This window comes from Pinus tabuliformis, chromosome 2_2 (assembly GCF_031772625.1).
Source record: "Pinus tabuliformis cultivar Carrire ecotype Pingquan chromosome 2_2, CPIR1, whole genome shotgun sequence".
Lineage (NCBI taxonomy): Eukaryota > Viridiplantae > Streptophyta > Pinopsida > Pinales > Pinaceae > Pinus > Pinus tabuliformis.
In genome coordinates, this window is record NC_142300.1 from 335,675,413 (window position 1) to 336,170,056 (window position 494,644).

Genomic DNA, 494,644 nt, shown 5'->3' on the forward strand with positions numbered 1-494,644 from the left:
GGGGGTTGCAAATCTGAATATGAGAAGTCTTGAACAAGGTTTTCATTGCTCTCAATATGATTCAAATCAAGACTTGTTGACATTTGATTTCTGATTGCATGGTAGTTATCTCTGATGAACTGAAACGAATCAAAACAAAAAGGCAAAGATCCTTCACTTACTTCAAACTTTGCTGCACTTTCCTCGTCAATGTCATAGCTGATATGCATCATTTGATCATTGTACTCGAGCTGCTGTAAGTGAACCTCTTCCTCCCATAAACTAGCTGTTGATTTGTCTGTAAGATTAGCTTTTGTTTAGAGAACATAATCATCATCATACTGATCAAACTGAGGCAAATCATCAGTATAAAACATATCATCAAGCATGCAGGTCATATCAACAGTTCTTTCTTCGCCAAGATGATCTATAAGACAATCATTATCAGATCTATGACAACTAGGATAATAAACAAAATGTTTTGGATCAGCAACTTGTTCTTCTTCAATCAGCGAGCCATGGGCTTGAACATCATAAGCATTTCTTGAGGTGATCTTGTCCATCATCTTTTCTACTGCACTTACCAAAATGTCCAGCTTTACCTCTAGAGATGTCGATTTTTCCGGATCTATGTTTTTCATCTCTTCTTCCTTCAACCTTGCCCTTCGGATCAGTAGATGAGCCTCTACATTTACTGCACTGTTTTGCATCTCGTGAAGTGTTGCAATATCCCTTTCTCTCAGCTGAAACTCCATCTCCGGATCAAAGGCACCCGGATAGTGCAAGAGAGCCAATATAGGAGTAGGCCTTATATCAACTGGCATCGAATAATAAACTTGGTTAAATCTAGCCGAAAACTGTTGTACTGTCTCCCCTGGTAATCTCTTCAGCTGGTTATACTCTTCTATAATCAAGAAAATGTTCTGTCCGATCATCCACCTGTCGAGAAAAACTTTGACGAACTACTGGAAATCTGAGATGCTCTCATCAGGCAGGGCTTTGAACCAACTCTTCACTTTAGCTTGCAAAGAAAGAGCAAAAAGCCTTATACTGACATCTTCGTTATCAACTTCAAAAGGGTCCAGAAAAGACTCAAAATTCTGCACATGTTGCTCAGCGTTGACATTCTTACATTCACCATCAAACCTCGGCAAGTATAGATCATAGTTTTTGGGGAAAGCATGGAGAAAAAAAGGTAAAACAAGAGGTTTATACCGATCTGGAATTTTACAAGGCGTAGGGGTATGTACAGCAGGTATAGAATCGGTCTTGGTCTTTTGAGGTTCATCAATCTGAAGATGGTCATCACAAAATTTAGAAGAAAGGTCTTGATCAAGCTCAAAGGTATGCAAATCTTTGGTATTCACAATCTTCAAAGAGAAAGAATCAACTGCAGGCCGAGGATCTCTTCTCAAATACAGTATACTTTGCAAAGCCTTCTTGACATTCTTGGGAAAAGAGAAGAAATAATTTATGACAAAGAACAAAATGTCTTGGATGAAATTCCAACTTGAACACCTGATCTGTCCATGTTGTCCTTTCATGTTTTTGCTGGTCGGGATCATCCTCCAGTGGAGTCTTTGGATCTGATCTCAAAACTGATTTAGAGTCGTCAGGTGAATGATTTCAGCCTTTCAAGTGTCTGATCGTTGTCCACCATCAACCATCAGATCTGAACTTGATACATGTATTGGGGTAATTAACAAGTTAAATGTCACGGTTACAAGCTAGACCGGAGATTGACTGAAGCAGCATTTATCTACTTTCGCTAACGCAAAGCAAAAGCGTTTTGAAGGCTACCTGGCATAACTTCAGGCTCCGTCTGTAGCTTATAAAACAAATGACATCAACAAGTAAACCATTTGTTCTTCCCCAGTATGGTCGCCAATATGTTAGCGCTTGAATTTGGCCTCAGGCTGAAAAAGACAAAATCCAAGGCAACATCAAACCACTTAGCCTCGTAGCTAGCCCTACGGGGCAGGAGAGGGCTCTCTCCGGGTCTATCTCGGCAAAAGGTCTTCAAAGGGTGGAGATGACCAATAAAGAACACTGATTTTAGGCTAGTAAACTGATTGAGAAGATTTGATTTCAGATTTTTAAGGTTTTGGTGGAAAACAGGGGGAGAGCAATTTTGGGTGTGGGGATGGGACACAGCTTTTGCAGAGGTCTTTTTGGGGCAAGGTAGGAAATTGTCTTGATGCCTTTGATTTAAGTGAATGGATAGGAATGACCAGTGAGGAGCTAAAGAGATCAAGAAACCATCGAGAGTTCTCTTTAGACAGAGGAAAACATAGATATTAAGCAAACTTAAAGGCAGAGCATATAAATTATGAATTCTACCTTAACACTTCATTTACTTAATGTGCAGAAAAGAGAAGTTGGAAAATGATTCACATAACACACTTACAAGTACAAGAAAGAAGCACACCATAAACACAAATAACCACAGGAATCCCAAATAGTGCTACAAAACCCTGGTCTTTCCTTTGCCAAAACTGCAGAGATACAAAGTGTAATACAATAGAAGCTTGTCCCTCAAGAGTCCAACCTCTCCAACCTCTGAAAATGATTGAGAAAATACATAATATAGGCAAGCTAACACATTCCCTTGCCTCTAGGGGTTGAGCTCATCATCCTAGGAGCTGTTTCAACCAATTCTAAACAAAGCACTACAATTTAGGCAGTCAAAACAACTTGCCTCTATAAGCTAGGAAACCAATTCATTCATTAAATGTTTGCTATTTTATGAATGAATCTTCTAGAATAGGTAAATAAGTGTCATGTCAACATAAATTTACATTAATTACATCAAGGAGGGTGAAAAATCCCACCAAAAGTCAAAACTAGTCAAGGCTGGGCAAATTCCTGAGCTGAAGGTGCAAAACTGGCAAATTTCCCTGATGCGTAGCGCGCCATTTCTCAACACATAGCGCACCTTTCAGCCCACGTTTGGGGAACTTCCCGGCATCCAAATGAGGAAAACATAGGCCTGTTGGAAAGGTCTGAATGTCTACTTTCCAACCCAAGTGGAATTTCTCAATTTGGTGTCCATTTGCCCCTCCAAAATTGCAATCGCCTAAGACTGCTTCCTGTGTGTCCAAAAAGTGGCAGAAAGTCATTTTTTGCATGTTTTTTGACCTTCTGAGGGCTCAAAACCTGATGAAATGTCTTGGAAATTGCTGAGCAAGTGTAATTTGTCATGAAAAATCCAAAAATGCTGAGTTTTTGAGAAATGGACTTGCCCATCTTCAGGGTAGCGCGCGGCGCGCTACGCGTTGAGGGCAAAAACCTGTTTTCAATACAAAAATTTCACAATTGACAAAATTTTCTCCAAATTTCTTGAAATTTGGGCTGGGAGTCCCCAATCAAGTACCATGCTCAGTCAAAGAGGCTTTGGCCAAAATTTGGAGTGGATCGGGCCTTTTCCGTCGTTTTAGTGCCTTGGCCAACCTCCTTGGATCTAGCAATTGTATTTTTGACATTTCTCTAAAACCATGACACCTGTGCAAAAAGTGAAGGAGGTTTTTTTTCTTTGGCATGTTGGGGACAAAAACCTCTCTCAGTTTTCCAAAATTCATCTTTGATTTCTCTGAAACATCTTTTGAGTGAAACTTATCCCGATGTGTGAAACAAGGAATTTTGTCAAAATGAAGCAAAATGAAGGGGATAAGGGGCTTCTAAATTCTTGGGGAAATTTTTAGAAGTAGGGAGGGATGTTAGGAAGCAGGGGAAAGTGGAATCTCAGAGATTGAGTGAGGGGAAGGGGTCCAAAAGGGAAAAACATAGGCCCAACCTAGAAAATTGCCAGGTTGTAGCTAGAAACTAGGGTTTGTGGGAAAATGAGGAATTTGGGGAATCTCAGTGATGGGAAGTGTTTAATAAGGTACATTAATGATAGGGGAAGGTGTATGAACATCTGGATACAAGTTTTGCTAATGATTTGACCATCCAAGAGAAATTGCCTTCAAAACCCTAGGAGAGGGAAATGACCTTACCTAGGCGCAACTGAAGCATGAACAAGGTGTAAAATGACTCATTAGACACTGACATGATAATGAAAACCCTATGAATGATGATAGAATCAGTTGAATAGTGACATAGATCGGCATTTGGGCAATTTTGAAAAGAGTGAAATCAAACCCTAGACCTAATGCCTAATGACCAAATTTTGCTTGAAGACTCACTTAAATGACAAAATTTGACCTTGACACTCTGAGACCACTTTGTAAGAGCATATTTGATCACTGGAGGAAGACTGGAAAGACTGACACTAACATTATGTGTGAGGGAGGATAATTCTGATATGATGGAGGATATTGATAATATTGAGAAAATATCCCATAAGGATTTTGTACTCCTTGTGCCCAAGGTTGAGGTTGAGATTAAGGTTGATGCCAAGGTTATTGCCAAGAATTCCAATTTGGTGGGGGCTGAAGATACATTTGATTGTTAAATCCCTGATTTTGTGGCCCCTGCCAAGGATTTCTAGAGACAAAGCAAAGAGGTTCTGCTGAATTTGGAATTGTTTCTTCTTAAAAAACAGCCTTAAGACCTGGAATCAAAGGACAACCCTTTGTTTCATGATTCTCTGAGAAAATCATACAAGTTTCTATAATTTTTGCATCTAAAGGGCATTTTCTTAAAGCATGTTTTTTTTTGCATTTTGGACAAAAAGTAGCTAAAGCATTAGCCTCGGTTTCCTTCTTGTTTTGCAACTTAAGGGTGTCTATTTGCTCACTAAGACTCTCTAGGATATCTGTTTTGAATTCATCAAGCATATTACCAATTTCTGCCCTACTCACTGATCCAGTTGTAGACTTATTTATTCTAACAAGAGAAGGATCTCTTGGACCTTTCCCAGTTTTGGATTTCCCTCTTGAGAGATGGACACATAATTCTCCTATATCATTTAATGGGAGTTGATAGATATCTCCCTTCCCCATCATGTTAAGGATATCTATCCACTCATCTCTAATGGCTTTTAATAAAAGAGCTTTTAAGGTATCATCATATAAATTGTCCATCTTTGCTCTTTTCAAATTATAGTTGAATCTCTCAATCAAATCCTCTAAATTTTCATCCTCTCTTTGCATCATTCTGAACACTTCATCTTTGTGATTGGTAGGCATGCAATAATCTAAAAACATTTTTTTCATGTCATTCCATGTTCTAATGGACTAAGTGACTAACCCCATGAACCACTTTAAAGTAGCTCCTTTCAGTGTTGAAGGGAACAACTTAAGTTTTTGAGAGTCTTCTAGATAATCATAGGTTCTGCACAAGACTTCAAACTCAAATAAAAATGTTTCAGGATCCTCACTTTTTAACCCATGGAAGTTTGGGTGGACAGAAGGTGAGATATTTTTCATTGTGGCATTTGTTTCTTCATCCACTATAGTAAATCCAAAAGAATTATCTACTTCCCTATTTCCTCTACCTCCTCCATTATTTCCTCTACCTCTTCCATTATTTCCTCTACCCCCTCCTCCAAACAATGTGAATTCTCCATCCTCTCCTTCTTCTGCCATTATAGTTTCTTCAGGGTCAATATAGGGTTCAACCTACAAGGTTACTTTCTCTTCCTTTGGTTATTCTATTAATGGGATATGGGAGAGAGGTTCTACTTCTTCTTCCTCACTAGGTATTCCTAATTATTCAACTAAAATGTGCTCCCTTGTGGAGGTGAAAGAGGCTACTCCTGTTGTTGGAGATTCAAGATTTTCCTCCTCTAGGACTGACTTGGTATATGAAGTAGGAGATTCTTTTGATTGGATTTTTGCCCCTGGTATTTTAGGAGTTCTATGGCTGGGAATATGAGTTTTGGATGGAGGTGTATCTTTTCTTGTTCTTGGTGGAGTAGGTGGTGATGTAGGAATTGAACTCTTGCCTCTAGCTATAAATCTACCCCTAGAGTCTCTTTCTCTATGCATATCAATTTTTTTTTAATGTAAGAGATAAAGTTACCTAGTTACACTTCCTTGGCAGCGGCGCCAAAACATTTAGTCAATTTAGTTTCCTAAATTGCTTTGCATAAATTATCAACCAAGGCTCGTAAGCTGATGAAATGTAGTGCACTGTATGTGCTAGTTAACCCTTCTTACTTCGTTGTTTTGTATTTTTATATTGTTTTGTTTTGGGGGTTTCCTTGATTCCTAATGATGTACAGTCTAAATTATGAGACATTGAGTCTAAATTTCCTAAAGGTGAACTAATCAAAATCTAAGTTAAAGGAAGGAAAAACAGAGCATCTGTCCTATCTTGTCATTTAATCCTAAGTCAAAAATTAAAGGGTGAAGTTGTAAGGAAAATTAAAATAATTATAGAGAATGAAACTGACTACAACACTTTCAGCTGTCCAAGCCTTCAATTTTGAAAGATAACTTTCTTGAGATGGCATACAAGCAACTTACTGTACTTTAGAGTCCAAAGAACTAAATCAAATATGCAGAGAGTAACTAATTGATTTCAATCCTCGTGTGAAGTGAATGTATAACCATTTAGTTTAGGATGGATATCAGCTTGAAATGGTAACCAAAAACATTTATCCACACAGTGCATTGGCAATCTGAACTAGGAAATAAATAACAGAGGAAACAAATAGTAAGTAAACTAATCAACAATGCATCCTTGTTACTTTTCCACCTCACCCTGTTAAAACAAAACAAGTTTCATTTATGAAATAGATAGGAGAAACACCATTGAATTCTAACATTATGCTACTGAATAGAATTACAAGAAAACAAACTACAAGGAATCAACCCAAACTATAAATATTGCTAAAAGTAAATAATGAAACCAAACTGAATAGTAAACAAAAATAAATTTAAAAAAAAATTAAAAAAAAAAAAACCTCCTTTAGTGCAGGGGCCCTCTGCAACTGATTGAGTTGAGCTGCTAACTAGATGAAGATACTCTTTTCAAATGATCACTTTTTCAAGCATGACTTCATATTATTAATAGGAAAATAAGTTCCAAAATTACAGAGTTGTAAGTCTGAGCTTAATACATACAAAAATTCAAACTCTTTCTCAGTTCTATATAACTGATATTTAAAGAAACATTCCTACCTGTCTTTTGAGAGAATTTAGCTACAGTTGGTTTCCATGTATTACAACAGATCTGTGTAAATGGTTGATCAACTATAGGTGACTTTAAGTCAGCAAGATGGTTGCATAAAACTATTATCACCAGTGGTTGTTCGAGTTAATGTTTCAACAAAACTGTCAGGTTTATTAATTAGCCATGAAGGGTGGACACAGAGTCCTATTGCTCTTAGGTTTCTTCGTTTGACTCCACCTTTGACTATGGTCTTGAGCTGGCTTTTTTGTAGATCTAGGCTAGGTGACTAGGATAAGATCCATGTCAAGACAATTCCAGAGATGCCCATGTGGCCAGTTTCCTCGTTTGACACCTATAACCTGTTCAACCATGGAAGTAGCTACAGAACACACGGTTAGCTGCAAAATGGGCTACATTCCGTAGCTAATTTGCAAAAACTTATTTCAAATAGCAAAAACATAAAAGTATAACATGTCAATCATTTAATGTCTTCCTTGAGACAAAATCTATCATTTATCAGTGATGGGGATCTATCTTTTATGGAAAAACAAGAGGAACAAGTGAGAAAAGTTGTCAAATTGAGAGTAATTTTGAGGTCCAATAGTAATTTCTTCCAATGCATTAAAATATATGGTCGGATTGATTTCTTGAGACTCGATGTGATCTTTCAATTCTTGAACATTTTTCTTCTTGATATGTCCTTCTATATTGATAGTTTGAGGAGTGGTAATTCCATCCAATGCATTACAAGATATGGTCGGATTCATTTCTTCTTTCTCGATGTGATCTTTCACTTCTTGAACCTTTTTCTTCTTGATATGTCATTCTATATTAAGAGTTTTAGGAGTGGTAATTCTTTCCATTGCTTTACAAGATATGGTTGGATTCACTTCTTTCTCTGGGGTTGGTTCCTGGTGTATATACTCTTCTTTTGGTGTTTCTTGATCCTTTTCTTCCTCCTCTCCATAATCAATGTAAAATAATTTCTTCTCGTCACACTTACGACCTTTAATGTATTTGTTATCACAATTGTAACAAAGCCCTTTTTCTCTTTTTTCTTCCAATTATTGTGGTGTAACCCTTGTAGGTTGTGGAAGGCTAAGAGAAACAACACTTCCATCTTTATAGTTGTGAAGGGTAGACTTCCTTGTTTCCATAATTTCGCTTTCAATTTTTCTTGCCCACCTTAATGCCTTCTCCAATGAATCAGGTTCCCAAAGATGAACTTCATGTTGAATGTTATCCTTTAAAGTGCCTATGAAGACATCAATCCTTTGCTTCTCTAGAATATCATTTACCATTATATTCAATTTTTGAAAGTCCTCAATGTGCTCTGCCATTGAACACTTTTGTTTTAGATTTATCAATTGGCTAAAGAAGGTGTTTCGCTTTGTATCCTCATAATGTGCTATCATTTCCTCTGTGAAAATTGACCATGTAACAAGTGGTTTATGAAAACAAAGCCCTTTATACCATAAAAATTGATCTGGTTCTAAATATGAAGATGCAATATGTACCTTTTGTAATAGTTGCACCTCATGTAGATCAAAATATTGCTCCATCTGTGGTCTCCAATTTACGGATCCTTGCCATCAAACTTTCTCATATTGCCTTTTCTTGATTTTAGGAGTTCGATCTTGAAACGACTATAACTCTGTAATTTCGGCTCTTCCAGCTTTAAAATTGTGATCTACAGTAGTCCTCTGTGTCCTCTTTCCAATGCCACCAGTCTGATAAGAATTGGATTCTCCAAGAAAGAGTTATGCACAATCTCCCAAGATGACCTGTTTATATACCTTTTTAGAAGAGCGAACTTGTATGAAGTGCCACGTGTCACTTTTTTGACCTTTGGATCTAAAAAATATACACACGAAACTACAATCCATCTTCTTTTTGTAATTATTGACGAAATTTCAATCTGATGCTCAGAGAGACAGTTATGACGATTTTCCCAAGGTGACCCATTTAGAATGTAATTTTGGGGTCTGCAAAAACCCTAACTTCCTCAGATTATATATCTGAAACTATAGCGAGACAAGATCTAACATTCGGAGCTGAGATTAAGACTGATTTCTTCTCAAATGGGTTTTCGGTTTAGCTTCTGAAACTTCGTAGCGAAACATTTATAGAGAAAAGCCCACGATGACCTATTTTAGTTGAAATTTTGGAGCTTGCAAAAACCCTAACTTCCTCAGATCATATTTCTGAAAATATAGCGAGATAAGCTCTAAAATTTGGACCCGAGGTTTAGCGCGAGTTCATATCAAATGGTTTTTTTTCGCTTCTGAGATGTTGCATAGAACAAGTTATAGTGAAAATTCCACGATGACCTATTTGGAGCACCAAAACCCTAGAATCCAAAGCTCTAATACCAAATGTTATGAAACTAGCTCACAAAAAGATAGAAAAGATAGATAAACATCTTAGAATTCAGCCTCTTTGAGGGGGAACCTTCTTTACATTACACAAATGAACAATTCTTGGATTATTCAAATGACAAGACGTCCTTTCTATATATAAGAGTCTAAGGGGTCATAATATAATCAAAGCTGACATAACAATAATAATGTAAGGGCAAAATAATAACAATAGTGGGCTTTTATGGGGCACAATAATAACAATATGGGGACTACATGGGCACAACAATATAATAAGGGGGTTGTACTAGTAACAATAAGGGGTTACACTAGTAGTATAGGGACCTAACATAGTCACTCCAAGATGAAGACAATAGTTCTCTTGACTCTCTTCTCTTCTTCTCTTCTTCTTTGATTTCCTTAGCATTGGAACACTTTTCACCATTGATATCTTCTCATTGCCTTCATAATGAGATTCCATTTCTCTGAGACCTCCTTGTTTTCATAGCATCGATCTATTTCCCTTGAGATAGTACTAATATCCTTCCTTAGCACCGAGACATTAAACCGAGGTTTCACTATAACATGTTGTTGTCCCTGGTCATTCTGGCTTCTGCATGACAGGCAACTTTTCTACTCTACTGGCTCTCTCCGCCTCTTTGTCTGTATTCTCCGGAAAGTCCTCGTCCTGTATTCTCACTACCCATCTGCTGTAGAATGATCACTTAATTCAAAATCCTTAGCAAACCCTACCCTAGGAATCTAAGTCTTGATCAATTCGTTCTCTCCATGTGTGTTTCCAAATGAACCCCAAGCCTCCATTTTATACTTTTCCTGTTGAGTCTTCAACAGCCAAGATTAAGTCTCTAATCAACGTCTAAGATTAAAACATGACTTGATCTGCCTTCTAGATCATTCTCACCCATATTTTGATTAATACCCATTAATATTTTAATTTCCCTAAGTTTAGACTTAGGAGCACCATTATAAATATTAATTAATTTAATAAAATACAATCCGGGTGGAATTTCAACAAACAGTTTTTGGGTTCTTTAGAACTCATGTGCCTTAGCCTCTCCACCAATTTTAAAGGCTAGAGCACTTCTAATGCTACCAAAAACTAATAATGTAGGCTATGAGCCAAGGCAAAAACCTCTCACTCTTTGAGAGGAAAACCCACATAAATTCTTCTTATAGATATTCCAATTGACAAATACCAAGATCAAGACCCTTGACCTATTAGCCACTCCAAGATGAAGACAATAGTTCTCTTGACTCTCTTCTCTTCTTCTCTTCTTCTTTGATCTCCTTAGCATTGGGACACTTGTCACCATCGATGTCTTCTCACTGTCTTCATATCGAGATTCCATTCTGTGAGACCTCCTTGTTTTCATGGCATCGATCTATTTCCCTTGAGATAGTACTAATATCATTCCTTAGCACTGAGACCTTAAAATGAGGTTTCACTATAACATGTTGCAGCTCCTCGATAATCACGACATTCAACTATACTTCGCACCACTGTAGTATTTTTGTCATTGTGCTTTGGCTATCCAGATTTAGAGGGATCTAAATTTCTTTGACTGTAATGGCATCCAAACTTTATTGTCATATCTATCAACTCGAAACAGAGATCTGAACTTACTTGTTGACTGTAATAGAAGTCTGAACTTATTAATGTTACAATCCACCCATAACAAATATATGAACTGCCTGGTGACCGAACTCATCATTTCCCTCTCCATCCGAAAATATTCAAATTGTTGATTGTAGTTCATCACTGAAACTTTTAGAGGAATATAAAATTTTGTACTTTCATAATGCCGAGACCCTACCCACCTATTTATAGTGGTTTGTCCCATATATTAAGCTGACATGACATCTTGAATAGATGTGTCTCCATATAAGTTGATCTGACATGTCTTTCTTATGCATCTTGAGGCTGACATCAAGAGGAGGATTACTGATTTTCATTGTGTTGTAGTGGCTACAAAAACCCTCTAAATTTTTTCCTTAGCTTCATTTTGGAGCCTCCCTACAAACCTTTCACAACAGCATGTCTTGCTTCCTCAAGTACAAAAGCTTCAGTGATTTTCTTGCAAAAAGGCAGCCTCTAACAGAGCTTGATGCATTCCCCTCATAGGTTGTTTCTCCGAACTTGGTCCAGCTATAGGCTGAGCAGCTCCCTCAAGAAATTGTGCAATTCTGGAGGGAAACTAGCCTTCCCTCCAGAAATTGGGCAATTCAGTCTGGCAGCTTGCTAGGCTCCAGAATTGCACAATTCTGCCAGTCAAACGTCATCCAGAAAATTACGCAATTCCTCCAAGCAGGGTTGCTCAGCCCAAGAATTGCGCAATCCTAGGTGGTAGTCAGCTTCTCTGCCTAGAAATTGCACAAATATCTTGGGCAGTTAGCCCAACTCCCTTCCAGAAATGTGCATTTTCTCTCAGCAATTGAGCAGGCTCTTGCATGTGTATTTGGTTTGACGAGTTCCATCTGGGACCAAGGAAACTTGACTTGCATGCATGACTTTCTTTTCCCGGAATAGAAAAAGCAAAATGCAAAAAGCGTCGCTAGATTTTAGGGAGCTATTTTTAGCAGTTCGAAGTTACATGAAAAGATCGTTTTAGAATCTTTCCTCCAAGTGTCACTCTTTCCTAGCTTTGTGGCATGCACGTCATGAGCTTCAAACTTATTTATTCGACACTTCAGAGCTCATTTCTTCACATCGATATTGGAGTTCTGACATCCCACAGCACATCTAGGACTCTTCGACACATCCAGCTTAGCTATTCATAGGTAAGTGGTCTCAACTTGTCTTTTACATCATTTATGTCGCCTTTTTTGTTTTCGCTTGTATGGGTGTTGTTTTCTTGATTTCTTTGGAAGTTTGTTGTCATTTACATGCATACTAACTTGTACTAGAAACGTTTCAGTTTTCATTGCTATCTCATTCTTGTCACATGCATGAAACTATTTTTCATGAACGGTTGTCGATTCGACGACTCGTTTCACCCACATGCATGTTTTTCTATTTTCTGAATCTCTCATTCACTGTTTACATGCACAATCATTTGCGTCTACTTACACTCAGTATCACAATGCCTTCCCTTTCACATTTTCTTTCAGTTGCCCATCGGTGGGTCTGGGTAGCCTTGGCCCAGACTCTGTTGAGCCTTCTACTCATGAAATGCACATTTCTACCTAGCAGTTGTTTCTCAGGCCTTCTTCACGCAATTCTGAGGGACAGTGACTGCTGGCCCAGAAAATTGCGCAATGCAGTCACTGAGCCTGCAACCATTGCCAACTGAAATTGCACATTGTGCAATTCCAACAGTCAACAGTTAGCCTGGATTGCGCATTGCACAATTCTAGCATCCACTCATGCCTCCCAGATAGCTCAGACTAACTTTTGCGCAGTTTTGGCAGCCAGTCACTCAACCTCCCAGACCAAATTGCACAATCCTTTCCATTCTTTCCCCAGGTATGTGATATCCCATTACCGAATTTGCTTTGGTTTTCGCTGACAGATTTCTTGCCATACATGTCGCTTTGTCTCCAAATCTAGCAAGTGTCCATCTGCCTCTTAACAGTTTAGTATCAATGGCATCCAAGAGAGCAGGATCAAAGGACACTGATGGAAGTGCAACTGGAGCAGCGGTTGAGTGAGTGTCCACAAGTCTACCGATCTATGAAGATACCAAGTTGATTCTAGACAAGGACATCAAGCTGAAATGGCAAGAGGTCAATGATGCATTTACAGGAACATTTGGGGAAGACCTTGAAGACCGCTAGGTATATGTTAACATTCACAAGTCCGGCTTGTACCATATTACATGTAGATACCCTGTGTTTCCATGTGTTGACATGATACATTAGATCGTCTCGCACACTAACCCTGAGACGATGACCTTAAGCAGTGTCATCGAGACAAAGATTTCAACCCTCGGGGCATGGGATTATGATGAGATGTATCAGTTATTGGAGCTCGTAACTATAATGGAGACTTCCTTTAGCCTACCCAGCAATAATGCCAACTCCAGAGAGATTTTGAAGAACTAGGTAAAGGAGCTGACTAGATTCATGATGATACCCAACTAGATCTACAAGACAAAGATACTGCAAAATGCATATTAATACTTGGTCATCTTTGCATGTTTATTGTATGGCCAAGAAAGCACAGAAACCTTCCCACAGAGTTGGGTGATCGTGCTGAAACAACTAGCTAGAGAGGGCAAACCATATAATTGGTCTTGCATGTTGGCTCATTAGTTGAAGGAATAGGTAATGAGGGCTCAACAACCACCCAAAGGTATGCAAGTAGAAATCTACATGTCCGGCTATAGGAGTTCCTATGCTTGAAGTGGGCATGGTCACTGATGAAGACTACTATGAATACTTACTGTAAATTGTTGTCTGAATGCAGCTTCATAGGAGTTATCACATGGTTGTCCAATCATTTTGTCACCCCAGTTTACAAGATTATATTCGAACAGGATCCACCCTTCATGTCAATGGCTACAATGGAGGCATTGATAGACATAGTTGATTGGTATGCTTCACCATCTAGCACCTTCATACCGATGTACAATGCGAAGAATCCTATGCATGTTCTATCGAAGTTTGCCTTGGACGTGCTCGTCATGTAGGAAGTAGCATATCACATCTTGGTAGGATTGACAACTAGGCTACACAGGAAGAAGAAGGCACCTTGGCCTGCTCTTTCAGCGGGCATTGGGTTATATGAGATCTAAAGTTTCAAGCACATGGATGTCAAAGCAATGCAAATGAAGAAGTATCCATTCAACCTCCGAAGTTGCAATCCATATGACCCACATTATCTTGTGAAATATCACTGCACGAGAGTATAGTTCAACTGGATCCATGGGGCATTTCATTGGGTGGAGGAGGACCCATGGAGACATCGCTACAGTTTCTCCAGACCCAATGAACAGGTCATCTTCGTTGTGGAGTGGTTTACGAAGTAATGTGAAGCAACATCCTGGAGAGCACCAAAAGCAACAACAGCAGTAGAGGTGAACATACCAATGCGCGACAAGGGCAAGAGAAATATTGTCGATCACATGGAGGAAGAGCAAAGCTGCAAGTTCTGAGTAGATCCACTTGTAGAGAAAGTAGTTATGGCTATAGAGGCGAAGATGAAACAACACGATAAGCAAATCGTGCAAAGGCAGAGGGAGAAACAGAGAATGGAGGAAATAGAGAATGAGTTGCATGAGTTGAAGGAGCAACTCAGAAAGGAACAGGAGTTGCACAAACACAAGAGTGAAGTGCAATAGAAACAGGTATAGCATGGGGTGCAACATGTGCAAACAGATGAAACAGTGCCCGTATAGTAGTGAATACATTAGAATAGTTGGCATCAAGTGAGCAAGCTGAACCATTGCAGGACTAGGACTTCGCTCAAGAGATAGAGCGAGTGCTTGAACAGATCAATACGACATGGAGTAGCAGGAGTTAGAGCAAGACATCGAACTCATGACTCACAACCAAGATGTCTACCCACTAGCTTCACCACATCCAAAAGATGAGCAAGTCCCAAGAAACCAAGGAGACACTGAGATCCTTGGAGATCAACCAGAAGGAGACATGCACAACATCTCATTCAACAAGTCTCAACATAGAGTTGTGCAACCTCTCAAAGTATCAACTCCAAAATATCATACATCTTCTATGTAGTATGAGGAACAAGTGATCGTGTCTGACATGTGCAAACATCTAGCAGCCTTGGTCGATGCCACTAGAGCATATGCCGAAGCCAGTAGCTCAAGTGTTCTCTTTCTGATAGCTAAGAATGGGAAAATGGCTAAGGAGCTACAGACGGCCAAGAAAGGAGGAGAGTTGGTGATAGCGTCTGCCCAAGCAGAACTAAAGAAGGTAATACTAGATGAAGCATTGTCCCTTAACACAGTTCTGCAGGCATTGTATTCCAAGTTTGGTACCACGCATAAGGTAGTCGTCCATCTCAACGGATGGCAGCAACGATGTTCTAGAAGAGCATGTATCTTGTCGAACGTGCATGCTATTGTTGATTACATGCAAATGTGGATGATGAGATACAAGGGAGCCTCGCTTCACTTGCCTAAGATGATGAAGCCTAGAGCAGTCGAGCTGAAGACATGCATCCAGAGTCAGATCCAGAACTATGAAGAACTCTCGCAGCTCATCACTAGTCTACAAGCTTGTCATGCACATGTATTCAAGATTATGGATGTTGTGGTGGGCGCACATGCAATCCCATCTATTGGGACTCTCATCCAAGTGAAGACAAAGGCATAGGTCTTACTAGAGCTTGACTCATACTTTGACGAGTTGATGTGCATTGCCACCACCCCAGACTTTCCCATCAATGCAGACATCATGCACAAGTATGTTGTTGGTCCAAATGCATTGAAGACAATGATGAGCATGATTTCAGGCGAGTTGGACAGAGGAGCCCGAGCAATGTACTCGGATGTTATGGAGGCAAGAGTCAGGTTCCAGAAAGTTTTCATCTTGGACCACAAGGACACCATCACAGACTACCAATCTTGGCATCAGTTCGCTACTGTCAATCACAATGAATATGTCGAAGAGTTGGTCTTCCAATAGTTGTCTGAGTCATAGCGATGTCTAGCATGGCTTGCTCAAGCCATTTTTTGTCTCACATGGGTACATGTGCATTGTAATGTAACATCTTGTCAGGTGTAAGTTTAGGTGCCGCTAATTGGATGTAACAATCATAGAGTAGATGAAGAGTCATGAGAATAGATGAACTGTCACAAAGTGGAGTGTCAAGGTTCACCCCACCCTTTTCTATAAATAGTCCCTCATAACTCATTATAAAGGCTTTTGGTCAACCAAGCTTCTGATAGGACTATCTTAGAGAGAGTTTGGACAGTATTGTAGCGAGTCTTAGCTTCTCCACTGCGCAGAGCTAGTACATCTCTTTGGAGGAGCAAGCAGTTGTGGCTGTAACATTCCACTGTCGAAACTAGTGGTTGGACATGGATATATTGTATGACTGGAACTTATACTTCTTAATATAACAAGAGCCAACACATTTCTTGCATATGTTGTATTGTATTTCAGCTATCTGTTTACTCTAAATGATATATGTATTTATTTTCTTACTTATGCATGTATAGCTATTTCTGTGTATGTATGTATGAATCTTTCTGAAATGCGTTATTGATTTAACAATCACTTTGGATTGCTAGCTAATGTCCCTTCCATGTTGTGATGCATCATTTCTCATGTGTTCCCTTCTTAACTCCATGCTATCACAGGTTTCTAAGGGGTGCAGTCATCTGAACCCCCCGTGTGTTAGAACCTCGCATGCACCTTCCTTGGCTCACTGCATATGTCACACCTTTGCTACCAACAATGTTATCCTACTTGCCTCTTTGCAAAATTGTGGTCAAGGCATTACCGTACAACCTACTGCTGGGACTCCTACACCAAATGGTCTGATGTCTAATTGGGACTTCTTACCAGGGAGATCTCCTGACATGTTGGCGGGTTCAGCACCGTCAACATTTCTGGTCCTAGAAGGAGGGCCAGATGACAAGATATGTCCTCTCATCCTATTTTGAACCTTTGCATATCTATCATGGATTCTTGCACTCTTTTCCCTCTGCGATGTTTTTCAAATTCTAAATCTGTTACCATCACGAAGGAGTTTTTTGATCACTTGTCCACATACATGTATGATGGTGAAGGCGAAGTGGCCTAGCCTCAATTCTTACATGACTTTCTTTCCATGCTCCATGAGGAAGATGGATGTTCTGACGAACATGCCAGTTTGTTGCTTGCATACACACTTCGTGAATCTCCACATCGATGGTTGTGCAGCCAACCAGCTAACAGTGTGCACTCACTTGAGCACTTTTGTGATCTCATTGAAGACACTTTTTATCATTTTGATCCAGACCATCTTGACCAAAAACTGCTACAACATTGGAAGGCTCCACATGAGTCGCCTATGGATTTTTGGTAGCACTTCCATGTTTCAAGCTTCGAAGAGCCAAATAAAAATTTTCTATCTTTGGGACCAATTCGAGTATTACGTTAAGAAATATGCTCGTCTTGAGAAGAAATTTGAAATAAAGCCTCGCTCAGTATTATTCAGTGATGGAGTTGCGCAATCACTGATGGATGCAATCATTGTCACAAGTGACCATCTGTCGTCCCCTCATCAAACAGCTCCTCCACTGTAGAGTGATGCGGGTGACCATGCTCACACATATGTTCATCCGTCACATCCTCCTAACATCACTTCGCTTAATTTTCTTGCAGATTTGATTGTAAGTCCATTGAGTTTTCATATGCATTTTGTTCCACAACCTCCGTCTTTGTACTCGGCTAATCCTCTGGAAGATACTATCTTGTGTTCTTCCATTTCGGACTCTACACTTGTTGTGAATGAGGAACAAGCCACATGCACTATCATTCATGAAGAGTATGACTGGGAGCCTGAGTATCAACACTTGGCGAAGGATGACTCCCTTTCGTCTAAGCCTCCTCCGTTCTTCCCTGACATCTTTGGTGAACCTTCCATCCATGATTTCGCATATGTATCTTCATCCATGGATGCACCCATTGTTGATCACTCGTAGGACACACCGGATGTCAATCCATCATCCGACAATGGAGAGGATAAGTTATTCATTGAAAATCCACTTGATTTTTCATTTTCCTTTTCGGAAAACACAGAGGATGAATCTGTTCACTTCTCATCTACCCCTCTGTTTGATTCATTAGATCGTGAGGATGCCAATGAAAACATTGATTTTTCTGATCATGGCTATTATGATCCATTGACTCGTATATTCGATCACGATCATGATTCTATCGCATTCGATTTTTCAGAGCCACCTGTTTATGATGATCTATCTGACGATTAAGTCGAAACACCCAAGACTGTTGAGGCACTTCAGCCTGAGCTGATGGTTATGTCGGGACCTCACTCTCTTAGGGCTAGTTTCACTTCCAATCAGGAAATTCTTCAATCACCCAAGGCTCCTCATCGCTCATCTGTATGCATTGAAGATCCATCTCACACATAGACCATGCTTCCTCCACTCGAACTACATGATCCCATCGCTCTTGCATTGGAGGAATCTTACATTACAAGCAAGTGTGCACGATGCAAGTTTTCTTTGTTTCTTTCATTTTCTTGCATGTCACAGTCAAGAATGTGTGTATGCTTCATAGCTGCATGCGGTGTTGCACAGCACCATGACAAGTCCATGGACCACATGTCATGCACTTGCACTCACTTATGTCTCATGGACACTTTGAAACATGAAGTGTGTTTGTCTTCATCGTTATATCTTTCTTGTTTGCTGGTTCGCACAACTGGGTTGCTCCCTATTATAGACATTTTTGGGCACTGCAACCCCAAGCATAAAATGTCCATAAACCGAGGGCTCCTAAGTCCCTAAAAGTGTTGTTCCAACCCCTAAAGGAACAAGGTCAACTGATTACAGCTTCTCCCAGAAGTTCTCCATGAAAAACTACTCAGAACTGGTCAAAACAGGATCATTTCACCTGCTCCATAGGCAAAGTGCGTTGTATCTCACCTAAGTACACTCAGTGGGTGCGTTGCATTTCAAAAAGCCCTTATATGGGGTGCGGTGGGCGAGAAGAGACAAATGGCAGTGTCAATCCACGAGGTGGAGAAGCATGGAATCTTCCAGAAACTTCTCCTCTGACACTTGCCATTCTGAATTTGACCAAGGATGAGTAAGAGATCATCAATCTCCAAGTGGAAGCAAGAACTATTAGAGGGAAGACACTAATCAAATCACAAGCTGACTCATCTCCCTTACAAATATCTATATATGGATCCCTCATCTTAGAGATCCAGAGGCTGGAATTTTGCATCTTGTAAGGAATTGTTGTTGGTTTCTTGAGGCAACATCATAGTGTTGGGTGATCTAAGCTTTGCATGTGGTGAAGAAGGGCTTACTTGCTGAGAGGATGATGTTGGGTCAGAACAACTGGTTGTAACTCTCTTGGATCTTTCTTGATTATCAATAAAGCTATTCAACTTTTCCTCCATACTCTTGTGTAATCTATGTTTCATGCATTTGTATGGTCAATTTACATCTGATCCTAGATTGTTTATGATAATAGATCCATGTTCTCGTATAGTGTTATGATGCTTTGATTCTACAGGTACTTTGTAAAGCTGGGTATACAAAGAAGCAAGTAGCAAAGGACTATCGGAAGAGAGAGGAATCGAGCAAGGAACCAAGTGCAAGACAGAGGTTGGTCTCCTTTATTATTTTCACATATATCTTTCATAAAGGAAAACGAAAGTAGTTTTACTTTGTTTGTTTCTAAGGTAGCTACCACACCTTAGTGGGATTAGCAGTTCTGCATAGACACTTTTCCCTATAACAAAATGGCGACTCCACTGGGGAGCGACTAGGTTGTTTGTTTATCTACATTTTGTTTACTTTATAAACTTACAGACGGAGCCTGAAGTTGAGCCAGGTATCTTTCGAACTGCATTTGCTATGCAAATGCAAAGTAGATAAATGTCGCTTCAGTCAATCTCCGGGTTTTGTTTATGAATTAAACAACTGATTTACAAACTCTCTAATTGCCCTTGTGGTGGCTCTAGTAACCTCCTTAGATCTACCCCTGTTTTTGATTTACTGATTACCACTTGCTTGGCCAAAATCCCTGAACTAAACTACAAACTGTGACCCGGAACCCAAGCAAACTCTCGTCCCTGGCCCAACACACTCTCTATTCTGTGAATCTAAAATTTAGCGCACTTCCCGAGTGTAGTAGGTGCGCTGCATTTCAAATTCACTATGTTACAGGTGCACTGATCAGACTAGGCATTGCTCCTAAATTTTGGTTTCTGTTCACTCTTTTCATATCTATTCAAGAATTTTGCTGCCTATAGTCAGTGCACCTCTGTTTGAAACCCCTTTCCTTGCTGATATTCTGCCTCCATTGTGCAAAGAACTGTAAATGTTTTTGTGTATTTGTTGAGTCATTTTCAGTTCTCCTTTGCAAAAAGTAACGTAATTGTACTGTCGTTTCTTGATTTGGTTGCAAGTGTCGTTTTCAGTCATAGAAGAGAGTTTGATTGCTCTTGATAGTCGATTACCCTGTTACTATGTATTTGATCTGAATTAGTAGTTTTTCTAGTGTCGAAAGCAAGTCTTCATTTCCAAATCGCAAAGTGTTGTCATTGTCTTCATTTTGATTTTGAAAAGAAACTTGTTAGTAACTGTCGCTTGAAAAGTAATTCAGATTTGCACATTAGATTTATTTTTATCATTCACATATTAAAAAGGCTGAAAACAAATACATGCATGTGCATTTGCATTTAGACTGTTTGATTGGTTTGATTTAGGACAGTGCATACAGTGTGTGCTCTTTGCTCTTTGTTGAAAGAATTCTTTCTTTCTTTCCTTAGTAGCTAGGATTTTCATTGCACAAAGAAGATAAAAGACTGTTTATCATCTTAGATTGCATTTTAGGAATTGTACATCTACATCACGCAGAGAACCTGAAAGGAAAATTTCTTAAGCAAGATCAACTATAAAATAAATTTAATGAATCTAACAACGCTTTGGAACCTAATGCACAAATCTAGAAGTCTAGGCTAGAGACGTATTCTGGCGTCGCAAAGCCTGGTAACTGTTGTTCTCGCTGTTGGTTGGGTGATTCCTCCACTTTGAGACGATAAGTGCCAGTACGGACTTGTGCTCCCACGTACTCTCGAGTATATTTTGAGAGACCACAATAGGCTTAATCCTTTATCCATAGGAAGCTGTGTCTGCCGCCCTATCGATCGCAATGCACTGAACACAACATTCAGGAAGATTGACTGCCATACCATAAAAATTATTCTGCAGTTTTGCGATTGATTTGGTAATCCCTCTGCCTAGATTTCCAGAGCAGTCCCTTTCATTCCTTTTTAGACTCCTTAACGGAAAAGGTCCATCTGAGCACTTGTCACTTCAGCCTCGTTAAAAATTGAAGGTGACTAGAGTCATCTTTTGTTTTTTCTCGACTCTTTAAAATTGAAAAAACAAGTTGTGTCAAAAGCGTCTAAAATTCATCTAATTCGGAAACATACTTCCCCTTGATTTTTAGTTGATTGAGTAATCCGCAATCGTGGAAGAAAGTCAATTGAAACCCCGTCGTTCGCGGAGACTTACGAGTCAACCATCTTTGTCTCCGGAATCAAAACTATTACAGACAAAGTGAACTCGTTTAACTCGTTCCAAATCTCCTGGTAAAGTTAGAACAAGTGTTCCAACAACATCAGAGACTCCGGTTACTCCAAACATTTCTGGTATCCCTGCCTTTACAGAAGAAGTTCAGCAGCCACCGAAGGATAGTAGTACTGATCCTAGTCTGAGGGTAAACACTTGTATTACTGAACCAGTTCCATCTACAACCGGTTCGGAGTGTTGTTCCCCAAACATTGGTCGCTGCAGATTCCATACCTTCTTCGGCACCAGAAATATTTTACGGACCTGACGGTCTACCTCTTCCACCTGGTCTGATTGCTATAGAAGAGATTGTGGAGGATCCTCCATCTAGTACTCCATCGCAATTTGGAGTCGGGATCACTCTGTATCCTTCTTCATCAGAAATTAGTCTACCACCAGCGGAAGCTCCTATAGAATCGCTAGGTAATCTTTTGGATAGACTAGAAATGTATGAACAACCGTCAACATCTAGGACTGTGTCATCCAACACAGCGATGGCAGAACTTCCTGCTATCACTCCAACAATGTTCGCCAGTATACCATCTGTCCCAACTAGCTCTCAATCGCTAGAAGGAGCCCACTCAGGGGCTATTTCGACAATATGGTCCGTTCCTATTTGTTCATCCAGAATAGTATCTGGAAACTCTCATGTTGAGTCTCAACAAATTGATCCTTTGGGATGTCAATTTGGGCAGTCCGGTCCTCAAGGGTAAACCATTCCTTTAAGTACCGGATTACCACCGAATGGGGGGCAGTATACCCTTTCATTGTCCCCTCCGGGAGGACAGCCATACGGGAGTTCACAACAAAATTCAGGTTATGATGGAATTATGTCAAGCGGTTGGGTACCGATACTACCTCAACAACCAAGAGTTGTATATTCGATGCAACAATGTTTACCTATGTTAAATATACCAACTACGCCGGCTATTGTGATGGTGTCGCAGGTACAAGCGTTGCCTGTTGTATGCCAACCTCAGGTTTCTCAGGTTGTAATGCAACAGCCTCTTGACCCTGCGACTCAACCACAATCGCCGACTGGTGGAATGACACAGGCCCAAACGAGTACAATTTCCCCTCATCTTGGTCAAACAGTTAGTATCGGGCAACAGCACATGGCTTCACAACCATGGCTGGTGCAATACCAACAACCGCAATTCCAACAAGTATACCAAGGATCTGAGCAACAAATCTTTGAAAATGCTGGGCAGCCGTATATTCAAAACGGTCAAAATCAACCATTCTACAATGGTTATGCCCACCAACCTTACCAAAGTTACCAGCATCAAATGCATTATGCTGGTATGCAAAGACCAACTGCTGAGGCGATTCCATCTTATCCTGGGTATGCTTCACCTAACCTGAATCAACAGTTACCCTTCATGGCAACTTTAGAGTTACCTGATTTAAATCGGTTAACAAACGATCCAATCGCTTACGCCCCTTGGTGGCCAGCGATTCTGCATAAACTTCCATCAGATATTCCTAAATTTAATGGAAATCCGGGTGAAGATCCGTCAAATCATGTGATGACCTTTCATCTGTGGTGTTCATCAAACACCCTAAACGATGATTCGATTAGACTTCACCTTTTTCAGAGGACGTTAACTGGTCCGGCAGCAAAATGGTATATCGAATTGCCCAGAGCTTCGTTTGACAACTTCAGTACCCTAGCCACAACCTTTTTAACCCATTTTCAATTACCGATAAGGTACAAAACGGGAACGGAACTTCTTACCAATTTCAAACAAACAACGGCCACTCACATATCTGATCATATACATGAGTGGTGACGTCGTCGTAGAATGGTAAAAATGTATGTTCCTGATCAGCTTTTAGCTGAATGGTTTATTAAGTCATTATTGCCTTCCATTACAGAAGATGTGGCAAAAGGGGGAGTCGTCACCGAAGAGCAAGCTATCGCTCGTGCGCAATATTTAGACTTGATTTACACTCAGTCTGGCACGCTCTACGATAAAATACCTGACGCTCCTAGACCGGAATTCTCGGTCCCCCCTCCTCCTAAATCAAACAATGACTCTCATGCCAGCGATGGCGTGATTGGTGCAATAGACACGAAATCGACAAAGGATACATCTAAAAAGGCCCGTAAGATTTCCAGTCAAAATGCAAAAGAAGAACTTCTTGCCTCAGAATTAAATGCCGTCTCGACAGATAAAGGCAAAGAAACCAAGCAACCAGGAGGCAAGAAGAAAACCAAAGGGAAGAAGAAGAAACAGGAGGAATCATCACCTGAAAAATCTTCTACAAACCCTTCTGGAAATAGGAAACCAAATCGTCCATGCTTTATATGCGATGAGGATCATTGGACAGCAGATTGTCCACACAGAGCTGAGCTTAAAAAATTCCTCAAGAATTCAAAAACCTCGACAGTATTAATTTTCGAATCTAGGAAAAAATCTGGTTGACAGTGGAAATGCTTCCCCGTCTCAAGTGTTGATGTTGTCGGTTTCCAAACAGAAAAACGATGCTTTGATATCGACAAGGAACAAACATTACGGGAATCCACAGCTGTTGAACAACAAGGATAAATATCAACCTAGTAGTTCGACAACAACTTCGACAGAAGTTGCGCCACCCATCATTCCCGAACTGACAATAAAACCGCCAAAGGGAGTAGTACACAAGTTGACATTTAATCCTTGTGCTAGAGCAGCACAGCATTATAATATAGTGGAAGATCTGGCCCAATCACCATCCGCTATGTCGACACTTGAGGTACTGCAAAATTGCCCATCCCAAAAGCAGGCTTTATTATCAGCCATCGGTGGGATAGACCCAAAGGATTCCAATCTTGTGTCCTTTAATAATAAAGGATACGATCCTCAGTTACCAACTCAACTAGCTTTCCTCATTCAAGTGAAAGCCCTTAACAAAACTGTTCATCGAACAATTATTGATGAGGGGGCATCTACATGTATTATGTCGATGAGTTGCTGGAAAACTTCAGGATCTCCGACCTTGTCGCGATTTTCGACGACATTAAAAGCATTTGACGGACGAACATATACCCCATATGGTATTCTAAGTAACTTGCAGGTTGAACTAGGAGGGAAAACAGTAGAAATAGATGTTAAAGTAATCGACGGAAACCTCGATTACAACATCCTACTAGGAAGACCATGGATATATGCTATGGCTGCTATTGTGTCGACCTATTTTAGGAAGGTTGCATTTCCCTTTCAAGGAGGGATTACAATCGTCGATCAATAGACCTTCCTCCCCAATGGTTCTCAAGTTACGGGAAGCATTCCAATGATCCATGGAAGCCCCCATTCGCTTCAAAATATCGGAGTAGGCCTACTAAAAGACCCTATATTAATGGGAACTTTTGCCCTTCCACCTCCAATAAATCTGGTGGAAGTAGCATTGGTAGGAACCTACAATATGATATCTTCGATTGAAAAGATCTTAGAAAACGATATGAACATGGACCATACACAGGTATTGCCTCCAAGCCCAATGGAAATATTGTAGCAATCAATGTTCCTAGCATGGGAGGCAAACCCAAATCAACGCTCATCAAGTGTTTGGATAGATAGGTCTAAGGTATATGGCACCCCTTCAGATCCTTGGTTGCGAGTGCATTACACCGACGAAGGAATTGTTCAATCAATGGTAATTGAAGGGGCACCATGGGAAGATTACCACCACCGTTCCCTTCTTCCAGATTGTGAAGAAGATACTCCTGATGACCTTCATCATCCCTCAGTTTTTGATTTCCTATCAAATACTGTAAACACGGTGGATTCTGAGCGAAACTTGTTCAACATTGAAGAGACTATCGCCATAAATATCTCAACCAAAATAGATGTTGTAGAGAATATTTATGTTGGAAAATGTTGTTCTCCTTCAGAACTGGAAATATATAACGCTCTTTTTCGCGAATTTAGAGATGTCTTTGCTTGGTCATATAATGAAATGCCAGGCATTGTCTCGAGTATCGTTGAACACGAAATTAAGATGTATCCAGATGTCAAACCAGTACGACAACGGCTACGGCAGGTGCACCCCAAGAAAGCCACTACCATCAAGGCAGAAGTGGAAAAACTTCTCCATGCTGGTTTCATTTACCCGATTCCTCTAACCGATTGGGTATCAAACATTGTTCCTGTTATGAAAAAACAAGGAACGATTAGAGTGTGCGTCGATTATAGGGATGTAAATCAATCTTGTCCAAAAGACAACTACCCTACACCCTTCATTGACCAGATAATTGATGAGTGCGCTGGATGTGAAATCTTTTCATTTATGGATGGATTCTCCGGGTATAATCAAATAAATATCCGCCCACAGGACCAGTCAAAGACTGCATTTATTTATCCATGGGGCACATTCGCATATCGGAAATTACCCTTTGGTTTAAAGAACGCAGGGGCAACATTTCAGAGGGCAATGAATTATGCCTTCCATGACATCAAAAACATCGTTCAACCATATCTCGATGACCTTCCAGCTCATTCACGAAAGCGGACTGATCATCCGCAGCATTTAAGAGCGATATTTCTACATTGCCGACACTACAAGATACGACTCAATCCACACAAATGTGTGTTCTGTGTCAGTTCTGGTCGTCTACTTGGCTTTGTAGTCTCGAAGGATGGGATTCGTCTCGACCCATGTAAGGTTTAGGCAATCATAAATTTTCCTCCACCTTCGAATTTGCTTCAGATTCAGAAACTACAAGGGAAAGCAAACTTTCTGAGGAGGTTCATTCCAAATTACGCTGAACTTGCTAAAGGTTATACTCGTCTATTGAAAAAGGAAGTAACCTTCGTCTGGGATTAGGTTGTGCAAGCTTCCTTTGATGCTTTAAAAGAATCACTAATGAAAGCATCATTAATGTACGCTCCCGATTATCAAAAAGACTTTAACCTGTATCTAGCTGCAGCGGATACAACCATCACAATGGTTTTAGCTCAAGAAGACAACAGAATTGAACATCCTATATATTATTTGAGTAAGAACTTAAATGATACAGAAAGCAAATATTCTTATGTTGAAAAGCTAGCGCTCGCAGCTGTTCAAGTGATACAGAGATTTCGACACTATGTCCTCTTTCGAAAAACTACAATTCTGTCAGATTGCAACCCCATGACTTATATATTGTCGCGACAGTTGCTCGGGGGCAAATATTCAAAATGGATAGCGATTCTACAAGAGTTTGATCTGGAATTTGTAAAATCCAAGTCAAAGAAAGCCCTGGTTTTCGCAGAATTATTATGCGATCTCCCATCGTCGTCCAACGATGAAACATCCGAAGAAACAATCGTGGATGAAAATTTGTTTCTGATATCTTCAAGCAATCCGTGGTATGGGGATATAATCATTTATCTCCAAACCCAAAAATATAGGCCCAATACCTCCCGCTCCGAACAAAAACGTATTCGATACCAATCAAAAGACTACATGATCGTCGGTGATACACTTTACCGTCGTGGTGTCAATACAGTTCTACGGAGGTGCCTCACCCATGAGGAAGCCGAAAAAGTCCTGAATGATTGCCATTCAGGCGCGTGTGGGGGGCATCAATCCGGTTACGCTATAGCGCAAAACATTTTACGAGCAGGGTACTTCTGGCCAACAATGTTCAAAGATTGCATAACCACAGTCAGAAGTTGCCATACCTGTCAAATTTTCGATAGCAAAACCAGAAGACCACCCGCACCTCTGCAGCCAATAGTTGCTGTTGGGCCATTCGCCAAATGGGGCATCGATTTCATGACATGTAACCCCACCTCGATCGGGGAGCATGGGTATATCATAGTCGCAGTTGACTATTTTACCAAATGGGCCAAGGCGATGCCTACATTAGATAACACAGGTGAAACAACTGCCCTTTTCTTTTTCAATCATGTAGTCGCCAGATTCGGTGTCCCACAGGCTATAGTCACAAATCATGGATTGCATTTTCGCAATCACATGATGGTTGAATTAGCTGCCAAATTAGGGTTGTCTCACGACAGCTCTACTCCATATTACCCGCAATCCAACGGACAAGTTGAAGCAATCAACAAGGTCCTGAAGCGCATGCTGCAAAGGATGATTGGAGTTCACAAAAGGAGTTGGCACATGATCCTGTACTCAGCCTTGTGGGCATATCGAACATCGGTAAGAAATGCAATCGGGTTCACACCTTTCCAACTGGTGTATGGCCTAGAAGCAAGTTTACCTGTTCAATGTGAAATCTCGTCCCTCAAACTTGCAATCGACCTTCTCCCCGGGACTTTAGAAGAGGAGGCTCGTTTCTTGGAACTAATCCAATTGGATGAAACCCGTCGTGATGCCGCTTTAGCCAACGAAGCCCATAAGAAATGAGTCAAGGCACAGTTCGACAAGAATGTCAAACCCCGTGTCTTCTCAGAACGTGACTTGGTCTTGCTTTATGAACAAGAATCCGATAAATTGGGAGCAGGTAAATTCAAGTCTTTATGGATGGGCCCCTATATTGTTAAGCGAGTGTTAGCAAAAGGAGCCTATGAGTTAATGGATTATGATGGGATTCCACTGGCACAACCTCGTAATGGGTTGTACCTTAAGCATTACTATGCATGATTCAATGTCGTAACCTACATGCTTTTGTTACATTTTTGTTTTCGCTAAAGTATTTGTTTTGGTCAAGTAAATCCACTTTTTACATTTGTCGTAGATGTCGAACCTATTGGAATCTTTTGTTGGATATGCCGACGGAGCAAGTCGCAGTTCGCAAAACCTATCTTCTGCGGCCTAGGCCATTTTTGACCCAAGCGGCGAGTTAGTAAGTTTCAGAGGGGTATGCATTGGTCGGTCAATGAATAACATCGTTGAATATAGCGCGTTGATAGAACTTCTCTCTGATGCCATCACACATGGCATACGCCGACTAGTCATCAGGCTAGACTCACAGCTCGTCATACTACAACTCACTGGTATCTACTCCGTCCGAAATCCAGCTATCTATCGCATGTTCCTAAGGGTCAAGATTTTGGAAAGGCAATTTGATTTTATTCAATATCAGCATATTTCTAGAACCTTAAATAGATTAACTGACTCATTGGCAAATTATGTGTTAGATAGACATTTGCAACATTTATAAAAAGAAGCATCTCATCAATATTTGCATCAGGATCATGTAACTTAACCGAAATAAAATGCCGAAAATCAAAAATATATATATAACTGTTTATAGTTTACACATAATGTTCTATAACCAAGACAAAATTGGTCAAATGACCCAAAACTCAAAATGCTAGGGGGCACCCTAGTCTAATGATGCTGGTGATAACAAGTCACCACCTGTGCAATCATGCGTAAAAGCCTAGTCCATCGACTTGGCACGCCAGTAGTATGTCGCTGCAACCTCAAAGGTAGCTCGTCAGTCCTCACATCTGGAATACCAAGAGTGAGGCCCTCGACCTGATCCTGTAATCCTAAAAGAGTCTCGGCCACATCAAGGTCGTGAAGGATAGCCCTTCCCACAGCCTCTCCTGCAGAAACAGCAGCTGACACTCTCAGGCATACTACTGGCCGGACGAGACCGACATCTGCATGGGCACATGAGTTTTGATTAGTCTTGACAGAGTAAAGCACAAGGAAATTATAAAAGAAAAATGATAAACAGGAATATGGTCAAAGAATTTACCAATGGCACCCCACTGTTCGCCAGCCGGCAGTACCAAATCTGGGTCACCCCGGAAGTCCATACCAGCATATGGATACTCGGAATAAACCATCTCCTGACGATCAAACCACCCGAAGAAGGTATCAGAAAAGGAAATCTGAGACTGACCAGCATGCCTAGACATATGGTCGACCCATCTCTGCATACGTGGTTCAGTCGGTGGAGGTAAACCGAGTGCAATATACTGCGGCTGCATCAGTGGTATCTTTTCCAAGGCAAAGGCGGTCAAGATAGAACCATATCCAAAGTTCTTCAGTCTCCCACTCTTCACCTTGGTCAACTGTTCTTTCATCACAAGGAGTACTGCGTCACACCAGTTGAACACCTTCGGTTCGAGACATTCCAAGGCGTACTGCATATAAGATCGGTTGGCCACATGAAGAGCCGCACCACCAGCCATCCTACCAAAAGTGAACAGAATGGTCCTCAAAGACCTGTCAGTGACATCGCGGATGATGATCTTGTCGTCTTTACTCGGCTGAGATCCCTCTCTGCAATACCTGCGAACATAATCTCTCACAGATTCACCTCCACGGGCCGAACCTGATAAAGAGATGGGGGCACCCCGCCTCGATAAGCCAGTCAAAAAATAGATGTCCACTACAGTCAAGGGGATGGATTTGCCCCTAATCTGGAACACCTGGCTGGTAGGATCCCAAGCATCGAGCAAATACTGCAGCAAGTTGATTTGTTGTCTCATGCTAGAGATGTGGAAAAACTTCAACAGGCCACAGTTCCGCAGTGCGTTTACTGTAACCGGATCATGTAAAGCAAGCATGTCCTCTTCTTCATGCTCACGTTCTCGCCATGTAATAGTCATCTTGCTCCAAAAAATCTCTGAAAACAAACAAGAGAAGAGTTAGATCCTGATTTGGTGAGAAACAGACAAAATTTCCATCAAAAAACTGTGCATAAATTTCCTTCCTTGCGCTCATCGCACCTACAGTAGTGTTCTGGGTGTGTTGCATGTCAATTGGCCAGTAGACAGGCTAACATCCAACGCACCTTTCGATACATAAAGGGTGCGATGGAGCCAGGGCAAGTTTTTCAAACCCCAGAGGCTCAGAAAAACCAGAAATCAGGCTCAGAATGCAAAATGGAAAGGATGAAATGAAAGAGCTCAGGTTTAGCTCCTACCTAGTCCAGATGGCGCCGAAAATCATCCACAGAATCTCCCAGAATCAGCTGATGAAAATCAAGGGGGGAAAGCACCTCCAAAGCTCCAACAAGCCAAAGTTCAAATGAAATGGTAAAATGAGAGGTAAAAGCACTTTTAAATTACTTTTACGTAATTCAAGTAAAATATTAGTGTCCTAACTCATTTTCCAAACGTATATTGTTCATTTCTAACTAGTTTGATGAAGCAATTGAGTATGCAGTACAATCTTTGAAGGAACAAAGCTATTTATGGTAAAGTAAAAAAAAATGACTGTTAATCTAGCAGTTTTAATGCGGACTTCATGCTCATTAAAAAATAAACATAAGCAATGAGAAAATGTTTCCCCCAGCGTTTAAGCTCAATAAAAAATGAACCAATTCCCAGTAAATAATCATCGTGAATGTAGTACTTCAGCCTTTAAAGCCTGGGTCGTGTTCCCATCATCACCTCCACTCTGTATTGGCCGATCATTCACCTCCATTTGATTGTTTACCCCTTTTGAGGAACAACTACGAAGAGTGATCCAGTTAGCCATCCTTGTAACACTGCCGTGATTGGGAAATTCCAAACCTTACCTGGAATAAGTTGCTACCCAATTTTATCACTCATTCCTCAAAGATGAGTCTCCTTTAAGCTCTTTTCAACTGACTCATAAAATATGAAAAGATTGTTGAGCCATTGGCCTCTCCAACTCGTTAAAGGGACCGGAAGTGCTATCCCTCCTTTAGATTTTAATCTTTTTGGACCTGAGGGATTATTACACAAAAAGATCGAGCGCTTGTTTTTTTCAGCTCGTTAAAAGTATCGAAAATTCATCCCTTCTGTATTGTTTTATACTTTTTTGGACTTAAGGGATTAGATGACGAAAAAGGATTTTGGAGTTTCCTTTACGTCCCTTTTTCAGACTCTCTAAAATTGAAAAGGACCGAGTTATCTTTGTCGTTAAACTCGTTAAAACCTAATAGTGACAAACTTGTCCATAGCAGACAAGAACGAGTTTCACTATCGCTAGGCTCGTTAAAACATAGCGATGGGTTTGCCCGAAGGGAAAATTATAGAACAAGCATATGTTATCCTCCTCAAGCTTGACAAAAATAAAGAGGTACTGGTCAGCAATGATTGGGGAAAATTTGGGAAGAAAACTTGAAGAAACTTTGTTGGTAGCAAGTCGCTCTTGAACATGACACTTTCACTCCGCATCCAAGTCGGGTTGGGTTGTTTCATTCACCGGTCGCATCACCATGGTCCCATCACACCATCCACATTTGGGGTTAATGCTACCAATCCATCATGTCAGTGTCGCCGATATGTTCAAGAGAAGTCACTCAGAGAATTCACCTGTGTCTCACCCGCTGCAATACATTTACGCTCCATTCTTTCATGACCGCCACCCTGAATCTTATATCACCAGACCGTTTTCACCTCCGTTAAAATCATTTGCTCCGTTCCGTGTCATTGATGTGGGATTCATTAAGGCCCTCCTATGACGGATCACTTCTTGTCGACATCATCTCATTATCCAAGAAGCCGATCTAGGGACACCCCTTTTAGTACTTTGAAGCTTGCATGCCTCAATGGCAAGTTTCTCACTTCCGGCGACAGGTTTACATCAATGACCTTCGACCGAAAGATTTTGCGTGGTGTTCGACGCCAAGTCCTTTATTCACACCACGTGAATTGTACTGTAGTACCTTGAGGGTCATTATCATTATCGGTGATTCCTCTCGTGCCTGTTAACAGCTTACATCATTGGCTGGTAATCAGGCGATGTCTTTCCATGTTCGACTCCAAAACATCTCTCACATGGATCGACTTGTACTTTGAGTGAAGATCGAACGAGATTGAAGACCCCGGATCTAGTTTCATCCATCCGGGCTGCGATATATATTCAGGAAAATAAAGACATCAAATGCACATCATTAATACACAGATAATCATCCAATCTATGGGATGATGGCTCTACCAGAATCATCAGTCTACACTCAGACAATTGTCTATCATATGTACATGAAAATGAATTTATAAAGCTGAGCATGGGAATGCCCGCCTTAGCTGGATCATGAAAATATTATGAAGATAATTTATTGTATTGTATCTTATTACAGGTCTCCTTCCAGCTTGAAAGAACTTCGGATCCTCATGATAAAGCATTTCACCCGACATCAAAAAAGATTAACGACCTCATGCTTTAGGGGGCAACTGTTATAGACATTTTTGGGCACTGCAACCCCAAGCATAAAATGTCCATAAACCGAGGGCTCCTAAGTCCCTAAAAGTGTCGTTCCAACCCCTAAAGGAACAAGGTCAACTGATTACAGCTTCTCCCAGAAGTTCTCCATGAAAAACTACTCAGAACTGGTCAAAACAGGATCATTTCACCTGCTCCATAGGCAAAGTGCGTTGCATATCACCTAAGTACACTCAGTGGGTGCGTTGCATTTCAAAAATCCCTTCTATGGGGTGCGATGGGCGAGAAGAGACAAATGGCAGTGTCAATCTGCAAGGTGGAGAAGCATGGAATCTTCCAGAAACTTCTCCTGTGACACTTGCCATTCTGAATTTGACCAAAGATGAGTAAGAGATCATCAATCTCCAAGTGGAAGCAAGAACTATCAGAGGGAAGACACTAATCAAATCACAAGCTGACTCATCTCCCTTACAGATATCTATATATGGATCCCTCATCTTAGAGATCCAGAGGCTGGAATTTTGCATCTTGTAAGGAATTGCTGTTGGTTTCTTGAGGCAACATCATAGTGTTGGGTGATCTAAGCTTTGCATGAGGTGAAGAAGGGCTTACTTGCTGAGAGGATGATGCTGGGTCAGAACAATTGGTTGTAACTCTCTTGGCTCTTTCTTGATTATCAATAAATCTATTCAACTTTTCCTCCATACTCTTGTGTAATCTATGTTTCATGCATTTGTATGGTCAATTTACATCTGATCCTAGATTGTTTATGATAATAGATCCATGTTCTCGTATAGTGTTATGCTGCTTTGATTCTACAGATACTCTGTAAAGCTGGGTATACAAAGAAGCAAGTAGCAAAGGACTATCAGAAGAGAGAGGAATCGAGCAAGGAACCAAGCGCAAGACAGAGGTTGGTCTCCTTTATTCTTCTCTCATCTATCTTTCATGAAGGAAAATGAAAGTAGTTTTACTTTGTTTGTTTCTAAGGTAGCTACCACACCTTAGTGGGATTAGCAGTTCTGCATAGACACTTTTCCCTGTAACACTCCCAGACCAAGCCTTCACCAACATGGGTCAACCAATGCACCGGTGGCTGCATTAGAAATATCACTTCACGTGATCAGGCCCATGCACTATTAGCTTAGGAGTAGGAGTAGTGTTTGCTTACAATTGGTTTTCTTGCATTATTATTTTCTTACTTGTTTTGTTTGTTTGTTTGTCTTCTTGCTACTCACTTTGCTTTCGCTTTTGCTTCTTCTGCTTTGCTTTGTTGTTATTTGCTTGTTGTTCGAAGGTTAGTTTCGCATGAAACCATGTATGACTCTTGAGACAAACTGAGTAAAGTGAAAGAGGTCTTGTACTACTATCAATACTTGGTTATTTGTCATCTTGCCTCTGTATGATGAACTTGTTAACTTTAGTCCATGATACGTCAAAGGAAAATATGTACTATTCGAAGTGAACCTTAGTGAAAACACAATGCCTGCATGCTAACTAGTGTCACCTACTCTAGTCAATTTTTTTTGGGTTAACCCTTGTCAGCTCAATCAAGTAGAGTAAGGTGAGGGGGGAAACCTTAACAAGCACATCAGACGTATATAATAAACTACTTCTCTAAAGGAACAACCTCTTCTACTCTCAATAAGTCAGGATCCCTCTTCTGCCTCTGAAATAAATAAGTGTTATGCACAGTTATGAAAAAAAGGAAAAAATGAAAATTTCAAAAATGAAAAATGAATATGGCAAAAGAAGAGAAAGGATTCCTGCGTAGAGAGGTGATTCAAGTAACTCAACTGGGGTACTTACTAGGCTCGCTTCCAGCAGAGAAATGCTTGTGTTCCCGTGTGACTCTGTTGAGGTACTGTCCAGGCCTGCTGGCAATAGAGAAACACTAGAGATGAAACTATGACTCTGACGATTATACTGCTTGTGCACCAATATACCCCTCAACCCCAATCGAAACAATTGTGTTGCCTTGTCTTGGAATGTGTGTCAATCAACCAAGAGCTTGGCAAATGATACATCTTACAATCAGGCTAGTGTGAAACCAAGACGATCTAAGAACTGAACAATAATTCTATAGGTGTTAGACTTGTTTTTCATGAACAAGGTCCATTCAGAGAGCTAGAGTTCTACCAGTGTGTCGCCAAGTGTCGTAGCGGCTACAACCACCCTCCAAAATTTTGCCTTGGATTCATTTTGGAGCCTCCCTACCAATCTTTCATAGTAACATGTCTTGCTTCATCAAGTACACAAGCTTCAATGATTTTCTTGCAGAAAGGTAGCCTGTCTAACAAAGCTTGATGCATTCCCCTCATAGGTTGTTTCTTTGAACATGGTCCAGCTCTAGGCTGAGTAGATCCCTCAAGAAATTGTGCAATTCTAGAGGGCAACCAGCCTTCCCTCTGGAAATTGCACAATTCAGTCTGGTAGCCTGCTGGGCTCTAGAATTGCATAATTCTTCCAATCAAGCTTCATCCAAAAAATTACGCAATTCCTCCCAGCAGGATTGCTCAGCCCAGGAATTGCGCAATCTTGGGCAGCAGCCAGCTGCTCTACCCAGAAATTTTGCAAATCTCCTAGGCAATCAACCCAACTCCCTTTCATAAATGCACATTTTCTATCAGCAGTTGAGCAGGATCTTGCATGTGTAGTTGGTTTGACTAGTTCCACCTGGGACCAACAAAACTTGAATTGCATGCATGACTTTCCTTTTAATGGAATAGAAAAAGAAACTTGCAAAAAGCATCCCTAGATTTTAGGGAGCTACTTTTAGCAGCTGGAGGTTACATGAAAATATCATTTTAGAAACTTTCCTCCAAGTGTTGCTCTTTCCTAGATTTGTGGCATGTGCGTCATGAGCTTTAAATTTGTTTATTCGATGCTTCAAAGCTCATTTCTTCACATCGATCTTGGAGCTCTGACATCACACAACACATCCAGGACTCTTCGACACATCTAGCTCATCTATTCACAGGTAAGTGGCCTCAACTTGTCTTTTACAGCATTTTTGTCACTTTTTGTGTTTTCGCTTGTATGAGTGTTGTTTCCTTGAATTCTTTGAACGCTTGTTGTCATTTACATGCATACGAGCTTGTACTAGCACCATTTCAGTTTTCTTTGCTATCTCACTGTTGTCGGATGCACGAAATTGTTTTACACGAATGGTCACCAATTTGGCGACTCGTTTCACCTGCATGCATGTTGTTCCATTTTCTGAATCTTCCATTCACTGTTTGCATGCACAATCATTTTCTTCTGCTTACACTCAGTATCACCATGCATTCACTTTCACATTTTCTTTTAGTTTCCCGTCAGTGGGTCTAGGCAACCTTGGCCCAAACTCTGCCTCACCAAGACAGCAGTGTGCAATCCTAAGAGGAAAGGCTCTGTCTTCCCCTCAAGAAATGCAAATTTATGCCCAGTAGTTGTTCCTGAGGCCTTCTTTGCGCAATTCTGAGGCACAGTGACTGTTGGCCCAGAAAATTTCACAATGCAGTCACTGAACTTGGAGCCATTGGCAACTGAAATTGTGCATTACGCAATTACAACAGTTAGCAATTAGCCTGGATTGTGCATTGCGCAATTCCAGCAGCTAGTCATGTCTCCCAGATAGCCCAGACTACCTTCTGCGCAGTTATGGAAGCCAATCAACCGACCTCCCAGAAGAAATTGCGCAATCCCTACCAGTCTTTCCCTAGGTATGTGCTATGTTGTTCCCGAATTTGCTTTGGTTTTTGTTGACATATTTCTTACCATACATGTCACTTTGTCTCCAGATCTAGCAAGTGTTCATCCGCCTCTTAACAGTTCAGGATCAATGGCCTCCAAGAGAGTAGGATCAAATGACACTAATGGAAGTGTAACTAGAGTAGCGGTTGAGCGAGTGTCCGCAATTTTACCTATCTATGAAGATACAAAGCTAATTCTAGACAAGGACATCAAGCTGAAATGGCAAGAGGTCAATGATGCATTTATAGGCACATTTGGGAAGACCTCGAAGACTGCCAGGTATACGTGAACATTCACAAGTCCAGCTTGTACCGGATTGCATTTAGATACCTCATGTTCCCATGTGCGAACATGATACACTAGATCGTCTCGCACACTAACCCCAAAACAATGACCTTGAGCAGTGTCAGTGAGACAAAGCTTGAAACCTTCAGGGCATAGGATTATGATGAGATGTATCAGATGTCAGAGCCTGTAACTATCATGGATGCTCCCTTTAGCCTACCCAACAACAATACCAACTCTAGAGACATTCTAAAGAGCTTTGTAAAGGAGTCGACTTGATTCAGGATGACACCCAACTAGATCTACAAGATGAAGATATTGCGGAAGGCGTATCAATACTTGGCCATCTTTGCATGTCGAATATATGGCCAAGAAAGCATGGAAACCTTCCCACAGAGTTGGGTGATTGTGCTGGACCAACTGGCCAGAGAGGGAAAACCATACAACTGGTCCGGCATGTTGGCTCATCAGCTGAAGGAATGGTTAACAAGGGCTTGAAAACTTCCCAAAGGCATGCAAGCAGAAATATACATATCTGCCTACATCTTGGATGTAGTCTATGCCCGATAAGAGTTCCTAGGCTTGAAGTGGGCATCGTCACCGGCGGAGACTGCTATGAATACTTATTGTAAATTGTTGTCTGGATGCAGCTTCAAAGGAGTTATCACATGGCTTTCCTATCATTTGTCACCCTGGTTTACAAGATGATATTCAAACGGGATCCACCCTGCATGTTGATGGCAGCAATGGAGGCAATGATAGACATAGTTGATTGGTATGCCTCACCGTCCGACACCTTCATACGGATGTACAGTGCGGAGAAGCTTCTGCATGTCCTACCGAAGTTTGCCTTGGACATGCTCGTCATGCAGGAAGTAGCATATCACATCTCGGAAGGATTGACATCTAGGCTGCACCAGAAGTAGAAGGAACCTTGGCCCGCTCTTCCGCTGTGCATTGGGTTATATGAGATCTGAAATTTCAAGCATGTGGATGTCAAAGAAAAGAAGATCAAGAAGTATCCATTCAACCTTTGAAGTTACAATCCGTATGACCCACATTGTCTTGTGAAAGATCACCGCACGAGAGTTTAGTTCAACTGGATCCACGAGGAATTTCATTGGGAAAAGGAGGACCCATGGAGATATTGCTACAATTTCTCCAGACCCAATGAATGAATCGGCTTGACTATGGAGTGGTTAGCAAAGCAACGTGAAGTAACAATAGTAGTAGTGCGTGACAAGGGAAAGAGAAAGATTGTCGATCGCCTGGAGGAAGAGAAAAGTTGCAAGTTCCGAGTAGATCCACTTATAGAGAAAGAAGTTATGGATATAGAGGTGATGAGACAACAACGCAATAAGTGAATTGTGCAAAGGCAAAGGGAGAAATGGAGAATGGAGGAAACAGAGAAGGAGTTGCATGAGTTGAAGGAGAAACTCTGAAAGGAACAAGAGTCGCGCAAATAAGAGAGGGAAGAGCAATAGAAACAGGTACAACAAGGGGTGCAACATGTGAAGAAGGATGAAATAGTGCTCGTACAGGTAGTGGACTCATCATAACAGTTGGCATCAGGCAAGAAAGGTGAACCATCGTAGGAACAGGACTCTGCTCAGGAGATAGAGCGAGCACTTGAACAGATGGATACGAACATGCAAAAACAGGCGTTAGAGCAGGACATCGACCTCATGCCTCACCACCAAGAGGTCGACCCACCAGCTCTACCACATCCAGAAGATGAGAAAGTCCCAAGCGACCAAGGAGACATTGAGATCCTTGGAGATCAGCCGGAAGGAGAGATGCGCAACTTCCCATTCGACAAGTCTCAACATAGAGTTGTGCAATCTCGTAGAGTATCAACTCCGAAAGATCATACATCTCCTATGCAGTATGAAGAACGAGTGATCATGTCTGATGGTCTCAAGCATCCAACAAACTTGGCCAATGCCACTAGAGCATATGTCGAAGCCACTAGCTCAAGTGTTCACTTTCTGATAGCTGAGAATGGGTGAATGGCTAAGGAGCTATAGATGGCCAAGCAAGGAGGAGAGTTTGTGACAACATCCACCCGAGCAGAACTGAAGAAGGCAATACTAGATGAAGTATTGTCCTTTGACATAGTTATGCGGGCGTTGTATTCCAAGTTTGGTATCGTGCATAAGGCAGTGGTCCATCTCAACAGATGGCAGCAGTGATGTGCTAGAAGAGCACATATCTCGTTGAACGTGCATGCTATTGTTGATTACATGCAAACGTGGATGATGAGATACAAGGGAGCCCCACTTCACTTGCCTAAGTTGTTGAAGTGTAGAGCAGTCGAGTTAAAGGCACGCATCCAGAGTCGGATCTGGAAATATGATGAGCTCCCGCTGCTCATCACTAGTCTATAGGCTTCCCAGGCACATGTATTCAAGAGTATGGATGTTATGGTGCACGCACATGCAATCCCATCTATTGGGACTCTCACCCAGGCAAAGACAAAGGAACAGGTCTGACTAGAGCTTGACTTGCAATGTGCGATGAGTTGATGCACATTGATACTAGCCCAAACTTGCCGATCAGTGCAGACATCATGCACAAGTATGTTAATGATCTGGCCACATTGAAGATAATGATGCGCATGTTTTCAGATGAGTTGGAAAGAGTAGCCCAAGCAGTGTACCCGGATGTTATGGAGGCAAGAGTTAGGTTCCAGAAAGATGTCACCTTGGAGCACAAGGACACCATCATGGACTACCGATCTTGGCATCAATTCGCTACTATCAATCACAATGAAGATGTCAAAGAGTTGGTCTTCCAACAGTTGTCCAAGTCATAGTGATGCCTAGCATGGCTTGTTCAAGCCATTTTTTGTCTCAAATGGGTACATGTGCATTGTAATGTAACATCTTATCAAGTGTAAGTTTAGGTGTCGATAGTTGGATGTAACAGTCATAGAGTATATGAAGAGTCATGAGGGTAGATGAACTGTCACAAAGGGGAATGTCAAGGGTCACACCACCCTTTGCTATAAATAGTCCCTCATAACTCATTGTAAGGGCTTTTGGTTAGCCAAGATTTCGATAGAACTATCTTAGAGAGAGCTTGGACATTATTATAACGAGCCTTGGCTTCTCCACTGCGCAGAGCTAGTACATCTCTTTAGAGGAGCAGGCGGTTTTAGCTCTAACGTTTCACTGTCGAAACTAGTGGTTGGACATGGATGTATTGTATGACTGGAACTTACACTTCTTAATATAACAAGAGCCAACACATTTCATGCATATGTTGTATTGTATTTCAGCTATCTATTTACTCTAAATGATATATGTATTTTCTTGCTTACACATGCATGTATAGCTATTTATGTGTATGTATGTATGTATCTTTCTGAAATGTGTTGTTGGTTTAACCATCACTTTGGATTGCTAGTTAAATTTCCTTCCATGTTGTGATACATCCTTGCTGATGTGTTCCCTTATTAACTTCGTGCTCTCACAGGTTTCCAAGGGGCGCACTCATCTGAACCCCCCGTGTGTTAGAACCTCTCATGCACCTTCCTTGGCTCACTACATATGTCACACCCTTGCTACCAACAGAGTTATACTACTTGCCTCTGTGCAAAATTGTGGTCAAGGCATTACCATAGGACCCATTGCTAGGACTCCTACACCAAATGGTCTAAGGTCTAATTGGGACTTCTTACTGGGGAGATCCCCTGACATGTTGGTGGGTCTAGCACCGTCAACACGTTGGAGGGATTTATAGACATTCTATAGACTCATCTATATTTTTATATTCCCAAGAAGGGTTCTTCATACATGACATTGACTCTTTGACTTTAATGACAAATCCTAAGGCTCTCAATGGGAGCCATCTAAATAAAAAAATTTGCTCATTAATCCCATGAAGCAAGGTTTTCAGAAATAATTTTATTCTCTTATTGTCATCATTTACAAAGATCATAATTACATGTCATTATCAAGACCGAACCTAGCTACACTTTTCAACAAATATTACAATTATTTTCACTATAATAGTGGTGGACCTACATGTTTCATATGGACTTGTCTAACGAAGAGAATGGAGTTCTCCTCTAGGAGGATACATGATGAATGATGGAGGTTGCATGATGCTTCTTAATAAAGATGGTAACCTAATAAGGATACCAAGAGAAATGAGGAATCCTATATTTTTCAAGAAAAAAGAGGTTGAGGGAACAATCAATTATATTGACAATGGCCATGGCAATTATGCCATATTGAAGGATGTAAATATTATAGATAATAGTAGTGTAAATTTATCTCAGAGTAAATGGAATATGTTTTTCAATGATTCTTCTTCAAACATGAGATCAAGAGTTGGTACAATATTTAAATTCTTAAATAGAGAGTGGTTTCCATATGATTTTCGTTTACAATTTACATGTACAAAATGAAGTTGAATATGAGGCATTAATTCAAGGTTTTCTTCTTACTCAGCAAAAAGGGATCAAAAACATTATTGGAGATTTAGAACTAATTGCCAATTAGATTAGAAAGAAGTATAATATTAAGAAAAATAAATTGAAAACCTATGTAGAGAGAATTTGGGGCTTACTGCAAAGTTTCAATTCCTTCAAAATATTTTTTATTCCAAGGGTGAAAAATCAAAACGTTGATTCTTTAGCAGTAACTGCATTTCTATTTAATTATGAATCAATTGATAATTCATATCAAGTTGAGATTCTATTTTGACCATTTGTCCCAGATAATCAAGAGGATCCCTATGTTCTTTTTCTAGGTTGAGAATTTTGTTAATTTGACCTCTTTGGAGTTCAAGCCTTGCTAATTCAAGAAAATGGGAAAGAACATTTAGTTTAGTTAAGGCATTCCCTAAGTCCACATATAAAGATGCATGATTATTATTTTGGATTGGAGTGGGTTTTGGACTGCTAACCAAAGGTAAATATGTTCTCCAATTCTTGGGTGGTACACCACCATTGTTTGTCTTAGGGTTCTAGTTATTTTTCCTTCTAGGGTATTACAACCCTTTAAATGTATTCCCCGTTTATATCACATTTACATGTTCATCTAGGTATTTCGCACATGATTTGACCATTTCATCATGTTGTTGTTCATTAACAAGGAAAGTTTCATTTGATAAAACATTAATGGAAAATGATAATCAATCAAATTCAGATGTTCTCAATCTTCCTCCTCATTTAGCTGATTATGAGGAAATTCTTCTACACTATGGGAATCATTACAATAAGGATGCCAAGGAATCCCTTATTAATCATGTTGGTAGGGGAAAGGGTGTTAGGCACATTCTATTGGAGGCTTGTCAATATTGTAATGGGGCATAGGAGATAATTTAGATATGAACCTTTCTCTTTATCTAGGAGATTCAATTTGTTCATCATCGTAATTTGACCCTTCATAATTTCATTAGTTACCTTATCAATTTTTTTAGCAAAGGCATGTAAGGCTAAGTCAACATCAATTGAAGATTTAGGCTTGGTTTCAACACTAACTCCAACACGGGAGAACAACTATACTTTTGAAATTATTAGATTATGTTTGATACCCATAGAAAATTACTTGGGTTGGTTTATACTTGTGGGTTCCTTGCCTCTAAGGGCATAACCAAAGTGCTTTTTAAATGCAATAATGATTGAGATTGTCTCTGCAATAATTTTCAAGTTAGGTGATATTTGTTTGACTAGAACTTAAAGCCTCTAGCTAAAGTCTCGAACATGTTCATTTTATTCATTTTTAGCTTCCTAAAACTAAGCCATCAATTTCCTTTTATCCTTGATGGTTTCCCATCTCTTATTGAAGGCTTCATGGAATTGCTCCCAGTTCTTACTCCCTCCATTAGGCATATCTAAGTACCATAAGTTAGCATTGTCTTCAAAACATAAGGCAAAAAGTTTCATTACCACATCCTCCTTTCAAATATTTCTTCTAACCACATGCCAATAAAACAAATATGTGTTTCTTAGTTGTGACCACATCCTTTCCTGAAAACTTTGGTAGCCATTTTTCAAATTGATGGGAATTTTATTGGAAATCCCTGAGTGACACTCATGTCCAATGGTTTGAAGGCTTCTGTGAGCCATGGATTTGTCATTGTGAAATCTTTCCTTTTTGTATGACTTGACAACATTCTTACTAGGTCTTTAATTAGAAGCTCATGAGCTAGAATAAGACTTTGGAGTTGTCAGATGAGAAATTTTAATGTTGAATTTTGGATGATCTCATTAAATGAAATTTAACCATAGACTTCAAATTACAAGGAGAAAGACTCAACTCCTCCTTGGCAATGACACCAAAAATGTTACCACAAAATCTAATAGCCTCGTGCAAAGCTACACTATGCACTCTAATTCTACGGAAACAATGAGATCAACCACCATTGTCACCTTAGTGGTTGTTTCATTGATTTTTTTTTGGTTGGATATTATCCCCACAAGGGAAGATTCCCCGACATGATTTAGAGATTAATAAACCTAAGGATTCCCACACTAATTACCCTCCCATGAACTTGTTAATTAAACACCCCATTAATATATTCAATAAGATATGGTTCCCAGTGAAAATAAGGTAGCAAGTTCAAAGAACCTAGGGTTAAGTCTAAACAGCTAAGATAAGTATAGAACATGCTCAAATAGAATTAAAATGCATACTACCATTAACTAAACAATTGTTATTATAAATTAGATTTGAGATAAAGACACTTTACCACATGCAAATTTTATGACAAAAGTAAATATAACCTATAAATGATGACGGGCCATAAAATATCAAAAGGCTAATAAATAGGTTGACAAGAAAGGCTAAAGAAAAATTTTCAATAGTTGAAATGCACAAAACAACTATAAAAATTTAAACATTTGCATAAGAATTGTGACTGAAAAATGTATAAAAAATGATATTTTTCCTTTTCAATTTAATAAATCTAAAGCCTAACCCTAGGTATATGGAATTTAAGGTATTTTGTGTTATTTAATGGATATTTTGTAAGAACCTAACCCTAGTTTACCATGAAAAATAAGAAAAGATAAAATTTAAAGAAGATTGACACACAATGACTAGTGCCTTCAATCAATTGGGTATATGGAGTCAACAAGATGAGCTCAAAGGTGTAAGACATTGAATGAAAAGATAAAAGGGAAAACCTCTCAATCTATCCCTAACAACTTTCACAAAGAGGAGATTTAAGGTCAATGAATGTTATTATAAGTTTCCTTGATGGATAATTGGTGACAAATCTTACATATGAAGATTGGGATGTTATGCATGATGTTTTTATACAGGCAATTTTCTTATGATGAGATATCCTACTTTGTTTTGGACTCCTTTTGTTGCACATTGCATTGATTTTATTCTAAAGGATATGGGGAAAATTCCACGTATTTAGGTTATTGTTGAATCAACTAAAATCATTACAAAACTTATATAGAATCGTGCATATGTGCTTAGCTTGATGACGAGATTCATTAAATATTAGGGAGTTGGTTGTTATGTTATTACATGGTTTACCACTAGCTTTATATCTCTTTGATTGCATATGAGAGGTGAAGAGAACATTCCTTTCAAATGAGTGGCATGCTTTATCCTTTAGTTGTAAATCAGAGGAGGCAATATATAGGTTAATGTCACACCTGAGATATTTTGGGGAAGAGTAGAGGATGATTGTGCCATTAGTGAACCATTGGTAAAGGTTCCTCCATTGGTTGATGCAAACAAGCTCGCAATAGGATATTTGTATGAGGCTATGGATAGTGCCAAAGAATCCATCCATGCTTATTATGAGGACAAGGGGGATCGTAGATTTGAGAGATAACAATTCATTTAAATTTTGATTCATGAGAGACTATTGCCCCATTCATGCTATAGGAATATACCTCAACCCTGCATTGTCTTACATCTGTGGATTTAGATTTGATGTTGAGGTCACAGATGGATTCCTCACTTATGCTCAGAGGATGGTGGAGAATCCACAAGAACATGCAAATATTTCCAAGGAAATGGAAATTTATAATATGGTTGGTGGAACATTTGGCTTTGACATGGCCATTCAATACAACATGACCAAAATGCTAAATAAGCTTCAACCTATTCCAACATTCAACATTCAAGTTTCAATATTGTTAATTTTAGTTAAAAATGGTATGTTCTATGTTTGCAACAATTACTTCAATGTCCTTTAGATAGCCCAATGAAAATTTCAAATTTAATTTCCAATAGCAATCACATTAACCATTAATCACATTAGCAGTAAGTGTAGATAGAACATAAACAATAAATGTAGAAGACAAGCCAAGACAAGAGAACACCAGTATTTCGTGAATGCCAGGGAAAACCCCCAAGATGAAGAAAATGCTTTGATCAATTCTTCTTATTATTATATCAAATGTTCAATAGAGAGAGAGAAAGAGTACAATAAAGTCAAAATTGACTTGCCAATAGAAGATCACAACAACCATATCAAGTCTGCAAATTTGTCCCTGGTTAACAACAGTCAAATCAACAATAGTGTGTGCCCTAACCAATCAATGATCAAGGGTCAAACCAACATCTTAACAACTCGATCAAATCGCATCCAACTGGGCCTTCTTAGCTAGTTAAATTCAACCCAAAACAAACAATTTTGGAGTGGTCAAACTTAGTCAAACAAAAGTCAACCCTACTCTCAAACAAGCTTGTTGTCACCGCAAGTTAAACAACCTAGAAAATATTGGTATTTGTGCCAATGAATGTGGCCTGCCCAAACAAAAACTTTCCCACAAAAATCACAGTCAAAATCAATCAAACAAACCTTGGTCAACGTTGGTCAAACCCTGCATTAGATCTAAAATATGGTGTCCTAAAATTCGTCCTCTTTTAGCCACAAGTGTGAGAAGAAGAGTTGTCCAATGAGTTGTACAAATCAATCAAATGATGAGAGATAATAATGAGTTGAGTTAACGAGGTGCCAAATAAGGTTTGAGGTATCTCTTATTTATACAAGTCATTTTGTGTCAAAAGACATGTTCATTGGGCTTCATGAGCCTACATGATGATGTGACGAACCTTGACAATTTGCACATGCGTGGGATTCACTTCAAAAACACATTCCTCCTTGTTTGATTTGAGTGATATTTGGGTCAATTTTGTCTTCTCAAAAAGAGGAATTCAATGTAATAATTGACTCCATCAAATGAGTTGTCCAAAGTGGAATTTGACCCTAGTTTCCAACTTTAACACTGCCTCTCAAATAGGGAGATTTCCACCTGCCAATATCTAACCATCGATCATCATTCCATCCTATCATCATGTACCATATTTGCATCTCATCTCAACTCTATTGAACACTAATATATATAATTAAGAATAATCGATCAAGTGAGTCACAAGACATTGCCACTCTCCACTGAGAAAAGTCATTCCACATAACTAGGGGTATAACCTCAATCAGACTTGATCCTGAACGATCAAGTTGTTGAAAATCATGCATCCTAGACATAGGGAGTATTACAATACATGATGCATCCATCTGCAGTGCTATGGTCCCTATCCTCTTTGCACAACTCATTAGACAGATGAGAGGTACGTCCCAAGAGTCCCTAACTACATGGGTAGGATATATGTTTGGGAATTTGCAAGAGAAGGTGAACCACTCATCGTGCTCATATGCCATAGGAGAAGGTGAACCACTCATTCTATGCATATATCATCAATTATAGGGGAAGGTGAACAACTCACCCTATACACAACATACATACATGGGAATGTGGACCACTCACCCACGATCATACATAGCTCCAAGAAGTACCCTAAGCCCTTAGGATCTCCCAGAGCTCAATGTCCAACTCAAGTAGGACCCTCATGGGAAGGTCCTTCCACAACTCCAAGTCTCTCTCAGAAGGTTAAGAATTTGACCTTCCCCAAGGGCTTCGTGAGGATGTCAACAACATGCTCATCAGCCCTAATGTATTGGAGCCTTATTGCTCCTCATTGTACCATATCTCGGATAAAGTGGTACCTTATATCAATGTCCTTGGAGCAGTTGTGGAACATGGGATTCTATGAAAGGTGAATCCCACTCTAATTGTCACAATAGATAACGGTAGCATCTAGCACGTGCTCAAATAGCTCACTGAAGATGTTCCTCAACCAAACAACTTCAAAAAAGGCCATACTAGTTTCAATGTATTTAGCCTCGGCGATGCTTAGAGCAACCAATTTCTGCTTCCTTCTCATCCAAAAAATTGAAGAAGATCCAAAAGAGAAGAAACATATTGATGTGCTCTTTCTATCCACCACTGTTTTGGGAAGTTTTTGTGTCTACAGATAAACGTTTAAACCCCTAGACTAGTAGCGAAGTCTAGAACAACATTGCAAAGCATTCTCTACTTTTTCTATGACCAATAGATTAAATAAGACATAAAGAAGCTTACCTGAAGCTTTCACTTACTCCTTATCTCCCTTGACCAATTATGTCGCTCCTTTCCTTACTTAATCTGCTTGAAGAGTGCCTTCACACAGACAGAAGAAAAAAACCGATCAAAGCATATGATAATGATCTATTGATTAAACATAGTATGGAATCAAGTACATAGTACACATATGAAATCATCAATGAATAACACAAGAATATGGAAAAATATTTGAACACTTTATTAGTAAAAGGAAGAGTTACAACCCAATTTGCTTGATTCAACATCACTCCTCCAGTTCAATCCCATCCTCTCCTCATAACAAGCAAGACATTTTGACATCATTATAATACTTGAAATCAACTCAAGTCTCATACTAATAGCATCTCCCTATAATTCAATGATTTTCAGCCCCTGATCACTTAGATGAGTGGTCTTTTTATAGGTGAATGAAGGAAGTTATGCCATAAATGGTGATAATGAATGCCCTCCCAAACTTAGAATTTAGTTCCATGGAGTAAGGGATAAAGGGATTGATGTTCCTTAACTCCCTACCTAATCCAAATTCAAGCTCAAAGGAGTAGATAAACTTGGGAAACTTCTAGATGCATCCAATGGATAAGAATATTCCCAAACCCTAATGAAATTTCGCCCAATGCAGGCCAAAGAGGGCTCAAGTGCACTGCATAGCACCCTATCAGTGTATGGACTGCACTGCAGCACACCCTAATGAAGGCCTGCCTACGCTGATCTTCTTAGAGGCAGTTTTTGGATGATTTCAGTCATGGAACTTCTTTGGAAGCTAGGCATTCTGATGGTTGACTTATTTAGGGCATGTAACAACTGAATTAGGGTTTGAAGGGCCCTAATTGTACTGATCTATAGGTTGGGGTTGATGTGCCCAAATGGATCTGTAACAGTTGCCCCCTAAAGCATGAAGTCGTAAATATGTATGTCGAGTGAAATGCTTTACCATGTGGAGAGGAGGTTTTGAAGCGGGAGGTGACTTGCATCAATTACAATACATATATCATGATAATTTGATTTTTTATCATGAACTTGCTGAGGGAAGGCATACCCATGCTCAACTTATAAACTTTCATTACATGAACAAATATAGTCATCTACAGATATAGACCCATGAATGGATGACCATGAATGTAAGGCCATTGTACATTTGATTTAGTACTCCTAAAAATATCGTAGCCTGGATGGATGAAACTAGATCCAGGTTCTTCAATCTCATTCAATATTTCGCTCAAGCACAAGTCTAACCATGTGAATAGATGATCTGAAGTCGAACATGGGAAGACATCGTCTGATTACTAGCCAATGATGTAAGTCATTAACAGATGCAAGAGAAATCATCGATACTGATAATGACCCTCAAGGTACTACAGTACATTTCACATGGTGTGAATAAATGATTTGATGTTGAACACCATACAAATTATTTCGGTCGAAGGCCAGTGATGTCAACCTATCGCCGGAAGTGATAAACCTGCCATTGATGTATGCAAGCCTCAAGGTATTGAAGGGGTGTTTCTAAGTCAACTTCTTGGATGATGTGTTGATGTCGACAAGAAGTGACTCATCGCAGGGGGGCCTTGATGTATCCCACATCAATGAAACAAAACGACGTAAATGATTTTGGAGATGAAAAATCGATTGATGACAGAAGGTTCAGGAATGGCGGTCATGAAAATGAAGGTTTACGATATTGCAAAGGATGAAGTTTGAACTGAATGACTTCTCTTGAACATGTCGGTGACACTAAGATGAATTGGTAGCATTGACACAAAACAAAGTAATGGATGGTATGATAAACCAACAGTGTGATAACCATCAAGCTGAATGACCCAACCCACATAGTCATGGTGATGAGGTGAAAGTGTCATGTTCAAGAGCAACTTGCTACCATAAAGTGTTTTCCCCTTTTTCCAATTTTCCCTAGTCATTGCTGACCAATACCTCTTTATTTTTATCAAGCTTGAGGAGGATAACATATTCTTGTTGTATAATTTCACCCTTTGGGTGAATCCATCGCTATTTGATGCTTTAACGAGTCTAGCAAAGGTGAAACTCAGTCTTGTCTAAATGGACAAGTTTGTCACTATTTGATGTTTTTAATGAGTCTAACGACAAAGATAACTCGGTCTTTTTCATGTTTAGAGAGTTTGAAAAGGGACGAAAAGAAAACTCCACAAGTTCTTTTTCGTAAAATAATCTCTCAAGTCTGAAAAAGCGTAAAATAATACAAGAGAGATATCGTTTCCAATCCTTTAACAAGTTGGCAAGGACAAGCGCTTGGAAACCTTTTCATGTTTAGAGAGTCTAAAAAGGGCCTAAAGAGGACTCCAAGGGGGCACCTTTTTCGTTTTTAATAAAGCTCGAAAAAGAAATAAAAGTTTGCTTTGTGGTCAAAGATGTTCAATTTACATTTAAGCACGTCAAATTATACATTTCAATTGTTAAACCTACTCAAAGCATCATCAAAATAGATTAAAAATACCTATTTCATGGATAAAATGAATAAAATCTAATGTTTACTCGATTAATGTGCAAGAAATAAACATAAAAACAAGTTTTACCATTCATTTTTACCATTTCACATTTACCCTTTGATTTTGGTGCTTTGGAGCAGTTTTTACCTCGAAGTTCACCAACTGATTGCGGAGGATTCAGTGGACCATTCCTCGTGCCGTCTAGACCAGGTAGGAGCTATCTCTGTTCTCTTTCATTTCATTCCATTCATTTTCAGTTTCAAGCAAAAAAATTGAGTTTTTGAGGCCCCTAGGGTTTCAATTTTGAACTCTAGGATTAGCGCACCCTTTCAACATCGAAAGGTGTGCTGCATTGCACACACATAGAAGGTTGCATGCATTGCAGCGCACTGTCTCTAAGGCAAGGGTGCGCTGGGCGCAAAACCCAAATTCACATAGCTATTTTCTCCCAAATTTTGCTCTGTTTTTTGCAAGAAATGGATCCTAATTTGTCTAATGGTTGTATTGCAGACATTCATCGAATCAAAATGGTGATTATATGGAGAGAATGAGAGCACAAAGAACAAGATATGATTGCCCTAAATAATCAAGGTACAGTTGAGGCCCTAAGGAATTGTGGGTTACTCAAGTATTTCCAACTATCTAGCATGCGGCAGTAGATTGAGCTTTTACAGTTCCTTGTTCATTCATGGGATCCTATTGATCAAGCCTTTCACATTAGGGACAAATTGATCCCATTTACCATCGATGACATCTACTTTCTGACTAGACTGTTGAGGAAGGGTGCTCTCATCTCACTATCTGGATTTGCCAAAGGAGGTGAATCAGTGAGAGACTACATATGAGAATTATGTCGGGAGGGTGCACAGCCTAGTAGAGACGGAAATATTAACATTAGGGATGTTAGTGATTTACCATTGAGGTCAATCCTCTTTACCATTGCCAAATTGGCTGGTAGCACAACACTACACTTCGTAAATAGATCATACATGCAATATGCTTTAGAGTATTTAGAGCCAAAGTGTTCAACTGGTGTGAGGTAGTACTTTCATTTGTGAAAGAACAATTAATCAAGGTGAAAAGTGAAAAGACAAAGAACTTTGGCTATGGGTCGATCCTGATTTCTTTTGCCTTGGAGACAATTCCACTTATGCAGCCACAACTTGTTTCACTGGGTGTATCTGGACCTAGGGATCCACGGATGCAGAGATGGGTAGATCTTATGGCTAAGCATGTTGGTCAGTGATTGATCTCATTTACCCCTGCGTTCTTTGAATGGTTTGATCGATAGGATATGGCCATCACAAAGTATCCATATTCAGGAATGGATTTCCTTAGAGATCCAGACTTGATGTTAATAGTTGGAGCATAGTGGGGTGCTATAGGTAAATTGTTTGACCAAAGTGTTTTTTTATTTTAAAGTTTCTATGTTTTTTGTGTTTTTTGATTATATCAAAGACTAAACAAAATAATTTTTTATGTATGCAGATGTTGGACCTATTTGACCTGTGGGACACCATGAAAGGAAAGTGGGACAGCACAGAGACCTGTTGGGAGAGCAGTTCTCCGAGACTTAGATTTAGCCGAGACATTGGCTGAGCTACAGGAGCACATAGAGGGTTTGACTCTAGGCATTCCGGATGTCTGGATTGAGGAGTTGCCTATGTGACTGCAGTGCCACACCATTGGTGTGCCAAGTCATTGGATGAGACTTTTACGCATGATAGCATAGGTTGTGACCTGCTATCATGAGCACCACTATTTTACTTAGATGTTTTCTGCATACATTTCGATTTTTTGGGTCAGATGACCAATTTTTGTCTTGGACACAAACCATTTGTAAAAGCTTTTAAAACAACTATCAATTTTATTTTCAGAGTTTTATTATGGTTATGTGATGCAATCCTATTCAACTGATGATGTGAATTGAAAATATTTACTTTACATATGTCGCAAATGTCTATTTAACACATAATTCGCTAGAGAAATAGTTAATGTGTTTAGATTTCTTGAAATATGTTGATATTGAATAAACTCAAAATTCCTTTCCAAAATACGAAACTCTAAGGAACGTGCGATGAATTACTGGGTTTCGGACAGTATAAACGCTAGTAAGTTGTAGTACAATGAGTTGTGAGTCTAGCCTAATGATGATTCGGCGTATGCTAAGTGAAATTGCATTAGAGAGAAGTTCAATCAATGCGCTATACTCAACGATATTGTTCGTCGATCGACCAATACAAATCCCTCTAAAACTCACTAACTCACCGCTTGGAGTGAAAATGGGCCATGCTACAGAGGATATATTCTGTGTACTACGACTAGCCCCATCGGCATAACCAATAAATGGTTCCGAAAAGTTTGACATCTGCAACAAATGCAAAGTGGATTACTCAACCAAATAAGAACTCTAAAAGAAACACACACACACACATGCAATCAAAACATATATACAGTGAGTTTTACTACACTTAACTAAGCATAGTAATGTTTAAGGTACAACCCATTTTGGGGCTACGACAATGGAATCCCATCATAGTCCACTAACTCGTAGGCACCTTTCATCAAAACACGCTTAACAATATAAGGGCCCATCCAAAGCAATTTAAATTTTCCTGCACCAAGTTTATCAGACTCCTAATCGTAAAGCAAGACCAAGTCACCTTCTAAGAAGACACGAGGCTTGACATTTTTATCATATTGCGCCTTAATATGTTTCTTGTGCACTTCATTAGCTAATGCGGCATCACAACAGGTTTCATCCAAATGGATTAACTCCAAGAAACGCGCTTCTTCTTCAGAAGTGTCGGGTAGCAGGTCAATCGCGAGTTTGAGAGACGAGATTTCACAATAAATTTCTAAGACTGCTTCCAAACCATACACCAACTTAAAGGGTGTGAATTCGGTCACATTTTTCACCGAGGTTCGATATGCCCATAGAGCTGAGTACAGGATTAAATGTAAATTTCTTTTATGAACTCCAATCATTCTTTGCAACATGCGCTTAAGGACTTTGTTGATAGCCTCAACTTGTCCATTAATTTGCGGGTAGTATGGAGTAGAACGATCATGTGACAATCCTAACTTGGCAGTCAACTTAATCATCATGTGATTACGAAAATGCGATCCATGATCTGTAACTATAGCTTGTGGTACACCAAACCTAGCAACCACATGGTTGAAGAAAAATAAAGCAATCGTTTCACCACCGTTGTTCAATGTTGGCATCGCCTCGGCCCATTTGGTAAAATAGTCAATGGTGACTATAATATACCCATGTCCCCTCACTGAGGTGGGGTTACATGTCATAAAGTCAATGCCCCATTTGGCGAATGGGCCAACAGCAACGACTGGATGCAGTGGTGCAGGTGGTAATCTAGTTTTTCAATCAAATATCTGGCAAGCATGGCAACTTCTGACAGTAATAATGCAATCTTTGAATATGGTTGGCTAGAAGTAACCAGCATGGAGAATTCTCTGCACGGTAGCATAACCAGATAAATGTCCACCACAAGCACTTGAATGACATTCATTCAAAGCTTTTTCGACTTCCTCATGAGTGAGGCACCTACGTAAAATCGTATCGACACCACAACAATAAAGCGTATCACCAATGATCAGATAATCGTTGGCTTGTTATCGAGTACGTCGTTGTTCAAAGTGAGAGGTATTAGGCTGAAAAGCTTGGGTCTAGAGATACACCAGTATATCTCTATACCATGGATCACTTGACGAGATAAGAAACAAAGACTCATCCAGGATTGATGCTTCTGATGTTAAATAATTGGAGGATGAGGGAAGATCGCAAAGTAACTCAGTGAAGACAAGAGATTTCTTTGATTTAGATTTGATGAACTCCAAATCAAACTCCTGCAAAATAACTATCCATTTGGAATATTTTCCCCCCAGCAATTAACGTGACAAAATGTATGTCATAGGGTTGCAATATGATATAATGGTAGTTTTACAGAGGAGGATATAATAATGAAAACTCTGCACAACTTGAATGGCTTCCAAAGCTAACTTTTCGACATAAAAATACTTACTTTCTATATGGTTGAGATTATGACTCAAGTAATAAATGGGATGTTCAATTCCACTTTATTCTTGGACTAAAACCATGCCAATGGTTATATCTGCAGCGACGAAATATAGGTAATAGTCGTTTTGATAGTTTGGGGCATATGTTAATGATGCTCTAATTAGGGAATCTTTAAGAGTATCAAAGGAAGCTTGCGCAACCTGATCCCAATGGAAGGGTACCCCTTTCTTCAATAGATGTGTAAAACCTTTATCCAACTTAGCATAGTTTGGAATGAACCTCCTCAGAAAGTTTGCCTTCTCTTGAAGTCTCTGTAACTGTAACAAGTTTGAAGGTGGAGGCAAGTCAAGGATTGCCTAAAACTTAATTGGATTGATTTGAATTCCATCCTTTGATACTACGAATCCAAGCAATCAACCAGAGCTGACACAAAACACACACTTGTGTGGATTGAGTCTTATCTTGTAGTGTCGGCACCGTAAAAATATTGCTCTCAAATGTTGTGGGTGATTAGTCTGCTTTCGTGAATGAGCAGGTAAATCATCAAGATAAGGTTGAACAATGTGCTTGATGTCATGGAAGGCATAATTCATTTCTCTCTTAAATGTAGTCCCTGCATTCTTCAAACCAAAAGGTAACTTTCGATAAGCGAATGTGCCCCACAGACAAATAAAAGTTGTTTTAGATTGGTCTTGTGGGTGGATATTGATTTGATTGTAGCCAGAAAATCCATCCATGAATGAGAATATTTCACATCCGGCACATTTGTCAATAATCTGGTCGATAAAGGGTGTAGGACAATTGTCTTTTGGACATGCTTGATTTACATCCCTATAAACGACACACACTCGAATTGTCCCTTGTTTTTTCATAACTGGAACAATATTAGATACCCAGTCAATAAGAGGTACAGGGAAAATGAAGCCAACACACAAAAGTTGTTCAACCTCTGCTTTGACGGCAAAGACTTTCTTAGGATGGACAGGTCGAAGCCGCTATCGTACTAGTTTGACATCAAGGTACATTTTAATCACATGTTCAACAATGCTTGAGTCAATTCCTGGCATCTCCTCATAAGACCATGCAAAAATACCTTTAAATTCACGAAACAAAGCATAGTAATTATCAATTTCCAATGCAGAACAAGATTTTCCAACATGAATGTTTTCTACAATGTTAGGCTTGGTCGAAATGTTTATAGAAATTGTTTCTTCTATGTTTGAAAAATTACACTCAGAATCTATAGTATCTACTGTAATAGAATTCGATAGGATATCAATGATTGATGGGTGGTTTAGTTCATTGGAATAATCTTCATTGTCATCTAGAAGATGGGAATAATGATGATAAGCTTCCCATGGTTCTATTGGAAATAATACTGAGAGGGGGGGTGAATCAGTATTAGCAAGTCAATAATATTTCATTTCAAATTTATATATGCTACTTCAGTTAATTAAACTTGCATGTATATGCAACTGTATTTAAGGCAACTAGCGTATACCCTTCAAACTTATAACTTAGTTAATTCATCATATGTTGATCTTTAATCTGTGCATCATAACTATATAAACAGTAACCAAGTGCAGTAAAAATAGAACAAAAAATCACACACATGAATACAAGATATAAGGTGGAAACCCAATGTGGGTGAAAACCACCTACTGCAATCGTCTCTATCTTCTCTTAATAAGAAACTTCTTTTTACAGTTTTTGTATTGATGCAGTCTTATACCAGTACACAGGCTTCTACCTGCAGAAGGCTACAAATTTCTCTCATTCTCCAGCTTCTCCTGAAAGGGAGCTACAACTCCCTAGCTCTTGTACTAGCTAATGTGTTTACTAGTACGTAGGTGCTGGCCTAAAGAAGGCTACAACCTTCTCTTTTCTTCCAGGGACCATGTTTCATAAACTTTCTGACTAGATCCATCAAATATATCTGCATCAATCAATCTCCTTTGCACCAACCAAAACTGAATCAATCAATCACTTCTCATAATGTTGTAATAGTAACAATAACCAGAACCCAAGCTAGAACCCAGAACACTACAACAGCAAACAAAAGTATCTAAAGCATATTTTATTAGGTATACGCTACTTCAATGTGTCGAACCTGCATACGTACGCCATTTTCTCAAGTCGAACCTGTATATACGCTATTTTGATATGCAGAACCAGCGAGTATATGCACCTCTGCTAAAGTGAACCTACATACAGATTTTTGAATGATGATTTAAACTTTACAACAATTCCACACATCAGTTATACCCATATCATCATATTTACATATTACAACATGCGCCAGTTATTTAGATAAAAGATCAAAACCACACAAATATACTTCTCTTCAAGCCTTAATATCTTGACCCATCAATAGAACTTATCCTTCATCAAGCGCTCAGGTTTATCCTTGATTCAGATCCAACTGTGCACCATAACCCAATAACTTGTATTCTAGATCTTACTCTTCATTAGATATTTAATTCATGAGTGCCCTTGCCTAATGATCTTCTCCTCCTTTTATAGTCTTAGGCCTTACTCAATACCATGGACAAAAACCACTTAGAACCATTACCTTGGACCAAATACCTGGGGTCAACACTTCGGACAGGATACCTTGGACCAATACCATGGATCAAAATACCATGGACCAAATACCATAGACCAAAACTAAGTTTTCCAACATGTACGCGCCTTTCCTTCCGTGAAAGTGCATGTGTACGTTATACGCGCCTTTTGGTCTTAAAACCCACGTGTATTTTTTCAAGATTTGCTTGAGATACTTGGTTTGTGATAGAAAAATACCATCTTTATTTTGTTGAACTTGTAGGCCGAGAAAATATGTGAGCTCACCAAGCAGGGACATTTCAAATTCTTGCTGCATTACCAAAGCAAAGTTTTGACTCATGGCTTCTTCATTGCTACCAAAAATGATATCATCAACATATACTACAAGTATTAACAATTTATCATTATCAATCTTTGTATATAGATTGCTATCAGCTGATCCTTTTGAAAAACCTTGTTGATGGAGGTATTTGTCAAGACGGTAATACCAGGCCCTTGGAGATTGTTTTAGACCATAGAGAACCTTTCTGAGTCAACATACAAGTTTTGGATCATTTCCAAGGATGAATCCATTTGGTTGCTCAATATATACTTCTTCTTCTAAGTCTCCATTAAAAAATGCAAATTTTACATCCATTTGGTATACTTTGAATTTCTGAAAGCTAGAAAGAGCAAGGAACATTCTTATGGCTTCAAGTCTAGCAACAGGTGCAAAAGTTTCTTCAAAATCTATACCTTCTTGTTGAGCATATCCTTTACAAAAAAGTCTAGCCTTGTTTCTAATAACTTCACCATTTTCATTCAGCTTATTTTTAAATATCCATTTGGTTCCTATGATATTCTTATCATGAGGTCTAGGAACTAATTCCCAAGTATTATTCTTTTCAATTTGCTCAAGTTCTTCATTCATGGCCTTGACCCAACATTCATCTTTGCATGCTTCATTTACATTTTGAGGTTCGATGGAGGAAAGCAATGCTAGATAGCTTGAATCTTCTGTAATAGTTCTTCTTGTATTCAGACCTTCCTCTTTATGTCCCAAAATTTAAGTCTCTAGATGATTTTTCTGAACATACCTGGATGGAGTCTTTTCTTCTGTCGTTATCTATTCTTCTAGTGCTTCATTGGTTTATTCTTCTTCAGAATTAGTCTGACTTGATGTGGAAGGATAATCCTCATCTTCTTCACACTCTTCGGTTTTTATCTGCTTTGGATTTTTCCCTACTTCATCAACCACAACATCAATACTTTCAATAATTTTCCCAAGTCTTTTATTATAACACTTATATCATTTACTTCAGGAAGAGTAACAAAGGAGAATGCCTTCATCTGCTCTAGGTTCAAACTTACCAAGTTTTTCATCAGTCCTTTTGATGTAACATTTGCTTCCAAAAACTTTGAAATATTTTATATAGGAGTCTTACCATACCAAAGTTCATGTGAAGTTTGAGTGTTGTTTACCCAATGTTTTCTTTGTTGAGGATAGTGACGATAGAAAATGCAGCTTCACCCCCGAAGGTTGCAGGAGTTCCAAACTCATCTAGTATGGCACGACCCATTTTTTGAATAGTTCTATTCATCCTTTCTACCACTCCATTTTGCTGAGGAGTCCTTGCAGTGGAGAATTCTCTTTTTATTCCATGTTCTTCACAAAAGTTGAAGAATTCATTCGAGGTAAATTCCCCTCCTCAATCAGATCTGAGGCATTTGATTTTGCGATCTGATTCATTTTCAACCAAAGCTTTGAAGGCTTTTAACTTTTCAATTGCTTCATCTTTATGCTTTAGAATTCCTATCCAACACATTCTGGAAAAATCGTCAATGAACAATATAAAGTATTCTTCTCCACGAGGTTACTTTTTCCTTGATGGACCACATAAATCAGTATGAACAAGTTCAAGAGGCTTACTAGTTGATCCTTATGTTGGCATTATGACACAGGTTTGGCGCTATGACACAGGTGTTGTCCTTGATGGCAACTCACTCAAATGATAGATCACAGTTCAGGCTCTCAAAATGAAAGAAAAAGAGATATAGGCAGGTTCCTCTTAATCAAGCCACGTATACATGCGGAATCGCCGATCAAAAGGCGTGTATACATATGCACGCACTTTCATGCAAGGAAAAGCATGTACATGTGGGAAAGCTTACTTTTTGGTCCATGGTATTTAATCCTTGGTATTTGGACCTATGGTTTTGGACCATGGTATCTCGTCTGAAGTGTTGAACCTAGGTATTGAGTCCATGGTATTGATTCTCTATGGTTTTGGACCATGGTATTGAGTAAAGCCTAGACTATAAAAGGGGAAGGAGATCATTAGGCAAATGCATTCACTCAAGCATTGAATATCTTATGAGGATCAAGATCTAGAATACTGGTCATTGGGTTATGGTGCATAACTAGATCTGAACCAAGGAGGAACCTGAGCGCTAGAAGAAGGATAAGTTCTATTGATGGGTCAAGATCTTAAAGCTTGAATAGTAGTATCTTTATGTGATTTTGATCAGTGATATTTGGCGCATGACTTGATCTATAAATCTGATAATCTAGATATAACTGATGTCTGTATAAGTGAAAAGGGTAAATTATCTTTTATAGATCTGTACGCAGGTTCGGCACAGCAAAGGCGCGTATAAACAGGTTATACATATTGAAGTAGCGTACATCTCATAAAATATGTTTTAGCTACTTCTGTTTATTATTGCAGTGTTCTGGGTTCAGGATTGGTTTCTGGTTACTGTTTTCTAGTTACAACATTCAGAGAAGTAATTGTTTGATTTAGTTTTGATTGAAGCAAAGGAGATTGGTTGATGCAGATGTATTTGATGTTTGATTATTGTTATTGATGGATTCAGTCTAAAAAGTTATGAAACGTGGTCCCTGGAAGAAAAGAGAAGGTCATAGCCTTTTGTAGGTCAGCACCTACATACTAGTACATCAGCTAGTACAAGAGCTAAGGGGGTTGTAGCTCCCTTCCAGAGGAAGATGGAGAACAAGAGAAGGTTGTAGCCTTCTACAGGTAGAAGCCTGCGTACTGGTATAAGACTACACCAGTACAAAAATATTGTAAAAAGAAGTTTCTTATTAAAAGAAGATAGAGACGAATTGCAGCAGGTGGTTTTCACCCACATTGGGTTTCCACCTTATATCTTGTGCTCATGTGTGAGATGATCTGTTATGTTTTACTGCACCTGTTTACTATTCTTAAGGTTAATGAAGTTCTGATACACTGATTAAAGATCAACATGTAATGAAACATAAGTTTACTGATATACGTTGGTTGCTTCAGACACAGTTGTGTATATACACAGTTTCCCATAACTGAAGTAGCGTATACAAATCTGATTGTGAAATGAAAATTAATTCATTTGATAATATTGATTCACCCCCCCCCCCCCCTCTCAGTATTATTTCCAACAATTGGTATGAGAGCGGGTCCTTCAGAAGAAGCTTGATCGCTTGAAGGAAGATCTATCATCATGAGCAACTACGAAAAAGAGGCATTGATCAGGCCACCAATCTTTGATGGGAGCAACTTCGTCTATTGGAAGGTAAGAATCACATCCTATCTTGAATCTCTTGGTACAGAAGTTTGGGATATCGTGGAAGTAGGATACACATTTCCATCAGCAACTCCTATAGATACGGCTGGTAAGAAGTAGTATGAAACAAATGCAAAGGCTGTCAATACTCTATTAGGGAGTTTATCTCAATCAGAATTCGTCAAGGTTATGCAGCTCAAAACTGCAAAAGAAATATGGGACAAGATCGTTTTGAGCTATGAAGGAGACGATCAGGTAAAACGTGCAAAACTACAAACTCTCAGAATTCATTATGAAAATCTCAAAAAGCACATTGATGAAAGTGTGGCTAATTATTTCTTATGTATAGATGAGATTGTTAATCATATGAAAAACTTGGGTGAAGAGATAAAAGAAGTTACTTTGGTTGAAAAGGTTCTAAGATCTTTGTCTTCTAAGTTTTAATCAAAAGTTTTTGCCATAGAAGAAAAGCAGAATCTATAGAGCATTACCATGTCACAACTGCACGAAATCCTAACTTCTTTCGAAATGAGAAAAGGGGGACCATCATACAGGAGAGAAGCCACATTCAAAGCTTCAAGAAAAGGAGATTACAATGAGTCAGGACATATGTCAGAAGGAGAGGAAGAATCAAACTTTGTCAAGAACCTTCAATGGGGTTCTGGAAGATTCAGAGGTAAGCTACCTTTCAAATGCTTTGCTTGTGGAAGAGTCGGTCACTATGCAGCCAAGTGTCCTCATAAAAATAAGATTGACAAAGGTAAGGAACCAGTTAGATGGAATAGAAAACATAATGTAAGTAAGAAGAGCTATTATACTTATGAAGACAGTGATGGATTTTCAATTAGTGATGAAGATGAACAATGTAATGATTATATACTTTTGATGGCTTTTGAAGATGATGATTTCTTGGATGCCATAGATGAAGATGATCTCTATGAAGAAATTTCTAAACTTAAAATCTATTTAGAAGAAAAGACTATGATCATAGATACTCTGACATTCCAACTTGCTAAAAGGGAAAAACACAATGAAAAGTTAGAATGTGAAATTGTGGGTCTTAGAAAAGATATTGAGAAAACAAAAACTCTTAATCTTAGATTTGCTAAAGGATCTAAAATTTTAGATGAGATTATCAAAGTGCAATGTTCTCCTCTAATCAAGACAGGTCTTTGATATTCTGAAGAAGCATCTCAAGCACAGAAGCCATCCACCTCCAAAAGTTATCTTGATGCAGCAAGGAGAAATGAACAAGTTGACAATCGACAACAAAGGCATAAAGCAGATCACCAGGAAAATCAGGGTCAATCTACTTCAAGGATGAACAAAGATCACCAAGTAAATCGGGGGCAATATACTTCAAGCATGAACAAAAGCTACAACCAACCGTAGGTAAATCATTCTCAATTTTCCTCAAGAATGAATGTCTATAGAAACTACAATCACCCGGACGGTAGGTTTGATAATCGCAGGAATTTCTTCAATGGCCAATTTTTCTCTTGTCATAACTTTGGACACAAAGTAGCTCAATGTGTTGCCTACAAGACCATCATGACTAGAGAAGCACAAAATCAAAGGAGTGTGACCAGGATCATGAAAAGGACCTACAATAACTTTTCTACTCTTGAAAAAGAAATAGAATGTTCTATTTGTAACAACTTTGGTCATGAAGATTCTGAATGCAGGAGTAGGTTGCAGCAAACAACTCAGAAGGAGAAAGCTTCATTGAGTCCCAAAACATGGATAAAGAAAGAACCACAACCAGAAAGATGTGGTATAGCCTTATATGCAGACAGACAAGAAAATCAGTGGTACATCGACAGTGGATGCTCGAAACATATGACAGGTGATAAAGAAAAACTTCAGTCATATAGTGCCTTAGAAAAGGAAAGGAAGGTTTCATTTGGAAATGACATCCCTGCACTCATAAAAGGTAAAGGTTCTATTCTTTTGAAAGAAAAGGTCAAAGATGGAAATGTTATGTATGTTGATGGCTTAAAGCATAATCTATTGAGTGTTAGTCAAATGTGTGATCAAGGAAATGAGCTAATATTTCGATCAAATGGATGTATTGTTTGTGAGCTTGATATAGGAGAAACAGTGATCAAAGGCATAAGAACTGCAAATAATTTATACATACTCAAAGGAGGACAACAACAATGCTATCTAAGCAAGAATAATGAACACTAGCTATGGCATAGAAAATTGGGGCATCTAAGCTTCTCTCAGATAAGGAAAGCATGCAAATATCAGGCGGTTCGTGATCTCCCTGACATCAGAATTCGAAACAATACAATATGAAAATCATGTCAGTTTGGTAAGCAAACCATAACTAATTTCCCTAAGAAGGAAGGATCAGCGAGTAAGCCACTTGAACTTGTCCATACTGATTTATGTTGTCCATCCAGGAAAAATTCACCTCAAGGAGAAGAATACTTCATATTGTTAATTGACGACTTTTCTAGGATGTGTTGGATAGGACTTCTAAAGCATAAAGACGAAGCTTTCGAAAAGTTGAAAGCACTCAAAGCCTTGGTTGAAAATGAATCAGATCGCAGAATCAAATGCCTCAGGTCTGATCGAAGAGGGGAATTTACCTCGGATGAATTTTTTGATTTTTGTGAAGAACATGGAATAAGAAGGGAATTCTCTACTGCAAGGACTCCTCAGCAAAATGGAGTAGTGGAAAGCATGAACAAAACAGTTCAACAAATGGCTCGTGCTATGCTTGATGAGTCTGGAACTCCCGCAACCTTCTGGGGTGAAGCTGCATTTGTTGTCGTTACTATTCTCAATAAAACAAACGTCCAGGTGAACAACACTCAAACTCCTCATGAACTTTGGTATGGTAAAACTCCTACGGTAAAATACTTCAAAATTTTTGGAAGCAAATGTTGCATCAAAAGGACTGATGAAAACCTTGGCAAGTTTGAACCTAGAATAGATGAAGGCATTCTCCTTGGTTACTCTTCCTGAAGTAAAGAATATAAGTGTTACAATAAAATACTTGGAAAAATTGTTGAAAGTATTGATGTGGTGGTTGATGAAGCAGGAAACAATCCAAGGCAGGGAAAATCTGAAGATTTCGAAGATGATGAGGACTCTCCTTCAACATCAAATCAGACTAATGATGAAGAAGAAACCTATGAGGCACCAGAAGAATAGATAAGGGTGGAAGAAAAGACTCCATCCAGGTATGTCCAGAAGAATCATCCAGAGACTCAAATTTTGGGGCAGAAAGAGGTAGGTGTACAAACAAGAAGAACTATTTCAGAAGCTTCAAGCTATCTAGCATTGCTCTCCTCCACTGAACCACGAAATGTAAGTGAAGCATGCAAAGATGAATGCTGGGTCAAGGCCATGAATGAAGAACTTGAGCAGATTGAAAAGAATAACACTTGGGAGTTGTTTCCTAGACCAAATGATAAGAATGTCATAGGGACAAAATGGATATTCAAAAACAAGCTGAATGAGAATGGAGATGTTATTAGAAACAAGGCCAGACTTGTTTGTAAAGGGTATGCTCAACAAGAAGGTATAGACTTTGAAGAAACTTTTGCACCAGTTGCTAGACATAATGCCATAAGAATGTTCCTTGCTCTTTCTAGCTTTCAGGAGTTCAAAGTATATCAAATGGATGTGAAATCTGCTTTTCTAAATGGAGACTTAGAAGAAGAAGTGTACATTGAGCAACCAAATGGATTCATCCTTGGGAATAATCCAAAACTTGTATGCAGACTCAAAAAGGCTCTCTATGGCCTTAAACAAGCTCCAAGGGCTTGGTATTTTCGATTGGACAAATATCTTCATCAACAAGGTTTTTCAAAAGGATCAACAAATAGCAATCTATATATAAAAATTGACAATGATAAATTTCTAATACTTGTTGTGTATGTTAATGACATCATCTTTGGTAGCAATGAAGAAACCATGAGTCAAAACTTTGCTTTAGTGATGCAGAAAGAATTCGAAATGTCCTTACTTGGTGAGCTCACATATTTTCTTGGTTTACAAATCCAACAAAACAAAGATGGTATCTTTCTATCACAAACCAAGTACCTCAAGCAAATCTTGAAGAAATATGGGATGGAGGATTCGAAACCAGTGTGTACCCCTATGGTAACAGGATGCATCCTCAGCAAAAATGATGAATCAGTAGCAGTGCATCAACCAACCTATAGATCCATGATTGGAAGTCTGATCTATTTGATAGGTACCTGACCAGACATCATGCATGCAGTGGGAATAGTTGGAAGATTCCAGTCAAATCCAAAGTAAGCACACCTTCAGGCAGTTAAGAGGATTTTCAAATATATTCAAGGAACACAAAACTATGGTTTATGGTATCCTAGAGACATAGATCTCACACTTCATGCATATACAGACGCAAATTGGGTAGGAAGCGTGGATGACAGAAAAAGCACTAGTGGTGGTGCATTCTTTATGGGCTCCAGATTAGTATCTTGGTTCAGCAAGAAACAAATTTCAATTGCATTATCTACAGCTGAAGCAGAATATGTGTTTGTTGCATCATGCTGCACACAACTCCTTTGGATGATGCAAACATTGCAAGATATCCAAATCACTTGTACTCCACCTATCTCCATTTTTTGTGATAATACAAGTGCAATCAGTATTTCAAAGAATCCAATCATGCATTCGAAGACCAATCACATACCTATCAAATATCATTTTCTCCAGGAACAAGTGCTTGAACAAAAAGTCAAATTGGAGTATGTCCCCTCCAAGGAACAAGTTGCTGATATATTCACCAAACCACTACCCAGGGAAACATTTGAATACCTCAGACAGAAGCTGAGAGTAGTTGATGCATCATCTTGTTGTTGAAATTATCTGTTTCAGAGAACAGTGGTTGTACGCGAGTTTCATGAAGCGTATCTACATACATACACCAGTTTCTGTGGGTACAATCACGTATATGTTGGTTTGAAGAAAAACAATGGGGCCAAACTCAGGATGAAAAGAGTCTAATATGGGTCTGACAGAGACCATCTGGCACAGGTTCAGGGGGAGCATATACTTCTAATAATGCATTGTTGGCATTATTTTAGAAGATCTTGGTTCAATTTCACAGCTGTTTTTTGTTCAGGTGGAACAGGTGCAGAGGGAGATCATGGTTGCCGGTCTGAATGATGATTGATAGATATTGTTGATGTTAGTTGTTGATGACTATCACAGTTTTGTCTTAGATATTTAGTCTCTATGTCATGTATTTCTTTTATTATCAAGGTCATGTAATGGCCTATGTTGGTTTCCCCACTATGCCTGCGATGGATAATGTAATGTTCTTGTTTTATCATGTGTAAAATTTTGGTGTATCCCCACTTGGTTGGGTGGATGAGTGAATCCCCACTTGGTTGGGAGACGGATGTATGTATGAGTCTTTGGTGATAGGAAGGTCATTTATGATGTATAGAATCATGTTCTTTCTTGTAGAACATCTTTTTGCAGACATTGCCTACAGTCAGGGGGAGCATGGACAGCACAGCAGAGTAGAGGTTTCAGCATGTACTCATGGGGAGCACAACCCTTTGCACTTGATGAAAAAGGGGGAGAATGACTTTGAGTGACTTGGGGTTGCCATCAAGTCCAAAGGGGGAGATTGTTGGCATTATGACACAGGTTTGGTGCTATGACATAGGTGTTGTCCTTGATGGCAACTCACTCAAATGACAGATCATAGTTAAAGCTCTCATAATGAAGGAAAAAGAGATATATGCAGATTCCTCTTAATCAAGCCACATATACACACGGGATCGCCGATCAAAAGGCGTGTATACGTATGCACGCACTTTCATGCAAGGAAAAGCGCATACATGTGGGAAAACTTATTTTTTGGTCCATGGTATTTAGTCCTTGGTATTGGGACCTATGGTTTTAGACCATGGTATCTCGTCTAAAGTGTTGAACCCAGGTATTGAGTCCATGGTATTGATTCTCTATGGTTTTGGACCATGGTATTGAGTAAGGCCTAGACTATAAAAGGGGAAGGAGATCATTAGGCAAATGCATTCACTCAAACATTGAATATCTTATAGGAGCAAGATCTAGAATACTGGTCATTGGGTTATGGTGCATAACTAGATCTGAACCAAGGAGGAACCTGAGCGCTAGAAGAAGGATAAGTTCTATCGATGGGTCAAGATCTTAAGGATTGAATAGTAGTATCTTTGTGTGATTTTGATATGTGATATTTGGCGCATGAATTGATCTATAAATCTAATAATCTGGGTATAACTGATGTCTGAATAAGTGAAAAGGGTAAATTATATTTTATAGATCTCTATGCAGGTTTGACACAGCAAAGGTGCGTATCCACAGGTTATACATATTGAAGTAGCATACGTCTCATGAAATATGTTTTAGCTACTTCTGTTTATTACTACAGTGTTCTGGGTTCAAGATTGGTTTCTGGTTATTGTTTTCTGGTTACAACATTCAGAGAAGTAATTGTTTGATTCAGTTTTGATTGAAGCAAAGGAGATTGGTTGATGCAGATGTATTTGATGTTTGATTATTGTTATTGATGGATCCAGTATGAAAACTTATGAAACGTGGTCCCTGGAAGAAAAGAGAAGGTTGTAGCCTTCTGTAGGTCAACACCTACATACTAGTACATCAGCTAGTACAAGAACTAAGGGGGTTGTAGCTCCCTTCCATGAGAAGCTGGAGAACGAGAGAAGGTTGTAGCCTTCTGCAGGTAGAAGCCTGTGTACTGGTATAAGACTGCACCAATACAGAAATATTGTAAAAAGAAGTTTCTTATTAAAATAAGATAGAGATGAATTACAACAAGTGGTTTTCACCCACATTGGGTTTCCACCTTATATCTTGTGTTCATGTGTGTGATGATCTGTTTTGTTTTACTGCACCTGTTTACTGTTCTTAAGGTTAATGAAGTTATGATGCACTGATTAAAGATCAACATTTAATGAAACATAAGTTTATTGATTATGTTGGTTTCTTTAGACACAGTTGTGTATATACGCAGTTTCCCATAACTGAAGTAGAGTATACAAATTTGATTATGAAATGAAAATTAATTGATTTGATAATACTGATTCACCCCCCCCCCCCCCTCCCCCTCAGTACTATTTCCAACACCTTCCTTCTCAGGGAAATGTGCTCTAGTTTGCTTACCAAATTGACATGATTTGCATATTGTATTTTCTAGAATGTTGATATCAGGAAATCACGAACAGCCTGGAATTTGCATGCTTTCCTTATTTGTGGGAAGCTTAGATGCCCCAATCTTCTATGCCATAGCCAATGTTCATCATTTTTGCTTAGATAGAATTTTTGTTGTCCTCCCTTGAGTATGTATAAGTTGTTTGGAGTTCCTTTGCCTTTGATCACGGTTTCTCCTTTATCAAGCTCACGAACAACACATCCATTTAATCGACATACTACTTCATTTCCTTGATCACACATTTGACTGACACTCAATAGGTTATGCTTTAGACCATCAACATACATAACATTCCTAGCTTTAACCTTTTCTTTTAAGAGAACAGAACCTTTACCTTTTATGACAACAGGAGTGTCATTTCCAAATGAGACCTTCTTTTCCTTTTCTAAGGCATTGTATGACTGAAGTTTTTCTTTATCACCTGTCATGTGTTTCGAGCATCCACTGTCAATGTACCACTGATTTTCTTGTCCTTCTGCATACAAGGCTATACCACATCTTTTTGTTTGTGGTTCTTTCTTTCTCCATATTTTGGGACTCAATGAAGTTTTCTCCTTCTGAGATGTTTCCCGAAATTTACTCCTACATTCAGAATCTTCATGACCGAAGTTGTTACAGATAGAGCATTCTATTTCATTTTCAAGAAGCAAAAAGTTATTGTAGGTCCTTTTCATGATCCCTGTCACATTCCTTTAATTTCGTGCTTCTCTAGTCATGATGGTCTTGTAGGTAACACATTGAGCAGCTTTGCGTCCAAAGTTATGACATGAAAAACATTGGCCATTAAAGAAGTTCCTGCGATTATCGAATCTACTAACCTGGTGATTGTAGTTTCCATTGACATTCATTCTTGAAGTAAATTGAGTATGATTTACCTGAGGTTGGTTGTAACTTATGTTCATCCTTGAAGTATATTGAACCCGATTTACTTGGTGAATTGCTTTATGCCTTTGCTGATGATTGTCAAACTATTCACTGCTCTTTACTGCATCAAGATAGCTTTTAGTGGAGGTTGACGGCTTCTGTGCTTGAGATGCTTCTTCAGTATATCCAAGACCTGTCTTTATCAGAGGAGAACACTGCACTTTGATAATTTCATCTAAAGTTTTTGATCCTTTAGCAAATCTGAGATTGAGAGCTTTTGTTTTCTCAATATCTTTCCTTAGACCCACAATTTCACATTCTAGTTTTTCATTGTGTTTTTCTCTTTCAGCAAGTTGGAATGTCAGAGTATCTATAATCATATTCTTTTCTTCTAAATAGATTTTGAGTTTAGAGATTTCTTCATAAAGATTATCTTCATCTAAAGCATCCAAGAAATCATCATTTTCAAAATCCATCAGAAATCTATAGTCATTATTATCTTCATCACTATTTGATAAACCATCGCTATCTTCATGCATATAGTAGCTCTTCTTACTTACACTTTGTTTTATATTCCATTTTGATGATTCCTTACCTTTATCAAGATTACCTTTATGAGGACATTTGGCAGCATAGTGACCGACTCTTCCACAAGCAAAACATTTGAAAGGTAGTTTACCTCTGAATCTTCCAGAACCCCATTGAAGGTCCTTGACAAAGTTTGCTTCTTCCTCTTCTTTTGAAATATGTCCTAATACATTGAGTTCTTCTCTTTCTGAAGCTTTGAATGTAGCTTCTCTCATGTTTGATGGACCTCCTTTTCTCATTTTGAAAGCAGTTAAGATTCCGTGCAGCTGTGTCATAGTGATACTCTGAAGATCCTGCTTTTCTTCTATGGCAGAAACTTTTGATTCAAACTTAGTAGACAAGGATCTTAAAACCTTTTCAACTAAAGTAACTTCTTTTATCTCTTCACCCAAGTTCTTCATGCAATTAACAATCTCATCTATATGTAAGAAGTAATTAGCTATACTTTGATCATTGTGCATTTTGAGAGTTTCATATTGAATTCTGAGAGATTACAATTTTGCATGTTTTACCTGATTGTCTCCTTCATAGCTTAGAATGATCTTGTCCCATATTTATTTGGTGGTTTTGAGCTGCATAACCTTGACAAATTCTGATTGTGACAGACTCCCTAATAATGTATTGACAGCCTTGGCATTGGTTTCATATTGCTTTTTATCTGCCGTATCTGTAGGAATTGCTGATGGAAATGTATATCCTCCTTCCATGATTTCCCAGACATCTGTTCCAAGAGATTGAAGATAGGTTGTGGTTCTTACCTTCCAATAAATGAAGTTGCTCCCATCAAAGGTTGGTGGTCTAATGGATCCCTCTCTTTCGTAGTTACTCATGATGATAGATCTTCCTTCAAGCGATCAAGATTCTTCTGAAGGACCTGCTCTAATATCAATTGTTGGAAATAATACTGAGAGGGGAGGGGGGGCTGAATCAATATTAGAAATTCAATAATATTTCATTTCATATTTATATATGCTACTTCAGTTAATTAAACTTGCGTGTATACGCAACTGTAATTAAACTAGCATATACCCTTCAAACTTATAACTTAGTTAATTCATCATGTGTTGATCTTTAATCTGTGCATCAAAACTATATAAACAGTAACCAGGTGCAGTAAAAAATGAACAAACAAGCACACACATAAACACAAGATATAAGGTGGAAATCCAATGTGGGTGAAAACCACCTACTGCAATCGTCTCTATCTTCTTTTAATAAGAAACTTCTTTTTACAATTTTTGTACTGGTGCAGTCTTATACCAGTACACAGGCTTCTACCTGCAGAAGGCTACAACCTTCTCCCGTTCTCCAGCTTCTCCTAGAAGGGAGCTACAACCCCCTAACTCTTGTACTAGCTGATGTGTTTACTAGTACGTAGGTGCTGGCCTACAGAAGGCTACAACCTTCTCTTTTCTTCCAGGGACCACGTTTCATAAATTTTCAGACTGGATCCATCAAATATATCTGCATCAATCAATCTCCTTTTCACCAACCAAAACTGAATCAATCAATCACTTCTCAGAATGTTGTAACAGTAACAGTAACCAGAACCCAAGCTAGAACCCAGAACACCGCAATAGCAAACAAAAGTAGCTAAAGCATATTTTATTAGGTATACACTACGTCAATGTGTCGAACCTGTGTACATACGTCGTTTTCTCAAGGCGAACCTACGTATATGCTATTTTGATATGCAGAACTAGCGTGTATACGCGCCTCTATTAAAGTGAACCTATGTACACATCTGTAAATGATGATTTAAACTTTACAACAATTCCAGACATTAGTTATACCCAGATCATCATATTTACATATTACAACATGCGCCAGTTATTCAGATAAAAGATAAAAACCACACAAAGATACTTCTCTTCAAGCCTTAAAATCTTGACCCATCAATAGAACTTATCCTTCATCAAACACTCAAGTTCATCCTTGATTCAAATCCAGTTGTGTACCATAACCCAATAACTTGTATTCTAGATCTTACTCTTCATTAAATATTCAATTCATGAGTGCCATTGCCTAATGATCTTCTCCTCTTTTTATAGTCTTAGGCCTTACTCAATACCATGGACCAAAACCAGTTAGAACCAATACCTTGGACCAAATACCTAGGGTCAACACTTCGGATAGGATACCTTGGACCAATACCATGGATCAAAATACCATGGACCAAATACCAAGGACCAAAACTAAGTTTTCCAACATGTACGTGCCTTTCCTTTCGTGAAAGTGCGTGTGTACGCTATACACAATTTTTGGTCTTAGAACTCGCGTGTACACGCAACTTGGTCAATGGAGAACCTGCATATACCTCTTTTTCTTTATTCTGTGAATCTGAACTATGATCTGTCATCTGAGTGAGTTGCCGTTAAGGACAACACCTGTGTCATAGTGCCAAATCTGTGTCATAATGTCAACAGGTTTCTCTCCTATCATCATTGATTGGATGATTCCTTCATCCATAAAATGTATACGTGAAAAAGGATCCAAAGAGGTACCATACTCTAATGACCTATCTACCCATACAAAAGTTGAGTGTGGATTTGGGTTTGTCGCACAAGCCCGAAAGATTGATTGCTATGATGATTCAATGGGGCTTAATGACAACACTTTCATATTACTATCAACTTCAACTTGGTTGGAAATCCTCCTTAAATTATATGAGGTGGAGGAAATCATGTTGCAAGTCTCTACTCTTGCCACTTCTGTTAAATCACATGGTGACAGGAGGGTAAAAGTGCCCATTAGAGAAAGATCTTTAAAGAGACCTACTCCAACACTTTGAAGTGATAGCATGGGTCCGTGTACTAACAGAATGCTTCCCATAGCCTGTGAACTATTGGTAAAGAAGGCTAGCTGATCAATGACTGTGATTCCACCCTTAAAAGGGAATGCAATAGTACGAAAGTACGTGGAAACCACAGCAGCCATAGCATATACCTAAGGCCTTCCCAGTAAAATGTTGTAATCAAGAGGTCTGTCAACTACCTCAACTTCAACAGTAATTTTTTTGCCCCTAATTCGATTTGCAGGTTACTCAAAATCCCACATGGAGTATATGTTCTTCCATTAAAATCTTTCAACATGGTTGGTGATCATGACAATGGCAATGAACCAAGTGTTTTCCAGCAGCTCATGGACATAATGCAAGTAGATGCCCCCTCATCAATAATAATTCGGTGGACATTCTTATTGAGATATTTTACTTGGATTAGGAAAGCTAATTGCACCGGTAACAGTGGTGAATATCCCACATGGTTAAAAACCACAAGATTTGAATCTGTAGGATCTATTACACCTATTGCTGATAGTAAAGCCTGATTTTGGGAGGGACAGTTTTGCAACACCTTGAGTGTCGACATAGCGGAAGGTGATTGAGAAAGATCTTCCACTATGTTATAGTTTTGAGCTGCTCGAGCCTGAGGGTTGAATGTCGATTTGTGCACAACTCCCTTTGGTGGTTTTATTATCAATTCAGGTACAATGGGTGGAACAACTTCAGATGAAGTCAAGATCGAAGGATTAGGTTGATCAGTGGCTTGATTATTCGATGATGACGGATTTCCATAATCTTTGTTTCTTTTTTACACCAAAACTTCAGTTTATGGCTTTGTGATGGATAACATGAGTACTTAGGATGTGGAAGCATGGTCTTTTGCAACAAAATGTGTCCCCGGGGTTGGAAATGGATCAATCAACACTACCGATGTGTTTGAAGTCTTTAAAAGTTTAGAGACCTCATAGTGATGTGGACAATCTCTTGTATAATGCTCGCCATTACATATCAAACATGGATAACGAGGTTTCCTTGTCGAAGTAGAGGAATCAGATGATTTCTCTGGAGGGGAATTTTCTTGTTTCTTTTTGTTTTTCCCCTTTTTCTTTCCTACTGGTTGCTTTGGATTTTTTCCTTTGTCAGATGACACGGCATTAATCTCGGAGGCAAGAGTATTTTTTGATCCATTGGTAGTTTGATTGGAAAAATCAAGAGTTTAACCAAATGGACTTCCGGCTGTTTGTGTGCTTGAAGAACTGATCACACCATCGTCAGCATGAGAGTCATTACTCAATTGTGGAGGACGTGGAACAGTGAAAGCTGGTCAAGGTACATTGGGAACTTTATCATAAAGCGTGCTGGATTGTGTGTAAATCAAATCCAAGTATTGGGCACAAGAAATGACTTGCTCTTTTATGACAACTCCACCTTTTGCCACATCCTCAGTGATTGATGGCAACAAGGATTTTATGAACCACTCAGCTAAAATCTGATTGGGAACATATGTCTTAACCATTCGACAATGATGCCCCCACTCATGAATATGATCTAATATATGGGTAGCGGTACTCTGTTTAAAGTTGGTTAGGAGTTCCGTTCCAATCTCGTATCTGATAAGTAACTGGAAGTGGGTCAAAACTGTAGTGGCTAAAGTGGTGAAATTATCGAAAGAAGCTCTTGGTAATTCAATGTACCATTTAGTAGCTGGACCACTAAGTGTTCTTTAGAAAAGATGAAGTCTGACTAAATCGTCATTTAAGGAATTTAATGAACACCACAAATGAAAGTTCATAACATGATTTGATGGGTCTTCTCTAGGATTTCAGTTAAACTTTGGAATGTCGGATGGTAACTTATGTGGAATTACTAGCCACCAAGGTGCATATAAGATTGGACCATTAGTGAGCCGATTTAAATCTAGTAATTCTAAAGTTGCTACAAAGGGAAACTATCGATTCAAATCAGGTTGAGCATACCTGAGATATGATGGAATTTCTTGTGTAATAGGTCTTTGCATACTGACATAGGGCATCTGCATTTGGTAACCTTGGTATGGTTGTTGAACAAAACTAGTATAAGGTGGTTTTTGATAACCATGTTGAATGTGTGGTTGTCCATAACCTGTAAAGCCTTGTTAACTAGGAATTTGTTAAGCTCGAGATTGACCAAAACCAGGTTGAGCCTATGAAACAAGTCCAAACTGGGGTTGGAATTGCTGGAATTGGGGTTGTTGAAATTGAGGCTACCACAATTGTTGAATCAATTGTTGTTGTTGTTGGTACAACTATTGTGGATTTAATGGTTGTTGTTGTCTAGTAATGAAAGGTTGGCAAGGTTGTGAATAAACTATACCATTGTAAGCCTGGTTCAGTCCAGATAAGGGTACATAACTTGAAGTTGTTGTTGAACTCCAGAAACAAGTGGTTGTTGTACAAAAACTTGAGGAACTTGAACTTCTTGACTTGAAACTTGTGATTGCAAGGTAGAAGGATCAGTTTGAACAGGTTGAGATACAACAGTTTGAACTTGTGACTGTGGTATAATAGTAACAACAGGTGTAGTAGGAATAGCTGACACAGTTTGCATTGGTTGTGTTGGATACACAAGCCTTGGTTGAACTGGCATTGTTGGTTGCCATTGACAAACTCTAATTCTAGATTGACCTAAATACTGTGGGATATTACCATATGGTAGTCCCCCAGAATAAGGAGGATACAGTAAATAAGCATATTGCTCTCCATATGATGGCAATCTAGTATTTAATGGAATCATAGGTCTTTGTTGACCAGATTTCCCAGCTTGATACTAATATGCAGGATCAAACTGTTGAGTTCCCATTAGAGAAGAACCAGGTAAAATTCTGGTTGAGGACATGAGTGATGACCATGGTGTAGAAGCAACCCCTGAGTGGGTTCCAGACAATGATTGGTAACCAACCGAGGCAGATGATTCACCATACAGTTGCGACTCAGGTGTGGTAGAAAACATCGAAGAGGTTACAACAAAAAATTATGCTGCAGCTACATCAGATGATACAGTCTGAGATGTTGACAATTGTTCAGCCATAGTTAACTGACCCAAAAGTTGTCCTAAGGATTCGACGGGTACTTGAAAAGAAGCAGGATCAAATGAAGCAAATAAATCAGGAGTATTAGGGTAAAGATAAAGTCCATTTCCAAAGTGAAATGGGGTTCCAGGTGTGGAATCTTCTTCCAATTCCTCTTCTATAGAAATTAAACCTGGTGGAAGAACTTCACCATCGAGTCCATAAAATATTTCTGGTGTTGATGAAGTTGAAGTTTCAATAGTTACTGATGTTTGAGGGGTAACCGGTTGATCATCTTCCAGTAAAGTAACAACTTATAAATGTTCAAATTCGAATTCCAGATGTTCGGGTAAATGAACAACAGTTTCAGTAAGAGGTTCCTGAACAACTCCAGGTTCAAATGTAACTTCTGTTTGAACTGCGATAGATTCTGGATTAACTTCTGGTTGAACTGATTCAAGTTCAGAAGTACTTTCTTGTTGAGAAATTTCAAGTTGAGAATCAACTGTGGTTGAACAACGTCCATTACTGTTTCACTAGGACCAGTGCTAATGTCCTCAGGTAATTGTGAAACTTCCTCTTCAGGAATGGATGTACCATAAATAGTTGGAGTAACTGGAGTCTCTGTACTTACCAAAATAGATGATTCAGGTAACTCAGATGAAGAACTAGGAGTTCTTGATGTACTAGACTCAGTTAAGCGAGACCACTTTGCCCGAATTGGTGTCGCTTCGAGAGGCAAAGGCAGTTTGCTCGCTATTCTCCGCAAACAATAGGGTATGGGTTGATGTTCCTCCACGATTGCTGATTAATTTTATTATCAAAAAAGAAATAAACAAAAAGGGTTATACTAGGCAAAAGGTTTACCAAGCAACTGTGAACTGCAGAATACCTCTTGGCGAACCAAGAAGTATGGGCAGGCAATCTCCCCAAATGCTGTGTTCGGTGTATCATAGTTTACAAGGTGGCTGACTCGATTACTTAAGGATGGATAGTAACCTAGAGTTGTCCTCCCATATATACCTGAAGGTACGTGGAGGCCCAGACCGTTTAAGAGCTGTCTAATGCAAAACCACACATTGAGAGCATTCCCATATACTTTACGTACTCTAACACTGCCTTATATACCCAAAGGTACATGGACGAGCTACAATATACTCACGTACATGGAATGGGGTATCACACTCGGGATGTATTGTAGACAAGTTAGCGCCAGCTACTTTGTTTTACGACGCCAAAACACATTTCTAGCCTAGAACCACTAAATGTTCTCGTTAATGATAATGCTCCATTAAGTAAATTGATGTTTATTTTAAGTTGATCTTGCTTAGGCATTTTCCTTTCAAGTTCACCACATGATGTATTCTGAAATTCCTAGGAATGCAACTATCATGATAAGCATTATTTCCATTCAATTTAACGATGAAAATCCTAGCTACTTAAGGATAGAGAAATCAGATTTATTTTTATCAAAGAGCAAAGAGCACAATTTAAATGAAAATTCCCTACACTATTCCTATCAGCACACACAAACTTTTTCAATGCAACATGCATGTATTTCTTTTCAATTTCCCTTAATGTGAATGACAAAAAGGAAAACTAATGCACAATCAATCAATAAACTTTTTTCATAAAAATGACGATTTTGCGACAATTTCTTCTCAAGGAAAGGAAGACTTTACGACACTTTCGTTTTCACAGAAATAAAGAATTACGACACTTTCAATGAAAAGATTAATCATATGCATACATCAATCAATCGATCTTTCATGAATGAAGACTTGACAACAATTCAATTTTCGAAGGAAAAGAGGATTTAACAACACTTTCTTTCGCTAAAGATTAATCGACCAAAAAAAAAACTAACTTTCGACTATAGATTGAAAATGAAAAATCAAATACATAAGAAACATTTATCAATCCTAGTCTAAGTAGGGCCAGGTAAGGAGATGAAAAACTATTTTCATAGACAAGACATCATTGACATTCAGCAAATCATTCAAACAAGAGAAAATTAGCAAAAAACTTCAGTTCCTAGATGGGAAACTGACCCTCAAGGGATCAGCGCAGGCAGTAGTGAGAGATAGCACGCTGAAGCGCATTGGCTCTATGCGGGAAGTGCATTGCAGTGCGCTGTGTCCTTCATTGAGCTGTGCTGGTAATAGTAAGCCATTTTGAAGGCAATTTGGCACAGTTTTGACTCAATTTTCTATGAAAGTAGATTGAAATTCAATCAACGACCACATGTACAGTATGTAGAAATGTCTGAAGAGGTTGATAAGCTACTAAGATGGATGATCGCTCCCCAGTGGAGTCTCTAATTTGTTTTGGGAAGTTTTAGTGTCTACGGATAAACGCTTAAACCCCTAGACTAGTAGCTAAGTCTAGTGTTGGGTGTGGAGCCTGATTATCTTATGTATTCAAAGGTTTGAGCTGGATGTATACCCAAGGAAGACTGTACACCCCTCCACACAGAGGGGTGCGGGGGGGTAAACCCCCCCTGGCTAGGGGGTCCGGGGGCCAGCGGTTCCCCGGCGGGGGTTCGGGGACAGTGCCCCCGAAGTTAAAAATAGATGTAAAATTGCCTTGTAAAAGTCTAGTAATTTCTAGTCAATCTTGGCCATTCATTAGGTGGATGATCTGACAGTAGAAGTTATGTTTAATTTAGGGTTTTTTGCCCCAGAAGGCAACCCCTCACTATATATGAGGGAATTGTATTGTGTTTATGTATATCTGGATTCTGAGTGAGGAAGAGAGAGCAGATTGAGAGCGAAGAGGGTGTTACAGCGGATCTGTTGTAGGTTGTATCTCTTCAATTTGCTAGATAATATAAAAGGAAGGACTGGTTGTTTCTCCGTGGACGTAGCCCAAACTGGGTGAACCACGTATATTTGTGTCTCTCTTGTTTTATGCGTTTTCTATGTTTATATTTCTGCAATATTTTATGTGTTCCATTGCTCTATAATATATAATTTTCTAACATCTAAAACAACAATGCAAAGCATTCTCTACTTTTTCTATGATCAACAGATTAAATAAGAGGTAAAGAAGCTTACCTGAAGCTTTCGCTTACTCCTTATCTCCCATGACCAATTCTGTCGCTCCTTTCCGTACTTAATCTGCTTGAATAGTGCCTACACACAGGCAGAAGACAAAAACCGATCAAAGCATATGATAATGATCTATTAATTAAACATAGTATGGAATCAAGTACATAGTACACATATGAAAGAATCAATGAATAACACAAGCATATGGAAAAAGCCTTGAACACTTTATTAGTAAAAGGAAGAGTTACAACCCAATTTGCTTGATTCAGCATCACTCCTCCAGTTCAATCCCATCCTCTCCTCATAACAAGCAAGACATTTTGACATCATTACAATACTTGAAATCAACTCAAGTCTTATACTAACAACATCTCCCTATAATTCAATGATTTACAGCCCCTAATCACTTAGATGAGTGTTCTTTTTATAGGTGAATGAAGGAATTTATGCCATAAATGGTGATAATAAATTCCCTCCCAAACATAGAATTTAGTTCCATGGAGGAAGGGATAAAGGGATTGATGTTCCTTAACTCCCTACCTCATCCGAATTCGAGCTCAAAGGAGTAGATAAACTTGGGAAACTTCTAGATTCATCCAATGGATAAGAATATTCCCAAACCCTAATGAAATTTCGCTCAAATTCACCTAGTGCAGGCCAAAGAGGGCTCAATTTCTCTGCATAGCACCCTATCAATGTATGGACTGCACTGCAACGCACCCTAATGAAGGCCTTCCTACGCTGATCTTATTAGAGGCAGTTTTTGGATGATTTCGGTCATGGAACTTCTTTGGAAGCTAGGCATTCTGATGGTTGACTTCTTTAGGGCATGTAACAACTGAATTAGGGTTTGATGGGCCCTAATAGTATTGATCTGTAGGTTGGGGTTGATGTGCCCAAATGGATCTATAACACCACACTACCATCCCAGTCAACATCAGAATATCCATGTAGCCTCAAATTTATGGCAGTGTATCTTAGTCCATAGTTGATAGTGCCATGAAGATATATTAAGAGATTCCTTGTAGCAACCCAATGTATGTGATGAGGTTCAACCATAAATTGAATCAAATTATTTACAACGAAGCATATGTTTGATCAGGAGTTCACCAAGAACATTAGGGCTCTCACAATTTGTCTATATTTTGAAGGGTTTGCCAATTTGGGCCCAACAACACTTCCACATAGCTTCTTGAAGTTGAGTTCCATCGAAGTAAACACATATTTTCAATCCACCATCCCACATCTCTCTCACAGCTTCAAAATGTATCTTCCTTGAGAAAGGAAAATCTCACCTGCCTTTCTCCAGACCTCTAGGCCTAGGAAGTAATGCATCAGTCCTAGGTCCTTCATCTCAAACTCATAAGTCAACTCCCTCTTGCATTGATAAATGAGAGGATCCGCACCGATCAGAAAGAGATCATCAACATAAAGGACTAAAATAAGAGGCATGTCTTTTTCAACCTTGAAGTATAGGTTTGGATCAACATAGCTCCTTGTAAATCCCAACTTTATAAGATAATTGTCAATCCTTTTGTAACAAGCCCTAGGGGCTTGCTTCAACCCATAGAGGGTTTTCTTTTGCCGACAAAAATGTTTCCTCCTATCTTGTACTTCAACCCCCTCAGGTTGTTCCAAGTAGACTCCCTCCTTAAGTGAGCCATGCAAGAAAGTAGTCTTGACATCCATTTGATGTAAGCTACATCCTTGATTGGCAGCGAGAGAAATAATAGATCATATAGTGGTATATCGACCAACCAGTGCAAATATTTTGTCATAGTCCACTCTTTCCTTTTATGAGAAGCCACGAGCAACGTACCTGGCCTTATATTTTTCAACACTCCCATCATCTCCATGTTTAATTTTATAAATCCATTTGGAGGTGGCCACGAACTTGTCCTTAGGTATAGGAACCATGTCCCAGACATCGTTCTTCATGATTGATTCATAATCCTCATTCATCACATATTTCCATACTTGGTGCTTTATAGTGTATTCAAACATGCAAGGTTCAACTTGAAAAATAGTACTCATGGTAGCTAAGTACCCTTGATACCTGTTTGGCTTCTTAATTTTGCAAAATGTCCCTCTTAGAGTAGTATGTGTTTCAACATCTTCAAGAGAATATTTGAGCCACAATGGTCTATTCCTTGAGGTAGAGGAGTCATCAAGAGGTGGATCAATAGGATGCGTCGAACCATCAACACCAGACATAGGCTCATATATCAAAGGTTCATCTTGTTCAGCAGTGTCATCATCATCCTTCCTTAAGACAAGGAGATCTTTGGCTTTCCCAAAGGTAGTGTCTTCATCAAAGGTAACATCATGGCTTACTTCCACATTTCTTTGATCAGGTACTGTTACACAGTATTTTGTCATATCTCTTGCTCACTTCCCGTACCATATCCCAAAGTGCCAAAACATTGACTACTATGCAGCATATCCATCATGATATACAAACCAAAATCTTCATGAAGAATCAAAGGAAAACTGCCCTGAATCCATTCTGGAGAAGGTTGCCTAAGAACCTAATTTTTGGCATCAACGCATTTTTCTCCACTGCCTACCTGTGTTGATGGCAGGTTGCTCAGTTATACACTCGTGTTTCCAGTGCAAGTTTTCATAGGAAAACCCGTGCTAAACCTCTTCTAGCAAGTTTTCCCAAACTGGAGGAGAAGCTTCACTCACTAGAACCTTCAAGAACAGTGAGCTGGATATTGGTTGTTGTTGATATGGTCGAGCTCTCTCATTTGGGCCTCTTGATCTTATCATCATGGGCTTTCCCCTTGAGATGTGGACCTTCCTCCCTCTTTTGTGGATCCCTAACTCCCTCTCCCTTCATATAAATTCACTCCCTTTCATCCCCAAATGGTTGGTCATTGATTGTTTCATCCCTATGTTGATATTATGTTTACATGCTACCCATTCTAGCTTGGAGAAGGAGCGCTTGAAGAGTATTTTCTTGTACCTAGACATCCACCAAAAGGAGGTCTCCAACATCAAGGCATAGGTTGTATGCTTCCCTTTTTAGCTTATTAATATATACATATGATGTTCACTTTCCATAATTGTGTAAATGTTTATGCTATTAGCTTAATGTTCCTTGATCTATTAAGTAGATTATGTTTGATATATTCCATATATGCTCTTGTATCTTGCATAGTACTTTGATCTTCCTTGCAGGTACTCGAACGTAAAGAACAACTAAGGAACAAAGCCTGGAGCAAAAGAATTAAAGCCATCTCCAAAGATTGAGTGATTAGCATCAGAGCGAGGTAGGTTTCTCCTTCTCTCTACATTTGTCAAGCATAAGCTAGGAAAGTGTATGTTAGATTGTTTACTTTTTCGCTATACCAACTCATTGGGCTAGAGGGATCACCTATGTCCGCAAAGGGGATTTTCCTTCACAACAAAATGGTGACTCCACTGGGGAAGCTATAGCCTTTTCATCATCTTTTCTCAATTGATCTCTCAATCAGTTGGATCAACCATCATGTTCTCAGTTATTTTGAGTTGATATAGGTCTACACAATCACTGGTTGTTATCTTAGAGTGCTCACTCTGGAAGTGTTTGTGAAATTATTTTTATTTTTTTCCCTTTTCCTCACCCAACGCGCTTTTTGATCTGACAGTCGCGCTACCTTCCTGTTTTTTATTAAAACAGTCATTTTGATCCCCAGTTCAGCGGTAGTTTGGCCTTAACAACTGCGCTGATCCCTAAGATTGGCAAAAATCTAGGGTTTCTCTGTCAAACCCCAGTGTATCTGAGCCCCTGAGGTCTTGTTTTTTCCTACATGACTCGATTTTGTTGGTGTTTTGATTGATTACCTCATTTATTAGCAAATTATTACTTCTCTAAACTTTCAAGTGTTTGAGTGCAATTGGATTGATTTTAGGGTTTATAGGTCGATTGGCTGTCACTTGCCACTTGTTGGTATCTTTGGGTCTCTGGTTTGCTGAATGATTAGGTATGTTCATCTCATGAAATCACTTGAAACATTAACTTACATTGGTTTCAGTTTGTCTTAGGCAAAGTTGTTTTTCATGTGTATTAGGTCATATTGCATTTGAAATCCATCTTTGTCATTTATCAAGCATAGATTACATTATTTGGTTTGCAAACTGAAATGAGTATATTAGCTTATCTATTTGAAAGGGAAAGTGAAAGACATTTTCATTGAGTGCTTTTGAATTTGGTGTTACTTTGATTGATGACTTGTTTGCAATAGGAGTACTTTGAATCAAAATCTTCGTTTTTGCTTTAGTTGAAGCTTATTTGCATGTGAGCATCTGAAAATCAAAGAGAACATCATTTAGGTAAAGTGAATCTTAATTAAGTGAAGATCATTTTTCTTTTCAGTAGATTGCATATTCATTAGTGAAGTGAAGTTTAGTTTTTCTCTTGCATTTTTCATTTCGAAAAGTTAGTGGAGGCATATTGTTTGATGCATTAATTTCTTGAACTCTCTTCCCTCGTTAGTATAGAATTCATTGAAATGAAATGTTTCCTTTTTCTCATATAGTTTCATTCTAGGATTCAGGTGACATCATTTGAGCCCAAAATTGAAACCTAATTCAAGAAAAACTTTAAAATTTACTGAATTAACCTAAGGAGCATTTGGAACTTAACGTAAACATTTAGAGGTATAGGTTACAGACATGTTCTGCCATCTATAAACCTAGCAGTTGTTGTTAACTTCTTTCATTGTATCCCAAGGGTGAAATCCCGTTCCAGTATGGAAGTATATCGAAGGTTCTCCAGTACTCTTGGGTATATTAGAGTCACTCTAGTATGGCAAGTATATCAGAACACTCTCACCGAACGATTATGCATTAGACAACGCTAACACAGACTTGTGCTCCCTGTATCGTTGAGTATATATTGGGAGACCCCACTAGGTTGCTATCCTTTAGCCACATGTAATTGATTCAACCGCCTTATAAATGTGATACACCGAACACAGCATTCAGGGACATCGGTCGTCGTACGTTAATTCCTTGGTTTGGATAAGGTGTATATAATGGTTCACGGATACTTAATAAACACTCTTGTCCAGTACACCGTTTTTTTAATTTTTTTTTCTTTTTAGGTTCTAAAATTTAACTTCACACGATAACATGACTTACCTATGCAGTTATCCTTGGCCTCATATTGAATGATTAATAGTAAATTTTAATTGTAGGCTCAAATCAATCACCCCTTAATGTTTTTGAGAAAAGGTCATCGTGGTTGAACCACCAGGTTCACCTTACATTCCCCCTTTATCAATTGATACTGAAGTGTTAACACAGGGAGTTCATCATGAGTTTTCACAGTCACTTGAAGCCCAAGGTCTTGAACTTGGAATTATCCCAAGTATTCGACCCCTTTCTTCTCGTTCTCCACCTCGAGACTCAACATCATCTCAGGAATCTAATCCAGAACCCCTGAGAGTCCACATAGGTTTGTTTAATTTCCTCTAAATCCTCTTTCTGATCCATTGGATTTATCTCCTCAACAACCTTATAGTCCATACGATAATCCTGGTGTTCCTTTCAAGTTATTTCCATGATCATCTTGGATTCCAACTCACCAACTGTTTCCACCCATGGCTTTAGAAGGTGAGTTTCTAGCCTTTTCTCAAGGTCCCCCAGAATTCTCATCTAGTCATACTCCTGGTGTTGACAATGATTTTGAATACGACTTTCCACCTGAAGTTTATCCATATGTGGGAAGTGTTGCACCTCCACCACCCCTGAAAGCAATGAGCCTTTGTTTTAAGCTGGTTATACATCTTTGGCTACTCCAAGATGCTTCTTCAAGCACTCCAAGTGCGTCTTCACTTTATCACAAACCCATTTGGTCATCAGGCGTTATGCCTACTTCTGGTATGTTTCTTTAAACTTTGGCCTCTCAAATTCTTGTACCGACTACAGTTTCGTTAATTCCTATATAACCGACAGTTACAGTTGGGGCAATTAATGTCCCTATAAATTCTCCAGGTCCTCCATTAAGTGGACAATATGTGCCACCACCTATCCCACCTCAAGGGGGGAAATAGCCACCTATTCCTTATGTACCTCCTGCATCGGGTGGATCTTATGTGAGTGCACTTCAAACTCATGTTACAAGACCTAGTCAAAATGTTGGCAGTGTACCTTATCCTAGTGGATCATCAATTTCATCTGGAGCAGGTCAGATCCCATATCAACAACCTCTTTCATCTTAGATACGCTACCAGAAACCGTACCCTCCATATGGTTATCAATAGCCTCAAAATCCACCCTTTACTCAACAGACAGTCCCCCAAATGCAACCTAGTTCAAATCCCTCATTTGGGGCATCTGGTCAAATGCAAGCTAGAACTTATCAGTACCAACCTGGAACTCAACAAATTCCACAAGGAACTTTCCAACAATAACAACCTTATGTACAACAAGAAGCTTTTGTACAACAAGGACCTTATGTGAAACAAGGGCCTTAACAACAACCTTTGCAGCATTAAGGATAGCCTTTACAGCAACAAACCCAACCCTTATATCAACAAGGTCAACCCCTACAGAAGAAAGGCCAATAGTTTTATCGCCAGGGTCAACAGTTGCAACAACAACCATGTAATCCATATGTTGTGCAAGTTTTTTATCCACCCTATAGTTCTCAATGGCCTATGGCGGGTCAATATTAACCTTACCCTGGTCAAAACCCACCTCAGTGGGGGAAATGTCAAGCTCCTTATGGTCAAAATAAACCACTTTTTGGGAAACCCCATACCATCAAGGATGGAATCCACAAGCTAGGTCTTATCAAAGGCCTCCCATGCCTTTCAACCTGCGATTGCCATTTCTAGTAACGTTAGAACTATCGGATGTGTCAAGACTCACTAATGATCCAATACTTCATTCATCGTATTGGCCTCCGTTTCCTACTAAGATTCCTAGCAATTGTCTGAAATTCGAAGGAAGAGCTAGAGAAGACCCCCAGGCCCACATTATGACTTACCATTTATGGTGTTCATTTAATTCATGGGTTGACTATGTTCATCTACCTCTTTTTCAGCACCAATTATCAAGACTTTAATTCTTTGGAAATGGCCTTCCTTACTCACTTCTCGTTATTGGTTCACTATGAAACTAGTACCCATCTGCTTACGTCTTTAAAACAGAATATTTCTACCCACATCTCTGATCATATCCATGAACAGAGACATCGGTGTCACCTTAATAAGTTTGATATACCAGATGAGTTGTTAACTGAATGGTTTACCAAATCATTCGTCAATAAAATTGTTGCAGACATAGCTATGGGAGGTTGTGTAACTGAAGATCAAGCCATTGCCCGTGCCCAAGATTTGGATTTGGTGTATTCTGAATCTAGCATTTTATATGATCTCTTGCCTGATGCTTTGAGACCATCTATGGATCAAGCATCTTCTAAACCTTAGGATGTACCACCTGTCGATGGTATTATTGGATCAGTGACTCAAAATTCCAATAAAGCTTCTTCAAAGAAAAAATCCATTTTGAATTCTACATCCAATCCTCCTTCGAATCCCTCTCCAAATACTAGTAAAACCTCTAAGGTTAATGTTGTTCAGTCTACCGTGGCATATAAAGCCCCTACAGGTAAAAAGAAGGGTAAAGGAAAAGAAAATTTGATACCCCAAAACAAGATCCTCCAAAGTCTTATGTTGATGATGCGTCTAAACGTAAGCCCAAATATCCTTACCTTATTTGTGAGGAAGATCACTATACCAAGGATTGTCCCCATCGTGCGGAAGTTAGTCACTTGTTAAAAGGCACTCAAGGGATGTCGGTTCTACTAAAAGAATATTTCCCATCACAACAGACCCAATTGGTAGAACAACCGCAATCTTCCATGTCTTTGGGTTCTCAGGTTTACATGACTGAAACAGTGCCTATTTTTTTTGCCACTCAGTCAAAAGACTATCAAACTCCTCCTAAACAAACTGTGGAGAAAGAAGTTATTGATACACCTTCTACTTCTACTCTACCCAGTTTCGGTCCTCTTCATTTTGAAAGACCTAGTAATGACTCCATTATTCGACCGCCTCCCAAGGGTGTCCTTTGGAAATCATCTTACAATTTGAATGTGTGAGCTTTCTAGCATTACAATATTGTTAAAGATTTATCTCAAGCGCCTTTAGCGATGTCTGTCTTGGAAGCTCTCCAAACTTGTCCAACACAGTGGAAAGCATTACTATCTGATATAGAAGGAATTGACCCTACAGATTTGAATTTGATTACTTTTGACCTAGAAAATCATGTTCTTCAACTTCCCCATTAACTTGCATTTTTAATCCAAGTCATTATAAAATGGAATATTATTCAGTGGATTGTGATTGATGGGGGTGATTCCACCTACATCATGTTTGTTTCATGCTAGAAATATATTAGCTCTTCGCCTCTCAACCAATCTCTGAACACATTAGAAGCCTTTGATGGCAGAGGATCTCGTCCTTATGGTATTCTCACGAGTATTCCCACCACATTCGTAAGGAAAACTGTTGAATTAGAAGTAGAAGTCATTGATGCAATTTTGAATTATAACCTTCTACTTGGACGAAGTTGGACCCATGCTATGTTTTACGTGGTTTCTTCTTTGTTCCGCATTCTCCATTTTCCTCATGAAGGGAAAATAGTCACCATTGATCAGTTAGCCTTTTTCTCTTCTGGTTCCTCAAATGGAAATGTTCCATGTGTGGGAAATACTGACATTCCTTATGAGAGCATTAGGGTAGGTATTTTTAAAGACTCTACTCTTATGGGAACTTTTTCCCTACCACCTCCTCATGTTGTTTCTATCAACATGATCTCTACTTCTTACGATCCTTGGATCGTTCCTTCTCTCGATCAAGTTGATTCTTTTGGCAATGTTATGCCACTCATCCCAACAAAACAAGCTTATCAAGTTGTTGTTTTGGCTTCGACGGCCATTTCTGACAGTCATACTATTATTAGTATGAATCTAGATGTGTATTCACAGTCCCCTTGGCTTGGTTCTTGGGATTCTCCGGATCCCTTGAACGATACATTTCCCACTGACGAGAGTATCACCGAGGTCATGTCCCTTGAGGAAACTCCCTGGAATGATGCTCATCATCGTTCCTTGTTTCTCCCAAGTCTTGGAGAAATTTCGTCGTGTGTAGGTACCTTTGTTTCTCGTACACTCACACATCCACTTCAAAAGCCCATCTTGGTGCATGAAGTCTTTTCTGAGGGAAACATGGTGAACATTATTGCTGCCATGCCTATCGACATTTCTGTTAAACTAAGAATTGTCGAGAACATCCATGTCAGGGTTTATTTTTCTCCTAATGAGATCAATATTTACACTACCCAATTTAAGGAATTTTGTGATGCCTTTGCCTAGTCATATGAAGAAATGTTTGGTATTGATCTAAGTATAGTTGTGCATGAAATCCCTACTTATCCATATGTGAAGCCTGTTCATCAGTGACTTCGTTTGATGGACCCTAGAAAGGCAAGCGCTATAAAAGGGAGGGGTTGAAAAACTTCTAAAGGTTGGTTTCATTTATCCCATCCCATTGACAGATTGGGTTGCAAACATTGTCCCTGTGACTAAAATATAAGGGACTATCTGTGTTTGTGCCTATTATAATGATATCAGTCGAGCATGTCCTAAAGACAATTATCCAACTCCTTTTATTGATCAAATCTCTGATGAGTGTGATGGGAGTGATATTTTTTCTTTTATGGATGGTTTTTTTGGTTACAACCAAATTAACATTCTATCCACCGATCAACATAAAACTGATTTTATTTGTCCATAGGGAGCCTTTGCCTATAAGAAACTCCCTTTTGGTTTGAAAAATGTTGGTGTTTCCTTCCAACACGCGATGTCTTATGCTTTTCATGACATCAAAGACATCGTTCAACCATATCTTGATGACATACCAGCTCCTTCCGCTATGCGTCATGATCATCCTGACCACCTACGAGCGACTTTTCTTCATTGCAAACACTACAATATTTGTTTAAATTCACATAAGTGTGTCTTCTATGTTGAATTTGGTCATCTCCTAGGGTTTGTGGTATCAAAGGAAGGAATCCGGATTAACCCCCTCAAAGTTGAGGCCATTGTAAATTTACCTCCTCTGTCATCTTTAAATCAATTATAGAGCTTGCAAGGGAAAGTTAATTTCCTTCGTCATTTTGCATCCAATTATGTTGAGCTTGTTAAGGGATTTACTTGTTTTTTGAAAAAATGGATCCCATTTATTTGGGATGAAATCGCTCAAAAATCTTTCGATGCATTAAATAACACCCTCATTAGTGCTCCTTTGTTGCATCCTCGTGACTATCACCGTGATTACTACTTGTACTTGGCTGCAGTCGATAGTACTATTGCCATGGTACTGGTGCAAGACGATGAAGATGGGAACAAACATGTGATCTACTATGTAAATTCAGAATCTTATCGATACCGAAACTTGATATGCCCATGTTGAGAAACTTGCTTTAGCAGTTGTTCAATGCTTTCGATACTATATTCTTTTATGAAAAACCACTATGATTTCTGATTGCAACCCCATGACCTACATTCTGACTCGTCAATTTTTGGGGGGGGATATTCTAAATGGATTTTCATCCTTCAAGAATTTGATTTTGATTTTTCTACAGCCAAATCAAATAAATCGTTGGTTTTCGCTGAATTGATTTGTGACCTTCCCACCACAACCACATCTATGGCTTTTGATGAGCTCATTCCCGACGAGACTCTCTTTCTCATCAACACTCTTGACCCATGGTACGGGGATATTATTGTCTATCTCCAGACCTAAATTTTTCAATCATAGTTATGCAATTCTGAACATCATCGCATTCGACATCATTCCCAATCATATCGAATCATTGGCGATACTTTGTACCGTGTTCGTGTTGATTCTATCCTTCGTAGATGTTTGACACTCGAAGAAGCTGAGAGAGTCCTCAATGACTGCCACTCTAGAGCTTGTGGTGGTCACATGTCAGGGTATGCTACTGCTTAAAAAATCCTTTGTGTCAGTTACTTCTGGCCTTCCATCTTTAAAGATTACATTCTAGCAATCCAAAAATGTCACGGCTGCCAAATTTACAACTGTAAACAATGTGCCCCGCTTGTACCCCTACACCTAGTTGTTACTGTCGGCCCCTTTGCTAAATGGGTTATTGATTTCATGACATGTAACCCTTGCTCAGCTAGGGTGCATGGTTATAGCATCACCGTCGTTGATTATTTCACTAAATGGGCTGAGGTGATGCCTGCATGTGAAGTTGACAGTAAAACTGCTACTCAATTTCTTTTCAACCATGTCATAGCTCAATTTTGTGTCACTCAAGCCATTGTTATTGATCATGGATCTCATTTCAGAAATTACATGATGGCAAAGCTTACTACTCGGTTTGGTTTGCGTCACAACAACTCAACTCCTTATTATCCACAGGCCAATGGTCAAGTTGAGGTAGTCAACAAAGTCCACTATGCTTCAACGCACCATTGGGATCCATAAATCAAATTGGCATCTTATGTTATTTTCGACTCTTTGGACTTACCGAACTGCGGCTAAAACTACCACTAGATTTGCACCGTTTCAGCTGGTGTATGGTCTAGAGGCGACTCTTCTAGTTGAGTGTGAAATTCCTTCATTGAAACTAGTGGTTGAATTACTCCCTTATACCTCACCTGAAGAGGAACATTTACCTTACCTCGAGAAGCTCGATGAAACTCATTGCTTCACAGTCTTAGTAATTGAAGCCCAAAAGAAACGAGTTGAAGCTCAATATGATAGAATTGTTCCTCCTCACGTTCTTGCTGAGAGTGACTTGGTCTTGCTTTATTACGAAGCCAACGATAAATTGGGGGTTGGGAAATTCGAACCAATGTGACATGGGTCTTACATTGTCAAACGAGTTTTACAAAAATGTGCCTACAAGTTAGTGGAAAATTAAGGAAATTCTTTGGTTGAGCCCCAAAACAAGCTTTACCTAAAGAAGTATTATGCGTGATTATCTGTGTAAATACTTATGTAAATTAGTGTGTTTTCATTAGTGTGCAGTGTGATTTTGGTGTGTTAGTTTGCTTTTGCAAACGTTTTCCTCTTCTTACCCCGTGCTCTACTTGGTTTACAGATGTCATCCAACCATTACGTCGGTTTTGTTGAAGGTGCTTGTCATAGTACATGGAATCTATCTTCCATTGCATAGGAAATCTATGACCCCAATGGTGAGTTAGTGAATTTGCAAGGTATATGTTTAAGTTGTACGACTAATAACATTGCCGAATATAGTGCGGTCATCAAACTTTTGTTAGAAGCTATTTCTCTTGGCATTAGAGAGTTAATCATAAAACTTGATTTAGAACTAATTGTGCTAAAACTTAATGGACAATATTCAGTTAGAAACCCTCAAATTTTGAGAATGTATTTGCGAGTTCGTTTATTGGAACGAGAATTTGATTTTATTACTTATCATCACATTCCAAGACACATGAACACATTAACAAATGCATTGGCTAACTATGTGTTAGATAGACTTTTACGAAACTTGTAAATTGTAAAGCATCACATATTAGATATGGTAAATAGGAAAACATAAATATATATAGCGAGTGCTTGCAAAAGAGTTTTCTACATCAAAATAACAAATTGTGTCCCGAGACATGACTTTATAAGTCTACATAGTGTAGAAAGTAAACTAGAGGTTGGTTATTCGCCCACATCGTGCTCATGATAACATGAGACAACTTTGATGACTCAGCCCAGTAGCTGATGCAGTATGGCGGAAACCCCTACAGTGTGCCTCTGGTAGCATAATTAAATCTCATCGATTGACGCATACTCAAGAATCCAGCAGGTTAAAACTTTCAGGTTGTGCTCTACTTCCATGATAGGATCTGCTCCCTCCACATATGGAGAAGACCCCTCAATATTGTGTGCCACTCACCTAGATATTGGAGAAACCCCTGGAGGTCTCTCTAGTCTGACATCTGCACAAAATTATAAGTCAAATCTCAGTACACATATACAAAAAAAATGACAAAAACTTCAAAAACTTCAAAAATAGTTTTTTACCAAAATCTGTCTATTGTGCCCCTAGAGGGAGTGGAAGATCTAGATCTCGTCTGAAATTCATGCTTACATACACCCAATCATTGACCATGATTAGTTGTTCATGCAGCCATCCAAAAAATGTTGGAGGAAATGAAATTTGTTGACCGCCTCCATGACGAGGGATCAACTCTCCCCATATGAGTACTCATGGATCTCATGGCATTGGTGGATCCACTTCCAACCACTGATAGTGAAACAATGACACACATTCCAAGATGAACGCCACCAAAATAGATCTGAAACCAAATTGTTTCAGATTCACCAACTTGCACTTTGTTAGTTGGCACTTCATGCACACCAACAAACCTTCACACTGATTGAAAACTATGGGATCTAGGCACTCAATCGCATACTGGAAATGAGACTTTGTTGCCTTATGCAACGATTGCACCCCAACTATTCGAGCCATGGTGTGCAGGATTTTTCACACAGGAAGGTTGGTAATGGTCTTTATGTCAATTTTCCCATTGTTGGTCTTCTTGGCCCTTGAAAATGCCTCATAATGAGCATATCCTTGCTCTCTCCTCCAGTATGTGATCTAGATAACTAAGCTCATTGTCCCTTTCTGGAAAATCCAATGACAAAGTAAATGTCAGCGACCTCTATTTTAAGCTCTTGATCCCCAAACATGAACATTTGGTGATCTACATCCCACCAACTGATTAAGTGTTGCAGTAACTCAGGTTGTACTTTGATCCCAAGAATCATGAAGAACTTAAGAAATCTACATCCTCGTAGGGCATCAATACAGTCTTGATCCTACATAGCCTGATGGTCTTCAGCTTCATGACCCATCTCTTTCCATTCAATCACCATTTTGGACTGGTTATCCTACAAAAAATCAACAAACCAACATTTCATGAGCATCCATGGAGAGAAAATCCAAGATTAACTATTTTACATGGAAGATTTCACTTTAAAATGTTTACCTCGTCACCAACATGATTGTCTAGGAATTTTCTCGTGCTTCCAACGCAAGGGTCTAACTGACCACAAGATGAACAACACAAGTCCGATGGGTGAAACTTGCAGTGATCAACCACAATGTATTTTTTTTACAATTCTTCCTTGCAGCCTACCCTATGCAATAAAATTCATAAAATTACTACCAAAATGAAGGAAAGGGGCAAATATCTTACCTGCAACAAGCAGCTTGACAAATGGTGTCCTAGATTGATCGTGCTCCTTGCCCAAAAATCGAGGTAAAATGAGGTAAAAATGCTCTCACCATTGCAAATTGGTAAAATGGTAAAAGTAACTTATTTTTTTCCCTATTTATAGTTTTTAAATAATATTTTTACCAAATTAGGGCTTATTTCACTCATTTTTTAATATTTTCCTCAAAAACGGTAATGTGTGTTTCCCTGTGTAGTGACAGGTCATATGTTCTTGGTGATGGTGATTTATCTTGACTAATTTGACGAGTTTTATTTCATCACTTTTTTGGACTCGTCAAAAATAAACAAAAAAGTGACCCCCTAGAGTCATCTTTAAGCTCTTTTTTGACTCTCAAAAAATGAAAAGATCATCGAGTACCTATCATTTCGAACTCGTTAAAGTAAATGAAATGACATCTATTCAATATAAGTTTAACCCTTTTCTGGACTAAGATAGACTATTGTACAAAAATGGAATACCTTAGTCGAACATGGCTAAGAGTTTCTCTTGGATATTGTTTTCTACCTTTTCGGGTTTAAGAGACAATTTACAAAAAAGGACCTTTGGAGTTTACTTTTTTTTTTCTTTTTCAAACTCTCTAAACATGAAAAAAATGTTGAGTTTTACCTCCGTCGAACTCGTAAAACTCAAACGATGCAGGACTTGTCACCATGACGAGACCGAATTCCTCCTTCCTAGGGCTCGTAAAACTTACTAGGATGGATTCATATGAAGGGTGAACTTATATGGCAAGCATATGTTATCCCATTCAAACTTGTGATAAAAAATATATGGGGTACTCACCATAAATGGTGGGGTAAAAAGTGAAAGCGATCATCTCTTGTATTTCGTAAAGGGAGCATGTCGCTCTTGAACATGACACTCATCTGTTGCTCGTGTTGGGTTTGGGATATCCTTACTTAGTCACTTGCCTTCTTGGATTTGGGGAATCCATTTTGCCTCTCATCTAATCATACCATTCCATCATCATGATCTCTAATCCTATGTTGAGTCAAATGCTACCAAACTTCAAAGTCGTGTCATTGATATGTTGAAGAGAAGTCCTATTTGCAGTTCTTTACCGCCTATACATTGTCTGAATTTCTGCCACAGTCCTAGATCACACTTGTCTACTCTACTACATCCTTTTGTTTCGTGTGATTCATTATGGACCTCCTTTGACAGATCACTTCCTGTCGACTCCAACTCATTATCCAGGAAGATGATCTAGAAACTCTCTTCCAGTACCTTAGAGCTTGCATGCCTCAATGGCAAGTTCTTCGCATTCGACAACACATTTACATCATTGACCTTTGATTCGATGATTCCACTAGTGTTCGACTTCTGTGTCACTATTCACAGTTTTGGATTGTGTTGGTTGTATCTTGAGAGCCATTGTCATCATTGGTGGTTTCTCTCGTGCATGTTAATGGATTACATCATTGACCGGTAAATAGGTGGTTTTCTATCATGTTTGACTTCGACACATCTATCATGTTAGAATTCGTACATTGATCAAGCCACGGAGCAAAAGAACCTAGATTTTGTCTAATGAAGTCCAGGTTGTGTGGAGTTATGAGTCATTCATGATTGTACACATGTTTCCTCTGGACGGATCGTTGTGACCATACTGTGGGTCCATATTCATGATCCTTTCTATTCGGATGGTTGCGACCATACCAAGGATCTTTGCACATGATCCCTTTTATACAGATGGTTGCATCCATACCACGGATTCATGTATTATTAGATGCATATTCATGTATCATTAGGCATGATCATTAGAGATGTCAGATATGTATATGTATATGTATATGTATATGCTTGATTTTCAGGTCTTCGGATGGTGTTGTTCTCATCCTTTCATTGACTGATAAATCATCTCAGCCATCACTCCCTATTCTTCCTTCATGCTTTAGGGGGCATATGTTACACATTATTTTGTCATATCTCATGTTCACTTCCCATACCATATCCTGAAGTACCAAAACAATGACTATTGTGCAGCATATCCATCACGATATATAGACCAAAACCTCCATGAAGAATCAAAGGAAAACTGTCTTGAATCCATTCTGGAGAAGGTGCCTAAAAACCTATTTTTTAACATCAACGCATTTTTCTCCACTACCTACCCATAATTATGGAAGTTTCTCAGGTATACACTTGTGTTGCCAGTGCGGGTTTTCATAGGAGAACCCATGTTGAACATCTTTTGGCAGGTTTTCCCAAACTGGAGGAGAAGCTTCGCTTACTAGAACCTTCAGGAACAATGAGCTAGATATTGGTTGTTGTTGATATGGTCGAGTCTCTCATTTGAGTCTCTTGATCTTATCATCATGGGCTTTCCCCTTTATATGTGTACCTTCCTCCCTCTTTTGTGGATCCCTAACTCCCTCTACCTTCCTATAAATTCACTCCCTCCCATCCCCAAATGGTTGGTCATTGATTAGCGCATCCCTATGCTGGGATTATGCTTACATGCTACCCATTCTAGCTTGGAGAAGGAGTGCTTGAAGAGTCTTTGCTTGGACCTGGACATCCACCAAAAGGAGGTCTCCAACATCAAGGCATACGTTGTATGCTTCCCATTGTTAGCTTATTAATATATACATATGATGTTCACTTTCCATAATTGTGTAAGTGTTTATGCTATTAGCTTAACGTTTCTTGATCTATTAAGTAGTTTATGTTTTATGTATGCCATATATGCTCTTGTATCTTGCATAGTACTTTGATCTTCCTTGCAGGTACTCGGATGTGAAGAACAACTAAGGAACGAGGCCTAGAGCGAAAGATTCAAAGTCATCTCCAAGGATCGAGCGATTAGCATCAGAGCGAGGTAGGTTTCTCCTTCTCTCTGTATTTGTCAAGCATAAGCTAGGAAAGTGTATGTTAGATTATTTAGTTTGTTGTTAGACCCACTCATTGGGCTAGAGGGATCGCCTGTGTCCGCAGAGGGGATTTTCCTTCACAATAGTACATAGATTCCATATATCTTTGAATTTTCACCATAGCCAAAGAATATACCTTTCTTCCCAAAAGTTTCCATTTTATTCCTTTTCACTTTAGGCACATGAAAATATACCGGACAACCAAACTTCCTGCATTGTATCCCAGGGGTGAAATCCCATTCTTCAGTACGGAAGATAGATGTGCAGGATTTTTCACATGGGAAGGTTGGTAATGGTCTTTATGTTAATTTTCCCGTTGTTGGTATTCTTGGCCCCTGGATAATGCCTCATAATGAGCATATCCGTGCTCTCTCCTCCAGTATGTGATCTAGATAACTAACCCCATTGTCCCTTTTTGGACAATCTAGTGATGAAGTAAATGTCGGTGACCTATATTTTAAGCTCTTGATCCTCGAACATGAACATTTGGTGATCTACATCCTACCAACTGACTAAGTGTTGCAGTAACTCAAGTTGTGCTCTGATCTCGAGAATCATGAAGAACTTAAGCAATCTACATCCTCGTAGGGCATCAATATAGTGTTGATCCTGCATAGCCTGATGGTCTTCAGCTTCATGGCCCCTCTCTTTCCATTCAATCACCATTTTGGACTGGTTATCCTACAAAAAATCAACAAACCAACATTTCATGAGCATCCATGGAGAGAAAACCCAAGATTAACTATTTTACATGGAATATTTCACTTTAAAATTTTTACCTCGGCACCAACACGATTGTCTAGGAATTTTCTCATGCTGACAAAACAAGGGTCTAATTGACCGCAAGATGAGCAACACGAGTCCGATGGGTGAAACTCACACTAATCAACCACAATGTAATTTTTTTACAAGTCTTCCTTGTAGCCTACCCTATGCATGAAAATTCATAAAATGACTACCAAAATGAAGGAAAGGGACAAATCTCTTACCTGCCAACAAGCGGCTTGACAAATGGTGTCATGGATTGATCGTGCTCCTTGCCTGAAAATCGAGATAAAATGAAGTAAAAATGCCCTCACCATTGCAAATTGGTAAAATGGTAAAAGTAACTTATTTTTTTCCCTATTTATAGTTTTTAAATAATATTTTTACCAAATTAGGGCATATTTCACTGATTTTTTAATATTTTTCCTCAAAAATGGTAATGTGTGTTTTCTTGTGTAGTGACAGATCATATGTTCTTGGTGATAGTGATTTATCTTGACTGATTCGATGAGTTTTATTTTATCACTTTTTTGGACTCGTCAAAAATAAACAAAAAAGCAACCCCCTAGAGTCATCTTTAAGCTCTTTTTTAACTCTCGAAAAATGAAAAGATCATCGAGTACTTGTCGTTTCGAACTCATTAAAGTAAATGAAATGACGTCTATTCAGTATAATTTTAACCCTTTTCTAGACTAAGATAGACTATTGTACAAAAATAGAGTACCTTAGTCGAACATGGCTAAGAGTTTCTCTTGGATATTATTTTCTACCTTTTCAAGTTCAAGAGACGATTTACAAAAAATGACCTTTGTAGTTTTCTTTTTCGTTTCCTTTTCAAAGTCTCTAAAAATGGAAAAAATGTTGAGTTTTACCTCTGTCGGACTCGTAAAACTCAAACGATGCAGGACTTGCCACCATGATTAGACCGAATTCCTCCTTCCTATGGCTCATAAAACTTAATGGGATGAATTCATCTGAAGGGTGAACTTATATGGCAAGCATATGTTATCCCCTCCAAGCTTGTGATAAAAAATATATTGGGTACTCGCCAAGAATGGTGGGGTAAAAAGTGAAAGCGATCATCTTTTATATTTCATAAAGGGAGCATGTCGCTCTTGAGCATGACACTTATCTATTGCTCGTGTCGGGTTTGGGATATCCTTACTTAGTCACTTGCCTTCCTGGATTTGAGGAGTCCATTTTGCCTCTCATCTAATCATACCATTCTATCATCATGATCTCTAGTCCTATGTTGAGTCAAATGCTACCAAACTTCAGATTCGTGTCATTGATATGTTGAAGAGAAGTCCTATCTGCACTTCTTTACCGCCTATACATTGTCTGACTTTCTACCATAGTCCTGGATCACACTTGTTTGCTCTATTACATCCTTTTGTTTCGTGTCGATAATGTGTGATTCATTATGGCCCTCCTTTGATGGATCACTTCTTGTCAACTCCAGCTCTTTATCCGGGAAGTTGATCTAGAAACTCTCTTCCAGTACCTTAGAGCTTGCATGCCTCAATGGCAAGTTCTTTGCATTCAACAATAGGTTTACATCATTGACCTTTGATCCAATGATTCCACTGGTGTTTGACTTCAGTTTCACTATTCACAGTTGTGGATTGTGTTGATTGTATCTTGAGAGCCATTGTCATCATTGGTGGTTTCTATCGTGCCTGTTAATGGTTTACATCATTGATCAGTAATTAGGTGGTTTTCTATCATGTTCGACTTTGACACATCTATTCACATGTTAGAATTTGCACATTGATCGGGCCAAGACGAAGCACAAGAACCTAGATTTTATCTGATGAAGTCCAAGTTGTGTGGAGTTATGAGTCATTCATGATTGTACACATGTTTCCTCTAGACGGATAAATGTGACCATACTGTGGGTCCATATTCATGATCCTTTCTATTCGGATGGTTGCGACCATACCAAGGATCTTTGCACACAATCCCTTTTATATGAATGGTTGCATCCATACCAAAATTCATGTATTATTAGATGCTTATTCTTGTATCGTTAGGCATGATCATTAGAGATGTCATATAGGTATATGTATATGTATATGCTTGATTTTCAGGTTTTCGAATGGTGTTGTTCTCATCCTTTCACTGACTGATAAATCATCTCAGCCATCACTCCCTGTTCTTCCTTCATGCTTTAGGGGGATCTGTTACATAATATTTTGTCATATCTCATGTTCACTTCCCATACCATATCCTAAAGTGCCAAAACATTGACTACTGCATAGCATATCTATCATGATATATAGACCAAAACCTCCATGAACAATGAAAGGAAAACTGCCCTGAATCCATTCTGGAGAAGGTGCCTAGAAACCTATTTTTTAGCATCAACGCGTTTTTCTCCATTTCCAGCCCATGATGATGGCTGGTTGTTCAGTGATACACTTGTGTTTCTAGTGCGAGTTTTCATAGGAAAACCCACGCTGAACCTCTTCTGGCAGGTTTATCAAAACCAAAGGAGATGCTTCACTCACTAGAACCTTCAGGAACAACGAGATAGGTATTGGTTGTTGTTGATATGGTCGAGTCTCTCATTTGGGCCTCTTGGTCTTATCATCATGGGCTTTCCTCTTGATATGTGTACCTTCCTCCCTCTCTTTTGGATCCCTAACTCCCTCCACCTTCCTATAAATTCACTCCCTTCCATCCCCAAATGGTTGGTAATTGATTAGCGCATCTCTGTGCTTCGATTATGCTTACATGCTACCCATTCTAGCTTGGTGAAGGAGTGCTTGAAGAGTTTTTGCTTGGACCTGAACATCCACCAAAAGGAGGTACCCAACATCAAGGCATAGGTTGTATGATTCCCTTTTTTAGCTTATTAATATATACATATGATGTTCACTTTCCATAATTGTGTAAATTTTTATGCTATTAGCTTAATGTTTCTTGATCTATTAAGTAGTTTATGTTTTATGTATGTCATATATGCTCTTGTATCTTGCATAGTACTTTGATCTTCTGTTAGGTCCCTATAATACTAGTGATCACCCCATTACTATTGTAGTTGTATCCTTTATTAATATTGTTGTGCCCCTATTGTCTTCATATTGTTATTATTGTACCCCATAGAATCCCTCTATTGTTATTTTTGTGGTTTTATATTATTATTGTTAGGTCGGCTGGGTTATATTATGACTCCTTAGACTCCTATATATAGAAAGGAGATTTTATAATTTGAATCATCCAATAATTGTTCATTTGTGTAATGTAAAGGAGGTTGCCCCCTCAAAGAGGCTAAATTCTAAGGCGTTCAACTATCTTTTTGTGAACTGGTTTCATAACATTTGGAATCAGAGCTTTGGATTCTATGGTTTCGCTGCTCCAAATAGGTCATCGTGGAATTTTCGCTATAACTTTTTTTATGCGATGTTTTAGAAGCTAAAAAAAAACCCATTTGAGACAAAATTTCACTAAACCTAGGGTCCGAATTTCAGAGCTTTTCACACTATATGTGCGGAGATATGATCTGAGGAAGTTGGTCTTTTTGCAGACTCCTGAATTACATTCCAAACATGTGACCTGGGCAAAATCATCATAACTTTCTCTCTGAGCATCAGATTGAAATTTTGTAAGAAGGTACAGAAAGAGGACGGACTGTAGTTTCTTGTGTATATTTTCATAGCCAAAGGTTGAAATAGTGACTCGTGGCACATCGTACAAGTTTGCTCTACTGAACTAGTCTATAATCAGGTCACTGTGGGAGATTTGGCATAACTCTTCCCTCAAGAATCCAATTTGTATCAGATTGGTGGCATTGGAAAGAGGACACAGAGGGCTACCGCAAGTCAGAACTAGATGATCCGAAATTATAGAGATACATCAGATTCAATATCAAGCTCCTACAAAGTGAAAAAAGGTGTGTAGTTTTTTTAAATTTTTGCATAAGCTTGGTTTGAAAAATTAGTTTGAAGGAATTCAAAGGGCATAGTAAAGCATTATTATCGATAATTGATGCCCCGAGGTAAGAAAATGCAAACACCTAGTAAGCAACCTGAAAGCTCTAGCATGACTCACGAAGAAGAGGAAGAGATGCAACATGATATATCAAAATTACGAGACCAAGTGCAACAAGTGTCACTTGCACAAAAAGTAATAGAATCTAAGATGGATGGTTTAAAGAAAGATGTAGAAGCTAAGATGAATTGTTTAAAGAAAGGTGTAGAAGCTAAGATGAATGATGTGAAAACTAAGATGGATGATGTGAAGACAAGCATGGAAGATTTGAAGACAGATTTGACAAATTTTTTACAAGAAATGCTTACTAATGGTGAAAGGGTAGTAAAGGAAACTCATGATGAGAACAAAAGAAATGTTAATCATGATTTCATAGACTCTAATGTTGGATCGAAGACCCACCATATTCCAAAAATCGATATGAGGAATTTTGATAGCAAGGATCCCGCAACATGGATATTACAGATGGAACAATTTTTCGATCTCAATAATGTGCAAAACACACAAAAGGTACGTATTGCACCTTTATATTTGGAACCAAATCAGTTTGTATCTCAATAATGTGCAAAACACACAAAAGGTATGTATTGCAACTTTATATTTCGAACCAAATCAGTTTGTATGGTATCAATGGCTTTGCTCTCATAAACAAATTATCACTTGGGCAATTTTTACGGAAGAATTGACAGCACATTATGAGGATACAAAAAGCAACACTTTTTTTAGCCAATTGATAAGTCTCAAACAGAAGGGTTCAATAATGGAGCACATTGAGGAGTTCCAAAAATTGAACATAAGGGTAAAAAATATTCCAGAGGAGCATAGGATTGATGTGTTCATAGGGACTTTAAAGGATAATATCAAACATGATGTTCGCCTTTGGGAACCTGATTCATTAGAGAAGGCATTCAAGTTAGCAAGAAAAATGGAAAGCAAAATTATGGCAACCAGGAAGCATACCACTCACAACTATAAAGATGGAAGTGTTGTTGCCCCTAGTCTTCCACAACCTATAAGGTTGACACCACAACAATTGGAAGAAAAAAGAGCAAAAGGGCTTTGTTACGGTTGTGATAGCAAATACACTAAAGGTCATAAGTGTGCTGAGAAGAAATTATTCTACATAGATTGTGAAGAGGAAGAAGAAAAGGAGCAAGAAAGTTCAAAAGAAGAGGATATACCCCAGGAACAAAGCCTAGATAAAGAAGAAATGAATCCGACCATATATTGTTATGCATTGGCTGGAATTACCACTCCTCAAACCATCAAGATAGAAGGACAAATCAAGAAGAAAAAGGTAATAGTGTTGATCGATTCAAGAAGTACCCACAATTTTATTCATTGTAAGGTAGCAAAAGAATTGAATTGCTTCCTATATCCAGCACCATAGTGTCAAGTGATGGTTGCAAATGGAGGAACGATAAATTGCTATGGAAAGTGCCATAATATCAAGCTATCCATGGGAGAATATGTATTGACTAGCCCAATGCTTTCCATTCCAATGGGAGGTGCTGATGTTGTACTAGGAGTCCAATGGCTACAATCCTTGGGTACAGTAACTTTTAATTTTCAAGAGCTTTTCATGAAATTTTCTGCAGAAGGAAAGGAAGTTGAATTAAAGGGTATTGCAGGGAAACTAGGAAAGATAATCAGCTCTAACGGTATGACAAAGCTTCTAAAAAAGGAACAAAGAGGTGTAATTGCACAATTATGTTTTCTAGATGTTTCCACATCGGAATCATCTATTTCTCCAGATCTCCAAAAAGTCTTGGACAATCATTCTAAGGTATTTGAGACTCCCAAAGGTCTCCCACCTATTCGTGATCATGATCATGCTATTCATCTGATTCCACGAAGTTCTCCTCCAAACATCAGGCCGTACAGATATCCCTATGCCCAAAAGAGTGAAATTGAACATATGGTTGTAGAAATGCTAGAGGCTAGTATAATTCAACCTAGTCAAAGTTCTTTCTCTACCCCAGTAGTATTGGTGCACAAGAAGGATGGATCATGGCGCATGTGTCTGGATTATAGGGAGCTCAACAAGCTCACTATTAAAGATAAGTTTCCCATTCCTGTCATTGATGAATTACTGGATGAATTGCATGGATCAATTTACTTCACCAAGTTGGATCTTCATTCAGGATATCATCAAATCAGAATGAAGCCTGAAGACATTTCAAAAATAGCATTTAGAACTCATGAGGGTCATTATGAATTTTTGGTCATGCCTTTTGGCCTTACTAATGCACCTTCTACATTTCAAGGTTTGATGAATGCCATTTTTAAACCCTTCCTTAGAAAATTTTTGTGATTAATTTTTGATGATATACTAATCTACAGCAAGTCTTGGAAGGATCATGTTGAACATGTTGACAAGGTGCTACAACTATTGGAGGAGAAACAATTATATGCAAAAAGATCCAAATGTTTCTTTGGAGTACAAGAGGTGGAATATCTGGGTCATATTATATCTCATGAAGGAGTTAAGGTAGACCCTAGCAAAATTAAATCCATTAAGGAATGGAAAATCCCCACATCCATAAAGAATCTGTGAGGATTTCTCGGGTTAACAGGGTATTATCGCAAGTTTGTTAAGAATTATGGGAGAGTAGCAGCACTTCTAACAACATTATTGAAGAAAGATGCATTTTCATGGACTCCAGAAGCAACAAAGGCCTTCAAACATCTTAAAGAGGCAATGTGCCAAGCACCAGTCTTAGCTACACCAGACTTCACAAAAACCTTTATTGTGGAATGTGATGCTTCAGGAAATGGAATTGGTGTTGTTTTAATGCAAGATGAAATACCCATAGCTTTTGAAAGTCGTCCAATCAAGGGAAAGTTTTTACACAAAGCTATTTATGAGAAGGAAATGTTGGCAATACTACATGCACTTAAGAAATGGCGACCCTACCTAATGGGAAGACACCTCAAGGTCAAAATGGATCATGATAGCCTTAAATAATTTTTAGAACAAAGATTATCCTCTGAAGAGCAACAAAATTGGGTCACAAAGATGTTGGGTTATGACTTTGAAATCATCTACAAAAAAGGGAAGCAAAATGTGGTGGCAGATGCCCTCTCAAGAAAGGATGAGGATGTGGAAGCATTGTTTTGTGCCATTTCTATTATCCAACCAGATTGGATTAACGAAGCAAGGGAGGAATGGAAGAATGATGAAGAAGTGTGGGCACTTATTCGAAAGTTACAACAAGATTCCAGTACATCTGATACATTTAGCTGGAAAATTGATTCGTTATGGTACAAATATCACTTATACCTCTATAAGAATTCCCAACTCAAACAAAAGATTCTTATGGAATTGCACACTTCTCCCTTAGGAGGGCACTCAGGATTTTTAAAAACTTACCACAGGGTTAAGAAGGAATTTCTTTGGGATGGCCTTAAATCTGATATTCAAAAGTTTGTGGCAGAATGTTTGGTTTTCCAACAAAATAAAGTTGAAACAATTAAGACCCCGGGTCTATTACAAAATTTATCCATTCCAAGCCAATGTTGGGAGGAGGTTTCAATGGATTTTATCACAGGTTTACCCAAGTCTGAGGGAAAGAGTGTCATCATGGTGGTAGTTGACAGACTTACCAAGTATGCACACTTTTCTGCATTATCACATCCATTTAAAGCCAGTACAATTTCTACTGCATTTATGGAAACACTTCAAAAGCTACATGGAAATCCAAAGATTATTGTAAGTGACAGAGATCCCATTTTCATAGGAAATTTTTGGACAGAATTGTTTTCTTGTCTTGGTACTCAGTTAGCTCATAGCTCATCTTATCATCCTCAATCTGATGGGCAAACTGAGATAGTAAACAAATGTTTGTAAGGATATCTTTGTTGCTTTGTATCTAATAAATAGACACAATGGGTCACCCCATTACTATTGTAGTTGTATCCTTTATTAATATTGTTGTGACCCTATTGTCCTCATATTGTTATTATTGAGCCCCATAAAATCCCTCTATTGTTATTTTTGTGGCTTTATATTATTATTGTTAGGTCAACTGGGTTATATTGTAACTCCTTAGACTCCTATATATAGAAAGGAGGTTTTATCATTTGAATCATCTAAGAATTGTTCATTTGTGTAATGTAAAGGAGGTTGCCCCCTCGAAGAGGCTGAATTCTAAGGCATTCAACTATATTTTCTATCTTTTTGTGAGCTGGTTTCATAACATCTTCCTTGCAGGTACGCGGACGTGAATAAAAACTAAGGAATGAGGCCTGGAGAGAAAGATTCAAAGTCATCTCCAAGGATCGAGCGATTAGCATCAAAGCAAGGTAGGTTTCTCCTTCTCTCTGCATTTTTCAAGCATAAGCTAGGAAAGTGTATGTTATATTGTTTAGTTTGTTGCTAGACCCACTCATTGGGCTAGAGGGATCACCTATGTTCACAGAGGGGATTTTCCTTCACAATAGTACATAGATTCCATATACCTTTGAATTTTCACCATAGTTGAAGAATATACCTTTCTTCCCAAAAATTTCCATTTTATTCCTTTTCTATTTAGGCACATGAAAATAGACCGGACAACCAAATATTGGAAAATGAGAAACATTAAGCTTCTAATGAGTGAAATTTCCTTGGGTATCTTGAAATCCAAGGCTCGATGAGGTATCCTATTTTGAACATATACGACAGTGTTGGAAGCTTATCCCCAAAAAAAAATGGTAGACCTTAATCATAGATCATGGCATGAGTGGCTTCCATAATCATTTGGTTCTTCCTTTCAGCAATGCCATTCTGCTTAGAAGTGTATGGAACAATTGTCTCCCTCTTAATGCCAGCCTCTCTATAAAATTCATTGAATTCATTTGATTCATATTCGATTCCATTATCGGTCCTCAACGTATTAATCTTCTTCCTTGTTTGATTTTCCACCAATGCCTTGAAAGAATGAAACCATTTGAACACTTCATCCTTCTTTTCAAATAAATAAATCCATTTTTTGCATGAGTAATCATCCACAAAGATTGCATAATATACGTATCCTCCCAGTGAGGTTACAGGAAGGGCACCAAAGAGGTTAGAATGGACCAATTGAAGAATATCGGTTGTATTGCTTTAACTAGAAGGGAATGGTCCCTTTGTATGTTTCCGAGATGCACAACCCTAGAAAACTCCTTCATGGTTTATGTTAAAGTCAAGCATCCTTGTGAGAATGTTCATTACCCCAGGTGTTAAAGTAGATTAGTTTTTCAGTCGAAAGACATTTCGAGTTAATTTTTGTTGTTTTAAAGGAGGTCAAATGCATAAATGTGTTTGTTGTCATGATTTGACCTGTCACTACCTAAAGAAGTCATCATAGGTCAGGTCATTACTCTGGTCATCAAAGTCGGTCATTGGGAAGGGATGTCTATGATATGGGAAGATATTGTAATAAATCACTGAGTCCGGATATTAGATAATGATAGGATGGTTATATGGTCAATTTGTCTGCAGTCGAAGGAAAGATCCCAAAGGGGTCCTAATCGTAAATTTTCTGATCTATTTCCTTGTTATACATTATATGAACCCCTTTTCCTATCCCCTTTTTCCCTCATTACATTACTTTCCCTCATTCCCCAATGTTTACATTATTCATATTTATTATTTTAGGCCTAGACCCTCACCCCCATTTTAACCCAATTACAAATCCCTAAGCATCATCACATACCATGATTGACTCATGTCCTTTTTTCACCCCCAACAAACTTTGATTACAAGTCCACCATGTCTAAAATTTTCGCCAGTATACAATACTCAATTAGTGATCATCTTAACATGTGAATTTCAAGTGGAATGCGGGTTAACTGTCAAACTCGTTACATCAACAAAATTATTTGAAATCATTGTAAAGGCTGCCAATTTCCTCTGTGACTAACCACAGGTGATGGGCTCATTCTTCATGCAAGGAATGGGATAAGTGGTGGTATTCTGAAGTAGAGATCATAGAGAAGTTTACAGGTCGTAGAGGAATTCAAGCATTGTGCTGCGTTTTTCTACATAGAAAGGGATTGTGTCTCGGGCTAGTAATCAACGCACAATTTGAATACACGGATTGGAGAGGTAGGAAGTTAGTCACCTTTCCTGAATTCTCACTGTTATATATCCTAGTTACTACTGTTGAAACCGTGTATGTTCCTTCTAAAAAAAATCTATGCACACTCTATTTTGCTTGACAAATACATTTTCACTTCTGAATTTGTTGTCACATTGCTATACATATGAAGTTATGGAGATGAATGTTTACTAAAGGGTCCATGTCAGTTGTTTTATAATCCTAAAATTTTCTTGCTTGTATTCGACACCATAAAACTTCATTGCCATCATCTCATTGTCACAATTGTTGAAGTAGAATTGTGTTGTCACCCTTGATCATATTCATTTTTTTGGGTCCGTGCACGTAGCCCTAGCTTAAAGTCAAATTCAATCTACCAAGTATTGAGATAAGATGGCCCCTACTACTAGTTAAAAGGGTAGAGACCTTGTGCATACTGAACCCAGCACATTGAGCCTGCTGAACTTATCCCCTACCATTATAGTGGCCTTTGAAAACGCAGGGTGCATTCCTTTTTGTCAAAAGGTCCAGAAAATAGGTCACAACACAAGACTTGCCAACTTGTTTGCTCTTAATTTCCAAGATAGCAGAGTAAAACTAGGGGACCTGGAGATTGTATTGACTGAGAAATTTATTGTTGATGCAACCAACCTCCCTACAACAGAGGAAAAGTGATTTAAAGGGGATGAATTAAACATTTTAGCTCACAAAAAGTTTGTGAAGTTGTAGTTTATGGACAAGTTTGCCTCCACTTTCCCCGATATTTATCTTTAAGAACAGTATGTCGACCTTCTGAAGGTTATTCAAAGAGACTTCACTTGTGAAGGCAGGTTCAGTAGAATATATCAATACCATCTCAGGTTATTATGGCATTTCACAGAGAACAAGCCAATGAACCTCCCTTTTTTTTTCAAGAGTTTAGAAAGAATGGCCACCAAAGTGAAAATTCAAAAAGACAATCATGCTTCAAGTCCGTTTCATTTTTCTTTAATCAAAATCTTAGTTAAGCATGAAGTTGAGAGGAAGAAAATGTTTTGGTCTGATTTTCTTGCAAGTATTGATCTGTTGCCACAAACTAGGTCACCATCAATGAAGACAGATAAGGAAGAGTCCAAGAAAAAACCCAAAAAAGGAGAACATCCATTTAGCCATGAAGATGAAACCCATAAATAAGGAAGGTGAGAATTCAAGCAAGAAACTTGTAGGCAAATTGAGCAAGAAAGCTAAATTGTAAAGCATGAAGCATGACAAGGCAGTCAAAGAAACAGAAGAGCGGGGGACATCAGCTCAATGTGCCAAAGAAAAAATCAAAATTGAAGACACAATGCAAGATGAGTTTGTGATGAGACCCAGAACGAGGTCTAGAGTCAAAAAGACCTAGGAATAGGTAACCCCTCAAGCAGTAGTGGAAATTTCTAAAGGTAAGCAAGTAGATGTACAGGTTGATGACAAAGTGGATGAAGTCAAGGGCCCATAAATAGTACAACCAGACCATGAGGAGGACATAGCACCACCTGAAATAGGTGTTATGCATTATGAAGAAGAGGACCCTAAAATGACTAAGATGAAAGAAGTGCTCTCTAAATATCAACTGAGAATAACGTTCTTGAAGAGAAAGAACAAAGATCTCAAGGGAGTAGTCAAGCCAGCAGAGGAAAAGTCAAAGTCACTTATAGCATCAGTTGTTAAGGGAAAGGGGAAGCATGTTTCTTTTGCAGAGTAGGCCAAGAATGTTGCAGTAGAGCCTAGAGGGTCATCAGTCAAGATTTCCAAGTCCAAATTTGGGTATGTGCAGCATAAATTAGCGCCCAAGACATTAATTTAAATTCACTGATTTCTTATTTGTATGTCTCATTATTTTGCAAACCCCCAATTATTAAGTTTGAAAACCCTTTAATATTCAATACATAAAATACAAATTTGGATGGCCTTTAATTGTTGGATGCAAATGGATTGAAATTTGTGAGAAGTTTTGGTGAAAGCTTCATGATAAAAGGTTGTTTCTGTAGAATCTTTTATCTTAAACTTAGAGGAAAATGCATTTGATTAGAAATGAAAATTTGAAAAAAGAGCATTGTTTTTAAGGATATTTTTTACCTGTAAATTTACAAAGAATTATAATCATCAACTATAAATAAATAACATACTGCTTCAATTCTTTTAATGAAGAAAACATACATAATATGACACAGGAAAAAAAATCATACCCAACAATTTCTGGAATCACTCAAAGTTTTCTTTATCATTAAAATGAATATCAAAGTACAAGGTGGTACTCTCTAAGGTATTGCAAAAATTTGGAACCTCTTTTCATCTTCTTGAGATACATTTATGCAAACTTTTCAAAAGACAGTTATCAAAATTGTCAACCTCCTAACTACCTGACTATTTGACATTACATTGAAATATAAAAATATATGATTTGAAAATAAACAACTTCTAAAGTGAACATTTGATCTCAAACGATATGAGATTGTGGAGTAGTAGAGGGTTCTTCTTCTGTGGCAGCATCTTGTGGTGAAATCCATTCCTTAGTCTTCCTCTAGATCTTTGTACTTGTGCTTGGAGAATTTATAAACTTGACATGTGTTATCTTGAAGTCTATGATTATGTTGTATGTAGGCTTCTCGAAAAACATAGTCATCATCATTCAGACAAGCTGAAAATATTTATGAAGATAGTTAGCAATTGTAGCTCCCTTTAAAACTGCAGTCTTTTCATGTGTAGAGTTAATTTTACCTTTTTCTTCTATCGATAATGTTTCATATAACTCCCAGGATAACAAATTATTTTGTTGTTCCCAACAAGATGGCAAACCAGCCCTTGTTCTTTTATCAAAATTAATATCAAAATTCATCACTGCTTCTTTGATCTCCATCAATTTCTTCTCTGTTGATTTCCTGTTGGCATTCTTTAATATCATCTTGTTTATTTGCTTTGTTATGTCTTCTATCCCAAAAAAATTATCTCTTGTGTATACTTTGAGTTTAAGAAGTCAATTAACTTCTTAGCAAACTGGGCTCTATTCTGTAACTTCTGCTTATTATTGATGATGACTTCTTCTAAGTCTATAACAATGATCTTTTCCTCTTCAATGATGGTTAGAAACTGTCAGACAAAATTTACAGTATTGATTATATCATTCCACAAGATTTCCCTTGCTTGTACCAAAGACATATTCCCTTTCACCTTTTCTTTCAATTATTTGATTTCTTGTTGAGCAGCCTGGAAGTCTCTTCTATATTTTTTGCATTTTCCTTGGTCATAAAAAATTCTTTCTCAGTTGCTTTAATTATTTTCACAGCATTTTCTAAATCTGTCTGCTTTTTCTTCAACTCATTCTCAGAAATGTGCAACTCAATCCTAACTTGAGTCATCTTCTCAGTGGGATCTTCAAAATCTGTTGCAACCACAATTTTACATACATGTGAATCAATATTTTGTTGTAAAGAAAGATTCACCTCCTTCAACTTTAGTATCTCCTCATCCCTTTTTAAAAGTTCTTGGACTAGTAATTATTTTTCTTTCTCGACTCCTGCTAGCTCTGAAGCCATGTGATGTTCTGTTGAAGGCAACTTCAACTTTTTCTTCAGCGTTTGAATCTCTATATTAGCACTTTGCAGCAATTTCTTAACTACAGACCTGTCCTCTGGATTAACACTAATTTTTACAATTATCTTCTTCATCTCTTCATTTTGAGTATTAAGAGCTCTGGAGTTTGCTTTCTCCAAATTTAGATGGTTTACCACTTTCTCCAGCATATTTTCAGCTTTGGAAGCAGCTGAAGCAGATTTATACGAATCATGAAAAAGTAATTGCCTAGTTTGCATATGTAGATTAATTTTATCAAGAAGTGGAATTCACTTTGCATCCAATGTCAAATTAACAGTATTGAACCCTGTTGGAGATGTTACTAACAATGTTGATGGATGAGAAAGAGAAAATTTTAGCTGACTTTTTTCTAAATCCATAGCTGATAGCAACCTTGTCTGATGTTCAGAAGATACTTGGGCTTCTGATTAGGATTCCATGTTTCCCCTGATTTTTTTATTTCTCTCCTCCACCAGCAAAAACATATGTTTTATCATAGAAACTGAATCCTGAGAATATTCCCCTAAACTGGAGAAGGAGTACAAAAATTTTCCCCTAACTGCAATTGTATGCTGGGAGTTGCTGATGCACTAGCCTCTTTAGACATATTTTCCCTTTTTGTTGCTCTGTCCTCCTCTTCTTCTAAATCAACCACCTCTGACCTGCCTCTCTTCAGGTTATTTTCAATAGCTAGGGGTGTCTCAATCTCTATATTCCCCAAGGGGTTTGATTCTCCTCCATTTGCCAGTTTTTCAATTTCTATCTTTGATTCATGTACATAAGGAGCATATCCATTTTCTAACCTCCTATTTGAAATTATATGATATGGATCATAAGCCCATTTCTCTTCAAGTAACAAATTCATTGCTTCTAACATTTTATGAACTTCATCTATTGCTTGCCTAGTATTCACAATGAAAGGTCCAATAGTCCTAGGCAACCTAAAAAGGAGCCCCTTCTTTGCAGGTTCAAAATGTACCTAATCCACATTCAGACTATGTCTAATAAATTCAAGAGAAAACATCCTCATAGGAACAAAAATTGGCAATCTGTAGGGTTCAACCTCAACTCCATATAACCTTATCTCAACATGATCCTAGAAAGAAAACCAGTCTCCAACTTTGACATCCTCACTCACTTGGAGGAAATATTGTGCTCTAGGGAGAAAAGTTGGTGCAGGTGAACTATTAATGATTGAATATACAATAGAAAGGAAAGAGGAGGCAAAATAGGACAGACCTTCATTTCTGGGATCAATTCTTACTATATCATTCCAGAAGAACATTGATTGCTTATACTTGAGGGTGTCCATAATATTTAACCCTAGATGCATGAATTTCTCAACATTGGCATAAAGGAATAAATATGTTACAAGTGAGGGAAACCTGAAACAACCTATAAGAGTGAAATTCATGAACTGGACATTGAGTTCTTTTTCCCAATAATTTGGTATATCTAATATAACCCCAGGCTTCATCATTACAGCAAACATTCCTAAGACTACTGTATCAACTACTGTAATGTCCTCTTTCCATAAATTTTTGGCCAATACCTGAAGAACTGATCTTACATCTTCAGCAAAAATATCCAAGGGAAAGTGAGTAGAATCTACATGGAATTTTTTTTCATTAGTCATTAGATACAAGTGAATTACAACGAACTCTGGTTCAAATAATTCTTCAAAGTAAGTAGTCAATGATTCCTCATAGAAAGAGAAATAAGACTCTATTGAAGGATAACACAATGCTTGTTGAATCATAAGAGAAGACACCTAGAAAACATTCTCTCCCAACCTATTTATCACAAAACACCTTTGAGGATACATTATTGAAACTAGCCAATCAATAAACTCCGAGAACATGTATGTTTGAGAGAAAAAGGTAGCCAACACACCAGATTTTATCATAGCAGCATAAATTGGGGAATTGGACTGGTTTAATTGAATATGACAGTAAAATTCATGATGGTTGATAGGGAAATAAACATAAAAATTTTATCTTTTGGTATCCATGAGCGGAATGTGTGAGGATGAACTGGTTAAAACAGATTTCTTGGCCATTTTTAAGAGATAAGTAGTTGATTATGGTTAAATAACTGGTACTGGTGATGAGGTTGACTTAGATGTGAGCTGGACTTCAATTTTCTTGGCAAAAAACAACAAAACAGTGTACTGAACAAAACCAAGAAAATTGTTTTTATAACGGAATGAAAAAAAATCATAGGAGGGAAAAATAGCATTAAATTCCATCATGGGAAAACATCGAATTGAATGGAGGATTTGACAGTTTGGATGAAAACTAGACGAGAGATGTGACATGGTCAATGAAAGCTAAATGAGCTGGCTCACTTGTTTTTGTCACTTCAGGGGGGATACTTTGTATGGGACCAATTTCTAGGTGGTGCCCCTACATTGAATCTACGTCGTTCATTCAAAAGTCAACAAGCCCAAAAAAAGTCTTTGCGGGGGAACTTCCTTTGTTAACCTCTGATTCGATTGTGTTGTTGGGTTTTCTTCATTGAGCGGGTCCCATACTTTACACCTTTTGTGCATCATGAACCTGCTTGTACTTTAACACCTTCGATTGTTGCCGCAGGGTCCCATCGTCGGACTTAATCTATTTCATTAAACTTTACAAATACAAGATATTAGTAACGCAAAGACTTTGATTAACTATCATATCATAGTTTAATCAAATAACAAAGTCTTTCACACTTTATTTTCCTTTTCAATATTTGAATTTTTATTTTTTTTCACTTATGTTTAATATGTACATCAAATTTAAAACAGGTTACAACATTTGGCTCCACCTGGGGATAGAGTTCTTTTTTAAAGAAAAAGAACACTAAGAATCGCAGATTAGTGCCTTCACCTTGGGCATGAGTCAAACTGTAATATTACACATTACCATGAATAACTCATTGACATTCTTACAATGGACACTCTGGTATATACAATGATTGGAAAACATCAGTCGGTGTTATAAATAGTGTTTAAGGTACTGCCCATTCACTGGCAGTTGTAGCAGTTCACCATCTAAATTCTCCAAAATGAAAGTTTTGTTTGCCTTTGACTCTGCAATTCTAAAAGGACCAAACCACAAAGGATCAAACTTACCATGCTTTCCTTTGTCTTCCCTTCTTGTATCCCATCTGAGAACTAGATCACCAAGCTAAAAAAGAACATCCTTTGCTTTCCTGTCAAAAATCATCTTCATTTTCTGCTGATAACCAATCAAATTCTCCATGACTTTTTCCCTACTTTCATTAAGTTCAATCAACTGATTCATCCTTCTCACCAGAGGGCTTAACTCTTCTTGAATATCTTGGACCAATAATGCAACAGGATTTATCAACTGACTAGGAAATAATGCAGTAGTTCCATAAACAAGTTCAAATGGTGACTTACCAGTAGACCTTCTTAGGGTTACTCGGCTTGCCCATAGAGAAAATTTCAATTTGGTATCCCAATTCTTTTGATTTTCTATAATAGTCTTCTTAAGTATTCTCACTAGTGTTTTATTTGATGATTCTGCTAACCCATTTCCCTGAGGGTGATAAGTAGTAGAATGAGACAATATCACATTATATTTTTGACAAAAATCTTGTAATCTAGCAGACCTAAAAACTTGAGCATTATCTACCACCAATCTTTTAGGACATCCAAATCTACTAAAAATATTTTCCTCCAAGAATTTAATCACCACCAAATCATTTTCTTTCCTTGTTGGAACTACTTCTACTCATTTAGTAAAATAATATGTATCTGTCAAAATCCATTTATATTTCCCACTTGATGTTGGATTGATTTCCCCTACAAAATCTAACCCCCATTGTTTGAAACGTTCTTCTACAAAAATAGGGATTAAAGGCAAAGGTGCTAACTTCTTTTTCTCAGCAAACATTTGACACTTTTCACATCCCCTTACCAACCTGTAAACATCTGAAAATAGAGAAGGTTAGAAAAATTCAGCCTTCAAAATCTTATGGGTTGTCACTTTCCACCCATAATGACCACCACAGAAACAACCATGATATTCATTCACTATTTCAATAATTTCCCCTTCTGTCAGACAAAGTAGAAGAACACCACTAGGATCCCTCCAGTACAATTTTCCATTAAATAAGACATATTTCTGAGTTTTAACTTTCAAAGCTCTGTATTTTGATCTATTCAAATTGGGAGGACAACAAAGAAAACATAAATAATGGACAATGTCCTTATACCAATCAGAACATAAGTATTTATACTGAACTTTATCCTTAGAGATTTCTTTCTTACCTTCATCTACCTCTTCATCTTCTTCTGCATTAGTATTGTCTTTCTCAACTTTAGTAAGCAAATTAATTCCCATAGCTTGGAAATTTGTTTCTTTTAAGATCTTTGCCAAACCTTGTCCTTTTACTAACTTAGTTGGCTTTACATCCAAATCATATTCTTGTATCTTTTATATCCATGTCTCTCTCCTTCCTTCCATGTCACCTTGAATAAAAACATTGTTTATGGCAGCATTTGGAACATATGTAATTACTTGAGATTGAAGAATATAAACCCTGAAAGCCTTAAGTGCTTTGACTAAAGCATAAGCCTACTTTTCCAAAATATTATACTTTAGTTATGCATCTCTCAACACTCTGCTAAAGAAATCCACTGGTTGTTCCCTTCCTTTTTCATTTCTCCGTAAAATTATTACTGCAATAGTAGACGCAGAAGAAAAGAAAAATAATTGAAAAGGATTTTTATAATCTAGGCTTATTAATACAGGAGCTTCTTGAAGTGCCTCTTTAACCCTAGAAAATGATTCTTTAGAAATTGAAATCCATTTCAATTCAACACCCTCCTTTAGCATATCAGTAATACCTTTTACAATCTTTGCATAATTGGGAACAAACCTTCTAAGAAAATTTATTCTCCCTAAGAAACTTTGAATTTCCTTCTTATTTCTAGGGAGTGGTATTTTCTTGATTGCTTCTACTCTACTTGAGTCTATCTTAACTCCTTCTTTTGACACAATATGACCCAACAAATTTCCTTGTTTTAAAGCAAAATGGGATTTCTTAGGATTCAATGATAGATCATTCCTTCTACATTTTTCAAAAAATTGTTGTAGATGTTCCAAATGTTCTTCGTCTGACTTTGAGAAAACAATAATATCATCTAAATAAATGAAGACAAATGTATCTTTTTCTCCCACAAAAGCTATGTCCATAGCCCTCTGAAATGTGGCCCCTGCATTCATCAATCCAAAAGGCATTTTAGAATACATAAAATTTCCCCAAGGAGTGGTGAATGTTGTTTTCTTTTGGTCTTCCTTATCCACTCAAATCTGATTATAACCAAAAAAACCATCAATCATTGATAACTTGTAAGAACCAATCACCTTCTGTAAGATATGATCCATCTTGGGAAGAGGATAATTATCTTTCAAAGATGCTCTCTTCAAATTTCGAAAATCAACACATAATCTAATTTCCCCATTATTTTTCCTTACAAGAACAAAATTTGCTACCCAGTCTGAATATCTTAAAGGAACAATTATTTTTGCATCTAATAACTTCTTAACTTCTTTCTCAATTGATGGCAGTAGCAAAGGATTAATTTGTCTTAACTTTTGTCTAAAAGCTTTCACCCCTGGTTTTAAAGGAATCTTATGTTGAATAATTTTGGTATCATAAGTCTTTAAGTATTCATACGACCATGCAAAAACATCCACAAATTTCTTAAAAAGACTTACATACCATTGTTTAAAATGTTTTGGAACATCTTTTTCCAACATTACCATTTTAGGTTGTTGATTTGATCCCAGATTACATTCTTCAATATCTTCCTCCAAATCTGCTTTCTTCGGATTCCTTGCAACATCATTTGCATTAAACAACTTTTTCAGGGCTACCAAACCTTTAGGTATTACATTATCTTTAAGCTGAAGAATCTTATGATTTCCAACTGAATCTTCTTCAACTTCCTGCTCTTGATCAATCTCTAGACCTGCAAACTCTCCAATCAACTCAATAAAGTCTTTAATATGTTCCTCATCCTCAAACACTTCCTAATGTTTGAAATTATCTAGGATTGATGGTTTGTGCCTGATTTCAATTTCATACCTCAATCTAGGATTTAAAGGTGGTTTAAAAGTGCTAGTTGCAACTGCTAAAGAATCGGCCATTCTATTTTCTTCTCTAGGCACAAACTATATATTGAAAACAACAAAGAAATAATCTACCAAATACCATATTTCATTTCTATATGTTCTCAACTTTGGATGTTTTGATTGACATTTATTCTTTATCTTCTTTACTACCAATTCAAAGTCTCCAAAAACATAAATAATTTGCAACCCTATACCTTTAGCAGTTTGTAATCCCAGAACTAATGCTTCATACTCAGTGATATTATTTGTGGAGTCAAATTCCAACTTGTAAGAAAAAGGAAAGAAATGACCTTTTGGAGAAATAAAAAATATACCTGCTCCACTTCCATCTCTTGAATAAGCACCATCAAAGTAAAGCTTCCATACTCCACTGACTACTAGCTCCTCATTTTTAATTGTTGAAGGGAGCTGCACTTTATTGTCTTCAACAATTTCTTCTGCTTCTTGAAACATAAAACAGGAAAAATCATCATTTTCCTAACTGTACACAAGAGAATTACTAGAACCCTCCTTTGTAATGGTTTTGATAAACCTGGTTTCTCTGTGTAACCTCCTCTCTTCACCTTCGAAAACAGGGATTATTGCATATGTAAAATCTAATTTTAGTACACCACCCAATTTTTCTCCCCAAGACCTTGAAAGGAGCATTCCAAAATGTTTAGGAATGTTTTCCACCACCACATCCATGACCAGACTTCTAGCAGAATCTACGCCAGAGAAACAACTAAATATTTGATCACTCCTACACATTTAACCTTTTTGGAATCAAATGAATAAACATCCTTATAAGGTTTAGTAATCTGGAGGTTCAATTGTTTCATCACTGACAAAGGCATCAAATTATGTGAAGCTCCAAAATCCAACATACAATTATGCAGCATAAAAGAATGAACCAACAAAGATATAAAAAAATGTGGAGTGGACGAGTCCACTTCCTCTACATGAGGTGCAAATATCACTACTAGTCTCTCATCTTGTAAATTTATTGTATCAACCGCACGATCATCTTGAGAGAGGTTAATAAAATCAGAAATTTTTTTTTATATGTAAGAGTTTTAGCCAATTCTATTAAAGGAACTTGAATCTTAATCTTCTCTAATTCCTTTGTTAGGCTAAAAAGCTGATTTTGCTTTCCAATATTTTCTTGTTTTTCATCATTCACATTTTGCTTTGAACCATCATTAGGATCATCTACCATTTCATGAACAAGTCTATTTATAATCCCCATACCTGATCTTTGCTTAGAAATTTCTCCTTGCTGAGAAAAAAAAAAAAAAACAAACAAACAAAACAAAAAACAAAACAAAAACAAAAACAAAATAAAACTTTTTATGCCTGAGTCAACCTGTTTCTTCCCCTTATCCTGTTGATTTTGATTTTGTTGTGGAGTCGCCATATGTTGAGCCACTGGATCTTGTTTTCCATCATTAACCTCCTGCATCCTTGACCTTTTTCTTGATCTAAGGTCATATTTCTTATGCAATTCAGCCTGCATAAAATCAGTAAACTTTCTGCAATAATCATCAATTTCATTATCATCTAGAGAAACCTGAAATTAAGAATTTAAATCTTCTCTTCTAATCACATCTTCGTCTTCCCCATAAAATGTTGATATTTGGTTTTCATGCTCCTTAGAAGTTCCTTTTACTACATCCTCTGATTCATCTTCAATATATAAGGGAGGTTGTAGTTGATCTTGATCCTTCCTATCCCTCTACAGAATTTGCAATGGTGGCTTTCTAAACTAAGGGTTAAAATTTCTATTTTGTACCTGTTGAAATTGTCTAGGTGTATTATTATTTTCCAATTCCAATTTGATAAGTTTACTAGAAAAAAAAATTAATAACCTTAGTCATTTATTCTCATTTTTTCTCATTATAATCAAGGACAACTTTCATTTCTTCTTCTTTTCCTTTCCCCTTATCTTGTTGATTTTGTTCAGTATCCTTTGGTTTAATCTTTCCTGTTGCAGACGAATTGGCTTCAATTTCAAGAGTATCAATCTACATTTGGTCCAACAAAGGGGACCTCCTTTCCGTCAAAGTAAACCCAAAATCAGAATCAAATGCTCCTACAAATACTACTTTTTCTCCTGCAAGAGGAGGCTTAATTTCTCTAGGCAGACTATTGTATAAATTATTAAATCTTTTTATGAATTCTCCTACTTGTTCTTCAGGTTTCCTTTTAATAACATTAAATTCTGTTAGGAAATAGCCATGATCTTTCTTTTCTCACCACCTTTGTGTAAACACATTTTCCAACTCTTCCCATGTATTAATTGAATTTGCAGGAAGAGTTTTCATCCACTTTCGTGTCTTTCCATCCAATGATTAAACAATCAGTCTCATCACCACATCTAGAAATTGCACATTCATATTTTCAGCAAATGCACAAAAAGTAGCAATGTGATTCTCTGCAGTTACCTCATCTTCTCATGTAAAATGAGGTAGCAATTTAAGGTAATTTTGTGGCATTGAATTCATAGGTTGAGGGAGATTTAAGGGAGCATATCTATTCAACAGAAAAGCATGAATAGCCATATTTAAATTCAGATTAGTAGCAGAAGGGTTACCTGCTTGAAAAACAAATGCCTATGGAGGCAAGGATGATATGGGCACTACTTGGTTCACAATAGAAATAGTTGAACTTCTGGATGAAGGGACAACTCCTTCAATTTCTTGAAACTAAGGGAAAGAAAATGAAACTGATTCAAAGGATTTTTCTCCCAAAGTTGGATCAGAAAAAGATGTTTGAGAAGGAGAAGGGCCCCTTCAGAAAACCCAAAATTCCTTATTATTTCTTTTGAGTAAAAGACAAAGAATGGTTGTGTGGAACTAGTACCAGGAGAAGACAAAGTAGGATCTGGAGTTATTGGTCATTTCGGTTTCCAAACTCTCTTGGAAACCAACTTCTCTGGATCAAAAAGAGAAGGAGTTCTCTATTGAGAGGTGTTCGACCTCGTGTGTGGTCGCTTAGGAGCCAAGTTTAAAATTTTGATGAGAGTCTCAGCCTAACCACTTTCCTCGCTCATCAACCGAAGAAATGATCTTGTAGAACCCAGGGAAAAATAACTTCATATTTTTGTTCCGTGGTAATGGCGCCAAAAATGTTGTACCTTAGTGTTATAGACATTTTTGGGCACTGCAACCCCAAGCATAAAATGTCCATAAACCAAGGGCTCCTAAGTCCCTAAAAGTGTTGTTCCAACCCCTAAAGGAACAAGGTCAACTGATTACAACTTCTCCCAGAAGTTCTCCATGAAAAACCACTCAGAACTGGTAAAAACAGGATCATTTCACCTGCTCCATAGGCAAAGTGCGTTGCATCTCACCTAAGTACACTCTGTGGGTGCGTTGCATTTCAAAAAGCCCTTCTATGGGGTGCGATGGGCGAGAAGTGACAAATGGCAATGTCAATCCACGAGGTGGAGAGGCATGGAATCTTCCAGAAACTTCTCCTGTGACACTTGCCATTCTGAATTCGACCAAGGATGAGTAAGAGATCATCAATCTCCAAGTGGAAGCAAGAACTATTAGAGGGAAGACACTAATCAAATCACAAGTTGACTCATCTCCCTTACAGATATCTATATATGGATCCCTCATCCCAGAGATCCAGAGGCTGGAATTTTGCATCTTGTAAGGAATTGATGTAGGTTTCTTGAGGCAACATCATAGTGTTGGGTGATCTAAGCTTTGTATGAGGTGAAGAAGGGCTTACTTGCTGAGAGGATGATGCTGGGTCAGAACAACTGGTTGTAACTCTCTTGGCTCTTTCTTGATTATCAATAAAAGCTATTCAAGTTTTCCTCCATACTCTTGTGTCGTTTATGTTTTATGCATTTGTATGGTCAATTTACATCTGATCCTAGATTGTTTATGATAATAGATCCATGTTCTTGTATAGTGTTATGCTACTTTGATTCTACAGGTACTATGTGAAGCTGGGTGTACAAGGAAGCAAGTAGCAAAGGACTATCAGAAGAGAGAGGAATCGAACTAGGAGTCAAGCGCAAGACAGAGGTTGGTCTCCTTTGTTCTTCTCTCATCTATCTTTCATAAAGTAGAAACGAAAGTAGCTTTACTTTGTTTGTTTCTAAGGTAGCTACCACACCTTAGTGGGATTAGTAGTTCTGCATAGACACTTTTCCCTGTAACAAAATGGCGACTCCACTGGGGAGCGACTAGGTTGTTTGTTTATCTACCTTGTTGTTTACTTTATAAACTTATAGACGGAGCCTGAAGTTGAGCCAGGTAGCTTTCGAACTGCATTTTCTATGCAAATGCAAAGTAGATAAATGCCGCTTCAGTCAATCTCCGGGTTTTGTTTATGAATTAAACAAATGATTTACAAACTCTCTAATTGCCCTTGTGGTGGCTCTAGTAACCTCCTTAGATCTGCCCCTGTTGTTGATTTACTGATTGCCACTTGCTCGGCCAAAATCCCTGAACTAAACTGAAAATTGTGACCCGGAACCTAAGCAAAGTCTCGTCTCTGGCCCAGCGCACTCTCTGTTCTATGAATTTGAACTTCAGCGCACTTCCCGAGTGTAGTAGGTGCGCTGCATTTCAAATTCACTGTGTTACAGGTGCGCTGATCAGACTAGACATTGTTCCTCAATTTTGGTTTCTGTGTTCATTCTTTTCAGTTCTGTTCCTGAATTTTGCTGCCTGTAGTCAGTATACCTCTGTTTGAAACCCCTTTCCTTGCTGATATTCCACCTCCATTGTGCAAAGAACTGTAAATGTTTTTGTGTATTTGTTGAGTCATTTTCAGTTCTCCTTTGCAAAAAAGTAACGTAATTGTACTGTCATTTCTTGATTTGAAAGTGTCGCAAGTGTCGTTTTCAGTCATAGAAGAGAGTCTGATTGCTCTTGATAGTCGATTACCCTGTTACTATTGTATTTGATCTGAATTTGCAGTTTTTCTAGTGTCGAAAGCAAGTATTCATTTCCAAATCGCAAAGTGTTGTCATTGTCTTCATTTTTTATTTTGAAAAGAAGCTTGTTAGTAATTGTCGCTTGGAAAGTAATTCATATTTGCGCATTAGCTTTCTTTTTATCATTCACATATTAATAAGGCTGAAAACAAATACATGCATGTGCATTTGCATTTAGACTGTTTGATTGGTTTGATTTAGGACAGTGCATATAGTGTGTGCTCTATGCTCTTTGTTGAAAGAATTCTGTCTGTCTTTCGTTAGTAGCTAGGATTTTCATTGCACAAAGAAGATAAAAAGACTGTTTATCATCTTAGATTGCATTTTAGGAATTGTACATATACATCACGCGGTAAACCTGAAAGGCAAATTTCTTAAGCAAGATCAACTTAAAATAAATTTAATGAATCTAACAATGCTTTGGAACCTAATGCACAACATCTAGAAGTCTAGGCTAGAGACGTATTCTGGCGTCGTAAAGCCTGGTAACTGTTGTTCTCACTGTTGGTTGGGTGATTCCTCCACTTTGAGACGATAAGTGCCAGTACGGACTTGTGCTCCCACATACCGTCGAGTATATTTTGGGAGACCACAATAGGCTTAATCCTTTATCCATAGGAAGCCGTGTCTACCGCCCTATCGATCGCAATGCACTGAACACAACATTCGGGAAGATTGACTGCCGTACCGTAAAAAGTATTCTGCAGTTTTGCGATTGGTTTGGTAATCCCTCTACCTAGATTTCCAGAGCAGTCCCTTTCATTCCTTTTCAGACTCCTTAACGGAAAAGGTCCATCTGAGCACTTGTCACTTCAGGCTCATTAAAAATCGAAGGCGACTAGAGTCATCTTTTGTTTTTTCTCGACTCTTTAAAATTGAAAAAAACAAGTTGTGTCAAAGCATCTAAAATTTATTTTAAACGGAATAATCATCACCTTTCCTACATTGGTCTTAGGTTGAGAAAATGGAGTCTACCAACCAAGGAGTTCCCCTTGGAGGAAATCCTAGTCCCTTCTCCTCTTGGGGAGATGTTGGTGCACTCCACATGGCCACATTGTCACTTCCAGGATTGACAATCGACTTGCCCGTATGGCTCTTCTCAACCTCTGTCATTCAGAACACCGCAATTCTTGAACAATTGAGTCAGCAATTAGATGATTCCAGAGTTACCCCTCAACCCTCTACTTCCTCCAATTCTTCCTCTCCTCCTTCCTCTTCGCTTGATGAGGTTGGTAAAGCCAAAAATCAAGTACCAGAGAAGAAGAAAGAGAAGAAAAAGAAGGAGCCAAAGGTGAAAAGGGGCAACCAAGCGTCGTCTAGCAAAAATCCACACACTGCACCGACCAGGCCTAAATCGCCATGTGTCATTTGCAAAGGAGACCACTATCATAGAGATTGTCCTTGCATCCCTCAGATTTTAAGGGACTGGTCTCCTCGTTTGCACAATCCGGTGTCGTCAACCTCTGATGATCATGTTGAAAACACACCGTCGACTAGTGAAAGTGAAGCCCCTGGACAGAAAGGAAAATATAGATTTCCTTGTAAACTGTGCGAAGGAGATCATGCCGTCCACCGTTGTCCCTTCTTAGACGAGGCTAAAAGAGTTTTGGACGATCGTCCGGTTTTACCGTTACGACTTCCTCCTGGATATAGAAAACTCTTGCCGAGTCCATCACTAGTTGAAAATCCAGCTGACCAGCCCAGGTGGTCGGCCAAAGCGTCTATCATTGAAGACAAACCATCTGAACCCATACCAGACGAAAGTCAAAAGGTCGAGACGGCAGTTGACCCGGTCTTGCCTTCAGAGGTTCCATCTTCAGATGATACAGTCACCGAAGAGAACAAGGATGACACCGTCCAAATTCTTTTCGTAAGCACAGACTCCGATGAACATGGGGGCAATTTACCCATTCCTTTACCACAGGAAGGAAGTTCGTCAGAGTCATACCTGGCCGTCTATTCGGTCCCACCTCCAAGCAACCTAGTTGTTTCCTTCGACTGGAATCAACTAGGCAGACCCCGTTTACCGGCTAGTGTACCATTCCGAATCATTGCTCAAATATATAGAATGGTTATGGCCGGTACCATCATAGATGAAGGGGCTTCTGTGAGTATCCTTTCCTCGACTGCTTGGAAAGCACTTGGTTCACCATCGCTTTTTCTTGAGGTGAGAAATCTAACAGGCTTTGACAAAGGAATCAGTCGACCGTTAGGGATCCTTCCCAATGTGCCCATAACATTGAGAGGGAAAACCATTCAAATGAACGTAATGGTAGTCCAAGGACCCCTAGATTATAATCTACTCCTTGGACGAGACTATATTTATTTCATGGGAGCCATTGTCTCATCACTCTTTAGAGTAATGTGTTTTCCGCACGAAAGAAGAGTGGTCAAGCTCATAGACCAGCTTTCATTTCCCGGATCACACATAGCAAATAGTCATATACCATCCCTGAATGGTCTTTTCACACAAGGAATGTCTCATCAATCCCCAGTCCGTCCACCTGATGAGCGCGAGTGATTCGGGGGACATGACTGAAACCCAGGGGGCATGCACCCTGGTCTGCTTCGGCAGGAAAACTTTGGGTATAGGGTAGGTTTCCGTGAGAGATATATGATTGGTCTGTACTCTCGTCCGTGATTGGAAGAGGGGGTTAGACTGGAACAAGATTCCCTCATAAAAGTTATGTGGGTGGAGACGTCTGCGCCACTCGCCTTTGTCTATTTCGGTAGACATCGCCGAAGAAGTGTTTTGTTTGTGCTGTGAGTAGAACAATCTTTGGTAACCTGAAAGAGGTAGACCTTTCCTGATAAAACAAATGTTTTGTCGGTTTGAATAAAAGGTGACCATGAAGCTTTATTTTATACCTGGGGGCATGCAAACCTTTTGGCGTGCAAGCAAAGAGCAATCATTTATCTGTTTTTTGGATTGGTCGTTTCCTAACTTGCATAAAGAAAGGATGTGGGGCAAAACTCTAAAAAATTGTCGTTTTCATATATGAGACATTCCTATTATACGACTGGATTAATCGAGCAGTTTTAGCACATAGTTCAAGCTCGTTAAAAAATAAACATAAGTCATGAGCAAATGTTTCCCCCAGTGTTTAAGCTCAGTCAAAAAAAAAATGAACCGATTTCCAGTAAATAACCATCGTGAATGTAGTACTTCAGCCTTTAAAGCCTTGGTCATGTTCTCACCATCATCTCCACTTTGTATTGGTCGATCATTCACCTCCATTTGATTGTTTACCCCTTTTGAGGAACAACTGCGAAGAGTGATCCTATTAGCCATCCTTGTAACACTGTTGTGATTGGAAAATTCCAAACCTTACCTGGAATCATCTGCTACCCAATTTTATCACTCGTTCCTCAAAGACGAGTCTTCTTTAAGCTCTTTTCAACTGACTCGTAAAATATGAAAAGATTGCCGAGCCATTGGCCTCTCCAGCTCGTTAAAGGGACCAGAAGTGCTATCCCTCCTTTAGATTTTAATCTTTTTGAACCTGAGGGATTATTACACAAAAAGATCAAGCGCTTGTTTTGTTCGGCTCGTTAAAAGTATCGAAAATTCATCCCTTCTGTATTGTTTTATACTTTTTCGGACTTAAGGGATTAGATGACGAAAAAGGATTTTTGGAGTTTCCTTTACGTCCTTTTTTAGACTCTCTAAAATTGAAAAGGACCGAGTTATCTTTGTCATTAAACTCGTTAAAAACCTAATAGCGAAAAACTTGTCTATAGACGAGAACGAGTTTCACTATCGCTAGACTCGTTAAAACATAGCGATGGGTTTGCCCAAAGGGCAAATTATAGAACAAGCATATTTTATCCTCCTCAAGCTTGACAAAAATAAAGAGGTACTGGTCAGCAATGACTGGGGAAAAATTGGGAAGAAAACTTGAAGAAACTTTGTTGGTAGCAAGTTGCTCTTGAACATGACACTTTCACTCCGCATCCAAGTCGGGTTGGGTTGTTTCATTCACCGGTCACATCACCATGGTCACATCACACCATCCACATTTGGGGTTAATGCTACCAATCCATCATGTCAGTGTCGCCGATATGTTCAAGAGAAGTCACTCAGAGAATTCACCTGTGTCTCACCCACTGCAATACATCTACGCTCCATTCTTTCATGACCGCCACCCTGAACCTTATATCACCAGATCGTTTTCACCTCCATTAAAATCATTTGCTCCGTTCCGTGTCATTGATGTGGGATTCATTAAGGCCCTCCTATGACGGATCGCTTCTTGTCGACATCAGCTCATTATCCAAGAAGTCGATCTAGGGACACCCCTTTCAGTACTTTGAAGCTTGCATGCCTCAATGGCAAGTTTCTCACTTCCGACGACAGGTTTACATCAATGGCCTTCGACTGAAATATTTTGCATGGTGTTCGACGCCAAGTCCTTTATTCACACCACGTGAATTGTACTGTAGTACCTTGAGGGTCATTATCATTATCGGTGATTCCTCTCGCGCCTGTTAACAGCTTACATCATTGGCTGGTAATCAGGCGATGTCTTTCCATGTTCGACTCCAGAACATCTCTCACATGGATCGACTTGTACTTCGAGTGAAGATCGAACGAGATTGAAGACCCCGGATCTAGTGTCATCCATCCGGGCTGCTATATATATTCAGGGAAATAAAGACATCAAATGTACATCATTGTTGCACAGATAATCATCCAATCTATGGGATGATGACTCCTACAGAATCATCAGTCTACACTCAGACGATTGTCTGTCCTATGTACATGAAAATGAATTTATAAAGCTGAGCATGGGAATGCCCGCCTCAGCTAGATCATGAAAATATTATGAAGATAATGTATTGTATTGTATCTTATTACAGGTCTCCTCCCAGCTTGAAAGAACTTCGGATCCTCATGATAAAGCATTTCACCCGACCTCAAAAAAGATTAACGACCTCATGCTTTAGGGGGCAACTGTTACAGACATTTTTGGGCACTGCAACCCCAAGCATAAAATGTCCATAAACCAAGGGCTCCTAAGTCCCTAAAAGTGTTGTTTCAACCCCTAAAGGAACAAGGTCAACTGATTACAGCTTCTCCCAGAAGTTCTCCATGAAAAACCACTTAGAACTGGTCAAAACATGATCATTTCACCTGCTCCATAGGCAAAGTGCGTTGCATCTCACCTAAGTACACTCTGTGGGTGCGTTGCATTTCAAAAAGCCCTTCTATGGGGTGCGATGGGCGAGAAGTGACAAATGGCAGTGTCAATCCGCGAGGTGGAGAGGCATGGAATCTTCCAAAAACTTCTCCTGTGACACTTGCCATTCTGAATTCGACCAAGGATGAGTAAGAGATCATCAATCTCCAAGTGGAAGCAAGAACTATCAGAGGGAAGACACTAATCAAATCACAAGCTGACTCATCTCCCTTACATATATCTATATATGGATCCCTCATCCCAGAGATCTAGAGGCTGGAATTTTGCATCTTGTAAGGAATTGTTGTTGGTTTCTTGAGGCAACATCATAGTGTTGGGTGATCTAAGCTTTGTATGAGGTGAAGAAGGGCTTACTTGCTGAGAGGATGATGCTGGGTTAGAACAACTGGTTGTAACTCTCTTGTCTCTTTCTTGATTATCAATAAAATCTATTCAATTTTTCCTCCATACTCTTGTGTCGTTCATGTTTTATGCATTTGTATGGTCAATTTACATCTAATCCTAGATTGTTTATGATAATAGATCCATGTTCTTGTATAGTGTTATGCTACTTTGATTCTACAGGTACTCTGTGAAGCTGGGTGTACAAGTCAAAAATGTTTTACTTTTATGTATTTAAGATTAAAGGGTTTTAAGACTTAATAATTCGGGGTTTGCAAAATAATGAGGCAGACAAATAACAAATTTGTGAATTTAAATAGATGTCTTGGGCACTAATTTATACTCAACAAGGAATTGTTTCCCAAGGGCTCCTAAGTCCCTGAAAGTGTTGTTCCAACCCCTAAAGGAACAAGGCCAACTGATTACAGCTTCTCCCAGAAGTTCTCCATGAAAAACCACTCAGAACTGGTCAAAACAGGATCATTTCACCTGCTCCATAGGCAAAGTGCGTTGCATCTCACCTAAGTACACTCTGTGGGTGCGTTGCATTTCAAAAAGCCCTTCTATGGGGTGCGATGGGCGAGAAGTGACAAATGGCAGTGTCAATCCGCGAGGTGGAGAGGCATGGAATCTTCCAGAAACTTCTCTTGTGACACTTGCCATTCTGAATTCGACCAAGGATGAGTAAGAGATCATAAATCTCCAAGTGGAAGCAATAACTATCAAAGGGAAGACACTAATCAAATCACAAGCTGACTCATCTCCCTTACAGATATCTATATATGGATCTCTCATCCCAGAGATCCAGAGGCTGGAATTTTGCATCTTGTAAGGAATTGTTGTTGGTTTCTTGAGGCAACATCATAGTGTTGGGTGATCTAAGCTTTGTATGAGGTGAAGAAGGGCTTACTTGCTGAGAGGATGATGCTGGGTCAGTAACTCTCTTGTCTCTTTCTTGATTATCAATAAAAGCTATTCAATTTTTTCTCCATACTCTTGTGTCGTTTATGTTTTATGCATTTGTATGGTCAATTTACATTTGATCCTAGATTGTTTATGATAATAGATCCATGTTCTTGTATAGTGTTATGCTACTTTGATTCTACAGGTACTCTGTGAAGCTGGGTAACGGGGCCAAAAATGTTGTACTTTGGGAAACAATTCCTGGTTGAGTAGAAATTAGTGCCCAAGACATCTATTTAAATTCACAAATTTGTTATTTGTCTGCCTCATTATTTTGCAAACCCCGGATTATTAAGTCTTAAAACCCTTTAGTCTTCAATACATAAAATACAAATTTGAATGGCCTTTAATTTTTGGATACAAATGGATTGAAATTTGTGAGAAGTGTTGGTGAAAGCTTCAAGATAAAAGGTTGTTTCTGTAAAATTGTTTATCTTAAACTTAGAGGAAAATGTGTATGATTAGAAATGAAACTTTGAAGGAAGATCATTGTTTTTAGGGACCTTTTTTACCTCTAAATTTACAGAGAATTATAATAATCAACTGTAAATAAAGAACAGACTGTTTCAAATCTTTCGATGAAGAAAACATACATAATGATAAAGGAGCATCTAGAGCAAAAATTTCATTGTATTCTAGTAAACATGGGGGGTCTTGTGTTTTTAAGAAAGTTGGATTCCTATGTATCAAATTAATGTAATTATTAAGGTTTTTGAGTGATTTTAATAAGAGATATTTAGAATAGGAATTAATTAGATATTGTGAGGCATATTGTAAATGATCTTGAATTTTGGAGAATATGAGAGAATTAGGATAGTTGAGAGATTGAGAGATTTTGGAATTAATTATAAATCTTAGATTAGGAATTGGTTTCATGATTTTAGAGGATCCTTAGGGATTAGTTGAGTCAAAAGTGGACTTAGAAGATATTCAGGGTTTAGTTGAAAAGATTAAGGATCTGAACCAGAATTTATTAACAGAACCTTTTGTATATAATTGTAAGCCTAAAAGGCATGGGGGATAGAGAAATGATCCTTAGATAGGAATAGAGAGGATTGGATTGTAGCCTACGGGTAGTAAGAAGAGAGAGGCCATTGATTAGAAAATAAGGCCAGAGAAAGAAACCCCCTTATAAATATTCGTTTATACATATATAGAGATTTGATTTCTAAGTATATAGACATGTACAGAATTTGTATAGATGAAATGGATGTTGGAGATTTATTATTGATTGAAATTGGCGTTGTGCATAAATTCCAACATTGTCGTAAACCACAATTCCATTTCTTGTTTGTCAAGGAACAGAGTTAAGCCACTGTTCGTTGGGTGTAGAATGCAGATCGAATTAGATGTGGACCGAAGTCCTATTCAAGATCTAATTAAGAGATGGATCGAAGTCCTATTCAAGGCTATGGTTTAAAGCTACCTGAAGAGCAATCGTGGAATTGGATCAGTCTCAGAGAATGCGTGGACGAGAGGCTGGCTATTTCAAGTCAAAGTTCTGAACCATTCATGTAGAGCGTGAACTAAGTTTTGAATGTACATTCCTGGTAGAATCATTGTTTGGAAGTTTTCTCTAAAGGCAAACGAAGTTTCTGCATCGAAATTGGTGATGCTCTGCGTGAGTAATTAATGGTCACCAGAATAGGGAGAAGAAGAACCAGTCTTGCATGGATCGACATAACTGATCCAAGTTTCGAATCAAACCTGAATGCTGACTTTGTGTAGAGGGAGAATCACCATAAGGCGGTGTATGCAACTTCAAAGTTTCGTGAGGAACCGTGGGCAGTTTTCCAAATACGGTAAGTGGTATATCGCGTGGAAATAAAATGGTAAGCGGAATTTCTTGAGAGCGCGTGATAAAACGTGGAGGTGCCACATAGCACACCCAAAAAAACTTTTCTCATGTGCTTTCATAGTATTATCTATTGTGCTAGTTATCGCGCAATATGGCGCGATCAACGTTGGATTGAGACAACAAAATCAATGGTGAAGACTTGAGTGTTAAAGTGAGCCTCGATTAATGTGCAAAGCCATGGAGAAAGGCAGAAAGGTAAGTTAATGAAGGTTTAAGTGTGGTTTATGAACAATTTCTACTATATAAGAATTATAATAGAAATAAAGCGGAATAGAAAGGATTAAATGTATTATGGATAATGGTTGGGGTTTTAACCAAAGTCCAAAGACTATGGTATGGTTGATAAGCCGCGGGTGAATAAAAATAAACCAAAGTCGAAGCCTATGTGATATTAACACTGCAATAATAAACTAAAACAAAGTTTTATGGTAAATTTTATTCAATTAAAAGAATTAAACTTTGGTTTAAGAAAGTTTCACTAAGCAGGAATTTTAAAATTCCTGGGACATGTATATGACATGCATTTTATATGCATATTGTGGGTATGTGCAGCTTAGGCGGCATCACATAATATGACACAAGTAAACAAATCATACCCAACAATTTATGGATTTACCACCAGCTGAATCTGGGCAATGATGCATCCATGTTATTTATTCCTTCAGATCGATTGATTTCTCACCTTGTCCTGAGGATGAACCACATTAGTTGGTTCGAAACGTCGACCAAATCCTAACGATGTCATTAATCCGAAATACTTATATCTATATAATTTATGGAATCACTGAAATCTTTCTTTATCATTAAAATGAAGATCAAAGTACGAGGTGGTACTCCTAAGGTATTGCAAAAATTTGGAATCTCTTTTCATCTTCTTGAGATACATTTATACAAACTTTTCAAAAGACAGCTATCAGAACTTTCAACCTCCTAACTACCTGACTATTTGACATTACATTGAAATAAAAAATATATGATTTGAAATTAAACAACTTCTAAAGTGAAAATTTGATCTCAAACGATTTAAGATTGTGGAGTAGTAGAGGGCTCTGCTTCTGTGGCAGCATCTTGTGGTGACATCCATTCCCTAGTCTTCCTCTAGATCTTTGTACTTGTGATTGGATAATTTATAAACTTGACATGTGTTATCCTAAGGTTTGTGATTATGTTGTATGTAGGCTTCTCGATAAACAAAGTCTTTATCATCCAGACAAGCTGAAAATCTTTATGAAGATAGTTTACAGTTGTAGCTCCCTTTAAAAATGTAGTCTTTTCATGTGTAGAGTTAATTTTACTTTTTGCTTCTACCAGTAATGTTTCATATAACTCCCAGGATAAAAAATTATTTTGCTAGTCCCAACAGGATGGCAAACCATCCCTTGTTTCTTTATCAAAATTAATATCGAAATTCATCATTGCTTCTTTGATCTCTATCAATTTCTTCTATGTTGCTTTCTTGTTGGCATTCTTTAATATCATCTTGTTTATCTCCATTACCTACTTTGTTCTGTCTTCTATCCCAAAATATTTAATCTCTTGTGTAGACTTTGAGTTTAAGAAGTCAATTAAGTTCTTAGCAAACTGGGCTATATTCTATAACTTTTGCTTATTACTGATGATGACTTCTTCTAAGTCTATAACAATGATCTTTTCCACTTCAATGACAGTTAGGAACTGCCAGACACATTTTACAGTGTTGATTATATCATTCCACAATATTTCCCTTGCTTGTACCAGAGACATATTCCCTTTCACTTTTTCTTTCAATTCTTTGATTTCTTGCTGAGTAGCCTAGAAGTCTCTACTATATTTTTCTATAGTTTCCTTGGTCATAAACAATTTATGCCTAGTTGCTTTAATTATCTTCACAACATTTTCTAAATCTGTCCTCTTTTTCTTCAACCTGTTCTCACAAAAGTGCAACTCATTCCTAACCTGAGTCAGCTTCTCAGCAAGATCTTTAGAATCTATTGTAACCACAATTGTACATACATGTGAATCAATCTTTGATGTAAAGAAAGATTCACCTCCAACTTTACTATCTCTTCATCCTTTTTAAAATTTCTTGGACTAGTAATTATTTTTCTTTCTTGACTCCTACTACCTCTGAAGCCATGGGATGTTCTATTGAAGGCAACTTCAACTTTTTCTTCAGTGTTTGAATCTCTATATCAACACTTTCCAACAATTTTTGAACTATAGACATGTCCTCTGAATTAACACCAATTTTTACAATTATATTCTTAAGCTCTTCATTTGAGTATTAAGAGCTCTGGAGTTCGTTTTCTCCAACTTTAGTTGGTTTACCACTTTCTCCAGCATATTTTCAACTTTGGAAGCAGCTGAAGCAGATTTATACAAATCATGAAAAATTAATTGCCCAGATTGCATATGTAGATTAATTTTATCAGGCAATGGAATTCTCTTTGTATCCACTATCAAATTGATAGTCTTGAACCCTGTTGTGGATGTTACTGACAATGTTGATGGATGAGAAACAACAAATTTTAGCTTACTTTTTTCTAAATCCATAGTTGATAGCAACCTTGTCTGATGTTCAGAAGATACTTGGGCTTCTAATTGGCGTTCCATGTTTTCCCTGATTTTCTTATTTCTCTCCTCCACCTGCAAAAACATTTGTTTGATCATAGAAACTGAATCCTGAGAAGATTCCCCTAAAACTGGAGAAGAAAGAGTACAAAAAGTTTCCTCTAACTACAATTGTATGCTAGGAGTTGTTGATGCACTAGCCTCTTCAGACATATTTTTCCTTTTTGTTGCTCTGTCTCTATCCTCCTCTTCTTCTAAATCAACCACCTCTGACCTACCTCTCTTCAGGTTATTTTTAGTAGCTAGGGTGTCTCAATCTCTATATTCCCCAAGGGGGTTGATTGTCCTCCATTTCCCATTTGTTCAATTTCTAGCTTTGACTCATGTACATAAGGAGCATATCCATTTTCTAACCTCCTATTTGAAATTATATGATATGGATCATAAGCCCATTTCTCTTCAAGCAACAAATTCATTGCTTCTAACAATTTATGAACTTCATATATTGCTTGCCTAGTATTAACATTGAATGGTCCAATAGTCCTAGGCAACCTGAAAAGGAGCCCCTTCTTTGCAGGTACAAAATGTACCTGATCCACATTCAGACTCTATCTAATAAATTCAAGAGAAAACATCCTCATAGGAACAAAAGTTTGCAATTTGTAGGGTTCAACCTCAGCGCCATATAACCTTATTTCAACATGATCCTAAAAAGAAAACCAGTCTCCAACTTTGACATCCTTACTCACTTGAAGGAAAGATTGTTCTTTAGGGAGAAAAGTTGGTGCAGGTGAACTATTAATGATTGAATATACAACATAAAGGAAAGAGGAGGAAAAATAGGACAGGCCTAGATTTCTAGGATCAATTCTTATTATATCAATCCATAAGAACACTATTTTCTTATGCTTGAGGTTGTCCATAATATTTAACCCTAGATGCATGAATTTCTCAACATTGGCATAAAGGAATAATTATGTTACAAGTGAAGGAAACCTAAAACAACCTGTAAGAGTGAAATTCATGAACTGGACATTGATTTCTTTTTCCCAATAAGTTGGTATATCTAATATAATCTCATGCTTCATCATTACAGCAAGCATTCCTAAGACTTCTCTATCAACTACTGTAATGTCCTCTTTCCCTACCATTATGGCCAATACTTGAAGAACTGGTCTTACATCTTTAGAAAAAATATCCAAGGGAAAGGCCTGAGGAGAATTGCCCTTGACTATTGATGTGTGGTGCTTACTACAATGATGCTTGAATGCATGCTTTTTCTTGCCTTCTAGGAGCACGATATTGAATCTGTTATATCTATGTAATTTCTGATCTCCAGGGCCTGAAATTTCATCTTATGGTAGCCTTCTGAGTTCTCTTTCCAAATCCACAGTTATGATCAAGATTAGATTCTTCAAGAAATATTTATGCTCAATCTCCCACGATGACCTGATTATAGATTGGTTCAGTAGAGAAAACTTGTACGAAGTGCCACGTGTCACTGTTGCGACCTTCGGCCCTAAAAACGCTACTCAACAAATTACATTCTGTCCTCTTTCTATGAGTATTTGCGAAATTTGAATCCAATGCCTAAAGAGAAAGTTATGATGATTTTTCCAACGCCACTTGTTTGACATGGAATTCAGGAGCCTACAAAAACCCTAAATTCCTCAGATCATATCTCCAAAACTTTAACGAACCAGGATCTGAAATTCAGTCATGAGGTTCATCAAGATTTCAACTCAAATTGGTTTTAATTTCATCTTCTGAAGCTTTGCAGAGAAAATGTTATAGCGAAAATTCCATGATGACCTGTTTGAAGCCACAAAATCCCTACTAGAGGAGGATATGAGGGTCACTATTTATATGAATGTCTTGAGTTGAGTGGGTACTCAACAAGTGAACATTGGAGGGATTTTAGGAGCAATTTTTTTTTATTAATTATTGACTATTCAATGGCCACAACCAATTATGAGTTCCATGCCACAACCCCATACGGTTTTAGCCCACTAACTCGGGTTACTAACTTTAAACATGAATATCTCTTAAACCGTGAAGAATTACTTGGCGTGCCATATATCAAACGAAACATCTCAACCAGTAGAATCCATCTAGGAGATTTTTGACTCAGAATAGATTAATTTGTCAAGTAAAAATTCCCATGCAAGATCGGGGTGGCCCCTGGTGCTACATGGGTTGACATCAATTACAACCACTGATCAACAGGGGCTACTCTGTATGGGAAAAAATTTTAGGTGGTGCCCCACAGTGAATCTACATCATTCATTCAAAATTCAACAGGCCCAGAAAAATTCTTTGCGAGGGCACTTCTTGTGTTAACCTCTGATTCGATTGTGTTATCGGGTTTTATTCATTGAGTGAGTCCCATCCTTTACACCTTTTGCGCATCACAAACCTGATTGTACTTTAACACCTCAGACTATCGTCGCAAGGTCTCATGGTTGAACTCAATTTATTTCATTAAACTTTATAAATACAATATATTAGTAATGCAAAGACATTGATTAACTCTCATATCTTAGTTTAATCAAATAAAAAAGTCTTTCACACTTTCTTTTCCTTTTCAATATTTGATTTTATTTTTTTTACACTTATGTTTAATATGTACATCAAATTTAAAACATGTTACAATGCAGCAGATGAAGCAAATAACTCAAGCTCCTAGAAAACCCCCTTTCAGCCAGTGGAAAGAATATCAAAGGTGTTTGGAGGAGCTTGAGGAAAGCAAGGACTAGGTGAACTAGTTCAGAAAGAAAAATCAAGATTATAAAAATTCAATACATCACATTCTTGATAACTGTGATCATGAAGTTAAAGAAGCATATAAAGCCCTCGACAGGAGCAAACACTTTATCAAATGGTCCCAGCCAGTATGGAGGCAATGCAAAGTTTTGTATGTTATAAACTTGGTTTCGAATGCTCAGATGAGAAGTATGAGGCAAAGCTTGGAGGAGGCACGAAGATTGATAAAGATATATGAAGGAGCAGTTGTGATACCTCCTCTCATGAAGATTCCTAAATTGGATCCTAAGTTCATGACTAAGGCCATACCCACCTTATCACCACCTTTTGAGCAACATGACTTCACTACTCTAGATTTCAGCACCAAAACTCCCAGAACAAAGGCTTCCAGCAGTAAAGTGTCAAGCAAGAGAAAAGGGAAGTGACCAAACCTCACTTCTTATTTTCAAGTTTTTTCTTAAGTTTCTGGTATTTGAATATGTTGAATTTGATATGTTGAGTGGCATATAGTATCATGATAGCATTCAAGAGGATAGGAAGGCACTCAGAGAACAGCTGCTGAAATTTCGTTGTGCAAGCGCTGCGTACTCACTACGCAGGTCGTGCCCAGACCATCATGTGCATGTTGGATGATAGTCACCTGTCAGGTTTTAAAGAGGCTAGTGTGGGGTATGTGTGGTGTCCAACTCACCTCCTTAACATCTTGCCATGTGTCATTTCTAGAAGGATAAAGTTTCGAGTGCTACGCAGGCCTTTTCAACAATCAGAAAAGCAGTTTTTGTGTTTGCTGCTATTTCAGTCATGATGATCAGTTTGGAGACTTATTAAGTTAATTTGTATTAAAAAGTTTGTTTTTCTAAGGACAAAATATGCTTTATCACTTATGTCTTGAGGAAAGGCATTAGAAAAACAATAATTTACGATTTTTGTTTCAGTTTTAGACTGATACTCTGTTGGATTGAATATACAGTGAACCTAAACATATTTTGATCCTATGTATCAATTATATATTTTGATGAATGAATACATAATAAGTTGTTGATGGTTCAACGATGTGTTAGTGTTAATTTTTCAAAATTTATGCTTGTGTGATCAATTCATGGTGCAGTGCTTATGTATTGAGGGTTATCAATTTCACTGTACAAGGATTCTTACGGTATGATGTATGGGATTTGTTCTATTTTCTGTTCATTTATTCTATTTTCTCTCTGTGTTTTATGAGTATTTGATTTCAGTTGATCTAGAATTCAGTCTAGCTACTCTCTTTCAATTGTCTTCACGTTTCAGTTACAAATGAAATGTTATATGCTCATGCATGTTATCTTCTCTGTTTAGTCTCTCTTTCTCCTATATAAATAGTATTGTCTTATTGCAGAGGAAGAATTTGTCTTGCTTTAGTTTACTATACTACAACTTGTCGTTGTATCCCAAGTCGTGCTTACAAGCCCTTGTAATATTTGTCATTTTACTTACATAAGTAAATGAGTAAAAGGCTAAATTGATCATGTGTTATTACCTATCCGGACATTCACACTTCAACCAAATACTTTCAAAATTATTTTTTCTGAACTGGTCTCTACTATAAATTTTTGCTTTGAAATCTTTATATATTTGAGTGAGGGAGCCCCCTCTGACTAGAAAGACCAATTTTCTAGCCCAAAGTGGTTTGTGGTTACCTTTGTAGTCCTTTTCTCAGCCTGAAGGGATTTTATGGAGTGCCAACATATTGGCGTCATTGTCGGGGATCCGAAAGTTTAATTATCCCAAGAAGTTTTATGTCCAGAATTACAGCATAGGCTGAAGTTTAAATATTGTTTTGACTGTTAGAAATTTTCACTGCATGCACCTTTGTCTGAGAAGATCTGGCTTCTAGGAGGTTCAGTAGGCAGAACCTTGACCCAAATCCCACTATAGTGGTTTTTGATCCTGAAAACCTTCTTAGGAAGGACAGTCATGGTGGAAAGTCAAGCTAGTTATTGTTGTCTCAGGAAATTTGTTTCATCACCAAAAATTTCTTCTGAAATCCCATTGTTCAAAACAAGATCTTGCTCTAGTATCTCAAAAATTCTAGCAGATTCAGAATATTTAAGTTCTTGTATATCATTCTCAAAGTTTGAGTCTAGTTAAAATATCATTTAGCAATCAGTGAACTCAAAGGCCTAGTTGACAAAGTGCAAAAAGCTGCTGAAAACACAGTCTTATCTCATAAAACTATCTTAGTTCAATATGTTTTGACTATTGGCTTTGTTTTGACTTCATTTCAAAATCCTTCATCATTCGTTTCAACTTTCATTCATCTAGTCCTTCCATCATCTACTGTTGTTGTTACACCGCCTGTCAGTCACCCAACTACTCAAGTAATGGTTATGGAATCAAGATATGCTCCACTAGTTTTTCCTGCCCAGCGTCATGATTTACCTCTCAATTACGGGCAGAGGCTTCCACAGTATCATGGCACATTAGAAACTATTTCTAAGCAGCATGTTGACAAGGTCAGTGATTTCGTAGATTTGGAGGAAGTAAACCATGATGATGTTAAGGAGAGACAAATCAACCAATCTGCCCTCAAAAAATATGCAAATTTCAAAGTCGAAACGGATGGTAAAGGAAAAAACATAAAGTTTGGACCATGCATTTTGAGGGAGCAACAAGCAGAGAAGGAGCTGAAGTGAGAGTGTGGATTATCAATCCAGAAATTGGTAAGTCAAAGTTGTGTTCATATAAACTGGAGTTTGATTGTACTAACAATGTGGTGGAATAAGAAGCTCTGATTTTGGGCTTGAGAAATTTAAAAAGAAAAATAGGAGCTAAAAGAAATGGTGTTTTGGTGATTCTAAGTTGGTGGTTAGGCAAATCAAAGGTGAATATCAAACCAAACATTCCTGCGTGCGAGCTTATCGGAATGTTGTGCTTGATTATTTGGGGAATTTTATTGAATATAGTTTTTCAGTGGTTCCGAGGAAAGACAATGTTCTTGCAGATGCATTGACTACTCCGGCCTTTGATTTTGACATGCCTAGTAATGTTAAATGAAAATACAGGGTAGAGGTGAGACATAGACCTGTTGTCCTAAATAACATGGATCATTGGAAAGTTTTTGAAAATAACAAGAAAGTGGAATTTTTTTCGCTGATGAAAGAGAGTTTTCTAGAAGGAGATGGGAAAGGGACAATGAATGGGAAGATGCAAATAAGGAGAGTTTCTTAAATCAAATGGAGGAATTGGATAAGCAAGGCTCTAAGTTGAAAATATTGCAGCTAAAGGACAATATCCTTCCAAGAGATCTGGTACCTTTGGAGGAATTGTTTGACAAGAATGATGTGGCCAAAAGACCAAAATTGGCACTGGTTGGAGAGGGAATTGAAAAATGAAATATAGGTACAACAGAACACCCGAAATTGATAATGTTGTCCAAAAATTTGAGCCCTAACATGAAAAGAAGACATTTGGAATTGTTCACTAAATTATCTGATGTTTTTGCTTGGGGGTACGAAGACTTGAAGGTGTATGACAAAGAGATTATTCATCACACAATACCAATCAAAAAATATCAAAAGACATTCAAGCAGAAGTTGTGAAGGACCAATCCGGTGTTGTTGCCCTTGATTGAAAAAGAAGGAAATTGTTTGATGTTGGTATTATAGTACCTCTTCGTTTTTCTTATTGGTTGTCTAATTTGGTACCAGTCAGAAAGAAAATGGGTGAAATTAGATTGTGTGTAGATTTCAGGAACTTAAATAGGGTGTCCCTCAAGGACAACTATCTGCTACCAAAAATGGACCATGTTCTCCAGAAAGTAGTTGGTGCAAGAAGAATGTCATTACTTGATGGATTCTCTGGTTATAACCAGATTTTGGTTCACCTAAAGAACCAAGATAAGACCGCCTTCACAACGCCCTGTGGTACTTTCAAATATGCTAAGATGTCATTCGATTTGATGAATGCAGGGGCAACATTTCAGCGGTCAATGGATATAGATTTTTCAAAAGAAAAGGATAAATTTCTTGTCATATACCTTGATGACATCACTATTTACTCACAGCCTGATGAGGAGCATTTGCTACACTTAAGAGCAATTTTGGAGAATAGTAGGAAACATGGCATCTCATTAAATCCCAAAAAATCCTTGTTTGGTCTAGAGGAAGGAAAATTGTTGGGTCATATAAATTCGAAAGATGGCATAAAAATAGACCCTAATAGAATTGCAGCAATTCAGAAAATGGATGCTCCAACGAGTAAAAAGGAGATTCAGTCCTTTTTGGGAAGAATTAATTTTTTGAGAAGGTTCATTCCTAATCAGCCTGAGATTTATAGAAAAATTACAGACATGCTGAAGCGGGAAATCGAGGTGAAATGGAGTGAAGACAATAGGAAATCATTCAATGAAGTTAAAGCAGCCTTGTCCCGTGCTCCTACCTTGGCCAGTCCAAATTACACAAAGGAGTTCATAATGTTTTCTTTTACATTTGAGCACAGTATTGTTGCAGTCCTTTTACAAAAAAACCACCATGGAGTCGAAAAGCCTATTGCATTTTTCAGCAAGTGCTCACAGATGTTGCCCTCAAATATGACATAATGGAAAAACAAGCATTTTCACTTGTTAAGGCCTTGAAAGACTTTCGGTGTACATTTTGCATTCTCATGTCGTGGCTTATGTGCCTAGTGCTGCAGTAAAAAACATATTGACTCAAAGTGACCCAGATGGAAGGAGGGGCAAGTGGATCGCAGCAATTCTTGAATATGACATAGAAATCAAACCAACAAAGTTGATTAAAGGTCAGGGTTTGGCTCGGATGATGGCAGAATCAAATTTGCAGTCCCTTCAAATTAATTTTCTTGTTGTCCTAACAGAAGAAGAGCTCTCAAATGTTGTTCAACAAGTGTCGGAGAAATTTATTGCTTCATCGTGGTATGCAAATATTCTATATGTTTTACAACATTTACAAGCACCTCCAGACTAGCCCAAAACTAAATCCCGATTTCTAAAATAGAAGGCAGTGAAATTATGAATTATTGATCAGTGCTTATACTGGAAGGATCATGGCGGGATGTTGCTTAATTTCTTACTAGAGGATGAGGCCCAAGCAACAAGAGAGGAATTCCAGAAGGGGGATTGTGGTGGTCATTTATATTGGAAAACTACAATGAATAAGATTTTAAGAGTTGGACTTTAGTGGCCTAGTTTATTTGTTGATGTTTATAATAAGGTGGTCAGATGTGAGGAATGTCAGATGTTTGATGGTAGAAAGAAGTTGCTTCCCCTGCCTCTAAAGCCTATAGTAATCGAGTCATTGTTTCAACAATGGGGACTTGATTTCATTGGAGAAATTCATCCTTCCTCATCCGGGCAACATCAATGGATTTTAAAATGAACATATTATTTTATGAAATGGATTGAAGCAGTCCCTACTAGGCAGGCCACAAATACAACTATCATCCAATTTCTAGAAAACAACATTCTGTCTCGTTTTGGCTGTCCATAAAAGATTATCATGGACAATGCCACTGCATTTAAGTCAAAATAGATGATTGAATTATGCTACAAATATAACATCATTTTGGATCATTCCACAGACTATTACCCTCAGGGAAATGGCTTGGCAGAGTCATCCAACAAGAGTTTGGTCAACATTATTAAAAATTTGTTGTAGGAAAATAAAAGGAACTGGCACAAAAAACTAATCCATGCACTATGGGCAGATCGTGTGAGTACTAAAAGATCCATAGGCATATCTCCATTTGAGTTGGTGTATGGAACAGAGGTGCTTTTTCCTTCATCTCTTAGAGTGCTAGTCATGAGATTGTTGCAAGAGGCAGAAGTGGAACCAAACGATATGCAGCAAAGAATTGGCCAAATGATTCAACTCCAACAGTTGAGAGAAGAGGTGTTCAAGGACACACAGCTGTTACAAGATCAGATAAAGAATATTTATGACAAAAGAACAAAGGCAACAGATTTTCAGGTTGGAGATTTGGTGTTGAAATGGGATGCTCGAAATGAAGATAAGGGCAAGCATGGAAAATTTGAGAACTTGTGGAAGGGGCCTTTCAAAGTTGCTCCATTTAGAGAGTAGAATGCATATTTACTTGAAGATTTGTCAAATGAACCAATTGGAGCAAGGCCTATGAATGGCAGGTTGCTTAAACATTTCCACACTTAAGTTGGAGTTCAAAGGATCATTTCATTGCCTATACCATTTAATTTTGAATAATGCAAGTGTGGGTAGTTATAGTTAATATTTGAATCCCGAAGTGAAGGCCATAAGATCTTAACTGGTTGTTTCCATAAATAATTGAGTCTGTCAGTCAATTGTTTTTATCATTTACAGTCAGTCTAGTCAGTAAATTTTTCTGATTCAAAGTCTGTATATCAGTTTTTGCATATTATGATTGTATTTCCCAATGGGAAGGCTACTAGTCTGCGATGTTGTTCTTGGCACCTCACAGGGAGGTTGCCATCCCCAATGGAGCCCATGTTAGAGTAGGTTAGTTTGTCAGTCGAAAGGTATTTCGAGTTAATTTTTGTTGTTTTAAAGGAGGTCAAATCCATAAACTTGTTCACTGTCATGATTTGACCTGTCACTACCTAAAGGAGTCATCATAAGTTGGGTCATCACTCTGGTCATCAAAGTCAGTCATTGGGAAGGGGTGTCTATTGTATGGGAAGATATTGTAATAAACCATTGAGTCTAGATATTAGGTAATGATAGGATGGTTATATGGTCAATGTGTCTGTAGTCGAAGGAAAGATCTCGAAGGGGTCCTAATCATAAATGTTCTAATCTATTCCTTGTTAAACATTATATGTACCCCTCTACATATCCCCTATTCCCCTCATTTCATTATTTTCTCTCATTCCCCAAATGTTTACATTAATCATATTTATTATTTTAGGCCTAGACCCTCACCACCATTTTAACCTAACTACAAATCCCTAGGCCTAAATACCCCTTCCCTAAGAATCATCACATACCATGATTGATTCATGACCTCTTTTCACCCCCAACGAACTTTGATTACAAGTCCATCATGTCTAAAATTTTCGCCATCATACAATACTCAATCAGTGATCACCTTAACATGTGAATTTCAAGTGGAATGCGAGTTAACTGTCAAACTCGTTACATCAGCAAAATTATTTGAAATCATTGTAAAGGCTGCCAATTTCATTGTGACTGATCGCAGGTGATGGGTACATTCTTCATGTAGAGAATGGGATAAGTGGTCGTATTCTGAAGTAGAGATTGCAAAGAAGTTTACAAGTCGCAGAGGAATTCAAGAATTGTGTTACGTTTTTCTACACAGAGAGGGATTGTGTCTCAGGCTAGCTATCAGCACACAGTTTGACTGCAAGGATTGGAGAGGTAGGAAGTCAGTCACCTTTCCTGAATTCTCATTTCTATATATCCTAGTTAATGTTGTCAAACCATCTCTGTTCCTGCTAAAAAAAATTGTTGCACACACTCTGTTTTGCTTGACAAATACATTTTCGCTTCTAAATTTGTTGTCACATTGCTATAGATATGAAGTTATTCCAATCAATTTTTCTTGAAGGGTTCATGTTAGTTGTTTTATAATCCTCAAATTCTCTTGCTTGTATTTGACCCCATAAAACTTCGTTGTCATCATCTCACTGTCACAACTGTTGAAGCAGAATTGTGTTGTCACCCTTGATCATATTCATTTCTTTGGGTCTGTACACGTAACCCTAGCTTAAAGCCAAATTCAATCTGCCAAGTATTGAGATAGGATGGCCCCTACTACCAGTAAAAAGGGTGGAGACCTTGTGCATACTTAACCCAACACCTTGAGCCTACTTAACTAATCCTCTGCCATTAGAGTGGCCTTTGAAAATGCAGAGTGCATTCCTTTTTGTCAAAAGGTCCAGAAAATAGGTCACAACATAAGACTTGCCAGCTTGCTTGCTCTTAATTTCCGAGATGGCAGAGTAAAACTAGGGGACTTGGAGATTGTATTGACTAAGAAATTTATTGTTGATGCAACCAACCTCCCTATTGGGGAGAAGTGATTTAAAGGGGATGAATTAGACATTTTAGCTTACAAAAAGTTTGTGAAGTTGTATTTTATGGACAAGTTTGCCTCCACTTTCCCCAGTATTTATCTTCAAGAACAGTATGTCGACCTTCTAAAGGTTATTCAAAGATACTTCACCTGTGAGGCCTGGTTCAGTAGAATATATCAATACCATCTCAGGTTATTATGGCACTTCACAGAAAACAAGCCAATGAACCTCCCTTATTTTTTGCTCAAAAGTTTAGAAAGAATGGCTCCCAAAGTACAAATTCAAAATGATAATCATGCCTCAAGTGTGTTTCATTTTTCTTTAATCAAAATTTTAGTTAAGCATGTAGTTGAGAGGAAGAAAATGTTTAGGTTTTCTTACAAGTATTTATCTATTGCCACAAACTAAGTCACCATCAATGAAGACAGATAAGGAAGAGTCCAAGCAGGAAAACCCAAAAAAGGAGAACATCCATTCAGCCATGAAGATGAAACCCATAAATAAGGAAGGTGAGAAGCCAAGCAAGAAACTTGTAGGCAAATTGAGCAAGAAAGCTAAATTGCAAAGCATGAAGGATGACAAGGCAGTCAAAGAAACAGAAGAGCGGGTGACATTAGCTCAACATGCCAAAGTTAAAATCAAAATTGAAGACACAATGCAAGATGAGTTTGTGATGGGACCCAAAACAAGGTCTAGGGTCAAAAAGACCCAGGAAGAGGCAGCCCCTCAAGCAATAGTGGAAATTTTTGAAGATAAGTAAGTAGTTGTACAGGTTGATGACAAAGTGAATGAAATCAAGGGCCCATAAATAGTACATCCAGACCATGAGGAGGACATAGCACCACCTAAAACAGGTGTTATGTAGTATGAAGAAGAGGACCCTAAAATGACTAAGATGAAAGAAGTGCTCTCTAAATATCAAATGAGAATAACGTTCTTGAAGAGAAAGAATAGAGATCTCAAGGTAGCAGTCAAGCCAGTAGAGAACAAGTCAAAGTCACCTATAGCATCAGTTGTCAAGGGAAAGGGGAAGCATGTTGCTTTTGCAGAGTAGGCCAAGAATGTTGCAGTAGAGCCTAGAGGGTCGTCAGTCAAGATTTCCAAGTCAAAATTTGGGTATGTGCAACAGATGAAACAGATAACTCAAGCTCCTGGACAACCCCCTTTCATCCAGTGGAAAGAATATCAAACGTGTTTGGAGGAGATGGAGGAAAGAAACGACCAGATGAACCAGTTCAGAAAGCATAATCAAGATTATAAAAATTCAATACATCAAATTCTTGAGAATTGTGATCGTGAAGTTAGAGAAGCATCTAAAGCCCTCGACAAGAGCAAACACTTTGTCAAATGGTCCCAGCCAGTAAGGAGACAATGCAAAAGTTTGTATGTTAGAAACTTGGTCTTGAACGCTTAGTTAAGAAGTATGAGGCAAAGCTTGGAGGAGGTACGAAGATTGATAAAAAGATATGAAGGGGTATTTGTGATACCTCCTCTCAAGAAGATGCCTAAATTGGATCATAAGCTCATGACTAAGGCCACACCCACCTTATCACCACCTGTTGAGCAACATGACTTCACTACTCCAGATTCCAAGACTAAAACTCCTAGCACCAAGGCTTCCAACAGTAAAGTGTCAAGCAAGAGAAAAAGGAAGTGACCAAGCCTCATTTCTTATTTTCAAGTTTTGTCTTAATTTTATGGTATTTTAATATGTTGAATTTGATATGTTGAGAGGCATATAGTATCATGATAGCATTCAGGAGGACTTGAAGGCACTTAGAGAACAGTTGTAGAAATTTCGTTGCGCAGGTGCTACACACTCGCTACGCAGGTTGTGCCCAGACCATCACACACATGCTAAATGATAGCCACCTGTCAGGTTTTAAAGAGGCTGGCATGAGGTACGTATGGTGTCCAACTCACCTCCTTAACAACTCACCACATGTAATTTCTAGAGGGATAAAGTTTCGAGTGCTGGGCAGCTGCTACGCAGGCATTTTGAACAGTCAGAAAAGCACATTTGTGTTTTTTTCTATTTTAGTCATGATGATCAGTTCGAAGACTTATTAATTTAATTTGTATTAAAAAGTTTGTTTTTTAAGGACAAAAGATGCTTTAAGATTTATGTCTTGAGGAAAGGCATTAGAAAAACAAAAATTTATTATTTTTGTTTCAGTTTTACACTGGTTCTCTGTTGGATCGAAGATATAGTGAACCTAAACATATTTTGATCCTATGTATCGATTATATATTTTGATGAATGAATACATAACAGGTTGTTGATGGTTCAACGATGTGTTAGTGTTAATTTTTCGAAATTTATGATTGTGTGATCAATTCATGGTGCAGTGCTTATGTAATGAGGGTTATCAATTTCACTATACAAGGATTCTTACAGCATGATGTATGGGATTTGTTTTGTTTTCTATTTAGCTATTCTATTTTCTCTCTGTGTTTTATGAGCATTTGATTTCAGTTGATCTAGAATTTTGTCTAGCTGCTTTATTTCAACTATCTTCACATTTCAGTTACAAATGAAATGCTATATGCTCATACATGTTATCTTCTCTATTTAGTCTCTCTTTCTCCTATATAAATAGTATTTTCTTATTGCAGAGGAAGAATTTGTCTTGTTTTAGTTTATCTCCTCTATACTACAACTTGTCATTGTATCCCAAGTCATGCTTACAAGCCCTTGTAATAGTTGTTGGTTTACTTGCATAAGTAAATGAGTAAAAGGATAAATTGATCATGTGCTATTACCTATCCGACCATTCACACTTCAACCAAATACTTTCAAAATTCCTTTGTCAGAACTAGTCTCTGCTATAAATTTGTGCTTTAAAATCTTTATATTTTTTAGTGAGGGAGCCCCCTCCGGCTAGAAAGACAAGTTTTCTAGCCCAAAACGGTTTGTGGTTACCTTTGTAGTCCTTTTCTCAGCGTGAAGGGAGTTTATGGAGTACTAACACCAAGTAAGGCTTTGTAATGTAAGTGGGAAAGCCTCTGGTGCCATATTTCACATTGAAGTGAAGTATCACTTGCAATAGCTCCCAAAGGGCTTCTACCAACTTGATAGAGACCATCAACCCTAAATCCAAGAGTAAATGCATATTTAGGGTTTCTATGCCAAATACGTACCTTTCCATTAATGAATGCTACCTTGAATCCTTTGTCTTCCATCGCAAAAATAGATACCAAGTTTGTTTCCAAATCAAGCACATACAAAACTTCTTGTAGATGTATGGTTTGACCTTGATTCAAGTGAAAAGTGTCAATACCTATCCCTTTAATGGGGTAGTTGGAATTATCTCCAAGTATAATCTTTAGATTAGTCTTCTTTTCAACCAAGTTTGAGAGGGCATCCTTGTATCCAATGAAGTGCCTTGAGGCTCCACTATCAATCAACCAATGATCCAAATAATTCGGAGGAGACGCAGTAGATAGAGCGGAAATAAAATAAAACTCATCTTGTTTTTCTACAACATTTCTTTCATCATACCTAGCATTTCTTTTCCTTTTGGTAGGTCGACCATTTCCATTTCAAGCAGCGGGAGCAGTCCTCTTTTCTTTGTTGTTGAACTTGTTGCTCCTTTGATTGCCATTTCCTTTGAAATTGTTGTTATTGTTGTCATCATCCCTTGGAGGATTCTTCTTGTGAGGACACTCTCAAGCATAGTGGTCGAACCTGTTGCAATTATAGCACCTTCCTTTTCTTCCTCCTTTGATTCCCTTCTTAAATCCTTGCCATTGTCTCCTTGGTCCAACATTATTCTTCCTTTTTGCATGAGTGGAGAAGGCAGAAGGTTCATTTCCATTTGAGGACTTATCTCTCTCCATCATACTTGTCTCCTCTTGAGCGCATCTAGCCGATAACTCATCAAAACGAGGTATCTTATTGTTGTTGAGAATAGTGGTGGTCAATACATTCCATGGTCTTGAAAGACCTCCAAGTGCAATGAGAGTGAGCTCCCTATCAGCAATAACTTCTCTGATATATAGTAGGTCATTATTGATTTGTGTTATTCTCGTGAAGTAGATTGAATAGACTTCCCTTTATCCATCTCGATATCCTTCAATTTGTTTTTGAGAAAGAGGATTTGATTTGCATTGTTCACTTTGAACATCCCAACCAACTTATCATATATCTCCTTAGAAGTTCCCAAATCAAAAATATAGCCAACCAAATGCTTTTACATGGAGTCAAAAAAAAATTCCTTGCTTTAACCTCACCTTTTCTATACTTCGTCTTAGCAGCAGCTAGTGCATTTGAAGGAGGCTCCACCACTTTTCTTTGTCCATAGTCCAATACTTCATGCTCCTCCAAAGTCAAGTCCAAAGTCATCTTCCTTGCATGATAGTCATATTTGTCATTGAGCTTGTCCTTAGTCTTGAAGTAAGATGTAGAGACCATGGAGACTTGTCCAATAGTCTTTGTCCAATAGATATCTCAGTGATTTTTTTTCGCTCTCTTGCTTGGGCTTTGCCTTCACCTAGGCTCTGATACCTCGTTAATTTTAGTTAACGATGGTATGTTCTATGCTTGCAACAATTACTTCATTCTTCTTTAGATAGCCCAATGGAAATTTCCAATTTAATTTCCAATAGCAATCACATTAACCATTAATCACATTGGCAGTGACTGTAGATAGAACATAAACAATAAATGCAGAAGACAAACCAAGACAAGAGAACACCAGTATTTGGCGAATGCCAGGGAAAAACCCCAAGATGGGGAAACCCCTTTGATCAATTCTTCTTATTATTATATTGAATGTTCAACAAAGAGAGAGAGTACAATAAATTCAAAATTGACTTGCCAATAGATGATCAAAACAACCTTGTCAAGTCTGCAATTTTATCCCTGACCAACAATGTTCAAATCAGCAGCAGTGTGTGCCCTAACCAGTCAATGATCAAGGGTCAAAACATCCCCTTAGTAGCTTGGTCAAATTGGATCCAACTTGGCCTCCTTAGCTAGTCAACGTCAGCCCAAAACAGTTAACTTTGGAGCGGTCAAACCTAGTCAAAAAAAGTCAACCTGCAATCAACACGGGTCAAACAACCCACAAAATCTCAGAATTTGTGCCAATGAATGTGGCCTAGCCAAACAAAAAGTTTACTACAAAAATCGTAGTCAAAATTAGTTAAACAACCCTTGGTCAACACTAGTCAAACCCTGCATCAAATCTGAAATCTAGCCTCCTGAAATTCGTCCTCTTTCAACCACACATGTGAGAAGAAAAGTTGTCCAATGAGTTGTACGAACCAATCAGAGGAGAGAGAATAATGAGTTGAGTTGATGAGGTGCCAAAAGAGGTTTGAGGTCTCTCTTATTTATACAAGTCGTTGAGGGTCAAAAGACATGTCCATTGGGCTTCATGGGCCTACATGATGATGTGGTCGACCTTGACAATTTGCACATGTGTGGGCTTCACTACAAAAACACATTTCCCTTTGTTCGATTTGGGTGATCTTTAGGTTGATTTTGGTCCTCTCATCAAGAGGAATTTAGTGCAATAATTATCTCCATCAAATGAGTTGTCCAAAGGGGAATTTGGCCCTAACTGCCAACTTTAACACTTTTTTTGTTTGTTTCAAATTTCAACTTTCAATGTATTTTCTTGTGCTTCTCTTATTTGTTGTAGATTCCTGGTGGACAAAATATGGCAGAAGAGAACCCATTTACAAAAACTTGTCATCCATGTGGTTAGCCAAGCATATAGCTCTTTTAGATGTGAGCACAATTGGAGTATATTTGAGAAAACACATCCCAAGAAGCATAACATGTTAAAAAAAAAACAAAAAACAAATTAAATTTTGAATTCATTATAAACTATAATTTATTATTTAATGCCTCACCACCCTCTAAATTATGTATTATAAATATAACTTTGTGAGTATTGATGTATTGATTTATAATTTATCATTGTCATATAGGTTGGACTCCCAATGCCTTGATGACATGGTTTATGTCTACTACAATCTTCAATTGTGGATGAGGAAACTTCTTGATGTGGAGGTCATTTCGTTGGATGGGATTGACACCACTATTGTATGGGGTGTTGGGACCAAGAAGCCTAGCATGGAATCATCCCCTGACTGGTTACAGGAAGAGGTAGCAGATGAGGGAGAGGAAGACGATGAGGTGGAAGAGGTGGAGGAACTAGAGCATACACCTTCATAGGAGGGGACTATTACAATTCCTTTTAGCAACGCTGCTAAGGTCTTGGCAATTGCTTTGCTAGATGGGCACACAACGCAGGGACCCATTGTCACCTCAGTCCAAGGCTCCAATATTTAAACCCAACACCTCCTAAACAATAAAGGGAGGAGTCCCTAAATATCCTGCAACAACTTTGGTTTATGTCCAATGGTTTATATGGAATCAATGTGGTCAAGGTATTCTTGTTCTATCTATTGTAATGTGTGAAACCAATGTGAAAAACAATGTAGGTTCTAATAACAAGTATTAGTAGCCATGATGGAGTATGACCTATGGATTTTGCTCTACTAAATTTATCCTAACCACATATATAATTATTTATCAATTCTGATGTTTGGTTAGGGAGTTACAAGTACTTATTTTGTTTAATCAAACAATCCACTGTGTGAAAAACACCTCTAGGGAGTTACCCTAAAGTGTGGAATGGCTAGTTGATGATTACATAGGCTTTTGGGCTTGCCCCAAACTAAATTTGGCTGGAAATTGATTTCCAAAATTCTAGGTTGTGTTTATTTACCCAAAAAGTCTCTAGAAAATTATTTCAAGATTTAAACAACTGGAAAATAAAAATAAATCAATTCTAACATAAAATAAAAAATAAAAATAAAAAATGAGATGATCAATTAATATAAAGTTGAAAATCACGAGTTCCATTGTAGTAGACTCACATGTCGACATGTGGTCGAAAACATCGTTCCAACAAGCAACAAGCCTACAATCTGCAACCACAAAGCTAGATACAAGTGTAAAATGAAATAAAAATAAATTTGTATCTATGTGCGGGTTAGACCTAACAATTTGGTTAATTTTTCCCAACAAATATCTTATTATAAATTGATATAAAATTAAAAAAATTAAAAAAAAAAAATAGCAATCAAAATCCTACTCTAGCTACAGAAAAATAAAAGGAAATTTTGAAAATTTTGGAATTTTTGGTTGTTGGAAGTTGTACATGTGCCTTGGAGTCTTGCCTCTTTCCAAAGTGCGAAACAGATGTCCCTTTAAGTCGTTATGCCCGATCTTGTCAAAGAAGTGGATTTGGTCCCTCTGGAAATCACCACCACTATTTTTCAATTCACCCTGCAAACATTCAACCCTTATTAGGAGCAGCCTCCTCTAGTGGTATCTCCAACATTTCTCCCATGTGTGTGGCAAGATATAAAACCTTTGGATTAGTAAAGTCCCATCTTGTAGTTTAAAATACTTGGATTGATTCACTTATAAAACGAAAAAAACAAGTGCAGAACCCTAGTTGCTTGCTTCCACATAACGTATTTGCTCCTCAATCGCAAAGAACATTAGTCTTAGGATAAATTTAATTATTAGCAAGATGGAATTAAATAAATTAAAAAAAAATAAAAATAAAAAATAAAAAATAATAATAATAATCTCAATAGCAATAGCAATAGTAAGGAAAGAACATTGACAAAAACCACTCCATAATTATACACAATGTACAAGTGTATGTAAATAGATGAGCTCTTTATTAATGATAACACTTTTCTCAAGGGAAGAACAATGATTTACAAATGAGAGACTAGCCTTTATAGAAAATATTATAACGACTAAGTAACAACTAGCTTGACTCTTCTTCAAAAAAATATTTCCTAGTCATCCATAAGTTGGAAACATAATAAATTAATTCATAAAATATTACAATAAAAAAATTGATTCACCCACTAAAGGGCCGACTTGGAAAAATTTCAACAATTTAATTCAAAATTACTTTTGCTCATTGTCCATTGCTCAACTAATTGGTCCATTGGGTTTGCAACAAGAAGTTAGATTCTCTAACAGCGAGTTAACCAATAACTTTTTTTTAGTTTTTTGAAAAGAATTTTCAGCGTAAATCACATTCGAATGCATTTGTTGACACGTTTCAAACCAACGAGTGTGGTTCATCGTCAGGATAAATTGAAGAATCAAATCCAAGTTGCATGTTAAATAGACAGAGCAAAACACCGAACAGCAATATTTGACCAGGCAACGGCTATATTGCACTAGTCAGCTAGACTAGCTAACAGCTATATTTGATTGGGAAACGGCTAATCGGACTGGACCAAGGGACAAGGACAGGAGAACATAACTATATTTAAATAAAAATTAATCAATAGGAATTAATTAGTTATTAAAATGACTATATTTAAGTAATGTAAATAAATATTTAGTTAGATATTTGAAAGTTAGTTTAATACCAAATATAAACTAGGTAATGTATGAACCAAAAGTATTAATATTAAATATATAAATAAGTTAAATAATTAAAGTTACATAATTAAATAATTAGTTAACTAACACTAAGTTAGTTTACTGTTATTAAATTAAAAAGGGTTAATATTAAATTTACATATAATTAAATAGTTAATGGAAAGTTAGTTTAATACCTATATAAATAAGGTAACAAATTCAATTAATATGAATCAAAAGGATTTACATTAAATTTACATAAGAGTTATATAATTAAATATTTAATATTATATTAAAATTATATAATTAAATATTTAGTTAATTAATTGTAAGTTAGTTTTTAATTTATATTTAATCAAAGGGGTTAATATTAAATTAAAAATCTAATTGTAGGTTAGTATTGTTATAGTTATTACCATAACCACTAATTGTTGTTAAATCTATCAATCGATCTTATTAATAAAGCTATTAAAATAAATATAATCTTAAGCCTTGTCTAAAATATAATAAGAATAATTCCTTAAAGGATAACTTATTAAGGTAGTTGAATAAGGGACCAAGGATAAAAATTAACTAAATCAATGGGGAGAAAGATGTTTGTTTTAAAGCAAGTTAGTTCATCATAAAAAATCCTTCATCAATAATTAGGAAAAGAAAGTTTTTATAAAAGGATTTTTACAAACAATGAAGTTTTCAATATTAATCGAGAGGAAGGAAAAGAGAACAGGCAAACAAAGATAAAAAGGGACGATAATAAAGGAAATACCGACAATCCAGAAAACGAGGGGGAAGAAGAACAAAAGAAGCAGGGGCAGGGGGAAATAGCTAGGAAGAGAAGGCAGGGATGCAACAATTGCTAATTTTCCAGCTGTCATCTGTATTGAGATTGTTTGGCCTTTTTTCAATCTCAATGGCTACCCTAAATTTCCGGTGATGAAATTGAGCAACCTTGGCAATAACATGAGCCTCCTCAATACATACATGATGCTTCGTCTTTTCAGCATGCTCTGTTAAGGCGAAAGACCGAGTCCTCCCATGTTTTAAGTCGGTTGAGTGCTCATTAATCCTCTGATTAATAAAACGACCAGTCTTGCCAATGTAGGGGGTCCCACAGGAACAGGGAATAACATAGACACCTTTCATGTCCTTGGGGTCGACTGGGTCTTTTACCGACCAGAGGGAGCTATGGATTGTGTTAAGGGGTCTAAAGGTAGAGGGAACATTATGCTTGCTAAGAATCCTTGCAATCTTATTAGTAGTCCCTTAGGGAGATGAACCCCTGAGACTCGATCTTTAGGTTTTTTCTTGACCAATGAATTATTGATGGCTTTAAGGAAAACTTTCTGACCGAGGTGCCTGCTTAACTTTTTTTTTACTTAACTTTTCCCTTTAGTAATTCGACTTAGCCACATGGAAGTTGGATCTCTAATGCCCATGACTTTCTAACAATTTTGGCACCTGGGTATGTTAAAACCGACCTAGATTTGAACTAGGTATCTCTCGGAATCTTGATAGCTTACCCAACATTGTCATGTCATCACTTTCCTTCCACATCATCATGCCCTATTAAAACTCTAACACCTTTGAGAATTTGAATAAACTGTGACATGGGTTTTGTTCCTCTTGTTCTATAGATTAATTTTGACATATTATACGTCAAATTTTATCATGTTTTGCCCATATTAAGCCTCATGGAAACATGTACTACCACTTCATCATACCCAAGTGGATGATCTCTAACACCCTTCAAGATTTGTAAAATTTGAAACATGGGTTTTGTTCCACTCATTGGATAGATTACTTTTGATGTTACGCATGCCAAAAACAACCCAATGCTTTCCCTGAAAATCCCCCTAGTGCAGTTGACCAAATTTGATAGAGCTATAACTAGCTGCTAGATGCTCAAATTAGGAAATTCCACGTGGCATGGAATCCTCTCGTTATGCTCTATAATACGAGACTAGGTTGAATTTTTTACCACTTAGACCATTTTGCATTGGAAATTGTGAACTACCTTAAGAAATGTGAATATTGTCATTAGAGACTTCTATGTTGTGAGAATTGTCATGGGTAATACTGCACCAATGCCAAGGTCACCTATAGGCTCTATAAAAACTATGTCGAATGACATAGGTGCACCATGACATATGTTGCACTGGTCCATATGCTAGTGATCACCCCTACAAATGAAGGCCCACATAAAACAATGAGTCCTCATGAGAAGCCTACCAAGGTTCTCCAATCTAATTAGGGAGGAGATTTCCTAGGTGAAACTTTCAAGGGACAAGACATGGTTTGACGAAAAAAATATGGATACAGACTCAAATCGACAAGACACGGGTATAAGAGACCTAATAAAGGGTCTCACATGGTTTCTACATGCCTTTGATTTGTGACCTTTGGCTTGCAATAGCGGTGAATGATGCATTGAAAAATCTATGTACCCCTACTAACATAGGGGTATCAGGGACTATTAACATTGTAAGCACACTAGAGCCATCCCTTCACCGACTCTGATAGTGCAGGTTAGACTTGGCAAAAGCTTTAGTGGAGGAAGCAAGGTCTAGGATCTATTCCTTATAGAGAACATCAGAGTCCATGGCAAGCCCTAGTTTATTTATTTGATTTCATTGTAGATGACTCGTGATGATGAGATGCATTTATCATATTTTTTATGATATTTCAAAGCTTTAGAATTGGGACTCAAAACATGATTCAATGTTGATGTGTGATCATGTGATTTATCACTAGAGATCGTATACATATTATATATGAGCTCTTTTTCATATTTATGTGACAATGCATTTATTTGATGTTGTTGTTGTTGCTTAGATATTTAAAAGATTGGAAAAAAAAAGTCAATTTATTTGTATTTTTTTAACTTAATTGATATTTTTCAATATTTTCATTTTCAAACCCTCAACAATGTTTTCACCAACATGATGTTTGCAATATTGAATTAGATACTAATGAAACACTCTACAAAGCTTCTAAATTTGATTTATTCATTTCTTTCATTCTTACATAGAAAGAAAACACTAACATAAGAAACAACCAAAATAGGTCTAATATGCCTCCCTTCCCCTTTTTGTATATGTTGACCAATATGTAGAAAAAAATAGTTGCCCCTAACATATTTCTCATGACCACTTAACGTTAACTCCCAATACCTATAACAGCCAGCGTTATTTGTGTGCGCATCTATATATAAAACCTCTTGATTATATTTGAGATCTAAAGAGAATTAGATACTTTAGACGTAAATTTTTCAAAAAGTTACCAATGTCCTACAATAGCGTTTTTGCAAGAATCAGTTTCAGATTCAATATGTCTTCATTTCATTTCTCCATCCATGTCCTTTTCCAAGAATAATTTCATCTGAAGTTTGATTTATCTTCATTTTATGGAATGGTTGAGAGATATTTTTGAAATAGTATTTATCTGGAGAAAGAACTTCTTTGCATTATCCCCAGATATACGAAGTTTGAATGAAAGATTTCACTGCTTTGATATTTTCGTAGTTAGATCAATTTGAGAGAGACGTTAAGCCTAGGATCCATAGATAGATAAGGCTGCCTAAACAACGAACCAAAAAGCTCTTGAAACACCAATAAACAATTTTATTGTAGCTTCTTGAATAAACAATATTATTGTAGCTTCTTGAAAGATGAAATAGATATTGAAATCGATTCGGAATCTCCCAGAAGGAACAGTCGATAGCTCTATGGATATCGAGGCTATTAAAGGACACCTAATAACTCAGCTGTTGCGGAAAATTACCCGGGGACAAAAATACAATTTAGGCAATCTGTCCGAAGGAGTTGCAAATGGATTTGCTAGTTCATAAGCCCTGGTAGAAAACCGGAGGACTTTCTTTATCAATGGACTACAAGTAATAATTGTAAAGAAGCTCCATGACATCAAATCCGAGGATTCAGAATCTTACCATGAGAATGAAGTTTCAAAAGAAAACTATAGAGAATTCTGAATTCCCCTTCTATGATAAAAAGCATAAACCCAGAAAATTTAGGAAGCGGTGTGAATGACAAGAAGGCCAGGCTTTTTATGCCGGAGAATTCTAAAAGGATAACCCATGAGGAAAGCGAAATTTGGAGATAGCAGCTTCCAAGATTTCAAAGGCTTCAATTCCTGTGTAGAAAGCACAGGAGCTCTCCCTTGATGACATTCCAGAAAAGAACGAGAACAGCTTTATAAAAAGGAACAGTCATAAAACACGGAGTAATAAAGCCCTTGAAGCACAAGAACCTTTTGTTAATTTCCTAGGGTGTGTTATAATTTATAAGACTTAACAGAACCTTTTGTTAATTTCCTACGGTGTGTTATCATTTATAAGACTTAACTGGATTATTGTTTTCACGGCTTTAATTGTCGTTGCAAAAGTCCCGAGGTACTAGAGACTATACAATCATGATAATAATAAATAAATCCGAACCCCAAACACTGAATATCGAAAGCTTAAACAATGATAATTGCAACTGAGTAGTTTAACCTTCTGACTAAAAGATCCCAACCAAATTATTCACAAACAATTTAGGGCCCTTAAAATACAACAGTTTTACAACAGTTTTAACTCCAACCCTAATGTAATATCTTAACTCTATACATAACATAAAAGGCCCTTAAAATACAACGGTTTTAACTCCAACCCTAATGTAATATCTTAACTCTATACATAACATAAAATTTTAACATACATAAGTCAAATTGACGAACCCTCTAAGCCCTTTGTGTAGACAAGTAGAACGAACTAAAAAATTACAAATGTATACTTCGTGGTTTCAAACGGGCCAGAAGATCCCGACACATGCTGTGTGGAAATGTAATTTTAAACGTTCTTCGATCTTAATACTGAATTCTCATTGTCCCATGATTCTTAATACTGAATTCTCATTGTCTGATGATTCTTAAATGATGTCCCGTGAACCCAAAAAAAAAACAAAAAAACAAAAACAAATTGGAGATAGCACTTTGTAATGTCTCCTATTAATAATTTTCACTTTCATAATTTTGGCTAATAATAAATATTTTTAGATAAATAAAATTAGGAGAAATAAATTGTAGAAATATCAAATCAATTTTGGAGAAAAGGCAATGGTTGAGACTTAAGAAAAGAAAAAAATTTAAAATGAACATAAGTTGTGGAGATTACCAAAAAAGCTAAATCGAAACATGGAAATAATCAAACCATGGAAACATGGAAATAATCAAACCATGGTATCAAAGCATAGTGTAAGAGAAATCAAACCATGGTATGATGAAGGGAAATCAACAATAAAAAGAAGGCTAGAGTTTCATTTTGATTATTTTATTTTGGCATTTCATTTCTAATTTTGGAGAGTTTGTTTGAACTACTTAGCGAAGTCAACCAATGTTGTTTAGCACAAGGAATTTTCAAGTGGAAATTCCACCTCTACCTTCGGTGAACTTCAAGTGTCACCCTATGAGAGAATTTGGAAGTTTATTGCAAAATATTTAATTAAAAAATCATTATTTCTGGACACAGAAGACAAACTCGAGAGGTTATTTGGAGCATCATCTTTCTATTGCAAGTTTCGGGTATTTGCAAATGATTTTCTACTAGTTAGAGTAGTTTGGGACCATTTTTCAGAGATGTTCCTGTATCTTTTAGCTGGGTCGAATTTTCTCTTATAGAGCATGTGTAAGGGTTGGAGAATAGAGTTTTTTTGTTGGTGTTTAGTGTTGATATTTGTCGGGAGTTTTCAATTGGGAGTGATAGCTATTTGCCGAAGGATATTTGTGCACAATTTCTCAACCATTCGCAGGAGAGTTTTATCATTTCTCAGCGGTTTCTCTTTGGTTGGGTGCAAAACTTTGTAGCTAACAAATTTGCTCTATTTTCGGCACTCTGGGTCAGCTGGAATTAGCCCAAACGATTTCTGGGTTTTGTTGGTTGGGATGTCAGGAGCCTATATTTAGTTTTATAGAATTTTCCGGGCAATATTCAGGCCAAAATTATACATTCTTATCGTAGGTCATATTGTTGGTTAATGGTAGTTTGCAACATATTATGGGTTTGATTTTGGCTTGGAGTTAGGCCAAACCTCTTCTGGGTTTTACTAGTTTATAGGAGAGGAGTCTGTTGCTACAATCTCGAGTCGATCCGGGCATTATTGGGGTCAAAATTTTAGTTTCTTCTCTAGAAGCAGTAGTAGGAAAAATATTGTTTTTTGGGTAATTTACACATTTTGGGGTTTTCCAAGTTAGATAGAATTAGCCCAAATCTTTTCTGGGTTTGGTAGATTTGGGTGAGAGAAGCCTCCAATTAATTTTGCAAAATTTTTGGAGCAAATTTGATGGTACAAATCACAGTTCACCTCCAGTAGTAGCAACAGAATTTTATGGCCAGTGTGGGACTAATTGAGTCATTTCAATTGGTGTTTGCTTAGATCTTCACTTGGGTATTGCATGCTTGCATTAGCAAGCCTAGGTTCTATCAATCTTTGTCATTTATGTACTCAAAATTCTATATTAATAAAATGGCTCGGTTGTTTGGCTCAATTTCTTGTGTATTTTACTATTTTGATGTGCATGTTTGGAATTTGTTTATTGTTGTTGCTTCCTTGTACATGTCTCTGCTATTTGCTATAAATATTAATTTGGAACATTACAGTGGTATCAGAGCATGATCTTGGCCAGTTGTGGCGACGCTAGCAAGATCATGGAGGTGTAGGCATGCATGCACAATGATTGGTGAAATTTGTGGATATTACAATGACGCAAAAGGGGAGGAGTACACAGGAAATCATGGAGGAGATCCTTACAAACAATGAAGAGATGATAGAGATATTAGCTCAATTGTGTATTAGTAAAGGAATAAAATTGAGCTATCCTCATCCTTATAACAAAGGCACTAGAGGTGCGCATGTCACGGAATGAAGCCACTTACACCATGTGGGAAAAGTCAACAGAATCGAGGCACTAGAGCTCCTCAAGAGGAGTGGACAAGATGAGAGCAGTTAGATGATGGGATCAAGAGGAGATCTTACTTCCTATCGTGAGGCCTAGGGCGCTGGTACACTGACTGCGAGCCTGAGGAGGAGGTTAAGCAGGAGACTGAGGGCACGCGGAATCATGAGGAGGATGTGGATACACCCATTGTGACACAAGAGCCACCCAATGTGACACAAGTCCCGGTTGACACATTAGTGGAGACAGTTGAGCATACTTCCATTGATGAGATGCTAGGGGGCATAGAGTTACCCACCATTGATGAGGTGCCAAGAGATCTATCCCCAATTGATGAGGTTCTAGGAGACACAAAGGTACCCAAACTTATGACTGAGTTTATAGATGTTAGTCACCCACAACAATTTCATATGCTCTAGGTCGGCCTTTTAGCATTGAAAAAGAATGCCATGACAGTCTGGGAGACTATTTTGCAACAGAATAAGGAGTTGGATGGCATGAGAGCAGTTTGTGCCTAGACAACTACCAAGATGACTCGCGTTGGGGAATGGTTGGATTCCCTAATGGTACAGTTAGAGGAGTACACATTGGAGCGTCAGAGCAACCCTCTTCAGGCATACATAGGTAGGGATGATAACATTGTTAGGTTACCTCTGCACATTAGGGAGAGAGAGGCAGAGCTACCTAGACAGATCTCATGTGTTCACCAGGATTGTGAGATGAGACAACATGAGTTACGCAGGGCACAACGTTCCCAGGTTGGAGTTGTTGCGCGTACGGGTACACATGCATTTGACCTTGTCCTTGGGGTTAGATGGTGTGAGATTTCGAGTTGGTACCCAATGGACTAGGCTATATTTATGGAGACGGTGGTAGTCGGGAATAAAGTTGTTGTGAAACTGGCTCACAAAAAGATAAAAAAGATAGATCAACGCCTTAGAATTCAACCTCTTCGACGGGGCAACCTCCGTTACATTACACAAATGAACAATTCTTGGATGATACAAATGACTAAACCTCCCTTCTATATATAGGAGTCTAAGGGGTCACAATATAATCAAGCCGACATAACAGTAATAACATAAGGGCTCAACAATAACAATAGTGGGTTTCTATGGGGCACACTAATAACAATATAGGGACAACAGGGGCACAATAATAACAATAAGGGCTACAATGACAATAGTAATGGGGGAATCATTAGTATTATAGGGACCTAACACACCCCTTTCCTTCCAAAAAGCGTTGTCCTCAATGCTTGAGTAGTTCTAGATGCTTCTGTATAAAATTCTCATCCTCCCATGTGGAATCTTCAACAGATAAGTTCTTCCACTTAATGAGATACTCTAAAATTGATCGATTTCGTAACTGTCGAGTTCTTGTTTCTGTGACTGTTTCCGGTTCCAATATGATTTTTCCTTCCTCGTCAATTTATGGCAATATTGTTTGAACTGAGAGCTTGTCACCTATAACCTTCTTTAAACATGAAACATGGAAAACTGGGTGCACTCGAGAAGCTGCAAGAAGCTCCAATTTGTATGCCATAATACTAATCTTTTGCAACACCTTGTACGGACCATAATACTTTGGTCATAATTTATTATCCTTCTTAGCTTCCTTGAGGGACATTTGTTTATATGGTTGCAGCCGTAGGAATATCCAATCACCTACATCAAAGCTTCTTTCGCTGCGATGTTGATATGCTTGATGTTTCATTCTATTCTGTGCCAACGTGAGGTTATCCTTTAAGAGTTGGATAACTTGTTGTTGATGCTTGATGTGATGTTCCACTGCTTGAACCTTAGAATTTTCTCTTAAATATGATGTGATGGACGGTAGATGATATCCATAAAGTGCCATAAATGGGGTCATTTTTGTTGTAGTATGGAAGGAAGTGTTATACCACCATTCAGCTAGAGGCAACCATTTGACCCATTATGTTTGTTTATCAGATACAAAGCAACGAAGATATCCTTCTAAACATTTGTTTACTATCTTAGTTTACCCATCAGATTGAGGATGATAAGACGAGCTATGAGCTCACTGAGTACCGAGACAAGAAAATAATTTTGTCCAAAAATTTCCAGTGAAAATGGGATTTCTGTTTCTTACAATAATCTTTGGGTTTCCATGTAGTTTTTGAATTGTTTCCATAAATGTAGTAGAAACTGTACTAGCTTTAAATGGATGGGATAATGCATAAAAGTGTGTATATTTAGTAAGTCTGTCAACTACCACCATGATGACACTCTTTCCTTCAGACTTGAGTAAACCTGTGATAAAATCCATTGAAACCTCCTCCCAATGTTGACTTGGAATGGATAAAGGTTGTAATAGACCTGGGGTCTTAATTGTTTCAACTTTATTTTGTTGGCAAACCAAACATTCTACCACAAACGTTTGAATATCTGATTTAAGGCCATCCCAAAAAAATTCCTTCTTAACCCTGTGGTAAGTTTTTAAAAATCCTGAGTGCCCTCCTAAGGGAGAAGTGTGCAATTCCATAAGAATATTTTGTTTGAGTTGGAAATTCTTACATAGGTATAAGCGATCTTTGTACCGTAACTAATCATTTTTCCAGCTAAATGTATCAGATGTACTGGGATCTTGTTGTATCTTTTGAATGAGTGCCCACACTTCTTCGTCATTCTTCCATTAATCCCTTGCTTCGTTTATACAATCTGGTTGGATAATAGAAATGGCGCACAACAATGCTTCCACGTCCTCATCCTTTCTTGAGAGTGCATCTGCCACAACATTTTGCTTCCCTTTTTTGTAGATGATTTCAAAGTCATAACCCAACATCTTTGTGACCCATTTTTGTTGCTCTTCAGAGGATAATCTTTGTTCTAAAAAGTATTTAAGACTATCATGATCCATTTTTACCTTGAAGTGTCTTCCCATTAGGTAGGGTCGCCATTTCTCAAGTGCATGTAGTATTGCCAACATTTCCTTCTCATAAATAGCTTTGTGTAAATACTTTCCTTTGATTGGACGACTTTTGAAAGCAATGGGTCTTTCATCTTGCATTAAAACAGCACCAATACCATTTTCTGAAGCATCACATTCCACAATAAAGGTTTTTGTGAAGTCCGACGTAGCTAAGACCGGTTCTTGGCACATTGCCTCTTTAAAATGTTTGAAGGCCTTTGTTGCTTCTGGAGTCCATGAAAATGCATCTTTCTTCAATAATGTTGTTAGAGGCGCTGTTATTCTCCCGTAATTCTTAACAAACTTGCGATAACACCCTGTCAACCCGAGAAATCCTCGCAGATGCTTTATGGATGTGGGGATTTTCCATTCCTTAATGACTTTAATTTTTCTAGGGTCTACCTTAACACCTTCATGAGATACAATATGACCCAGATATTCCACCTCTTGTACTCCAAATAAACATTTCAAGCCTTTTGCATATAATTGTTTCTCCTCCAATAGTTTGAGCACCCTGTCAACATGTTGAACATGATCCTTCCAAGACATGTTGTAGATTAGTATATCATCAAAAAATACTAACACAAATTTTCTAAGGGTGGGTTTGAAAATGGAATTCATCAAACCTTGAAATGTAGAAGGTGCATTGGTAAGGCCAAAAGGCATGATCAAAAATTCATAATGACCCTCATGAGTTCTAAATGTTGTTTTCAGAATGTCTTCAGTCTTCATTCTAATTTGACGATATCCTAAACGAAGATCCAACTTGGTGAAGTAAATTGATTCATGCAATTCATCCAATAATTCATCAATGACAGGAATGGGAAATTTATCTTTAATAGTGAGCTTGTTGAGCTCCCTATAATCCAGACACATGCACCATGATCCATCCTTCTTGTGCACCAATACTACTAGAGCAGAGAAAGAACTTTCACTAGGTTGAAGTATACCAACCTCTAGCATTTCTACAACCATACGTTCAATTTCACTCTTTTGGGCATAGGGATATCTATACGGCCTAATATTTGGAGGAACACTCCCTGGAATCAAATGAATAGAATGATCATGATCATGAATAGGTGGGAGGCCTTTGGGAGTCTCAAATACCTTGGAATGATTGTCCAAAACTTTTTGGAAATCTGGAAAAATAGATGATTTCGATGTGGGAACCTCTAGTGAACATAATTGTGCAATTACGCCTCGTTGTTCCTTTTTCAGAAGCTTTGTCATACCGTTAGAGCTGATTATCTTTCCCAGTTTCCCTGCAATACCCCTTAATTCAACTTCCTTTCCTTCTGCACAAAATTTCATGAAAAGTTGTTAAAAATTAAAAGCTATTGTACCCAAGGATTGTAGCCATTGGACTCGTAGTACAACATTAGCACCACCCATTGGAATGGAAAGCATTGAGCTATTCAATACATATTCTCCCATGGATAGCTTGATATTATGGCACTTTCCAGAGCAATTTATGGTTCCTCCACTTGCAACCATCACTTGACACTCTGGTGCTAGATATAGGAAGCAATTTAATTCCTTGACTATCTTACAATGAATAAAATTATGGGTACTTCCCGAATCAATCAACACTATTACCTTTTTCTTCTTGACATGTCCTTCTATCTTGATAGTTTGAAGAGTGGTAATTCCAACCAATGCATTACAAGATAAGGTCGGATTCATTTCTTTTTTATCTAGGGTTTGTTCCTGGAGTATATCCTCTTCTTTTGACATTTCTTGTTCATTTTCTTCCTCTTCACAATCTACGTAGAATAATTTCTTCTCAGCACACTTATGACCTTTAGTGTATTTGCTATCACAATTGTAACAAAGCCCTTTTGCTCTTTTTTCTTCCAATTGTTGTGGTGTCAACCTTGTAGGTCGTGGAAGGCTATGGGCAACAACACTTCCATCTTTATAGTTGTGAGTGGTGGGCTTCCTGATTGCCATAATTTTGCTTTCTATTTTTCTTGTTAACCTGAATGTCTTCTCCAATGAATCAAGTTCTCAAAGGCGAATCTCATGTTAGATATTATCCTTTAAAGTCCCTATGAACACATCAATCATATGCTCCTCTGGAATATCTTTTACCCTTATGTTCAATTTTTGGAGGCCCTCAATGTGCTCCATCATTGAACTCATTTGTTTGAGATTTATCAATTGGCTAAAAAAAGGTGTTTCTATTTGTATCCTCATAATGTGCTACCATTTCTTCCATAAAAATTGCCCAAGTGACAATTTGTTTACGAGAGCAAAGTCGTCGATACCATACAAAATGATTTGGTTCCAAATATAAAGTTGCAATACATACCTTTTGTGTGTTTTGCACATTATGGAGATCGAAAAATTTCTCTATCTGTAGTATCCATGTTCCGGGATCCTTGCCATCAAACTTCCTCATATCGATTTTTGGAACATGACGAGTCTTCAATCCAACATTAAAGTCTTTGAATTCATGATTAACATTTTTTTTGTTCTCATCATGAGTTTCCTTTACTACCCTTTCACCATTAATAACCATTTCTTGTAGAAACTTATTCAAATTTATCTTCAATTCTTCCATCTTAGCGTCCATGCCATCCATCTTAGCTTCAGTTACCTTTTGCGAGAGTGAAATTTGTTGTACCTGGTCTTGTAATTTTGATACATCATGTTGCATTTTATCCTCTTCTTCACGAATCATGCTAGAGCTTTCAGGTTTCTTACAAGGTGTTTCCATTTTCTTTCTTTAGGGCATCAATTAATGCTAATAATTTCACTATTCCTTTTGAATTCCTTCAAACTAATTTTTCAAACCAATCTTATGCAAAATTAAAAAAAAAAAAACCTACACACCTTTTTTTCACTTTGTAAGAACTCGATATTGAACCTGTTGTATCTTTGTAACTAAGGATTTCAAATATCTGAAATCGCGTCACGTAGTAGCCCTTTGAGTCCTCTTTCTAACGGTGACCTGATTATAGACTAGTTCAGTAGAGCGAGTAAGAAGTGCCACATGTCGTTGTTTCGACCTTAGTACCTGAAACTGATATACAAAAAACTACAGGCCGTCCTCTTTCTGAAACTTCTTACGAAATTTCAATCTGATGCGCAGAACAAAAGTTATGACTATTTTCCCCAAGTCACCTGTTTGGAATGCAATTCGTGAATCTGCAAAAACCCTAACTTCCTCATATCATATCTCTGAAAATATAGCGAGACAAGCTCTGAAATTCGAACCCGAGGTTCAGAACAATTTCGGCTCAAATGGGTATTTTGTTTAGCTTCTGAAACGTCGCAGAAAAAAAGTTATAGTGAAAATGTCACGGTGACCTGTTTGGAGCAGCGAAACCCTAGAATCCAAAGCTCTAATACCAAATGTTATGAAACTAGCTCACAAAAAAATAGAAAAGATAGATCAACGCCTTAGAATTCAGCCTCTTCGAGGGGCAACCTCCTTTACATTACACAAATGAATAATTCTTGGATGATACAAATGACTAAACCTCCCTTCTATATATAGGAGTCTAAGGGGTCACAATATAATCAAGCCGACATAACAGTAATAACATAAGGGCACAACAATAACAATAGTGGGTTTCTATGGGGCACACTAATAACAATATGGGGACAATAGGGGCACAATAATAACAATAAGGGCTACAATGACAATAGTAATGGGGGAATCACTACTATTATAGGGACCTAACAAAAAATCAGCGGGATATTCCAAACATTGGGGACACTGGAGGCCCAAGTTGGCACTGAGATCTAGGAGGGGCTTCCTACCATATACTTGAGATGCAGGATGATGGTTGTTGGGATCCAGGTGGGATTCCCAACCCCTTCATGGATGTGGTTGTTGAGGGCATTGGCAGTGTGACAGATCCATGACTGAGCATCCACACACTTTCGAATCTCCATCAGCATTAGTGACAGCGTGGGTTGACAGGGGAGCAAGTAGACTTCGCGAGTTGTTTAAGCATGTTGGTTGTGCATGGAATCACAGGAAGATCAACATACTCTAGGAAGATTTTGTTGAAGGAGGTGGCATTGCCAGGCCACCAAATAGTGCCTTGTATAAGGTCAAGGGTTCTCCCGAGTTATGTGGGGCACAGTGGTCATGGAGGAGCAACATAGTGGGGGCATCACCACTGATACATAGGGGGATTCACCTCTCGTGTCTCTCAAGGTGGCTTCGGAGGCGAGGCCCATACATCATAAGGTATGGCGATGCGATAGTGGAGGTGGCGATACCGATAGGGTGCAGGCGAACGCCTACTGTCTCATCATTAAATCATGGCATCCAGTGGCGTGTAGGAGTATGTAGCATCAAGCAGTGGTTTGCATGTGAGCACGTAGATGCATGGCAGTGTGTTGTGGTGCATGGATTTGCACCATGGAGTGGGAGCCGCAACTTACACCACATCAAGTTTTCTAGTGGAGTGACCGATGCATTGACACATATGGGATGCCATATGGTAGAAGGTGGTACGGTAGTGAGTGTTGGTATCCAGTGGTGCACGAAGTTGTGTCTCGGAGTTCAATGTTATGCAGAGGAGTGTAGGGATGTGTATTGATGTACAACAAAGCATGATGATGGACAACAGGTTGTTGGAGTGTTACCATCGGAGAGATCTTCTGACAAGGACATCAGGCACACCCAGAGTTGCAGAGCGAGTTGATCATAGAGCTGACCATGAGCTTCCATTTATCACTCTCTAGTATTGCACATTGACACAGGGGACTTGGTTATTATCTCTTGATGCTCTCATCATGAGCAACAGGACCCAGGAGATTCATCTAAGACAGTTGGACAGGACACGGTGCATCAAGAGAGAGGCTTTCTAGCTGTGGCATATGGTCAAGGTGCGAGTTGGCATGTGCAAGCTTATGGATTGATCCGTAAATTATTGTGGATATTCCACTAGACAGTTCGTCACAACAGATCTGATAATATTGTATTAAAACTCTGAGATTCTACACTATTACAATTTTATTAAACTTTAAAATCTATAGATTTACTATAATTAGTGTATGCATGCGAATGGAAATTATGCAGAAAAGTAGAGAAAAAAAAAATAAGCTCACACGCACACATAAGACACAAGATATGCTCTCTAGGAAACCCTTTCGGGAGAAAACCCAACTAGAAGGTGAGGTCGTTTTGTTCTTTTTCTCTATCTGGAATATGGTTGCAGGTACAAAGAAGTAATGTTTGTGGCCCATGGGTTGCTACAGCGCACAGATCCTCTTTATATGCTCTACCTCCTATCTCTCCTAGCTATCTTTGCTCAACTATGGAACAAAATGCTCTAGAAAGAATGGAATGCTTCTTCCTCCTAGTGGTCCGGTTATAACACAATCTAATAGCCTACTAGTGGTTAATTTTGACTACATCAACTCTTAACTAGAGTTACAAAATAGACTCTTGTAGAGTTTTTTACATCACAAACACGTGACTAGCCCCTTTTCCATGAATAATGGGAGCTGACACAACATCCTCCTGAACTATAGGTGTGAAAACAGGAAGGTCAACTTCTGAGTGACATAAATTTTGCATACAGACTATGATTGAGGCACTTCTTGCGTCATTGGAAAGATCTGTGTGTAGAATAGCATGCATTGGTGTGGCATTAATGCGACAAATTTTTACAACCAAAAAACATCGTTTGATGCCTCAAAACACTCGCGGAAGGTTTCAGACCCTGTTTTTCCAAATTGGGTCCCGTTGGTAAAAATGGTTACGTGCGCTGATTCCTCCACTTTTTCCACTCCAAATGCATTGAGAGGGATGACAAACAATATAACGATCCAATCTGAATCATGGATGGTCCAATCTGTTGTAGGGGTAGCATGTGCTCCACCCTTTAGCCCACATTTTGGAAGATGCATGACACCTGTTGGGCGAGACATTCTAGGATGTCTCATAAGCATATACAGTGGTTGGTGGACCCATCTTGTAGGCAGATGTTTACACTCCAGGTAGTTTTGGGCAGCACCTACACGAGGCAGAATAACAGATCTCACATTGTGGTATGGCAGGCGCATGGCAGTCTTGCATGCACCGCACTGATTCAGGATGTATGGAGTACATATATTGATTGCATGCAGGGACCCAAGACGTGGTATGAGTTGGTGCCAATAGTTGTCAGGACTTTTCCACAACTGATATGGCTATGGGATCCAAGGATTTGGTTGGATGATTGGTCACTTATTTTGTGACAAGCGGGATCAAAGCAAAAAGTGACTCAACTCACTCTTGGTTTGACAAATGGGGGAGCACCGAGGCCTTCGTCACATGGCAAGCATGTCTTCCTTGTTACTTCTCTAGACCGATATTGACAGTAGATGGCTAGACATTGATATCATGGAGATGTCAGGGCAAGATGAGCTTGGCCTTCATAGATTTTTTGCCATCAGGTTCCAGGAGAGGAGGATACAGTCTACGCATGATGGGCAGTATGTCATAGTCAGAGTGGTGCAGCGTCAACATGGTGGCACCCTTCTGAGACTGGCATGGGATCCGGGCATCACCAGATTTCATGGTTTAGCGACCCTTAGGGATGATTTGGTTCCTATAGCAGGAGATCATTTAGATCTTCCATTGGGTTTTAGTGGTTTGTTATTGGCGTGGGGGACTTCACCAGCATGGCAGGTTGGTCAGCAAGAGGATACTAGGGGAAGTTCATGCGGGAGAGACTTCATCCCCATAAGGATTGTGTTGTGTCTTCAGGAGTTTACTCTTGGAGTGCATGAGGTGGACTACTTAGTAGGGCAGCTTCATGGGGAGTTGGACAAAGTCCTACATTATCATGATGCTCTAGTTATTGATAGTACGCATAGGGCTTTTGGTACATGTATCTAGTTGGACAACGAGTGGAGCAAGGTGTGCTTCACATTGATTAGAATCGCTTGGGATCCTGGTATCAAGGGATTCTTTCATGTCAGGACAGTGCTGAGATTGGGGATGACTCAGTGGTACATTTGGGACCCTAATATTATTGGTAGTTATAGTGGTGATCAGTAGTCAGAGAGAGCACTAGTTCAAGCATTTCTTGAGGCAAGGTTATTTGGGAGCGGGAGCGGGATCAACACTTTCAAAAGCTCCCGGTTTGGGAGCGGTTCGGGGAGCGATTATATATATATATATATATATATATGATGCATATATGTCAACAAAAGCATGTAGAATGATGAATTAGATATAAAAAGCATAAAAAAACATAGATTGAACCATATAACAACAATCATCCAGAAGTTATAATCTTCATCAACCACGTCCACAAGTTAGTAACATAGTAACATACAACATATTGAGCCTCATGATTCATCAATCTTAAAGTTTCAAGCTTTTAAAATTCAATATATAACATTTATCATCATTGATCACCAAAGTTGTACTTGTAAGCTAAGTGTAACCATTACAACAAACAATATCTAACATGAAATGAAATGTTATAAAATGAAATGAAATGAAACAACTTTCAACTTTCACAAAGCATCATATTCATAATTCATTACCAATGAATTATAATTGCCAACTTCAAACTTCAAACTTAAATCATCATATATTGTTTACAAAAAATATCATAATAAATATGAAAGAGTCAACAGTTATAAAAACTACTCGAAACTAGAAAAGACAAGTAAATCTATTATTTATTGCTAACGCTTGGGCCTCTTGCCGCCATGAGAAATGTCTAATTTTTTAGTCTTGTTGGAAAATCAGGATCTTTGTCATTAATATCACCCTCTAAGCATTAATATCCAGAGGTATCTTTGTCATTACCTCTAGATCTGTATAGGGATCTTTGTCATTACTATCGCCCTCTAAGCATTAACATAAGATAGAAAAAACATAGCATGTCAAATCAAGATTTTGTTGGAGTGATGGGTACATTTTTAGTAAGGTCATGATAGAGGAGTTCGACAACCAATGTCACTAACATCAAGGTACATAGAGGGATTGGTGCTCTTGATTAAATACGAGTTCTATACTCTAATACATGACCAAATCCAATGGAAATGTTGCAATCCCCCCAATCTTGAAATCTTGAAAAACTGATAAGTCTGCTGAATTTTGAATGAGATCTAAAATTCTACTTTCTCCATATGAAATCAAATGAGGTCGGAAACACTCTCAAAAATCCTGAGTCATTTCATGGTAATGTTAAAAATTTAAGTAAAAGGATAAAAATGAAGATTAAGGAGAATGTCACTTTTACTTTAAGAATTTAACATTACCATGAATCGCATATCAATACTAGGGCCATAGGCTTGATCATTAGGCTGCTCCACTCAAAAATTATTTGATTCTTTGAAAAAAAATTGCATTTGGAATGTTACTACAAAAAAAATTGCAAAAAAGACTAGGGAGCTCCCCTAATCACTCCCTAAACACCAGGGAGTTTTTTTTTTAAGGGAACGCGCTCCCGAGTAGCTCCCGAGTGGAGCGTGAATTGGGAGCGGGTTCATTGTGGGGGGGGGGGCTCCCCCGCAACCCTGGCTTGAAGACAAGCAATTTTTGGCAAGGAAGACTGTAATGTCTCCAATTAATAGTTTTGATAAGGGAATTCTCAATTTTGCAATTTTGGTGAATAATAAATATTTTTAAATAAATAAAATTAGGAGAAAAGGCAATGGTTGGGACTTAAGAAAAGAAGAAAAATTAAAGTGAACATAAGTTGTGGAGGTTACCAAAAAACGAAATCAAACCATGCTATCAAAGAATAATGTGAGAGAAATCGAACCATGGTATGACAAAGGGAAAGAAACAATAAAAGAAAGGCTAGAGTCTCATTTTGATTATTCTATTTTGGCATTTTATTTCTAATTTTGGAGAGTTTGCTTGAACTGCTTAGCCAAGTCAACCACTTTTGTTTAGCACAAGGAATTTCCAAGCAGAAATTTCACCTCTATCTTTAGTGAACTTCGAGTGTCACCCTAGGAGAGAATTTGAGAATTTATTGCAGAATATTCACTTAAAAATTCATTATTTCTGGGCGCAAAAGACAAACTCCAGAGGTTATTTAGAGCATCATCTTTCTATTTCAGGTTTCGGGCATTTGCAGGTGATTTTCTATTGGTTAGAGTAGTTTGGCACCATTTTTCATAGATGTTCTTGTATCTTTTCACTGGGTTGAATTTTCTCTTATAGAGCATGTGTAAGGGTTGGAGAACAAAGTTTTTTGTTGGTATTTAGTGTTGATATTTGTCGGGAGTTTTCAGTTGGGAGTGATAGCTATTTGCCGAAGGATATTTGTGCACAATTTCTCAACCATTTGCAGGAGAGTTTTATCATTTCTCAGTAGTTCCTCTTTGGTTGGGTGCAAAACTTTGTAGCTGGCAGATTTGCTCTATTTTGGACACTCTAGGTCAGCTCGAATTAGCCCAAACGATTTCTCGGTTTTGTTGGTTGGGATGTGAGGAGCCTATAGTTAATTTTATAAAACTTTCCAGGCAGTATTCAGGCCAGAATCATACCTTCTTATAGTAGGTCGTATTGCTGGTTAATGGGCAGTTTGCATCATATTGTGTGTTCGATTATGGCTTGGAGTTAGGCCAAACCTTATCTGGGTTTTACTAGTTTATAGGAAAGGAATTTGTGGCTACAATCTCAGGTCGATTTGGGCATTATTGGGGTCAGAATTTCAGTTTCTTCTCTAGCAGCAGTAGTAGCAGCAATATTATTTTCTGGGTAATTTGCACATTTTGGGGCTTTCCAGGTTAGCTAGAATTAGCCCAAATGTTTTGGGGTTTGGTAGATTTGGGTGAGAGAAGCCTCCAATTAATTTTGCAGAATTTTTGGAGCAAATTTGATTGTATAAATCACAGTTCACCTCCAGTAGCAGCAGCAGAATTTTCTAGGCAGTGCGTTGGGACTAATTGAGTCATTTCAATTGGAGTTTGCTTAGATCTTCACCCGGGTATTGCATGCTTGCATTAACAAGCCTAGGTTCTATCATTCCTTGCCATTTATGTACTCAGATTTCTGTATTAATAAAATGGCTCAGTTGTTTGCCTTAATTTCTTGTGTATTTTGATGTGCATGTTTAGAATTTCTTTATTGTTGTTGCTTCCTTGTACATGTCTCTATTATTTTCTGTAAATTTCAATTTGGAACACTATACACCCAATGTCACATGGTTCGGGTTTGAGTTCGAGTTTGGCAATGATTAGGTTCGAGTTTGAATTTTTTGATGAGGTTCGCCATTACGTTCATCTATATAAAATGAATTATAGGATAAAATAGTAAGAAATCAAAATCAGAAAACATCAAAAATGTTATTACAGACATTGAAACTGCAAAGATAAATTACAAGCTTGAGTTGTGACATGAGGTTATGAGTTTTGATCTATGGACTTTGTCAGTGGCTATGAGGTTCGATGAGGTTCGCTGAACCTCGAAACTTTTTTAAGGTTCGCCAAAATTCGAACCTCAAGGTTAAAGTTCGACGAACCTTGTGACATAGTATACACCTTCCAAGATTTCAAAGGTTTCAATCGCTGCAGCAAACACAGTAGCTACCCCTTGATTATGTTTCAGAAAATAATGAGAACAGCTTTATAAACTGGGCCAACCATAAAACAGAGAGTACTAAAGCCCTTAAAGCACGAGAACAGTTTGTTAAATTTCCTTGGGTATGTTATCATTTATAAGACTTCTGCCAACTGGATTAATGTTTTCATGGCTTTAATTTTCATTGCAAAAGTCCCAAAGGACAACTCGAGACTATACAATCATGATAATAAACAAATCCAAGCCGCAAAAACTGAATATTGAAAGCTAAACAATGATCATTGCGACTGAATAGTTGAACCTTCTGACTAAAAGATTCTAACAAATTATTCACAAACAATTTAGCACCACTGAAATACAACACTTTTAACTATATCCCTAATGTAATATCTTAACTATACATAATAGAAAGTATTAACACTGATACATAAATCAAATTGACGAATCCTCTAAGCCTATTGTCTAGACAAGTAGAATGAACTACAAATATATATTTCATGGTTTCTAACGGGCCAGAAGAACCCAACATATGCTGTGTGGAAATGTAATTTTAATCATTCTTCGATCTCAATACTGATTTCCCTTTTCCTGTGTCCAGATGCCAAACAAGCAAATTTAGTCTATAAAATAAATCAATAATTTTACTTACATTTTCACAAGAGCCATTTCTGCAGTGTTTTTATGGAAGCCTGTGTGAGAATTAACTCTCCTGAAGATACGCAGAGTACCAAAATTCTCACAGAGACTTCCATAAAAAAACTGCAGAAATCAATAATTTGCTTGAAAGAATTACATTAGCTTAGTTTAAACTTTAAATGTTAAATTAGCTAGCTCATTTGCAAGTTTCCAAAAGAATATCATGTCAACAATAAATAAAAATTCTTGGTAGATGTGATGTCTTAAATTTCAAACTTGTTCTGACACCGTTATCCAATAAAAAGGTCTAATTCTGTGACATTAAACATCAGGAATAGATTGCAGTCTAACCTTTTTGAATGGATTCTTTTCCTTTTCTTTGCTTAGAGGAATCACGTGAACCTTGACCTTTAATGTAGTTACAACTTACCAAAAGGGAACGAGCAGCGTTATTGATATGTTTAAACCTGTCTGGACCAAGTAGAATACCTCCAAACCATCTTGAGACTACCACCACCTGCCAAAATTCAAAATTGATTTCTTCTTTGACAATCAAATGCTAATACACTACACTCTTTACTAACGCCCATTCATTTATCTTAACGCTACACTCTTTACTAATCCCCATTCAATTATCCTAAAGTACAAAAATCAAATTGTACAGGGATGTGAAACACACAATTTCCATAAAGGATATCCAGGAGATGGAATTTGAAGACCGGATTGAGCCAATTGGCCATCAAATACAGTGAAAAAATTCCCATGTATATTGTTTTTTTTCCTATATAATACTACCTAAGCACCCACGGGGGATTTGAACCAGTGACCAATCACAAGGAGTGCCTTAAGAGTACACCCATTCACCATCAATCCAAAGCCCCATGGGCTCCCATGTATATTGTTATAGTTTGCTAAAATATTTAATACATTTTCGAATCGTCAAAACCATTAAATCTGAAGGGTGGATTTGTTTCAAATTCCAACACTGAAATCAAATGAAGCATTTAACCCAATAAGGAAGCTTCCCTATATTAACAGCTTAAGAAATGACCTCAACTTGAGTAGGTAAAAAAAAGGTACGCTGTATAATTCATATTTTTCTTAGTGAACTAAAAAATTTAATGGTTAACATTGAAAAACCAATAAAACAATGCATTGGATGTGAAAAAAGAATGACAAAGGAATGGATGCTCGGGAAAAGCATCTCAGACACGGATGGAACAGGAAAAATAATTACTCATGTCATGGATGCTCACCTAAAATGTCATAAAACCATAAAAAGGAAGAAAACCTAAACAGTCTACGTTCATCATAAAATTTCATGAAAATCCCAGCACTATCTATACAAAATATTCTTTAACTGAAAAGGAAACTCTTAGCTATGATTACTACATATTCTCAATAGTAAACACCAGTGTTACAAACATCATGTCTGCAAAAATATCACCAAGAGTCCAGAAAAGAAAATATCCAAAATATTCATTTTTTCAATTTTTTAAACATGCGATATCAAAGTTTCAAACAAATGCATTGCCACGTAAATACAAAACTGATATATATGATGTATAACATGTCTAGTTCTACATCACATCCGAACTCCTGAGTCCTAACTCCAAAGCCTTGAAAGATCATAAAAAATTATAATAAATGTATCTCATTGTCATGAATCATCTACAATGAAATCATACAAACAGACTAGTGATTCCCTTTGCCCCTTTTACGAGTAATCTGTAAATTGTCATGGATATTCCATTGAACAATTTGTCGCAACAGATTTCATAAAATATTGAATCTAGATTCTATACTATGTAGGTTAATTTTCCTTTAGATTTCAGATTCCTTAATAGATGATTTCCTTCCTGCTTAAATAAACGAAACAGCAGCAATGCAAGAAATGGAGATAGAAAGAAAATACACATAAAGTTTGCCCTAGGAAACCCTTACGAGAGAGAACCCAGCTAGAAGGCGAGGCTGCTCTGCTCTCTTTTCTCTGGCATGGAAACATGCAAATACAGAGGAAGAGGTACTCTATGAAGATACCTGAAACCTGTGGCCTATAAGGCTGCTATAGAACTTAAACACCTTCTGTTCTGTTTTCTAAATTCCAACTCCCAGTTGCATAACTCAACTATGGAACAAAATACAATAGCACATAAAATGGAACCCCTACTCTTAGCAACCTAGAATTTAACATAGACCAAAAGCCAATTAGTGTTGACTCCCTCAACTCTCCACTACAGTTACAAGTTTGGACCTGCTAGAGCCTTCTTCAAAGTCCATGGCTAGCCTCATATGCATGATGTTAGACTGCTCATAAATTTGAGATAAGCGTGGATGCATTATCATTAAAATGATAGACAAATAAATAGTAAATACATATTTTTTACTGCTAGAATCATCTTCCAAGGTCTCTTGGACTCCCAATGAAAAATCACATTTCTTAACATAACCCTAATGGATTAGGTGTTTAAAATTCCCCCTTAATCTGAAAGGGTTTTTGTGAGTCCAAGCAGAGAGATGAGGACAACTGCCAATGGCTAAATGTACTCTCTGAATGTGGTAGTTTTGGGATTACCACAAACCCAATGGCGAGCAAAAGTCGAAGTCTTCCACTAAATGGTGGTTTAAGGTTGACTACCAACTCTGTGTTGATTTTTGGGTAGCTGTGGTTGGTATTCCCAGCTACTCCGAATCGACCCTAAAGGAAATTAAAAGGAAGAATTTTAAAATTTGAATTTTGAATTTAATTTACCTCCAAAAGGTTAGGTCGGCCCCAAAGTACAGGTCAGCCCAGCACAAGGAGACGTACCCCTTGGGCACCTCTAGACCACTAAAAATACAAACTCAGCCTCCCTCATTGGGACATCAATTCGGATCACATAAATCATCTATTTTCTATTCACACATACGAAGAAGAGAGAGTTGAAAATTCCCTACAATCCTCAAATCAAAAGATAAGTACTTCATATTTTCTTTCTTCCTAATTGTTATTACCTTTTACAGCCTCTTGTCTTTGTATCCTTTTGCTTGGTTATAAATTATAATCATTTCTTCCATGACCTCCTAATGAGGTTTGAAAGTACATCGTGAAGGCTTCCAAGGCTCTGGTAGCACATGGAAGCATCAGGAAGAATGAAGCAAAGCTTGTGGCAAGAGGATTCTCCCAGGATTGAGAATAAATTCAGCTAGAGTGATTTGTGCTCAAGAAGGAGAAATTGTACTAATGCCTAGAACCGTGCCAGATAACCAAAAGAGCTCCTAGTTTGAAGGAAGCAGGTAGGCCAACAAGTTTGAAGGATGCCATGTTGAAGGAAATTGTGCTGAGACCTAAAGGGAAGTCAGTGATGACTTCAAAGCAATGTTACCAGACTCGGAATTGGCAATAAATTGGCGAGGCAAAAGAGCGAAGAGTTTTAATCGGATCGGAAAAAAATCAGCAAAAAATCGCTGAATTCATTAAATAAAAATATACACATATCTTGAATTAAACAAAAAAAAAACATTTTTTATTAATATTCGGTAAAAGCATGTCCAAACAATGCATAATATCAATAGATGTCCAAAATATCATGAATGAATAAGTATCTCATATATGTTACAAGTCCAAAGTTCAAACTTCAAACATGATCCAAAGTACTAAGTCTTGACTCCTGAGTCCTAACCAGTGACTACATAGAACCAGAAGCATATGCTTCTAAAAGTTTACAAAAAACTGCATACTAATCAGAAAAAAATCAGTAACTAAGACTCTAAGACTCTTAAGAGTGAGAACTAGAAGCAATTCCTCCCACTCCTTCGCTTGCTTGACTCTCAAAGTTCTCCAAGTCATGAAGGCTTAAAAGAGGAGCCTCCTCTAATTGGACCCAGTCTGCCGCATTTGTAGTTTGCAAATCTATCTCTTCAAGGTCGATTGGTGAATGAGCCAAACCTATCATTATCACGAGACATTGAAATGTGAATTAAAGTTTCACTTTGAAGTTTGAAGTTTGAACTTTAAAGTACGAACTAGATTATGAAACCTTCAAATTCAAGCTCTCGAGTGTCTAGTATTTGTTTGTTGTGAAGTCGTAGATTGTAATGGACAAATACAAGGTCATTCAAGCGTTTTTGTGTCAATCAGTTGCGCTTCTTAGAATGTATTTTCTCAAACATGCTCCAGTTGCATTCACAACCTAAAGCACTGCATGCTTGGTTTAAGATTTGAATGGCAAATCTCTTCAAATCTGGCATATCACTACCAAAGTTTTGCCACCAAAGACCTAGCAAGTGGCAAGGGTTTGTGAGTAGAAGTACTAAACAGTGAAAACTTAAAAAGACAAGAAAATTTAATAAAACATTTAACATAAAAAATAAAGTTTAAACAAATTTAATGAATTGATGAATCCTTCAAGTTGGGTACCTGGTAACATCTTAGACCTTTCTCTTATAGCACTAGTATAGGCAAACAATTTAGATGACGCCCTATAATCTTGTAGTTGGGAAAAGACACGACTTTGATATTCTGGATCAGGAAAGCACCTTTCCATGCGTATCATAAGTCCTCTGCCAACCCCCCATCCTCATTAAATTTGCTCTTATCATAAAAATATTGTGGGTTTAAGAAGTACCCAGCAACATGTAAGGGGGAAGGCAATTTCCTATCCCAACGTGCATCTATAATGTCCCAAAGAGGCATATACTTGTCTCATCATTCCCATATCTTCTTTTGATGGCCTCCTTTGCGAGATCCATCGCCTCATAAATGTAACCCATAGCGGGTTTGTCACCATCAACCATCTTGAAAGTTCAAGCATTCAAATTTAAAGAAATATGAAACATTGTACATAAAAAGAAGCTTGAAATGAAATTTAAAAAATGAAAAAGTTAAAAGACTTGAAGTACCTGAGAACTCTAACAAGGGACTCCGTCACAGCGATAATCTCTTCAACATCTTTCCAGAAACCATCATTAAACACAAGTGCAACAAATTCGATGCCTTCAAGGGTCTTGGAATGTTTAGATGCCATCCACTCAGGTCCCAAGAACATCCTCTTCAGATTTGTCTTTTGCTCAACCACAGATTGCAACGATATGAAATTTGTTGCAAATCTAGTCACTGTAGGTCGAACAATTTCTTTACCTTCAGTGTATTTTCTCATCGTGTTTAGGACAATAGTGTGGTTGTATAAGTATTTGGTTATGGATTTTGCCTTCTCCACAACCTCATGTATCCAATGAAGCTTACCAATGTCCTCAAGCATTAAATCTATGCAATGGGCAACACAAGAGGTCCAAAAAATAATGGGGTGCCTAATCCTAAAAAGTCTACCAGCAGCCATATAATTAGCTGCATTATCGGTGACAATTTGTACAACATGTTCTTCTCCCACTTCTTGAACGACTTCCTCCATCATTTCACAGATAAGTTGGGCAGTCTTAACCTTGTCTGAAGCATCCACTGATTTGAGAAACATTGTGCCTGCAGGACAAGATACAAGGAAATTTATTAAAGTTCTATTCCTCTGACCTATCCATCCATCACTCATGATGGTGCACCCTGTTTCTACCCATGATGAACGAAACTCAGCTAACACAAGCATGACATCTTCAACACTCTCTAACAACAAATCTGTCCTAAGGCTCTCTGATGTAGGGGCTTTGAACCCTGGACCTACAATAGCAACTGCATCAATCATAGCTTGCCAATAAGGACTTCTGGCACTGTGGAAAGGTATCTTAGAATAGTACCAAAAGTTAGCAATGGCCTTCCTTGCCTGACTATGGATATTTTTTTTCCAACCAGTGGCATCCAAGGTAGGTTGGGAACTGGGTTTTGTGCGGGGAGCAAAAAAGGTGTTTATGTTTCCACCTCCAGTGTTGAAGGAAGGACTCATTTGGCCTTGAGTTTGACTTGGACTTGGAGGCATGTGTGGGAAACTTGGGAACAACATTGAGGATTCAATAGAGAGAGGTGACAAGGGGGTAGTGGAAGAAAAACCATCAACTCCAAGAGTTCCTATTTCACTATTTTGCTTTGCTTTCTTGGCATTATGCTGACGCAACATATCAATGGCCAAGGTTGCTTGGTGTTTGACATTATCGTCAACCTTGTTGCAAAGACCTATATCATGGCCAGGTATTTGTGCAAGGTGGAACTTGAATCTATAAATGCCTCCACTACATTTTGCTTTGCAAAATTTACAAAGGAGCTTGGGGTCTCTGGGAATCTTGTCACAATAAGCCCAAGCAAAGTCCTTCTCCCTCAACATTGTTGTTGTTTTGGACTTGTGTTTAATTTGTGGCTTCTGTTAAGATTTGGAGTCGTGGCTTCTATTTAATTTGTGGCTCCTGTGAAAGACAATAAAAAATTAAATTTAAAAATGATCCAAAAATTTAAAATATGCTAGAAATCTAAAAAATTAAATGAAGACAGATGTCAGTAAACATATAGAGACTATGCAAAAGGCGAGTGAGGATCACTGTTATGGAGCAGTATTCTAATGTACTAGGAGATAGATAGGTGTGAGGATCACTGTTATGGAGCAATATTGTTGTTTGTTTGAAACCTTTTCTAATTCTAGGAAGCACAATAAATACAGTTTAATTATATACTTACATTTCATCTATGGTTATACCAACACTCTAGGTATTCCAGATTTTTGGATGGACTAGGTTTATCATCGTTTTGTTCTTCTGGATTTCTATTGGCAGCTGGAGAGATGCTGATTAGAAATGAATTACATACTTGACAGAATACCATCCTAATATTTTTTTATGGCTTTTATCTATGTTACCAGATCCTTACCCCTTTCTCTGTAGATACAGTCAGATATGCACTAGATCTGGTTCTTTCTTGGATAAGGCTGGGATCCTTCATGAATCTATACTTGAATGGGATAGTTCATGGACTCATATGGGATCTATTTGCAGTACTACTAGGATAGACTTCCATGTCATATCACTCCCAGTCTTGTTGGAAAAGAAAGAACTCCAAAATAGTAAAATACTAAGTAAACCAATGTTCATTGTTTACTAAGTACTCTATGTATCTCCTAATAGTAACCATCATAAAGGCAAGTTAAAAGCTCAATTGGAAACAATGTGTAGCTTACTAATAACAAGTGTTTGCCTGTATCCAAAAAAGGTGGCCAAAGACAGAAATCTGAAACCCCTAAAACACTTTCTTTTATAGAATATTAAAACGGTTGAAGAATTACCCAATCCATTTACTCTAATGATTATTCTCCAATGTGTACTATTAATCATTATTGCATATAGCTATTTTATATATCAACACCCATTCGTGAGAACAAGGGCGAGCAATAAGCACCATGCCAAATACTGCTCTACCTGCGGTGTATGTCACATCAAGGTTTTTTCCTGATGTATATCACTGTATTATGTATATAGGCTAATACAATGATCCTCACAATCTGCCCGTTTCATATTTGTTTTCTCTGCCCGTCGGCTTCTCTGCGAGTCTGCAACGTCGTGGACAGTGGAATGGCTTTGCGACGTCGTGGACAGTGGAATGGCTCTGTGGCGTCGTGGATGGTGGAATGCGGCTTCAGAAGCGTCTGTCTCGGCAGCGAAGTGAACAACCCAAAAACTGGCGACAATCCAAAACCCGATAAAGCGACAATCCAAAACTCGATAAACCCTAAACCCAAAATTGGCGGGACTTGGGAAAAAAATGCGGAATAGGCCCGATCGCAAACTCATGAATCAAACTCGCGTTGACCACGAGTCAAACTCAGTCAACGCAATTTGACTCGTAGAGTTTTGACTCTGCTCGTTTCACGGGCGATCAGATTTTAACTCGCGAGTACTCGCCGATTCCTGTTACACTGCTTCAAAGAAGATCCACAAGATCAAGCACACGGTAGATGGCAATATAGAGAAGTACAAAGTGAGATCCGAGGAGACAAGGTCAAGGATCCAAGAAAGGATTCAAATTTAGGAAGAAAAGGAAGGTGCTACAATTGCAATAGGGTCAGCCACTATGCTAGAGGGTGTCCTCACAAGAAGAATTCTCCAAGGGATGACGACAAACAACCACAACAATTTCAAAGGCAATGGCAATCAAAGGAACAATAGGTTCAACAAAGGAAAGAGGAATGTTCCCGCTACTCGAAATGGAAATGGTCGACCTCCCAAAAGGACAAGAAATGTCAGGTATGATGAAAGCAGTGTTGCAAGAAACACCCCCTCCCCCCCCCCCCCCCCGGATCAAAAGCCTGAAACGCGATCTGTATGGATCTGTGGGTGCTCCACCAACCGAAACGCGTTTCAGAAATTCCGAAATGCAGTTTGGGCTGGAAAAAACGATTCCTGCTCCTTTAAGGGAATGGCCCAATCCGCGTTTGGGTCAGTGGATTGGCAGTACAAAACACCAAGGCTCCGAGTCGGATCCATACGGATCGCGACTGCTCCGCTGGGTAGCAAGACGTTTCCGCCGCGCAACCCACTAATTCGGCATTTTTTTTTTTCATTTTCATTGATTGGGATTGGGTCCAAGTTGGGTTAGGGTGAGGAGTGAAGGGATTAAAAGGCCCATTCATCTCTCATTTGCTCACTTCTATTTTATGAGAGCTTGAAAAGAGAGGAGAAAGAGAGGAGAGACTCCAGGAGAGCTTGGAGGAGTGAAGAAGGAGGAGCTAGGAGAAGGAGGAGGAGCTTGGAGGAGTAAAGGGCGTCCATCTACAAGAGCTAAAGAGGTAAGTGCAAACCCCAAACTCTCTCAGTTGTCATTGTTTTTTGTATTTTTCTCCTCCCTCTCCTACTCTTTCCCATTCTTTCCTCTTGCTCATTTAATTGCAGGTTGTCCACCACCTATATTCATATTCCAAGATGGTATTCTTTTTTCTTCTATGTATCATTCCACTTTTGGTTTTAATGATGGCAAGGGGGAGTAGGAATAGAAGGGAAGAAGAACAAGAGGATAGTGGTCCCCATATGAGTGACCCAATGTATGATGAGGAGGAAGGGTTTAAAGAGGAAGGGGATGAACCTGAAGGGAACACTGAAACACTAGAGGGGAAAGCTGCATTGACACCCTTGTAGAACTATGTGACCAAACTTGAAAGGGGAAAATCTGGTGGAACCTACAAATTTTTGTGCCCTCATGGTTGTCATAGAGGAAAACCATTTAGTGGTTCATATACCCGTGTGAGGAGGCATCTTTCTGGGGCGATGGACAGTGTTGATAAAAAGGGTGTTGGGATACAAATTTGCCTAAACATTTCAGCTGAACAAAGAAGAAAATACATCCAAATAGAGGAGGTTGCACAACAAAAAAGAAAGAAACAAAAAACTCAATCTGAATCAAGTGCAACCTCTAGATTTGGTAGCTCATCTCCTCATGGTACTTCTGCAAGCTTTGGAGGGAAAAGAACAATAGGGGATTTCTTGAATGTTATTGGGAGGGATGATGTGGATGGAAAGATAGTCTGATTTCTTTGTGCTTGCGATAAACCATTCAATCGGCTTCGCTCTCCCTATTGGAATGAAATGGTAAAGGCCATCAATAAAGCCCCAAAAGCATACAAGTCCCCCAACTATGAGAAAGCTAGAACAATGTTATTAGAAAGAGAAAAAGCAAAGGTTCAAAGAGCTTTGGCAAGTTTTACAAATGAGTGGGTGGATTGTGGGGTATCCATTGTATCAGATGGGTGGACAACTATGAAACCGGATTCGTTTAAAAGGGTCGACGTCTCTCGAATCCATCGAATCCGACACAATTCGTGCCAATTCGTGTCCAAATCAGGACACGTCATGTCCGATTGGGACACAATCGAATCCGGATCGTGTCCCAATCGGGACATGACGTGTCCCGATTTCTAGACACGAATCCGGAAAAGGTCACCTGCGCGGCATTAAAAAGGCGAATTTGTTGTTGTTTTGTTTCACTTTCACTTCTCTATTTTGTTGTGGGTTTGTTGTGAGTGTTTTGGAGCAAGGTGCAAAGGTATGGAAGCGTTTTCAAGGAGATTCAAGCAACAGATAAGTGCATTTCCTCTCTATTTTTTTTGAATTTTTATTATAGCAATTTTCATATGCATTTCTTTTACAAAGTTTTGCATTTTTGGTTTTTTTTACAGTATTCATGGCTCAATCAAGGGCAGTAGGGAAGGGGAAGAATGTCCCCATTGGAGATGCCCCTCCTCTCCCAATTTCATCAGAGTTTGCTACAAGTATTCCCTCTATTGCAAGTGATGTTGAGGGAAGACTTCCTCCCCAATGTAATATTAAGAAATATCCCTTGAGAAAATATGTCACAAGAGAGCAAAGGCCAAGCAGCAAGGTGAAGGGAGGAGGCAATGTGAATTGGAGATGCACCTTTTGCCACAATACCTTCACGAGCACATATTTCCATGTGAAAGGCCATTTGTTGGCTTTACCAGGTTGTGGAGTTGGAGCTTGTACAAAAGTGTCTTTACAAAAGAGGAAAGAAATGGAAAGAGAGTCCAATGTTGGTATGGCAAATGTGGCTGCAAAACATAAAAAAACCAAGAATGGTGACCCCCTTCCATTTTTGAGGAAAGGCAACAACAAATTCCCATTTGAGAGTTCTCGTGGGGGACAAGCAGCAAAAAGAAAGGCAATTTCACTTGGTCAAATGGACAAGATTTTTCAAAAAGAGAAACGGGAAGAGCTTGATCTCACCATTGCCTTTTTTCTATCAAAACTTCATATCCTTTAATGATGCATGCTCACCTCTATTTATTGAGATGTGCTGAGCTCTAACTCAAGGGACTCCATCAGGGTATGTGCCTCTTGGTTCAAAGAAGCTTAGAACCACATTGTTGACGAAGGCAAAAATAGAGGTGCAAAAAATGCTTGAGCCTATTAATGCATCATGGCCAACATCTCGGGTCAACATTGTTTCTGATGGATGAACAGATCCAGCACGGCACCCACTCATCAACTTCATGGTGTCTTCCTTGAATGGTCCAATTTTCTTGAAAGCAGTGGATGCACTTGGAGAATACAAGAATGCACAATATATGGGTGAGTTGTTTATTAAAGTTATTGAAGATGTAGGTGTTGATTCTTGTGTTCAAATCATTACAGATAATGCACCTATTTGCAAGGTTGCTGGCATGATTGTGAAAACTAAATATCCACAAGTGTTTTGGAAACCTTGCATTGTCCATTCATTGAACTTAGCATTGAAATCCATTGCTTCTGATGTGCTTTGGATTGGTAACATTATTGAGGATGCATGACATATTCGTAACTTTGTACAAAATCATACAAATGCCCTTACTATCTACAAGGACTACAGCAATCTATCATTGTTGAAGATTGCGGATACATGGTTTGCCTCTTCATTCATCATGTTGAAGAGGTTAAGGGAGGTCAAAAATGCTCTTGGGGCCATGGTTATTTAAGTGTTTTGGTCTTTTTGGAGAAAGACAGATAAAGTAGCCTCTAAAAGAGTGAAGGACACAGTGCTAGATGATGCTTGGTGGGAGAGGGTAGATCTACTTATTCAGATCATGGACCCTATCATTTCTTTGCTTCGATTTGCAGATACAGACCAACCCATCCTAGGAGAGGTTTATGAGGGTTGGGATTCCATGATTGAGTCTGTGAGAAGCATTATTTTACAGAGTGAGTGCCCCGAGTATGAGACATCACCAGAGGCCTTCTTCATCGCTATACAAGATATTATTGTCAGTAGATGGGACAAGAATTGCACAACTTTACATTGTTTGGCTCACTCATTGAACCCAAAATACTACAGCCATGAGTGGCTGAATGGTGGACCTTCCCGCAAATTCCCTCCTCACATGGATGGTGAAATCTCACAGGGGAGGAAAGATGCATTCACACAGGTTTTTCAGGATAGAGCATTGCTCGATGAGGTGGAGGATACCTTTGCAGAGTTTTCCACTGGCACTGGTTGAATTGCAAGATATGATCTGATTAGAGACAAGGGGGCTAAGAAGCCCTATTCTTGGTGTGCAAATCATGGGGCAACAAGCCCTCCTCTATAGCAGTTAGCCATGAGGCTCCTCTCTCAGGTGACTTCATCCTCTTGTTGCAAGAAGAATTGGAGCACATATGGGAATTTGTAGTCTTAAGAAGAGCAGGCTTGAGCAATCTAGGGCAGAAACAATTGTGTATGTGCACACCAACCTTCATCTTATTTACAGGCAGAGGGAAGAGTAGTTGAAGGGAAAGACAAAGATCTGGGATGTCTTTCCTGATGATATGGGTCTAGACAGTAGTGTTGAGTTGGCATTGCCCAACACGGATCTCAATGATCTAGTGCTAGAGCCTCTCAGATTTGATGATGGTGATACTGTAGAGGGGTCATCGTCCACACCAGCGGATGCAGAGATGACCTTGGATACAGGGGAGGAGCATGCAGTAGAGGAGAGTAGTGGTGACCATGATGATCAGGACAATAATGTTGATTTTGATGATGACTATGAGGATTGATGACTCATGAGTCATGAGCTACCTACTGCCTTGAGGCTTGTATACTTGTAGTTGTTTTGTATTTTTTATTTCTATTTGCCATTGGCATTGCAATACCTATGTAACACATTTTGATTTTGATGCCTTAATGAGAAAACTACAGTTGTCAGTGTCTTTATCTTACTATTTTGTCTTTCTCCTATTGGATCATTGATGAATTGAATATGTATTATGAATTTATCATTTATCATTTATGTGACATGTCACAAATTACAATTGTATTTGAATTTTGTATGTATTATGCATAATGTTCCTTTGTAAACAGTAAATCTTACATCTAGATGAAGATCTATGTTTGAAATCAATGAATTTGTATCATGAATGAGAATTTGTGTAAGAAATATCTAATTTTTAATATATATATATATATATATATATATATATATATATATATCCAGACATGCCCTGTTCCGGGGGGTCAACATGTTTGTATCCGACACTCGAATCCTCGTATCCGTCGAATCCCGAATCCACGTGTCAGGTGACTTAGGTGGACAAATATTAGAAACCAACATTTGATAAATGTTCTTGGTGTTTCTGCTAGCGGTGCAGTATTTATTACATGTCATGACTCCTCCATCAGTGCATCTTCCCAAAACATTGCATATCTCCTATTGTAATCAATCAGAGATGTTGGTCCGAATAATGTGGTTCAAGTGATCACAGATAATGCAGCAAATTGTAAGGCAGTAGGAAAAGTTATTGAGCGTACTCATCCACACATCTTTTTGTCTCGATGTCTGGTGCACACATTGAACCTTTTGATGCATGATATTGTGAAGGATAAAGAATGTAGGTGCATTAATGAGCTTTACAGGAGAGGAAAGCAACTCATTAAATTTATCACAGGTCATACAAGGGTAAACTACTTCTATGGCACTTACTCCAAGTTGCAGTTGCTTAAACTTGCAAAAACAGGATCTGCAAGTTATTACCTCACCTTTAGGCAGCTAGTGAAGGTGAGACAAGCTTTAACTAATATGGTGACCTCTGAATCATGGGAGGAAATTAACACTGATAGAGATGGTGCTAATGTAGCCAAGGACAATATTCTTGACTTGTACTTTTGGTCACAAGTTAAATATGTTTTGCAAATCACCAAACCAATTTATTACATGATCAAGTTTGCAGATTCAGATCGACCAATAATTGGGGAGGTGTATGAGCAAATGGATAGCATGTTGGGGTAGACTAAAGACATTGTTGAGCCTAGAGATATCAACTTGTACAAATATAGCCGTGCAGAAGTGGAAAACTGATTGGAAATGCTAAATGTTCCACTGCATGCATTAGCATATGTTTTGACACCTAAATACTATCATCCATCATGGCTTTCAACACCAACACCTGGGGGGAGTAGGAGAAAACCTATTATTTTTAGGTATGTTCTATGCTAGAGCAATTTATTTCAATTTTCATAGTTAGCTCAATATCGTTTCCAGACTAGCAATCACATCAGCATTAAAGTAAACTGCAAATAAAACATAAATATAAATCGCAGAAGACAAACCAACAGAAGAGGACACAAGATGTGGCGCTAGCCAAGGACAAACCCCAATGTGAGGAAACCCTTCATCAATTCTTCTTATATGATCTTCAATAGTTCAGCAGAGAGAGAGAGAGATAGTACATTTACAACAGAAGTCAACACTTTGACTTATCTAGATAAGAGCATAGATCATCTCTAAGAAGATGATACATGAGATCAGTTGAAGACATGTTGCTTCAACTGATTCTCCAAGGTGACTCCTTCACCTATCATTGTGCTGCATCTCGTCATCATGCTGCACCTCACCGTGTTGCACCATGTTGCACCCATCATCACTATGTTGCATCTCATCATGCTTCATCAATCATGACTGTACCCATCATTGTACTGCATCATGTGCCATCGCTGCACCGTGTTGCCATATTGTCCTATGTGCTTGCTTGTTGTACCTTGCATGCTTGTTGTCCCATCATCTTGCAGTTGTCCCTTTGATCATTGCAGCATTATATCATTGTTGTCCCATCATCTTACAGTTGTCCCTTGAATATTGCAGCACTATATCATTGTTGTCCCAACATCTTACAGTTGTCCCTTGAATATTGCAGCACTATATCATTGTTGTCCCAAAAACAAGCTACTGCTCCAGCAATTAACTCGGCCTCCATTGAGGAACTCAGGCCTCCTCCATGCTGTCTTAGAGCCTCCCTCTCTTGCTGCGGTTAGGGCAATCCATAGACTGCGTTAAGGTTCTAGGGCATCCATTTAGGGTAGAGACCCTTTTCTAGGCTGCGTTGAGGGCTTACATTGCTGCCCTTCTTGACTGTGTATACTTCTCCATAGGACAGCGTTAGGGCTTTCTCCATTAGGGCAGCGTTGTCTCTTAGGATCTCTCCTCCCACCAAAACCCAAAGACAAGTGGAGAGGAAGAGATCACAAGAAGTGTGTGTACAAATGACTTGCAAGCCACCTCTTTTTATACTAAAACGTTGAGCACAAGTGGGGTTTATTTGGTTGCTGGCCGACCTTGACGAATTGTCTTATAACACAAATAAATTCATAACTCCATGAATACTTATCGGAATCGGATGATCTTTAGATCAATCCTACACCTCTCGATGAGGGATCCAAGAAAAATATCAACTGCCATTAATAAGATGACCCACATGGAGTTTGGCCCTAGTTGCCAATTTTAACACTCCCTCTCAACTAGGGAGAACTCCATCCACTGATCCATCTATCCGACTGTACTATCTCTGCCATCAATGCCTTGCATTGCTCAGCTCTGCTTTGCTCTACTGAGCTCTGATCTGCTCTGTTGAACCATGAAGAAGAAGAATTGATCGAGAATGTCTCATATCATTCTCTACTAACCCGAAGTCAGTTTCATATGAGGAGAGTGTGTCATACCACTCTTACTGACCCAAAGTCAGTTTCATTGATCCTAGATCAATATCACAAGAGAGTGTCTCAAACCACTCATATTGATCCCAGATCAATGGAGGTCATCCTAGCATAGGGAGTACGGTAGATACAATGATGCATCCATCGATAGTACTACCCCATTTCCCTACTCATTGATCAGATGAGAGGTACTTCCCATGAGTCCCAGACTGCATGGGTAGGATGCCTCAACAGGAGAACTAATCATCTTGTACACAGGAGAACTAATCATCCTATCCCACAATCACCACGGGAGAACTAATCATCCTAGCCCATAGGAGAACTAATCATCATATCCCACAGTCGCCACGGGGTGTCACAGGGAAAGGTTGAACCTTTCACCCTGTACATAGCGCACCACCAGGGGAGGGTGAGTTGACCTGTGGTCGCATGTCGCTCCAAGAAGTACCCCGCGCCCCCCTGGAGCTCCCAAAGCTCAATGTATGCATCATACTCTACCCTCATAAGAGGGTCTCTGAATGACACCAAGTCGTTCTCGGAAAGTCAAGAATTTGACCTTTCCCAGGGGCTTCGTCAAAATGTCTACAACCTGTACATCAGTCTCAAAGCAATGGAGCCTCCTCGCTCATCGACTTACCATATCCCAGATACGGTAGTATCGGATGTCTATCTACTGGAGCAATCATCGAACACAGAATTCCTCAACAATCGAATCCCCCCCTATTTGTCACAGAGAATCACAGTGATATTCATCATGTGTACAAACAGTTCACTGAAGAGCTTCCACAACCAAGCAGCTTCACACTAGATCATACTCGTAGCTATGTATTCGGTCTCGGTGGTGCTTATTGTAACCGACTTCCACTTCCTGCTCATCCATGATATCGAAGCGGAATCCAAAGAGAACCAGCACTGAGAAGTGCTCTAGTGGTGATCCTCCACACTGCCTGCCAAGTCAGCATTCGAATAATCATGCAACTTCATATTTCCGGCAGTGTATCTCAATCCATGAGATATCTCAGAAGATTCTTGGCACCAATCCAGTGAGGCTCAACCAAATATTAGCTCACCATGATAACTGCAAAACATATATCCGGACGGAAGTTCACCAAGAAAATCAATGCAAATGAGTTTATGAAACTCAAAGGCATTTCCCAAATTTGGTTCGACATCATCACCATATAACTTCTGAAAGTTAAGATCCTCAAGGTAGTCACAGGCTTGCAGTCTACCATTCCACATCCGGAATCCAACTCCCTCTTACTTCTGCGAGTGAGAGGGTCTGCACCTATCAGAAATAGATCATTCTTAGAAGATGATCGTATGAGAGGTCTATCATCCACAACCTTCAAACAATGGTTTGGATCAGCTTCACTCTTAGTGAATCTCAGCTTCATCTGACAGCTATCAATCCTCTCATATCAAACACAGGTTGATTTGCTTCAAGCCATAGAGGGCTTTCTTCCACCTTTATACATGAGATTCCAAATCATGAATCTCAAACTCCTCGGGTTGTTCCAAACCTGTGGACCTGCTACATGAGGGGAATGGCCCCTTGTAGGATTTTCCTTCGGTACATCTCAGACATGTACCTTCATGCTCTTCTTGAATTCAGGCATCCCTGTCACCATCTGCCTCACATCGGGGAGGGCCCCACAAGTAGACCTCCGGTGTTATAGATGAGATCTGTCAATTGACATGGTCCCTAATGGACCATCCTGCAACTTGATACAAATTGCCAACCTTGAACCCATGAGTAAAAGCATCTTTGAAAATTCTATTTTCAAACACGTACCTTTCCATCGATGAATGCCACCCTGAAACCTTTGACTTGCATTGCCGAAATGGACACTAGGTTCTTCTTGTGATCAGGTACATAAAAGAGATTTTGTAAATGAATCGAGTTACCCTCATTCAATTGAGGGGTAACATTTCCTACACCCTTTCCGGGATAAGTGGCATCGACTCCAAGTATAATTCCACGGTTGTTTCCATCTCTACCAAATTTGAGAGAGCACCCTTCTATCCGATGAGGTGCCTTGAAGCACTACAATCAATAAGCCAGATTCCCAAAGAGTCTAAACGAGAGGGCCAATACAAGATAATGCTTCTTTATCTTATCAAAAACAACATTTGATTCTTCATACCTAGGGTTCCTTGCTTTATCTGAAGAGTCGGTCGTTTCCTTGATGACTTGCATTACCTATCATTCCTCTGATCATTGAAGATGTCCCTGGAATGATTGTTATCATCATCAAGTGATGTGTCCCTACCTCGGACACTCCTTCGCACAATGGCCAAACTTATTACAACCAAGGCATATGCCTTTCCTTAGATCCGGACTTCCCTTTGAAGTGATCTTTAGGTAGGCCATCAGAAACTTCCGCTGCGCCATTTTGATAATATTCTCTGCTTCGACTTCACCCTTGGTGAATTAGAAGAGGGATGACGAATCTACTGATCCTTTTGTCCTTTTCCAACTATCTTTGGTGATTGCTCTTTCACTCTTGCTTGGGATTTGTCTTCACCTCAGCTTTGATACCATGTTATTTTTAGGTATGTTCTATGCTAGAGCAATTTATTTCAATTTTCACAGTTAGCTCCATAACGTTTCCAGATTAGCAATCACATCAGCATTAAAGTAAACTGCAGATAAAACATAAATATAAATCGCAGAAGACAAGCCAAGACAAGAGGACACAAGATGTGGCGCTAGCCAGGGACAAAACCCAATGTGGGGAACCCTTTGTCAATTTTACTTATATGATCTTCAATAGTTCAGCAAAGAGAGAGAGAGATAGATAGCACATTTACAATAAAAGTCAACACTTTGACTTATCTATATAAGAGCATAGATCATCTCTAAGAAGATGATACATGAGATCAATTGAAGAGATGCTGCTTCAACTGAAGCTCCAAGGTGACTCCTTCACCTATCATTGTGTTGCATCTCGTCATCATGCTGCACCTCACCGTGCTGCACCATGTTGCATCCATCACCACTATCTTGCATCTCATCACGCTTCATCAATCATGACTGTACCCATCATTGTATTGCATCATGTGCCATTGCTGCACCATGTTGCCATACTGTCCTATGTGCTTGCTTGTTGTACCTTGCATGCTTGCTATCCCTTGCATGCTTGCTGTACTATTGCTTGCTTCGTGTACTTGCTACACCAAGTACCATACTGTTGTCCCATTATTGTTTTGTCTCATCATATGGTTGTCCCAACATCTTACAGTTGTCCCTTTGATCATTGCAGCATTATATCAATGTTATCCCAGCATCTTGCAGTTATCCCTTGAATATTGCAGCACTATATCATTGTTGTCCCATCATCTTGCAGCGGTCCCTTGAATATTGCATCACTATATCATTGTTGTCCCATCTTCTTGCAGTTGTCCCTTTGATCATTGCAGCATTACATCATTGTTGTCCCATCATCTTGCAGTTGTCCCTTGAATATTGCAGCACTATATCATTGGTGTCCCATCATCTTGCAGTTGTCTCTTGAATATTGCAGCACTATATCATTGTTGTCCCATCATCTTGCAGATGTCACTTTGATCATTGCAGCATTATATCATTGTTGTCCCTTGAATATTGCAGCACTATATCATTGTTGTCCCAACATCTTATAGTTGTCCCTTGAATATTGCAGCACTATATCATTGTTGTCCCAAAAACAAGCTATTGCTCTAGCAATTAACTCGGTCTCCATTGAGGAACTCGGGCCTCCTCCATGTTGTCTTAGAGCCTGTTAGAGTCGGTCCTTACAGCCCTCCGTCAGAGATCTTTTTGCTTTTGCATATCATTTTTAGGTGTCTCGCTTGTTCCACTTTGTTGCATTCCGCTAGGGGCATGCCATTGACTGACGAGGGGGTCTGGTTGTTTTGTGTTTCCTCATGTTTGTCCCTGCAAGGTTAGTGAAAAAACAAATTTTCTAAAAAATCACTGAAGTCCATAATCATGCATTCATTGTCATAAAAGTGTCCTAGAGTCTAGGGTTGTTAGTCCTTTGCATATACATGAAACAAGCCTGCAGGCCATGAGGTTGATTTCAAAAGACTCTTATTTAATATATTTTTTCATAGAGCATTTTAAAACATTTTTAGTTTAACTAAAAATTGTTATTGTAAATAACTGTACTTATGTCATTTCAAAGGTTTCAGAGCAAGTCTCTGATCTTCTCCAAAGCCAAATGCCAGATCCCTGCAAAAATCAACAAAAATGATCAGTCCAAACCTCAGAAAAGCATGAGAAAATCAAAAAGCAGTGTTGTATTTAAAGATCAAAAGTGAAAAGTGCCAAACCTTACAAAGTGGGTTTTTGAAATCAATTTAAATCAAATGAGATATTTTGTTTACTTATAAAAAGGGAAAACAAGTCCATTTGCACACAAATTCCCAAAGCAACATCGTGTCTAAGCGTTTGAAGGCCAAAACCGCGAGTTGCATACCTGTGGACAGTGTTGGAGGGTGCGCTACGCGTTGGAGGTGTGCGCTACGCACCGGGCAGTGCGCTACGCATTGGGTTAGCGTGGCCAGTGTAAAAATACACGGGCGCTACGCATCAGGCTGTGCGCTACGCACTCAGTTCAGTGCGCTATTTGTTTATATTCATGCACAAAATCGTGTTTATATTCATGCGCCCAGATCGTGTTCTATGACCGATTCAATCAATTTGATATTGTTTATAGTGTGTTTGAAGAGAGGTGTGATGTGTTGAGTGTAAAAAACAAATGAAACCCTAGGCCTCACCAAAATCTTCCTTAAGGGTGTTTATGGATGATTGGTGAAGATTTTTCTGCTCTCCCTTGGCGAAACATAGCCTCATACCCATTTGTAAGCTTTGAGCCAACAACACTTCATATTTTGGTCCATTTGTCAAACTGTCCTTATGACTATTTTATGCCCAATACACTAAAACAGAATGTTCATTATGGCATAAGTCTTATGATGTTTCGGTTAGCTTTTGAGCATGTATTGAAATTGTGATTTCACCACAGCTACAACATATATCCTACATATTGCAGACCTCCTATATATTGCAGTCATTGTGTTTTCAAAGCCATGTTAGACACAGATTCAGTTTATGAGCAGGAGAATGACAGTGATTCCACAACAGAGGGTAATGTGCCTCGGAGGTCTCGCAGAGGTGGCAAAGGTGGAAAGCATCTCAGAGAAGAGCCCACTTCTTTAGCTCAATTGCAGGCTTGCCCGCTTGCAATGGATTGTTTTCGCCACCAGTCATGTTATCACTATTGTGAGCTAATTTCACAAATTCACCATCATCGTGAATTAGCTCGCTTGTTTGTTCTACATTTACATGATGGCCATGTAAACCTTGCTGGAGTTAATTTCATTCTGTCACCAGAGACTATTGCAGAGGCCACCAGGATACCAAATATTGGAGAGCAATGGAATAAACGTCAGCAACTAGAGAAATCCTATTATGAGCCATACATCAAACCTGGGTATATGAGGCACTTGAGTAGAGTTTTTCCTTTCCAGTACCTGAATGATCAGTTTGCACCTTTGATGAAGCTCATCATTCGGTACTTCAGTTGTGAGGGCAGATTCTCCCGTCTTTATGCGTACCATGTCCGTTTGTTGATGCATTTTACAAGGGTACGTCTGATGAACATTCCATACTTCATGTTTCGCAACATAGAGAGGATGGTTGTATTAGTACAAAGGAAGACCCCTGCACAGCAGCACAGGAGTATTTATCATTATGCGCTGATCAAGATCATAGTGGTTCATCAGTTGGCACAGCAGGGCATTACTTGGGAGGATTTCATTTCTCGCAACTTTTTCACAATGCCACAGCCACCTCCCGAGATAGTTCATGATGAGGGAGGGCCTTCACATCAGTTTGACATTCCTGAGACCGAGCATGTCAGCGCTCCAGCATGTGTGACATATCAACGAGGCCACAGGGCCTTATTTGCAGCTACACGGCGAGTATTATCTCCACAGAGTGTGGAAGGGTCTCACCTTCTTCTTCAGTACAGGTACAAGTTCAGGACAGAGGCAAGGAACCAATTTACGAGGAGGGCCATTCAGATGATCATGATATTGATGTTGCATTGAGTGATGTGGATAGGAGCTCTCCTAGCTCGAAACAAAAGACCGAGATTGATAGATTGAATGAGAAGTTACTGAAGGCAGAATGTCGGATCAAATACTTGGAGCAGCGCAATAAATAGTTAGAGGACGAGCACACACTTATAGAGCTGCAACGAATCCGTGAAGACTGAAGGTTGGCCCGTAAAAGACAGGGTGATTTGACACCTGTTGCGCGGCAATTTTTGCTTGAGAAAGTCAATCGACATTTGGAGGAGTTGTTGGCGAAGGCCAATAGAGACAAAGACTTGCTTCGTCACATGAAGAATCATTATTGGGCTCGCATGCATGTTTGCAAGGCAAAAATGAAGATTTTGCAAAGGAGGTTGAGCAAAGCACTAAAATAGCGAAAGAGGCTAGATCCACTTTGAGTTTTGGCCGAGGCTTCGCTAGCTGAGCATGACACATGATGGAGGGTCTTCGCTACAAATTTGGGCAAATTCGGAGAAAATTTTGTCATTTTGAAATTTTTGGTCTCAAAAACAGTTTTTTCCGCTCAATGGGTAGCGAGCCCGCGCGCTCGCTTTTGATTAGGGCACTTGCTGGAGAAAAACCTTATATTTTTGGGTTTGTCATGATGAAATATACATGCTCAGTTATTGCCAAGGCATTTCATCAAATTTTGGATGATTAAAAGGCCTAAAAACACCATGAAAACCACCTTGCTACCACCTTTTGCAACAGCAGGAAGTACTTCTGGGAGAATGCAGTTTTGGAGGGGCAAATGAGCTCCAAATTGGAAAATTCCACTTGGGTTGGAAAGTAGACATCCAGGGCTTTCCAACGAGCTATCATGAGCTCAATTTGGATGTCAGGAAGTGCCCCAAAAACAGGCTGAAAGGTGCGCTACGCATTGGGATCAGGGCGCTACGCATTGGGGTTTTTGGTCCAGTTTTCATCCTCCAGCTCAGGAATTCGGCCAGTTTTCACCAGTTTTACTTCTTGATGTGATTTTTGACCCACCATGATGTAAATTGATGTATGTAAGGTAACATGGCACCTATCTACCTTCTTCTAGATGATTCATTCACAAATTAGCAAACAATTAATGTAATGAATCAGTTTCCTTCTTTTTAGAAGCAGGTTGTTTTGGTCACCTAGATTCCTGCTCCATGTTTAGAATTTGTTGAAACTGCTCTTAGAAGGAGGAGCTCGACCCCTAGAGGGTAGGGAATGAGGTTAGCTTGATCTATATATGTAAATTTTCATTCAGTAGCACAGGTTGGACTCTTGGGAAGATTTTGGACACTATTGTACATATTTTTCATATTTTGGCTAAGGGAAGATCAGAGATTTTGCAGCACCTGTTGGGATCCTTGTGGCTTTGTGTGTTGATGGTGTGTTTCTTTCTGTAATTGTAAGTTGTTAATGTGTATCATTTTCCTTCTTTCATCTTCTGCAATTGAACAAATGAAGTGTTAAGGTAGAATCCATAGATTGTTATGCTCTGCCTTTAAGTTTGTTTGATTTTCCATGTTTTCATCAATTTGAAGAGGATCCATATTCTCTTTTGCCCTCTTCAACTCCTTGTCATTCTGATCCGTCCATACACCTGATCAAAGGCATCAAGACTATTGCCTACCTCGCCCCAACTTGATCTCTGCAAAAATCTGACCTCAATCTCCGCACCCAAAATTGGTTTTCCCATTTCTCCAACAAAAACTCAAAAATCTAAAACAAACCTTCCTATCTCTTTACTAGCCTAAAATCAATATTAAATTTGAGTCATCTCAGCCCCTTTGAAGACCTTTTGCCGAGATAGACCCGGAGAGAGCCCTCTCCTGTCCTCGTAGGGCTAGCTACGAGGCTGAGCTTGGTTTGATGTGGCCTCGAGTTTTGCCTTCCTCAGCCTGAGGCGGATTTGAGCGCTAACATAGTGGCGACCATACTGGGGAAGATGGTTCGTTGTTGATGTGACATTCGACTTGTAGATTGTCTTGCTCCAGTACATGAAATCAAGTTGCAGATCTGATGCTGATGGTGGACAGTAGTCAGACACATATGCAGGCTGAAACATTCACCTGGCGACTCCAACTCGATCCAGACATTCCAGTGCTCGCTGATCCATTTATGCAATGGTAGGGTATGTGGCAAACCCTGCACTTTGTGAAGCTGTAAAAGAAGTAAGAAATCAGTTAGCAGATTTTGAAATTAATGAAGATTTTTTCAGTGCCTTGCTTCAATGTTTGAAATCTCCAAAGTTCCCTCTTGAAGCTAAAACTGGTTTCTGCCAGTTAATTGTTGAAAAACTTGAGAAGGAGATTCAGTATTTGAATGAGCAGATTCAGTCATATGATTTCCGAGATCCCAACAAGTTCTTGGAAACTCTTCCTCCTTCGAAACAAGAAATAATAGAGTTGCCTACAGATGTTTGCATTGACAGTGTGCAGCTGGAAATATGTATTGCAGAGTTGGGGCAGCAAACGGAGTCTGGCTTTCGCGATCCTATTGCGATGTACATGGAAATGTTTTTCAGTTTGATTGATAGATCAGGCTGTCTTTTACGTGACCAGGCTCATTACGTGCATGAAGGGCTGCCAGCAATTACATCTGTGTCCTGGTGGAAGCATTCTCAACCGGCATCATTCTCAGGTTTACTTGAATGGTTGATCTGGCATTTCAGTATTACCTGATCTATTGTTTTTTCAGCAAAGTAGGGTAGATTTTGTACATAAATAAGCAGCTAAAAGGCAGCATTTCGCTCTAGTTTCATTACAGTTTAGTTTGAAGTTTGCCGAGTTAGTTTTTTAAGCATTTCAGTCAAGTTGAAATAATGACTCCATCGCCCAATGGACGGAGGCACTGTCTGCTCTCCCAAAGCTCTGCGGTTCTTGGCACCTCCAAGAATCGGCAGCTGCCATCCCCATTGGAGCCAATGTTAGACTCCGTCTTGCCAGTCTGTTGTCTTGGAAAAGAGGAGTGCAACAAAATGTGCTTTAGAAGTTGTCTTGAAGATGATACAGAAAGAGACTCTGGTCAAGTAGGGAAGGTTAAAAAATATTTGAATAGTGAATTCAAGTTAAAGAATACTATCACTGCTGCCGTGCATGACCCAACTATACCTCAATGGGTACACATGGTTTGTGGGCTGTGGATGCCTGGAACGAGGTGCTTAAATGTTAGTACCATGGGTATATTTGATGTCTCTGGAGCTGTTCTTCCTAGAAGGAAACTGGTTTGCTCTATATGCAACCGGCCTGGTGGTTTGTGTATCCAGTGTAGAGTTGTGAAATGCTCTGTCTCTTTTCATCCCTGGTGTGCACATCAAAAGGGCTTGTTGCAAAGTGAGATTGAGGGTGATGATGGTGACAGAGTAGGATTTTATGGTCGATGTATGCATCACGGGAAATATGAAAACAAATATTCTGAGATAGTTCAATCTGGCAATACCTTGCCTGCGAACCTTCGGTTGGAAACTGAGAAAGGAACTTGTGCTCGCACAGAGGGTTACAAGGGTCGTAAAAGCTGGGAAGAATACAGAGCTGAACTTCGAAGGAAATCCGAGACAAACAGCACGAAGGTTGTATCACAGGAACAAATAAATGTATGGCTTCACATTAATGAGCGCAAATCATGCACAAGGGGTCTTATCAAGCCTCTAAATGTAGACAACAAGACTGATTACAGAAGGGAGTACCTTCGCTTCAAACAAGAGCAAGGCTGGAAACGTTTGATGGTATACAAATCAGGCATCCATGCACTTGGGTTATATACTGCCGAGTTCGTTTCAAAGGGTGAAATGGTGGTAGAGTATGTTGGTGAGATAGTGGGACTCCGTGTGGCAGACAAACAGGAAGCAGAGCATTATTGATGCTACTCGAAAAGGTGGCATTGCTCGCTTTGTAAATCATTCATGCTCACCTATTTGTGTAGCGAAGGTGATCTCTGTGAAAACTCAGAAAAAGGTAGTTTTCTTTGCGGTAAGAGATATAAATGCTGGCGAGGAGATTACGTATGATTATCATTTCAACCATGAGGACGATGGGAAGAAAATCCCTTGTTTCTGTAACTCAAGAACTTGTAGACGATACTTGAATTAGCTGACAGCTTTCTGATGGAGTACACCTGCATTTTATCTTTGCAATTGAAAGTATAGCCAAGTCCTTTGTCTATATTTGCTATGAAATTCAGATGCCTGCCTGATGCATTCCTGTCTGCGGATGTATGGATGATGCATCTCATTTTTGTATTTGGCTTGACTGCTATATGTACAGAGGAAAGTGGGCTACGAATCTATATATTGCTTCTGTTTGTTATGGCCGCACAGTATCGTGAAACACCAATATGTTGAAGTTCTCTGATGTAAGCCTTTATGCTTCTACCTTGTGCATACAACTGATCTCTTCTGACATATATCCTGTATGTTGCAAGTTTGTAAAATTCAAAAATCTCCTGAAAGGTGATTTTTGATCAAGATGTGCAGGTTAAGGAAATTTTGATTTGCAAGCTTGCTGCTTGTATTCGTAAGCTCATGTCATCTCATCTTTATTGATGCTCAATATAAAAATGAAGTTATAACTGCATTAGAAGATGTGTTTTGCAGAGCCGTGGACAGGCTTTGAAGGTGCGAACTACCCACTTGAGGGGCGCTACCCACTTGAGCGCCACGGCTTGTGTTAATTTGAACGGGCGCTACCCACATAGCAACAGAGCCCATAAATTTTTGTTTTGCGCCCAGTTTCATATCAGATCGACTCCAGCAAATTGCAAACAGGTTTTTATCATTGCTCAGTGGATTTTTATCATGGTTGTGATGTTATTGATATTGGGAAACAAGCATTGCTTGAGGAAGTTGTAGATATGTTTTCTGTTGTGGCACTAAAAAAAGACATGGAAGTTGTGTTCGATTTGTGTGACGAATCTGTTCAGAAGGTCTCATGGATTAAAGGTGATGAAGGTCTTGCGATTGCTGCCCTTGGCGCAGCTGCCAGGACTTGTAGCGCTCCTCTTTTAATGGCAGCATAGGAGATACTCATTCGATCTCTGCAGAATAAGAGGCTGCCAAGTCCGGAATCATATCTTGCAAAGATACATGCTTTTGCAGCATTAGGTGAACTCAGAGTTGCATTCCACACTTTACAGGAACTTGAATCTGCATACGGTAATCCTGAATCAGATGAAGACACACAGATGTTTTCTCCTTTCTCATCTTTGGATCCACTTGTACAGGCTTGTTCTAAAGAATTTGAGTCAGGCAAATCCGCCATACAAGTTAGTAGCAGCATTGGACTGCGTAATATTGGGTTGTTCAAACATTTGGGACCTTGATCGAGCCTTTCAGACATTTGAAGCATCAAATGTTTTTGCTCACATGACAAGCTCGGGTGTCAAACCAAATGAGAAGTCATATTCTTTATTGGTTGATGCCCATCTCATTAATCGGGACACAAAATTTGCTTTGGGCGTGGTTAAGGACATGATGCTTGCTGGTTATTCACCATCAAAAGAGACTCTTAAGAAACTCAGAAAGCGGTGTGTTCGTGAATTTGATGTCGATGGGAAAACTACAGTCTTTTCAGGGCATGTCGAGGTCCAAGGAGTGCCATGTCATAATTGGCAGCGCTATTCAAACGGAGCCAAAATACCATATTTCTTGGATAGTATAACGGTGAACGGCAGCAAAGTAAAAAGTCAAAGTTTAAATTGGAACGTAGATATTCATCACAGCAGAGAACAAGATTCGATTGCCTATGTTTATCTTCAGTAATGGGATTGACACCTATAAATGCCACCTCTTCATCAGTTATCAACAGATTCGAGTAGAAGAAGGAGCGCTATTCTATTTTCATGAGAGCTGATTGGTTTTTTTTATAGTTTTATTTGTTAATAATGATAAAACAAATCCCTTGTCTTGGGGTCGATTTGTTTTCCCCTGGCAGAGTTTATTTAATGCATTGTAAATCATTTTGTAAAAGAGTGGAGAGAATTCTGAGAGCTGGTGGAGGAAAAATACAGAGTTTCATTGCACAGTTTTGACAGGGATTTTAATAAAAAATGCAGCTCTGACCCCTGAGATTCTTGTGGTATGAAATTTAACATTTGTCTCATCCTTTGTTTCATATGTAGCCTGTTGTGTTTTCATTTCATTTCATAATCGTTTCTAAATGAATACTTTTAAGTGAGAAAGGCAGAATTCAAATTATTTGCTCTGTCTTGAGGAAGTGTTCATATTAAATGTTTTCTTCTGTTTGACAAGGATTCATCTTCTATGCCCTTGTCAACCTCTCAAACAGTTCACCCACTCCACATTATTTCAAACTTGATGTTTAATTTCTTGCCTATCTTGCCTCAAGAGATAATCTGTGTTTTTGATTATATTTCTCTGTTCAAGCTGTTCTTTGCTCCATGCAGCCCAGAAAACCCAAACATTTATTTAAAACCTCATTTCATATCTCTTTACTAGCCTAAGATCAGCATTCACTATAGGTCATCTCAGCCCCTTTGAAAACCTTTTGCCGAGATAGACCCGGAGAGAGCCCTCTCCTGTCCTCGTAGGGCTAGCTACGAGGCTGAGCTTGGTTTGATGTTGCCTTGAGTTTTGCCTTCCTCAGCTTAAGGCAGACTTGAGCGCTAACAGAGCCTCCCTCTCTTGTTGCGGTTAGGGCAATCCATAGACTGCGTTAAGGTTCTAGGGCATCCATTTAGGGTAGAGACAATCTTCTAGGCTACGTTGAGGGCTTACATTGCTGCCATTATTGACTGCGTATACTTCTCCATAGGGCAGCATTAAGGCTTTCTCCATTAGGGCAGCGTTGTCTCTTAGGATCTCTCCTCCCACCAAAACCCAAAGACAAGTGGAGAGGAAGGGATCACAAGAAGTGCGTGCCAAATGACTTGCAAGCCACCTCTTTTTATACTAAAACGTTGAGCACAAGTGGGGTTTATTTGGTTGTTGGCCGACCTTGACGAATTGTCTTATAACACAAATAAATTCATAACTCCATGAATACTTATCGAAGTCGGATGATCTTTAGATCAATCCTACACCTCTCGATGAGAGGGATCCAAGAAAAAAATCAGTTGCCATTAATAAGATGACCCACATGGAGTTTGGCCCTAGTTTCCAATTTTAACAAAACGACACCTAAATCCAGAGGTTCACGAAAAATATATGATTGCATTAAGTAAATTAGTCCCTGATGAGGAGGAGGCTACCATGGTATGGAGACAATTGAGCAACTATATGCTTGGCACTGGTCCATTTGTGAGCACGCATGCAATTAGAGATCGAGAGACTTTTTCTTCTCTTGAGTGGTGGAACATGCATGGAGGTGCTGCTCGATTTCTACAGACTTTAGCATTGTGGGTGCTATCACAAGTGGTAGACACTTCTTCTACAAAGAGGTGTTGGAGCTCTTCTTCTTTTATCCACAGTGTTGAAAGGAACAGGTTGAGTTTAGACCGGGCAAAGAGCTTGGTTTATGTTCATTACAACTTGCGATTGTTGTCCCATTACTGTGATGATGCAAAGACTAAGAAAGACCTTAAGGTTTGGCACAGGAATCTAGAGGAGCCCAATTTGGAGGATGGAGTGTTGCAATTAGAGCAATTAGAGGATGCTCTTTTCCAGGTATGTCCATTGTGGTATGAATTTCAAAATTCAGTCAATAAGTGTTATGTCCATTGAATTCAAATGTGTCAATTTTTCATATAAATCATTTCTCTAATTCCTGTTTTTAATTTCTTTTGTTAACTAGTGGTTTTTTTTGTATGAATTTTTTGAGCGATTCCATGATGATGATGATCGAGTTCTGGTCCCTTAGTTCCCAGGTTCCATGGTTCAACACCAACAGCAGGGGGTTCGTCTTCATCAATTTTAGTGCCAAAACTTCCACAGGCACCATCCTCTTCATTGCCACCACGTGGAGGCCCACCGCCACGTTCTCTTCGTAGTGGGAGAGATATTAGTAGAGGTATTCACAATTTACTACTTTTGTCATAGATTAATCATTAGACTTGTATGCTTGTTGTGAATTTGAACCTTTTTGTCTTGGTGGTGGCCAAGTGGCCTATTTTGTAAACATTATTATTTGAATTTTGGACATGACTAATGTTGACAGTTGGTCACTTGCTAGATAATATGCTTTATGTTTTATGTTTTATAATGTGCTTAAAAAATTTATGTTTTATCATATATTTAAAAATTTGATGTATATTTGTAATTGCTAGAATATAGATGGTTGATGCTCGAATAATTAATCATTGATGTACAATGGAATCATGGATGCCATATCTATCTTGATTTATGTAAAAATAGGCATGTTTTCATGTCTTTTACAACTAATTTGGTATTTGGGATGTTTGCTTTGAATATAAATGCAAAAAATATATAAATATATATATATATATATATATAGAGAGAGAGAGAGAGAGAGAGAGTAGACGCTTTTGAGATGCTTCGCTTCCTAGATTTTTAGAAAATGACGCTTTTGTGTCTCCGCTTCCAAAAAAGGTCCCCGTTTCGTCCCTGCTTCCTGCTTCCTCCAGATACTTTGGAGCATTGGTTGATTGATAGTGGAGCCTCAAGGCACTTCACTAGATACAAGGAGGCTCTCTCAAATTTGGTTGAAAAGAAGACTAATTTGAAGATCATATTTGGAGAATATGCCACCTACCCCTTGAAAGGGACAGGCACTATCACTTTTCACTTGAATCAAGGTCAAACAATTCATCTACAAGAAGTATTGTATGTCCCTAATGTAAAGAAGAACTTAGTGTTTACTTCTGCGATGGAAGATAAAGGCTTCAAGGTAGAAATCATTGATGGAAAGGTACGTATTTGGCAAAAAAACCCTAAAGATTCATTTACTCTTGGATTTATGGTTGATGGTCTCTATCAAATTGGAGGAAGTCCTTTGGGAGCTTTGGCGAGCGATACTTCTCTTCAATCTGAGCTATGGCACCAGAGGTTTGCCCACTTGCATTACAAAGATTTACCTGGGGTAAGGAAGATGGTCACAAGTATGCCCGAGTTTAATATGAACAATGAAGGAGTTTGTTAGGGTTGTGTAGCTAGGAAACATACAAAGGGACCATTCCCTTCTAGTGAAAGCAAGACAACCGATATTCTTCAATTGGTCCACTCTGACCTATCTGGTATGTTGCCCATGACATCGTTGGGAGGATACTCATATTATGCAATCTTTGTGAATGACTACTCTCGCAAAACATGGATGAAGAGGAAGGATGAAGTGTTCAAATGATTCCATTCTTTCAAAGCATTCGTGGAAAATCAAACAGGGAAGAAGATCAAGATATTGAGGACCGACAATGCAACTGAATATGAATCAAATGAATTCAATGACTTTTGTTGAGAGGTTGGCATTAAGAGGGAGACAATTGTTCCATACACTCCTGACCAAAATGGCGTTGCTGAAAGGAAGAATTGAGCAATCATGGATGCCACTCGTGTCATGCTCCATGATTAAGGTCTAGCAAAGTTCTTATGGGGAGAAGCTGCCAACACTGTTGTATATGTTCAAAATAGGAGCCCACATCAAGCCTTGGATTTCAAGACACCTAAGGAAGTCTTCACTAGTAAGAAACCTGATGTTTCTCCTTTTAGAATATTTGGTTGTCCTGTGTATTTTCATGTGCCTAAAGAGAAAAGGAATAAGTTGGAAGCTTTTGGAAAGAATGGTATATTCGTTGGCTACAGTGAAAATTCAAAGGCATATACTATGTGCTTGGTCAAAAAGATGTGGAAGTAAGTTGTGATGTCACCTTTGATAAAGACATTGCCCTTGGGAAAGCAAGAGATCTCCATATTCCAAGGAAGGACAATGATGACGCTACAGAAAAACAAGGTTAACCTCCGACAAATGAGCCTATGCCCGATGTTGATGGTCCAATGGATCCTATTGATCCACCTCCGAGTGATACCTCTACCTCAAGGAAACGACCTCTTTGGCTCAAAGATACTCTCGAAGACGTTGAAAGACACATTGCTCCAAGAGGGACATTTCGCAAAAGTAAGAAGCCGAACAGGTATCAAGGGTATTTGGCTACTATGAGTACTATTGTTCAAGTTGAACCATGCATGTTCGAAGAAGCCATAAAACACCAAGTATGGAAGGATGCGATGAATGAGGAATATGAGTCAATCATGAAGAATGATGTCTGGGATGTGGTGCCTAGACCTAAGGAAACATTTGTGGTCACTTCTAAATGGCTTTACAAAATTAAACATGGAGCTTATGGGAGTGTTGAAAAATATAAGGCCAGGTTCGTTGCTCGATGCTTCTCTCAAAAGGAAGGAATAGACTATGATGAGATATTTGCATCGGTTTCTCGATATACAACTATCCGATCTATTATTGCTCTCGCTACCAATCAAGGATCGAGCCAACACTAAATGGACATCAAAACTTCTTTATTGCATGGCTCGCTTAAGGAGGAAGTCTACTTGGAACAGCCGCAGGGGTTCGAAGTACAAGATAGGAGGACTCATGTCAACCGACTGAAGAAAGCCCTCTATGGGTTGAAGCAAGCCCCTAAGGCTTGGTATGAAAGGATTGACAGTTATCTGAAGAAGTTGGGATTTACGAGGAGCTATGCTGATCCAAACCTATACTTCAAGGTTGAAAAGGACATGCCTCTTATTTTGGTCCTTTATGTTGATGATCTCTTTCTAACTGGTGCGGACCCGCTCATTTATCAATGAAAGAGGGATTTGACTTCCGAGTTCGAGATGAAGGACCTAGAACTGTTGCACTACTTCCTAGACCTAGAGGTCTGGCAAAAACCAGGCAAGATTTTCCTTTCTCAAGGAAAATACATTGTGAAGATACTAGAGAGATGTGGGATGGTGGATTGCAAGTTTGTGTCTACTCCAATGGAACTCAACTTCAAGAAGCTATGTGGAAGTGTTGCTAGGCCCGAATTGGCAAACCCTTCTAAGTATCAACAACTTGTGGGGACCCTGAAGTTCTTGGTAAACTCTCGTCTGGGCATATGCTTCGTTGTCAATACTTTGAGTTAGTTTATGGTCAAGCCTCATCACATACATTGAATTGTTGCTAAGAATCTCTTGAGATATCTCTGTGGCACAATCAACCACGGGTTGAGATACACTGCCGGGAATTTGAGGGTACATGGATATACTTATGCTAACTGGGTTGGCAGTGTGGTGGATCAAAAGAGCACGTCTGGATGCTGCTTATCATTGGGGTCTGCTTCAATTTCTTGGATGAGCAGGAAGCATAAATCAATTGCTCTAAGCACTGTCGAGGCTGAATCCTGTTGTGAAGCTATATGGTTGAGGAAGCTCTTCAGTGAGCTATTTGAGCATGTGTTGGATACCACCGTAATCTATTGAGACAAACAAAGTGGTATTCACCTTTCAAGAATCTCGTGTTCCAAGGCCGCTCCAAACACATTGATATCAGGTACCACTTTATCCGGGATATGGTACAATGGGGAACAATAAGTCTGCAACACATTAGGATTGATGAGCAGGTTGCAGACATCCTCATGAAGCCCTTGGGGAAGGTCAAATTCTTAGCCTTCTGAGAGAGACTTGGAGTCGTGGAAGGACCCTCCCATGAGGGTCCTGCTTGAGTTGGACATTGCACTCTGGGAGTTCCTGGGGCTTGGGGTACTTCTTGGAGCTATGAGCAACCATAGGGTGAGTAGTTCACCTTCCCCTATAGGTGCGTTGTGCACAGGGTGAGTGATTCACCTTCCCCTGTGATACCCCATGATGGTTGACATAAGTATAGGGTGAATGGTTCACCTTCCCCTACGATTAATGACACATGTGTGTAGGGTGAGTGGTTCACCTTCACCTACGTTTGATGATATATGCATAGGATGAGTGGTTCACCTTCTCCTATGGCATATGAGCAAGATGAGTAGTTCACCTTCTCCTATGGCATATGAGTAGAATGAGTGGTTCACCTTGTCCTACAGATGCCCCAACATACATCCTACCCATGTAGCCTGGGACTCATGGGAAGTACCTCTCATCTGGCCAATGAGTTGGGAAAAGAGGATAGGGACCACAACACTATAGATGGGCTCATAGTGTACTGTCCTACTCCTTATGTCTAGGATGCATGGTGTTCAACAACTTGATCTGGGATCAAGTCCGATTGGGTTCTACCCCTGGTTGTGTGGACTGACCTCTGTCAGTGGAGAGTGGCAAGATCTTGTGACTCACTCTTGATCAATTCTTCTTCATTATCTATATTAGTGTTCAACAGAGTTGAGATGAGATGCAGAAACAGTACATGATGATAGGATGGCATGATGATGGATGGATTGGTAGGTGGAGTTCTCCCTAGTTGAGAGGGAGTGCTAAAATTGGCAACTAGGGCCAAATTCCACTTTGGACAACTCATTTGATGGAGATAATTATTACATTGAATTCCTCTTTTCGAGAGGACCAAAATCGACCTAAGGATCATTAAATTTGGATAAGCAAAAATGGTTTTTGAATTTATGCCCACACATGTGCAAATTATCAAGGTCAGCCACATCATCATGTAGGCTCATGAAACCCAAGAGACATGTCACTTCACCCTCAATGACTTGTATAAATATAAGAGACCTCAAACCCCATTTGTCATCATCTCATCTCGCACATTCTTCTCTCTCCTCATTTGATTGGTTCATACAACTTATTGGGCATATCTTTTCCTCACATGTTTGGCAACAGAAGAACGAATCACAGGGCCGAAATTTTAGAGTTTGTCGCAAGTTTGACCAGCATTGACCAGGGGTGTTTTGACCACATTTGACTGCGATTTTTGGGTCAAAATTTCATTTTTGGCAAGCCACATTTATTGGCACAGTAACTGAGGCATTATGTTGACTTTGACAGCAGACCAGTCACAAGGTTGACCGCAAGCCTACCCATAGAGTTGACCGCAAAGTTTGACCAAGTTTGACTGTTGTTTTCAAGATTGTTTTGGGTTGACTTTGACCACCTTATAAGGCCGAGTTTGACTGGGTATGACTGAGCTGCTTTGAGGACATTTTGTTGCTGCTTTGACCAGTGTTGACTTTCTGGTTAGGGTTGTTGACTGTTGCAAAAAGTTTCAAATTTGACAGGGTTGCTTTAATCATCATTTGGCAAGTCAATTTTGACTTTATTGTACTCTCTCTTTGTTGAACATTTGATATAATAATAATAAGAATTGATCGAAGGGTTTTCCCCATCTTGGGGTTTTTCCCTAGCATTCGCCAAATCTGGTGTCTTCCTATCTTGGTTTGTCTTTTGCATTTTATTGTTCATGTTCTATCTACAGTTACTGTTAATGTGATTTATGGTTAATGTGATTGCTATTGGAAATCTAAATTTGAATTTGTCATTGGCCTGCTTGAAGGACACTGAAGTAATTGTGCTAAGCATAGAACATAGCATTGTTAACCAAAAATTAACACAAGTACATCACTCAGCTCACTCTTGTGTGGATCATAGTTCATATATAACAGTGACCATTGTGGAAGTAACCCACTTAAGGTGGTCATACATATTGAAAAGTGACATCAATAAACCAACCTAGAGTTTGCACTACATTTGTTGAGAAAACTAGGGCATCAGAAGTTAGGAGATTTCTCTTCTTGATAATTGCTTGTGATGTACTTTTACTTCTTGAATTATGATCTTCTCTTCGTTATGTTATTATTGTGTTCTTTTCATCAAGACAATTACCAAATAAACAATAGAAGACAAGAGACACAGTGTGTAGGCTAGTCAGCCAGAGCCAAAACCTCTCTCTTTGAGAGGAAAACCCAATCAGAAATTCTTCTTATAGATCTTCAATTGACGAATACCAAGACTATGACAAAGACCCTTGACTCTAGTGTCCTCCCAAGACCAAGTCACTGCCCTCTTCTTCAACAATGATTTTCCTCTTCTTGTTCTTGGCTTCCTTTCTCTTCTTGATCTAGGCTCCTTCCTTCTTGATTTCGACTTCCTTTTATTCTCAATCACTTCTTGTAGGCTGTGACCTAAGTTGCAGGAAACGTGGCCCTAGGGCGTTTCTCCAGGGGAAACGAAACGAAACGCGTTTCCCCGTACCGTACGGCCTGGAAACGCGTTTCCGGCCGTACGGCCACGTTTCCCGAAACCTAGGGGGCGTTTCTCCAGGGGAAACGAAACGAAACGCGTTTCCCCGTACCGTACGGCCTGGAAACGCGTTTCCGGCCGTACGGCCACGTTTCCCGAAACGGAAACGTGGCCGTACGGCTGGAAACGCGTTTCCAGGCCGTACGGGCCACGTTTCATCTCTTACATTTGTTTGCCCTAGTGTTGATATGCAGTTCATGGTAATGTTAAATTCTTAAAGTAAAAGTGATATTCTCCTTTATTTTTCATTTTCATCCTTTTACTTAAATTTTTAACATTACCATGAAATGACTCAGGATGTTTGAGAGTGGTTTCGCCGTCATTGGATTTCATATGGAGAAAGTAGAATTTTAGATCTTACTCAAAATCCAACAGACTTATCTGTTTTTCAGGATTTCAGGATTGGGGGATTTCAATGTTTCCATTGAATTTTATCATGTACTAGGGTATGGAACTTGTATTTAATTGAGAGAACAAAGCCCTCTATGCAGGGGAGACTCCGAATAATCAAGAGAATGTAGGGTACTAGGGTATGAAACTTGTATTTAATCAAGAGCACTAAGGTCATTCGACTATGTAGGAGGAGACTCCCAATCAACCACGAGACAAAAAATTAGAAATTTCTCGTGGCTGATTTTGGATATTTCTATTTTCATTATGTGATTATTCATGAGTAAATGTGATGTAAATTTAGATACTTATAGTCTATGCATTGACAATTGACAATTTTATCATAATGTAATAAATTAGAATGTATCATATATGCTTTATGATTGCACATATTTCTTAAATTCCTAATATACGCGTTTCAAAATTTGGGGAGGTCGCGTTTCGTTTCGCTTCCCGTTTCGGAAACTCGTTTCCGTTTCCCCGTTTCGTGCAACTTAGGCTGTGACCCTACCACAGAAACCCTATATTATCTTCACTTCCTTTGTAGTCTCTACAAGAGAGAGACTTCTTGCACCTTGACTCAGCTTCTCCTAGCGAGGCTCTATACCCAAACAAAACACCTTAAAGTGACAGTTGCTCCTTCGACTTCTTCTAGATACCTTTGGTTCTGCTATCTTCGCACGTGGGAGGACAAACTAACCAAAACAATGCTTGACTATCTTCGTTATCCTTCCTCTTTGTTGCGCTGATGTGGAGGCTTCTTCTGGTGTATTCTTCGCACTTCTTTCTTGACTTGCTTCACCGAATTCGTTGTCTCCAAATGAGGCCGAGTGAGGGTATATATACAAGTTTTTTCATGACCTCTAGGCTTACATGATCTCTTGAAGGGAAGCCGAGTTCATCTTCTAGATACATATCTTGTTATAGGCCGACATCATGAGGGATAGTGACAAGGTCTTAGAGAATGACTTTTCATAGACAAGTGTGACTCTTTACAAAGTGTAGCATGACTTCATTACATGACAATGACTCTTTTATTATTTCATGACTAGATGACAAAATCCCTAAAGGCTCTCAATGGGAGCCTTGACTCAAAAATAAAATCTCTTGCTTATAAAACCCATGATGCAAGCATCACAATAATTTTATTTTTCTTCTTTTCACCTCTTTACATAAAAATACAATTACATGTCATTAGGAAGACCAAACTTAGTTACATTTTTCAACAAAATTTGCCTAAATTCAGAAGACCTGAGTATCAACAGGACCAAAATAAAAGCTCAAAACTCACCACATTGATGGCATCAACAATTTGTAATAGATGAAGAAGGCGACTCCCAGCTGCATTCTCCCCATCATCATCATAGTCTTGGAGTATCTAGTCATGGACACCTTTTGTTAAACATATAACAGAGAGCAAAGGTTGAAGTTCTGTATGTATGTACCCCAAAATGTTGGAGATAACCCCTCATACTAAATAAGCAAAAGAATAACAAGGTTTTGAAGTCTGTTTCCTTCACAATACAATGCTCATGTGAAAAGAAAAATATGTAGTTAGTTTCCTTCACAATACAATGCTCATGTGAAAAACAAATTCTGAAACTTCATTTTATTTTCAATAAAATGGAAACATGAGATATTTTATAACCATAATCTTTATACCATATCAATTACAAAGAACTAAAAAAATATTTAATTTATCTACATGATTATTGAAGCATAAATTTTAGAAAAAACACATTTCCACATGCACATAAATTTAATTCAATGCCTTTAAATCGTCAAAGTGCCTGTTCCCAAGTATGGCTTGATAACAAATGAAGAATGAATTTGTAGTATAGAATCTAAATATAAAGACACTTAAAATTGAAAATCAAGTAAAGTTACAGGAGACCGTTTAGAAAATAACTTTCATTCCATGATGTTCAAAAAGCAATTTACTTGATAATAAACATAAACCTCTATGACAATTTAATTACTATAGCATGAACAGGATCCTAAATGTGTTATGATCCAAAAGGATATAAATAAATACTCCCAAAGATGACTGCACCCTCAACAAGAAGGTTATTGATGAGACTTAGTCTACTGAACATGTATAATATGTGTACTCTCATGTTTTAAACTTCAGTACACTTCACACTTATCTATTTTGGGTCACTTAGTCTAAATCGATCACTCACCCTATTTATCATATTTTGTTGGACTTGGTCAACTTTGATCAGTCTCCATGTAACATACCTAAGTCTATTACACTAATTCATCACATTGTGGCTCAGTGGTCAGAATATGTTACAGCCATGAAAACTCTATTACACTAATTTATCACATTGTGGCTTAGTGATCAGAATAGGGCACAGCCATGAAACAATCCAAGTTCAAACCTCAGCAAGTGTATAATCCTTGTGTGTTTGGGGGGGAGATGTTTGACCTCTTGGAGTTGGTATCCCTCTATAATCAAAGGGGTTTAACACAGGATAGCATTCAAGCCTAACCTGTGACCTGATTTCTCCCTATGAACTTGACTTCACCAAAACCTGATCTAACACCAACCTTCTTTCACAACAAGGTGTTTGGATAAGCTCATTAAATGGATCTTAAGCCCAATCCTTACCTATTACATGAGATGCAAGGGGATATTTCCACATATTTTATCAGTAAGGGTGGGGTGGTGGGTGTGACCTTGTTTTGGCCGATGCGAAGTAAATGTTAATTTACCTTAACACCGGCAACCTGGCCAATTACTGCCTAGAAAATTCCTTACAGTAACATTTAATTACTACGCAGATCTACTGAATAAAAGACAGAACAGGTATTTTAACACGTAAAACAAATATAACAACGAATGCAAAAATAAACACCAATCTCACACATGCACACGGATTTTCTGCCCTTCAAAATTCTGCTATTTCATCAAAAATAATCTACAGCACACAAATGCTCCCTTCCTAGGGTAAGGCCCCTTTAAGGAAAAATACATATAACAATAAACTTGCAATTTGATCCAGCTGATCAAACCCTTGATCTGTCCTTCTCTCTGCTGGCTGATCTAGATCCTTCCCTTGATGCCCCTTGCACTCTTCCTCAAAGACTGCACACTTGAATGGAAGCCCTTCTCCAACCAATCACTGAGATGTGAAAAATTCACTACTGAAATTCTATTGCAACTGGAATTAATTCTTCTAACTGTTAATCAATTTAGCAGTTTATTGCTACAGGCAACAATGAATTAATCACACTGCAATCTTCACAAATAAAAAATATTGCGGAAGATGAACTGGAAACTGAGGAAATACTGGCATTCACACAAAAAATATAACACCATTATTTTTGGATAGAAGTCCTTAGAATAAAACTCAACTCGGGAAAATCGGTGCAGCAGTTGAGGGTCTTTATTATTATGCTACAGCAGCTGAGGGTCTTTATTATTATGCAGCAGCAGAATTTCTAAATACAATAAAATGTTGCCAAACTGGCGATTCTACCCAAGAGAAATATTGGCAAGAATATACCAAGGGATTTTACCCTCTCTCCGAGCAATCACGACACTTGACTGCCTCTGAAAAACAAGTCGTCCACCCAGCTCTGTGAAGGCCCTGCATCACCCTAGCGCAAACCCTCTCACGCTCAATCTGGAACTTCTGCAAATCAAGCCGTCTTGCCTACTATTGTCAGGGAAAATGTCACTCCGACACTCTAGAAAATCTCCCCAGCCTCTGGAACTGAAAACAAGTTTCTCCTCAGCTAAATCAAATTGTTCATTTGAGGCTCTACGCTGCCCCTACGCAGCCTTCTAGAGAAATAATACGGCCACTTCTCTTGACTCTTTCAGAATTGGAAACTCCTCCGGAAACCTGCTACTCTGCCCCTTTGCCACCTGCACTGGATCACTGGCTCGATCACTCTGTTGAATCACCTGCTACTGGAAAATCAAACTGCCTTGATGACTGAGTATCTACAACAGGTGTATTATCCATCTACCCATCGGCCTCTTCTTATTATCTCTAGTTGGGACTCCAACGGCCACGATTAAAACTTAATCGATGGTTGAGATCATCTCCAAGTCGATCCATCTGAGTTTCTAGATGATTCACAACTTGAGAGAGTTTCTAAATGATTCACACCTTTCTCAATTAATGCTTATTAATTAACCACTTTTCCTAAGTTAGACTTAAAAAAATTTTAATTATGGTCAATTAATTTAATTGAGCCATCTCTATGTGGAATTTCCAAAAATGATTTCTGGGTTTTGGAGAACTCTTGTGTTTTAGCCTCTCCACAAAGTCTTGAGACTAGAACACCATCTAATGCTACAAAAGCTAACACTCCCTCTTAACGAGGAAGGTATTCTAGTGTCGTACTACTACAACACCCTGTCCTTGCTACACCCTCCTACCATGTTGCTGATGTCTAACAATTGTAGGTGCCTACCATTGTCCATCAACCATTGCACTAACTCTAATTCATCTGCCACTGACTGTAGCTAAACCAAACTATTGCATCTATGTTGTTGTTGACTCTACATCTACACTGCAACTCCCTCTCAATTGTTGTTGCTACTACTGCAAATGAGAAGCATCTGAAATATTTTGTCATTGCTACTGAAATGGGTTCTCCACCATACCCATTTGTTCTCTAAAATAGATGAACTTAGCTCTCCCTAAAGCTTTCGTGAGTATGTCCACAACCTGCTCATCTGTGGAAACATATTGTAGTTGGATTGCTCCACGCTACACATAATCTCTGATGAAATGACATCGAATATCTATGTGTTTTGACCTATCATGAAAGACTAGATTCTCAGAGAGCTTAATGCAACTCTAATTATCACAATAGACATCGATCGCCTCCATCCCCTACTTGAACATGCTTACTAGCAACTTCTAAAGCCATATGGCTTCACACGTAGTTGTGCTAGCTTCGATATACTCTACCTCTGCAGAGCTCAACGCTAATAACTTTTTCTTCCTACTGCACCTAGAAACCAGCCATAATCCAACGTTGAAGCAGTATCTAGAGGTACTTTTCTTGTCCACTGAACTACCTGCCCAACCTGCATCTATGAACCCACATAGTCTGACATCATCCCTTCAAGTATATTTCAACCCATAAATTATTGTGTCGCACACATACCTCAAAATGTGCCTTGTTTATGTCAAACATACCCTCTTCGGTTCCACCATAAACTGATTGAGGGTATTGACAAGGTTACTTGGGAGCGAGAGTAGAAGCGTGCAGTGAGAACAGATGCAAGAGCGGGGAGCGACATTTTCAAAAGCTCTCGGGTCGAGAGCAAAGTTTTATATAATATATATTTGTATATATTTTAATGCATATATGTCAACAAAAGCATGTAGAATGATGAATTAGATATAAAAAACATAAAAACATGGATTAAACCATATAACATCAATCATTTAGAAGTTATAATCTTCATCAACCACGTCCACAAGTTACAAGTTCTCATTTATTTAGCATGTAAGGGTGCACATAACCAAAATAGAATCGAGTGCAATCCATCTCTGAACCTAAAATACATCAACAAATAGGCTCTAGATGGCCTCTAGCATCCAAAAAAATCATGCTACATATCATCAAAATTATTTCCTATCTTGGGATCTTTCTCATTAATATCACCCTCTAAGCAATTAACATAAGATAGAAAAAATGTGGCATGTCAAGTCAAGATTTTGTTTGAGTGATGGGTACATTTTTAGTAGGGTCATGATAGAGGAGTTCGACAACCAAAGTCACTAACATCAAGGTACATAGAGGGCTTGGTGCTCTTGATTAAATAAGAGTCCCATACCCTAGTACATGACAAAATCCAATGGAAACATTTCAATCCCCCCAATCCTGAAATCCTGAAAAACTGATAAGTCTACTAGATTTTGAGTGAGATCTAAACTTCTATTTTCTCCATATGAAATCCAATGAGGTCGAAACCACTCTCAAACATCCTGAGTCATTTCATGATACTATTAAAAATTTAAGTAAAAGGATGAAAATGAAAGACAAAGGAGAATGTCACTTTTACATTAAGAATTTCACATTACTATGAATTGCATATCAATACTAGGGCCATAGGCTTGAATATTAGGTTTCCCTACTCAAAAACTCTTGTTTCTTTGAAACAAAATTGTGTTTGGAACATCATTGTGGCAAAAAAATTGCGCAAAAACCAGGGAGCAAATTTCGAGAGCGCGCTCTGGGAGCGATTCGAAGGGGGGGTTGCTCCACAACCATGGTATGGACCGCAAAGCTAATATCTGACTTAGTCTTGACCAGATCCATGAAAGAGTCAATGAGTTGTCTATACAAGGTGGGGTCAACATCCTTGTCATCTGATGCATCTATTTTCTTCCAGTTGGTGATCATGGGCGTCAACATGGGTCTACAATCTTGCATTCTGAATCTCTTCAGAATAAATGTAGCATATCTCCCTTGACCAAGGAAGATCTCACCATTCTTCTGCCACACTTCCAAACCTAGGAAGTAGTGCATCAAGCTCAAATCCTTCATATCAAACTCTACTGCCAGGTTCCTCTTACGTCTCTCATGAGTCTCGAAGCCCTCTGGTTGTTCTATGTAGTAATGTACGCCTCCTCTATCACTCCGTTCATGGATGTTGTCTTGACATCCATTTGGTGACTCTGCCACCCCATCTGAGCTACTAGGGATATAATTGACCAAATAAAAGTGTATATGGCCACTGGGGCGAAGGTCTCCTCATAATCTTTCGATTCCTTTTGCACATACCCCTTTGCCACGAATCTAGCTTTGTACTTCTCCACGCTACCATCTGCAGTGTACTTAATCTTGTAGATCCAACGAGAACCTACAACTGACCTATCTTCAGACCTCAGCACCACCTCCCACACATCATTCGTCATGATAGAGTTGTACTCCTCTACCATGGCATCTACCCACACCTGATGTTGTGCGGCCTCTTGAAAGCTGGAAGGTCCTACAACCTGAGCCACCAATGCTTGGTACCTGTCAGGTTGTCTGCAGTCTCTTATTCGTCCTAAGAGCTCCAATGAACTCCTCTACATCTCTCAATGTCTGACGAATTTCTCTGCTAGTTCAACCCCTAGTGGTGGGAGGTTCGACCAGCGCCTCCTCATCCTGCCTCTGTTGCTCCGTCTGCTGTGATCTCATTGGATCCCCTACACCTAAGGAAATGCTAGTACTAGATCACTGTGACTATCCCACTGGTTTCCATTATTGTTGAGCCAATAGGGCTTCTGCTCGCTGATTCTGATCACCTGCAGGCATCTCACGAGATCTCTTGAAGGCTCGGTCCTCCATGAACTTTACGTTCTATTTCACTACAATCTTCCTATTGCTAGGAATGTAGATCTTATATGCCTTTGAGGTTCCGCTATATTCAACAAGGAACCCCTTCTCTACAGTTTGATCCAATTTGGTGTGCTTCTCATTTGGCACATGGCAACAAGCAATGCTGTTGAAGATCCTGAAGTGACTAACTTCTAAGTTCTGGCTTCTTCCCTATGAAGACTTCTTCTGGCGTTTTCTTCCTCAGTGCTCTATGAAGAGTCCTGTTCTAAATATACACAGTTGTGTTACATGCCTCTGCCCATAAAAACCTAGGCAAGTCATACAACATTACTTTTGCAGCCCCGACTATAGTTATGTTTTTCCGCTCTGCTACCCTATTCTGCTGAGGATTGTATGGAGCTATCCACTCTCTTTTGATGCCTTCCTTCGCACAAAAATATGTGAAGACTTTATCAATATACTCTCCACCATTATCTGAGCGAAGCACCTTAATCTTCTTCCCTATCGCATTCTCCGCCTTAAACTCCCTAAAACGATCGAAGACCTCATCCTTGGTCTTCAAGAAGTAGATCAAAGTTTTCCTGGAATGGTCATCAATAAAGGTGACGATTCAGCTCCACTGAGAACTCTAGTGGACATCAGACCACAAATGTTTGAGTGTATAAGTCCTAACATGCTATCTACTCTGCTGTCACTTCTTGGGAATGTTGCCTTAGCATATTTACCAAACATGCAGCCTCTGCACACATCATCATGTTCTGTGCCATTTTCTGGAACCCATGTTACTGTCTCCCAATCTTGAATGCTCCATGGTGTAAATATCCCATTCTCCTAGGCCATAGCTCATTTAATTCCTTCCCACTGCTACTATCACTGCCTATTAGTGCCATTGGAGAGTCAAATTGTGATGTACAACCTGTTGCTTCGAACTCCAATCTGTCTCACCTTCTTCCAGCTCGAGTGTTTGAAAAACACATTCTTCCCTACAAAGTGGATATCATATCCCTTATCCTATAGTTGAGATATTGAAATCAGGTTCATACCCAATCCTGGCACATGCAGAACATCTATAGTGTTGGTTCTTGCTCCTAACTCCCTCTGAAAATCAATGGTACCTCTCCCCACTGCAGTACATTTCGTTATGTTTCCCATCGTAATCTAGAAGTACATCTACTCCTCATTGTAGCTAGAGAAATATTCTCTAACCCCTATCATGTGAGCTGACACTCCACTGTCTACCACACACCCTGTGAAGCTGAGCCTAATAAGCAAGCAAATTCGTCCTACAACCTGGAAGACAATTTTGAAGCCTCTTGAATATCAATTTTGTCCATGGCTTTACTAAAGAATTTAATGAAGACAAATCTATGTGCTATTCCTCTTCCACCTAACGATGATTCTGCTCTAGCAACTGCTGCAAAACCCTTATGCGCCCAAACAAGGAATCTGCCCAGCAAAAATACTGGATTGTTGCTCCCTCTACCTGTTGGAATCACTCAATCTAGCCTGCACTGAAAAATCGAATTGCTCAAGAAATTTGCACTGCCTAGGTAGGCATTGTGCAACCCCCAGAAAAAACATCTTGTTGCTCCCTCTGAACAAGGAATTTTTTTGCTTATGCTTCTAAGCTTCCCCGTCTAATCAAAATCACTCTATACCATGCGAAAATTTTAGTACTGAAATTCTATTGCAGCAACTGGAATTAATTCTTCTAACTGTTAATTGATTTAGCAGTTTATTGCTACGACAACAACGAATTAATCACATTGCAATCTTCACAAATAAAAAAAATATTATGGAAGATGAATCGGAAATTGAGAAAATACTGGCACACACACAAAAAATATAACATTGTTATTTTTGGACAGAAGTCCCCGGAAGAAAACCCAACTTGGGAAAACTGGTGCAGCGGCTGAGGGTTTTTATTATTATACAGCAACAGAATTTCTGAATACAATAAAATGTCGCCAAACTGGCGATTCTACAGGAGAAATATTGGCAAGCATATACTGATGGATTTTCCCTCTCCCGGCACGTGACTACCTCTGAAAACAAAGTCGTCCACCCAGCTCTGCGCAGGCCCTACGTCACCCTAGCGCAGACCCTCTCATGCTCAATGAGGGACTTCTGCAAATCAAGTCGTTCTGCCTGTTGTTGTCAAGGAAATTGTCTCTCCGACACTCTAGAAAATATCCCCGACCTCTGGAACTGAAGACGAATTTCTCCTCAACTGAATCGAATTGCTCACTTGAGGCTCTTCTCCTAACTCTTCCAGAACTAGAAACTCTAGAAATTTGCCACTCTGCCCCTTGTCCACCTACTACTCGATCTCTCTGTTGAATCACTTGCTACTAGAAAATCGAACTACCTTGATTAGTGAGTATCTGCAACTGGTGTATTCTCCATCTACCCATTGACCTCTTCTTATAATCTCCAGTTGGGACTCCAACGGCCACGATTAAAACTTAATCGATGGTTAAGATCATCTCCAAGTCGATCTGTGTGAATTTCTAGAAGATTCACACCTTTCTCAATTAATTCCTATTAATTAACCACTTTTCCTAAGTTAGACTTAGGAAAGATTTAATTATGGTCAATTAATTTAATTGAGCCATCTCTAGGTGGAATTTCCAGAAACGATTTCTAGGTTTTGGAGAACTCCAGTGTTTTAGCCTCTCCACAAACTTACAAAGCCCCGAGACTAGAACACCATCTTATGCTACAAAAACTAACATGAGATATCACTCTCACGGTGTCTTGTGCTCAAGATGTGTCTTCTCCCTTAACCTATCCTTCCTTTTATAATTTTGAGCTATTGACTGAATCCACAATCCTAATCTCCAATGTAATTGATGGTTGAGATTAGATCTCGACATCACTTGGTTGGGATTCATCTTATTGACTAATGCAAATTTACTTTGCATTTCATTAGATTAGCTCACTTTATCTTAAAGAAGTCAAGTTATGAGTGCATCCAAGGTCAAGGTAGATAAGAGTAAAGGAAATGTATGGTACACAAGATGTTGGCTCCAAGCCAGGGCAAAACCTCTCCTCTTAAGAGGAAAACCCTTCAATCTCTTCTTATAGATATTTAGATGATGAATACCAAGACCCTTGACAAAATTGACTCAAGATTACCTCCATGATGCTTATCACTATCCTCTGCACTATTTGGCCTTCAATCCACAATCTATAGACTTTATGTCACTGTACTCCTTCATTTTTCGATCTCCTTATACCTTTGCTCTCTTGTCACAGTCCTCGGATCCTCTTCCTCGGCTATTACAGTTCTTTGCTCAAGGATAAGTTGCTTTAATCATGCCACTGTCTTGAGACAGTCCTTCATGTTCTTCACTATTCTGATGATAATAGGATAAGGTACCACCGAGAGGAGATATGCGTATATACAGTCTTCCGAGAGCTCACTTTATATATATATAGTCTTCTGAGAGCTAGTTTCGGACTTCACCGAGAGTTGTCACAATGTATATATAAGAGGCAAAGTTCACTGAGATATGTATCACCCTTGATCACTGTGTATTGCATTACTTCTTCACTGCTAACTGTTCTAAGATGATCTAAAGACTTGTTGGTGTAATGCAACGTCACTCCTTATATATATATATATATATATAGAGAGAGAGAGAGAGAGAGAGAGAGATCAGCGTTGGTATATTAGGCTGACACGAGTGCCTTAAGATAGGCCGACGTATCATTCAAGGAGATCATTGTCTTTTATTTAATTGACTCACACGATGATAGTGACATTCGTTCTTGGAGTGTAGATCTTGACATCATGACTTCTATAATACTTATGTTGAGACATAAAATCCTAAAGACATCAAGAAGAAGTCTTTGACCTATGGTAAACACATCTTGCTCATGAAACCCATGATGCAAGGAATAATAATAATTTGTTTCTTCTTTTACATAATATTATAATTACAAGTCATAATGAAAACCGAACCTAGTTACATTTTCTTCAACAATTAATAACCATGAGACATTATTCCATGCATTAGACATTAGAGAAAATCAGAAATTCATCATGAAATAGCACTTACAAGATAGTGAATAGTATATCCATCCACAAAAATGCCGATTAGAAGCTCCAAATATGAGACAAAATTATCCACACATCAAAATTCATCCAAGAATCACCAAAAGCTCTCCTCGAATTGCAGGTTCGAATTTTTCAATGAGGCCAAAAATCCAAGAGTTGATAGTTTGAAATGAGACTAGGTCTCATCTATTTATACAAGTGTTATGAGTTCAAATTTCAAATGACAAAGCCCCTTTACATGCCTAATGTGCTATGTAACCCACCCATGGTTACAAGCCAACCATGATAGCTTTTTAAATTAAATTAAAGCTCCCTCCTAAGCCCACGCAAGGCTAACGTCATGCATGCATGGAGGCCTAGGGGGGCAGCGTTGAGGCCTCTTGAGCTAGAAATGTGGGAGAGGGCCTCAAAAATCTTGAGCAATTCACGAATTATCCAGGTCATCACTTGGAACCTAGTCAACATCTGTGACCTATGGTGAAACCCTGGGTTATTACCATTGTTGCATGCTAATTGAATGGTAGCTCTCATGCTTGATGATAGAGGAACTCACTTGCCCACCTGGGGAGTACTTTGGGCCTTGATGCTCTCTGGACCATTCTCCCTAGCCACATTTTTTTGATCAGTGGTTCTCATTGATGTCAACCCAAGTAGCACTAGGGGCTACCCCGATCTTGCATGGCCATCTTGACTTGACAACTCCTCATATTCTGAGTCAAGGATCTTCTAGATGGATTCTACTCGTCGAAATGTTTCCGTTGATATATGGCACGCCACGTAGTTCTTTCCGGTTAGAGAGTTATTCGTGTTTGAAGTTAGTAACCCCAGTTAGTGGGCTAAAACCCCATGGGGTTGTGGCATGGCACTCATCATTGGTTGTGATCATTGAATAGTCAATAGTTAATAATGTTTTATGCTCCTAAAATCCCTCCAACATTCACTTGTTGAGGACTCTCTAAACTCAAGACATTTCTATAAATAGTGACCCTCATGAGCTTCAAATGCAGGATCTGTGGCAGGGAGGTGCTACGCTGGTGCATGAAGTCACCTACAGTTTGGAGCCTATGAACACTTCAAGGTGGTAGGTTGGTCTAGGATGTTGGGGCATCCATTCAGACTTCAGTTGACTACTAAAGAAACCAAGGCGTTACGGCGTCCTTCTAGTGGGAGCTGGAGAAGAATGCTTTTCTAGAATTCTAGGAAGTTGTAACTCTCATTTCAATTAGGGCTGAAGATTAAAAGAATTTATTAGAAACGTGTTCGGTGGTTTTTGACCCAGAGGGGGTTTTCCACCTAAAATTCTTGTGCCTATTGTGTTTTATTGTTTATTGTTGTTACCTCTAAGCGAGAATGTCTGCCCCTTAATGCAACAACACCACCATTCCCTCTAACCGACAAAAATATTCTCACCCACTCTGGCTTGAATTATTCAAACTTCTCAATCTCGTCCCTGCAGTATACAAACTTCTCAAGCTTGTCCTTGAAGCGTACAAACTTCTCAGGCTTGTCCCTATGTGTACAAACTTCACCTTGGGACAAAGGCTTTTTGTGAGCATCACTACTTCCTTCTGTACCATTTTTGTACCATGTCTCGGTACTTGATCTCAATGTGCTTCGACCTGTCATCATGGTTGTCTCCTGCACCTGATTAAACAATCTTGCAAGCAATTACTAAAGCCAAATTGTTTTTCAACTCATCCAACTAGATGCAATATACTCAGCTTCTGTAGTCCCAAGTGCGACAGATGTTTGCTTCATGCCAAAGAAAAATCCAAACTAAATCATCATCCTGATGTGTTCTTCATGTCTTTAGCGCTCTTTGCCCAATCTGAATTTGTATATTCTTGCAGTTGCTTCCTTCACTGGAACCATCACCACAATTGTTTGATGCTAAAGCAAGGCTTCACTACTCCCTCTATCATAAAAGCAAATCTTCCTGCCATTATTTCTCCCTCTGTCATGTGATTCCTTCGAGTCATATAATAACAAGATCAACCAAGACTCATTAAATATCCATCAATCCAAGAATACCAAGCCCAATGTGTCTACTTATGATCGTACAAAGCCTTCTTCAATTATGAGACTTCTTCTCATGTACCACAAATCCCTGAGGTAGCTCTATGTACACTTATTCCTCCATTGAGAAAAGCGATCTCTACATCCACCTAGTGCAATTTTCAAAGCAATAGAAATGATAATAGTTCTAATAGAAGTATACCTAACAATTGAAGCAAACGTCTTACCATGATCCTCTCCCTCTTTCTGGGAGAACCTTCTAGTCTCAACTTCTTGGTTTGTGCTTGTCTATGTTGCCATCTACCGCATCCTAGATCTTGTAGATCATTTGGAAGCCACTACTAACTTCTCTTCGCACAATCAAGGTATACTTCAAACTTGTTGATTTGCCTGCTCCCTTTGAGCTTGGATCTCATTTAGCAGAATATCTCTCAACACAAATCACTAATTTTGCGAGAGTCCCCTTGTCACAAGCTTTGTTTCGTTCTTCCACTGCGTCCATATGTTGCTAGAACCTTGGCAGCCTTTACTATATACCTGCAATCCTAACTACAAGGCCATGGAAGAACAATTACAACATAGCAAAAGAGATAAAGACAAGAGGATAACTAATAGTAAAACAATAACAATAATCAAAGCAGAGAGATATAAGTTACTTATCTTTTGAGAATTATACGAAAATGTCAGCCCCCGCTTGATCTTAGCCTTCTTGCATTTAACAACCTTGTCTTCATCATCAGTTTTCTTCCTTGCAAGAGCTAGGGTTTCTTCTTTTAGCAGAAACATTAATCTAGGTCTAGCTCTAAGGTTTTATCCTCAAATCCTAGGGCTTCCTTATCCTTCAATATTAATCTAGGGTCTTCAAACCCTACGGCTACCAGATCTCTCAAGAAGGGCACATAGCACAAGTGTTCTAATTTCTCTTCTCAACTCCCTCCGCTTCTGGAGAAATTTTTCATATACTAATATGTTCTGACAACATCTAGATTCAAGCAATGGCATCCAGCAACATATCTCGATCAATGACTTCAATAGCACAATTATAGCAACATGTGCAAGGCATTTTATGACAAGGGCCTCTACAATATCATATCCACAAACGAACACATGTCAGCATTCATATGGTTGTTCTAGGCATCAACTACAAGTTCTTAAATCATAGTGACATCTGACAGAGATTTGATGCCACACTTTAATAGCTTCAAGAATGCAACTTAGTCAAGTGAATTATATGGCTTCTGGCCATTGATTCTGTCCTGTAATTGGATACTCTGCATTCCTTTTATTTAGTTATATCCTTGAGATCTTCTAGGATTTTACAGAACCCTATGTTTATCAATTCTTCCAAGAGAACCTTTTCATTACAGCTCCCTCTGAATCTTTCAAGCAGTGAATGACAGCGTTCTTCTTTCAGGCCTTATAAAGAAACAACATCTTCCAGAGACAATCATCTAGTGCTTGAACAAATAGCTGAAGCCATAGTTGCTTTTTGGAAATACCTTCTTCACACCTGAACTGGTCCTTCCATGGTTCTGAGATAATCATGATGGTAATAAATTGTTCTTTACACAGACAACTCTGGAAATGACTTGACCTTCACAAGGGATTTTCAATCTTCCAAAGATGTGCTACCATAATATCACCATGACTTCAAATAAGAATCCTTGATTTTCGGGCAGAGGTATCAGAGCCAGTGCCTTCAGTCCCTAATCAGTTATCTGAGAAACTATTTAGGGACTAAGAATCATGCAATTTCAAATCAGTCCCTAATAAGCATCCTTGATTTTCTGGCAGAGGTATCAGAGCCAGTGCCTTCAGTCCCTAATCAGTTATCTGAATGACTGATTAGGGACTGAGAATCATGCAATTTCAAATCAGTCCCTAATCAGTTATCTAAGAAACTTCGAAATCCTTCTGAGATGGCTATCACATGTATTCCTTTCAGACCTCCTGAGATTATTCTTGAGGTCTTTCGGGCTTCCTCAGGTAACCTCACCTTTCTTCTTACAGAGTTTCAGACTTCTTTTGGCCTTCTTTTGGATTCTACTAGGCTTGCAGCCTAGTTCTGAGGCTCCTCAGCCCTCTTGAGGATTCTCAGATTCCTGCAACCAGTTCTGAGATTTTTCAGCCTGTAAAGGAATGAGACCATTCGGTTCTTAACACAGACTTTGGCCTTTCAACCAAAATTTTGGACTTGTGATCTCAGATTTGTTCACAGAGGTAAGTTTTCCATCCTCCTTTTAGGGCACAAACAAGGGGACATATCTTCGCCTCTTTTGGGATATATTCCTTTGTTCTTACAATCAGATTTGGACTATCGCTTATAGGGCTAGTTACATGACAAGCCTTAGAGAATAACTTCAAATAGAAATGCCTTCTTCAAGGCTGCTCTCTCACCCATGCTTTGATATTGTTACCCACCATTTTGTGGCTGATATCCCTAGGAGAAAAAATTTCTCCAAGATGGTCCTCAGCCGGCAACCACCAGCCCCTTACAGCCACCAACTAGCTCATTATGCCTTTTCTCCACCCCCTGAGCCAACCATGTGGTCCCTCGCCCATCTGCGATGATCATATATTTGAAGGTGGGCCTCCTGAACCTAAAGGAATGCCTTGTCATTTGGCAATTGAGTATTGTAGTTTTCTTATCATGGAAACTTTTGGGCATGGATTAATTGGGGATTCAGCGGAGAGAATGGGTTAGGTCTGTGCCCTTGTCCCCTAGCCCCCTTTTGGATATTAACCTTGCATCCTAGTCCCGTGGGATCTCTTTTACTGACCATTTGGCTTTAGGAATGGTATTTCATGAGAAACCCTGATTTTGGTTGCGTGTTCCTGCTCCCTTATCTGCTTAAATTATTGTTAATACATTTTAATATAAATTTTATCATAATGAGGCATCCAACAATATCCGTAAAGGAGATAAATGGGTGTTGCATTCTAATAAGATTAATAAATTAAAAAATATAATATACAATGAATCAAACGAATTAAATGATAAATTAGATAGTAATACAAATAAATTAGATAATGAATCTAATAACCTATGTGATAAATCAAAGGATAAGTCGCCCCAAGGGTTAGCTCAATTGGTCGAGTCCACGTTGTTAAGTACTTCGCCGATCGGGAGATCACAGAGTCAATTCTCCTCAACGCCCTTGGGGTTAAGGCCTTAGGCCCTGCTAGTTTGGCCGACAGGCTTTAAAAGATTCCCTTCGAGGTTGATCTACCCAGATTTCCTATGGGAAAAAAAAATCGAAGGATAAGTTAGACAATAAATCAAATAGATTAGATAATAAAATAGATAATAAATCTGACAATAATTCTATTAACAATAAAAAAAAGTAATAAATATTTCCTCTTAAGAATTAAAGAAGGAAGAAGCTGAGGTCCTTGACAAAGGACTCAATTTTGCCTTAGCACCCAACCAGATCCCAAACAAAGAAATCATTTACAAACTTGAAGACGGAATCAAAACACTTAACGAAGAGGATAAGGAGCTAGTCAGGCAAGAATGTGCCATCATCATAAGAAAAGCTAGACCTCCTAAAAGAAATTTAAACCAACAGCAGCTTAAAGACCTAAGAAATAATAATGACATTGTCATTCTAAAAGTCGACAAAGGAGGCGCTACAGTGGTGATGAATCGAGAAGAATACATAAACAAAATGAAAGACCACCTATATAATAGTGGCAACTACAAGAAACTTGAAAAAAACCCCATCTCTAAAATTGCAAGACTTGTCAAAAAAGCCATTAAAGAGACTAATTTAGATGATAAACTAAAAAAGCGCCTTTCACCTGATAGTGAAATTACCCCTCGAATTTACGGGGCCCCAAAAATTCATAAAGCTGGTGTCCCCCTTAGACCTATCATTAATACTATCAAGGCACCCACATACGAATTAGCAAAGTATGTCACTAGCACCTTAGCCCCTCTAGTTGGTAAAACCAGCTCTTTCATTAAAGACTCCAGCCAGTATGTTGAATTCATAAAACAAGCTAAGCTGGATCTAGGTGATAAAATTGTTAGTTTTGATGTTGTCCAACTCTTCACCAAGATTCCTTTAGATGAAGTAGTCCAAGTGGTAAAAGAAGTAGCAGACCCCCAAACTGCAAAGCTGGCTGAAATCTGTCTCCGTTCTACTTTCTTCACCTTCCAAGGCGAAATCTTTGAGCAAACATCGGGAGTTGCTATGGGATCACCTCTATCACCTATAGTAGCCAATCTCTTCATGGAAAAATTTGAAAAGAAAGCTCTTGACACCTACCCATTAAAACCTAAGTTTTGGATCAAGTTCATGGATGACACCAGTGTCAATTGGCCTCATGGGGATGATGAGCTTAATAACTTCTTGAACCATCTCAATAGCATATCCGATGATATCAAGTTTACAATGGAGGTCGAAGAGAATAATTGCATCCCATTCCTTGATATCCTCCTCATAAGAAACAAAGATGGATCTTTGGGGCATAAGGTGTTCAGAAAGAAGGCACACACCAATAATTACCTTCATGCAGATTCGCACCACCACCCGGCTCAAAAGATGGGTGTTCTTCAAACCGTTTTTACTAGAGCCTGCAGAATATCAGATGAGATTCACACCGAAGAGGAGATTGCAAGCCAGATCTGGAAGCAGAAAGATAAATCTGAAAATCCCCTAACTGCTAATGCATACCTTCCATATATACGAGGAGTCACTAATAAGCTAGCCAAGGTTCTCATGAAGAAAGATATCATAACTTCTTTCAAGCCCATGACGACTATTAAACAAGGGATGAAATCAGTCAAGGATAACCCAAATCACCTCCAGCAAAAAGGTGTTTATATGATCAGTAGTTCTTGCGGAGAATACTATATTGGGGAAATAGGTAGGTCTTTCAAGATTAGGCTTAAAGAGCATGGTGCAGATATCCGAAATGAGAGAACTCGATCTTCAACTTTTAGCAGAACATGCGGGGAAGACCAGCCACCATATCTGCCTTGAAGACACTAAGGTCATTGCCAATGAAAAACATCATTCTAAATGTAAAGTACGGGAGGCCCTTGAAATCATCAAGCACCCTCACAACTGCAATAGGGATGGAGGCTTAGAAGTTAGCAGACATTGGATTTCCCTTCTCCCCCACGCTTCTCAAATTTCCCTATCACCCTCTCACGCTTTACCCTAGTGAATTTTATTAACCCTCCTCCTTTATTCACCCTTTTGCCTTGATTCCATTCATTAGCCCCTCACTTCTTTGGCTTTAACCCTATGTTGCCCCTTTCTAGCCCTTGTAATAATAATAATAATTAAAATCATATTCATCATTAATATTACTTATATCTATTAATAACATGATCTTTTAATCGATTTTTTCAAGATTGGGGAGCTCTGCAACCTGGAACATAGGGAACCTAGGGTTTAGCACTGTTTTGAACAGGTTCTCCAACAGTTCTGGCAGCGCACAGAGACCGATTAGTTGATCTCCTTCTCAGAGGCCATGTACTGGCCCGACAAATGACAGACGGGGGGTCCACTGGGACCCCATCTTACAGAGAAATAGTCATGCAGAAACACACAACTCATGAAGGTTTTAATATCTCTGGGTATGAAGCCCGAAAAGACAGCTCGGGGACAAGCCGCGGAAGAGCAACCCAGGGGCAGAAAGATCCAAATCACGGATCAGAGATGCCAGGAAAAGTCAGTAACAGGCAGGAGAAGCACGGAAACAAACCAAACGCAGGCCAAAACAGCTCAGGCCCAATAATAGCCCCGTCAGATGAAGAAAAGGAACAAAGGGAGGGAAAACGCCCCATAGAAGACGAGGATAAAACGGAAGCTCCCAACCTCAGCCCTGAAAATACCCAGCAAGGAGTCTGCAAACCCAAAAAAAAGGAAGCCCTCCGTGTGGTTTTCTCAGATCCAGATATTCAGGCCTACAGAGACCACATGATGGAGCATGCAATCATCTGTAAGTTTATGGGTCTGTGGCCATCAGAAAGAGCTCTTTGCCAATGGATCAAACAGCACTGGCGACCAAAAGGTGATGTCAAACTTCATCTCGGAGCTAAGGGTTTTTTTACTGTTGTCTTTTCTAACCTAGAAGACAAGGATAGGATCTTCGATGGAGGGCCTTACTTCCTTTCATCAGCAGGCCTCTACATGAGGCCTTGGAAAGCAAACTTCGTACCTGAAAAGGAAACTTTCACCCAAGTCCCTGTGTGGATCCGCCTCTTCTCTTTACCTATCGATTACTGGGGCTTAGCAACTCTAAAGTGCATAGGAGACCGACTTGGCACCTTCATTAAAGCCTCGGAGGCAACTATGCAAAGGAAGTACACTTCCTGTGCCAGGATCTGCGTTGAAATGGATGTCTCAGGTGCCCTACATGAAGGACTGTGGCTAGAGTTCAGAGATGAAGATTACTTTCAACCTATCGACTACGAACAGATCCCCTTCCGATGTAGGAAATGCCATGAACACGGTCACCTCGTACGGGAATGCCCATTAATCAAACCTGTTGAAGAAGCCAAGCCTGAGCAGCCGGCCCAGAACCGGGAGGTTTTCAAAAAACCAAAATCATGACAAAGGGCCTACAGGAAAAGAGTAAACAAAGCAGTGACAGATCCCAGCATAACTCTTAACCCCTTCAGCATTCTGGACTCAGAAGCAGACTCGGAAGGAAACAACAAAGAGATAAGGCTACCAGAAGATCCTCAAAAAACTAAGACAGACCACAGATCAACGGATGCAGAGGAAACCACCGAAAACGCAGCAATACAAATGCATGAAACAGCAGATGAACGAGATGAAGACACAGATATGCTAACAAGCGATGGGGAAGACCTGGAACTCAATGAAGTTCTAGAAAAAGAAGGGGTAAACCTGTCAGAAATGGAAAAACACTGGAGAACACAAGGGCTGGAAAATATCCCGGAGGAAGAAATAAAGAAGATCAGCGACCTCTTCATAGCAAGACAACAAGCGGCGCTAGACAAGCAAAAGAAAAGATTAGGAATCATGAAAAGCACAGGTAACCAATCCAAAAGTCTTTTTCTTCATTCATTAGGACGGAAGCAAAACAGAAAAAGAGGCCGAAGGACGAATGGAGAGGTTCTTCATGATTTGGGTATCTTTATGATCAATTCAGGCAAAATGAAGGATTTACATGCCTTCTTGTCCTACCAATAACCTCATCATCATCAATGAAAATCATCTCCTGGAATACAAGAGGGCTCAACAGCCAAGTCAAACAACGACTTCTCAAGAGGAAGTTACAACAGGAAAAACCAGATATTATGCTCATTCAGGAAACAAAATGTGCCACTGATCAGCTGGAGAACATCACCAAAAAGCTAGGAAAATCTATCAAATACATAGACTCAGCCAGTCACGGATGGGAAGGAGGCATTGCAACCCTCTGGGATTCCAGAGTCATTGAAATCACCTCTATGGAAGCTACCAGATCATACATTGCCACAGAATTTCAACTCACAGGTAACTCTGAAACCTACCTCTGTATAAATGTCTATGGGCCTCAGCGTTTAGAAGATAAAACTACGTTCCTCAACTCCTTAATGAAGTTAAAGCTAAGACACCAACATTCAAAGATCATAATGGGAGGGGATTTCAACATGATTACCACCCTCCTGGAAAAAAAAGGAGGCCTCCGGCGACTAAATAGAGATTCAGAACTCTTTGTTGACTTCATGGAATCAGCCCAACCGGTCGACATCCCCCCAAAAAATGGGCTCTTCACATGGAACAACCGAAGAGGAGGTGAACACCGGATAGCCTCTCGTCTTGACCGCTTTTTGATCTCAGAAAACATCTTGCTGGAAGGAACAACAGTTGACTCTGATATCCTCCCCTGTGGGGGATCAGACCACTGGCCCATCGCCCTGGAAGCTGCTTTTCTTGAGACCCCCAAAAACAGGCCATTCAGATTTGAGAAATTCTGGCTAACGCACCCAAACTTCTCTGATCTGGTGAAGAAATGGTGGGAAGAACCCAGAAATATAAGGGGAACCAAAATGTTTAAACTCCAATCCAAACTAAAACACATCAAACTCAAAATCAAGGAATGGAATGCTTCCGAGTTTGGTAATATTTTCCAGGAAAAGCACAAGATAGAAGACAGCCTAAGTCAAATACATAAGGACTGGGCTTCAGGGATTAATAGGGAGGACTCAAATGAACAGGAAAAGATACTAATGCAGAAATGGCAGCTCCGCTGCCAACAGGAAGAAATCCTTTGGAAACAAAAGTCTCGTATCCAGTGGTTGAAGGAGGGAGAGCAAAATACAAAGTTCTTCCATAGATCAACGATGGATTACAGGGGGGCTAACAAAATTCTGAAGCTGACCAATGCTTCTGGAGAAGTCATTCAAAATCATAATGAGATTTAAACTTTGCTTACTAGTCATTTTAAGCAAATGGCCCAAGAATCTCAAGAAGATCGATCGGAAGCGAGAGAGGAAATAATTCAGGCCATTCCCCAAATCATTACTCCAGCTCAAAATGCCTCTCTGTTAAGAAAAATCTCAATGGAGGAGGTGGAGGAGGCTGTTAAAAGCATGCCAAATGATAAAGCTCCGGGCCCTGATGGTTTTACTATAAACTTCTACAAAGCCTGTTGGCAAACAGTCAAAACAGAGGTCTGGGAAGTAGTTGAAGATTCACGACGATCAGGCTCAATTCTTAAAGGCCTAAATTCTACTTTCCTAGCCCTTATTCCCAAAGAAGAAGAAGCCCTAACTCCAGAAAAGTTCAAGCCCATAGCTCTGTGCAACGTGATTTATAAAATCATCTCTAAAGTCATCGCTAACAGGCTAAAACCTATCCTCCCTGACATCATCTCAGAGGAGCAGTCAGGATTCGTAGAAGGCAGACAAATTCTGGACAATATCCTCTTGGCGCAGGAGATGATACATACTTTGCAGTCCAGGAAAATCCCCGGTATGATGATCTAGCTCGACCTTTCAAAAGCCTTCGACAAAGTGAATTGGAACTACCTGGAGGCCACTTTAATGGCTTTTGGTTTTGATAACAGGTGGACCAAATGGATTCTCGCTCTTATCAAATCAACAAATTTCTCTATTTTAGTTAATGGTTCCCCCTCGGCCACCTTCTCTCCTTCCAGAGGCATAAGGCAAGGAGACCCACTGTCCCCCTTCCTTTTTGTGATCCTCATGGAAGGGCTTAGCAGATATATTCACAGAGCCAAAGCAGAAGGGAAAATCAATGGTTTGCGCCCTCTCCCCTCCACCCCTGCAACTACTCACCAGCAATTCGCAGATGATACTATGCTGCATGGATCTCCAACTGTCAAAGAAGCCAAGGCTTACAAGTCTATCTTATCTCTTTTCAGCAAGGCATAAGGTATGGACATAAACCATTCCAAATCGACAATTTTTTTCTTTAACACCCATGTTTCTATTCAAAGTAATCTTACCAGCATCCTAGGCTTTAGAAATGGCTCTTTGTCCTCGAAATATCTGGGAGCCCCGCTCACCACCAAGCCCTGGCAAAAGGTTCATTGGGAAAGGCTCATAGCAAACATGGAAAAAAGATGCAACCATTGGACCCTCAGGGCACTCAACTTTGCAGGGCGCCTTGTTTTAACTAAAGCCATCCTGCAGGCCATACCTCAGTACATGCTTTCTATCCTCCCGGCGCCAAAAGCCATCCTGCAGAAAATTCGATCCATCCAAAGATCCTTTTTATGGAGTGGCAGCGCAGAGAAGAGGAAATGGGCTCTAGTGGCCTGGGAAAAGATCTGCAAATCGAAACTTGCTGGAGGGTTAAACCTAATAGACCCAGATATTAGCAACAAAACTGGGGGAGCCAAACTATGGTGGCGCTGGCTGAAAGAGACAAACCTCCCCTGGGCCAGACACTGGAAGGCGAAATATACTCCTCACTGCAGAAACCAAGACCTCATAAGACTCCAAGAATTACCGGAAGGCTCTCCAATCTGGAACCTAGCAAAAAGAAACCGTAACCTAATTTAGGACCACAGCTTCTAGGAGATCCGAAATGGGGAATCAGCCCTCTTCTGGGAAGATGCCTGGCAACAGCATCCAAAGCTTGAAAGCCCAGACCTTGCAGATTACAAAGCAAACTGTCATAACAGAGGCAAATTCACCGTTCATCATTACTGGACCCCCAATGGCACTGACCAAGACTGGAGAGAATGGACCCTTCCAGATACCGAGAACCCTAATGAGGAAAATAATAGCATACAAGACCTGATTAAAGTCCTTCACAAACGGAAAATTAGGATAACCACGGAGGCGGACAAGCTGAGGTGGGGTATGAAGGGCAATGGCAACTTCACTCTTAAAGAAGCCAGAGAGCAGTTGGAACTCACAGAGCAGGGGGAGACTGCCCCTTGGTTCACCAAGGTTTGGGATCCCTTATTCTGGCCAAAAATTCAAACTTTTCTATGGCTCCTTATGAGGCGCAAGACGCTCACCTGGGAGAACCTGCGAAAAAAAGGCTTTGAAGGCCCCTCTTTTTGTCCTATGTGTAATCAAGCAGAAGAAACTATGAATCATTTGTTCAATACATGCGATTGGGCCAACCACATCTGGCAAGGGATTGAAAACATCATGCAGCAAAACAGAAGAGACATGGACTCCATCCAAAACACAATCACCAATTGGCCAAGTAACTACTCGGAGAACCCTCAAATCAATAGCATATGGAAAGTTCTTCCTGGTTTTATCACTTGGACAATATGGAAAGAAAGGAACCGAAGAATTTTCCAAAGCGAACACAGGAATATAGAGCACCTGAGAATTACCTTAATGGAGAATATCCGCCAATTGATTCTGGTAAAAAGCAAAGTAGACCCTTCCATCCAAATTTCTGCGAATGACCAGAGAATCCTGAAGGCCTTCAACATCAGCTACGACCAAAGCCAAAAGCCCCAAGCTAAACAGCAGAACATTAACAGCACTCCCACGGATTGGACTCGGCCTCCTGAGGGCTTCCTGAAACTGAATTTTGATGGCGCTTCGCGAGGTAACCCGGGACCAGCTGGCATAGGAGGCCTCATTCGAAACCAGAGAGGTGAAATAATCCATATCTACAGTCAAGCGCTGGGCGAGGCCACTAACAATGAAATGGAATTCGCTGCAATGGAAAAAGGCTTAACAATTCTTCAAAGAAACCAGGCAGAAAATGCAGTAATCGAGGGTGACTCTGAGGTTGCCATTCTGGTGGCAAGGAAAATCTATGGGGGAACACCGGCCAGCAAGGCTACCAAGCACTGGCGCCTAGCTATGGTCACAGAGAGCATAGGGAAACTGCTCGGGAAAATGAAAGGTCTCGTCTTCCAGTCGGTAAGAAGGCAGGCTAATTCGGTTGCCGACCACTTGGCAAACCATGGGATCGAGAACCCAAACGGAACGGTGGACAGCTGTTGGCATCAGGTTGAGAGTAATCAATTAAAAGAACGGTGCTCTCACCTCGCACGATTAGATTTGGTGGCAGCTGACAAGGCAGAATGCCAGACCGCCTAATTCTCCACCATAAAAGTATGGATTGGTCGACGGGACGAGAGCCATCAATACACAGCAAGCTCAGAAGGACAACAGGCCTGAGGGGAATAATGTGCACCGCAGGACACAGTCAATTGTACACTAACATGATCTGGAGTGACATAAGCCGCCGCAGATCCTCAGGACAGAGGGACACTTGGCACTTTCAGATCCGTGCAGGAGGAGGTGATCGAAAACATTCTCAATCATCTCAATTCCCCTCCACAACTCCGAATCGCAGCATTTATGTTGATCGGACATGCAATTTGCATGTCACGATCCGCTCCACCGCCCAAAATCTTCCCGCTATCATCTATATATCCACCCTTGTTTTCCTTTGGAGCATCAACATTTCGGTGCTCAACATCCAGAGACCATCGAATTGTATTTTCACTCAGGCAAGTAAGGCAAGCAACAATCAAGAGAGTGCTCCCATGGCGGGAGAAGGATGCCGCAACCAGTCTGCAAACAACGACCTGCGGCTTGCAAGGGAAATGTACGAGCGGAGAACGTCTGAAAGGAACAAACGGAAAATTATAGACCTGGAGGCCTCTGCTCAGGAGGAAGAGAGTAAACTCTCTGACCATCAGTTAAGCCAGGAAGTTAACTGGCTACAAGATCCGGGGACGACCAGCACTCGGGCGACTCAATTCGTCCGCACCCAAGCTGAAGCGTGGCGCATGAAGACCATCCTGGCTAAGGCCATGGATGTTCAAGCGGAGCAGGCCGAGCAATTGAGAACTCTTCAGCAGTTCGCAGCCACAATGACAAAGGAGCATATGGCGGTGGTTCAAAGCAGTGAATTCAAACTCACTGCTCTGCACGAGGAGGTAGACACCATAAGCAGGAAGCTCACTGTCCTGATCAAGTTGCTCAGGAAAAACATCGAGCCAGACAGTAAGCCTCCAGAACCGCATCGGGGTGGTCCGTCAACGGGTAACCAGGACAGTGCACTCAACTGCAAAGAGTTGCACACAGTGCCGGACTCCTCAAACAAATTCTGATCAGTCTTCCCTGTCCCTCAGCTGGACTTTGTTATGTCTGTTCTGTTTTTATTCTCTCAGTTATGTGCTCGCCATTTTTGGCCTAAGTCGCCCTGCGAGGTGTACCTTTCGGCAGCACTCTGTTTCTCTGTTTCTATCGTTTTCAATCGGTTATTAGCTGGTAAGGCCTGCTTCATAGCGGCCAGTCATCTGCCTCGGCAGAATTTTTGTACTATATGTTACTTTTGTTAATATCAAAGCTTATTTACAAAAAAAAAAAAAAAAAAACATGATCTTTTAATCAATATTAGTTATTAATAAGATTTATATTAAAATGTATTAACAATAATTTAAGACATACGTTTATTAAATCTTACCATAATTTAAAATAATTAATAAAGTGAAAAATCAATCATATACTTCTATTTTAAATTAAAACCCAACAAAGATTTATAATTAAAACTAAAATTATTAATAAAGTGTAAAATTAATCATATACTTTTATTCTAACTCAAAAGTCCAAAAAAGATTTATAATTAAAATTAAAATTCTAATTCTAATTAAATAAAGATATTCCTTTCCAATGAGCTGGTAAGCTCCTCCCATCCTAGCATTGTTGCATCTCATATTTATAGCTTTCATCTTTTTTCTCTTCTTTGTAGGTTCAGTCCTAAAGATGAGTCTTGTTCTAGACTCGCAACGTAGACATAAAAATGTAGACTGTGGATTTTCCGATCTCTCAACCTCAAAAGTTGAATTATTAGAACATTATTTTATTTTGGGGCTTATGTAGGCCAAGGAGGCTAATTCGAACTCCTAATTTGCGTATAAATACAAGTGAGATGAGTTCATTTTCTCATCATCACTTTGGATTGGATCTTTTCTCTCTTGTGAGAATTTCGCACTTTTCTAGAGGATGAACTGGAGCTTTATGGATGAATTTTGATGTGTGGACATTGGTCTATCTTGTCTTGGAGCTTTCTCTTTTGTCAATTATGGATGGTTGGATATATTTTGTCACATGTAAGTACATGATTTTAATGTTTTTTTGTGAATAAGATAGATTATATTACTAAATAGAAGTTGTATTTACAAAAGTTGGATTGTTTGAGAAAACCTCTCCAGCACAAGAGCCAATGGCACTGGCCATGTTGGCTACCATTGGAACTAGTTTACAATGAAGCTTTGCAAAAGGGAATTCTGTGTTTTCTGAGAAAATTACAATTATCAGAATAGAGAAAACCACAAGTAGCACTATAGCAGTACTAAGGCTGACTCCAAAAACCAGATGGTGATGGTGAACAGATAACATATGTTCCAAAAACCTTTATTTCCTTTGTCAAGCTTGCCGCTACAAGCTTGATGCAGGAGCATTCAATCCAAGAGAAAATCATTGTATTTTAGTAGACATAAGGGGGTCATGTGTTTTAAGCACTGTTGATAATATCGGTGATATTCGAAAATATCGCGATATTTTCGGCAAAACGATATATCGCCGAGAAAATATCGCGATATTTTCTATTTTGATAATATCGCGATATTTTCAAAATATCGGCAAATATCGGAAAATATCGGCAAAATATCGCGATATTTTGAAAATATCGGCAAAATATCGGCTATATTTAAAAATTTGAAAAAAATATTTTTTATGCTTGCCGATATTTTCGCCGATATTGCCGATAAGATATTTTCTGGACCCTCGCCGATATTTTGCCGATACCGATATTTTCAACACTGGTTTTAAGGAAGTTGGATTCCTAAGTGTTAAGTTAATGTAATATTTAGGCCTTTTGAGTGAGTAGAATAAGAATTAATTAGATAATGTGAGATATTCTGTAAATGCTCTCGAATGAAGGAGAACATGAGTGGTTAATAATGACAAGAGAGAAGTCAATTATAACTCTTAAGGTAGTTTCATGATTCGAGGAACTAGAGAGGATTCTTAGGGATTAACTGGAGTTAGAAGTGGACTTAGAGGACATTTAGGAGTTAGTTCAGTAGAATAAGGATCTGAACCAGAATCAATTCAACAGAACCTTTCTGGTATAAATATAAGCCTACAGGCAGACTGTAAAGAAGGAGGCCACTGATATTGAAGATCAAGCCTGAGAGACAGAGAGTCTTGATATGTAATCAGTTGTTTATACTTGTATATATACAGAGGTTTATTCCATAACTGTGTAAGTGTGTGGAACGAGTATTTAATGATTGAATTACGTGTAAGTTGTGTATTCTGTAACAGAGGTTGCAGGTAGAGTTCTGTAGAACTACACAGAGGAGGAGAATGATTCAGAGGAATCATAGTGGGTCTTTGAATCCAGTTGAAGGATTAGAGTGAAGCTCTAGAGAGACTACGATGTGAGAATTCGCAGAGGTCAAGCTCAGGAGTGAGTTAAGCAGTGGAAGCGGAGGAATGAAACCCTGAAGAAACCCAAAACCACAGGAAAACATTGAAGAAATAGCGAAGACAAGAAAAGGGACAAATGTAGAAGTGAGGTGTCAGTACATAAGAACCGTTGGATCTTGGAGATCAACAGACGAGGTTGTCAGATGATAAGCGGCCAAGATTAAATCGCGTAGATTTGAATCAAGGAATGAACGGTGGAGATTAACCAGAAACGCTGGTGGAAGAGGAATCTAGAGGAGCCGTCGCAGCCGTCGATGGTTGAAGATCTACGGTCATCGAGCGCGAACAAGTCCGGACGGGTTTATAAGTGGAAGTGGTATTTCAGGCGAGGTAAAAACCATAAGTGGTAAAAAGGAGTGGTCACCCAATTCCACTAACCGAGCAACACGTAGCGATGGAGGAGAGAGTGAAAACCGCTTTTTCTGGTGGGTATTCTCTGTGATTATTGTCTACCCGAAATCAATGTCAACCGTCGGATCAAAAGGAGTTGATCGACGGTGGAGGATGGTCGAGCAAGTTTGATTGATCAGGGTAAGCGACAACCGTCGGATTGAGCGCCAGATCAACAGTCCTGATTTGATCAGAGATCGGAGAAAGGAAGGAGCAGTGCTGTGGAAATGGCTTGGGAGTGCGGACCCGACGATAATTATAGTTGCGGGTGAATGTTTTTTGAAGTCCGGTTTAAGTGCTCGGTCGGGTTTTTCCCGTGTATTCCGATAGAGTTGAAGTCCCGGGTTAAAGGTAAGTTTATATGTATTTCTATTAAAAAGGGGTATAATAGAAATAATGCGTGGATAAGGTTTATGGGTTAAGTTTACACATAACCAAAGTTAAGAGTGGGAAGGTTATATACATATGTGGCTAAGGGTTAATGAAGGTTTATGAGGGTGAATGAGTCCCGATAGAAAGGAAAGGATGGATTAAGGGTTAGACTTGGTTAGTCTATAAATTATTTTGCAGAGATTAAGAAAGGGGCCTTAACCATATTCTAAATGAAGATTTGACTCCTTAGAGAGTTAAAATTCCTGGGACAAATGTGCTTATGCATTTTACATGCATACTGTGGGTGTAAGCTGGGGTAACCTTGCATCATTTGGTATCAAAGCAGAATTGTAATTGAAACAATTGGTGTTAAAACATAACAAAGAAATTCTATGTGAAAGAATTGAGAACAAAGTTATGTTTTAAGATGTTTATGCAGGCAAGGAAGGATCAGATTCTAATCTGACAGAAAGTAGGCACACAGAGGTGATGTGTAGCAGAACTTGCAAATGCAAGAAACAGAGGACAATCCATTCAAGGTACAGGTGGAATGGTGGAACAAGATCATGCAAAGATCTTGAAGGTGAGGTGATATGTTATGTTTTGATTTGATTGGAGAATGTGTGTTTGTACATTGATGCACAGATAACAACAAAAGAAGGTGAGAAGATTGCAACATCTAGAGCAAGGAGTGCTTGAATTGGTTCCAGAGGAAAGAATTACAGAAATGCTAACAGACTGAGTTCAGAGGAGAGAAGCTTAGTGAGACATATGTAGCAAGAAGGAGACTTGTTACTGTAGAGATATTGTTGCAGATCACAAAAGGCAATTCCACAAAGGATGTGGGTAGAATTGCCAAGGTAATGAAGGGAGCTGGTAAGACTTTCTAAGTGAAAGAAGAGGTGGTTAGAACCAAGTATTTCATTGTGATTGAAATACAAGAGGACAGTTGTGTTTTTGAGAAGTGCAGATGAGTTGAAGCCTAGAAGGAGCAGAGAGAAGTGCTCAAAGGAGGTTCCAGAGATAGAGAACCAAGTGCTTGCCAAAAGACCAAGTATAGAGGAAAGCTTGGTGAGGTAAGTTGCAACAAGGAGGACTTTAATCAATGAATGAATTGAATGAATATTACATGAGCAAAATGAAGCTCAATAAGAATACAGAGATATTTACAAAAATAGAAACATCAAGTTTCTATTAGGAAATAGAAACAACTAGTTTCTTCTAAGAAACTGCTAAAAAGATAAAAATAGAAACAGCTAATAAGAATGAGCATTAAACACTAAATAGCATTATTCTAATACCCTCCCTTAATGCTCAATCTATTAACAACACCGATGGACCCTCTGAATTTTACAAACTTATCAGGACCAAGAGGCTTAGTGAAGATGTCGGCGGGCTGCTCCGTTGTGGGAACATAGCGCAACTGAATAGATCTGTCTTCAACAAGCTGGCGAATGTAGTGACAATGGGTTTCTACATGCTTTGTTCGTTCATGAAAGACTGCATTCTTGGCAAGTTTGAGCACTCCATAATTATCACAGAACAAGGGAGTAGGGCCTGTCTGGAAAACATGCATATCCGCAAGCATACGTCGAAGCCAAACTGCCTCACAAGATGCCTTAACTGCTCCCCGATACTCTGCTTCTGTTGAGGAGAGAGCCACTACCTGCTGCTTCTTACTAGTCCAAGTGACAACACCGGATCCTAGACTAAACACATACCCAACTATAGATTTACAGTGATCAACCGAACCAGCCCAGTCAGAATCTGTGTAACCACTGAGTATAGGATCGGAACTTCGAGTGTATAGAAGTCCATAATCAAGAGTGCCACGCACATAACGCAGCACACGCTCCGCTGCTATCCAATGATTAGCCTTAGGTGCTGACATAAAGCAGGAAATGTAGCTCATTGCAACACTGATGTCAGGTCTAGTGGCAGTAAGGTAGATGAGACTGCCCACTAATTGCCTGAATAAAGTTTCATCCACAAGGAGTGAGGATGACTGAGCTGAAAGTTTGAGCCCTGGTTCTATAGGAGTCGTGGCAGGTTTGCAATCCTGCATTCTAAATCTGTCCACAAGATTTCTGGCATACTTGGACTGAGAGAGAAAGATGTTGTTTTCAGTCTGCCAGACTTCAACCCCCAAACATTAATGAAGAAGTCCTAAATCTGTCATATCAAAACTGCTGCACAAATCCTGTTTGATCCCATGGATCAAATGTGTTGAGCTGCCATTAATGATAAGGTCATCCACATAGACAACCACAAACAGAATATCATCACCAATATGCTTGATATACAGGTTTGCATCAGATGGACTCTGCTGAAAACCATGATCTGTGAGGTACTGATCAATTTTCATGTACCAAGCTCGAGGAGCTTGTTTCAGACCATAGAGTGCTTTGACTAATCTACAGACTTTTTGTTCTTGACCGGCAACCTTGAATCCTCGAGGCCGCATCATGTAGACTTCTTCCTGTAAGTCACCATTCAGAAAAGCACTCTTTACATCCATCTGATGGACTTTCCAATTGAACTGAGCTGCTAAGGCAAGGACAAGCCGTATGGTACTCATCTTGGCTGTAGGAGCAAAGGTCTCCTCATAGTCAATGCCTTCCTTCTGTGAGAACCCTCGAGCAACAAGGCGAGCTTTATACTTGTCTAGGGTTCCGTCTGCTTTGTATTTCACTTTATACACCCATTTGTAGCTAATCGGCTTTTTCCCTACAGGAAGATCAGAAAGGGTCCAAGTGTGACTCTTCTGAAGACTGTGGAATTCAGCTTCCATAGCCTGTTCCCACTCAGGTGTACCCTTAGCCTCTGAATAGGTTTGAGGCTCAAAAATACTGTGCAGGTTAGCCATAAGAGAAAAATTTACTATAGACTATTGTTTGCTCTTATGTCTAGAAGTTATACCTTCAAGGAGCTCATTATCCCAGAGATCACCAATGGTTTTAGCCCACCATTTAGGCCGGAGAGTAGAGGAACCAATATCAGGAGGAGATGGAGAAGGCTCAGGAACAATAGGAGCAGTAAGAGGAGGGTTATTTTCCAAAGGAAGCTCAGGTAGAGTATCATCAAATACTGATGCTGCATCATCCCTCCCATCAGGTGGACCTACCGGAAGAAGAACACTGTGAGGTTGATCCTCAAAACACTGCTCAGAAGGAGGAGACTGAAAGAATCCTCTGTCTTCATCAAATACTACATCCCGATTGAAGCTAAGACGACCAGTGGCTATATCTATCAGCCTATAGGCCTTGTGATGATCACTGTACCCTGTCATCATGAGTTTCTGGCTTTTGAAATCCAACTTAGAGCGCTTAGCGGCTGGAATCCAAACATATGCAACCAAGCCAAATACTTTGAGGTGACTGATCTTAGGCTTACGGCCAGACCAAACCTCTTCGAGAGTCTTCCCTTTAACAGCCGAGTAGGTGATCGGTTAAGAAGATAGACAACAGTAAATACTGCTTCAGCCCAGAATTTGTTCGGAACACTCCTATGTTGTAACATGGAACAAGCCATTTCAACAACCGTACGGTTGCGGCATTCGACAACACTGTTCTGCTGAGGAGTGTAGGGTATAGTTAACTGGCATTTGATGCCATGAGTATCACAGAAGTTGGAGAAAGCAGAAGAACAAAATTCCCCCCCGTTATCTGTCCTAAGAGTCATGATATTACAGCCAGACTCTTTTTCAACTAAGGATTTAAACTTCTGAAAGATACTAAATACATCAGATTTATATTTTAGAAAATACACCCACATCTTTCTATTGAAATCATCTACAATAAGCAAAAAATATTTGCAACCAGTGATAGAAGATGTATTCATAGGACCACAAATATCAGCATGAATTAACTGGAGTACCTTAGATGCACGCCAAGATTCTCCATCCTTGAATGAAGACCGATGTTGCTTGCCAGCTTGACAGGCGCCGCATACTCCCAACTGCTGAGTTTGAATATCAGGTAACCCTGACACAAGTCCCTCCCGAGAGAGCTGAGAGAGATACTGCATGTTTAGATGCCCATATCGTTGATGCCACAGAGTGCTGATGGGAGAAACACGAGCTGCTAGAGCCACTTCTGGAGAATCACCAGTGTCAAGAAGCCTGTATAGACCCTGATCCTCTAGGCCAACAGCAACCGTAAGACTAGTCTCCCTATCGATAATGGAGCACTTGTGCACACTGAACACTACATCAAGCTGAGGAGAGTTCCTCATCATCTAGCTGACAGACAACAGATTAATTTCCATACCAGGAACATAGTACACATTCAGGAAGATGAGTGTGCGCCCACTAGACTGGATCTGAACTATACCTCTGCCAACCACTGTGTACTCTTCACCTCCGTTGAATACCACGGAATCACTGAAGGGTGAGAAGTCAATAAACCAGTCACGCCTGTGAGAGAAATGGCGTGATGCACCAGAGTCAATGTACCAGGCTGAAGACGGAACATGATCTGAAGACCTTTTAGCCATAAAGGCATAAAAGGCAGATTCTGTCTGCTCGGAATGTTCTGCAACATTCGCTGTCTGAATGGGCCCTCCCTGTTTCTTCTGTTCAGAAGCAATCCTCTGTCGCAATCTTTCTTCATGTCGCCAAACTTGCGACAGTAATTACACTGCACATTTTTCTTCCTAGCAGGGCCAAAAGGCTGAGAAGAACCTTTCTGCTGAAAAGACTGAGAAGACTGATATTTGGTAGCAAAAGCATTTTCTGAGGGGGCTAATGAAGCACCACTACCAAACTGTTGTTTCCAACGATCCTGCTGCATTAGTTTGGTGCATAACTCTAGAAACTTCAGATCAACATTAGTGGAGGTAATGTTGAGTGTTTCTATGAAGTGCTCATAAGGCTTTGGTAGACTTTTCGGAGTGATGACTACCATATCTTCTTCCTCCATTGTCCGACCAATGGCTTCGCGCTGATTTCGAATGTCTTTAATCTTGTTAAGGTGTTCCTGTAAAGACATATGTTCTTCCATCATGATGGAGAACAACTGATTCTTGAGAAAAAAAGCTCTTGCTTTTGTCAGATGTCTCATGCAATTCCTTCAAATGTTGCCAGATGTCGGCAGCTGTCTTGCCAGAAGGAATTTGTGGTAACTGATCATCAGTTACGGAGAGTTTGAGAAGCATAACAGCTTCTCGATTTCAATCATCAAACTTATCCTGATCAACATCAGCGGTACCAAGACGGGGTTCTTGGCCCAAAACGAGCTAGTCAAGACGCCTATATTCAAAAATGGTCAACATTCTCTGTTTCCAAATGTTATAATTGGTACCATTAAAGCGCTAACTGCCTTCTAACATTAGATTGGTTAATGAGGCCATCTGCACATTTTCCAAGACAAAAAAAATCCTGCACGGATTTCAATGCAGGTGCCGGCTGATCCGGACAAAAACTGACAGATGATGGTGTAAATATGAAGAAATGCCAAAAAAAACTGATTCTTCCATGCAGATTTTACAATCGTGATGGTGTAAATATGAAGGAATGCCGAAAAAATGATTTTTCCATGCAGACCAAAAAACTGATTCTTCCATGCAGATTTTACACTCGTTGACTGTAAAAAAACAAGGAACTGTTATGTACTTACGTGATACTGCCCCGGCTCAGATTTTATTTCGCCACGCGGAGAGAGAAACCTTTGAGTAGCGCACAGGACTTTCACCAAGCTTTTTTTTTTTCAACGTCTGTTTGCCAAAAATAAATGCGTATTTTGATGGTGGGTCTTGATGTTGTTGGTAAGACTACCATTCTGTACAAGATGAAGCTTGGAAAAATTGTTGTGACAGGCACACTGGAAGCACTTGAAAACGCTTGGAAAGATCTGTTGCAAAAAAAAATGCTGCTGCCACACGAAATACCTCTGCTGATTATCCGAAAAGATCCACTGCCTCTCCAATTCTGCCACGGTGCACACTACATACTAGGGCGTTGCTCAGAAACTTCTCCAAACAAGGCCAGTTACCTTGGATGCAAGAATGCAAGCACGGGTAGAGCTGGCGAGAGCGAACGATGGCCACTATGTATGAAGTCGACGTCTGCGTGCTTGAACGCAATGTCCATGCTAAAAAAAATCCCGAGTGCACTCCAAAAAAAATTGTGTGGAGATCGGGTGTGTCCGTCAACATTAAATTTCTGCCATTGTGTGATACTGGTAGTGTGATAGCGGCGGATCGAATCCGAACTATAACAAATAACCTGTGTGTAGAATGAAACCCAGATTCTGAGAAAAATTGAATCGTGGAGCAGAAAAACTGTGATCAAATGGAGTTCGATGTAGGCATGTAGCAAGAAATCTCGTAGAAAAAACCAACGTACGCACGCTGAATCGTTTAACGCAACCACAATCGATCGATTGCAGGCACCAGTTTCCAAGGATGGCCCAGATCCAAAACCATGCATAGTGACCCTAATAGAAACTGAAGAAGAAAAAAAAATCTCCACAGAAGAGCAATTTCGAAATGAAGCACTAAATTTTTCAAACTATGAAAAATTATTTCAAAAAAAATCCCTGAACTTTGATACCATAATCAATGAATGAATTGAATGAATATTACATGAGCAAAATGAAGCTCAATAAGAATACAGAGATATTTACAGAAATAGAAACATCAAGTTTCTAGTAGGAAATAGAAACAACCAGTTTCTTCTAAGAAACTGCTAAAAAGATAAAAATAGAAACAGCTAATAAGAATGAGCATGAAACACTAAATAGCATTATTCTAATAGACTTCTTGTTGCAGAGGCTTTAATGCAACTCATAGTGAGTGAGTGAGAAGCTTATGAAGAGAGAGGAGAAGAAGATGGCTACTGATAGTCATAGCAAAGGTTCTGAGGACGACCACAGCAGAAGAAAGATGAAGAAAGAGGATGCCAAGGCAAATGGCAAGAGGATGAGTCAAGAGGAAATTGACAAGGAAATTGCAGAGATGAATGAACAACTCGATGTATTGATGATGATACTAGAGGAAAGTCAGAGACTAGGTTGGGTCTTGAGGAAGAAGCCAGTGAAGTGGCATAAGTTGCAGAGAAAGCTATAGCAGGGGCAAGTAAGGTGGTTGATGGAAAACCTCAGAGACGCTGAGTTGGAAATGGAAATGGAAGTTTCTATTTGTGAAGCAGAACAGGGTGAAGTTCTGAGTGAAGATGAAGACTTGAAGACTGAAACTTCAAGTGAGGCCAAAAGGTCACATGGTTTTAAATCTGACAATTTGTGTGTGTTTGCAGATGCAACATGTAAAGGAGGACAATTTACTGATATTGTCATAAAGGAGGAAGAAGACAAGCAGAATTTAAATTATGTTCTGGAAGAAGATGAGATAGAGAGATCCCATATACAGTTGGGGAAAGATATCAAGAAACCAAGTGAAGGGCTTGAGGAGATTGAAGAGGAGACCATCGAAGAATTTCTGAGTCATAAAGAGAACTTGGAACAGCAAGAAGATATGATCGCTGAAACATCAAGTGGGACCACAGGGTCTTATGTTTTTAAAATTGATAGTTTGTCTATGGATGCAGAACAAATGCAGGAGAATATTAATGCAGATGGTAAGACAAGGATAGTTGTTGGAAAAGGTAAACAGCAAGAGATTAAAGGCAAACTTGAAGAAGAGACTATGTTAGCTGAAAACATAGTAAAGGATCGTCAGTTCACCATGATGATAGGCACAGTGGAAATAGCCATGGAAGCTATTAAGAAGGAAGAAACCTATGTAAAGGATTTAACCTTGGGAGAAAGGACATCTGATGATTGGTCACTAACAAAGGAGGGTTTTGCAAAGGATGAGCAATCTTTTGAAGCTGTCAAAAGCATGGAAAAGTATCTTTCAGAAGATGAGTACTCTGGAGTAAAGGATAGGGGAGAATATCTCTTGAATGAAGAAGGCAAGGCAGTGACTTATTGCAGCAGAAAGAACTTAGCAATGAAATTGTCACCACACAGGGAAGATTTCTTGTGGGAAAAAGAGATGAAGTTCAGTTTGAAGAACTGATATGTGAAACAACAGTTGAAACTGTTGAGCCTTGTAATTTTCAAACTGACAATTCGTTTATAAATGCAGGGATTATAAGTGATGATGAAGTACTTGCGGAGTGTCACAAAGAAATTGCATTGTTGGAGTATTTGCTAAGAAATTCAGAGTATGACAGTGTAATTGCAGAGGAAGAAGTTCACTACAGTGAACAAGGACAGAAAGATTAGAGCAGATGGTGTGGAGGAGAGACTAGTTGATAGTCTCATGAATTCTTTTGAGAATTCAAAACAGCATACTGATGTGCTGATAGAGGAGAAAGGAATAGAGCAGCAAACTAAATTGTTGCCAAAGGAAGATAAGGCACAAAAGCCTTATGTTTTTTATTTTAACAAGTGTTTTGTGAGTGCAGGTTTAGTTGCAGATGCTGGAGGAAATTTGGCACAAATTAGCAGCCAAATAAAGATGAAAGAAGAAGATTATGTGGAAGAATTTAATCGATCGAACAGAGATGCTCAATTGCTGGATAGAATGTCGGAAAGTCATGATTCAGTGCAGACAGAAATAATCATAAATGAGGGTAAGGATGGAAGGGAGGCAATAAGCGTAGGAGTCAAAGCAAAAGTTGGAGCAAGAGCAAGAGCAATGTCTACAATGGTAGCAAGAGCAAAAGTAGAAGAAAAAGTAAACCAACAACTACAAAATGGGAGTAACCTATAGCAGTTTGAAGAGTTAGTGGACAGCAGCAACAACTTGAAGCAAAGAGAAAGAGGAAGAAGTAAGAGGCAGAATATGGACCAGTCCAAGGATGAACTGAAGACAGAGATTGAAGAATTATGGCAGTTGATGACGAAACAGTCCATGTGGAGGAAATTGATAGCAGCAGGAAGGATGATCAATCAGATCTTGAACCTAATTGACAAGGAGAGGAAGATGAAACAAAGTACAGCAGACATACAACAAGAACAAAGGTGCAAGGCATTTGGGCAATTACAAACAAAAGTTTGGGACCCTGGAGGTTTTTTATCAACTTATGAAGACACATGATCAGGAGATCACGAATATTTTCTACTTTGGGAGTCTGATGCAGGAGCATTCAACCCAAGAGAAAATCATTGTATTTTAGTAGACATAAGGGGGTCATGTGTTTTAAGGAAGTTAGATTCCTAAATGTTAAGTTAATGTAATATTTAGGCCTTTTAAGTGAATAGGATAGGAACTAATTAAATAATGTGATATATTTTGTAAATGCTCTCGAATGAAGGAGAACATGAGTGATTAATAATGACGAGAGAGTTAGAAGTCAATTATAACTCTTAAGGTAGTTTCATGATTCGAGGAACTAGAGAGGATTCTTAGGGATTAACTAGAGTTAGAAGTGCACATAGAGGACATTTAGGAGTCAATTCAGTAGATTAAGGATGTGAACCAGAATTAGTTCAATGGAACCTTTCTGGTATAAATATAAGCCTACGGACAGACTGTAAAGAAGGAGGCCACTGATATTGAAGATCAGGCCTGAGAGACAAAGAGACTCGATATGTAATCAATTGTTTCTACTTATATATATAGAGGTTTATTCCATAACTGTGTAAGTGTGTGGAATGAGTATTTAATGATTGAATTACGTGTAAGTGGTGTATTTTGTAACAGAGATTGTAGGCAGAGTTCTGTAGAACTACATAGAGGAGGAGAATGATTTAGAGGAATCATAGTGGATCTTTGAATCCAGTTGAAGCATCAGAGTGAAGCTCTGGAGAGACTGTGATGTGAGAATTCGTAGAGGTCAAGCTCAGGAGTGAGTTGAGCAGCGGAAGCAGAAGAATGAAACCCTGAAGAAACCCAAAACCACAGGAAAACATTGAAGAAATAGCGAAGTCAAGAAAAGGGACGAACGAAGAAGTGAGGTGTCAGTACATAGGAAATGTTGGATCTCGGAGATCAACGGACGAGGTTGTCAGATGATAAGCAGCCAAGATTAAATCGCATAGATTTGAATCAAGGAATGAACAGTGGAGATTAACCAGAAACACTAGTGGAAGAGGAATCTGGAGGAGTCGTCGCAGTCATCAATGGTTGAAGATCTACGGTCATCGGGCGCGAACAAGTCCGGACGGGTTTATAAGCAGAAGTGGTATTTCGGGCGAGGTAGAAACCATAAGTGGTAAAAATGAGTGGTCACCCGATTCCACTAACCGAGCAACACGTAGCGGCGGAGGAGAGAGAGAAAACCACTTTTTCGGGTGGGTATTCTCCATGCTTGTTGTCTACCCGAAATCAATGTCAACCGTCGGATCAAAAGGAGTTGATCGACGGTGGAGGATTGTCGGGCAAGTTTGATTGATCAGGCTAAGCGACAACCGTCGGATTGAGTGCCAGATCAACGATCCTGATTTGATCGGAGATCGGAGAAAGGAAGGAGCAGCGTTGTGGAAATGGCTTAGGAGTGCGGACCCGACAATAATTATAGTTGCAGGTGAATGTTTTTTGAAGTCCGGTTTAAGTGCTCGATCAGGTTTTTCCCATGTATTCCGATAGAGTTGAAGTCCTGGGTTAAAGGTATGTTTATATGTATTTCTATTAAAAAGGGGTATAATAGAAATAATGTGTGGATAAGGTTTATGGGTTAAGTTTACACATAACCAAAGTTAAGAGTGGGAAGGTTATATACATATGCAGCTAAGGGTTAATGAAGGTTTATGAGGGTGAATGAGTCTCGATAGAAAGGAAAGGATGGATTAAGGGTTAGACTTGGTTAGTCTATAAATTATTTTGCAGAGATTAAGAAATGGGCCTTAACCATATTCTAAATGAAGATTTGACTCCTTAGAGAGTTAAAATTCCTGGGACAAATGTGCTTATGCATTTTACATGCATACTGTGGGTGTAAGCTGGGGTAACCCTGCATCAGAGCTCTACGATGACCACGAGCCTGAGAGAGTGAAGGTTCAAAAAAGGAGTTTGCTGCGAACATTAGGGATTTGCATCTTCGGGGTCATCATTCAGGCTAATAGGAAGCTCTTAGGTGTTTCCTTCCTGCGGAGCCATGGCCATTGGACGATTGGAGGAGGCACCAGCAGCTTCCTTTTTTATGCTAGGGGAGTCGTCGCCCGGCAAGTGCATCCTCGTGGTAGCCCATTTCTTCAACACAGTATAATGTGGAGAGTCTCTAGTGACGAAGCGGCAATGGTGGACTGATTCCACATACACAATGAATTTATCTGTGAGGTTGTCTATTTTATCCTCCATCGCCTTTGAAAGTTCAGTTTGCTCCTGCATTGCTAGGCCGAGGAGCGTTTTCATCTGCCACAAGAGGTCAATAGCTCGCGTGTATAGGTTTTCCCTAGCCCTGGAGAGAGAAGGGTCAGGGATCCATGCGAATTCCTCTACTACTTCTGAGGACACCCCTCGTCTGAGAGCTCTTGCCTGGGCTTCCAGGTTCGCAATTCTCTCCTGCGTCTCAGGGTTCATGGCTATGGAGTAATTCAAGGCAGTTCTCCTAATAGAGAACCCGACTCTTGTGATGGGCGGAGAGCCCGAGTTATTCCAACGAGAGGAGTCACAACAGTGACCACGAACCCGACTAGGAGTCAGGCTTGAACAACGCTTGGGCGCCATGAGAGGGGGAAGGGAGGTCGATAGGCTTACAGCAGAAGGGAAACATGAATAACAGAGGGCAAGAGCAGGCAAGGTGACGGGGAGGAGTAGGTGAGAGTGGGTATTCATAGGGGTGGGAGGGCCTCGGGTGGCAGGGTGATCAAGGACGAGGAATGAAGGCGGATCGTGTGAGGTACCAGAGGTGGGTGAGGGAGATGGTACCAAGCGAGGTTGATAGGAATGATGGACGATGGCCCAAAGGGGTACAGAGCAGCAGATGGCTCCTTCGGCACGGCTGTCATGGGGATTGAGACACGGAGCAGGTTTCCCTTAGTACTATTTCCGTCTGAATGGTTGATTTCATCATTGATGAGACTAGAGATCTCCACACTGTTAATGCCCGTTATTCCAGTTGTCCTTTGCATTTATAGTTTCACATTGCTGACATAGTTTGTCGTGCTCCAAGTCATTCCAGTCCCTCGAACGAAGACAGTAGTTGCCCGTTGTGCCTTTGTTTGCCAACCTGTCCGCTAAACCATTCCCGTCGTGTCTGACAGCTTGGAAGTGAAGCCCATTCATACTCTCGATATTATTTTTTATTCTTTGGAGGATTTTGTTTAACCGCCAATTGTCTGACACCTTGGCAACATCCAAGCCCTGCTGATGTTTTCGGTTGGCTTGAGTTGCCAAGGTCGAATCCCCTTCTATAATAAGGGGTCCCAAATTATGGAGTTTAGCAATGGCCAACCCATGTTCCAGAGCATGTAGTTCGACAGCATTGTTGGTAGATATTCCAAGGTTACCCTCATAGATCCAAAGGATTTCCCCCTGTGAGTTCCTGAAGACCCCCCCAAAGCCAGCTCTGCCCGAGTTGCCTTTCGCTACCCCGTCATAGTTGAGTTTGATAGTGCCTGTCTCCGGGGGAGACCAGTGGACAGCAATTCCCCAATTTCTCGAAATGGTTGAGGCATTGGAGAAGTGGGTGAGATGAAGATCTAGGAGGGTGAGAATGCTTATATCCGAACTGCTTGGAGGGTCGTTGGGGCAATGGAGAGTGGAAGAAGCCACTGTTTCCCATATTGTTTGCTTGATAATGGAAAGAACAACTTCTTCCTCTTGGTATATTCCTCTGAAAATTCTAGCATTCCTTTCCTTCCATAGCGCCCAGCAGATGATTCCTGGTATAAGGTTCCAAGCCCTATTCACTAGAGGATTGGGGGAAAGGGAGGATCTCCAATTTTCAATGGTATTGAGAATTGAGGAGGTGTCCCGATCCAAAGCCTTGAAAACAAGATACACCCAATTCCATAGCTTGTTCGCATAGGGGCACTCGTTCATCAAGTGATTTGTTGTTTCTTCCTTTAGCTCACATAGATTGCATCTAGAGGGGCCAATGAATCCTTTTTTCCTTAGATTGTCCCAAGTAAGAATTTTTTTGTGCATAATGAGCCATAAGAAAAGGGTGATTTTTGGCCAGTGTTTCCTTTCCCACAGAGATTTCCATTTTTGCTCCAATTGATGTTGGTCATGGAGTGCGATGTAGCTGTAAGCCTCCTTTATGTTAGTGTCCGGACATATTCTTCCCCCATCTGATCTTGTCCTCAGAGGTTTCGAATTGAATTTGTCTTTTTTGGAGTTCGCTCGAGAGCTCCTGCCACACCAGAGGGTTATTTGGGGGTTCCCAATATTTTTCATCTAACCATTCCCTCCACTTATCACTGCCATTGCTAGGTTTCCAGTATTGATTGACCCTGATTTTGCCCTTGTTTTGCATGCCAATCCTAATCTATCTGAATTGATCCTTTGCAAGGTCCGGCCTTTGTTGCTAGGCATCTTCCCAAAAGAGGGCTTTGTCCCCATTTCCCACCTCCCAAAAACTGTGATTTTGGATGATTGCTCTATTGTCCCATGCCTAGTTCCATATGACAGAGCCCTTTATGGTCCCATTGAGCCTGATGAGATGTTCCTGCGAGTGGGTAGGAACATATTTCTCTTTCCAGAGGATGCCCCAGGGGGAGTTTGGGTTTACAATCCAATGCCACAACGTTTTGGCTCCCAGGGCTTTTCCTAAGAGCTCAGGGTCCCTGAGGCCGAGACTGCCTGCTTTTTTTGGTTTACACACTTTATCCCATGCCACCAATGCCCACTTCTGCTTCTTTTCCGAGCCTCTCCACAAGAAATTCCTTTGGAGATTTCTGAGAGTATTGGAGATGGATTTGGGGGTTGCCAAGGCTGAGTACAAATAATGTGGAATTGCTTGTAACACAGATTTGACTAAAACCAAGCGACCAGCCAGATTTAGAGATCTGAATGTCCAGTTGGCAAGCCTTTTTTCCATTTTGGTGATAAGAGCTTCCCATGTAGAATGAGCCAGGGGCTTGTCAGTGAGAGGGACACCAAGGTATCTTGAGGGGAGGTTGCTTCTTTGAAATTCCATGATTCTGGCTATATTTCTTTGGATAGCCGGAGGGGTGTTAAAGAAGAACAATTTGGACTTTTCTTGGTTTATTGAGGTGCCAGAGGTAGCAGAGAAACCAGAGAGAATGGCTTTGAAGGATAAGGCTTCTTTAATTGTGGGGAGGCCCATTAGCAAGGTATCATCCACAAATTGTTGATGAGTGGAGGGAGGAGCAGAGGTATAAAGCTTGAGGCCAGAAAGGGCATTGGAGGAAGAGGCCGCGGTGATGGATCTGCTGAGCCCCTCTACCATTATGACAAAAAGAAAGGGAGAAATAGGATCCCCCTGACAGATGCCTCTAGAAGGGTTGAAGGGTTGAGATGGGGATCCGTTTAGGAGAATCAAGAAAAAAGCCCCTGAGACCATCGCCATAATCCATTTTATGCAATCTTTGTGAAACCCAAAAGCTGCCAGGACCTCTTTCATGTAAACCCAGCTGATTTTATCGAAAGCTTTAGACATGTCCAATTGCATCATCATTCCAGGCTTCCTTTGAACTTTGAGAGAGTGGATTAGTTCATGGGAAAGGATGATGCTATCCATTATTTGCCTCCCTTCCACATAACCAGTTTGGTGTTGGGAGATCAAGAGAGGCAAGATAGTTTTTAATTTGTTAGCCAAAACTTTTGAGATGATCTTGTAAATGACGTTGCAGAGGGCTATAGGACGAAATTTGTCCAGGGAGTCAACGCAATCACCCTTGGGGATTAAGGTGAGAAAGGTGGCATTAAGAGCTTTTAGGATTGATTTTTGGATTCTGGATTCCTCCACCAGGGCATGGACCTCATTTTTAACATAGGCAAACATGCTTTATAGAAGTCTATGGTGAACCCATCCGGACCATTTACCACTGGGCATAGTCATGACAACTTCGTCCAACTCTTGCAGTGAGACTTTCCTCAGAAGCATTTTATTGTGATCCTCGGTGAGGATCTCTGAGATGTTGTTAGTTATATTTTGAATGTCCCTTGCCCGATCAATCCTAGGCTCTGAGAGGAGAGTGCTGAAGTATTGATTTAGTTCATTTGCCATGTCCTCATGAGATTGGATAAGGTTTCCTTCTCTGTTCTTTAGGGCCAATACTCTATTGTGTCTTTTGTGTTGTATCATCGATCGATGGAAGAAAGTAGAGTTCCTTTCCCCACACTTTAGCCAGTTAATTCGGGATTTTTGATGCCAGAGTTTCTCTTCTTGAGAGACCCTTTCCTCCCAACTTTTTTGAAGATTGAGCTCTTCCTATTTCCTTTGTTCTGTGATGCCCTCATTGATGATTTGTTGTTGGAGGATTTCCATTTTAAGTTCCAAGTTCCTTTTGTCAGTGAAGATGTTGCCAAAAGTTTCCTTGTTCCATTGTTTGATCTCATTTTTGATGTATTTCAATTTCTACTGAAATTTATACATCTTATTTCCGGCTATTAGCATCGGTTTGCTCCAACATGCTCTAGCCAAAAGGATTTGAATCTGAATGGCCTATTCTTCGGGCCTGGAGAGATGTGTATCTTCAGGGATAATGGCTAATGGTCAAATCCTGATTGTGGGGGAATTCTTGCTTCTATTTCCCAGGAGGTGAGGTAGATCTATTCTGAGAGGAGGAATTGATCAAGCCTAGAAGCTATTTGTCTTTCTCCCCCTCGTCTGTTATTCCATGTGAAAGTGCCATTATTCATTGGGATATCAATTAGACTGAGGCCTTCTATGGTGGACTGAAAGGCTTCGGAGTCCTTATCAAGTTTTCTTATGCCTCCCTTCTTTTCCCCGAGATTTATTACCATGTTGAAGTCCCCTGCGACAATTTTAAAAGGCTGGTGGATGGATTCCATTAGTTTAGATATGCTCTGCAGCATCTTGATTCGTTCCACCGCTCTGTGGGGAGCATAGATATTGGTAACACAAATGCTTTCGTTGGTACCAATGATTTTCAAGACAGTGGTTATGGAGTGTTTTGTGGCAACAGAGGAGGTGAGATCATACAAAGAGCTTTTCCACATGGTCATTATTCCCCCTGCTGATCCTATGGCTGAATTCGCTGTGTAACTGTATTGCTTGAAACAATTTTTTTGCAGGAGAGTGAGGTGAGCTATATCAAGTTTGGTTTCTTGAATTAGAAGGATATCTGGTTTATCAACTAGGAGTCTGTTTTTCAAGATTCTTTTCTTTCCTGGACCATTAAGTCCTCTAATATTCCAAGAGATGCAATTCATTGGTAAAGAGTGGGAGTTAGGGCTAGGGCCTTTACCTTTCCTTCATTGATGAGTCTGGCGCCAAGTTCCTGAAGAAGCTAGCTGGTGGTTTTCCTTCCTCTTTTTTGACTTGGGCCTTTTGGGCTGTATTTTCCAGCTGTTATGTTTACCAGAATGCCTTTAGCTGTGTTGATTTCAGATGGTGATTGACCTGAGCTTTGCTTTAGTTCCTCTTGAAGGAGATAGGCTCCTTCTATTTTTTGTATTTGGTCTTTTGGGATTGCCACCAGTCTGTTTTTCTTCCATTCCTCTATTATTGATAAGAGGTCGACTCCTTCCAGTGCTTCTTCTATTGCATTTTCCTCTGGGGTTGCATCCACCAATACTTGTTCCATTTCTATGTCTTCCTGTGAGTTCTCGTCTTCCTTGTTGTTGTGATCCAAATGGTGATCCTCTTGCCTCTGGTTTGTTGTGCTTTGCTTGTCCTCTTTGGCCTCCTCATCAAATGAGTTACTCGAGAGTGGTTGTCCTTGTAAATTATTCAGAGCCTCAAATTGGTTTAGGCTAGCTGCCTGGTGTTGTTCTTTCTTTGTATTAGTTTTCCTACTGTTTTTATTCCTTGTGTTTACTCTGGTGAAGCCCTATTCATCCTTTTTCTTGCTAACCTACTCACTGTTTTGAGGCATTTTATTTTGCGGACAATCCCTAAAGAGGTGTCCATGCTCATGGCATTTCCTACACTGGAATGGGATGTGTTCATAGTCAATGCTTTGGAGCTAGACTTCATCCCTGAATATCAGTTTTATGGCTTCCAAAAGGGCTCCAGAGACATCAATGTAAACGCATATTCTGGCATAAGAGACATAATGTCCGCTTCGTGTGCCCTTCGACATTTTTATGTATTCTCCTAATTGGTCTCCAATGCCTTTAAGGACAGAAGGGGCCCAATAATCAGTTGGTAGGGAATAGAGGCGAACCCAAACTGGGACTCTTGTGAAGTCCTCTTTCTCAGGAGTGAAGTTTTCTTTCCAGAATCTCATATACAGACCTGCAGAGTTGAAGAAGTAGGGTCCTCCCTCAAATATCCTGTCTCTGTCTTCTAAGAGATCGAAAATGACTATAAAGAACCCCTTTGAACCTAGTTGGAGTTTGATTTCTCCCTTTGGTTTCCATTTGGCTTGTATCCACCAGTTCAGAGCTTTCTCTGTGGGCCAGATGCCCATGAATTTGCAGATTACTACATGTTCTTGCATATAGTCTTTGTAAACAGCTACCCCTAGGTCTTGGATTTCCAACTCCAAGATTTTTTTGGCTTTTGGGTTGTAGTTGCTTCTTGATTTTATTCTTTCCTTTTGCAACTAACCCTTTGTGGTGCCTGAAGTATTTGCAAAGGTAGTGGCTTTATTGGTTTGAACCTCAACGCATTTTCCTTTCTCTTGCCATTTGGCCCTAGCTTCAGGGCTTGTTCTGGAGGAGTGAAAGGTTGTGCATGAAGCCAACCTGGTGAAGAATGACTCTTGCTCCGTCGGTCGACCGTGACCATATCGCGAAAAGAGGGTGCCTCAGGGCCATCATTTGGATCCTCCATGGGAGAAGGAGAGGTGAGGCAGAGCCCTGGCGGCCCAACACCCCAACAATCTGAGGGCAAGCATAGGGAGAGCATCGAGAGGTAAGCCTAGGGATTCAATACATGATTTTAATGTTATTCTTGTATTACTTTGTCATATACATTGGACTAGGATTTTCACTATTTTTAGGGCTAATTGCTGCATGCATTTACTACTTTAAATTGCGGAATTTCGTCTCTATTATAGTATCTCCCAATGTATGGGCCATGTAACGTGAACGAAATCTCCTAGGGGTAATTCTATCAATGAATTGACCTTGACAAGCCATCTCCTTTGCACATCGAAATATAAAAGCTGCAAGATTGCTTCTCTTTGACCTAGAAAGCTAGCGAAGTTGTCTTGAGGCCTCCTTGACTGGGAATCAAAGATCCTCACTCATATTCATCATAGACTCCATTCTCCCAAGACTAAGGCACTGATCTACCAAGAGGTGATCACCTAAAATCATATATTTTCACCTTTTCCCAAGTCTAGCCAAGTTGGGTCACCTAGGGCATCATTTTCCCAGTAAACTACCCATCCAAAAAGTTCGATCTCTTAGGGTCTCTTGCGATGGTGTTTCCCTGATACCTCCTCCAAATTTGAGGCCATTTTGACGATGGAGTTGTGAGAAAAGCCAAGCCCTAGCTTCAGGATCAAACTTTGCCCTAGCATCCCCACGGGCTAGTACCTTATTGGATCAATTCAAACCTTTAAGTGGATATTCTTTCTTTGATCGATTTCCATACCATGTCCAGGTTAGGGACATCATCGGTTTCCATAATCTTCTCCTCTACCATAGACTAGGTCCACTTGGTGCCATGTGGTCTCGTTCCTTTGAAAAGACAATTCTTCAAGAACCATCCAGGACAACAATTTCAATAAGGATTTTAGGGATTGGGAAATTCCTTCACAAGTCATAATATCCCATAAACCTAATCCTCAAATCCTCCTTTCCTTTCCCTAGAAGACATTGTACCTTGCTTAGAAAGCAAGCAAGCTCTATCTTTCTAACTCTTCTGAGAAAGGGATTATTTGGGTCACTCCGCATCCTTTCATTGAATTATCCTTCATCGGTGACTCCATAATATACCGGGTCTCCTCCCATCGATGAAAGTTCGTAAATAGAAGGGGGCCTTAGCTAAGGTGACAGTGCCTTTTAGGGATCCCCCTTAGGTCCCCTGCTAGTTTGAGTGGTAACAGATACCATGTTGATTTTTCATAGGGTCTTTTAACTGATAATTACTGCTTATGATTTCTTAAGTGTACATGCATTCAAATTCATCATAAAGCAATTACACAGAAGATCTTCAACAGTAGAACAACATTGACAGTAGGATCATAAAGAAACAACCAAACAAGAAACACAAGTATTTACCCTGGGAAAACCCACTTGAGGTTAAAGCCCAGCAACCTTTTCCTTAGAGAAATTATTCAAGTCAACAGAGATACATCTAAGTCAAACATAAAGTCAAATTGACAGCCTTGGTCAAACTGCCCACTAGACAAGCCAATCTGTGGCCCAATAAGTTCAGCCTAGTTTGCTCTAGTAGGGCCGAATTTCGGCCACCTTCTTTACCCAAGAAAACTCGATTTTGCAGCCCAAATAAGCCTAGAAACTCTACCACAGATTCATTCTTTCTCTGCCACTGATTCACCCCTTCTCTTTGCCTTAGATTCATCCTATGCTCAGTCTCAGATCCGACCTATCTTTCTACCTCAAGTGATCATAATTACTTGCTTGACGAGGAAGAAACCTTTATATAGTCTTCTAGTGAACCAAATGGGTGTGACCATAGGGGAAAGCCAACCTGACTTCTTGGAGGGCCGACTTTATGTTTTCGAGCCAAAAATTCAATCTTAGAAATTCAAAATTTTCTCTTTTGAAACTGACTTGAAAAACATGTCACATATTAATCATTTCAAGGGCTAACAATAAAATGACATGAAGAACATGTCTTATAGTTTTCATTATGTATTTCAAGGGCTAAAATATTAATTATGAAGACCAACCATAGCTACAAAATTCAACAGTAGTCATCTCTCTAGGTTAGCAACAACCCAAAAGATTTTGTGTGTTGGATGCTTCTGGCCTTCGATGTTTAAAGATCTATTAAGGTTGTCAAGAAGTGCCACCCATGTCAAGTCTATACACAAAAAATGCGTGCGCATCCCACTTCGCTTTTATAATTTCCACCATCGGTCCATTCATGAAGTGGGAGATGTACTTTACTACTCTCTCGACCTCAACTAGGGGCAAAAGTACATTATTGTGGATCGAGGCCATGCCAACTTATTTGAATGACAGTGAAACCGCAGCATTGTTGATATTTAGCAAAGTCATTGTGCGATTCGATATCCCAAGGTAGATGGTCACTGATCATGGCAATCACTTCTAGAATAAGATGTTGGTTGAGTTGCCTTTGAAATTAGGGTTTAAGCAGGAGCATTCATCTCCTTACTATGCTAAGGAAAATGACCAAATTGAGGTAGTCAATTAGACCTTAAAGACCACTTTGCAATGAATGACCAATGAAAGTAAGACCAAATAGCACATCATGTTATATCTAGGTTTAGTCCTTTCCAACTAGTTCACAATGTGGAATCAATTTTTCCCATAGAATGTGAAATACCATCTTTAAAGATAGTAGTTAGGCTTCTTCCTGACACATCAAGTTTGGAGGAGCATCTCATCCATTTAGAACATCTTAATGAGCAACATCGAGATGTTGCTACGACAAATGAGGCTCACAAGAAACGTGTCAAATCTTAGTATGATAAGTCTGTGCATCCAAGAGTCTTCTCGAAAGGTGATCTTGTATTTGTTTATGACCAATACAACCATGCCTTGGGGATAGGAAAATTGAAGTCTATCTGGAACGGGCCTTACATTATGTTGACCACTAAAGTTGCACTTAAAGAATTTTGAAGACTACATTGCATAAAATACATTTCTGAGCATTTCAGAACATCCAGAAGTCTAGAAGTCAGCAAGGCCTTTTAGCCCCTTCTCTCTTCTCTCTCTTCATTTTATACTCAAATTTCACAGCCCTGCAGGGATATTGTAAACATGATACTAGCATGATAAGTAAAGCCATGTAATAGGCTCGGTAGCTTGGGACTTTACTATCAAGTAAGTCCACTCTAGGGAGTTTTTTCACTTAACTAATTATTAGTGTTTTTCAACATTGAATAACTAGTTGAATTTTCTCTCCCATATATAGCCCTAGCGCTGGAGTGTAGCTTGTGTTGAAATATGTAACTAGGTTTGGTCTTCATAGTGACATATGTTATCATGATTTTATGTATTCGATGTAAAGAGAAAAATAAATGTATTATTGTCATTCTTGAGGCATGTGTTTCATGCTCAAGGAAAATTGATTTATAGGTCAAGCACCCATTGAGTGCTTCTAGGGATTGCCATCGAGTCTACAAGTCAATTGAGTCATCGTCATGTATGGAAGACCCTTTTGGGCATGTTCCATCTTGTAAAGAAAATTTATGTAAAGTCAAAAGTGTCAAATAGACCCTCCAAGACCTTGTCATCATCAAAAGAACAACTCAACCTCTATGAGTGGACAAGTTGGCCTACATGTAGCAAGGAAAAGGTACGAAGAAGAAAAGGATTAGAAGAAGAAAGAAAAAGAGAAATTTTGGAGTGTCTTTGGGCTACTATCCTTCACACGTGCAAGATAATTAGGGCATCTATTGCAGCAGCTTAAGACCGAATTGCATAAGTCAAGTTAGGGCTCCAAGTGGCATACTTTGCAAGCCGAGTTTCTAAGAAGAAAGGATCATCTCAAGCGAAGAAGGAAAGAGGAAGAAATCACCATCTTCTCCACATGTGCAAGCATTAGGGTTTCTATAGAAGAAACTGTTGGGGGTCGAAATTACAGAAGAAATTGTTGGGGTTGAAGTTGCAGAAGTTGCTAGGGTCAAAGTTGCTAGAAGAAAAGAAAACTCATCAAGGAGGAAGGATTGACTTGGTCTTGGAAGGGGCTTTGACAAGGATCCTAGACCTTGGAATTCGTCAGTTGAAGTTCTATGAGAAGAGAAGATTTCTTGTGGGTTTTCCTCTCAAGAGGAGAGGTTTTGGCCCTCACTAATAGCCTATATCTTGTATCCTATTGTCCCATTCATCTTCATTGTTTGGTAGTTGTTTGATGATAGAAAACACTAATAATAATCAAGTAAAAGAAGAAGCTAATCAAGTTAAGTAAAAATACATCACAAGCAGTTATCAAAGTAAGAGAAATCACCTAATCTAGTTGCCCCTAGATTTTTCAACAGCTTGATGGTAGAGTCTTGGGTGAGTCCTAATGTCTAGAATCAATGTATATTACCATGCCATATCATTTGTAAAGTTTCACAAAATTTGATTAGGTCTAAGGGTCGTTTTTTTAATTATTAAAAAATTCTCATAGAACAGGACTTTCAATAAAATTTTGATGTAAATTGCAATAAGCGATGTCTACATAAGTTGTAGGGGGTATGAGTAATCAAAATTAGACCTCTATAACTCATCTTTCTATTAAGACACACTTTGAGGGTCATAAAATATGTTTCTGCCCCGCAAAACCCACTTTTTCCTAAGTCTACTAGGTAAATTGGAAATAAATTGCCAAAAATTAAATATGTGGAGAAAATAAATAATATCTCCACGTGCTAATTGAGGTGGAAATGACTTGGAAATCAAGCTCAAGTCAAAGGGGTGATTTGTCACATGATTTGGCACAAGAGTTGATGCACCCAACAAATCGATTTTTGTGGGCCAGATTGGGGTACGATTTGGTTATGTGGCAGCTCAAATCATAGAGAAAAATCAACGCAGGCAGAAAGATTGAGTTTGGGATTTAATTGAGATATTTGGGGAGATATGTCTCCACCAAAATCTACACTTCTACACACCTACACTATAGCCCAGCTCCATGCAGTCTCTACAGCACTTGCATAGCTAAACGCAGCATCTACAATAGAGTATACACAGTAGTTTGGAGAGATGTCATTCCTTCGATTTGTTGGTTGAGAAATTTGTGGGAGATGATTCCTATCTCACCCACTATACTCCACACATGGCAACCAACAAAGGAAGCTTGAATTTGCACATGAGGAATGAGGAGAAAACGCTGCCACCTCTCAGATTTAGACGTCACACATGGTTGGGCTCTCATACACTTGGAATTCGACTTGCTACTTTGGGATTTCCTCCTTCTCAACTTGTCATTGGTTTCTCCATTTGGATCTTCTCCCATTTTTCTATTTAAATGAGCCTTGGGCTCCTCATTGGAGACGTTGGTTAGACAAGCTACTGGGCTAGCAAATCTCTAGCAAAATTTGTACTCACAACTTTCATATGATCAATAAAGAAAAGTCTTTAGGTGTTTACATTTGATGTGATGTTGTTCTTCTTCCTTTGAGGTAATATTGTTCCATTTATGTTTTTCATGTTCTACACTTCTTAAATTTGAATTTGTTAGCTCATTTTCCATATTTGTGGATTAATTTGTGTAAGCTATCTTGCATTGATTATTGGCCTAGAGAGATGCTCTAGAATTAAGAGCACTATAATGTTCTAGGTTGAACATCTAGCCTCTTCTCTCATTGCTCAATCTAGTACCTTGTGATGCTAACATTTCCTTTAAGTGTGTAGAAGTCATTTTATGTGTTGGAAAGAAGCTTGAGCATGGGGTAAGACTTAGGTTGAATGAGCTCACTCTCAAGGCGAAGGCAGTAAGAAATCATATCAAGCCAACTTGCTCTCAAAGGCTCATCAAGTGAAATTGAAAGGGGGTTTCTCACCCTAGCTCTCTATCGTACTTATTTCAAAATTAAAATCTACTTGTCATATTTCATGCACTGTCATTGATTTCATCTAGCTTCAATAGTTGGTGGAAGGGCACTAGTCCTTCTTTCTTGCACAAAGGAGGAATGTAAATTGCTTCATTGTATCTTGCACATGTACATTAGTGTATATTCTATCACTCTTCTGGCTTGTATTTATTCGCTTGATCTAATTCCCTTTTGGTTTCTTGCTTGCGCAGTCTTCTAAGGGCTTGGAGGATTTGGTTTGAGGCACTATTGGAAAAGATTTGTAGGAGGAAGATCAAGGAGCAAAGGATCAACCATTTGAGACTTTCTCTAACTACCTAACTCGTGATCAAACCATAACTTTCTTCCCTCCTCTTTATGCAAGGATTCCTCATAGACGATTGAAGGATTTGTATTACCAAGATTAATCACTTGGAGGAATGTGAGTTTCCTCTTTGAGGAGCTCTTGATTTCCGGTCTTATAACAACATTGTAGATTCTTTTTCATTTTTATATCTCCTTTGATCTTGAGGACTTGTATCTTCACTTTTGTCACTTCGGAGAAAAAAGTGAGTAGCCTTTGAGAGGCTTTTCATTGTATCATTGTCATTTCTAGTTCTTTGATCTTAAGGAGGAGTATGCTTGATCTTTGAAAATTGTTGTAAACCCTCCTCAAGTTTCAAGCCGCTTATTTCTCGATAAGAGGGTTGTTCATTTTAATAATAAAAGAAAAATTTTCCTTGTTAGAGAATACAGTAGGCCATCTATTAATTCAATTTCTCCTTAATCCTTAATATTTGCTTGTGAACTTTATTTATCTTCTTGAGTTTCTTTATTAGATCTTTTCTTCAAACAAATATCAAGAGAAAAACAGTAAAGATAATGGACACAAAAATTAGGCTCCAAGCTAGGGCAAAACCCCTCCGAGGGGAAAACCCAAAAAATATTTTCTCTTCTTATAGAATTTGCTTCAAATGAGAAAACCAAGACCAAAGCCTTCCTCTAGCACCAAGTAAACCCTCCAAGAAGCCATTTGAATTAGGTCAAAGTCTAGCCAAGTCAACAAGAATCAAACCCTTCCAAAACTACACCAAACTCGGAATTTCGACCCCCAGCTCCAATATTTTGGACCTGCAGTAGGTCTGCAACTTCGTCCCTTGCAGCAACTCAGTCTCTTCGCACGTGTAAGAAAATCTAGGGCAAACCTTGACCAAAACTTCGATTTTTCTTCCTTCTAGCTTCAGCTCCTCCTCTCCTTGTCTTTCTTATCTTCCTTCTTCGATTTCGCACCCCGGAACGAACTTCTTGATTGCAGATCGAACTTGTTGCCAAATGAAGTCGAACAGCTTCTATTTATACTCATCTATGGAGGAATAACAGTCTTTGGCCCAACTTGTGCTAGGAGGCTTATTTTGACTATCTCCACTCAAAATAAATTCTTTTACATGGTACAACTTGCCCAAATGGGTCTTATATACATGATATTGACTCTCTTAACTCATGAGTCATGACAACAAATCTTATGACATGAAAAACCCTAGAAGCATGAAGAACATGCTTTACCTAGAAGACCAATCAAAATAAGCATGAAACCCATGCTTTAAAATAATATTTTTTCTTTCTTCTTTTGCTTATTACATAAGATACACATATTGACATGAGTACAATAACAATTATGGAGACCAAAACTAGTTAAATTTTCCAACATTTCTTTGAGGGAGCTTGGGGATTTCCCCTTGGCATCTCGATCTCCTCATTTGGTAGGAAGAATCTTCGGCGATTGGGTCTCTTATTCTTCATTTCTAAGTTTCTAACCCCTTTCGCAAGTAGTTCCCATCTTCATTTCTTCACATTTACATGCTATAACTCACTCTCTAACCCACATTCTTGTTGATATAAGTAGCATATCCATGTTTCATTGCAATTTGTATCTTATTTGCTGATTTGTTTCATTTGCAGCTGGTATAACTCACTCAATTGCTCATATCATAGCTATCTCATTGCTCATTACATGCAAAGTCACTTTACATGCTAATTCATTATTCAATTCACTCATGCTAAGTTGATCTCATTTCATTTTCATGCAAGTATAATATATCATTTGATGTGGATTGGTATCTTTATTGAGTTATCTTGAATCATCTCTCATTTGAAGCACTACATTTACTTGCAATTTATTTTCCTCACTTACATTTCATTTGAAATTTGCATTATGCGCTTCTAAAATTTACCTCCAAAACATAAGTCTTTGTTGAATAGACATTTCAGGAAATCTTCTTTCAAGATCCGAAGTCTATTAGAGAAAAGGTTAAAACATGTGACCACACAGTTCAGGTTTTGTCATAGTCCCAAGTTGGAATGATGGCATGCACATTGACTTGAGGAACTAGGTGGATACTCATTAATGAAGCTAAGCTTCTCCACTTGAGGCCCATTGCAACAACCTCTATACATACAAGGGTGAAAGTGAGAAGGAGTAACACCTTAGATAGGCCTTTAATAAAATCAACCAAGAACACTTACCTCACACAACTCACTCCAACAACTTTGGATTATCTTGCATGCAATTGTGATATCATTGGTTATCTTATCTCTTTTTGAGCTCTTTCTCAAATACATGCAAGTTGAATTGTGAGCACTTATATTTACTTTATTGCAAGTACTTTGCTTCATTCACATTCTTGTACCTTATTTGGTTCATGCTCATTTGCTTATCTTGAAGTTCATTTGATGCAATATTGTTTATATCATATGTGAGCATATTTTATTTCCAAGTACAAGTATTATTTCACTTGCAAGTTTCATTCAAGTGCTCTTCTTTCAAAGTTGTATCTAATATTTTGCAATTGTAGTCTTATATTGATCTACTAACACTTGTCTTGCAACTTTCACATATCATTGTACTTGTTAACTCTTGAAAGCATTTCTTTTATTGCAAGTATTGTCATTTATTTGAGCATATTTATCTCTTGCAAGTTTATATCTATTAGCACTGGTCTACTCATTGTTGAAGGAAATGTAACTAGGCTAGATCTTCATAAATGTAATTTTGATATTTGTATTTATTCAAGAAAAGAGAAATTATTTTTATTATTTGTCAATGAGTTTCTTGCTCATTGAAAATAGGTCAGGCACATTTTAAAGTGCTTCTAGAAAGTCAAAGTCAAAATGTAATTATGATGAGACCCTTTGAGGGCATTTTACATCGTGTATGTCAATGTAAAAGGTCATGGGAACACCTCCAAGACAAGTAAAATCCTCTCCTAGCATCAACGAAGTCTCCAAACAGCAAAATAATGAATAAAACATGAATTATAGTGAAACTATCAAGTCGGCCTAATGGAAAGTCAAGTCGGCTTGAAGAGGAGGGACAGACCTCTATTTATAGAGGTTGTCCACTCCTCAAAAGGAGAACGCGTTGAGCTCTGAAATTAGCGAAGAAGCATAGCCGAGAAAAGGTGGAAAGGAAATAAGTTTGAGGAGCCTCTAGTGCAGTGAAAGAGAAGAAGTCAAAAGGATTGTTTTTAAGGCGAAAAACAGTCACACGTGTGAGAGACAAAGCCATCTCTGTGGTCACAACAGCAGTGATATAACGGTCTCTCATCTATCATTGTTTGGGCTTCAAACTAGGCTTATTAGGCCTCCTATTCAAGCAAATAGAGAAGTACCTCAAGTGAAGTTATAAGGATCCTTATATCTACAGCGAGTACCCTCACACATGCGAAGATTAGGGCTGCAGTGCTATCACACTCAGCCTACTACCATATATCAAAAGGAACTCCGATGATCTAGAGAATGAGTGAATATCCTCAAGTGAAGGATATCACTAAGTAAAGGGTATATCTCTTAGACGATCTACTTGCTATAGAAGGAAGAACAAAGTGCTGGAAGACAGAGGTCCATGTGTCGGAAGTTATAGTGCAAACAGAGGAAGGATTTGACTTATGCTTATAGGATATCCTAGTTAAGGGTCTAGGGTATGGCAGTTGTTCAAATAAGAAGCTTCAATAAGAGAAAACTTACAAAGGGTTTTCCTCTCAAGAGTGGAGAGATTTTATCCCTAGCAAAAAGCCAAACCTTGTGTTCTTGTTATTTTGTTTTGGTAGTAGTTTGATGAAACACACACACTAATAAGAAGAAGAAGATAAATTGTCAAAGTGCATCACAAATTATTATCAAGTAACGAAGAATCACTTTACACTACTTTGCCCTAGATTCTTCAACATGGTATCAAAGGTAAGGTGACACATCAAGGAAAGGGAAACTCAAGAACACTCATCAAGGAGAAGCATCTACAAAGTTGAAGCATCAAGCCTAGAAGTTTCAATCACTTCAAGGACAAGAAGGGTATACAATCCATCAATCATCAAGGAGGTCTACAAAGCTAGAAGAAGAGCCTTACATAAAGGCACCTACAAAGAAGAGCAGATTGAAGCAAGACCTACATCAAGCTACAAGTCTTCAAGAAAACATCATCACCAAGCAAGTCCACTTGGAGAAGGCAACTTGAAGAACATCAAGATACAAGGAAGACAAGCCATCAAGCCTTCAAGGAGGAAACAAATTCATTACATCTTAAAATCTATCAAGTAAGTACATGTCCTCTTCTGAATATGCATCAACGTCTCTTTGCAAGGAAAGCAATAAATTGGTAGGTACCAATAACTTTCTTGCATGGAAGAAGAGGATTGATCTACTACTCAAGGAGAATGAACTCCTAAAGCATGTCAAAGGGAATATCACTATCCCTGCTGAGGAACAGACTCAAGCCTTAGCCAAGTATAATAAGGATAAGACAAGAGCTCAAAGGATTTTGATAGAATCAATCAAAGACTCTCTCATTCTTTGTGCCTCCAAGTTTGAGAAATCAAAAGAAATTTATGATAAGCTAATAGAGCTATTCTCGGTCTCCACAACCGGAGAAGTAATATCTTTGTGGAATGAATTATACAAGATGAAGATAACAAAGGAAGGAATAGCTCCCTACTTCATGAAAATCTCTTAAATGAGAGATCAACTTCAAGAACGTGGAGAAGTCATGTCTGTCAGAGAAATGACAACTGTAGTACTCAATGCTCTACTTGAGGAGTGGGGAAACTTCACATCTGACATATATGCCAAGAAAGAAGCAACCACTCTTAGTGAAATGTGGTCTCTATGCAGAACAGAGGAAACCAGACTTAAGGCAAAAGAAGATGTGGGATCAAAGGAGCAAGCATTTGCTACCATGGCCAGAAGAAAGGGTAAATTTGGCAAGTTTGGTCCACGAAGAACAAACAACAAAGACATGTCCAAGATGCAATGTTTTGGATGCCAAGAATATGGACACTACAAAAGGAATCATCCTAAGCTTAAAAAGGACAACAACAACAAAATAAAGAGGGACGAAGCTCACATAACTCAAGAGATGAAAGAAGAAGGAAAGAAGCAAAAGAAGGAAGATCCTCCGAATCTCTACTATGACTAGGTCAAACTCTTTACTTCTAGACTTCTTTCAAAGTTTTGAGTAGAATAAGAGCATGTAGGAATAAATTAAAATTTCATGACTAGGAACATCCACTAGAATCTAGCAGCATGATGTACATAGAGTTCTAGATACTCATGTAAATGTAGCATTTATGATAAGAACAAAAATGCATAAGTAGAAATATCTTCTAGAATATAGGAGCATGGCATATATAGCTCAAGATATTCATGTAGAAGAGGCATACCTAGTATAGGACCTCATACATGATGAAAGAAAATTGATCATTATAACAATCTTAGAAGTCCTACATCATCAAAATAAAGGAAACATTTGCAAGGCAAGGATCTTTAAGATCCTATGATGGTTCCCAACTTCCTTTCCTTCACCTCATTTCCATAGGGACTACCCTCGTAGCCTATTGTTGAGAGACAGCTAGAATGGAGTGGGTGAGGATCAGAGTGACAGCCCCTACCTTGAGGGGTTGTCGCAGTGCCTATACAATCTGGGTGACAACAAGGACAAGAAGGTAGAATGATCATCAGGTATCATTCTGCTTAGTTGTCCCTAATGATGGGTGGGGTGTCCAACTGAAACGTCGGGCAGATCAAAAATCCTCTACACAGTTTCATTTGAAAATTCTCCTCAAAAATAAGAAATTTTATAATCACTTTATTAAAAAAGGGGAAGACAACGAGACCCATGTTATTCAAATGAACCACGGTAATAACCCATGGTATTCGTGTTGAATAATGTAACTAGTGTCAGCCTTCATAATTGTATTTGAGTCATGATATAACTTAATACCAAAAGAAAGAAAAAGGAATTTTATTATTAAAGAAATTGATTTATTAAAGCATGGGTTTCTGTTGGAATTTCTAAGTTTAACTGTTAGAAATCCTTCATGTACTTTCTGATTTATTTTTGCCTACTTGTTTTGTTTAATTAACAAGTTATTTACCATGTAAATACTGAAAATAAATACAAGTACGTGCTCAACACATTACAGATTATCAACTGAAGGAAAAACAAGCACACAAGTGACACTGTTTCTTTTGGACCAATGTCCCCGGAAAAACCCAATGCGGGAAAACTGGTGCAGCTATCTGAGAGTTTTATAATTAAGGAGTTTCAGAATACAATCTGGGTGCCAAACCGGCTCACCCAACAGAGAATGATCTCGGCAGTAGTACTTCTCAGTCGGAGATAGAGATTCCGGCTAAAACCCTGGATGAACAATCCCATGGCTCTCAGCTCCAATCTACCCCACAAATTCTCCAGCGTCTGCCTCTAGGGACTGTGTCAGCCTCTCTGGCCCAACATTAGCCCAGCATCACCCCAACTCACCCAGCGTCAGCCTCTAGAGCCTCTGCGTCACCCACACTGGCTCTCTCTGGCACTGCGCAACTCCTGGCTACCTCTGCGTGGGCCCTGACTGGCTCTGCGTGGCCTCTCACTAGCTCTGCGTCCCTCTATCCTGGCTTCTGCACTGATGCTCCCAGTACCCTCTCTACCTCTCTACTTCTGTATTCACTGCCCCTTAGCTACAACTCTGATCACTCCTTCGATTTCCTCAGCAAGCCCTACCCCAGAAAATCGAATTCTTGATCAACTCGATGTGTTCTCCAAGTGACCCTCAAGCCTCCTTATATACTTTTCTCGTTGACAATTCAATGGCCAAGATTAAGTCCCTAATCAACGGCTAAGAATAATTATGGCTTGATCCATGACTTTTGGACCATTCTAACACAGTTTTATATTAATATACATTAATATTTTATTTTCCCTAAGTTTAGACTTAGGGACTCCATTAAAAATATTAATTATTTTAATATCTCCCAAACTGTTTAGAATCTGCCCAAACCATTTTTGGGTATTGGAGATCTCATGTGCTTTAGCCTCTCCACCAATTTTTGTGGCTAGAGCACATCCGATGCTACCCCAAATCAACACTCCCTCTTAGCGAGGACTGTGCTCTAGTAATACTCCTCACTGAGCATCACCCTAATCATCCAGCATCGGTCCCTATGCTGATGCTAGGCCTGCTGCCCAACATCCTTTGCACTATTGCATCATGTATTGCTACCCATGGCCTTGCCACTGCCACCGCTGCATCTGTACAACAGCTCCCTCTACATCCGTGTTGCTACCCATGGCCCTGCCACTACCACTGTTGCCTCTACACTGCAACCCCTCTCATCACGCTGCATCGTGCTGCCCATAGCACTGCCACTGCTAACTACTGCACTGCAACTCAGTTACTGAGAATTAAGTAACTGATATCCCAACTCTAACAACTCTGTCAGGCTAGAAACACTCCCAATGCTAAAGCCCCCTCTGTCACTGGCAAGTGCTCCCTCTCTAACCTCTGCACTGCTGTTGGGACTCAGAAATGTCATATTTTCATCCACCTTTTTCTTCACTATTCCTTACATTTCATCATCCCATTAACCTTTTATCATATCATTTTCATACATACATTTGGGTTTCACCTTCTTATTTTCCATTTTATTCATTTTCGTATTACAAGTGAATTTATGATTAATTATTAGAAAATACACATATTTATATATATATCTCAAGAATATGTGAGTTTTGTGATGTGTAGGAAATATGTGAAGAATTAATTCCAAGATACTTATCCATATCTCCTCCACCATATTAAGGAGAGAATTATGCAAACCTTTTCCTGAGGAGAAAATCATGGAGGATCTGGTTGACATATCTTATCCAATTCCTAAGGAGAAAATCATGGAGGATTTGGTTGGCATATCTTATCCAATTCCTAAGGAGAAGATTATGGAGGATTTGGTTGGCATATCTTATCCAAGATATGTGAGAGATTTATGGAGGATTCAAAGGGGTCATATTTTGTAATAATGGGAAAGTAGTTAAAATGCTTGAGAGATTTGTGGGATCATACCTTGTAATAATGGGAAATTAGTTGAGAGTGCTTGAGAGAATATTGGATATGTAATTATGAGAAGGTTATCTTCCTCATGTATATAAAGAGTGCTCTCTCTTCATTTTAATGATGAATGATGGAAAGGAATTCTTAGTTTTTCATTTTTATTGTTATGCTTTCATGATTTGTAATTTGGTTTTTGTAATATAAGATATTTTTATTGTTGTGAGCTCACATATGTTATTTGTCATTCAATTCTTCACATGTTGTATTGCTTTTCCTTTATGCAATTTCCTGCTTTCCTAGTTAGTGTTTCAATGCTTTTCTAGATTAATTTGATTTCAGTAATTTAGATTAGATTAGATTAGTTCCACTTCAGTCCTGCATATATAGTGCATGTGTCTCGTAAGTCTACAGACCTTGGATTGACAAATTAAATAGTTGGGCAAATACTACAAAAAAAATTAAGCGAACATATTTTCACTCAACATTTTGGCGCCGTTGCCGGGGAGGCACGATGGATTGAAGTTTAGTTTGATTTTTCATGCAAGTGTGTTTAGACATGTTCCTAACTCCAAGGTGTTAAGGCGGTAGGATGTGGGGAACAGCCTACGCATCGCATTCGAGATACCATAATGGGCTCGACCTCTTATGGATCAGGGCATGTAGGGTGTGTTTACATTTATGCAAGTGTGAATTTCAATTTCTGCAAGTGTGTTTGATTTTCGCAACTGTGAAGAATGTTTGATGAATTCATGGTTCATGGTTATAATTGAAGCATTCGATTACTCAATTAATGAGCAGTCCTTGTAAGAGGGTTTAATTGAATATTGAATTCAAGATTATTTCTGTGGTCCTTTTGTTTTTAATTCAATTTTTAGTGTGCTGATTTTTTTTGTTTTTTTCAACATGATTTAACAATGAGTTTCAGCTTGGAACTACTCACTCAGATCCTAGCAGAAGTCGGGATCTCTTCTTCCTTGGAAGAGGAGATCTTGACAAGAATTAAAGGTTCAACTACTCCCCAAGAAATAAACAAAGATTCAACATCTGAAGAATCCTGCGTATCTGATGGCGAACAATCATTCGAACAGGAAATCGAGGAAGAAGAACAGCAGATCGGAGAAGAAGAAGAGGAGTTACAACATGATCTAGGTGAGAGAAACTGTGCCTATCAAAGCTTTATCGAACAATGGTTCCAGGTAAGTACTAGATTAGATTCATCTTTTTATTTTTTAGTTGATTTGCAGTTACAGCAACTAGACTCATCCACTCTCGAATATTTTCATTTTTCATTTGAAAAATTGCTACTGGATATATTGTTGTTACTGCTACGTGAATGGCTTCATTGGAAGTTTAATTACACGTAACTAATTTGTAAATTCTAATTAGTATAGAGTAGCTAGGCTTTCATTTTCAGCGTTTGCTTTCATTTTCAGTTTTGCTTTTACCTAGAATAAGTATGCTCTCCTCTTGCGTCTTTGTACGATCTCGAGGATCAGAAAATAGGGATGATTTAGACTAATTTCAAGAATAAATTCATGTTTTGCAATATGCTTCATCACCAACATCTTTCGATATGCAAATTATTATGTCCATTTGTTAAAAAAATTAAGAGAAAGTTTAGTTTCTTTCTCAACTTTAGTTTTTCATTGATTAAAATAATAATAATAATAAATTAAATTAATTTTAACAACTAACCATTTTTGTTTTTAAAGATAGGATTACCATTTTTGTTTTTCAAAGATAGGATTAATTCCATTTTTTTAGACTTTTAATAATTTAAAAAAAAAAAAAAAAACAACAACAACAACAACAACTCTGCATCATTCATTGTATATACAAAACATCAAACAAATCGAGGGTTTGGCCAAACGAAAGTCATAGTTTGATGGCAATTTGAAAATGGCACGCGTGGCTTATACATGACTTCTCACCCACTTTCAAATACGTTGTTAGGCTTCAACAGCATAAAAAGAAAAAAACATAAACTCAAAGCCATATAACGAAACAGAAAAGATGAGGAATTAAATGTTATTATACCCAATCGATCGATTCTCTGCGCCTGTGACATACCAAGATGCCAGGGATCCAATCGCGGGGTTTTCCAGTTAAGTGCATGAATCTTGTGGCAATGTAAACCTTCTCGGCAATAATTGGCGAGATCTGATCTGTCGTGGAAACTTGTTCGATCTCATGGTGAGATCGCACCTTCATTGGACGGCTTCGAGTACAGTACTCTTTAAATTGACGCCGGCAAGCTTTTCTGGAGCTGTGAATTTGGAAGCATTTTAGAGCAGGGGAAGTCGGATTTATTGTTACGATCTTTAGGAAAATAAGTGAAAATGAGCAGCAATCAGCAGATTGAGGTGCATTATATAAACACAGGTTTTCCTTACACAGTTACTGATAATTTTATGGACTTATTCGAAGGTCTCGATTACGTTCACCCCAATCTTGCTGTCGCCGAGGCCCTTCAGGATCAGGAAAGTGTTTATTGGTCACGCCATTTTCATTCATCAATTACTTTGCTTACATGGCCATGATGCTACTCCTCCAAAAGCTGTGATGTCCAGAGCCATTGAACTCACCCTCCCAAACCAGCCCTTTGTCTATAGGTAACGTTACTCTCTTCAATAACCAGATCGCCAGTTCGACTCCTTTAATTCGAAACAGCAAGTATCCATCATTATATTATCTTTCATTGGAGACAATCATTGTTGCCACTCAATTATTTGAAATCCCTGCTGGTACTTTCGATATTAAATCTGATGGCACCGGTGGACTTATCATAGACACTGGAATGCTAGCGACTTTTCTACCCCAGCCTGCTTATGATTTTGTGAAGACTAAGTTGAAGGCACAGGTTAATCTTCCACTGGCCAATGGCTCTAAACTTGGCCTGGACCTCTGCTTTAAACAGCAGGGTTCTCCAAGTGTAAAATTTCCCCTTATCACATTCCATTTCCAGGGAGCAGATTTCAAACTTTTTCCAATGAACTACATGGTGTACGCGTCTTCCCAGCGTGACATTATCTGCCTTGGGATGCTACCCGCTGTGGGTACTAATCCTGTTTACATATTCGGTAATCTGCAGCAGCAGAATTACCAAATACTCTACGACAATGTCAGCAACGTCCTCTCCTTTGCACCAACAGTTTGTGACGAAGCTTAGTAGCCAAGCAACCAGGGGTTGACGAAGTATGCTTGCTTTTCAATATATGTGCAAAATCTGGTCCTCCTACTACATATAGATATTTTCGAATCATAAAGTATGTTTGTTACATTTTATGAATATATAAATCATATATAGATGATTCAAAAAAAAAACAAAAACAAAAACAAATTGCCCTCATTCATACACTAACTACTTGTTCCCTAGGAAATACAAAAGCCTTTTCAAATGTTTTCAATCCCTTTTCCTGCAAACCAATAAAAACATTTTGAAAAAGTATTGCACAATCAATGAGTACATTGCATGGGGACATGCCATATTTCTAGTTGGGGGGAAATAAAAGTATGTTGGATTTTTTTGTGAATTTGTGGGCAAAAGTTAGGATGCATATACTAACAAGTGAAATGAGATTGGTGTTATGTGTAGGACAACGAGAAGCTTATGCAAAAAGCTCAACATTACGATGCGACACCTTTTTCATCCACAATTAGAGTTATTTCGGAAAATAATTAAAAAAATGGACATTTATAAATTCTTGAAAATGAGCTAATTTGTTTTTGAGTCACTTCATACAGGAATGATCGATGGAGATGGCACACAAAGGTGACAATTTTTATGCAGGAATGGTGCTAAGAGTTGAAGACAATCTAATGCAAAAGTGATTTTTCGAAATCACAATGAAACATGCATCATTGGACGCTTGAAGGAACTAATTCTTCACTGCACATATCATGACATTTTCCACTACACAAAAATCCTTTTGCGTCATGATTACTTCCCTTTTTCCTTCCAAACGCCTAGACCATCCTTGTGTTGCAACCCATCTTCCATTTCCTTATCTTTCACGACTTCATGCACGCCTATTTTTTTGAATCGCATACATCCCTTTATCCTTTTCAGGTTATTTTTGCCTTCTAGTTTGCCTTCTGAATAAAACTCATTCCCTTTCCATGATTACATTGCCTTGATTTCCTAGCCATGCTGATCCACACTACTTGTCTGTGAGTTCTTTCCATTTATAGTCCTACCAAATCTTTTTGTACAAACTCGCATTGACTGATGTGGGATTCCTTAAGGCCCATCTTTCAACAAGTCTTGCCCCATCGACATCAGCACCTTATCTGGGAAATAGACTAGAGTTCCTTTTGAATACCTAGAGGCTTGCATGCCTTAATGGCAAGTTCTCTCGCTGACGATCATGGGAATACATCAATGTCCCTTGATCGTCAGATCTGGCAAGTGGCTCGACCTCGACACATCCATTCGCACTTCGCAAGATGTACTCCGGTACCTTGGCACTCATTGACATCAATGGTGAGTTGCCTCGCATTGGTTAACGGCATACATCAATGGCCGGTAATCCAATGATTTCTATTCATGCTCGACATCGACACATTCATTCGCATGTTTAGAATTGTACCATCGGGTTTGTAGCGGGTGAAGACTATACACTTTTTCACGACTCCCTCAGCAGTTACAGCAGCATGCATTCTGATCTATGAGAGTACCACAGTTCCACTTTCAGCATTTATCTTTTCCATGATTCAGCATCAGCAGTTCAGATTCCTTTATTTCCCAGGATCCAGTAACCACAACATCAGTCACATTTTCCTGATCCAGCAGCAGCAGCAGCTACATTCCTATTGCATCATTCATCATTCTTGGGTAAGTAGAGGTATGTTGTTTTCTAATCTTTAATCATGCAATTCCTTATATGCTAACTTGAATATTTTGGAAAATTCCCTTACCATGCTACATTTCCTTTCATGAGCCATGTCAAGTTGCATGCGGACATGCAACCAATTCAGTTGAGGGGGGGAGAACTATATTCACTACATATTCATTACCATGATTTCATTTTCACTCCATTTTTCTCATTTACCATTCACCAACATTTATTTCCCAATGATACTTTGTTGCACTTTGCTTCATACGCAATATTGGCATGCTTCATTAATATTACAAAAGGGCTTTCTTATGCACATTATGATTTCCAGTGAGTGTTTACATTATTATTGAAGAAAAGAGAACAGAAAATGAAATGAATGTTGTTAACACAAGAACCAACATTCTTTGTATTCATGGTTGTCACACAAGAACCAACCATAAGAAAATGTAAATTGTTACTCATGTCTTTCACATATCCTGGAAACATTCATTATTAAAAGACATCATCATGTAAAGCCAAAGTTCAAAATGCCAAATGTTCTTAAAGAGACCCATGCATGGTTGCATGAGGACATGCAACAAGTTCAGTTGGGGAGGATGTTGGGACTCAGAAATGTCATATTTTCATCCACCTTTTTCTTCACTATTCCTTACATTTCATCATCCCATTAACCTTTTATCATATCATTTTCATACATACATTTGGGTTTCACCTTCTTATTTTCCATTTTATTCATTTTTGTATTACAAGTGAATTTATGATTAATTATTAGAAAATACACATATTTTTATATATATCTCAAGAATATGTGAGTTTTGTGATGTGTAGGAAATATGTGAAGAATTAATTCCAAGAGACTTATCCATATCTCCTCCACCATATTAAGGAGATAATTATGCAAGCCTTTTCCTAAGGAGAAAATCATGGAGGAATTGGTTGACATATCTTATCCAATTCCTAAGGAGAAAATCATGGAGGATTTGGTTGGCATATCTTATCCAATTCCTAAGGAGAAGATTATGGAGGATTTGGTTGGCATATCTTATCCAAGATATGTGAGAGATTTATGGAGGATTCAAAGGGATCATATTTTGCAATAATGGGAAAATAGTTAAAAATGCTTGAGAGATTTGTGGGATCATATCTTGTAATAATGGGAAATTAGTTGAGAGTGCTTGAGAGAATATTGGATATGTAATTATGAGAAGGTTATCTTCCTCATGTATATAAGAGAGTGCTCTCTCTTCATTTTAATGATGAATGATGGAAAGGAATTCTTAGTTTTTCATTTTTATTGTTATGCTTTCATGATTTGTAATTTGGTTTTTGTAATATAAGATATTTTTATTGTTGTGAGCTCACATATGTTGTTTGTCATTCAATTCTTCACATGTTGTATTGCTTTTCCTTTATGCAATTTCCTACTTTCCGAGTTAGTGTTTCAATGCTTTTCTAGATTAATTTGATTTCAGTAATTTAGATTAGATTAGATTAGTTCCACTTCAGTCCTGCATATATAGTGCATGTGTCTCGTAAGTCTACGGACCTCGGATTGACAAATTAAATAGTTGGGCAAATACTACAATAGAATTAAACGAACATATTTTCACCCAACAACTGCTGCAACAACTCTGTGCATCTCACACTACTGCCTCACGTTGTCCTGGGACTCCTGCACTATAGCTCTCCTATCGCTCCATCCGCATTTGTCTCTACCAACATCCACCAATCCTGCTACTCCTCTTCGGGGCTCCCGTAGCAAGGTATAATCCAAGATGTCGAGTACCTCGAGGATCCTGACCCCCACATCGCCTATAGTCCATTTGGCTACAGCTCGATGTCTCCCCACTTCCACTCAAGTGGCATGTGAGCACTCATGGCACAGTGATCATCTGTCTCCAATTCCTTCTCTGCCCTTGCTGGCGCAGCCTTGGTATCGATAGCCTCTCCCTTGCTCTTCTTCCTCGGACACTGGCTCGCATAGTGACCCAGTTCCCCACAGTTGAAGCATTTGAACCTGGAGAGGTCCTTCTTCTTTCGTTTCTCTTGCTTTCCCTCAAATGTTAGGGCAGCATCCTCCTCTTCCTCCTTCTTGATTCTGATCCCCTTGCCGCTGCTTCCCGCCTTGCTTAGCCTTTTGATCTCTTCTTGGCGAAGAGCCGCCCACATTTCCTCCCAATCTGGAAGGGTCACCCTGCCCAATATGCTTTGGAAAAATACCTCCCAGTCTTCTGAGACTACGTTCAAGGCTGTTCTCACCATCAATTCTTGATCTGGCATGGCTCCTATGGAAGTCAACTGATCCCAGATCTCCTTCAATCGACCGAGGAAAGGGTCAATTTGTTCTCCCTTGTGCATCTGGTACAATGTTGCACGAAGCAGGGACGAAACAGGGAAGTTTTTTGGAAGCGAGGACACGGAAGCATCATTTTCCAAAAATCTAGGAAGCGAAGCGTCTGTGGAAGCATCTGCTATATATATATATATATATATTTTTTTGCATTTATACTCAAAACAAACATCCCAAATACCAAATTAGTTGTAGAAGACATGAAAACATGCATATTTTTGCATAAATCAAGATAGATATAGCATCCATTGTACATTAATGATTAATTATTTGAGCATCAACCATTTAGATGTATCAACCATCTAGAATCTAGATTCTTCTCTTCTTGTCTAGCCTTTGCCTCTACCTCGATTGTCTAGGGATATTAGTCAACATTGCCCAATTTTGATCAAACTACCTAATCCAAGACTTAAAATATGGTAGAAAAAGCTTAACATGCTTGATCGATGATTTTGACTTGATTGAAAGGTAATTTTTTTCCAAGGGCATGACAAAGGAGTTCAACAATTAACACCACCAACACTAGGGTACATATAGGGCTTGGTGCTCTTGATTAAATGCTAATCGCATACCTTCATATTTGATATAATCTAATGAAATGCCACAATCCCATTGATCCTGAATTCTTGAAACTGTTAGGTCTGCTAAATTTTGAATAGGATATGAAATTCTATTTTCTCGAATCCGAAGTCCAATGAGGCTAGAACCACTCTCAAACATCCTGAGTCATTTCATGGTAATGTTAAAAATTTAAGTAAAAGGATGAAAATGAAAAATAAAGGAGAATGTCACTTTTACTTTAAGAATTTAACATTACCATGAGTGAGCATCTGCTATATTTATATTATTTTTATATTTTTTTGCTATATATATATTTTATTTTTTTTGCATTTTTTTATAATTTTTTCCGAAGCTTGACGCTTCATACTGTCGAAGCGTCGTCCGAAATGCGCTTCAGAAAAACTGAAACACAGTTCGAAAAAAACCGAAACGCGTTTCAGGCAGACGCTTCCTGAAATTTCCAGGAAGAGCCAAAACGCATTTCGATTTTTCCGAAGTGCGTTTCGAGAGGCGGTTCCCCCACGCATCCGTACGGACTGCGTTTCGGAGGTTAGATCCAGGGGGGGATGTTTCCTGCAACATTGATCTAGTATGACCGCAGCTGATTTTCTAGTAGCATCTTCCTCTGCACAGAAGTATGCTGATACAACTTCTTTAGGGCCTCCCACATCTCATTTGCCATATTTTTCTCAACAATGTGTGGTATTACATGGTCCTTGACCCCATCAAGGATGATGCTCTTGGCCCTCGCCACTACATCCTCGTACTTACCATTATCAGTTGGGTCAACTGGGACCACTATTGTCCTCAAGGCGAATTGCTTGAGACGGTTCCTGTCTAGAACGGATAAGATTTTGGCCTTCCAGACTACGAAGTTTGAGGCTCCGTCCAGTCTGTCCTGGTCTCTTATACCCCGTTCAATGCCAACTCACTGCTCCTCTACTTCCCTCCTGGAAGTTCTCGGTGTGACTCCCTCTAAGCCTCGATTTCCCTCCTGGAAATCCCTCTAACAATGTCAAGATGCCCCCACTTCGATCCTTAGTGCAGCTGCACCACTGATCCGGATTTCTTGGCTAGAAATCCTTGATAGCAACTCCCTCCTCCTTGGTCTTGCCCTGTTAGGTACTGTTCTGACTACAGTACCCCACTAGCTTCACTCTGCAATTTACCCACAGCCTCCTAAGCCCTAGCAAACTAAAGGTTAGAGCTTCTAGGCTCTGCGCAATCCCGGCACCAGCAAAATTCACACCTCCTGGCCAAGGGCATCAATCCTTCCTAACTGAGAAAGATAACTGGGCATTGCGTAGGTCAAGTCTGCTCCCCTCTGCCACTGCGTTGACCCTCTTCCCGACTCAAACTTGATGACGTAGGCACTACGTCACCCCCTTCCTTGCTGCTTCTCTACTAGGAACAGCTTTTGTCACTTGGGACAACTATTTTCTGCTGCTACTGCTCTGCTCGGCTAATGTCCTCAGTTCTCTTGTGATCTGCAACCATGCTCTGATACCATGTTGGAATTTCTAAGTCTAACTGTTAGAAATCCTTCATGTATTTTCTGATTTATTTCTGCCTACTTGTTATGTTTAATTAACAAGTTATTTACCATGTAAATACTGAAAATAAATACAAGTACATGCTCAACACATTACAAATCATCACTTGAAGAAAAAACAAGCACACAAGTGACACCGTTGTTTTTGGACCAATGTCCCAGAAAAACCCAATGCGGGAAAACCGGTGCAGCTATCTGAGGGTTTTATTATTAAGCAGTTTCAAAATACAATCTGGGTGCCAAACCGGCTCACCCAACAGAGAATGATCTCGGTAGTAGTACCTCTCAGTCGAAGACAGATATTCCGGCTAAAACCCTGGATGAACAATCCCACAACTCTCAGCTCCAATCTGCCCCACGAATTCTCCAGCGTCTGCCTCTAGGGACTACGCCAGCCTCTCTCACTCAACATCAGCCCAGCATCACCCCAACTCGCCCTGTGTCAACCTCTGGAGGCAATGCATCAACCTCTAGAGCCTCTGCGTCACCCACTCTGGTTCTCTCTGGCACTGCACAGCTTCTGGTTGCCTCTGTGTGGGCCTTGTCTGGCTCTGCGTGGCCTCTAGCTGGCTCTGCGTCCCTCTCTCCTGGCTTCTGCGCTAATGCTCCGGTACCCTCTCTGCTCTCTGCTTCTATATTCACTGCCCCTCAGTTGCAACTCTGATCACTCCTTCGATTTCCTCAGCAAGCCCTGCCCCAGAAAATCGAATTCTTGATCAACTCAGTGTGTTCTCCAAGTGACCCTCAAGCCTCCTTATATACTTTTCTCGTTGACAATTCAACAGCCGAGATTAAGTCCCTAATCAATGGCTAAGATTAATTCTGACTTGATCCATGACTTTTGGACCATTCTAGCACAGTTTTATATTAATACACATTAATATTTTATTTTCCTAAGTTTAGACTTAGGGACTCAATTATTTTAATATCTCCTAAATTGTTTAGAATCTGCCCAAACCATTTCTGAGTATTGGAAATCTCATGTGTTTTAGCCTCTCCACCAATTTTCGTGGCTAGAGCACATCCGATGCTACCCCAAGTCAACAATTTCATGCTTGGGTCATTTGTTTATAGATCAAAACCTCCATTGTAGGCTTCTAGGGTTTATGTCAAGTGTCCTTGTCCATGTCATAATGTAAAAGACCCTTCTTGGGCTTTATTTGTCAAAGAAGAAATTTATTTTATTGTAAAATAGGTCAATTAGGCCTCCTCCACCAAGCCGGTCTCAAATTGGACAAATGGGCCTAAACTTACGGGAAAGAACACTATATAAAGGCAGCAACTCGACCTCATTTGTCACACTCACTCACTAAGTTTGATTCGCAGTTGTTAGGGCAGTAAAAACGTGTGAAATTCAAGCGATAAGAAGAAGAAGGTTAGCAAAGGAGAAGGAGTTCTCTATCAAGCACAAGAAGTCGAAATTATCTCTCTCTCTCTCTCTCTCTCTCACGTGTGAGGCTGTCAAGTTGTTGGAGGAGCCAAAAACTAGAATACTGAAACTAGGCCAAAATTTTGTAGCTGGGATCGAAGTTTTGTAAATGGAAGCCTAAAATCTGGGTTGTTGTTGGGTTGAAGATGTTGGATAAGATGAGACTACTAAATCAACTTGGAAGGCTAACTTGCTGGAGGAGGAAGGTCTATTAGTCTAGGGTCCTGGTCTGTCTCAATTTGAATCTACTGAAGGAAGAGTTTTGAATGGGTTTTACCCTATAAGGGGGTTTTAGCCCTGGCTGAGTGCCTACTTCTGGTGTCCCTGATCTTTATGTTTTTGCTTTGATAAATGCTTGATGAGAAGAAGATAAAAAAAGAACATAGAGAAGTTAATAGGAATATAATAATATCATAAGTAATTATCAAAATAAGAAAATCTATCTGCCTTTCCAGTTTTCTAACATGGTATCAGAGCTAAGGTGAAGAAGGAAGAAAAAGGTAGGTTGAAGATTTATTGAAGAAAAGGAGATCAAGGAAAGGGCATTAAGGAAAAGGGATCATATAAAAGAGATAAGCCTAGTATCTACAGGAACTATGTCAAACTCAATGAAGGGAGAAAATAAACTAGAAGGTGCCTCCAACTATAGTGCCTGGAAAAAGAGGATCGATCTCATCCTCGAAAAGAACAAAGTTTTGGATCTTGTTCAAGAAAAAAACAAGAAGCCTACAAATGAATCAAGTCAAATAGAGAGAAAAATTCAAAGAAACTGAAATCTTGGCTATGAACCTAATAGTGGATGGAGTTAAGGACAACCTAATTCCATACATATCCAACATAAATTCTACTCAAGAAATGTATGAGGCTCTCTCCAAATTATTCACCATCAAGAACATTGGTCAAATAGCAAGCCTCAAGAATGAATTAAGGACTATTAAGATGACAGAAGACGATATTGTATCCTCCTACTTTATAAGGACATCTAGACTTAGAGATGAACTCCAAGCAATAGATGAAATTTTCCGAGAAAAGGAGCTTGTAATTATTGCTCTTCTAGGACTACCAAAATCTTGGAGTGTTTTTGCATCAAGACTCAATAGTTGGAAGGATACTCCAACATCTGAACAAATATGGAATGCATGCAATCAAGAAGAAGCTCGAATACCATTAGTAATTAACAAGGAGGAGGATGAAGAAGAAAATACCTCTAATGCCTATTCTGTTCATCACAAGAAAAAGGGAACCTTCAAGAAGTTCAAAGGACCAAGGAAAGTTGACCTATCGAAGATTGAAGGTTATAATTGTCACAAGATGGGTCACTACAAAAATCAATGTTCAGCGAATCCAAAGAATAAGAAGACAGATAGGGATCAAGCAAATGTTATCAATGAAGCTCCACCCAAGAAGAACAAGACTGAAGAATTGGAAGTCAAGGACTTATACTACTAAGTCCTCTCTCTCACATATCTCTCTTAGTCTTCTATTTTAAGTTTTGAATTGTTTTCCTTTATGTTTTGATTTCTAGAGTTTGCAGGTCTAACATGTCTTGTTAAAACATTTTTAAATTATTTTGTTGAGTTATAGGTATCCCTCGAGATTAGATTAAGAGGGAGCTTTCACCATTTTACCAAAAGATAAGTATCTTGTTCTTTGTCTCCTCCTTATGTTTGGTTTCCCTTTCATATCAAGATTTGTTTATATTATATGCTAATAACCTTTTATTTATATTTTCCTTGGTTAGGAAAGCTTACTAAATGCTCAAGATTATTGAGGAGACTTCAAAGGATAGACTTGAAGCATGGAAGAAGTTCTGCTGAAACCCATCAAGATTTGATGTCCTACAAGGTTTGTTAAAGAACAATTCAAGGTATGTCTTAATCTACAAGTTTTGTTGCAAGGTTCTCTTCATAGAAAAGGTATGTTCATTCTCTTTTGAAATTTGCTTTACATTACTGACATCGTTATGTCTAGGGTTTTGAATCACAAAGATTCTTGTTAGGGTGATTAATCATTAGATTGAATCTACCCTCATGATAATATTTGATCATTCTTGTGTAACGCTAACCTATAGGGTTCACTATAAAACCCTAGCCTCTTGTTGCTAAGGGTATGTCAATATTGATTATGAAACCCTAGTTTACTTAGAGTTGTTGATTCTATTATTTGATATTTAGGTTTTGATATTGTTATAATAAAAACCCTAGCCCTTTAGGATTTGTTGATAATGTCTAAGTTATGTATTGTAACCCTAGATCTTTAGGGTTTGGTAAATTAAGGTTTATGAGCAGAACCCCTGTAATGACTATAGTAAGATCCTAGGAATAAAACTATAGGTGTCTGTTCTTATGTTTGATCGAAACCCTAGCCCGGTGAAAATTGTTGTATATATAACTTTGATGTATTAATGTTTGTGTATTGGGTCACTTAGTAGATATTGTTTTGAGATGCTAGTAAAAAATCCTAGATATATTCGAGTATGCTAACTTAATTGTTGATACTCATGTTTTGATTTGTAAAATCTAGGGTTTGTAACAAAACCCTCGTAGAGATTGATATTCTAGGAGATAATGATATTGTTTTTGATTGTTGATATGAATTTGCTTTGATGATAAAATTTGGGGTTCACAGCAAACCTTAGAAGAGTCTGTCATACAATTTTGAAAGTAATATTGAAGCCCTATATGTATAGTACTTTGATTGGATTGTAATTTGATTGAATTGTTAATATTTAAGGCTTTGTGTCTCGATAATAAAGTCTAGGGGTTTGTGACAAAACCCTAGCTAGAAATTGAAGTTTAGTATGTAAAAGATGTGTCTCTTATCGATTATGAACCTAACTAGACTTAGGTATTTGGTGTCTAAAGTTTGAATGTTTGAATGCTTCTATTATAGTAATATGATTTAGTTAACTTCATGCTTTCATATATTTGTACTTTGTTGTACTTGCTATCAAGGTTTTGTAGGTACATGATCTTCAAGATGTTGAAAGAAGATGAGCATGATGAAAGGAAGCTATAAGAATAATTATGATCAAGATGACCTTGATGCCATAAGAAAAATGAAGCCTTGAAAGAATGAAATTTTCCTAATGTTATGAAGTTGTTGATCTCCCAAAGTTGAGAGGGAGCCTAGATAGAAGAAAGAGTACAGCTCCCCAGTTAAGAGGGAGGGCATATTATGACAATGAATATCTTGAAGTAAGAATAAAACTGAAGAATGAAAAGACTTGAAAATATCTGAGAATGTATTTGGTGTTGCTGAAGAAATAAAAGAAAGAGAAAGCTTTCGACAAATTATATATGGTTAACTTGATGATGATATAAGCAGCATCTGAATGAATGAGGACCCCAAAGGTTTGTGTTTACTTGTATGTATATTTGAAAGTTTATTGTTGATTGGGGTTTGTGTTTGAATAGGTAAATATCTCCATAAAGAAGGATGAACACTTGGGAAGCATGCTTGGACAAATGGATATATCTAGTTTATTAGGGAGAGATGAAGCATCTAATGGCGGATGCTTGGGAGGACATCTAGCTGGCCTATGTGTTGATGTCTAGATCCCGAAGAGGGAGGGTGGCATTGGTCATGGAGCTCCGACCTTGGATACGCACCTAGATCCCTGGGTTGATGGTTAGCAAGTAAGCCTGATGGTACCTAGACTGGCTGAAATCTTGAGTCCATCTTAGTCCCACCCGGATAGATTACCCTGGTCAGGTATCTAGTCCGCAACACTAAGTGTGCTAGAACTCTTTGTAGTTCATTTTGGAGATCTTCCATGTACCTCTATATATTTGTAATTATGAATACCTCCCTAGTTAAGAGGGAGTGTTGAAGAATGTAACTAGTGTCAGTCTTCATAATTGTATTTGAGTCATGTGTAATTTATTAATCAAAAGAAAGAAGAAGGAATTTTATTATTAAAGAAATTGACTTATTAAAGCATGGGTCTCATGCTTGGGTCATTTGTTTATAGGTCAAAGCCTCCATTGCAGACTTCTAGGGTTTATATCAAGTGTCCTTGTTCATGTCATAATGTAAAAGACCCTTCTTGGGCTCTATCAAAGACGAAATTTATTTTACGTAAAATAGGTCGATTAGGCCTCCTCCACCAAGTCGGCCTCAAACTGGACAAGTCAATGTAAACTGAGGGGCAGAAACACTATATAAAGGTAGCAACTCGACCTCATTTTTCACACTCACTCAATAAAATTTGATCTACAGTTGTTGGGGCAATAAAAAAGTGTGGAATTCAAGGGATAAGAAGAAGAAGGTTAGTGAAAGAGAAGGAGGTCTCTATCAAGCACAAGAAGTCGAAATTCTCTCTCTCCCTCTCTCTCTCTCTCTCTCTCTCACGTGTGACGCTGTCAAGCTGCTGGAGGAGCTGAAAACTACAGTACTAAAACTAGACCGAAATTTTGTTGCTGGGTGTAATGTCCCAAATGAAAAAAAAATGGAACAAACACTCCACATACAATTACCACTCACTTACAGAAGATTGCCATGTAAAATTTAACATCATAGAACATGCAAATAACGATAATGAGTAGAAGGAAATCTCAGCTTTATTATATTAACCAAAAATAGGAGTACATAACAATATGAAATAGATGGAAACAGCTGAGAAACTCGAACAACTACTGCAAACTAGATCCGGCCTCAAAATGTGTTGATTATAGCACTGGACCTGGCCTCTCAAAATGAAACTACAACCAATAAGAGCTCCTGTGAATGCTGAATGATTTCACCAAGGAGAGATGGGTGCTCGCCCAATCTCTCTAAACCACCCAAGGGTTTTCGTCCCGAGGCTACTGTTGAAGTAGAGAACCGGATTCTCAAACCTCTCCACAAAATAAATCACAAATCTAAGATGTCTCCAAATGTCCTCCTCTTCTTTTATAGATCTGAAGGATAGATCTCCAAGCCTCTAGAAGCATCTTATTTTATGATTTTATTATTATTCTAGAAGCTCCTCATTGACTTTATCTTAAATGGCCTTTTAATTTAATTTTATTTATTTTTGGCCCATTTTCTCCAATTAATTATTTTTGCTTCATTAAATGACTAATTAAAGTCATTTTTAACTAAGGAAAATGGTAAATCGCCCACCATACTCTCTTCGGTCACTGGAAGTCACTTCTCAGCATCCCATCCTATAGATCTTCTCGTTCTGGTTCCAACGAACTATTACACTAACGTGTTCCATCAATTAATCTCCCTAGAAAGCCACCTCGAACATAATTAATTAAGTTATGCCCAATAATAACCCCGTTTTACGGGAATTATCAAAAAGTCACGGAACCAAAAACAAGATGTACGGAACTGCTCATGATGACGAATATGCCAAGTGAATGCCATCGGACCCCATAAAAACTCCTCAAAACTCCATCGGGACCCCTGATAACATATACCTGCTCCACTGACCTGGCCATCTCCTACCCTTGAAATCCACCCTGGTTGTACTATGGAGAAAAATAAAAATGGGGACATTACACTAGGGTCAAAGTTTTGTAGTTGGGAAGTCGAAATTCTAGGTTGTTGCTTGGTTGAAGCTACTGGATAAGAAGATATTACTAAATCATCTTGGAGGACTGGCTTGGTGGAGGAGGAAGCTTTGTTGGTCTAGGGTCTTGGTCTATCTCAATTTGAATTTACTGAAAGGAGAGTTCTGATTGGGTTTTCCCCTGTAAGGGGGTTTTAGCCCTGGCTAAGTGCCTACTTCTGGTGTCCCTGATCTTCATGTTTTTGCTTTGATAATAGCTTGATGAGAAGAAGATAAAGAAAGAACATAAAGAAGTTAATAAGAACATAATAATATCATAAGTAATTATCAACATAAGAAAATCTTTCTGCATTTCCGATTTTCTAACAATTCAAATGACCCATGGTATTCTGATAGCTCATGACAATAAAAGAAAGATTGGAGCTCACTCTTGGGCATGAATTGGATATTTGTGAAATTGAATTGGTGGGCTCTTGGAGCTTTTATGCAGACGTGTGAAACCCTCGAAGGATTACCTTCAATAGTGAAACCATCCACTCCAGCTGATCAAGATTGATTTCGGTGGTGAAATTATCCACACTAGCTAGTTGATAAGAAGGAATCATCCAAATTCCTCACAGGTGCTCAATTGAAGAAGATTACTTGCAAGAAATCATGGGAGTTGAAGGAGAATCATTTCATCATTGCAGCAGCTCTTATATTTCACTAGGGACGAATTGATTCACTGGGGCCAAATTGACTCATTGGGGCCGAATTTAACCAATGGAATGATTTTATTGTGGAGACTAAGTTCAGCTTGAGGAGGTCGAATTGTTGCAAGTGCCCATTATAATTTAATGAGGTTGAATTCTTATTTGAAGAAGTCAAAAACCTTTGTGAAGCCAAATTTCTTTATGCAGGAAGAGGTCGAATTGTTGCAAGTAGAGTTGATTTGCAGGGGTCGAGTTCAGTTCGTGGAGGCTGAGTTTCTTTATGTAAAGGCCACATTTCTCTCGTGGGGGGTTGAGTTTCTCTTGCAAAGGCTGAATCAGTTTGTGAAGGTCGAGATTTTCTTTTCACAAGCTAGATTTCTCTTGTGGGGGTCGAGTTTCTCTTGCAAAGGTTGTTTTAGTTCGTGAAGGTTGAGTTTCTCTTTTCACAAGTCGTATTCCTCTTGTGCGGGGGCGAGTTTCTCTTGCAGAAGTCGATTCAACTCATGGGGGGCCAAGTTTCTCTCTTGCAAAAGTCATATTTATCTTATGGGGGGCAATTTTCTCTTATAGAGACCAGGTCCATTCGTGGGAGGACTGGGTTCACCTTGCGAGAGGTTTTATTTCTTTTCTGGGGTGGATTTATCTCGCAAAGGATGAATCTCACCTTGTAGACGCTGCAGCTCTCTTGTGGGGATCATATTTCTCTTCCGGAAGCCAAGAACAGCTCGTGGGGACCAAGATTCTTTTTGTCAGGGCTGTATTTCTCTATAGAGGTCACTTTCTCTTGGAGAGGTTTCATTTCACTTTGTGGAGGCTATATTGCTCACCCAAACCATGCCAAATTTCAGGGGTTTATTCACAGGTTTCATATTTTTGTATCCATGAAAGATTGGCATGTAATTCTATATCTAAATGAATAAATTTGGTTGAGTAGTTATTGTTTTAATTGAGTTTAATCGTTGAATGAGGGTTTCTTACTTAGTTGCATGTAAATTGTCTGGCAGAATATCCCTATGTGAAATTTCTCTTGTTGGCAAGCAAAAGGGTTTAAAAAATATTATTTTACATGGAGAGTGTTTGTCAAAATGGGTGAACAAAAAATGTGTATATGGCAATTTTGTTCGGTATAGTTTAGCAAGGGACATTACAGTGGTATCAAAGCTATGCATCCTGCCAACCTAAGGGGTTAACAATAAAGTTTAGATTGTTTGGGTGAGTGACCAGCACTCTTCTCAAATCAGTTCAGCAGTATGTTGGTTGATTTGTTAGGAAAGATGTTAGAGGAGAAACTCTTTAATGTAGGAGATAAACTTGGACAGTTATCTCCATCAAAAAATGTCCTTCCTAGCTTGTTGGAAGTGTTGAAATATGTAACTAGGTTCGATCTTTATAAATATATTTGAGATGTACTTATTAAAATAATGAACAAAATATTTTTATTATTATTATTATGACTTATTAAGGCATGGGTTTCATGCTTGGGTCATCATGTTTTAGGTCAAAGTCCCCATTGAGGACTTCTAGGATTTATTCTGAGTAATTAGAGTCATTGTACATTAAAAGAGACCTTTCTTGGGCTTTCAAATCATGTAAAAAGAATTATTTTGAGTCAAAAATGAATTTAGTCTCCTCCACACCAAGTCGGCCTCAAGACAAGTAATTCAACCTCCTTAGAAGGCTATAAATATAAGGCAATTCGAATTCACTTGGAGCATCTCATTCTCTCTCACATAGTTCTATCTCTAAAGCTGGAAGCTGGAAAAGTGTGAAGTTGGTAAAGGGCTAGAAAAGGAGTTGGAAAGAAGTGTGAGTTTCTGGAAGGAGATAGAAGACCTCAAGATCGAAATTTTGGGACAACTCTCACTCAGTTTTGAGGTGTATCAAGGGAGATTGAAGTCTTCCAAGTTTGGTCGAAGTTGTTGCTACTACTGCTACTGGGTCAAAGTTGCTACTGGGTCGAAGCTATTGTTGATGCTGCTAGGTCAAAGTTGCTTTGAAAGGGTTATCATTTGCAAGAAGCATTAAGGACTGACTTGGTGTGGAGGAAGTCTCTGTCTGGGTCTAGAGTCTTGGATTATCTCAAGAAACTATTGAAGGAAGAATTGTTGACTGGGTTTTCCCCTAGATAGGGGTTTTGCCCTGGCTGTCCGCCTACATCTGTTGTCCTTGTGTTATTGTTTTGGTAATTGCTTGATGAACTAAAAGATAAAAGAATCACAAGTAATTATCTATATAAGAAAATATTTCCGCCTTTCTGATTTTCTAACATGGTATCAGAGCTAAGGTGAAGGAGGAAAAACGCAGTCTTGAGTATCTACTAGAAGAAGTCTAAAAAGATTGATCTAGGGATAATATAAGGAGCTCTTATAAGAGAAGAAGCTCACTATCTTCAAAGACAATGTCTAACACAATAAAGACTGAGAACAAGTTGGAAGGAGCATCAAACTTCAGGTCTTGGAAGAAGAGGATTGATCTCATTCTTGAAAAGAACAAGGTTTTGGATGTGGTCAAAGGAAGGGTGAAGAAACCTACCGAAGAATCCAATGATGCAGACAAGGTGAGGTATAGAGAATTGGAGATATTGGCTGACACTAATGGTAAAAAGCATAAAGGACAATCTTGTCCCATACATATCCAAAATAGACCATGCTCAAGAAATGTATGAAGCATTGTCAAAATTATTCACTATCAAAAATATTGGTCAAGTAGCAAGCTTGAAGAATGAGTTAAGGGCTACTAAGATGATAAAGGATGATATTGTAGCTTCTTTTTTTGTAAGGATATCGAGAATTAGAGATGAGCTACAAGCCATAGATGAAATTATGTCGGAGAAGGAGCTAGTAATCACTGCACTATTGGGATTACCTCCTACTTGGAGTTCTACCTTTGAACAATTGTGGAATGCTTGCACCCAAGAAGAAATGAGAATTTCTTTAGTATCCAACAACGAAGAAGAGAAGGTTTTAAATGCATACTCTACTTCTCACAAGAAAGGACACTCCAAGAAGTCAAGAGGACCAAGAAGGAAGGTTGATATGTCCAAGATAGAATGTTACTAATGCCACAAGATGGGTCACTATAAAAGTGAATGTCTGACAATCCGAAGAACAAGAAAAGAAGCAGAGACCAAGCCAATGTTGTTGAAGAAGGATCTTCAAAGAAGACTAAGCCCAAGAACTGGATTTAAGGGACTTACACTACTATGTCCTTTGGTCTAAGCTTTAGTAATTTTATTTTTGATTTCTAGTTTTTAAGTTTAACATATTTTGGAAAAACATTTTTTTATTTTTGTTCTTAAGGTTATAGGTATCCCTCAAGCTTGGAGGGAGCGCTCATCCACCTCCAAAGATAAGCATCCTATTACCCTTTTCACTTTTTAGTTTTCCTCACCTATCCAGTTTTGGTTGCATTAAATATTAATCACATTTCTACTCTTATTTTCTTTGTTTAGGAAAACTTGTTGAAGACTCAAGGAAGAAGGCCTCACAAAAAAAAGCATTGGAATTACAACGTTTGCTAAGAAACAAGAGGTATGTTTTGAATTACAAGTTTTGCTCTCTCCATATTCATTCTTGATGAAATATTACTAACATTTTTTTGTCTAGCTCTCTTGAATCTCAAAGATTCTTTATTGGGTGATTCATCATTAGATAAATCTACCCTCCTCATATCTTTGATTACTCTTGTGGAACCCCAGAAAGTTTCATTGTCAAAACCCTAACTTAAGGGTATGTCGATGATAATGTGTGGAACCCTAGCCTACTTATTTTTGAAGAAACAGAAAATGTCTGATCTTTTGATGATGTCATGTTTGGGATTTTGGTATGGGTATGGAAACCATGACTTCTTAGGGTTGAGTGGTAATGTCTGAAATCCCAAACCTTTGAAGAATTGGTGATTTAGGGTTTGTTATGCTTTGTATTGATACCCTAGATCTTTAGCATTTGTTATGCTTTGGGTTGATACCCTAGATCTTTAGCGTTTTCTATGCTTTGTATTGATACCCTAGATCTTTAGGGTTTGGTAGGGTGTATAAGCAAGGTCCTTATAATGTCCGAGAAATGAAATCCTTGGTATGTGTATGTTTGTACGATCCGACTCTAGTCTGATCAAGTTTGTTATACGTCTAACTCTTATTGATATTTGTGTAGTTGGGTTTGACTAACACATGTTATGATATGCTTATGCATGATGATAGAATCCTAGATATACGAGTTGACCTAATTATTGATGGTCATGAGTCCTAGGGTTTGGAACTAAGCCCTAGTCGAAGTTTGTTTCTCTAGGATGATAGTATTTGTCAATTCTAGCATTTTATAATTAAACCTTAGTAGAAGTCCAAATATCTGATATATGATGACAATGTGACAATTTGAGATTTGTGTAAGATTGTTGAAATCTGAGTTTTAGTTATGATTGATGAAAATCTAGGGTTTGTAACAAACCCTAGTGGAAACTTGTCATGTTGTTACTTTGAATTGAGTTATGATTGGTTTTGGTTGTTAAAAGCTCATGTATGAAATCTAGGATTTCGCACTAAATCCTAGTAGGAAGTCTAACATATGGATTCTAAAAGTTGTTAGATACATTGTAGATCTATATTTGTTTGAATTGTTTCTAGGGTTTGCAATATGATGTAGTAGGGTATGTCATACCTCTAAAAGAAACATTGAAACCCTAGATGTAATGAAAGTTGTTATGAAATGCTCAAAGTCTTGATGAAGTAGTCTAGGGTTTATGACAAAAAACCCTAGCAAGAAGTTGAAGTGTATGTGTCTCTTGTTTGTAACTAAGTTTGAGTATTTGATGTCTAAAGTTGAATGCTTCCATGATTTTGATATGGTTAACTTCATGCTTCTATAGATTTGGTTGTACTTGCTATCTAACTTACGCAGGTACATAATCTTCAAGATGGTGAAGATGTTCGTAAAGTAAAGTTGATGTGAAAAGCATGATAACTCTGATAAGAAGAATGGAAGCCATGAAAGATTCTTCGATGTCATAGAAAAGAAGTTGAGCCCCCTATGTTAAAGAGGGAGCTTGAATGAAAGAGATCTCCCTAGTTGAGAGGGAGGTCATATCATAGTCATGATGGATACCTTGAAAGAAGAAATTGGAGAATGTATCTTGAAGGGTTGTTGAAATAAGAAGAGAAGGATCTATTTGTAGAATATGTTGTTGCATGAGAAGTAGGAAAGAAAGTTGTATGGTTGAGGAATCTTTTGTCAAGATTCTTTTGGAAATCTCTAAGACCTACTGTGAAAAGTTGAGAAGCAACATCAAGTTGTCTAGAAGACCCCGGAGGTGTGTATCTATGTACATTTGAAAGTTTGTTACTAATTGGGGTTGTGTTTGTAGAGGTAAATCTCTCAAAAGTTTGATAGCATGTTTTCACATGCTTAAGTGTTGTTGATCAGTTTGATTGGAGAGATTTGTTGCCGATCTGTTTGATTCGGGAGGATATGTTACCGATTGGAATAATCAGGAAGTTCAAGCTTTGTGGATAAGACATTTCCTGGGAGGACATCTGTGTTGATGTCTAGTTCCCGAAGTAGGAAGGGTGGTGTTGGTTATGGAGCTTTGACCTCGGATACGCACCTAGATCCCTAGGTTGATGGTTAGTAAGTAAGCTTGATGGTACCTAGAGAGGCTGAAAGCTTTAGTCCATCTTAGTCCCACCTAGATAGATTTCCCTGGTCAGGAATCTAGTCCATGGCATTGGGATGCCTAAACTACTGGAGGACCTTGGATAGATTGTCCTGATCAGGAATGTAGTCCATGGCATTGCGGTGCCTAAACTATTGGAGGTTCATGTGTTCTAAGATCTTCCTTGTAATTGTACTGATGAATACCTCCCTATTTAAAGAGGGAGTGTTGAAATATGTAACTAGGTTCGGTCTTCATAAATATATTTGAGATGTACTTATGAAAAGAATGAAGAAAATATTTTTATTATTATTATTATGACTTATTAAAGCATGGGTTTCATGCTTGGGTCATCATGTTTTAGGTCAAAGTCCCCATTGAGGACTTCTAGGATTTATTTTGAGTCATTAGAGTCATTGTACATTAAAAGAGACCCTTCTTAGGCTTTCGAATCATGTAAAAAGAATTATTTTTGAGTCAAAAATGAATTTAGTCTCCTCAACACCAAGTCGGCCTCAAGACAAGTAATTCAACCTCCCTAGAAGGCTATAAATACAAGGCAGTTTGAATTCATTTGGAGCATCTCATTCTCTCTCACATAGTTCGATCTCTGAAGCTGGAAGCTGGAAAAGTGCGAAGTTGGTAAAGGGCTAGAAAAGGAGCTGGAAAGAAGTGTGAGTTTCTGAAAGGAGATAGAAGACCTCAAGATCAAAATTTTGGGACAACTCTCACTTAGTTCTAAGGTGTATCAAGGGAGATCAAAGTCTTCCTAGTCTGGTCGAAGCTGCTGCTACTACTGCTACTAGGTCGACACTGTTGCTGACGTTGCTAGGTCAAAGTTTCTTTGAAAGGGTTATCATCTGCAAGAAGGATTGAGGACTAACTTGGTGTGGAGGAAGTCTTTGTCTGGGTCTAGAGTCTTGGATTATCTCGAGAAAATATAGAAGGAAGAATTGTTGACTGGATTTTCCCCTAGATAGGGGTTTTGCCCTGGCTATCCGCCTACATCTGTGGTCCTTGTGTTATTGATTTGGTAATTGCTTGATGAACTAAAAGATAAAAGAAGAAATTAAAGATAAAAGAATCACAAGTAATTATCTATATAAGAAAATATTTCTGCCTTTCTGATTTTTTAATAGGAAGAAGTGGCAAAACATTTTCATATGGTGGATCAGCAACCTTCTCAATCGGTTCAAGCAGCAATGGTTCGAGCAATCACTTTCTTGGGTGAGCACAGATTGTTGAGGCATAAAGATAAGGAGGTTCTTATACTCAAGGTCTTTTTTGCGGTTGTTGCTGACTAATGATGATGGAAGACACATTCCATGGGGACTCTATGGACTCTAAAGATAATATTGTTGCTATTGATACCTCCTATTTCAAAAGTCCATTTCAGTTGGATTAGAGAGAGAGTATGAGTTGGTATCCTACTCAGTTTATGATTTTTAGAAAGATACTTTAGCCAAGGGCATAGTGCAATAGGAGCACTCAAATGTTTGGGCTGACAAAATCTCAATTGGTCAATGGGATCCAGGCGGCGTATACCCATGGGAGGAAGACTTCAACACCATGAAGATACTTCCCTTGGTTGACTTATTCAAATATGCCACCACCTTTATGATATATGATAATACCAAGGTTTGGGATCCAGGGATTTCTATGATGGATGGATTGCTTCGCCTTGTGATAGAGTTTGAAGGAGTTACCAAGATTGATAGTACCCTCTTGATGCAGTATAGAAGAGCCTTATTTAGGTCTATTTGGGATCATGGAATTGGCCCTGGCATACAGGTTTTGGATTGTATCTTAATTATGCAGTTGGGCTTCTTCAGGTTCATCTGGGATCCCAAAATACATGTTCCAATTGCTTGGGGACAATTAGTCTCTGGGGAGATGGAATTCATTTCCAACGATGGTAGGAAAGTAATCCTGAGAGGCATGACCAAGAGTGCCCATAGGATTGCTACAACCAAACAGATGAATTGCATGATCAAGGATGAGTACATATATGGAACAATAGAAAATGTGGTGACATCACACGGTAGCCTGAATAATTGCATTTAGTCATTATTAGGCATAATAGGCAACACGTGACCTAGCTTAAAAGCATTGTCTCAAATTGATTCTGGCATAGCAGGCAATGCGTGACCTAGTTTAAGAGCATTGTCTCAAATTGATTCTATCTTTGTTGAAAGTCCAGTAGCAGTAGTCTTACCAGGGAATATATGCTCAAGAAATTTATGTAAAGTAGAGCAGAGTAGCTACTTGCAACTTGGAGATATTATTTATAAGCTTAAGCAGTAGGTGTTGGATACTTGTCCATGTGGGAAAGGATGGATAACGGAGATTGAGCCAACAGGGATAGAGCTCCAAGAATAAGATAATTCATGGAGAGAGTATTGGGTGACAAATAGAACACAAAGTTATCTTGCTTTCATCAGTACACTAGCTCCTTGTAACATTCATTCCTACATTATTAGTTGGTGTTTCAAGTGGGTGAGATCTTTTTCCATGATTTCGTATCATAAACATAACCTCAATTTAGTCATGCACCAATAGATAGGTCAGCAAGATTGCACCACAAGTCAAAAAAAGGTGATTTTATGGATTAGGTTAATGCTTTATGGATCAAAGACCATTATAGAAGCCCGCTATGAACTTGGATACATGGTGCATGTGACAGCATGTCGCAGCACTTAAGTCCTCTGACTAGTAATCTTGTTTATACTTTGTGTCCACAAGACTTCACACCAATCAATAGTTCAATATGGAGAAGCACGAGATGGATTATCGGCATCGTAGAGCTTCAAGTTCTATCTGAGACTCTATAGCATCCTTATTTAATTCTGAAGGATGATGTATTTGGAATCCTCCCTAAAAAATACATGGAATACGCCATAGAGGGGGATCATGACGAGTTATGCTCTTCAACTTTACCGGGAATTTTTATGAAATATAATTTATATTTTTGTGGATTGCTTCAAGATATTGCAGAATGTGGTGGTGATGTTAAGTTCAGTAGGGTTGTGATGAAGCATTCGACAAACATGTTTGGGATCCTAGTATTGATATGAAGGTAATAGATTGCTTGAGGACAAGCAATTATAGGAAGGGAGGATTGTGATGTCCCTTTTTCATAACATCCACTTATGGAGGCCAACTAAGTAGCCTAGCCAATTCCCATATGCTACCAAATAATTAGATTGTTTAAGGTCACTTGGGTAAAAGGAGCAACATGTGACAGTGACCGGAAATAATTAAAAGTAAAAGTGACTACAGAGAAAAATAAGAAATTTTATACAGTCAATTTATTAAAAAAGGGGAAAACAAAGTGACCCATAGTATTCAGATGACCCATGGTATTCGAATAGCCAATGACAATAAAAGAAAGACCAGAGCTCACTCTTGGGCATGAATTGGATATTTTTTAAATTGAATTGGTGGTTGCTAGGAGCTTTTATGTAGAGGAGCGAAACCCTCGAAAGAAAAGTTTCAATGTTGAAACCATCCACTCTAGCTGATCAAGATTGGTTTCGGTGGTGAAAATATCCACCCTAGCTGGTCGATAAGGAGGAATCATCCAAATTCCTAACAAGTGTTCAATTGGAGAAGATTATTTGTAGGAGATCGTGGGAGTAGAAGGAGAATCGTTTCATCATTGCAATAGCTCTTATCTTTCACTAAAATTGAATTATTTCATTGGGGCTGAATTGATTCATTGGGACTAACTTGACTCACTAGCCCCGAATTTAACCAATGGAGCGATCTTATTGTGGAGACTAAGTTCAGCTTGAGGAGGCCGAATTGTTGTAGGTGCCCATTATAATTTAAGGATGCCAAATTCTTATTTGTGGAAGTCGAAAACCTTGCTGAAGCCGAATTTTTTTATGCAAGAAGAGGCTAAATTGTTGCAGGTCGAGTTCACTTGTAGGGGCCGAGTCTAGTTCGTAGAGGCCAAGTTTCTTTATGCACAGGCTGCATTTCTCTTGTGGGACGCTGAGTTTCTCTTGCAAAGGTCGATTCAGTCCATGAAGGTCAAGTTTCTCTTTGCATAGGCTACATTCCTCTTGTCTGGGGCCAAGTTTCTCTTGTGGAGGTTGATTCAGTTCGCAAGATGTTAAGTTTTAGGTATGTTCTATGCTAGAGCAATTTATTTAATTTCTTTTTCCATTTTAGCAATCACATCAGCATAAAGTAAACTGCAGATAGAACATGAATATAAATCACAGAAGACAAGCCAAGACAAGAGGACACAAGATGTGGCGCTAGCCAGGGACAAACCCCACAATGTGTGGGGAAACCCATGATCAATTCTTCTTTTATGTTCTTCAAAGTTCAGCAGAGAAAGAGAGAGAGAGATATAGTACATTTACAATAGACGTCAACACTTTGACTTATCTAGATCTAGCATAGATCATTTCGTATAACGATGAGATCAGTTGAAGACATTCTGCTTCAACTGATTCTCCAAGGTGACGGCTTCACCTATCATAGTACTACATCCAGGTCCACTTGCTACATCACTGCATATGACGCCATGCTGCAATAGTTGTGATTATCATCATGTTGCCCATGTCCATGATCTTATCATGTTGCTGCCCTTCATGTTCATGATCTTATAATGCTGCCTATGCATCATCATCATGCTGTCTTATATGTCCATGATCTCATGCTGCTGCCCTTCATGTTCATGATCTTATAATGCTGCCTATGCATCATCATCATGCTGTCCTATATATCATTGTCACATCACAACCATATAAATCATTGTCATACAAGAATCACTTTCATAAATCAAGAAACATTGTCCAAATATCACTAAAGTCGCTGCCCAAACATTATTGTCATAGGAACAAATATCTCTTCCATATATCATCTCCATTCATCACTTGTCAAGAGAACAATATCACTGCTATGCATAACTGTCATAAGAGTAAGTGACACTACAATAAGTGCAGAAGATCACTGTCAGAAAACTGTCATATTGTCATATTTCACTACAGAAGATGGGGTCTGATAATAAGCCCACTTGACTACCCTTAAGCTCTTCCATATATCCATTTTTAAGACTCCAAATCATCTGCGTTCTAACAACCCTTGTTGTCCCTCTCAAGGGACTATACTTGGAGCTTTACCAAGCATCTTCTTACAACCCATTATACCAGAATTGAAAACTGTCTAATCTGGACCATAATATCTGGCAAATTCATCATTATAAAAGACAAGCACATACATGTGATAGACGTCATATTTCTGTCCACAAATACATTTCGACCAATGCACAGGACCCTGAAATTTCGGCCCTGGTTAGGGCTTTCTGTGGCTGCTACGACAACCCTACTATACAGCCTTCAAACTTCTTTAATTACTGCGTTGATGGTCAAGGGTACTGTGGCCTTCTTCCTGCTCCTTGTTGGGCCTCTCGGCCCTCTCAAAACAGCTTTTGTCCCGTTGTAAAACTCAAAATCACTCAGCGGCCTGTGCATAGAGAATAACCCTTGCCTTTATGCCCAGAACTCCTCTTTACAAGCTCGACTAGCCTCCTTCCTTACTCGGCCAATCAGATCATAAACAAAGGACACAAAAATACTCCTCTTCGCACTTTGGCCAGAGCTCTTAAGCCTGCAGATACCTCTTCATCACTACAACTTGACTCTTCATGACTGTAGCCTCATGTCCTTATGACTACGGCTTCCTTTACTGCCTAAACATATCGTCTACAGCTGCGTTGTATATCTTTCCGTTACATCTTGTATATCATTGATAGCGTATATGCTCCTCTATGTACAGCGACACAAAGGCATCCATTGACTTCGATTAGGGCTGCTTAGAACAGCGTATTAGTTCATGACTGCGTTCTCCATCAGGGTATCATCATACAACGCCAGCGTAATCCATAGTGTATCTCCTTCTCCAAAAACCCAAGACATGGAGAGGAGATCACTTGAAGAGAGTTGCCAAATGACTTCAAATCTTCTTATATTTATACCAAAATGTATAGGTTGAATAGACATGACGTTTGGCTTCTTGAGCCTACATAAGTTGTTGGTCGGCTAGATAATAAATCCATAATTAAAATAAATTCATATCTCCATAAATACTTATCGGAATCGGATGATCTTTAAATCAATCCTACACCTCTCAATGAGAGCGATCCAATAAAAATATCAGCTGCCATAAATAAGTTGACCCACATGGACTTTGGCCCTAGTTGCCAATTTAACACTCCCTTTCAACTAGGGAGAACTCCATCCGGTGATCCATAAGTTCGACTGTTCTATCTCTGCCATCAGTGCCCTGCACTGCTCTGCCCAACTCTACTCAGCTCTGCTTAGCGCTACTCAGCTCTGCTAGCTCTACTCTGCTCTGCTCAGCTTTGCTCAGCTCTGCTGGCTTTGCTAGCTCTGCTCTGCTCTACTCAGCTCAGCTCTGCTGAAGTATGAAGAAGAAAAATTGATCGAGAATGTCTCATAACATTCCCCACTGACCTGAAGTCAGTCTCAGAGTGCATACCACTGGTCCCAGACCAGTCTCAACCGACCCATAGTCAGCGTCATAGTGGGTACTACTCCTACCACTGGTCCCAGACTAGTATCACAGGCTCAGAGAGTGTACCACTAGTCCCAGACCAGTCTCAACTGACCCGAAATCTGTGTCATAGTGGGTACTACTCCTACCACTGGTCCCAGACCAGTATCGCAAGCTCAGAGAGTCTACCACTGATCCCAGACCAGTCTCAACTGACGCGAAGTCAGCGTCATCGTATGTACCACTCTCACTGGTCCCAGACCAGTCCTACACTGACATGAAGTCAATCTCAGAGTATGTACCACTAGTCCCAGACCAGTCTCAACCGACCCGAAGTCAACGTCATAGTATGGTACAACTCCTACCACTGGTCCCAGACCAGTATCATTGATCCCAGATCAATGGAGGTCATCCTAGCGTAGGGAGTACGGTAGATACAACAATGCGTCCATCGGTACTACTATGGTCCCTAACTTCATTTCCCTGCTCATTGATCAGAAGAGAGGTACTTCCCATGAGTCCCAGACTACATGGGTAGGATGCCTCAACAGAAGAACTAATCAATCCTGTCCTCACAGGAGAACACATCAATCCTACTACAATCGACATGGAGAACACATCAATCCTACTACAGTCGCCATGGAGAACACATCAATCCAGGCCTCACAGGAGAACTAATCATCCTGCTACACAGGAGAGAAAATCAACCTGTTCCACAAGAGAGCGAATCATCTTGTCCACAAGAGAGTGAATCATCTTGTTCAAGTGCGCACCACCAGGGGAGGGTGAGTCACCCTGTGGTCGTATGTTGCTCCAGTAAGAACCGCAAGCCCCCTAGAGCTCCCAGAGCTCAATGTATGCAACATGCAGGACCCTTTTACAAAGGTCTCTCGACGACTCCAAGTCGTTCGGGAAAATTACAAATTTGATCTTTCCCCGGGGCTCTGACCTGTACATCATCTCAGTGCAATGGAGCCTCCTTGCTCATCGACTTACCATATCCCAGATAAGGCAGTATTTGATGTCTATCTGCTGGAGCAATCATTGAATACGGGATTCCTCAATAATCGAATCCCACCTCTGGTTGTCACAGAGAATCACAGTGGTATTTCATCATGTGTACAACTCACTGATGAGCTTCCCCAACCAGGCAGCTTCATACGAGATCATACTCGTAGATATGTATCTGGTCTCGGTGGTGCTTATAACAATCGACTTCTACTTTCTACTTAGAAGCAGAATCCAAAGAGGAACATCACTAAGAAGTGCTCCAGTGATCCTTCACACTGCCTGCCCAATCAACATTCGAATAATCATGCAGTTTCATATTTCCGGCAGTGTATCTCAATCCATGAGAGATTGTGCCCTGAAGACATCTCAGAAGATTCTTGGCACAATCCAGTGAGGCTCATCCAAATATGAGCTCCCCGTGCTAACTACAAAACATATGTCTAAACAGAAGTTCACCAAGAACTTTCCCAAGTCTGGTCCAACATCACTACCAAAAACTTCCTCGAGGTAGTCACAGGCTTGCAGTTTATCATTCCACATACGGAATCCAACTCCCTCTGTCTCCTACAAATGAGAGGGTCTGCACCTATCAGACATAGGTGTCAGTATGAGAGGTCTATCATCCACAACCTTCGAGTAATGGTTTGGATCGATTTCACTCCTAGTGAATCTCAGCTTCATCAGACAGTTGTTGATTCTCTCATACTATGCCTGGGGTGATTTGCTTCAAACCATAGAGGGTTTTCTTCCACCTGTCTACATGAGATTTTCGTTCAAAACTCCACGGGTTGTTTCAAACCTGTGGACTTGCTACTTGAGGGGAATGGTCCCCTTGTAAGATTTTCCTTCATTACATCTCAAACATGTAGTTTCATGCTCTTTTTGAATTCAGGCTTCCCTGTCACCATCTGACTCACAGACCTCCGATGCTATGTGTCAATGGACATGGTCCTACTCGTGGACTTCCTGTAACTTAATACAACCTTGAACTCAAAAGCATCTTTAGAAAATTCTATTTTCAAACACATACCTTTCCATTGACGAATGCCACCATAAAACCTTTGACTTCCATTCCCTTTTCGGGATAGGTAGCATCAGCTCCAAGTGTAATCCCACGATTGTTTCCATCTCTACCAAATTAGAGAGTGCACCCTTCTATCCGATGAAGTGCCTTGAAGCACTGGGGTTCCTTGCTTCCTTGAAGAGTCGGCCGTGTCTTTGATGACCTGCTTCTCTGTCATTCAGACACTCCTTCGCATAAGGGCCGAACTCAGAACCAAGACATCTACCTTTCCATCCACCCTTAGATCTGAACTTCCCAATGAAGTGATCTTTAGGTATGCCATCAGAAACTTCCGTTGCGTCATTCTGATAACATTCTCTGCTTCAACTTCACTCTAGGTGAATTATGAGGAACCCATTGATCCTTCTATCTTGTCCCAACTATCTTCGGTGATTGCTCTTTCACTCTTGCTTGGGCATTGTCTTCACCTCAGCTCTGATACCATGTTAAGTTTTAGGTATGTTCTATGCTAGAGCAATTTATTTAATTTTTTTTCCATTTTAGCAATCACATCAGCATAAAGTAAACTGTAGATAGAACATGAATATAAATCACAGAAGACAAGCCAAGACAAGAGGACACAAGATGTGGCGCTAGCCAGGGACAAACCCCACAATGTGTGGGGAAACCCTTGATCAATTCTTCTTTTATGTTCTTCAAAGTTCAGCAGAGAAAGAGAGAGAGAGAGAGAGATAGTACATTTACAATAGACGTCAACACTTTGACTTATCTAGATCTAGCATAGATCATTTCGTATAACGATGAGATCAATTGAAGACATTCTGCTTCAACTGATTCTCCAAGGTGACGGCTTCACCTATCATAGTACTACATCTAGGTCCACTTGCTGCATCACTGCATATGACGCCATGCTGCAATAGTTGTGATTATCATCATGCTACCCATGTCCATGATCTTATCATGCTGCTGCCCTTCAAGTTCATGATCTTATAATGCTGCCTATGCATCATCATCATGCTGTCCTATATGTCCATGATCTTATGCTGCTGCCCTTCATGTTCATGATCTTATAATGCTGCCTATGCATCATCATCATGCTGTCCTATATATCATTGTCACATCACAACCATATAAGTCACTGTCATACAAGAATCACTTCTATACATCAAGAAACATTGTCCAAATATCACTAAAGTCGCTGCCCAAACATTATTGTCATAGGAACAAATATCTCTTCCATATATCATCTCCATTCATCACTTGTCAAGAGAACAATATCACTGCTATGCATAACTGTCATAAGAGTAAGTGACACTACAATAAGCGCAGAAGATCACTGTCAGAAAACTCTGTCATATTGTCATATTTCACTGTCATACGTACAGAAGATGGGGTCTGATAATAAGCCCACTTGACTACCCTTAAGCTCTTCCATATATCCATTTTTAAGACTCCAAATCATCTACCTTCTAACAGCCCTTGTTGTCCCTCTCAAGGGACTATACTTGGAGCTTTACCAAGCATCTTCTTACAGCCCATTATACCAGAATTGCAAACTGTCTAATCTGGACCATAATATCTGGCAAATTCATCATTATAAAAGACAAGCACATACCTGTGATAGACGTCATATTTCTGTCCACAAATACATTTCGACCAATGCACAGGATCCTAAAATTTCGGCCCTGGTTAGGGCTTTCTGTGGCTGCTACGACAGCCCTACTATACAGCCTTCAGACCTCTTTAATTCCTACGTTGATGGTCAAGGGTACTGCGGCCTTCTTCCTGCTCCTTGCTGGGCCTCTCGGCCCTCTCAAAACAGACTTTTGTCCCATTGTAAAACTCAAAATCACTCAGCGGCCTGTGCATAGAGAATAACCCTTGCCCTTATGCCCAGAACTCCTCTTTACAAGCTCGGCTAGCCTCCTTCCTTACTTGGCCAATCAGATCATAAACAAAAGACACAGAAATACTCCTCTTCGCACTTTGGCCAGAGCTCTTAAGCCTGCGGATACCTCTTCATCACTACGACTTGACTCTTCATGACTGCAGCCTCATGTCCTTATGATTGCGGCTTCCTTTACTGCCTAAACATATCCTCTACAGTTGCGTTGTATATCTTTCCATTACAACGTGTATATCATTGATAGCGTATATGCTCCTCTATGTACAACGACACAAAGGCATCCATTGACTTCGATTAGGGCTGCTTAGAACAGCGTATTAGTTCATGACTGCGTTCTCCATCAGGGCATCATCATACTAGGCCAGCGTAATCCATAGTGTATCTCCTTCTCCAAAAACCCAAGACGTGGAGAGGAGATCACTTGAAGAGAGTTACCAAATGACTTCAAATCTTCTTATATTTATACCAAAACGTATAGGTTGAATAGACATGACGTTTGGGCTTCTTGAGCCTACATAAGTTGTTGGTCGGCTAGATAATAAATCCATAATTAAAATAAATTCATATCTCCATAAATACTTATCGGAATCGGATGATCTTTAGATCAATCCTACACCTCTCGATGAGAGGGATCCAATAAAAATATCAGCTGCCATAAATAAGCTGACCCACATGGAGTTTGGCCCTAGTTGCCAATTTAACACAAGACGACGAGTTTCTCTCTTGCAGAGGTTATATTTATCTTGTGGGCATTGACATTTTCTTGCATAAACTGAGTCCATTCATGGGAGGACTGATTTCACCTTGTGAGGTCTTATTTCTTTTTCGGGCACTGAGTTATCTCACAGAGGATGAGTTACAATTCGTGTAGGCCGAATCTCACCTTGCAGACGTTGCATTTCTCTTGTGGGGATCGGTTTTCTCTTGCAAAGGCCATGTTCAGCTCGTGGAGGCTGAGTTTCTCGTTGTTAGGGTCGTATTTCTCTATAAATGTTGTTTTCTCTTGGAGAGATTGCATTTCTCTTTATGGAGACCCTATTGTACAACCAAGCCATGCCAAGTTTCAGGAGTTTATTCACAGGTTTCATATTTTTGTATCCAGGAAGGATCGCCATGTAATTTTATATCTAAATAAATATATTTGGTTGAGTTGTTGCTAGTTTAATTGAGTTTAATTGTTAAATGAGGCTTTCTTACTTAATTGCATAAAAATTGTCTAACGGAATATCTCTATAACGAAAGTTCTCTTGTTGGCAAGCAAAAGGGTTTAAAAAAAAATATTCTACATGCAAAGTGTTTCTCACAATGTGTGTACGATATATATATACATATATATGGCAAGTTTGTTTGGTATAGTCTAGCAAGGGACATTACACATTGTTGCAAATTAAATAATAAAGACTCATTTTCATTCCAATCTTATAGTCATATGTGATGAATTTGCTTTCTACACTTTAAAATTTGATTGAACTGACCTAATCGATGCATGTATGCTTTGATTCTTTGTTGTTTGGATGTTTTCCACCTGTGTTGGTTCCAGGCCTGAAATTCAAGGGCAACGAGAGACAAGGGGCAAAAGGATCTACTACAACCATCAAACCTACAAGTAGGTCCCCTGTCTAGTAGATTAATATTTGCCTTGTTTGCATGCACTTTTGGGCTAGTGCCTTGAGTTTCTTGTGTCCGCTCTGCTAAGGTTTTCAACTCTGACCTTAAGGGATAATTTCCCTCAATAATTTCATCTTTGGTTTTTATCCCAGCTTCTTTGACTTCCAACTATAACTTGCCTACCTCAACATCAATGTCAACTTTCTTTCTTGCTTTGTTTTGTTCTTTATTTTTTATACTCTCCTCTAGTTTTTTTCTCATTTTTTTCTTCAAGAACAAGGATCTTCTTTCTAGCACCTCCTTCAGAGTTTTTCCCCTTTCTAGGGTCTTCTCTTATTTCCAATCCTCGTGAATATAGGGCCATGTGTATTCCACATCCTTGGCATGATTCTCAACAAGTAACTTAGGTTCATGTCTCCTAAACCTACCCTCTCTAAAGTTATGTCCCTATATAACATGAGCTTCTCCACGAACTCAGCATTACTCAAGCCCTACATTCCAATGGAAAGAGCATATGTAGGACAACACTTCACATTTTCTTTACCTAATGATGCATTAAAACCATGGAGAATGGTTTGGTAAGCAATCTCCCTAATCACTAACCTATCAAGAGTAATTTTGGGCAATAAATGACGGTAGTTAATTGCCCCATATATTTTGATATAGGTTGAATGCTCATCCACCTACTAGTGTCCTATTTTATTTAGCATATCCATGGCTTCATCAGTTAATCTAGGTGTTTCTTTGCAAAAAAATAATTTCATATAAGCAAGGAAATGAGATCACAAAGTTGAGTGTAGTGTCTCATACACTCGTGCTTCCATAAAACTTGACAATAAACTTGTACCTGTGACTCTGAGTGAGTCCAACACCAACCCATGCCTCTGAACTCACTATTTGCACGTATGATATCCATCAAATAAAATGACATGTAAAACATAGGGGAGAGTAAATTTTAGGGAGCTTAACCTATGATAGGGCTGACCAAATATCAACACAGTTAAACACTAGCCCTCTTTTTACCACACCATGTGAAAATGGTACCCACAAGTATTGAAGGAAATGTAACTAGGCTAGGTCTTCATAAATGTAATTTGTATTTATTCAAGAAAAGAGAAATTATTTTTGTAATATTTGTCAATGAGTTTCTTGCTCATTGAAAATAGCAGTGTTGCACTAATCGCAATTTATCGTGATTATATCGTAAAATCGCAGTTTTTTGAAAACCGACGATATTATCACGCGATAAATACATGTATTTTTTTCGGCAATTTTTAGGGAAAAAATCGCGGGACAAATTTATTTATTTTATATTTATTTTTTTTTATGAGGGGGAGGTGACCCAAGCTAGCCCTGTCACCAATAGAGGACGTGGTCTACCTCCTGTAGCTCCTAGTTCTTCAACTTCTAGAGCATAGCAGAGTCCACTGCCAACTCCACCGACATCTACATCTAGAGGGGCAGAGGAAATCAGTAGTATTAGACTTTAGTTATTTGGTTCATTTCATTGTATATGACATTATGACTCATGATATGAGATACATTATTATATTTTTTGTTGATATTTTGAGGTTGACTTGGGACTCAGGAGTCAGGACTTACTATTCAGGACATGATTCACTGTTATGTGTGATGTAACACTAGAAATGATATTACACATCTTATATATTAGTTCTTTTATCATATTTATGTGTCAATGTATTTATTTTATGTTGTAGATGCTTTAGATATTAAAAAAATTGAAAAAAGATGAATATTTTTGTATATTACGATTTTTTCCCGATTTTTACTGATTTTTTCCCGATTTTTATGATTTTTTCCGATTTTTTCCCCTCACCGATAATATCCCGATAACGATTAATGCAACATTGGAAAATAGGTCAAGCACATTTTAAAGTGCTTCTAGAAAGTCAAAGTCAAAATATAATTATGATAAGACCCTTTGAGGGCATGTTACATCATGTACAAGGTCATGGAAACATCTCCAAGCAAAGTCAAATCCTCTCCTAGCATCAACGAAGTCTCCAAGCAGCAAAACGATGGATAAAAGATGAATTTTGGTGTAAACTATCATGTCAGCCTAGAGGACAGTCAAGTCAGCCTAAAGAGGAGGGACAAACCTCTATTTATAGAGGTTGTCCACTCCTCATACAACACACAACTCTCTCTGAAATCCACAAGCAAGAAGAGGGCTAAAAGGACGAAGAAAAGACAAAGAAGAGGGCTACAAGGGCAGCGAGATAAGGAGACAGAACAACGAAGGTAAGGAGGCCATTTCTGAAGCAGCTACAGCCACACGTGCAAGGTTAAGGAAGGACTATCTGCGGTCATAGCAGCAGTCATCATATACCACTGTTTTGGGTGCAAAATAGGCCTACAAGGCCTCTCTCTCTAGCAAAGAAGCAAAGAAAAGACAGCGAGGTAAAGAGGATTGTTTCTAGGGTTTTTGTCCACACGTGTGAAGATTCCAAAAGTCAACTTATGCAGATTTAACAGCAGTTGAAGACAGTACACTTAAAGGCCTCATTCAGATATACACCTAGGCCTACAAGGTATCCAAGGAAAGCGAAGAAGGCTCTCCCTATAACGAAGACAAGAAGCCCTAATGTTCTAGGGTTCTCCTAAGAAGAAAAGAAGCCTAAGCAGCAGAAGAAGGACGAAGTGTTGAGGAGCAGAGTGCTGGAAGACAGAGGTCCATGTGCCGGAATTTATAGTGCAAAAAGAGGAAGGATTTGACTTGTGCTTGGAGGATCCTATAGTCAAGGGTCTAGGGTTTGACAGTTGTTCAAATAAGAAGCTTCAATAAGAGAAAACTTAAAAAATGTTTTCCTCTCAAGAGTGGAGAGGTTTTGTCCCTAGAAAAGAGCCAAACTTTGTGTTCATGTTATTTTGTTTTGATAACAATTTGATGAAGTACACACAAATGCACTAATAAGAAGAAGAAGAAGCATAAGCTAACAAGAAAAGTAAAAAGACTCCACAAATTGTTATCAAGTAATGAAGAATCATCACAACATTACTTTGCCCTAGATTCTTCAACAACAAGAACTTGAAATGTTGAGAATCTTATTCTCAACACAATCTAGTTACAAAAGCCATAGCATGAATAAATATTTCCCTCAAGTTGGTAGATGGATAAATACATGTGCCTCTTGACTTCAACTATTTCCCTTCAATCCACAACTTATACTATTTCCCTTCAATCCACCATTTCTTCAAAACATTATTACAACCACTTGGGAACCCTACAACACAATTAGAGGTCATCTATAATTCTTACTCAACAAACATTTTGTATCGCTGAAGTTCACTAGGCTGAAATGAAGCTAGCATTGTCTCCTATTGTTGACAATTGTTCTTTCTTCTAGTTTGACATGGTCAATGATCCAACAAATTATTTCTACACAAGGTAAATAGCAAGCCTTATCGCGGGGTTATGCAGGCACAATTACCTGATGTTAGGGTAAAGTTATACATCCTTTCTTCATCATCTATTGGATCAATCAATACAGCTAAAGGAGGGTATTTCTCATCCTTGAAAATTTCAAATAACTCAAACCAATCTATAAACTTGACCAGTGTCAGATGGCTTTAAGTGTTTGAATAAATAGGTCTTCGAGCTTCTATGATTGCCACTTGTATAGCGCCCTAGTCTTCTTCCCTTATAACTTTCTCTTTCCTATGAGATTTTTGATTTTTCCTTTCCGGGGGCATGTAAATACTTGGGAAACATTTCCAAAATATAATAAACCAAAATTACAGTCTTACAATAAAAAACAAATAAACTTGCAATTACTGTGTAAATTCTTTCTTGTTTTATTCATATACCTGAAGTTAAATGAAAAGCAAGAAAGAAGATATTCATTTGTTTAAAGAAGTCAAATTCAAAGCCCACCCCAATTTCAAATGCATGTTGGAAGTCAAAACTAACACACTATAAGTCATAAATTTCATATTATCTAATAAAAAATCAAGCTTTGATTCAAAACAAAACACAAATATCGAGAACAATGGAACTTAACAAGAGGAATATAGTAACATTAGGGTGATTTCTCTTTATCTTGACAATTACTTGTGATATTTAGATTTCTTTCTTTTCTTGATTATTATGTTCTTATCATCAAGACAATTGCCAAAACAATGAAGATCACAACAATAAAGAGATGGACACAAGATATAGGCTCCAAGCCAAGGCAAAACCCCTCCAAGGGGAAAACCTAGAAAGAACTTCTCTTCTTATAGAAACAATTCAAATGAGACTTCCAGAACCAAACTCAAAACAAAGACTCCACCAAGAACCAAGCCAGCCACCAATCATCCTTCTTCAAGACAAGATAAGGGCAGTGAAACTATATTCTTCCAAAAGCAAGGCTCTTCTAGCTTTTCAGTTCCCCAAGAAGAATCTGCAACCTTCGTACCTGAGGTCTGCTTAGAAACCCTAGGTTTCTCGCACATGTGAACTAAAGCAAGTAGATTTTTAGGCCTCTAAACTTTTCTAGAGCTTCTTCCTTTCTTCGCTAGCTTTCTCCGTGCTCTTCAAAGACTTTCACACTACTTTCCAATTGCAAATCGAAATCAAAGATGTGTGTTTGATAAGGTTGAAGTTCTTCCTTTATATAGCCTTTCCGGGAGGCTCCATTAGCCCTCTCTAGGTCGACTTCTCCTTGGCTAGCCGACTTGGCCTTGGGAACCTTCTAGACACGTCTATATACAAAATCATTTTTCTTTCCTTGATACAAATGCTTGAATGGGTCTTTTACAATATAACAACGACACTTTGACTCTTGTAAACCCTAGGAACATTAAATGAATGCTTGACCTAGTGACGAATAACTTGAGCATGAAACCCATGCTTTACAAATCATTTTTCCTTTGTTCTTTACATCATTTTCTTTCTTCTTTTGATAGATACATAAGAATTACGTCATGACATGAGTCAAATGGCAATTATGAATATCAAAACTAGTTACATTCTCCAACTATCCAACTAGGGAGGTATTCATAATTGTCCAACCGGTACAAGGACAATACTCACTTTGAAAAGTTCTCATAAGAAGAGTCGGATTGGTAAGCCACCTTTAAGCATCGGCATCATATCATAACCAACATTGTCAACATAGCAAGGCCTTGACTAACAAGCTCTATCTCTCCATAAGATCATAGCACAATGTTGGGAGGATTTATGTGGGACACCACACTACCTCTCAAGGCACGTACTCCATCAAAATGTTCACAAGGTATGTCCTTCTAGGACTATTCTTGTCTTGGATTCCCAATCCTCAAAGAATATCGGTCCTCTTCGACCACTCTTGTCTTCAATACCTTGTCCAATCCTCAAAGAGTGTCAGTCCACGAGGCCACTTCCCTATCTTGGATTCCAAATCCTCAAAGAGTACCAGCCACAGATGCTTACCCAATCCTCCAAACCCCATTCTCTCTCCATGGCCTTCACTAGATGTATGGTTGTTAGTCCTGGCCTAGTGCATGACACATGAAGTAGAGAACTATGTCCATCATCACTTCCTCTCAACCAAGGAGGATAAACTCATTCCCCTACACACAAAGGGAATATATCCAAGCTCCCTCTCAACTAGGGAGATGTGTCCAACATCAACTACTTGTTCTTCCATGGAGATTATGATAGTAGCTACTACGGATCCTCCTTTATCATCATATCATGTGTGAACTTCAACCTTTCTGAACATCATGGAGCCATCCTCTTTCACAGCTTATCATTAAGACAGGGTACATACCATCACTTTCCATATCATCAATCACCAGTTGTATCTTCTCATATTAGTCAGTGTAGAGCTTAGTCATAGCTCCCATGGAACATCGGGAAAGTGATCTTCATTGTACGAACTTGAACTTCAAGTTATCTCTTCACACTGCTACCTTTTAATCCCAAGATAATGATGCAAACATCTTGACTACATGATTTTCCAAAATCATACATTCAATCCATACAGTTGAACTTGCCTCAATTGTCATCATGTATTCCTGCAATATCTTTCCACATAGCAAAATAATATGTTGACCAGATAACCAACAACAATTATTAATATTAGACCTCATCATGATGACCTTCTCATCAAAGCATCAACATCCTTATGATCCATCTCCACACGAATCTTCCCTCATGCATCAAAGTGCCCAAGGATCAAGCTTGATTACCAAGTTGTAATGTCTTCCTTGGAGTTGTCATTGTTAACTCCCTTCTTTTCTTCCGAAGACTATACTTGATGTTGATCAATATTGTTATATTTATACCATGCAATCTGTGAGAGAGTCTTGATCTCTATTCATTCCAAAGAATGTCAAGCTTCTTTTGAGCATCGTGCAGCCACATGGAAGACTTACCAAGCACATTCAAAAATCATTTCTTACTTCATGATTCTTGGAGATATGAACCATGCTCTAGGGAAGAATAACTTCAAATATACCTTCACTTTCATGTAATCATCTAGTCATCCTAAGATTGCTTCTTAAACCTGTCAAAGATAAGTTTCTCTTTTAAACATCAATGAGCTTGTTAGCATCAATTCCTTCAGGGTCCTTATAGTTCCCTCCTTCCATCATGCTCATCATTGCTTTGATTTGTTCTTTCATTCTTCTTATCTTGCTTCCTTTATGTACCTGCAATTTTCGCCAACAAGTACAACCAAGCACAATATACAAATACAAGAGCATGATGTCAAATCTAGGGTTTCCATGGTGTCTTAGAGGGTGAATTCCTAGGGTTCTTAGATACAAACCCTTAATTCCTGGACGTTATCCCTGATAAGGTTTTTACTTTCAATGGAAACATCAGTCCTAGGATTTTGGTGTCACATCCTAGGGTTTATCCAACTTAATCCTCGCTAAAGTTTACCATACACCCTAGATTCTTCTTGCAAACCCTAGATATCGATAGCTAGGGCTTCTATGAGGGAACAAACCAATTAGGGTTAGGGTTTTTCACTTAACTAGGGCTTTCTAATCCAAGTCCCATCTAGGGTTTACAATCCTTAGATACCAAAAACAATGCGAAGTCTACAAAACCTAGATTCAAAACATCCGGCAAAACCCTAATGCATTACATGTCATTACTTTCTCTAGTAATTATACAGACCCTTTATTTATCTTAAGTTATACATGCATAAAACAATTATACATATTGTATAGACAAAGGCCATGTACCTTTGTCTTCCATGATTACTTGGAAGTTACCTCAAAGCCTTCTTCAAGACAGGAAACTTTTAAGGATATGTTTCTCAATATCTTGATCTCACAATCCAGAGCATTGTAGAAGTATTTGTCACTTCCACTGTTGTCATGATCTAAGATGCTCTTCTTAAGGTGACGAACTATTGCTCCTTTTGAATTCTGGTGAGGGTATGCAGCAGACATAGTTGCAGGAAGCGTCCCCCCCCCCCCGGTTCTAAGGCCTGAAGCGCGTCCCGTGCAGATGCGTCTAGGAAGCATCCCCGGAAGCACGCTTCCAAAATTCGGAAGTGCGCTTCCGCCTGTTTTGGACACTTCCACCTGTTTTGGACGCTTCCACTTGTTTTGGACGCTTCCTGGATGCTTCCACCTGTTTGGGATGTTTGTTACGAGTATAAATGCAAAAAAATAAAAATAAAATATATATATAGCAGATGCTTCGCTTCCTAGATTTTTGGAAAATGACGCTTCCGCAACATTGGCAGCGGATGCTACTACAAATCCTCAAACTAGACTTCTATTACAACTCCTTGCTTCAAACGAACTTTGAATGGGATACCACAATCCTTCCTTACTTCGCTATCTTTTAGCAAGAGGTCTGGTACCTCTATCAATTCTTTGGAACTTCTAAAGTTTATACAGTACCTTTGGCTTTCTTGGTTAGGACTTTTAGCAGTCACTGAAATGCTTTTATAATAGGTCTAAAATGTGTCTAATTACTACGGTCTAGATCCCTCTACAAGGTGATTTCCTTCACTGGTTAGAATGGATGCTACTAGTCCACAAAACATGTAATTACAGGTCTCGTTCTTTCTTGTACATATGCACAGGACCCTCGGCCTAGAATGAGTCTCTCTTTGTGCACCTCGGACCTCCTAAAAGATGATGCCTGCCTGAAGTGTGCTTATCGGCTCTTGATCTAGTTGTCTCGGCCTTCAAGACTAATGCAAACAATTCCTTTTTCTTTATCGTGATCACTTCAGAAATGTGTAAACCTTGTAGCAGTTAGTGATCTTCAAACTACCAATAATCTTGACCTTAGCCCTGATACCATATTGAAAATCCATTAGGGCAGCATTAGGGTGATTTCTCTTAATCTTGACAATTACTTGCGATATTTAGATTTCTTCTTTTTCCTGATTATTATGTTCTTATCATCAAGACAATTGCCAAAACAATGAAGATCACAACAATAAAGAGATGGACACAAGATATAGACTCCAAGCCAGGTCAAAACCCCTCCAAGGGGAAAACCCAGAAAGAACTTCTCTTCTTATAGAAACAATTCAAATGAAACTTCCAGGACCAAACCCAAAACAGAGACTCCACCAAGAACCAAGCCAGCCACCAATCATCCTTCTTCAAAACAAGACAAGAGCAGTGGAACAATATTCTTCCAAAAGCAAGGCTCTTCTAGCATTTCAGTTCCCCAAGAAGAATCTGCAACTATTACTACAACATTCGTACCTAAGGTATGCCCAAAAACCCTAGGTTTCCCGCACGTGTGAACTAAAGCAAGCAAATTTTTAGACCTCTGAACTTTTCTAGAGCTTCTTCCTTTCTTCACTAGCCTTCTCCTTGCTCTTCTAAGACTTTCACACTCCTTTCCAATTGCAGATCAAAATCAAAGATGTGTGTTTGATAAGGTTGAAGTTCTTCATTTATGTAGCCTTTCCAAGAGGCTTCATTAGCCCTCTCTAGGCCGACTTCTCCTTTGCTGGCCCACTTGGTCTTGGGAGCCTTCTAGACACTTCTATATACAAAAAAAATTATTTCCTTGATACAAATACCCGAATGGGTCTTTTACAATATGACAAGGACACTTTGACTCATGTAAACCCAAGGAGCATTAAATGGATGCTAGAGACAAATAACTTGAGCATGAAACTCATGCTTTACAAATAATTTTTCTTTTGTTCTTTACATCATTTTCTTTCTTCTTTTGATAGATGCATAAGAATTACATCATGACATGAGTCAAACGACAATTACGAAGACCAAAACTAGTTACATTCTCCAACAAAGGGAGAAATAAATCAAGAGAGAAGATTATAATAGACTAAAAGATCATGCATAACGTACAAGACAATCCATCAACCAAAAGACCTTATGATTAGCTGTCAATAACTAAAAGGCAGGTCCCAATATTAGAAAATTTAGGGGCATTGTTAATGCCTCAACACTTCTACATTGTTCTTACAGTGTTGTTTATATTCATGCATGTGCCTATTAACAAGGAGAAAAGGGAAATATAGCTACATACTGTGCCCTTTTCTGGAATGATAATCCGGTAAGCCATTATGTTATGTGTAGCTGCAGCAATTTTGCGATTTCGCATGAGAGCCTCCATAAATGTTTTTATTTGATCAACATCAGTTACAGGTGACAAATGAGCTTGGAAAGTACCTGAAATCTAACACGCATGGTTAGATAGTTCCAATACATGTAAAAATTAATCCGTTTCAAGAATATCCAACTTAATGTACAACAACATATACTATAGACTACTAAGGCATAATGCTTACTTCTCTTTTCAGTAAAAGGAGCACCGTGAACAATCCCAAGAATCCTATCCAATTCATCCAAGGATTTATCATTGGACTCCATAAGAATACTCTCACAACTCCAAGTTTGTGGACTATTACCACCTGAAATATGCATGCATTCTGACCTGCAAAGTTTTCATTCCAGTGAGTCAGGATTGCTAACATGTACATTAATAACAAAAACACTCTAACTGCACTCGTGATATATAATTATGCTGTTCACATGTGTGTACATGAGTATCTTTGTGGATGTTGAGTGGCCACTAGAAACTTTAATTACCTTCTTCCATATTTTATATTGGAAAAACATCTAAAAAGAAAGAGTCAAGAGCTTCAAAACCTTGACATACACTTCTGGTATCAAATCCTCTTTGTGTTTTGCAATAACATCCAACTCTGTTTCTGTCATATATAAAGAGTAATTTTAGCCATGAGAATGGATTCATCCAATATCCACTTCAAAATTAATCACTAAATGTATACCTCAAAATAAACAAAAGATGAGTATGATCCATGGAAATTCAATAACCAAAATCAAGGACACATCAAGCAACAAGATCTGTGAAAAATGGAGACAATTTGTAAAACACAAGAAAAATATAAACATGATAGAATTTCTAAACACGATAATCACTTGTGACTGTTTATATATCTTTTTCATTTAGCAATTACTTCATTCATTAGGTCATCAAGTAATTATAAAGAGTAATTTTAGACATGAGAATGAATTCATCCAATATCCACTTCAAAATTAATCACTAAATGTATACCTCAAAATAAACAAAAGATTAGTATGATCCATGGAAAGTCAACAACCAACCTCAAGGAGACATCAAGCAACAATATCTGTGAGAAAATGGAGACAAGTTGTAAAACACAAGAAAACTATAAACCAGTCATCCTACTAAAAGTGACTTATAGATGCATTAATTAGGAGAGCCATCACAACACTACTTATGAATTATTTCCTTACATATGTTGAGATATTTTGGCTAATCTTCACCTGTGGCCACATGCCAGACTGCTTTGGGAGTAGTTGAGACTCTTAACAAGCCAACCTGTGGGTAGTAGTAGGTAGTTACTGTTAAAATTCAAATGCATGATAGAATTTCTTAACATGACAATTACTTGTGACTGTTTATATATGTTTTTCATTAAGCACATACTTCATTCATTAGGTCATCAAGCAATTATACAAGAACAATGTACAAAAGATAAGGGACACCAGAAATTAGGCCAGAGGCCAGGGCAAAACCCACAAGGGGAAACCCAGAAATCCTTTCCTTATAGAATCTTTGTCAACAAGAGAAATCCAAGTCATATCTAACCTGACCAGTAGACCAATCATGCCAAGTCAGCCCTCCAGCATATCAAGACAAGATGCTCACAAAATTGTCCATAAAAGAGTCTGCAAAGAAGTCTGCTTCAGATCTCCAAGAGGGACAAACTTTGCCTTCTGTCTTAGCCTCAGATTATGTCATTGAACTTCGAATTCTATCTCAGAATATGAGCCTCAACTTGCACATTTTCCACAGAAGTATGGCTTCAGATTTCGCACTTTTCTCCACAAGGATGAGTTACAGAATGTCTCGGACTTTTACTTCTATTTGACCTTCCGAATTTCCTTGAGCGAGCAGCCTTGTCTTTTGTTTTCGGCCTCGAAGAGCAAGTAGCCTTGTCTTCTTTTCAGATCTGGTGTATGTTTGATGATGATGTCCAATCAAGAGATGTGAGTGAGCTATATATAGTCTTCTCCACAAGCGAAAGGGTGCCACATGTAGTTGAGCTGACTTGAGGGGTAGGAGGGCTGACTTGGCATCTTGGTGAGACAAATGACACTTGACAAATTTAATATTTATTTCTTTTGCAAGGGTCATGAAGAACATGCCCTTCTAAATTTTCTTTTGACCAATATAAAGCTTGAAGAACATGCTTGACAATAAAGAAATAAAAATAATAATTTTATTTGTTCAAAAGATATCAATAATTAGTTATTATGAAGGTTAAGCATAGTTACAATTTCAACACTCCCTCTTAACTAGGGAGGTATTCATAATGACTTATAGGGATATTCTCAAGTTGAAGACTTCTATAAGAAAGGATCCAGATTGATAAGCATTGTTATAAACCCAGATTGATAAGCACCGTTATAAACATCATCATGACCAGCATTGTCAAACTACCAAGGCCTTGAGAAGTAAGCTCTATCTCTCCACTAGATAAGAGCAAAATGTTGGGAGGCATTCAATAGGACACCACACAACCGCCTCTCTGAGGCACATACTCCAACCTGTTGAGAAACCAAGATGCTAGTAGATTATGATTGATTTCTCTTAACTTAATAATTACTTGTGAATGTTTGTTGGCTTCTTATTAAATTTATATTTTCTTCATCAAGTAATCCAAAATGTACAAAACATGAAGATCACAGAGAGACAAAGGACACGAGAAATTAGGCTCCAAGCTAGGGAAAAATCCCACAAGGGGGAAAACCCAAAATTCCTCTTCTTATAGAATCAAATCAAAGTGACATATCCAAGACGCAAGACCAAGACCAATACTGCCACAATGAACCCCAGTCAACCCTCCTCCAAGTCTCCTCCAACAAAGTCAAAGTCAATGTTCGTCAAATCTTTGGAACTATGGTCAAGCTACAAAGAATCTCAGTCTTGTAATGAAGGTAGAATTTCGGCCCCTATAAGAGCCTATGAAAAACCACAGGAACTTCGCATGTGTGGACAGAATTAGGGCAGAAACAGCTAGTCTTCTCTCTCCTTTGACTTTCGCTGATTTTCTTCTTGTTCTTGCACAGAAATCAATGTGTATGATGAGTGAGTGATTGGTCTCCAAAGTGGTCGAGTTGTCTTCTATATATACACATCTAGGAGGGTCGAATAGCTACCCCTGGGGCCAACTTGTCCAAGGAGGGCCGATTTGGTCTTGTGGATTACATTTTGACTCAAGACAAAAATAATTTTCCTTTTCTTACGAGAAGTCCAAATGGGACTTTAACTCAATTACATTTCTTTGACTCATAATAAATTTTCTTTTGACTCAATTGACCCTATAAGCATGAAGAACATGCTTTGACTAGAGATAAAATAATAATAATGAATATAATAAATGAATACGATTTGAATTACATTATGAAGACCAACTCTAGTTACATTTCCAACACACCTAGGTTCACCAAAGTATGTCCTCCACGGGACCATTTCCTAATCCATTGTCATAACACTTGACAAGGAAATGTCGGTCCTCAGGATCATTCTTATACTAGATCAATGTACTTGACTTATGGTTGTTAATCCTGGTCACAGTACATGTCTCAAGAATGTTGATCCATGATGCTTATCCAATCTACCATTCTCCCTATCCGTGTTTCTGTACTTGACTTACAATTATTAGTCCTAGCCACAATACATGACACATGGAGAACTAGGTGTCCATCCTCACTTCCTCAACCTGGGAGGACTAATCAACAAGCCCAAGCTTGTCTCGGAAGTACTCATACTTCCCTTGCATCAATTGCCTGTTCATTCGCGGAGATTTGTTGTAGCTTCTCAACTCCCATCTGCACAATATCATAATGTACTTCGACCTTCAATGAAAAAACAAGTTCTCTGACAATCTTCGCACTGCTTTGATCATTTCAAAGTATCATGGTCGAATCTACCACGCCATCAAACATTTTACAAAGCCAAACTGCTTCACAGCTAATTGTACAAATTTCCATATCTTTTACCTCCACAATGCAATAGAATCCCGCTTCATGCTCTTCCAAGAAACCATATCAAATCCCAACCATCAGTAGTATCTTTACTCATCATCAACACTGCCAACCCAATTGATGTATCCTCAAGTCCTAAGTTGTAGTGTGAGATCCTTCATGTCAAATTATGCTTCTAGTTCCCTCTAAAGTCAATATTTCTTCATGAGTCCTTCTTTCCCAAGTACGAGGTTTTCTTTAATCATGATGCTCCTTCAAAATCTGGGATAACTCTTCTAACTAAGGCAATCATCTTAACATGATCCTTTCCCTCTTACTAGGAGAACTTTCTTGCTTTCAATCTGTCATTTGGTGCATGCTAGATTTTTTATTTCTCTAATGCATACTTCAAACTACTCTCTTCTTTCTACATTCACGTTCTTCCATGATTCAGGAAAGTCCTCATGCGTTGCTATGTTATGTCTTTCTTCCTATTTCCAAAGCCTAGGCAGCCCCTACATTGACCTACAATCCTCACTAGGAGGCCATAAAAGAACAAATACAATTAAGCAAAGTAAAAAGACAATAGCAACAATACTAATCAAGGAAAGGAGATGTATAGTACTTATCTTTTGAGAAAAGAATTAGCTCCCTCTTAATCTTGTATTTCTTGTAATCATCCTAGTCCTCACATTAGCATGATGTCATTTTGTCATTCTCAAGAGCTAGGGCTTCTTTTTTCAGCAGAAACGATTAGTCCTAGGGTTTTGTCTCTAGGGTTTTCTTAGTTCAAATTTTTCTAGGGTTTACAAACCCTAGATGCTTCAATATCCAAAGTCTTCAAGGCCTGTCATTTTTCAAATTGCAAGTTCTACACGTATACTAATGTGTTAGCTACAAATTCTAGAAATGCCATTTATATGCCTTCTATATTTGAAATGGAGCTCATCAATGTTTTGATTGTCTTACTTGAATTGTAGCACAAAAGTTTAGCCTACGTATGCAAGGAGAGGATAAAGCACTTAACATATTGATTATGTCTTTGTCCTCAAAGACAAGAGACACATGCATTATAGCACAAATCCATGCGAAATAAACTTATAAGATTATTGATCTCTAAGATCATTCTTTTGATGAACTTAGTAGTCATTAATTGGAATGGATTTAGAATCTAAATCTATGTCTAGTTCTTGAGATATGATAACAAGAGATTATATGTACCTCTTCAACCCTATCTATCCAACCTTACTAGTTCTCCATTTTTGCCTTCGAGTATGGCACCATAATGTAACTTCCTTGGGCTGCTTCAAAGAGATATGCTCACAGTAAACTCAGACTTCTCATCATGGTAGCTCAAGTCAACTCTTCAATTTTGTCAAAAAGAATTCTTTTCAATTATGTCCATAAGAAGTCTGTAACTAGGTCTTTGTATAGTCTCCAAGAGGTCTGCACATCAACCTTCGTGTAAGTGTCATAATCAAACGCCCAACGACTCACTTTATTGATCATTCGACCCTCTTGAGAGGTTTATTATTGTGTTATTGAGCTATCTTGGTGGGTTTGTCACCAAGGGATGTTAATATTGCACATTATTTTATTATTTTGGGCTCAATTAGGCCAAATTACGCAAATCGAACTCCTTAGTCATTGTATAAATAGAAGTGAGATGATTCATTTTGATCATCATCACTTGGATTGGGATTTAGTAGCTCTTGAGAATTTTGCATTCCCTTTTAGAGGACGAGTTTGGATATTATGGATGAATTTTGATGTTTGGATCTATTTAGTATTTATCTTGTCTTGGAGCTTCATTATTGGGATAACATGATCATTGGATATATTCTTTTGTACATCTAAGTAATATTTGCATGCTTGTTCTTGTTATTTACTTTGTCACATGAATGTTACTAGGATTTTCGATATACAAATCTGAAATTTGTTGCTTTCTTATGCGAAATTGTGGAAATTTTGATCTTTTATAGTGTTGCATCATTGCATGGGCCACGTATCAATGGATGAAAGTTACTAGAGATTATTTTGCTGGAATAAATCTTGACAATTCATCAATTATTGAATATTGAACTATAAAGATCTCAAGTAGTTGCTCTCATGCCCTAATGCCATGCGAAGTTGCTTGAAGACCTCCTTGATTGGGTAAACCTCTTCCAAACCATAAATTCTCCTGACTCCATCTCTCCCAAAGGATAAGGCATTGGTCCTTCCATAGGTGGTCACTTTAAACGCATATTTCTCTCACCTCTCCTTCTCTTTCTAGGCCTAGCCTCCATAGGTCATCTAGGGCATCACTTATCTCACATTCTAGCCATCAAAAGACTTTGATCTCTTGTCCATTACTGCGCTAGGGTTTCCTCTAGAGGCCCTCCAAATTTCACGAAATTTCGACAGTGGGATCTCAAGATATTGCAAGCCCTAGCCCAAGGATTGTTTCTTGCCCTAGGTTTCCCTTGGCTAGTAACCTCATTTGGATCATTGTATTCTATTCTAAGAAGATTTTTCCATTGATCCTCTTCCCTTCCAAAATTAGGTCAAGCCCCTCCTTGATTGATCAATTCCACTTCCTTGACTTAATTCTAGGTCCACTTGGTCCCGTGTGGTCCCACAACTTCACAACTCCAACTCCACAAAGAGCACATATGACCAAGTCTCCATAAGGATTTCTACGCCTAGGAATCATCTTTACTAGATACATTCCCTAACCGTAGCCTTGAGAATCCCCTTAGCCCTCCTAAAGTGCTTATCATCTTGCTTTCAAAGCAAGAAAGCCATACAATTGAGCCTCTCTTAGAAGTAGGCCTTTGGAATCACGCTTCACCCTCTCATTGACACATCTATTATCGTGATTCCTCTAATATCGGGTCTCCTCCCATTGGTGAAAGTCCGTAAAGAGCAGGGAGCCTTAGCTGAGATGACAGTGGGCTATCGCTCTATTGTTGCCCTTGAACTAGTAGTTGCTCTATAGGATCCGCTCCTAGGACCCCTGCTAGTTTGAGCGGTAACAAGTTGGACATGGAGTTTTGGTGGTAGTTTTGGATCTAGGTCTTGGTCTTAGATATCTCATTTTGAACTAGTTCTATAAGAGAAGGATTTATGGGTTTTCCCCCTTGTGGGGTTTTGCCCTAGCTTGGAGCCTAATTTCAGGTGTCCGTTGTCTTATGCGCGTTATGTTCTCTATGTTTTGCTATTGTGTAATTGCTTGATGACATAAGTAAACAAGTAAAACTAAGAAAAGGAATAAATATCAGTCACATGTAATTACCATGATAAGAAATTTTATCATCTAACAAAATTTCAAGATGGTATCAGAGCTAAGGAAGATCAAAGAAGAAAGACAGTCTTCTCTCTCATTGAAGACTACTCCATCTTGAGACACCTGTCGCAATAATCTAAAAAATTTGATCTGAAGTCTGTAGCAACCATCCAAAATCTGTTTTGAGGAAAAAATTCAAGTTTGTGGTCTATACTCTAATGGAAGACAATGGTCTGAGATCTATGGCATATGTCCAAGAGATCTGAAAAGATCAAGGCTACTTCAGATAGGTCTGTATTCCTACCATTTGAAGCCTGTTTTAAGATCAATGTAAAAGATGAGGAAGAGATTTATACCCTCGCTCAAGCTAGAAAAAGATCAAAGTACAGTATGAATCCTGTGATGAAATTTTGTGGCATTTGATAAGAAAAACTCAGAATTTGTGACATACAAAAGTAAATTTTTGTGATACCTCCTTTGTGATGCAAGTTTTGTGATACAAATCTCTCAGTGTTGATGTGAGTTCCAGTGACACCTATATCTCTAGATTACAAAGGATTTAAACAAAGGCTGAAAACAGTGAATACTATTCTATGGTAGTAATTCAAATTCTATCCTATGCAAGAAATCCAAATCTATGGTCATTATGACCTAGAATTCTAAGATACACTTGAAGTACGAATATAGTAGTAGATAAGAAGGCCGAAATCTGAATTTGATATTCCTTAAAGATTATACGAAGTCTCTAAAGATACTGTGATATGCAATGTTAGCACTACACTCTGATATGTGAGGTCTCTATGGATTTATGGTCAACTTGGCACTTAAACAATAGAATTAAAGATCAGAAAATGGCATCCGAACTACCTCTGAAATCCTAAGCATCTATATTAACTCCCGGCAACAACATCACTTGTTCAGAGATTCAAACTATACAAGACATTTGAAAAACACATGATGAATTTCTCTTCATTCTGTGACAGCCTATGCAAAGTTTTGTGGCTATGCAACAGTATGTGTTCCTATCTTATGCGGCTCTGAGACACATTGTTCCACACAAAGACCTGAGAAACGAAGGGCAGAAGTTTGCCATGAGGATATAAGACCCATTCATCTTTGTGACATGTACATTTATAATCTGAAGTTAATCTCGTGGAGGACAGACCTGTGACATTTTTGGAGGCTATATCTATATCAAGCCTCATCATTGTGACATCCAACTTTGTAAGACCCAATCTCCTTGTAGCAGTGATCAATCTATGAAAAGTTTGATTTTGTGCTAGCAGACCAAACCTGAAGTGATAAAGAGGTCTGTGGTGATCGGAGATCCCCAAACCTGCAGTGACAAACTCAAACCTGCGGTAACTGGTATGACAAAAATCCAAATTTAGTACACAATTATTACAGAGAAGGCTGACCTGTACACTTGGTAGAGTTGTCCTGGTAAGGATAGTTTCTTGAAGCATTGCAAGGATCATAAATTTGAAGTATTTCTGCTAGAGGAAGTTGACAGATCAGATCTCCAAGGTAAGAATGATAGATTGTAACAGCCACACCATCTAGACTCCCTACTCATACATAAAGGAAGGATGAACTACACCATGAAGCCGACCTATCTAATATTGAAGTCTGAAAGTACTTGTTAAAATTGGCAACTAGGGCCAAATTCCACTTTGGACAGCAGCCAGCTCATTTGATGGAGATAATTATTGCAATCAATTCCTCTTTTTGAGAGAACCAAAATCGACCTAAAGATCACTAAATTTGGACAAGGAGAAATATGTTTTTGAGATCAAGCCCACCCATGTCCAAATTGTCAAGGTCGGCCACATCATCATGTAGGCTCATGAAGCCCAATGGACATGTGTTTGTGAAAATTTCATCTATTGCAGCAACTAGAAATTATTCTTCTAACTGTAAATTTAATTATGCAGTTTATTTGCTATGGCAAACAATGAGTAAAATCACAACTGCAATTTTCACCATAAAAATACTACAGAAAATAAAATACTAGAAACTGAGAAATTCTAGCACACAAAAGAATTTCGACACAGTTATTTTTGGACAATTGTCCCCGGAAAAACCCAACTTGGGAAAACCAGTGCAGCGGATGAGGGTTTTGTTATTATTCTTCAGCAGCCATATTGAGTACAATAATTTAGATGCTCTACTGGAAATCTAATTTGAGGAAAATACTGGCAAAATTATTGTGAGAATTTTCTCTCACCCCACAACGAATTTATGCCCTCTAAATTGTCTTCCTAGTCACACACTGAATCTACTGCGTCACCCTCTGCACAGTGCTTGTGCAGAACCTCTGTGGATTTCGGCCTTCCTCTCACTACCTCTTTCTGGCACTGGAAAACTTCCTCCTGGAATGTTGCTACCCTCCTCTACCACCTGCTACTCACCTTCTGACTCTATCTTCTCTGTTGAATCACTGCCACTAAGAAAATCGAACTACCTGGGCAATTGAGTATCTGCACTGGTGTGTTCTCCATCTACCCATCGACTTCTTCTTATAATCCTTTGTTGGAGCACCAACGGCCAAGATTAAAACATAATTGATGACCTAGATTAATTCTCTATCGATCCGTGTGAGTTTCAAGATGATTCTCACCTCATCTCAATTAATACTAATTAATTAACCATATTCCTTAAATTTAGACTTAGGAAATATTTAAAAAACGGCTAATAATCTAATTGAGACACTTCTAGGTGGAATTTCCAAAAATGATTTATGGGTTTTGGAGATCTCATGTATTCTAGCCTCTCCACCAAATTTCGTGGCTAGAACACATCTGATGCTATAAAAACTAACAGTCTTTTGACCCTCAACAACTTGTATAGATAAGGATGACCTCATACCTCATTTGGCACCTCATCACACAACACATTCTTCTCTCTCTTCATCTTATTGCTTTGTACAACACATTGGGAAGTTGTTTTCTCACACGTGTGGCAAGAAGGATGACGAAAATTACAGGGCCGAAAATCTGAATGTGTCTGCAACTTTGACTAGCATTGACCAAGGTGCTTTTGACCTGTTTTCACTGCGATTTTTGGAGGAATCTTTCTGTTTGGATAGGCCGCATTATTTGGCACAAAAACTGAGAATTTCTAGGCTAGTTGACCAGCATTAACCGCAGCAAGAAGTGCAAACATTGACTGATTTTGACTGACTATTTTGGGCTAACTTGAAAAGCAAAGAAGGTCGAGTTTGACTACATTTGACCGAGCTCAAGAAGAGGTGCTTTGACCGTTGACTCTTGACTAGTTAGGGTTGATTTGATTGTTGTTGACTGAGGGCTGACTTACAAATTTGACAAGGCTATTTTTGGATAGTGATTTGGCAAGTCAATTTTGACTTTGACTTTGTATTATTGTACTCTCTCATTCCACTGAACATTTGATATTTATAATAAGAAGAATTGATCAAGAGTTTTCCCCATCTTGGGGTTTTTCCCTGGCATTAGCCAAATTCTAGTGTTCTCTTGTCTTTTGCATTTATTGGTCATGTTCTATCTACAGAAATTGTCAATGTGATTAATGGTTCATGTGATTGCTATTGAAAATTAAGTGGAAATTGTCATTGGGATGCTAAAAGGACATTGAAGTAATTGTTGCAAGCATAGAACATTCCATTGATATCTAAAATTAACATGGTATCAGAGCCCATGTGAAGACAAAGCCCAAGAAAGAGAAAGAAAAGCAATCATTAAGAGATATGTTGGACAAAAATTATAAGGCAAGTCTCAATGGCCTCTACATCCTACTTCAAGACTAAGGACAAGCTCAATGACAAATCCGACTAGTATACATGGAATATGACATTGAACCTAACTTTAGAGGAGCATGAAGTATTGGACTATGTGCAAGGAAAAGTGGTGGAGCCTCCTTCAAATGCACCGGCAGCTTCTAAGATGAAGTATAGAAAAGGTGAGGTCAAAGCAAAGAAAATTTTGATTGACTCCATTCAAAAGCATTTGGTTGCCTATATTTCTGACTAGGGAACTTCTAAAGAAATATATGATAAGTTGGTTGGGATGTTCAAAGTAAACAATGCAAATCAAATCCTCTTTCTCAAAAACAAGTTGAAGGATATCAATATGGATAAAGGGGAGTCTATCCAATCCTACGTCATGAGAATAACACAAATCAAGAATGACCTACTATCTATTGGAGAAGTTATTGCTGACAAGGAACTCACTTTCATTGCACTTGGAGGTCTTTCAAGACCATGGGATGTATTTACCATCACCATTCTCAACAACGACAAGATACATGGTTTCGATGAATTATTGGCCAAATGCACTCAAGAGGAGACAAGGATGATGGAGAGAGATAAGTCCTCCAATGGAAATGAACCTATTTCCTTCTCCGCTCATGCGAAAAGGAAGAATGACATTGGTCCAAGGAGACATCGTCAAGGATCTACAAAGGGATTCAAAGGAGGAAGAAAAGGAAGATGCCACAATTGTAACGGGTTAGGCCACTATGCTAGAGAGTGTCCTAACAAGAACAATCCTCCAAGGGATGATGACAACAACAACAACAATTTCAAAGGCAATGGCAATTAAAGAAACAACAGGTTCAACAATAAAGGAAAGAGGAATGCTCCTGCTCCTCGAAATGGAAATAGTCAACCTCCCAAAAGGACAAGAAATGCCTGATATGATGAAAGTAATGTTGTATAAAAACAAGATGAGTTCTATCTTATTTATGCTCTATCTACTGCCTCTCCTCCGGATACTTTGGATCTGTGAAAATTCTATCACTGCAACAACCGATTTATTTTACCTAATTATTTCCCAATAAGTTATTTATGAAAATCTTTCAGTAAACATTAAAATAAATTTTGTTGCAGATATCACATCATAATATAGAAACAAACACATGCACAAGAATTAACACATTGACACAAATATTTTGGACAATCAGTCCCCGGAAAAACCTAATGTGGGAAAACCGGTGCAGCAAGGGAGGATTTTATTATTCAGCAATTCTTCAGTACAATTGGGTGCCAAACTGGCTTACCCAACAGAGAGAGATTCTTCAGCACTTCTCCCAGTCTCAGCATCAGCCTGGCTGACCTCTGCGTATCTCCCAAACCCTCTATGTTAGCCCCTGCCTCTCTGCATCAGCACTGGACCTCTCTACGTCATCCACACAAGCCCTCCAATGACTGCGCAGTCTGCAGGCTCTGCGTCTGCCTCTCCAACCTCTACGTTGTTCCCCTGGTGTTGTTCTCGACTCTTTGTTTTGTACTTGCTGTTCTCCAGACTACTAGTTCGAATTTCTCAGCTAACCCCGATCTAGAAATCGAACTGACTGATCTCCCTCAGTGTGTTCTCCAACTAACCCTCAAGCCTCTTCTTATACTTTTCATGTTGGTCCTTCAATGGCCGAGATTAAATCTTTAATCAATGGCTAAGATTAGATTTGGCTTGATCCATGACTTTTGGAAGCTTTTAACCCAGTTTTATATTGATACCCATTAATATTTTATTTTTCCTAAGTTTAGACTTAGGAACTCCATTAAAAATATTAATTATTTTAGTATCTCCCAAACCAGTTAGAATCTGCCCAAACTATTTCTAGGTCTTGGAGATCTTATGTGCTTTAGCCTCTCCACCAATTTTCATGGTTAGAGCACATTCGATGCTACCCCAAATCAATAGAATCATTGGTTGATTGATAATGGAGCCTCAAGGCACTTCACTAGATACAAGGAGGCCCTCTCAAATTTAGTTGAGAAAAAAACTAAAATTTAAATATCATAATTGAAGATAATACCACCTACCCCATGAAAGGGATAGGTACAGTCACTCTTCACTTGAATCAACGTCAAACCATTCATCGACAAGATGTGTTGTATGTGCCCGACTTGAAGAAGAACTCGGTGTTTATTTCTGTGATGGAAGATAAACGCTTCAAGGTAGCATTCATTGACGGAAAGGTATATATTTGGCATAGAAACCCTAAAGATGCATTTACTCTAGGATTTAACGTTGATGATCTCTATCAAGTTGGTGGAAGTCCTTTGGGAGCTTTGGCAAGTGATACTTCTCTTCAATGTGAATTATGGAAACAGAGATTTGCCCACTTACATTACAAAGCCTTACCTGGGGTAAGGATAATGGTCACAGGAATGCCCAACTTTAATATGAACCATGAAAGAGTTTGTCAAGGTTGTGCATATTGAAAACATACAAAGGGACCATTCCCTTCTAGTGAAAGACAGACAAACGATATTCTTCAACTAGTCCATTCTGAACTATCTGGTGCCCTGCCCATAACCTCATTAGGAGGATACATGCATTTGCAATCTTTGTGGATGACTACTCACGCAAAACATGGATCTATTTCTTGAAGAGGAAGGATGAAGTGTTCAAATGGTTTCATTCGTTTAAGGCATTGGTGGAAAATCAAACAGAGAAAATGATCAAGACATTAAGGACCGACAATGGAACCGAATATGAATCAAATGAATTCAATGACTTTTGTAGAGATGCTGACATTAAGAGGGAGACAAATGTTCCATACACTCCTGAGCAGAATGGTGTTGTTGAAAGGAAGAATTGAACGATTATGGAAGCCACCCATGCCATGATCTATGATCAAAGTCTACTGAAGTTCTTATGGGGAAAAGCTAGCAACATTGTCGTGTATGTTCAAAATAGGAGCCCACATCAAGCTTTGGATTTCAAGACACCCGACGAAGTCTTCACTGGTAAGAAACTTGATGTTTCTCATTTTAGAATCTTTAGTTGTCTAGTATATTTTCATATGCCTGAAGAGAAAAGGAATAAGTTGGAAGCTTCTGCAAAAGAAAGGTATATTCGTCGGCTACAATGAAAATTCAAAAGCATATAGAATCTATGTACCTAGTCAAAGAGATGTGGAAGTAAGTCGTGATGCTACCTTTGATGAAGACACTAACCTTGGGAAAGCCACAAATCTCCCTATCCCAAGGAAGGACGATGATGATGCTGCCAAAAAATAAGATGAACTTTTGATGGATGAGCATATACCCGATGTTGATGGTCTGATGGATCTTATTGATCCACCTCCGAGTGATCCCTCTACCTCAAGGAAAAGACCACTATGGCTCAAAGATACTCTCGAAGATGCTGAAAGACATACTGCTCCAAGAGGGACATTTCGCGAAAGTAAGAAGTCGAACAGGTATCAAGGGTACTTGGCTACCATGAGTACTATTGTTCAAGTTGAACCATGCACATTCGAAGAAGTCGTAAAGCACCAAGTATGGAAAGATGTGATGAATGAGGAATATGAATCAATCATGAAAAATGATGTCTGGGACATGGTGCCTAGACTTAAGGACAAGTCTGTGGTCACCTCTAAATGGATTTACAAAATTAAACATGGAGTTGATGGAAGTGCTGAAAAATACAAGGCCAGGTTCGTTGCTCGTGGCTTCTCTCAAAAGGAAGGAGTGGACTATGATGAAATATTTGCACTGATTGCTCGATACACAACTATCCGATATATAATTGCTCTTGTTGCCAACCAAGGTTGGAGCCTACATCATATGGACGTTAAGACTGCTTTCTTGCATGGCTCACTTAAGGAGGAAGACTACTTGGAACAACTATAGGGGTTTGAAGTACAAGATAAAAGGACACATGTATGTCGGCTGAAGAAATCCCTTTATGGGTTTTGTTTAGAAATCTAGGAGGCAACAAGTGTAGGTGATTTCTCTTACTTTGATTTCTCTTAGATGTCTTCTTGGTGAAGATGTCTTTCTTCAAAAGTGATCCTTGGCTCAAAGGGAGATCACATTGATTCCTTGATGATGATGACAATTCTTTTTCCTGCTTTTCTTCCTTCAAGACAATGCTAGTTAAACTTGTTTCACAACCTCAAATTTTGGCCCTTCTTCAGAATTTTGGCGTGATGTAGCTGTTTTGCAATTTCGGCCTTTCCTACAATAACCCTAGTTCACAAATGCGCCTAGAAGATGGATAAATTTGCATCCTTTCTACTTCGCTTGAATTGTCTTCTTTTTCTTGTTATTTCAGCTTGTAAAGGAGATCTTTCTTAGCACAAAACTTGATCCTTAATGGTGGTTGCAATTCCATACTTGTTCCAGAAGGATGTCTTAATACTTCGCATGTGTATTGAATATAGCCCAGAAAAACAAATCCAAAAGTGCTTCGCTCTTCCTTCTTTGTGATAATGATTGTAGAATGTGAGTTTCCTAAGAACGCTTCAAGTGTGGAACCCTTCTTTGGATGAGCTAGGGTTTTGAGGTCTTTTTTGATGCTCTTAATTATTCCCTTCCAATATGATGAGAGCGTTAGTCCTTCTTGATGATTGATGCTCTTGATGTTTCCAAGATGATCTCTTACTTTGGCCCTAGAGTATCCTTCTTCATGTTGCCCTTCCTTGATGTAGTCACGTTAGCTCTGAAACCATGTTGAGAAATCTAGGAGGCAACAAATGTAGGTGATTTCTCTTACTTTAACAGCTTGTGATGTATTTTTACTTTACTTGATTAACTTTTTCTTGCCTTTATTATTAATAGTGTTCTCTATCATCAAATAGCTACCAAATCATAAAGAACAATGATACAATAGGGCACAAGATATAGGTGATCAGCCAGAGCCACAACCTCTCCAACTGAGGGGAATATACCACCAAAATCCTTCTCTTCTTATAGAACTTCAATTAACAAATTCCAAGACCTATGACCCTTGACCAAGATCCTCCAACGCCAAGACATCCTTCCTTCTTGATGAGCTTTCCTTACATAGCTTCCAACAACAAACTTCGACCTTCCAGCAACTTCAACCCCAACAACAATTTTTGCAACTTCGACCTAGCAACTTCAGCAACTTCGACCTAGCAACTTCACAGCGTCGACCTTGATGCAGCTTTACCAGTTTCAACCTAGCAGCTTCACAGCTTTGATCTAGAGGCAGCTTCACAACTTCGATCTTGCAGCTTCACAGTGTCGACCTTGCATCTTCACAGTTTCGATCTTGCAACTCCACAGCTTCGACCTTGCAGCTTCACAGCTTTGATGCAACTTCAGAATTTCGTCTAGCCCAGAAACTGTGGAAACCCCAATGAAAGAAAGAGAGAGAGATGCCCAAAAACTTCAATCTTGATCTTCTTCTTCAACTTTTTCCATCTTCTATCTTGAGGAGATCGAACTCGCTTGAGTGAGTGTGTAAATGAGGTCGAATTCCTTCTTTTTTATAGGCTTGTGAGGGGTACGAATTGCTATCTTAAGGCTGACTTGTCCCTTCATGTAGGCCGACTTGATCTTTGTGCCATGACGAGGTCTTGGAGGGTCTTTTGACTCTATTTTGACTCAATAAATTTTTCTTTACAATATGTAACATGCCCAAATGGGTCTTCAATACATGACAATGACTCAATTGACTTTAAGACAAATGTAGAAGCACTCAATGGATGCTTGACCTAAAAATAAATTTCCCTTAAGCATGAAACCCATGCCTCAAGAACACAAATAATAAATTTATTTTTCTCTTTTCATTAAATATATAAAATCATGATTACATATGCCATTATGAAGACCAAACCTAGTTACATATTTCAACACTCCCTCTTAACTAGGGAGGTATTCATAATCCATACAAGGTATTTGGACATTCTCAATCTGAAGAATTTTCATAAGAAAGTCGGATTAGTAACCCATCTGTATAGCATCATATCATCCAACATTGTCACATAGCAAGGCCTTGACTAATAGCTTTATCTGTCTACAAGATCATAGCACAGCACTGGCGAGACCAATGATTTATAGACACCCTCATCATTGTCTCTCTCAAAACATACCCCACCCGGGTTCTCTTAGAGTATGTTCCACCAGGACTATCCTTATCTTGGATTCTCAGTCCTCAAAGAATACCAGTCCTCTATGACTACTCTTATCTTGGATGCCCTACCACATCCTCAAAGAGTATCGGATACCAGATGCTTACCCAATCCTCCATTCTTTCTTCCCAAGTGAAGACAAGAACGATGTGTCTACCTCTCCCTCTTAACTAGGGAGGGTATACCCATTCCAATGAAGGAAAGCACCCATTCCTACAAAAGGAATGTAGCCAAGCTCCCTCTTAAACAGGGATTTGACCAAGCCTCCCCTTAACCAAGGACTTGCTTCCAGTAGCTCTCTAGGTGGAGATCATGGGACAACCAGCTGCTTGTAGGACTTCCTCTTTCGATGTCATGAATTTATTCTTTGTTATGGAGCCTACATCTTTTGGGACTTCTTCGTAGGGAATTGGCCAACCATCACTTTCATTCATGAATCATGTCATTCATGTCAACCTTTCTTTCATTAAAAAGTGATTCACTAATCCATATTGTTAAAATTTGGGTACCAGAGGACAAGTGGTTCCCTAAGGCTTTGATCTTTGGCCTAGGGAAAAGTGTCCAAATTTATTTGTACTTTTCTCTTAAAGTGACTTTATAAGTGGTAAAGTCGATTTAATTTAAAAGTGACTTTATAAGTGGTAAAGTTACATTCTAATTTAAAAGTGACTTTATTAAAGTCAATGAAGAATTAGAAAGTGAAAAAGTGACTATGGAAATAAAAGGCTAAGTGGCTAGGTTGCACGAAACGGGGAAACAGGTACGAGTTTCCGAAACAGGAACCGATACGAAACGCGACCTCCCCAAATTTTGGAAACAGGGAAACGCGAAAATATATATATATATATATATATTAGGACATTTAAGACATTTGTGCAATCATAAAGCATATATGATACATTCTAATTTATTACATTATGATAAAATTGTCAATTGTCAATGCATAAACTCTAAGTCTCTAAATTTACATCACATTTACTCATGAATGATCACATAATGAAAATAGAAATATCCAAAATCAGCCACGAGAAATTTCTAATTTCTTGTCTCGTGCTTGATTGGGAGTCTCCTCCTACATAGTCGAACGACCTTAGTGCTCTTGATTAAATACAAGTTTCATACCCTAGTACCCTACATGCTCTTCATTATTGGGAGTCTCCCCTGCATAAAGGGCTTGGTTCTCTTGATTAAATACAAGTTCCATGCCCTAGTACATGATAAAATCCAATGGAAACATTGCAATCCCCCCAATCCTGAAATCCTGAAAAACAGATAAGTTTGTTGGATTTTGAGTGAGATCTAAAATTCTACTTTCTCCATATGAAATCCAATGAGGGCAAAACCACTCTCAAACATACTGAGTCATTTCATGGTAATGTTAAAAATTTAAGTAAAAGGATGAAAATGAAAAATAAAGGAGAATAACACTTTTACTTTAAGAATTTAACATGGTAAAATTTAACATTACCATGAACTGCATATCAACACTAGGGCAAAAGTTCACTTTTATAACTTTAGACAGGCATCTAAAAGCAACTAGAAGTCACTAGGATAACCTAAAAATAAATTAGAAAACAAATTAAAAATTAAAATTAAAAAAAAACACAAGTAAAACGCTGAAACGTGAGTCATACGGCCCTGAAACGCGTTTCAGGTCGTATTGGCCACGTTTCAGTTTCGTGAAACGTGGCAATACAGCCTGAAACGCGTTTCAGGACCGTACCATACGCATTTCAGCATTTTGTACCCGTTTCCGTACGGAAACGCTCCCTTGCCCTACGTTACCTGCAACATAGCTAAGTGGGTTTTTATTTAAGTGGGTGAGTTAAAAACTAGAAAGTGAGAATTAAATGCACGTTTATTCTCATCCCTAGATCTAAATGAATCTCAGCCATTAGATCTTAGGTAACCCAAAAGGTCATTTAGAGAGCAAAAGGAGAAGAGAAGAGAGAAAGATCAAATCATTCTTTCATGAGCAATTGAGAGAAAGAGAAGAGAGAACAAGGAGAATTTCTGAGCAGTCAGGAAGTGAAGGAAAGTAGTAAGAAGAAATTTCAACAAATCTGGGCAGTAGCGTTTATTGGCACACATCCCAAGGCAAAACCATTAAATAGGAGAAAGGCATAGAAATCAAGGAAGAGGGACAGCAGCAATGGCACGATTTTTGAGGCATATTTGGGCATGATTTTCGAGGCAGTCATACTGTTGAAATCCATACAGTCCATACAACAAGTTTTGGGCACATTTTTCGAGGCAGGTCATACAGAATTTAATGCTATTTTATTGTTGGAAAATTTATGTTTTGCTTGTTTGTTGATTCGCACGATTTTCGAGGTGGAGTTCAAGCACGGAAATCGAGATAAGTTGTAATTTGTGGTTACTGGAATTTTTACTGTGTATTTCAGTTTCTTTGTAAAAGCATTTTCAGAAATTAAAAAGAGCTCTCAAACTGGTTTTCCCCAAGAGTTGTAGGAGTTTTTCTAGGGTCACATTGACCAAAAATCACTATGTTATTTTCTGTGTGTGGCCGTCATAATTTTGCTGTGTTTTATTTCTACAATTTCAGCAGTTGTGAAATCTGTAAATTTGTGTTTTCAGAAAATATTGTCATTTCCAGATTTTAGAATTTTTTATCATGCTTGGATTTAAAACTAAATGCATGGAGTGATAAGGAAAATTGATAACCGGAGTGGGGGTTGAAATTTCTTCAGGGTATCAGAGCTTGGTTGGCGGAAAAGTGCAGTTTGGGACAGCGAAGTGAAAATTACAGCAAGCTGATTTTTACACAGAAAACAGAAACCTTTACCACAAATTTGAAAATTTCAGTTTGGTAAGACAGTTTAACATATCTTTGTGTTTGAGAGTGGAAGACAAGTTGGATGGGCAGAACAACTACATTGCATGGAAGGAGAGAATCCAAAGCATCTTTGAGGAAGCAGAAGTTTGGGGCATTATGGTAAATACCACATAGAACCCAGTAGTAATACCTGCTAACCCTGTACAGGTGGCAGAGTTTAACAAAAAGAATGATAAGGCAAAAAGATTGATTATGGAAGGAATCAAAGATCATGTCATTCCTCATGTGAGAGGAAAGACTTATGCACATGAAATGTGGACAGCCTTGACCAGTCTTTACCAGAGCTCAAATGAAAACAGAAAAATGGTCCTAAAGGAGAAACTAAAGGCCATTAAAATGGCTAAGACTGACAGTGCTACAACATACCTCACAAAGATCACTTCAGTGAGAGATGAGTTGGCAGTCGTAGGTGAGATCATTGCACCCACTAAGTTGGTGAAGATTGCTTTGAATGGTCTTCCCAAGACTTGGGAGAATTTTGTGGATAGCATTGTTGCACGGGAAAACCTTCTCGATTAGGAGAGGTTGTGGGATGATTGCATTCAGAATGAGATCAGAAAGAACCATCTTGGGTCAGCCAAACAGGTGGAAGAGGATGACAATGTGGCATTGTTAGCAAGAGGCAAGAAGGGCAGAGCAAAGAAGCAAGCTTCCAACAATGGAGCCAAAGGCAAAGGTAAAGGCAAGCAGCAGAACAAGGAGAAGGACTATTGCAAAGTCAAATGTTAGAATTGTCAAAAGTTGGGACACTATGTTGTTGTGTGTCCGGAGAAGAAGAACAAGAAAGAGAGAGACAAACCCATGGGAACTTCTGCAAAGATAGAGAGCTTCTCAGAGAGTTTTGATTGGGAGTTTGGGTTCATAGCTTGTGAAGCCACTAGTGCAGAATCACTTGCCATATAGGTTCAGAGGGAGTGTGCATTCCCCGCTACTAGCAAAGCATCTTCTAGCATTTGGTATGTTGATAGTGGTGCTTCCCGCCACATGACAGGAGTCAGAGAGTACTTCTCAAAGCTTTCAGAGGATGATACTGATATGGAGGTAGTACTTGGTGATGACAGCATGATTAGAGCAGTCGGTGTGGGGACATTGACATTTGATAGGGGACCCAAACCTCCATTGAAAGTGTCAGATGTTCTATATGTGCCTAGAATGAAGAAGAACCTGATATGTGTCTCAGCACTTGAGGACAGAGGGTATGATGTGTTGTTCAGCAGAGGGCAGGTGCTTATATATCCTAGGAGAACTCCAGCTTCTTCAACTAGATTGATTGATGTGCGCCATGCCAAGGTGTACAAGTTCTCATTCCAACCCCTGATGGCATTGAGTAGCAGCGCCCGAGACAGGACCGACAGCAGATCTAGCAGTTCAGAGTTGTGTGAGATTTGGCACTGTAGGATGGGGCACATGTATCATGGGGCCTTGAGTACATTGTGGGAGATCACCACTGGTGTGCTAGATTTCAGTTCTGATCACCTTCATGTATGTAGAAGATGTTCTATGGGGAAGTTTGCTAGCTCCCCTTTTCCCGATAGTGATAGCAAAGCGACCGGAATCCTTGACTTGATTCATACCGATGTGAGTGGTCGAATGTCTCATGTATCCTTGAGTGGCTATGAGTACTATATTTTATTCATTGATGACCACTCCAGGAAGACCTGGATTTATTTTTTGAAGACCAAGAGTGAGGTCTTCAAGTGGTTTCAAGAGTTCAAAGCTCTTGTGGAGACCCAGACAGGTAGGAATATCAAGGTCCTCAGGTCGGACAGTGGAGGGGAGTATACCCTTGGTGAGTTTGTTGATTTTTGTGTTGAGGCAGGCATTAGGAGGGAGTTCACAGTTCCTTACAAACCCCGGCAGAATGGGGTTGCGGAGATGAAAAACAGATCCATTGTAGGGGTTGCCAAAGCCATGCTTCATGATCAGGGGTTACCTTTATTTTTGTGGGCAGAGGCCTGCAACATTGCTGTGTACTTGCAGAACAGAAGTCCACATCGTACCTTGGGGAATGTGACTCCGGAGGAGGCTTTTTCTAGGAAGAAGCCCGATGTTGGGCACTTTCGTATCTTTGGGTGCCTTACATATTCCTATGTCCCTAAGGAGGACAAGACCAAGCTAGAGCCCACTGTAGACAAGGGCATATTTGTGGGTTATAGGGAGACCTCAAAAGCTTATCGGAGTTATATTCCTCCGCAGAGGAAAGTGGTTGTCAAGCGGGATGTGAAGTTCGAGGAGGAGAGAGCTTTCAAGAGGTCACGGGAGTTAGAGTATCCAGAGTCACCAAACCCTCAGGAGTAGCTGAGTCAGTCACAGGGATCCAGTGGTCAGGGATCAAGAGGTACATCGATTACATTTTCAGATCCATCAGTGAGCAATGGCTCTCAGAGTTAGTTGGGTGGATCTTCGGGCAGCATGCAGGGCAGTCCATAGAGCAGTTCACAGGGTAGTCCACTAATGGACAGTTCGCACGGTACTTCAGCATCTACAAGCACAGATTCAGGCATGAGGTCAGTTGGCAGGCCTTCAGGAGTTCAGGCTTCTGATGATGATGAGGATTCTTTCACTCCGGTGGGAGAAGTATGCTCAGGGAAGAGGAAGCCCAAGTGGCTTCAAGATACCTTGCGCGAGGCCACATCAATTGCTGGGCCAAAGAGACAGGTTAGAGAGAGTAAACCACCTGAGCAGTTTTGTAGTTACATGGCATTGGTAACAAGCATTGTTGACTCTGAGCCTTCTAGTTATGAGGAGGCTGCCAGCCAGCAGGTCTGGAGAGAGGCCATGATGGAGAAGCATTCTTCTATTATGAAGAACGATGTTTGGGAGGTAGTGTCGAGGCCTGAAGGTAAATCATTTGTTACTTCCAGATGGCTCCACAAGATAAAGCATGCTGCAAATGGAAGCATCAAGAAGTTCAAGGCTCGATTTGTGGCGAGAGGGTTCTCACAGGTAGAGGGAGTTGACTATGAGGAGACCTTCGCTACCATAGCTCGGTATACATCTATTCGCTCCATTATATCGATTGCAGCAGAGATGGGTTGGAAGATCCACCAGATGGATGTGAACACTGCATTTCTCAATGGCTTCATTCAGGAGGAGGTTTATATTGAGCAGCCGCAGGGCTTTGAGGTGCATGGGAAGGAGTCCCATGTATGCAGATTGAAAAAGGCACTCTATGGCCTGAAGCAAGCTCCTAGAGCTTGGTACTCTAGAATTGATACATACTTGCAGCAGTTGGGTTTCACAAAGAGTGAAGCTGATCCGAACCTATACTTCATTGTGGTGGGTGAGGAGCCTCTCATTCTGGTGTTGTATGTTGATGACTTGACCATCACTGGTGCAGAGAGACTCATTGAAGGCTGCAAGAGAGATCTTGCTTCAAAGTTTGAGATGAAAGATATCGGCTTGATGCATTATTTTCTAGGATTAGAGTTGTGGCAGGAGGATGGGCATTTCTTCCTAGGACAAGGGAAGTACATTGTGGATATTCTTAGCAGATTTCACATGGAGGACTGCAAACCCATGTCTACACCTATGATCAGTCACTGGAAGAAGCTTCACGCTTCTGATTCTGAGTTGGTGGATCCTACTCTATACAGACAACTGATTGGTAAATTGATGTATTTGGTCAACACTCAACCAGATATATGTTTTGCAGTTAACACTATGAGTCAGTTCATGTGTGAGCCCAGGAGAGTGCACTGGGTGGTTGCAAAACACATTCTTCGTTACTTGCAGGGGACTGTGGATTTTGGTCTGGATTATAGACAGGTGATGGAGTGAGACTGACAGGGTACACGGATTCAGATTGGGCAAGTTGTGCTTCAGATAGGAAGAGTACTTTCGGGCATTGTTTTGGGTTGGGTTCGGCAGTTGTGTCGTGGATCAGCCAGAAACAACAGTCAGTTGCATTGAACTCAGCTAAGGCAGAGTATATGGCTGCGAGTTTGGCTAGTTGTGAGGCCATATGGCTTCGCAAGATGTTGTTTGGTCTATTTGGTCAAGCATTGAGACCTTCAGTAATTTACTGTGATAATCAGAGTTGCATAAAACTCACGAAGAATCCAGTTTTTCATGACAGGTCGAAGCATACTGAGATCAAGTATCACTTCATTAGAGACTATGTCCAAAAGGGAGCTGTCAAACTTGAGTACATTTCCACAAAATAGCAAGTAGCGAACATTTTCACCAAAGCCTTACCACGGGGCAAGCATGTCTACTTCAGAGACAAGATGGGAGTGGTGAGGAACACTTTCCTCAATAAGAGGAAGTGTTAAAATTTCGGTACCAGAGGACAAGAGGTTCTCTAAGGCTTTGATCTTTGGCCTAGGGAAAAGTGCCCAAATTTATTTATACTTTTCTCCTAAAGTGACATTATAAGTGGTAAAGTCAATTTAATTTAAAAGTGACTTTATAAGTGGTAAAGTTACATTCTAATTTAAAAGTGACTTTATAAGCGGTAAAGTTACATTCTAATTTAAAGGTGACTTTATTAAAGTCAATGAAGAATTAGAAAGTGAAAAAGTGACTATGGAAATAAAAGGCTAAGTGGATCTTTATTTAAGTGGGTAAGTTAAAAAATAAAAAATGAGAATTAAATGCACATTTATTCTCATCGCTAGATCTAAATGAATCTTAGCCATTAGATCTTAGGGTAACCCAAAAGGTCATTTAGAGAGTAAAAGGAGAAGAGATGAGAGAAAGATCAATTCATTCTTTCATGAGCATTTGAGAGAAAGAGAAGAGAGAACAAGGAGAAAATTTCTGAGCAGTGAGGAAGTGAAGGAAAGCAGCAAGAAGAAATTTCAGCAAATCTGGGCAACAGCATTTATTGGCACACATCCCAAGGCAAAACCGTACAACAGGAGAAAGGCACAGAAATCGAGGAAGAGGAACAACAGCCAGGACAAATTTTGAGGCATATTTGGGCACGATTTTCAAGGCAATCATACTGTTGAAATCCATACAATCCGTACAGCAAGTTCTGGGCACTTTTTTCGAGGCGGGCCATACAGCATTTAATGTTGTTTTATTGCTGGAAAATATCTGTTTTAGCTGTTTGCTGATTGGCACAATTTTTGAGGTGGAGTTCAAGCACGGAAATTGAGATAAGTTGTAATTTGTGGTTGCTAGAATTTTTATTGTGTATTTCAGTTTCTCTGTAAAAGTATTTTCAGAAACAAAGAAGAGCTCTCAAACTGGTTTTCCCCAAGAGTTGTAGGGGGTTTTTCCAGAGTCACATTGACCAAAAATCACTGTGTTATTTTCTGTGTGTGGCTATCATAATTTTGTTGTGTTTTATTTCTGCAATTTCAACAGTTTTGAAATATCTAAATTTGTGTTTTCAGAAAATATTGTCATTTCCAGATTTTAGAATTTTTTATCATGCTTGGATTTACAACTAAATGCATGGAGTGATAAGGAAAACTGATAACCGGAGTGGGGGTTGAAATTTCTTCACATATATGGCTTTCCTTCATACAGCTACCTTCTCCACATCATGTCTTCTTCAGGATCTTATCATCCCACCACATGAATATCAGTTGTAGATGACATATACAACGTTTCCTTTGGTTTCCCTGCATTAGCCCATCCAGATATTGTTCAAAAGTAAAAAAAGAACATCAAATTACCTTTGTGATGGTCTTACATCATGACATTTGCTTGTTGTATCAACATCTTATATTCATATTGACACACCTCCAAAAAGATATTAAATGTCAAGGGTTATCTTCCTTTCTAGACTTCTTCAGAGTCTTAATACCTTTTCCATTGAGATGTCACAGTCAATTCTTCTAGTTATTAGATGTTGATTTCCTTTTCTATGTGACAGTAGTTGCATCTTTCACGATCTCTCCTTACTTTCTTCACATATTGCTTCTCAGGAACTTCCATTCATAGTTCCTTCATTTTTATCAACCACCTCATATTCTGTATGAGGACTTACTATGTTGATTTCATCTAGTCAATATATGAACCATGCCTTTAATGTATCCTTCCAAAGGAGGAGATCCCTTTCTCTTGAACATGCTCATGAGGTGGAGCATTTATCCATGTTATCTGCAACTATATGACATGAATCAATTTTATCAAATACAAGCATACATACCTCATCTCTTCCTTTTGGTCATCTAGACTTCCTTCAGCAGCTTCCTTGATTGAAAGAACTTCAATCACCTTGACCTGCTTCACTTCTTTTGACATCATACCATCATTCCATGAATCCCATACAAGGTGGAATTCTCGGCGAGACACTTGCTTCTTCTAGTAGGTGAACCTTCCGATGAAGATTCCAACGGAGGATCTTGATCATCCTCATCCTACAAATGCTCCTTTTTGAATGATGTATGATGAGCTCTATACTAGATGACTTTCTTTTTCCCATTCATGCTACTTATGCTTCTAATGAGGTTACCAAGAGCTACATCCTTCTATAGGTAACAACCATAGACTTCTATTTCAGCTATCTTTCATGCTTCTTTATGAAGATGTCATGAGCTCTTGCTTTCAATCCTACGCCTCTATGATGCCATCTCATAACATGATGCATCCTATCATGCTTCTGATGATTCCTACCATGATAGTTATACTTTACAACAGAGAACTTGAAACAGAAAATTGAAAAGAACTAGGTGAGGAAGACTATCTCAATCATAGTAGAGATATTTTACTTCCTGTTAAAATTGGAAACTAGGGCCAAACTCCATGTCGGTCATCTTATTAATGGAAGCTGATATTTTTCTTTGATCCCTCTCATTGAGAGGTGTAGGATTGATCTAAAGATCATCCGATTCCGATAAGTATTCATGGAGATATGAATTTATTTGTGTTATGGGACAATTCGTCAAGATCGACCAACAACCAAATAAACCCCACTTGTGCTCAACATTTTAGTATAAATAGAAGTGGTCTTCAAGTCATTTTCAACACACTTGGGATCTCTTCCCCTCTACTTGTCTTTGGGTTTTAGTAGGAGGAAAGATTCTAAGGGATAACGCTACCCTAATCTGGAGGGCAGAAGTTGGAATTGCCAGAACTCACGGAACTGCTGGGAACTGTCGTAATAGCCGAACTGTTGGAACTGCCGGGAACAGCCAGAACTGTCGGCACTGCCAGAACTGCCAGCATTGCCGGAACTACCGGAAACAGCGAGAACTGTCGAAAGTGCCGGGAACTGCTGGAACTACCGGAACTGTCGGGAACTGTCGGGAACAACCATAACATCCGGAACTGCCGAAACTGTCGGAACTGCCGGAACTACCGAGAACTGCGGGAACAGCCGGAACTGCCGGGAACAGCCGAAACTACCGGAAACTATCGGAGCATCTGTCTCCGAAGGAGAGCAGCATGCAAGGGACAGTTAACTAACATTGGGACAGTTGTATGGTACTTAGCAGCAAAGACACCAAGTATGCAATGTTACAGCTAGCATGCAAGGGACAGCTAGCATGCAACAACAAGCATGCTAAGGACAACAAGCAAGCAAGGTGCAGCCATAGCATAGGTCAGTACGGCAACATGGTGTAGCAATGGCACATAATGCAGTACAATGATGGGTACAGTGATGATTAATGAAGCGTGTGCAGCATGGTGCAGTGTGGTGAGGTGCAGTGTGATGACGAAATGCAACACAATGATAGGTGAAGGAGTCACCTTGAAGAATCAGTTGAAGCAGGATGTCTTCAACTAATCTCATGTAGAGATGATCTATTCTCTTATCTAGAAAGTCAAACTGTGGACTTTTGATGTAAATGTACTATCTCTCTCTCTCTCTGCTGAACTATTGAAGAACATAGAAGAAGAATTGATCAAGGGTTCCCCACATTGGGGTTTGTCCCTAGCTAGCGCCACATCTTGTGTCCTCTTGTCTTGGCTTGTCTTCTACGATTTATGTTTATGTTATATCAGCAATTTACTTTAATGCTAATGTGATTGCTAATCTAGAAAAGATATTGAGCTAACTGTGAAAATTGAAATAAATTGCTCTAAGCATAGAACATACCTAAAATTAACATGGTATCAGAGCTGAGGTGAAGACAAAGCCCAAGCAAGAGCAAGAGTGAAAGAGAAATCACCGAAGACAGTTGGGAAAGGACAAAAGGATCAGTGGATTCCTCATCCCTCTTCAAATTCATCGAGGGTGAAGTCGAAGCAGAAAATATTATCAGAATGGCACAACAGAAGTTTTTGATGGCCTACCTAAAGATCACTTCATTGGGAAGTCTGGATCTAAGGGTGGAAGGAAAGGCAGATGCCTTGGTTGCAATAAGTTCGGCCATTATGCGAAGGAGTGTCTAAATGATAGAGACACATCTCTTGATGAAGATAACAATCATTGCAGGGACATCTTCAATGATCAAAGGAATGACAGGTAATGCAGGTAAGGAACCCCAGGTATGAAGAATCAAATGTTGTTTTTGATAAGATAAAGAAGCGTTATCTTGTATTCACCCTCTCCTTCAAATTCTTTGGGAATCTGGCTTATTGATTGTAGTGCTTCAAGGCACTTCATCGGATAGAAGGGTGCACTCTCTAATTTGGTAGAGATGGAAACATTTATGGACTTATACTTGGAGTCGATGCCACCTAACCTGGAAAGGGTGTTACCCCTCAATTGAATGAAGGTAACTCTATTCATTTACAAGAATTTCTTTTATGTACCTAATCGCAAGAAGAACCTAGTGTCCATCTCGGACATGGAAGTCAAAGGTTTCAGGGTGGCATTCATCGATGGAAAGGTCCGTGTTAAGAAACAGAATTTTCAAAGATGCTTTTTCTCATGGGTTCAGGGTTGGCAATTTGTATCAAGTTGCAGGATGGTCCATTGGGGATCATGTCAATTGACATATCACATTTATAACATTGTAGGACTACCTATGGGGCCCTACCCGATGTGAGTCAGATGGTGATAGGGATGCCTGAATTCAAGAAGAGCATGAAGGTACATGTCTGAGATGTACCGAAGGAAAATCTTATAAGGGGACCATTCCCCTCATGCAGCAGGTCCACAGGTTTGGAACAACCTAAGGAGTTTGAGATTCATGATCGGAAATCTCATGTATACAGGTGGAAGAAAGCCCTCTATGGCTTGAAGCAAAACACCCCGAGCGTAGTATGAGAGGATTGATAGCTGTCTGATGAAGCTGAGATTCACTAGGAGTGAAACCGATCCAAACCATTACTCGAAGGTTGTGGATGATAGACCTCTCATACCAGCACCTTATGAGGATGACCTATTTCTGACAGGTGCAGACCCTCTCATTTGCAGAATTAAGAGGGAGTTGGATTCCAGTTGTGGAATGATAAACTGCAAGCCTGTGACTACCTCGAGGATCTTAACTTTCAAAAGTTATATGGTAGTGATGTCGGACCAGATTTGGGAAATGCCTCTGAGTTTCATAAACTCATTCGCGCTGATGTTCTTGGTGAACTTTTGTCCGGACATATGTTTTGCAGTTAGCATGGTAAGCTCATATTTGGTTGAGCCTCACTGGATTGGTGCCAAGAATCTTCTAAGATATCTTTGGGGCACAATCTCTCATAGATTGAGATACACTGCCAAAAATATGAAATTGCATGATTATTCGAATGCTGACTAGGCAGACAGTGTGGACGATCACTAGAGCACTTCTCAGTGCTAGTTCTCTTTGGGTTCTGCTTCAATATCATGGATGAGCAGGAAGTAGAAGTCGGTTGCTATAAGCACCGCCGAGACCGAATACATAGCTACAAGTATGATCTCGTGTGAAGCTGCATGGTTGCAGAAGCTCTTAAGTGAGTTGTTTGTACACATGATGAATACCACTGTGATTCTTTGTGACAACCAGAGGGGGGATTCGATTATTGAGGAATCCTGTATTCGATGATTGCTCCAGCAGATAGACATCAGATACTGCCTTATCTGGGATATGGTAAGTCGATGAGCGAGGAGGCTCCATCGCATTGAGACTGATGTACAGGTCGCAGGCATTTTGTCAAAGCCCCGAGGAAAGGTCAAATCTGTGACTTTCCTGAATGACTTGGAGTCGTTGAGAGACCTTCTTATAAGGGTCCTGCACAGTGTTGCACGAAGCGCCCCCCCCCCACGGTTCCAAGCCCCGAAGCGCGTCCCGTACGGAAGCGCCTAGGAAGCTTGGCCGGAAGCGGCGCTTCCGAATTCGGAAGCGGCGCTTCGGCTTTTTTAGCCGCTTCCTGGAAATTTGGAAGCGTTTTACGGAAGCGCCGAAGCGCGCTTCGTACGGCGCTTCGGGCGTCGGAAGCGTGGCGCTTCGGAGGAGGAAGCGTGGAGCTTCGGAGGAGGAAGCGTACGCTTCCGTACGCTTCCAGAAAAGCTTCCGGAAAAGCGTTTAGAAAATCATTTTTTTTCAATTTTTTTTTAATTTTAGGTGAGTTTGCTTGTTGGGGGTGGGTCTACCTTGGGTTAGGGTGACGAATGAAGGCAAAAAAAAATATAAATATAGCAGATGCTCCCTCATGGTAATGTTAAATTCTTAAAGTAAAAGTGACATTCTCCTTTATTTTTCATTTTCATCCTTTTACTTAAATTTTTAACATTACCATGAAATGACTCAGGATGTTTGAGAGTGGTTCCAGCCTCATTGGACTTCATATGGAGAAAATAGAATTTCATATCCTATTCAAAATTCAGCAGACTTAACAGTTTTCAGGAATTCAGGATAAATGGGATTGTGGCATTTCATTAGATTATATCAAGTATGAAGGTATGCGATTAGCATTTAATCAAGAGCACCAAGCCCTATATGTACCCTAGTGTTGGTGGTGTTAATTGTTGAACTCCTTTGTCACACGGCACGCCCTTAGCAAAAAATTACCTTTCAATCAAGTCAAAATCATCGATCAAACATGTTAAGCTTTTTCTACCATATTTTAAGTCTTGAATTAGGTAGTTTGATCAAAATTGGGCAATGTTGACTAATACCCCTAGACAATCAAGGTAGAGGCAAAGGCTAGACAAGAGGAGAAGAATCTAGATTCTAGATAATTAATGTACAATGGATGTTATATCTATCTTGATTTATGCAAAAATATGCATGTTTTCATGTCTTCTACAATTAATTTGGTATTTGGGATGTTTGTTTTGAGTATAAATGCAAAAAAATATAAAAATATATATATATATAGCAGACGCTTCGCTTCCTAGATTTTTGGAAAATGACGCTTCGGCGTCCCCGCTTCCAAAAAACGCTTCCGCTTCGTGCAACATTGGTCCTGCATGTTGCATGCATTGAGCTCTGGGAGCTCTGGGGGGCTTGGGGTACTTACTGGAGCAACATGTGACCATAGGGCAACTCACCATCCCCTGGTGGTGTACTATGTATAGGGTAAAGGTTCAACCTTCCCCTGTGACACCTCGTGGCGACTGTGGAACATGATGATTAGTTCTCTTGTGGACCAGGATGATTCGTTCTCCATAGCGACTGTGGAACAAGATGATTAGTTCTCCTATAGGTCAGGATGATTAATTCTCTGTGGCATCCACTGGACAGGATGATTCGTTCTCCTGTGGACAGGATAATTAGTTCTCCTGTCAAGGCATCCTACCCATGCAATTTGGGACTCATGGGAAGTACCTCTCATCTGATTAATGAGCAGGGAAATGTGGATAGGGACCATAGTAGTACTATAGATGGACGGATCATTGTATCTACCATACTCCCTATGCTAGGATGACCTCCATTGATTTGGGATCAATGATATTGATCTGGGATCAGTGAGAGTGGTTCACACTCTGAAACTGACTTCAAGCCAGTAAGAGTGATGTGACACGCTCTCTTCAAATGAAACTGACTTTGGGTCAGTAGAGAATGGTATGAGACATGCTCGATCAATTCTTCTTCTTCATGGTTCAGCAGAGCAGAGCAGTGCAGGGCACTGATGGCAGAGATAGTAAGGTCGGACATATGGATCAGCGAATGGAGTTCTCCCTAGTTGAGAGGGAGTGTTAAAATTGGCAACTAGGGCCAAACTCCATGTGGGTCATCTTATTAATGGAAGCTAATATTTTTCTTGGATCCCTCTCATTGAGAGGTGTAGGATTGATCTAAAGATCATCCGATTCCAATAAGTATTCATGGAGATATGAATTTATTTGTGTTACAGGACAATTCATCAACATCAGCCAGCAACCAAATAAACCCCACTTGTGCTCAACGTTTTAGTATAAATAGAGGTGCCCTTCAAGTCATTTTCAACACACTTGGGATCTCTTCCCCTCTGCTTGACTTTGGGTTTTAGTAGGAGGAGAGATCCTAAGGGATAACGCTGCCCTAATCTAGAGGGCAGAAGCCGGAACTGCCGGGAACTGTCGGAACTGACGGAATTGATGGAAATAGCGGGAATAGCAGAACTGTCGGAACTGTCGGGAATAGCCGGGAACTGCCAGGAACTGCCGGAACTGCCAGAAACAGCTGGAACTGCCAGAACTGCCAGGAACTGCTGGAACTACCGGAACTGCCGGGAACTGCCGGGAACTGTTGAGAATAGCCAGAACATCCAGAATTGTCAAAACTGTCGGGAATTGCTGGAATTGCTAGAACTGCCGAAACTACCAGAACTGCTGGAACTGCCGAAACAGTCGAAACTACCGGAACTGCCAGGAATAGCCGGAACTACCGGGAACTGTCAAAGCATCTGTCTCCGAAGGAGAGCAGCATGCAAGGGACAGCTAACTAACATTGGGACAGTTGTATGGTACTTAGCAGCAAAGACACCAAGCATGCAATGTTACAGCTAGCATGCAAGGGACAGCTAGCATGCTAAGGACAACAAGCATGCTAGGGACAACAAGCAAGCAAGGTGCAGCAAGAGCATAGGTCAGTACGGCAACATGGTGTAGCAATGGCACATAATGCAGTACAGTGATGGGTACAGTCATGATTAATGAAGCGTGATGAGATGCAGCATAGTGATGATGGGTGCAGCGCGGTGAGGTGCAGCATGATGATGAAATGCAGCACAATGATAGGTGAAGGAGTCACCTTGGAAAATCAGTTGAAGCAGCATGTCTTCCACTGATCTCATGTAGAGATGATCTATTCTCTTATCTAGAAAGTCAAACTGTTGACTTCTGATGTAAATGTACTATCTCTCTCTCTCTCTCTCTCTGCTGAACTATTGAAGAACATAGAAGAAGAATTGATCAAGGGTTTCCCCACATTGGGGTTTGTCCCTCGCTAGTGCCACATCTTGTGTCCTCTTGTCTTGGCTTGTCTTCTATGATTTATGTTTATGTTCTATCTACAGTTTACTTTAATGTTGATGTGATTGCTAATCTGGAAAAGATATTGAGCTAACTATGAAAATTGAAATAAATTGCTCTAAGCATAGAACATACCTAAAATTAACACTTCCTCATTCTTGGATTTCTTCTTTTCAGCTTCTTCCACTTCTTCAGTGATATGGGCTTCTTCCCTTCCTCTTTTGTTGTTGTCCTTCTTGAGCTTTGGACAATCTCTCTTGTAGTGCCCATATTCATGACAACCATAGCATTGAACCTTCAACATGTTCTTCTTCTTTTTCTGAGGACCAAGCTTCCCAAACTTCCCTTTTCTTCTAGCCATGGTAGCAAATGCTTGAGCTTGCTCGCTTGATCCTACATCGATTTTTGCCTTCAGCCTAGTTTCTTTGATTTTGCACAATGAACATAGTTCATTAAATGGAGTAGCTTCCTTCTTCCCATAGATTCTTGATGTGAGGTTGCCTCATTCCTCTGGTAGTGCATTGAGCACTATGGTAGTCATTTCCTTGTCAGACATTATTTCTTCGAACACTTGGAGTTGGTCTCTTATTTCTAACACCCTCATAAAGTATGAGGTTATTCCTTCTTTTCATATCTTCACCTTGTAGAGCTTGAGCTTCTTCTTTCGTCGGTTTGACAATTAAACACTTCAAATGACCAACGACTTCATTTTCTATGAGGATCAAATCTATCCTCTTCTTCCATGAAGAAAGTTTGATGACCCAACCAATTTGTTGCTCTCCTTGCCATATGAATTCATTTTGACATATTCAAATATAGATATAAAAATACTTACTTGTCAAGTGAAGATATCCCTAGATGATGAAATCTTCAACTTGATGCCTTCTTGATTTTAATGATGATGTAGCTAATAGGACATGTCTTCTTGGTGAAGATGTCTTTCTTCAAAAGTGATCCTTTGCTCAAAGGGAGATCACATTGATTCCTTGATGATGATGACAATGCTTTTTCTTGCTAGTTAAACTTTTTCATAACCTCAAATTTCGGCCCTTCTTCAGAATTTCGACTTGATGTAGCAGTTCTGCAATTTCGGCCTTTTCTGCAATAACCCTAGTTCACACCTGTGGCTAGAAGATGGACAAATTTGCCTCCTTTCTACTTTGCTTGACTTGTCTTCTTTTTCTTGTTATTTCAGTTTGCGAAGGAGACCTTTCTTGGCACAGAACTTTATCCTTAATGGTGGTTGCAATTCGATAATTGTTGCAGAAGGATGTCTTAATACTTCGCAAATGTGGAGAATATAGCCTAGAAAAACAGACCCAAAACTGTTTCGCTCTTCCTTCTTCGTAATAATGATTGTAGAATGTGAGTTTCCTAAGAACACTTCAAGTGTGGAACCCTTCTTTGGATGAGCTAGGGTTTTGAGGTCTTCCTTGATGCTCTTAATTATTCCCTTTCAATATGATGATAGGGTTAGTCCTTCTTGATGATTGATGCTCTTGATGTTTCCAAGATGATCTCTTACTTCGGCCTTAGAGTATCCTTCTTCGTGTTTCCCTTCTTTGATGTAGTCACTTTAGCTTTGAAACCATGTTGAGAAATCTAGGAGTGAAATCTAGGAGGCAACAAGTGTAGGTGATTTCTCTTACTTTAATGTATTTTTACTTTACTTGATTAACTTCTTCTTTCCTTTATTATTATTAGTGTTCTCTATCATCAAACAACTACCAAATCATAAAGAACAATGAGACAATAGGACACAAGATATAGGTGATCAGCCAGGGCCAAAACCTCTCCAACTGAGAGGAAAACCCATCAGAATCCTTCTCTTCTTATAGAACTTCAATTGACAAATTCCAAGACCTATGACCCTTGACCAAGACCCTCCAAGACCAAGTCATCCTTCCTTCTTGATGAGCTTTCCTTACACAGCTTCCAGCAACAAACTTTGACCTTCCAACAACTTCTCTAGCAACTTCGACCCCAACAACAATTTCTGCAACTTCGACCTAGCAGCTTCAGCAACTTCGACCTAGCAGCTTCACAGCTTCGACCTTGATGCAGCTTCAGCAGTTTCAACCTAGCAACTTCACAGCTTCGATCTAGAGGCAACTTCACAGCTTCGATCTTGCAACTTCACAGTTTCGACCTTGCAGCTTCACCGTTTCAATCTTGCATCTTCAAAGCTTCAACCTTGTAGCTTCAATGCAGCTTTAGAAGTCCGTCTAGCCCATAAACTGTAGAAACATTAACGAAAGAGAGAGAGAGAGAGAGGCCAAGAAACTTTGATCTTGATCTCCTTCTTCTTCTTCTTCTTTTTCCATCTTCTATCTTGAGGAGATCGAACTTGCTTGAGTGAGTGTGTAAATGAGGTCGAATTCCTTCTTATTTATAGGCTTGTGAGGGGTACGAATCGCTATCTTGAGGTCGACTTGACCCTTCATCTAGGTCGACTTGGTCATTGTGCCATGACGAGGTCTTGGAGGGTCTTTTGACTCTATTTTGAATCAATAATTTTTTCTTTGCAATATGTAACATGCCCAAATGAGACTTCAATACATGACAATGACTCAATTGACTTTATAACAAACCTAGAAGCACTAACAAAAGAGAGAGAGAGGCCCAATAACTTTGATCTTGATCTCCTTCTTCTTCTTCGTCTTTTTCCATCTTCTATCTTAAGGAGATTGAACTTGCTTGAGTGAGTGTGTAAATGAGGTCGAACTCCTTATTTATAGGCTTGTGAGGGGTACGAATTGCTATCTTGACGCTGACTTGTCCCTTCATGTAGGCTGACTTGGTCTTTGTGCCATGACGAGGTCTTGGAGGGTCTTTTGACTCTATTTTGAATCAATAATTTTTTCTTTACAATATGTAACATGCCCAAATGGGTCTTTAATACATGACAATGACTCAATTGACTTTATAACAAACCTAGAAGCACTCAATGGGTGCTTGACCTAAAAATAAATTTCCCTTGAGCATGAAACCCATGCCTAAAGAACACAAATAATAAATTTATTTTTCTCTTTGTATTAGATACATAAAATCACGATTACATATGCCATTATGAAGACCAAACATAGTTACATATTTCAACAGGTTGAAGCAAGCGCCTAGGGCTTGGTATGAAAGGATTGACAGTTATCTTATGAAGCTAGGATTTACAAGGAGCTATGTTGATCCAAACCTATACTTCAAGGTTGAAAAGGACATGCCTCTTATTTTGGTCCTTTATGTTGATGATCTCTTTCTGACCGTTGCAGGCCCTCTCATTTATCAATGCATGAGGGAGTTGACTTCCGAATTCGAGATGAAGGACCTAGGACTGATGAATTACTTCATAGGCCTAGAGGTCTGGCAAAAGATAGGCGAGATTTTCCTTTCTCAAAGAAAATACATTATGAGGTTGCTCGAAGGATGTGGGATGGTGGAGTGCAAGTCTATATCTACTCAAATGGAACTCAACTTCAAGAAGTTATGTAAAAGTGTTGTTGGGCTCGAATTGGCAAACCCTTTTAAATACAAACAACTCGTGGGGGGCCTGATGTTCTTGGTAAACTCCCGATCAAACATATGCTTTCTTGTAAACACCATGAGTCAATTTATGGTTGAGCCTCTTCACATACATTGGATTGTTGTTAAGAATCTCTTGAGATATCTCTATGGAACAATCAACTATGGCCTGAGATACACTATCAGGAATTTGAGGCTGCATGGATATTTTGATGCTGATTGGGCTGGCAGTGTGGTGGATAGAAAGATCACGTCGGGATGTTGCTTCTCATTGGGATCTGCTTCGATTTCTTGGATGAGCAAGAAGCAGAAATCAATTGTTCTAAGCACCACTAAGGCCGAATTTATTACAACTAGTATGGCGTGTTTTGAAGCTATATGGTTGAGGAAGCTCTTCGGTGAGCTATTTGATCACGTGTTGGATACCACTATGATCTATTGCGACAATCAGAGTGGGATTTTCCTTTCAGAGAATCCTTTGTTCCATGACCGCTTCAAGCATATTGATATCAGGTACCACTTTATCTGAGATATGGTACAACGAGGAGCAATAAGGCTCCAACAAATCAAGACTTATGAGCAAGTTGTTGACATCCTCATGAAGCCTCTTGGTAAGGTCAAGTTCATTGCCTTTAGAGAGAGGTTGGGAGTCATGGAAGGACCCTCCCATGAGGGTCCCACTTGAGTTGAACATTGAGCTATGGGAGCTCCTAGGGGCCTGGGGTAATTCTTGGAGCTATGTGCGACCATAGGGTGAGTGGTTCACCTTCCCCTATAGGTACGTTGTGTACAGGGTGAGTGGTTCACCTTCTCCTATAGGTACGTTGTGTACAGGGTGAGTGGTTCACCTTCCCCTGTGATACCCCATGATGATATATGATAGCGTAGGTTGAGTGGTTCACCTTCTCCTATTCCATATGAGCAGGATGAGTCATTCACCTTCTCATGTGGATGCCCCAGCATACATCCTACCCATGTAGTCTGGGAGTCTTAGGAAGTACCTCTCATCTAGCGAATGAGTTGGGAAAAGACGATAGGGACCATAGCACTACAAATGGACGCATCGTGTATTATCGTACTCCCTATGTCTGGAATGCATCATGTTCAACAACTTGATCTGGGATCAACTCTGATTGGGGTTCTACCCCTAGTTATGTGGACTGACTTTTGTCAGAGGAGAGTGGTAAGGTCTTCTGACTTACTCTCAATCAATTCTTCTTCATTATCTATATCAGTGTTCAGTAGAGTTGAGACGAGATGTAGAGATGATTCATGATGACAAGATGGCATGATGATCGATGATCGATATTGGCAGGTGGAATTCTCCCTAGTTGAGAGGGAGTGTTAAAATTGGCAACTAGGGCCAAATTCCACTTTAGACAGCTCATTTGATGGAGATAATTATTGCATTGAATTCCTCTTTTTGAGAGGACTAAAATCGACCAAAAGATCACTAAATTTGGACAAGGAGAAATATTTTTTGAGGTCAAGCCCACACATGTGCAAATTGTCAAGGTCGGCCACTATCATGTAGGCTCATGAAGCCCAATGGACATGTCTTTTGACCCTCAACAACCTGTATAAATAAGGATGACCTCAAACCTCACTTGGCACCTCATCACACAAAACATTCTTCTCTCTCTTCATCTGATTGATTCGTACCAATGTTGCATGAAGTGGGGACAAAACGGGGTCATTTTTTGGAAGCGGGGATGAAACAGGGACATTTTTTGGAAGTGGGGATGCAAAAGTGTCATTTTCTAAAAATCTAGGAATCGAAGCGTCTTGGAAACGTCTACTATATATATATATATATATATATATATATATATCAAAACAAACATCCCAAGTGCCAAATTAGTTGTAGAAGACATGAAAACATGCATATTTTTACATAAATCAAGATAGATATGGCATCCATGATTCCATTGTACATCAATGATTAATTATTCAAGCATCAACCATCTATATTCTATCAATTACAAATATACATCAAATTTTTAAGCATATTATAAAACATAACACATTTAAGCATATTATAAAACATAAAACATAAAGCATATTATCTAGCAAGTGAGCAACTGTCAACATTAGTCATGTCCAAATTTCAAATAATAATGTTAACAAAATAGGCCACTTGGCCACCACCAAAACAAAAAGGTTCAAATTCACAACAAGCCTACAAGTCTAATGATTAATCTATGACAAAAGTCGTAAATTGTGAATATATCTACTAATCTCTCCTTCCACCATGAAGAGAACGTGGCGGTGGGCCTCCACGTGGTGGCAATGAAGAAGATGGTGCCTGTGGAAGTTGTGGCACTAAAACTGATGAAGACGAACACCCTATTGTTGGTGTTGAACCATGAAACCGGGAACCAAGGGACCAGATGGGGGTGGCATCTCAACTCCATCATCATCATCTTGGAATCGCTCAAAAAATTCATACCAAAAAAAAACCACTAGTTAAAAAAAAAAAAAAAAAAAAAAAAATTAAATTAAAAACTGGAATTAGAGAAATGCTTTATAAGAAAAATTGACACATTTGAATTCAATGGACATAACACTTATTGACTGAATTTTGAAATTCATACCACAATGGACATACCTGGAAAAAAGCATCCTCTAATTGCTCTAATTGCAACACTCCATCCTCCAAATTGGGCTCCACGAGATTCCTGTCCCAAACCTTAAGCTCTTTATTAGTCTTCGCATCATCACAATAATGGGACAACAATCGCAAGTTCTAATGAACATAAACCAAGCTCTTTGCCCGGTCTAAACTCATGATGTTCTGAAAGAATAAGAGCTCCAACACCTCTTTGCAGAATAAGTGTTTACCACCTATGATAGCACCCACAATGCCAAAGTCTGTGGAAGTGGAGTAGCACCTCCATGCATGTTCCACCACTCAAGAGAAGAAAAACTCTCTCGATCTCTAATTGCATGCATGCTCCCAAATGGACCAGTGCCAAGCGTATAGTTTCTCAACTGTCTCCGTACAATGGCAGCCTCCTCCTCATCAGGGACTAATTTATTGTTTCAGTGTTCCCTTCAGGTTCATCCCCTTCTTCCTCTTCATACATTGGGTCACCCATATGGGGACCACTATCCTCCTATTCTTCTTCCCTTCTATTCCTACTCCCCCTTGCCATCATTAAAACCAAAGTGGAATGATACATAGAAGCCAAAAGAACACTATCTTGGAATATGAATATAGGTGGTGGACAACCTGCAATTAAATGAGCAAGAAGAAAGAATGGGAAAGAGTAGGAGAGGGAGGGGGAAAATACAAAAAACAATGACAAAAAAATGAGCGAGTTTGGCGTTTGCACTTACCTCTTTAACTCTTGTAGATAGAAGCCCTTTTTTACTCCTCTAAGCTCCTCCTCCTCCTCCTAGCTCCTCCTTCTTCACTCCTCCAAGTTCTCCTCGAGTCTCTTCTCTCTCTCCTCTCTTCTCCAAGCTCTCATAAAATAGAAGTGAGCAAATGAGAGATGAATGGGCCTTTTAATCCCTTCACTCCTCACCCTAACCCAACTTGGACCGACCCCCAACCAATAGAAATGAAAAAATAAAATAAAAAAACACAAAATTAGTGGGTCACGCGACAGAAACGTCTTCTTGTTCGGCGAAGCGGTCGCAATCTGTATGGATCTGCCCTGGAACCTTGGCGTTTCGTACAGCCGATCCGTCAGCCGAAACACGTTTCGGAAATTCCGAAATGTGGATCGGGTCGTACCGTTCCGACAGGGCAAGAACCATTTTTTTCGACCTGATTCGCGTTTCAGAATTTTTGAAACACGTTTCGGTCGGCGGATCACCCACGAATCCGTACAGATCACGTTTCGGGCTTTTGATTTGTGGGGGCGTGTCCTACAACACTAGTTCGTACAACACATTGGGCAGTGGTTTTCTCACACGTGTGGCAGGAAGGAGGACGAAAATTACAGGGCCGAAAATCTGAACTTGTCTGCAACTTTGACCAGTGTTGACCAGAATTTTTTTGACCTATTTTCACTGCAATTTCTAGAGGAATATTTTTGTTTGGGCAGGCCACATTTTTTGGCACAAAAACCAAGAATTTATGGGCTAGTTGACTAGCTTTGACCGTAGCAAGAAGTGCAGACTTTGACCAATTTTGACTGACTGTTTTGGGATTGTTTTGACCAACAAAGAAGGTCGATTTTGACTACATTTCACCGAGCTCAAGAAGGGGTGCTTTGACAGTTGACTGCTGACTAGTTAAGGATTATTTGACTATTGTTGACTAAGGGCTAAATTATAGATTTGACAGGGTTGTTTTTGGATAGTGATTTGGCAAGTCAATTTTAACTTTGAATTTGTATTATTGTACTCTCTCTCTCTGTTAAACATTTGATATTTATAATAAGAAGAATTGATCAAGGGTTTTTCCCTAGCATTAGCCAAATTCTGGTGTTCTCGTCTTAGCTTGTCTTTTGCATTTATTGTTTATGTTCTATCTACAGTTATTGTCAATGTGATTAATGGTTCATGTGATTGCTATTGAAAATTAAGTGGAAATTGTCATTGGGATGCTAAAAGGACATTGAAGTAATTGTTGCAAGTATAGAACATACCATTGTTATCTGAAATTAACAATACTCCTTTATAAACAATGTAAACTAGGACTAATGACATTGTTAGCAGCTCAACGAAATTTTTGTCGTTCGTGCAATGGGTGAAGGATTGAAACACCTTTTGGTGGAGAAAGTTGGTACATAACAAATGAAGATAGTCAAAGGATCGGATATTTTGCAGGAAGAGGTATGGTAAGGTCAAAAGAGGTATGTATCATCCTTGTTTATTTCAAAGTTGTCTTGCAAACTATTGTGCATATAATGCTCACTTTTCTAGATCATAGTGAACTTACATGAGGAAAAAGTTAATGACTTGTTCTCTTTTGAAAGTTAGTGTCGTATTGTGAAAATATCTATGTAGATATGCTAGAAATCATTGATATATCATTTGAAGTCTTTCCCTGCATATAAGGACTAGGTTTTTATGGTCAATAAATGAAATCTCTTATATAGAAGGCTTGTTGATCTGATAATGAGATCTAAGACAATTATTAGGTATTACAGACTCATGTGCATGGATTTGCCAATGTTACTTTATGCAATGGATCGATAAGATTGCGAAATACATAGACAATGAAGCAGTTAAAGAAGCATAATAGACAACACACATAAACACAACAAGTTTAATAAGGAGTTCACCCAATACTCTTGGGCTACATCTCCTAGTCCAGCCTTCAGTGGTGACCTCTCTATTATGTCTTCAGAACAGAGTTTTACAAAAGTATGAGCTCAACTTGAGTCTCAATACACAACAGATACAACAGCAAGAGTTTTACTTGAACCTCTCAAGCCTCTCTGAGTACACAGACTCACTCTCTCACTCTGTCTCTGTCTTTGCTCTGTCTCTTAGCACTGCCTTGTACTACTGCTTGCCTTTGTTTCTGTCTTCTGTGGCTTTAAATCCAATCTGCTCTGCTTGTTCATTTCCTCTTCTCGGCGTTTTGTCTCCCGGCCTCTGTCCACTCAAATCCCTCTTTTAGCGTTAAATAATCATTGCATAACGCCTTCAGGGGAGGTGGCCACCTATTCTGCAACGGATGAGTGCATCGGGCCTTTGAAATCCTTAAAACAGCCACTTTTTGTTAACACAAAGAAATGCATTCAAAAATGTGAAAATCCGCCAAAAACATTGTTTATCGAACTTCAAAAGTCCTCAAATCCGCTCTATTCTCCTATCAAGTTTGCCTTTTGTATACTAACATCACATCTCCACCGTTGATCTGGGAGATCCAGATCCCACGGCTGAGATCCATTTCGGGCAGCCCTTTCGTACGAGAGTTAACCGCCCAATGAAGGTGGTTTCCTCTCTCCTTAGCCTGGACACGTGGCAGCTGGTGTGTGGGATCGGCGGAGCCTGGCCCAAACCACTTACTACCTTTGGGTCCTCCCGAAATCCTGCCTGTTTTGTTATTTCCCTTTTATATTAAAAATGCATTAAAACATTAAAATCCCGTAAAAATGGCTTTGGGCGGATTTGAAATATTATGCATTCTCATTCACAAACCCTTTCAGGTCCACTTTTCATCGCATCAGCACTTCCCTTTGTATTTCGTTTAATAAATGAAATACACGAAAATACATTAAAAACGCCATTTGGCGGATCTCAAATCTTATGCAATAGTGTTTATATTCCCATCGGGTCCGGCTAATCGCATCACATATATATGTGTGTATAACCGCTCCTCTGTGTAACTCCGATTGCGATATCGCGATGCGATTGATCGCAATCGCATATCGCGATAACCCCGGGCTGTTTGGTGAGCGCTCTATTGTTGTTTATCGATGTGATGTTGCGATGCAACGTGGGCCATCAATCTGCACGCTTGATCGACAGTCCTCGTTGACCCCGTTGATCGCTATCGCAATACATATATGATATGCGTCGATATCCTCCGATAGCCTTTGTTGATTGTGATTTGCCAATCAAATCTGGACCGTTGATCAGCCAGATCTGACGGCTACTATGCATTCACTGTTGACTCCGCCGATAGCTTTGTTTTCACCATTTTCCTGTGTTTTTCGCCTCCCGATAGTGTTTTTCCGGCGTTTTAAAAGGTTTCCTCATGCGATTGTTTTGGTCTTTTAAACGAATTTAAGAAGATTTCGACGACGTAGAGAGTATTCTAGGATCCATTTGGATCGCTTGTCAATAATGTCTCTAGGGTTTTGCAACTAACTTTTGGGTATGCTTGTAGAATTTGCAATTCCTAAATGGTAAATGGAGAATCTAGGATTTGTAAACCCTAACAAAGATTTGAGTTAGAAAACCCTAGGAATAGAAACCCTAACTAATTGTTTTCGCTGTAAAAAAAAAAGGAAAACCTAGTTCTTGAGAATCACAGGAATGACATCATGTTGATATGGGAACAAGGTCCAAGATTAAGAGGGAGCTAACCTTCTTCAAAAAGATAAGTACTTTACAACTCCTTGATTACTACTATTGCTATTATCTTTGTACTTTGTCATTTTGTTCTTTCATAATCTTTTAATAAAGGTTGCAAATCAAGACAAGATCTATCTAAGCTTGACTAACAGATGGAAGAATTGGAAGAACATAGCAAAGCACAAAGACTTTTGAAAAGAGAGAGTTGTTTAAAGTATGCAACATGAAAGAAAAACTTAACAAAAGGGAAGAAGTTTACCTACCACAGCTAGAAAGAGGGAGATGTTGATGGACACAATATTAATTGAAGTTTGACAGAAAAACCAGAGAAGGAGAAGATGATTGATCTAGGGCAATATCTTGTAACAAGAAGTTGAAGATTTTGATATCGTAGAATTTTGATATCGTTGTACCAGCAGTTGATTGGTTAGTTCCAGGAACGCATCGATTAATAGTACTGATGTTGATAGAGATACTACTAATGTTGATATAATTTCTTGGAAAGCGTGAAAGCAAAACCCTGTCATGAAGAACGAATATGAGAAGGCTTGTGCAATCAGAAATTTAGCTTTGTAAGATGTTTGATGAACTACTTATTGACATGTTGGATTCAAAGCAAGATGAAGATTGTCAGAAAACCAAGAAGGTCAAAATGTTTTATGATTCAAGAATGTGATGCATTCGATACATTGATGAGTATTTTATGAGACAAGCTTAGGCTTGTGGTTGTTTCTCCCTGTTTGAGAGGGAGTGAGTATTTCCTCCCTGGTTGAGAGGGAGTGAGAGTGGACACCATATTCTCCATGTGTCATGTACTATGGCCAGGGCTAACAGTGGTAAGCCTAGTGAAGACACTGGTAGGGAGAATGGTGGATTGGATAAGCATCTAGGACCGATACTTTATTAGGGAATTATATATTACAGAGCAATGGAACACATAAAATATTGCAGAGATATAAACACAGAAAATGCATAAAAACAAGAGAGATGCAAATATACGTGGTTCACCCAGTTTGGGCTATGTCCACGGAGAAACAACGAGTCCTTCATTTTATATTATCCAGCGAACTGAAGAGATACAACCTACAGCAGATTCGTTGTAACTCCCTCTTCGCTCTCAATCTTCTCTCTCTTCCTCACTCAGAATACAAATCTACATAGACGCAATACAATTCCCTCATATATAGCGAGGGGCTGCCTTCTAGGGCAAAAAACCCTAAATTAAACATAACTTCTACCATCAGATCTCCGCCTAATGAACGGCCCAGATTGACTACGAAATTACAACATTTTACAAGGCAATTTTACATCTATTCTTAGCTTCGGGGGCACTGCCCCCGATCCCCCCGCCGGGGGGGGCTCCCAAAGGTCGCAGCCGCCCCCCTGGATCCCCCCTGCAGTGAATATTTTACAAGCGGCAACGAACTAGGGTCCAATGTAGCGATACCTTTGAATACAGACGATAATCAAACTCCACACCTAACAATCTCCCACTTGGAAACTGATTATAGCAACTCCACCGCTGCTTCATTTTCTGGACAATGACTCCACTTTGGACCTGGCTATTTCTCATCTTCTTCATCATACTTGAAGACCAATTGAAACTGAGTAAATTCTCAATTTTTCCCTGGTTACAACTTTTGTTAACATATCTACAGGATTCTGGCTAGTGTGTATCTTTTCCAGCTTCAACTGTCCATCTTCCAACGTTGACCGTATGAAATGGTACTTGAGTTGTATATGTTTAGTCTTGGAATGAAATGCAGAGTTTTTTGCAAGATGTATGGCACTCTGGCTATCACTGTATAACTTGCCCAAATCCTGCTTCTTACCCAATTCATCCAGAAACCTTTGTAACCAAATCATTTCTTTACTAGCCTTTGTAGCAACAACATACTCTGCTTTTGTTGTTGAGAGCGCAACAACACTTTGCAGTTTTGAGACCCAGCTGACAGTTGTTCCACCTACAGTAAACACATACCCTGTTGTGCTTCTCCTGTTATCTCTATCACCTGCCATATCTGCATCAACATATCCCTGTAGAGCAATGTTTGAACCACCAAAGCATAATTCTTGATTTTTGGTACCTCTCAAATCCCTAAGAATCCACTTCACCAACATCCAATGTTCTTTTCCTGGATTGTTCATGTACCTTCTTACAACTCCCACTGCATGTGCAATATCAGCACTTGTGCAGACCATTGCATACATTAAGCTTCCAACTGCTGATGCATATGAAACTTTAGACATATGAGCCATTTCTTCCTGAGTCTTGGGACATTCCTCCTTACTTAATTTGAAATGGCTAGCCAAAGGTATACTAACTAGTTTTGCATTCTGCATATTAAACCTTTTCAACACCTTTTCCATGTACTCACTTTGAAACAATGTTAATTTACGATTCTTCCTGTCTCTAGTTATTCTCATACCAAGGATTTGTTTTGCAGCACCCAAATCCTTCAGTGCAAATGAGTTTGCCAATTTTCTTTTGAGCACATTTATTTCCTGCATGTTATAACCTGCAATAAGCATGTCATCTACATACAATAACAATATAATATAGCTACCATTATTTTCCTTTTGAGATAAACACAATGATCAGAGTGACATCTAGTATAACCTTGTTCAGACATAAACCTATCAAATTTTAGATACCACTGCCTTAGAGCCTGTTTTAAGCCATACAAACTCTTCTTCAACTTGCACACTAGTTTCTCCTTCCCTTTTACCTCATATCCTTGTGGCTGCTGCATATATATCTCTTTCTCCAAATCCCCATGGAGAAAGGTTGTCTTTACATCTAACTACTCAAGATGAAAATCTTCAGCTGCTACTAGACTTAAAATAGTTCTAATTGAAGTCATTTTAACAACAGGAGAAAATATCTCATCAAAGTCTATACCCTTTTTCTATGCAAACCCTTTCACCACAAGTCTAGCTTTATATCGTTTTCTACCTCCATCTTCTTCCTTCAACTTGTAAACCCATTTATTCTGCAATGTTGTTTTACCTGCAGGCAACCTGACTAAGTCCTAAGTCTAGTTATGTGCTAAGGAGTCCATCTCTTCTTTCATGGCTTGCTCCCACTTCTTCCTGGTTTCTACCTGCACTGCTTCTTCATAACATTATGGTTCACCAGAATCAGTCAACAATACATAATATAATGAAGGAGAGTATCGTTCAAGGGGTCTACTTATCCTAGTAGATCTTCTAACACCACTTTCAGGTGTTTGAGGTGCTTGTTGTTGTTGTGGTTGTTGTTCTCGCTATTGATTATTATGATTTTCAGGCACCATCACTTTTCCTATGATCTTGTCAAGCACTGTGTATTCTCTATTTTCTTTTTCCTATTTCTTTTCCTGCAGCTGATCCTTACACAAAACCTTTTCATTGAATATGACATCTCTGCTCTTAATGATTTTGTGTTTTTCATAATCATAAAAGCGATAACCAAAATCATTAACACTATATCCAATAAAGGTACATTTCTTTGATTTTGCCTCAAGATTTGTTCTATTTTCTTTATTAATGTGGACAAAGGCTTCACAACCAAAAGTCTTTAAAAAAGAGTAATTTACCTTTTTACCTGTCCATGCCTCCTCTGGAATACCACCATCCAAGGAACTTGAAGGCCCTTTGTTTATTAGATAAACAGCAGTATCTACAGCATCTGCCCAAAATTGTAAAGGCAATCCTACATGCAATCTCATGCACCTTGCACATTCCATGATTGTCTTGTTCATCCTTTCCGACACACCATTTTCTTGTGGTGTTCCTGGAACTGTCTTCTCTTTGTGAATTCCATTCTCTGAACAGTACCTATCAAACTCTTTGCTGCAATATTCACCTCCATTGTTTGATTTGAGACACTTCAACCTTTTTCTTGTCTCATTTTCAACCAAAGCTTTTCCATTTCTTGAAAATATCAAATACATCATATTTATTTCGAATACAATAAATTCAGGTTTTTCTAGTTGCATCATCAATAAAAGTAACATAATAACGAGAGCCACCAAGAGATGATACCTGAGCAGGTCCCCATACATCTGTATGCACAAGCTCTAATTTTTCGCTCTTCTTTTCTTTCCCAACTCTAAGGAATCTGACTCTCTTCTGTTTTCCATAAACACAATTCTCACAGAATTTTAAATGAACATGCTTCAAGCCTGGTAAAATATTTCTTAAGCGAAGAATCTGCATCCCCTTCTCACTCATAGGCCCGAGCCTATGATGCCACAATGTTGTATTTTCTCTTGTAGAGGTTAAAGCATTAATAGAATTAGAAATACCATTGCATAAATACAATGTACCAACCTTTCCTCCTTTCACTATTACCAGGGATCCTTTAGTGACCTTCCAGGTTTTATCTGTGAAAGTAGTTACAAAACCTTCACCTCTCAATTGCTTTGTTGAAATCAGATTTTTCTTCAGATCTGGAACATGCCTTACCTCCTTCAATAGCCACTGATTTCCATTTTGTTATTTTAGGAAAACTGTACCCATTCCAATGATTTTACAGGGTTTATCATTACCCAATCGAACCTGTCCAAAATCTCCTTGAACATAATCATAAAAATGTTCCCTATCAGGTGTGGCATGGAATGAGGCCCCTGAATCTACCACCCAGGCATCAATAATATTTTCTAATGAAAGAATCAAAGCATCTTGCAACACATCACCTGTTACATTCGCTTCATGATTAATTTTTTGTTGCGCATCTCCTTCTTTTCTCTTTCGAGACTTGCAGTTTTTCTTCAGGTGTCCTTTCTTCCCGCATTTCCAACACACTATCCCAGATCTGGACTTGGATCTGCCTTTTCTTGACTTAGTGCGATATCCAGGGCTCTTTCCTCTTTCCATTTTTCTTCCCCTAGTCTCTACAGTCAAAGCATTACCTGATGTCTCACTGGAGCTTTTCCGTCGCATTTCCTCACTAAGGATTGCACCGACAACATCATCAAACTTTAAAGTACTAAATCCAGAGATAGAGTTATTAATGGCCATAACTAAACCATTCCAACTTTCTAGCAATGAGCACAGAAATAACAGAGCCCTAACTTCATCATCAAAAGTTACCCCTACAAAACTTAATTGACTGGTAACTGTATTAAACTCATTTAAATGATCAGCGACAGATCCACCTTCTGAAATCTTCATATTAAATAAATGCTTCATAAAAAATACCTTAAGCTTGGTGTTATGAAACCAGCTCACAAAAGGATAGAAAAGATAGATCAACGTCTTAGAATTCAGCCTCTTCGAGTGGGCAACCTCCTTTACATTACACAAATGAACAATTCTTGGATGATTCAAATACAAAAACCTCCTTTCTATATATAGGAGTCTAAGGGGTCACAATATAACCAAGCCGACCTAACAATAATAATATAAAGGCACAAAAATAACAATAGAGGGATTCTATGGGGCACAATAATAACAATATGGGGACAACAGGGCACAAAAATAATAATAAGGGATACAACGACAATAGTAATGAGGGAATCACTAGTATTATAGGGACCTAACATGCCCCTCTCCTTCAAAAAAGTGTTGTCGTCAATGCTTGAGTAGTTCTGGATGCTTCTGAATAAAATTCTCATCTTCCCATGTGGAATCTCTAGTAGATAAGTTCTTCCACTTGATGAGATACTCCGAAATTGATCGATTTCGTAGCTCTTGAGTTCTTGTCTCTGTCACTGCTTCCGGTTCCAATATAATTTTTCCTTCCTCATCAAGTTTTGGCAATATTGTTTGAACTGGGAGCTTGTCGCCTATAACCTTCTTTAAACATGAACATGGAAAACTGGGTGCACTCGAGAAGCTGCAGGAAGCTCCAATTTGTATGCCATAGTACCAATCTTTTGCAACACCTTGTACAGACCATAATACTTTGGTGATAATTTATTATCTTTCTTAGCTTTGCTTGAGGGACATTTGTTTATATGGTTGTAGACGTAGGAATACCCAGTGACCTACATCAAAACTTCTTTCGCTGCGATGTTGATCTGTCTGTTGTTTCATTCTATTCTGCGCCAAAACGAGGTTATCCTTTAAGGGTTGGAGAACTTGTTGTTGATGCTCGATGTGATGTTCCACTGCTTGAACCTTAGAATTTTCTCTTAAATATGATGTGATGGATGGTGGCTGATATCCATAAAGTGCCATACATGGGGTCATTTTCACTGCAGTATGGAAAGAAGTGTTATACCACCATTCAGCCAGAGGCAACCATTTGACCCATTGTGTTTATTTATCAGATACAAAGCAACGAAGATATCCTTCCAAACATTTGTTTATTATCTCAGTTTGCCCATCAGATTGAGGATGATAAGATCAGTTATGAGCTAACTAAGTACCAAGACAAGAAAATAATTTTGTCCAAAAATTTCCAGTGAAAATGGGATCTCTGTCACTTACAATAATCTTTGGGTTTCCATGTAGCTTTTGAATTGTTTCCATAAATGCAGTAGAAACTGTACTGACTTTAAATGGATGTGATAATGCACAAAAGTGTGCATACTTGGTAAGTCTATCAACTACCACCATGATGACACTCTTTCCTTCAGACTTGGGTAAACCTGTGATAAAATCCATTGAAACCTCCTCCCAACATTGGCTAGGAATGGATAAAGGTTGTAATAGACCTGCGGTCTTAATTGTTTCAACTTTATTTTGTTGGCAAACCAAACATTCCGCCACAAACTTTTGAATATCCGATTTAAGGCCATCCCAAAAAAATTCCTTCTTAACCCTGTGGTAAGTTTTTAAAAATGCTGAGTGCCCTCCTAAGGGAGAAGTGTGCAATTCCATAAAAATCTTTTGTTTGAGTTGGGAATTCTTACAGAGGTATAAGCGATCTTTGTACCATAACGAATCATTTTTCCAACTAAATGTATCAAATATACTGGAATCTTGTTGTAACTTTCGAATAAGTGCCCACACTTCTTCGTCATTCTTCCACTCCTCCCTTGTTTCGTTTGTCCAATCTGGTTGGATAATAGAAATGGCGCACAACAATGCTTCCACATCCTCATCCTTTCTTGAGAGTGTATTTGCCACAACATTTTTCTTCCCTTTTTTGTAGATGATTTCAAAGTCATAACCCAACATCTTTATGACCCAATTTTGTTGCTTTTCAGAGGATAATCTTTGTTCTAATAAGTATTTAAGGCTATCATGATCCGTTTTTACCTTGAAGTGTCTTCCCATTAGGTAGGGTCGCCATTTCTTAAGTGCATGTAGTATTGCCAACATTTCCTTCTCATAAATAGCTTTGTGTAAATACTTTCCCTTGATTGGACGACTTTCAAAAGCAATGGGTCTTTCATCTTGCATTAAAACAGCACCAATTCCATTTCCTAAAGCATCACATTCAACAATAAAGGTTTTTGTGAAGTCCGGTGTAGCTAAGACCGGTGCTTGGCACATTGCCTCTTTAAGATGTTCAAAGGCTTTTGTTGCTTCTGGAGTCCATGAAAATGCATCTTTCTTCAATAATGTTGTTAGAGGTGCTGCTATTCTCCCATAATTCTTAACAAACTTGCGATAATACCCTGTCAACCCAAGAAATCCTCGCAGATGCTTTATGGATGTGGGGATTTTCCATTCCTTAATGGCTTTAATTTTGCTAGAGTCTACCTTAACACCTTCATGAGATACAATATGACCCAGATATTCCACCTCTTGTACTCCAAAGAAACATTTGGAGCTTTTTGCATATAATTGTTTCTCCTCCAATAGTTGTAGCACCCTATCAACATGTTCAACATGATCCTTCCAAGACTTGATGTAGATTAATATATCATCAAAAAATACTAACACAAATTTTCTAAGGGTTTGAAAATGGAATTCATCAAACCTTGAAATGTAGAAGATGCATTGATAAGGCCAAAAGGCATGACCAAAAATTCATAATGACCCTCATGAGTTCTAAATGTTGTTTTCAGAATGTCTTTAGTCTTCATTCTGATTTGATGATATCCTGAACGAAGATCCAACTTGGTGAGGTAAATTGATCCATGCAATTCATCCAATAATTCATCAATGACAGGAATGGGAAATTTATCTTTAATAGTGAGCTTGTTGAGCTCCCTATAATTCGGACACATGCGCCATGATCCATCCTTCTTGTGCACCAATACTACTAGAGCAAAGAAAGAACTTTCACTAGGTTGAATTATACCATCCTCTAGCATTTCTGCAACCATACGTTCAATTTCACTCTTTTGGGCATAGGGATATCTGTACGGCCTGATGTTTGGAGGAACACTTCCTGGAATCAAATGAATAGCATGATCATGATCACGAATAGGTGGGAGACCTTTGGGAGTCTCAAATACCTTGGAATGATTGTCCAAGACTTTTTGGAGATCTGGAGAAACAGATAATTTCGATGTGGAAACATCTAGCGAACATAATTGTGCAATTACACCTTGTTGTTCCTTTTTTAGAAGCTTTGTCATACCGTTAGAGCTGATTATCTTTCCCAGTTTCCCTACAATACCCCTTAATTCAACTTCCTTTCCTTCCGCAGAAAATTTCATGAAAAGTTCTTGAAAATTAAATGTTATTGTACCCAAGGATTGTAGCCATTGGACTCCTAGTACAACATCAGCACCTCCCATTGGAATGGAAAGCATTGGGCTATTCAATACATATTCTCCCATTGATAGCATGATATTATGGCACTTTCCAGAGCAATTTATGGTTCCTCCACTTGCAACCATCACTTGACACTCTGGTGCTGGATATAGGAAGCAATTCAATTCTTTTGCTATCTTACAATGAATAAAATTGTGGGTACTTCCTGAATCAATCAACACTATTACCTTTTTCTTCTTGATATGTCCTTCTATCTTGATAGTTTGAGGAGTGGTAATTCTAGCCAATGCATTACAAGATATGGTCGGATTCATTTCTTCTTTATCTAGGGTTTGTTCCTCGAGTATATCCTCTTCTTTTTGACATTTCTTGTTCATTTTCTTCCTCCTCTTCACAACCTATGTAAAATAATTTCTTCTCAGCACACTTATAACCTTTAGTATATTTGCTATCACAACTGTAACAAAGCCCTTTTGCTCTTTTTTCTTCCAATTGTTGTGGTGTCAACCTTATAGGTTGTGGAGGGCTAGAGGCAACAACATCTTCCATCTTTATAGTTGTGAGTGGTAGGCTTCTTGGTTGCCATAATTTTTTTTTCCATTTTTCTTGCTAACCTGAATGCCTTCTCTAATGAATCAGGTTCCCCAAGGCGAACCTCATGTTGGATATTATCCTTTAAAGTCCATATGAACACATCAATCCTATGCTCCTCTGGAATATCTTTTACCCTTATGTTCAATTTTTGGAAGTCCTCAATGTGCTCCATCATTGGACCTTTTGTTTGAGACTTATCAATTGGCTAAAAAAGGTGTTGCTTTTTGTATCCTCATAATGTGCTGTCATTTCTTCCATAAAAATTGCCCAAGTGACAATTTGTTTACGAGAGCAAAGCCATCGATACCATACAAACTGATTTGGTTCCAAATATAAAGTTGCAATACGTACCTTTTGTGTGTTTTGCACATTATGGAGATCGAAAAATTGCTCCATCTGTAGTATCCATGTTGTGGAATCCTTGCCATCAAACTTCCTCATATCGATTTTTTGAATATGGTTGGTCTTCAATCCAACATTAGAGTCTATGAAATCATGATTAACATTTCTTTTGTTCTCATCATGAGTTTCCTTTACTACCCTTTCACCATTAGTGACCATTTCTTGTAGCAACTTATTCAAATTTATCTTCAATTCTTCCATCTTATCGTCCATGCCATTCATCTTAGCTTCCATCTTAGCATCCATGTCATTCATCTTAGCTTCCATGCCATCCATCTTAGCTTTCACGCCATTCATCTTAACTTGCATGTCATTCATATTAGCTTCCACGCCATTCATCTTGGCTTCATTTTCTTTTAGTGAGAGTGAAATTTGTTGTACTTGGTCTTGTAATTTTGATATATCATGTTGCATTTCTTCATCTTCTTCACGAGTCATGCTAGAGCTTTCAGGTTGCTTACTAGGTGTTTCCATTTTCTTTCTTCGGGGCATTAATTAATGCTAATAATTGTTCACTATTCCCTTTGAATTCCTTCAAACTAATTTTTCAAACCAAGCTTATGCAAAAATTTAAAAAAATCTACACACCTTTTTTCATTTTGTAGGAGCTCAATATTGCATTTGATGTATTTCTGTAATTTCGGATCTTCCAGTTCTAAAATTGCGACCTGCGGTAGCCCTCTGTGTCCTCTTTCCAATGCCACCAGTCTTATTGAATTTAGATTCTCCACGAAGGAGTTATTCACAATCTCTCAAGATGACCTGATTATATACCTTTTCAGAAGAGCAAACTTGTATGAAGTGCCACGTGTCACTGTTTTGACCTTAGGATCTGAAAAATATACACAGGAAACTATAGTCCGTCCTCTTTCTGTAACTTCTTACGAAATTTCAATCTGATGCTCAAAACAAAAGTTATGACGATTTTCCCCAGGTCACCTATTTGGAATGTAATTCAAAAGGCTGCAAAAAGGCCAACTTCCTCAGATCATATCTCCGCAAATATAGCGCGAAAAGCTCTGAAATTCGGACCTGAGGTTCAGAACGATTTCAACCCAAATGGGTTTTTCTTTTAGCATCTAAAATGTCGCAGAAAAAAATTTATAGCGCAAATGCCACGATGACCTGTTTGGAGCAACGAAACCCTAGAATCCAAAGCTCTGATACCAAATGTTATGAAACCAGCTCACAAAAATATAGAAAAGATAGATCAACGCCTTAAAATTCAGCGTCTTCAAGGGGGCAACCTCCTTCACATTACACAAATGAACAATTCTTGGATGATTCAAATGACAAAACCTCCTTTCTATATATAGGAGTCTAAGGGGTCACAATATAACCAAGCCGACCTAACAATAATAATATATAGGCACAAAAATAACAATAGAGGGATTTTATGGGGCACAATAATAACAATATGGGGACAATAGGGGCACAACAATAATAATAAGGGATACAACGACAATAGTAATGGGGGAATCAATAGTATTATAGGGACCTAACACTTGAAGGGAGCCTTCATCAACGTCCAAAGATAAGTATCCTATTAACATTCTCATTTTGCATTTTCCTTCCTTATCTGTTTTTGTTTGTATAAAATACTAATCACTTTTCTCCTCTTATTTCCTTGTCTAGGAAAACTTGTTAAAGACTCGAGGAAGAAGATCTCACAAAACAAAGCACTAGAAGTACAAGTTCTGTTAAGAAACAAGAGGTATGTTTTGAATTACAAATTTTTCTCTCTCCATATTCATTCTTGATAAGCTATTACTAACATCTTTGTGTCTAGCTTTCCTGAATCTTAAAAGACTTTTGATTGAGTGATTCATCATTAGATAAAACCCTCCTCATATGTTTGATTGCTCTTGTGGAACCCTGGAAAGGTTCATTGTGAAAACCCTAACTTAAGGGTATGTCCAGGGTTGCGGGGGAGCCCTCCCCCCCCCATGCTCCTACTCCCAATTAGCGCTCCGAGCAGGAGCACACTCTCGAGGAGGGAGCGTTTAGTCTCTTTTGCAACAAAAAAATCGCAGTAATATTCCAAATGTAATTTTTTTCAAAGAAACAAATAAGTTTTGAGTGGGGCAGCCTAATGATCAAGCCTATGGCCCTAGTATTGATATGTGATTCATGGTGATGTTAAATTCTTAAAGTTAAAGAATGAAAAATGAAGGAGAATGTCATTTTTACTTAAATTTTTAACATTACCATGAAATGACTCGAGATGTTTGAGAGTGGTTTCGACCTCATTGGATTTCATATGGAGAGAGTAGAATTTTAGATTCCATTCAAAATCCAGCATACTTATCAGTTTTTCAAGATTTCAGGATTGAGGGGATTGCAATGTTTCCATTGGATTTTGTCATGTATTAGGGTGTGGAACTCGTATTTAATCAAGAGCACCAATCCCACTATGTACCTTGATGTTAGTGACATTGGTTGTCAAACTCCTCTACATGACCCTCCTAAAAATGTATGCATCACTCAAACAAAATCTTGACTTGACATGTTATGCTTTGTCTATCTTACGTTAATGCTTAGAGGGTGATATTAATGACAAAGATCCTTAGACAGATCCAGAGGTAATGACAAAAATACCTCTGGATATTAATGCTTAGAGGGTGATATTAATGACAACGATCCTGATTTTCCAACAAGACTAAAAAATTAGACATTTCTCATGGTGGCAAAAGGCCCAAGCATTAGCAATAGATAGTAGATTTACTTGTCTTTTCTAGTTTTCTAGTAGTTTTTATAACTATTGACTCTTTCATATTTATTATGACATTTTTTGTAAACAATATATAAAAATTTAAGTTTGTTAAAATTGACAACTAGGGCCAAACTCCATGTGGGTCATCTTATTTATGGCAGCTGATATTTTTCTTGGATCCCTCTTATCGAGAGGTGTAGGATTGATCTAAAGATCATCCAATTCCGATAAGTATTCATGGAGTTATGAATTTATTTGTGTTATAAAAAAATTCATCAAGGTCGGCCAGCAACTAAATAACACCCACATGTGCTCAATGTTTTAGTATAAAAAGAGGTGGCTTGCTAGTCATTTGCACACACTCTTCTTGTGATCTCTTCCTCTCCACTTGTCTTTGGGTTTTGGTGGGAGGATAGATCCTAAGAGATATGCTGCCCTAAGAAGAGTTGCCCTAGATGCTGCCATGGGGAAGAAGGATCTACGCAACTCCTAGAAGATGATGCCCTAGCTCTATGTGCCCTAGATCTAGGACATTGTCATGGTGAAGCTGCCTAAGACAAAGTCATGTTGGAACAGCAAAGTGACATGCATATTTGGAGGGTTGTTCGAGGACTGTTGAGAGGAGTTTAGGGCTGCCCAAGTGCCCTAACCAAAACAGTTAGGAACAACAAAGTGACGAGCAATGTTACCAGACTCGGAATCGGCAATAAATCGGCGAGGCAAAAGAGCGAAGAGTTTTAATCGGATCGGGAAAAAATCGGGAAAAAATCGGCAAATTCATTAAATAAAAATATACACATATATTGAATTAAAAAAACCATTTTTCATTAATATTGGGTAAAGGTATGTCCAAACAATGCATAATATCAATAGATGTCCAAAATATCATGAATAAATAAGTATCTCATATATGTTATGAGTCCACACATGATCCAAAGCACTGAGTCTTGAGTCCTTAGAAGCATATGCTTCTAAAAGTTTACAAAAAAGTTAAAAACTGCATACTAATCAGAAAAAAATCAGCAACTAAGAGTCTAAGACTCTTAAGAGTGAGAACTAGAAGCGATTCCTCGCACTCCTTCGCTTGCTTGACTCTCAAAGTTCTCCAAGTCATGAAGGCTGAAAAGAGGAGGCTCATCTAATTGAACCCATTCTGCCGCATTTGTAGCTTGCAAATCTAACTCTTCAAGGTCGATTGGTGAATGATCAATACCTGTCATTATCATGAGACATTGAAATGTGAATTAAAATTTCACTTTGAAGTTTGAACTTTAAACTTTTAAAGTACGAACTAGATTATGAAACCTTCAAATTCAAGCTCTCGAATCTCACCTTGTATTTGTTTGTTGCGAAGTCGTAGATTGTAATGGACAAATACAAGGTCATTCAAGCGCTTTTGTGTGAATCGGTTGCGCTTCTTAGAATGTATTTTCTCAAACATGCTCCAGTTGCATTCACAACCTGAAGCACTGCATGCTTGGTTTAAGATTCGAATGGTAAATCTCTTCAAATCTGGCGTATCACTACCAAAGTTTTGCCACCAAAGACCTAGCAAATGGTAAGGGTTTGTGAGTAGAAGACTAGAAGTACCAAATTAGTAAATAGTAAAAACTTAAAAAGAAAAGAAAATTTAATAAAACATTTAACATACAAAATAAAGTTTAAACAAATTTAATGAATTGATGAAGCCTTCAAGCTGGGTACCTGGCAACATCTTTGACCTTTGTCTTATAGCACTGGTATAGGCAAACAATTTAGATGGTGCCCTATAATCTTGTAGTTGGGAAAAGACACGACTTTGTTGTTCTGGATCAGGGAAGCACCTTTCCAAGCATGTCATAAGTCCTCTGCCAACCTCCCCATCCTCATTAAATTTGCTCTTATCATAAAAATATTGTGGGTTTAAGAAGTACCCAGCAGCATGTAAGGGGGAATGCAATTGCCTATCCCAACGTGCATCTATAATGTCCCAAAGAGGCATATACTTTGTCTCATCATCCCCATATCTTCTTTTGATGGCCTCCTTTGCGAGATCCATCGCCTCATAAATGTAACCCATAGCGGGTTTGTCACCATCAACCATCCTGAAAGTTCAAGCATTCAAATTTAAAGAAATATGACACATTGTAAATAAAAAGAAGCTTGAAATGAAATTTAAAAAATGAAAAAGTTAAAGGACTAAAAGTACCTGAGAACTCTAACAAGGGACTCCGTCACAGCAATAATCTCTTCAGCATCTTTCCAGAAGCCATCGTTAAACACAAGTGCAGCAATTTCGATGCCTTTAGTGGTCTTGGAATGTTTAGATCCCATCCACTCAGGTCCCAAGAACATCCTCTTCAGATTTATCTTTTGCTCAACCACAGATTGCAAAGATATGAAATTTGTTGCAAATCTAGTCACTGCAGGTCGAACAATTTCTTTACCTTCAGTGTATATTCTCATAGTGTTTAGGACAATAGTGTGGTTGTATAGGTATTTGGTTATGGATTTTGCCTTCTCCACAACCTCATGTATCCAATGAAGCTTACCAATGTCCTCAAGCATTAAATCTATGCAATGGGCAGCACAAGAGGTCCAAAAAATAGTGGGGTGCCTCATCTCAAAAAGTCTACCAGCAGCCATATAATTCGCTGCATTATCGGTGACAATTTGTACAACATGTTCTTCTCCCACTTCTTGAACGACTTCCTCCATCATTTCACAGATAAGTTGGGCAGTCTTAACCTTATCTGAAGCATCCATTGACTTGAGAAACATTGTGCCTGCGGGACAAGATACAAGGAAATTTATTAAAGTTCTATTCCTCTGATCTGTCCATCCATCACTCATGATGGTGCACCCTGTTTCTACCCATGATGAACGAAACTCAGCTAGCACAAGCATGACATCTTCAACACTCTCTAACAACATATCTGTCCTAAGGCTCTCTGATGTAGGGGCTTTGAACCCTGGACCTGCAGCAGCAATTGCATCAATCATAGCTTGCCAATAAGGACTTCTGGCACAGTGGAAAGGTATGTCAGAATAGTACCAAAAGTTAGCAATGGCCTTCCTTGCCTGACTATGGATATTTTTTTTCCAACCAGTGCCATCCAAGGTATGTTGGGAACCGGGTTTTGTGCGGGGAGCAAAAAAGGTGTTTCTGTTTCCACCTCCAGTGTTGAAGGAAGGAGTTGAAGGACTCGCATGGCTTTGAGTTTGACTTGGCCTTGGAGGCATGTGTGGAAAACTTGGGAATGGCATTGAGGATTCAACAGATTGAGGTGACATGGGGCTAGTGGCAGAAAAAGCATCAAGTTCAACTCCAACAGTTCCTATTTCAGCATTTTGCTTTGCTTTCTTGGCATTATGCTGCTCTAACATCTCAAGGGCCAAGGCTGCTTGGTGTTTGACATTGTCGTCAACCTTGCCGCAAATACCTATATCATGGCCAGGTATTTGTGCAAGGTGGAACTTGAATCTATAAATGCCTCCACTACATTTTGTTTTGCAAAATTTACAAAGAAGCCTGGGGTCTCCGGGAATCCTGTCACAATAAGCCCAAGCAAAGTCCTTCTCTCTCGGCATTGTTGTTGCTTTGAACTTGTGTTTAATTTGTGGCTTCTGTTAAGATTTGGAGTCTGGCTTCTATTTAATTTGTGGCTCCTGTGAAAGACAACAAAAAATCAAATTTAAAAATTATCCAAAAATTTAAAATATGCTAGAAATTTAAAAAATTAAATGAAGAGTAAGACAGATGTCAGTGACATAATATCTCTTTTTCTGGTAAAGCACAGGTCATGTTAATCTGAAAAGACAATATTTTGAAAACAGTGTTGAAAGTTCAGAAATCAGAATTGTAAATCTGATAAAATTCTTATCAAATCTGTACAACAATCAAAAATTGCAGTGAGACCTCTGGAAACAATATAAGATTTTCTTCGCTAGTCAAGCTAGCATTCACTCTTGAATCTTTTTGTCACACAGTGCTTTATGAACAACATATTTTACTCAGAAGAACAACATGTGGGAGCATGCTGCTCTGGAGACTCGGATGGACTATGTCATCGTGAGGAAATAGACACTCCAAACTTGAGTCTTGCAGCAGCAGTAAACACTCCAATCCTTACTGCCGATGCCAAACAAAAACCAAGCTAAACAAAAAATGGCAGGCTCTGAAGAGCTTAGAGAGCATGAGCATGGATTTTAGTTCTTATCATGGAGAGATGGATCTTGACTCTAATGAAGAGGAGGTAAGCCGACACCATATTGATAAGGTGCAACTGCATGCCATACATTGCCATAAGTAATATGAACCATAGAGGTTACTGTTACCAATTATCAGCTGGAAAGAAGACTGAAAATCATGCATTCGACATGATTTCCAAGTTATGATTAATCCCAAAACATTACTCAAATTGTGGCATTACCTAGAAGTCTATATTTTAAATGTTGAGGAAAAAGATCAACTGATTTTTTAACTGTCAGCACATGAGAAAAGATTTAATAGGAAGAAAAATGACTAAAAAGAAGAAATCCTTTGGTTGAAAGTCGAGATAGTGACCTTTCATCCAATCAACAGAAAGATGGAAGCCATTAAGAACATCCTTGGGTTAATGCCTATCAAGAAAACAGTTTACATACCAATAACGACAGAAATGAACCATACGATATGTGGAAAAACGCGGTTCATGATATAGGAAACCCGAAACAAGTGTAAATAAACCCGAGTAAGACGCGGTTCATGATATAGGAAACCCGAAACAAGTGCTAAGTTGCTAACTGCTACCTCTTTTTTACGTCAAGGCTGGCCGCTGAAGGCTCACCGTCTCACACAGGCTCTGCGGCTTCGAATGCTGCGGTGTCGAGTGTCGAGTCTGTCAACTGAAGACGGAGTCGGGACTGTGAATCATGGTATCACCAGAATATCCTTGCCGCAGATGCCAGAAACACCAGTTACGCCCGTTAAACCATTCACGACGCACGTTATAAACGCGTCAGTCACAAACCGGAGCCGAAAACCCTATGCAAAATTGGCGGGACTCGCCAAAAAAACGGCAGAGTCGCGTAAATCGCAGGAATCGCGATTCAAACTCGCGTTGACCACGAGTTAAACTCGGTCAACGCGAGTTGATTCGAAAAGTTTTGAACCGGATCTTTTTGCCAACGAGCCGATTCATACTCGCGATTAATCGCCAGAATCGGCGAGTCCTGTTTCACTGGTGACAAGCATATTTGGAGGGTTGTTCGAGGACTGTTGCGAGGAATTTAGGGCTATCGAAGTGCCCTAACCAGAACAGTTAGGAACAACAAAGTGACAACATATTTGGAGGGTTGTTTGAGGACTGTTGAGAGGAGTTTAGGGCTGCCCTAACCATAACAGTTAAGAACAGCAAAGTGACAAGCAGATTTGGAGCAATGTTAGAGGTGCGTTAGGTCAAGGATATTGACCAGATTTGGATCAGATTCGGAGCAGCCTATGGGAGCCACATGTTGGGTTAACATGGAGTGTTGAATACCCCAAAGGAGTGCAGCATGATGTGATGGATGCAGTAGTATGGTATATTGCAGCAGCATGGTGCAATATGGTGCATGGAACAACATGTTTAGATGCAGTAGTTGGACAGCAGCAAGCAATGCAAGGGACAACAAGCTAATACATGGGACAGATGCAAGCATGATGAAGCATGGACAGCAGCAAGAAGCTTCAGATAGCTGCAAGCATGGTGAAGCATGGACAACAGCAAGAAGCATGGACAGCAGCAAGCACAGTGCTGCAAGTACATTGGGACAACAGTATAGTACTTGGTGCAGCAAGGACACAAAGCAGCAATGGTGCAACAAGCACATGGGTGACAGCATGGTGCAGCCGTGGCACTAGGTACAGCAGTGCTAAACACTGGGACAACAACAGCATGAGGTCCAACATTGTGATGATGGGTGCAGCATGGTGCAGCACGGTGAGGTGCAGCATGATGACGAGATGTAGCACAATGATAGGTGAAGGAGTCACCTTAGAGAATCAGTTGAAGCAGCATGTCTTCAACTGATCTCACGTATCATCTTCCTAGAGATGATCTATGCTCTTATCTAGATAAGTCAAAGTGTTGACTTCTGTTGTAAATGTACTATCTCTCTCTCTCTCTCTGCTGAACTATTGAAGAACATATAAGAAGAACTGATCAAGGGTTTTCCCACACTAGGGTTTGTCCCTTGCTAGCGCCACATCTTGTGTCCTCTTGTCTTGGCTTGTCTTCTGCGATTTATATTTATGTTCAATCTGCAGTTTACTTTAATGCTGATGTGATTGCTAATCTGGAAAAGATATTGCGCTAATTGTGAAAATTGAAATAAATTGTTCTAGCATAGAACATACCTAAAATTAACATGGTATCGGAGCTGAGGTGAAGACAAAGCCCAAGCAAGAGTGAAAGAGCAACCACCGAAGACAGTTGGGAAAGAACAAAAGGATCAATGGATTCCTCATCCCTCTTCTAATTCACCAAAGGTGAAGTTGAAGCAGAGAATATTATCAGAATGGTGCAGCGGAAGTTTTTGATGGCCTACCTAAAGATCACTTCATTGGGAAGTTCGGATCTAAGGAAAGGTAGATGCCATTATGCAAAGGAGTGTCTGAATGGCAGGGACACATCACTTGATGATGATAACAATCACTCCAGGGGCATTTTCAATGATCAGAAGAATGACAGTGCAGGTCATCAAGGAAATGACTGACTCTTCAAGAAAGCAAGGAACTCCAGGTATGAAGAATCAAATGTTGTTTTTGATAAAATAAAAAAGTGTTATCTTGTATTGGTCCTCTCCTTCAGATTCTTTGGGAATCTAGCTTATTGATTGTAGTGCTTCAAGGCACTCCATCAAATAGAAGGGTGCTCTCTCTAATTTGGTTGAGATGAAAACATTCGTGGGATTATACTTGGAGTCGATGCCACCTATCCCAGAAAGGGTGTTACCCCTCAATTGAATGAGGGTAACTTGATTCATTTACAGAATCTCTTTTATGTACCTGATCGCAAGAAGAACCTGGTGTCCATTTCGGCAATGGAAGTCAAAGGTTGCAGGGTGGCATTCATCGATGGAAAGGTACGTGTTTGAAGTTAGAATTTTCAAAGATGCTTTTACTCATGGGTTCAGGGTTGGGAATTTGTATCAAGTTGCAGGAAGTCCATTGGCGACCATGTCAGTTGACACATAGCATCGGAGGTCTATGAGTCAGATGATCACTGGGATGCCTGAATTCAAAAGGAGCATGAAGGTACATGATTGAGATGTACCGAAGGAAAATCTTACAAGGGGACCATTCCCCTCATGTAGCAGGTCCACAGGTTTGGAACAACCCGAGAAGGTTTGAGATTCATGATCGGGAATCTCATGTGTGCAGGTGGAAGAAAGCCCTCTATGGCTTGAAGCAAATCACCCCGGGTTTGATATGAGAGGATTGATAGCTGTCAAATGAAGCTGAAGAATGAAGCCGATCCAAACCATTGTTTGAAGGTTGTGGATGATGGACCTCTCATACCAGCACCTTCTGAGAACGACCTATTTCTAACAGATGCAGACCCTCTCACTTGCAAAAGTAAGAGGGAGTTGGATTCCGGATGTGGAATGGTAAACTGCAAGCCCGTGACTACTTCAAGGATCTTAACATTCAGAAGTTATATGGTGGTGATGCCGGACCAGATTTGGGAAATGCCTCTGAGTTTCATAAACTCATTTGCATTGATGTTCTTGGTGAACTTCCATCCGGATATATGTTTTGTAGTTAGCATGTTGAGCTCATATTTGGTTGAGCCTCACTGGATTGGTGCCAAGAATCTTCTAAGATATCTTCGAAGCACAATCTCTCATGGATTGAGATACACTACCAGAAAAATGAAGTTGCATGATTATGCTGACTGGGCAAGCAGTGTGGAGGATCACTAGAGCACTTCTTAGTGTTGGTTCTTTTTGGGTTCTGCTTCGATATCATGGATGAGCAGGAAGCAGAAGTCGGTTGATATAAGCACCGCCGAGACCGAATACATAGCCACGAGTATGATCTCGTATGAAGCTGCCTGGTTGTGGAAGCTCTTCAATGAGCTGTTTGTACACATGATGAATACCACCATATCCTCTGTGACAACCAGAGGGGGATTCGATTGTTGAGGAATTCTGTATTCGATGATTGCTCCAGCAAATAGACATCAGATATTACCTTATCTGGGATATGGTAAGTCAATGAGCGAGGAGGCTCCATCACATTGAGACTAATGTACAGGTCGCGGACATTTTGGCAAAGCCCCGGGGAAAGGTCAAATCTGTGACTTTCTTGGACAACTTGGAGTCGTTGAGAGACCTTCGTATAAGGGTTCTGCATGCTGCATGCATTGAGCTCTGGGAGCTCTGGGGGGCTTGGGGTACTTACTAGAGCAGCACACGACCATATGGCGACTCACCCTCCCATAATGGTGCGTTGTGTACAGGGTGAATAGCTTAGCCTTCCCCTGTGATACCCCAAGGCGACTTTGGGACGAGATGATTCGTTCTTCTGTGAGCTAGGATGATTCATTCTCTTGTGAGCCAGGACGATTAGTTCTCCTGTGGGACAAGATGATTAGTCTCCTGTCGAGGTATCCTACCCATGCAGTCTGGGACTCATGGGAAGTACCTCTCATCTGATCAATGAGCAGGGAAATGGGGTTAGGGACCACAGTAGTACTATCGATGGATGCATCGTTGTATCTACCGTACTCCCTATGCTAGGATGACCTCCAACTGATCTGGGATCAGTATGAGTGGTTTGAGACACTCTTGTGATATTGATCTGGGATTAATAAAACTGACTTCAGGTCAGTAAAAGTTATATGACACACTCTCTTCATATGAAACTGACTTCGCATCAGTAGAGAATGCTATGAGACGTTCTTGATCAATTCTTCTTCTTCATGGTTCAGCAGAACAGAGCAGAGCAAAGCAGAGCAGAGCAGAGAGCAGTGCAGGGCACTGATGGCAGAGATAGTAAAGTCGGACATATGGATTAGCGGATGGAGTTCTCCCTATTTGAGAGGGAGTGTTAAAATTGGCAACTAGGGCCAAAATCCATGTGGGTCATCTTATTTATGGTAGCTGATATTTTTTTTGGATCCCTCTCATCGGGAGGTGTAGGATTGATCTAAAGATCATCCAATTCCGATAAGTATTCATGAAGTTATGAATTTATTTGTGTTATAAGACAATTCGTCAAGGTCGGCCAGCAACTAAATAACACCTGCATGTGCTCAACATTTTATTATAAAAATAGGTGGCTTGCTAATCATTTGTACACACCCTTCGTGTGATCTCTTCCTCTCCACTTATCTTTGGGTTTTGGTGGGACGATAGATCCTAAGAGATACGCTGCCCTAAGAAGAGATGCCCTAGATGCTTCCATGGGGAAGAAGGATCTACGCAACTCCTAGAAGATGATGCCCTAGCTCTAGGTGCACTAGATCTAGGACATTGTCATGGTGAAGCTGCCTAAGACAAAGTCATGTTGGAACAGCAAAGTGACAAGCATATTTGGAGGGTTGTTCGAGGACTGTTGAGAGGAGTTTAGGGCTACCCAAGTGCCCTAACTAGAACAGTTAGGAACAGCAAAGTGACAAGCATATTTGGAGGGTTGTTCGAGGATTGTTGAGAGGAGTTTAGGGCTACCCAAGTGCCCTAACCAGAACAGTTAGGAACAGCAAAGTGACAAGCATATTTGGAGGGTTGTTCGAGGACTGTTGAGAGGAGTTTAGGGCTGCCCAAGTGCCCTAACCAGAATAGTTAGGAACATCAAAGTGACAAGCAGATTTGGAGTAGTGTTAGAGGTGTGTTGGGTCAAGGATATTGACTAGATTTGGATCAAATTCAGAGCAGCCTGTGGGAGCCACGTGTTGGGTTAAATACCCCAAAGGAGTGCAACATGATGTGATGGATGCAGCAGTATGGTATATTGTAGCAGCATGGTGCGGTAAGGTGCATGGAACAACATGTTTAGATGTAACAGTTGGACAACAGCAAGCAATGCAAGGGACAACAAGCTAATACATGGGACAATTGCAAGAATGGTGAAGCATGGACAGCAGCAAGAAGCTTGGGACAGCTACAAGCATGGTGAAGCATGGACAGCAGTAAGAAGCATGGATAGCAACAGCATGGTAAAGCATGGACAGCAGCAAGCACAGTGCTGCAAGTACATTGGGAAAGCAGTATAGTACTTGGTGCAGCAAGGACACAAAGCAGCAATGGTGCAGCAAGCACATGGGTGACAGCATGGTGCAGCCGTGACACTAGGTACATCAATGCTAAACACTGGGACAACATTGGCATGAGGTCCAACATTGTGATGATGGGTGCAGCATGGTGCAGCATGATGACGAGATGTAGCACAATGATAGGTGAAGGAGTCACCTTAGAGAATCAGTTGAAGCATCATGTCTTCAACTAATCTCACTTATCATCTTCCTAGAGATGATCTATGCTCTTACCTAGATAAGTCAAAGTGTTGACTTCTGTTGTAAATGTACTATCTCTCTCTATGTTGAACTATTGAAGAACATATAAGAAGAATTGATCAAAGGTTTTCCCACATTGGGGTTTGTCCCTGGCTAGTGCCACATCTTGTGTCCTCTTGTCTTGGCTTGTCTTTTGCGATTTATATTTATGTTCTATCTGCAATTTACTTTAATGCTGATGTGATTGCTAATCTGGAAAAGATATTGAGCTAACTATGAAAATTGAAATAAATTGCTCTAGCATAGAACATACCTAAAATTAACAAAGTTTGCAGTTTGAAGTTGGCAATTATAACTCATTAGTAATGAATTATGAAAATGATGCTTCATGAAAGTTGAAAGTTGTTTCATTTCATTTCATTTTATAACATTTCATTTCATGTTAGATATTATTTGTTGTAATGGTTACACTTAACTTACAAGTACAACTTTGGTGATCAATGATGATAAATGTATATATTGAATTTTGAAAGCTTGAAACTTTAAGATTGATGAATCATGAGACTCAATATGGTGTATGTTACTATGTTACTAACTTGTGGACGTGGTTGATGAAGATTATAACTTCTAGATGATTATTGTTATATGGTTCAATCTATGTTTTTTATGTTTTTTATATCTAATTCATCATTCTACATGCTTTTGTTGACATATATGCATGAAAATATAAAAATATATATATATTATATAAAAAATGCTCCCGGAATCACTCCCAAACTGGGAGCTTCTGGAAATGTCGCTCCCACTCCCACTCCCTGTTTTCGCTCCCACTCCCAGGTAACCTTGGGTATGTCAATGATTATGTGTAAAACCCTAATCTCCTTAGGGTTATTGTTGAAAGAAAATGTCTAATGTTTAGAAGAAGTCTAAAGTAACTGACTGATGCTTTGATGATGTCTTGTTTGGGATGGTTCTGGAAACCCTAACTTGTTAGGGTTGAATGGTAATGTCTGAGATCCTAGACCTTTGAAGTATTGGTAATTTAGGGTTTTCTATATTTTGTATTGAAACCCTAGATCATTAAGGTTTGGTAGAATGTATAAGCAAGACCCTTATAATGTCTTAGAAATGATTGGTGTGTGTGTGTTTGTCCGATCAAATCCTCATCTAATCAAGTTTGTCCAACTCTTATTGATATTTGTAGTTGGGTTTGACTAACACATGTTCTGATATGCTTTTGCATGATGATGGAATCCTAGATGTATGAGTTAACCTAATTGTTGATGGTCATGAGTCCTAGTGTTTAGAACTAAGCCCTAGTCGAAGTTTGTTTCTCTAGGATGATAGTATTTGTGAATTTCAAGGTTTTGGAGTTAAACCTTGGTAGAAGTGAAAATCTCTGATGATTGATGACAATGTGATAATTTGAGATTTGTGTAAGATTGTTGAAATCAAAGTTTTAGTTGTGATTGATGTTGTATTGTTTAAGAAAATCTAGGGTTTGCAACAAACCCTAGTGGAAGCTAGTCATGTTGTTGATTGAGTTGTGGTTGGTTCTTGATTGTTAAATCACATGTATGAAATCTAGGGTCTGTATGAAACCCTAGTGGGAAGTCTAACATATGAATTCTAAAAGTTGTTAGATACTTTGTAGATCTATATTTGTTTGAATTATTTCTAGGGTTTGCTATATGTTGTAGCAGGGTATGTCATACCTTTGGAAGAAACATTGAAACCCTAGATGTAATGAAAGTTGTTATGAAATGCTCGAAGCCTTGATGAAGTAGTCTAGGGTTTATGACAAAATCCCTAGCAAGAAGTTGAAGAGTATGTGTCTCTTGTTTGTAATTAAGTTTGGGCATCTGATATATAAAGTTGAATGCTTCCGTGATTTTGATATGGTTAACTTCATGCTTCTATAGATTTGGTTGTACTTGTTATCTAAGTTGTGCAGGTACATGATCTTCAAGATAGTGAAGATGTTCGTAAAGAAAAGTTGATGTGATAAGCATGATGTGAATAACTCTGATAAAGCCATGAAAGATTCTTCGATGCCGTAAAGAAGAAGTATAACTCCCTAAGTTAAGAGGGAGCATGGATGAAATCTCCCATAGGTTAAGAAGGAGCTTGATTGATAGAAATCTCCCTAGATTAAGAGGGAGCTTTAATGAATGAAATATCCCTAGATTGAGAGGGAGCTCGGATAAAAGGAATCTCCCTAGTTGAGGGGGATGTCATATCATAGTCATGATGGACACCTTGATAGAAGAAATTGGAGAACGTATTTTTTGAAGGGTTGTTGTGTTAAAATTGGCAACCAGGGCAAAACTTCATGTGGGTCATCTTATTCATGGCTAATAATATTTTTATTAGATTCCTCTCGTCGAGAGGTGTAGGATTGATATAAAGATCATACAATTCCGATAAGTATTCATGAAGATATGAATTTATTTTGATTATGGAATTATTATCAAGCCGACCTACAACTCATGTAGGCTCAGAAGCCCAACAGTTGCATCTATTCACCCACCAACGTTGTGTATAAATATAAGAGGACTTTTCCTCATTTGGACTCACTCATCTCATCACATCTCTCTCTCTATACTGCGCAGATATGAGTCTCTTCTCTACTGCGCTGAAATGGGTCTCTCTCTCTCACACATGTGAAGCCGGAAGCTGCTGAAACTGAAGCTGCAACTACAGAAATAAAGATTGACTTGCGTGGCCTAGAAGATCTCCTCTTTGGAACTACGCTGTAGGTTCATCTGAACCTCCTTTGAAAGCCGCAACTTTTGGTGGTGGAATGAAGTCAATCCGATGAACGGTTTGCAAGATATCGACTGCCCTAGTTTGAAGCCGGAAACTGCTGAATTTGAAGCTGCAACTACAGAAGTAAAGATTGACTTGTGTGGCCTAGAAGATCTCCTCTTTGGAACTGTGCTGTAGGTTCATCTGAACCTCCTTTGAAAGCCGCAACTTTTGGTTGTGGAATGAAGTCAATCCGACGAACGGTTTGCAAGATATCGACTGCCCTAGTTTGAAGCCGGAAATTGCTGAAACTGAAGCTGCAACTGCAGAAGTAAAGATTGACTTGCGTGGCCTAGAAGATCTCCTCTTTGGAACTGCGTTGTAGGTTCATCTGAACCTCCTTTGAAAGCCGCAACTTTTGGTGGTGGAATGAAGTCAATCCGACGAACGGTTTGCAAGATATCGACTGCCCTAGTTTGAAGCCGGAAACTGCTGAAACTGAAGCTGCAACTGCAGAAGTAAAGATTGACTTGCGTGGCCTAGAAGATCTCCTCATCTGAACTGCGTTGTAGGTTCATCTGAACCTCCTCTGGAAGCCGAAACTTTTGGTGGTGGAATGAAGTCAATCCGACTGTCGATTTGTGAGATATGGTCTGCCCTAGTTTGATAATGAAGCCGTTAATGCTGATGCTACTGATCTAGGGTTTGCTACTGCTGATATGAATCAGATTTATTGTACTATTTCTCTCTGCTGAATTATTGAAGATAAAAGAAGATTTGATCAAAGGGTTTCCCCACACATTGTGGGGTTTGTCCCTGGCTAGCCGCCACATCTTGTGTCTCTTGTCTTGGCTTGTTTTATGTCGATCGTTTAATGTTCTATCTGCACTTTACTTTATGTACATGTGATTGCTAATCGGTGGAATATAATAAGAAAAAGAAGTAAATTGTTATAAGCATAGAACATACCATAACTTAACATGGTATCAGAGCTGAGGTGAAGATAAAGCCCGAGCAAGAGCAAGAGCAATCATTGAAGAGAAGATTGGCAAGACTATCCTAAAAGAACTATGGGGTCCTCAACACTCTTTCCTGCCGAAGACAAGCTCCGTGAGAAAGCTGACTATCACGGATGGAAGATGTCTATCGATCTAACCCTTGAAGATCAAGGAGTGCTGGACCATGTAAGAGGCAATATTGTTGAGCCTTCATCAAATGCATCTGCTGCTGCCTGGAACAAATGGAAAAATGGAAAAGTCAAAGCAAAGAAGATCATCCGAGACTCTATCGACAAGCGCTTGGTGGCCTACATCTCTGATCTAGACACCTCCAAGGAAATCTACGACAGACTGGTGAGTTTATTTAAAGTTAATGATGCAAATCAAGTTTTGTTTCTTAGAAATAAGCTGAGGGAAATCAAGAAGGGTAAAGATGAAAGTATGCAAGCATGCTTCTTAAGAATCACCGAGATCAAGAACGATCTCCTATCTATTGGGGAAACTATTACTGACAGAGAAATGGCACTCACAACTCTTGAAGGATTACCATCTGAATGGTATGTGTTCAGGACTACTCTTCTGAACTATAATGTAATTCCTGGTTTCGATGAATTAATGGCTAGATGCATTCAAGAAGAAACAAGGGAAGAAGTGCAAGAAATTCCCATGCCTAAAGGTCCTCCTGCTGCCTTTTCTTTTCATGCAAAGAAAAGAAATAATTTCGGGACTAAATCAAAAGGAAAGGCTGGACCTAAGGCTAGAAGAAAATGACGATGTTACATTTGCGATAAAGCAAGTCACTATGCAAGGGAGTGCCCTGATAGAAAGGACTCTCTAGGACGATGATCAAAATCCCTCTGATGGCAATCAAAGGAATGACAAATTCAACAGCAAAGGTAAGAGGAGAGCTGGGAATCAAGGAAGAGGACAAGCATTCAAGAAGGCCAGAAATTCCAGGATGTATTAAATGCACCTGACCTCAAAAAGAACCTAGTGTCCATCTCGGGAACGAAAGACAAAGGCTACAAGGTAACCTTCAGCGATGGCAAGGTATGTATATGGAAAAATAATGTTAAAGATGCCTTTACTCTTGGGTTTAGTGTTGATTCATTATATCAGGTCGATGGAAGTCTGCTAGGTGTCATGTCTTATGACACATCTCTTCAGTCCGAACTTTGGCATTAGAGGTTTTCCCCCCTTCATTATAAAGCTATACTCGGTGTAAGACAAATGGTGATAGGGATGCCCGAATTCTGAATAGAGAATGAAGGTGTATGTCCAGGATGTGCTGAAGGAAAGCTCAAAAGGGGACCATTCCCCTCAAGCCAAAGCAAGACCTCTGATATATTACAATTGGTTCACTCAGGCATACCTGAGGTTGGCATTAAGAGGGAGACTACTACACCACATACTCCTGAGCAGAATGGTGTGGTGGGAAGGAAGAACCGCACGATGATGGAAGCTGTCTGGGCCATGCTACATGATCAAAGACTTCTGATGTTTCTATGGGCTGAAACTACAATCACCGTCGTATATGTACAAAATTGATGCCCTCATCAAGCATTGCGTTCCAAGACTCCTAAAGAAAAGTTCACCGCAAGGTGAACAATCTTTCGACTTTGAGGAGCTCTCAAGAAGCCAACACCAGGGAACTGAAAGAAAAGGATGATGAATCAATGCCTGATGTAGAAGAACCCATGGATCTGATTGATTCTCATCCACATGAGCCTTCCTCTTCTAGGAAGAGGCCTTCATGGCTTAGGGGGATACTTGATGATGCTAAAGGACATGCTGCACCCTGAGGAACCTTTCGTCAAAGTAAGAAACTTAATAGGTATCAAGGATACCTGACCATCATGAGCACGATCATACAAAATGAGCCTTCGTCATTCTCAGATGCCGTCAAGCATCAAGTATGGAAGGATGCTATGACCGTAGAATATGAGTCTATTATGGAGAATGATGTCTGGGAAGTAGTTCCCAGACCCTGGACAAGACAATTGTTACTTCAAAATGGCTTTACAAGATAAAGCATGCAGCAAATGGAAGTATGGAAAAGTATAAGGTTCATTTTGTTGTTCGAGGTTTATCCCAGAAGGAAGGTATAGACTATGATATTTGCACCTGTTGCCAGATATACGACCATCCACTCGATCATAGCCCTTGCCGCTTCACAAGGATGGAACCTACATCAGATGGATGTCAAGACTGCGTTCTTGCATGGCTCGATCAACGAAGAGGTCTACGTGGAGCAACCCGAAGGATTTGAGATTTATGATCGAAAATCTCATGTATGCAGGTTGAAGAAGGCTCTCTATGGGCTGAAGCAAGCACCCCGAGCATGGTATGAGAGGATCGATAGCTACTTGATGAAGTTGGGATTCACTAGGAGTGAAGCCGATCCTAACCTTTACTTTAAGGTTGAAGATGAAAAGCCTATCATACTGGTGTTGCATGTGGATGACCTCTTTCTACAGGTGCAAACCCTCTCATTCACAAATGTAAGAGGGAGATGGCTTCTGAATTTGAAATGAAGGACCAAGGACTTGAAGTGTGGCAAAAGCCAAGGGAAATTTTCCTATCTCAAGGAAAATATGTGGTAAAGATATTGGAAAGATTTGGTATGATGGACTGCAAGCCTGTGACTACCTCGAGGATCTTAACTTTTAAAAGTTATATGGTAGTCATGTCGGACCAGATTTGGGAAATGCCTCTGAGTTTCATAAACTCATTCGCATTGATGTTCTTGGTGAACCTCCATCCGAACATATGTTTTGCAGTTAGCATTGTGAGCTCATATTTGTTTGAGCCTCACTGGATTGATGCCAAGAATCTTCTGAGATATCTTCGTGGCACAATGGGTTAAGATACACTGTCGAAGATGTGAGACTACTTGGATATACTGATGCTGATTGGGCAGGCAGTGTGGTGGATCGTAAGAGCACTTCCGAGTGTTGTTTCACCTTGGGATCTGCTTCGATATCCTGGATGAGCAGGAAGCAGAAGTCGGTGACTTTGAGCACCACTGAAGCAGGATATACTGTTGCTAGCATGACCTCGTGTGAGGCAGTCTGGTTGCGAAAGCTCTTCAGTGAGCTATTTGGATTTACATTGGGTACCATTGTGATTCTCTATAACAACCAGAGGTGGGATTCGATTATTGAGGAATCCCGTATTCATCGATTGCTCCAGCAAATAGACATCATCTGGGATATGGTAAGTTGATGAGCAAGGAGGCTTCATCGCATTAAGATGATGTACAGGTTGATACACCTTGTCAAAGCCCTGAGGAAAGATCTAATCTGTGATTTTCCCAAACGACTTGGAGTCGGCAAGAAACCCTTGTACAAGGGTCCTGCATGTTGCATACATTGAGCTCTGGGAGCTCTGAGGGCTTGCGGTTCCTACTGGAGCAACATGTGACCACAGGGTGACTCACCCTCCCCTGGTGGTGCACACTGGAACAAGATGATTCGCTCTCTTGTGGGACAAGATGATTCGCTCTCTTGTGGAACAGGATGATTCGCTCTCCTGTGTAGCAGGATGATTAGTTCTCCTGTGAGGCCTGGATTGATGTGTTCTCCATGGCAGCCTGGATTGATGTGTTCTCCACGGCGATTGTAGCAGGATTGATGTGTTCTCCTGTGAGGCCTGGATTGATGTGTTCTCCATGGCAATTGTAGCAGGATTGATGTGTTCTCCTGTGAGGCCTAGATTGATGTGTTCTCCATGGCAATTGTAGCAGGATTGATGTGTTCTCTTGTGACGACAGGATTGATTAGTTCTCCTGTCGAGGCATCCTACCCATGCAGTCTAGGACTCATGGGAAGTACCTCTCATCTGATCAATGAGCAGGGAAATGAAGTTAGGGACCATAGTAGTACCGATGGACGCATCGTTGTAACTACCGTACTCCCTACACTAAGATGACCTCCATTGATCTAGGATCAATGATACTGGTCTGGGACCAGTGGTAGGAGTTGTACCATACTATGACGCTGACTTCGGGTCGGTTGAGACTGGTCTGGGATCAGTGGTACATACTCTGAGACTGACTTTGAGTCAGTGGAGGATGATATTGGTCTGGGACCATTGGAGTTGTACTCACTATGACGCTGACTTTGGGTTGGTTGAGACTGGTCTGGGACCAGTGGTACATACTCTGAGACTGACTTTGAGTCAGTATGATACATCCTCGATCATTTCTTCTTCTTCATAATTCGGACAAAAGCAGAGTAGAACAGAACAATGCAAGAGCAGAGCAGAACAGAACAAAATAGTACAGATCAGTGCAGGGCAGAACAAGACAAAGTAGAATAGGCAAAATAGAGCAGAGCAGGGCAAGGGTCAGGTTGTACAAGGCAGTGCATTTGATGGATGAATAGTAACGACCGATAGACAGATTGCAGATGAAGTTCTCCATGGTTGAGAGGGAGTGTTAAAATTGGCAACCAGGGCAAAACTTCATGTGGGTCATCTTATTCATGGCTAATAATATTTTTATTAGATTCCTCTCGTCGAGAGGTGTAGGATTGATATAAAGATCATCCAATTCCGATAAGTATTCATGGAGATATGAATTTATTTTGATTATGGAATTATTATCAAGCCGACCTACAACTCATGTAGGCTCAGAAGCCCAACAGTCGCATCTATTCACCCACCAACATTGTGTATAAATATAAGAGGACTTTTCCTCATTTGGACTCACTCATCTCATCACATCTCTCTCTCTATACTGCGCAGATATGAGTCTCTTCTCTACTGCGCTGAAATGGGTCTCTCTCTCTCACACATGTGAAGTCGTAAGCTGCTGAAACTGAAGCTGCAACTGCAGAAGTAAAGATTGACTTGCGTGGCCTAGAAGATTTCCTCTTTGGAACTGCGTTGTAGGTTCATCTGAACCTCCTTTGAAAGCCGCAACTTTTGGTGGTGGAATGAAGTCAATCCGATGAACGGTTTGCAAGATATCGACTGCCCTAGTTTGAAGCCGAAAACTGCTGAATTTGAAGCTGCAAGTGCAGAAGTAAAGATTGACTTGCGTGGCCTAGAAGATCTCCTCTTTGGAACTGCGTTGTAGGTTCATTTGAACCTCCTTTGAAAGCCGCAACTTTTGGTGGTGGAATGAAGTCAATCCGACAAACGGTTTGCAAGATATCGACTGCCCTAGTTTGAAGCCGGAAACTGCTGAAACTGAAGCTGCAACTGCAGAAGTAAAGATTGACTTGCGTGGCCTAAAAGATCTCCTCTTTGGAACTGCGCTGTAGGTTCATCTGAACCTCCTTTGAAAGCTGCAACTTTTGGTGGTGGAATGAAGTCAATCCGACGAACGGTTTGCAAGATATCGACTGCCCTAGTTTGAAGCCGGAAACTGCTGAAACTGAAGCTGCAACTGCAGAAGTAAAGATTGACTTGCGTGGCCTAGAAGATCTCCTCATCTAAACTGCGCTGTAGGTTCATCTGAACCTCCTCTGGAAGCCGAAACTTTTGGTGGTGGAATGAAGTCAATCCGATTGTCGGTTTGTGAGATATGGTCTGCCCTAGTTTGATAATGAAGTCGCTAATGTTGATGCTACTGATCTAGGGTTTGCTACTGCTGATATGAATCAGATTTATTGTACTATTTCTCTCTGCTGAATTATTGAAGATAAAAGAAGATTTGATCAAAGGATTTTCCCACACATTGTGGGGTTTGTCCCTGGCTAGCCGCCACATCTTGTGTCTCTTGTCTTGGCTTGTTTTATGTCGATCGTTTAATGTTCTATCTGCACTTTACTTTATGTACATGTGATTGCTAATCGGCGGAATATAATAAGAAAAAGAAGTAAACTGTTATAAGCATAGAACATACCATAGCTTAACATGTTGGGATAAGAAAAGTCGGATCGATTTATGGAATATGTTGATGCATGAGAAGTAGGAAAGGACATTGCATGGCTAAAGGAATCTTCTATCAAGATTCATTGGAAAAGCTCGAAGTCCTACTATAAAAAGTTGAGAAGCAACATCAAGTCGTTTGGAAGACCCCGAAGGTTTGTATCTATGTACATTTGAAAGTTTGTTACTGATTGGGGTTGTGTTTGTACAGGTATATCTCTCGGAAGTTTGATAGCATGTTTTCACATGCTTAAGTGTTGTCGATCATTTTGGGAGAGGTTTGTTATCGATCTGTTCAATCAAGAAGGAATTATTACCGATCGGGAAGTTGAGGCTTTGTGAGTAAGACATTGCCTGGGAGGACATCTCACTAGCACTTTGTGTTGATGTCTAGTTCCCGAAGTAGGGAAGGTGGCGTTGGTCATGGAGCTCTGACCTCGAAGACACACCTAGATCTCTCGGTTGATGGTTAGTAAGCAAGCCTGATGGTACCTAGAGAGGCTGAAATCTTTAATCCATCTTAGTCTCACTTGGATAGATTACCCTGGTTAAGAATCTAGTCCATGGCATTGTGGTGCCTAAAGTTCTTCATGGTTCATGTGTTCTGAGATCTCCCTTGTACTTGTACTGATGAATACCTCCCAGTTAAGAGGGAGTGTTCAAATTTGTAACTAGGTTCGGTCTTCATATATGTATTTGAGATGTACTTATCAAAAGAATGAAGAAAATATTATTATTATGACTTATTAAAGCATGGGTTTCATGCTTGGGTCATCATGTTTTAAGTCAAAGTCCCCATTGAGGGCTTCTAGGATTTATTTTGAATCATTGGAGTCATTGTACATTTAAAGAGAACCTTCTTGGACTTTCCGATCATGTAAAGAATTACTTTTGAGTCAAAAATGAATTTAGTCTCCTCCACACCAAGTCGGCCTCAAGATAAGTAATTCGACCTCACATAAAGGCTATAAATACAAGGAGTTCGAATTCATTTGGAGCATCTCATTTTCTCTCTCATAGTTCGATCTCTGAAGCTGGAAGTTGGAAAAGTGCAAAGTTGGTTAAGGGTTGGAAAAGGAGCTTAAAGGAAGTGTGAGTTTCTAGAGGAAGATAGATGGGCTAAAGATCGAAATTTTGGGACAAGTCTTACTTAATTCCGAGGTGTATCAAAGGGAGATCGAAGTTCTCCAAGTCTAGTCAAAGTTGTTGCTGCAACATCTGTTGGGTCGAAGTTGGTGTTGATGCTGCTAGGCTGAAGTTGCTTTGGAAGGGTGTCATCTACAAGAAGGATTGGCGGCTGACTTGGTGTGGAGGGAATCTCTGTCTGAGTCTAGAGTCTTGAATTATCTTGAGAAACTATTGAAGGAAGAATTGTTGACTAGGTTTTTACCTAGATAGAGGTTTTGCCATGGTTGTCCGCCTACATCTGTTGTCCTTGAGTTATTGTTTTGGTAATTGCTTGATGAACTAAAACATAAAGAAGAACATAAAGATAAAAGAATCACAAGTAATTATCTATATAAGAAAATCTTTTTGCCTTTCTGATTTTCTAACAATGCACTCTTTAATGCATATGCTACACTCTCATTTAAAAGCATAAGTTACAAAGGCATGCATACCTCCTTAATGGCATGAGTTACACTCCTCTTGGCATGCGAGTTACTCCTCCTTTATGGCATGGATTCGTTGCTCCTCCTATATATATGTGCCTTATTCTTTCTACCCTCACTACTTGTGCATTATGAAAGAAGAATTTGAACTTGAGAGAAAGTTGGAGAGAGTTGAAGAAGATTCTGAGAGAGAGAGCAGAACTTGGTGAGCCAAGGTTGATTCAGTGCTTCAGTGTTTCAGTGTTGATTCAATTGAAGGGAAGGTTGATTCAGTGTGTGCATCTGCAGTTGCTACCAGTGATCTTCATGCTACAGCTTGTTCAGATTTGGGTGAACTTACTCATTCTCTTGATCTCTCATTGTACTATGTATCTTTGTTGAACAATTGATTTCTAGTAGAAGAAGAATCTGGTTGGGTTTTCTCCCTGTGGGTTTTGCCTTGGTCATTGGACCTAATTCTCTGTGCCTCATTTTGTTCTTGGTTGTCTTCTATTGTGCATTATTTATGTTCTATCTACAATTGTTTACTTAATATTGAAGCATAATGTGTTTTGTAAGAAGTGATTGTTACAACATAGAACATCAGAATTTCCTATCACTTCCTAACCAATAGTCCAAATTGAAAAGTAAAACCAGGCTTGGTTAGGATATTTTTTGTACATCAAATTTGACTGGTTATATGATATATTTTCTATCCATTGGGATCATTTTATTTGTTGTTTAATTTTTTGTTGCCAAGTCATACATAGAAACAGCAAGACTGTGCCATACATTAACTCCACTTCTTCTCGATCCCATTCAAGGCACTATTCTTACTTGGAGTTAGTTGGGGTTGTTATTGGGAATCCATTCCTGACTTTTCAGGAGGTAGTTAGGTCTAAAGAGCAGGGGCTTGGGACGAGTTGACAGTGGATCCCTACACTGTGTCCATCTAGTAGGTTCCAAAGACCTTAGCAACCCTGCTAATTGGATCAATAACACCCCCAGATATGGTATTCCCCAAAGTCAATCTGCAAGCATTCTAAAATAAACTCAAGATGATCTCAAACTATGAAATCAAAATATATTGCTCATGAAACTGTTAGTCATTAACAGTGAATTTGAATGGGTAATTGAAAGTTAGTGAGATAGTTGGAGCTAATTACTTTGCAGAAAAATAGTGGCTGAAGAAGATTTTTCATACATGGGGCAACTTTTAGGACAAGGGTGTAGGAAAGTGATTGTTGAAGAGCTTTTAATCCCTCCCAATGACTTTATGCCATTATCTAATCCATTTTTAGAGCATTATCTTAGAATATTCCACATGAGTGTTTGTTTAAACTAAAATTGGATGCTTCTCGACCTATTAGGAAGGGAACCATTTATGGACTATCAATCAAGGAACTCTATGATAAGCTTAGACAAATTGGTTCAATAGCATATCAATTTTATTTGGAATGGAATGTTCGGGATCACAAAATGAGGTCAATCAGGATCTGTTGAGGCATCTAGAAGCCCACTCGTCTTTTAAGACTCAAATGCTAGGGTTGTTGATCATTGATAACAACTCAATAGCCAAGAAACAACTACATCATACAGGGCTTACAATTGGGTGTTGTGTGGTTTGCCATGAACCTGAAACAATTAAGTATGTGATATGGCACTAAAAAGTTGCTAGAATGTTTTGGACTGGATCGTTGTTAAGAGTACAATATTATCTCTCTCCTCTCTTCCATTGATATGGTTTTGTTTGGGGACAAGTGGATGATTCAATAGTCTAGCAAGAGTACGTAGGATATGATAAAACTAGCAAGATTTTCTTTCTTGCAGAAATGTCATTGGGACAACTTTTCAAGAGGAGAATATTTTGTTTAACCTCTGTGCAGTTTCTATATTTAGATCAGATTTGGCTCACCAAAGATCAACTAGGATGTTTATAGAAAATATAGGCACTCATCAAGTTGGAGCTGAAGACGATATGCTATCTCTCATTGCTTATTTAGGAAGGCGGATCTACTCTGCTTTCTTTGTGCCTCCTAGATGTGTCAATCTTCATGTGCATGTATATTGATTTCCCAATATAATATATGTTGCATTTTCAACAAAAAGAAAAGAAAATGAAATAAAAGCACACAAAATGGTAAAGACAATTTGCGCTCCAAACATTTTAGAATTAAAATTCTTTTTATTACTCCTTTCAAGAATATAAGGTACTTTGTGACCAATTTTAACAATAGCAAAGCACCGCCTATTACAATATTTGTCAATCATTAATGAAAGGGTAAGTTGAATACAATGCATTAGCTTGCGAAATCTTAACAAGACCTATGAATTTAAATCGCTTACCTTTCCCAATTCTACTTATGTTTCCATCTAATTTTCTTTTTTCTTCCATCCAATATCTTGCTTCATCCCACAACCACACGAGATCCTGTAGTAATGGACAAAAATCAAGAAAATGTACAGCGAAGACTTGAAATTTTCTTCCAAATCATGTAACTATTGATTATTTTAAATAGTTTAAAACTAAACAGATGAAGAATGTGTTGCTTCTGAGCACAATATAATTCAACCACTTTAAATGCATTTTTTTAAATTGAGATAGCACATGTGCCTGGCAAAGCCTTCAAACAACCCCACACATTTCTTAGTCAGTTCTAACTCAAGGTTTAATTTCTACTTTGCCTAATTTGGCTCCCTCAACATATTAGAGACCAAGTAATTGCCTGTAAAAAGGCAGTAGTAAATGTTGATGATTGTAACTCTGACAGGTATTTTTGCAAAAGCAAACTGTCCAAGTTGCAGGAATCATCATTAAATGACTCTTACACCTAGGGGTTCACATTATTAGTTAATTGATAAAGTAAATGACATTTCACAAAGTGAGTTTAACTTAATAAAGTGCTTAAGTTTGGGTACTAGTGATTTAAGTTGAATTTTGGACCACTGATCTCAACTCAAGATTAGATTTAATCTTGAACATTGAGATTAGGGATTTGGCCCAACTCAAAATTATAAAAGGAAGCCAAGTGAAAGAGAGGACATAATCAATTATTTTCTCAAGAAGAATTTCGAAAAAGAAAGAGAAAATCAAAAAGACCTTTTGATTTCCAAGCAGGGAGAAGAATTGCAGCAGTAGTGAAAGAGAGGGCAGCCATTAATTTGCTGGCCGTACAGACCATACACAGTCCAGCATGAAGGTGATCCAGGGCATATTTCCAAGAGCTGGAAATTCAGGTTTGCTAGGTTACATTTGTTTTTTTTCTCAGCCATTTTCCCAGTATGGGAGCTCTTGTAAGTTTGAAAATTATTTGAATGATGAACTAATATTTAAGAGCAAAAAAATTGTGCATGCACAAGATTTGCTTTTTTTCTTGTTTTTTCTTGTTTTTCTCAGTGTTGCGAACATAGAAATTTAATTGTGATATTTTCAAAAAATCGCGATTTCTTTGCGCTCCAGATTTAATCGCCGGTTTTTTCCGCGTTTTTTTTATTTTCAAAAAATCGCAACTTTTTCGAAAAAATCGTGAGTCAATGCAAAAAAATCGTGGGGTCTAAAACAGCGCATTTTTAAAGCGAATTTTGGGTTTTTATTTGTCATTTTTTGCAGACAGCGGGCTTGTTTGAGCGCTGAGGAGGAGAGGAAGGCAACTACAAGGGCAGAGGAGGAGAAAAACGAAAGATTTTAGCATCTCAAGCAAGACAAATTCAAGCTTGGACCAAATTTCTTTGGCAAAGCGTGGTTTTCAGGTATGAGCACCAAATTTGGCCATTTTTTTTCTTTTTTTTGCTTGAGTTTCTATAACCCATTGATTATCAATGATTTTTGAGTGAATTAGATTGTGTTTTTTTTTTCATTTTTGTTGCATAGAGTGGAGAGGGTTCATTTTGGTCAAAGATGCAAAAATTTGATTGTTAGATTTATTAATTTAATTTCTTTTTGTGCTATATTTTTTTGCATCATTTTGTTTGGGTTTGAATGTGCATTTTTTTCTATTATCGTTGCATTGACTTGAGGTTTTTTTTTTTTTTGGTCAAAAATTCTGTGTTGTATGTAATTTTTTTTATTTTTTTTTAACTTGCAATTCTTCTTGTGCCCTAGGTTCAACTTCAAACTTCATCTTACATTAAAACTCAAAAGATCAACCAAGTTACAAACATGCCAAGGAAATTGGACCCTCTGTGGGAATTTGGTGAACCTGATGGAGGGTTTAACAGAGCAAACTTGTCTTGCAAGTTGTGTGGATATCATATGAAAGGGGGTGTATAGATTGAAGTATCACCTTGCACAAATCCTTGGACACGAGGTAGGGCCTTGCACCAATAAAACTCTGGAAACCATCCGAAGAGCCCTCAGATCATTAGAAGAAATAGAGCAAACCAAACAGTCCAAGTCAGATCTAAGGAATCAACTAGCAAGGAATAGAGTGTTAAGAGGTGAATATGAGAGTGGCACTGGTTCTACTTCAGCATCAATATCTACAACCAACCCTGTAGCTACCTAATCATACTTTTTTCCTAGAACCACAACTAGTTCACAACCATCTATCTCTTCAATGCTTAAAAAAAAGGAGAAAGAAGAATCTGACAAGTTGTTGACCAAGTTTCTTCTTTAGAGTGATATTCCTTTCAGCGTTGCAAGGAATAATCCATTTTTCCAACTTGTTGTTGATGCTATTGCAATTGTTAGCCCAGGGTACAAAGTCCCTTCTTATGATGACTTTAGAGGCCGCATTCTTCAAGATGAAAAGGTTGACTACACCAAAAGATTGGAGGAGTTTAGGGCATCATGGGCACACACAGGATGCACTGTGATGTCAGATGGTTGGACCGATCAAAAGGGGAGAAGCCTTATAAACTTCTTGGTTAATTGTCCCAAGGGGACAATGTTTATGAAATCTGTTGATGCATCTGCACATATCAAAGATGCAAAATTATTATGTGATTTGTTGGATGTGTTTATTTTGGAGGTGGGTCCAGAACATGTTGTCCAAGTCATAACGGACAATGCTGCAAATTATGTTGTTGCTGGCAAGATGCTTATGGAGAGACATCCTACTTTATTTTGGACACCTTGTGCTGCACATTGCATTGATTTGATGTTGGAGGACATAGGAAAAATTTCTTTTGTCAAAGATATTGTTGACTCATCAAAAAGCATTACAAAATTTATATATAATCATGCATTTGTGCTTCATTTGATGAGAAAATTCACCAACAACAAGGAGTTGGTGCACCCCGCCATTACATGGTTTGCTACCAATTTCATATCTCTTCAATCCCTCTTGAATTCTATGTGGGATGTGAAGAGAATGTTTCTTTCAAATGAATGGCGTACTTTAGCATTTAACCACAAACTAGAGGGAGAGGCCATATGCAGATTAGTTTCATACCAGGAAAACTTCTGGGCGGGAGTGCAGGAGGTGTGTAGCGTTATTGAACCTTTGGTAAAGGTTCTTCCATTAGTTGATGGTGACAAGCCCGCAATGGGCTACTTGTATGAGAACATGGACAGGGCCAAAGAATCATTCGGACCTACTATGATGATAAGGGAGATGAGGGGTTTTAGAAACAACTCCTCCTATGGGAAGTGATTGATGAACGATGGAACAACACACTCCATCGTCCCATTCATGCTGTAGATATCTACCTGAACTCCACATTTGCTTACCCCTGTAGGTTCTTATTTGATGCTGAGGTTATGGATGGATTCTTCACCTGTTTTCAGAGGATGGTGCCATCTCCATCAAAACGTGCAGAAATCTCCAAAGAAATGGAGATATACAGAATGGCAGGTGGCACATTTAGCTTTGAAATGGTTGTGGTTGATAGGAAGACTTAAATGCCAGGTATTTTTTAGTTTGTTTCAAATTCCATTGTCTCTTCAAGTTCATAACTTCATACTTTGCTTCAATTTTCAAATTTCATTTTTTCCTTATGTTTATCTTATTTGTAATTTTGTTGTAGATGCATGGTGGAGAAACTATGGTGCCAGAGTACCCCATCTGCGAAAGCTTGCCATTCGAATCCTTAGCCAAACATGTAGCTCCTCAAGATGCGAGCGCAACTAGAGTGTATTTCAAAAAATACACACCAAGAAGCGCAACAGGTTAAACTTAAAACTTAAAATATTCCAAAATTCCAATTAATGTTTTGAATTCATTAAATAATATTTTTTTTATAATTATTATTTTATGACCTTTGTACAGGTTGGAGTCCCAGCAACTTAATGACATGGTCTACGTCTACTACAATCTTCAATTGTGGGTGAGGCAACTTGAGACGACACCTGATATGGACGCCATCTCATTAGATGGGACTGACACCACTGTTGCATGGAGGGTTGAGGCCGAGAGGCCTCTCATGGAGTTTGTCGATGATTGGTTAGAGCAGCAGGTAGTGGAAGGGGTAGAGGGGGCGAAGGAGGAGCAAGAGGAGCAACAAGAGGAGGAGGTGACACCACCTACCAGGCTACCCCTGTCACCAGTAGAGGACGTGGTCTACCTCCTGTAGCTCTTAGTTCTTCAACTTCTAGAACACACCAGAGTCCAATGCCAACTCCACCGGCATCTACATCTAGAGGGAAAGCTATTGCATTTTCTCGCAAGAGGGGTAGAGGAAATCAGTAGTATTAGTTATTTGGTTCATTTCATTGTATATGACATTATGACTCATGATATGAAATACATTATTATATTTTTGTTGATATTTTGAGGTTGAGTGTAATATTCCTAATTAGCCATGGCTAATTGGAATATTCGATTTTGTCCAAATTTTTCCTTCTATAGTTATTTGTAAATAAAGAGTGAGGAAGGGGGACATAACTCACTTTTAGAATAAAAGGTCACTTCTTAGTAGCACAACATTTTGACTTAAAGGGGAACCAAGGGGGCCAAAGGGGGACGCAGAAATGGAGCCCACGCAGACACATGGAGGGACTGCGTAGGAGGGTAATTTTCGGGGGTTGGCCATTCCAGAAACGCTTTCTGGGTTTTTCTGGGTTTCTTGAGTAGAGTCCAATTTCAAAGTTTCAACCTTTTCTGAGGAGGGGAGCAGCCCCAAATCCTCATTTGATTTCTAGTAGCAGCAGCAGCATAGCTGTTTCCCAGCAACTTGGACACAGATCAGAGAGGGGCCATTTCGTCGCTATTCTGAGTGTATTTCTTCACTTGCCTAGTGCAAGTAGAGGTGCCATCTTCCTGATCACCTCCTGTACTCATTTTATTACTCAGTATAATAAAATGGCTTAGCATTCTCTCTGCATTTCTTGTGTATCTGCTTATGGTTTATTTGATATATATTGTATCATTGTTATTTGTATCTCTTTGAGCATTCTCGGCTATTATACCACTTGTGTGTTTCTATTATACTCTTAGACAGAGTTTGGAAAGGGCCAGGTAGCCTCCGGATCTCGTCCTCTCTTTAGAGGCGACATATCTGGTAAATACCCTCCCAGTCCATCTCTGGTTGGAGTTTGCTTGTGTCTAGGGTATATTCCTGATAAGGGATATTACAGTGGTATCAGAGCATAGATCTGGCTCAGCCTGTGGAACTAGCAATCTATGACACCGAGGGAAAACCCTATATCTGTTACAAAGGTCGGAGATACAGAGACTCTGGGCATAGGTTGGAGAACACTTACAGAGAGGGAGACTGTGTTTCGGTAGTAGACGCAGAACAGGAGGAGCCTGTAGTGGACGCAGAGCAGAGGGAGGCTGTGGTGGACGCAGAGCAGGAGGCTCCGATGGCAGATGATGACAGAAAGAGATTTGCGGATATGCTCCTCAAATCAGTGCAGGATCTATCGAGGCAGATTGAGGTGATGGGGCAGAGATTCACGACAGTAGAGGCCAGACAGCGTGATAGCCCACAAGTTTTCCAGGTTGGTGAGGGATCGAGCGCATCCCACCATTTGCCAGAGCAGTGTGATACTGCGCAGCAGGTGGCCTCACATGCCCCTACACGCTCTACCATGCCCACTTTCTTAGGAGCAGACACGGGGGCCATAGCCCAGCAAGAGGCAGAGCCCAGACATATGGGCGATTATTTTGCAAAGCACCAAGCCTATGGGCAGGAGTTCAGGGACGCCCTCTCATTCAGAGATTTTGTTCAGCTCCAGCGGGATAGCAGACTCCGCAACCATCACAGAGGGTACCGGCATTACCATGATGGTGACACCCACCGTGCAGCGAGTAGATTCCACTTGCCTACGTTTGATGGTTCATCAAACAGTTTGGCAAAGTCTTGGGTGGAGAAGCTGGACATTTATTTCCAGCTTAACCAGATGTCGGAGACAGAGGCCATCAAGGTGGCAACATTGCATTTGGATGGTGAGGCCCAGGATTGGTGGTTTCATGGGATGGTTACACTTGGGCATTCTACAGTGACGACATATGCTGAGTTTACTAGGAGATTGATGGAGCGATTTGACCGGAGGGATCCAGAGCAGCATTTTGTTGAGTTGACGAGGCTCAAACAGACAGGGAGCCCAGAGACCTACATCGCAGATTTCTTGAGGATCTTCGTAATGGTGCCAGACCTATCCACGGCGCGGAGGGTCTATATGTATGTTGAGGGGTTAGCAGAGCCACTTCGAGGTCTAGTCCGATCCACTAGACCAGCCATACTCCAAGACGCTATCAGCAGGACCTGGGACTTACAGGATGTCTTACCCAAGACCCGGACACCTTACACCCAGAGACAAGCTTTCCAGTCTAAGGAGAAGGACGTGAGGATACCACCTCCAAAGGGGAATCCAGGACGAGTACAGCTTGATGATGATGCCAGGAGGGAGCTGAAGAAAAAGCGGTTGTGCTTCACATGTCAGGAGCCGTGGGCACCGGGACATAGATGTGCTACTGGCAAAGCACATTTTATTGAGGTCTTCTCTGAGAGCAGTGGAGAAGAGGATGACGAGGATGATGGGGAGGCCGGAGATAGCCATGTCGTACAGGGACCTTTACCACCTCCACCACCACCAGCAGGAGGTGCATCATTTGCACCCACCGGAGGGGCCCTTGCAGCATTGCGAGGAGTTCCCAAGTATCTAACGCTACGTGTACAAGGGATAGTATGTGGCCCGCGAGTATCAGTTTTGGTTGACAGTGGGGCAACCCACAACTTTATTGATGCACAGATGGTTGAGTGGAGAGGTATACAAACAGAGAGCTTCGATGGGTTTTCAGTCTTGGTCCCAGCAAATCAGACCATGACGTGTGCTCGTTATGTTCCAGAGCTTTCAGTGACGATGGGCACCTACACATTGACTGACCATTTTTTCGTGGTCGATATTCCGGACACCAACATGATATTGGGTGTTTAGTGGCTTATCACTCTAGGGAAGGTCACGACGGATTGGAAGACCCTAGAGATGGAGTGGGATGATGAGAAGACAGGGAGGCATGAGAAGATACGGGGACAGCACACATATTTGCCTCAGACTGTTTCAGCTCATTGGATGGAGGCAGTCTTCCGGAAGGGAGACATAGAGTGGGCAGTGGAGCTGCGTGCATTAGAGGCAGGGACTACAGGGCAATCGGTACATCCAGAGATACAGTCCATCCTTGATCGGTATGCCATAGTGTTTGGGGAGATTCCACCAGGACAGCCACCAGATCGGGGGTTTGAGCACACCATCGAGCTAGAGCAGGGCATACAGGCAGTGATCACCACCCCCTATAGGCATCCCAAGGCCTATCGGGATGAGATTGAGAGGGCTATCCAGGAGTTGCTAGCCCTTGGGCACATTCGACCGAGCACGAGTCCTTTTGCTTCTTCTGTGGTGTTGGTGAAGAAGAAGGACGGTATGTTGAGGATGTGCATTGACTACAGGGCCCTGAACAAGAAGACCCTGAAGAACAGGTACCCCATACCCAGGATCGATGAGTTGATGGACGAGTTGAGAGGGGCACGTTTCTTCTCAAAGATTGATTTGAGATTGGGGTACCATCAGATTCGCGTGAGGGAGCAGGACATTCCCAAGACCGCCTTCAGGTGTCACTATGGGCACTTCGAGTTCTTAGTGATGCCTTTTGGGCTAACCAACGCCCCAGCTACATTTCAATCTTGCATGAATCACATCTTCCATAGTCACTTGAGGAAGTTTGTGTTCGTATTCTTTGATGATATTCTCATTTACAGCAGGACTTGGGAGGAGCATCTCCAGCACATTGAGACAGTGTTGCGTATCTCACAGGAGCAGCAGTTCTATGCCAAACTCTCCAAGTGTGAGTTTGGGTTGACGGAGATGTTATATCTGAGACACATCATAGGGGTGGACAGAGTGAGAGTCCACGAAGAGAAGATCAGGGCCATCAGAGACTGACCGTAGCCGAGAAACGTGATGGAACTTAGAGGATTCATTGGCATTTGTACGTACTATTGGAAGTTCGTTAAAGGTTTCTCAAAGCTTGCTGCACCCCTGACAGACTTGATGAGGAAGGGGGCATTCAGTTGGTCAGATACAGCGCAGCGAGCCTTTAACAGGCTCAACGAGGTTATGAGCAGCTGCCCAGTGCTTGCATTGCCAGATTTTACGCAGCCATTTGTTTTGGAGTGTGATGCGTCGGGAGAGGAGATCGGCGCAATATTGATGCAGGGAGGTCACCCTATAGCCTTTGAGAGCTAGAAGCTCCTTCCGCATGAGAGGTTGTATTCTATATACGACAAGGAGATGCTGGCCATCATGCATGCATTGGCTAAGTACCGGCAGTATTTGGTGGGCAACAGGTTCAGGGTGAGGACTGATCACAACAGCCTCAAGTTCTTTTTGGCGCAGAAGCAGTTACAGGAGAGGCAACAGAAGTGGATCAGTAAGATCCAAGCATATGACTTTGACATTGAGTATGTCAAGGGTAAGAACAACTTGGTAGCAGGTGCCCTTTCACGTAGACCAGCCATGTTGTCTCTTATGAGCTTGGACATGGACTGGAGGGCTCGACTCTTAGTAGAGTACTCCAAGGACAGGTTTGCATGTGAGATTCTGGACGGGCAGGTGGCAGATGACAGGTACAGCGTGATCGATGAGATCATCTATTACAAGGATCGGATCTTCTTGACTGAGGGGTCTCATATCAAGAAGAAGATACTCCAGGGATCACATGACTCACCATTGGCAGGCCATCAGGGGTTTACCAAAACCTACAGGGCCATTAGAGAGAGGTTCTCATGGAAGGGCCTCAAGGAGGACGTACTTCAGCATATCAGGGAGTGCGATGTTTGCTAGAGGAACAAGGGGGAGACGAGCCATCTCGCGGGATTATTGCAGCCTCTTCCCATTCCGGAGGAGAAATGGGAGAGTATTTCGATGGACTTCATCACAGGGTTGCCCATGGTAGAGGGCAAGGATTGTATCTTTGTCATCATTTATCGGCTGACGAAGTACGCACATTTCTTTGCCATATCCGCACATTATACAGCAGCACAGGTGGGCGATCTGTTCTCCAGGGAGATCTTCAGGCTACATGGTCTTCCTAAGACCATCGTCAGTGATAGGGATAGCCATTTTATGGGCGGGTTTTGGCAGGAGCTTTTCCGATTGGTGGGGATGGAGTTGACACCGAGTACCAGTTATCACCCACAGATGGATGGGCAGACAAAGATAGTTAACAAGTGGCTGGAGGGCTACTTGCGTAACTATGTCAGCGGGCAGCAGCGAGCATCGCTGAAGTGGCTGCATCTAGGGGAGTACTGCTACAATACTTCACATCACATGTCCATTGGTATGTCACCATTCTATGCCTTGTATGGGTATCATCCTTTATCTTTTGCTAACATGATGTTTGGTGATAGCAGGGCTCCTAGAGCCAAGATTTGGATCCAAGAGAGTCAGCATATCCTCCGAGCTCTCAAGGATAACATGGCTACAGCGCAGAATCAGCAGAAGCTGTAAGCCGACAGGGGTCGGGTGGAGAGATAGTTCGAGGTAGGGACATGGTCTACCTACGACTACAGCCATACCGACAGTCGTCACTGAAGCAGAAGGGGGCTAAGAAGCTCAAGCCCTGCTTTTATGGGCCATACAAGGTGATACGCAGGGTTGGACAGGTTGCATATGAGTTGGAGCTACCCCAAGGCAGCAAGACTCATAACATCTTTCATGTATCACGCTTGAAAAAGGCATTGGGGCAGCAGGGGACGGTGACAGATGAGCTACCACCCATGGATGATGAGGGGCATTTGGTATTGCAGCCGAAGGCTATCATTGATACCAAGGAGAGGCAGCTGCGGAGCAAGACGGTCCAGAATTCTTGGTGAGATGGAAGAATTTGCCGGATGAGGATGCCACTTGGGAGAGTGAGAAGATCTTACAGCATCCATCACTTTAGTTGCTTGAGGACAAGCAACATTTTGTCGGGGGAGACTGTAATATTCCTAATTAGCCATGGCTAATTGGAATATTCGATTTGTCCAAATTTTGCCTTCTATAGTTATTTGTAAATAAAAAGTGAGGAAGGGGGACATAACTCACTTTTAGAATAAAAAGTCACTTCCTAGTAGCACAACGTTGTGACTTAAAGGGGAGCTAAGGGGGCCAAAGGGGGATGCAGAAATGGAGCCCACGTAGACACATGGAGGGACTGCACAGGAGGGAAGACACACGTGGCAAGAGGGGAATCACGCAGGAGGAGGTGAGCCTTAGGATGGAGAGAGGCAAAGGCTATAAATGAGAGAGGAGCCCCCTCATTTTGATCATTCAGTTATGAGCATTTGTGATAGTCATTTCGACTTAAAGCACACTGGCTGTTTAGCTAGTCTGCAGCACTGTTTAGTGCATTGAGTGTCTCCGTTCGGAGATCTCACCCTTAGCCCCGGGGGACTTAGAGTGCCTGCTCGGGCAAGGTATTTCCATTGGCATTTCAGCAGTAGATACATCAGTATTTCAGCAGTAGTTTTATCAGCATTTTGGAGGACTGCACAGCACTAAGGGAGGGACGCAGTTTTGGAGGACTGCGCAACACTGAGAGAGGGACGCAGTTCTTGTTGAGGGTTTGACTTGTGCTGAGAGATAGAGCAGGGGATCAGCCCTTGCATCTGAAGAGTTCTGGCAGGGGTTTTGGGCATATTTCTGGAGGGTTTCATTCAGTGGTAGTGCAGAGCACTGAGAGACTGCGCAGAACCCCAAGGGGGTGATTTTCGGGGATCGGCCATTCCAGAAACGCTTTCTGGGTTTTTCTAAGTTTCTTGAGTAGAGTCTGATTTCAGAGTTTCAGCCTTTTCTGAGGAGGGGAGTAGCCCCAAATCCTCATTTGATTCCTAGCAGCAGCAGCAGCATAGCAATTTCCCAGTAGCTTGGACGCAGATCAGAGAGGGGCCATTCCATCGCTATTCTAAGTGTATTTCTTCACTTGCCTAGTGCAAGTAGAGGTGTCATCTTCTTGATCACCTCCTGTACTCATTTTATTACTCAGTATAATAAAATGGCTTAGCATTCTCTCTGCATTTCTTGTGTATCTGCTTATGGTTTATTTGATATATATCGTATCATTGTTATTTGTATCTCTTTGAGCATTCTCGACTATTATACCACTTGTGTGTTTCTATTATACTCTTAGACAAAGTCTAGAAAGGGCCAGGTAGCCTCCGGATCTCGTCCTCTCTTTAGAAGCGACATATTTGGTAAATGCCCTCCCAGTCCATCTCTGGTTGGAGTTTGCTTGTGTCTGGGGTATATTCCTGATAAGGGATATTACACTAAGTTGGGACTCGAGAGTTAGGACTTACTATTCAGGACATGATTCACTGTTATGTGTGATGTAGCACTAGAAATGATATTACACATCTTATATATTAGTGCTTTTATCATATTTATGTGTCAATGTAATTATTTTATGTTGTAGATGCTTTAGATAATAATAAAAAATGAAAAAAATGAATATTTTTGTATTTGCCGATTTTTTTCTGGATTTTTACCGATTTTTTCCCGATTTTTTCCCCTCGCCGATTTAATCCCGATCGCGATGTTCGCAAAATAACTTTTTCTTTCTTTTTTCGCTGCCTTTTTTATTAAAGAATTTCAATAGTGTAAATCTAGATCTAATCTATTTACCTAGGCACTAGTTTTCAAAAATCAAAATGGTATCAAAGCTTGGGCTTTGAGGAGAAAAATACATTCAAAATTGTTGAGTGCAGATCTCTCAGATCCAGACGTCTCAACATTAGATATACAAAGTGCTTGAAGGATTAAGCACAAGACAACCATGGCAGGAAGCAGTCTTAGGTTCAAGGATAGACTAGATGGGGCTTCAAATTTCTTGTGTCAAAAGGCAAGAGTCACACTACTCTTGAAAGTACAAGACTTGTGGGCGAATGTGGAGGTGGTCCTTCCAATGCAAGAAGATCCTACAAATCAGGCAGCATAGGACAAGAAGGATGTTAGAGCATAGAGGGTGATATTAGGTGCTATGAAAGATCACATGATCTCCGCATGTGTGTAATATTCCTAATAGGAAAATAGAGGAAATAACAAAGACTATGAACAAACTACAAATTGCAATCTCAAAAACATGCAAGCGCATGAATTAAACACTAGAAATATGAACCAAGCTCTTAGCTATTTTATTAATATGAGCAAAATGGGTGCAATAGATGGTAATAGTAGAACCTATGCTTGCTACAAGCAAGCAAGGAAAAACTTAGGTGATAATCATGAAGCCCAAGTGTTGTAGAAGCTCCTCCCCAATTTCTGCGCTGACCCAATAAATTTCTATTGTTGCTGCCAGATAGGAAATGGAAAATCTACCATCAGAAGTGCTCAGAAAATTCTGATAAATTAGCTAGTGCACTTTCTCAACAAAGCCAACAAAACCCAGAAAGGGATTGGCCCCAAACCAACTCTCCAAGAAACCCACAAAGTGGTGCAAATTGTCAGCTGACTAGTAAAATGCACTGCTGAAAGAAAGTGGATTTCTGACCTAAATATTGTCTGAATCACACTGAAAATGCAGTCATAGACCCCTCTTCAAATACCCACAAAAACCCAGAAAAGGTTTGGCCTGATTCCAAGTGGCAAGAGAGCCCACCAAATAGTGTGAGTGGCCCTATGGCTGGCTACACGCATTGCTGATAAATAATGATCCAAAAACTCCCAAATCCTCTACTATAATGCCACTAAAAATACACACAAAATCCCCTCCGGAATCTACCTTCTCCTCTAGCCAATCTCCTTCGAAAATTAGTTTCCCTCTTCCCCTACGCAAGCTTTTTCTAGTGAGCTCTGCGCACTACCAGAATGGAGAAATCTGGCCCACCAAATGGCCAAGACTTTTGCCTTGCAAAACACTACCAAAATTTCGATCTCAAGGTAGGAAATCTCTCTGCAAATCACCGGATCTCCCGATTCATTCTAGCTAAAGAAATTTGAGCTCCACAAACTGCCTCTGTTAGTTTTTGTAGCATTGGATGTGTTTTAGCCACGAAATTTGGTGGAGAGGCTAGAATACATGAGATCTCCAAAACCCATAAATCGTTTCTAGAAATTCCGCCTAGAAATGACTTAATTAGATTATTAACCAGTTTTTAAATATTTCCTAAGTCTAAACTTAGGAAATATTGTTAATTAATCAATATTAATTAAGTCAAGGCGAGAATCATCTAGAAACTTACACGGATCAATTCAGAGATGATCTTATATGTCGATTATGTTTTAATCTTGGTCGTTGGTGCTCCAACAGTGGATTATAAGAGGAGGTCGATGTGGTGATGGAGAGAATACTTGAGCAGTTCGATTTCTAAGTAGATCGATTTCTAGAGTAATAGCAGCCAGTTGTCGAAAGAGAGCTAGAGATCGAAGCAGTGTGAGGGGCAGAGACAGTGAGGCTAGAGGAGGCATTCCAGATCCAACCAGTGCATTTGCAGAGAGACAGAAGAGTTACAGAGAGGTTGACACTGGGGCAGCGCAACAACTTCTAGAGGCTAAGTCGAATTGCTTAGAGGGGTTGATGTTTTCAGTTCTAGAGGCCAGGAATGAGTCCCAGAGTGTCAAAGAAGCACCTTTCCAGTCATCAGAGACCAATCTGAGGCTAGACGTCCAGCAAGCCGCCTAGAGCAGCACAGAGGCTGAAGCAGAGGGTCAGAGGGCTGAATTTCTGAAGGCAAGTCGTGCCAGGAGTTTGCCTATGGGTTGAGGAAAATTCCTCACTAGATTTTTGCCAGTATTTTTCTTTGTAGAACTACCATATTTTGGCATCCAATTGTACTCAGATTTTCTCACTGTTGCATAATAATAAAACCCTCAGTTGTTGTGATTCTCCCAAGTTGGGTTTTTTCAGGGATTTTTTTCCAAAAATAATTGTGTTGTTTTTATGTGTGTGTGCTAGTATTTTGACGATTCCAGCGCTATTTATTTTCCACAATTTTATTTGGGAAGGTTGCAATGTGTTTATTTCGATGTTGTCGTAGAAATAAACTGAATAATTAATTTATCAGTTAAGAGAAATAATACCAGTTGTTGCAATAGGATTCCAGAATTGGAATTTTCACATGGTATCAGAGTGCGGTTGACCAGCCGGAGAGCTCAGGAAAACGAAGGAAAGGAATTTCGTTGCTCAGCTAGGGCAGCAGGCCAAAATTCCCAAAGACAACACAGTCATTCTGCCAGGAGGTCAAGTTACTTGTGGGGGTTTGAATTTTCTGAGTGGGGCAGAAAAAATCGATCACTCCAGATCAAGTAATTCCAGAGGTAGAGGGAGCAGCTCAGTACTTTTGTTGAGCAGATCTCTAGCCGAACGTAGTGGTTTTTGCAGCAGTTCGCTAGAGCAAAGCCAGCGTCGAGGTGGAAGAGAGAAGAGCACACACAGAGGGAAAATTTTCCTTAGGGAACTTCTAGTCTCAAGAAGTTCGATTTTTTCCTCGCAGACCGACAGTCATTATGCGCAGATCTTCTCACTCCAGAAGGGAATGCGAATAACAGAGCAGAAGGAAAGAGGAAATTTTCGACAGTTCGTTGAGATGGCCACTGCTGGGCTTCATGGTCAGGACAGGTTGGATAGAGCTTCCAACTAAGTCATCTGGAAGGCAAGGATGTCCTTCCTTCTAGATGAATATGGCCTGAAAGCCCATATTCATGCAGTGGTCGTAGTTCCTTAGGATGCAGATCAACAGAAAGAGTACAAGAAGGAGATGGCACAGGTGAAACAGTTGATCCTAGATGGAGTCCGAGATCATGTTGTTTCACATATAGCTGGCAAAGATATTGCCAAGCAGATGTGGGATCCTCTCTCCACATTGTACCAGGGTACTTCTGAGCAGAGGAAGATATACCTCGAGGAGAAGCTGAGGCTCATCCAGATGGAGAAGGGGGAAGGCATAGACCTCTTCCTCACCAGGATTCAAGAGGTCCGGGACAAGTTGTCAATTTTTGGGGCAACGCCGCAACCCATAGAGTTAGTGAGATTGGAACTCAAGAGTGTCTCCAAGGACTGGCAGGCCTTTGTCCAAAGCATATTAGGCAGAGACAAGTTACCAGACTGGGACAGGATGTACGCTGACTTGCAGCATGAGAAATTGAGGCGAGCTCTTCTAAAGAGCTCCATCAGTGGCAGTAGCAATGGATCAAAGCAGTTGAAGGAGGAGGAGAATGTGGCCTTTGCATCTAAGGGTCCCAATCAGGGACAAGAGGAACAGAGGAAAAAGAAGGACCTGTCAAAGGCCAAGTGCTTTAGGAATGGTGAGCTTGGTCACTACAGTACCTAGTGTCCTCTCAAGAAGAAGAACAAGGAGGAGAAGCAAGACCAGCAGGTAGCTTCAGCAGAGATCGATAGGCTTTCCTCTAGGCTGGAGGAAGACTTCACTATGTTCACCGATACACCTCCAAGAGTGAGGTGGGGTGACTTGGTGTTGTAGACCCAGAGCACTACAGATGGACAGGATCCTTGAAGAGACCACCTCATGGATCATTACCTAGCTACAAGGGCCCACAGTATTTAGTAGTAGGATGGATCAGTAATAGTGGATGTAGTCAAATGCCAGAGTGACAATTGCAAAGACTAATAACAGTCAGATGTTGGGGAGTGCAGTGCAGAGTTGGAAGCAGTGCAGTTGGCACAGTGCAGAGTCGACCACAGCGCAGATTCTTCAATGACAGTGTAAATATAAGCAGCAGTAAGAGACTCGGGTGACAGATGCAACATACTGATCACAACTGATTTAGTATTTTGGATGCTTTTCAGTTGCATATGTTGCAATTGTAGCAACAACATATGAGAGGGAGTTGCAGTGCCAATGCAGTGTTGGCAACAGTATGGTCGTGTCAGCAGCAGCACAAATGTAGCGTATATCAGAGTTGCTGAGTGGTTGATGGGCAGTATGGCTAGACATAGCAACGTGATAGGAGATGATGCAGAGACAGTGTGTTGTGGCAGGGTGTGCAACACTAGAACACATTCCTTGCTAAGAGGGAGTATTATTTTTTGTAGCATCAGATGTGTTCTAGCCACGAAATTTGGTGGAGAGGCTACAATATATGAAATCTCCAAAACCCAGAAATCGTTTCTGGGAATTCCACCTAGAAATGACTTAATTAAATTATTAACCAATTTTTAAATATTTCCTAAGTCTGAACTCAGGGAATATGGTTAATTAATCAGTGTTAATTAAGTCAAGGCGAGAACCATTTAGAAATTTACACAGATCGATCCAGAGATGATCCTAGCCATCGATTATGTTTTAATCTTGGTCGTTGGTGCTCTAATAGTGGATTATAAGAGGACGCCAATGTGGTGAGGGAGAGAATACTTGAGCAGTTTGATTTATGAGCAGATCGATTTTCGTAGTAGCAGCAGTCAGTTGTCAGAAGAGAGCTAGATATCGAAGCAATGTGAGAGGGGCAGAGACAGTGAGGCTGGAGGAGGCATTCCAAATCCAACAAGTGCATTTGCAGAGAGGCAAAACATCCAGAGAGAGGCTAACGTTGCGGTAGCGCAACAATGTCTAGAGGCTAAGTCGAATTGCTAAGAGGGATTGACGTTTTTAGTTCCAGAGGCTGGGAAGGAGTCCCAGAGTGTCGAAGAATCATTTTTCAAGTCAGCAGAAGGCAGAATGACTTCATCAGAGACCAGTCTCAGGCTAGACGTCTAGCAAGCTACGCAGAGCAGCGCAGACACTGACGCAGAGGACCAGAGGGCCGAATTTCTGAAGGCAAGTCGTGCCAAGAGTTTGCCTGTTGGGTGAGGAAAATTCCTCACTAGATTTTTGCCAATATTTTTCTTTGTAGGATTGCCAGATTTCGACATCCAGTTGTGCTCAGATTTTTCTCACTGCTGCATAATAATAAAACCCTCAGTTGTTGCACCAGTTTTCCCAAGTTGGGTTTTTCCAGGGACTTTTGTCCAAAAATAACTGTTATTTTTATTTGTGTGCTAGTATTTTCTCAGTTCCAATGCTATTTATTTTTTGCAGTTTTATTTGCAAAGGTTGCAATGTGTTTATTTCGATGTTGTCGTAGCAATAAACTGAATAATTAATATATCAGTTAGGAGAAATAATATCAGTTGTTGCAATAGGATTCTGGTATTGGAATTTTCACATGGTATTAGAGCCGGAGAGCTCAGGAAAATGAAGGAAAGGAATTTTGTTGCTCATCTAGGGCAGCAGGCCAAAATTCCCAAAGGCAACGTAGTCATTCTGGCAAGAGGCCGAGTTACTTTTGGGGGTTCGATTTTTCTGAGTGGGGCAGAAAAATTTGATCACTCCAGATCGAGTGATTCCAGAGGTAGAGGGAGCAACTCAGTGCTTTCGTTGGGCAGATCTCTAACCGGACGCAATGGTTTTTACAGCAGTTCACTAGAGCAGAGCCAGCGTCGAGGTGGAAGAGAGAAGAGCACACACAAAGGGTAAATTTTACTCAAGGAACTTCTAGTCTCAAGAAGTTCAATTTTTTCCTTTTAGATTGGCAGTCATTGTTAGTAGATCTTCTCACTCCAAAAGGGAGTGTGAATAGCAGAGCAGAAGTCGAGCAAAAGGAAAGAGGAAATTTTCGACAGTTCGTTGAGATGGCCACTGTTGGGCTTCATGATTAGAACAGGTTGGATGGAGCCTCCAACTACATCATTTGGAAAATAAGGACGTCCTTCCTTCTAGATGAATATGACCTGAAAGCCTATATTGATGCAGCGATAGCAATTCCTCAGGATGCAGATCAGCAGAAAGAGTACAAGAAGGAGATGGCACGGGTGAAACGGTTGATACTAGATGGAGTCCGGGATCATGTTGTTTCACATATAGCTAGAAAAGATACTGCCAAGCAGATGTGGGATGTTCTCTCCACATTGTACCAAGGTACTTTCGAGCAGTGAAAGATGTATCTCGAGGATAAGCTGAGGCTCATCCGAATGCAGAAGGGGGAAGGCATAGACCCCTTCCTCACCAGGATTCAAGAGGTTCGAGACCAATTGTCAGTTGTTGGCGCAATGCTTGAACCCACAGAGCTAGTGAGATTGGCACTCAATAGTGTCTCTGAGGACTGGCAGGTCTTTGTCCAAAGCATATTGGGCAGAGACAAGTTACTAGACTAGGACGTGATGTGGGCTGACTTGCAGCAAGAGGAATTGAGGCGAGCTCTTCTAAAGAGCTCCATCAGTGACAGCAGCAGTGGATCGAAGCAAGTGAAGGAGAAGGAGAATGTGGCCCTCACATATAAGGGTCCCAGTCAGGGACAGGAGGAACAGATGAAGAAGAAGGACTTGTCGAAGGTTGAGTGCTTTAGATTTGGTGAGCTTGGTCACTATAGTACCTAGTGTCCTTTCAGGAAGAAGAACAAGGAGAAGAGGCAGGACCAGCAGGCAGCATTAGCGGAGATCGATAGGCTTTCCTCCAAGCTGGAGGAAGACTTCGTTATGTTCATCGATATACTTCCAAGAGTGAGGTGGGGTGACTTGGTGTTGTAGCCCCAGAGCGCTATAGATGGGCATGATCCTTGAGGAGTCCACCTCATGGATCACTACCTAGCTACAAGGGCCCACAGTATTTAGTAATCGGATGGATTAGTGACAGTGGATGTAGTCAGACGCTAGAGAGAGTTGTAGAGACTAGTCGCAGTCAGATGTTGGGGAGGGCAGTTCAGAGATCACAATAGTGCAGTTGGCACAGTGCAGAGTCAACAAAAACGTAAATTCTTCAATTATAGTGCAAATACTAGAGTTGTAGCATTTTTGGGTTTTGGTTAGTTAGAATCAATTAGTCAAAAAATGAAAATATATTTCAAAAAATGTTAAGTTAGGATATGGACAAAAAGAATATTGATTTTAAAAATGTTGGGGATTTTTAACAAACAAGTCCATATCAAATAAAATGTTAGAATAGATGTCCTAAAAAATGAAGGCAAAAACAAAATGTTAGGTTAGAAAGAAGAGACCAAGGATCTCTGTGATTGTTGGTGCAACAAATGAACCTCAGAAGACAGCATTAGATGGACTTGGAGATACTATGCTTTATACACAATCTGGTGGACAATCTACACAGTCCCCAACTCATTCTACTACTTCTCATGAACAGCAGGTAATTCAGACTAGTGGAGACATTCCAAAGGATAAGGAGGAAGACATTTTCCATGTCTTCAGTGAGATTAAAAGGAGGAATGAAGAATTGAAGTTGAACACTTATACCCAATTCTGGAAGCATTCTTCCAACTCTCAAGCCAGGCTTCTCTCAAACTTTGACTCTGAGAAGGGAAAGATGCAGATGGCTTTCTTACAAGCCCAAATTCCACAGCCTAGGACTGTTGCTCACTATCAAAAGCAGACTTCTTTTGAGTTCAATGTGAAGGATGTGCATCCAATTGATCAAATTGAGATGCACAAACAAATTGGGCAGATGATTTCTTCCACCTTGACTAACACTGCCATGAGTTTGTCAAAAATGCAGGTTACCTTGGCCAACACTCAGTCACAACTTAAGTTGGAGAAATTCTCTTCATTAGCCAAGGACACCAAGATTCAATCTTTGGAAAATCTAGTGTTGAAGATGGGATATGATCCTTCCAAAATAAACGCTGCAGAAGAGCTTATTAAGAAGAAGAATGTTGAAATTGCAGCATTAAAGAAGCAGCTCAAATTGCCAGCCTCTAAGGACCCAATGGCTAAAGAAATTGAAGAAACAGAAAATCAAAAGTCTGAAATGATGAAGCTCATCATAGAGCAAAATCTGCAAATAAAACAAATGGAGGAGCAGATGGAGAAACTGATTAGGGAAAAGGAGGAAGTTGTTAAAAAGGCTCAAACTCCAATGGATATAGTCCCCCTTACAGCAATTCCCACCACCAAAGTTTCTACTTCAGCTACAACATCGACTACAGGTACAGCAGAAGGAGCTTAACAGCTTGTTGAAGCTGTTCAGAACCTGTCTATCAAGACAGGTGAAATTAAGAAACTGAAGGATCAACTCAAGAAGTTACAGCTTATGATGTCAGTAACAGACAGTTCACATGCAACTGAGTTGAACTGATTCAAAGGTCAGATTGAAGTACTACAAAGGGAACTCAAGGAATCTTTCATTGGAAACAAATTGGGTTTAGCAAAGGAAATTCTGTGGGAAGAAATTATAGAATCAATCAACGATATTTGGCCCTATATCAAGATAGTGTTTGATCAGAAGGATCTCTTGGAGAAAGCTCAGGAAGCAGTTGAAACTATTACTAAGCAGCTTGAAGACATGCCAGAAATTGCTTCTGATATCATCAAGTTCCTGAATTGCTTCTGATGAGGTATAACTCAGTGATGGTGCAGCACAGTGAGACATGGTGATGGTGCAACTTAGTGATGATGGACATGGTATGATGGTGCAGCATGGTGCAGCGCAATGATAGGTACAGCAAGGTGATGGAATCACCTGTGTCCAGATCAGCTACCTCATGTGACATCTTCTTAGAGAAGATCCCTGCTCTTATTTTGATAAGTCAAGATGTTGACTTTTGATGTATATGTACTATCTCTCTCTGTGTCGAACTATTGAAGAACATATAAGAAGAATTGATCAAGGGTTTCCCCACACTGGGGTTTGTCCCTGGCTGGCGCCACATCTTGTGTCCTCTTGTCTTGGCTTGTTTTCTGTGATTTATGTTTATGTTCTATCTGCATTTACTATCATGTTAAATGTGATTGCTAATCTGGAACTGATATTGAGCTAATATGGAATATTGAAGTAAATTTGCTCTCAGCATAGAACACACCTAAAATTAACCCTAAAAGGGTGACATAGGGCATATTTTGGATGACATCATGGTTTGGGAGGCACTTTATGGAGATATTACTATGCACTTTGAGTTTTTCTTGGAGTGAGGAGCACTCATGATCCATTTTGTCACTTGCTTGATGCACCTCGAGCATTTATGGAGGATGACATCATGGTGGAGATCATTATTTCCCATGTGTGGGCTATGTTTGGCATTTGTGTTATGTTATTGAGCTATCCTAAGGTCTACTTGTGACGTTAGACTCATTGAATGCTTAAGAAAACTTGTTTTAGGGCTTTGCTTGTAAAATTATCGAAATAAGGCGTGCTTGACCTCATATAAATAGAGGAGGCCTTATTTCATGGGAACACTACTTCAATCAAAGTTTCCCAGTAGTGTCCTTCCTATAACCCTAAGGCCTTAAAGGAGGTCCCACTAGACTAGGAACAAAGACTAACCTCCCAAGTGAAGTGAGAGAACAAGAAATCTGTCAAAGATCAGTGAATCATGGATCACCCCTTGATTCATATTAGTATGCCCCAAAACAATAAGTAAAAGCACATGATTACAAAATGGTTAATGTACCTGCTGATGGATGACCCACCTTTCTTCAATGAGGAATGCCAGATGGGAGAAATGTTAATTTTAGGTATGTTCTATGCTGAAAGCAAATTTACTTCAATTTTCCATATTAGCTCAATATCAATTCCAAATTAGCAATCACATTTAGCATGATAGTAAAATGCAGATAAAACATAAACATAAATCGCAAAAAACAAGCCAAGACAAGAGGACACAAGACATGGCGCCAGCCAAGGACAAACCCCAATGTGGGGAAACCCTTGATCAATTCTTCTTATATTCTTCAATGGTTCAACAGAGAGCAAGATAGTACATATACATCAGAAGCCAACATTTTGACTTGACAAAATAAGAGCAGAGATCTTCACTAAGAAGATAACACATGAGGTAGCTGCTCTGAACTCAGGGGAAGGCATACTGCTTCAACTGATTCTCCAAGGTGATTCCATCACCATGCAACACCCATCACAGTGTCACACCCATCACTGTGCTGCACCCATCACTGAGCTGCACTTCATTAGACTATGTTGCACTCATCATACTTCATACAATCATCACTATGTTGCACCACTGTCATGCTGCACTATGCTGCACCATTCATCACTATGTTGCACCACTGTCATGCTGCACTATTCCCATGGAACAGCCTTAGCTGCTTGTTATGGCTTGCAGCCTAGCAAAGCATCTGGTTGTAGCAATCTATTCTTCCAACAGGTCTCATTCATGCAGTGATCCATTCAACCTTCAAACAGCAACCCCATAGCTTCTCCTCATTGGATACTTATGCCTAGCATATTATACCAAAACATAACCATGCTGTCACCTACAGCAAGCGGCTAGATGAGCAAAGCTTCTTTCAGGACAGCAACCAAATGCTTATGACCATCCTCCTGAAAACAGCGTGTAAGGGCTACCTCGAACAGTCCTCCTCAACTGCGGATTGAGGCCTTTAATGACAGTGTATTAAAGACATCTTATTACAGTGAATAAGGGCTTCTTTGAATCACCCTTCACTGTGTATTAAGGTCACCTCTTCTTGACAGCGTTTAGGGCTTATGGCTGTGCCTTGATCTTGATGAGAACAGCAAATAAGGCAACTCCATTTAGCCCTGCATTTAGATGTTTGAGGGCTTCCTTATGACAGCGTAATACATCTCCCTTTTGCCTGCGGCCAGATCTTTTCACTGTTCTTCCAGCGTATGGAATCCTTCTCCTATGATCTCCATTATGACAGCATATGAGGACCTTTGAAGATTGCGGATTAGGAGCTGCATAGAGACCAGATCAAGGCTTTCTTATTGCTGCGTTTGAGGGTCTCTTGAGACAGTAAATTAGGGTCCCTTCATGACCTGTGGCTAGGGCATTAGGGACAGCATGTTAGGGTCTGGTATAGACCTGCATTTTAGCCATTCCTTCCTGTGTTTCCATGACAGCATTTAGGGCAGTGTTAGAAGCCTATCTTCGTAACTGTGTTAGGCCTTCATCTCCATGCCAACGTTAGGAGCTAGGGCATCTTCTTTAGGGCTGCATATCATCTTAAGATCTCTCCTCCCACCAAAACCCAAAGACAAGTGGAGAGAAAGAGATCACAAGAGGTGTGTATCAAATGACTTGCAAGCCACCTCTTTTTATAGTAAAACATTGAGGATAGATGGGGGCAACTTGGTTGCTGGCCGACCTTGACAAATTGTCCCATAACACAAATAAATTCATATCTCCATGAATACATGTCGGAATCGGGTGATCTTTAGATTAATCCTACACCTCTCGACGAGAGGAATCCAAGAAAAATATCAGCTGCCATAAATAAGAAGACCCACATGCAGTTTCGCCCTAGTTGCCAATTTTAACAAGAAAGAAATCTGACCAGAGCATATATGTGGAGGGTCCATGGCATCATGTCAAGTGTTGATCAATAGGGCTGTTGACTGGCTGTCCAAGGAGGAGGAAAAATTCGCCTATGGATTACTGACTTTTTGGTGGGTAACAGGAATGAGTTTTGTTCTATTTCCAGCTATCTATCCTTGGCAGTTTGCTATGTCATGGTCAACAGTTTGCATGTGTTTCTAATTCTCACTTCAGTCTAGTCCAATTAGGTAAGGTGCATGCAGTCAAGGGCACAGATCTCTACAAGGATGCATGCATTGCATTATCTCTAGTACAGGTGTACTTTACTTGGCTCTCCTATCAATGCAAGAAAGTAAAACTAGAATTAGAAGTTACAAATTGAGGCATTGTTGTGCACGCGTCCAGAATCCAGATTCATTGTATCTTCTAGTCTATAAAGGAGAAAGCATGGGTATATGTTCAAACTTTTACAGTTCAGCAGTGAGCAGGGAATTAATTAGTTTGATGTTTTTTTCCCTGTAGCAGATTTCAACTCAGAATTAATGAGAGCCGTAACAGGTTTTGACAGTCCCTCTTCTGAGTTTATGTTATACATTTTCTACAATATGTGTTTATAGAATATAGCATTATTAGAGTCACAGTTTGGAGTGATTTCAATTTTCAGCTATCTAGTTGTTTTTAAGAATTCTTTTAGTGCAAAGACTATTTACCATCTTCTAGAAAATCTAACAATTTTTACATTAACTTTTATATCAATAGTTAAAGGATGCAATTTCTACAAAAGAGGTTAGGTTGGCTGCTAGCAATATATAAAAGAACTTGAATTCATACATGGCATAAACTAATCTCTATTCCTACTAAAAATGTAGTGTTTAAATAGTTATAATAACTTGAAAAAGAAAAGCATGTCTTTATTACACATCTATTATATTTTTGACAATACTCATTTGTTCCTTTTTCTGTAGAAGAATCAACATTTTCCCCCACTGCTACATTGATTTCATACATAGTTTACAAACAATTAAAACTGTATACCATTTTGCCATATTTACTGCCAATGCCTTAATATCACAAAAAACTATGCATAAATCATACCTTCAACCACTCTATCCATCGAAATACGACAACATCTCCAACATTTTCTTCAAACAATTTTCCAAGTTCAATGTTTATACGTTGTCTTGTACTTTCCTGTAGCCATGGAGCCTCTAGTTCTACTATTGGTGGAGAAGCTGAGGGATACAGCTCAGGAAAATATGAAGTCAAATATAAAGCCAAATCAAACATAGAATCTTTCTCCGAAGGAAAGACCTTTGCCTGCCAAGCAAAATGCATCAAGATAAAAAATCAGAAACTTCTCTTGTCATGTAATTACTTAAAATCTTGCCATGAAATGACGGCCACTTACAAGTTACAACTATTATATTAAGGTCAATGCTAGCAATATTAAGCTTGATAATTAACTTATATTGAACTTAAGTTTATACTAACCTCTGATATAATGTATTCTCTAATAATGATGTTGAACAGGATAAGTAATGGGCTTTTACATGATAATTGCATATCATGAAAAAAGAAGTTATTACCAACGAGGCTGGTATGGAATTCAGTTTTGAAATAAAATCACAAACATGCAAAAATAGTTGCAACAACAAGCAAAAATATGGAATAGGATGCATATAATTGCACTTAACAATAGAAGCAATTGGGCATTTATAGTAAATACAATATGGGTACTTTAAATTTATTGAAACAGTCAAATCCACGAAGCATCTTATAAGGTGTGACAAAATGGGGAAACATAGATAAAAACAAATTCATGACAAAGGAAATCTGTCCTACTTAGTAAAAATCATGCAACAAAAACTAGAATTAAATGTGGCATTTTGAAGCACCACCTTGATCTAAGAGCCTAACTTGGCTTCCAAAAAATTGAGGATAGCTCAAGCCTCATTTGTTTTCTATTTTCTCTCAACATGACTGATCCGGATTTATGAAGGAATGAAATGAAATACAAACTTAAACCAAAAACATAGAGATACAATGAAACTGAACTTCATTAACAAAATAGCAAATGCTGAAAACTGTTTACATAAAGAATGAAAGCAAACTAGCTCGAGCGGTAATAGTTTATCTTTGAGAAGAGATGTGACAGCTACATGCCTTCTAAACTGTGTTACAATGAGGCTCTGAGGCTTTTTTATTATGACGAAACAATGAGAAACCCTAAACAACCAAAAACCTGAACCTAGGAGATGAAGCGCCAAAAGCTTATGAGCCCTGATGGGGTTAGTTGGAACGTCGGCCTCTTGGGGTCGTAACTTTGGCACACAATCTCTGTTTGGCGAGCATGATAGCCCGTTAGAAAGGTTTATCCGAGGACAACAACTTTCGACTGCAAAAATGGGAAATTTGTCCGTTTCCCCAAAAAACGCCATTTAGGGCCTCAAAACAACTCTGAAATTTGAGGACCCAAAAAACTGCCAAAAATAAGACACTGATAGGAAACAGTGTTGGGGATCCAAGTGGAATAGTCGAGTGGCCACCAATATCCACTTGGATCAGTCCTCCCCCCTTAGGAAGCAATGGTCTTCATCGCATTGAGTGCGTCCATGAAATGGGCAAACTTTTGTTGAACTTGGTCCCTGGTGAGCCACTTGCCTTGGTGCAGTCATTGGCCGGCTTTGACAACCCAATACAGCTGGATCCTTTGTTGTCAAGTGTTCTTAATCTCTGTATCCATTATCCGATCAATTGTGGCATGTTCAATGTAATCTGGGTTGAGCTTTGTTGGTGTCAGCTACTTGGCAATGTTTGATGTGTCCAACAATGGTGAAAAATATGGTTGAAGGTGGTCCACATTGAATACTGGGTGCAGGCCAAGGAATGGGGGGATACTTAGCTCGAAAGCGTTGTCACCCACAGCCTTGGTGATGGTGTAAGGCCCGTATCGGAGTGGTCAAAGCTTTCGATGGGCTCCTACAAGGCGTTCCTTCTGCAAATGCAACCAAACCTTGTCACCCACTTGAAAATTATGTGGCACCCGATGTTGATCATGACATTGTTTATACTTAGTATTGGCTTTATCCAAGATATCATGAACCTACTAGCAGATGTTGAAAATGATAGCGAGCAAGTGATTCCTTGATTTGTGCCTTAATTCAAGGAGTCAAATTCGAGTTCCTTCTTGTGCATGCTCGAGTTCCTAAAAATTAGGAGATTCCCTATAAATTAGGACGAGTTCCTAAAATTTAGGAATGTCCCTAAAATTAAAGGACGAGTTAGGTTGCAGTTAACTAATGTGTTGAAATTGAAAGTCAAGTTTTTTATTTTCTAGTGTGAGTTGATTGAGGAAACACACAAGCGATTGATTTTCAAGTGGTTGACTTGAAATAGGATGAGGTGCATGAACAGTTAACTCATGCTAACTCAATCAATCACAAAAGCATCTTCCTTAATTAGAAACTTGCTAATTTTAACCATTCGAAATGCCTTTAAAAGGAAGAATGAAGGCACAAGTTTAATCATTGTTTTGGTGAGCACGAGTTGGTGAGACCAAGCAATAGGAAGCACGAGTTTGTGCATGGAGCTTGTGGAAGTTTGAAGAAGGACAAGTTCCTTGGGTTAGGAAGCAGGGATCAAAGTACAAGCAAGGGCGTTTCAGTTTAGTGTAAAAAGAGAGAACATGGTTGTTATCTAATGAAACTTTATTGTATTGTAAAAGATCCTTTGTTCAACCTTCTTCAATAGAATTCTCAATAACAAGTAGAGGGTTTTCCCAGTTGGGCTCCCTAGACAATTCTGTGTTGTTGAATTTTGTAATTGTGCCTTTATTTTTGTTGCTATTCGCTGCATCTAGTAGAGAAATTGTGTGTTTATTTGAGAAGAAACTATATTTTAGATTGCTCATTTTAGCTTATCAGAATTTCGTGGATTTTCTACATGGTATCAGAGCTCTTGGAACAAATTTAAGATCATCACAAGTGCTGGTAATGAAGTTTGTTCAAAGGGTTTGAACAACATATTTAGATGCCCTAATCTAGGGCTATTACAGTACATGGACAGTCAGCCTAGTAAAGCCTAAGTTAGTCCAAACGCAACATGCAAGTGTGGACAAAGGTAGGGTCGTTGTATGGTTGTTAAGGAGAGGTTTGTCCTGAAAGTTTTTAGGGCAGCAGTTCATAGATCCATGAGTGCAAAGATCTCTCAAGGAATGGCTATGCATGAGGTCTGACTTTTGTCTAAGTATTTCACAAGGAGTCCTAGATATGCAAGGGCAGCGAAGGTTATGGAGAGATATTGCTAGGTGACAGTCCTAGTGGTGTTTGGACAGAGATCTAAAGCACCCTAAAAACAATTTGTATGGACTGTTAGTCGTTGATTTGCAAGCATTAGATCAGTGAAAGAATTGACTTTGCACGGGCAGTTTTGGAGGCCCTGACGAGAGTGACAATAGGGTTGATGTGTCACAGTGACAGGGCAAATTTGTGTGCCCTAGGACCAAAATTCTGGAGCATCCAGAATCTTGACAAGTGGGCAGTCCTTAAAGTCCTCATGTACAGTGATCATTGAAAGACTAATGAGTTGTTAGGAGGAAGAGTTTTGGAGCCCTAGTTCAGTGGGTTGCAGATAACCAAACCATTGATAAGAGGGCAGATCCAGAAGACCCCATGAGCAGATTTCTTAGTGGAGCGAGAGTCATGTTAGTGGGACATGTTACCCACCACCCCCACCAGTGGGTGACACCCATAGGAGAAATTTTTCTCGTATGATTGTCTTCAACTGACAGCCAACAGCCCCTTGCAACCCCCAAATAGCTCAATGTGCCAGCATCTCCGCCACCTGAGTGAGCCATCATGTGCCCTCACCCATTCTGTCATGATCGTATATTTGAAGGTGGGCCTTCCAATCCTGAAGGTATGCTTTTCATTATGCAATTGGGTATTTTTGCTTACTTATTATGGACACATTTGGACATTGATTAGTGGGGAGATTCGGCGGAAAGAATGGGCTTAGTCTGTGCTCTTGTCCCCTTGTCAATTTGGTGGTTAGTCTTGTATCCTAGTCCCGTGGGATCTCTTCTATTAGCTACTAGCTTTAGGAGTGGCACTACATGGGAAACCCCTATTTTGATTGCATGGTTCCTCTTCCCAACACCATATATATCATTTCCCTCCGCTCATTATAACCCCTTTTCACTCTTTTCCCATCTGGGTCCACATTTGTCCATTAGGTCCACAAGGAGTTAGCCTCCCTCTCAACTTGCCCACACTTTGGGTTGGGTCTCGAACGATGCCGTGGAGGTTGATGCAACTAAAAAGAATGTAAAAAGAATAATTTTGCCACTCTCAATAGGTAATGTACCATAAAAATGCAAAAGATGGTCGTGACATACAAATTTAACACGTGGGCAAAAGCCAACATGAGCTCTACCCCTTATTATTATGGCCATCACCTTGGTTCCTAGGGCCCCTTTATGAGCCCCCTACATCATTAAGGAACACATGATTGTCCCAACCCCTGGTGGGCAATGAAATGCCCAACCTTAAGGGGGTAATAACTGCTATATATTACACATCATGCTCTCATTCCCTGAAGCCCCGAGCAGTTATAAAAAGAAAAATCAATAAAAGGCAAAAGGCATATGAAGAAGGGTGGAAAAACAAAGGTCGGGGTAACTCATGTACCACATTGCTCCCTCCTTCATCTATATACCCATGTGTGGGCTTCCCTCATTATTGTTGCCCTTGTACCATGGTATGTGGCTTGGAGCCTCCCCCTGATATCCCAATCCATTCCATCATTATGTCACGTGACACCTGCCATCTGAAAGATGTAACATGGACCTGACACTCCCTTGGAGGCTAAAACCACCTAATAGGGTCCTTTATTAACCTCTTTCTTGCACCTAGGGACACCTGTACATTCTAAAGCCCATTATGGAAGGGCATGCCACTATGAAGTGTCCACTTGGTTCCATGATTTGTAAGCTCATTTACTCAATTGCACTAATGAACTGTTGTACTGAAATATGAGGAGATGCATCGGATCTTATACAGGATTGCAAGTGGGTCTTCATCTTGGGGTGTAGTATCCCTATACGCGGTCCAAGCCCTCTAGAGGATCTTAATGGCATTGGTAGGGTGAGCATTGAGAGCCATGGGCCTCCACTATAGCTAAGAGCAGATAGTCACACCTTGGGATCCTTCAGCACCATTTATTACTTGCTTGTGTCCCATTTATTTGATGATGATGATGCACCTGGACCACATTGCCCAGCCGGCTACACACTTGGCAATTCATCCAGGATCCAGATGGGGTTTGGTCCCACCTAGGGAGATAAGGGAGGGTTTGCATCATTGTCCCAACCCTTACAGATGGAGCACATGCTTATTCGATCCAGTTAGAGACCCATAAGGATGTTCTTTCTGCCCCCATAGCCACTTGGGAGCACCACAGGTCATTTGCTTAGATATCAAGGGGCCACCCCCTTCATCACTGTTATTGGAGCCCTCCTATTCATTATGGCACATGAGGGACTTTATTTGGCCTTCCAACGAACATTCTAACTATTTTTCTATCATTTTCGGCCCTCATGAGAAGCTATTTATTCTTAATGTTGGTGGGCTTGTGACCAAAGTATTGTTATTTTGCACATTATTTTATCTTAGGGGCATCATTAGGGAAAATTAGGCCATTTGAATCCCTTGGAGGATTGTATAAATATAAGAGAGCCATTCTCTCTCATTCATCATCACTTGGATTTGGGATATATCTTTCTAAAGATTTCAGACCTGCAATTTGTGGAATGATTTGGATGATTAAATGCATTTTGATGTGTGGAATAATTTTGCTATCTCTCTTGGAGCTTCGATTTGGCAAGTTTATGGAAGGATATACTCTTTTTGTCATGTAAGTGCTCTTTTCATGCAAATTTCATAATGTTTCATGTCTAATATATGGAATGTTATGTCATGATTTTATTTGTGCTTTGTTACCGCTCAAACTAGCAGGGGGTCCTAGAGGAGCACTTGCTAGGTTGAGGGCAACAATGAAGCTAAAGGCCACTGTCACCACAGCTAAAGCTTTCACCGATGGGAGGAGACCTGATATATATAGAGAATCACTTGTGAAGGATAGATCAACTAAGATGGATGTGAAGTGATCTCGGTGACCCTTTCCTAGGAGAGACTCAAGAGTGGGGTTTGCTTACTTTTTAAGCAAGGTGCAAGGTTCTCTAGGATAGGCGAATAGGGATGTGAGGGCTTCGCTTAGGGAATGTGACTTGTCAAGGAGCTTCCTAAACCCTAAAATCCTTGTGGGGCTTGGCTTCCCAAGTGGTTTTTGAAAAGTTGACTTTGATAAGATATGGGACCACAGGAGACCAAGTGGACCTAGGTTAGGTCAAGAGGAGGGAGTTTGGCAACCAATGATGATTTTGACCTAAACCAGGAAAAGAAGGGAATCAAAGAAAGAATATTTACTTAAAGGTGCTAAAATGATCCCTATGAGGTACCAATGTTTTAAAACTCCGACTCCGATTCAGAAACGATCGAGGGTCGGCTCTGACTCCGACTCGGTATCGACTCAGCCAGTTTGATTTCAATGACTCAGTCGTTGTAAAAAATACATTAAATATCTTTTTTTTTATAAAAAACATAATTTTAAATATTTTCATTCATGTTTCCAAACACAAAGCTTTAGAATAGAGAAAGAAGACAACATATGATCAAAGTAGGCTCATGAATATACCCATTATATCAAAATGGCACCCAGTGTGTTGTTCAATACAAAGTTCATACTTAGCCACCAATGCCAGGATTCTTTTCTGCCTCAACCTAAGGACAATCACTAGACTACAACAACAATAATACCAATTCTCTGCCCCTAATGAAATCTCACAACCCTTGATTTAATTATGGTCAAGCTCCAGAACAATCAAAGGTAGATATGTATTTATTAGTCCATTGCCAGAACATTTGCCTTTTTAAAAACATTGTATGGCTCAATGCATTGTTTCAGTTTTCTAATTCATGCCACTAGGATAACCATACTTTGGCCTTGTAATTTTCAAAACTTTCTCACAGTGATAGATTACTTTAGGGCTATAAATATGCAGTAAACAACAATCCAACCATTGATATGTAGGAGGCAGAACAACTTTTGACAAATGTCCTTCAAGATTTTTGTCAAAGAGCCGAGCCAGCCGAGTTGTTACCGAGTCGGCCAAGTCATTACCGAGTCGACCGAGTTGTTATCGAGTCGACCGAGTTAATGACTGGCTCGGTAACAACCCGGCCAGCCATTCTGTTTCAGCCACCGAGCCGACCCGGCCAGGCATTGGCTCGATCTGACTCGATCAATTCAGAATCAGCTTGACCGTTTTTTAAAACAATATGAGGTACTAGCCTAGGGAAACCTAGAGCAAAATTCGGTCTCAAGGCTAGGGCTTGGGATACCTCACAATCCCACCGTCGAAATCTCCTCAAATTTGAAGGGGACCTAGGAGACACACCAGTGCATAAGAGGCCAAGAGATCGAAGTTTTCCTATGGGTAGTTTGTCGGGAAAATGATGCCCTAGGAGGCCTAATGTGGCTAGACCTGGAACAAAGAAGAAGAGGTGGAGGAAATGGTTTAAAATGATCACCTTAGGGTAGACCAGTGCCTAATCCTTTGGGGAGATTGGAGTCAAGAAGAATATGAGAATGGAATTCGTTTCTAGGTCAAGGGGGCTTCAAGGACAACTTTTCTTGTCATTAGGGCAAAGGAGAGTGACCTTAAAAGTTTTTACACTTCGTTTTGCAAGGTAAGATGGCTTGTCAAGATAAATTCAACCATAGAATTATCCCTAAGAGGATTCATTCAACATGTATGGCCCATACATAGAGAGATGCTACATAGAAACATAATTCCACAATTTCGCAGTAAATGCACAGCAACTAGCCCTAGTATAGCGAAAATCTCATCATCAATGCATCTGACAAAGTAAAAGAAGAAATAGCATTAAATTTGTACTCACATGTAAGAATATATCCAACCATAAATAAACTTGCCAATCAAGAAGCTCCAAGATAAGAAAAGATAATCCAAACATCAAAATTCATCCATGCTCCAAAATTTCGTCCACCAAGAAGGAATAGCAAAAATCTCTAGAGATATACAAGTCGAAACCAAGTGATGATGATAAAATGAATCCTCATAACTTCTATTATACACTACTAATGAGTTTAATTTAGCTACTTGGGCCTACATTAGCCCCTAAAGTAAAAATAATGTGCAAAGAACTAACTTTTGGTGACAAGCCCACCAAACTAGCTCATAAACAAAATAATAAGCCTCTCAAGAGATCGAATGATCAACAATACATGTCGTTGGGCCTTCTAAGGAGCCTAATGAAGTCCATAAGAGACACAATGATGAATAGGACTCCCAAAAGTAGTGGACAAGGGGTTGGCCCCTTGTTCTCCAAATAATAAACCTGTGGTGCTCCCAATGGGTGTAATCTCATGGGCCTCGAAGTGGGTTGAAGATGCCTGTAGACCATTTGTAAGGGCTCAGATGATGTTGTAATTGATGTGACATCAGCATGTAAGTCTTGGGTCATCTACCAAGTGTATGGTATCACTATGGGACCTGCTGAGCATGGTGAACTAGGTGCATCTTCCTCGTCGAATAGGTGAATCTCGAGCAATCTCTAAACATTTTTGGGGATCCATGGAGTGTTTTCTACTACTGTGGAGGTCCATGGCTCTCAACACACAACCTATATGTGCCAATGTAGCCCTCGGGAGGGTTAGGACAGCGTATAGGGAGACCAAACTCAAAATGGAGACCATCGGCAATCCTGCATAAGATCCAATGCGTGCCCTAACCTTCCAGTACAGCAAGTCATCAAAGGAAATCGAGCTAACAAGCTTACAAACCATGGACAACAAATGGGTACTTCATAATGGCATGCCCTTCTATCATGGACTTTGGCATGTGCTAATGTCCCCAAGCTCCAAATGGAGTTAACCAAGTATCCTATTAGGTGGTTTATGCCGTTAAAAGGGATAGTATGTCTAAGGTACATCCTTCAAAGAGTGGTGGCATGTGATAAAGAGATAAATGGAGTAGGGAATGGAAGGTGCAGCCCTGGCCCACATGTTGGGGTACAAGGGTAGCTAATAAAAGGGAAGCCCACACTTGGATATATAATGTATAGGAGGGAGAAATCGTGGTACATGAGGTGCCCCAACCTTGATTTTTCCACCTATTGTCGCATAGAATGTCTAGGCACTGCGACAACGCTCAAATTGGGGGCTGTCACCTTGATCCCCAATCTCTCCATTTAAGCTATCTCCCTATAGCAGGCTAAGGGGGGTAGACCCTGTGGAAAAATGGAATGAAGAAGAACTAGTTGGGAACCAACTAGTTTGGGAGACACAGCGAGGCGATCAAGTACTTGATTAACATTCAACAAGACCTAGGATTTGATTAGATTTTAAACGATTAATACCAGTGCCTTATGGAGTCAACAATCTTGCTAAGGAAATGAAGACCAAGTAATCGATTAGCAACTACTGCTTAGATGAATGACTATCTTATATGAAATGCAAATCCTAAAACTAAATGTGAGATGCAGGGATCTTGGTTGTTTTTAGTTAAATGCCTACTTAGATTGTGAATCCTTCAATCCTTTCCGTGTTGAGCCTGATTTCGTAGTAATTGGCAGAGAGAAGGTCAGGAGAAGCACACTAAGGTGTGATTAACGATACCTCTCCTGATCTTCTAACATACCCGGTGCCTCGGCGCTGCAGAGAGTTGTGGCTCTGACGACTGCAAGGTCACCATTTTAAGTACTATTAAAACAGGGTTCTCAAGAAAAGACAGATGGAGATCTATCTGTCTATCGACCAAGCTTATGCTTGGAAGTAAATTTTATCTATGCAAAGCTAACTTATAAGCAAATGCACCGGAAGATGAGATGAAGTTAGACTCGAGGATGGGGAAACACTTGCGTTCCTTAAAGGCTTCAATTATCCAAATGAGATGTTCGCTTTATTAGATGATAAACTCTTGAAGGTATTACAATTAAAACACCAGCTTATTTCAAATCTTCTTGATACAATTTAGCGCAAAGAGAACAAAAACCACTTTGCAATTCGATATCAATATCAACAAATGCTCAAAAGTATGCTTAGCTTAGAAAACAGAGATATGCGATCTATTATAATTCCACGATAAAATTCTTTGATAATCACTTGGAAATATTTGCAAAATGCCTAGCATGTAATGAGCATTAAATAATCCAAGCAATGACGATAGATAGATGCAAGATATTCAACATATGCACAATGTCTTAGCAATTAAATTTTTAGAGATTCAAATACTTTAAACAATCATGAAATTTAAATGCTAACGATTTAGATCCTAGAATTTAAATGATTATGCTTAGTGACCCAAATCTAGGAAATTTACCACCTTCCTATAGTTAAACTTAGGATATAAAAAATTTAAGCACATTTAACTAAGGAAAAAAACTGATACCACACAAGTTTTTCTTTTAGATCTTAATCTTAGCACAAAAGGACACCAAGAAGAAATTTTAAATTTGAAAACTTAATTATTCTTTAGGTGAATTTCTCGATATGCTAAGTTTTATGATGTTAGACTTAATGTGATAAATGATTAATCAAGATCCTTTTTTTTTTAAATGTGACTAAAGTAAATCGGATTTTTTTTTTTTTTTTTTTTCTTTTAATGTGCCAGAGGCCACATAAAAAATTTAAAATCTTAAAGTGTGAAATTTAATTCCGATTTCTTTTTTAGCCACATAAAATAAACTTTTTAGTTTTTTTTTTAAATATTTATTATTTTTTAAGATTTTTTGAATTTTTTAAAAAATTAAATCAAAATCTAAATAAAACAATGAAAAATCAAAATAAAACAAAATGAAAAGAAAACAAAAATCTAACCCCTTTTTTATTTTTATGTTTTTTAGATTTTTTATTTTTTTTAATCAAATTTAAAATGACACAATCAAAATCATGAAAATTGAAAAAAAGGTGTAAAAAGAAAACAAAATCAAAAGAAAAAGAAAATCGAACTCAAAAAAAAATGAAAAATCGAAATTCAATTTTTTTTTTTACTTGGTTTATGTTTTATATTTAAAATAGATCAGATATAAAAATTAAAATGAATTTGAAATGTATCACCCTAACCCTAACTCAACGATTGCATAGAGACACAACAACAACAAAAAAAAATGAAATCGTGAAGCTTTGGAGGGGCTACGGGAGGAAAAAAAAAAAACTTGACGGCAGAAAACGATGGAGCGAGGAACGGATGGAGCTGCGTGGAATTTGTTTGCAGGTTGGACGGTAGAAAGGATGGACGGTGAGGGCTATGGCAGCAAAAGGGATGGTAGTGAAGAGTGGCAGCAGACAAGGGCTTTAATGCAGGTCCAGGAGTGAGGAGCGGATGGTTGCTGTGGGCTGAGCGCTGAGACTGCAGCGTTGAGGGAGAGAAGTGAGTGCAGGTCGAAGGCAGCGATGGGCAGAGGATAGATAGCATAGATGGACGGGTAGGCAGCTGAGGGAGCTCGCAGAAAGGTGTGAGAGATGGGAGCCGCGAGGCAGGGAGTGTAAGAGGTGAAGAGCAACATAAGGAAATGGAGGAGACTGAGTGAGGGAGATGGCAGCGTGAGGAAGGAAGACTCGAAGGGGAGCTGCGATAGACTACGGGTTTCGAAAGAGGGAAACGATAGCCGAAGGGAGTGAGGTGGTCACGTGGGCAGTGGATAGGAAAAATAAGGCAGCGTAGAAAGGTAAGCCGCAGGAGAAAGGGGTTGACAGCGATGTGCAGCCAGATGAGGGCAGTTGACAGGGCTTGAGGGACTTACGCAGGATAAACAGAGAAAAGAACTCAGGCAGAAACCCAAAATTTTTCAGATCCTAAAAATAAATTTTAAACCCAGATAAAAAAAAAAAAAAGATCTAAATGTTTCCAGAAAACCCCAGGCAGCAAAAGAACTGCATCCAAAAACCCAAGAAAAACGAATTTCACACTAATGTGTTTTAATGCTTTAGATTTATGAATGAAACCCCAATGAAATTATTTCCAGATTAAAGAAAATAATTTAAAACCCTAGACCGCAAAATTCTTTTGAATAAAATCCCTGCAAAAGTTGGTTTTGTGGCCAGATCTTACCCTCCAGGGCCTAGATCTAGCTTCAAAATCAAACTTCGCCTTCAGAGCTGCAACCTGTTCCTGAAAACCAAACACCCAGAACCTGGATATACAAAATAAATGAAACCCCAAAAACCCTAATTAGAAAAGTTTAAAAAATTACAAATCTATGCACAGGAACAGCAGATCTCCCAGATCTGGCGAGTGTGAGTCTAACTCCGCTCCCAGATCTGATAATCTAAGGCTCTTAAAAGCCAGATTTATCAATTTAGCATAGAAAAATTTGAAAAATGATTTTAAACAAAGGTGCTTCGCCTAAAACCCTTCATGCATCAACAATAAAATTTCTCATGATAAGCTCGGAATCCAATCACGCTGGGCTCTTCAAAAAATATGAATCGGGAGTTGGCTGGTCCAACTGAAAACTTCCTCGAACGCCTGATGATCTAAAAATCAAGAATTTCCTGCACAACTCAATTCAACCATTAACGTAGAGCGAGAAAACGATAATAAAATTCAGATTTAATAGAGATACCTGCTATTATATTCAAAACTTAAATTACCATTTAAACCCCAGTGATTGAGCAAGATACTAGTGCTCAAATCACCCTTCAGAAAGCTATCATCAACGGTTGAAAGGAAATCTATGCATGAAAATAACACATCTTACAGCATTTCCACGAAGAGTAACACCAGCAAAAATTAACCCCAAAGTCTTTCTTTATTGCTCATAAAAAAAAGATTACAAGAGAACTTTCACTTAGCACATGACTCAAAGATCGAATAATCTCAACTGACAACTGACCTCCTATTTAAAAATAAATATTCCAACGACTAGTTCGAGTGATCCTTGTCAAAGTAATCTCGACCATTGATGAGGATCAAAATTTCTTTTTATCTCATCCGTCGAAATTTTAAATATAGAGGAAATTTCGAATTTTTCAATTAAATGCATTTTAATTAATTTAAAAATTAAATTTTTGAATTAATTCCCTCAAAATTTTAACTTTGACTTAACCCCAGGGACCAAAGGTCTAAAATTTAACAAAATAATCAATTTACCTTAGTCCCTGGGCCTTTTAAAATTTGAATTTTAAGGACCCACGAATTTTGCCTTTGGAAAATTTAAATTTACCTAGGACCTATAATTAATTAAATTTCTGGCTTAGGATTTTAATTAATTTTGGCCAGAAAATTTAATTAATTAACCTATGAGGGGATAAATTATTTTTCCAACCCTCAAGACACTTTACATCATTATTTTCATATTTTTTACATCTCAAGGGGAAAACCCATCTGAAATAGACCCTCACAGACTACCCATTTCTGCGACACAAATATAATCCAGCAGACTAAGCAATTTGTAATAAAATAACCTAACCAAATAGTTAGGATTATTCCCAAATCACTTTTACACAAACTCGATCTATAGTACTAAGACTCGCCTAAGATTCTGGTGACAAAATTCATTCCGGCTTTGGGGTAAGGCTGAAGGAAAACTCTGTCGACCATCCGAGAATGGATCGGTGAGACAAAAAACCTCCCAGAATGTTGATCGTTACCAGAAAAATAGGTTTACTTATACATGACACATATCTGCTGAGATTATTTACATCAAATATATGCATAATGGGTTTACATTATAACATGACAATCAGGCTGATGATGATCGTTGGACGACATGGACACATCGATCAGGTGCTATCCCTTTTGCGAAAAAAGGGGGTGTACTACTATGGGTCGTTGACACGTAGTGGTCAACACCACCCTTCTTTATATGCTTTTGCCTTTTATGATTTTTCTTTGACTTGTTGCTCAGGGCTCAAAGGATAAGAGCATGATGTGTGAGATATAACAATGGATACCCCCTTTAAGGTAGGGCGGTTCATTTCCCACCAAGGGTTGGGACAATCATGGGTTCCTGAGTGATAAAAGAGGCTCATCTAAGGCCTGTAGGAACCAGGGTGATGGCCATGATGATGGGGTAGAGCTCATGTATTGGCTTTTGCCCACGTACTAAATGTGTTTGTCCCGGCCATCTTTTGCATTTTGGGGCACATCTTCCTGTTGAATGTTGCCAATTATGCTTTTATTTTTCTTTTCAGCTACATCAACCTTCAGGGCATCATTTTAGGCCCGACCCAAGGTGTGGGCAAGGAATGGGGAAGATTAACCCTATGTGGACCCAGTGAAGGAATGCGGACCCAGGCAGGAGAAATGATGAATGGGGTTATAATGAGTGGAAAGGGTGTGATATATGTGGATGAGGGAATGGGACTACGCAACCAAAATTAGGGTTTCCCATGTAGTACCATCCCTAAAGCCCAAAGGTCAATAAAAGAGATCCCATGGGACTAAGGTCCAAGGTTAACATCCAAAAGAGGTCTAGGGGACAAAAGCAGAGACCTAGCCCACTCTTTCCGCCAAACCCCCCCATTGATCCATGCCTAGAAGTATCCATGATAAGCAAACTACAATACTCAATTACCAAATGACAAGGCATATCTTTACGTTTAGGAGGCCCACCTTCAAACATACGATCATAAGAGATGGGGGACGGACCACATGGCTAGCTCAGGGGGCGGAGAAATGGCACAACGAGCTAGTTGGTGGCTGCAAGGGGTTGTTGGCTGCCGGCTGCAAGGGGTTGTTGGCTACCGGCTGAGGACCATTTTGGAGAAAAAAATCTCCTAGGGACATCACCCACAAAATGGCGGGTAACATCTAGATCCAACTGGGACGTGATCTCTCGAAGAAGTGGATGAAGCTACTCGAACGGGAGGTCACGAGAACTCCATCAATCTCTTGGTTACCGTAGACCTGTTACCTGCACATATAATAGATGAAAAACACAGGGTATCATGCTTTCTCAGCGTCTCATGATCGCACATGCTTGGATTAGTCCCATAAAATCGACTCATAGAAGTAAACTTTCAAGTGTAGTTTTTAAATCTGAATGCAGTTAATCTATCATGATAAATACCATATGACATTAGTTCTAATGCAAAATCAACATGCAATGCATCCTACTCTACCATGCATATGGTACAATGTCAAGTCTCAAGGAAAGGGGTGATACGACTTAACTTGACCGACTCAGGCAAAAGTCCGTCATTGAGTCTAGCCATATAATAATAGTCCTCCCCAACTTCTCCATGAATCTTGACAAGGATTAGGTCTCTATCAACCAAGACCAAGTCCCCGACCTTATATTCCTTTTTAGGTTTCCACTTTTTACTCGTCTTGTGATTTGGTCGTTTGAGAATGTGGACTTCTTGTGATGGGAAAATAGGAGAAGGCTTCTCAATCTCCTGTGTTTCATGGTATGGGATTGGTCCAGGCTTGAGCACATGAGAAAGGTAGGTAGGCTCTTTATAGATGACAAAAGGGGTACCATCGATTTGTGGGATAGTAGCATATGACAAGTCCATTTGGAGATGGCCTCCAACCATGGCTCCCCACTTCCTAGATAAGAGCATCCCCCATACATTAGGGACATCTATGACCATAAACATCCATGAGAAATGATATATCAGGGTTCTTGGCCAAAGAGACCTATAGGTCTTTTATAAGACCTTTCACCTCTACAGGCTTAGAGTTAAAACCGCATACCTTTTTGTATGGAAGAGTGATGTTGAGATCCAATTGCTTCATAACCTTTAAAGGCATGATGTTTGCGGAAGCCCCTGAGTCTAACATATAATTGTGTAAGAGGAGGTCATTGAGAACCAAAGCGAGCATAAATGGTTCATACCCAAGGTTTCGATCAGGAATATGAATGTTTTGTAAGTCTTCGGGTAACTCTTCTTCCTAAATACAAAGGGACTTCTTGATTTGTTGTTGCCACTTGGGAAGTTTTGCAATCTCTTTCAAAGGAACGAGTATGGTTATTTTCCCTATGGCATACGTCAATGTCAAGCCTAGCCTCTTTTTCCTTCTCTTTCTTCTTAATGTTTTCTTTCCTTGGAGGATCTTTTTTTAAATTGGCTTTGATTGGGGGTTCCTTTTTGGGAGGAATTTCAGGGAGAGACTCCTTGGGAGGGGCTTGCTAGGGCAATGAGTCCTCTCTAGGTGGTTCTTTAGAGGTTGTAGGGTCTTTATTATTGTCCTTCCATGAATATTGGACCTCTTTGAACCTTCCCTTGCTATCGCTATTAAGGATGGATTCTTCCTTTTCTTCCTTAATGGTGACCTTACTAATGGGAGGGTGCATGTACGAGCCTACCAGCAAAATGTTGAAAATGTTAGATTCCATAAGGTTAAATTGCTCATCTATTTCTTCATCATCACTTTCCCCCTCTTCACTATGAAAATTCCACAACCGGAATCCCTACTGCAACAACTAATGATATTTCTCCTACTTGTTAGATTTACATGAACAAGTTATTCGCAGTTTCCTACGGCAAATATTAAAATACATACACTGCAACCTTCACTTAATTAATTTATATGCGGAAACAAGAAACTAAGCAAGAAAGAAAATACAACACAATTGACACCATTATTTTTGGACAAATGTCCCCGGAAAAACCCAATGCGGGAAAACCGGTGCAGCAGCTCTGAGGGTTTTATATTATTAAGCAGTAGTTTCTAAATACAACTCTGGATGCCCTCTCGGCAATCTAGTTACAGAGAAATACAACTGGCAGAGAAGAATTGTGAGATTACCTCACTCTACTCGGCAAATCCCGACTGTTCCAGCAACTGAATCAACTTTCCTCGCTACAACTACGTTGCCCCTACATAGTAACTGCGTGGACCTGTGTGGAGCTCTCTGGGGCTCTGCTTCAGCTCAACTAGGAAACGTCTTGCCTTCTAGCGCAGTTTCCAGCCCTCCCGACTCAGAAATGTCAACTCCTCTGCAAAACTCAGAATTCTGCATGGGTGACTGAGCTGCCTCTATGTGAGCCCTTCTTTCTCAACGTCAAGCTCTGCATGGGCCCTTCTAGCTCAACGTCAACCCCTCGGGTGCCTCTCTGCCTCTCTCTGCTATGTATCCTGGGCTCTAGAGAAGATACTCCAACCCAACTATCCTTGCCCCTCAACTGCAAGAAATCTACTCGATCAGAATTTCCTCCTAAGACCTTCTTACTTCAGAAATTTGATCTCTTGATCTCTTGGTGTGTTTTCCAAATGACCCTCAAGCCTCTTCTTATAACTTTCTGTTGGACAACCAACGGCCTAGATTAACTCCTCATCAAAGACTCGGATCATTTTGGCTTGATCTTCATCTTCTTCTAGAAGTCACACCCACAATTAGATTAATACCCATTAATATTTTTAATTTCCTAAGTTTAGACTTACGATCCCATTAAAAAATATTAATTATTTTAATAAAATTGTTTCTGGGTGGAATTTCCCAAAACACTTTCTGAGTTCTTTGGAATACATGTGCCCAAACCTCCCTGCAAAAATTGAGGCCTAAAGCACGTCGGGTGCTACCTCAAATCAACACTCCCTCTTAGCGAGGAATGTGCTCTAGCAATATACGCTGCTACATACTGCTCTGACTCTGAAGCATCATCCTCTGCGCTGTTGATGTATGACATGTTGTCCACCAACTACTGCACTGCTGTTGTAACTATACTGTTGTTGACACTGCCACTGTCAACATTGCATCCATACTACAACTCCCTCTCAAGTGTTGCATCTGTGCTGCTGCTAGCATTGCCACTGCACTACAAACTGTTGTCGATAGCAACGGAAAAACATCCAAAATTACTGAACTAACTGTGTTCAGTATGATACCACGTGAATGTTGGAGCCTGACTGCTGCTAGTCTCTGCACTGACCCTCTGAATCTACTGCGTTGTTGCTGACCTCTGCTCTGTGCCATCTGCACTGCTGCCAACTCTGCTCTGCGTTGTTCAGTCTTTGGCGCTCCTAGCCACTGCAACTGTCTCCCTGACACTCCTCGGCACCATCCGACACTAGTCCATCCTGCTACTGCAAAACTGGGCTCCCGTAGCAAGGTATTGATCCAAGAGGTGGACTCCTCAAGGATCCTGCCCATCTATAGCTCTTTCGAACTACAGCTCCAAATCAGCCCACCTCCCTCCTAGAGGTATCTCAGCTGTCATGGAAAACTCCTACTCTTCGATCTTCGTGGGCGCAGCCTCTGAATCGTGTTTCTCATCCTTGTCCTTCTTCTTGAGAGGACACTAAGTAGCGTAGTGACCCATCTCACCACACCCGAAACACTTGATCTTCGAGACATCCTTCTTACGTCTCCGTTGCCCCTATTGTCCCTCCGATTTAAGGGCTGCATTATCCTCCTCCTCCTTGGGCTTCGACCCACTGTTGTTGCTGCTTCCGTCAAGTTTGACCTTGACCAGGTCTCTCCTCAGCTCCTCTCATTTTAGAGTTGCCCACATCTCATCCCAATTCAGCAATGCTGCTTTGCCCAGGATACTTTGGACAAAGACTTGCCGCTCATCTAAGACAGAATTGAGGGCCAGTCTAACCAACTCTAAATCCTGAGGTGTATGTCCCGCAACAGACAACTTATCATAGGTTTCCTTCAGCTTCGTGAAGAATGAATCCACACACTCTCCCTTTTTCATTTGAGCAGATCTCAGCTTCTGCTCCAAGTACATCTTCCGCTGCTCGGAAAATCCCTGATATAACATGGCCAAGGCATCCCACATCTCCTTAGTAGTCCCTCTACTAGCAACGTGACACACCACGTGATCCTTGACTCCATCCAAGATCATCCTCTTGGCCTTCGCCATCTCAACTCGGTATTTCTGCAGCGGATCTGGATCTGCAAGGACAACCACCACGCTGTCGACGTATGTCTTGAGGGCATGCTCATCTAGAAGGAATGACATCCTTGCCTTCCAGATGACATAGTTGGATGCTCCGTCCAACCTATCCTGATCCCTCAAGCCATTGGTTTCCATTTCTGCCAAAAAATAGAAAGTCGAATGACCTCCTCTCTCCTCTGTGTGGCTGCTGGGCTAACCTACGCACTCCTTGTTGGAGCTAGTAAAACTAAGGAAGAAATTCCCTCATCCATGCTTCTCCTCTTTCTTTTGACGATCTTCCGCCCGGCAAACTGCCTACAAAAAAATCTGTGTCCCACCAGTTCTCTTCACACTGAAGCTTCAGCGCTGCTCCCCCTGCCCCGACAAAAATTTGAACTGGAAGTCCTTCTCTCCGTCGACTCACTCAAAGACAGACTGCCTCGAAAATCTGCCCTCCCAGCTTGGACTGCACAAACCCTCTGGGGTTTCGAATTGCTGCCTCCTGCAGCTTTTTCGAACTCCCTATTCTGCTCAGCGCTGGATCTACCAACTCTGCTCTTCTTGCTTCACCTGCACTGCTCTAATACCACGTGAAAATTCCACAACCAAAATCCCTACTGCAACAACTGATGTTATTTCTCCTACTTATTAGATTTACATGAACAAGTTATTTGCAGTTTCCTACAGCAAATATTGAAATACATACACTGCAACCTTCACTTAATTAATTTATATGCGGAAACAAGAAACTCAGCAAGAAAGAAAATACAACGCAATTGACACCATTATTTTGGACAAATGTCCCCGTAAAGACCAATGTGGGAAAACCAGTGCAACAGCTCTGAGGGTTTTATATTATTAAGCAGTAGTTTCTTAATATAACTCTGGATGCCCTCCAGGCAACCCAATTACAGAGAAATACAACTAGTAGAGAAGAATTGTGAGATTACCTCACTCTACCCAGCAAATCCCGGTTGTTCCGGCAGCTGAATCAACTGTCCCCGGCTACAACTACGTTGCCCTTACGTAGTAACTGTGTGGGCCTACATGGAGCTCTCTGAGGCTCTGCGTCAGCTCAACTGGGAAACGTCTTGCCTTCTGGAGCAGTTTCCAGCCCTCCCAGCTCAGAAATGTCAGCTCCTCTACAAAACTCAGACTTCTGCGAGGGTGACTGAGCTGCCTCCACGTGAACCCTTCTGGCTTAGCGTCAAGCTCTACGTGGGCCCTTCTGGCTCAGCGTCAACCCCTCTGGTGTCTCTCCGCCTCTCTGTGTATCCTAGGCTCTGGAGAAGATACTCCAACCCAACTATCCCTGCCCCTCAACTGCAAGAAATCTATTCGATCAAAATTTCCTCCTGAGAACTTCTCACTTCAGAAATTTGATCTCTCGGTGTGTTTTCCAAATGATCCTCAAGCCTCTTCTTATATCTTTCTGTTGGACAACCAACGGCCTAGATTAACTCCTAATCAAAGGCTCGGATCATTTTGGCTTGATCTCCGTCTTCTTCCATAAGTTACACCCACAATTAAATTAATACCCATTAATATTTTTAATTTCCTAAGTTTAGACTTAGGGTCCCATTAAAAAATATTAATTATTTTAATAAAATTGTTTTTTGGGTGGAATTTCCCAAAACGCTTTATAGGTTCTTTGGAATACATGTGCCCAAACCTCCCTGCAAAATTTGAGGCCTAGAGCACATCCGATGCTACCTCAAATCAACATTCACTTCCCTCATCCTCAGAAGACGAGTCTTGCTCAACTGCGTTAGTTGGAGCCAAAAGTGTTTGGGATTTGAGATGAGCTTGGCTTATCTTCTTCATTTTTCTTTTTGGGAAAGGGTTTTCCTTTTGGAATATAACTAGATTTTTGGGCCCTTTCCAAGGCAGTGACTTTATTCTTGATAACCATGTCACATGAGTTGACTTCTTCACTAAACTTCTCCATTTTCTTAAGGATGGCCAAGAGGGTTTCTTCATGTTGATCTTTAGATTTCTCCTTCTTTACCTCGGCTTTAGTTCTAAGGTGGTCAATGACATCCACTTTGGAGATTCATAAGTTTTCCTCAACTTCCATTGCTATCTTTTTGGCTTCAGCTAATGTGGAAGGTTTCTTGTCCCTTAATGCATAGGTTTCTTGTCCCTTAATGCATAGGTCAAGTGGCCAACCACAACTTTTATGAATTTGTCAAGGATGTTAGCTTAAGAGGGTTTCAAATGATCGGGGATATCCTTGATGACCCTGTCAAATTTTTGAATGAATTCCCGAATGTCTTCCCTTCCCTTAGTTACTTGATAGAATTTTTTAATGTTAAAGGTTCCTTGGGCATGGCATGACCATCTCTTCATGAATAGGTCCTCGAAGTCATCAAAGTCTTCTATGCATGTCGGGGGGAGACTAAGGTACCATTCACTTGCTTGTCCTTCAAGCGACAGAGCAAAAAGCATCATAAGTCTATCTTCATCAAAGATCATCCTAGGGGACATCTACCAATAGAATTCTTCAACAAAGTCACAGGCACTCCAAGTAGCATCCCCTTTGAAATTGGCTATCCATAGGTTATACTTTTCAGGTAATGGTTTGGGATCATCACCCAATTTCAAAGGGGCAAAGACACTAACCAAGTGTCTTTCACTTTTGGTCATCTTGGGTTGACCTTGTTTTGGGTCAGTGTTAGAACTAGATGCCATCTTTGGGGAAGGGTCACTGACCTTTTGAAATTCAGGGAGAAGAGCGGTCCCAATGGGTGATGGGGCTCTTTCCTTCTTTTTTGTATCAGCCCTAGTTTCGGGAGGGGAATGTTATCCCTTTCAAGTAAACTAGGGTTTTAAGAATGAGTGGAGTCACCAGAGGAATACTTGAATTGCGTCAATGAATCAATTCCTCAATGATTCACTAGGGAGGTAGAACCGCTTCCTCCTCAACAACAGCGCCAAAATGTTACCGCTCAAACTAGCAAGGCGTCCTAGAGGGGCACTTGCTAGGTCAAGAGCAATAATGAAGCTAAAACCCACTGTCAACACAGCTAAAGCTTCCTACTCTTTACAGACTTTCACCAATGGGAGGAGACCCGATATATATAGAGAATCACTTATGAAGGACAGATCAACTAAGATGGACGTGAAGTGATCCCGGTGACCCTTTCCTAGGAGAGACTCAAGAGTGGGACATGCTTGCTTTTTAAGCAAGGTGAAAGGTTCTCTAGGATAGGGGAATAGGGATTAGGGCTTGGCTTAGGGAATGTGACTTGTAAAGGAGCTTCCTAAACGCTAAAATCCTTGTGGGACTTGGTTTCCCAAGTGGTTTTTGAAGAGTTGACTTTGATAAGATATGGGATCACACAGGACCAAGTGGACCCAAGTTAGGTCAAGAGGAGGGAGTTTAGCAACCAATGATGATTTTGACCTAAACCAAGAAAAGAAGGGGATCAAAAAAGAATCTTTACTTAAAGGTGTTAAAATGACCCTATGGGGTACTAGCTTAGGGAAACCTAGAGCAAAATTCAATCTCAAGGCCAGGGCTTAGGATATCTCACAATCCCACCATCGGAATCTCCTCAAATTTGAGGGGACCTAGGAGACACACCAACATAGAAGAGGCCAAGAGATCGAAGTTTTTCTATGGGTGGTTTGTCGAGAAAGTGATGCCCTAGGAGGCCTAATCTGGCTAGACCTAGAATAAAGAAGAAGAGGTGAAGAAAATGGTTCTCTAAAATGAACACCTTATGGTAGACCAGTGCCAAATCCTTTGGGGAGATTGGAGTCAAGAAGAATATGAGAATGGACTTTGTTTCTAGGTCAAAGGGGCTTCAAGGACAACTTCGTTTGTCATTAGGGCAAAGGAGAGTGACCTTAAAAGCTTTTACACTTCGTTTTGCAAGGTAAGATGGCTTGTCAAGATAAATTCAACCATAGAATTATCCCTAGGAGAATTCATTCAACATACATGGCCCATACATAGAGAGATGCTACATAGAAACATAATTCCACAATTTCGCAGTAAATGCATGCAACAATTAGCCCTAGTATAGCAAAAATCTCATCATCAATGCATGTGACAAAGTAAAAGAAGAAATAGCATTAAATTTGTACTTACATGTAAGAGAATATATCCAACCATCAATAAAATTGCCAATCAAGAAGCTCCAAGATAAGAAAAGATAATCCAAACATCAAAATTCATCCATGCTCCAAAATTTCGTGCACTAAGAAGGAACAGTGAAAATCTCTAGAGAGATACAAATCAAAACCAAGTGGTGATGATAAAATGAATCCTCATCACTTCTATTTATACACTTCTAATGAGTTTGATTTAGCTACTTGGGCCTACATTAGCCCCTAAAGTAAAAATAATGTACAAATAACTAACTTTTGGTGACAAGCCCACCAAACTAGCTCATAAACAAAATAATAAGCCTCTCAAGAAGTCAAATGATCAACAACGCATGTCGTTGGGTCTTCTAAGAAGCCTGATGAAGTCCATAAGTGCCACAATGATGAATAGGAGTCCCAAAAGTAGTGGACAAAGGGTTGGCCCCTTGTTCTCCAAATAATAACCCTGTGGTGCTCCCAATGGGTGTGAGGACACACAAGTAACCTCATAGCCTCCAAGTGGGTCGAAGATGCCTATAAACCATCTGTAAGGGCTCAGTGATGGTGTAAGTGATACCACATCAGCATACAATTCATGCGTCATCTGCCAAGTGTATGGTATAACTGTGCGGTCGGTTGGGCATGGTGAACCAGGTGCATCTTCCTCGTCCAATAGGTGAATCTTGAGCAATCTCTGAACATCTCTGGGGTGCATGGAGTGTTGTCTACTGTTGTGGAGGTCCATGGCTCTCAACACACACCCCATATAGGGAGACCAAACCCAAAATGGAGACCATCTGCAACCCTGCATAAGATCCAATGCGTCCCCTAGCCTTCCAGTACAACAAGTCATCAAAGGAAATCGAGTTAAAGAGCTTACAAACCATGGACAACAGGTGGGTACTTCATAATGGCATGCCTTTCCATAGTGGGATCTAGCATGTGCTAATGTCCCCCAAGCTCCAAATGGGGTTAACCAAGTATCCTATTAAGTGGTTTTTGCCTCTAAAGGGGATAGTATGTCCAAGGTACATCCAGGATGGTGGCATGTGTGAAGCATAAAAACTGTTACCGAAGCATGAAAACTGAGAGCTTGGAGGCTTGAATGTAAAAATACACGAGGTATTTTGTAATAATAATTTATTATATATAAAAATGTGTAAGTGATGATTGTTACAATGAAGACCCGCATATATATATATATACCTAAGTAGGTGTCCTTTCATGACTGGGCATGTCTTTTAGTCATGTCTTTTCACTTAAATTAATGAATATTTAACTTAATCAATATTTGATTATTCACTGTTTACATTTATTTTATTTATTTTACTTGTTATGAATTATATTCATAACATAGCCCCTTCCTTCGGAAGCTTTGTCTTCGAAGCTTTAATGTTGTGGATTTTCTTCATTTAGTGACTGTCGTCTCAATGTATATAATTTGTTCATCCTCTCGTCATGTAGCTCATTAGTAATATTCCCTTGGATTTTTTTTATTTTTTTTTAAACTCTTTTTTTAATTTTATTTTATTTTTTTTAAACTATATATATATTATAAAGTTATAGTTTATATATACTATGTAATTATATAAACTTTATATGTATACATATATATATTTTAAAAACCTTATTAACAAACGGACAGGAGTATGACCAATAGTCACAGCGTATTAGTGGGGAGTTGACAGGATATGTGACGGGAGTGGTCGTTTGAACTTAACATATGACGAATCAAGGGAATGCTTGATGTGGCAGCAGTGGGTAGTGTTTTTAATGGCGTGTGTGGATAGCGGCACGAAAATAAGTCGTGGACTATGCAGATTTTGCTCGTCAGTTGTTTGGAATAATGGCCATGATGTATCAAAAAGACTGTCGGGAGCAACGCACATGTCACAGCGGAAGGCAAATAGAGAATGTTTTATGGTTTGGCTTCCATGAAATAGGGTTTTAAACATGCATCGCACAAATTGCCAGTAACACCCTCGATGGTATCATCAATAGGCAAGATATGCACATGCTTGTTGTACTTTCCATCGAGGCACTGATGAACCGAAACAACATCGTTGAATCGAACCCTCATATTCGAACATACAACTTTGTTCATTCTAGTCCTGGGCTTTGCACATGTCTCATCAACGAGAGCGATACAAATTGTATCCTTTCTCTTCTTTCCCTTGATATGAGTTGTATCTCTGCGGAAGAGCTGTAATTTTTCCATGGTGTCTGGATGTAGACAGACAACAGAGTTATCATTGTTGATAGCCTCATCAACAGCAAGGCGATTGGGAGCCTTCTTCCGCTCAAAACTACCTAAATTTTTTATTAAATTTGGCATAATCTTTCTACTTATACCTTCACACAAAAAATAGTTAGAACCATATCCACTTAAAATTGAAGCAAAATTTAAAACCTTTTCCTCCATCAATAAGATGAGTTCTAAAGAAACATCAGTTTGTTTGAGTGGCAGTTCCATTGCTTTATCATGCTTTACGCGTTCCATTTCTTGTTTTATTCGATTAGCATACATTGGTAGACGTATAATATCTGCAATTTCCTCTTATATAATATCTTGATTGATGTTGTCTTCTATGCTTCTCATCACCTTTAAATATGTATTCCATCCATTTGGAGTAGGCTTATCTGGCCTAACACGCATATACTACCATGTGCCTTCATCTACATTCCAAGAACACTTTATAATTTTCCCAGAAAAGCTTGATGGGTCTTCATCATCTGGAAAATTGACACGAGCTCCTTCCAGCTTTTGTTTCCTTCCCTTGTCAAATAGATACATCGATTGTCAATTCTCATCTCCTAACTCAAAAAGGAAATCCACTGAATTCATGTGAGCATTTTCCATTTAAGGAGCCCTTCATGTGTGTGAGGAACATATGGATCGTCCCAACCCTAAAATATAAGGCCATTTGCTTGATGTGAAAGCCTTGGGATGAAATCCTTTAGTACTTTACCAAATGCTGAAAGCATCCAAAAATCTTTTCTTCTGACTCGAAATGCTTCCATGTCATAACAATATAGTGCATTCATTTTAATGTCACGAATCTGAGGTTCAATTATTTCCTTCTCTATTAGTTTCCACCTCTCGTGAAAAGGTAGCTTTATCTGAGATTGTTGATTAAGCATCATCAAATCATACACCAAATATCGTCTATTTTGCTCGTGCGTTTTAGGTACAGTGTCAATTATCATTTTGCCATCCAGTAAGGTAAGGTGATGAGATTCAAAAGAACCCTGTGGCACACCCCTTTTAGGGAAACAGAGTTGAACCCTACGAATGTTGAACTTCCTATCAATCAAGTAACATCCATCACGTGTGATAAGCATCATATATCGAGTTCCATCAACTTTCCATGTGGCATAATAATATTGTTGCTTCAAGAGTTGTAGGTGTGCTATGTGCAATGAAAATGGCTGAGATCCTGGAAAATGAGAATTTCCATGCAACTCTACTCCAAGCACCATACAACAAATCTTTTGCATATCTGTTTGTTGAGCTGAAGGAATTGCATCACCTAGGATATCATCATTTGTCATCAATTCATTTTCTTCCTCAACTTCCTGCAAAGCAGCCATAATGTCACCATCATCATCTTCATCCTCCATTGCATTGCCATTAAGATCAACACTAACTGATCTTTTCCATTCTGGTGTGGAAGGGCAAAGCATTGTTTCTGGTTTTCTCTCATGATAAAACCTAAACAATGCATCAATATAATCCTGTTTATAAATCCCTGGAGGTCTTGCAGCAACAAAGCGCTGCAGAGCCTCTTTAACAGTCATGCTTTGTATGCGAACAAGATAATTAACAATCATAAACCCAGTGCGGTTATGGCCATGGGTACAATGAACCAAAATATACTTGTTCTGCCCACTTTGTTTATGATTATGGAAGAAACGCAATGCTTCGTACACAAAATTATTTACAGATTCATTGTCTGGAACTGCATCTCGTCCTTTGCATGCAATCTTGAAATGTTTGATGCCCCTGTTTGACCAATCTGAAGAATGATAGTAGCGTGAAGTATTTGTCAGATCAATTATCAAACCCAGTTCTCTCATCAAAACCCGTTGTTGGTGCAACACTTGCTTGAAAGAATATCTTCTTCCAAGAGGAATATAATCATTAAAGGCCTCCCCAAGAGGCACTTTGGACGGAATTAAGTTTGCAAGAGGTTTACCAACCGCTGGACAATCGATCCAACCATCGGGGATATGCTTCATTCTATCATTATCTTGATCTAGATCATCCTCATTCACATCAAGATCATCTTTATCTGAATCCTCATCTTGATCCATATACGCTTTATTAGAATCATCATCTAGATCATTTTCCTTATAATCGATTTCCTTTCGACATGCTTTAACTTCTGCATATGATTTTTCTAAACGCTGAAATGCTTTTTAAATTTTACTAAACTGCTCGACGCAATCAGGATGTGAACGCAATGGCACATTGTGCGGCGAACAACGTTCAAAGACCCGCATGATTATATTGTGCACCATGGCTCTGATACCACTAAAGCATAAAAACTGTTACTGAAGCATGAAAATTGATAGCTTGGAGGCTTGAATGTAAAAATACACAAGAGGTATTTTGTAATAATAATTTATTATATATAAAAATGTATAAGTGATGATTGTTACAATGAGGACCCACATATATATATACCTAAGCAGGTGTCATTTTGTGACTGGGCATGTCTTTTAGACATGCCTTTTCACTTAACTTAATGACTATTTAACCTAATCAATATTTGATTATTTACTATTTACATTTATTTTATTTATTTTACTTGTTATGAATTATATTCATAACAATTCGATAAAGAGATGAATGGAGTAGGGAATGAAAGGGATAGCCCCAGCCCACATGTTGGGGTACAAGAGTAGCTAATAAAAGGGAAGCCCACACTTGGGTATACAACATATAGGAGGGAGCAATCATGATAAATGAGGTGCCCCAGCCTTGATTTTTTCACCCTTCTTTATATGCCTTTTGCCTTTTATGATTTTTCTTCAACTAACTGCTTGGGGCTCAATGGATAAGAGCATGACATGTGAGATATAGCAGTGGATACCCCCTTTAAGGTAAGGCATTCATTGCCCACCAAGGGTTGGGATAATCATGGGTTCCTGAATGATAAAGGAAGTTCATCTAGGGCGTGTAGGAACCAGGGCAATGGCCATGCTGATGGGGTAGAGCTCATGTATTGGCTTTTGCCCACGTGCTAAATGTGTTTGTCCCGACCATATTTTGCATTTTGTGGTACATATTCCTGTTGAATGTGGCCAATTATGCTTTTACTTTTCGATTCAGCTGCATCAACCTCCAGGGTATCATTTCAGGCTCGACCCAAGGTGTGTTGATTTCTGGTAGCATCGGATGTGCTTTAAGCCTCAAAATTTGCAGGGAGGCTTCGACACATGTATTCCACAATACCCATAATTGTTTTGGGAATTCCACTCGGAGACAGTTTTATTAAAATAATCAATTATTTTTAATGGGTGCTTAAGTCTAAACTTAGGAAATTAAAATAATTAAAGGGTATTAATCTAACTGTGGATGAAACTTCTAGAAGAAGACGAGGATCAAGCCAATATGATCTGAGCCATTGATTAGAACCTAATCTGGGTCGTTGGTTCTCAACTGGAGAATTATAAGAGGAAGCTTGATGGGCATTTGGAAAACACATCGAGTAAGAGATCAAAGATCGAATTTCTGAAGAGAGCAGTGCAACAGTTGTCGGAGAGAAGTTCGAAGTGATTTCTTGCAGTGAGGGGCAGGGATAGTTCCAGTTGGAGATTTCTCCTGATCCGGGAATACTTAGCAGAGGAGGCAGAGAGAGATCCGGGAGAGGCAACGCAGAGGCTACGCTGGGCAGCGTAGGCTGAAGCAGAGGCAGTGCAGAGCCTTGAGGAGATCCATATTTTTGTTGGAGAGGTCGATTTCTAAAGCCAGAAGCCGGGGTGTGAGACCAGGAGGACAGAATCGAAGTCTCAGAGGCAAATCGATCAGTAAAAGGGGTGATGTTGTCCCTAGAAGCTGTGACGTTGGGCCTACGCAGTGACAACGCAGAGGCAGCAAGGGACAAGCCATTCTGTGGTTGGATCAGTCGGGATCACCAATGATAGTGTGAGGTATTTCTCACTAATCTTCTGTCAGTCATATTCTTTGTACTGGATAGCCAGCAAGGCATCCAGAGATTGTATTCAGAAAACTACTACTTAATAATACAAACCCTCAACTGTTGCACCGATTTTCCCACACTGGGTTTTTCCGGGGACATTTGTCCAAAAATAACTGTGTAGATGTGTGTGATGATTATTTCTGTCCTGTGTTGTATTTAGTTTCCACAATTTTTATATGTGTAGGCTACAGTGTATTTAAATCGATATTTGTCATAGCACACAGCGAGTAAATTGGTTAATCGAATTAACATCAGTTGTTGCAGTAGGAATCGGGTAACTAATTCTTCACAAGGTATCAGAGCACAGATCATGAGCAGAAGAGCTCAGAAGTAGAAAGGAAGAGGAGTTCAAAAATACTACAGAGGCAGCGCAGTTTGTGGGCCAAGGAAGTCGAAGTTTTGAGGAGAATTTGATTTCTCTAAGTGAGTTGACAGAGAAATTTGATCTCCAGATCGAAGCTTTCCAGTGGCAGAAGTGAGCAGTGTATTTTTCCTTGCAGAGCAGATCTTCAGCTGGGACGCAAATATTTTGCAGCAGTTGCTGGCAAAATAGCGTCAGTGGGGGAGAAGAAGACACACTTGAGGGAATTCTTCCTCAGAGGACTTCCAGCCAAGAAGTCCGAATTCTCATTTGCTGAGCAGCAACAGGGAGCAGCAGATCTACTAACTCCAGCAGGGAGTGCGTAGGCTAGCCTAGCAGCAGCGCCAAGGAGAGAGGAGGCAGTTCGACATTTCGTTGGCAGAGATGCAACTAATGGGTTGTGAGATCAGGATTGGTTGGAGGGTGCATCCAACTAAGTGATCTGGAAGGCAAGGATCGCATGCCTTCTGGATGAGCACGATCTCAAAACCTACGTCGACAGTGTGGTAGTTGTACCCACGGATCCAGATCCGCTCAAGAAGTAAAAGGTTGAGATGGCAAAGGCCAAACGATTGATCCTCGATGAGATGAAGGATCACATAGTGTGTCACATTGTCGGCAAGGATACAACCCGGCAGATGTGAGAAGCATTGGCCACGCTATACGAAGGATCTTCCAAGCAGAGGAAGATGTACTTGGAGCAGAAGATGAGATCGACGCAGATGTAGAAGGGGGAATGCATTGATCCGTTCCTAATGAAGGTTCAGGAGATCCGAGACTCGTTGGCAGTTGTGGGGTCAACACCTTAGTCTACCGAGATGTTAAGGCTAGCCCTGAATTCAATGTTAGAAGAATGGCAAGTGTTTGTCCAGAGCATCCTGGGCAGAGAGAGATTGCCAGATTGGGAAGGGATGTGGGCCACTCTTCAGCAGGAAGAGATGAGGAGAGACTTAGTCAAGTGCAAACTTGATAGTAGTAGCAGCAGCAGTGGGATGAAGCCAAAGGAGGAGGATGAGAATGCAACCCTTGCATCTAAGGGGCAGCAGGAGCAGCGGAAGAAGAAGAAAGATGTTTCGAAGATCAAGTGCTTCCGGTGTGGTGAACTTGGTCACTACGCTACACAGTGTCCTCTCAAGAAGGACAAAGACGAGAAGCATGATCCGAAGGCTGCATCTGCACAGATCGAGGAGGAGGAGTTTGCCATGATTGCCCAGAGGTGGGGTGATATAGAACTGTAGTTCGAAAGAACTACAGATGGGCAGGATCCTTGAGGAGTCCACCTCATGGATCAATACCTTGCTATGGGAGCCCAGATAAGAAGTAGCAGGATGGACCAATGCCAGTGGGTGCAGAAGGATGTCGGAGTGATAGTTGCAAGGGCTAGGAGCGCCAGAGACTGAGCAACGCAGAGCTAGAGTTGGCAGTGGTGCAGTTGGCACACAGCAGAGTCAGCAGCAGCACAGAGGCTTCAGTGAGTCAGCGCAGAGACTAGCAGCAGCCAGAACTCCAGCAACAGATGCATCATGTTGAACACATGTTCATTAATTTTGGATGCTTTTCCATTGCTAATGCAGTAGCAATAGCAGTTGGAGAAGGTTGCAGTGCAGATGCAGTATTGGCAGTGGCAGTGCCAGCAGCAGCACAGATGCAGAACTTATTAGGGTTACAGTACAGATGCAGTGTTGTTAGTGGAAGGTTCAGCAGCAGTACAGATGCAGCATTTGCGCAGTAGTTGGTGGGAAACGATGTCAGACATCAGCAGCGTAGAGGTAGATGTTACAGAGAAGGGTGATGCTTCAGGAAGTTGCATTACTATAGCACATTCCTCACTAAGGAGTGTTGATTTCTAGTAGCGCCAGATGTGCTCTAAGCCTCAAAATTTGCAGGGAGGCTTGGACACATGTATTCCACAATACCCAGAAATCGTTTTGGGAAATTCTAACCGGAGACGGTTTTATTAAAATAAATAATTATTTTTAATGGGTGCCGAAGTCTAAACTTAGGAAATTAAAATAATTAAAGGGTATTAATCTAATTGTGGGTGAAACTTCTAGAAGAAGACGAGGATCAAGCCAATATGATCTGAGCCATTGATTAGAATCTAATCTGGGTTGTTGGTTCTCAACTGGAGGATTATAAGAGGAGGATTGATGGGCATTTGGAAAACACATCGAGTAAGAGATCAGAGATCGAATTTCTGAAGAGAGCAGCATAGTAGTTGTCGGAGAGAAGTTTGAAGTGATTTCTTGCCATGAGGGGCAGGGATAGTTTTGGTTGGAGATTTCTCCTGATCCGAGAATACTCAGCAGAGGAGGCAGAAAGAGATCCAGGAGAGGCAGTGTAGGCTGAAGCAGAGGCAGCGCAGAGCCTTGAGGAGATCTGTATTTTTGCTGGAGAGGTCAATTTTTGAAGTCGAAATTCGGGGTGTGAGATCAGGAGGACAGAATCAAAATCTTGGAGGCAAATCGATCAGCAAAAGGGGTGATGTTGTCCCTAGAAGTTGTGACATTGGACTTACGCAGTGACTATGCAGAGACAGCAAGGGACAAGCCATTCTATGGCTGGATCAGTGGGGATCGCCAGTGATAGTGTGAGGTATTTCTCACTAATCTTTTGTCAGTCATATTCTCTGTACTGGATAGCCAGCAAGGCATCTAGAGATTATATTCAGAAAACTACTGCTTAATAATACAAACCCTCAGCTGTTGCACTGGTTTTCCCACATTGGGTTTTTTGGGGACATTTGTCCAAAATAACACTGTAGATGTGTGTGATGATTATTTCTCTCATGCGTTGTTTAGTTTCCACAGTTTTATTTGTGTAGGTTGCAGTGTATTTAATTCGATATTTGTCGTAGCACACAGCAAGTAAATTGGTTAATCGAATTAAGAATTAGAAGAATTAACATCAATTGCTGCAGTAGGAATTGGGGAACCGATTCTTCACAAGGTGTGGGCAGGGGTTGGGGAAGGCTAACCCTATGTGGACCCAGTGGAGGAATGCAGACCCAGGTGGGAGAAATGATGAATGGGGTTATAAGGAGTGGAAGGGGAGTGATATATGTGGATAAGGGAGCGGGACCACACAACCAAAATCAGAGTTTCCCATGTAGCACCATCCCTAAAGCCCAAAGGTCAGTAAAAGAGTTCCCACGGGACTAAGTTCCAAGGTTAACATCCAAAAGAGGTCTAGGGGAAAAGAGAACAGACCTAGCCCACTCTTTCCATCGAATCCCCCCATTAATCCATGCCCAAAAGTATCCATGATAAGCAAACTACAATACTCAATTACCAAATGACAAGGCATACCTTTAGGTTCGGGAGGCCCACCTTCAAACATACAATCATAACAGATGGGTGAGGGACCACATAGTTGGCTTAGGTGGCAGAGAAATGGCACAACGAGCTAGCTAGTGGCTGCAAGGGGTTGTTGGTTGCCAGCCGAGAACCATCTTGGAGAAAAAAATTCTCCTCGAGATATCACCCACAAAATGGTGGGTAACAAGGATATCATCGACATATACAACCATGAACAAGTTGGTGAAAGGCCGCAAGATGTCATCCATCAGCCTCATGAAAGTTGTGGGGGCATTCATCAAACCGAAGGGCATGACCAACAACTCAAAAAGACCCTCCTTGGACTTGAAAACAGTCTTCCACAGATTCGTGGGTTCTATTGGAACTTGGTGATAACCAGACTTCCACAAGTACGGTTGGCCCAAAAAAAGGTCACAAACTTCAAGGGGACCAACATCACACAATACTTCGTCCGTGAAAGACTTTATGTTCTAGGACATGTGGCACTGTTGGCTGACGCGGAGATCTCGCCCTTGGTGGAGCCCCATGATGGTGTATGGTTGTAGTGTGGTATTGTCACAGGCCCAACTACTTAACAACCTCTACTGAGATGAGGTTCTTTTGGCTCCTTCTATCGACAATGAAACGCAACGAAGCCCCCTTTACCTACATCTATAAGTGGAAGAGACACTCACCTTCCTCCGGATCTTCGAGCTCCTTATGATGGACCTTGGTGGTGACAACAGTGGCACTGGGTTCAGCATCAATGATCTGTTTCCCCTTTTCAAGGTCTGGTTTAGAGTCGAAACCTGCATCTGACTCCAAAGCTTTCATCTCAGCCACCAGCGACTGCTTCACGCGACACTCATTTGTGTTATGAGTGGGGCTCTTATGGAACTCACACCACTTTCTCGTGTCCTTAGTCTTCCCATTGCTATTCTTTGCTTGCGGCTTTGATGGGTTGTCCTAGGTTGTTCCACCTTGGCTTTGTCCTTTGTTCTATGGTCTAGGGGTGCCTTTTCCTTGCTTCGGAATCAAATATCCAAAGTCTTGCTTCTTCTATTTTGACTTTTGATTGATTCGAGTAGCATATTGATATGTCGTGCCAGGTGAGGAGATGTCCATGAATTCCATCTCCGTTTGGATATATTTGTGCAAACAACCACAATACTTGAGCACCAGATGTCGCTCAGAGTCCTTGATACCCAACTTTGTGCACAAAATATGAAAGATATTTGTGAACTTTGGCACGTCTTGGTGCCTTTCCTGTCATAGTGTGGTCCATTTTATATATTTGTCTTTGAAGCTTCCAACAGGGTAATATTATTCCTTAGCAGTATCCTTAAAAGAATTCCAAGAGGGTGCGACTAAAAACCATGGAGGCTCCTCTGTGACCCTTTTCTCACAGTAAGTTTCCCACCAACCCTTGACATGGGGGGTGGCTTTAAGCAATAAAAAAATAATCTTCTCTATCAGAAAAGTCATGTACCGAAAAATATCCTTCTAGCAGATTTAACCATTTATCTACAGCATTTGCATCTATCTAGCCTTCGAATATAGGAACATCAAAGTTGTACCTTAAAGCGGGCGGCGCCTCTTAAGTGATTGTTGGATGAAGATGTGTCGCTTATTGGTAACCATTGAAGGATCTGGGAAAAGTTATCCATCATTTCATTCCTCTGTCGCCCGAGGGCTTCTCCAAGCAATAATTTGATAGGATCTCCTACTTCCTTATCTTTCTTTTGTTCCGCCATGGGAAGTTGTCGGGGTCGATAAGGACAGTCTTGCAAGGGTTCCAACAGTTCGAGTCCCAACTCCTTATATCCTAACCTCATTGGGAACATGCACAGAAAAAACAGAGAAAGAGAAGACCACTCTAATACCATTGATTTGGATTTATGAAGGAACGAAATGAAATACAAACTTAAACCAAAAACACAGAGATACAGTGAAACTTAACTTCAATTAATAAAATAGAAAATGCTAAAAATTGTTTACATGTAGAATGAAAGCAAACTGGCTCGAGCGGCAGTAGCTTCTCTTTGAGAAGAGATGTGACGGCTACATTCCTTCTGAACTGTGTTACAATGAGGCTCTGAGGCCTTTTTATCATGACAAAACAATGAGAAACCCTAAATATCTGAAAACCTAACCCTAGGAGATAAAGTGCCAAAAGATTAAGGGCCCTGATGGGGTTAGTTGGAACGTCAACTTCCCGGAGTCATAACTTTGGCATACAATCTCCATTTGGCACACACGATAACCCATTAGTCTTCAACTCACGTTTACCCGTTTGCCCAAAAGACGTCATTTACGCCCTCAAAACAGATCTGGAAGTTCAGGACCCAAAAAACTGTCAAAAATAGAAATAGGAAACTAATAGAAAACAATATTGGGGGTCCAAATGGAATAGGTGGGTGGCCACCAATATCCACCTGGATCAAAGACATTTAAAACAAACAACAATTACACTCATTCGCAAAGCATTTAAATATAATCACGACAAGCACATAAACTTATTTCGCAAGGAGTTCACCAAATTTGAGGATGTTCAAACTGCATCTCAGCCAACCATGATGCACTTGTCTATAGCAATTGAGAACTAATCGCATCCTCAAGCCACTAGTGTCTCTGCATTAATCTAAGGCAAGGCAAATCTTAGGATCTCACTATCCCCACAGAACCTAGGCTCAAGGCTAAAATGGGCTAAAATGGCAAAAGCTAAATCTCGCAGTCACATACAAAACCTTGGTCATCACTAACATACCACTTCTTGTCCTCACTCGAGACTACCATCATAATTGTAATAAGACAATACAAGTGATTAGTAGACAAAAACCAAAATGAAAATATGTCTAAAAGGTATTCATGATCATACACATATCATATAGTATACATCATATCACGTAAAAAGTTATCAAAATCGAACCATATTGAACCAATCAACCCTAGAAACCAAAACCAAATAAAAATAGGAAACAAAACCAATCAACCAAAAAATACATAAAATATTCAAATTTGGAATCCATGTGAATCCAAACCTTTATACACAATTATGCAAAGTTTCTCATGTATATAGCAAGTAAAGGTGCATATAACAAAAATAGCACCAACTGGAATCCACGTCTAATCCAATATATATCAACAAAGAAGCTCTAAATGGCCTCTAGAGTCCAAAAATAAGCATAGTACCAATTAATAACTTTAGTCTAGACTCTAGCCTCTACAATCTAATCATGTGACAGAATCCTCTAAATTCTCATCATTTTCTCTCTAAATTCTCATCATCTACAGCATCAACATGACAAGAATAAAAAATGGGATGATTTCCCTGGCCCTAAATGGTGAAGGCACCGATCCAACAACAATGTTTAGATCCTTTGGCTGTAGAAGTGGGCTTGTTGCCCACCAAAAATTGGGTAACCCTTAGAAGGAAATTTCCTCCTCTTTGGACAGCCAACAACCCTATATGATCAACACATAACATTCTTCCATGCTTCTCCACCTATTGCTTCGGTCAGATCTCTCTCATTCGAAATTTCTTTTTGAAGAAAGGTTAGACATCTGTCAGCATGTACTTTAACCAGAATTGTAATCATGTGCTTTTATTTAATGCTATGGTCATATTAGTATGGATCACAGTGCAAATTGGGTGATTGATCAATCTCGATTGTATTCTTGTTCTTACACTTCACTTAGGAGGTTAGTCTTTGATTCTAGTCTACTAGGACCTATTACCCTCTATCATTGGGGGCACATTGAATTTTTTAGTGCATCCTTCACCACCATTATAAGCCCAAAGTCACAAGTTAAATCCATGTAAAAACCATGTGAGGCCCTATATTAGGTCTCTGAGACTTGTGTCTTGCTAGTTCGAGTTTGTATCCATTTTGTTTAGGTTAGACCATGTCCTATCCCTTTAAAGCCTCACCTAGGTAATCTTGTCCCTAATCAGATTGGAGAACTTTGGTGGACTTCTCATGAGAACTCATGGTTTTATGGGAACCCGCATTTGTAGGGGTGATCACCAGTGTATGGACCAATACAACCCACGTCAAGGTGCACCTATGTCATTCCAGAACCACAAGATTAGTGTTTATAGAGTCTGTAGATGCCCTTGGCCTTGGTGTAGTATTGCTCATGTGATAGCTATCATGTTTCTTGAGGCAGTTCATGCTTCCCAATGCAAAATAGTCTTGGGGGTCAAAAAATCAACGTTGTCCCAGATTATGAAACATGATGAGAGGACACCATGCCATGTGGAAGTTTTTCGATCAAAGCATTTGGTGGCTAGTTATAGCCTAGTCAAACTTGGTCAACAATATAGGAAAAGTTCTAGGGGGAAACAAAGGCAGCATTGGGTTGTTTGTGACATGCATGAAATCAAAAGTGGTCTACTCAATGAGAGCAACAAAACCCGTGTTTCATATTTTGCAAATCCTCAAGGGTGTTAGAAATCATCCACTTGCGCGTGATGATGCAGCATGAATGTTTGTAGTAGGCTTAACAAGGGCAAATCTTGATAGAATTTGACATGTAATATGTCAAAATTGGTTTACAGAAGGAGAGGATAAAAACCCATGTCTCGATATTTCCAAATTACCAAGGACATTAGGGCTCTATCAATGACATGATGACATGGCAGACAACTGACAATATGGAAATGTTGGGCAAGATATGTAAACTTTGAGAGACAACTAGTTCAAATCTAGGCCATTTTCGGCATACCCAAGTGTTGGAATTGTCAGAAAGTCAAGGGTGTTGGAGATTGACCTTCCATATGACTAAGTCGAATTACTAAAGGGAAAAGTGAAATCAAAAATAGTCGTTCGTGAAGTTAACTAGCTATTACAGGGTCTAACTAGCCGCTGGAGACCCGGTGGACCAATTAGTTGAGAATGAACCATGAGCAAAGGGAATCTTGAACTAAATAGTGGAATTTTCCCAGGTCAAACCCCTAGTTGGTGAATTAAAAATTGAATTATAATATTTTATGAATAAAATCCAACTTATGAATGACTAGTAAATATTTTATTGCAAAAGAATTAAACTAACCGTTATAATTTTTTCTATGGCTAGGCTCTCCTCATTTGTAAATTGTTGTTGTTCAATTGAGACAAGTGTTATCATTAATAAAGAACTCATCTATTTGCAAACACTTGAAATTTCTTGTATAATTGTGGGGGTGGTTTTTTGTTTGTTTCTTTTCCTGCTATTGTTATTGGGCATTATTTTTAAACCTAATTTATTTTGCTACCAAATAAATTGAGGAGCTAATATGCTACATGGAAGCAAGCAACTAGGGCCTTTCCACTTGTTCGTTTTGTTTTGCAAGTGAATCGATTCAAAGGTTTTTAACTACTTCTAAAGGGGGCTTTACTACTTTGAGGATCTCATATTTTGCTGCACACAGAGGACAGAGGTTGGAGACGCCACAAGAAGAGGTCGCTCCTAAGGAGGGTTGAAAGTTTGCAAGGTGAATTAAGCAACTATGGGGGCGATTTCCAGAAAGACCATGCCAACTCCCTGGACAAGAACCGAGCATAGTGACTTAGAGAAACATCTACTTCACAATCTGGCAAGAGGTGAGACTCCAAGGCATGAGTATAAAATTATAAATCCAACAACCAATAATCCAAAAAATCCTAAAATTTCCTTTTATTTTCTGTAGTTAGGGTAGGATTCACTTGTTGGTTTTTATTTACATATCAACTTTTAGCAAGTTATTTATTGGGGAAAAGGTAATATAATTGTCGGGTCTAATCCCCTTCTTGATACAAATTCATTTTTTCCATTTCACACTTGTATCTAACCTTTTGGTTGCAGATTTGTAGGTCTGGAGGGATTTGTCCTTGCTAGACCTGCATTTTCCAACCACTGGAAACAAGTTCTACAGGCTTACAGGTGAGTACCTTATACTAGAACTTGATATTTTCAGCTCTATATTGATTTATAGTCACCTTTCTTACATTACAGTTGAGTCTCTCTCATTTCCAGCAAATAAAATTGCTAAATAAATTTTTGCAAAATTTCTGTGTAAATAAACATAACCTGGAAATCTGAAAATCAATGTCCAGCTAGCTGGAAATTGCATTTTCAGTCAAATTTTAATAGAGGGAAGGTTTTAAAGCCTCCACAACCACCTTCTAGCCATCCCACACTTTAGAATAACTCCCTAGAGGTGCTTTGACACTGTGGGCTAGCTTATAAACATAAAATAGGTTGTTATAGTTGTACTTTTATGCAAACTTTACAGTCTGTCATACAGGATAGCAAGTTATTTCAACTGTAACTCCTTACCCAGGCGTCTAAACAGATAAATATCTCAATATTTGTTTAGGGTAAATTTGGTAGACCAAAATCCATAAGTCATGTGTTATATCTTTACTTTATTTTGGCTACAAACATCTGCTGTTAGAAACCTGCATTGTTTTAGCACTATTTTTTACATAGGACAGTAGACATATCAAGAACATCTCGACCCCATTGACTCCACATAAAGCATTGTAACCGAAGTTGTGGGGAATATTTAGGGACTCCTCCATTGGTTGTTTAGGGGGTGTTGTGTTGGAAAATCGGAGAGACTTGTAGATTATAGATGATTTTCCTTAACTTGATAATTACTTGTAATGTTAGTTGGTCTTTTATATTTCTTTAGTTCTTGTTCATCAAGCAATCACCAAAACAATGTAGATCACAAAGAGACAAAGTACACAAGATATAGGCTCCAAGCCAGGGGAAAACCCAGAAAGAAATGTCTCTTCTTACAGAATCTTCTTACAATGAGACTTCCAAGACCCAAAGACCAAAGCCCAAAATTCTCCCAAGCACCAAGTCAACCCCCAGCAAGATCTTCTTCAAGGCAGCTTCCAAACTTTGACCTTCTGCAGCTTAGCTCTAGAATTTTGACCCTGCAACTGCTCACAATTTCGGCCTCCTACAACTGCAGCTACACAGAAACCCTAACTTCGCACGTGTGGATAGAGAGAGAGATTATCCCAAGAAACTTTGATTCTTCCTTCTTTTCTTCGTCCTTCTAGCTCTTTTTCTCCTTCGCTATTGCAAATCGAACTTGTGATGAGTGAGTGTGTCAAATGAGGTCGAGCTCCTTCTATTTATAGCCACTTTGAGGGTTCGAATAACCCTCCCTTAGGCCGACTTGGTCTTCGAGAAATAAATGGCTTTTTCTTGACAAAATAAATATTTTTCTTTGTTACAATGAGTCCAAATGGGACTATAATACATGACATAATTTCTTCTTTGTCCTAGAAAGACCTATAAGCACGAAGAACATGCTTTTGACCTAAACTTGAGCATGAAACCCATGCTTTACATAAAATTAGAATTTTATTTTCTTTCTTTTTCTTTCTTTATACAAAATATACAATGTTATGATTATACATAATTCATTATAAAGACCGAACCTAGTTACAATTTCCAACACTCCCTCTTAACTAGGGAGGTATTCATAATCCAAATATGTAATACAAGGAGTCTCATTCTTGAAGCTATTCTCATAAGAAGAGACAGATTGATAAGCCCTCTTTGTAAAGCATCTATACCATAACTAGCATTGTCATTGAAGTCCCTAACTTGACATCATGCTGGGAGGCTTTACATCAGCTGCCACACTACCTCTAAGGCACATACCCCATCTGGATGTTCATCGGGTATGTCCTTTTGGGACAATTCTTATCTTGGATTTCAAATCCTGAATGCTCAAAAAATATCGGTCCTCTTCAACTACTCTTATCTTGGATGCCCAACCTCATCGTCAAAGAGTATCTGTCTACAACTTCATTTCCTAGATTCTACAATCCATAAGAAGTTCCAATCTCAAATGCTTATCCAATCCTTCGGACTCCATTCTTTCTTTATGGCCTGTTACCCACCACCTGTGGATAGTATGAATAGGAGGAAAATTTTCTCCTAGATGGTCCTTAGCCGGCAGCCCCTTGTAACCACCAGATACCATTGTCTCTGCCACCTGAGCCAGCCATGTGGTCCCTCGTCCATTTGTTATGATCGTATGTTTGAAGGTGGGCGTCCCAACCCCAAAGGTATGGCTTTTCATTGGTATAGTTGAGTAATTGTGTTTACTTTTCATGGACACTTTTGGGCATGGATTGGTGGGGGGATTCGATAGAAAGAGTGAACTAGGTCTATACTCTTGCCTTCTCTGCTCAATTTGATGGTTAGCCTTGTATCCTAGTCTCGTCGGATCTCCTTTACTAGTTATTTGCTTTAGGACTAACACTACACGAGAAATCCCGATATTGGTTGCATGGTCCCGCTTCCTCATACCATCTACATCACTCCCCTCCGCTCATTATAACCCCATTCATCATGTTTCCCATTTGAATCCACATGTGTCCACTCGATCCACAAAGGGTTAGCCTCCCTTTCCCCTTGTCCACACTTTGAGTCGAGCCCTAGAACGATGCCCCGGAGGTTGATGCAACTAAAAAGAAAAGAAAAAGCATAATTTGGCCACTCACAACAAGAAACGTACCACAAAATGCAAAAGATGGCAGGGACATACACATTTAGCGTGTGGGCAAAAGCCAATCATAAGCTCTAGCCCTTATCTATGGCCATCACCCTAGTTCCTTTAGGCCCTAGATGAACCCCCTCCACATTAAGGAACCCATGATTTTCCCAACCCTTGGTGGGCAATGAAATGCCCCACCGAAAAAGGGGGTACTTACTGCTATATACCACACATCATGCTCTCGTCCTCTAGACCCCCAAGCAGTTATGAAGAAAAATCAATAAAAAGGCAAAAGACATATGAAGAAGGGTGGAAAAACAAAGGTCGAGGTAACTTATGTACCACGATTTCTACCTCCTACACTCATACACCCAAGTGTGGGCTTCCCCTATTATAGCTACCCTTGTACCCTAACATGTGGCTTGGAGTTTTCCCTTGATCCCCACTCCATCTCATCATTATATCATATGCCACCTACTATTTGATGGACTACCATGGACATGTCACCCCCTTTAAAGGCTAAAACCACCTAATAGGGTCCTTGGCTAACCCTCTTATTGAGCTTGGAGACACTTGTACATGCCAAAGCCCACTATGGAAGGGCATGCCACCATGAAGTGCCCCATTGATTCCATGATTTGTAAACTCTTTTACTTGATTATTCTAATGATTTGTTGTATTGGAGGGCTAGAGTACGCATTGGATTCTATGCAGGATTGCAAGTGGGTTCCCATTTGGGGTTTGTTCTCCCTATACAGGGTCCTAGCCCCCAGAGGGCCGCATAGGCACTTGTAGGGTGAGCGTTGAGAGCCATGGGCCTCCACCATAGCAGAGTACTTCATGGATCCCCAGTACCACTCATTGATTGCTCGTGTTCCACCTTTTGGATGAGGATGATGCACCTGGTTCACCATGCCCAGCCAGCTCCACACATGCACCACACACTTGGCAGATGATCCAGGGTCCAAATGAGGGCTTATGTCATTATCCGAGCCCTTACAGATGGTTTACAGGCACTTTCAATCCACTTGGAGACCCATGAGGATGTCCTTGTGCCCTCCACACCCACTTGGGGGCACCACAAGGATTTGCTTGGATAACAAGGGGCCAACCCCTTGTCCACTATGTTTGAGGTCCATTCTCACATCATGGCACACTCTGGACTTCATTAGGCCTCCTCAAAGGCCCAACGACTCATCATGTTGATCATCCTGCCCTCTTGAGAGGCTTATCTTTATGTTATTGAGCTATTTGGTAGGCTTGTCACCAAAAGTATTGTTATTATGGACATTGGTTTATTTTAGGGGAATTATTAGTCCAATTTAGGCCACTTAAATTCATTAGATATTGTATAAATAGATGAGAGGTGATTCATTTCGCTCATCATCACTTGGATTGGATTAGTATCTCTTATGAGATTTTCGCACTTTTTGTTGGGATGAATTTTTGGAGCTTTTCTTGATGCACTATGATGTTTGGATTTCGCTATTGTCTTTGGAGCTTCTCTAATGCGAAGTTGATAAATGGATATACTCTCTCTCATGTAAGTCGAAATTTTGATGCTATTCTTGTTATCTTACTGGTTAACTGCATGTATGTTGTTATCTTTATTCTTGTATGGGTTAAATGTAATGCGAAATTCTTCTGGGACCTTGAATAAGTGATTAAATGCATGCGTTGACCTTTGAGGGATTGGGCGAATGTTCCTAGAGGCACCTCTTAGGTTAAAGACCTCGAAACTTTGTCTCCGCAAATTTGAAGTAGAAATCTTTATTGATCTAGTTGTTGCCCTTCGAGACGCTAGCAAAGATCAATTACGGCTCCTTAGCTCACGAAATTTCATGATCTATGTGTATCTTGACTCCATTAAGCCCAAGCAATAAGGAATTGATCCTTGTATCCCTTTGGTGGTCAAAAGAACATTTATTTTCTTCATTTCTTCCAATTTTAAGCCTAATCCCAAAAGGTTTCCTAGGGCATCACACGAAATCATTTGTAGCCATCCAAAACCCTTGAAAATTGGTCCACTACTGCGTTGTAGTTTGCTCAAGAGGTCCTCCAAATTTCAAGCAATTTCGACGGTGGAATCCCAAGATATAGTAAGTCCTAGCAACAAGACCATTTTTTGCCCTAGGGTGATTTTGAGTTAGTGACTTCATTGGGATCATTGCATCCAAATCTCAAAAAAAAAATTGTCCTTTGATCCTATTCTCTTCCCTAATTAGGTCAAGCTCGTCCTTGGTTGATCAACTCCATACCCTTGACCTAATTTTGGGTCCACTTGGTCCTTTGTGGTCTCGCAACTTTACAACTCTAATTCCACAAAGATCACGTAAAGGCCAATTCTCCATAAGGATTTTCGGGTCTAGGAAACCTCTTGACAAGATATATTCCCAAACCCTAGCCTCAAGAATCCTCTTAGCTCTTCCTAGAGAGCATATCACCTTGCTTTTCAAGCAAGAAAGCCATACAATTGAGTCTCTCTTGTGAATAGGCTTTAGGAGTCACTCCTCATCCTCTTATTGACCTATTCATTTAGTGATTCCTCTTTATATCGAGTCTCCTCCCATCGGTGAAAGTTTTAAAGAGCAGGGAGCCTTAGTTGAGGTGACAGTGGGCTATCGCTCCATTGTTTCTCTTGACCTAGTAGTTGCCCTTTAGGATCCCCTCCTAAGACCCCTGCTAGTTTGAGCGGTAAAATTCTGGCATCGTTGTCAAGGACACGAGACGTGTGTCTCGTTCCTCATACAACATTATTGATATATCATTTTGGCGATTCCTTTGGAAGAACAAAGCCCTAGTTCTTCATTGAACTTCAAATTTGATGCTTGTAGGGTGAAGCAAGCATTTATCAAGGCACTCGAATTCACCCTAGCGACTCCATTTTGGCATTATATGCAAAATCATGAAAAATGACTAATTTTGATGAAGAAAGTATCCATGACCTTAACCCCAAAGAAATCCAAAGCCTATGGGAAAGATTGGATTTGTGGTATGAGCTTTGTGATCACCTGATAGAGGATGAAAACGAAGACTTCATACTCAATTTCTATAACAGGAGCAAGTCCAACCTCCACAGCATAAGGCAGGATTATGAAGAAAAGCCCACACATCATCTCTTCTCTGAACTTGCCTATTATACTGGTGCATTCAATTCCTTGTCTCACAAAATCAAAGAAAAATATGGCTCATTACCGGATGAGGACTTGGATGACCAAGATGATCAAGAAAGCAAGGATGATGAGCAAATGTCAATTATAGAATTGGAGGCCAATAGCAATGAGGTGGAGAAAATCTCCTCTGAAAATGACAAAGAGTTTGATCCTGAAAACCTCCAGATCATGCAAGAAAGAGTGGATGAATATAGTAATTCATGCAGGGGGTTAGTAAGGGAATGTAATGCTAAGGAAGTATTCTTCCATTTGTACAAGGAAGAGGAGAAGCTCTATAAAATGAAATGTGAATATAAAGAGAACCCCACTGATGCTCTCCTCCTAGAAGCATTTTACCAAGCTCATGTAACAAATACCTTGGTTATGGTTCTCCAAGAAAAGAGGGAAGATGTAGCATACCTAGGGGGGTAATATGGGGTACAGAGGGAGGTACCCAAGAGAATAATGTAATAATGGGATGGGCCATAGTAATAAATAAAGTGGTTAACCCGTATCATGTAAAGGACCACAAGTAGTTAGCAATAATGTAATAAGTCCATTGTATTAGATAGATGGTATTGAGGGAACCATGGTAATGACCCACGGTATTGTATGTATGAGGCCTATATAGAAGCTAGAGACTCCCCATTGAGAGATGTCAAGGAATATTTCATGGACAAGCATATGGCTTGTGGAATGTTCTCCTTTCTTAAGGAGTGAATGTATGGTGTTGCCCTACCTTAAAAGTTTGATCAATAAAGAGAAGCATTTCTATATTTGATCTTGTTATTTCTTGGGTATATTTGCTTTATCATATATTTACATGTCAGATCTATTACAAGTGGTATCAGAGCACTTTCTTGGGCAAAGCGGAGAATTTTTTTTTTGCAAAAATTTTTTGGAGTGGCGAGTTTGCAGATTAGCTCTGTAATTTTTGGGGCAAAATTTGTAGAATCTAATTGCAGATTTGTATTCTTTGCAAAAAATACCCAATTTCAAAAAAAAAATCGGCCAAATCAGAGTCCAGATGAGGGAGATATCGCTGATTTAAAAATCAGCTGTGTTGCAGAAATTGCTTGACAAAAATTCGTGGACGGCAGATCTCCAGTTAATTTTTGTCATTTTTGTGAGGAATTTTGAGAAACAAATCGCAGATCTGAGATCCTCTTGAAAAATTACCCAATTTCAAAAAAAATATCGGTCGAATCAAAGCCCAGATGAAGGAGATATTGTTGATTTAAAATCAGCTCTTTTTTCATAATTTTTTGTGACGGCAGGACAGTTGCAGTGTGAATCTGGAATTTCAGTGCCTAGATCGGGATTTTTATCACAAGAGAAGATGCAAAATGGTCATTCCATTTCCGAAAACAGGTCATAATAAGGATTCTAAGCAATATTGAACGAACTGTGGCCATTTTAATTTTCGCCAAGTAAGTGATTTTTCAGAACCCTTTTCATGGCTTCTAGCAAGAAATATATTGCAGGGAAAGATAATGGTCCTACTATTGAAAAATTCATAACAGACTTTAAGAAAACCGCTCTGGAATGTTGGACATATTTCGTATGGACTTGGCTGAAAAATGAGGCTGCCATATGGTGGAACTCACTTGACAGAAAGAAGTTGTCCAAACTTTCGAATAAAGAATTTGAAAAACTCAATTTAGACAAATGGTCTCATGTCAGAAAACAGGAGAATGACGCATATAAGGGGTTATTTTCTGAAGGTTTCTACTTATTACAGGTTCATGGATGTATTCAGAAGGAGAAGATTATTGTGTCTATAAATCCTAGTTGCAAGCAAAATCTTATAAATGTTAATTTGGCAAAAAAATTGCAAGTTCCAGCAAAACACATGGAAAACACACAGGTTGATAATGTGGATGTTCAAGTTTATAAAGATTTGAAGATTTCTATGGACAAGTATGTATTGCATTCTGATTTTTATGCTTCAGATATGGCTAATGTGGATGTTGTTTTGGGATACCCTTAGATGGAATCTGTTGGTACTATCAATATTAATGTGCAAAAAAATTCTTGAAGCTCTGGTATAAAAAGAAGAAAATTACATTACGGGATATTTTCATCAATAAACAGGTAAAGTCCAAGGAGACTGAAGCAGAAGATGTTCCAGGGACTGACACATCAAATGATGAGCCCTTGATGGTCGACAACCAAACACAAACATCAAACCAGGTACTAGAAAAACAGGTAGAGTCCAAGGAGGCTAAAGCAGAAAATGTTACAGGTACGGATACATCAGATGAGGAATCTGCGGTTGAAGTAATATTGGAATATAAGAAACAACAGCAGACGCCACATGTACCAGATACCAATCAGGCTCCATTAGGTGGTGAATTAAAGAAAGATACATTGTTGGTTAAAACTTCAACATATCACCACCCACATCACCCCGCAAGAAAACAACCAACACGATGGCAACAAATTAGCCACAAGGACAACAACCCCCGCATGACAGATAGAGAGGGGCGACGATCCACCCGCTACACATCAACACAAAAGAGCCGTCAGGGTCAACTTCCATCTCAAGCAAGCGAGGCACCAGCTAGATCGAGGGTTCACCTTTCTCTTGGATGGCTAGATGCACGTGCATGGTACTAGTGGACTACTCTTTTGAGTAGATCTTATTATTTGTGTTCTTCTTATGTTTCGGGGACGAAACATGTTTAAGAGGGGTGGAATGTAGTATACCTAGGGGGGATAGTATGGGGTATAGAGGGAGGTATCTAAGGGAATAATATAATAATAGGATGGGCCATAATAATAAATAAAGTCGTTAACTCGTATCATGTAAGAGACCACAATTAGTTAGCAATAATGTACTAAGCTCATTGTATTAGATAAATGGTATTGAGGGAAACATGGTAATGATCCATGGTATTGTATGTATGAGGCCTATATAGAGGCTAGAGACTCCCCATTGAGAGATGTCAAGGAATATTGTATGGACAAGCATATGGCTCTTGGAGTGTTCTCCTTCCTTAAGGAGTAAATGTATGGTGTTGCCCTACCTTAAGGGTTTGATCAATAAAGAGAAGCATTTCTATATTTGATCTTGTTATTTCTTGGGTATATTTGTTTTATCATATATTTGCAGGTTAGATCTATTATAGAAGAAGTCTCGCTTGCCAAGTAATGAAGATGAAGAATTTGGAGAAGACTTTGGAAATCAAAATGATGAGCAAAAAGATGAGTCCTCCTTGGGTCCACATGATGAAAAGGATGATTTTGAGAACACATGGGTTGGGAAGGATGATTTTATGGAAAGTGAAGTTGAGGCCAACCTTACCTTTCTCAAGGATATTACTCCCGATGACTCTCCTTTTAAGAACCTTGAGGAAGGTGACCCCATTAGCCCCTTGAAAGGTGACATTGGAGATTACTTCCACATTGGAAAGGAGAAATGGGAAATTGTTGTTCCTCAATTTGATTGTGCTCCCATTTATGACACTGACAAGGAAGACTAGGCTAAGAATGGTCTCCCCTTTCTCTCAGGCATTATTTATGATGACATATCCATCAATACCCTTGATAAAAAGGATCATTATTTTCCCTTACATAAAAGAGGGCAGTTGGAAGTAATTGACTTTCCTTTTTGGGAAGACCCTATCTTTGATACTAATGATGATGGAATTGATAAGGCCCTTGCTCCTGCCTGCCTGCGTTCCTTATGATTCCGGGAGTATATTCAAATCACTTGAATTTAATTTTCAAGAAAAGGATCCCATTGAATAAAATACCTCACCTTCCCCATCACCTTTTTCTTTTGTTCATCATTTTGAGTCATCCATAAGTGATTCCCTTACCCCTTGTCATATGATCGTAAGTGACCATGAGCCCTTTCCCCCTTCAAAACTTCAAAATATCACCACCCGCATTACCCCGCAAGAAAACAACCAACACGATGGCAACAAATTAGCCACAAAGACAACAACCCCCGCATGACAGATAGAAAGGGGCGACGATCCACCCGCTACACATCAACACAAAAGAGCTGTCAGGGTCAACTTCCATCTCAACCAAGCGAGGCACCAGCTAGATCGAGGGTTCACCTTTCTCTTGGATGGCTACGTGCACGTGCATGGTACTAGTGGACTACTCTTTTGAGTAGATCTTATTATTTGTATTCTTCTTATGTTTCGGGGACGAAACATGTTTAAGGGGGGTGGAATGTAGTATACCTAGGGGGGATAGTATGGGGTATAGAGGGAGGTATCCAAGGGAATAATATAATAATAGGATGGGCCATAATAATAAATAAAGTCGTTAACTCGTATCATGTAAGAGACCACAATTAGTTAGCAATAATGTACTAAGCTCATTGTATTAGATAAATGGTATTGAGGGAAACATGGTAATGACCCATGGTATTGTATGTATGAGGCCTATATAGAGGCTAGAGACTCCCCATTGAGAGATGTCAAGGAATATTGTATGGACAAGCATATGGCTCTTGGAGTGTTCTCCTTCCTTAAGGAATAAATGTATGGTGTTGCCCTACCTTAAGGGTTTGATCAATAAAGAGAAGCATTTCTATATTTGATCTTGTTATTTCTTGGGTATATTTGTTTTATCATATATTTGCAGGTTAGATCTATTACAGAAGAAGTCTCGCTTGCCAAGTAATGAAGATGAAGAATTTGGAGAAGACTTTGGAAATCGAAATGATGAGCAAAAAGATGAGTCCTCCTTGGGTCCACATGATGAAAAGGATGATTTTGAGAACACATGGGTTGGGAAGGATGATTTTATGGAAAGTGAAGTTGAGGCCAACCTTACCTTTCTCAAGGATATTACTCCCGATGACTCTCCTTTTAATAACCTTGAGGAAGGTGACCCCATTAGCCCCTTGAAAGGTGACATTGGAGATTACTTCCACATTGGAAAGGAGAAATGGGAAATTGTTGGTCCTCAATTTGATTGTGCTCCCATTTATGACACTGACAAGGAAGACTAGGCTAAGAATGGTCTCCCCTTTCTCTTAGGCATTATTTATGATGACATATCCATCAATACCCTTGATAAAAAGGATCATTATTTTCCCTTACATAAAAGAGGGCAGTTGGAAGTAATTGACTTTCCTTTTTGGGAAGACCCTATCTTTGATACTAATGATGATGGAATTGATAAGGCCCTTGCTCCTGCCTGCCTGCCTTCCTTATGATTCCGGGAGTATATTCAAATCACTTGAATTTAATTTTCAGGAAAAGGATCCCATTGAATAAAATACCTCACCTTCCCCATCACCTTTTTCTTTTGTTCATCATTTTGAGTCATCCATAAGTGATTCCCTTACCCCTTGCCATATGATCGTAAGTGACCATGAGCCCTTTCCCCCTTCTAAGTAAAGTGTCAAGGAAGAGCCCCTCATTAAATATATTTCACCTCCTCGGACACACCCTCATGATTATGATCACTCCATAACCACCCCTCTCCAATGTGACCATCACATTGAGAAACCCACTTATCACACTCCTTCCTTCCCTCATCCTCCTCTCCCCTCCCATCATAACCTTGTGGCATCTACAAAGCATAATATTATGAACAATGATTATGATAGGGAGCTCTTGAGAGTGATCATTCATTCCACCATTGTGTACTTAGAGGGAAAGCCCCACACTTCTAGATTGACTTATTTTCCTTCTCCTAAGGCTTCCTTTTACCTCAAATGGAGATCATATTTTCCCACCTCCCACCTGCTTCATCCTCCATGTGATTGTGTCTAATTCACTTTGGGATTTGCTACATGAGTAATCATATAGGCCGACGTATTTATATTGATTTGATGATATGTTGGTTGCACTGGCTTTATGATTACACTTAGTATTAGCTTTGTACCATATGCATGTTAGGTAGGATGCATTGCATATTGATTCCCTCATTAGAACTAACATCATTTGATATTTTCATGGTAGACTCACTATATTTAGAATAAACTTTATTTTTCTATTGATTTTATGGCCTAATACTAAGCATGGGTGATCATAAGACACCACAAAAACATGTTGCCCCGTGTGCTTGGTCTTTGATATGTGTAGGTAATAGGTCTGTGGTACCAAGAGATTGTTGGTGTTCTCATGACCTCCCATTCGAGTAGCTTTGTGCACCTTTCTGAGAGTTCATGTCCCAATTGGAGCCAGATGTTACCCACCACCTGTGGGTAGTATGCACAGGAGAAAAAATTTCTCCTAGATGGGTAGTATGCACAGGAGAAAAAATTTCTCCTAGATGGTCCTCAACCGGTAACCAGCAGCTCCTTGCAGCCACCAGACAACTCAATGTGCCATTGTCTCAGCCACCTAAGCCAGCCATGTGGTCCCTCGCCCATCTGTTATGATCATATATTTGAAGATGGGCCTCCCGACCCCAAACGTATGGCTTTTCATTAGTATAGTTGAGTAATTTTGTTTACTTTTCATGGACACTTTCGGGAATGGATTGGTGGGGGGGATTCGGTGGAAAGAGTGAGTTGGTTTGTACTCTTGTCTCCTCCCCCCAATTTGATGGTTAGCCTTATATCCTAGTCCTGTGGGATCTTCTTTACTGGTTATTTACTTTAGGGCTTGCACTACACAGGAAATCCCGGTTTTTGTCGCGTGGTCCCGCTTCCCGATACCATATACATCACTCTGTTAGGTCCCTATACTACTAGTGTAACCCCTTATTGTTATTAGTGCAACCCCCTTATTATATTGTTGTTCCCATGTAGTCCCCATATTGTTATTATTGTGCCCCATAGAAGCCCACTATTGTTATTATTGTGCAGTTACATTATTATTGTTATGTCAGCTTTGATTGTATTATGACCCCTTAGACTCCTATATATAGAAATGAGGTCTTTTCATTTGTATCATCCAAGAATTGTTCATTTGTGTAATGTAAAGGAGGTTGCCCCCTCGAAGAGGCTTATTTTGAAGGTGTTTTTCTATCTTTTTTGCACTGGTTTGACAAAATTTGGTATCAGAGCTTTGGATTCTAGGGTTTCGCTACTCCAAACAGGCATTGTGGCATTTTTGCTATAACGTTTTTTCTGCGACGTTTCAGAAGCTAACAAAAAAACCCATTTGAGACAACATCTCGCTGAACCTCGGGTCTGAATTTCAAATCTTGTCTCGCTATATTTTCGGAGATATGATCTGAGGAAGTTAGGGTTTTTGCAAAGCTCTAGAATTCCATCTCAAACAGGTCATCGTGGCATTTTCGCTATAATTGTTTTTCTACAAAGTTTCAGACTCTGAAATTAAAATCCATTTGAGCCGAAAACTTGGTGAAGCTCGGGCCCGAATTTCAAATCTTGTTTCTCTATATTTTCAAAGATACAGTCCAAGACATTTAGGGTTTCTGCAGGCTCCCAAATTACATCCTAAACAGGTGACCTTGGGAAAGTCGTCATAACTTTCTCTTTGAGCATCAGATTGAAATTTCGTAAGAAGTTACAGAAAGAAGACGGACTGTAGTTTTCTGTGTATCAATTTTAGGTCCTAAGGTCGAAACAGTAACACGTGGCACTTCGTACAAGTTCGCTCTACTAAAAAAGTATATAAGCAGGTCATCTTGGGAGATTGGGCATAACTCTTTCTTGGAGAATCCAATTTCGATCAGACTAGTGGCATTGGAAAGAGGACGCGGAGGGCTACTGCAAGTCGCAATTTCAGACCTTGGAGATCTGAAATTTCAGAGATACAACATATTCAAGATCGAGCTGCTAAAAGCAAGAAAAAGAATGACTCGAATCAAGAAAATAGAAACACCTAGTAAGCAAAAATGGATGGATGATTTGAAGAATGCGATCGAAACTAAGATAAATAGTTTTATCTATGCCATGGAAGCTGATATTGATGGTATGAAAGCATATTGGAAGAAAGGCATGGAAGATTTGAAGAAAGACATGGAAGGTTTGAAGGAAGGTGAGACAAAGCTACTACAGGAAAGGCCTCCTAATGGCGAAAAGGTAGTAGAGGAAACTTATCATGAGAACAAAAGTAATGTTAATCATGATTTCATAGAATCTAACGTTGGATTGAATACCCAGCATATTCCAAAGATAGATATGAGGAAGATTGATGGCAAGGATTCTGTAACATGGATACTACATATGGAGAAATATTTTGATCTACATGAGGTGAAACTGTCACAAAAAGTACGTATTGCATCTTTATATTTAGAACCGAATCAATTTTTATGGTATGAAAGGTTTTGTTCTCATAAACCACTTGTCACGTGGTCAATTTTCGCAGAGGAAATGATAGCACATTATGAGGATATAAAGAGAAACACCTTATTTAGCCAATTGATAAATCTCAAACAAAAGGGTTCAATGGTACAGCACATTGAGCACTTCCAAAAATTGAATATAAGGGTAAATGATATTCCAGAGAAGCGCAGGATTGAAGTCTTCATAGGGACTTTAAATGATAACATCCAACATGAAGTTCGCTTTTGGGAACCTGATTCACTAGATATGGCACACAGGTTGGCAAGAAAAATTGAAAGCAAAATTATGGCAACAAGGAAGCCTACCGCTCATAACTATAAAGATGGAACTGTTGTTGCTCCTAGCCTTTCACCACCTACAAGGTTGACACCAAACAATTGGAAGAAAAAAGAGCAAAAGGGCTTTGTTACAATTGTGATAGAAAATACACTAAAGGTCGTAAGTGTGCTAAGCATAAATTAATTTACATATATGGGGAAGAGGAGCAAGAAAAGGAACAAGAAACATCAAAAGAAGAAGATATACACCAGGAACAAACCCTGGAGAAAGAAGAAATGAATCCGACCATATCTTGTAATGCATTGGCCAGAATCACAACTCCTCAAACTATCAAGATAGAAGGACATATCAAGAAGAAAAAATAAATAGTGTTGAATCTTGATTGACTCGGGCAGTACCCATAATTTTATTCATTGTAAAATATCTAAGGAATTGAATTGCTTCCTATATCCAGCTCCAGAGTGTCAAATGATGGTTGCAAGTGGAGGGACCATAAATTGCTCTAGAAAGTGCCATAATATCAAGCTATCCATGGGAGAATATGTATTGAATAGCCCAATGCTTTCAATTCCAATGGGTGGTGTTGATGTTGTACTAGGAGTCCAATGGCTACAATCCTTGGGTACAATAGCTTTTAATTTTCAAGAACTTTTCATGAAATTTTCTTCGAAAGGAAAGGAAGTTGAATTAAAGGGTATCACAGGGAAACCTAGAAACATAATCAGCTCTAATGGAATGACAAAGCTTCTAAAGAAAAAATAACGAGCTGTAATTGCACAATTATGTTCTCTCGAGGTTCCTACATCGAAATCATTTATTTCTCCAGATCTCCAAAACATCTTGGACAATCATTCCAAGGTATTTGAGACTCCCAAAGGCCTCCCACCTATTTGTGATCATGATCATGCTATTCATTTGATTCCAAGAAGTGTTCCTCCAAACATCAGGCCTTACAGATATCCATATGCCCAAAAGAGTGAAATTGAACGTATGGTTGCAAAAATGCTAGAGGTTGGTATAATTATCCAACCAAATTCGATAAACGAAGCAAGTGATGAATGGAAGAATGTCGAAGCAGGGTGGGAACTCATTCAAAAGTTGCAGAAGATCCCAGTTCAAACAATATTGCCAGAACTTGATGAGGAAGGAAAATTCATATTGGAACCTGGAGTAGTCACAAAAACAAGAACCTGACAACTACGAAATCGATCAATTTCAGAGTATCTCATCAAGTGGAAGAACTTACCCGCTAAAGATTCCACATGGGAGGACAAGAATTTTATACAGAAGCATCTAGAACTACTCAAGCGTTGAGGACAACACTTTTTGAAGGAGAGGGGCATGTTAGGTCCCTATACTACTAGTGTAACCCCTTATTGTTATTAGTGCAACCCCCTTATTATATTGTTGTTCCCATGTAGTCCCCATATTTTTATTATTGTGCCCCATAGAAGCCCACTATTGTTATTATTGTGCAGTTACATTGTTATTGTTATGTCGACTCTGATTGTATTGTGAACCCTTAGACTCTTAGATACAGAAAAGAGGTCTTTTCATGTATCATCCAAGAATTGTTCATTTGTGTAATGTAAAGGAGGTTGCCCCTCGAAGAGGCTTATTTTGAAGGCGTTTATCTATCTTTTCTATCTTTTTGTGAGCCGGTTTCATAACACACTCCCCCCTGCTCATTATAACCCCATTCATCATATTTCCCATCCCGGTCCACATGTGTCCACTGGATCCACGAAGGGTTAAGCCTCCCTTTCCCCTTGTCCACACTTTGGGTCGAGCCCTGGAACGATGCCCCGGAGGTTGATGCAAATAAAAAGAAAAGAAAAAGCATAATTTGGCCACTCACAACAAGAAACGTACCACAAAATGCAAAAGATGGTCGGGACATACACATTTAGCACATGGGCAAAAGCCAATCATAAGCTCTACCCCTTATTTATGGCCATCACCCTGGTTCCTATGGGCCCTAGATGACCCCCCTCCACATTAAGGAACCCATGACTGTCCCAACCCCTGGTGGGCAATGAAATGCCCCACCTAAAAAGGGGGTACTTACTGCTATATACCACACATCATGCTCTCATCCCCTGGAGCCCCAAGCAGTTATGAAGAAAAATCAATAAAAAGGCAAAAGGCATATGAAGAAGGGTGGAAAAACAAAGGTCGAGGTAACTTATGTACCATGATTTCTACCTCCTACACTCATACACCTAAGTGTGTGCTTCCCCTATTATAGCTACGCTTGTACCCTAACATGTGGCATGGAGTTTTTCCCTTAATCCCCACTGCATCTCATCATTATATCATATGCCACCTACTATTTGATGGACTACCATGTACATGTCACCATTTTAAAGGTTGAAACCACCTAATAGGGTCCTTGGCTAACCCCCTTATTGAGCTTGGAGACACTTGTACATGCCAAAGCCCACTATGGAATGGCATGCCACCATGAAGTACCCCATTGATTCCATGATTTGTAAACTCTTTTACTTGATTATTCTAATGATTTGTTGTATTGGAGGGCTAGGGGACGCATTGGATCTTATGCGGGATTGCAAGTGGGTTTCCATTTGGAGTTTGGTCTCCCTATACGTGGTCCTATCCCCTAGAGGGACACATGGGCACTTGTAGAGTGAGTATTGAGAGCCATGGGTCTCCACCATAGCAGAGAGTACTTCATGGATCCCCAGCAACATTCATTGATTTCTTGTGTTTGACCTTTTTGATGAGGATTGTTGGGACTCAGAGATGTCATATTTTCATCCACCTTTTTCTTCACTATTCCTTACATTTCATCATCTCATTAACCTTTTATCATATCATTTTCATAAATACATTTGGGTTTCACCTTCTTATTTTCCATTTTATTCATTTTTGTATTACAAGTGAATTTATGATTAAATATTAGAAAATATACATATTTTTATATATATCTCAAGAATATGTGAGTTTTGTGATGTGTAGGAAATATGTGAAGAATTAATATCTCCTCCACCATATTAAGGAGATAATTATGCAAGCCTATTCCTAAGGAGAAAATCATGGAGAATTTGGTTGGCATATCTTATCCTATTCCTAAGAAGAAAATCATGGAGGATTTGGTTGGCATATCTTATCCAATTCCTAAGGAGAAGATCATGGAGGATTTGGTTGGCATATCTTATCCAAGATATGTGAGAGATTTATGGAGGATTCAAAGGGATCATATTTTGTAATAATGGGAAAGTAGATTAGTGGATGATCATTATGAGTTTGTTACTCATCCCATTGTATAAATAGGAGTACAATCTCCTCCATTTGTAATCTGGAAGTTTTTGTAATCTTAGAATTTTGGAGTATGTAATCTTAGAAGCTTAGAGTTGTAATCTTAGAGTTGGTTTGTAATGAAGATTTTGAAATAAAGGATCATACTTCAATTTTGCTTCTACATCTGAGTCTCCATTGAAGTGGTGTGCTGGTGGAGTTATGGAGGGCCCCCATGGCCTCACTTGCATGCTTATTTGTTTATAATTTACTTTATGTTTTTGTTTGATTTCAGCTTTCAAGTTTTATTAAATGTTTTAATATTGGAAGGATCTTATCTAAAACTGTTTTTGTAAAAGAACCATAAGATCTCATACGATGATTAGATCTAGGTTTACTTCATTTCCGCTTTTAAGTTCTAATTAGATGATCTAATTTTGGAAGAGATCTTGTAGAATATGTTCTTGTAAGAGAATCATAGATCTCAAACAATTGTTAGATCTAGGCTTGATTAGTTATTGAAAGAGATCTTAATGAATATGTTCCTGTAAGGGGACTTTAAGATCTTGGACAAATTAGGAATCTTTTTAGATCTATATATTTTAGATAAGCACTTCTAAGTTTACCTTCCCGAGTTGACATTAAATTAAACTCTAATTTGCATCCGCATTTTAGACCACACATTTTGGCGCCGTTGCCGGGGAAGTGCAACTAGAAGGATTTAGTATTTATTTTATGCATTTGTTTTTATGGACTAATTTGTGGAACTTGGTGACCACAGATTCGTAAAGGAGTTCAAAGTTTGGAGCATTCTTTTTTTTCATTTTCGCACATAGATAATTTAAATTCAGCTTTTATTTTAAACCCCCATTTCTCACTAATCCATCTACGGATGATGAATTTGACAATGTTGAACAGGTACTTCTTGGAGAGCAAGAACAATAGCCTTGAACCAACTCTAAGACAGGATTCTCACATACTTGCAAAACATAGTGTAAAATTTTTAAATCTTGATGTGAGCATGATTGAATTTTTAGTCCGTAGATGGCTTCATTGAAAGCATTCTTTTACTTAGAAAATAAAACATCTTTTAAGTTAATATAGAATAGATTAGAAAAATAAAAATGAGATCTCATTAGAAGTCATTAGAAGTCATTATCATTAGAAGTTTTTAGTCTTGTTTTCAAAAAATAAATCATCATGAATAAATTCAGTGGCACATCTTTGCATCTCTATGTCTTGTTTCTGTATCACGGGTGAGCCAGGAGCCTGATTATCGGAAAGATTTGTCTTCCGAGAGTCTAAATGCCCCCGCGACATTGCAGAAAGAGTGTAGATAATGCAAGGTTTTGTCGCAGATCTTAATTGTGTTTTTTTTTGTCGCAGATTTTAATAGTGTTTTATCCATCCACGCTAACCTGCATAAATAAATATCAAGAGATTAGTATGCTCTCTTCCCGCGCTTCGTGCGATCTGGAAGATCAGAAAATCTATTGATTTATTTCAAATAAAAATACTCTCGCTGGAAAACTAATCTGCAATGCGACAATAAAGAATTTTGTAAATGAGAAAAAGATCATCTTAAAATAAGTTAGATAAAATCTAGTTTTTTAGGATATTGAAAAAAATCCATTTTAGTGTTAGTTTATTTTTAGAAATTTTCTATATTAGTTTTTAATTGATTTCTTTATTAAAAAAAATAATAATAATAAAAAAAAAAAAAAAAACCAAATTAAAAATAAAAATAAAAAATTAGAAAATTAAATTAAAATAAAATTTAAAAAAAAAAAATTGAATTTCATTCTTTTGTTTTTTTTATTTAAAAAATAAAAATAAAAATAAATAAATAAAATTTTCATGCAGGTTTGAAAATTAAAAAAATGGAACACTTGGAAACAAATTTCGAGGATCAAACATTTGGAGGATTCTATAGATGATGATTATCTTGTTTCGATAGCTTCAAGTTGGCATTAAACTCATAACATATTTTTGTTGAATGCTTTTATACGACATACTAATATGCAGAACAACGCAGATCTTTCTAATGCCAATCTTTTTGCCGAGCATATATCATCTGACACCAACAGGGAGTATTACTTTTCATGGTTATTTTTAAGAATGGATTGATTTTAATATCATGATTAAGTCAATTTCAACACTTTGATTGTCCTTAATATGTTTTATTTGGTATGAAATTTTTGCGTAAGAATCATGAAGGAAATGGCCATTTCTTCTTGAACACACTTATGTTTTCTTTCTGCCAACTTTTTTTTTTTACAGGTTACAGGATAATCAAGTGATCATAAGGAGATTACATTGTGACGACAATTGGTCTTCCAAAGACTACAATTCATGAAAAATTCTAAAGACAAATCCAACTCCACAACCACTACCTTGCACCTCCCTTTTTGAAGCAGATTTTGAATTCCACCAATTGTAAATCCATAAAGCATGACATTTCCATATCCATTTTTCACAGCAAGAGTTCATCTTCATACACCATGCATTTCCTTACATCCATTTTTGGACGCTCGAAGGAGCTAATTCTTCACTGCACATATCATGACATTTTCCACTACACAACGATCCTTTTGCGTCATGATTACTCCCTTTTTCCTTCCAAACGCCTAGACCATCCCTATGTTGCAGCCATCTTCCATTACCTTATCTTTCACGACTTCATGCACGCCTATTTTTCTGAATCGCATACATTCCTTTATCCTTTTCAGTTTATTTTTGCCTTCTAGTTTTCCTTTGAATAAAACTCATTCCCTTTCCATGATTACATTGCCTTGTTTTCCTCGCCATGTTGATCCACACTGCTTGTCCGTGAGTTCTTTCCATTTATAGTCCTACCAAATCTTTTTGTACAAACTCGCGTTGACTGATGTGGGATTCCTTAAGGCCCACCTTTCAACAAGTCTTGCCCCATCGACATCAGCACCTTATCTGGGAAATAGACTAGAGTTCCTTTTGAGTACCTAGAGGCTTGCATGCCTTAATGGCAAGTTCTCTCGCTGACGATCATGGGAATACATCAATGTCCCTTGATCTTCAGATCTTGCAAGTGGCTCGACCTCAACACATCCATTCGCACTTCGCAAGATGTACTCAGGTACCTTGGCACTCATTGACATCAATGGTGAGTTGCCTCGCATTGGTTAACGGCATACATCAATGGCCGGTAATCCAATGATTTCTATTCATGCTCGACATCGACACATTCTTTCGCATGATTAGAATTGTACCAAGAAGTTTAGTAGCAGGTGAAGACTATACACTTTTTCACGACTCCCTCAGCAGTTACAGCAGCATGAATTCTGATCTATGAGAGTACCACAGTTCCACTTTCAGCATTTATCTTTTCCATGATTCAGCATCAGCAGTTCAGATTCCTTCATTTCCCAGGATCCAGTAACAACAACATCAGTCACATTTTCCTGATCCAGCAGCAGCTACATTCCTCTTGCATAGTTCATCATTCTTGGGTAAGTAGAGGTATGTTGTTTTCTAATCTTTAATCATGCAATTCCTTATATGCTAACTTGAATATTTTGGAAAATTCCCTCACCATGCTACATTTCCTTTCATGAGCCATGTCAAGTTGCATGAGGACATGCAACCAATTCAGTTGAGGGGGGGGAGAACTATATTCACTTCCATGATTCCATTTCTTCACCACACTACATATTCACTTCCATGATTCCATTTCTTCACCACTATCACTCCATTTTTTCTCATTTACCATTCACCAACATTTATTTTCCAATGATACTTTGTTGCACTTTGCTTCATACGTAATATTGGCATGCTTCATTAATATTACAAAAGGGCTTTCTTATGCACATTGATAGCTTATGATTTCCAGTGAGTGTTTACATTATTATTGAAGAAAAGAGAATAGAAAACGAAATGAATGTTGTTAACACAAGAACCAACATTCTTTGTATTCATGGTTGTCACACAAGAACCAACCATAAGAAAATGTAAGTTGTTACTCATGTCTTTCACATATCCTGGAAACATTCATTATTAAAAACATCATCATGTAAAGCAAAAGTTGTTCAAGATGCCAAATGTTCTTAAAGAGACCCATGCATGGTTGCATGAGGACATGCAACAAGTTTAGTTGGGGAGGATGTTGGGACTCAAAAATGTCATATTTTCATCCACTTTTTTCTTCACTATTCCTTACATTTCATCATCTCATTAACCTTTTATCATATCATTTTCATAAATACATTTGGGTTTCACCTTCTTATTTTCCATTTTATTCATTTTTGTATTACAAGTGAATTTATGATTAAATATTAGAAAATATACATATTTTTATATATATCTCAAGAATATGTGAGTTTTGTGATGTGTAGGAAATATGTGAAGAATTAATATCTCCTCCACCATATTAAGGAGATAATTATGCAAGCCTATTCCTAAGGAGAAAATCATGGAGAATTTGGTTGGCATATCTTATCCTATTCCTAAGGAGAAAATCATGGAGGATTTGGTTGGCATATCTTATCCAATTCCTAAGGAGAAGATCATGGAGGATTTGGTTGGCATATCTTATCCAAGATATGTGAGAGATTTGTGGAGGATTCAAAGGGATCATATTTTGTAATAATGGGAAAGTAGTTAAAAATGCTTGAGAGATTTGTGGGATCATATTTTGTAATAATGGGAAAGTAGATTAGTGGATGATCATTATGAGTTTGTTACTCATCCCATTGTATAAATAGGAGTACAATCTCCTCCATTTGTAATCTGGAAGTTTTTGTAATCTTAGAATTTTGGAGTATGTAATCTTAGAAGCTTAGAGTTGTAATCTTAGAGTTGGTTTGTAATGAAGATTTTGAAATAAAGGATCATACTTCAATTTTGCTTCTACATCTGAGTCTCCATTGAAGTGGTGTGCTGGTGGAGTTATGGAGGGCCCCCATGGCCTCACTTGCATGCTTATTTGTTTATAATTTACTTTATGTTTTTGTTTGATTTCAGCTTTCAAGTTTTATTAAATGTTCTAATATTGGAATGATCTTATTTGAAAGTGTTTTTGTAAAAGAACCATAAGATCTCATACAATGATTAGATCTAGGTTTACTTCATTTCCGCTTTTAAGTTCTAATTCGATGATCTAATTTTGGAAGAGATCTTGTAGAATATGTTCTTGTAAGATAATCATAGATCTCAAACAATTGTTAGATCTAGGCTTGATTAGTTATTGAAAGAGATCTTAATGAATATGTTCCTGTAAGAGGACTTTAAGATCTTGGACAAATTAGGAATCTTTCTAGATCTATATATTTTAGATAAGCACTTCTAAGTTTACCTTTCCGGGTTGACATTAAATTAAACTCTAATTTGCATCCGCAAGTGGAGTTATGGAGGGCCCCCATGGCCTCACTTGCATGCTTATTTGTTTATAATTTACTTTATGTTTTTGTTGATTTCAGCTTTCAAATTTTATTAAATGTTCTAATATTGGAAGGATCTTATTTGAAAGTGTTTTTGTAAAAGAACCATAAGATCTCATACGATGATTAGATCTAGGTTTACTTCATTTCCGCTTTTAAGTTCTAATTAGATGATCTAATTTTGGAAGAGATCTTGTAGAATATGTTCTTGTAAGAGAATCATAGATCTCAAACAATTGTTAGATCTAGGCTTGATTAGTTATTGAAAGAGATCTTAATGAATATGTTCCTCTAAGGGGACTTTAAGATCTTGGACAAATTAGGAATCTTTCTAGATCTATATATTTTAGATAAGCACTTCTAAGTTTACCTTCCCGGGTTGACATTAAATTAAACTCTAATTTGCATCCGCATTTTAGACCACACAAGGATGAAGCACACAGTTCACCATGCCCAGCCAGCCCCACACATGCACCACACACTTGGCAGATGATCTAGGGTCCAGATGAGGTCTTATGTCATTATCTGAGCCCTTACATATGGTTTACAAGCACTTTCGATCCACTTGGAGACCCATGGGGATGTTCTTGTGCCCTCCACACCCACTTGGGGGCACCACAAGGATTTGCTTAGATAACAAGGGGCCAACCCCCTTTCCACTATGTTTGAGGTCCATTCTCACATCATGGCACACTCTGGACTTCATTAGGCCTCCTCAAAGGCCCAATGACTCATCACGTTGATCATCCCTCCCTCTTGAGAGGCTTATCTTTATGTTATTGAGCTATTTGGTGGGCTTGTCACCAAAAGTATTGTTATAATGCACATTATTTTATTTTATGGGCATTATTAGTCCAAATTAGGCCACTTAAATTCATTAGATATTGTAAAAATAGATAAGAGGTGATTCATTTCTCTCATCATCACGTGGATTAGATTGGATTGGATTGGTATCTCTCATGAGTTTTTCGCAATTTTTGCTAGGATGAATTTTGGGAGCTTTTCTTGATGCACTATGATGTTTGGATTTCGCTATTGTCTTTGGAGCTTCTCTAATGCGAAGTTGATAAATGTATATACTCTCTCTCATGTAAGTCAAAATTTTGATGTTATTCTTGTTATCTTACTAGTTAACTGCATGTATGTTGTTATCTTTATTCTTGTATGGGTTAAATGTAATGCGAAATTCTTTTGGGACCTTGAATAAGTGATTAAATGCATGTGTTGACCTTTGAGGGATTGGGTGAATGTTCCTAGAGGCACCTCTTAGGTTAAAGACCTCGAAACTTTGTCTCCTTCACAAATTTGAAGTATAAATCTCTATTGACCTAGTTGTTGCCCTTCGAGAGGCTTGCAAAGATCAATTAGGTCTCCTTAGCTCACGAAATTTCATGATCTATGTGTATCTTGACTCCATTAAGCCCAAGCAATAAGGCACTGATCCTCGTATCCCTTTGGTGGTCAAAATAACATTTCTTTTCTTCATTTCTTCCAATTCTAGGCCTAACCCCAGAACGTCTCCTAGGGCATCACACGAACTCATAGGTAGCCATCCAAAACCATTGAAACTTGGTCCACTATTGCGTTGTAGTTTGTTCAAGAGGTCCTCCAAATTTCAAGCAATTCTGACTGTGGAATCCCGAGATATAGCAAGCCCTAGCCACAAGACCATTTCTTGCTCTAGGCTGATTTTGGGTAAGTGACCTCATTGGGATCATTGCATCCAAATCTCAAAAAAAAATGTCTTTTAATCCTCTTCTCACCACTAATTAGGTCAAGCCCCTCCTTGGTTGACCAACTCCATACCCTTGACCTAATTTTGGGTCCACTTGGTCCTTTATGGTCCCGCAACTTTACAACTCTAATTCCACAAAGATCATGTAAAGGCCAATTCTCCACAAGGATTTTCGGGTTTAGGAAACCTCTTGACAAGATATATTCCCAAACCCTAGCCTCAAGAATTCTATTAGCCCTTCCTAGAGAGCATATCACCTTGCTTTTCAAGCAAGAAAGTCATACAATTGAGTCTCTCTTGTGAATACGCCTTTGGAATCATTCATCATCCTCTTATTGACCTATTCATTTAGTGATTCCTCTTTATACCAGGTCTCCTCCCATCAATGAAAGTCCATAAAGAACATGGAGCCTTAGCTGAGGTAAAGGTGGGTTATCGCTCCATTGTTGCCCTTGACCTAGTAGTTGCCCTTTAGGATCACCTCCTGGGATTCCTGCTAGTTTGAGTGGTAACATGGCCTTCACTCAGACTTACGGCTATTAGTCCTGGTCCAGTGCATGACAAATAAAGACAAGAACTATCCAACATTACTCCCTCTCGATTAGGGAAGAGATGTTTACCAAACCAAGTTTACCTCTCAAGTACTCAAGCTTCTTGTTTGGTAATGCTTTAGTCAGAATATCGGCTACCTGTTCATTTGTAGGTAAATAGTGTAGCTCTATGACCCCATCACGTACCAAGCTTCTAATATAGTGGTACTTATTATTTATATGCTTCGTCCTAGCATGAAACACCAGGTCTTCAAGCAATCTGATGCAACTCTCATTATCACAATGTATGCATGTAGGGCTAAGCGGTCCTTCAAACAAATCTAATAATAACTTCTTGAGCCAAACAGCTTCCCAACAAACTTCGCTTGCAGCAACATACTTAGCTTCAACACTACTCAAAGAAATTGTATCCTGCTTTTTGCTCATCCATGAGACCATGGAAGATCCTAGGCTGAAGCATCCACCTGTTGTGCTTCTTCCATCTGTCTCACTGCCACCCCAATCGGAATCTATATATCCCATGAGTTGAATCTCATTACCATTATAACGAAGGTAGTGATGTATGGTTCCACGCAAATATCTTAAGATGTGCTTGGCTGCAATCCAATGATCATGTTTTGGCTCCATCTAAAACTGACTAAGGACATTTACTGCAAAACAAATGTCTGGTCTAGTGTTTACCAAATACATCAAGGACCCAATCAACTGTTTGTAGCAAGTAGGATCCACTAGACTAGAATTTGAACTCCTCAACTTCTTTAGATTGGTAATCATAGGAGTCATCATAGGCTTGCTATCCATCATGCCAAATTTCTAAAGAATCTTGATCACATATTTCCCTTGACCAAGATATATTTCACCCGGCTTCTGCCAAACTTCTAGTCCCAAGTAGTAATGCATAATCCCAAGATCCTTCATATCAAACTCGGTTGCTAACTGCTTCTTGCATTCCTGAATTTGATGCTCTACACCTGTAACAAGTAGATCATCCACATACAAGAGTATGATAACTGGTTCACCCTGGACCACCCTAATGTATAGGTTAGGATCTGCAAAACTCTTGGTAAAACCAAGTCTCAATAGGTATGCATCCATTCTTGCATACCAAGCTCTAGGTGCTTGCTTTAAGCCATATAGAGCTTTCTTTAGTCTGCAAACATGAGTCTCCCTCTAATTTATTTCAAATCCTTGAGGTTGCTCAATGTAAACCTCTTCATCAATAGTCCCATTCAAAAAAGTTGTCTTAACATCCATTTGATGGATGTTCCATCCCATAGTAGCAACCAAAGAAACAAGTGATCTAATTGTTGTATATCTAGTTGTAGGAGCAAAGGTTTCTTCGTAATCAATACCTTCTTTCTATGAGAAGCCTCTTGCTACAAACCTTGCTTTGTATTTATCAATGCTCCCATCCATAGCATGCTTTATCTTATATATCCATTTTGAAGTGACTATCGATTTGTCACTTGGCCTAGGAACGATTTCCCAGACATCATTCTTCATGACTAGTATTCTTCCTGCATCGCATTCCTCCACTCTTGATGTTTAGTTGCATCTTTTCATAGGAGGACGGTTCAGCTTCAATGAGCTTCGTCATATATGCAGCATATCCAGAATACCTCTTCGGTCTTTTGCTTTCTCTAAAGGTCCCTTTTGTTGTGTGTCCTACTTCTTGTAGAGTAGTTCTCAACCAAGCAAGCCTCTTTCGATTTTCAGGAACAATTACTTGTTATACAGGCTCACTAGGACCTTCAACATCTTCTTGAGTTGATGTCAGATCTTGACCATCATTTTCCTTGAGATATCCTCAAAGATAGGTATCTCTTCTTCATCAAAATCAACTAGAACATCCTTTGATTTCTTGTAAGCTATACTTTCATCAAAGATGACATCCTTGCTTACTTCAATTCAACGATCCTCCTTAATATAGATTTTGTATGCCTTTGATGAAGCACTATACCCAACAAAGATGCCCTTCATACTGGTAGGATCCAACTTCTTTCTTTTGTCCTTCGGTATATGAATATAAACAAGACACCCAAATATTCGAAGATGATCCACATTTGGCTTCTTTCCTGTAAATGCTTCTTCTGGAGTCATGTTGTTGAGAATCTTGTGAGGACTTCGGTTCTGCAAGTAAACAGTTGTCACACATGCTTCTCCCCATAGGAATTGAGGGAGATCTTGGTCATGTAGCATGGCCCTAACACATTCTTCAATTGTTTTATTCTTCCTTTTGGCCACACCATTCTGTTCAGGATTATAAGGAACAATGAGCTCCTTCTTAATCCCAGCTTCCTTGCAAAAAGCTATGAGTTCTTTGGAGGTATATTCTCCACCATTGTCAGATCTCAAAATCTTGATCTTTATTTCTATCAGATTCTTGACTTCATTTTTTAATTTTTGAAACTTCTCGAATACCTCATCCTTGTTCTTGAGGACGTATAACCAAGTTTTCCCTGAGAAATCATCAATGAAGGTTACATAATATTGATGTCCACTAAGGGACTTTACTGCCATAGGACCACATACGTCAGAGTGTATGAGATCTAGAATTTCCTTAGATCTAGTATCACTTCTTGCAAATGGCTTCTTCAAGTTCTTGCCTAGAGCGCAACCCTTACAAGTTCCTTCATGTTCTTCCTTCAATTCGGGGATGCCATTGACCATTTGACTTAGAGATGGCAAAATTTGATAATGAAGGTGTCCATACCTTCTATGCCATAGTTCGGAAGGGGTCACATCCAAGTGAACTAGGGCTTGAGATAGAGGTGTAAAAAGTCTACATAATGTTCATTCACGAATCCCAATCACCCTAGCATCATCAATACTAGAGCCCTTACCCCAAACCAAAACCTTGCCATCAACAAAAGCTATTTTATAATCCTTATCCTCTAGACAGAATAGAAAGTAAGTTTTCCTTCAAACCTAGACCATATAAGTTTTTCTTCAAACCTAGACCATATAGGATGTTGTTAAGATGAATACTTCCACCAGATTCAAGCTCCAATGAAGTATATCCAATCCCATTCACTAGATAGCTCTTCTTGTCTCCAAGTTTGATAGAAAGAGAGCAAATTCCTTTTGACAAAATCTGGAGTTGGCTGCATTCTCCCGTCATATGTCTGGAAGCACCACTGTCGATAACCCATACATTCTCATCCTTGAAAGTACCAAATAAAGCAAAAAATATACTTCCATCCATTACTTCTAGCTTGGACATGATCTTCAAGATGAAACCCTTGATGGATGTAGTGATATCTCCAACAAACTTGAAACCCTTATTTATAACCCTTGCCATAGTGCCAACTAGGATGTGATCTTTAGTCTCCTTCTTGCACCTTAGCTCTGATACCATGTTGGAAAATCAAGAGACTTGTAGATTATAGATGATTTTCCTTAACTTGATAATTACTTGTGATGTTAGTTGGCCTTTTATATTTCTTTAGTTCTTGTTCATCAAGCAATTACCAAAACAATGTAGATCACAAAAAGACAGAGCACACGAGATATAGGCTCCATGCCAGGGCAAAACCCCTCCAAGGGGAAAACCCATAAAGAAATGCTTCTCTTCTTATAGAATCTTCTTACAATGAGACTTCCAAGACCCAAAGACCAAAGCCCAAAATTCTCCCAAGTACCAAGTCAGCCCCCAGCAAGATCTTCTTCAAGGCAGCCTCCAAACTTCGACCTTTTGCAACTTCGCTCTAGAATTTCGGCCTTGCAACTGCTTCTCTGAATTTCGGCCCTGCAATTTCAGCCTCCTACAACTACAGCTACACAAAAACCCTAACTTCACACGTGTGGGCAAAGAGAGAGAAATTATCCCAAGAAACTTGATTCTTCCTTCTTTTCTTCGTCCTTCTAGCTATTTTCCTCCTTCGTTATTGCAGATCAAACTCGTGATGAGTGAGTGTGTCAAATGAGGTCGAGTTCCTTATATTTATAGCCTCCTTGGGGGTCGAATAACCCTCCATTAGACCAACTTGTCCTTCACTGGGGCCGACTTGGACTTGAAGAAATAAATGGCTTTTTCTTGACAAAATAAATATTTTTCTTTGTTACAATGGGTCTAAATGGGACTATAATACATGACATACTTTCTTCTTTATCCTAAAAAGACCTATAAGCACGAAGAACATGCTTTTAACCTAAACTTGAGCATGAAACCGATGCTTTACATAAAAATAAAAATTTATTTTCTTTCTTTTTCTTTCTTTACACAAAATATACAATGTCATGATTATACATAGGTCATTATGAAGACCGAACCTAGTTACAATTTTCAGCATGTTAGACCTAAATAGCAGGAGATTGGGTTGAGGAGATAATGGGTTCTTGCCCTGTGTGTGCCCATGTAGGAAAGTTGTCAGGACCTTAACAGTCATGATAAAAATATTGGTCACAAGGCCTCCTCTGAAGGACTTTAGGGTTTAGGAAGTGCACTATTGGAGAGGTAGTGATTGATGTAGCATGTCCAAGGTAATCCATACTTACCATTTTCCATCTCTCCCTATCATCCATCTCCATTCTTCGAGCTAGTGGTCATTGGTCATTGGGATTGACACCCTTCATCCACATCCTTGAGTCAGGGCCTGAAAACTTGGCCCTAAAGGTTGATGCAGCTAAAGGAAAGTTAAATGCATAAAAAGCCACAATGAAAGAAAAATGTAAAATGCAAAAGATGGTTGGGACATTATTTAGTGCATGGAAAAAATCCTAGCATGAGCTCTACCCCCCTCATTAGCCATCACCCAGTTCCTCAAGCATTTGATGCTTCATCCAAAGAAAGGAACTCTTGAAAGTCCCAACCCTGATGAGCAAGAAATTACTTCATCTTAAAGGGGTATTGGAAAAATACAAAAGCAAGCTTGGGCTCCTAAGCTATGCACCTAATAAAGACAAATCATTAAAAGTAAAAGGCGCACCAGAGGGGTGGAAAAAGTAGGTCGAGGAAATGCCACCACAATTGCTCCCTCCTCACATCTATACACTCAAGATGTTGGACCCACCCATTAGCTGGTTACATGGCTATGGCACCTACCCTAAAGTCTTTCCCACTCCATAACCATCATTATCACACACACCTATGGATTGATGGGCTAACCTGGGACATGTCACCCATTTCCAACCTAATGAAATATGTTGATATTTAACCCTCTAAATTTGCAAGGGGGCTAATTTATGGGTTAACACTACTAAAATTATTGCTCTAACAGAAACAACAAAAACTAAAAGTGGAAGAAAACAAGGAACCCAAAGCAAATAAAACAATGGGGGCACCTAATGGAGGACTACACCCACAAATCCATGTAACGGAAGAAAACTTCTCCAAATAAACCAGTAGGTAGTATTGATTAAAGGATAAATCATAAGATATTACCAATAAAACAGGGAAATCTTATAACTCCACTTTATTACAAAATGAAGTAAAAACCCTAACGTAAAGCTTAAGTTGTTAATAAAAATGATAAAGCCCTTATCACAAAAAGTAGATTTTAAAAATATTGAAACATGATATTATAAATATATCGGTCTCGAACATTAGTACAAATCATGAGCATACATATTACATACAAAATGGGCAAAGACTAAATCTTGTTTATCTCGGCTATGAGCAGCACAGAATTTAAGCAGGCTGGCATGGGCAGTACGACACCCATACAAATCACGACCATGGATATTACATACAAAATGGACAAAATTAAAACTTGTTTATCTCGGCTATGAGCAGCACAGAATTTATGCACCCTGGTGTGGAAAGTACGACACCCATGTGCACCCACCATAATGCTCCCGTAATGGTATGGCTGGGCTCTGCACATAACACCTGGGTTATGGTATGTGTTGTACACAAGAGAGACCCCATTCATGTGTATTGTGCCAGGGCAGAGCTTGGGCAACTTCAGGGTCCCAATGAACGAGATTTAGCCTGCGCCATACAAAATAACTCAGATGTGGTGATGAATTACAACAATTTATTTGGAGATATAGATTCCCTGATGGTAAACTCTATATCCATGTGTTTCTGTTTAAAATCCTATGTTTGAATTCCCGGTGATCGATTCTAAAATCCAGTTAAGAGTTTACTAAGGGCTGCTTTTGGCTCAAACTATTGTTGACATAATTAGTATAAATAATCCATAATAAGCTAATTTAAGAAATTCCTTGTTTACAAGTTGAAATTCTTACTCGTGCACAAATTGAGTACCTGGCAATAGTGTTCCTCTTGAGAAACAGTGCAATCATTTCCATAAATGGATTGCAATGCCTCCATCTCTTCGGCTTGCGCAACTCTATTTTCTGCAATATAATAGAATCTTTATATCAATTCCCAAAGATTTAAAAGTTAAGCAGAATCTACCGCTAGAATTCCCCATCAAAAATAAGGCAGAGGGATTTGAACTCAAATATGCTCGGCCTGAACTGATCTCCTGCAAATGCCGATCAAATTTTATCATATAACCCTAGACCTAATACTATTGAACAGTGCGGTCTCATGACTCCATTGAATTTCGCCTGGTTATATTTCATTAAACGAAAGTTTTCAAAGCAGGATTCATAAAAGGATGTCGTACCTGCAATTTTGGCAGCGGAATGTTCCATGGCTATTGAGATTAAAGATGCAAGTTAAAGATGTTATGCAAAATCTATAAATTTTTCGGGTCAAAACGATAGGAAATTCAATTAGTTATTCATTAATGGGTAATGAATCATTAATGGGTAATGAGAGATCATGAACTCGCTCAAGAAACGTCGTGGCCGAAAGGGCGAGAAAGCAAAGCAAATCAGAAATAATCAACTATTATTCATTCATGTTTATATTTTCATATTTATATTTAGGTTATAATTATAAAATTATTATTGTTTTATAATTATGTAAATTATCAATTTAATAATTACAGTAAATTGAAATTTGTATGTTGTTGTAAATCATTTTCTTTGATTCGTATAAAGAAGTATGTATATTGTAAAAACAATAAAGTTAAGAGGAGAAAAGGCCCAAAGTAATTGTTAGGCAAACCAATATTCGATAGTAATTTTGTGTATAGAGATATTTATGTTATAAAAACAATTGAGTAATAGGGGAATGCCACGAAACAAATGTTTATGTCATAAAAGCAATTCTAAGTTGCATTAATGTTAGGCATATCTAACATGGTGATGGGGTATTTTTTAGGAAGGTAATTTTAATAGATTAATATATGTCCTAAAAATAATTTTAGGAATCATTTATGTTAGGTATATTTAAGGTAGTAATGGGAATTTTTCAAGGAGATGTATGAAAGAGGTAATATAGAAACTCTTAGTGATATTTATTTTTTCTTATTTTGGACAAGGCAAAGTAATAAGCATATTTACATTACAACCAACCAATCATTCTATTAGTAAGAGGTATCACTCCTTGTTGCCCTCACTAGTCTAAGAATCATGGTATATTGGAGCTTATATGTTGTCATGGGCCATCTAACTCACCCACATCTAGGGGTAACTAGAGAATATTCTTTATCCTATGACCCTGATCACAGATAGTAGTTCCATAGTTGACATTAATGTTTCTCCTTGACAATTGCTCGAAGATGCCTCATACCATACTCAATTCACTCATTTGATGATTTCAATGATCGGCACACATGAGGTACATGTGTTCTTTGATTCATATTAAGTAATGACATATGTATTTGGCATGAAAGTAGCGACCACAAGTTGAATTGGATAATGGATCATGAAGCTTTGAATTTGTGCCTTTTGCCTTATTTCACCTTTGTGGTCATCATCATCTTCTAGTCAAGTGTACTCACTCATGGATAGAGAGGTACAACTAGGGAACTTTGATAGGGGTAACATGTCCATGTCCCAATCCATACATAACATGCTCCAATTTTTCCCATCTTTATTATCCCTCCTTTTGGGTTGGTTGTTACATGTCACATATTCATGCTTCATAATCCCATGAGAAGAAGGGGCTTAAATGCCTGAGGTTGATGCAGCTTTATTGAAAAAAAGGAAAGAACAAGATATAAAATTCAAAATGCAAAAGAAAATGAAGGGATATGAATGATAAGTCAAAAGCCAAAGTAAAGCTTGAGCTCTACCCCCACGCTATGAGGTCATTGCCCCAAGTCCTATGCAATGAAACTAACACCTAAAAAGGACTGAATAAGATGATCTCAAGCCCTCATGTAATAAAATGCATAAGAGAGAAAAGGAGACTCTATGAAATGAAGTCGAAGAAAACAAGAAAAAGGCAAGAAAAGGGAAGTAAGACACAATGTCAAGGAAAGGATAACTCAATGGATAAGTGTTCCCTCTACAAAGACATCATGTGGATAAATATATTACATGAATATGTAACACCGCTGATGAATACAAACCCCATATCATTCTATCTATCATTACGCATACTCCTTGATGAGTTTCTTGGAAAATATCAATCTTCCTAGGTACTAACACACCTAATAGGACTTAATAATAATTCTCTCGTGCCTAACTTAACAAATGGCATGAATTAGATGAGTTTTTTATGTAGTTGAAAAAGAGATGATACATAATTTGATCTACCCAATGGCATTTTCATATGATGTGACTCACTTTCTATGTTGCATAAATGTGTGTGCATGCCCCAAATTCATGGCCACACGTGGGCACTTGCATCCACTCCTTGGAAAATGTACTTTGCATGGATATGATGCAAACATGAGCTTTGAGTCCTTTGGAGGACATTGGAGGGTTATTTACACTTTTATAGGCCACCTATACAACTTTTTGGAGCCCCACACTTTTTTGGAGGTCATTCCACTACTTTGGAGGACATTGTGTTTTTTGATGATGTGGCAAACATGTAGAGATGATCTCAAACCACTTGGAGAGGACATAGCACCTTAATGATGGGACATTGCTCTTTTTATGATGATTTGGCACCTTTGTTGAGATGTTACTTCTTTAAAGGAAATGAAATGACACTTGAGGATGAAATATTGCACCTTTAGGAGGGAAAATATCACTTTTTGAAACCCTACACACCACATTGGAGTGAGTTGTCCACTTTTTTAGGTCGTTTATGCCATACATGTGAGATGGAGTGTTATAGGCCATTTTGTCACATCTAATCAATAGGCCTCCTAATGGGATCAATCAACATCTTATTCCCCCCTTGTCATCATCTTGCACAAAGCCCTAAGAATATCTCTTTCATTCCCCAGAGTTTATGCCCTAAACTACATCATCTGAGCCAGTTTTAGGACCAACGCTCCCTAGCCTCTTGCTGGACAACGTTCACCTATAGGTTGCTCCACTATGGCCTGCGTTGATCACCTATAGGTTGCTCCCCTTTTCACCTGCGTTGGTTCTAGAAATTCAAGAAAAAGAGAGAAATTCTAGAAGCTTCCAAAATTTGTTACAACCATTTACCTCAAATAAAACATTCAGATCCTATCCTATCCTACTTTGGAGTTTCCATCCCTTATCCTTTGATCCCATCCTCCCATCAAAGGTGGATCTAAAACCTTATATTGGTAATTGGATAAGAACTCCCAACTTACCCCACTCCTCTATATATTTACAGCCTTCCATATGCAAGAGGTTGGCTTTTGGAGAGTGATTCTACCCTTATGTTGTTGTTGTGAGAGGTTTCATTTCATGCATTTAGGGTGATTGGAGGTGCACATTATGACAAGGAAAGGACAAGTCACCTTGGAGGAGCTCTTCTACAATATCAACACTATTTATGGTTGTAAACTTCGTTCCATTTATATTAATGCAAAGAATTATTTGTTTTCCTATATGTGATGTTGTTATTTCATATATTTCAATACCATGTTGATCTATTGAATAGAGTATTTAGATGATACTACATAGATCTCGTAGTTTCTTGGCTTGTGTTATCTGACTGTGTAGGTTCTAATTTTGGCAATCAGAGCTGGAATTGGAGCATCCAAGCTAAAGAAGCGAAATTCATGATAGATTCTAGGTAGGTTTCATTATGTCATCTATTTACTTCAAGGAAAGCATTGTGTTCCTTCTCTCTCTATTGTTCTAGATTAGCCACCAAACCTAAGGGAGATAATTTTGTCCGCAATTGTAAATCCTGTATAACAAATTGGTGACCATACTAGGGGACGGTGTATTCCCTTGGTGGTTCCTTTGACCTTTGTGTTTGATTACCTCCTTGATAAACCTTTGTTGCTTTACCCAGCCAAGAACAGACTTGGGAGCCATTTCATTGAATCTATTTTTCAATTTTTGTGAGGGAATCCTCTATCCCTAGACCAAAGCACCCTCTGTTCCTCTGACAGAACATTGCACCCCACCTAGGCCCTCTTTGTGCATGTGTTGCAAAGCACTAGTGCCTCTTCTGCACCAGCATTGACCCTTGTTTTTGCACAAAACTTTCCCTTCTAGTGAGTGTCTCTTTGATCAGCCTACTTCCAGCTAACCTTCCCTAAGTCTTAAGTGTATTGTCGTCCCTCTAAAGCCTCCATTTGGTTTGCATTTGTGTTTGATTTCCTTTGGTAAGAATTGGTTTTGATTTTTCTTTGTTCTTATCATTTGGTCGCTTAAACTAATTTTGTTTGTCATTGATCGCTTGGATGAATTGAATTGTTGTTTCAGTCCTCATTCTAAAAGTGCATTTGAATTAGTGATTAAACATTTGCATCTTAGTTTTCTTCATTTCGAAAATTAAGTGTGTTGAAAAGAAAAATTTTGCATTGGCATTTAGGGTTTTGTGTGTGCATTGATATAAGAACAGTCATTTTAAAATGGAAATTGCATCTTGCATCTTGTTGTTGCATGTTGTGTGTTTCATATTGATTGTTTCTTCCCTTCCTTAGATAGATTTTCATTGAAAGAGAAAGATTTTCATTTTCTCATGTTAGATTTGCATTTTAGGATATTCAGGTGACATTCGTGGTGAGCCCGAAACTGAAACTTAATCAAAGATAAACAGTAAAATTTATTGAATCAACCTAAGGAGCATTTGTAACATTAACGCAAACATTTAGAGGTCTAGGCTAGAGACGTGTTTCGATGTCGTTAAACATAGGAGCTATCGTTGTTTTCCAATGTTCTATCTCGGGGGTGAAATCTCATTCCACATATGTGAGTGTATAAGATCTTTCTCCATGTACCTTTGGGTATATTCGATGGTGCTTCACACACATAAAGTATATGGGAATGGTCTCATCGAACGGTTACGCATTAGACAGTACTACTACGGATTGTACTCCCACTTACATTCGAGTATATTTTGGAGTCTCTTATAGGTTGATATCCATCCATAGGTAACCGAGTCGGCTTCTTTGTAAACCGTGATACACCAAACACAACATTCAGGGAGATTGGAAAAAATAGCGAAGCAATGGCGAAAAGAGGAGGGGGATTCAGGCGCGAGTTTGGGCGAAGCTGAGGCGACAAAGGCCGTGCGAACAGTCACGGTGGACGTCGAGGACCCTGAAGAGATGAAGAAGGAAAGGGGGTTATCCGTGACAAAGCTCAGCTGCCTGGTAAAAGACGGAAAAATCCGTTCCCACGAGCAAATTTATCTTCTCTCATTGGCCGTTGAGGAGCACCAAATCGTGGGTGATGGCAATGGCCACGTTGAGCTCGGTGTTAAGTGCAGCAAAGAGGTGGCCACGGCCAGCTGCAGAGCCATTATTTTGGCCAAGTTTTTGGTTATTCCCATGAGGAGGGGTTATTGGGGTAATAAGATTGGGAAACCCCATCGTACCTGTCAAGATCACTGGTAAATGTGGCTCCAGAACAGTCAGAATGGTGCCCGCCCCCAGAGGTGTCGGGATCGTGGCTGCTCGCATGCCTAAGAAGGTTCTACAGTTTGCTGGAATCGAAGACGTGTTCACCTCCTCGCGAGGGTCGACCAAAACTCTCGGAAATTTTGTCAAAATCGTCAAAACGCTGGAGGAGTACCCACAAACTACAGAGCATTATGGATACATTGAAGCTACACGGTCCTGCATGACCTAGAGGACCACATAACCCCCTTCCTTGGTAACTTCTAATCGCTTTCAAATTTTTATTAAAACCCCTTCGGGGAAGTCTACCTTGATTTGGGTCCTTGCAACAGACTGTGTTATGAACCTGAAGAATATCATCGCCCAACAATTGGCTACCCGGTTAGACTACAATCTCTGTTATATGGGGGCAGAACCCTACAAGATCTCAGATCCATTTTGGACTACAACATTATGTTAGAATCTACTATAACACTCAACCTAAGGCTGCGAGGTGGTGCAGCAACTTCCAGTTCAACAAAACAAATAGAAGGAGGCAGTGGGACAAGCACAAAAAAAAACAACACAGATCCACAATAGAAGCACAAAAATGGAGGAATATCCTTCAAGAACATCTTACAAGGGGGAAAACTCCTACAGTAGTCCCAAAGCAAGCTAGAACAGAACCCAGTCCATACATTGTGGAGCAGTTGAACTATACACCATAACTAAATATAGATATACCAGAAACAGATGAGGCATGTAATAATTTTGAATCACAAGCCATCATTTGTCGATTCAACTATTTCTAGCCAAAACCTTTTGAACTTTTCCATTAGATATTCACAAAATGGACTCTACATTGTGAGATTCACCTCTGTTCCAAGGGGTTTTTTATTGTCAAATTCCATTCAACAGAGATAAGAGACATTGTGATACAGGAGGGACCATGGTTTTGGGGATCTATGGGCCTTTTCATCACACCATGGTTCCCGAAATTCGATGCCAATACTATGGTTGTTTCCAGGATGCCAGTTTGGGTCCGTCTACACAACCTCCCATTACACTTCTGGGACCAACAGGTTCTTGCAGGTATAGGCAACACCATTGGCAGATATATTAAAATGGACACACAAAGAGTGGAGAAAGAATTTTTACATTCGCATGCATCTGTGTGGAAGTAGATCTCAGTAAAGGCTTACCGGACCGCATACAGCTGAAGCATAAACAACGAAGCTGGACACAGACACTAGACTATGAAAACACAACATTTAGGTGCAGAATATGCCGACAAATAGGACATCTACAAAATACATGTCCTGAAGACAAAAAAGACATCCGAAGGAAGAAGAAAACAGGGAAACAACACAAGGGTTGGAAATTTCCCCACCAGATCCTGAAGAGGGGGAGGAAGTTGATGTGGAAGAGCCCATACCAAATGAGAACAATCAAACAGACAAAGAAGCAGAAATCCAGGAGACATCTCCACAAGGACCTATGGAACCACAACCGGAAAAGATGCCAGATACAATGGAAAACAGTGGAACCAAAAGACTACACACATCAGACACCTCTGATTCTGACAAGGAAAATCCCCGACCAGGCACTGAAAATCCACTTCAACTTGTATCCACGATGCCATCTCAAGGGGAGTGGCGCAAGGTCGAGAAGAAAAGGGGAGGAAAACATGATTTCTCCCCATATGTACATTAAACTTTTTTTATCGGACCCCTGATCTGAGGTCATTTGACTTGCAGATGAAATGCGACTCAGCATATACAAAATGTAATTTTGTTTTCATTAATAAAATTACGACTTTTCTTACGGGAAAAAAAACATTCAGGGAGATTGGTTGTCGTACGTTAAGTCCTTGGTTCACCAAGGTGTATATTGTAGTTCATGGTTGCTTGGTAATCCTTTATGCCTAGATTACCCTCTTTTTTATTTATTTCTTTTTGTGTTAATAAAATTTATTATCCAACGTGGAAGAACAAAATCCCCCACCCGTTGTTTGCGTAGAATGAAAAATAAGCCTCCTCTTCCACCAGAGGCTACTCCTAGACGTCGTCAAAATCATAAGAACACACAAACTACCAAATCAGGAACTTCAGGAACTACTTATGGCTTCTCCCCTAAATTGCCATCGAAATCATCTGTCCCTTTGAGTTTCGAGCCCGAGATTACATCTACTCTTGACGGTGACACTGACACAATTGAAACAAAAGTCCCTGAAATATCGTTGCCTAAGGTCACTGAACCTGACCTTCCTGAGTCAGACACTTTGATTCCTGAGGTTGTTGAACTTGAGGAGCCTCAACCATCTTCACCTGTTACTTCAGGTCCTTCCTCTTCTCCTCCTTTGTCTCAGTCAGCTATATATCTTTCCGGACAATGAACCTCTTCCAC

At 39.4% G+C, this 494,644-nt stretch overlaps 1 protein-coding gene and 2 pseudogenes across 10 annotated transcripts; 1 reads left to right on the top strand and 2 right to left on the bottom strand.

Moving 5' to 3' along the window:
* Nucleotides 1–170,616: 170,616 nt before the first annotated feature.
* LOC149192652 (uncharacterized) lies at nucleotides 170,617–487,285 on the bottom strand. Of its 10 annotated transcripts, XM_089406439.1 has the most exons (11): nucleotides 487,088–487,280; nucleotides 486,721–486,812; nucleotides 486,296–486,441; nucleotides 416,620–416,841; nucleotides 392,277–392,361; nucleotides 312,869–312,930; nucleotides 312,508–312,648; nucleotides 312,246–312,395; nucleotides 208,343–208,429; nucleotides 171,449–171,614; nucleotides 170,617–171,049 (listed from the first exon to the last, which is right to left on the bottom strand). In XM_089406439.1, the coding sequence occupies exons 3-11, from the start codon at nucleotides 486,380–486,382 to the stop codon at nucleotides 171,012–171,014; spliced, it is 1,038 nt and encodes a 345-aa protein (XP_089262565.1). In that variant the 5' UTR covers nucleotides 486,383–486,441; nucleotides 486,721–486,812; nucleotides 487,088–487,280; the 3' UTR covers nucleotides 170,617–171,011. The 10 variants fall into 10 exon arrangements, 7 of the variants coding, with proteins under 7 accessions (XP_089262565.1, XP_089262560.1, XP_089262558.1 ...); XR_016254896.1 differs by lacking the exon at nucleotides 486,296–486,441 and having other exon boundaries at nucleotides 171,449–171,604; nucleotides 208,343–208,419; nucleotides 487,088–487,284; XR_016254897.1 differs by lacking the exon at nucleotides 486,296–486,441 and having other exon boundaries at nucleotides 171,528–171,614; nucleotides 208,343–208,419; nucleotides 487,088–487,284.
* On the bottom strand, nucleotides 441,452–443,847 carry LOC149192653 (uncharacterized; annotated as a pseudogene).
* A 4,583-nt stretch (nucleotides 487,286–491,868) lies between the features above and the next one.
* LOC149192654 (small ribosomal subunit protein uS5w pseudogene) lies at nucleotides 491,869–492,491 on the top strand (annotated as a pseudogene).
* The last annotated feature ends 2,153 nt before the right edge of the window (nucleotides 492,492–494,644 follow it).

Excerpts from the sequence above, each read along its gene's own strand:
- LOC149192652 (XM_089406436.1), bottom strand. The coding sequence starts at position 487,115 with ATGGAACATTCCGCTGCCAAAATTGCAG. Across the intron at positions 486,813-487,087 it reads TTCCGCTGCCAAAATTGCAG|AAAATAGAGTTGCGCAAGCC; the intron begins GTACGACATCCT and ends ATTATATTGCAG. Across the intron at positions 171,615-208,342 it reads TTGTTGATGCCATCAATGTG|GTGGTGGTAGTCTCAAGATG; the intron begins GTGAGTTTTGAG and ends GAATTTTGGCAG.